The 540,183-nt window shown below is 41.3% G+C and overlaps 2 protein-coding genes across 2 annotated transcripts; both read left to right on the top strand.

Annotated features, from left to right (window-relative positions):
• The first annotated feature begins 118,090 nt into the window (after positions 1 to 118,090).
• Positions 118,091 to 363,962, top strand: LOC128845094 (von Willebrand factor D and EGF domain-containing protein-like). The gene is made up of 30 exons (XM_054043326.1): positions 118,091 to 118,209; positions 175,048 to 175,232; positions 185,478 to 185,706; positions 191,029 to 191,094; positions 191,390 to 191,622; positions 203,791 to 203,880; positions 207,037 to 207,172; positions 211,721 to 211,938; positions 215,193 to 215,266; positions 223,060 to 223,333; positions 226,488 to 226,702; positions 231,206 to 232,158; positions 254,660 to 254,796; positions 255,852 to 256,013; positions 261,500 to 261,604; positions 267,487 to 267,601; positions 274,594 to 274,844; positions 277,263 to 277,482; positions 284,255 to 284,392; positions 287,036 to 287,188; positions 289,063 to 289,227; positions 311,458 to 312,375; positions 324,600 to 324,695; positions 325,484 to 325,579; positions 326,382 to 326,477; positions 329,037 to 329,132; positions 345,940 to 346,035; positions 347,244 to 347,339; positions 354,663 to 354,760; positions 362,021 to 363,962. Exons 1-30 carry the CDS (start codon positions 118,113 to 118,115, stop codon positions 362,033 to 362,035), a joined length of 5,823 nt encoding a protein of 1,940 aa, XP_053899301.1. The 5' UTR covers positions 118,091 to 118,112; the 3' UTR covers positions 362,036 to 363,962.
• A 123,975-nt stretch (positions 363,963 to 487,937) lies between these two features.
• Positions 487,938 to 493,846, top strand: LOC128845032 (transcription factor 15-like). The gene is made up of 2 exons (XM_054043215.1): positions 487,938 to 488,789; positions 489,758 to 493,846. The coding sequence occupies exons 1-2, from the start codon at positions 488,358 to 488,360 to the stop codon at positions 489,788 to 489,790; spliced, it is 465 nt and encodes a 154-aa protein (XP_053899190.1). The 5' UTR covers positions 487,938 to 488,357; the 3' UTR covers positions 489,791 to 493,846.
• Positions 493,847 to 540,183: the final 46,337 nt, after the last annotated feature.

A 540,183-nucleotide genomic window follows, 5' to 3' on the forward strand; every position in this document is an offset into this window, starting at 1 on the left:
GGTATAAATACATACTCTGAGTTAATTAATAAGTAAAAAGTGATTTTATGAAGTACAGAAAGTAGGATTTAAGTGGTTCCAAGTAGTAACAGACAGAACAAAGTAACAGGTTTCAGAGTAGCAGCCGTTTTAGTCTCTATCCGAAAAAGAACAGGAGTACTTGTGTCACCTTAGAGACTAACAAATTTATTAGAGCATAAACAAAGTAAGTTACCAAGCAAAATAAAATAAAATGCACAAATCTATGTCTAATCAAACTAAATACAGATAATCTCACCCTTAGAGAGGCTTCAGTAAGTTTTTTCCTCAGACTGGACACCTTCCAGGCCTGGGCACAATTCTTTCCCCTGGTACAGCTCTTGTTCCGGCTCAGGTGGTAGCTAGGGGATTCTTCATGATGGCTCCTCTCCTCTCTCTATTCTGTTCTACCCCTTTATATATCTTTTGCATAAGGTGGGAACCCTTTGTCCCTCTGGGTTTCCATCCCCCCCCACCACTGGAAAAGCACCAGGTTAAAGATGGATTCCAGTTCAGGTGACATGATCACATGTCACTGCAAGACTTCATTATCCACTTGCCAGCACACACATATACAGGAAGACTCACAGGTAAAACACAGCCAATTGCAGACAATGGTCCTGGTTAATGGGGGTCATCAAGATTCCAAACCACCATTAATGGCCCGCACTTTGCATAATTAAAATAGGCCCTCAGTGTTGTATTTCATATTTCTAATTTCAGATACAAGAGTGGTACATTTATACAAATAGGATGATCACACTCAGTAGATTTTAAGCTTTGTAATGATACCTTACAAGAGACCTTTTGCATGAAGCCTATCCCAGTTACATTATAGTCACTTATAATATTTTTATAAAACCATATAGACTGCACAACGTCACAAGAGTGATGCAGTGGACTAGGATGTGAGTTGGCCTTAAATAAAGGACAACAGGTCTGTGGGGTCCAGGGGCTCCCTTGGGTCTCTGCTTCCTGTCCTTGATAACGTCTTTCTCTTCAAACCCTGGCAGACAACCAAGGGGGAGGTTCTTCAAGCAAACAAACAAAAAGTCCTCTCCCCTCCTTCTTCCCTTATGAAAGAAGGAAGTTCATAGGAAAACAGAGAGGCAAGGGTGACTTGGATATCAGGTGGTCTTCCTGGTCAGCCCTTTCGGTTTAGTCTAAAATGAGAGTCTACTTTCATTCCCTCTTCTGGGGGCATTCTGATTTGAGGCTGGATCATGCAGCTTTTAGAGCAGTGAGGTCTGTTACTGTCTCCCACTCAGCAGCCCTGTCTCAGCTGTCTGAGGCAAGGCAGCCTTATTCCTGTTCTCCACCCCTTCCTGTGGCAGGGTTTCCTTTTTAAGCTCTTCCCCCCCACCCCTCCATCTCCAGACAGAATAAGCGTTGCAGGTGCACCTCATTAGTGTTAAATAGGCTCAGAGGAGCTTGTTAGGCTTCTCTCCATCAGAGTAAGGTCATATCCCCAAGTAACAGAAAACGTGCCTGTCAAGGCTGTATTCCCACTTTGAACTTTAGGGTACAAATGTAGGGGCCTGCATGAAAACTTCTAAGCTTAACTACCGGCTTAGGTCTGGTCCGCTGCCACCATCCCAATGGATTCCCTCCCTGGGAAGCCTTGAGAAACCTTCCACCAATTCCCTGGTGAATACAGATCCAACCCCCTTGGATCTAAAACAAGTTAAAAATCAATCATAAAAAGAAGGCTTTTAATTAAAGAAAAAAGGTAAAAATCATCTCTGTAAAATCAGTATGGAAAATAACTTTACAGGGTAATCAAACTTAAAGAGCTCAGAGGACTCCCCTCTAGTCTTAGGTTCAAAGTACAGCAAACAAAGATAAACACTCTAGTAAAAGGTACATTTACAAGTTGAGAAAACAAAGTAAAACTAAGACGCCTTGCCTGGCTTTTTACTTACAAGTTTGAAATAGGAGGGACTTGTTTAGAAAGATGGGGAGAACCTGGATTGATGTCTGGTCCCTCTCAGTCCCTAGAGCGAACGCACAACCCAAAACAAAGAGCACAAACAAAAGCCTTCCCCCCACCCCCAAGATTTGAAAGTATCTTGTCCCCTTATTGGTCCTTTGGATCAGATGCCAGCCAGGTTACCTGAGCTTCTTAACCCTTTACAGGGAAAAGGATTTTGGAGTTTCTGGCCAGGAGGGATTTTATAGTACTGTACACAGGACAGCTCTTACCCTTCCCTTTATAGTTATGACAGTGCCTCTCTGGTAAAAGACTGGTAACGTAGAAATTGGGAGCTGCTAAACCAAGATGGAATTTTTCCCACCTTTCTTTCTGACCCCATGAAATCCCCCTCTCCCGGTTCCATGGCTTCAGAACCGTGGCTGGGTAGGAATACTACTGTTCATGTAATCATCCCTCTACAGACTCACCAGAATTTTCCTGCAGAAGATGATGTTGACATTCAGCAATATTATTGGGGGGAACTGCTTGCCATTTGGGATTGGGAAGACTCAGGGTTTTGCTAAAAGAGAATGGCCTCCACCCAAGTATCCCAACCCCCTGCTGGGCCCTCTTTGGACACATGTGGATTCAAGACACCATGAAAATCGATTATATCCCATTTTCCAACATGGAGCTGTGTAAAGATGCAAAGAATGATTTTTTAAAAAGCCCCCCGAAAATTGACAATGTTCTTTTAAAAGAAGGTAAAAGAGAAATAATACAATAAATTAAAAAAACAAACAAACAAAGAAGAAGCTGCTGTATTTGTAATGCTAGGGCCAAATTCTACCCTCATTATTTACTCCTGTACAAGTCCATTGGTTCCAGTAGCGTCATAACTGTATGATTGAGGGCAGAATTTAGCCCAGTTCAATTTAAAGATTTGAATGGCAACATAACAAATTATTGTTGTTTCTCCTGTTTCCCAGAGTGAAGGGAAATACTGGGTGCTTGTTATTGTACAATGCTAGACAGTGGTAACTGAACCTGGATAATGGGAAATGTTATTTAATGATTTTTAGAGCCCTTTTTCCTGACAGGTCTCTTCTGAAATGTTTCCTGACAGGTCTCTAAAGAATAACAGAGAAAGAAAGTGGGTTGTGCTGATAATGTGATTGTATGGGAGGAAAGGTAATCGGTTGCTTTCACACAATCTGATGTGAACAAAATACGAGCTGTGCAAAATCTGCCCACACATAGTAATAAGAAAGATGCACAATAAGCACTCGGTGTGAATAATTATCTTGGTAAGTTTGTATCCAATTTAGCAGCGAAGATTGACACAGTCAGAATACTCTGTCTGTTCGGGGACCAGAACATAAGTATGAATGAAAGGGACTGAAGTGTATTCTCGCAAACGTTGCACTTAATGCATTTGGTTCAGAATATAAAGTGTTGGAGGTAATTTGTAAATGTAGTGACAATAGCAGTATGTACATGACTCCCATTATTGTTAATGGTGCATGTGTGTTTAATTCCCTGAGCACTCTACTAAAAGTTTATTGAAATAGTTTTAAAAGTTGGCCAAAGTGCATATGCCTTAAGAAAACAGACTGCTGGGGTTAGATTCACAAGGCAGACATAGTTGCCTAACTACCCACTTAGGTACCTAAATCCAACATTTAGGTAGCACTTGTATTCACTAAACCACCACTCAGCTGCTGCCTAACCCTATATGTACCTAAATTCCCTCAGTGCCAAAGTTTCTACTGGTAAAGTCCACTAGGTGCCTAAGTTTATGTTGACAGGCATATGCAAAGCCACCTACGACTTGACACTGCCGAGCAGCTCCCATAAGAGCAGAGCTGCAGAAGGCCCCCCGCACTGACACTGATGCAGGGCTGGTGATATCCAATCCCTGCAGACATGAAGTGTGGGGAAGGCTGCAGTCCTGGCCCAGTGTAGCAGAGGCTCCTGGCCAGGTCTGCAAGCAGGAGGAAGAGGACGAGCTCCTGGCAGCTGGGGAGACCACCGCACGTCTGAATGGCTCCTGCCTGGGACAGAGCCATTCAACAACTAGGCTTGTCCTCTTCCTCCTCGCAGTCCTGGCTGGGGAGGTCTCTGCTATGCGGGGCCATGACCACAACCTCCGTGGCACCTTGCACCCCAGTGTGTTGGCTCCCTCGGTCATGCTGGGAGTCCCCTGCAGCCCTGTTATTAGCACTGTCTTAACCCTAACCTCAACCCTGCCCCTCCTTAATTTTCAGCAACTGTAAAAATAAAAATAGTTACAAATCCAAAAAAAATTAAAAATAAAAATGGATATTAATTGTTGAAATTAGAAAAAATAAAAATAAATGTATGCAGTACCTAAATATATATTATGTAAACTTTGCATGTTTATGAAAATTCTGCATATATTTCATGTTATAGCAGTCTCGAATGATGACCCCAGCACATGTTCTTTTTAAGAACACTTTCACTTCAGATTTGATGAAACGCAAAGAAGGTACCGATGTGAGATTTCTAAAAATAGCTACAGCACTCGACCCAAGGTTTAAGAATCTGAATCGCAACCAAAATCTGAGAGGATCGAGGTGTTGAGCATGCTTTTAGAAGTCTAAAAAGAGCATCACTCTGATGCGGAAACTACAGAACCCAAACCACCAAAACAGAAAATCAACCTTCTGCTGGTGGCATCTGACTCAGATGATGAAAATGAACATGCGTCAGTCCGCACTGCTTTGGATCATTATCAAGCAGAACCCATCATCAGCATGGAAGCATGTCCTCTGGAATGGTGGTTGAAGCATGAAGGGACATATGAATCTTTAGCGCATCTGGCACATAAATATCTTGCAATGCCAGCTACAACAGTGCCATGAGAACACCTGTTCTCACTTTCAGCTGACATTATAAACAAGAAGCAGGCAGCATTATCTCCTGCAAATTGTAACCAACTTTGTTTGTCTGCGTGATTGGCTAACCAAAAGTAGGACTGAGTGGACTTGTGGACTCTAAAGTTTTATATTGTTTTATTTTTGAATGCAGGTTTTTTTTTTACATAATTCTACATATGTAAAGTTCAACTTTCATGATAAAGAGATTGCACTACAGTACTTGTATGAGGTGAATTGAAAATACATTTTTTTGTTTTTATAGTGCAAATATTTGTAATGAAAAATAAATATAAAGTGAGCACTGTACACTGTGTATTCTGTGTTGTAATTTAAATTAATATATTTGAAAATGTAACAAACATCCAAAAATATTTAAAATAAATGTATTCTGTTGTTGTTTAACAGTGCGATTAATCGTGATAAAATTTATTAATCGCGAATAATTTTTTTTATCACTTGACAGCCCTAATTCGTAGTGGTGGTTGATGTATTATGACTTCTATGCCATAAACACTATGTATATTATTATAAGATATTTTTTAATTATTCAATTCTATCTATAGAATTCTTACAACTATATGTATTAAACCATATAGCAGACAATAACATGAATGAGTAACATTAAATCCAAGTGAAAAGTTCTCTTCTCAGATGTACACAGCAGATAGCAACTTAGATATGCTGCTCTCATTGGTACGAGTTTGAAATTACAATTAAAATGAGCATTTCAAAAACTGGGACGCTTATCTGAATGTTGTTGGTCTAGAAATCCGGCAATGATTTTTTTTTCACTATTCTTAGTTAAGCTAGGCTGGAAATAAACATGAGCACAAAAATTCATGTTAGACAGATAAGATGTGTGAGGTAATATATTTTATTGGACTAACTTCTGTTGGTGAGAGAGACAAGCTTTCAAGCTTATACAGGGCTCTTCTTCAGATCTGGGAAGCGTACTCAAAAGTGTCACAGCTAAATACAAAATAGAACAGATTGTTTAGTGTAAGTAGTTAACACATATTTCAAGGAACTGTTCAAGGTAAAGTGGGCCATTAACACCCTGCCAGTCATAGGGGAAAAGGAAGGGAGGGGAGGAAAGGCAGATGGGAGGGGGAGCAGTTGTTATTGGGTTATAGAATGATGTAATAAGCCATAAATCTAGTTTCTGTAGTCAGTCCATGATTCTTAGTGTCTAACAAAGTTATGCATTTAAGTACCTGTCCCAGGCTCATCTTTTGAAATGTGAAGGTTTCCTTTGAGGATGAGGACTGAGAGTCAAATATAGAGACACTGCTTTGTGAAGTGTTCAGTCACGGGTCTTTTATCATTTTCATGTGTGAGTTTATTCGAGAGCGTAGTGATTTTCTTGTTTCACCCACATATTTGTTATTGGGGCATTCAGTGCACTGGAAGAGGTACACCACTGTGATGGGCAGGTTGAAGGTGTGTTATGGGGGGTGTTGATCATCATAGCAGTGGAGAGATGTCTACAGCTTCTGCATATGTTGTTCTGGCAGGGTCTGGTGTCGGTTTGAGTTGGTGTGTCCTGGTATGTGGGGAGGTTGCTTCTGACAATGAGCTTGGAGAGATTCCGGGGGTTGTTTGAAGGCCAGAAGAGGCGATTCAGGAAAGATTTCTTTCAGGATGGGATCCCCATCAAGTATGGGTTGTAGTTGTTTGATGATACCCTGCACAGGTTCCAGTGTGGGGTGGTAGGTGACAACTAGGGGTGTACGGTTGGAGTTCATTTTATTTCTGTGTTGAAGCAGGTTTCTTCTAGGTATTTGGGTGATCTGATAGGTCAGGAGCTGGTGGTGTGGAGGGATATCTAGGAGTCAAGGGTGATAGCAGCAGGGAGGGGGCAGGAGCTGGGGGTAGGGAGGGCTAGGTAGGAGCATAGGCAGCATGTAATGGAGGCTGGGGGAGGCTAAGCCTCACCAACCCCCTCGCCGCTGCAGGGATGAGGCAATGGTGGATTATGGCATGGGCCCATGGGGTCTGTGCCCAGGGGCCCTGGTCAATTTGGGACCCATGGAAAAATCTCCCTCTCCCTCCCCTCCATGGCACAGAGGCTGGAGAGCTTTTCCAGTCTTAGGGACACAGCGGGAGGGGGGGAGGGTGGAAAGGAGTGAGTGGGGGTGGGGCCTCGGAGGGAAGAGGTGAAGTGGTGGCAGAACGAGGGCCAGGCTGCGGGGGAAGTGGCAGAACGGGGGCAGAACCATTGGCAGAATAGGGGTGGGGCCATGTGGGAAGGGGTGGAATGGGGTGGGGCTATGGGGTGGCGCCATGGTCCTGGCTGGGGCTGAGCTCTCAGTCCCTCTACATGGCCCCAACCGAGCTCTCAGTTCCCCCACCCCACCCCACCGCGCTCCGGCCGGGGCCATGGGAAAGGGAGCAGATAGCAGTGAGTGGAGCAGGGCCTTGGCCAGAAGAGGTAGGGCAGGGGCTAAGCTCCCCAAGGGGAAGCTTCACCTACTGCCCATGCATAGGAGCCAAGTGTGATAGCAGCGGGGGAGAGGCCGGAGCAACCGTAACATTCTTTTAATGTATCTTATAAGATATATATGCATAAAGATTGTCATAGGAGGGAGTCCTAATTGAGAGTGTCAAACTGGTTGTTTGTCAAGCTCTTATGTACCTATGGTTAAAAAGCTGACTCATACTAATTCAACTCTAGGGTGGATTAAATGTCAGAAAAATTTATTTTATTTATGTCATGTTGCCATGTAAGGCAAGTATGTAAGTGGTCTGTTTAGGTCAGAGGCTTATGTGTTGGGGCCAGAGTCATTCCCATGCTGCCTTCAGTGGAGATGGTTGCACAAATTAGAACAAAATAAGAACTTCCCCCACACCTCTTTCCAATAAAGAAACTGGAACCAAACCATTTTTTTAAGGGTCAAAAATTTTGTCTCATTTTAGTTTTCAACTCTGCTTTTCCACATTCCAACCTTGTCTGGTAATAGGAATACCAAAATCATCATCTATTCAATAGGTTTAAACGTACATTTGAGGATGCATTTATTTTGGTCAATTGAGGCAGGTAGGATTTTTTTATTTTTGTAATTGCCCACATAAATATTCCATTTCACAGATGAGATACTCATTGTCAAAATAACACCAATGCTAGAAGTGGTTTTATTATATTATTTACATTTTAAATGTCCTTAAATATAATCTTTATCTCAACAGTTTCTATTATTGCAGAGGAGAATCTCTCAATGGGACACATTGAAAGATCAGGGTGGAGCATTTCAACACCGGTCTCCAGCTCTGTTTAGCTCTAAATTGTATCATTCTTGAGTTAGCCACTGTCTATCTTCCATAGTTTTCCATTACATGGGGTCAGGCACAGGAAGAAATGGTTTGCTAAATCAGAAAAGAATATTAAATGACACAGCAGATAAATATGAACAGCGGTGCAGAAGATTTATTGAGTAACATGTTAGGTTGATAAAGGTTAATGTTTATTTGCAATTTGAAGATGTGACCCAAATGACACTCATTAGCTTGTCTTGTATAGAACTGATTCATTTTGTAAATTTATTGTTTGTCTGACACTATTGGAAGAAGAGTATTTTATTTTTTTTTAAATTTATAGGAAGCCTGATTTATTTTTGAGAAGATTATGTAATCTGTTCTTAATTGCATTTTGTTGCTTCCTCCTAAGTGTTATGGTGTGGAAGTCCCTTTTCCAGAGCAGGAGAATGTTTAGTATCTCACTGAAAGATGGTCAGCGTTGGGGTGGAAATAGAGAGTGCTTGTGTTGTCCATTGGGCCTTTTGGGAAGAAATGGGTAGTGAACTGGTATAGGAATTAGCCAGGCTCACATACACTAGCCAGGCTTATTTCTGTTTGTGGACCCCAATGACACAACAGCTCAATCTCCCACAAAGGGACAGATTAAAGGCATAATTCTAGAAGGTGTGAAGCACCCTCACATGTGATTAACTTGAATGGGAGGTAAGGCTCAGCAACATGATGTAGGTGCCTAGTACCTTTCTGGATCCCAATAGGATCCAAGCGCAGTGGCCTGGAAGGCACAAAGAAAAGTGAGAAACCAGGCACCAGTGTTGGGTCTGCGCAACACCATTTGTGAAAGAGTTCCATCAAATTTGAAATAAAACATTTTTCTGCAGGCTGGGTCATTTTTCATTGGTGTTGCTGCTGTTGTTTTGAGGAGCAATTGATACTTTAGTAGAAAATCATATCCCTGCTATAGAATTCCAAGAGTTGGTTAAAAAAACGCAGAGAGAGACCACCATTCTCTATTACATTTTATTGAGTGATTTGGATGACTGTTTTTTTAAAAAGAATTTGCTCAAGAGAGGTGAGACTGAAAGTCTGTGTACAACATTACAGGAAACAGTCTGTACAAGGGGCTGAATTTGGGAAGAAAGTGGGAACTGAAGTTTTCATGGATATTGGCCTTATTTAATCGTAACTATACCTGCTTCCAATATCAGGGTTTGAACTACTAGAGAGATAAGAGGTCCCCTTGTTTCTATAAATATTTCATGTATTATATGCAGAGAAAAGATGGATTAAGATGGAAAGTTTCTCTTTTAGAAAGTTTATCATTTTTGAGCCCATTATGGTTTCAAACAGGAAAATTTCTCTTAATGGTGAAAGCATTTTCTATTTCTAGGCCAAAGTATTGGTAACCAGAGTGGGGAAAGCTGCTCAAAATGGTGCAAGAAACAGACTTGGTCCTAATGAGGAAATCAGTTCAGGAAAAATAACAATCTGCTTGACTCTCTTTACCTGGTTATATAGAAAGCAGAAACAAACCTTTTGGAAAGTTTGGAAGCAGTTTAGTTGTTTTCCTTTCTCTGCATTTTTGTTTGTTTGTTTTTGCATGTCCTTCTGCACTTCCAAACTATGACCAAAACTAGTTGTGTTGAAATACAGCTACACAGTGCCCTCTAGCTCCATGCTATAGCACTGATACAGATTTGACTCAAATGAAAAAGAGAGCTTCTTACTGTAATATAAGTGCTACTTTCTGCAATACCTATTAGAAGTATATCTTATAAAGTCTCCCATACAAGCAATTACTTGTCCTGACCCATCTTAGCTTATGTGATCGTTGCACAAGTTTGTCTGATAGCAGCATAACCTATTCTGATTACAGGACAACACAACTCTTTGTTAATATTACAAAAGGGGTTTTTTTGTGTGTGTGTGTGTGTGTGTGTGTGCATGTGCATTGGGTGATAAACATGCATTGGATGTCCTAGAGTAGATACAGAGGGAAAATTTGTTACACACACACACACACTATAAAAATTGTCAGCCTTTCTGTTTCCTGTTTTGATTGCCTAAACTTTGGAAAAATCTTAACATGTTAGTTGAGATTTTTAATTTCTTTCATCAGAGATTTTTATAATGTAAAGAAACAATTTCAACCTATATTCCATAATGGATCATGGTCGCGTATAACAAATATTGCCTGATCAGAAAGTGTACTATTTCCTTATTGTGTGCTTCATTTTTTCCACCACACAGAGGGGATCAACAATCCAGAAGATAGAGTGCTCATGATCAGTGGTACATTAAAAGAGAACACTGACTCGTTTGCTAAAGGCAACAGATCTATTTACGTATCACCTTTTTACCACAGGAGACATTTCAGTCACAGTTATGGACAAATTATTAAATCTCCACCCACCAACATAAAAAGCATGACATTAAAATGCTGTGTCTCAGCAAAACCCGCAGAGGAATAGCTGCAACATACTTAAGCAAAATCATGAAGTCCATTCAAGGAGCATAAACATACAAAATAAGTGTGAGTGAACCAAAGATGCCATTTTTCCATGCTATCACTCCCCATGCCAGTGAAAAGGCCACAGTTAAATTATTTGTCAGGCATCTTTAAAAAAAGGGCAAAATATAATGGGCAAAATCCTGGTGGAGGTCCACAGACACACTAAATGATGTTTGTGCTATTCCACAGTGGGATTCCTGAATATGTAAAGCCAGTTCTACAATACCCTCAACCCTTTTCAACTGAGAGGACACATTGGGAAAGGAGAGGTTGTGACCAGAACATGCTGGCTTTGCAATGGGGACCTGAGGAGTGAAGAACAACCCCCGCCCCCAAAAAATCTGGCTCCTACTGTTCCCTGATCTAATTTGTGGAGCTCTTGATAGATTGAAAAATAGTCCATCAAAGCTGATGAGCAATAACAATGATTTTGCTTCAGAACTGAGTTCTCTCCCCCTTTCCCATTCCCCTGGTTTTAATTACCGTCTCTCTGCCAGGTCCTTCTCTGCTACCTCCTCCCTCCCTGCTATCTTCTCCTCTCTGGTTCCCATTTTCTCCCCAGTTCTGCTCTGGGTACCCTCTGTTCATTCTCTAATCCTGGCTAACTTTTATATTCCTCCAGAATCATATTTCTTTATGCAGCAGTTATTAAAGTCCTGGAGCTGGCTGGGGGGATTACCCTGCTGTAGGCATTGTATTAGACACCCTGAGTCTGCCCTCTGAGGTCCCTTGCCCACCTTCCTGTAAACCCTGGCATAGGAGATGTGCCAGGGCCATGGGTAAGGCCAAGGGCTTGAGGGAGTGGGTCACGCCCCCTAGCACCCCAGCAGCTCTGGCTAGCACCACCACCACCTGCAGTCAGCTTCGACTGGGCTCCAGGGATGCCTGAATTAGGCCAGGGCAATTTTGGCTTGTGCAGCAAGATGAAAACAGGAGGGCACAAAAGTGGTTTAAAGCCACCTTTGCCCCACCCCTTCCCCCAGACTTTGTGCCAAACCTCTAAGGATGTCTACACTGAAATTAGGTACCTGTGGCTGGCATAGGCCAGCTGCCTCAGCATCACAGGGCTCAGGCTATGGGGCTATTTAACTGCAGTATAGATGTTTGGGCTCAGCTGGAGCCTAGGATCTAAGACCCTGTAATGTGGGAGAGTCCCAGAGCCCAGGCAGCAGCCCAAGCCCGACAGTTAAGCAGTCTATTAGCCCAAGCACCATGATCCTGAGTGAGCTAGCACGAGCCAGCCAGGGGTGCCTAATTTCAGGGTAGACATCCTTAGAGGTACAGCACAAAAGGGCACCTAACTCCTTTTTTGATTAAGTAGCATAGATTTTAGAGTAACAGCTTTAATCTGGCACTAAATTCTCAGCAATGAATTATTTTCATCCGCTATTTTAAATGTCTCAGTGTGCAAACAAATCAGTTCCTGCAATCAAATGTTGGTGGAGGTAGAAAATGCTGTATGGCTTTGAATGAAAATGTAGACTTGCTCTTAACTATGGAGTTGCTACTTATGCCTCTGTAATACTATTATCCCTTTTGTTGTCAAAACTTTAAATGTGCAAGGCAAATTAATGGAAATGTAACATTTTTAAATTAATGCCATTAGGGTTCAATTCCATGATCAGATTCTCAGAAATGCTTTGGTGGAAGGCTGGAAAATGTGGTTGTATGTTTGTGTGTTCAAAAAGGAGATTCCAGCCAGACCTGAATAAATCAAGCCAATGAATGCAATTTTCCTAATGGTTATCACTTTTAGTTAGTGCCAGTCTGCCAGCATTCAAATTTGTCTATGATGTTTTGTGTATTAAATGAACTTTTCCTGTTGAGAATCTGTGTTTTATATGAACACCACTAGTACAAAGGAGGACTACTGCATCCCAACAAAGCACCTGAAGAGCATATACGAAATCACAACTGGGAACAAATGTTCCAAAATGATACTTAATGCATGTCCATTCTTGCCTAACACTGAATCTGAAGCTTCACCAACGTCTATCCTGCAACTGCTTGACCTATTGCAGTGGTGTGGCTGCTCCTGCTCTTGGTTGCTTTATGTTGACTCTGCCACTTTGTTATTTATCTGCTTATTACTATCGTCTCTCCACCAAAAATGCAAATCAAAATGTGATAATTTTCACATCCATAGTAAATGGCCTCCTGCTTATTTCTCTTTCTTTCAAAGAGCACAACTGAATATTTTTTTTCTCTAGTGCTAAACATGCAGGCTCCATAATATTTGTGGGAGAAATTAAAATCAAATGCAGCATGTTAACCTCTGTTTACATTTTCTAAGAATGTTATCTACAGCATTTAGAGATGTGGAAATTAAGGGTATGATGCTTACACTGAAAGCAGTCAAAAGAAGGAAGATTCATTTAATCACTAACAGATGATAGCAAATGTACAAATTATTATTATTATTACTACAACACCATTGATGGGCACGGTGCTTTACAGATATGTCCTTTAAAAAAGGACACATTCTTTCACCGAAGAGTTCATAGCTCAAATCCTGAAATGTTTGCTAAGTATTTATTCAAACTTCCTTAGAAGCCAGATCCTTGGCTCCCTGCTCTGTGCAGTTTGAGGGGCGAGGGTTAAAGTATCTTTAATCCACCTTTTCTCTGCTAATATCTTAGGGTCACTGTGTGATGGTCTGATCCTGAGGTGCACTTTAGAGCAAGTGCTTATGGGCCTACGTGCTGTTCCACAGCAGGAATTGCAGAAGTGTGGAAATTCCCCCTTTTCCCTGGCCACACTCTCTACATCCCTTAGATAGCGAAGGAGCATTTGTGGCAGCTCTACGTTAGCTAGCATTGCCCTAGACAGCGGGAATTCTCAGCCTGACAGAATTTTCAAGCTGGAGCAGTGCAAAGCAGCCTTACCAGACTGGAGCAGTTGTCCAAGTGAAAGCTGCAGGTATGCAGCACCCATCAGGATTTGGCCCTAAACTGGAGAAACCATAACTTTAAAATAATAGACTAAGCTCAAAAATAATATGGTATAAAAGCTAGAGTACTATGTACAGTTGTGGTTGTTTAGGCAAGTTTCAGAACAATTCAGAGAAGGGCAGGAAAGTAGATTTATACTGTAAAATATCACATGATGCAAAGGCTTAAAAGATTTTACATGTTTAGCCTGAAAAAAAAAAGGAAACTGGTAGATGATCTCTTTATTGTTTTCTCGAGGGAATATAAAAGGATCTGTACATGACCTATTTTACCAGCGTAACTGGAATCTGTGAAAGTAGTGGGAATATATAACTAATAATAAAGAACAGTGAAACCAGAATGAGCGGAACATGGAATTTATTAACAATACTCTTTGAAGAAGGGCTGGACTATTATGTGTTTACATAGGAACTTTACACTGGAAAGGTACAGAAATAGTTTGACAAATAATACAAGCTTAGTTATTAACAGTACAGATGAATGAGCAAGCATCTTATTCTTATAATTGTTTATTATTTCTTAAGAACCAACATTGTGCTAAGCACATATATCAAGACAATCCTGGGGAGTTTATAATCTTTGCATAGATATATGAAAGCCTATATATACTATGATGTATAAGAAACACCTTTGTATGGCCTAATTGACATGCTAGAAGGTTGACTATTGAAATGAAAGGAGAAAGGAAAAATGAATGACTATATAATGCATAGAAAAAGAAGGGGAACAGAAGAGTGCAAGGGAGAAAGTGATATCAGACAGTTCGACTCAGTGCTGGTTCTCAGCTGATCCACCTCCAAACCAGGTCATGAGTAGCTACTATAGACTCATAGATGTAAAAAGTGAGGGTTTCTCTATAACCACTTGTAACTTCTAGTTGGCGTAACAATCTGAAAAAGGGCTCAAGGTCTGGCCACAGGAATTCACATTTTATAGGTCTTTCAGTAAATTAAAAATGCCATTTATCCTGAAGAAAAAGTTTAGTCTGTAGCCAGTGAATCAAAATAAAGAACACATTAAATAAAATTCTCACATTGGTGAGGAATTTAATAACCAGAGCACACAGCCACATAGCCTAAAAATTAGGAAATTAAGAGCAACAAGGGAATTCATTCAAGCAGAGCCATTTTACTCAGGATGGAAAATACACAGAGTAAGTTATCAAGTAAGGTCGTAAAAGCCAATGGCATAAATGAATTTAAGAGACAGCTAGACATTTTTATGGAGAGAGGGGATTGAAGCATTCAGAGCCAGTGACAAATCAGGGAGATGGGGCTGAGATAAAATTAACGAGGACAGGCTTGCTTGCGGCCAAAGACATTTTGCTGTCCAACAATGCCTTATGTCCTCTGTCATCACATCCTAATCTGACACTGACATCTGAAGGTAGCATGAAATCCATCACACCTCTCTTGGTATATTCAAAAAGAAAAGGACATCAAAATATTTTTTTCACAGAGGGAAGAACTCAATTTTGTCTATTCCCTTTTCAATACATGCACATAGTTCCAGTTGATGCTAACAAAGCGTAGTTACAGAGTGCGCATTAGGAACTCTAAATGTTTGTCCCCAGTTGTTTTGAAATTCTCCAGAGCCCTATAAGGAGAGAAATAGCATTCAAACACATGTACTTCAGCTTTCATACAATCTTTTATTTCTTCTTCTTCTCCACTTTCTCCCTCAAACCTTGGACAGCAATCTGAGAGATTCCCAAACCACTGCAAAACTTCCCTGTGGTTGTGTAGTGAGGGTAGCTGATTCAACTGGCCTGTGATCATTGAGATACTTCTATATGCAGATGGTATGCAAATATAATAGTGGCAGATTGTGGCGGGATCCTTGAAGCACCAGCATCCATACTCTGAGCTCACATGTGCCCTAGGAATTTGTAACCATACAGCCCTGGGCTACATGAATGTGATACCAGTGTTCTGGAAGCAGTAGATGGTGCCATGGGTTTGTCTGCATTAGTGCTGAAAAAACTGGTAAATGCTATGCTTCCTCTGCCTCAGAGCAAGCAGAGAGCTGTTTGTCAGGAAACTCAGTATACCAAGTGAGAGGATGTAGAAAAGAAGCCCTAACATTTGAGGAAGGTAGCATGACACTGAGCTGGTTTTGAAAGTACAAAGGCCCTCAAGAATAGGCATCTCCTCCAGGAGGCTGAAGATGTCTCAGCTGGGTGAAGCTGAATTGTAATGCTACTGGTAGAAAGAGGCTAGATTTCAGATGGAAGGACTCTTCCATGCAGACATTCAATCACCAGATAGGTTTTTGTGATCTGTTTCTCTCTTTGGCTCCACCATGCACCTCCATGGCATTAGAGTAGAGAACACACTGCTTGGCATTCCATTTCCCTTGCCCAGTCACAGGCAGATGTCTCTAAGATCAGTGAGACAAGACACCAGTCGGTATGCTCCTAATTGTGACAAAACACCAAGAGCCAATTGTCTGCCAGTATGACTCTATTGACTCAAGCATTTTATAGTTGTGTTCCAGCTTCCTCCTCTCTCCCTCCTTTCAACGGGTGGGAGAGGGAGGAAAGGACTTTCTAGCGCTGACCATGACCATGTTGATAGGAGAGGGAAGAACCTGTTACGGTTTCAGGAACCTGGTTTCAGGAGTGGAGAGGGCAGACACCTCTTGCTGAATGTTAAAGGCACCAAATCCAAGCACTACTTTATTCTACTGTTGGTGATCTGTGCACATCCTCAGTTATTACAGTACTGGTGATCCCAGAGTAATATTTTGTAGAGGGTGACCTCCTGGAAGTGATTAAAATAAGAAAGCAGCTTTCTGTTCACTTATGTCAGGTATTTAAGGAGTATTGTTGTCAGCTGGGCAAGTGTATGTACATAAATTCCAGCCCACCTCTGACCAGGTTAGTGAATGGTGGTGTGCATGGATGGGATCTAATAAAGTGAGTTTTAAGATGTGTATTTTGTAGCCAATCTCTATTATTCTTAGATTCTAAAACAGTTGTGAGGTTAATAAAACTTAAAACTTCTCCCTATTATTGGCACAGTGGATTTTTTTCTCTGCTTATGGATAAAGTAATCCATATAGAAGCAGAAGCTACTTCCTGATTAGAATTTTTCTCCCTAATCCATTGCACGTTTCTCTCCAAAAATATAATGGATCACTCTCAGTAGGTAGGTTTAAAAAGAATCTTAGAAAGTACAGCACTAATATAAAGTTTCTGTATTGAGTGTATAATATAAAGTGTTTATTTTACTCAGATATGAAATATTGATACAGTGTGAACTTCGAGCTGTGGTAGTGAAAACTAATCTCAAAACAATACTAATTTGAAAAGTTCCCGATGTGATTAGACTTGCATGGAGTGCAACAATAAAAAGAAAAAATGACTTATTTTGTTTCCTCCCTTGCCATTTCCATAATAATCTGCATACTAAAATCTTACATCCATCAGAATCTCAGCATGTGACACACCTGTGTGCAGAACTTTACTTTTAAAAATAGAATGAAATAGACTGTTACGGGCCATGGGGTTCTGGAATCTCTGCAAGATCAGTGTGTTTAGCTCCTGTGGAGGAGAAAGAGGTGGAAGTACCTCCATTTGCTCTTGTCTTAAACAACCCTCTCTGGCTGACCCAGGAACTTTATTGATAGATCCTGAAGGAAGCTGAGGTCAGCTCTGCTTGGGTGGAAAGATTAGTGACTAGAGTGGTATTTAACTAGCAGCATCATGAAGATACCTAAAGACAATGATAATGCCAACATCATTGTTAAACATTTTTCAGAATCTGCCATTAGAAAAATAACTGCATAAACTAATGCTATTCAAGTAATTTAAATATAAAGCTTCCTTGAATTCAAACTACTCTATTATATATTTAAAAAAAACAGGCTGCACTGGCACAAATAGAAAACTGAAGACAAATCAAAGTTTGGCTGACACTTCCATGAACTTCTAAACACTTTTCAGTGTAGTGTTCATGGCGAGAGAACTGTCCAGAGGGCTTTAGAAAGAGCAAGAGAGCAAAGTTCTACCACATTCGCGCAATATGATTTTTGTGATGCCATGATACAACAAAATGAAATTGTGAACTCCAGTGCTTAGAATGTTTGTCCTGCCCTAGTTGGATGTATAGAGAATATCTAGCATGATACAGCAAATATTTCTGGGACAATTTTCTTTCTCTGTCTTGTCTCATGGTTGAGTGGAGAAATGCTTGAAAGGAAAGCAAGGAAAATCAAAAGAAATGTTCCTTCTCTGGGCCTGGGACAATTCACTTTATTTATAGGTACTCTGATTCCACAGATATGACAGTGGTGTAAATCCAAGATAGATTTCTCATATCCTCAGTTACCAAGGTATAAAAATGGAGCAAATAATAATGAGCTCCCACACAGGCAGTTTTATCAAGATTACTTAGTTAATGTGTGGAAAACACTTTGAAGATGGGAAGCATTGTACAAATACTGCTATTAGGTATTATTATTAAATACAGATTTTATTTCTCTTAAACCAGCTCTCTCTGTTTTCTTATTTGCATTGCTGTTGTAGCTGGGTTCATCCCAGGATATTAGAGACAAGGTGAGTGAGAGGATATCTTTTATTGGACCAACTTCTTTTGATGAAAGAGACAAGTTTTCTTCTTTAGATCTGGGATTAGAGTGTCACAGCTAAATACAAGGTAGAACAGATTGTTTAGCATAAATAGTTAACACATATTGCAAGAGACCATTCAAGGTGAAGTAGACAATTAACAACTCTGCAGTCATCGGACAAAAAAAGGGGGGTGGGTGGGAAGTGGGTTACAGATTGCTATAATAAACCATAATTCCAGTGTCTTTTTAAGTCCATGATTTTAAGTGTCTAGCAAAATTATGAATTAAAGCTCCAAGGTATATCTTTTGAATGAGTTGTACAGATTTCCTTTGAGGATGGGACTGAGAGGTCAGATACAGAGTGATTGCTTTGTGAAAAGTGTTCACCCATGGGTGATGTGGTGTTTTTGTCTATCATTTTTCTGTGAGAGAATTTAAGGATATCATCAAATGTCTGCCCAAACAACTCTAAGAGAAACTCAACAACTACATCCCCCACAAACCCACCCCATAAACAAGGCAACCTGGGCAGACCCATCATATCTGGCCATAGTATTTTTATTGAAGGAATATCAGGACTCAAAGAAACCATCCTCAAACCACTCACCAAACAAAGGGCCAGCTTCCTCCAGGACACAACTGACTTCCTCCACAAACTCCGCAACATTAACAATTTCCCTCAGAACACCATCCTTGCCACCATGGATGTCATCTCCGTATACACCAACATCCCTCACAAAGAAGGCATCACTGCCTGCCTCAAATATCTACAACGCAAAATGGACAACCCTCAGATATCCACCCCAAACACATTGCCAAACTCATCCATTTCATCCTCACCCATAACAATTTTTCATTCAGCAACAAACACTTTGTCCAAACCCTGGGAATAGCCAAGGGACTAGGATGGCTCTTAATATGGGCCACCTGAAGGAAGAATTTCTGGAACAATGCTCCACAAAACCAAAGCTATACTTGAGATACACAGATAATATTTTTCACCCAGTGGAAAGACAACCTAAACTCCCTCATACATTTCTACCATAACTTCAATAACCATCACTTGTCCATTAAACTCTCTCTAGAACACTCCCACGTTCACATCAACTTCCTGGACACCACAATCAATTTCAATATGGAACCCTACAGTCAACTATACACAAGAAACCCACAGATCACCACTTATGTTCAAAGATCCAGTAGCAACCCCAAACACACCAAGAAATCTGTTATCTACATCCAGGCACTCAGATACCACAGAACATGTTCTGAAGAAAAAATCCTAGATACACACCTTAACCCACCTTCATCAAACACTTCCCAAGAGAAGTAGATCACATCATGGAATGAGCCACCCAAATATCCTGAAATAATTTGCTTTGATATGGAAAACAAAAATCAAACCCTCTTATCGCACACCCCTAGTTGTCACCTACTACCTGCACTGGAACCTATGTGAGGTGCCCTTAAACAGTTACTTGATGGGGACCACATCCTGAAAAAAAGCTTTTCTGAACCCCCATTTCTGGCTTTCAAACAGCCCCCTAACCTCTCCAGGCTCATCATCAGAAGCAGTCTCCCCACAGACCAGGACCCACCAACTCAAAGTGGCACCAAACCCTGCCACAACAACGGATGCAAAACTGTAGACATAACCCCACTGCTACCATGGTCAACACCCTCCTCATAAAACCTTTCAAGATTCATTGGTCCTACATATGTCTATCACAGAGAGTTGTGTACCTTATCCAGTGCACTAAATACTCCAACAACAGCTAGGTGGGTGAAACGAGACAATCACTACTCTCTTAAATGAGCTCACACAGAAAAATGATAAAAAACAAAAACACCATATCACCCATGGGCAAACACATTTCACAAAGTGATCGCTCCATATCCAACTTCTCAGTCCTCATCCTTAAAGGAAACTGCACAGCACTTTCAAAGGCCACACCTAAGAACTTAAATTGATAACTTTACTAGACACTTAAAATAATGGATTTAATAAAGACACTGGATGTATGGCTTATTACAACAATCTAACCCACTAACCTCCCTTTTTGTGCTATGACTGCAGAGGTGTTCACTCGCCACTTCACCTTGCATGGTTCATTGAAATATGTGTTAACTACTTATGCTAAAAATCTGTTCCACCTTGTATTTAGCTGAGACACTCTTAAGGGGCTTGTCTTCAAGTGCAGCACCTCTGTAGAGCTTTAGTGAAGATGCTACTAGGGTGACAGGAAAGCTTCTCCTGCCAGTGTAGTTAATCTACCTCCATGAGAGGCAGTAGCTATGTCGACGAGAGAAGCGCTCCTGTCGACATAGCACTGTCTACACTAGGGATTAGCTTGGTATAACTATGTCACTCAGGGGTGTGGATTTTTCATACCCCGTAGTGATGTAGTTATACCAGTATAGATCTAGAGTGTAAACCTGGCCTGGGTATCTTTTCCAAAGCTAAAGACGAGCTCTGGGTAAGCTCGAAAACTTGTCTCTTTCACCAACACATATTGGTCCAGTAATGATATTTCCTTACCCATCTTGTCTCCCTATTTTCTTACATTTATTTATTTTTACATGGTGACCAGAAAAAGTCTGACTTAAATTTCTTGTTTTGTCATATCAGAATTAGCTCCGTGTTTTTCTTAACACTGAAAACTTCCAAATTTGGTTCCTCTGGGGGAGTAGCAGGGGGGTGTTGAATAATCCCTGCCTTATGCAGAAGTGTTATTCTCACCAACATTTGGCAAGTTAATTTAGATCTTACTATCCCTAGGTGTATGTGATAACATTAAGAAAACATGTCAAAGAAGCTTAAGCATCCAACTCCCAACCAATGCTATCTGGAACATTGCCCATTGCTCTCAAATCCTAGGAAAAACCCTCAAACTTGTATGTTCAAAAAACTCTATTGTGCATCCACTAGTAACTAAAATGATATCTACATTGTGTATTCAGTAGAATAATACATTTGAAGTGGAGAACTCGAAGGATTTTGGAGAAATAGTAGTTAACCAGATGAAAATTTAATAAATGCTTCTTTGGGAATTATAACCCTCCATCTACCTCCCTCAGTGTAGTTTTTCATTCTAAGTGGGCCACTTTGTTAGAGAAAAATTCTTTCACTGACTTCCTCTCTTTTCAACACCCCGCTTCCCATTTCCTTAGGTCCCAAATCTTTCATTCTGCAAACTACAGAAAGGCTCCACAGATGACTGATGGTTCCTGGACCACAATTTGAAAATGGCTGACCTAGTTCTCAGCGAAAAGAAGGCAGCATCTGCCCAGGGAAGTGCCAGAGTGGGACAGGGTCAAATTCTGCTCTCAGTCAAACCAGTCATGAAGTCAATAGAGTTAGTTTGAATTTATCGGAAAGCAGAATTAGGCCCACAGTGTTCATTACAGGGGGGAAATATATGCTGGCTGCTATGGACTCCACCAGGGGGATTCATAACTATGATCCCTGAATAACTTAAAATAATCCTACTTTTGTTTCTTGTAATTAGTATAATAGAATAGAATTCCTTCCCCAGACCTTTTGAGCATGGGCAGCGGGTATAATAGGCCAGAGAAGGCTATGCCTTTCCTGGCTGGAGCCGCTGCTGCAGGACGATGGGCTGGGGCTGTTCGGGCCATGGGAGAACAGGGTAGAGGGGCTCAGGGCTCCTGCCTCAGGGAGTGGGACCTTATGCTGAAGGGGCAGAGCCACGGGGCTAGCCTCCCCAAAGGCCATGCTTTTGAGGAACTGGAAGTGATGCGGTTAAAGTTTTAACAGCTTGTATTGTTGGTATAATTTCTCTTTTTAGATCCTAACTGAATAGCAAATATTTAAGGCCTGATATGTTTAAGAAAATCTAAAGTTACTGCTATAATTAATGTTTTTAGTGTGGGGTGGGGGAGTCCCATTTCTGTGGCAGTAGGCAGTACTACTTCTGAAAGGAATGTTACCTCAACCCTGTTAAAAGGGGAAACAGAATGGTGTAGTGAGTGTAGGAGTGCGGAAGCCTGTGTTCTGGTCACTGGTACAGAAAGGGAAGCAGTCTGCTGAGATGAGAGGCATGAAGGGACCTAAAGATACACAATGGGCACAGACAAACAACCTGCAATTAAGAGGTAACATCATATCAATAATACAGAATAGGCAATTGAGAAGAAAGGCCTGCCCCTGCAACCCGTACCCATGTGACGCCTGACTTCAATAGCACTATTCCAGTGCTTAGTTTGTAATGAAAGAGGTACTGGGGCTCACACAATTTTGTTACATTCATAACTGATGCAGCAAGCCCAGAGGTGCTGGGGTTTGAAACTGCCAGACCTCGAGGTGCTGAGGTGCAGTCCTGTCAAGCCCTGGCACAAATAAAGCACTGCACTATTCAAATGGTTGAAAATACTTTGTGGGTGAAATCCTACTCCCATTGACTGCAAGAGGGCATGATCTCCCCCTACGTGAATAAGAGTTGCAGGATTGGGTTGGGGAATGAGAAAAAATTGTGAGGGAAATCTGGCACCAAAATGACTGAACAATTATATTGCTTTTGTTTCAAGTACCCACGTAAACTACAGACTTGTTTTAATCACCTGGAAGAGTGTGTGATGGTTTCCTGAAACAGTGATAATGATAGTCCATGTGTAAATCATCATTACTTCTTGCAAAGGTGCCAAATGATTTCTATTTTCTTTCCAGCCAGAGACTGAGTAAAAGTGAACTCCAGCCAAAGATCTAACATTGTTTTCTTTGTTCTATCTTTAATACTTTAAATGTCTGTTTTTTATCCTATCCTCTTTTTTTATTTATTTAAAGGTTATGCAGTAAAAGACTAATGATGCCATATTTAAAGTATCTAATGGTGTTGATGACAGAAAAAAAACCTGTAAAAAGTAGAGATGTTACAGAATAAATCAGAATGGTGATTTAATATATGTGAATGAGGAAGGAAGGAAAAATATCCAAGGATTTCATTGAAACTTTATATTCTTAAAAATAAAGACATCTGTGTGAGAAATTAAATCTTTTTATAAGATGTTTTGAATTTAAAAGTATCAGAGGGGTAGCCGTGTTAGTCTGAATCTGTAAAAAGCAACAGAGGGTCCTGTGGCACCTTTGAGACTAACAGAAGTATTGGGAACATAAGCTTTCGTGGGTAAGAACCTCACTTCTTCGGGGTTCTTACCCACGAAAGCTTATGCTCCCAATACTTCTGTTAGTCTCAAAGGTGCCACAGGACCCTCTGTTGCTTTTGAATTTAAAAGGACTCCTTACATCTTTTGTGATCTCTGAAATCTGAAAAAGGGTGCAGTTATGAAATGATTTTTTTTTAAATAAGTACAATTAAAAATTTAGGAATTGAAAAGTTCTATATCACATACCTTATTCGTTTCCTATATGCTAATTACTGTCCCCCTACCCCAGTCACCAAAACACAGTGTCTTAAACATGACAGACCTATTCCATGTCCATTGTACGGGGAGGGGAGACACCATACAAACATGCTTTGTATCCATGTGTACCAGTGCAATGCTGTAGTTATCTCTGGAGCATTGTTGATTCAGCCCCTATTTAGAGAAGCCCGGAGATGTGGCCAGTGTGTCTATGAACTATATGAATCTAGTTCATATAGTTGAACTATATGAATTCACCAAGCATTCTCAAAACTACGATATCCACACAAGGAAATAAAGAAACAAATCAACAGAGCCAGACGTGTACCCAGAAGCCTCCTGCTACAAGACAGGCCCAAAAGAGAAACCAACAGAACACTGGCTATCACCTACAGTCCTCAGCTTAAACCTCTCCAACGCATCATCAGTGATCTACAACCCATCCTGGACAATGATCCCTCACTTTCACAGACCTTGGGAGGCAGGCCAGTCCTCGCCCACAGACAACCTGCCAACCTTAAGCATATTCTCACCAGCAACTACGCACCGCACCATAACAACTCTAACTCAGGAACCAACCCATGCAACAAACCTCGATGCCAACTCTGCCCACATATCTACACCAGCAACACCATCACAGGACCTAACCAGATCAGCTACAACATCACTGGCTCATTCACCTGCACGTCCACCAATGTTATATATGCCATCATATGCCAGCAATGCCCCTCTGCTATGTACATTGGCCAAACTGGATAGTCACTATGAAAGAGGATAAATGGACACAAGTCAGATATCAGGAATGGCAATATACAAAAACCTGTAGGAGAACACTTCAACCTCCCTGGCCACACAATAGCAGATGTAAAGGTAGCCATCTTACAGCAAAAAACTTCGGGACCAGACTCCAAAGAGAAACTGCTGAGCTCCAGTTCATTTGCAAATTTGACACCATCAGATCAGGATTAAACAAAGACTGTAAATGGCTATCCAACTACAGAAGCAGTTTCTCCTCCCTTGGTGTTCACACCTCAACTGCTAGCAGAGCACTTCACCCTCCCTGATTGAACTAACCTTGTTATCTCCATACTGATTTATACCTGCCTCTGGAGATTTCCATTATTTGCATCTGAAGAAGTGAGGTTCTTACCCACGAAAGCTTATGTTCCCAATACTTCTGTTAGTCTTAAAGGTGCCACAGGACCCTCTGTTGCTTTTTACAGATTCAGACTAACACGGCTACCCCTCTGATATATGAATCTAGTGATCAAACTCCCCACGTACACAACAGGGATCAGGACTAGCACTAACCAATGGAAGGCTTCATGGGAATCCTATTCCCTAATGTGGGGGGAGTGGAGGGGGGTGGATTCCAACACTAATGCACATACAACCTCCACATAGGTCCCCTCTACAAGATCTGTTTACTCAGACTTTATTCAGAGGGATGAGTATTTGGCTATGTATGTGTGTTGGCTCTATTCCTCTTAAATAAATCAGCTCCACATCAGTTACCTTCAGCTGATCAAAATAATAGTGTCATTTTTGCAAGAAAGCATTTAGGAATTATAAACTAAGCCCAAAGGAAAGCAATATCTCTGATGCATGCAATGTATTTTATTTCTAGCTTGTATTTTAATTCAAAGAGTCAGTGGAAACATCTTGTCCTTTTTGTAACTGGATCATCATGTAAAAAATAAATAAATAAATAAATAAAACGAACTTCCTCAGGGCCACAGCTGGATGCAAAATGATGTCTAATATAAAAGTGACAGCTACATCACCCATTTTCATTTACCCTTCTGTACACTGAGAAATAAATATTTTGACAAGATAAAAACATGTAGTAAAAACAGTATATCTTACTTTTTTCTTCCCCGTTGTTCACCTTTATCAAAGATTCATTTGAAATATAGATGCTCTTCACTCTATTGTTGGATGTTAAAAGAAACATATAGTGCTTTTCAACAAAAGATAATTAGATTCCTTGTCTGCCTTCAGTGCTCTACTTTGTTAATATCCTTTAATGGAGTTTGCAGACAAAGTAGGCAGAATAAGTGAACAAAGACAGAAAGGAGTAAGAGGCCTTAACTAATGGTTCTGGGCTTTTGTGGTTTTATTTCTTGGAAAACAGGCACTGGCACCCAGATCAAGCCAGTGGTCCATTCAGTCCAGTCTCCTATAGCCAACACTTTGGCAGTACCAGCTGCTTCGGAGGAAGGTGCAAAAATCTCCATAGTGAACAACTGTGGAATAACCTGCCCATAAGGGAAATGTCTTCCAATCTCACATAATGGTGGTTTATGACCACAGGCACAAGGGTTCATATCCCTTACATTTTGCAACCTATCTAATGTAACAGTGCTTGTTTTTGTTGTGATACTGGCAACCCAAGTGCCAGCTCCGGCCAAGCCATAGGCATTAGCTAAGAACAAACTCATAGCTGGAAACCAGACCAGCTCACCGATTTGTTAGTTTTGTTCAAAACAGGTATTAGTCTTAGTCTTACATAAGAATATATACAGTGTTTAGACTCTGTGAAATGCTTGTAAGTTGCTCCCTGTATTAATCTCACTTGTAATGTCTGCATTCCGTGCTATAAGGAAATATGTACATTTTGCTTTATAACTTTGAAAATGTTTGCTCTGAACTTGTAAACCTGGGAACCTGGGACATCCCCTCTCCCCCTATCAAAATCATTCCCATCTCCCCCTATCAAAAGTTAAGTGGGCCATCATAAGACAAAACCTTTGTTAATTGCCCTATCCACCCATGGAGAAGAACATGCAGAAGATCTCGTCCCATCCCTTTGAATGCTGGAAAAAGGAAATAAAAAATAGTTGACATGAAGATTTTTCATCTCTTTGCTCTTTGAACTCCCAAAGGGCCAGAGACATTAAATTAAGGCAGAGATCCCCAGGGGTTATCACTGGATCTATCCTGAAAGGCCTTTTCAATTGACAGATTATCACATCTCTGTCATCTTTAGGAATCATAGATGGTAACTCATTTGTGTGTATATGTTTGCTTGCTTTAATTTGTAAATAACTGACATTTCTTTTTCCTAGTTAATAAAACTTTAGACAGTTTATTACAGAATTGGCTACAAGCATTGTTTTTGGTATAAGATCTAGGCTACCAGTTGATCTGGTGTAAGTGACTGGTCTCTTGGGACTGGAAGCAACCTAAATAGTTTGTGATTTTTTGGTGTAACCAACCATTTAACAGACTGAAGAGTCTAAGGGGACTGTCTGTGACTCCCTCATAAGACTGTCATAGTGATCCAGGAGTTTGTCACTGGGTTGGTGAAATCTAATTATAGAGCCTACTACCAGTTTGGGGTGTCTGCTGTGTTTTTGGCAGTCTGCCCTGTGGTCATGAGTCATACCAGACAGCATGACACTCACTGCCCATATAAATGTCTAACCCTTCATTTAACTCCTGGCATCTCTGATATCTTGTGGCAATGAGTTCCACAGGTTAATTATGCACTGTGCAAATAAAATAAAATCAATACAAATTAAAAAATCCATTTATTAGTTTAAATTTTCTTTTGCGGAAGTGACAGTATTGAAATAAAATGCAAAAGTATTTTAAAAGATGGATTCCATCAGAAACCTGTTTGCCTGCTCCCAACTTGCCTACCTGGCACTCTAGCTAGTGTGGGGCTGGGGAGCATGGGCTCCTAGAGATTCCAGACTTGGACTCCCTGACTGACCTTTTAGGTACACTGTCTTGGAGCCAGCGTTTCCAGGGTCTCCAGGTTGACCAGATTACTGCTTGGCAGGCTCCCAGGGCTCCAGGCAGCAAGAGGAGCCTCAGAAACATTCAATAAAGGACAAAATGACACGTTGTTTCAACTTTATTAAAAGAAAATTTTGGAATTTCCATTCCAGGAGAAAATTTTAAATTTCATTTTTTTTCCCTATATGGAATAAAGTTTTTGTTTGAAATTTTAGGTTTTCCTGTGGAATGGAAATTTCAGTTTCCAGCCACCCCGTAGCTAACCTCACTGGCAATCTGTAACAAAACAGAGCCCCAAACAAATGACCCAATCCCACTTAACCACAAGCTCCTGCCGCTCCAAAGCCTCAAATAAATAGGTCAACACACTCAATCAATTTGGGACCTAGGGTAGTGTGCTGCTGAGGTCCCCTTATGGAACACCCATATCTTTGAAATTGGGAGAGGCTTCAGCTTGAACACCTCCACCAATCATAATTGTATCAGTAAGCACTAGGTGAGAGGGATTCTCTCAAACAAGCAAGTACGAGCCATAAAGGTCTTTATAAATCAAAAGGAACACCTTAATTGCCACTTGGAAACCAGACAGCCAGTGCATAGCCTGTGTCCTTTCTAATAAACATGACTCAGTAAGTGAGCTGCTGCATTCTGCCCTAGTTTCAGTTTCTGGAATGACTTAAAGGTATGTCTACACTGCAATCGAAGGTGTGAATGTAACTAAGGTAGGTGTACCCACTGCCACAAATGGCTGACACACATACTCAACTGATGGGGAGATATAGTCCTTTACTTATCTGGTTGCTTTCCCAGACCTACCAATACCACCTCAGTCTTATCTGAATTCATTATTAATACAAATAGTGCTGCAATCACACTTCATATTATTCCAGTTATTTCTAGCCTAATTTAACTTTTAATGAGTTTTAAGAGATGCATGCTATCATATATTCTTAATCATTATGCTTGTGGTAGCTCATGTTTTCATTTCTGATTGTTTTATTAAATAAAACAAAATTTATAATCCAGAACAATAACCTCCTGGGTCTGATTTTTCAATAAGACAAGGACAAATTCGCTTTTCATATGTATGTTGTAATTTAAAAAAGTAAAAAGACATTGACTATAAATTTTTTAAATATTTTTATACAGACCCATAGTTATTACATTAAGACTGCATCTTGCTTTTAGTCATTTACTATTCTCTTATACTGTGGTTTGAAGAATATGTGTGATGTGTTTTACTTCTTAAGGCCTTGTTCTTTATAAAAATATTTGCTATAAGTCTTTGCTTAAAAACTCAGATTTTAATTATGCCCAGGATCTATTTATAAGGCAAAGCACACAAAAAATGGTTGTCTTTGGGAAAAAAAAATTTATGAGCTGCTTATAGAGGATTTTTTCTCAAGGACAGATATGTCAGCCATGGGATGGTTTGAAATCTTATCTTAATGACAAATGTGAGAATAAATATATGTTGTTAAAAAGAACTGTATTTATTCAAGAAAAAATTAGGGGGAAGAGTGAAATGATACCTAGTAATCTAGCCATAAAAAATTGGATCATAAAATAGGCCCGCTCACCATCTCCCTTTTAGCCTAGTTTAAAAAAAAAAAAAAAAAGCCTCCAAGGACCTGGATTAGACAACATGGTGGTAAAAACTCCTGAGGCCTATCTATGCAATAGTTTCCATCATCGATGCTATTAGAGAAGTCGTGTTGGTGCTGAATTACAGATCCCATTGTTACCAGGGTCAACAAAGCCTATGAAATGAGGGAAAGGGCTAGAATAAAATGAAATCAAATGCAGTGACAAAGCCCTATTGGAGAGTCATGTTAAACAACTGGTAAAGGAATACATTTCTGAAGGGACAGTTGCTGGTCATGTAAACAAGACTAGGAGGAAGTCTGAGTTTGGCCTGAAAGGGAGCAGTGTGTCTAAGGGCTTCTCTACTCAGTGCCTTAATCCGTATCAGAGAGGTGTAAATTCTAGTGAGCACAACAAGCATGTTGCACTCTGACCAGCCAACATGGACACTCTTAAAAAGTTCCTTAGTCTGTTTCAAATGAGACTACATGAATGCACTAGCAGAGTATGCACAGGTCAGTTTGTGCATGACCTGCTAGTGTCAGGGCCGGCTCTGGCTTTTTGGCCACCCCAAGCAAAAAAAAAAAAAAAAAAAAACGGGGCGGCCAGAATGGCAAAGCAAAAAAACCCCAAAAACCTGTGGCGTGGCCGGAGCAGGGGGACCAGCTGGAGGGGGATGGGAGAGGGGGAGGGAGCGGGCGGGAACGGGGCGGCCAGGGCTACAGCAGGGTGCTACCACGTGGCCCCTCCTGCTGTGCCGCCTCCTGCTGCGAGGGCTCCGCTCCGGTCGGCGGGGAGGGAAGGAAGAGGACTGCCCTGCAGGGTGCTCTGGTTCTCTGCGCCGCCGCCCCCTACAGGACGGCCGGAGCGGAACAAGAACAACAACAAAAAAGAAAAAGCGGCCGTACCGCCCTAGGATTGGGCAGAATCCCGCCTCGAACAATCTGCCGCCCCAAGCACCAGCTTGCTCAGCTGGTGCCTGGAGCCGGTCCTGGCTAGTGTGCACTGAAACCCATGCCAGGTGCACCAAGATAGCAAGCAAGAGGGACAGAGTCTCACATGTACACCCAGTCCTAGCACCCGAGCCAGGTATGGGGCAAGCAGGTTCAGCCCAGCAGGATCCAGGTGTGGAGGGGCTTAGTGTGGGGGAATCCAGGTGTGGAGTGAGAGTGTTCTGTGTGGGGCTATCTGGGTGTGGGTGGCTCAGTGGGGGGTCTGGGTGTTGGGGGGGATCTGGATGCACAGGGGCTCCTTAGGGGGCTGTGGGTGCAGGGGGAAGGGGACTCTGCAGATGGGGTCCTGGTAAACATGGTTGGGGCTCAGCAGGGGGTTCTGGATGTGCAGGGAGATGGGCCTCAGTAGGGGGAGTCTGGGTGTCTGGGGGCTCATTGGGCAGGTCCAGGTGCTGCAGGAGTGGGGCTCAGTGGGGTAGAGGTCTGGGTGCAGGGGGTGGGGCTTGTCGGGGTGGTGGTTTGAGTGTGGGGGACTCAGTGGGGGGTTGGTCTGGGTGCAAGGGTGGGAGTTTCAGATGCAGGGGGAGGGGCTCGGCAGGGGTCTGGATGCAGGGGTGTGGAGTTCAGTGGGGGGGTCTGGGTGCGGGGGACTGGGGCTTGACAGAGTGGGGGACCAGGTGCAGGGAGCCTCCATTTGCAGGGGTTGAGGCTCAGCAGAGGGGTTGGGGTATTGGGGGTCGAGGCGCATGGGCTGGGTGGACAAACAGTGACCCCTCCTCCCACAGCTGAGGAGGCAGGAAGCAGGTGGGGTCTGTGTGTGGAGTTTCCTGCAGCTGGGGGAAGTTTCTGGGAGTGGGTCTAACCTGGCCCCAGCTGCTCCTTGCGGGGGAAGAGCAAGTCCTGTTCTCTCCCACCACCAGCCCACCTATGACTAGTAACTGAGCCCAGCATAGGGTAGGAGCCACAGGCTGGGGCATCCTCCCCCCGCCCACTCCCAAAGATTTACTTCTCCACGTGTTGTTCCAGGCACCTGAAATGACGTGCCCATTCTGCTGGGGAGGGATGCGTGACTGCTCTTGTGGCTTCTCTTTGCTTCCCTCATCAAAAGTAATTTTTTTGTGGGGAAGCAAAGAAATCTGAGTGACACGAATTCTGCGTGCACGCAGTGGTGCAGAATTCCCCCAGGAATAATTTACAGGGCTTTTTGTGTACAAATCCTGTCCATCTAGTCTCCTTCATTTAGGATTGAAAATAGCAAGACCAGGGTTAAAAACCTTTAAATGTGGTTTATTTAAAGAAGGGGGTAAATATATCAATTGAGAAGTAATTTATATCAATACTGTAGTTATGATTTTAACTGTTATAAAGAATGCCAGCACAAGGTAATATGTTCAGTCAAGCACAAAGAATGGTATAATGTGTAAAGAATAGACAGTAGGGATGAACAAATTCAGAACAGATGTTGGAAGTAATTTTTAAATTAGGAAACATGGATAGAATAGCTTAACAAGTGAAGGTCTGAGGGTTGGTACAGCAGTACAATGTGAGCTACAATACTCCAAAAGAGACAGCTCTCAAATCTCATGCAAAGAGAGTTCCCCCAGATCACATGCCATCATAGAAAGAGAACAAACCAGAAAGGATGAAAAATCACAGAAAAATAAATACCGGCAGAAATAAAACCTAAGGCCTAGACTTATTGTTAATAAGGTTATTTATCTGGGGAAAGGACTCTGAAAGAAGGAAATATTTGTAATGAGGACCTTTTAAACTGGATAAGATATGTAATGCAAGCTTCTCTTTCCACTTTTACAGAGTAGAGCCCAGACTTCTTGAAGCCCAAGGAACGGGTATGTTTGCCAGCTATTCGTGTGGAATACATGACATACTGTGCTAGAAATAATTTACTGCCACTATTATTGTTGCCTCCAGTCACTGCCTGACCTAGACCTAGAGCTAAATGTGTTTACTCACCTAACATCTTCTCAAGCCATTTTTTCCCCAAAGGGAAGAAAGTTTACAGCAAAAGAAAATTAATGTGCATAAGTCATATAGAAAGATTACTACTTGGTGGAAATGCCGAGCGGCAAATATTTGAAATGCCGAGTTGGCATGCACAATAGGTATTGTCATAGGTGCTGACTCCGTGGGTGCTCTGGGCCTGGAGCACCTATGGCAATAACCAATGTTATAAAAATAGATGCAGAAGAAATTATTCCCAAAATGGTGAAGGAAGTATCTAGATCAATAAGAAGTACAGCTAGTTTCCAGTATTTCAGGATTTAACCAAATTGCACATAAATTATTTTTCTGAATAAGGCTCTTTATTATATCAAGTACTTCTAGTTCAGATTATTTATTTCTCTCCTACAGAAGCTACTGAAGATCCAGATATCTCTCTCCTCTGCATTTGATGACCTCTTTCTCATTTGTCTGTTCCTCTTCTTTGCAAGCACTTTCCATCTACCCCCACCCTTTCCCACGTTTGCTTCCTTCATCTCTTTACCTTTTTTCTCTTCCCGATCCTCCAGTGAGCTTTAAGGAATTTTCCTCCTTTTTGTCTTTGTTTTCTACAACCTCACTTTACTTTCTCTGACACACTCTCTCTCTCTCTCTTTTCAATGCCCATTCTCTGCAGTCTCCTATAAAATCCTTCTTCTATTGGATCTCCCTCTACAAACCCCAGGCTTTTTTTTCATAGATTCATAGATTATAGGACTGGAAGGGACCTCGAGAGGTCATCGAGTCCAGTCCCCTGCCCGCATGGCAGGACCAAATACTGTCTAGACCATCCCTGGTAGACATTTATCTAACCTACTCTTAAATATCTCCAGAGACGGAGATTCCACAACCTCCCTAGGCAATTTGTTCCAGTGTTTAACCACCCTGACAGTTAGGAACTTTTTCCTAATGTCCAACCTAGACCTCCCTTGCTGCAGTTTAAACCTATTGTTTCTGGTTCTATCCTTAGAGGCTAAGGTGAACAAGTTCTCTCCCTCCTCCTTATGACACCCTTTTAGATACCTGAAAACTGCTATCATGTCCCCTCTCAGTCTTCTCTTTTCCAAACTAAACAAACCCAATTCTTTCAGCCTTCCTTCATAGGTCATGTTCTCAAGACCTTTAATCATTCTTGTTGCTCTTCTTTGGACCCTTTCCAATTTCTCCACATCTTTTTTAAAATGCGGCGCCCAGAACTGGACACAATACTCCAGCTGAGGCCTAACCAGAGCAGAGTAGAGCGGAAGAATGACTTCTCGTGTCTTGCTCACAACACACCTGTTAATACATCCCAGAATCATGTTTGCTTTTTTTGCAACAGCATCACACTGTTGACTCATATTTAGCTTGTGGTCCACTATAACCCCTAGATCCCTTTCTGCCGTACTCCTTCCTAGACAGTCTTTTCCCATTCTGTATGTGTGAAATTGATTTTTCCTTCCTAAGTGGAGCACTTTGCATTTGTCTTTGTTAAACTTCATCCTGTTTAACTCAGACCATTTCTCCAATTTGTCCAGATCATTTTGAATTATGACCCTGTCCTCCAAAGCAGTTGCAATCCCTCCCAGTTTGGTATCATCCGCAAACTTAATAAGCGTACTTTCTATGCCAATATCTAAGTCGTTGATGAAGATATTGAACAGAGCCGGTCCCAAAACAGACCCCTGTGGTACCCCACTCGTTACGCCTTTCCAGCAGGATTGGGAACCATTAATAACAACTCTCTGAGTACGGTTATCCAGCCAGTTATGCACCCACCTTGTAGTAGCCCCATCTAAATTGTATTTGCCTAGTTTATCGATAAGAATATCATGCGAGACCGTATCAAATGCCTTACTAAAGTCTAGGTATACCACATCCACCGCTTCACCCTTATCCACAAGGCTCGTTATCCTATCAAAGATGTTCTTCCCACTAACCACAATTTCTGAAAATAAATATTCACTAGATTACTTTCCTTTTCTAAAACTCTTTGCCTGAGGTAGTTATGGCTGGGTTATTATCCAGTTTTTCCACACATACTACTATAATGATTTATGGATGAACCATATCTCATTTTAGCGCCAGTGTTTTGGCATATCTAAAGATTGCTTCAGTTCTATTAGATCAAATTTACTCTAACACATTCTCCCATGTCTATTTGTTTCTTCCCTGCAGCTTTTTTGAGAGTACTATAGGCATTTTGCTGAATGATCAAAATGGCTGCAGATTTTATATATTTCTCTGGGTAGATCTGAAGTACAGTCAAACAGCCAGACTTGCAGTCTAGGAGAGTGCTAGGGGTCTGCTATAGACCCCCAGGGTCAACTCAGATATGGATAGAGATCTCTTTAATATTATTAGAGAGATAAATACTTTTGAGAATTGTGTCATAATGGAAGACTAATTTTCCAGATATAGATTGGAGAATAAATGCGACGAATAGTGATAGAGCTCTGTTATTCCTGGATATGATAGATGATAATTTTCTTCCTCAAATGTGGTGAGGTAATGCAATTTTAGACTTGGGCTTTAGTAAGTAGTGAGGACATCATAGAAGAGCTGGTCATAGGAAATAACCTTGGATCGAGTGATCATGCATTGATACAGTTTAAATTAATTGGAAGGATAACTAAAACCAGATAATCAACTATGATTTTTTTTTATTTCTAAAGGCCAGACCTTTAGAAATTAAGGGAACTAGTTAAAGATTTTAACAGGATTTAAGAACTCAAGTGTTTAAATGTGGAGGAGGCTTGGAATTTCTTCAGATCAATTATGCAAAAAACTATCTGAAATTTGCACCCCAACCAAGGGGAAAAAACTTGTAGGGAAGATTATTAGGAGTAAGCAGAGAGCCTATAGAGAATGGAAAAAGGGGCTGATCAACAAAGAAAGTTACAATATTAGACATAGAGGTTAGAAAATGTAGGAATGAGGTGAGAATTGTTAAAAGTCAAGCTGAATTAGCTCTTTCCAAGAAATTAAAATAAATGATAAGAGTTTTTTTTAATTATATAAATACAAAGAGAATAAGGAAGGATGAGGTTTGGCAGCTATGCCGTGTGGATGGTAAGGAGATTAAAGATAACCCGGTATGGCCCAAAAACTAAATGGATATTTTGCCTGTTTTCAATACAGATGATAATATGGAACATGTGCATTGTGGCAGTACAGCTGGTTGAATGAGTGTTTAGAAATGGAAATTACCACATCTGAGGTGGAAGAAAAACGTAAAGAGCTTTATGCGCTCATATTGGACTAACTTGGATAATTTCCATCCCAGAATACTGAAAGAACTGGCATATGAGATTGTGAGGCCCCTAGCAAGCATTTTTAATAAATGTATCTATTTGGGGGTAGTGATTAGATTATATGATTAGAAAATAGCTAATGTCATACCTATATTTAAGGAAGGGGGAAAGGTGATCTGGGCAATTACAGAGCTATTAGGCTGATATTAGTAGTATGCAAGGCTTTAGAACAAATTATGAAGGAAAGAATAATTACATTATTTGAGGTAAATAGTAAAGGGGATATAATACAACAGTTTATCAAAGGTAGCTCATGCTAGACTCTCCTGATTTCCTTCTTTGAGAAAATAACGGGGTTTTCAGACAAGGGAAGTGCAGTAGATCAAACATAGTTGGACTTAATTTCCCATGTGGTAGCATATCAAATGCTTTATTAGCTAAATTAGGAAGATGGGGATCAGTACAAGAATTATAAAGTGGATAAGGAACTGGCTTAAAGGGAGAAGGCAATAGGTTGTGCTGAAAGGTAAATTATCAGACTGGAGGGAGGATATTAATGGAGTTCCTCCAGGATCAGGTTTGGGACCTATCTTATTTAATATTTTTTATTAATGCCCTTGGCACAAAATATCGGAGTGTGTTAATGCTACACAGTTGGGAGGCATCATCAATACAGAGGAGGATTGAAACATTAGGCAGGAAGATTTGGATGACCTTGAAGACTAGAGTTAGAAATGGGAGGAAATCCAATAGTACAAGGTAGGTCATATAAGTTTGGAGCATCATTAGTTGGAAGCAACAGAGGAGGAGAGAGACCTGGGTGTATAGGTTGGTCACAAGATGACTATGAGTCATCAGTGTGATGCAGCTGTGACAAAAGGCAAATACGATGCATCAGGAGAGGCATTTCCAGGAGAGAGAGAGAGAGAGAGAGAGAGAGGCATTCATGCCATTGTACATGGCACTGGTAAGATCTCATCTGGAATACCGTGTACAATTCTGCTGTGCAGTGTTCCAGAAAGATGAATTGGAACAGGTGCAGAGAAGAACAACTAGGATCATCAGGGGACTGGAAGGCCTATGTTAGGAGACGAGATTGGAAGCAGTTGGCTTGATTAGCCTAGCAAAAAGAAGGCCTACAGAAGATCTGATTGCTCTCTATAAATACATCAGGGAGGTAAACACCAGGGAGGGTGAAGAGCTAAGAGACAATGCTGGCACAAGAACAAATAGGATGAACAAATTCAGGCTGGCAATTAGAACAATGGTTCTAACTGTGGAGGGGTGAAGTTCTGGAACAGCCTCCCACTAGAAGATGTGATGGCAATGAACTTAATTTTAAGAGAGCTGAACAAAGTTATGATAGGTTGTTTGTGATGGTAAGGAGCAGTGCTTAGCAGCCCTGAGGCTCACTTCCAGCTTATGTCTTATGTTCCTAAAAGCTCATGATTCAGTGTTTCAGCCAGGCACCTGCAGGGGTCAGGAATGGATTCTCTCTGCCCCCTCCCCCATGTATGCTGGTTTTGTTTTGTTTTTCAAATTTCCTTCCTCTGAAGCATCAAGGATAGCAATGGCTGGAGATGGGACATTGGATGGGGATGGCCTGAACTCTGAGGTGGCACTGAGAATTCTCCTAGATTCGTGGCTGGCTGGTTCTTGCTCACATGCTCAGGGTCTAACTGACTGCCATATGTGGGGTTGGGATGGAATTTTCCCCCAGGTCAGATTGGAAGTGACCTTGGTGGTAGATTGCTTTCCTCTGCAGTGTGTGGGTGCAGGTTGTTTGTCAGCAATACCTGGGTGTATCTCACTCAATTCCATGCCACTGCAGGGGCCTCAGGCACTGATGCACCTTGATTCCTCCTATACTCTGCCTCTAGCACATAATCTAGTCTCCTGTGGGCTATAATATTTTGCTGGGTTTAGTGTGCAGGTGCTGAGTGGTGTTGGTGGCCTGTGATATACATGAGGTCAGACTGTATGGTCCCTTCTGGCCGATGACACCATTATGTTACGATTCAGCCTTCCAAAAAATTGCTCTTCCTGAAGAGATTTAGAAATGAAGAGAAAAGATTCCCATCTCCCCCCTCATTTCCATGCTAAATATGCCATATGCATGTAAATGTTCAGAGTACGTGTGCTCAGAAAGTATATAGATTGTGTAATAAAAGAGAAAATATGGGGCCAAATTCACTAGCCTACTCCATCCCCTTTGTTCTAGAGATGCCCAACAAACTTGTATTACATTTTAGTTGGAAAGGGGGGCTGTTAATATTATTGTATCTGGTACACAGATGAAGTCCAATTCCCTCCCCCACCCCCAACATTGATGCAATGAGGTGCAGTGGATTAAGTGCAAATTAGAGTCAAATTCAAGGTCTTGGTCTTTATCTTCATGGCGTTCAATGACCTGGGCCCAGGATAACTAAAAGATCACATGAAGCTCTGGGATGAGAACTATGATTAACAATTCCTCTTCACACACACAATAAAACTTTCTTCAGTAAGGGTAAAGCTTATCTATGTACGAGACACAACTTTCTTGAGAGGCTAGCCCAGGACTGTGGAACAAATTCCTAAAGGAACATCGCACCTTCTGTTGCAAGGGGAAGGTGCACTGCTTCAACCTTGCCTTCCTTGACTTAAGCACAGAGTAGGGTGTACGTTTATCCTCCACCTCCCAAAAAACCCTTCACAATTCTCCCTCCCAGGAGCAAATGAGTGGAAGAACAAACCACACATGACAGACATTAGTCATGTGGCTTAATGCATTACTGGAAGGCAAAAAGTGATAAGGGCAGTATAAGAACCTATCCTTGTGATAGCTGAGACCACTGGTCATGAATGGGAGGCCACCCCCAGACTAAAAGAGAGAGGGTTTGCTCTGCTATCTTACTTTACAGGCTCTATTGGGGAGGACACATTCAGTTGCAGTAGAGGGCTTGTATGGGAGTTTCCAGCTGAAACTGCCTAAGAAAGATGCTGAACCAGGGCATGCCCTTGCCACCTTTGCATCCCCTCTTCCCCAGTATTCATTGCCCATTCTTGGGGCTGTGCTGACTGGCTATGGGCTTCATCAAGAGGAGAGGGTTGTGGGTGCATTATGCAGCTATACCCTCGGAGTCCTATACCCTGGATTATGCCATCAGAATCTAGGGTAATCCAGCCCATAGTTTAGATAATATCTAAAAGTAACAGTGAAGTGGCTCAGCACAACTTTTGTAAAATGTAAAATGTGACTCTGCAATCCAGCCAGCTGTTGTTTTTTTCAGTAGGAAGCTCTCAGTAGCAGAGTTCAACTTCTCTCAGAAGAACCATTTATGATTCATTGATATGCACACATTAGAAAAAAACTCAGTCATAAATCCCAACTGTAGTCTATGATAGCAATCCTAGATTTAAAAGGTTGACTCCTTGGTTGTCAGGGTGAGTAATCTGAAGTTCTACATTCACAGCAATGACCCTGGGCTGGAATGTCTTGATATATTAGGTAGTGATTCCAAGAGTAATGCTGAATTATCTAAACTTTCAGAAAAATAAGTTGCTTTCTAACCATATTAGCAAGCTGAAGAGTAGAGATTTATAACATGCATATTTTGACATACCCCAAAAGTCTAGTGAGGGAGACACTACCCATGTATTCAAGTGGAGGATTTCAGAAGCCAAATGGTGATCTGATAGAAAGTACGTTCAGAATAACACAATGGAAGCATCTGGGACTGAAATGATTCACAATCTCAGGGCATCAGTGCTGACAATTTGAGAAGTAAAGCAAGGATATTAGAAGGGGCAGAGAAGACATTTGAGATTTTGTGGACTGCAGTATCTGTTTTTTTCCCTCTCGGCTACTGTATCTGGGATTAAGCAGAAAACAAAAGAGGATTCTGATAACAGTGAAACATACTGTGCCTCTGCCAAAGCAGAATCAGAGGAAACAATAAACTGTCCTGAAAAGATTTAGATCTGGCATTTGAATAAATTCTTGAAGCCTTCAACGAGCAGAACATTTGTTAGAGAAGATAAAGAACTTGAACTTGAGCTCTATTTCACATATGACCCATGTATGTGGATCTTTTACTTATTTCAGACAAAATCCTGTTTTGTAAGTGCCTCTGACGGATTGAATTGCTTAGAAAATTCATGTTAATGCAGAATTCTTCACCTGTCAGTGATCAGATGAAGCTCTAGTTTAGTAGTGTTACTATTGGATGGCTAGTTAATGACCTACGTAAAGTGTGTTAGAACTCTGTTCACTTTCTTGTGGACACAGAATCATAGAAATGTAGGACTGGGAGGGACCTCAATAGGTCATCTAATCCAGTCCCCAGCACTGAGGCAGGACTAAGTATTATCTAGACCATCCCTGACAGGTGTTTCTCTAACCTGTTCTTTAAAAACTCCAATGATGGAGATTCCACAATCTCCCTAGGTAATTTGTTCCAGGGTTTAATTTAGGACTTTTTTCCTAATGTCTAACCTAAGCCATCGATAACTACTCTGTGAGTCCAATTTTCCAGTCAGTTCTGCATCCACCTTACAGTAGGTCTGTCTGGGCTATATTTCTCTAGTTTGTTTATGAGAAGGTCATGTGAGCCAGTGTCAAAAACTGTACTAAAGTTGAGGTATATCACATCTACTGCTTCTTCTCATCCACAAGGCTTGTTACCCTATCAAAGTAGGATCGCTCTGGGGCTTAGGTACCAGAAGCCTAGAGTGAGGCAGCAACATAGGCATGTAGGATCTTTTACTGGAATAACTTAAGTGTTGAGTAAATTTAGGTGCCTACAGGGTTAGTCAGCAGCTGACTGGGAGTTTCTTGGATCACAGTGGCACCTAAAAATGGGACTTTGGAGCCTACATCTGGGAGTAAGAAGTTAGACCTATGTCTCTCCAGGAAGAAAAAACCTCAAGCACATTTTTTTCTGGAAATTTCTATTTTGCCCCCACTGTCTTTATATTGTATCTTTCAGATTCTCAAGAGATTCATTAGAATGTAATGTTGACACAGAAATCTAAGCAGATATTGTCTGCAGGAAAAAAAAGCCCTTAACAGAAATCCTATATTTTTCAGACTCATTCTGAGCACAATTATAGTGTGAGTTCAGGCTCATGCTGGCCAACAAGTGCTCCTTCAGGCAGATATGTAAGATATTTGTAAATTATGTGGGGGGGATATCTAATAGAAATACACTCATAATGAGGCTATTTAGTATATCTAGTTTTAATTGGTGGTAACAGGCCTTTTCTGGGATTGCTTATTGCAAGTAAACTAAGTACAGGAGTTCCAACTTCTGGTATTTCCATTTCATTTCTTGCTTCATTAATTTCATTAACTTACAAATTGATGAATATATAGAATTAAAAAGTCATTTACTTTTAATATTTTTTTAAAAATCACTTTCTCCAAGTTTTCAAACCTTTTAATCTGAACTTTTAAGTTCTAGTTCTAATTGTTTTTATCAGAGGCATAATTGAACTTGTATGAATTGCATGTCAATGAGACTTGCTATCAGAGAGCTAACCACAGTTTCTTTCACTAGATAAAATGCAATAGTTTCTTAAATGTTTGATACACCAGTTTGCTTGCAGAATTAGACATTTCACTAAGATTTTAGCAGTGTGAAATGAGGTGTTGGTGGAGGATGAGCAAGTGTGGATTTATGTGGGGAAATCAAATCTGGGCATGGGGAAAAGGTTCCTTTTTTCCTTATACAAGGACAGATTGCATGGAATTTATATTGTTTCCTATTTAATAGAGGTAGCCTTCATTTTGATGTTTTCCCACAACAGTGACAAATGGTGGCTAAGAAGAAATGGAGAGAATGTAATCAATCTTAACACCTTTACAATAGTTGAAAACAGAGATAAAAAAGACAGAAAAGAGGAAATAGTTTAAAATAAATAATTATCTGCAGGATAAGGAAATTGTAAGAGAACAGTTAGGGGAAAGCTGTATTTTAGGCAGAGATAGAAACTGCTGTTCTGCCATCCCTGAATGCATGGAACACCTGCTGCCATAGACATAGGGGTGTTACATGTATGGAGAATAGAATATTGGAGTTGAACAACACTGTGGGAGTCTGAGAACAAAACATCTGCTGGCAGTAAATTAGGAGGCTTTTCTTTTTTCAAAAGTTCCAGGGTATCTATGTCTACTATGTGGTGACAGCAGAAACTGCTGCAAATTGAGCTAAAACATACAGTTCAAAAGATGTCTGCAGTAAGTCAATTAACCACCACGCTTATGGATTTTACTAAAAGAGGAAGCCCACCATGACAGTAAAACTACATCTGGCGTACCTGAGTGAGATTTCACGGGCACAATGAGATTTCATAAGCTACAAAAAATTACAAATCAGCAACTTTAAATTTGTCTTCAGGAGACAATTCCAAATGTTCATATTATGAATAAAAAAATCAAAATAGGGACAGTCCTGATCCAATTCCACCAAAGCCAGTGGAAAGGCTCCCACTGTCTCCTGTAAGAACTGTATCCGAATCAAAAGAGTGTACACACTTGTGTTGAAGTAAGGGGAGCAGATGGAAACAAAGAGCTCATGAAGCTATGTGAATTTAGGGGGATCTGATTAGTAAAAATGTATTTTGATATTCAGGGAGCCAATCTGTTTTTCATAGATAACTGAGTGGTTTCTATAGAATAATATTTTCAAGGCACTCTAAACCAAGCTTTCTTTTGTGTTTTCATAAGCACCCGCACAGACACTTTTTGAGCACTGTTGGTAGATGCTGTTATTTAGAAGCACAGGTATTAGGTCTTCAAAAGTGCATGTGCAGGTGTTTGCACTTGCAAAGTTGTGCTAAACCTTATGAAAATCAAGCCACATCTTTGTTATTTTAAGAGAGAATCTTCAACTGGTATATTTTTTAAAAACAGTATCTACTATTGATTTAGTCTGAATTCACTGTGTGTCTAACTAATGTGCTGCTGTATCACGGCACATCAGGAATACCTAAGGATAAATTTTCAGTCTTAGCTGAATGGATATGTTTTCATGGTTTTAATGCAGACACTTGGGCGTATATTTTTATGTGATGTCTAGGGATTTACCTATGTAATTCCCACTAAAGGCACACTTCCCACATAGTCAGTAATTTAAGGCCCCCCTTTTTTACCAAAAAGATATATCACCAAAACCCACATGTGAGTGGAATTATTTTCATTCAGTTAAAGCAAAGCAAATGCCACGGATAATTTATATATTTTATATTTATGGAAACCTTCCCCTACAGCATTGGAAACCTAAACATTACACCACAGTACAATCAGTGAAACTATCAACAGGTGCTAAAAACTTATAGCACAGATGATTGTGATTTTTCAGTGTAGGTTCAATGGATAATATATTACTGAAAATTATGTACAGTGGCAGGATCAAGCCATGTAGCTGAATTGTAATGTTTTCTAGGGACACATTTATAAACAGATTGGGGGCTAGAGGGCTACAGAGCTCTGAAAAGTAGAGGGCTGTTTGTGCATTCTGGTGAATATTATTCTTCTAAAACTAACCTAGTATCGGGGCTTCATAATACAATTTTTAGGCTTTTCCTATTATCCTTTGAGGCTTGCATTCTATAGCACTTGAACATTCAAGTATTACTTGCACTCCAGCCTCTCCACATCAGTCTCTTCCAACTGATGTTTCTTGGCTGGGGGAGGCCTGCCTGAATGCAACTCCTCTGTTTTCACTGATTCCCTCTTCATCCTTCACACCCTATAGCAGGATGGTTGCTATTCAAGTGCCCCCTTGTGGCCAGAGACTACTCACTAGCGCCCACTCATCTAGCAATTAGTAAGCCCCCTGGCCCCCACTCCCAAACAGTCCCCAAACACACAATCCCCAACAGACCATACTGTAAACTTTAAGGAAGCTAAAAGAAAAACCAGACAAACAAGCTCACCTACTGACTCCAGTGGGTGAATACACCCCATTACATTCGTACTTAGTTCTGTTCTTCTACACCCAAAGTTCTTCTTCTGCCAGTCTGCTACACCTGAAGCCCCCAGTCCCAGACCTTTCTGTCTGGAGCATAGCCTCTGGCACTGGCTTCCTTCTCTTTCAGTGTCTCCCATTGTTCAGTGGGAGAAGGCAGTCTATATAAAAAGAACAGGAGTACTTGTGGCACCTTAGAGACTAACAAATTTATTAGAGCATGAGCTTTCGTGGACTACAGCCCAGTTCTTCGGATGCATATAGAGTGGAATAAATATTGAGGAGATATATATACACACATACAGAGAGCATAAACAGGTGGGAGTTGTCTTACCAACTCTGAGAGGCCAATTAAGTAAGAGAAAAAAAAATTGAAGTGATAATCAAGCTAGCCCAGTACAGACAGTTTGATAAGAAGTGTGAGAATACTTACAAGGGGAGATAGATTCAATGTTTGTAATGGCTCAGCCATTCCCAGTCCTTATTCAATCCTGAGTTGATTGTGTCTAGTTTGCATATCAATTCCAGCTCAGCAGTCTCTCGTTGGAGTCTGTTTTTGAAGTTTTTCTGTTGTAATATAGCCACCCGCAGGTCTGTCATTGAATGACCAGACAGGTTAAAGTGTTCTCCCACTGGTTTTTGAGTATTATGATTCCTGATGTCAGATTTGTGTCCATTAATTCTTTTGCGTAGAGACTGTCCGGTTTGGCCAATGTACATGGCAGAGGGGCATTGCTGGCACATGATTATCAAACTGTCTGTACTGGGCTATCTTGATTATCACTTCAAAAAAATTTTTTCTCTTACTTAATTGGCCCCTCAGAGTTGGTAAGACAACTCCCACCTGTTTATGCTCTCTGTATGTGTGTATATATATCTCCTCAATATTTATTCCACTCTATATGCAGCTGAAGAAGTGGGCTGTAGTCCACGAAAGCTTATGCTCTAATAAATTTGTTAGTCTCTAAGGTGTCACAAGTACTCCTGTTCTTTTTGCGGATACAGACTAACACGGCTGCTATCTGAAAAGCAGTCTATATAGAACACTCCTCCTGAAAGTTCTTCCCAGTTGGCTGGAAGAGAAAGGAACCCTGCCATACCCTACACTACAGGGCTCCTAATTATGGGTCCTTAAAGAAATAGTGTCCTTTCATCCAACTTCTAATTCCCTGGGACTGCTTCCTCTACCCAGTCATTTTCTGAGCCTTTCTTCATTTCAACACTGGGAACAGGTCTTTTGTGCCCCCTCCATTCTTAAAGGGCCAGTACAACCCATCACATACCCCACCCCTAAGTTATCTTTCCTATCTCACCCCTTTGGCTATCTTGTGGAGCAGCGGTTCTCAACTGGGGGTCCATGAGCAGTTTCAGGGAGTCCACCAAGCGGGGCTTGCATTAGATTCGCTGGGGCTCAGAGCAGAAACCTGAAGCCCGAGCCCTGCCGTGTGGGGCTGAAGCCCATGCAACTTAGCTTTGTGGGGCTCCCTGTGGCGTGGGGCCAAGGACAGCTGCCCTGCTTGCTACCCCCTAATGCCGGCTCTGGCTTTTATATGCAGAAAAACAGTTGTTGTGGTACAGCTGGGCTGTGGAGTTATTTTATGGGAGGAGGGGAGGGGAGAGATGGGACTCAGAAAGAAAAAAGGTTGAGAATCCCTGCTGTGGAGATCTGTATGCCTGTTGCTGCCAGATTGCTGATAGACTATTTTCAGACATGCCCATATTGAGCTCTCAAAATATTGGAGGTCAAATTTGCATTGCATTTACATAACCGTGTAGGCTAATTTGCATGCTTGTGATTATATAATTTGTGCAATCACTGACAGTTTGAAAACCATGCATTCTCTAGTCACCCTTCAAATTTCCAACTTTGCTGGTTATTTCTGGTCTCTCCCCGCATCACTCTGTGTCCTAGTCCCTACTTTCCCAGCTGTTTCTCCTTCCCATTACTGGCTTCTCTCCTCTGGACCCCCTGTACAGGTCTCCTCCATGCTGTATTTGCCCCTCCCCCCCCCCCAAGCTCGCTGTCGTGCCATTTCTGCCTTACAGCTTTCTGCATTCCATCTCTCTGCCTTACTCCCATCTGCCATTTTCTTCTCCCAGGCACCACTACAGGCTGGGGACCGACTGGCTAAGCAGCAGTTCTGCAGAAAAGGCCCTGGGGATTACAGTGGACGAAAAGCTGGATATGAGTCAGCAGTGTCCCATTGTTGCCAAGAAGGCCAATGGCATATTGGGCTGTATTAGTAGGATCATTGCCAGCAGATCGAGGGAAGTGATTATTCCCCTCTATTCGGCACTGGTGAGGCCACACCTGGAGTACAGCATCCAGTTTTGGTCCCCCCACTACAGAAGGGATGTGGACAAATTGGAGAGAGTCCAGCGGAGGGCAACGAAAATGATTAGGGGGCTGGGGCACATGACTTACGAGGAGCGACTGAGGGAACTGGGGTTATTTAGTCTGCAGAAGAGAAGAGAAGAGTGAGAGGGGATTTCATAGCAGCCTTCAACTACCTGAAGGGGGGTTCCAAAGAGGATGGAGCTTGGCTGTTCTCAGTGGTAGCAGATAACAGAACAAGGAGCAATGGTCTCAAGTTGCAGTGGAAGAGGTCTAGGTTGGATATTAGGAAACACTATTTCAGTAGGAGGGTGGTGAAGCACTGGAATGGGTTACCTAGGGAGGTGGTGGAATCTTCATTCTTAGAGGTTTTTAAGGCCTGGCTTGACAAACCCCTGGCTGGGATGATTTAATTGGTGTTGGTCCTGCTTTGAGCAGGGGATTGGACTAGATGACCTCCTGAGGTCTCTTCCAACCCTAATCTTCTATGATTCTATGACTCTCACAGAGGTGGCAGATGCGAGAGTTTGTGGTGCTTTTGAAGAGGCACAAGAACATTATGGGATGCAGATAAAATTATAGGCTTGAGAAAACTGCATCATGGGACATTGAAACCATGTTCCCAGTCACCTCTGCATGACTCGTTTGCCCCTATGAGGCTTTGCAAACCATTCCCTTTGAAAATGCTGTTATTTCCCTAGGCTAATACTTCTGAATGTCCTGCTGTCATTATCATCGTATGCATTCAGTCCTAAACAGACACAGAGGTTTAAATGTTTTGGCAAGCGTTCCTGAGAGGCTATTGATGTGTGCTCTAGTGTGAGCTGCATTTGCAGTATTCAACACATTTGCATCAAGGAAAGCGTGTTCATGTTTCTTTAGCTCCCACTCCAGATGTCTCTTCAGTTGCTGGATCCTCTTCTGGAACATTTTTCCTCATCATCAGTAATGATTATGGATTTTCGCCCAGCAATTACTCTACTTTCTTTTAAAAGGATATTTACTTAGGGTATGTCTAACACTGAAATTAAAAATCTGAGGCTGGCCCAGTGCCAGCTGACTTGGGCTCACAGGACTCAGGCTAAGGGGCTGTTTAATAGTGGTGTAAACATTCACGCGTTGGCTTTATCCTGAGCTCTGGGACCTTCCCATCTCTCATGGTCCCAGAGCCTGGGCTCCAGCCTGAGCCTGAACGTCTACACAGCAATTAAACATCTCCTTAGCGTGAGCCCTGTGAGCCCAAATCAGCTGGCACAGGCCAACTGCGGGTGTCTAATTGCAGTGTAGACATACCCATAGTGTCAATATTCTTTATGTGGGCCAAAAGTGACATTGATACATACTGGTACTCTTTCTACTAATAATGAGAATTTTCCCCACTTATGTTTTCTTCCACCTCCCCCTTGGTTCAAACTTCTGTTTTTGTTGCCTTATTAGGACTGGTGAACTTACTGCATGCTTGGTTGCTTCTATTCCTTCTGTCCTTTTACAAGCCCTTTTGTTTCTGAGGTTAATATCAGTATCATTAAGTCTTCTTTGATAAATGGCAGTGAAATCTCTCAAAGTCTCAGGTTCTCAGTGACTTAAATCCTTTAACCTTTTTAATGTTAGTAACTTTTGGATGGATTTGAACCAGTGACCTAGTAGTGAACATTTCTGTGTCCCATCATGATCATTTGTCTTTCTGATATTATCTTTACCAACTTTGGCCTAGATGGCATTTTCTGTTCCATAGGCCTGTGTGCATGAAGGTTAACTGTTAGGAATACTCTGTTGGCCGCTTTTCTCTTGTAAATGAAACTCACTAGAATCCAGCAATGATTTTTGACACAGCAGTGTCTTCATTCTTTCATTTACTAGCATCTAGAAAATTGATCTTCTCAAGAGCAGAGTACTGACTATGACCTGTTAGAAAACAGGAGATTTAATGTTCTGGGATATGAAATTGAAACCGAAAACCTAACAGCAGAACAAGGTTTGGCACGCCCCTCAGACTGATCCATCAAAAACAATCATGTCTTTTCTAAATCAGCAAAATTGCCAGTGGTGATGACTGAGTGAAATGCTTCCTATGTGAATAATATAAGTAACTCTTATTTAAAGCACTGTGCAGGAGTTGGGGGGGGAGGGGGGGGAAATGGTTCTTAACTTTTTTTCTCTCAGTCTGAAGGGATTGGGGGCTTTTCTTATAATAAAAGAAAGATTAGGGTAAAGGGGGCCATCTGATGGTATAGATTAAATGGTTTGTGAATTACTTAAAAAAATTATTCCCTCTCCACCGAAGAAGACATATACTAGTTACTTTGCAATAAGAATTTCTGATATTATGCATCTTGGCGAAAGAATAAACATTTCAACTTCATTTTCAAATTATTTTTTCCAATAAGCCTTATTCAGGGAATGGATTTATTTCCTTTCTGGTTATATCTCAAAATAGTGGAAACATCAGAATTATTAATAAAAGAAGCACTAGAACAGGTGAGGTTGAAAACCCCTATAATTTAAGTTTTTTAAGGGCTTGGTTTTAGTTTATTGCTTACAATCTAACAATCTTCATGTGGAATCTAAAACCTTTAATTCCTTCTCTAATGCAGAACTCCCTGAAGATGAACAGCCCAGAAGACTTACAAACTAGAGAAATTATAGAAGAAAAATAGACCATAGCAAATGCCTTCATAAAAGCTCAGTTTTGTCAACAGTTTTGAATGTTTTTACGATTTCATTTGAAAGGAAAGTTACACCAATGGGCATTAATTATTTTTTGAAGCTTTGTAACGGCCTCAGAGATATTTATAGTGTTACTGAGATCAGCAAGGCGTATGGGTATCAGACAGTTAATCTATCTGGATGATATGTTAATAGTGGCTCGATAACAAAAAATTGTTTCCATTCATTTCAGGATTCTGCAGCATGCTAGTTCTTCTTAAATAGAAGTCTTAATGGCTGGCACTGAATTTGGTCATTTCTAACAAATATGCATTAGGTAATAAGACATCGTATTACCTGGTAAGAAGACAAAGCATGAGATTCATGACACTTTTATTAACCTGGTAATGATTTGAAACATCTTCCACCCTTCTCTCCTCTCATTTTTATGATTTGCCGAGCCAAACTGGGTGATTGGAGAGTAATTCTGATTTTAATTTTTTCAGAGTTTTCATTAAGCTGTAGGGGGCTTGGGGGATTCAGAAATCTCCACTGACTTCTGGTTTGTTTGTTTTTTAAACCAGGCAATATCTTTTCCAACTGGCTGCAGTGATAAATTATGTAAACTCTTTTTTTTTAAGAGACTCAAATACATTAAAAAAATAAGAACTTAAAGTTTTTCCTGTGGGGCTATGTGCTATGTGTGACAGTAAAAATGAATGGGTTTTGATAACTACTGGTACACAGCAGTGTGCTGTGGGATTTTGTTTTATTTATATTATTAGAAATCTCTCATATAGAGCCGTAAATTTACAGAGTGCTACAAATGTAGAATCATTTTCACCACTGGAGTCTGGAACTCCATTGAACTGAGTCCATTTACATCAAAGGTAATTTTGGCCCTATATTTTTCGTCTGGTCTTATTTCATGTCATTCTCATAAGCTGTAGGCCAGCAAAGCACTTAAGCACATGCTTAAACTTTAAGTACACGAGTAATTCCAGTGAATTCAGTGAGGATACTTGCATACCTAAAATTGAACATATGCTCAAGAGCTTTGCTTGATCAGAGCCAATGTTATTTAATTGGCACCAGCCCTTAAAATGTATAAGTGGTCAAAAAATCACACACATTAGTAAAATGTGATAACCAGTATGAGGACTCAGCCATATCACACACCCTAAAAATCAATATGATCAGTGTCTTATTATATATTACTTCAAGCTATCGTCATCTGCTTTGAAGGTTAAAAAAACCCCAAACACTTCCTATAAATCAATTACCCTCAATAAAAATGATTTACAGTGAACATGAATTAGTATTGAAACAGGTACTCATAGATACATAGGAGTTCATCCCTAACAAAATGAAGTCTCTCTCTTTGTTGTAGTTAATTGTTATAAGCTATATGAGCTGTGTGCAGGATGATAAGATAATTTTTACTTGGCACTTTGAGATAGTTACCACTGAAGAGACATCTCAAATTCATGTCCCATTGGCTGGGAACAGTGAAGCAATGGTCCTTTGAGAGAAGTTGTGTCAGATAAAGGAAAGGGCAACTTCTCCACTGATTCTCTATATTTGGAAGCAGTTATTGGGAGAGAGTACGCTCCCTGGCAACTAGACGTTCACATGGGCACTGCAGGGGGCCGTGCCTGCGGACGGTCAACGTAAACAAAATGTCTCACGGCCTGCTAGCGGATTACCCTGATGAGCCTTGTGCTGAAGGTTGCCGACCCCTGTCTACAACACCTACTTCCAATGAAATAAATAGATGATAAGAAAACAAGCCCCAGAAAAATCCACTGTACATTTTTCTTTTGAGGGGAATGATGCAACAGGAATGAGCCTCCTCATTCTCTTTGGCCAACATGTTCAAAAGTGAGCATCTACATTCCGATTTATGTACCCAAGTAATTGGCCTAATTTTCAGAGTAACTCCAGTGAGATATGGTGTAAACGAGAGCAGGAAGTGGTCCTGAGAGTGTGGTGGTTTGACTTCCCCGTGAGGAGAAATCAATGGTGCAGGGCTCTGGGTATGTTCTGTGTGTAACTAGCTTTATTTAAACATATACACCAGCCTGGGATCAGAGGCAGTCATTAACAGCACACAGGCAATTCCTTTCTACAGAAATCTTAGCCCACACATGAACGTCTAGTTCCCAGGGAGCGTACTCTCTCACAAGAACTGCATTCAAATATAGAGAATCAGTGGAGAGGTTGCCCTTTCCTTTATCTGACACAACTTCTCTCAAAGGACCACTGCTTAACAACACTAACAACAATATAATAAAACTAAAAATGTGCTCGCACCTTAAGAAAAAGAATTTGCAAGACCATAACAGAGCCATCTGGTGGCTCTTTCCATCACATTATTACAGAAACAATGGCGCTTTTCACTAAAGTAGTGGTGATAACACTGGTGCCTATAGTCAAATTCCAGCGTTGATAATTATATTTTGCCTACCTAAATTCCTACTGCTAAAACTGGAGAAATTATTCTTCATATCTCCTAAATTACTGCAGCAATTTTGCATATGGAGAAAGGTGGCCTCGTTCCATCACAGAGGTCAATACTTTTAATTGGTAAGTGAAGTGCTTTATGTACATTCTAAGCCTGTGTGGCTCAGTGGGAGCAAAAAATTGTAGGTGGTGGCAGAATTTGGCTTGTAGTTTGTAAAGCATTTGGAAATCCCACTTAGTAAAAGTTGTTCTATAAAAGGAAAGTTTTATTCTCTTAACCTTGGCTTTTAGTAATCTGTCTCCATATGCTGGTTGGGGAAAACTGTAACCCAAACATCTTGAGCAGTATAAAAGATTGTGAAGAAGGGGAAACGTCCCTTTCTTAGCACTAAAGAAACTGTTTTCTATTAATGTAGGAACAAAGGAATTGCCAAGGTCATTTTTGTCCAACATCCCATCTTTGACAGTGCTAAGCACCAGATGCTTTAGAGGAAAGAAAGAACCCTGGAATAGTCAGACGTGATAATTTGCCCCTCTCATTGGTCTCATGCCGATCTCTAGTAATTAGAGATTGGTGTAACTCCTGAAGCGCAAGGTTTAATGTCCCTTCCAAAAATTTTGTTGTCATTAATTATAACTCTGGATATGCTTGATAACAGGATTTATTTAAAAATGGATCAAGTATTTATATGGCTAAGTTTTGGCCCCTATGACTTCCTAGTAGTGAGTTCCATCTCTACAGAGTCTTTTTCGCCCAGTTCACAACCCCACCAAAGTCATGAGTGAACTCCAGTTCAAGCAGGTTGCTGACAGGATATTTGCTTTTAGAAAATTTCACTTCAGCCATTCTCTATGTGCTGAGGCTACCGGTGAAACTTTTACACATAGCTGGGCTCAACACCAAACAGTTCTTGTCTTAAGTTCTTATGTAGTTCCTTGTAGCTAGGGAAAAGGTAACTATAGGCAATAGTTATGGAACTTATGGAAAGACCATCCATTAAAGAGGATAATCTATTGCAAAGAACAATACCCCACACCTCTGCTTGTGCTGTGAAAGGATGATCATAGTAGTACAAGTGAAACAGAGTTGTAAAGGTTTTACATTGTGAACTAATATAAAACTGTGTCCCTAGAGACTGGGTGTTTGTCTAAATCAGAAAAACAGCAACCAGAAGAAGCAGCCTGGAGAGCTCTAGGAATTCCTAGAGCGCACTAAGCTACATACATTCAGTTTGGAAGGGAAAATTAAGATGATCCTGGCTGGATTTTGCTTGGATCTATCCAGTGGAAACTGGACCCTCATTTTTATGAATGCCAAGAAAAAGGCAATAAGGATCACAGTGAAGTATTTTCAGTGGTGAACAATGACAATAATGATGCCACATTGCACTACATGTTTAATGAGAACCTGTTTTTGTTTTTTTTAATGAAAACAGTAGACTGGGGAAATCATGTTCAGATAAATCAGGAACTTTGTGCAGTAAGAAGCAAAAATGCAATTTCTTATTTTTAACTACAACCTGCTAGTAGCTGTGAAATACAGGAAGGAAAAGCAAACTTGGATACTGCTTTGAGGATACAAGCCCACTAGGTTCGTAAAGACTAGTGTGGCAGTCTTCAAAGGGATCTACTAGCATTGACACTTACCTCTGCCTGGAGTTCCATTGACAGCAATGCAAAGGGCCTGCCCTTGTGCATCCCTTTGAAGGATCAGCTCTCTGAAGAGGCAGTGTAGTCCAGTAGATTGGGTAGTAGTGTGGGACTTGGAAGATCTGGGATCTATTCCTCGGTCCTGCTGTGACCTTGAGCAAAACATTTCCCCTCTCACCCTTTGAATTGCCAGTTTAGAATGTAAGATTTCTTAGGCATGGACTCTCTCTTTCTAGGGGCTTACAGAATGCCTAGCACAATGGGGCTCTGATCTCTTTTGGGAGCTTTAGGCTCCACTCTAGCACAAATAGAGCTGAATTTCCAAAGAGGGAGAGAAAAAGCCAGTACACATAATACCTCTAGTTCTAGTTGGGCCTATTGTATATCTTGACCATGCTGTGCCAGGGAGCTTACCTACTTAGGACCTGACCCAAGGCTCTTGGAGTTAACAGGAGTTTTTCTGTGTATGTCAATGAGCTTTGGATCTGGCATCTTAGAAAGATGGCTCAGAATAAAAATGCAATTGAAAACTCCAGAGTGCTCTTGAGTCATAGCAGGCATGCATAGTTTGGGGGATCTTGTCCTTCAGTTTAAGGAGAAGTAATTCTCTGAATAACTGCCATGGGAATGTATCTCCTGGCGTGTAAAATGACTTGGGTGAATTAGCATATCTGAAAGCAAGGAAACTTAACTAGTATTCAGCAACGCATCTGATGAATAGTCCATATGTCCAGAGAAATAGGTAATTTATAGTATCACATTTTCTTTTGATCTGTCACTTGCTCTTTCTTGTCAGAGTTATATGGCTTCAGAATGCACAAGGGAAGTCAGCAAAGTCTTTTTATTTTTAATTAGAATGTGCTAAATGGTAATAAAGTAATGTGAATACAGTGGAGACCTCTTAAATCCATAACAGTAAATCTATTGCTGCAACAGGTCCGTCCTTTGATATTCATTTAAGAGGGTTTCACCTGAAGTGTAGCAGTGACATAAACTGGTGCTAGGAGAGTCGTGTATTTAAATAATTGAATAAAGCATCTGTTGTGAATTGTGATATGCCTTGTAATTTAATTGATGGAGGTTTGTTTTGTCCTGAGCCACATAAAATGCTTAGGTAAATGGCTTGATTAGCCAGTACTTTTAAAAAAAATATATGCACTCATCTAATATCATATTGGTCTTTATATAAGAGGCTTTTTAAAAAAATTTGCTCTTGCAAAATTACATTTTGCTCATTTGACGAACAATTTCTACTATTGTGGGAAGGGGAGGAATGTGAAGAATATATGTAATTCCATTTGTGTGTGTGCTGGGGAGGTGAATAAAGTTAATGCAAAATAATATTGCACAGCCCTAGGTGCTGCTGCATAGTAAAAGATATTATTGTTTAGGAGGCTAAAAGAGTACTATGGTTCAGAGCATCAGAAAATGTATCTGTCACACACAGCGACTTGATAGACTGTCCCCTTCTGGATACTACAGAATGCTGTGTTGGATCTCACTGGGCCCTGTGAGCTTTAAGATTCCCTGGGTCTGAGTAGGCTGCAGCATTGTCTCTTCCTCGGCCTTCCTGGCACAATTCTTGGGCACAGGTGCTCTGTCTGTTACCCTTTCATGGAAATGGGACTATGCAGTCCAACTGCTCTAGCTCCTCCAAGACTAGTGGTGACCCCTCAGGCTTCCTAGTAGCTTATGCACATCTAGAACTCTAATATGTGGGTGCTCTGGGTTTACAGTTTAACTTTGCAGTGAAGCCAGCAGACACACAGACAGTTTGCATAGTATTCTAAAACAAAATACTCTTTAATTAGATAGTGTGAGATAAACACATCTAGACAAAATGATAGAGACACTGTACACATTTCCTTGCCCGCCACTCTGGAGCATTCTTTGGGCATAGGACAGCGTTCTCTGGGGTGTCCAGGATCCTTTCTCCTCCAGTTCATGGCTTCGTCCACAAATCATACAGTCTTTCTCTCTCTCTCTGCTCCACATCAGCTTGTTTCCTTTGACCTTGGCTGGTTCCACAGTTAAAACAGGGTCCTGCCCCCCACCCACAAACACCCCCTTGCTCCCCCCACACACACACACTATAAAAGTATGCCCCTCTGTCTTGCCCAAAGTTTCCTTTCCCTGCTCTTGGGTTTATATGTCCCATCGCCACTTGGTTCCTTTTTTCTGCTATTGGATTTTTTACTTTCCACTCCTTGTAGAGAAGTTAGAGAAATTAGTTCTCCTAGCTTCAGCCAGTCCATTGTCCCAAGATGTTTCCACCTGTATAGGTGACCATTAAGTTCTAATGACCCACCACTATATCTGGTGAGAGGGGAAAATGCTACAGCCTTGACAACAGATGGCTGACTCCACATTCACTGAGGCATTCCATGATACAGTGATTTCATATGAACTGGAGTTAATAGATCATATGGCCAGGAGGACCCCTGTGATCACCTTCAGCTTAACAGAGACACAGGACTTCCCTAGGGCATATCTTTCAGAAAAATGTCCAATCTTGATTTTAAAATTGCCTGTGATGGAGAATCCATCATAATCCTTGGTATATTGTTGCAATGGTTAATTACCTTCACTGTTAAAAAATTGCACCTTATATCCAGTCTGAATTTGTTTAGCTTCAATTTCCAGCTACTGGATCTTATTATGTCTTTGTCTGCTAGACTGAAGAGCCATTACCACATGTTTGTTCCCCGTGTAGGTACTTATAGACTGATCAAGTCACCTTGACCTTCTCTTTATTAAACTGAATAGATTGAGCTCCTTAAGTCTATCACTATAAGGCATGTTTTCTAATCCTTTAATCACTCACCCCTCTTCTCTGAATCCTCACCAATTTATCAACATCCTTCTTGAATTTTATGCACCTGAACTAGACACAATATTCCAGTATTGGTCACACCAGGGTCAAATACATAGGTAAAAGAACCTCCCTACTCATACCAGAGATTCCAGTTCATATAACCCAGGGTAACATTAGCCCATTTGGCCACAGCATTGCACTGGATGCTCATGTTCAGCTGATTATCCATCATGACGCCAAAGTCTTATTCAGTCACTGCTTCCCATGGTCGAGTCCACCATTCTGTAAGTAAGAACCTACATTCTTTGTTCATAGATGCATAACTTTACATTTGGCCTCACTAAAACACATACCATTTGCTTGTGCCCAGTTTACCACTCAATCCCGCTTACTCGGTGACCTGCCCCCTTCATTATTTACCACTCCCCCAATCTTTGCATCATCTGCAAACTCAGCGATGATTTTCTGTTTTTTTTTTTCCAGGTCATTGATAAAAATGTTAATGAGTGTAAGTCCAAGAATCAGTTGTTGATTTGTGGACAGATTCCCCAAATTGTCACAATACCAACAAGTTATTTGATGGTTTTTAGTTGAGGGGAGCTCAGTAGTATGAACAAATCTCCATGATAGTTTTCTATCTTTTCCTCTATAATTGACTCACTTCTGCTTGGGGAAAAGGCAATTCTGGACATAATTATAGCCTCAGTCCAGCTGTAAAAAACCTTCATGGTTCTATGTATGCGGTTTCCCTGTGCTGTATTAAAGCATGTTGAGTGCTGCTCTAATTTGTTTCAACCTTCTACCACCACAAGAGGCTGAAAAAGCATCCTAAGGTCAATGTGGTATACAGCTGTCAGGACTTTGCCTTTTTTTGCTAACCATTTCCCTGGCAACAGGGAAGGTGTGTGGTGTTTGTGTCCTTGCATCAGCTCTGTCATCTTTACCCCAGGGCAGTGGTTTTCAACCTTTTTTCGTTTGCAGACTCCTAAAAAAATCTCAAATGGCAATGCAGACCCCTTTGGAAATCTTAGACACAGTCTGCGGACCCCTGAGGAGTTCTCAGACCAAAGGTTGAAAAACACTGCCCTGGATTTATCTTCCCAGGGTGGATTGTGCCAGGTTTAATATAATGGAGATATCCCATCTCCTAGAACTGGAAGGGACCTTGAAAGGTCATCAAGTCCAGCCCCTTGCCTTCACTAGCAGGACCAAGTACTGATTTTGCCCCACATCCCCAAGTGGCCCCCTCAAGGATTGAACTCACAACCCTGGGTTTAGCAGGCCAATGCTCAAACCACTGAGCTATCCCTCCCCCCCATAACACTCCCACAGTGTAGCACAAAGCAATGATTCCATGCCCTTTGTACTTAATAAGTCTATGGATTGTTCAAATGTTTGTTTGCCTGTGCTATGGAGGCTCCTTTTTAGGATAAGTAAAAAGAGCTCTCAAATCATGGGTGGGGGTGTATAAGAGGCTAGGGCAGGGGGGAGCCTTTAGGGAGGGTGAAGAGGCATGAGCAGTGGGGACCTCAGGGGAGGGGGCAAAGAGGCACAAGTGGCAGGTGGGGGTGCCTCAGGGGAGCAGACGAAGAGGCGCAAGCAGCGGGCATGAAGGGCCTCGGGGAATGGGGGCCAAGCGGGAGCAGGACCTTGGGTGGAGTGGGGTGGAGCCTGGGCAGGGCCTCAGGGGAGGAGGCAAAGTGGGGGTTGGCCTCAGGGCAGAGCAGGGTGCTCCCCTCCCCAATTCTACGGTGCTTCCGGCATTCATGCCCAGCCTCCCCAAATGCAGGAGTCATGCACTGCCTGTGTCCTAGATTGACCACCCCATTTGAGACAAGGGCAATCCTCCTTGTGCAGCAGTCTCTTCATTCTTTGATCTTGTGTTCTGAGCATAGAATGCAGAGCCAGAAACATCTGTGTTTTAATGCCAGTTTTGAAACAGACTCCCTTGATGGTCTTTGCAAAGTCAGTTATTACCCTTTCATCTTGAGTTTTCCCTCACTTTTAAACCAACACAGATCTTGATCTTGTCACTGAGAGGATTATTAGTTAATATTTTAAAGCATTTTTTAAAAGAAAGACACAATTATTACTGTGCTGTGTCTATAAAAGTTCATTGGGATTTATAGGTAGTGTTTTGTCTGGTGAGGGGAGGGGGGAGATACTATGTACTTACATTTATGGTGCCACTAGGTATTCTACCATTAATCTTAAATCATAGTTACAGTTCTTCAAAGTTTGTCCCTGCCTTCTGTTACTTAAATCTGACAGGCTGAAGGGGCCTTTATAATGACAATAGTGGTAGTTCTTGGACTGTGTTTCCCAGAAGGTTAGACATCTAATTCTGGGTTAGCTCTTTGATAATATATCCAAGGGACTCCAGTGCTTCATTAAAGGTGACCCGAAGGGCTGAGTGGTAGCAGGCTGCCTGTTATTTTTCTTGTAATAGCTGTTCTTTTGGATTTTGTACGGCTGCTCTACTGCTGTTGTTCTGGAGTAAAGTGGCTTGCCCAAGGATGCATGAAGGGTGAATCAGTGGAATGTGGTCCATAGTATTTTTTTTTAAGTGTCAATGAAAGCCATAGTTTCAAATGACATTACTTTGTTTCATTTTTTATGTCTATGTCAGTTTGTTTTATTTATTTGTTCTGTTTTGATCTCAGACTGCCATAAGCTCAGCGAGTATATGATAGGAATTATAAAACTCCATCCCATTGTCAAGCACAGTGATATGCTAAAACGCTGCTTATGTCACCAGTTCCTGTAGTAAGGAAGTGACATTGTCCTGAGACTACCAGACAGCATAAGAATGGGCATGAATTCTTTGATCCAGACAGTGGTATTAAATCACTGATTCCACTGAGTGGGCATAAACCAGGGCTGCTTTGCAGTAGGACTCCCCAGAGGGTTACAAGATGGCTCAGCCAGAACTCCTCTGAAAGAGTGCAGAGTGAATCATGCTCTTCCTCCCAAAACTAGACCAGCTGATTGGCATGAAAGGGAGTTGGGGCTGTGACCACAGATGCTGACTTTGTGATTTCCCTCGGGAGTGCTTGACCCCCACTCCGCCCCAGGCCCTGCCCCCACTCCACCCCTTCCCCCAAACCCTCCAGGGCCGGCTTTAGGCCAATTCCACCAATTCCCCCGAATTGGGCCCCGCGCCGAAGAGAGCCCCGCGCCCAGTGGCAGGGCCGCCGGGGTGGGGGCAAGTGGCCAAGAATCCCTTCCCTGGCTAGAGGCTCCTTTTTAATTTTTACTCACCCGGCAGCGCTCCGGGTCTTTGGCGGCACTTCAGTGGCGGGTCCTTCACTCTCTCTGGGTCTTCTGCAGCACTTCGGCATCAGGTCCTTCAGTGCCACCAAAGACCCGGAGCGAGTGAAGGACAAACCGCCGAAGACTACGAGTGCCGCCCGGTGAGAACAAGCCCCACATGTTTTTTTACGTGTTTTTTTTTTTTTTTCAGTCATCCCTGCCGGGGCCCCGTCAAAACTGTTCGAATCGGGCCCCGCACTTCCTAAAGCCGGCTCTGAAACCCTCACTCCTACCCCACCTCTTCCCACCCTGTTCCACCTCTTCCCCTGACCGCGCCCTGCTCCCGCTCCTCCTCCTCCCTCCCTCAGCACCTCCTGCACGCCGCTGAACTGCTGATCACCAGCAGGTGGGAGATACTAGGCGGGGGGGGGGAGCTGATTGGGGTCGGCTGGTGTGCAGGAAGTGGGGGGGGGAGAGGGAGGAGCTGATCGGTGGGGCTGCCGGTGGGTGCTGAGCACCCACTATTTTTGTTCCATGGGTGCTCCAGCTCCCATATTCCCCACTGGTGGTGCTAGACTAGCACAGTGCTAGAGGCACATGTGGGAGGGAACGCTCATTGTACATACTTCAAGGCACATTGTTCACACTTATAGACCAAGCCATCATCACCCTTTGTGGGTTGTTTCTACACTATCGCTGAATGCTTCCAACAATTAATCATTTCTATTTTACCATTATTTTACACCATTGAAGACTTCAATGAAAAGTATCATATCGATTGTTTAAAATTTCACTTAGCTTATGGGTGTTGTCACATCAATTTTCAATATGACTTAGTTCAGTAAAATGAGAAGTCAGCCTCTGAAAATCAGTGCTTTATATTTAGCACCAGAAGAGTCCACACTATAAAGACAATCAAGGTTACAATTGCCTTAAATTAAGCAAATTAAAAAAAAAGGTTTTACCAAAATTCATGTTAAGTTTACATAAATCCCAAAGCAGGGGCTTATTTTCTGCTCCAATTTCAAAATGTACAAGGTTTATCTGGAAATACAAACCAGGCTACCTCAGTTAAATGACTGCCACTAGCACCATAATTTCTTCTACATACTTTTTTAAAGCAAAGAGATGAACACTGTAAGTAGTTTAATACAAAATGTATCTGTTGTACAATAAATTTAGGCTTGATCCCAACCTTGGAATTTTATTTATTTAGATGCTGAACAGTTTAAGACCATGAGATTGGGAAGGGGAAAATTTAATGTTTTATAAACTGCTGCTGTTAAAAGCCAAATAAGTGTCTTTAAAAGCCGGCATCAAAGAGCCCAAAACAGCCGTAGATGCAGTCCACATCTTTGCTTAACCATTAGCTACAATTATTCTATTCTTTGTGTGACTTCATTAGTCTTCTTTAAAAAGTTGTATTGAATCTTTAGGCAATTAGAATGAATAACTATCCATGTTCTGTACAGCAGGAATGTTAAAAGTGTCTATTCTAATTTATGGGCTGTTAAAATATCAGATTTTCAATCCAAAGTGTTAACAGTTCAATTTGAAATTTGCTATACTTGTTGCCATTAAATAGGTCACAGTGCTATCTTAGATACTGCAGTATTTCCCTACATTTAGAAGAGACATTAAATTGTAGTATCTGGGAAGGTGTTGTGTGGTAACTGTGGGAAAGTGTTGAGTTTTTAATTACACCCCTGTATAATGATACGTTTTAAAATGTATTTGATGTGGAACTTTTTGTAGCATTTACAATGTGCACCCTTCTGCTGGAGCACTGTAATTTGCAGATACCAAACACTTTCTATTACTTTTGCTTGAACAGTTACCTGAGCAATATTTGAAATATTAATATTTCAGATGTTTAAAATGATACCATTCAACTATATTTTAATTACAATACCCATTTCTGAATACAGAATGGAATTTATGTAAATAGATGTGATAGATTTAAAACATAGATGTATAGGAATGCATACCACAATGTAGTGCAACCAATTTGGTTTATAATACTTGTTTAGCATAGTTTACAAATAACATGCCATACAGAAAAAGAGAAAGATATCCTGACTGCTACAATGTAATACAGTACTAGAGTTAAGCCCTATATAACAGCCAACTATCATTCATTATTTGATTTTCAAACTATGCCTAAACTGTACCTCTCAAACCCAATTCTTTAAAAACAACTTCGCCTCATGAACCACATTCATTGCCATTTTTGTTCTCTGAGCACACATGTATAAATTACCTAATTCCAGAAACATAATATGTTCCTAGAATGGATTGTTAGAGGAAGGATGAACTTGTGACTAAGGTACAGGTCTGAGAGACAGGAAATTTGGATTCTGCTACTAAATTTGCTCCAAAGCTCCAGTGTGATTTTCAGCAGGTCACTTTATTTGCCTGTCTCCCCATTTCTGTAAAATGAGCAACACCTCTCTTCCCTCTCCTGTGTCATCCACCTCTCTACCTTGTCAGGCAGCTGGAGATTGCTGCTATAAGCAGTTGCCACAATGCTCCTTCTGGGCCCTCCCCTGTTCCAAGAAGGCTCTACTCCTCTCTTGACCCAATGTCCTTCCCAGTACAGGCTACCCTGGGGGCACCGTATTCAACCTCTGGGCTCTCTCATGAAGTTCAACATGCAGAATGCCTTTTTGAAATGCCATCTTTTCACACATTAACTCACACCCAAATACTGCGAGTTTTTCACTCTCTATATTCTATTCTTCTTATTCAAGAGAAGTAGAGCCACTTTTTTGTGCTAGTTCAGGAGAATGGTTGGTACTTATTATACTAATTGTGCTTAGTAGGGTAGTTCCTAAAAGCCAACCAAGAATGGGGCCTCATTGTGCTAGGCACTGTACAAACACAGAAGATGGCCTCTGCCTCGAAAAGCTTACAAATGAAATAGCCCAGAAAGACATAGGGTAGGAAAGGGGATATAACACACAAGCAGAGCGAACAATATAATGGCAGCAAACGTTAGTTTTATGATTTTGGTGGTGGGGATAAGCTAAATGGAAAAGAAAAGTGAAGGAAGAAGTGTTTTAACCACTAGATGTTTTATAGGATATTCTGATATGGGTCTCCTTCAATCTCTCCAATGGAAGATGTTCAACTTTAATTAAATATTAATTGGGCCAGAGAAAGAATGACTCTATAACCTAGTGGCTAGGGTTCTCATCCGAGAGGTGACAGATCCCTGTTCAAATCCTCATTGGGCAGAGTGAGTGGTCTAACCACTAGGTTAAGTGTTATAAGGGAGATTCTCCTTTCTTCCCCCCCCCCCCCCATTTGTGTAGATTGAGTTGGTCTCTGAACAGACCTACTGGATGGGGCCCCACATGCAGGTTAGGTGGAGGAGTGGCTGATTGCTAGCAGGGATGGGTGCCTTCCTGTAACCCAGGTTTAGGTACCTGAGATGGGCAGGACTTAAGAAACACCCCTCTCATTGGCATCTCACACTGGCTAGCTTAGGTGTCTCCCTGCCTAGTGTAATGGCTTTGTGGCTAGCATTCTAGGGTACCTATCTTCCCTGATTCATTGTACAGGGAGCATAGGTACCTAATTCGAGTTTTGGGGATTGCAGTGCTGTTCCTGTGATTTTCTAGGCACCAAAAAGTTAGGCATTGCAATGCTCAAGTCTCTTTGTGGATCCAGGCCCTAGCCTCTAGTTGCTAACTAACCCAGATACCTCAGTCATGAGTGCTGTGTAAGTATCTAAATAGATTAGAATAGCTATGCGGACACTTTGATGCTTACAAAACAGAGTGTTTTAAATAAATAAAAACAAAACATATTAGCAATCTCCATATAAAAAGATAATTTAGCTGTGTGTACCTGAATTACTTATCTCTCCCCTCAAAATACTCAGTTTCAGCTGGCTATCTAAGGAGCAAGGCTCTGAATTGTCACTGCTGGCTCAGTACATTGGTTAATATCTTCATTATGTCATCCAACATGGTGATGTCATTTTATGAAAGTACCAACATGCAGGCAGAGAACACAGGAAAAGCAACAACACAGAACAAGGCAGGATCATGCTTTTCACAAAACAGCTTGTGCCATCAAATCACCAGACTTACCAGATGACCTGGAGATAGGCAAATACTTCAGTGATGGCAGCCACACAAAGCTGATTGGCCCATTGCACTCTTCTCTAACAAACATGTCTTTTCAATCCCAGCTGTGGTAATAGAGTGATCGCAGCATGAGAACAACTCATTATAATTGTGTGAGACATCTAGATATATACCTCTGCCTCCCTGACAAATGTCTCCAACATGACCTGTTAGATTCTGCAATCATCAAGTGGCTATTAGCGATTAAACCGTGTTAACCTTTTCAAAAATTAGAAGAGCATGAGTGTAAGTGGAGGTACAATGGCACTGAACACTAGAGCACATGGGTGAAAGATCATCCTACTGAGACATTGGTAATGGAGGTATTATTTATTTACTATGTCTAAAGTGTATGTGAAAGATGGAGTCCCTGTCTGGAATGCCTCCTCCTTTCTGTGTGATTGCTTCAAATAAGGTACAAAAAATGGGAGAGAGGAAAAAAAAATCTATCAATATGCTGCAAAATATAAGGCAAGTTCCTAACAATGTAGTCTAATAGATGTAACACAGGACTAGAGGTCAGTTCAACCCTACTTCTTCCAGTTTTGGTTATTATCTGGGCAGGGCCGCCCAGAGGATTCAGGGGGTCTGGAGACCAGCGCTTCAGCGGCGGGTCCCGGGGCAAAAGGACCCCCTGCCACGGGTCTTCAGGGCACTTTGGCAGCGGGTCCTGGAGCGGAAGGACCCCCCGCTGCCGAAGACCTGGAGCGGAAGAAGCTCCGGGTGACCGGGCCCCACAAGAGTTTTCCGGGGCCCCCGGAGCGAGTGAAGGACCCCACTCCAGGCTCCCCAAAAAACTCTTGTGGGGGCCCCTGCGGGGCCCGAGGCCTGGGGCAAATTCCCCACTTGTCCCCCCCCCCTTTTGGGCAGCCCTGAATCTGGGCCCAAATCCATAGTGACCAAGCAATTGTATCGGAATAAATCATCCTCCATAATTTGGGACATTCAGATTTGTGGTTCATTTTTGGGTCCATTCATCAGAGACTAGATACAATATTTAATATAGTTCTTCACTGAACAATATATGTAAAGATATAAGAACATAATAACATAAGAATGGCCATACTGGGTCAGATCAAAGGTCCATCAAGCCCAGTATCCTGTCCTCTGACGGTGGCCCATGGCAGGTGCCCCAAAGGGAATGAACAGACAGGTTATCATCAAGTGATCCATGCCCTGTCACCCAATCCCAGCTTCTGGCAAACAGAGGCTAGGGATACCATTCCTGCCCATCCTGGCTAATAGCCATTTATGGACCTATCTTCCATGAATCTATCTAGCTCTCTTTTGAACCCCTTTATCATATTGGTCTTCACACCTTCTAGCAAGGAGTTCCAGAGATTTACAGTGCGTTGCGTGAAAAAATACTTTCTTGTGTTTGTTTTAAACCAGCTGCCTATTTATTTCATGTGGTGGCCCCTTGTTCTTGTATTATGAGAAGAGTAAATAACACTTCCTTATTTACTTTCTCAATACCACTCATGATTTTATAGACCTCTATCATATCCCCCTGTGACGAACTGGGCCTGTTCTCACTGTGGTCTGTGAATGCTGACAGGGGAGTGTGGCTGGGATAGTCTGCATTGGAGGATGGGATCTGCCCGAGGGCGCATACCTGAGTGTGTAACTTGAGAACCCAGGAAGGGGTTGAAGGCCAGGTGACTCCTTAGCCCGGGAAACTGAACAAAGGCGGTGGGAGGGGTCGCTGAAGGGAGAGGGCTGGAAGCAAGCTGGAGAGATGGCTGGGAGGCAGAGATGGCTCTGACCCCCCCCAAAGGGGGGTGGGCTGGGAGGCCCTGGGACCCCAAGATGGACCTAACTGAGGGGGTCCCTGTTGTCTGTGCCTGCAAGACCTGTCTTGGACTGTATTCCTGTCATCCAAATAAACCTTCTGCTTTACTGGCTGGCTGAGAGTCGCAGTGAATCGCAGGAAGCCGGGGGTGCAGGGCCCTGAGTCCCCCAATACTCCGTGACACCCCCCTTAGTCGCCTCTTTTCCAAGCTGAAAAGTCCCACTTAAACTGTGATACAAGAGGGCTCTTTGTTTACCGATAAAAATAATCTGTAGGATACAAGTGATAAATAGGCAATAAATCCAAATTGTATATAAAACAATGACAGAGTCCAACAATATTCACTACACTTTACCTAGTCTACAATAAAAACATCCTCAGGACTGCTTGCCTGCTGTGACTGTCTGAGCGCCCAGGTAGGAAATTAGAGTTAGGATTTTAGTAAATGTATTATATTTTACACCTTGAGCCCTGCATCCCTTGGTGGTGAAGGGAAATCTTGGGAACAGAAGCTGGCTGATTCCTGCATGAAGAGAATCCCTGTCTACAGCTGCTGAAGAGTCCAGAACCATCTCTGAACCAAAGGATCATTCTCAGTGCTCCATCTTTTGGATAGATGGTCAGGGAAAGTGTTTGGGAGACGCCCTCCCTCCCCCATTCCCTGAACTGTGTCCTCGAGTCAGGGGGTAAAGGTCTAGGGATTTTATTACCTGCTGCCAATTAAACCTGTGGAGAGGCTTACCATCTTATCCCACCTGAGAGTCTTTTTGTGCTGTATTGAACCTAGTCAGCCAAGTTACTTTGCTACTTCAGAAGATATCACTGTCACAGATCATCAAGGGGCCCCTACAACACATGCGTACCAATGGGACACTAAATTTTACTCTTGCTCTATCAGGTCACATGACTGAGAAATTCAGGGTGGGCACCGGTGACTCTGAGAGTAGTGTTTTATCCTGTCATGTTATATTTACTTTGTTTAATATAATTACTCTGTAGAATATCTATTGTGTGTTTATATTATTTCTTGGGTATCTCAACTATCTGGCAAGTAAGTGGGGGGTTACCCTTTGGGTAGAATTTTCCCTCAGAGCTGCCCTGGTGACCCTGCCAGGAAGTAGCAAGGGGGTGGGAACACCACCAATAAATTCATATGGGAAGAATTTAAGGAAATTACACACTGCTGGGCTGGAGGTGGGATCCAGATGAACCCAGGCCTGTCCATCAAAATCTGTAAGGAGGTAAAGGAGGCTCTAACAGAGGTAACTATGTGGATGGGGTGCAATATAAAATTGAAGATACAGAATATTTGCAAAGTCTGATTTCCATTAAAGGTGCATCTGTCACATTACTCAATATCTGTAAGTAATTCATGATCTTCCCACAATAATTGGCAAAAGAACCATCTAAATCAGGGGTCGGCAACGTTCAGCACGTGGCTCGCCAGGGTAAGCACCCTGGCGGGCCGGGCCAGTTTATTTACCTGCTGATGCGACAGGTGGTTCGCCGTACTGGGCCAATGGGGGCAGTGAGAAGCCACGGCCAGCACATCGCTTGCCGGCGCCGCTTCTCGCCGCGCCTGTTGGCCCAGGACGGCGAACTGCGGCCAGTGGGGGCCGCGATCAGCCGAACCTGCCACGTCAGCAGGTAAATAAACTGGCCCGGCCCGCCAGGGTGCTTACCCTGGCGAGCTGCGTGCCGAACGTTGCCAACCCCTGATCTAAATGATTGTGTCCTAATTAACACTTTTCCCCCTCAAGTCAGATTTGTGTGTATTAGGAATCATCCTACTAAAAAACTGCAGGGATCTGTAGTTTACCCATGAAGAAATTGAAATAGGGAAAACAGAAACCAAGAAAATCCAGAGAGAGGGAGAGAGAAAGAGAGAAGCAGCACAGAAGGAGACTAGAAACAAGACAGTCTAGAAACTGTGATTGCTCTTCTCTCACTATTACTAAAATATCTTCCATAAAGACTCAGATTTTGTGAGAGAAAGGAGGGGGCTCAGTCGATTCAGAGATAAAAGACCAGTTTCTCACTTCACATGGGAATGCAGATGCATGCACTTCCTGGGTCAGCAAAACAAAAGTGTTCTTCCCCCTCCAACACCCAGTCGTCCTCCTTCTCTGTGCCCGATAAAGGGAGCTGCTCAAATGTCTGGGCTGGAAAATAGCACAACAACAACTACTACTACTACCCAATCCATATGGAGACTCCAGAGACTGGCTGGAACCTGATGCCTGGGAACTCTACAATGGGGGTGTGTGAGCCAATATCAAGAATCACCAGCCAGTGAAGGAAAAATAACAGCCCCCACAACACACGTCACATGCCTTAAGGATTGCTTTATTTGCAGACATATCTTTCAAGCCCAAATCAACTCAAACTACCAGGCAATAGCCACTCAAGACCTTTCCAGCTGTGGGCAGCTGGGCAGACAAAAACCACAGTAAAAACGAGGAGTCCTTGTGGCACCTTAGAGACTAACAAATTTATTTGGGCATAAGCTTTCATGGGCTAGAACCCACTTCTAGCCCACAAAAGCTTATGTCCAAATACATGTGTTAGTCTCTAAGGTGCCACAAGGCCTCCTCGTTGTTTTTGCTGATACAGACTAACACGGCTACCAGTTTGAAACCAAAAACCACAGTGTTTCCCTGTGACAGCCCTCTTTACCACCCCAGCTTCCCTTCACCTTTTATTACCCTGCCCAGCTCAGCCATGAACCCAGTAATCTGTTACATGCCAGAGCACCTTTATCCCTGGTCACAGGGTGATTTACACTGAACAGAGACCTCTCATATCAGTATGTGTGTTCTGGGGCCAGAATTTTCCTCCAATTATGTATTTTATATATTCCCTTCAGATACTTCAGTCAAATTCCCAGAAGTTTAGGAAAATATTTGGCCATGAAAAGAAGGGTGAGAGGGAGATGGTAACTTATCCCCAAAGAAATCTCTTTTCTTTTCATAGTGACAAGACCTTAACATAAATGAGGATGTTTACTAATTCACCTTGTCCCTCCTACCCACCGCATCTGTCTAGCTGGGCTAGTCATGGGTTATAACTATTGAACAACTCCTAGAAATGCTATCAAATAGGGAATATGGTGGAGGAAGGGAATGGGAAGGCCAGTTTTGTGGGATGAGGGATCTGAATATTATCAGCACCACTACACTGCTAAAAAGAACTGCTAGTATATCACTCTATGGCACCCTATATAGCTCCACCAACAAGACTTGGTGTAGTGGTGGGCAGAAGCAGGTGTAATAGCTAGGAATATCCAACCCACTGTCTTTACCAAAGCAGTTCAAGCAGGATAGATTAGCTAAAGGTGGAAATATCTCAGGCATAACACTTCTCCTGAACTGAGACATAAATTTAGTACCATAATATTTATACGTAAATTACAAATAAGAGGACAATACTAAAACTATCAGCTAGAAAATTACTTTAGTATTGTAACATGTTATTTTCCTCAAGCATAAAGTCAGATATATTAAGAAAAAAAATCTATAAATCACCTAGGTAATAAAGAGTGGAATTTAAAAAATCGGGAAAAATTACATTATGCTTATAGTTGTCATCAAAATATAAAGGGGAACATTAGTCTTCTAGAATTTAATTTTGTTAATTTACTGCTTTAAAATGCAAGTTGATACTCCATAATTTTAATCACAGAGCAAATAAGTACTTTTTTATCTGAGGGTCCCGCCAGGTAATTGACAGGAATAATGAAATGACATTGACCATTTAAGTACCTTTGAAAAAAAGATAGAAACAAATAATCAGTTTACAATTGCTGTTTCTGGAGCTGTGCCTAATTCAAAAGGTAGGTAGCAGTGTGGAACAGAACACAGCTAGGGTTCCTGGAGAGATGTGTCTGAATAAGGACTGAAGAAATGGAATTTTACTTTGTGATGCTGTATGATTGAAATATGACCATGTATATAATTGTTGCTACCATTGTTATATAATTGCCACAAATCTCACACGAAGTATATCACGTAAGGGGTCAATAGAAAAGGTAAGATTTGCTAAGTATGTTTATATCCATGTGTCGTCACTGTATCTGAAGTTATGAATATCGGCTATATAGATCTATATCCCAAATGTGTTTGTTCCCAGGGTATCACCCACCAGATAAAGATCTACTTTGACAGCTTTGTGTTGATAGCCCATCAAAGGCAATTGACTCTTACAATGGACCATAGAGGAAACTCATTCCACCCAGATGGCTCTTCCTGCAGATGCCAATGACTTGCCCCTGTGAGTCAGCAAGCCATGTAAGTGCTGGAATGCCTAAGGAGACTGCATTTTTGATTTCTTGTTAACCAGCGTGGTGAGACAGAAGTTTACTTTTGTTACTAGCTTGGTATATCTAATAATAGAATAACCATCAGTCTGGGTGACTCTGGCCTATTTCTCAGCACTTTATCCTGAATCCAGTATTCTCAACTGTGACCCACTGAGGCATGGCGACATACTGGTTACCTGACGGTGCGATACATCCGAAGGTGATCCTGAATATATTCCAGCTCCTGAAGATAAGACTGGGGGATTTCATATCCAAGCAAGTTTTGTGATTTTTGGTGATATGAGGTTCATTTTAACTTGTTGAAACCACATCTCCCTCTTCCCCAGTCCTCTGGGACTTAACTCTTGTTAACACTTGATTGGCAATAAACTTGCTAAGTCTTCAGGAACATCAGCACGTGACCTGGTGGAACTCTTCTAAGCCCACTGGGAAGGAAGGAGATGCAGAGGTGAGTTCCATTGCCCCAGCTGGAGTCAAAAAGGGTGGCACAGTACAGCTGGGAGTGGGAGAGTGTGAGCAGAGGGCCAGAGCTCCCTCAGTCTCCTATTGTAGGTATGGGGAGGTGGCGGGCTGTGAGGGAGCTGTAATAAGCTGGGGTTGGGGGGTTGAGAAAAGTCTCTATAAAGGCCAGTGGAGTACATGACCTGGAGAAAAAATACAGAATTACTATACCTCAGGTGCTCAGATATAGTAGTGGTGGAATCCACATATATTGCTAGGAAACACATTGTTCTCTCTGATCTGCATTTTATTAATTTGCTGTCCTTTTCTCAACCTGAATTCTAAATAGCTTGTACCAAAACAAGATAGGCAGAGAGTAACCTGGCTGCACTAAGGACTTGTGAATATAGGGAGTTATTTCAGAATAACTCCACATCTGGATTCCCTTATTCAGGAATAAGCAAGTTCACACATGGAGTTAAACAGGAATTCTAAATTTTAAATCCATTTTAAATGCACACCTTACTTTATTCTGAATTAATTTTCATGCATAGACAAGCCATAAACAGCCATCACTGATGGGATGTTGTTTCTGGGAAGTTCTGCCTTGGAAGATTTGTCAAGAAAGAATGGCTCACACTGTTCTGACGAGTTCAAAATAAAGGCAGGTTCTACCAAAAATGTCTTTCTGCCAAGACACTAAAGCGTATTTGACCAGTTAGTGGAGTTCCCATCTAGGGCCTGTAGTCATTGTACCTATGTTGATGTTCAATACCATGATACTTAATTGTATACTCTTGTTGTCTAAAGACAAAGGTGAGATAGAGAAAAGCCACCATATGCTTTAGCTCCTAGAAGCTGTGGTACATTTGTCTCAGCTGGAAGTTCCTCTTTGCATATCTTACACAGAACATATGGGGCAACTGGACATTGTAATCCCAACATGTCTCTAATTATTATTAAAACAGAACCTTTAATTTCATTTCTGATGTTGGAATTGTGTTGCTAGTTATTAGATAAAATGGAAAGATAATTTGATTTTGGTTAAAATTGATTTTGTATATATTATATAGTTTAACTATATGCAGACAACTAATGTACAGAGGACAGGACATTTAAAATGCATTTTAGTTAACATAATAGATTTTTAAGAAATAAAAGTGTGCACAAAGTAATGTGTGTAATGATTTCCCCATACAAAAGGGTAGTCAAAAGAATTAGAACTCAAAAATATTATTTAGTCAATGCCATAGATGTTCATGACACTTTATAGACTAATAGGATGTCAGATCCCTGATCTTGGGAATTTACAAATTAGGGTCCTACTCCCACTGAAATCAACTGCAAAACTCTCATTGACTACAAAGAGAGCAGGCCTGGCTTTAGACAAGAAACAACGCAGAAAGGGATTACAATAAAGAAAGGGAAGGTGATATGGGAAATGAGGGCTACAAAGGGTAAAACAGGATGTCAAAAAGAAGCTTGGAGTCTGCTTCTTCTTCCACTGAAGCAAATGGAATAGAATTTTTCCCACGTGCAAAGAGTTAAAGATTAAGCAAAGGAGAAATAGTCTGTTTCAAAAAATGCTGTCTTTCTTTTCACTGCACTGCTTTGCTGTACATTTTTTCCATAGCATTAAACGTGGTGATAACATTTAGTGCTACGATATTTAGTGCTAAGAATGCATGAGTACGGCAGGCCCAAAACTAAAGAGATGCAGATAAGCTTCTCTCAAATGGAACAGTCCCTGCACTCATATCTACCATCTTGTGCCCTCCTTCTGCGTAGCTAGGAAAATAATTCATTTTGTGTTATAGTCATAAATATATTAAATAAATAAATAATAGATAAATATTCCCCCCAATAGTTAGAGTCTCAAGAAAAAAATTTTCTGTGTTGTATCATAACGCCTTATAACTCCTATTGTTATATTAATATGAACAGGGCCAATGCACCATCTATTTATAGTAGGTGAACAATGGTGAAGGCAAAGTTCGCTCCAGGAAATCTGCTGGCTCAGCAGTTTCACTTTGAGACTTGGGTGGCAGGCCCAACGTGATAGAGACAGAAACCCCCGTCTTGTCCTCCACAGTGTGAACCCTCCCCACCAAGGTGCAAAAGAATATGTGCTTCATATCCCCAGAGCCACCTTTGCTGGGTTTTGTCCTTAGTTCATTCAGATTGCCAGCAACCTATATAATGCATTGTCAGACCTACTAATAAGAAATATATTCTGTATCCACCACTGAATTTCCCTCAAAATTATTTAAAAAAAATTATAGCATTAAACATTTAACAAGTAGACCTGCTGGGATTTTTTTATATCAAAAGAGACTACATACAATAGTGTCAAAATAGTGACAAAATAGAAATATCTTCTTTGTCAGAAAACATGTACTAATTTTAACTTTCATTTTATATATGATCCCATAAAATTTACACAGGGAGAAATTAAATGTATAAAATGATTTATCGGTGGATTAAAAAAAAAGCTTGCAGTTTCTTAGTTTCATACATCTTCATGAAAACCGTGATAAATCTCTGTAACCTAAATTGCTTACCCAAGTTCTACAGAAACAGCATAAACAGAGCAAGCAATTATCTGTAATAAACTTTTTCTTTAATACAGTGGCACTCACACCTTTGTAAGGCACATGTCTTAATTCATCTTGTGCTGTATCACACAGTCAGAGTTTGTATGCTAATCCCACACATTTCTTGCAGTTGTGCAGAAACTATTCTCTGAAGAAAGATAACCCAGTCATAAACCACTAAGGGAATGTATTCTGTAAAGCTCCAAGCTGTTCCTTTTGAATAATGCTGCTTCCCCCCGCAAGCGTTCTCCAACTCTACAAAGTTCCTCCTTTAACCATGTCAACTGAATTGTTTCAAATTCAGTTTTCACAACTCAATTTAGACATGGATTTAGCCAGTCAATGCTTTCTGGGTGTCAAACCAAGGATAGAAAATGGTTTCTATGCTACATTTAAGAGCATTTGGTGCCTTTCACAGCAGCCACCTAGACATGTTCAAATCAAATCACCATGAACTGTGTTAAAGCAGAATTCTACAATGATTCAGACTAAAAAAAGTGTAAAAGGTGAGATTTTCAAAAATGCTAAACACTGGTCCCAGTGAAGTCAGTGGAAGTTTTACCATTGACTTCAATGTTGTGGTTATTACTTGTATAGTATTGCAATAAAGCCCAAGATCTCAAATCATGAACCCAAATCAAATACAGAGCAAAAAGATAGTCCCTGCTTTAGGAGCTTTCAATCCAAGTAGTGGGAGCAGAGTTAGGCCAATACCAAGCACTTTTCAAATTCCCACCCAAAAGGCCCAGAGAAAAGGGTTTTTTTGCTGAAAATGATGGAGTCTCCCATTGAGCTATTGAGTCTCCAACTGGGTTTGCTAAAACTCATTCTTTATAGACTGTGAACAAAATTCTGATCTCTTCTGAGGTACATGAGATCAAAATGTGACATGGAAGGGCTATTGAAATGACAATGGAGAGAATAAAGAGTAAGGCATCAAGTTGTAGATGAATGTTACATAGATGAATGTGAACATAAATTATGATCTTTTACACAATGAATGAAGGCAAAATACAGTATTAAAATGGCAATAAAAGAACCAAGAAAAAAAATAATTCAGAATAAAATATAGGCTGTATTCTCAAAGAACTGTGCTTAGAAATTACAAGTGTTTTAGAAGGGCAGGAAGTTGTATAACGTGTACTGTAACATGTAGGAACCGTGGGCAGACTCACTGGTGGAATAGCAGCTTTATCCTTTACGTTTGGCAGTTAAAATTAGGAACACAATTTTACACATACAAACATGGCACATGCCTACATCTGAGCACATAAATGGGGATTTGTACACACTGGTTGGATGTCTCACTACCTGAATTTCCATACATAAAGCTGGGTTGTGAACTTGCAAAATTTCCATGCACGGTTTTAAGCCAAACTTGACAATTTAACATTAATGTTATCATCCCACTGACTCTGGCTGTACAAACAGACATTACAGTGGATGGTGTCAGAAATGGAATTGTCAACTGCCAAAAGGCAAGCCACAAAAAGGCACATTTTTTGTAGTCACATCAGTAATTGCAGAGAGCTTTTACCGTCCACAAACCAGAACTTTACACTGGCCATTTAGATGATAATGATATAAACACATGCACATTACATGATACATTACATTATTATTATTATGAACTCAGCATTGGTTGTTATCAGGATTCACATAAATTACACTATAAATCTGCTCATGTAATATACAAAATTCTGCAGCAACTGTTCAATTGGAACAAGCCAGTGCTTAATTTGTGCTGGCGCTTGCCAGGACTGTGCACTAGCACCTCTAGGCTTGGCAGTTCATAGCCCCAGCACCTCTGGGCTTGCTGTGTCAGTTATAAAAGTAAAAAAAAAAAAAAAAATTGCTTGAGGCCCAGAACCTCTTTCATTATAAATTAAGCACTGGAACCAGCCAAGTGTCCTGCCAGACAAACCAGTCTATACTAACTATAATAGTTTGTGGAGGTTTTTGATGCTTCTGAATTTCAACTCCATCTGCACCTAAAACCCAAAGGCAAAGGTTTGTAGGACAAAATGCAAACCCAGTGAACTTTAGTGTGGGGAGGGATAGCTCAGTGGTTTGAGCATTGGCCTGCTAAACCCAGGGTTGAGAGCTCAATCCTTGAGAGGGCCACTTAGGGATCTGGGGCAAAAATCAGTACTTGTTCCTGCTAGTGAAGGTAGGGGGCTGGACTTGATGACCTTTCAGGGTCCCTTCCAGCTCTATGAGATAGGTATATCTCCATATATTATTATAGTGTTCCATTACAAAACTGATGAATCTGTGAGCGAGACATTAAACACCCAAAATCAGCCCCACCATAAATAAGAATTTTAGAAACCACAGTACTACAAATACTGCCATAATCCCAGGGTCTGATCTGTGCTCTCAATCCAAACCCAAATTTACACCCACTTCATCTATCAGAGAATCCAGGAACTGTATCTGGATTGACCTCTCTGCTAACTGTGCTTTAATTTTGCTGCGTGACAGGTCCATTTCTGGAACAATTTAGCTAAGTGAGCACACACCTCATAGAGTCCCACAGCATCCAGAACTTGTACCCTTGACATCTGAGATGAAAATATTCTGCATTGAAACAAGAGCCTTACTAGTGTTAGATCATGAACTATCATAAAATAAAGCTTTGTGTCAGTTATGGGGATCTCTTTGCACTGCGTTCTGGGGCTCGGCCTTCCCATATTGTAATGTGGTATTAGGAAACTCTTGATGCACTCTGCTCACTCGTTACTTGTAATTTGTGTACAGTCAACAAAGGGATCATTATAACTCTGAATGCTTGACAACCCTCCCCAAGCATCAAAAATAATGAGTCAGTGGCAAAAATAAAATAAAAAAAAAAAATCACAAGTACCTTAAAATACTATATTTAAACAAAAAATGTGTTGTCTGCCTTCTGAGTTTTGAACCTTTAGGGAAAACCTTCAGTCCCCAATATGAGTGGTCATTTTCAGGTTGAAAATTCTACCTTAAATGTATAAAGAATTTATACACAGCATGCAGGCCTCCCTTCTGAGTGCTGCAAGGGGAAAAACTTTAAGCAAGGGGAGGGGGGTGAGGAGCATGCACAACAGTTCTCCATGCCCAGCTCTGCTCCCCTTCACACTTGTGAAGTCTCTACATCAGAATGGCCAAGATAGGGCTTCTGTGTTTTCTGAGACCAGAAGGAGTCAACAGAGCCATTGGTCCCTCCCCCAACCTTATTTGAACTAGTTTTTCTCCTATCTGCACCATTTAGCAGACGGAATTATTTGGCTTACACTGTAAAAGTTTTCCATGCAAAACTCCCTTTAATTTCAACTCCAATACCATGTATAACTTTTCTGCTGGGCATTGTCAGCAGCACCAAGGGCTGAGTTCAACTAGCTAGGGATCACTCTTAAAACTAACAAACACCACTGCCTCAAACTCCCTCCCAGAATTTCTGGGATCACGAAATGCCTTTCCTGGGCACACTCAATCAGCAACACTTCCCCATCTGCAAGTCCTGAGTCTGCATATGAAACAAGGAAAACTTTCACTGCATCAACTTAGGAAAATACAGCAACAATGTATCTGTGTGAATGACAAATAAAACACCCCTCCATAGTAATTTTGGCAGTAGTCAATCAACTCTGTTCCCACATACCAGTGGGTATGTTCAATGAGCAAGTGTCCCTTTACTACATCACTACCCACATCTCTTAAACCTCACTCACAGTTTGGTGTCAGCAGGTAGCGTAGTCCCAGAATCCTAAGTGTACCGAGACAGGCCTGTTTCCAATCGCTCCGGAAGAGCTGCCAAGTCCTGTTCTGAGACTCTACCACCTACAGTGATTTCAGGCTTATTTAGTTGCTGGGTAGAAGAAGCTTCACCAGATTTCACTCAGCTGCTGTCTTGTGCAGTTTCAAAGAGTTCTTTCTACACTGCATCCCACTGAGGAATTACTCCTCATTGTCTCGATTAAATAGTCCACTTTACAGTGCAAGATCTACAGTGAAGAAGCACCAGTAACATCTAATATTTTAGATCCAAATCCTTAGAACACATGCCTTATGTGTCTGAGTTCAAGTCCTCTACCCAATTGATTTGGAGTTTGTGTATAGTTATGGTGGCTCTCAAAGTGTCACTAGAGGAATTCTGGGTAGAAAGCTTACGCAAATGAAGCCCTGTTTTCATATTTCTCCTGTTTAGCAATAGTTGGTCGCAGAGAGCTTCTTCCCCTTTGGAGCTTCTAACTATTTGAAGTAGGTATGTGGTCATTCTCCCCGCTACTCACCAAGAGATGGGAGCAGAGAGTTTTTGGGCAAAGGGCTTATATGTGCCTATCCATATATTTTTTCATTATGCTAAGTAACTTTTAAGATTCAGGAATCACCTTCATTTCACATTCAGACTTCTCTCTAGGTAAGTATTCTTCTCTAATCAGAGAGAGGGAATTTATTAACAACTCCAGAAGAATGATATTTCCAGGTTTTATTTTTCAACTTTTGAAAGCTATGCCAAGTTACTGTTACTGTTTAAGAATTCCACCATCTGACCTATTCATACTCAATGAAAATGTTTCTCAAAGGTATAAATTAGTAAGCTTATTGAGAATAGAAGTTACAACCCCATGTGTAAATATTTGATCATTTATCAGCACAAAAAGATAGGAAGAGAATAAAAAATGTAGTGCTTTTCAAAGGAGATGTTTAAATGCAAACTCCTAATGTTTAAGATATATTTTCTTGTCAGTGTGCCAGAGCTAAATGCAGATTTTAATAGGATGTACTATATTTCACTAACAAGACATCTCTGAATTAAATGTTTCCTGAGTTTCACACTGGGGGAATAAGAAAAGCACAATGAAGACATTTCTATTGTCTCTATATCTCTCCAAAGGAATTGAAATAAGGTTTAAACAGGTAACCTCAGTGGCTGAAAAATATCAAACTTACTGTAAATATTACATACAGGAAAATTACAAAAATTTCCAAGGAAAGAATAAAGGCAATTTTAATCACTTTGGAGATTTGAAGTGAATGTAAAATTAAAGAAGTCTTAAAACTGCTCATGAACTTTCCCGGAGCTGAGATTTTCCCTTGATGAGTTTTCCAAGGAGAAAGAACCAGGAAGTTAGAATAAAGCAAGGTTGGCATGCATGATTTGAATTACATTTCATTAATCCAATTAATGATTAATTCCAGAAACTCTAATCCAAGATAAATCCCTTTATTACAGCAGTGTTGACTAGGGCTGCAACCATTGAGGGTCTGTCAGCTAATCCATTGTAAACCCCTATTTTCTGAGTTTATATCCACAACGCTTGCCATGCATGGTCGTAGCTTTAGAGATAACATATTGTCAAAGAACAGGGGAAAGCCCCTTTTTGGCCAGTTTCACATTACCAAAGCACAAAAGACATTCTGAAGATTTTGAAGGACATTCTCAAGTTGAATTTAATTTACCTTAAATTATTTATAATCTGGTCCACTTTAGAAGGCACACAAGTGTTTAATAAAATTTTCACAAATTTCTTATAGTTATTTGTGTATGTATTATTTCTACATGAGCATCCCACTCCTTTCAGTGGTGGTGAGGAATGAACAGTTAACCAACACCCATTTCTCTTTACTTATTGTCAAGGCTGAATCCCCACTCTGTCACTTTGAGTACAGAAGGTAGGGGCCCGCAAGGATTTTAAAAATTAATACTTGCCACTCCAGGCTTCTATTAAACTTCCAAGGTTACAGTTTTTCTCTGACCTTGGCTTGGTAAACGCTGCCACTACCCAAATGCAAAAAAACCCCAAAAACCCTTGGACCCAGGAAGGAGCACGTGGGAATTCCTCCCTGTGGGGTACCCTCAAGTCCTTTCACACACAACCTCTGGGGAAGAGCTGAGAAAGAAAACAAAGGAAATTAGCTGTTGCTACCAGCTAATCAAACAGCATATGCACAACCCTTTTAGGACACCAAAAATCCAATCCTGTTCTTTAAAAAGGTAAATTTTATTAAAAACAAAAAGGAAGAAAATACATCTGGAGCTTAGGCTTTTGCTAGATTTTAAAAGAGCGATTCCAAAAATTAAGCACCCAAAATAGCTTTCTTGGGGGTTTAGTTTAAAGGCTACAAGCAAACAAAAGCATCTGGGGTTAGCACAGAAGAGTCCACAAGCCAAATAAAGAAATAAACCTGATCGCATCTAGCTAAACATCCCTAATTCACTTACATATTTGGGGGGGGAGGTGTTCAAATAAGTAATTCTAGGTATGATCTGATGAATTTTCATAGCCGCTTCAAGCCTTACACAGCATTCCTGCATATAGCATTGCTGCTGTGCGGCTTGGAGAACAACAGACAAAGGGAAAGTTTCTTTCCCAATTTTAAAAAGTTCTACCTTCCCATTGGCTCTTTTAGTCAGCTGCTAACTCCTTGTCTTTTACCGGTGGGCTTGTTAACCCTTTACAGGTAAAGCAAGCAGATAACAGACACCAAGAGGATTTTACAGCTAACTGGCTGGCTGGGTGTCCATAAGGGAACTACCCTCCACCCTTTCAGTTATCACACTTATCAATGGCAGAAGTGGGTATTGAAGAGGAACTTAAATGTGGACAAGGGTAGGGGCCTTATAGATAATCATAAGATGGTAAAACTATGAATACGGGGCTGTTTTGAAGAGATCATAAAGATTCAGGATTTCCCCAGTAAACACCACCAGGCACCTACCAAAAGCCTCCTCCCCCAAAACTACTCTAACACTCAGCAGGTGCCCCAAAATCCACCTACCTTCACAATCCCCTGTCCCTCAGCAGCCTTAACAGTCACTAACTCCAGCATCTTCCCACCTGAATGTATCCCAGCAACCCCAAAATATTCCATATACCTCAGCAGCTCCATTCAAGAGCCCCAGAACATACCCAGCCATCTTGCAGGTGCCCCAACACCCCCCCCCTATTCTCAGCTGCCCCAGTGGCTCTAGAAGCCACTCATCCAGTCACCCCCAGCTATCCTCCTTAACTCATCCTCCAGCTCACAGTACCAACCCAAGCCATAGATACTAAATTTTGTGCACCTCTGTCTCCTACCAACACTAGAGCGTGGGGCAGGGTGTGTTGACCATAAGCTTAAGTGTATATAATTAGAATATTTAAATAAAACATCATTCATAGAGCTGCACAAATTCCACGTCCGGTATGAAACTGGTTGAGAAGTCTCCATTGCCTTCATGGTAAATCAAACCCGGGTTGATGTTGAATGGGGTCTGAGACAAGATAATGATTTGTCACTTTCTCTGTGGACCATGAAGCTCACCATGCGTCTTCTACCATAAACCTCTCACCCAGTAAACTTATCCACAATGGGCACCGTGAGGGCAGATAACCATGTGGTGGATTAAACAAATCTTTAATTAACAATAGATGTGACATATCATGCAATTTCATCGCAAGCTTTGTTACGCTGTCCTCTCTGTGAATACTGGGTGGAGCAATATTGCAGAGAACTGCTAACCATGGAATTAAGTTGTACATCAATCATCCTTGTGAGAAACAAGTGAGCCCATACAGAGAGCAATACTCCACTGCTGAATAACAGATGCCAAGGCTGAAATGAGTAACGTTGTTTCAGACAGTTTTTCAAGCAATTGTGCATTTTGACCTTAGTCGCTGTCTTTGTAAGATGGTCAACATATGGCAAGGAAGACCCCCCCTGCCCAAGGCTTGCAGTTTGAGGGGTGGGGGGGGCAACATCACCATGAAGTGCAGCCCCTGCTGGTGCCACTCCGTGCCTGCCCGAGGCTTGCAGTTTGGGCAGGGGGGAATGGATGCCATCCTCTGCCCCCAAACTATGCCCATATTAAAAAGTGGGGGGCATGGCCCCCAGAACTCTTGGTTATGGTGCCAGTGCCCCCCCCCACACACTTCTACAAAGGTTCTGGTGCCCTTGTCCCCAGCCTTGCCCCTCCCTGGCTCCAGGCCTAGTGCTTGGGAGTTTAAGGGGCCTTGGGTTGGCTATGTGTGTGTGTGTGGGGGGGGACCATAGCACCCCCCTGACCATTGGGCCCTGAGCAGTCACCCACCCATAAGACTGACCCCCCAAAAAAGTGATGACCCCCCATATTATGTGACTCTCACGTCTGTGCTGCCTGCTGCTCTCTGTCTGCCCAGCTCTGAAGGCAGTGCCTCCATCAGCAGCAGGGCAGAAGTAAGAGTGGCAATACCACAGCCCCCCTACAATAGCCTTGTGACCCCACAACAACCCTCTTTTGGTTCAGGACCCCCATGGTTATAACACTGTGAAATTTCAGATGTAAATATCAGAAATCATGAAATAGATGATTTTTAAAATCCTCTGACCATGAAATTGACCAAAATGGACGATAAATTTGGTAGGGCCCTATGAATTACACCTCATGTTGGATTCTTATTTTTTTATTTGATGACACTGGACCCTACTGGAAGGCAATTGTACAATAACCCTGCATCTCAAAGACCAAAGAAGATAATTAGTGACACTCAGCAGAAATGTCTGCAAATTTAACCAGTGTTAAAACAAGAGTGAAAAGTTTTACCCAATTCGTGTTTGACTGTGACATTGGGAGAAACTTTACTTCATTGGGAGAAACTTTACCTTGAGCACTGAGAAGGCAGGGCCGGCTTTAGGCCAATTCAACCAATTCTCCTGAATCAGGCCCCGCGCCTAAGAGGGCCCCGCGCCCAAGCCCCGGTACGGCTTCCCCAGGGGGCAATTTAAAGGGCTTGGGGCTCCAGCCCCTGCTGGGAGCTTTAAATTGCCACCAGAGCCCCACTGCTGGAGCCCTGGGGTAGGGCTGCAGGGGGCTATTTAAAAAGTCCGGGGCTCCCGCTGCCTCTACCGCCCCGGCCCTTTAAATAGCCCGCTGGAGCCCCGCCGCTTCCCCAGGGCTCCGTCGGCTATTTAAGGGGCTGGGGGGGGGGGGGGTAGAAGCAGGGGAGCCCTGGGCCCTTTAAAATAGCCCCGAGCCCTGGGGTAGCAGGGGGCTCCAGGGGCTATTTAAAGGGCCCAGGGCTCCAGCTGTCTCTGCCGCCCCAGTCCTTTAAATAGCCACCGTAGCCCTGCCGCTTCCCCAGGCTCCCTCAGCTATTTAAAGGGCCGGAGCAGTAGAAGCAGGGGAGCCCCTGGCCCTTTAAATAGCCCCCAGAGCCCTAGGATGAAGCGGGGGGCTTGGGGGCTATTTAAAGGGCTGGGGCTCCAGCTGCCTCTGCTGCACCCCCTGCCCACAGCCTGCCCCGCACCCCCTGCCCTGCCCGCAGCCAGCCCATCTCCAGCCAGCCCTGCACCCCCTGCCTGCAGCCAGTCCCTGCTGCACCCCTGCCCTGCCAACAGCCAGCCCCTGCCGCACCCCCTGCCCTGTCTCCAGCCAACCCCTGCCGCACTCCCCTGCACTCCGTGCCCTGCCCGCACCAGGCCCGCACCCCCTGCCTGCAGCCAGCCCTGCACCCCCTGCCCTGCCTGCAGCCAACCCCTTCCACACCCCCAGCCTGAAGCCAGCCAGTCCCACACTCCTCTGTCTCCAGCCCTGCCAACCCCTGCCACACCTCCCTGCGGCCCTGCCTGAAGCCAGCCAGCCCACCCCACACACCCTTGTCTTCAGCCAGCCCCGCACCCCTTGCCTTGTCTGCAGCCAGGCCCTACCTCCGGTCAGCCCCTGCCCTGCCTCCAGCAGTTCCCAGAGCAGTAACCCTGCACACCTGCTTCAATGAGCGGGGCAGGAAGCAGCTGGGACCCACACATGTGCACACCACTAGGGTGACCAGACAGCAAGTGTGAAAAATCGGGACAGGGTTGGGGGGGTAATAGGATCCTATATAAGACAAAGACCCCAAAATCGGGACTGTCCCTATAAAAATTGGGACATCTGGTCACCCAAGCACACCCCCAGGGAGTGGCGGGGACCCACACATGTGAAACAGAGCTCATTAATAACTGATCAACAGCATATATGACGCAATGTACATAAAGATATAATTTTATTATTTATATAGTTATGGAAAGTAAATAATACATGGAAGAAATGAAAAGCTTTTTTTTACATTTTGTTGTTGTTGTTGTTAGTCATCCCTGCCAGGGCCCCGCCGAAAATGTTCGAATTGGGCCCCACACTTCCTAAAGCCGGCCCTGTGAGAAGGGGTTATCTGATAGAAGCAAGTGACTGCAGAGGTCATTTGAATGGAGAAACAATTGTTTCAAGATGAATTTAACTTGGATCAGTTTCTACAACAGGCCCATCTTGGCAAAGCATGCTAGTACTTAACAGTAATATAACAGTTCAGGAACAAGAGCCAAGCAGTTGTATAACATTTCTAGAACTGCAGTGTTATAGAACTGCAAAACCGAAGAGTTAATGGACAGAGCTTTCCAATTAAGACCCAATGCACTTCAGTGGGACTACACACATGCTTAAAGCTAGACTCTTGCTTAAATACCTTGTTCAAACAGGGCCATAGAAAAGATAATTTAATGCCTGGCAGGGCCAGCTCCAGGCACCAGCAAAGGAAGCAGGTGCTTGGAGCGGCCAATGGAAAGGGGCGGCACATCCAGGTCTTTGGCAGCAATTTAGAGGCAGGTCTCTCAGGCCCACTTGGAGTGAAGGACCCGTTGCCGAATTGCCACCGAAGAATGAAGCGGCGCGGTAGAGCTGCCGCCGAAGTGCTGCCGATCGCAGCTTTATCTTTTTTTTTTTCTCCCCCGCTTCGTCGCTTGGGGTGGCAAAAAACATGGAGCCAGCCCTGATGCCTGGTGTTCTATATATAAAATATTGGTGTTATAAAATCCTCAGGGTTAAAACCAAAGTGTTCCACCATTCATAGGTACTTTAATATCATTCCTGAGACACAGCAGCCTAAAGAAATTTGATCCGGTTTCACAGTCCTGTTGTATAAATATTATCACCACTGTAAGCGATAAGTGCAGAGGAAATATAATGTAAATCAACACTCAGCCAACCCAAAAGCAGGCCCAAACTATTTTCTTAAATCCCTGAGGCCCTGAGTTTTCCCAAGCAGCAGGCTGAGCATATATCAGCATTGTCCAGAAGATTAGGAAAACAAATGAAAATCAGAGCCACTGTGAACTGAAAGGCTAAAACTCCAATAGAGAGAAAGCAGCAATCGTGCCACATGCGGTTGCCAACATGGACCAGCATCAGAAATGAAAATTCCAGTAGTCAGTTTAACTCTTTGAGATCCAGTTCCTCCAAGTCAGCAGGCCCAGAGCCACAAAGGCACCTAACCCCCAGACTTAGGTACCTAAATTTCAGTTTTAGGCTCCACTACAATCCACAAAACTCCTTCCTGACTGCCACCTAAACCTGGAAACACCTAAACTTACCTGATACCTAAGCAAAATTTCCCCCGGCCCCTAAGTTTCTTCTTCTGGGCATGCACACTACAGTCTCCCACTTACGCTGCAGAGCAATCCACAAACTGGGGGAAGATAGTGGTTTGTCTGCCTAACTCTTTATTGAGCCCGATCTGGTAGGTATATTCAAAGGCTGCCTGCCAGATCAGGTCCCAATCAAGAATCTTAGAAAAGGAGAGGATGGTGCCCACCTTATAACTTTTAGCCCAGTGGTTAGAGCACTCATCTCAGCTGTGGGGGATCCAGGTCCAATTCCCCCCTCCGCCTGAGGGGAAGAAAGGATTACGAATAAGGGTCTTCTTCCTCTCACAAGAGTGCTCTATCTACTGAACTATGAGATATTCTCATATGTGGCTCCCTCAGTCTCTCCTGCTGAAGCTGTTCCACTGTGGCTAAATAATGAAGAACTCATTACAGCAGATGGGTTGGGAGGGCAGAGGCTGTGTCCCAACTCCCAGGCAGGTGCCCTAACCACCAGGCTATGGAGTCATTCTCACTGTCACTCTCTAACCCAATGACCAGGGCCGGATTAACTTTTTTTGGGCCCAGCACCAAACATATTTGTGGGCCCCCATGGGGCAAGGTGCAGGGACGGGGGATGGTCAGTCTCCAGAGTGACGGGTGGGCTGGAGGCAATGAGGCATAGTGCGGTGGGAGCAGCCCCGCTCTGTGCAGCCCAGCAGGAGGGCACTGTTTACAAACCTGCAGCTGCCAGACACACATTGGCCATGCCCAGCCCTATGCTGCCAGCATGCCCCTTCCCCTTGAGGGCAGGCCCGTACCACACCCCCCCCTGCCCAGTGCCTCACCCTTATGCCCAGCGCTCCCTCACCCAGAGACCTCAACCACAGATCTCTATGCCCAGCCCCCACCCCTCCCAGAGACCTCCCCCGTTGGCCTCCCACCACACCTACACAGCACCCTGCACACCACACCACTCGCCCAGCACCCCCGACCCATAGATCTTCCCACTGCCCACCACCTTCCTCACAGTCCCACCATCACAGCTGCACAGCACCCCAAAGTCCTGAGGGGATTCTGCACCAAAAAATTAAAAATTCTGTGCACAATATTTTAAAATTCTGCAAATTTTATTTGTCAATAAATAAATGTGGAGGCTCCAACATGGCAGTGGGGAGCACAGGCTACGGGTTGCATGGAGGTGGGAGATTACCCTGCAGCCTCCCCCCACCCCACCCCAGGCCAGGGACTTGGCAGTGAGGCTGCACCCAACCCTGACACAGTGCAAGGGCCAGGCCTGCCCCAGAAACACCCTGGGGCCCTGCCCCCCTGTGCCAGGCGCACCAGGTGTGGGTGAGCAGGCTCAGCCCAGCAGCAGGATCCAAGTGCAGAGGGACTTAGTGTGGGAGATCCAGGTAGGGGTAAGAGAGTTCTCTGTGGGGCAATCTGGGTGTGGGTGGCTCAGTGGGAGATCTGGATGCACAGAAGCTCATTGGGGGGTTCCAGGTGCAGGGGCAATGGGATTCTGCAGGGGATCCAGGTGAAGGTGTTTGGGGCTCATCAGGGGGGGTCTAGGTGCAGGGGAGGGGGGGTTCATTTGAATGCGGGTCCAGGTGCAGGTGGTTTGGGCTTAGTAGGGAGGGTGTCTGGGGGGGCTCATCAGGGTGGTACAGATGCAGGGGAGGTGGGGCTTGTCAGGGTTCGATGGACCTGCTTAACAGGGGAGCCCCAGCTTCTGCCAAGGGGATACTGCATGCTGAGCTCCAGCTTCCCCCTTGCCCCCACTTCCCCCATGCCCCTTCCCTACTGCTCTATCTCCTCCCGATCCCACCCCTGTCCTTCTCCCACATCCCCGTTTCCTCCATCGCCTTCCCTTCTCCATCCCATGCCCCTTCCCCACCGCTCCATCTCCTCCCCAGGCTTGGAGGGCAGGGGGGAAACTGCCCCCCAGCACAAGCCAGCAGAGCGGAGCAGGTTGGGGCCAGGTCGCTCCACTTCCTGCTGCCCGGTGATTGCAGGGCAGGCCCAACCCCACACTCACGGAGAGGCGGGAAGTGGAGGGACCTCTCCCCAGCCCACTTCACTCTGCTCCCCTGGCTCCCAGACTTTGGGGGAGGAGGGAATCACCTCCCAGCACTCAACGGTGGCACGGCTGGGAGCCGGCAGAGTGGAGTGGGCTGGGGCCGGATCACTGCACTTCCTGCCGCCTGGTGAGTGCAAGGCAGTCCCGACCCCTGCTGCAGTCCCCCAGAACACGTAGCTAAGGGGAGGAGGTTTGGGGGGAAAGGCTGGAGTGGGGGCAGGGCGGGGCTGGGGAGGAGCAGGTGTGGGGGATTTGGGTCTGGGTGCAGCAGGGGTGGGAAGAGGCAAGGCATGGGGGATTTGGGTCTGTGCGGAGCAGGGGTGGGGGCAGCTTTCCTGGCCAGTTCAGCCGGCCATGGGATCAGGCTGGCTGGGGCCCCTTCTAACTCTGGGCCCAGGAAAAAGTTCCAAATCAGAGTAGCCCTAAACTCAGTGGGAGACCCCTGATCAAGCCCTTTCTCCCCCTTATGTAAAGGGTGAGATTAACTGGGGTCTCCTACATCCCAGGTGAGTGCCCCATTAGCTGTACTAAAGTTTGTTAGGTGGGCACCTACTCCTCCTGCTATTTTGTGTGGAGCGAGGAAGGCATCTAACTCCTTCTCACAAGTGATGACTTAGGTGCCTAAGCTGCCAGACTCCAGAAGAGGGGCTCCCTATTATGGATTGCAAGCAGAACTAAGTCTAGGCTGCAGGGAGACTCCTAAGTACCTACGTCCATGAGAGGGACAGGGGGCTCAGGACACACCCCTCTCCTGGGCATCTCCCATTGCTTAGCTTAGGCAGCTGCTCACCTCACAGGTTGGCTTTTGTGGTTCGCATTCTAAGGCACCTTTCTCTCCTCATGCACTGTATACAGAGTTTAGGCACTAGCTCACTTTTTGTGGATCGCAGTGTTCCAGTGATTTGCTAGGCACCTGAAAGGTACGTGTTGTGATGCTGAATATTGCAGTGCCTAAGTCCTCACTTTTTAACATCACTTTGGGTCAAATCTTGGTCCAATCACAAAAGCCTGAGCTGTGTAATCTTGTGAATATTGGAGGGGCGAATAAATGGAAGGCAAGAGAGGAATCCTTCACTCATGCCAGGTCATGGTGCCATAGCAGAGTGTCTCTGGAATGGTTACTGTGGCATAAGGGTGTAGGAATGGCTGATGGGTCCATCAGCTGAGCCCTTAATTCTGACTCCATTTCTGTGCCAGCCTGTTGGGAGTGGTGAGCCCCACCACAGGGCATGGTGGGTCTGGCAAGCTGTCTGGTGTGCACAACAGAACTGGTTTATTTCTGCTGCTGTCAAAGATCTCCAGAACCCACGGGATGGGCAAGGTGTATAGCTGGTTCTTAGTGAAGCAGCAGTGTTAGCATTTTCACTGACGCACGAGGAATTGCAAAATATATGACGAGTCACAAAAGTCACAAGACCTTGACCCTGAACAATATGAGAGCTGCTTCACTGGATGAATGCACTACATTCCACAGCATTAAAGAGAAGGAGGGAGTGAATGAATGTTTGTATTTAAACTGGGGAGGCAGAAAAATTCAGGTGACAGTGAAAAATAAAAATCAATAAAAGAGCAGAGATTAAAACACAGCAACAAAGAAAATGAACAAACAAATGACCAGAATTGTGTACTGTGGAGGGAAGAGAAGGCATTCAGATAGAGGCTACTGTGACTTAGAGAGCATGTTATCACAGTAAATATTTGTTCTACCTGAGTCTCATCAGTTTACCCTTCTTTTCTTGCCTCTCCAAAACTTTAATGATGAAGGTTACTCTGACAGTTAAGCTACAAAGCCAAAACCATATTCAGTCCCATTTGATATTTTGCTGGATGAGAACTCCATCTAAAATTCTCTATAATACATAATTAAATAAGTTACCACATGCAAATCTGTTATTAATTATGAAATCAAATATGGAATGTAAGTGAAAATAAGAAAACACTTTACACTTGGATTCAAAGCACTTTACAAATATCGCTAAATCACTCTCACAACATTTTATTTCAATTCCCAACCTGACTGAAAAATGGAGGCTCACAATCTCTCTTTGGGATGGCATTATTATCTCCATTTTTCATAGGAAGAAACAGAGAAACAAGAGGCTAAGAGACTTGCTCCAGGTCACAGTGCCTGTTAGTTGCAAAGCTGGGACTTAGATTTATATAGCTCCTGACCCTAGTTATTTATAGAGCAGGACACAGGGTATTTCACTATATTTTGACATGAAATTTTTCAGCACTATTATGAACTTCAACATTAGAGATGAACTGATATTTCAATAGCCAATCTGACCAAATAGTGATGGCCATCTCCAAAATTCCCCCAAGTAATCAAATAGCCCATTTCTGCTAATTTGAGTAATAATCTTTCTCCTCTATGAATTCCTCCTTTGTAAGTAGCTCAGTGTTTGTGACAAAGACATTACTCCTCTTACTTCCCTAACTGAATCTTTTTCAAATCAGACACTGTCTTTTACCTTTCGTCTAAACTACGATGCAGTATCTTAGGGTTGGAACGAGATGCTAAAGGAGCACTCAAAGACGATAAGGCCATTGCAGAGAAACTAAATTAATTCTTTGCATCGGTCTTCACAGTTGAGGATTGAGCCATTCTTTTTAGGTGACAAATCTGAGGAACTGTCCCAGATTGAGGTGTCATGAGAGGAGGTTTTGGAACAAATTGATAAACTAACCAGTAATAAGTCACCAGGACCAAATGGTATTCACCCATGAGTTCCGAAGAAACTCAAATGTGAAATTGCTGGACTATTAACTGTAGTCTGTAACCTATCATTTAAATCAGCTTCTGTACCAAATGACTAGAGAATAGCTAATGTAATGCCAATTTTTTAAAAGGGCTCCAGAGGTAATCCTGGCAACTACAGGCCGGTAAGCCTGACTTCAGTACTGGGCAAACTGGTTGAAACTATAGTAAAGAACAAAATTGTCAGACACATAGATGAACATAATTTGTTGGGGAATAGTCAACATGGTTTTGTAAAGGGAAATCATGCCTCACCAATCTAATAGAATTCTTTGAGGGGGTCAAAAAGCATATGGACAAGGGGGATCCAGTGGATATAGTGTATTTAGATTGCCATAAAGCCTTTGACAAGGTCCCTCACCAAAGTCTCTTAAGCAATGTAAGCAGTCATGGGATAAGAGGGAAGGTTCTCTCATGGATTGGTAACTGGTTAAAAGATAGGAAACAAAAGGTAGAAATAAATGGTCAATTTTCTGAATGGAGAGAGGTAAATAGTGGTGTCCCCCAAGGAGTCTGTACTGGGCCCAGTCCTATTTAACATATTCATAAATGATCTGGAAAAGGGGTAAACAGTGAGGTGGCAAAATTTGCAGATGATACAAAACAACTCAAGATACTTAAGGCCCAGGCAGACTGCGAAGAGCTACAACAGGATCTCTCAAAACTGGGTGACTGGGCAACAAAATGGCAGATGAAATTCAATGTTGATAAATGCAAAGTAATGCACATTGGAAAACTAATCGCAACCATACATATAAAATGATTGGGTCTAAATTAGCTGTTACCATTCAAGAAAGAGATCTTGGAGTCATTAAGGATAGCTCTCTGAAAACATCCACTCAATGTGGAGCAGCAGTCAAAAAGGTGAATAGAATTTGGGAATCATTAAGAAAGGGATAGATAATAAGACAGAAAATATCAGAAAATTGCCTATATATAAATCCATGGTATGCCCACATCTTGAATATTGCGTGCAGACATGGTCACCCCATCTCAAAAAAGATATATTGGTCTTGAAAAGGTTCAAAAAAGGGCAACAAAAATGATTAGGAGTATGGAATGACTGATCCATATTGTCTTCAAACCAAAGTGAATGATATTTTTTAAAAGTTCTATCCAACTATGCAAGGAGATTAGTCCTAAGGATGTTTGTATCTAGTTTGTATCTACTAGTATCACCGAGCTATCTGATGAAGACACTTCAAAGGAAATATTCTAAAGAGAAGAGATTCATATGTTGAATCATTAAGTAATTTCTGAAGTACAGATGCTCCCCGGGTTATGCAAACCTGACTTGTGTAATTGTCGTGTATACGTTCCCGACTTTTGCAAAATTCAACTTATGCAAGGCATTCCAGAATGGAACGCTTGCGTAAGTCAGGGAGCGTCTGTATGGTATATCATTTGTTTTTGCAAACCAATGTTGTTACGTGAATGACCCATAAGAGACTAAAGGTAGAATTCTCAAGAGTACCTACATGACATAGGAAGTCATGAAGTTTCATGAAAAGTCAATGGGTCTTGTGCTCATTACTATGTAAACTCTTTTAGAAATCCCACTCTAATGTTTATCAAAGAAAAAAAGACCTTCCCTCACTAAACTATGGATAGCCCTGACTAATACATGAATGCCTACACAGTCGGTTTCATCCATGATTTATTCTACAAAAATATGTTGAACACTTTCTTTTTGGTTCATTGCAAAAGAATGAATGACTTGATGATGGCAGCTTTTCTGAAAGGAAATCATTTTAATCAGAATTTCATTTCAAAATGTACCTATGCATGGCAAACTTGATTGCTAACATTACATATTATTTTGACTTCGCAGAAGGAATATTAGTTCAACAGGCCCAAATGTAACAAAATTTAGTTCAAATACCACTGAATATTAATGAAAAATTTCCTGACAGCAAAATCTAGTAGGCTGCGTGCCATTCTTTCAGAGGAAGTGGTGGAAGTTCAGTCTAGTTTAAAATATCCCAGACAATGAGACAAGACACTAGAAAACATTTAACAAAACAATCCTACATTGGCAGAAAGATAGATGGGATGAGTTATTAGGTATCTTCTATTGCTAACTACTGTGGTTTTGTGCTAGATGAATGCCTGATGGCAATCAAATCTATAGATAAAGTCTCTTAATGATCTTTGAGTGCAGGATTTACCTATATACCTTGTCTCTTTACAGAATATTCTGGGGGAATTTTTTTATGGTGGAATAAGAAGTGGTATGGGTAGGCCTTCACTGATGTAGAAACTAAGTAAATAATTTTAGTTGAGGATTATTCATTTATTTATTCTTTACTTAGACTAAGGTTGTTAATATGATATTGTATTTATCGTTTCTAAAGACAAATATCCTCTCCAGGACATGCCCAGTCACCAAATAAAACCATATATGCATGCATATTCTGAAAAAGAAGCACTTGAATACATGAAGGTAACTGAAGTCCAAAGTAATCTCTTCATGTACTGCCAAATTTCAGTTCCCTGACAGCATTTCCCAGCCTTGTTCTTCTATGTTATGAATTAGTACTTTGCATAAAATGACTCAATTCAACTGAATGAAATAGAAGTTCCAGTTGTGAGGGAAATCTGAAGCATAACACATTCTCCACTGGCTTCCAATCCAGGGTCCAATAATGGGCAGCTAAGTCCTGAATTTTGGGGTGCTATGCAGCTGCCTCCTTGGATCACTTTCTAGCAGAGTCCCTTTTTGCCTGTAGAGTAAATCAGAACTGAACTCCAAAAAATAAAGATTCTGACTATCAAAAACAATCACCAGTCCCTTCTTTGCAGGCTTGATCAGGACTCAATATTGCCAGGCCTCAAGCAACAAGCGCTTCTGTGGTGTTCCTTCCCAAAGAACACAGATCTGCTCCCTTTCACTCTCTGCACTCCTCTGAGATGCTCTGCTTCCATTTTAAAGCTCCACTTCCAGCTTGCGCATATGGGGCAGGGCAAAGCCTCCTGGGCTCAGAGTTCTTCTTTGACAGGGCCGGCTCCAGGCATCAGCTTGTCAAGCAGGTGCTTGGGGCGGCCACTCCGGAGAATGGCGGCATGTCCAGCTATTCAGCGGCAATTCAGCAGACGGTCCCTCACTCCGTCTCGGAGCGAAGAACCTCCCGCCGAATTGTCGCCGCAGATCGCGATCGCGGCTTTTTTTTTTTTTTTTTTGGCTGCTTGGGGCGGCCAAAACCCTGGGGCCGGCCCTGTTCCTTGATCCCTTCTCCAGTGTGGGGTTTGTATACAAGGGGTAGGGGGGTATTCTCAGAAGGCTGAGCTTTGTACTTCAGTATGTGGCCTATGCATACATCAGTTTCACTTCTCTCTCTGCCTCAGCCAACATTAGTAACAAAGCTGGTCAACATTTATCAAGCAAAAGTGTTTAAAACAAAAAATGGCCTTAAGACGGGCTTAAGTGTTGTGGGAAGCTTTGTGCGAGTCTTTTGCATTAGAGTGAATATAGATACTCACAAAAAATTTAATTTACAATGGTGTAACACCATTAATTTCAATGCCTGATTTACACTGATGTAAAAGAAGGGAGAACAAGGCCTTTAGGACATTAGTTATTCTCCCACTAATACTGATATGAGACAATTTCTTTCATTATATATTATATATATATATATATCAGTGATGCTTGGGCAAGTCACATGAACCAAAATTTTCACAGGTGACCACTGTCTGTTCCTCATTTTCTAGATGCCCAACTTGAGACCCCTAGGGTCTGATTTGCTGAAGTGCTGAGTACTCACAATTGTAACTGAGGTTAATAGGAGTTTTACTCTGAACATATAAAGTGCTACAAAATGCTAAGCATTGCAAAAAATCAAGGCCCAATCATCTCAAACTGAGCACCCTTAATTTCTGTGCTTCAGTTCCCCATGTATAAAAGGGGGATAATAATACCACCTCACCTCACAGTGGTATAAAGATAATTTAAGTAATATTTCTAAAAATACAAAATTTCTACAGCAAGAGCACCATAGAAAAACCCAGGATGACATTAATAATTTTTTATTCAGTGCAGGGTTTGGCTGGTATGCTGTAAATAATGCATGGGCCACTTGCTGAATAATGAGGATAAAAATAATAGAAATATCAAGGAGCTACCTGTTCAGTAAGCAGTGTCCATCCTGTGCACTGAATGAGGAAGAGGTTCTATGGAAAAACAATCACATACAATTGAAGACTGTATCATAATGCACAAGGGGGGTAGCATTACATAGGACCCAAAAATCTGGCATTTCCTAATTTTTGTGTGCTTGACTGTACAACCTTCATAATAATGTTCTTTTCGTGCATTGAAAAAGCTGTAGCTCTTTTGCTTCAGGGTTTGTTCTCTCACCCCTACCCCCCAGCGCAATCATTCCCTCTACCAGTAATTGAGGGCAGGATGCATTGATATGTGATGAGCCATCCTTAGCATAAATCTCTGTGGGCAGCACTTATTAATCACATTTCTTGTGCAGGATAGTGGATAGTAATGGTGTAACTCTCTCCTAAGGATACCCATTATGTCTATAATCATCTGCATTCTGCATTCAAGTATGAGTAGTCAATCAAGTATCCTCTCCCCTGGCCAGCTATTGTGTACATATTTTCTCACTATTTTTATTCTATTAGGGAATGTTTGGAATTTCTGATTATAAGCAGCGATACAGTGTTTAAAAAAAAAATCACTGACTCCAAGGCAGAGTGCAGCATTTAGAGAGTGTCAGCTTAAAAAGTCTTCAGAGTGCTAAGCAAAACAAAGATGAAATAAAATATCTGTCAGTCAAGGGAAAATGTTCAAAGTGGTGAGTTAGGTTTGAGTTATATGATGTTCAGTGATTATTATGGGATTCTTCTGGCTAAAAGCCTGTGCCTTGAAAATTGATCCTTTAAAAATTGATCTTTCCCATTCCTCTCACCGGTCTCTCTCTCTTTTCCCATTAGGTGAATCATACTATTACTTCAGGACCTAATCCTGCACCTGCCTTCCATTCCCACTGACATCAATAGAACTGTTACTAGAGGGGCTCGGCTACTTACCGGATAAAGCCTTAGAACTTTCAAATTGAAAAAATGAATAAGTTGATTTTGATACAGTTGAACCCATGTAATCAAACAGGATAATGATCTTACATTCAGCTAGTGCCTTTCGTTTAGAAGAATCCCAAAGCACTTTATGAATTTAATTTGTAACTAAATATATAGCAATCTATTTGCCTATCGCTGGGAAGAAACAGAACCACTTTCATGGAGCACAGCACTGAAGAAGTGAAAATAGATATCCAAATTAAATCAGGTAGAATTTGACCGTGAAACCAGGGCTACAATACATGCTGTTTGTCTTCTTAGACTGTTTACTCTTTGGAACCATTACATTTTTTCCTTTATCCCTTTCTGTTAGAATTCAAATGACATTTTGGTACCTTAGATAGCTTTGCTAATAATTTGGGAATACTTTAATTTGTAAATGGCCAATACTTAAATAAGGACTTGATCCTGAAAACACTTAGGCACATGCTTAACCTTTTTCATGTGAGTAGGCTCATTGAAATCAACATGTAGACAATCATGTAAGGTTAGGCATATATAAAAATATATGCAGGGTCAGGGCATACATTTTCTCTAATCATGAGAGGTGTTCACAACATTGCTTTATCAGGGGCTCAGTGTTTAACGTCTTCTGGGGTTAGTTCTCACCAGCCAAACAGAATTAAAGACACCCACCTTTACTTTAGGTTGTAATAGAATGTAGAGCAGACATTGATTTCTCCGCAGTAATGTATAACCAAGTTGAATGGTGCCCTATTATTACTTATTTCTTTGGGGTCAAGAAGATCCACAAATATAATATACCTTTGTCTAATTTCTTAACGTAAGTGAATATCTATTACTGTATTCCTATATATATATAGTGCAGTGGTCAGGTTGATTTACATGCTTTATTATAAGCCTGGTCTATGCTTAAAAGTTAGGTTGACATAGCTATGGGGTCGGGGTGTGAACAAATTCACATCCTTGAGCACCTTAAGCCAACCTGACCCCCAATGTAGATTCTTCTGTAGGCTAGCTGTTGCTGCTTGGGGAGGTGGATTACCTAGACTGATGGAAAAATCCTCTCTGTTGCTGTAGGAAACATCTATACTTCAATGCTACAGCAGCATAGGTGCAGCGCTGCCGCACATGTAGTGTAGACATGGCCCAGACAATAACTCAAATCATGATGAGACACTGAATCTACATCTCAGTGCTAACATCATGCTCCTACTGCATGAGACTTATCCTATTGTGGTACCAGAACAGAATTGATAACATAGTCATAGACAGAAAGGGAAAGAAGAGAGCCAACTTTGTATCTGCTTTTGTGTGTGTGTGTGTGTGGTACTAGCGATGGTAGAGAAGCAGTTACTAAGGCTAGTGCTCAAGGAAGCAATGGGGGGTCAATAACTATTAACATCTGAAAATGTATTTTATATCTGATATTTTAACATTCATTTTTAAATGTCTCTGCCTGTATGTCCCCTTGACATCAGCTGCAGATTTTGGAGCATAGCTACTGGCAGGGCCGGCTCCAGGGTTTTGGCCGACCCAAGCAACCAAAAAAAAAAAAAAAAGCCGTGATCGCGATCTGCAGCGGCAATTCGGCGGGAGGTCCTTCGCTCCGAGTGGGAGTGAGGGACCGTCCGCCGAATTGCCGCCGAATATCTGGATCTGCCGCCCCTCTCCGGAGCGGCCACCCCAAGCACCTGCTTGCCAGGCTGGTGCCTGGAGCCGGCCCTGGGTACTGGGTTGGGAGGAAAAGGGAGCAGTCTGTGGACAAGGTGGGTGTGTGCCCCCTAATCAGGAGAGTACGGGAGTATGGAAGATACATAACCTCTCCTCCAAATAAGGGATCATATGGGGAGAAGGTTGAGAGGATGTCCCCTTCTACCAACAGCTACCATCAGTGTCGCAGAAAGTTTTGGTAATGGCCTCTCCATCCGGGCCAATATAGAGATACAAAGAATAAAACAAGAAGTAGAACAGAACAGGGCATGCAAGTACTGTGCAATATCTTTAAAAAAATGTCAGTGGTAGAGCTGTCCAGAGAAATCTTAACAGAACCATAATTTGTCAGAATATGCAGCTCCATCTGTCACACTGTCTGGAGTGGTTCACAACCTAAGACCATCAAGAAGCAGAGCAGAGACCTCACACTGGTGGTGTTCTGTAATTAGATTTCATCAGTAACAAGTATGAACTCCTAAAGCACCATAACAGATTTACCATGTAGTCACAAACAGGCCCTTTGAGCATTCTATCTTGTCACCCAGGCAAGCTGGATTTAGTGATAGTTGGTTGCTATACACCAAAAATCACAAAATATTCAGATTGCTCCAAGTCCCATGAGACCAGGCATTTACCCCAGGTCAATATGTACTTTAGCTCTAACACCAAAAACAACACTTGCAGACAATCTTATAGTAAGCTATCTAAGGATTTACTAAGAAAAGAAATGAGAGTTATTTGGAGGAGAGGTTAAAGGATGCAAACATCTATGTACAAATGAGTTACAGTCTATGGTTTTAAAAGGCGACAGAGTTGTAATAATCTGTCAAATCTGAAGGCCCTTTAGGGCTAATCCAGGTTGGCCCTGGGGATCTCTACTTCTGTTTTGTAGCTCCGACAGCAAAAGAGAGCTGAAACATTTTGTCAGTACTTTTATTTTCTTCTTCCCATATTCAAACTGATGGGTGAGCCCTTTTACACATAGCCTCTCATTGGTGTGAAAAGGGCAATTAAAATCTTTGTATTGTGATGTCCCACAATGGCCCATTTAGTTTTGATAGGTCTTCTTGATGGGCAGGAGATGTTCCTTCCTGACAGGTTCACAGTTTCAGAGCAAACATTTTTTACAGTTATAAAGTAAAAACTTAAGTATTACCTTACAGCATGTGATAAAGAAATTGTAAGTGAGATTAATGCAGCAATTTACAAGCTTTTCACAAAGTCTAAACACTAAAACACATTGTTATAAGTTCTGTACCCATCTTAACCATACCAACGCACAGGTGAAACAGCCTGGTTTCCAGCAATGAATTTGTCAGTGCTTGGCTGAGGCCTAAAGCCTTGGCAAGAGCTGGCACCTCATTGTGTCTAAGTTCATTCCTGGATTAGGTGTGTATAGGACAGGGGTAGGCAACTTATGGCACCGATGCCAAAGGCGGCATGCAAGCTGATTTTCAGTGGCACTCACACTGCCCGGGTCCTGGCCACCGGTCCGAGGGGCTCTGCATTTTAATTTAATTTTAAATGAAGTTTCTTAAACATTTTAAAAACCTTATTTACTTTACATACAACAATAGTTTAATTATATATTACAGACTTATAGAAAGAGACCTTCTAAAAACGTTAAAATGTATTACCGGCACGCAAAACCTTAAATTAGAGTGAATAAATGAAGACTCGGCACACCACTTCGGAAAGGTTGCCGACCCCTGGTATAGGACCACAGTGCTATGAGAGTGTGTTTAAGTGTCCTGCTGTGATATTAGATGCAGCCGTTATATTAATCTTTTTCTGTTTGCCCCCAGAATAACTTTGTTAGAATTACTAAATGTGTAAAGAGAGGGTCTTAAATTTTTAATAGTCATCTGCTTCTTACATTTTATTAACCACTTATTTTAGGCAGCTATGAGAAATCTTGTTAATACACAATACAGAGCCAAAAATGGAAAGGATGCACTCTTTTACCTCATTAATTTATAGCTCATATAGAATTTTTGTTTGTGATACAATATGCAAGTATTAGCTGAGCAAAAACGATATTCTGAAACTATGTTTTTGTAATTCACCTATCTAGGAAACATAAATGGATGCTGCATGCAATTTTCATTGAGGTCCTATGTTTCATCCAATTTTCCAGCTGGCTTGAGTGAGGTAAAAGGAGGTCAAGTGATTGCCCAAAATTACATAGCTATTCAGTGGCTCAGCTGGCTACCAGGATTGGCTTTATCTGATAGACAACACAATCTCCTTAAACCACACAGCTTCCCACACGGCAGTGATAGAAAATGACAGTATAAATGCTGGCTATTTTTCTTTCTCCAAGCCTTATCATGCACTATTTAAGCATTATTTTTTTTGCAAAATTCGCTAAATTGAGTTCTTAAACTGGACAAAGTACTATAAAGTGTCCCATAGGGAATAATACTGCATTGACAAAGGAATGAACTGAAGGCCCAGTTCTGCTCCATTAAAGTCAGTGGCAAAATTCTCATTTACCCCAGGATCAATCCAGAATGACCCAATGTAATAGGCCTTTTCTACCTTCAATTTATGTGGACTCTTCCTGAAACACTGTTGAGCCTCTGTTGTGGAATATTAAGCCAAACATGGTTTAACCTGTTTACACCACCATCACCGAAAGGTCTACAATCACAGTTAGTAGAGCTTAGGAGAAGCAAAAATTGACATTGGGGCGCTCTAAGTTTTCAGAGGCTGGTTTCACTTTGCAAGTGTGAATACTGGCAAACTATGTAAATGCTAACATGTGCACATACACTTTAAACTAGCACCAGCAGTATGCAAGAATTACAATTTGCATCTTCGTTTTACTGGATGTAAACAATATGGCTACCAAACACATGGATTTTTCTAGTGCAGACCAACTCTCAGAGGGAATAGTGCTATCTACTAAATTACTATCATCACTTCTTGCTCTATCTAGATTTTTCTTGAAGGTCCAAGTAGTGATCTAATTTCTGATGAAAGTGCAGTTCAGGATGGTATGGCTCTAGGTCCCAGTGAATTCTATTCTGGAACTTTTTTTAGATATATTCAACCCATGGTCTTCATGGCTCTCCATAAGACTCTTCTTCAGTTTAAGTAAAATGTTATGTGACATCCTAACACTGATATAGCAGCTGCCCCAGGGGGTAGGGAAGGTAAAAAAAAAAATCACGAAGACACAAGGAAATATACATTAAAAAAGGGTGAAGATTGGCAGAGACCCTGTGGGGGTGGGGGGGAAGGGGGTTCACCTTGCTCTGCAGCATGGGGCATGGGTCATTTGCAGGTTTCAACTAGTGTAAATGGTGGATTCTCTGTAACCTGAAGTTTTTAAATCATGATTTGAGGATTTCAGTATTTCAGCCAGAGGTTAGGGGTCTACTATAGAAGTGGGTGGGCGAGGTTCTGTGACCTGTCATGTGCAGGTCAGACTAGAATTGTCTGACCTGCATATGGCCTCAGAGTCTATGAGTCTAATTTGTGCTGAAAATAAATTTAAGTAAATGAAAACAGTGTTTTGATGCGTTAGCTTTAAGATTGTTGCTGTAATGGAGGGTAATCATGGTAACTGAAATTAGGAATATAACTATGATAATTGAAAACTTCTGTTGTGATAGGTATTTCAAAGACCCTGGAGTTCTGGGACTGCTAGATAATACTATCAAACTGTGGGTAACTAGCAATACTTGGCAAAAATGGTTGAAGATTTATTAGAATAAAACCTTAACTAATTACTTTCTGATAATCCTGTCACACACATGCGGTATTATACCTTTAATTCTTTTGCAATTCTATGATGGCAAAGTGGCACTTCAGCTGTTAAAACTTCCATGTCATTGCTTTAGAAACAGTTCGTTAAAAGAGCTGCACCTTGGGTCACTGGTATATCATTGTGTGCAAGCCTCTGTCCTTTCCCCCACGCTCACTCAAACTCCCTTTCAGGCAGGGACATGGAGGCTGGTGTAGGATGTGCAGCAGCTGCCAAATCTCTTTTTTGAGCCTGCTCTATGGGTGCTTTCTTACTGAGCAATGAAACCACTTCATTTTTGCTACTTTGGGAGATTCCCTTGTTCCCGTCATCCATTGGTTCTTTGAAAACAGGCTCCTAATCATCATAATAGAAATTAAGAACAGAAGGCCACATACAAGAGAAGAGAAACATAATTCAAAGATTCTTCTTGAACAAGCTAGTACATGTTATGTAATTGTCTGAAAATGAAATGATTTTGGTCTTGATACAGTAAGAATGAAAAATTAGTAAATTGTTCCCATTAGACCCTATTGGTGGAGAGAATTCACCATTTGACTAGTAAGGAGTTAAGTCAATGGGTCCAACACTTACTACTGGGTATTCCCATTGAAGTTACCATAGACCCTAGTGCTACTTACTGCAGTACTACTTGCTATTTATGTACCTTCTCAGCTCACATACTAAAGCTGCAGTTGACATATGTCTGCAGCATGTTACTTTTCTAGTTTCTCACCACTGTTTTAACTCCACATTAAGAACCTCATTTCCCTTGCAAAGAACATCTGCTGATATGAGAGGCATGCTTTTAATATGTTGATTTATCATTGTCAGATGCAAGGCTTTAATGCTGGAATTTGAATATTGTATTTAAGGCACTTTTGTGATTACAGATGTTTTACATATAAATTGCTTTATATTACCCCAAAAATCTTTTGTATATTTTAAGGCAGCCACATGCCCACGTGTTTTACATTTTAATATCTTACTCTGCATTGCTAAACGGATGTGAATTGCTTTCTGTTTAAAATGGCTGCAGGTGTGAAATAGAGGATCTTCAACTGCTGTGGTTGTCAGTAGCAAGATTTTAGTATCTTGGTTATTTTTCAGTGAGCCAAAATGTCTTACTGATTAGACATACCTATGGGTAATATTTATTACAAGAAGTGATATCAGGAGACTCAAGGTAGTGCAACTGCCACTCTAAGAATTTGTAAAACCAAAAAACAACTTTCCACACATTTGCTCTAGCTCAGCTGGGTTGTTTTCTACAGAGTGCAATGCTGAGTAGTTGAAATAATACCACCATCTACTGGACATTCTGTCAGTGAACCAGACTCATTAGGTAATAGAGAGGAAAGTGTGCCAAATTTCCAAGATGTCTGCTTTTGAATGTATGGATACATTGTTTTTGCTAAACACTAGCTGCCTAATTCTTGTTCTTGACTAACAATCTGTACTGCTATGTTCATAGGCTGCTTTGTTGTTCTTTATATAAGACACACGATTAATAAAGGCTAGTTAGTAGGGGTGAGCTGGCCAGGGGAGGTGGGGGACAGTTTAGAGGACAGCAGAGAGTCTTTCCTGTAGCAATTGTGCTCCATGAAAGATACATTAATGTGATTCCCAATGTGGCTGTTATTGTTTCTACTGATCCATGGCTAAAGTGTGAGTGTTTGTCCACATAAACCCTGGAAATGTCAAGGCCCAACTGTCGGAAATAGCATATGACAAAGACCCAAAATGAGGGACACAAAAATTATTCATGCAGGAAACTTCAAAAGTTGCAGGATTTGATGCGGTAGTATATATAGCTTTCTGTAATCTTAGTTTTCAGGGTAGCAGCCGTGTTAGTCTGTATCCTCAAAAAGAACAGGAGTACTTGTGGCACCTTAGAGACTAACAAATTTATTAGAGCATAAGCTTTCGTGGGCTACAACCCTCTTCTTCGGATGCATCCCACGAAAGCTTATGCTCTAATAAATTTGTTAGTCTCTAAGGTGCCACAAGTACTCCTGTTCTTTTTGTAATCTCAGTGTCATGATTATTTCTGACATAAGGAGATCAGATGTGTTTGGATGAAGGTAGTTTTGTGATTAAAATAAATGATGTCCCCCAAAAGGAGGCACAATGGAGAAATATAGGTACTGAAGCCATGCAAGAATTCCCACATGGATCCAAGAGTCATGAGAATGATTAAAGGATTGAAAGCCATGACTTATAGTGATAGACTCAAAGAGTCAGTCTATTTAGCCTAACAAAGAGAATGTTAAGGGATGATTCGATTATAATCAATAAGTATCTATATGGGGAACAAATATTTAATAGTGGTCTCTTCAGTCTAACAGCAAAAGGTATAACAAGATCCAATGGCTGGAATGAAGGTAGACAAATTCAGGCTAGAAATAAGACACACATTTTTAATGGTGAGAGTTATTAGCCATTTGAACAATTTATCAAGGGATGTGATGGATTCTCTATCACAGACAATTTTTAAACCAAGATGGGATGTTTTTCTAAATGAGCTGCTCTAAAAATTATTTTGGTGAAGTTCCATGGCCTGTGTTATGCAGGTGCTCAGACTAGATGATCACAGTGTTCCCTTCTGGCCTTGGCATCTATGAAGATGATAAAAGCAGCATATGGCCCCAGGTAACTTCAGTTCCTTCTACAAATTCCAAGAACTGAAGTAATGACTGGTAAGTTTCAATTTACATATGCTTTCCTGGGTGTATCAAAGCAACTTGCTGTACTGCCCCCAATACAATATTCTTTTTTGGGAATAACACCACCAATAAAGCTATTCATGCAACAGTTTATTTTCTTTCATATAAAGCCTGGGCTGCCCAATGCCTGTTTTAGAAAAAAACAACCAACCCTGCATTTTGAAACCTTTAAACATCAGCAACAAGTTTTTCTTGGAGCTGAAGGAAGAATTAATTATTTACAAGTTCCTCATTTACATGTTTCTCATTAACTTTTTACCTACTGTTAACAGGAGGTTTTTAAAAGAATTCTTTTCTATCTGTGATCCAAGTTTACTACAGCCCTGTTTCCAGGTAATATATTTAGCCATTCCTTAATTATTTGCAGTTAATCACAAAATTACATTTGCACACTGTAAGCATCACTGAAACACTGAAGATATCGCAGAAATTCCTGACAAGTCATTTTGGTTCATTAGTTCTGGGTTCAATTCACAATTTGCCACTGATGTGCTGTGTGACCCTGATCCAATGTATCTAATGGATAAATACCATTTTTTCTTTCAAAAGGATATAAAAGTCTTGAAATGTTTCAGGATCATGCATCACATGACCACTTACAGGCCAGATTCTGATACTCTTACTTAGATGGAGTCACATCTTACTCTTGAAAAGCCCCAGTGGGACTATTAATGTGATTAAAACTATCAGAATTTAGTCCACATTAACAACCTGGTGTTTTCTGTGCAGCTCATTTTGTGGAAATGTTCAAACCTTTGCAATGACCAGTTTTTGTCCCTCATCCTCTTGGCTTGTTATCCATCACAGGACACCAATGTGGAACTTTCATAGCAAAGCCCCAGAGCAGGTGTAAGGGACTAAGGTGTCGGTGGTCTGGCCTAAAGGTCATGGCTGGGCTGGTGTCACCAAGTCACAACCACTCACAAGGTGGTAATCAGCATGCAGGGATCAGAGTAATCATTAGCGCTGGGATCAATAGGCAAGAGCCAGGGTCAAAATCAGGCTAGGGTCAGAAACCAATGAGCAAGGTGAGGTCTAGAGTCGCAGCAAGCCAGAAGTCTGCATGATTGCCCAGACAACTTCCTGGGCCACCCTCCCAGGTTAAATAGTGAGAATGGGCCAATCAGAAGACCTCAGGCTGCTGTTGTTCTGGACACTTTGGATGGTACTTCCTGTGGTGCCTAATCTCCGCAGTGCTCCACGGGTGTGATTGTACCTGGCTTCCCACTGGCAATCTGGGAATCTCGAGTGTGCCAGGTTCCACAGACCTAGTCCCACAGAGCCTTTCAAGTGGGTATTTTTCTATTATCTTGAAATGCAACCTTTCAGCTAAACCTTGGCTGAATTTCTGGCAAGTCCCCTTCAACTAAAATGGTGCTAGGAAGGGAATTATGATTTAGACTGGAAATCTTATGAAGCCTGGAAGATTCATATGGTTTTAACACAAAACCAGGCAAAACTGAGCAGTTCCAGTTATCACTTTTTAAAGTTTTGGGGTTCCTTAAAACTTAAAGTGAAATTCAGGGGGTGAAGTGTCATACTTGTAACAATATCCTCATTTCATTTGTTAGTATAGAAATAAACCTGTCTGGAAATGAAATTTGTTATTGTGAGACTGAGCCATTTACTAATATGAGTTCATCCTATCATACTTTGAACAATTTTTAAGTTCATTAAAAATTTAGAAATTGACAGTCTCTTAGACATTCTATATTTAAATTTATCAGGAAAGTGATACCATATAACATAAAAAGAATAAACCCTTTTAAAAAGTATGTCGCCAATGATTCTCTGCATCAATAAATAAGTTCCATTAAATGGTATTAGCGTTGGTTGATATGCAGGAATAGAAAGGTAACCCTCTTAGCTCTTGTGGCAACACTCTAGATCTTCCTAATGATTTCATGAGGCACGGAATGCATTTTACCCATTGTTTTTGGCATGGAATTCGGGTGACCATGAGATGACTATGTTGATCATGAACACAACTTTAAAGCCCCAGTACAACAGAATGAAAGGATGTTATTTCTGAAGCATCTGGTCTAAAACGTGTTTAAAACTGTTACTATTTGCCAAAGAGATGCACATTTCTAGGTTTTTAAAAAAAACACATATGGAAAGCAAACATGCTGTGTCAAATAACTCAGATATGTTCCTTTTCAAATGTTACTAGTTCCTGAGTTAAGGGCCGGCTTTAGGAAGTGCGGGGCCCGATTCGAACAGTTTCGACGGGGCCCTGGCAGGGATGACTAAAAAAAAAAAACCACGTTAAAAAAACACGTGGGGCTTGTACTCCTAGTCTTCGGGTCTTTCACTCGCTCTGGGTCTTCGGCGGCACTGATGGACCTGCTGCCGAAGTGCTGCCGAAGACCCGGAGCGGGTGAAGGACCCGCTGCCGAAGTGCCGCCGAAGACCCGGAGCGGGTGAAGGACCCGCTGCCGAAGTGCCGCCGAAGACCCGGAGCGCCACCGGGTGAGTAAAAATTAAAAAGGAGCCTCTAGCCAGGGAAGGGATTCTCGGCCACTTCTTTCTCCCCTCCCCTCCCCTCCCCTCCCCTCCGGCGGCCCTGCCACTGGGCGCGGGGCCCTCTTAGGCACGGGGCCCGATTCGGGGGAATTGGTGGAATTGGCCTAAAGCCGGCCCTGCCTGAGTAACATTTTCAAAAGCACCAAAATGACTGAGGAGTCCAAGGCTCATTTTCAAAATTGACTTAGGCACTTCGGAGAGTAAGTCCCATTGCTTTTCAGTGAGACTTAAGACCAGATCTTCAAAGGTATTTAGGCACCTAATTTCCATTGATTTCATTTGGCATTAGGTGCCTAAATACCTTTGAGGATCTGGGTCTCAGGCTCTTAGGCACCTATTCCTAGTTGACTTAAATCCCCTTTCTTATCCTAACTGCCACTTTAGATGCCTAAGTGCAAAGTTGGACACTAAGGGTACGTCTATACTTACCTCCGGGTCCGGCGGTAAGCAATCGATCCCAGCTCGATCCCGGAAGTGCTCATTGTCGACGCTGGTACTCCTGCTCGGCGAGAGGAGTACGCGGAGTCGATGGGGGAGCCTGCCTGCCGCGTGTGGACCCGTGGTAAGTTCAAACTAAGATAGTTAGACTTCAGCTACGTGAATAATGTAGCTGAAGTTGTATATCTTAGTTCGAAGTGGGGGGTTAGTGTGGACCAGCCCTAAGAACTACTGCTTTAGCTGCTGCTTAACCCTGTATGTGCCTAAATTCCCTAGTGCCTAAGTTTCTGCAGATAGAGTCATGTAGATGTCTATATTTCTGCTAGTATGTATGCACACAACTACCTCAAAACCGACACCACTGAGCAGCTCATCACCTAACTCACATGTAAACCTATCTAATCTGCAGAGCCTGATCTGGTAGTTGTGTTCAAAGGCCATTTTAGAACACATCTACTAGATTAGGCCCTGTGTAGGGATACTAAAGAAGGTACTAACTGTGATTCCCCCAAGTGACAGTGCCCCCCCTATTATTTGCCCCCCCCACTTTAAAATCCAACAGTTTCACCAAGTACAAAAATCTCTTGGGTCTTCTGTTAAAACTTGTAAGCTACTGTCTGTAGAAACCATTGGTTGTATCTGTCCTGTGAAAGATATTTTATTACTATCTTAAACTTACAAACAAGTTAATTGACTTTGTTCTTGAAGTAATTGATACAATGTAAACAAACGCTATAAGCCGTTAAGTGACTTTCACTTCATTTTAACAGCAATGGCTCCTAGGAACAAACCCCCACCCTCTGTGATTAAAGGGCCGGGAGTCTCAAAGGAATTAGCACACACCCCGAAAGTGGTGGAGACAGTAAATTAAGATATGGAATGTATGTCAATGAATGCTTGATGTACATGAATGGTTAGGGAGGTGCCAGCCTAGAAAAGGAGTATCCATTGGCCAAAGAATGTGTCAAGTAGGACCACCAGACAACCCGCAGGAGGGTAAACTGGGATCCACCCCATCACCTGGAAGGATGAGAAACACAAACTTTGGACAGTGTGGAGCCACCAGGAATGTGCCATCTGCTGATTGAGTCAGCAACAGCAGGATGAAACAGCTTCCATAGACTAACATAGGAATTAATTCCTATAAGAATGAACTCTAAAGACTGAGGACTTTGAGTTTCTGGTTCTGCTGCCAGCCTCCAGGAGCATCGGGTGCACTTGACACGGGCTCGGCTCCATCCTCATGACCAAGATACCTGGCCAGTAACTTGGCATGAGCAACTTCTAGGCTGGTAACTATAACACCTATACAGAAATTGAATGAATGACTGTGTGAATGAATCTATATATATATCCATATATAAGTGAGAATGACTGTACAGTCCAGTGGTCAGGGTATTCACCTAGGCTGTAAGACAGATTCAGATCCTCTTCAAGCTGTGGTTTGTGCAGGGCCTGATCCAGTAGGCATGCTCCGAGGAGAATGCCTAGCTTGAGGATCCTGCCAGGATTTAGGATTTCAATGGGCATCAGGACCTCAATGGCTGTGTGTGTCCACTGTCAGATTTTTAGGCATTTAGGTATTCTAGCAGTGGAAACTTTGACTCCTAGGGAATGTACATGCATACAGGGGTAGGAGGCAGCTGAGTGGGGGTTTTGAGGGTCTGCATTTTGGATTTATGTGCCTAAAATGGCTATTAGGCACCTAATTCCCTTGGTGGATCTAGCCCTGAGACTTCAGACTTGTACTAGTGCTTAGCATATATGTGTAAAGGAATTGCCATCATGAATCAGACTGTTGGATAATCTGGCCCAGCATTGGCTAGCACCAGACACTTCCAGGCAAAGTTCAGGAAACTCCCTAAAGACCAAACATGGCATAACTTGTTCATACAAATTCTAACTCACCCCAGGCAGTCAGTGGTTGGCTTATGCCTAGAAGAGTGTATACACATTATAAATGTTAATGCTATTTAAATTAATTGTATATGTCCTTGTTATTCATGTAGAGCCTCTTTCTAAACTTTTGCATATAGTAAATTCATTGCTGCGTGATGTTATCAAATATCATAGATTTAAGATAAATGGCTAAAGGAAATTGCCTTGAAACAATTTACTGGAAACAGAAGAAAATCATGACTAGGTGATGAATGACTTCATTCTATAGTCTTTGACCAATTATTTAACAAAGCATTTGCTACATTTGACTTCAGGCCAAGTAACAATGTAATCTGATATATACCCGCATAAAAAATGCATGGGTTGTTATGCATCAGAGGGCACACCACAAAAGCAAAGCATATTTTAAATAGGGTTACAAATCAGTTATGTTAATAATTTAACCTTTGTTATTTGGTGGATGCCACCAAACATAACAAAGTACTATAATGCCATAAATCAGAAGCACCAGGTACCTTAGTGCAGTTGCCTGAATTAATTCTTTGGTGAGATTCCATTCCAGTAGTGATTATGAGTTCAATACATGGGAGTTGCAAACAAGTTGGGTGGAAGCAAAACACCTTCCATTTTTAATGGCTAGATGGAAGGGGTGTCTTGAAATCTTTTCTGTTGTAACATGGAGTTATGGTATGGAAAGCGTTGAGAAACACTTATCTAGAGGTTAAATCAGTGAACTACAAGTTAGGATTCCTGGGTTCTAAAAATCATGGCCACTTACTTCTCTGTGTCTGTTTGATGGGTCTAAAAATACCCACCTCAGATACCCAAGATACTCCATTGATTAATGGGACAAATCCTGCCAACCAGCCTTCCTTAAAAGGCAAAGAAGAGGCAATAGGTGAGGATAAAAGAAGCTCTCAGAGAATGCACTCTATGCCCAAATCTTCAAAGGTATTTAGGGACCCAAATACCTTTGAGGATATGGACATATGTGCCAAAGGGTTGTGATTATGGACGTTTCCAGAGCCAGCTGACAACTTTTTTGGCACCTGAGGCGGGGAGCTCAAATGATGCCCCCATACCCCCTCACTTGGGCCAAAACTTTGAAAGGTCTTAATTCTGCCTTCTCATTGTACTGCTCTGCTAACTACCCCAATAAAGGAGAACTAACAACTTAAAATGCCTTGTTCAAAAATTTTATGCTCCACATATATCAAGGTCACCACCTTGGAGACTCTTGCTTATAACATTTATTTCAAACAGTATGTCATGCCACAACACTAAGCCACACAGAAATTTGAAGTTATGTATGTTTCTGGTGATTCCATTTTCCTTTGTCATTGTTCTCCCACAAAAAGGTCCAGTCATAGCATTATCCTCCATAATGGCAACTATGGCATCATCTATCTTCCCAATTTGGTGTTTGATAGGTGTTTATTGCTTCCACTCGACTTTCCCATCATGTGGCATTCAGTGGTTTCAGTGTCAGAGAGGATGTTCCCAGACATTGCTTCAAAATTTGCCATCAATGAGTTGATGCAGAGAAAAATACATAGATGCTTTGAATTACATTAAAAAATTCAGCAGCCTCACTAGAAGCTGATGCTGCATCACTGACCACCAAGTTCAATGAATGAGAACTGAATGGGACAAAAAAGCTTGAGCGTTTAACTCTCGGATCCATGTCTGCACTCTGTTCTTTCCTCTCAAGTTGGCACCATTATCGTAGTCCTGACCTGTCATGTCAGTTATCACAATTCCCGTATCTTCCAGCTTTTCAAGCACATTTGTCATACCAGCTCCTTTAGTATCAATGTCAATAAATTCTAGAAAATGCTCTGACAGTCACCATTGCAGGGACATTTTCACTAGGTTCTATTGTTATTACAAAATGCACCATTAAAGTCATTTGTCCGTATGGCTGATGTCCGGTGCGCAGTCCAGAATAACAGAGTAATATCTTGCTGACTTCAGATCTGCCACAATCTTCTGTTTGACTTTTATTGCCAGTAACATGATCTCATTTTGAATTGTTTTTCCGAGGTATTGGTGTGTGTACATTTCTTGGGTAGTGACTCTTCTTAGATGTTCCTGGAGTACAGCATCAAACTCAGCCATCAGCTCCACAATTTTAAGGAAGTTTCCATTGTTTGGCACATACAGCTGATCTGAAGTGCCATGCAGTTCTAGGTTTTAGGAAGACTGGTTTTAGGATTATGATTGTTGGTTCAATATACTCAGAGGTCATTATCAGGAATACAAAGTCTATTTTTAGCAGGTTCAAAGATATAGAAATATGTAATAATTTAGCTGCCAGGTTACAGATCTATATTTGAGAATGAATTGGGTCTCCTACTTTCTAGGTCAGGGGAAACTATACCACCAAAATGTCATGTCTGATATCCAGAACACACCACAGTGTGTTCTTCAGCACACCCAATTAATGTATTCAGTTTCACACTATGCTGCACCCTGCCACTGAGAACTTCATGTCAACAGCATGGATAAAACTCAAATTCTAATGGTACAAAAGCCCCGTCCCTTAACGTGTGAAGAAAAGGAGGTTCTTCCATCCATAGCTAGAAGTATATGGCCTGTAACCTACATTTGAGAAGGTTTGATTCCAAACAACAGAGGGGAAGGGTACAGCTACACATTAACACATTGATTATAGTATTTTCGACTACAAAAATGGATTAGAGCCAGATCCTGAGCTGCAGTACAGCCCCTTTGCTCTCTGTAGTTTAGTATTCTTCCAGAATCACTGTTTACAGCGAAGAAGAGAAGTTGAGAAAAGGGTGAGCACAATGACCCTCAACCTTAGGCAAAGTCCCAGTGGGTGACGGCTGAGGTACAGTAGCAGTTGAGAGGAGTGGAGACATTTGCATTGCTGTTGCCAGTGTTATATTTGTTCTGGGGATAAACTGAGGATTTAATTAACTGGTATTGTCAATGTTACCTTTCAGAGACACTAAATTCACCAAAAAAAGCAATTCAGTTTCATAGAGCTGTAGTAATATATCACTTATGATATAGTACATGAGATTACCAATAACAAACCTTTAAAATCATCAGTATAAAGAGACAGAAGAAAAAATGCTAACTTTTGAAATGGATCTCTGTCTTTTCCAAAGCCAGCTATACTGTATGATGAGGTTACTAAATACAGCATATGCTACAATGAGTTTCCATTAAAGGTTTAGAAAATGCACTTATTGCCATAAACTCTTTGCAGCTCATTTTCTATTTGTACATGTGACTTAATCCCTAGATGAACATCAATCACAGCTGAAAAGAATAACACCTGTAACATTTTTCATTCTTGAGTGAACATATAAAACCAAAAGAATCTGACCAGGAAAGTGACCTATATTGTATATGTGCATTGTCTAAAAGTTATTACCATTTGCTATATTTCACCCACTACAGTTGAAGTTTTATGATTTATACTGTGTTTTAATCATATACATTGAATTTATTATTTATACTTAGTGCCTAAAATGTGTTGGGCACTGTTCAAACACAGAAGAGAGCGCCTCTGTGCCAAACAGCTTAGGGTTAAATCCACTAAGGGACTCAAGTGTTGCAATGCCTAATTTTTAGGTACCTTGCCACCCTAGTAGAAACCACAGCCCTTAGTTAGATGCCCAGGCTCCCTATGCAATGCATGTGGGGAGAGAGGCCCCTAAGAATGAGATCCACTAAAGGCTGCAAGCTGAATGAGGAGCCAACCAAGCTAGCCAACAGAAGATAGCAAGGAGAAGGCTGTGGCCTAAGACATACCCCTGTAAGGATGTTAGACACACAGACCCAGGCTGGAGGGTGGCACCTATCTCCACTTTGGGCTCACACCTGTGAACTCTTTCCTGGAGTGAGACATCTAAACTGTTTCTTGCAAGAGAGGTGGTGGCAGCACAGGTCTAAAGCCATACAAAATGGGCTAGGGGAAGGGGATAAACAGTATCCCTCATAACCTTTAGCCCAGTGATTAAGGCACTCACATATGCACTGAGACACCCTGGTTCAATTCACCCTTTTGCCTGATGTAGAGATGGGATTTGAACTTGCTTTGCCCACTTCTCAGGTGAGTGTCCTAATCGCTGGACTATAGAGTCACTCTCTCTCTAGCCTATTCCACATTTAATTATTTATACACAGTGGAACAGCTTCAGCAGGAGAAATTCCCACCCCAGAATATTCAGAATCCAATGGTTAAGGCATTCACCTGATGGATGGGAAAACTGAGCTCTCCATGGTTGTGAGGGTCGACTTGCATGGTTCGAACTACAGGATTAGGTCCTAAAGAGACAGAAAAAAAAATAGGATGAAAGAATGCAATAGTATATAACATATGTAAAAACAAATAGGATGTTGCACATGTCATGTTAGTGCCCATTTATTTTTTTAAAATTAAATGTGACAAGCCATATTCCCTCTTTTTGTTATTTTACCAGTCATTGCTGCCTTGATTTTCATTATTACTCCAAACCTAATTTTGCTCCTAAATTTGGCTCCTCCCCCCCACAAACACACACACTTTTTTATTCTGTAGAATTTGTTTAGTTTTACTGTTACAGAAAAATACTGACTGAAATAGTTCAGGACTAGTGCAATATATTTCTACCTATATTATTTACTCATACCAACACTTTGAGTGCTTCTGCACTGTCTTTTGGTCTGAAGGAAATCACTTCCAGGATGGCAACTTTGCTCATTGAGATGATCTAGTCTATAATCTTTTGTGCAAGTATAATGGGCATGGGGAAAGCACTATGCAAACATTAGGTATACTATTTCCTTCACCTGTCCTGTATTTCAGCTTACCTCTCTACTGGGGTAGAAATCAGAGTAATCTTTTCAGTACTTTTGATAAATTCTATATCTATATTATATAGAGTTAAACTTCTGATTGAACATACTTGACAATTGCTAAAGGAAAAATACTAAATCTCTCTCTAAATGTACAACAGTTTACTTGTAACTCCTGAAACAACTGAGAATATTGTCAATAACTTTTTAAAGAACACTTTCAAGAGGATTTCTCCAAGTTTTAGCACTTGTTACTACCACAAGTTCAAATGCCAACTATAGTTAGGTGCACACACTTACAATCCCCATAGGGCTCTTCTTTGAGAGGATTTACTCTTCTCAGTTTCTGTGGAATAGTGTCCCAACCCTGGGTAGGGCCAGCAGCTCCTTAAAATTGGTAAACAGGTGATAGTTCCACAGTCTTATTTAAACTCCCCTTGAATCTTTGCAATGTCAGTCTGCAGTTTGCGCAGCCTGCAAACTAGTCTTCTTTTTCTTCTCCAGTGCGGGTAGGGAGGGAGCCTACACCATGAATCCAACAAGATGGCAAAGTCCCTGGAACACAATCCTTACCACAGAACCTTCCAGGCCTTATGTTGGTGCATTGATGAGCTAAGTCTGATTCCACCTCCTCTTGAGTTCCCGTTGGTTCCATGCTCAGAGAATGATTCTGGGTGTGTCTTGCAGGCTACTTGCCCACAATGGAAATCACCCAATTAGCTTCAACAGTTAATGAGCACATCCACTGCCTGCCCCATCCCATTTCTGAATGATTCTGTCCCATCCAGCAGAGTCATCCTGCCTATCTCTGGTAAGTGTGCAGGCACACAGTGCCCTAAAACAAAAGCAATACTATGTAACCCCGCCTCTTGTATTTACACCACTGAATGCTGCAATGCAACAAGTGGGTACATTCTCCCCAACCTCAATGATTGATGTCATAGTGCTCTTATGATGTCTATGACTGGAAACTATATCTTGTGTATGTCTATCTGCATATTCAAGTAGTATCAAAAGGTACACACAGTAAGCAAGTATCATTTGTAGATCTTTGGTCCCTACAATAGTAGCCCTATAAAAACATAATCCCCAAATTTTGTATGTTGTCTTTTAATTGTGTGTTCTGTGAGGTTGTGACAGGGTCCACTCACCACTGCAGCGCCTCCTGCTGGCTGTTTTAGAAATTTGTCCTGTTCACCAGTGGTACTGCCATCACTTCTGCTCCAGCATCCACATCACTTCCAGGACCACAGAGTCCTCTTCAGGACACAGCCCTCCGGCTAGGCTGCACTCTGTGCTCACCCCTTCTGGGGGAATGTACTGCAGTCCTCTGTCCAGCCACTTCCCTCAGTGGCAATTGTAGCCCATTGTCTGGTCACTTCCTCAATGGTGAGGGAGGGGACTCAGGCCCACCCATTACTCTCGGTCCCAGCCCGGGGACCCTGTAGATGGCTGCCATTTGCTGTGCCCCCTCCATCTCCTCAGTAGATTTTCCTGGGCTACTTCCCCATAGCCCGAGCACCTTCTTTGCCCTTACCTCACGGCCTCAGCCTGCAGATCCCTGCAGACTCCCAGGAGCTGCCTTCAGCTCCCTGGGTCTCTGCCTGCAACACTGCTCTGTCCAGGGTGCCTGCTGCCTTTAGCCTGCAAGACAGCCAGGCAACCTTCCTCCTCAAGTTTCAGGGAGTGACTGAAGCTGCTCTGATCTGCAGCCCTTCTTATATGAGCCAGCCCGACCCTGATTGGCTGTTCCTTGCAGCCCCTCTCTAACTGGCTGCCTCCTGCGCAGCCTCCCTAGGGCTCTATTAACCCCTTATGGGCAGATGCCCCATCACAGAGGTCCAATAGGTATTTGTATTACAAGAAAGCAAATTCATCCCAGTTCCATTGGAGAACTCATGTTGTGAATTTACTGGTGCTTGTATCCCTTCATTTGATATTCCTGAAATGAAGTATTATGGTTTGTATCAAATTCCTCTACTAGTGGATTTAGTTCTGCTTACACAATGGAATCAGACAAGATTCACCCCCTTCCTCTGTTATGTACACTTGCATTACCTACTTGCTGTTGAGTTCTGCTTGCTGGAGTCTCTTCTTACAATAGTACCTCCATAGATTGAGCGGCATACATTAATCCACAGGGATGTAGCTTCTCTTGGTGAAGGTTTTGGATAAGACCTTCTCCTGACACTGCCTGTACCTTGTAAAGAGGTAATTCACCTTCCAATTGTTCTAGTGCCACATATACTAATGGTTCCCATCTATCTGCAATTTTCTGCTTTCCTCTGGGACTGAAGTTGCACATTATATCTTCCAGTTATATAGTATATATTATTACTTGGCATCCCATCATCATTGCTTTGCCAATTGATTTTTTCTCACTTTCCTTAGTAGCTAAATCATATGCTTAGCAAAATCTGTGTCTCAGGTCCTTCACGGTTTGCTGAAGTGTTACCTCATATTGCCCTTGCTATTATATTCCAAGACACAAATCAATTGGTATCAAGGGCTGCCTTCCTAAAATTAGAAAGTGTGGGGACTTTCCCGTTGTATCATTATTAGTACAACTAATATGCATGAATGAGTAGTAGAATATATTTCCCCCAGTTGTTCTTATATGCTTCAAGAGCTCCTAATGTACTCAAAATTGTACAATTTTCTTGAAGATGGTATGGAGTAGTGCGCAATCCTGTGTGATTTTACACAGCTCAGCAACCAGATCCAATTCAAAGTTTGCACCTTGGTCACTGTGTATTTTTCTAGAAAAGCCATAGGGGCTGATAAAATTCTTCCACAATTCACTAGCCACAGTTCTAGACATTTGGTCTTTTGTCAGACAGGCTTGAGCATACAATACAATAATCACAAGAATATTCCTAATATCAGAGACATCCAGTTCTGTAGTTAAGGAATCAATGAGGACTAGTTCAAGTAGGCAAAAGCTTTGATATTCACAAGTTTGGCAGCCTTCTCAAATTTTGCCTTCCTCCTGAGACAGATCTGACATATATCCTGGCTGCTGGGGTCATATGGGACCAATAAAATTGATCTTTAGCCAATTTCAAGGTGCTCTTCATGCCCAGATGACCCATACATTCCTCACCATATATCCCTTCTAAGGCTGGGTGTTGATGAGCATAATGAATTACTTGCTGCCTCACATCAGCTCCTCTCCTTTCTGTGTTCCTTTACAAAACTCCATCCAACAGCTTTGGCCATTCTCATAAATAGCCACCTATTGTACCACTTCTTTTCTTCATCCTGACTGGGCCTATGGGTAGAATCCAGAAAATGAATCACAGGTGGTATATACTTATCACATCATTTTCCAAGGGAAGAGTTGATTTTGCGGAAATCACATTTTCTGTTGAAAAGATATTGTGACTGAAAATTGCCCACCAGATCTAATGTGCACATTGTGGAAAGAGCACCTCCTTTACTTATGAAGATTTACAGATTGCTTAGCTGATCACAGACTATGCGATGGGAAAGCACCTGCCTGATTGTAAGTACTGAAGAATTGCAAACATGCAGTTAACTGTTAGACACCTGATATCCAGTCTGAAACAGAGATACTGTATACCTCTGTTTTCTAATGATAGTTCTTTAACTAAGCATGTAGATATGGACATGCCTCAGCTGAGAATATAGTTACCAGTGGCTGAGGAGTAAGGATCTCATCCTGCCACCCTTAGGAACACGAGCCCTGTCACAGTTCAGGGCAACTGCACTTATATTTACCCTCTCTGGTCCAGTAAAGGCACCCGCTCTAGGCTCCAGGCTCCTCAGCCATCACCTTTCTTGGGCAGAAACCCATATCTCTCTCCCTTCTGACTGGGGTATTACCAGGGAGAACAGGTCTGTGCCTACACTGTGTTATTCCCCAACAGACTGCCTAAACAGGCCTGATTTGCTTATTTCCTCAGAGATGGTGGACAGTGTAATTGCCAACAGTTATAAATTACCACACAGTTCTCTCTAAGCAAGCACTTTTATTCCTAAGGTAAAAACATTACAGAGAAAACATATTAAAACAATAAAAGAACCTACATATATGTTAATAAGCTTACCAGAGATCACCTTCTAATTCCAACAGGGACTCTGGTTAGTGATTAGTTCTTCAAACCCCCCACAGGGGCTTTTCCCATAGTAACCAGTTTATAATAGCTTTTGTTCAGAACTAGCCCCAAGTCTTATGAGGTCTCAGTGGACCATAAGACCTTCCAACCCTTCCCTAAAGATTGGGCCCCCTACTTTGACCAAAGATCCTGTCCATTTTATGGATCTGAAAGAAAACTCTGAGTCAGTTTTAACTTAGGCTATTTAACCAAAAATTCTTTCTTTGTTTGTTGGTCCCTGGAGAATCCAGTTTGAACCAGTAAATGCGAACCTTTCTCCAGGTGGTGGTAGCTCTCTGGAGGTGTTACAACCTGAGTGAGTGTGCCTAACCACCACTCACTGATCCTAGTACCTGGAGGGCTTGGTCTTCCATGCAATTACATACAGTCCCTCAACGGTACATAAATATTTGCATTTTTAATACAATGAACTCCAAAAATACTTAAACTTGATTCAATAAGGTTTGTCCAGGAGTTTGTCATATCTGTCACAAGACCCGCTCAATTTCATTGGGACTGCATGTGATTAAGAATTCCCTGTTTGCATAAGTGTGGCGGGTTCAGTCCCTGAGCTGTCACTCTTTGTATACTTTTAAACCAAAGTGAGGATTACGTATACATTGGTTACTTAACACATTTATTCTTCAGAATCTGAACATCCATATATCAAAGGCAGCAATGTTGTGGCTCACCAGCTAATGAGGACCAGTGGACTGAAGAAAGTCAGAGTTTTGCTGTTCAGAGAATCAGAAGCTGAAGTACACGTGGTAAAGGGTTTAATACAGAAGTCATTCTTTCTTCTCTTTGAAGCTGTGCAGAGAATTAGATCTTCCTCCTGGATTATGAACTACTGGTTTTAAAAGGGCAACTGGCCCTCACTTAAATGAAAAGCTGCATACTGCAACTTTCATCATTTTTGGACTCATGAAATGTAATGGACTTTTGTTAACTCAAAGGTCTGAAACACACTAGAGAAAAACCATCAACTGTGACTCCTTGTATGATCTTTGGTTGCTGCCAGCATTGGATGAAAGAATAAATACTGTCCATTTTAGAAATGTTGACTGATTTAGTCACTTCAAGGTTTGCTTTGCAGCCTTGAAATCATTTGTAAAATGCAGATACAATAGCACAGATGCTGAATGGTGTGGTAAGTCTAAGAGAGATATTTTGTTACATCTTCTGAGCAAATAAAATGAACGTTGTTAATTTAAACATGGAAATACTGTATTTTAGTTATAATGGGTATATTCAGCGCATCTATATAGTATGGTTCTGTGTTTTAAAGTTCTTACGGTAAATTAACTAGGAATTTGAAATCCAGCATCATTATTCTTGCCAATGTAAAAATCTCCAAAAGCCATAATACTTTTCCCAATGCTTTTCCCAACCTGCTCTCACAGGCTATGTCTACACTTCAATGAGATATCTGCGGTTGGCCTATTCCAGCTGATTCGGGCTCACAGGGCTTGTACTAAAGGGCTGTTTAATTGCGGTCTAGACATTCAGACAATCCATTGGGACTACTGTGAGGTAGTCAATATAGTACTATTATTTCAAATGCAGTCAGAAACCATGATGAACATGGTCAGGCCTAGTAGTCAAAGCCATGGCAGTTGGGCACAGTGATTGCAGCTGTGGCAGTCATGCCCAATAGTTGGAGCCAGTGGTCAGAGCCAGAATCAGCGAGGCTGGAGTGAGAGCAAGGTTGGAACAGGACTAGGAACAAGGCTGGAACAAGGGCAAGGCTGGCGCAGGCTAACACTCGGAGAGTCTGTTACCACTGTTGGACAGGAAAGAGTTCCAAGCCATGGAGTGATGAGATTGAGCTGCATCCGACGAAGTGGGCATTCACCCACGAAAGCTTATGCTCCAATACATCTGTTAGTCTTAAAGGTGCCACAGGACTCTCTGTTGAGATTGAGCTGCTGTTCCTCCTGTGGGGCTCATATACGTGCCCTGGGAGTCACCTGACCAGCTGCGGATTGGCTGGAGTCCAGCACAGGAGTGACTCATCACCTTACAAGTGCTACTTTCAAAAGATTCAGTCCTATTCCCATCAAAGCCAGAGATGAGATTCCCCCAACCCTATATTGTTCGAACCCTCTCAGACACATTGAAAAATATAAAAACAGTTGGTTTTGTTTATTCTTTGAAATAAAATACTCTGTCTTGATTTACTGAAATTAACCTGATTTGAGCTAAATGTAGATGTTTACAGAAGTTTATACCAATAAGTAGACAGATGAGATACCGTCCAATTATTTAAAAGAATACATACAAAATAAACAAACTTGACAGAAAGAGACAAAAGAGAGACAGGTATAGAAAATATTGACCAGTGGGTAGAAATATTACATATTCTATGCATTATGTCACAAATATAAGTGCACAGCATGAAATTTAATAGCAAATTCCTCATATTACAGATTAAGCAGCTAGTACTTTACTATATACTGAATAGGTTGTCCCTGCTCATAGAGTATATGTGGCACATTGGGACCGTGCTGTAGCCACCCTGACATTTCAAATGAGACCAAGGTGTTTTTAAAAAAATACGATGCTTAAGAAAAAAATTGATTCTTTTATTTTTAAGTAACACTTGCCTCTAGTTTACATTTATTTTGCTTAGATAATGTTTCTGCTGATGGGATAACTTCAAGAGATACTCATTTTTATAACGGGACGGCAGTCCTAATGTTATAAGGAAAGCACTCCTAATGTTACACCATTGTACTTCAATACTTTAGAAACAATAGAATGTAGGACATATACTCTAAGATAGTGGAAAACATTGAATGGTCACAATTTCAGTTCTCTATTCAGATCTCATACCTTCGAAGAAAGCTGTTGTTTGTACTGCACATAGTAGCTTTCATAAGAAATTAGCTTTGGATAAATGAAACCTTAACCTCAAGAAACTCAAAGTTAAAAACAAAACATTTCCACTCTAACATTATAATGGTTTTGCATATTTATCATATAAATGGTTTTGTAGTGCTGATGTTAATCATAACTTCGGTAACCTGCATTTCACATTTTCCCCTTATGTCCTGCATAAGTAAATGTGTTTGGTTCACAACCCTAATTTTCCCAGGGCCACCCCCTCCTGCTGAAAGTTAAAAGTCACAGACCCTGACAATGACTGTACTGACTGCTCCAACCCTCTGTGTGTGTGTGTTGTGTTACAGGGTGCGTAAAGCAGCTGGAGTGTAAGCAGCTGGAGTGTGGGCTACAGTCTCTGGTGGCCTGTGTGTGTATGTGTGTGTTATGCATACATTTTATATATAGCTGAAGGGGTTCCCTCTCAGTTGAAAATACATTGAGCTCTCCTCAGGAGAGAGGATTTTTATTTATTTATTTATTTTTTTTTTACAAAGAAGGCAGATTTAAACACAAAGGCAAGCTGATGTCTTTTCTTGAAAAGTTTAGTACTTCAAAAGTTAACTTCTGAAAAACTGCAGATGAGTGGATAAAACATATCTTTGGACAACATGCAGCAATCCTTATCTTTCCATCTGCATCTCCTACTTGTTGCTTACATCCTTTGGATTCCCTTGTTGCATCTTTGTACTGGGTCCGCTCCATTAGGTAAGGATTTTGGTACTTTTTAATTGTTTGACAGTAATTTGGGGGATACAGTGATAATGAATGTTATAAACTGAGACACATAACCTGTTTACTTATACTTTTGAGCAACATCTACAGTGATAGAGATATAATTTTAAAGAGTATTCAAAATAGAGTGGAAATGGTATTAAAATTAACAATTAACAAGCTAATTTGAAAGTTAACATAGTGAAAGTGATGTTGTGGACCCTGAAGTAAGCTTACCAGGCACAGTATTTACTATATATGTGGGATTTTTGTTTTTGTAATACAAAATAGAGAAAATACAACCCTTCTGAAAATGCTTATTCTGTATTAGAAAATGTCAAGTACTCATAACTTGTTCCATTAAAGGAAAATATGTAAAAAAACCCACCCATAAATTAAGAAAAGTATTTAAAAACAGAATCCAGTCCTCCAGGGAGAGAAGTTTGTGCTGTATATCAGATAAATGTTATAGTTCAGTTAATTACACATATAACAATATACATTTACGTAGTGCCTGGCAATAGTGCTCATAAGTAAATTTTGAAGTACTGTACATATTAAATGCAAGCTTTGTTTAATGCTGGCATAATATTCCCAGTAAGAGGTTACAGATTTTACATACTTTATTTATTCAGTTTTATTAATCTAGTATAGTAATTAATCTACTGTAGCAATATAACGATGCAATGAAAATCATGTCAGCCATTATTGAGCTAATAGTGTCTGTCAAACAGAGTATAAAATAATGGGAAAGCCTGAGGCTCAGAACCAAACATTGAGTGCAGTTGTACGCATATCCCATGTGCAATACTTGGTAGCAATCGCCCATTGCTGAAAATATATCACAATATTTTATACAGTTTAATTCAGCTAGGCTTTCTGATGGTTTAAAAAAGTGATTATCAGCCAGTGATCATCAGCTGTATAAAGATAAAACAATTTAAAGCTCTCTTCATTTCAATATCAAAGGATCACCTAGTAAGGTTTCCAGGACTAAACCCAAGGCAAATGACCTTATCTTCTTTATCTTCAAACAATGCTTCTAGTTTCTAAAACCTTTTGAAGGGTTGCCAGTTTTATGGAGTGTAGCAGCTACTTACCTGATAGAAAAGGCTTTTTCATCAACAGGAAATGACCTTTTAACTCCTGATAACAAAGCAACTGCTTTTCCATTTTAGTTTTGTTATTGAAGGTAATATGCACAGACATACTTGTTAAACTGGAAATACAAACCAAAAATTAAGAAATTGTTTGCTGTACTTTAGATACAGAGGGTCTTTTGTTTTTGTTTTTCCTGTGAACTCCAAATAAATTAAACTGCTCAAAAAAATGTACATTCTTTCTGACAGATTGTGCTGTGACATTATAATGATATTAACAAAGCCATACGCTGTTTACTTTTATACTCTAAATATAACAAATCTATTAATTCCATAAGGATTTCTCTGTGAATAAGGAAAGTCTGACCAAATAGCTCTCTGCAGCTGCCTCGTTAAGAAAAATAAAACGTCTTTTACAGAGCAAGGAAGATCTCTCGTTATCATTTTCTTCAAGAATGGAGAAGCCAGTAGTGATTAAGGATACACTCATTATTCTTGTACTTTACATGGTCCCCTTGACCGAGAAACATGAAAGGGTTACCCACAATGTTTGTAGCTGTGCTGTAGCAGTTTTTTTAAATAAAGCACCAGATGCAATAATAACAGCAACTGTGACTCATAGGGGTGGGAGGGTTGACACTACCCAGAGCTTTTCAAACTTTTCTCAGATAAGACTCTAAGTCAGTTAAGCAAAAGAAAGAGTAACTTTTCTTAAAAATACCTCTTTAACAATTTAACTTTAAAATATCTAGCTATTTGTAGCATTGGCATCAAGATGAGGATTTTTTTCCCATCTAGGAGCTTTTCATGCAATAGGGGATTTGAAAAGTTTGGAAATGTTATATGAGCTTCATGCAAAGTTACAAACATGCACCAAAGTTCATGAAATAAGAGTTAAGTTGTGGCAAGTGAATTGTACAGTACCAAATATATATTACTTTAAAAAAAATAAAGATAGTGAGTCTTGTGTATGTGTATGTGTAGGGGGGCTGGGAGGAGAAAGAAAGGTATGGGGAAATGAGGAGTAGGTGGAATGGATACCAGAGAATAGGAAGTGCAGCAGGGAGAAGAAATTTGATTTGCAGAAGAAAGGAACAGTGGCACCACGCCCTAAAGAAACAATTTATGAAGGCAAATGAGACCAATCTAGCATGTGAAGAGCTACTTGTTCTCGCTGCTAATCCCACAGACTCTAGTCTTCCTCTCACTGAAACAGTGAAAACCAAACATAGCAGCATGTAATCTGCACTATGCACATTAACAACTAAAGCAACCCCAGGAGCCTATTTTGTGACTTTTTTTCTACTCTTAGATTAGATAGGATGAAAATGTATAACCAGCTATACACTTGCATGCTTCTGGGCAAAAGCCGACTAATTTCTAAGTGTTTGGAGCTAGGAAGAAAGTTTTCCCATGGGCATGTCAGTTCATAATAGTCCATTATGGAGTTTTTACATCTTTCTCTTAAGCATCTGGTACCAGCCTTTGTTGGAGATAGGCTACTGGACTGAGTAGAGCATTGGTCTGATCAGGTGTTACAGGTCCTAACCCCCAGTGTTCTTGTTCTTATAATCAAATATGGTTTTACACATCAAATTCTGCTCTCACTTTAAGCTGTTGTAAATGTAGCATAACACCACTGATTTCAGTGGAATTAGTCCAGGTTACTCTGTTACAGCTGAGAGTGTAATTTGACCTTTTGTAACTGTTATGGGCAGAGCACATAGTGATGCCTATTGTTAAGATTGCAGAATGATTTCCATTTGCTGATAACTTTTTTGATATTTTCCTTTCTGAAACTTGGCATGGTTGTTCACAGTACAGTTTTTTTTTTTTTTTAAGTAAGCCAAAACAGTGCAGCTGTTTTTGAGAATGAAGAGAGTGAAAAAAATTTACTTTTCCATTATAAAGTATTTTGTGACATTTTTGAACAACTTTAGAATGTCAGTGGGGGATCCTAGAAATTTGAAATTTGGCAGAAAGACAGTCCTTGACTCACAGATGTGCCTTTTGAAGATCTGATGAAAATTTGTTGTGATCTGTGAGAGTTATAGAGGTTTACAATATGTATTTGGTGCAAGAGCACTGGATTTTGCAATGTGATCTCTTAATGGTCTGCCAATGTTCTCTTGGTTCTGCACAGGTGTAGGTATTTTGAAATTCTTAGGCAGCTATTTATTACTATATTAAAGTAGCACATAGCGATCCCACCAAGATTAGGGCCTTGTAGTGGCATGGATGGAGCAGTGCTCCCTTGTGGACCTTTCTCCACAGCTGTGGGTTTGCCCGGGAAAGGAAGCACTGAGGCACTATGTTGTATGCAGAAGGAGAATGGCTAAAGGGATAGATAAACTCATACTTTGGGGGTTGGTGTCCTTCATGACATGGAGCCAAAGTAGTGGGGCATGGTCAGTAACTAAGGTGAAATGACTGCCCAGAAGATAGTATTGGACTGAGTCCATATCCCACTTCCCTGCTAATGTCTCTTTTATGACTACAGAAGAGGCCCTCTCCCTTGAGAATAATTTTCAGCTAAGACAGAGGAGGAGGTGTTCATCATCTTCCATCCCCTGAGAGAGGCATTGGTTTGTAGCAGGAATTCCCTGGTGAAGTTGAAACTATATAAGACTGGTTCTCAGCAGAGATGGGGCTAAAGGGTTTGAAAGGTGTCTTGACAAGCATTGGTCCACTGGATCTTTTTTGGGCTATTGTTTTTAAGGAGATCCCTAAGAGGGACCACAATAATCAAGAAGTTGAGAATAAATTGTTGTTAGTATTCTGACAGTCCTAAGAAGCTGTATGCCTTTTTCTTTGGAGTTGGCATAGGCATGACTGGAGGGCTGGACCTTATCCACCATGGGTCACACCTCCCTAGGTGCACCAAGGTAGATCATCTCATTTTTGTCCAGGTGGTATTTAGTAGGGGTTTGCCAAGGAGGTGAAAGTAACTTAAAGGACTTACTGGTACGCCAGAGTCCTGAGCAGGGGGTGGGGCCTCAACTGGAAAGGGCGGCGCCTCAACCAGAAGAGGTGGGGCCTTGGGAGCCCCGGGCCCTTTAAATCGCCGCTGGAGCTCCGGGGCTCCAGCAGCGGGGCTCTGGCAGTGCTTTAAAGGGCCTGGGGCTTGGGCAGCGATTCTATAAATGACTCCTCAATTATTTGCAGCTCTAGCATCTACTGAAGCTCTTGCTTCATGGTTTCTCTTATTCTCTGTGGAAGGGGATCATGAATTTTCTCTGACTCATTGTCCGGGTTCAGTCTTGGAATAATGAGAAATTAGAGGGTTCATCTAGGTTGCATAGAAAATACCATGGAGAAGGCAGTAATCAATTGCTGGGTATGGACCATTTGTTCTGGAGTGAGGTTGCTCCTGATTTTCACCATCCCAGGCTTTGAGGTTCCAGTGGTCTGGTGGCCCAATTCAGACTTTGGTGGCTAGGGGGCTATAAACAGGCTCTCCCAAGCCTTCCACGGCTTTACAAGATTCATGAGATAAATTTGTTGCAGTTTACATCTGTATGTCTGCTGGACATTGTAATTCACAGGCCTCACTGATCATATCACCTCATAAGTCCCCTGCCAGCAGGCCAACAGCTTCAATTCCACACTGGGAAGTAATAAGAGAAACCGATCCTCAGGTTGAACCCCCTGAAGGTGGGACCCTTTATTAAAGGCTGATTTCTGGATGCTCTGGGCACATAGGAGTTTCTCCTTGGAGAATAAGCCTAAAGCTTTGAGCTTCTCCTGAAGGTCAAGAATGTGCTATACCACATTATCCGCTCCAGGTGACATTCTTTCCACATTTCCCTTATGAGGTCCAAAATCCCTTGTGATTGTCTCCCATATAATAGCAAAAAAACTTCAGGACCAGACTCCAAAGAGAAACTGCTAAACTCCAGTTCATTTGCAAATTTGACACCATCAGATCAGGATTAAACAAAGACTGTGAATGGCTATCCAACTACAGAAGCAGTTTCTCCCCGTTTGGTGTTCACACCTCAACTGCAAGCAGAGCACCTCACCCTCCCTGATTGAACTAACCTTGTTCTCTCCATACTGATTTATACCTGCCTCTGGAGATTTCCATTACTTGCATCTGATGAAGTGGGCATTCACCCACGAAAGCTTATGCTCCAATACTTTTGTTAGTCTTAAAGGTGCCACAGGACCCTCTGTTGCTTTTTACAAAATATACTGGTAACCCGCAGCACTCTTTTCAAGAGGGGCGATTATGTCCATCCCAATATGATTGAAGGGTATGCTCTCCAGTGGGAGCGGAACCAGTGACATTTTCTCCTTTGGCCGGGGTGCTTTCTTCAGGCAGAGGCAGAGCTCCATCCTCATTCCTGGCCAATCAATCCTAAACTGAGCCAGGCTCTCTCCTTTTACTCCCCTCCAGGCTGGGCATTGGCTACAGGTATAGCAGGGTGGGGCTAGCTAGGCCCATAGACTCTCCTAACCCCTTCTCAGCTGTGGTGAAGCCTCTTTGCCCCATCACAGGCTCCATTTTATTAAGCACTGTTCATACTTAGCATAAGAGAGTATTTTGTTGTTCATGTTATTGTTGCATTAGGTAAAATCATGGCTCAGTTAAAATCACTGGCAAAACTCCCATTGACTTCAATGGAGCCAGGATTTCACCCTTGTTTTTTCATACTTATCTTCAGACCTGATCTAAAGCCTATTGAACTCCACAGGAATACTCCTGCTGGCTTTATTTGGCTTTGGATCTGTCTCTTTTCTATATCTTTCCTACCACATCACCTGGGTTGTTATCTATTCAGATTTCACAAATGAAGCAAAGTCAAGCCTAGTCTGACCTTGAATGGAAGACTTCCAGTGAAAACCAAGGATACTGTGAGAAGCATGTTTTATTCTTGATTGGGTTTGGTCTCTATTCCTTTAAAAATAAAGTGAGCTCTGACCCTTTGGGATGAAAAGCACTTTTGACCGTAGGTTTTATATTGCCACCTGACAAAGCCCTAGTAAAGCTCCCCCTTCTTCCGTAGAGATTGGGCCATGGGTGGTCAGATCTAATGATTATAGTCAGGAGCCTGGAACGAAGGTGCTAAGCCAAAGATCAGAGCCAGAGTCAGGATTCAAGCCAAAGGTTGTTCTACTCCTGGGAAAATTCCACTCCTTTAAACCCCAGCCCCTTGGAGAAAAGCTGGATAAAACTAGTTCTCCTAGCTTCAGCTAACCCGTTGTCCTAAGGTGCTCCTGTTTGAATGGGTAACCATCAAGGTTTAATGACTCTCCCTTGTCCTTGATTTCGGAGATATGTGAGACAACCCTGACAGCAGACAAGGGATTCCTCATATACTGAGACTTCAATGATACAACAATTTCATAATATCCCCAAATTCGTAAATTGTACATATATTCCCCAAATTGTCACCCCACCCATCATCATAACATCTTTCAGACTAATTAGGTTGGTAATATCAAAACTGTATTGGACTTTATGGGTTCTCTGTCTTTTCTGGTTATCAAAGGTTCTACTTGGGGTAGAGCTTCATTTGGGCTGGGGGATGGGGCGGGGACAGGGAAGATGAGGCAATTGTGTATTTAATTCTGGTTTTGCAAAATTTTCTATAGATGATCAGACTTTAGATTTGTCTATTCTCCTCTACAGGTGCATTAAACTACGAATGCCTCGTTTTTGGCTTGATGTAGCTGGGGCATGATCCACAGTTTAAATGAAAGTTATTATCAACTCTAACTTGAGAGAATACATTACTGATTAAGTGAGTTAAGGTTCAGATCAAGTCCAAATTCAGCTGAATTTGAATATTGACCTTGATCTCTTCATTGTGTGTGCTGCATTGTGGGGCAATTTTTATTCATGGTGAAATGTGAGGAACTACATCAGGTAGAGGAATACTTATCATCTAGCCTTGAAACTCCGTAAAACCACTTTTGTGCATGAAACTATTTTTACAGTTTTTTTTTTTTTTTAAAGATCTTTGTATGTTAAGCTCTTGGAAGATTTGTTTAATTACTATATACTCATTGCTTCTTTCTGACACATATTACTTTGATTATTCTGACACCTATTATGCTGATTGCTGTATTCATAGTCCATGGCATCCATTGGGAACCATGAGGGAATACATTTAACATTGCAGGAAAAATTGATTGCCGCATATGTTCAAGAAAATATAATAATGTACTGTATTCTTTCTGCTGTTTTTATAATAATTGATCGATTGGTGAGTTTATTACTCCCTTATTTTGTTCATATAGCAATTTCCATGAGTTGGATAACAATTTATCTGCATGCTTCAACGGTATGATGCATCTCCCATAGTGATAGGAGCATTTTACAACTCAGCCGTCTCTTGACAACTTGATGTGTTGACAGTTTCAGAAAATGGTCCCTCATGTAGTGTCTTGTTAACATCTCATCAACTTAAATGCTCCTGCTTTACTTCTCATGAACTAGAAGATAACATAACTTGACCTCTTATTTATGTGCTACAAATGTTTATATTAGATAGGCACAGGATAACTGTAAGCTAGGTCATGGTGTATTTTCTTCATTTTTGAAATGGCTGAAAACTTCAAATTTTCCTTGTGTATTCAGTATTTTCAGAAATTAAATATCTGCCAAAATATCAGGAAGATCATATGAATGTGACAGGAAGGGCAAGTAATGCTCTAAAATTAATACCGCTATAATGACTTTTAGTTGTAAATTGGGAAAGACAGCTGGGATCTGAAATAGACTTTTGCATTTGGAAGGAAATCCTGCACTATGCTAACTCCTACTTTTCCTACTCAGTTTAAGTGCCATGGACTATGAATGATTTGCTGGCCTTTGACCCATCAGAAAGACCATCCGCAATATTCAGGAAAAAATGTTGAACATGTTGTGAATGTGGCACGCTAACCTATATCCTGTGTATGGCACCCACTTTGGGTTTCTAATAATTTTTTATGGAAGTTGGCATCCCTGGGCATCCAGAGTACTATAGGAAGAACAAAGAGAGTAAAGATACAGTCACGTTCTTGCTTAGTAACATAACTAAATATTAATGTAGTTATTAACAACTAAAAGGATCTGGGAAATGCAAATCCATCATTAGTATCAGACAGTCCTGGGTGAGACAGATCTCTCATCCCTACTCTTGATCAAGTGACCAAGTATCTGATTTGCATTGACCTTTCAAAGATTATTTCAGAAACACCTCATATTCATGATATTTTGAAAATCCTCCTTCCTCCAGGTACTTGTTCTATAACCAACTATGGTTGTTCTGTAAAAATTAGTTGACTGTGACACAACCTCCCTCCAATAACATAACACAGATAATTTGATTCATCGGGACTACTGTATCATCTTCTCTTCTTAATGGATTAGAAAAAAAGCATCTTTTGTACTGTTCCTGCATTACTTGTTAAGATTAACACGGACAACAAAGACACAGACAGGAAGAAGCCTAATTAATAATTTACTTTAATTTTGTAAGAAGAAAAAGGAAAATGTGAACAAGGCTGTTTATTTCCAAACCCAATTATTGATGACTCATCTTTCTTGTTTACTGTGTTGATATGTGGAGATTTCATTTTATAAATGCATAATAAGCAGCAATAAACCTAAAGGTAAAAGAAAGCTTTTCTTGATGGTTATGTCAGACTGGTCTTTTCTTTTCCCTTATGTAGCTTTCTCATAAATTATGCTCCCACCTATTTATATAAAGATCTATTTGATTTGGCCTAAATTTTCAAAATAAAATAGAAATAATACCTAGCTTTTCATCAGTAAATTTCAAAGTGCTTTACAAAGAAGGTCATTATTATTATGTCCATTTTACAGATGGGGAAAATAGCTTACGGGAGTTAGGCACCCAAATCCCATTGAATTCCAATAGGGTTTGGGCTCTTAAGGATCCTTTCAAAATCCCTGCCTTCACTGTATAAATAGGAAGCCTCTAATTTTAAATATTTTTCCAGTCCTGGCCTTATCAGGCCTCTGAGGACTTTCGCCATATTATTACCCAGCCTGACAATTGTTTGCCTAGACTTGTCATTTTAACTGATTCTCCTGGTCAAATCTCTGATGAGCAACACTGAATCCTTTTCATGATGAAGGCTGTTGTAGTTTGTGTTATTCCAAGATAGGAATAAAGGATTACGATGTAACAGGAGAATATTAGTGGGTCAATACAATGCATCTTTTCTTACATTGCAAGACAAGAGGCCAGAGACCTCAGGCATCTGAAAGCACTCAGCCTTTGGCCTATTACATACACAATCTCTCTCCCAAAAGAATTTCACCACCACTCTTCTTTGTCATTGTAATTCCCTTGCAGTGTAAATAGCTTTGACATTAATGGCCTCCATCTCTTCTTTCTTTTTCCCTTCTCTTTGGTGACAATAAAAATTGACATTCTAGTTATGAAAATCATCCACAGGCTTCAGTTATTCCTACTACAACATATTCTCCATCCTTAATTAACATTTCTTGTTCGTTTTTCTGATTACCTATACTCCTTGCATGGGTGTGTAGACACGTTAGCTCATTAATATACTTCTGACAATATTATTCATCTTCTGTTTCAAAACAACTCCATCTTCTGTCTTAGGGCTGAGCTTGCAGAGTGCCTACTGAGAATGCCAAGCAACCTCATTAAATGACAGAAAGAATTAGGATGGGGTGGGGGAGGACCAGGAAATCCAGACCTGTTAAGTCTTTTGTAAATCAGAAAGATTCTAGATGCAGAAGCTTTCATAACACAAAACAACTCCAACTCAGGAAATCTTTTGCAGCTCAGAAAGACACTACAAAAACCAGATGACTAGTGTTTGTAAATACAAACCTTGGCGGAAAAAAAAATAAAAAAACCTTTATTTTCTGCTTTTTTAAAGATCCTCACATTAGGGGGCTTTATTTTGTTTTCTTTAATGGGTCTGGAAATTTTTCATTGGTGGCTAATCATGGACTTTGTGAGGAATCTTTGGGTAATTGTTCGTCTTTGACCTATAGATCTTGGATTTAAATCTCTGCAGCTGGTCAGAGAGTGGAGGTTTGTTTGTTCCTGCTTGAGACAGCGGTCCTGATTTTGGAAAACGTTATGCATGTGCTTAACTTTTACATATGTGAATAGTCTCATTGCCTTCACTGGAACTAGTCACATGCATGAAATTAGGCACTTGTGTATTTGCAAGATCGCCACCAGACAGTGTAGATGGCTGCACGTGTACAGCATCCCAGAATGCATCAGTCTGTGGCATCACTAATACAATTAGTCTCATGCACTATTGGTACCAGTATTGCTATTGAATCATATGCATGGAAAGGGCTCAGAAAATGAGGGCGCTCACATAGCATGTATGGTCCTGTACAAAGCTATCCATTGCCTTGGATTTTTTTTTTTCTGAAATTGATGAGAAATGTGTTGATTCTAACTCCAGAAGGGACTATTGTAATAATCTTCACAGAACAGAACATTAGACTTCCCTGAATTAATTGGTACTTTCACTCCAATGACTAGAGGGTTTTTTGTTTTTAAGAAGAAATGAGTGGGTTAAAGGGGTGGGGGAGTGGTACTCCAGGCCAATAATGGCATTACCTGTTTCTGAGTCACTGACAACTCAGAAACAAATGATCTTGAATGGTTATTGATCAATGTTCTAACAGTTCGAGCACAAGACAGGATACTAGTTAGTGTCTGCTACAGATCACCAAATCACACTATAGAACAGGATTTCCTTATGTACCTACCTATAATGTGTAGGGGAGGAAACTGTGTTACAAGGGGGCATTTCAATCTCAGTGACATATGCTGGAAGAATGGGGGAACAATTGTTGTTTCTGCCCATACACACAGTATTAATCTGTGATTCATGTGAGTCAAGTGAGCAGGGTTTGGCCTTAGGTGGGACCCTTCCCTCCAAGTCAGTACTGAAGCCATGACTGCTGAGGCTGCAGGATTTTAGATGAGGAGAAAGGACAAGATTCTGGCTACATATGGTCTTTTGTACTGTTTTCAAGAGCATGGGTTTATTCCTGCCCATAATTTCAACTTCATTTCCTATCCTAAACCATTCTTTAGTGTTGAAATGTGCTGTTAAACAGCTGCTGTGTTTTTCCATTTCTGGTAGAAATGCTCCTTCTATATAGTTTGTGTGCATTCTTGCATCCATTGGTATAAAAGGCACTATATATATTCAAGATCAATGTCCTAAGGGTTTTTATTAACTTTAAAATATACACATTGAGCGAAAACACATATGCCAGTTTTACTTACCCTTCTGAAACAAGAAATTACGAAGCACTGAAGAATATGCATTTACCTGGATGGTATGGGGAACCTAATAGACAACCTAATAGAGAACAGGTAGGTCTTTTCCTTCTTTCATTTCAGATTAAATTGAGGCTAGCATCTCTGTAAAAACTAACCTCTCCTAGGAAAGGTTATGCCTAGGAAAGGTTATCCCCAAGCCTGGAGAAAATCCTGGAATACGTAATTTTTTAGTTTAATTTGTGCTGGTTAACTTGTTCTTATTACTTTTTTAAAGTCAAATTGGCCATTGACAGTGTATTCAAAAGGAAATTTTGCTTTAGCTCAGTTCTAGATATTAATGATATAATAAAGGAGAGAGACTATAGTTGCTCTGTCTATACAGCTTAATAGTACTGGGTCAAATTCATCCCAGGATAAATCCAGTTAGGTCACTGGAGTTACACTAGGGATGAACTTGGTCCTTTCTCTGAAAGTGTATCAAACTATACTTTTTCACTCCCTGGGAAGATATCCTTTCACATATCCTTTGATACATCTCTTATCACCTCATAAAAAATGTTTTATAAACTTTATAGGCAGAAATTTGGAACAAATTCTGTGAAATACCAGTCTATAATTCCATAAATTATAGACATCTCAAGTATAAAGGGAGTTATCACAAAAAGAAATTCATGACTGTCCTGTTTTGGCCTAGCTGAAAAATTAAAATTCACAGATTGAAGTTGATACAGCAACAGATGTTCTATTACTGGTTACTGAACCAAAAGAGCTAAATGTCTTCGTTTTCCTTGGGCTAAAATTTCAAAGTCATATTTAGAATTTAACAGTAGAAGGCAATCTTGTCAGAACTAGAATACACATAACAACTATTCTGATTTTTTTTTTACACCGCCCTTCTACAATATCATCATTTTAAGTACTGCCCAATTCTTGACCATATCTGGAAAAATTGCTTATATTTTGATTTTTGAAAGCCAAATTGTCACCAAATCTAGGTAAATTGAAAAGTAGGGTATTTCACTACTAAGAAAAATTGGGATTAAATAGACACCACTGCTACTCTTCTCTGGTGACCCCTTCTGCTCTTTTCTGAGAGTGGAAAAGTGAAAACAAAAAGTTATCTGATGTCTGAACCCTAGATAATACTGCTGGAAGATTTTATTAGTTTCACTTTGCTGCTAGCACACAATGCAGAAAAAATATGCCAGCATTCTGTACCAATGTATATTTGTTCATTTGAAAACTTGGTGAGACTGCAAAGGTATTAGCAATCTAACATTACTAGAATTCAGAAAATTAGTAGCATAGAATAGTATATGTAGTTTTCTCAAGATATTGAAGCCTTTTAATTAATGTAGGGAACAAAGCACAACTGTAGATTGATTGATGATTGCAATTGTAATATTATTTATTCGGGTGCAACATGCACTTGTCACAGATAACGGGTTCTTTTTCAGGTGGCTATTTAGAATTAATTAAGAAGACAAAATTGATGAAACACACATAGAAACTTATGGGCTGTAGTTACCACAGACAAATAGAGTTGAAGACAGGAAAACATACATGAGTATAAGAATAAGATAAATACAGCAAAGGGGGTTCCTGTATTGTTTATACTTACAAACTTGATTTGCACATACTTACAACATTATGGAGACCATTCAGAACAAAGACAGATAGAAAAGTAAGTGAAAGGAGGCCATGATTCACTTTACACCATCTCAGGGACGCAACGAACCTGAAAAGAGGGAACTACATTGGATTCCTTATACCCCTTCTTTATGTAAATTATCATATACGCAAACATATTTGATCAATTTCTGGCTGTAACAAGATTAATGCTTCCCGTTAGCCATGCATGGCATTCCGCCTTTCCATAACTATGCCTTTAATCATGAATATTAATAAACTACATCACACATTTCTTAATAGTTCCTATCCATTATCACAGTCCATCTGCCTAGTTAACAGATTGCTAAAGCCCCCCAAAACTTCCTTCTTGCGGAATGCTGTGGTGCACAGTACTTTTTGTGGTTACATGGTTGTCTCTTGAAATGAGAGTGCAGAATTTGTGACCTGGAGTTATCTGGTTGGGCCTACTAGCTTTTAGTTTAATTATGTGTGCTCTCCTACTTGCTGTTACAACTTTCATAACTTCCATTAAGCATGCTTAAGTAAAGGAATTATAAGTTACCCCAAACTATAAACCCTCCAAGATCACGTCAGGGGTCAATGGTCAATAGTGCTGATCAACTGCAATCGTTTCTTTATGTTTCACATTCCACTTCAAATTTACAATAACTCTGCAGAAGCTTCAAATTGAAACTTCTTGTCTTACCGATGTGTTTCTTTACTCTATCTTACATTTGCTGTTTTGTTTTTATAGGGATGCTTGCAAGTTCCTGGCTGCTCCTATTGAGTTTTTGGTGTCTCTTAGAAAAATAGCATTGAAGTGTTTATAACAGGGGTGGGCAAACTTTTTGGCCTGAGGGCCACATCAGGGAATAGAAATTGCATGGCAGGCCATGAATGCTCCCAAAATTGGGATTGGGGTGCGGGCTCTGGGGTGGGGCTGGGGATGAGAGGTTTGGGGTGCAGGAGGGTGCTCCAGGCTGGCATCGAGGGGTTTGGAGAGCAGGAGGGGGATCAGGGCTGGGTCAGCAGGTTGGGGCGTGGGGAGAGGCTCGGGGGGTGCAGGCTCTGAGTGGCAATCACTTCAAGTGGCTCCCAGAAGCAGTGGCATGTCCCTTCTCCGGCTCCTACACGAAGGCACGGCCAGGCGGCTCTGCATGCTGCCGCATCTACAGGCACCCCCCTGTAGCTCCCATTGGAACATGAGGGGGCCAGAGCGGGGCCATGCTGCAGCTTCCGGGAGCTGCGGTGCTGAGCCGTGTGGTCCAGCCCCCGACCAAGCACCCTGGCTAGAGCGGGCCTGAGCCGCGTGGTGCGGCCCTGACCCAGCACCCTGGCCAGAGTGGGCCCAAGCTGCTGGTGTGGCTTGCGGGCCAGCTTAAAACAGCTCGCAGGCCGGATCCAGCCCACGGGCCATAGTTTGCCCACCCCTGGTCTATAATAGGGTTACCATACGTCCGGATTTTCCCGGACATGTCCGGCTTTTGGGGGCTCAAATCCCCGTCCGGGGGGAAATCCCCCAAAGCCGGGCATGTCCGGGAAAACCGGGAGGCTCGGCCGGGGCCTCTTTGTGCGGGGCCGGGGGCATGGTGCCCGGCCGGGAGCCGGGCCGGGGTCGCAGTGCCGGGCCGGTCTGGGCCCGCGGGGCTGGGGAGTCGGGGGCCGGGCCCGCGGGGCCGGGAGCCGGGGGCCGGGCCCGCGGGGCCGGGAGCCGGGAGCCTGGCCGGGCCCGCGGGGCCGGGAGCCGGGGGCCGGCGGGGCTGGGAGCCGGGGGCCGGGGTCGGGGAGCCGGGAGCCAGGCCCGCGGGGCCGGGAGCCGGGTCGGGGAGCTGGGAGCCGGGGTCGGGGAGCCGGGAGCCGGGAGCCGGGCCCGCGGGGCTGGGAGCCGGGCCGGGGAGCCGGGAGCCGGGGGCCGGCGGGGCTGGGAGCCGGGGGCCGGGGTCGGGGAGCTGGGAGCCAGGCCCGCGGGGCCGGGAGCCGGGTCGGGGAGCCGGGAGCCGGGCCCGCGGGGCTGGGAGCCGGGAGCCGGGGTCGGGGAGCCGGGAGCCGGGCCCGCGGGGCTGGGAGCCGGGCCGGGGTCGGGGAGCCGGGCCCGCGGGGCTGGGAGCCGGGGGGTGCGCCGGGGGTGGTCGGCCAGGGCCCGAGCCAACCCAGGCTGGAGCCGCCGGGGGCCAGCCTGGGCCGCGCCTCCTCCCCCCCCCCCACTCCCCCTTACCTGCTTCAGGCTTCAAGCAGGGGAGGGGGCGGAGACTTTGGGAGGGGGCGGAGTTGGGGCGGGGGCGTGGGCGGGGCTGGGGCCCCCGGGAGTGTCCTCCATTAGGAGGCACAAAATATGGTAACCCTAGTCTATAAGGAATGCCACAGACTTGCAAAAAGCTAAGAAATCAAGGTTAATAAGATTCAGGAATTAAGTTTTAGGGATCACTGCAAACAGCAATCATTCTGGTATATGGAACAAAAATTACTTTCAATATCCATTTCATACTGCTACTTGTGTGTTTGCCCCTTGCTTACACTGACTAATGGAGCATTTAGTTGCAAGGATTAGTCTGTAGAACAATATGTAATTTCAAAATGGAGATTTTTCTTCTATACATATGTTCACTTTTTATCACATGCACTTTCTTGTATTTGTAAAGATTATGATTAACGAAGCCTTCAGCTAACAGTTGTCCTTTTCCTGAAACTGTACATCATATAGGCCTGGTGATATGAGAGCTCAGTAGCATGTTTTAAGATTTTAAACCAATTTCATTTCACCTTTCTTTAAATAATAATAATCATAGCACTGAGAATGAGATACATCTAATATTTCATTTTGCACCATTCGATACCTTGTTCAAGCATCTGATTTTTATACTAGTACCAAAAACATGCTGCTGATGTCCTGAATACTAAGACATTTTGTTCCATCCCATCTGTATAACTCCAATGATTTCACTGGGGTTGTACAAGGAAAACAGAGTGTAGAATTTGGCATATAGTTTCACTTTCCCAGCCTCCCATGATAATCTAAGGCTCAGAAATGAACATTTAAATTCAAATATTTGAGACTGGCACACAGATATATGGAATTCATACTGCATATTGTCCCACTGCTTCTCCCAAATTAATATATTGAGAAATACTTCTCATGATATGAGTACATAGATTGTTGAGGTGAGCAAAGAGGAGACAAGGTTTCTTTTCTTTTGAATAGTAGCAGGTTTTATCCCAGTCTGATAAGTTCTGGAGTGATTATAGAGAAATAACCTGAGTTTTTATGAAGCTGGTTTCTTTTGTATTTCTGCAGCTGACCCAAACACACAATCTTGGGTTTTTAATCTTTCTTTCTTTTTCTTTTCTTTATTTTTTTTTACACGTGAGACAACTACTGCTTGCCTTACTTCCACAAAAAGTCAATTGGCCACATTAAAGTCAATAAGAATATTCACAGGAGAGACGCAAGCAGAGTTTTTCCTTATAACAAGATTAATAAAATAGAAAAAATATGTTCTTTATCACCATATTTCACTCTTGTTTTGGTTTTTATGGTTTTCAATGAGCAAAACAATCCATCATACTTGAACTTCATATACATCTCTGAAGCGAACAGCTAGCACAAGTCAATTTTTAATTAAGATAATTTTATAAAACCTACCATTTATTTTTTCATTTGGGAATAGACTTTGAACAGCATGTCATCAATATAATTTATGTAAATTCAAGTGACCCTTAAATCAGAAATCTGACTGAATTTCACAGTGAAACATAAAAATACCCTGTGACATCATTGAGCACCTAGAATAGCTTGAAGTGTGATAAACAATGGAAAATTTCAGCATTGTTACAAGCCAGTGTAATCTTAACTTTTTAAACAAATTACCCATTCTATTTAGAATGCCTGTATAAGGTCATGGATTTGGAGCAGAAAGAAAACAGGTTTGACAGGTTCAATTATTTATAATATAGATTAAAATATTTTAATCTAAAACATTCTAAAGACAGTAATCAACCCCCACTCCAAAATTATGGGTTTCAGAAGTGTCGCCCTGATTCTGGACTTGTCCTCAATTAGGTCCCCATCCTGTTCCCACTGAAGTCAATGGCAAGACTCCTATTGGCATCAATGAAGGCAGGATCTGCGGAGAGGGGTGAAAGTAAGTTCCAGCTGTACAGAGGAGCTGTTGGTCAGTCCTTGGCAGCATTAACTCCTAGTTGCAATTTCCAGTGGTTTGAGGAAAACCTACTGTGCAAAGTGTCTACTCCCTGGCATTTCCTTGCAGAGATACCATGGCGGTGGCTCCAGACTCCCAAGGAGGGGAGAAGCATGTCACCGAGCCAGTGATCCCCTGGGGAAGGGGGGGAGTATTATCCCTGGAGGAGGGAGGAGTATTATCCCTTCATTTTACTATTCTTTGCTCTCCTGTGCATGCCTAAGCAGAGTCTCCCCCAGACTCCTCCTGTCTAACTAGGTCATGTCAGTTTTTATGTCTTTTCTTTAGCTGTCTGATGCCACTCAGCCTTAAAACCTCCACCTTCTTCCCAACTGTTCCTAATCTTTCCTTTCTCCTTCATGGTGGCCATTTCAGTCCTCTCTAGTTGCTATCCACCCACACAACTGTCTAGGTCTTTCCTCATCTGCTGTGAACTATTCTTGTTTTCTCTTCGGCTGTGCGCATGGATCTCATACACACATGTATAGATATTATGCTATTATGTTTAGAATATGAAGGAAAGGAGAGTGACAAGGGAGGAGGATGGTCTTGTAGGTAAAGCATGGGATTGGGAGTCAGGGGATTTTTAGTTATATTCCTTACTCTACTACTGAGCTGTCTGTGAACTCAGATCAGTCACTTAACCTCTGTGCCTCAGTTTTCCTGCATGTAAAATGGGGATAATATTATTACCTATATCACAGTCTAAATTTATTAATGCCTATAAAATACTTGGGGCTACAGACAGGTGTTATTGAAGTGCAAAGCATTATGTTAGTCAGATTCCAAAATAATTTCTGTGCTTCTCTTCCTCTTTCTGACTGTAACAGACCCAGACCTGTCTAGCCTCCCTGTATACCTGTGACCCTTCTTCCATCTCATAAGAATTTATACTGAAGACAAGCAGGAACAGGAGACCCCTTTAGCATCATTAGAAACGTTGCTGGAGGTTGATTGCATTGTAGGGCAGTATAGCATCCTGAGTTTAGGGATGGGGGCTGACCTGATCCTGAAACCTCTTCTTCTCTGCTAAACTGTGTGTAGTTCCCTGCTTCTTATCATTACTCCTGGCCTCTCGTCTGCCTGAGATGCTTCAGTTGTCTCCTGTCTCAATATACACAGTAACATGTACAAGCTGTGCTTTATTTAATTTGTATTGCTTAAATTTCAGATACTCTTTTCCATGTTAAAAAGGGAAAAAACAATTCACTAACAAATATACATCTCTCTTTATACTTCCCATAATAATCTCTGCACATGGTACCTATGAAATTCCATAATAAGAAATAAGAGCTTTCATTACACATTCACAAAGTCCTCCAAAGACCAGAGGAAGAACAGACTATAAGCATAATAAATCCAGTTTAATTTATTCATAATAGGAGTCTATGGATCAGACTTTTTACACTCCAGAATATTTATTATAAGATGGTGAGTGAATAAATCCTAAACAATAATTCTGTGATTGATGTTAAAAACTATTATCAATTGTTATTTTAACAATTTATCAAAAAGAAAAATGTTATAAACATATTAGGTGGCCACAGGGCCGGCTCTAGATTTTTTGCTGCCCCAAGCAAAACAATTTTTGGATGCCCCCCACCCCAGCCCTGGGCTCTCCCCCTCCCCCACCCTCCTGCCACCCCAGGCCTGGGTCACTGGTAACTCGCTCCCAGGGCTGGTCATTCAGCAGGAATTTTGGATGTGCACAGAACACAGACAGGATTGGTTCCCATATGGTTACAGAACTGCAGTAAAGTGGAACAATTTTCAACTTGTGTGACTGGAGGATATCTGGATGCATATTATAAGACTGTCCTACATAAATGAGAAAAAGTTGAGGTGCCTTTATTATTCTTTTGTTCCATTCTTTGTTTCTATGGGGAATGCACTATCACGGTCTTCCTTTTAACCAAATAAAACTAAAACTTAAAAAAATTTTTAAAAAAGCAATGGCTGTTGAAGATAGCAATTCCAGTCCTAATAACCACTGGGAAGCATTTCTTGCTCAATTTATTCTACTTTTTCTAAAGCAAGTTACAGTGGATCAGTATATTTGATTTGGGGGAAATGAAGTAACAGCTGCCCAAATTGAGCTTGAGCACTCCTGAATTTTGAGGGTGTTCAAATCTGGAAGGCAGGTGCTAGATTCCCTTTCTGAATATTAGCTATATCTGGAAAGGAAAAGTCAATTTCTGTTTCCATGGCTCAGAAGTGGAAATCCTCCTAAGTGCCTGGTACTGTATCTAAAGCTGCCTAGGTCCAGAGCCTCCCCTCCCTTACTTTTCATTTTAAATTCTAATGGGATCCACGTACCTCCCTTGCTAGGCTTCAGATAGAGAGGTGCACCGTCCATTTAGTCCCCCCAATTCCTTCTTTGGGGGAGAGCCCAGGGCTGGGGTGGAAGGAGGTGCGGTTGGGGGGGGGAAGAGCCCAGGGCTTGGGTGGCAGGGGGTGTGGGTGGGGGCCAGAGCTGGGGCGGCAGGGGGTGTGGGCGGGGGAGAGCCCAGGGCTGGGGTGGCAGGAGGTGCGGATGGGGGCCAGAGCTGGGATGGCTGGGGATGCGGGGGGGTGGGGGGAAGGGGAGGAGCCATGGGCTGGGGCGGCAGGGGGTAGGGGGAGAGCCCAGGGCTGGGGCAGCAGGAGGGTGCAGGTGGGGGCCAGAGCTGGGGCGGCAGGGGGCATGGGGAGGGGGGAAGAGCCCAGGGCTGCGACAGCAGGGGATGTGGGCGGGGGAGAGTCCAGGGCTGGGGCAATACATGGGTTCGGGGGGAGCCCAGGGCGGGGGGGAGGGCGGCAAAAAACCTAGAGCTGGCTCTGTTCCTACCATTCACAGCAAGCTGCAGATTTCAGTTCCATAATCCTTCCCCCACCCTTTCCTGTTGCTAGTGGCCAAGGGAATGCTCGGAAATGTAGTTCTTTCCCTGCTCCAGGGTTGGCTCTATAGGCAGGGAGCTAACCAAGGAACTACAGCTCCCAGGGCTCCCTGTTGGTTCTCAGCTCCCATGCTGGATTCTTGCGCCACCCCTTGCAAATCTGCCACCCCAAGCAACTGCTTGCTTTGCTGGTGCCTAGTGCCTGGGTGGCTGTTAGCCATTAAATCAAATCTGCGAGAAGTAATGGCGAGGCTAGTAATGGCTAGAAAGAGAAAATATTTAAAAACTTGTAGAAGTTCCCTGGTCTCCTGAATCTTCCTTTTTTAACTACCTCAACTGAAGTTGTGATGAAATATGTTTCTGAAATAAATGTGTGTGTATGTATGTATGTATGTAATTCTTCTTAGCTCATTTCCATGTTCAATATCTGAAACATTACAAGGTATTAAATCCTAAAAGAGGAAAGATGACCTAATGGAGTTGTGACAGCAAAGCAAAGATAACTGGAGGCATCCTGCCTGAGTAGGACATGAAGGAGCAGAATGCCTCAGGCAGGGCTAGGTCCTTACTAGATGTGCTGGGAAGAAGCATGTGTGCGGGGAAACTTCTTGTGCTCACTTAGCCCCATTCCTAGGGCACCTCTGCAGTACCAGCCACCATTTAGTTCTTTGTTTATAAATTAAAGCTCTCAGGAACCAGGAACATGCTACAGCTCTGGCCTTAACTGGAAAATAAAGAGGACTTGCCTGATTTACTCTCACTTATGCTAACCTAAATCCAAGGTAGGACCAATGACTTTTGATTGATTATTAATGTTTGGCATAGCCCTATATCATGCAGCTACCATTTCTATGTGAATAGGACTAAAAAAGTTAGTGAACGACAATCCCCCCCAAAAATATACAATAGAATAGACAGCCCGGAAGACACTCAATTGCTGTGTCACATTCAATGGAAGCTACTACAGACAAGAGACAAATGCACATCAGGAAAAGAGGTTCTAACTCTAAGCTACAAAGGAGAAACCAGTAAATACCAATCTTTTGAGGTAATTACTATCCCCACTCTGCTACTATTGAGCACCTTCCTATTTAAAACCTCTGTGACACACTTTCTTGAAAGAGAAATAGACCTGCCGAGCCTCACACAGTAAAGCAATGTAAACTCTAGGACCACTTTTCATCCTCTCTTTCACAATTATGATTGCCTCGCACTGTTTGAGTAAATTACGGCTGTAATCAGGCAAAACAGTACTTTCAAACTCTGGAAGTTATGTTCATATTTACAGTAAATCTGCTGATTATGGAATGTAATCCTCCTGCTGAAGATTGCTCAGTCCCATGTAGCGGGTGGGCTATAGGGAGGTGATGGGCTACAACACACTGGAGAAGGAAACCGCTTTACCGCGCAGAAATCCTTCTCCAGCACCAATGTTATGTGATTACTGAAATCTCTCAACACTTTTAGGAATTCCCAGGCCAGTAATACTTTCGTATGACTTGTCTTTCTGGCTGCCCATTTGAGCCCTTGTGAAATATTCCAGAGATGTCAAGCCAGATGCAGACAGATCTGGTTCCTGGCTGAAAGAAGCTTGCAAAATTGATGTTGAATCTTTTCACGGTCCTGTCTTTTTTTCTAGGCATACCAGAGATTCTTCCTTTCCCAAGGAGAGATAAAGTGTTGAACCTGACTGTTAAGAACAGATAGCAAGAGCGGTTAAAAACCAGCCCAATAAATCACACACAATGCCACTAAGATTCATTTATACTGACCTACTCCCTTACCTGCCTCTGCACTTTAGCAGAATATGACATATTCTTATATGTATAACAATATACTTATATGGGACCAACTCTGATTTCATTCTTCATGATTGCAGGGGGGCTTGATTCAGTGGAAATATAGAAATAGTTCTGCTGCAGAAAAGGGAGCAGGACAGGATTTGAGGACCCAGCTGAGCAGTTCCACATTCCATGCATACCCTGGAGCTCTTCCCACTGAGGCTTTCCCGTTCCCCAACTGTGCAGCAGCATTTCAGAAGTGCAGCTGGGAGGGAATGGGGTTGATGGATTCATAACCACATGGATCCATTAGCCACACTGTCTAGTGTGGAGGGAACATGTACTAAGGGGTGAAGCCATTCTGCTGCAATTCTAAGGGTATGTCTACACTGGCAAGTTTCTGCACCACAAGTTATACCACTTTTATTAAAGCGCTGGAATTAAACCGCTGTTGCGTGTCCACATTGAGCTCCTCGTGGCGGTGGAGCACATCCACATTAGCAGCTCTTGCAATGGCAAAGAGAGCAGTGCATTGTGGTAGCTATCCCCCTATGCAACTGCCTGCAGGGTGCTTTGGGAAGGGTTTGCAATGCCTCATGGGGCAGGTACAGCGTCACATGATGCAGGTTTCCTAATCCCATTGTTCCATGGGCATCCTACTACATTGCCAGCTGCTTTTCAACTGAAGTGCGAGGGCGGGGGGCAGAGTGTGTGACAGGGAGGAGGGGGGAGTGTGTATGGAGGAGGGGGGAGAGACAGTGTGTTTTGGGGGACAGCGAGTGTGTCAGCAGGCTGTCTTGTAAGTTCAGACAGTGGCAGGGAGAAACCAATCTTGAGGCAGGGTGAGGGGAAAACCCTGACATCAGCCCCTGCTTCCCTCCCCAGCTCTCTGCACAGCAATCTCTCTCTCTCACACATACATACACACATGCCTGCCTCTGTGTTCAGCAGCACAAGCATTCCACATTAATGGTTTGCTTTGTGTCCTGGAGCAGATCAGCACAGCACACACGGGCTGTCAGAAACAGTGCTTTGAAAGGGGAGGGGCGCATGTCTCCACGCCAGCCGAGTTCAAAACAATGAGTAGAGCGGCCACGTGAGGGATTATGGGACACTTCCAGAGGCCAATTGATTGCTTTCTGCGCTGTCATGTGTTTACACTGCCAATACAGCGCTGGAGCCTCTGCGCTTTAAGGCTTACGACTCTCATCAAGGCGGGTTTTTTGCAAAGCTGCAACTGAGGAGTTTCTCCGCACTAAGTGGCGTGGCAGTGTGTACACATCGGGAGTTACAGAAAGCTGCTTTACTGCACAGAAACTTGCCACTGTAGACAAGGCCTCAGACCTGTGAGTGATTGCCTACTTAACCCTAACCCCTGCAAAGATCCACAGAACACAGCCTTGCTATTCATGCTGCATACTAATACCATCGAGGTTGCAATCAAGAGTTTATAGTTTAATTCAGTCCACAGCTAGCATGTGCAATTAATGGAAGTTTTGAAAAAGTAATTTCCCCTGTATTGTTTTGTTGATGTATTTCAGATTAGGAAAGACACTTAAAACTAAATGAACTGAAACTATTGAATCATAGGCCCTAATTCACTTTTGGAAATAGCCTATGGAGGTTTCAGTATTATAAAGGCAGGTTTTTAGATCATTCAGATCAATTAGATCTGATGATAATGATGCTGGTTATATAAATCAAGGCAAGAAATCACAGATGGATGCAGCACCCATTTCATTTAGGTTACTTCTAAAACGTGGTAATGACCAATAATGGAACAGCCAGACGCCCAGGTGCAGCTTCTGGAAACGTACATTTTAGAGCCTTGAGATCTGGTCTTGCAGCTGCCAACTTCACCCTGTGAAAAGCATCAGCAGCTGGCTTCATGTCTAGGAAAAGAAAATGAAATATGCTGCATTTTCATGGCCATCAATCAGAAGACATAGTGCCAAGCAAGTTTTGTAATGATGCATATATTGCCAATAGACTTTGCAAAAATATTCTTATTATAAGTAAAGTATCTAGGAAAAGCCTAATTGCTGTATTCAATTTGTGCTGTACACATTTAACGTAATGCAATATTACTTAGTAAACATCTTATTACATAGACCATGGGCCTAAGTCATGGGCCTGTGGCCAGAAGCACCTCCATATGCGAAGGGACCCCCAATGGGCAGATTTCCTCTGCCTGTTTATGTGACCTCACTGATGTCCCTTACACTGGGAGCGGTGCTGGGGAAAGAAGGGAACTCACTTTCTCCTTGGCGCCATCCTAGCAGGGCTTAATGATGCTTGCTCAGTTTTGATGGCACTGGCTGATTAACCATTGGCACTGTGAAACTCCCAAAGTCCTCCTTGACTGGAAGAAAGTTTTGAGGGCACGAGACTTCATGATGAAAAATGAAGATGGGAATCCTCAGGGCTACATAATGGACACAGCAGACCAGTTTGAGGGAAAAACCAGTTAATGAAGCCAGTGATGTTTGGGGGCCTGTGTTTCATTTTCTGCAGAAACAGTGAAAGCTCTCTGTTGAATCACAGTTCCTAAATGTTACATTTGTTCCAATGATTTGTCTGGATGTGCTGCCTTACATTTCCTCCACTGATCTCCTACACAGAGATGTCAAAATGGCAAGAGAATGACATGCTATAGGCAATCCTTTGTGAGAGCTGAATGAAAAAGACCGATAATGAAGGTGACTTTATAAAGAATGCCAGATGACTGGTGACGCTGAACATCATTAAAAGTATACATGCAGGACTCCAATTCTATCATATCGTTTTAGATCACACTTTCCATGCTGGAGGAGAAAGTACCTTTGCCAGCTCACTGGAGAAAGCTTGGAGATGATTGAAGTAAAACAGCGGGAGGAGGCTGATATGATTAAGTCACATAGTCAACTGCCCATGTGTAACACAGTAATGGAGGTGAAAGTAGGGGGCAAACTAAAATTAAGCTGGAAGGACATTAGAGACAATGGAACACAGATAAAGGACATGAGAGGATGCACATTGAGCTGACTTGCCTGCAGAGTGCAAAATTTAGATCTTTTACTTAGATGCTTTTTGTTCATAAAGCAAATGATGACTATACTAACTAGTGGCAGAAAAAAACATTCTATTCGAGAACACACATGAAGAGAAGCATATTTAATTAATCATACTGTCTAGGACAGACGTGGGCAAACTATGGCCCGCGGAACTGTCCTGCCTGGCTCCTGAGCTCCCAGCCGGGGAGCCTAGTCCCCGTCCCCTCCCCCATTGTCCTCCCTCCCCCGCAGCCACGCCACCGTGCTGGGCAGCATGGGGAGCGCAGCTGGCTCTGGCCGGGTGTCGCAGCTGCGAACTCCTGCTGCTGGTAAGGGGGTGGGGAGTGGGGGGGTTGGGTAAGGGAGTGGTGAGTCCTGGGGGGCAGTCAGGGAGGAGGGGGCGGTTGGATGGGGTGAAGGTTCTGTGGGGGCGGTCAGGGGATGGGGAATAGGGAGGGTTGGAAGTGGGAGTCCCAGGGGGCTTGTCAGGGGGCAGGGAGCAGGGGGGGTTGGATAAGGGGGTGGAATCCCAGGGGGAAATTAGGGGCGGGGGGTCCCAGGAGGGGGTAGTCAGGTGATGAGGAGCAGAGGGCGGTTGGATAGGGGGTGGGAGTCCCGGCGGGGCAGTCAGGGGACAGGGCTGGTGGATAGGAGGCGGGGGTCCCAGGAGGGAGCGGTCAGGGGACAAGGAGCAGGGGGGTTGGATGGGTTGGGGGATTTGAGGGGGCAGTCGCGAGGCTGTTTGGGGAGGCACAGCCTTCCCTATCTGGCCCTCCATACAGTTGCACAACCCCGATGTGACCCTCAGGCCAAAAAGTTTGCCCACCCCTGGTGTAGGGCACAGAATTCAGAAGATAGCCAGGGACCAAAATCCTTAGCAGACAGACTAGGAAAGGAGGGTAGGGGTGGAACAACAACAAAAACCAAACATCAGTACAAGACCCGGGCCAGATCCTGACCCATCCTAAGTCCCTTTCCCACTTCTCCAACATCAAAAGGGATCTCCAACCTGCCCCAAGTCACCAGATGAAAATTCCTCTGTTGTGTGTGAAGAAAATCTTAGGTGGTGTAGAGCCAGTTTAGCCGACTTCATCACTCAACTGCTGGGCTTCCCAGCATTTGGGTATATCAAAGGGAATGTGACATGTTAACCAGACTACTCTGCTCCACTGATCTCCACTGGTGTAATGGCCCTGAGGAAGCCATTACAAGCTTCTGCAACTTGCAGCAGCCTTGAGGCTGTTCTAAATCACATCAGGCCAAACTGGTCCCTGGTAACTTCCAGAAATAGTTGGGGAGACAAGGATTGGAGAAAGCCACCTTCACAAATCACCTTCAAATGGTTGCCTTGGCATACGGATTTAGCCCACTGCAATGCACCCTTTATTGTGATTAATTTCTATAGTACTGTAATTGTACACAAAACTGTGCAAGAACCAAATACAGTCTCAGAGTTTACAGGACACAATAAAAACAATCCAGCACAACCTATGCAGTGCTCAGATACTACACTGGAGAGTGCTAGAAAGTCCTTTTAATACATTTCACCACATGCAGCCTACTGTTTTCTCTCTCCATGGAGAAGGAACTACAAAAACCGTGAACAAAGTAACAGATGTTCACAATATTGAATACAAAGCATAGACAAAGTAAATGCTAGGAATATGACCAGATTTGCTGTTTCTTATAGAAGCTGACATAATGCTAACATGGGTATTTGTGAGGCATAGTTAATATTTATTACACACACAAAAAATATGTTAACAAATATTATTAAAGTTGCAAAGTCAAAAACTCAAAAGTTAGGAAATGACAGAATTAAGGCTGCCTTTGCAACCACATAGACCTCTTCTACTTGAGCTAATGAACTAACTCATGGCTGTGGTAGGATGTCCTCCTCTATGTCAGTAGTCCCCAAACTTTTTATGTCACGCCCCCCTGACCCATAATGGAATCTGTCTGTGCCTCCCCCCACCCAGGAGCTTTGGTTGGGAGTCAGGGCCAGGAGCAGGACGGGAGCTGAAGCTGGAGTTGGGGCTGGGAGAGGAACCACAGCTGGGCTGGGGCCAGAGCCACAGTTGGGAGCTAGGACTGGGGCCACGGCTGGGAGGTGAGTTGCAGCTATGGTCGGGGTCGGGAGCCAGGAGCCGAGGTCAGGGCCTGAGCTGTGGCTGAAACCCATCCAAAAACATCCAAAAATATTTAATAAATTTACATTGGTATTCTATTGTTTAACAGTGCAATTAAAACTGCAATTAATCGTGACTAATTTTTTTGAGTTAATCGTGTGAGTTAACTGCAATTAATCGACATATATATAAATGCAAATACTTAGTGTGTTTGTAACTGTATTTTTACACAAAAATAAGGAAAAGAAATGTATTTTCTTTTAAACGACAACTAACACTCGAAAACATTGTTAGTCATTTCAGGCACTCCGTTCATCATAACTCCTAACTAACTGTTTCTAAAGCAAAATTTATGAGAAGGTTATTTGACAATGTTACTAGTTACTCATTTTCAGGTTGGATAAACTGAGTCAAACATCAAGACAGCAACTGTTTCAAGAAATGTTATCTTTTCTTTACTACTTACATTTTCCTGTCTGAGAAAACATATGTAAGATATAAAATTATACACATCTGCCTAAGCAAGAGAATATTTAGGGTGCCACTGCAATAAAACAGACAGTAAGCAAGAAAAATCAGAATACTAACTCTCTTTGTTGTATTTATAATTTATAATTTAATTTTTACTAGAGAATTTCTCTCTGAAAATCTTTGTAAGATCAGAGATCACATTTTTGGATGTTTGAATTTGTTGTCCAGCCATTCCCTCCCCCCCACAGAATTACTTAGATACAGTCCTACTGAGTAAAGCTACAGCTGTTCTAGCCTTTTCATTCTATTGCCTTAACACATTTACGTGTAATACCTCACAAGGAGCTTTTCACTTTTATTAGCCAAAACCCATACTGGGAATTAACATAAGAGTATCTCACTATGTTCATTTTATACTCATTCCAGATACTTACAGGCAAGTTTTCAAAAGACAACCTAAATCAAACATACACACACTCACACCCTGAACAGATAATGGCATGAACAAACAAACATTTGTGTATGCACAATGAGTAACTGTATGGGGCCACTCCCACAGAGTGACTCCATGCATTTTCTTTGTAGGCAGCAATTAAGACTTTAAGCAAAAGACACAGGTTTACAGGAAACTTGTGTAGGCTCCTCAGGAAGATAAATCCAGTATCAGGCTAACACACATTAATGTTTAGATAAGAATGAATAGTAAAAACCTCACTCTTACGTGCACAAATGCTATCCGACTTGCAGAGAGTGGGAGCTAGTGTAGGATGTGGTGTGTGTATTAAACTGTTGGACTCTGACCAGATCTCTCAACATTTCCTTGCTCCTGGCTGAGGGGAGGACCAGATGAAACTGAGAAGGGCAAGGACAGGCAGTCCCTTTGTTCCAGTATATTTCTCTCTCTTCTCTTGCTTTAGAGTCTTATCTCTGGCCTGGAGTTTTCCCTGTGGTCTTCACTGACAATGTAAAGGTGTCTTGGATTTCTGTGTTATCGGTGCTACTCTGACTAGGGCTTGCAAAGGATGATTCAGGAGTTCTGGCTGAGACGTCTGTTCTGCTGGAGTTCCCTTATCTCATCCTCTAACCTTAGAGCTGCTTCTTCCCAGCCTTTATTCCTACTAGGGGTGATTGAAGAATGCAGAAAAATCTACACACAAAAAATTCAGCTATTCTATACATGGGAAGAAAAGCAGCAAAACAATTTCACACACACAAAAAATCAAAATTTCAGAAATTCTTGTCTAGCTGTACTCCCCATTCTCCTTGAAAAGGGGCCCTGGCTTCTGATAAGTTTAAAAGTTCTCTGGTGACCCATCCCATCCGCCTTTCTGAAAGCAACTGGAACCAAACCCCATTGTTCTAGTCAGAAGGCTTTGGGTGGAAGGGCAGTTTTTTGTCCTGCAGTCACTATTGCAAGCATGACTTAATTTACATAAACACCTCTCCATAGCTTTCCTGGGAGAGACTGGCAATGCTCAAGACCTATTTAATAGTTTAAATGGAAAGCTCAAAGATCTATTTTTCTGACACCCAGCACCCATTATGAATGAAGTGCCCAAATTCCAAGATTCTAGCTCAAAAGAACACGTGAAATTTTGGAATCATAAATATGTTGATGACTTTCAGGGGCTCTCTGATTAAAAGTCAATATCCAGTCCTGACATGTCCTCTGTACTCAGAGACTCATAATGAATGTTTAACTAATATCACTAATCTAGTTCAATAGGAACATGGAAATTAATTGTGTCAGCCAATCACCTCATTATACATGTCTGTATTGTATTAGGCATACCAGCACTTTTTAATGATTGAACTTCCTGATGACAGGTTTGGCCCCATTTGCAATGTGGGCCAAATTCACATCAGGACTCATCACATCCACAGAGAAAGTAGTGACACGCAGAGATGGAAAGGTGAAAGGCAGTAAGCCATCACAACAGATGAAGATGATACCTGTGTTTGCTTTGCTATGGAAAGGATATATAAAAAAGTTTTCAGGTCACATTCACACCTACAGTCTTTCCATTTTATAGCTAGAAGACTCACTAATGCATCTGGTTGATCACTGCACCCTGGGAGATAAATCAGAGTTTGACAACCTTGCCTTAGGTAGGGGGCAGGAACTTGAAGAATCCATCCATCTACTCTAGAAAGGCAGTCAAGGGACTGAACTGGTCTCATTGCCTCATGCTCTTGTGAAGACCCCTGTGGCAATAATTTAGGGATGAGAAGGATCAGCATGACAGGTAGCAGGCTGACTCTCCTCTCAGCATTGCTGATGCCAAAAATGGCTCCATTTTCTTTGCACTGGGTGATCAAATTTGGGATAAACACCCTAGCAGGAAACACTTTATTCTACTTTATAGACTTATGGCTCTATGTACATACTACTCACCACACTGTCTTTTGGATGCCCTGAAGAGGAGGAGCTAGCATCCAGTGGGTCATGTCATGAAGGAGCTGATGAATGAGAGCAGAGGTATCTGCCAATCCTGCAGAAGAAGAGGGTAAAGGAATGTAAACAAAGGGCACAGGATACAGAGTTGTTCATATTGATAACTGAGTGGCAGGGCCGGCTCTGGCTTTCTGGCCGCCCCAAGCAAAAAAAAAAAAAAAACCTGCGGGGCGGCCGGAGCCAGGATGCAGGGGGACTCCCTGCCCTGCAGATATGCCCCAGCTAGCAGGTGGAGGGGGAGGGAGCCGGGGGGAGAGAGAAAGAAGGGGGGCAGCCAGGGCTTCAGCGGGGTGCTGCCACGCGGCCTCTCCCGCCGTGCCCCCTGCCGGGAGGGCTCCGCACCACTCCAGTCGGCTGGGAGGGAAGGATGCGGGCTGCCCTGCCGGGCTTGCTGCAGGGCACTCCCGTCCTCCACGCCGCTGCCCCCTACAGGGCGGCTGGAGTGGAACAACAACAACAACAACAACAAGTGGCCGTGCCGCCCTAGGATTGGGCGGAATGCCGCCTCCTACAAGCTGCCACCCCGTGTACCAGCTTGCTCGGCTAGTGCCGGCCCTGCTGAGTGGAAAGAGGAAAAGGCAGCTGATACAGGAATGGTGGCTGCATAGAGTGAGCTCAAAGAGTATAGGAGTCCTCCTACAAACCAGTTTCTTATGACTGTAGCATTTGCCAAAGAGTTAATGTTTGGTGCAGAATTTACCAGAGTTTGATATTTTAAATATATCCCTTTGTCTCTATTGTGTGTGAATCTATGTAGAAATGTCTAGTCAACATTCTTTTTCACTTTCATTTGATCTGTTCCATCACAAGGGTATTGTCTGAATTAAAACTATTGTGGCAGAAACAATATAGCAAATGAGCAGCTAGACTAAGGATTCCGTTTGTAATACAAGTCCCCACATGCTGGGCCAAATCTATTCTGTACTGGATAACCCCATTCTTCCAGATTTACACTTATGTAACACAGAGCAAAGTTTGGCCCACTGCTTCTGCTAAGAGCTTATTTACTGTATTATGATAATTCAGCATTGGGAGTATATTTACCGGGATTCTTAAAGGTAAACATTCAGCCCAGTTTGCAGGGGTTTAGTCCTTCAGATGCCATTAATATTAATGAGACATATTGCTGAATCTAGATTCATAGATTCCAAGGCTAGTACGGACCACTGTGACCATCTAGTCTGACCTCTCATATAACACAGGCCACAGAACTTCCCCAAAATAATTCCTAGAGCATAGCTTTTAGAAAAAAAACATCCAATCTAGGCTTAAAAATAATCAGTGATGGAACATGCACCAGAATGAAATTATCTTGAACCTTAGTCCTTTTTCCAATGCTAGTCTGTTATATTTGGGCCAAATCCTACTCTCAGTTAGTCCATGATGGAGTGTCTCTGATTTTATACTAGTATAACTAAGGACAGAATTTGGCTCTAGAGCTACAACCTTTAAGACATATTTAGCAGAGATTTTTAGAATGAAGCTAAAGATCATTTTTAAAACAACCTTTTTGCAACAAAGTGATCAGAGATTCCCTTCGTTCTGGACACAAAACATTAGCTTTTCTTTCACCTTAACCTTGAACATAACACAAAAAATATATATAGATAGTTGAACCTTTAGTAGAAACTGCAGCTAGAAGAGGTGGGTGGCAGGGGTTGAATGATAAAGGGAAAAATGTGGCTGTTCTGAGTTACCATCATGATTCATATCCCGGCAGGCTTGGATGTTCAGTATTCTGGTGCTTATCAAGCAGAAACACAGAATTGTCCATGATGTGTTTTTGAGTAAAAGACAGTAAGTATTGTACTGCACACCTCTATAGATAAAAGCAGATTTCTAGGACTGCTGAGACCAAGACATGCCAAACACACTCAGCTGCAGAATCAGTCTAGCCAATGCAAAAGAATCCAAAACAAGAATACCACAGCAGTAATGCTTTATGAGATACAAAACTGATCTAAACAGGTGTTGGGCAAGAGAAATCCTTGGCTGGTACTATAATACTATTTGAACAATCCTGTGACTCCGCTAGCTGATATTTGAATTTGTTGCAGAGATTCTGTATAGTATTAACAACAAAAGAAAAGCATCTCTTTCTCTCTCTAGAGAAAGAACTAGATGCATAAATGATGATGAGCCACATTCTGCTCTTAATTATGACTGGTCAACTCGTCTGACTTCTCTTCCACTTGACATCCGTATATTAACCAGGGTGTAACAGAGGGGAAAATCTGACTCTGTGTTGGGAAGCTTGTTCCTTCATATCATGGCTTCAACTGAATTTTAAATAATCTCAGGAAAAGAGAGTGCCATATAAGAGCTAGGTGTGAGATACTGTATTTATTGCAGTAATTTCACTGCAGCACTGCAATGAATCACCCATATGTTCCAAACAATATTTAGAGCTTACACAGAACTATTCTTCAGTACTGGCAAAGGTATTCAGATTATCACAGCCAACAGATTGTTCAGCAAAGGAGTTGACACATTGCATGAGACCATTCAAGGTGAAGTGTGAAGTTAACACCTTGCAGAAGAAGAGCTCTGTGTAAGCTCAAAAGCTTGTCTCTCTCACCAACAGAAGTTGGTCTAATAAAAGATATTACCTCACCCACATTTTCTATCCAATATTGGAAGAACATGGCTACAACAACACAGTGGGGGCGGGGGGGAGGAGAGAGAGACAGTTCAGTTTGACACCTAGGCTAAAAAGGTTAATGGAATTCTCATTTTCACATATAGAAAGCCTGCCTAACTATGTCGAGGATTAAAAATAGAAAGCCCATAGCTGACCCTTAGATCACTTCTGAATAAGTGTGAACAGGTTTACTTTTTGTACAGTATCATGTGGCATAACACTGACAATATTCTATCACCAAAAAGGTCCTTTTCAGTAAAGAGATGACAGGCATGTTCTTCATACCGTATGGTAAAAAATATCCTTACATGTCTGCCAAAGGCATCCACCCTACATATAAATATAATATAACATCTGTAATAGTCAACAACGCCCATATTCTAGCAATAATTTATATGCATTAAAAAGCAATTCTTACAAGAGGTATTTCCACTATTTTATCTTTTGCAATGATGGCTCGTGTGCAGCTTGTTTCCATGGGAACTGAACCGTCTCTGAACTGAATTAATGTCGGAAAACAAACAAACAAACAAACAAACAAAATAGCTTTTGGGGCCACCAAAGGTTAAGTTTTAATACATTGATCTATGTAGAATATTCGTAGAAATTGGAGGGATCAATCTCCACAGAATCTCTATTCTAGGCAGTTCATGATACACTATAGAAATGTCCAACAACTGCAGCCCATCACGTTTCAGATAATCAAACTGACAAGTTCCAAAAAGCAGCTCTGCAGTGACTACAAATTACAAATGAATAAAACAGCAAATGATAAATTGATTGCCTGTTGTTTCTTTGTGTACTAATTTGTGTTATGGCTTTCCAATCTTAAATTGTTTGATTAGATTTTTGTTTTTTAAACATAAATTAAAAATGAAATGTCTATGGTAAACTCTGCATTAACTAAAATAACAAGGAGTCTGGAGGCACCTTAAAGACTAACAGATTTATTTGGGCATAAACTTTCATGGGTAAAAAACCCACTTCTTCAGATGGAGTGAAAATTACAGATGCAGGCATTATTCTACTGACACAAAAAGAAGGGAGTCACCCCACAAGTGGAGAACCAGTGTTGACAGGGCCAATTCAATCAGGGTGGATATAGTCCACTCCCAATAACTGATGAGGAGGTGTCAATTCCAGGAGAGGGAAAGTTGCTTTTGTAGTGAGCCAGCCACTCCCAGTCCCTATTCAAGCCCAAATTTATGGTGTTAAATTTACAAATGAATTTTAGTTCTGCAGTTTCTCTTTTAAGTCTGTTTCTGAAGTTTTTTTGTTCAAGTATGGCTACTTTTAAATCTGTTATAGAATATCAGGAAAATGAAGTGTTCTCCTACTGGCTTTTGTATGTTACCATTTCTGTGTCCATTTGTGTCCATTTATTCTTTTGTGTAGAGACTGTCCGGTTTGGCCAATGTACATGGCAGAGAGGCATTGTTGGCACATGATGGCATATATCACATTAGTAGATGTGCAGGTGAATGAGTCCCTGATGGTGTGGCTGAGGTGGTTGGGTCCTCTGATGGTGTCACTAGAGTAGATATGGGGACAGAGTAGGCAATGAGGTTTGTTACAGGGATTGGTTCCTGGGTTAGTGTTTCTGTGGTGTGTAGTTGCTGGTGAGTATTTGCTTCAGGTTGGGGGGCTGTCTGTAAGCGAGGACTGGCCTGCCTCCAAAGGTCTGTGAGAGTGAGGGATCATTTTCCAGGATAGGTTGTAGATCGTTGATGATGTGCAGGAGAGGTTTTAGCTGGGGACTGTATGTGATGGCCAGTGGTGTTCTGTTATTTTCTTTGTTGGGCTTGTCCTGTAGTAGGTACCCGTCTCACTCTGTCAATCTGTTTCCTCACTGCCCCAGGTGGGTATTGTAGTTTTAAGAATGCTTGATAAAGATCTTGTAACTGTTTGTCTCTGTCTGAGGGATTGGAACAAATTTGGTTGTATCTTAGGGCTTGGCTATAGACAATGGATCATGTGATGTGTCCTGGATGGAAGCTGGAGGCATGTAGGTAAGTATAGTGGTCAGTAGGTTTCCGGTATAGAGTGGTGTTTATGTGGTAGTCACTTATTTGGACTGTAGTGTCCAGGAAATGGATCTCTTGTGTGGACTGGTCCAGGCTGAGGTTGATGGTTGGGTGGAAATGGTTGAAATCCAGGTGGAATTTTTCAAGGGCCTTCCTTCTGTGGGTCCATATGATAAAGATGTCATCAATGTAGTGCAAGTAGAGGAGGGGTGCTAGGTGACAAGAGGAACCGTTGTTCTAAGTCATCCATAAAAATGTTGGCATACTGTGGGGCTATATGGGTACCCATAACAATGCCGCTGACTTGAAGATATAAGTTGTCCCCAAATCTGAAACAGTTGTGAGTGAGGACAAAGTCACAAAGCTCAGCCACCAGGCATGCTGTGGCCTTATCAGGATACTGTTCCTGACGGCTTGTAGTCCATCCTCATGTGGAATACTGGTGTAAAGAGCTTCTACATCCATGGTGGCCAGGATGGTGTTTTCAGGAAGATCACCAATGCATTGTAGTTTCCTCAGGAAGTCAATGGTGTCTCAAATATAGCTGGGAGTGCTGGTAGGGCAGGGTCTGAGGAGACAGTCCAAATCGCCAGATAATTCTCTGTAAGAGTGCCAATGCCTGAGATGATGGGGCGTCCAGGGTTTCCAGGTTTATAGATCTTGGGTAGCAGATAGAATACCTCTGGTCGGGGATCTGAGGGTATCTCTGTGTAGATTTGTTCCTGTGCTAGAGTGGGGAGTTTCTTGAGCAGATGGTGTAATTTCTTTTGGTACTCCTCAGTGGGATCAGAGGATAGTGGCCTGTAGAATGTGGTCTTGGAGAGTTGCCTGGCAGCCTCCTGTTCATAATCCGACCTGTTCATTATGACTACAACACTTCCTTTGTGAGCTCCTTTGATTATAATGTCAGAGTTGTTTCGGAGGCTTGGATGGCATTGTGTTCTATATGGCTGAGGTTATCGGACAAGTGATGCTGTTTGTTTCACAATTTCAGCCTGTGAACGTCTGTAGAAACACTATGTAGAAGTCCAGTCTGTCATTTTGACCATCAGGAGGAGTCCATGCAGAATTCTTCTTCTTGTAGTGTTGGTAGGAGGGTTCCTGTGGGTCAGTGCACTGTTCAGTAGTGTGTTGAAAAAATTCCTTGAGTGTTACAGCATTTTCTAGCCTGTATTCATGAAGATGAAAGTTACTTTTATTAGCCCATTTCCAGAACTATGAACTGAGATTGTAAACCTGGCTATATTTTTTTCATTATACAAAAGATGGAAGAAAATTGTAAAATGTTTTGTGAGTGAACCATAATTCTACTTAGTTAAATTCTGTGTAACTCTGGCAACAATGGCACTATTTGTAAATTTGGATTATAATGTGCAGGTAAATATTTATTGAATTATCTTGGTATTATAAAGAATTTAGTTCTGGCTGTTGTCTCCCCAGCTATCTAATATGGTTGGTTTTTGTGAATTGTTTTTGCTATGCAAAATGTAACTCTGTTTTAATGAGTTTTGTGAACAGGGCAAATTTTTAAAGTTTATTGTTGTTGGGATTAGAGCATGGGCATGAAAGATAACAGTATGTCTTAACAGTAATTAAGAATACATTAGGATTCACTATGTCCTGCAGTAACAAAGGAAGCTATAGTAGACATCAGTGTCTTTGATAGTAAGAGCAACATTTCTGAGAGTTCACATTTTCACCTACCCACTCCTGTAATACGTCTATAACCTCTGGCCGAGTTACTAAAATCCTCAATTCTTGATTTAAAGACTTCAAGTTACAGAGAATCCATCATTTACTCTAGTTCAAACCAGCAAGTCACCCATGCTCCATGCTGCAGAGGAAGGCAAAAAAAAAAAAAAAAAAAAAAAAAAAAAACGCCCAGGGTCTCTGCCAATCAGACCTGGGGAAAAAATTCCTTCCCAACACCAAATATGGTAAACAGTTAGACCCTGAGCATGTGGGCAAGACCCACCAACCGGACACCCGGGAAAGAATTCTCTGAAGTAACTCAGAGCCCTCTCAATCTAGTGTTCTATCTCCAGATATTTGCCAATAGCAGTTGTGGATGGGTGATATGCCATTGTATGCAATCTCATCATACAATCCCCTCCATAAATTTATCAAGCTCTGTCTTAAACCAAGTTACGTTTTTTGACCCTACTACTCCCCTTGGAAGGCTGTTCCCAAACGTTATTCCTCTGATGGTTAGAAACCTTTGTCTAATTTCAAACCTTAGCTTGATGATGGCCAGTGTATGTTCATTTGTTCTTGTGCCAACATTAGCCCTTAACTAAAATAACTCCTCTCACTCCCTAGTGTTTATCCCTTTGATGTATTTATAGACAGCAATCATGCCTCCCCTCAGTCTTCATTCTGTGAGGCTAAAAAGCCAACCTCCTTAAGTCTCCTCTCGTAAGGTAGGTTCTCCATTCCTCTGATCATCCTAATAGCTCTTTCCCTGCTCCTATTCCAGTTTGAATTCATCTGTCTTAAGATGGGAGACCAGAAGTGCACACAGTATTCCAGATGAGGTTGCATCAGTGCCTTGTATATCAGTAATAACACTTCCCTATCTCTACTGGAAATATCTCACCAGATGCATCCAAGGATTACATTAACCTTTTTCACATCCGTATCATTCTGTCCCTGATCATTACACACTGTTACAGGTTGATAATTTGGTGGCTAGTAATGTGTTAACTCCTCAATTTACAAAATGGTGTGTGGAATTTAAACTGAGCCACTTCATTGGCTTTAATGGCAGTAAAATCATTATGTTATACTTTGAAAATATAAGGGGAAATCATTTCCTATCTAGCCAGATAATTACATGGCCTTACATATTAAAACATACAGCTGCTTTATACATACAATACATATAAAAGAAGGGGTATCCCTCTAGTTACACAAGTTTGGAATTCCACTAAGGCTGCTTAAATAATTTGTTTTGATGTGGTAGTTACAGCACAGGGGACTGAAATATCTTTTGCAATGAATTGGTTCTGCCATGGATACAACCACAAGATAAAGTCACTTTAAGTAACCTCTGAGGTACATACTTGGAGCCATCCAGTGCAGACAGTAAAGGGCAGAAAGCTAGAAACTCTTGAGTTCTAATCCCAGCTCTGCAACTGACTTATTTGATGGCCCAGGGCAAGTCACTTGATTTCTGTGTATCACAAATTTATACATATTAGAGATGGGCAAGAGCTATAGGGCTAAATATTTAAAGGGTCTCAATTCAGTGTCGAGTTTTCTTAGTTGTGTTTTTACAGACAGCATAAATGTTCAGCACACATTAGAATTCAGATCTTCCAGATTGCTGGATGCAGTCAGATCCCTAAATACTAATATTTGTGTCCACCATTGTATCTGAAAACTGGGGGCCATTTTTTAAAAGATCCCTTAGGTCACTTAATTTATTTCCCTGACTGTATTCAGCAAAATGATATGTACAAACATTAACTCCTATAAAAACAATGAATTCTCTTCCCTGGATTTGCAACCTTCTAAAATTTATTTTGTGTGAACATTTGTATGAGTTTTATTTTGTTTGAAAGAATATTTGTGAAAGAAGGCAAAATTCCTTAAAATATTTATGCAAATGCGTGTTTTCATATAAGATTTGTATTAGAAACGCTTGCATGGCCATCTTGAAATCTTTTTGATTATCCTTCTGTTTATGAAAGCTACAATCACCTAATCAGGGAGTAGAAACAATATCATGTGATCTAAGTGACCAATCTCACAATGTAAGAAATAGCAAGTATTCAAAAGCTGGGTCAAAAGTCAATAGTTCATGAATAACCAATAATAAATGCAAACAAATTTTAGCTTATTTGACCAACAATTTTAAATAATGAGCAAGGTTGTAAAAATCCAAATCAGTTCACAGATGACTCATGAATGAGGGGGAAAAGCTAAATGGGTTTCAAATTGTTTTTCCAGATGTACGGGGGACCAAATTCAACCCATTACAGTTTGAAGCCATTTTTATTATAACTTAATTTTATAAAACACATAAGGCTAGATTTTGCTCTCAGCTACATCAGTGTAAATAAGAAGAATTTGGCCTGTTACATGCTGCACAGTTGGTACTGATCAACATACATCTGCCTTTAATATGCAGCAGATGGGTAACATTCATCTCTCACTATAACTGTGCTACCTTATTGCTGTGTACTGTACATGTATAATGGTGTTCTGCTGCACACGTGTAATCATGCAAGTATTTTTCTTATTATGATTACTAATCCTAAAAGGTTACTACAGGTTAGCAGCTTTAAATCTAATGAGGACCTCAACTAAAACTGGTTGAACTCGATTCCCTTTGATATAAAAAAAAAATAAGGCTTACAGCTAAAGTCATTGTAGATCCTTGGAAACTTGTTATCTTCATAAATGTTGTTGGTCCTTCTGGTATATTACTAAACATTTTTACAGTAATTATACTACAGATTATTCTAAACCAAGAGAAAAAAATAGCATCTTTTAGACAATGAATAGGACAAAATTCCATTACCTAAAACGAGTTAAAGTACTGTGACAAAGTTCCTCCTTTGCCTTGGTGGGTGCTGCATTTTCTGGAGGATTTGCTCGCCTCAGAGGTTTTCGGCAGTCCTCAATTTGGCTCCTTTTGTTAGTGGCACAAACCTGCCATTCACTCAGCTAACCTCATCACTGGCCAGCATGGGGAAAAGGAGGGGAACTTGCAGTCTCTGTTGGCTCACCTAATGGGTTGGGGAACAGGCCAGAGACCTTCGTCTCTGGTGGGACCCACAGGCCAGATCAACTCCTCTTATATCAAATGGGGAGTTGGGGAGATCGGGGGAACCCGTGCCCACCCTCTACTCCGGGTTCCAGCCCACGGCCCTGTGAACTGTCTTAGTGTGCCTCCTGTAACAGCTGCGTGACAGCTACAACTCCCTGAGCTACTTCCCCATGGCGTCCTCCCAACACCTTCTTTGTCCTCATCACCGGCCCTTCCTCCTGATGTCTGATAACGCTTGTACTTCTCAGTCCTCCAGCAGTACGCCTACTCACTCTCAGCTTCTTGCAAACCTCTTGCTCCCAGCTCTTCACACACACCCCTCACAGACTGCAGTGAGGTCCTTTTTAAACCAGGTGCCCTGATTAACCTGCCTGTCTTAGTGGATTCTAGCAGCTTCTTAATTGGCTCCAGGTGTCCTAATTAGCCAGCCTGCCTTAATTGGTTCCAGCAAGTTCCTGAGTGTTCTGGAACCACCCCTCTTACCTTACGCAGGGAAAAGGGACATGCTTAATCTGAGGCTAATATATCTGCATTCTATCACTCTCCTGTAGCCATCTGGCCCGACCCTGTCACAGTACTTATCTAGCAAACAAAGGTTTTGATTTGCTGAGTGTCTGTAGTTTCGGGTGTGAATATCTATAAGAGCCAGCAGATCTCATTCAAGAGTTAGGGCTAGTCTACATTGGCAGCGCTTTAACGTGCCTTGTGTGGTCGCAGCGCAGCCCTGGGAGAGAGCTCTCCCAGCACTCTAAAAAAAAACGGGTGCACTCTCTACACTGGCGCTTTACAGTGCTGCAACTTGCTGCGCTCAGGGGGGGTGTTTTTTCACGCCCCTGAGCGAGAAAGTCTCAGCGCAGTTAATTGCCAGTGTAGCCATAGCCCTTAGACAGAATGAGCTACTTTTCCATAACCAGAAGTATAAAATCCCCAAAGAAACATCATCCAGGCAGATTGAAACTGCTAATTAAATCGGTGACCATTTTGTTACTATACTAATCATACAGACAGTAATAAAAAGAGACTCATGTATTTGAATATTTAAAGTGAATTATGACCATATGTACAGAAACTGCATCTTGCAAGTGTTGAAAAATTGATGCAAAGGATTGGTAACGAACAGGATTTCAAGAAAGCTATTTCAATTAATGTTTTTATTCCATACTTGGGAGTACAGCTTTATTTCAACCTACTGGCCAGGCAGGCCTGTTGAGTACTTCTAGTCTATAACCCTTTAATATTTTTAAAGCCATCTTCATATGATGTAACAGACAGATAGAGTTTCTGCATCTGCTACAGTAGCCATTATATACTTAAGCAAAAGGAGATACATACTTGTGATAGAATCCATGCAAGTTTCTTTTTAGATAGAGCCATTTACAACTAGGTTACTAGATTATAAAATCCTTACTGGATTGTAAATTAGTTGTGCAATGGACCATGTCTTTGTACAGCACACTGCTGGGGCACTGTAAATAACCTTCAGACCAAAGACAGAGTGAACCAAAAACTTTTTTTTTTTTTAAATTTCAAAATGGTGACAGAAAAGCATTCCCTGAATATACAAGGAACTTGTGGGTGCCCAAAATATTATTGCTTTGGCTACCGTGAAAAGCAGTGAATAATATCAGGGGGAAGAGGGGAGGAGAGGAAAAACTTGTCCAGTAAAAAAGAATTGTTATATGGTTACCAAATATAGAACTCAAGATATGGCTAATATTTGCTCACAGTTAAAGCTAATTAGTGACTGGTGCTTCAGAGAAGGGTATAGAAGCCTTTATGCTAGGCTAAGAAAGGCAGAAAACTTTGCCCATTTTTTTGTACTTCAAGGAGTGTATGGTACATAAAAGTGAAGAGCCTAGAATGGAGAGCATTTGGTGCCTACCCATACTAAGACCATGGTGGGGAAATGGAATGAAACAGTATATTATGATGACTCTCACAGGCCTATGTTAGTAAGTGGCTATGACCAAAGCTAACATCTCTAGCAGTCCTGATCCAGAAACAAATGCAGGACATTTATATTTAGGGACAATTTTCAAAGGGATCTAGACCCAGCCTCCATGTATGTGTATTCAAACACCTGCTTTTAATGGGCTAATTTCTGTCCTTACGTTCTCATACCGTTTTTTATAAGATGTCTGCATGCACAGTTCATAGATTCCAACATTCACAAATGCACCTGTTTGTGTACTGTGACAAAGTTCCTCCTCTATCTTGGTGGGTCCTGCGCTTATTGGCAGATTTTCTTGCCTCAGAGATTCACCATGTGGGTTGGGGAACAGCCCAGAGACCTTCCCTTCTGGGATAACCCACAGTCCAGGTCAATTGGGAGGTTTGGGGGGAACCCGGGCCCGCCCTCTACTCCCGGTTCTAGCCCAGGGCCCTGTGGACTGCAGCTGTCTATAGAGCCTCCTGTAACAGCTGCATGACAGCTACAACTCCCTGGGCTACTTCCCCATGGCCTCCTCCAAACACCTTCCTTATTCTCACCACAGGACCTTCCTCCTGGTGTCTGATAATGCTTGTGCTCCTCAGTCCTCCAGCAGCAGACCCTCTCCCTCTCAGCTCCTTGCGCCTCTTGCTCCCAGCTCCTCACACTCCCACCACAAACTGAAGTGAGCTCCTTTTAAAACCCAGGTGCCCTGATTAGCCTGCCTTAATTGATTCTAGCAGCTTCTTCTTAATGGGCTCCAGGTGTCCTAATTAGCCTTCCTGCCTTAACTGGTTCTAGCAGGTTCCTGATTACTCTAGTGCAGCCCCTTCTCTGGTCACTCAGGGAACAGAAAACTACTCATCCAGTGACCAGTATATTTGCCCTCTACCAGATTCTGTACCCCACTGGCCTGGGTCTGTCACAGTATGTAAAGTCTATTGGTGTATGCTGTCTACATAGACAAATATAGAATACTTTTAGAAAATTTGGTTCATAAAACCTGGGCAACGGCATTGCTACTCAGACTCGAATTGGGATCGTTATACCTCAATGTCATTCTTTTTTGTAATTCTAGTCAGTTGACAATAAGTAACCCATAGTATGAGCATAGATCATCCTCCAGAGAGCATTATTGTTCAAGGAAGGTTGTATGAATTAGTCAGAATAACTGGGGAAATGTTGCCAAAGTTCAGCATCCTCCATGAGAGCAGTCTGGAAAAAATGTTGACTCTTGAATCTAGCCTGCATCCAAGCTTAGACAGGAAAACAAGTCAGATCCTCAAAGGGGCAAACCATGGACATCAAATTTCCATCTGAATAGAGTCGCAATGGGTTCTAAAATCGAAGCATGCAAGTTCATTTTTGCTATCACTGTCTAGGAAAGCACCGTTTGAAGGGGTATGTTTGGCTGAGATTAGGAGGTAAGAAAGAACCTTTTCATTTTTGTCTCACTCTTTCATTCTGAGAGATGAGAACAAAGGAGACCAATCAATAACTATAATTATAATTTTCTTTCTATTGATTTCTCAAAAGTCCTTAAAGGCATCATCATTAACTTAAAGCTAACTTATGAAAATTTATGAGGTTTTTAATTCTCTCCTGACAAAGTAATAGTAGGTTATTTCTATATTCAAATGCTTAACATTTTTCGTTCCATAGCCAGGCCAGAATAAGTGAAAATGACACTTGGTAAAAATTAATACAGTAATCGACACATTTTGGCTCTCTTGCTTTCTCTAAACTGGAAGAGAAGATACATAAGACTATTTTAAAAGCAGCAAAAGATCAGGTTCCCGCGTTCCGTTAAATTTCACACTTTGTATTTGCAATGCCAGCACATTTTCTGTATTTGTATCCATTGTTCTATTTGTGTATTACTTTAGGATTGACAAAAGGTGCCAGATAGACAATCCTAGAGACTGAAGTACTTTATTCATCCACAAAATAGATGTAGCACAGGCAGCTGCAGTGCACGCTTTGCCAGGTTGGGTATGTTTCAACTCTCACTGAAGTCAATGGGAGGCTTTACATTAACTTTTACAGAAGTGAAATTGAGCCCATTGTCCCTCCAATGTGCATAAATCCTGTCATAGGAGAACAGCCTCTGGTAGAGTGGAGGTAGTTCAATCTCAATGCCCAGTCTCTGAGACTGTCAACAAGGGGTGAATTAGTGCCAATTGTGATACTAATTTTGGGGATATGGACATCCTGGAACAGGAAAGATTTTGCATAGGCCATCAAAAAGCCAAGACAATAGCAGCTGGCCTAAGCTGGATTTGAAATGGCAATCTAGTAGTGAAAGTGTCTGCCGTTATCAAAATTTCAAGTAATCTTTAACAGTTGTTTTGCTGTGGTGAAAAAGAGGTTATCGGCATGCATAGAATCACAGAAGATACAGAGACAGTGGAAAGGGCCTATTAGCTCATCCAGCCCATTTTGCTATGAATGCAGAATGTTTCTTGACAGTACATTTTCAGTTGTTTAGTCTGGTCTAGTTTTAAAGTATGCCAACCAAAGCGGCTTCCACCACTTTCCTTGGGACACTATTCCATAGCTAAATACTATAGATCTCATGGGAGAAGTTGATAGCAATGAATATAATTCAGACATTAGGAATTGTATAAAATTGATAAGGGAAGCAAAGGGACACAAGGAGAAACCTATGGCCAGAAGAGTTAGTGACAATAAGAAGGAGTTTAAGTATACCAGGAACAAAAAGAATCCTAGCAATGGTATTGGTCCATTACAAGATGGAAATGGTGGGATTATCAGTTTAATGCAGAAAAGGCAGAAGTCTTTAAGAAATATTTCTGTTCTGTATTTGGGAAAAAGACAGATGATGCAGTATTATAACACTTTTTCCATTCCATTAATATGACTGGAGGATACCAAAGTTAAACGTTTTAAAATCAGCAGGTCTGGATAACTTCAAGATAAATCCAAGAGCTATAAAAGAGCTGGCTGAGGGGCTTGCTGGACCATTCATGTTGATTTTCAGTAAGTCTTGCGATACTGGGGAAGTTCCAGAAGACTGAAAGAAAACTAATGATGTGCCAAGAGTTAAAATGGAAAAATGGGATGATCTGGGTAGTTATAGGTGTGTCACTCTAACATCGATCCCGGGCAAGATAATAGAATGACTCATTAGGGACTTGATTAATAATGAATTAAAGGAGGGTAATATAATTAATGCCAATCAATATGGATGTATGGAAAATAGTTCCTGTCAAACTAATTTCTTGTTTTTAAATGAGATTGCATGTTTGGTTGATAAAGATAATAGTGTTTATGTAATACACTTAGAGTTCTATAAGGTCTTTGACCTGGTACTGTGCAACAATTTAATTACAAAACTAGAATGATATAAAATTAACATGGCACACATTAAATGGATTAAAAGATGGCTAACTGACAGGTCTCAAAATGTAATTGTAAATGACGACTCATCTTTGAATGGGTGTATCTCTAGTGAGGGCCCTCGTGGATTGGTTCTTGGCCCTTATGCTATTTAACATTTTTATCAATGACATGCAAGAAAACAAAGTCATACCTGATAAAGTTTGCAGATGACACAAAAAGTGGGGGAGTGGTAAATAGTGAAGAAGACTGGTGACCCATACAGAGTGATCTGGATCGCTTGATAAACTGGGCACAAAAACAATATGCATTTTAATACAACTAAATTTAAAGGAACAAAGAATGTAGGGCATACTTAAAGGAGGGGGACTCTGTGCTGGGAAACTGACTCTGGAAAAGATTGGGGGAGGAGATAATCAACTGAACCTAAGCTCTCAGTTCAACACTGTGGACAAAGGGGATAATGCCATTGATGGATGAATAAACAGGGGAATCTTGAGTTGGAGCAGGGAGGTTATTTTACCTCTGTATTTGGCATGGGTACAACCATTGCTGGAATACTGTGTTGAGTTCTGTCCACAATTCAAGAAGGATCTTGATAAATTGGAGAGGCTTCAGAGAAGAGACACAAGAATGATTAAGGATTAGAAAACATGGCTTATAGTCATACACTCAAGGAGCTCAACCTATTTAGCTTAATAAAGAGAAGGTTAAGGGGTCACTTGATTTACATGGGGAACACATATTTGATAATAGCTCTTCAATTTAGTGGAGAAAGGTATAAAATGATCCAATCAGTGAAAGTTGAAGCCAGAGAAATTCAGAGTGGGAAATAAGATGTAAATTTTCAATAGTAGGAGCAATTAACCATTGGAGCCATTTACCAAGGGTTGTGGTGAATTCTCCATCACTCACAACTTTTAAAGCCAGATTGGATGTTTTTCTTAAAGATATACTCTAAAAATCATTTTGGGGATGTTCTATGGCTTGTGTTATACAGAAGGTCAAATCAGATTATCAAAATGGTCCTTTCTGGCCTTGAAATTTATACATCATTGTTCAAAATTTCTTCAGATATAACTTTACATTTTCCCTTCTTAATAATATCCCATAGCATTTTTCAAACACAGCAGGTGATAACAGTGGTATTCCTGTCAGACATTGCTTCTGTCTCTCAGTAAAGCACATCCAAAGCTGTGTGTGAGAAAGAGTCTTTTACACTTGCCTGCAGAACTCCTGCACTATCAATATTTAGCATACTACTTTTTAAAGTTTTCTTGGGGAATTCTGACTACAAAAGATGTTTCATATAATCAATCAATTCTTTCTAATCTACAAGTTAAGAACAGAAATCAAACTGTAGATAACAGAGCAAAGCACGAATAGGTAATTGCTCTGTCTGGAAGTAAAAGTGGAACACAGCTGGCCTGTGGTTTGGCAACAGTATGTTTCATTACTTTATGGAAGATCCAGGATGATAAGTGACCTTGTTCCCAGGCAAACAGAACTTTGATGCATCATTCAAGTGATACATTTGGGCTGTTGAAATGTTCCAGTTACAACCTTCTCACAGTGTTCCAGGTTACCTCATTTGTGTAGACAAGCTGATTAACCCACAATAAGGATTCATGTTCTTACATACTGCCTGGTGGCAAGGAGCTGTGGTAATCAGTGTGGAGTGGAAAAAATATCAGAGACTCCATTTGGGCAACTTGCAGCATTGTGGGCCAGGTCCAGTGAGGGAGAAGCCATATTTGTCTTGGATACCTCACAGGGAGATTATACGGACCGTACTTTATCGCAAAATAAAAGGAAATAAGGACAACCCAGGGAATTATAAACCAGTCAGTTTAACTTCTGTACCCGGAAAAATACTGGAGGAAATAATCAATTTGTAAGCATCTTGAAGAAACTAAGGCAATAAGTAACAGCCAGCACGGGATTGTCAAGAACAAATCAAGTCAAACCAACCCAAAGTAATAATCTTCTTTGACAGGGTAATAAGCATGGATGGAGGGAGCAGTAGATGTGGTATAACTTGACTTTAGTAAGACTTTTGATAGTGTCTCACATGAACGTCTCATAGGCAAAATAGGAAAATATAACCTAGCTAAACCTACTATAAGGTGAGTGCACAACTGGCTGGAAAACCATACCAAATGGTTCACAATTGAGCTGGAAGGCCTTATTGAGTGGGGTTCACAGGGAGATTTCCTGGGTCTGGTTCTATTCAATATCTTCAAAAAATATTTTGACAATGATATAGAGAGTACACTTATAAATTCTGAAGACAATACAAAGCTGGGAGAGGTTGCAAACACTTTGGAGGATAGAATTAGAATTCAGAATGATCTTGACAAACTGGAGAAATGGTCTGAATTAAGCAGGATGAAATTCAGTTAGGACAAGCGCAAAGAATTAGACTGAGGAAGGAATAATCAATTACACAAATACAAAATGGGAAATGACTACTTGGGAAGGAGTGCTGCAGAAAAGGACCTGGTGTTACAGTGGATCCCAAACTGAATATGAATCAACAATGTAATACTTTAAAAAAAATAAAATAAAAGAGAACATCATTCTGGGATGTATTAGCAGAAGTGTTGTAAGCAAGACACAACAAGTAATTATTCCACTTTACTTAGCACTAATAAGGCCTCAGCTGGAGTATTGTGTTCAATTCTGGGCATCACATTTCAGGAAAGATGTGGACAAATTGGCAAAAGTCCAGTGGGGAGCAACAAAAATGATTAAAGGTCTAGAAAACATGACCCAGGAGGAAAGATTGAAAAAAATGGGTTTGTTTAGTCTGGAGAATAGAAGACTGAGCAGGGGCATAACAACAGTCTTCAAGCACATAAAAGGTTATAAAGCAGGGGTCAGCAACCTTTCAGAAGTGGTGTGCCAAGTATTCATTTATTCATTCTAATTTAAGGTTTCGCGTGCCAGTAATACATTTTAACATTTTTAGAATGTCTTTTTCTATAAGTCTATAATACATAACTAAACTATTGTTGTATGTAAAGTAAATAAGGTTTTTAAAATGTTTAAGAAGCTTCATTTAAAATTAAATTAAAATGCAGAGCCCCTCGGACCGATGGCCAGGACCTGGGCAGCGTGAGTGCCACTGAAAATCAGCTCACGTGCTGCCTTCGGCATGTGTGCCATAGGTTGCCTACCCCTGTTGTAAAGAGTAGGGTAATAAATTGTTCTCCTTAGTCACTGGGGACAGGACGAGAAATAATGGGCTTAAATTGCAGCAAGGGAGATTTAGGTGAGACATTAGGAAAATCTTCCTCACTATAAGAGTATTTAAGCACTGGAACAAATTATCACGGGAGGTTGTGGAATTGCTGTCATTGTCTACTCTAACATGTTCTTAAAAACCTCCAATCACCTGTCAGGGATGGTTTAGAAACTTTAGATAATACTTAGCTCTGCCTCAGTGCAGGGGACTGTACTAGCTGACCTATCGAGGTCCCTTCCAGTTCTACAGTTCTATGCTTCTATGAATATACAGTATGTCCATAGAAGTGAACAGACTAAAATCTATATTTTGTATGAATGGTTGATATACCATATCTACATCAATAACAGTCTCTTAGTTGTATGCTGGAAATTGCTGTGAAAATAACAAGATGCCTTATTTTCAAAACATTCAAAATGTTTTTTTAGCATTAGAGCTATAGAAAAAAATGTGGTTTTGATTGGTCCAATTTTTTCTCTAACTTCTGTCTACCAGGATTGGTTGAATCATTCATTAAGTATAAATTATGCAACATACAATCTGGTTTTTAGTCCCCTAGTTATCGCTTCATGGGTCATGATTTCTATATAGATGCTCATTATACACACATGTCCAATTAATATTGTGTGTGAACACAATATGACTTGTTTAGGACCTGGTCATTAGGAGTATGAGTATGTGCTAGTTGTGCCACATGATTGGTCACCTAGAGTTAGCTCTGTTTTTCAATGATCTGCAAACAGGTTGTGATTTGTACTTGTTTACTATGAAGTTTCTTTGCAATATTTTTTAAAAGGCCATGAGAGCGCATATGGTTCAAATGTTCTCAAATATTTATTCACACTCATATTCACCACAATTTGTGAATAAAATTTCTCTCACCAGAATGTTCACAATAATTAAAGAGGGTCTCCAATACTTATGAAAAATGTCAATGAGTTTTATTCAAAAGAATATGGACAAATAGGGTTTTGGGGTTTTTTTATGTAAATTCACCTGGATTTACCTGATAGATCACAATAATACCCCTCCCTGAAACATAGTATTAAAATTAGCATAAAAATTAACTGGAACACATTCTTCTCTTACCATTGTGAATTTGGCCACTAATAGTTTGGAGAGAATTCCTCCTTCTCATCTAGTTTCTTCTCTTTCTCCCAATACTCTTTTTCCACAGAAGGTAAGGGCCAGAACCTGCCTCGTATGAATTTTTTTTTTTTTTAAGTAAGGATTGGGGGAAGGACTGCAAGCCTGGGCCCTATGGGCCTGATCCTACCAGGTACTGAGCTTGCGCACCCTGTTGGCTTCAATGAGATCTGAGGGAACTCAGCACCATGAAAGAGCAAGGCAGTTTGTATTTTTTATCCAAACATTAAAATCTCAGATTTTTTTTCTCCAGTAGGCACCAGAATCAAACACGCCCCTTCCTCTGTGTCGAGTAAGGGCCATGCCTGCAGTGGAATTAGTATGGAGAAGGCAGGATGCTAAGTACCAGGCAAGCTCAGCCCCTTTGTTGCAGCAAGGAGAGGGTGGGAGAATTGGTGGGCTAAGGGAGGATAGGGAGTATGGACAGATAATTACATGGACCCATTATCAAGGAACCTTCACTGCAATTAAGGAAAGGGGCAGTTGCAGCCTGGGGTTCAGAGGACGAGTCCTGTGGAAGTCCACATTTCTCAGGCTGTGTGCAGGAAGATTTGGTTCCAAAAGTATATTAATGTTTTAGGGTTGTAACTTTAAAGAAATCCAAATCACACAGAATCACAGCACCTTACTGAATGGGGACTACTCTCTTTTCATTTGTGTCAGAAATGCTTATTTTTCATTAATGGTCATCAAATTAGCCATCTATTTCTCTGAGCGTTAGAATGTGCTTTCAAATATATTGTGTGTCTAGCACTATTCTGGCCAAAATAAATACAAATCTCAGCCTCACAGACCTTATTTCTTTTAGTGTTTTCTATCTGCTACCACCTATTGATATTATTTGACTGGCAGCTGCTATTCCGAGTAAACAAACAAGCTCTCAGCCTCCTAAGCCTTTGTCTGAGTAATCCATTGATATTTACTGGGAGGGCAGATGGCAGAGAGAGTTCTAGCTCACCAAAGCTAACATGCCATTCTAAATAAATATAAAATGAAGAATGCTTTATTTTTAAGTTTGCCCTGTCTTGCTCCAATTCCCTCTGCTGTGTACCCCTTACCCCATCCTCTGCCAGCATTGCAGTGCCCTGCTCCTTTCCAAATGGAATCAGAGCATCAATCAGGAGGTAACGGGGCCCTTTGGGGCTGCACAGATAAATTCTATTCTAGCATCCTTTTCGTCACAGTCACTGAAAGAGAAATGAATGGCTGCATGCAGAACAGCTGGGCTGGCTGTTAACACTGGGCTACCTATAACAATCTTATACCCATGGAAGTTGGGGCTGTTTGGAATTTGGGGCCAGATCTTGAGCCACCTGGTGGCAGTGCTCCGCACAGCTGAGGAATAGGGAGCCTTAAACTATCTTTACCAGACTCCCTCTGGATACCTTAGACAAGCTACATGGCTTCTCACATATGTCTACATTTGAGCTGGAAGGTTTGATTCCCAGCTTGTACAGACATCCCCATGCAAGCTCTGCTCAAGCTAGCTCCATTGAAGCCAGGAGGCAGAAGCAATGCAAAGGAATGGAGTGATACACAGTTAACTACATTGTAGTCTGTATCTACCTCAGAAAGCTGAGCCAACCTTGGAAAATCAAGGAAGTAAATAATCCTTCGCGTTGATGGTTCCTGTGGCCAGATCCTCAGCTGGTGTAAATCAGCATAGCCTTCAATGGAACTACAGAGATTTATAGCAGCTGAGGATCTGGCCAGTGACCTAGAAGAAACAGGTAGAAGGAATCAATGTTTGCCAAATGGAGAGTACATACAGTGGAAGTAAATAAAAAATTCAAATCTAAGACGGAATACTTGACAGCCTCCTTGGGCACTTTTATTGTACCCTTCTTACTTCAGCCAATACTAGAAGGGAACAAACTGTGTAGTGGTCATGCCATCCTTTCCCTTGGCCATTACATGTCTCTAGATACGTATATTTCCAGGAGCACTGTGGCAGGAACACAATTATGTCAGCATACCCAGAACAGCAAAATAGTGGTCCTGTAGCAGTTCACACATCTGACTTTCCTTGCACCAGTTTCTCCACCATTAGGTCTGTGCCTTTCCACCCAGACAGTTTCAGCTGAGCATAACTAATTAACAGCACATCTATTGAGCAACTAAGGGTGAAATTTTGGTTTTATTGAAATCAGTGGTGAAACTCCCACTGACTTCAGTAGGACTAGGATTTCACTCTAAAGTTTGGTCTACACTACATACTTACACCCGTGAGTGACGTAGTTATACCAACCTTAACCCCCCTATGTAGACAGCACTGGCAGGAGAGCTTCTCTCACTGACATAGCTACTGCCTCTCATGGAGGTGGACTTGTTAAGCTGACAGAAGAATTCTCTCCTATTGGCTGAGAACATCTTCACCAGATGCAATGCAGCTGCACTGATGTAAATTTGTAGTGTAGACCTGCCCTAAGACTTTCTTTATAATGCTGACAGAGTTACTCAAATACTCTTTTTTATTTAGCAGCCACAACATGTATTGAGTTTTGTTTGCTTTGAATGTGTCAAAAAGAACCATTTCCAGTGTCTTTTTGCAGGGAGCTGCTCTCACAAAATTGTTGGTTTTCAAAAAAGAAGGAAAAAAGCTTTAAAACCTAGACAAGCAAACAAAACATTATGTCTTTTTAGCAACACCTCTTTAAGTATTGATGGTAATAATAGTTCAAGAAGAATCTTATTATAGAGAGCTGGATTACTAATATAAATTCTAGTTACTGTACATCATTTAATTCTTAATATGCACTGAAACTGGACAGGAAGAAAGCTGACTATATAATTTAAATCTTTATGGTCATAATGATGATGACCCCTTGGCTCCCCTGAAAACTCAGCATCTTTTCATAAATCTGTAATACAATTATACTAATAGAGCTGTGAGATTAAATGAAATTTACAGTTGTCCCATACAAAAAGAAATATTTCTGTTTAAAGGCAATCTAGCCTGCCCCTGGGAGAACGATAACAATTCAGTACAGGACATGGACATTGACTTTTATTGTTCCCCACAGCAAGGGGGGGAGGGGACAATTGTTATATTGAACACTTTCATCACAGTACACAAGCTTGACATCACATCTGACTTTGTCACACATTAAAAATGAACAGAAGGGTCTTCATTTGATTAAAGTCAATATAGCAGCCGTCCCCTTCGCACAGAGGCAAATAGTTTCCAGGTGAACTGCTTCAGGAAATAGCAGGATTGTTGTTTTGGGTTTGTTTTTTTAAACAACACTTCCATAACATAGTCTAATTATAAAGATATTTTCCTGTTAAAGAAGTGGTAATTAGCCTGTGCCCTGAACTGCAATTTGCATGTGAGGATTTACATGGACTGTCATAAGCTTCTAAAATGTACTGTTTTTGCCTAGGAAAGTCAATAACTTAGTAACTACACAGTAAATGACTTGTGCTAGATTCTGCTCTGGCTTTCTCCAGCTTCATATTAGCGCAATTCCATTGACTTCAATGGAGTTGCTCCTGATTTGCATAAGTGTAAGTGAGAGCAGAATCAAGCATTCTAACTGGGATGGAGTTGACAGCTGATCAGGTTGCCTTAGCACTTCTTCAGTCTGTAAGCATAACTATCCCAAAGCCAGAGGCTGTAAAACACATTCTGAGCCTTAGAGAATAAAACATTAAGAGATTGTGGTTGTTTGAGTCATGCCTTCAGAAATGTCATGTGCTTAAGGGGGCCGGGGGGGAGTAAGAGCATTCTTATCTTTGTCCAAATATACTCTCTTGAATTGAATTTGCAAACTTCCCTCCTGCCTTATCCTACCATGCCCCTCTCCTGTGCTCCTAGGCTTCCCTCCCTGCCCTTTGAAAATTTCAGTTGTGTTGAATATTCTTAATGTTAACGTGCAAAACAGGATTTTTTCTAAGCTACTGTAAACATAAAGACATGAAGAATGAAAAATAATTAGCCATGTCCTCAACATCTAATATATTTGCCTTGTTTTAAGAGAGTAGTTAATCATCAACAAGACCACAACATGTTTTGTGGATTTGTATTATTACTAATTCATTTTGAGCAGTGTTATTAATTACGTTTAAACAGAATATTCTGTCTTATTATTATTATTATTATTATTATTATTATTGAAATAACTGACTATTATTAATTACATTTAAAATGATATCACAGGACTCCTGCAGTAATACTGTGCATAGAATAATATTTAAACTCCATTTACATGTAGAATCTTTTGTTTTTCATTTCAAAGGGAGGTAATTAGAATAGGCAATGGGGAATTGTGAAACCTGAGTTCTGTTCCCAGTACTACTTCTGATACATTGTGTGATGCTGGGCAAGTCATTTAGGCTCTCTATGCTTCAGTTACCCCATGCATAAAAAAGGATAGTAAAGCACTTTGAGCTCCTGGGATGGAAGTTGTGAGGTACTATTCTTCACAAAAAACAAGGCATAAACTCCTGCTACACTGAGATTAGTATGTATACAGCAATACTACATTAACTATTTTCTGCATAATTTCTCTCTCTCTCTCTCTTTTTTTTTATTAATTCTTTGTCAGGAGTTTAGAAATACAAAAGATTTCCAAGAGAGTCCTGCTTCAAGTTAGGTATCTAAATTAAGAGCTCAGCGCCTCCTATTGAGAACAAGGCAACCTATTGTGGTTCTGGGAGATGGTCTGCCCGTCTCAGTCTGCCTGTTGAGTACAAGACAAGCTGCTGGGAGCAAAGACTGAAAATCTGACTAATTTCTATAATATATGGAGATATACCTTTCTCATAGAACTGGAAAGGACCTCAAAAGGTCATCGAGTCCAGCCCCCTGCCTTCACTAGCAGGACCAAGTACTGATTTTTGCCCCAGATTCCTAAGTGGCCCCCTCAAGGATTAAACTCACAACCCTGGGTTTAGCAGGCTAATGCTCAAAACACTGTAGGTGAAACTGTGGGCAAGTGGCCAGGGAGGAAGTCATGGGCATCCCACACAGCAGCCAGAGGATTAAAGCCTCTGTGTGGGATTAGGCCCTTTCCTCTTCTCAGTCTCAGGAAATTCACTGAGTTTGGTGATGGTCCATTCCATAGGGGAGCCCCACTGTCTCCAGACCTCTTCTTCGTCAGTTTTCCCCATCAATTGTCAGAGTGGTATATTTAACAAAATACAGCATAAAGGGCCTGATTCTCTGCTGCCCTGCGCCTTGTGTAGTCATTTTCATGAATGCAAATTCAATACAAAATTGGTGTAAAATGCTACAGTTCTGAGAATGAGGCCCAATATATACCAAGAGTTCAATTCCTTCTGTATTACAGCAATGTTAATGTAAAGTTTTGGGCTCCCATTGAGACATTCATCTTGAAGGTGCAACAAACTAATATGACATAGGTACAAAAAGGCATTTTAATAGATACTGTCACAACTTGATCTTATAATACAAACATGAGTAATCAATCCAGAAAAGGGTCTATATAAGGCACATAAGCTCTTTGAGCTGCTAGCAGGCTATTATCTCAGGGTAAAATTCACCCTTGTGCACAAGGCTGGCCCAAGGCCTATGCACTACTGAAGATAGTTTAACTCCCACTTAATCCCCTTTTGCAAAGGACAGTTTTAATGCAATGCAGTCCCAGGACTGGCTGTACATCCACAGAAAGGATTTCTGAAGAAAACAGGACCAGACATAACTATTTGTACAATATTTTCCAGCAGTCGCTGTGAAATGGTTCTTACCCTTCTCGGAAAAAAGGTTGGGGAATTACAAAATTAAAAAATACAGTAAATTTAATTTAATTGAAACGTTGCATTGATATTGCTCTGGCCTTCGATTGGTAAAGTGCCCTATAGGCTGTAATAATGGTTCTGTAATGCTCCATTTGTCTTGTGTACCATTGCTTTACCATCGACAGAATAAAAATAATCTTTAAAAATATTAATATAAATAGATTGACTTTGACCTTCTGAGTATCTTGTCAACAAAATAAAAATGATAAATCTGCTTCAGTGTCACTGGAGCAATATTAAAACAGGGTTATAATCTGAAAAGTGACATTTGAGAAATGATATAGTGGGGATTTCATATAAAATACCCTTTGTTTATAAAGCCAACTACTGCCAGCCCTACACATAAAAGCTTGGATGTGAACATCCTGCTATGTTCTCTCTGCCTTTTACATCATCACTAGTAATTAAAGATTACTGCTGTGAGAAGTTGGCTGACAGTTCTGTTGAAAAAGAGGCATGAAGCAGACTAGAGACCAGTTCATTCCTCCACAGCTGTATTCACTCTACAGTACTAACATGGTCAAATTTGTTTTTGTTTTTTTTTTTTCCTGTAAAGAAAGCAGATAGGATTCAGGGAAAGAGACGGAAAGCTGAGTAAAAAGGTGCATTTTTTTTTTCTAACCACACATTAATTTTCTGACTACAAACACCTGGAAAATAAATAAAATCACTAGAAGTCATCAAGCCATTGCTTAACAAGAAACCATAGGATACTAAGACTCAGGAAAACAATAAAACAAGGAAGAGGGATAGACAAAATGACCTTCCATCTGTAACAGTGTTGATTCAATGCCTGAGTTTCCAAAGAACAATTTTCATACAATTTTTGCATCTTTTGAACTTCTAGCAGTAAGAGGGAGTTGTATTAGTGCTAGATAGCTAAATTATTTTCAAGGCTTTACAATGTTAAATGTTTTTAGATCTTTTAGTATTTAAGAAGGTGTATGTTATTTCTTATACAATTTAAGAGTCCCCAGTTATTTGGGGGAAAAGGGAAACCAAAACCAAGTGAACAAAAAAAAAAAAAAAAAAAATCTTTGAAAAAGATATTCTTTAACCAAAAACATGAGAAAGTATCACAGCGTACCTTTCAGCATAAATGCTTTCAAATAAATTCTACCTTAGCTTTCATTCTGAATATAACAAGTTGTTGTTTTCAGGCTATTTATTCTTTAATAATTCTTTGCAAACTGTTCATATTTTATTTTTCTTGGTTTAAATAAAACTAGTTCATGATCTAGAATGATAAATATTGAAAAGTTTGGGAATGATGTTGCATATTTTAGTGCTAGGGGATATCATTTTATATGAAACTAAAAATAATCATAAACACAGTACTTGAGTTAAAACAAAAAATCAAAAAATTGTATCATCAGATTACCAAATCTGGAACCTCAGATCAACCTCTCTTTCTCTTTTGAATTTTGGGGAGGGGAGACTCAAGCTATGTTTATACTGCTCTGCAGTTCAGAGTATGGGGGTTTGAACAGCAGTGCACATTAAAGTGCTGTGCTGTAACTCCCCCATGTGGACACTGCAGGCATGGACAAAAAGGTTTCCAGTTCATGTTTAGCCCTCTTCAAACAGGACTCTACATTAATGTGAACTAGGAAATTAGTTTGTGCCTGCAGTGTCCACATAGGGAAGTTTCAGTGCATCATTTTGATGCTCACTGCTATTCACACCCAGGGCAGGGCAGTGTAGGCAATCCCTCAGATGCCAGTCCCTAGAACCAAACCCAAGTTCAATGCAAAACAAGAAGGGCTTTATTTTCTGCTTCTGTTTCAAATGTGGTCAAAATCTTGTGAGATTTCAGACCAAGATAGCAAACATCCTATAACTACAGGTCCTGAGATTTTAGAGTTGACAAATCCAAACTTGAGCCCTAGCTATGATTTGGCCTTGAATCCTAGCCTGAACCTAATCTGGATTTGAACACCAGCTCCTTGGCCCATCTTCAGCAGTTATTAATTATGAGAAACGGAAATGGATATTTTGTAACCCTCATTCTTTTTACCCTTTCTTTAGCTCCGGAATGCTTTCCGGAAGGACACCAGATTCTGCACAATCCCTACCGCAGCACCACGTTTGATTCATTGGAATTACAGCAAACAGCAATTCAGGAGCTGGTTTGTGATCACTCATTGCCACAAGGGTGGTATCGTTTCATGATCAACAATAGGCCTGCAGAAATGCCAACAAAATGTGTAGAAGTTAGTAAAAATTAAGAACTAAACATCTGTGTACTTAAATAAATCCAGTAGGTGCAACTTCTCCTTTCTGTCACATCTGTAAAACCTAGGGTTGCCAATTTTGATTGGACGTATTCCTGGAGGTTTCATCATGCATAATCTTTAATTAAAGATTAATCTTTAATTTGTGGAGACTCCGGGACAATCCTGGAGATTTGACAAACACTCTAACAGCAGGTAACCGAAAGGTTATAATGGGGTTGCGTGGATTTAACTGACAGGAGGATTTTGCCCTCACAGTTTGTATGGTCATCATTCCCCCAAAAGTACTTCTTAGAGGTTAGTCTATTCCAAGTAATTCTGGACTCCACACTACTGGAATGAATTCAAAGGGCCTGATTCTGTTCGCATTTACACAAGTGTAAATCGAGAATAACTCCACATGAAGGAAATGGAGTTATATCAGTTGAAAAAGAGTGTAAGTGACAAATGACAGAGAGAAACAAGATGCAAATGTTTTTAATTAGTATTGTTGCCACAGTGTATTACTTAGTCTCATAAATGGGTTAGTTGCTTTCTCTAGTTGTTTCACATGCGACTCTGTAGAAAAGGATAAGAAAATTGATATTCATTTTCAGGTGGAGTTAATACAATTTTGAAACCTAGAAAACAGAATTTATGGGCCAAATTCAGACCTTCTGTACAATGGGTGCTCTGCCAGATTAACTCCATTGTATCCTTATCAAATACCAATAGTGTACTGAGGACCGCTGTATGAGATTAAAATGGTGTCTAACGCATTATCAAACAAAGAGTCTATTCTGTAGAAGAATAGATTAATTGATGATTGTAAAGCACTTTGAAGATGAAAAATTCAATTTAAAGTCCCTTTTAAAAAATATTACATACCACGCTACATACAAAACATTTATGAAGTTAGAAAACAACATTATATATTCACAGTAAGAGCAACAACTAACTGTGCATGCTTAGTCAAGACAAATAAAAGTTATTTCCATAATTTTACATTATATGGAATGTTAAATCATACTTGTCGCTTTTATGGGGTTCCTAGGATTATATATACTATATACATTTAATTATAAAATATACATTTGCTTCTGTTAGTCCATCAGGGAAGAAATTGTTTAAAAAGTCATATTTTGTTTATTCAGGCTGTTCTGTATATGTGCAATTATTCTATAATATATCTTGTCTTTACAATTCAGTAATTTTCAGTATTTGGGATCTCCGCAATGTACCTTTAGCAATACATCCTTTGTTTCTTTAGCTTCCCCAACTTGGACTCCTTTATTCAAGTTTGTAGGGTTTTATCACTTGTTTAGTTTCTTAACTTGTAACGTCATTCTTATCATTGGTTTCTTAAGTCTTATCTGAATGGTAGAAAATACCTGTTTCATCCTGTTGATGAAGGATTATATCTGTTATATGTCACTACTGGAAGAATGTGTTTCTTTTAGATCTTCACCTTCTAATTCTTGTCCTCTACATTCTATTCCACTTAATTAAATCACCATTTAATTTGATTTTCCATTTAATTTGAGCAGAACCTCTGGAACAAAATAATTTGTATTAATAACAGCTCAGCTTCCACCCATTAATAAGCAGTTATTATTGGATATTTCAATCACTGGCTGTAGTGAGCTGATTTTAATTAACAAGGCAGGGACAAAATTCTAAACAGATAGAAGGAAAAAAGTATTCAAATATGATCCATGTTCTAGTAAAAGATCGCTATAGAGAGCTAAGAGCATCATTCAGACATTCCTGTTGATATCATAATAAGCACTGCCTTGTACTATATAAATGTGATAAGCACCAAGGTGATATCAGGTGGAAACAATTAGCTGTTTATCAATTGATACAATGAACTCACTAATTCTAAGCAATATTAGGCATGAATTCAGGTTTTATCTCATGCAGTTCAATTGAACTCCGATGGGATTTAAACTACAACAAAGAAATCGAGGGCTTGCCTCATTAAAGCACTTAAGCATATGAGAACAATGGGCCCACTGGGAAACCTGAACTCATCATTTAGGTGCATAATGGGAGGCTGGGCTCTTTTAAAAATCTGGTTATTTATTTAGGTGCTTAACTGGGAGATGTTTGTAAAGCTCTATTGAAAGTCTTACTGAATGTTTCTATAAACATTAATGTAGGTGTAGCCATTTCTGAATATTGTTCCATGGCCATATAGAAAAATCTTGGTCAGGGTATATCAAGAACAAGCAACTCAGGCATATTTAGGGAAAAAAATTAACTTACAGTAGGGGAGAAAGCTGTAGATTTCAGCCCTGACACTCACGAGTCATATATAACTTCAGTATTGATACTAAGAACAGCAAATCTGACATTGTCTCTTGCTTACTAATTAAACAAATGAAGTAAGTTGACAAACTGAAAAAGCAAAAAAATAAAAGTGAAAACTCCCCTATGTAGAGGAATTAAAATGTGGAGTATATCCCTGGTCCAGCATTCCTTAGACCCAGGTGCTGCCCACAAACTCATTCCTCCAGTAGCAAAATACTTTTGATTGAAACAGCTTTCCAATTTAGACATTGCCTCTTGAAATTCCCTAGGGGATAAAGGGTGATACTGACCTTGTTACCTCAGTGTTTCCTTTCCCTCTGTGTTCTCTGAGGGTGCTAACCAATTACAGACACCCCAGCATGTGCTCTCAGCCTTTGCTGAGGTGCAATGCTGAGTTGCCTCCCAACAGCCAATTCAAGCAGGCACACAACCCAAACTTGCAAATATCTGTGCCCCAAAGTGTCCAGGCTGATGCTAACAGATGCACGCAACAGTTCCTTCTGAAAGTACTGCCAAATTCACTTCACAAGGGAAAAAACCACAAAGGAAGAGAGGCATTCACCACTCCTAGAATTACTCCATAGTACTGGGGAGAGGGGAGGAATGCAGAGAGCAATTGTCAGTGCCACTTGTGACAAAATGACCTTCACAGAAAGAACTAAAGTAGCATCAAAATTAAAAGATCCTAGAAAATTAAAACAAGCAAACAAGAAAGGAAGAAAGGAAGAAAGAACAGGCCTAATGTAGAAGAATAAAGGGAAAACATAAATGGGATAATGAAACAGACTTCTTAATAAAAATTATAAAAAGTGTATGCAAGCAAGCCACCAGAAAGGAACAAATACAAAACAAAGATAACAGAGCATCACCTGCTAACATTATGGATGATCCTCAATAAACACAGACATTATATCCCACTAGAAGAGCAATTCGTGAATTATAGGCTGTTTTAAGAAGCAATGAACATGACTAATGTGTGATGAAAACACAAGGAAAGCAACATGAATGACATTTGACTAGCAAACCTTGCAACACTAGCCCACAATGAACACTGAGGCCCATCACATGCAGTCAGAATTGTGGCTTCTCCTGCCCATTTACCCATAGAAAAAAAGAACATAGATTGTACTCTGCAACCATTAGGAAAAGTATAAACTAACAATTTGATTCTCCAAATGATGACTGCGTCTGGGGCCAGTAACAATACTTTTGATACACCACACATTAGTCAGTCATTGCTTCTCAAAAGAGCCCTAATGTTTGCAGCTTAGAGTTATTATAAACAAAGAAGACAGAACATTTAGAATCATCACCACTAACATACATTCTATGTGGTAGAAGGAAGCCAGATTTCTTCAGCACCAGGACTCATATGTATTGTTAATGGACTATCTCCATTATTGTAGTCCCTTAAACTGGCTTAGACCAGCAGAGTCATTGATGTCCAGATCTTTCCAAATAATTCCTAGTCAGAATATCTTGTTGGTCAGAGGTTTCTATCAATATACCAGCACCAGTTCAACCATCTTATCTGTCCTGATGGTTTGGGAAAGTTCAGTGTTGGGGTTTATGTCACTTTTCTTTTAAGGCCTGGTCCATACTAACCCCCCACTTCGGACTAAGGTACGAAAATTCAGCTACATTAATAACGTAGCTGAATTCGAAGTACCTTAGTCCGAACTTACCGCAGGTCCAGACGCGGCAGGGAGGCTCCCCGCGTTGATGCCGCATACTCCTCTCGCCGAGCTGGAGTACCGGCGTCGACAGCAAGCACTTCCGGGATCAATTTATCGCGTCTAGACCAGACGCGATAAATCGATCCCAGAACATCGATTGCCTGCCGCCGGACCCGGAGGTAAGTGTAGACGTACCCTAAGAGACTACTGGCAATGTCTAGTCATAATCATACCCAAATTCCTACCTTAGATCCTCCTGTGCTGCTGACACACAAGGCAGTCCAGTTCCTCCACTGATTACAGTCACCCACTAGCTGTGACACTTCTTCCCAGATGACGGTAGCACATTCAATATCCTCTGTCACTGTTTTCCACCAGTTCTTCCTTGGCCTTCCTCACTTTCTCATTCTTCTCTTGGGTATCCTGTTCAGTGCTTGCTTATCATGTCTCCCAACCACCTGAACCTTCTTTCTCTGATGATATTTTCTAACGTCCTGCTCTGTCATTTCCCTTACTCTCACATTTATTATTTTGTCTTTCCATGAAATGTGTAGAATCTTCCTCAGCCATCTGTGATGGGCAGCACAACTGGTTGTCTGCCTCCCATGTGACCCCTCATGGTGTAGGATCACACTACCAGCAGTCTGCCTGAGTTTCCCCTCTTGGACTGTTCAAGAAACTCAAAAACAATTTTGTCCATTCCCATCCCTTCTCAGGTTGTGCTTTATTACATTAATAAACACTCCAAATAAAGTTTTCACGGTCATCCAAAAGTCCACACAAAGGTTTCTCTTTGTCCTCCCAGGCCTTCCTGCTTGGGGCCTTTCCTGCTTTGGCAAACCACTCCGAGATCTTACCTACCAATGTGATATATGCCATCATATGCCAGCAATGCCCCTCTGCCATGTACATTGGCCAAACTGGACAGTCTCTACACAAAAGAATTAATGGACACAAATCTGACATCAGGAATCAAAATACTCAAAAACCAGTGGGAGAACACTTTAACCTGTCTGGTCATTCAGTGACAGACCTGCGGGTGGCTATATTACAACAGAAAAACTTCAAAAACAGACTCCAAAGAGAGACTGCTGAGCTAGAATTGATATGCAAACTAGACACAATCAACTCCGGTTTGAATAAGGACTGGGAATGGCTGAGCCATTACAAACATTGAATCTATCTCCCCTTGTAAGTATTCTCACACTTCTTAACTGTCTGTACTGGGCTAGCTTGATTATCACTTCAAAAGTTTTTTTCTCTTAATTAATTGGCCTCTCAGAGTTGGTAAGACAACTCCCACCTGTTTATGCTCTCTGTATGTGTGTATATATATCTCCTCAATATATGTTCCATTCTATATGCATCCGAAGAAGTGGGCTGTAGTCCACGAAAGCTTATGCTCTAATAAATTTGTTAGTCTCTAAGGTGCCACAAGTACTCCTGTTCTTCTTTTTAGGTGTGTAGGGGAATTTTATAGTGAAAATGTAGGTGCCTCTGGAGTTAGGCAGCAGCTGAGCGGGGGTTTTGAGGATTTCAGTGGTGCCTACATTTTGGACTTAGGTACCTGAAGTTGGAGTTTGGTCTAACTCTGGGCCTTACTCTGCCCAGATGAACGATCCAGTCACAGTTTGTTAGATTAACCAGTCTTCTTGAATTCTGGCTTTGATCATGTGTAAAATGAGTCTATAGTTTCATCCCAGTTCCCAATTTGTGCACATCACAAAAATAGCAAAGCATTTAGCTCAATTGGGTTTGACTGCCAGTCTCCACTCAGGAGAAGCTCAGGGGTGTTGCAAGACAGAATTGTGCTATATCAAAAAGCTTACTCACATGATAACTTGCTTAGGGTAGTGTTGTAGCTCCCACATGTTCTTGAGAATTAATTTTATTCACAAAGCTATAGTAAAGAAAGAGATAGAAAAAGAAGATGCTATTTTATAATCTGGGTGTTTGATTTTCCCACAAGTGAGTTGTGGAGACAAACTCCTTTTCTATTTGGATCACATTTCATCTTTTTTTTTTAAAACATCCAGAATACTGTTGGCAACTGTCTACTTATCTATATGGCTGCCATCAATGCAATATTTGAGTGCCACATTAATGAATTTATCCTCTTAATACCAGCAGAAAGTAGGGAAGTACCATTACCCCCATTTTACAGATGAGAAACCAAGGCACAGGAAGATTAAATGACTTGCCCAAGGTCAGACTGCCAAAAAACTGAGCCAGGCCAGTGCTTTAACCACAAGACTATTCTTCCATAGTGGAGCACCAGTGACATATTGTGGCCAGTTATACTTGAACATGTAAAAATAAATATGGCAGATCTTCAAATAATTCATTCTAATGTATTTAAACAACATATTCTATGAAAATCACTAGAATCTGACCTAAACTTAGTATATTGTATGTATGTATCACTATCACTTGACACATCAATATTTATCTGAGTTAAATTATCTATTTATCATAAAAAGATCAATAGTATTTTTCAGCAACAACACCGTAAGTACACCGTAGCAACACGTAGCGTGTAGTAACCCTATATAATCAGTGTTTTCAGTGTTGTGAACACTTTCTGCAACAGCATCCTTCCTATCCTCCAAACAGTCCTCATTATTTGACAAGCTAGAGTAAGTGCAAACTCGACATGTTAGTTGGTCATGAATTTACTTCAGGGGATGACTGAAGATTCTGGTGATGGGCTCCTAATAGGTTGTATGGCTGCTGCTGAGGTAAAACAATATATAAAGAGGAGGGAAAACTGCTGCTATGCATGCTGTTCCCATTTTGCATTCCACTAAGCTGTAGGTTTACAGGTTTCGGCTTGTTCTTCTTACACTCTTTTTTTATAGTGGGCCACAGTTCATTGTCCATGCCCTCATGTTGTAATTGAAAACACATTACTATAGAGTCCTTAGAGACTTGACAGAGATAATACTTTTCCTGAGACACAGACTATAGGCTTATACTAGTACTTTGAACTCCTTATCTAGCACCGTTTATTCAGGATCTTTACAATATAAATAATATAATAGCTTTAGAATATTCTTTAAACTTCACAACAGCTTTGTCTAGTCTATGCTAGTTCTTACCCTGTACTTATCTCTGTGGTATCTCAGCACTTGTGAGGTAGATAAATAATTGCATCCATTTTAAACGTAGGCAAAGAAAATCTAAAGGCCCAGACCCACCACCTTTCATCACATTAGTAATATAATTGAAGTCAATGGCTTGCATGAGTAAGAGGAAGATCAAGACCTGAGGCCCAGATCCCCAAAGGTATTTATGTGCCTAAGTGTCTTAGCAAGGTCATGAAGTGAGTATGAAGTAGGGAGTATTGTTGAGCCCCAGACATCTGCCCTTTTCCCTGAATTGTTCCTTTCTTCTTTGTTGTAGTGGACATCTGACTTCTCCCCTGAATCCTAGTTTAAGTTGATCATTCCTTCCTCTTGGTCATTAGCACTGCCTGCTCAGAAATATATCAAAAAATCAAAGTAATTTTAGATTAAATATCACTATTTAAGCCATAAGCTCTCCAGACTTTCCTAATATCTATGTTTTGTACAGTGCAGAAAACACAGCCGGCACATAAGCAAATTAATAAATGAGAAATTAAATTTTAAAAAGCAATGTGCTCACCTAAAACCCCAAGTTAAAGCATTTTAGTTAACACCCATTCTCCTTCTTCCTTTGTCTGTATTCCATCCTAACTTATGTCTTGATCTGGCAAGCTGCTCCCTGTTGGTGTCCTCCTGCAACTGTGAGCCCCATTGACTTCAAGGGGGATTTACATGGGCACAGGGGTCTGCCTGCTTGCAGAATAAGGGACACTAGACTGTAAACTCCTCCTTCCAGGCTTCTATATTTCTGTAAAACACCATACTCACCTATTGCATTACTCAGAACTAAAAATAAGTACCTTTATTTTACAACTTTGTTGTCTGAAGCATGATGATAATAACTGGAACCAAAGGAAAATGAGACCATGCCATATAGAAGGCCATTTTTTTCCTAACCATTTTTCTTCCAGCACTCATGAAGAACTACCTTTCCCTGGCTATATCTTCTTGGGTGTGTGACTGCCAGTTAAGATTCAGTAGGCAGAAATGTATTGGCGTGAGCATAATTTATCCTTTGACCTCAGAGCTCACCGTACTGTCATGCAGAAGTTCCGCTTTTGCTCCAAAAGAGCTGTTTTTGCTTAAGCAGGAACTAGAAAATCTGCACCAGTGGAAAATGACTTTCTAAATATCATGTTTCAACCCTGGTATAAAGCCCCAAATGACCAGTTTCACTTTGCATGGAAATTCATATAACTCTCAGATTAACGTAGAATTATTCACCATCCCTGACTTGGGAAATACAAAGTAAAGAGAAACTCTCACTTGCACAGACTATAACTGATGAATTATTTTAAAAATACCATTTGGTAGTAATTTGAAACATCTAGAAAACACAAATCTTCACATTCATATTTTAAGATTTTATTCTGCTGACAGGCTGAGACAATGCTAGTTTTGGCTGTGAGCTCATTGGATTGCTTAAGATAAGCAGTTTCAGGCCTCATGAACCTCACAAAATTAAGGCTCAGCTGGGTATAATATGGCATTCTGTAGGGGCCACTTTTCACTCTGAGTCAACACCAAGCCAATGTCGTCACATAATATCCTTTTGATGAGATATAAAATTGAGTTCCTGACCTTGTCTCATTAGAGATCTCATGGCATTTTTCGCAAGTGCACCAATATCGAACCCAATGTCCCAGGAAATGCAAATATATGTGAGTAAATACTGCCTACCTAAATTATCTCTTCTGTTTCAATATGAAATGTTTTTTCTTCCCTTCCTATCCAAAATCTAATAGAGAAAAAAGATCACACTCCCCCTGCAAGTCAATAACATTTACATGACCTTGACTGTATAGTTTGTAAAGTGCTTGTGGATCCTTTGGGATAAAGAGTGGCATAACAATGTAAGCTGTTAATAAGAAATGAGATCATCAATACAGTACAGTTTGCACCTATATTTTGTGGTGATAGGGATGCTAGAAAGAGATCAGTTACATAAACCATACATGGACATTAGTCCTCCATGGGAATGTCTACATCTTTGAGATGGTTGAAAGACCTGGACTCCCTTTTATGTTTGTCATTTGTAAAACATATGTAGGCAAGTGTGAAGACTCACCAGTGGGAGAATGGAAATATACAGTCCCAGCTACAGGTCTCTTCACATCCTTGTTTTCAGAACTTGCTCTGTTTCCAAAACCACAACATCACAGAATTCAAATAACTGGGTTCCAACCTCCTGAAGCCTTTCCAGATCCTACCAGCTGGGAGGGGGGAAGACACCACTTACCTTTTAGGTTCCCTTCCTGACTATTACAGAACAACCCAACCACAATCAGGCTTCCCTGATTCTAGATCTCTTTTGTCTGCTGCCTCTGCCTAAGAGGAAAGAAATCTTATGACTGACTTTCTGTATGTCACATGCTTGCTCAGTCATGTGCTTGTAACTACAGCTCTTGCTTTTAAAGGAGCTTAACAGGAATACTGTGATGTGTGCATGTGCCCCTCACCCCCAAAACCTAGTGCCCTATTACAACATATGTTTTGTAATTGGCCATATTCATGTTTTCGGGTCCTAGTTAATGTACTCAAACGACACATAGAAAGCTCAAAGTCAATGCACAAGAAATACAAGTAAGACACTTTATACTGTATATAAACAACCCTTCAATCAGAAGGAAAGAACTCAGGCACAATGGAGGCTGCAGGGAGCCAGCAGAAGTTAGAGCAGCAGCAACTTCTGCTGCTGTATAAGGTCAGTCCACAACTTATGGCAGTGGGGGGAGGAGACATAGTAGAGTTCTGCTCTATCCTCCCCAATACACCTGACAGCCCTCCCTCAGTATGTCCAACCTGCCTCTTATGTTGGGGGATGGCATGTCGGCTGGCATGGGCAGCATATGCAGCACAAAATGAATTTAGCAAACCAGAGAACCCTCTTTTCGGACTCCATTTAAAACACTACCATTCTCCTTCAAGTAAACATACACAGAGATGATCCCTATCTAAACTCCTCTTCCCTCTCAATGAAATCCAAATTAGTGTCCCAATTTTTTGTGAATTCCTGTTTTGAACGATTTGATAATCCTGTTTTTAAACGATTATACACAAAATGCTAACACAAGCTCTGAATGAATATATTGTAGGTTGCTAAAAATTATTTCTTTTATGTTTATCCTCAGATGAATAAATGTGGCACACAAGCTCCAGTGTGGCTTTCACTAAAATCTGAATCCCTCCCGCTTCCTGGGGGAAAAAAGCAGCTAATGGCTTGTGCTACCTGGCAATTCTTCTTTGGAAGCACCAAAGACTGTTGTTTGTTCCAGATACCTATCTCAGTTAGAAACTGTGGAGAATTCTTTGTTTATCTCTTGCAACCGACTCAAGGATGCATGGGCTATTGTGCAGAAGGTAGGTTTAGTAAAGTACTTGTTTATCAATAACATGGTATGTGCCTCTCTTGCTATGTGTTCAAAGGTCCTGGTATTATAATACACATCTTAGTGATCTTGCAAATCAAGCATTGCTCCTAGTAAGATGCAGACTGTGTAGCAAATAAATCTGCAGCACTCCAATGTGGTCCTGAGGAATAGCTGTTATTACCAGTGCTAAATGTAATCTGGTGCATATTACTGAAGTGTACTTAGCTTGCTTACAGTTCACATGTAAGCTTTACTACTGTCTTTGTCTCTGTTTTGGTTTGAAGTGGTGAAGTGGCTAATTCAAGCTTTTTTTTTTCTGTTTCTTTGCAGGTAGTGTATCTAAGACTTGCTCTTATTTTAAGTAATCCAGTATTCCAAAAAAGATAAGTCTTGAGCCCTGAAAAGAAAAGAAAAGAAAAATCTGATAAGATAACAGCTTTTCATGACATTTATGTAATTACTCTAGTCAGAAATAATTTCCAGCCTACTACAAGAGCTCTAACCTCTGTTCTGTAGCTAGGAGACAAAGGAATATCAGAAAGCAATTGCTCACTCACTTACACCTTCTGATCTTTTAGAGTGTTCAGGTGCATATAGATTCAGATAGAAATGGTTCTCCTTTCTCAAAGGGAAAAATACCTTCATACTTCCATTTCAGCATTTTTTTGCATATTAGCTCTCATGAATATGACACATTGAGAAACTAGGATTACCACTTTACTGTTAGGCACAATATAAAGAGTGTGTCTCTTTTTTTTTTCAATGATGAAAACACTTTTTTATTATGAAAATATTCCAAATGGAATTGATTAATTGAAATGAAAAATGTTGTATCCTTTAGAAAAACATTTTATTAAAAATGTTCATGTTTTTCATTTTTCCAGTTTTTTTAAAGGCAAAAAAATAGAAAATGGGAGAAAAAATGCTCTCTTTTTTTTCAACTTTGTTCAAACTTTTTCCAGTCAGGAGAAAGTAGTTTTATTTTCTCACTTTCAGCAACTTTTTTTTTTAATCTTACCACTGGAAAAAGGAGAGGAGGGTATAAAAAAAACTGAGATAAAGTAGGATTTCTTCCTCTATTTTGAGAAGGAAAATTTTAAGAATAAAGATTAAAAACTCACAGTTGAAGTTTTTCTGAAAAATGAAAAATTGTGTCAAAAGTAATTTTTAATAATTTCAGAGACATCCCCCCTCTCAAAAAAAAAAAAAATCAACCACCCTTACCAACTACCTCAATTTGCTAGCCTTCCTATTAAACTGACACCAGGAATGGCAAACCATGGGAGAATGAACCCAGATTTCCAGTTGGGATGGAGGGAAGTTCACCCTATTCTCCTTTCCCTCTAGGTTGGAGGTTTTGTACTTCATTCATCTACACACTACAGTAGCAGTCCTGTATTTCAGCCATTCTCACTGTGACGGGTTGGAACACAGAAACCCCCTTGGGAGCTGCCACCTAGTGTACCAAGACTACTTCTATTCCTGTTTTCCCTACCAGCTTAGGACTCCAGCACCCTGTCTTGCTGAGCCAGACACTCCTGTCTGCTCCAACACAGACCCAGGGTCTGAATTACTTGCCCCAAAGCTGCAGGTTTACCTGAAAACAGCTCACAGAAGTGCACTTGTCTTTAGCACTCAGATGCCCAACTCCCAATAGGGTCTAAACCCAAATAAATCCATTTTACCCTGTATAAAGCTTATACAGGGTAAACTCATAGATTGTTCGCCCTCTATAACACCGATAGAGAGATATGCACAGTTGTTTGCTCCCCCAGGTATTAATACATATTCTGAGTTAATTACTAAGTAAAAAGTGATTTTATTAAATACAGAAAGTAGGATTTAAGTGGTTCCAAGTAGTAACAGATAGAACAAAGTAAGTCACCAAGCAAAATAAAATAAAATGCGCAAATCTATGTCTAATCAAACTGAATACAGATAATCTCAAAGATGCTATGGTAAGTTTTTTTCTCAGACTGGACACCTTCCAGGCCTGGGCCCAATTCTTTCCCCGGTACAGCTCTTGTTCCAGCTCAGGTGGTAGCTAGGGGATTCTTCATGATGGCTCTTCTTTTTCCCTTTGTTCTGTTCCACCCCTTTATATATCTTTTGCATAAGGCGGGAACCCTTTGTCCCTCTGGGTTTCCACCCCCCCTCACTGGAAAAGCACCAGGTTAAAGATGGATTTCAGTTCAAGTGACATGATCACATGTCACTGCAAGACTTCATTACCCACTTGCCAGCACGCACATATACAGGAAGACTTACAGGTAAAACACAGCCAATTGCAGACAATGGTCCTGGTTAATGGGAGTCATCAAGATCATTAATGGCCCACCCCTCACAGTTATATTTTATATTTCTAGTTTTAGATACAAGAGTGGTAAATAGGATGATCACACTCAGTAGATTATAAGCTTTGTTATGATACCTTACAAGAGAAGCATATCCCAGTTCCATTATATTCACTTATTAGCATGTTTTTATAAAACCATATAGACTGCACAACGTCACACTCACGTGTCTGGATTCATGATTAGTGCACTGCCTACACACAGGGAGACTCACAAGATCACTAATCAGAGATCCTGAAGTCAACAAGCCCAACTGTGTGGGAGCTACATGAATAACACTTTCATACTGTAGGTGACAGTTCATTGCAAACACAGAAGAAGATCCAAAGACTGGATAAGGAGTAATAAAAGCTGAACAGGTGGTAACATGTTTTGCCATGGAGGGAACAAATGGAGGGGGGGAAATCCACTCTGTGTGTCAAAAATTCTCTCTGAGGAAGAGTTGTAGCGCTAATGCCTCTCCTGCCAAAAACTATAAAAACTATTCAGCACTTTCCACATTCAACATGAAAAACTCAGAAACTCCATGCGTTTGGACCTTCTTAAGTTCAGAAAGTGGATATGGCTGGGAAAGGTATGTGTGAGAGCAGAGAGGCTTAACCTGCTCTCACTCTCCCATGGGTTGGTTTCCTAAACTCAACCCCTTGTATCATTTTCTGCAGAAAGTCATGATCTGACCCATACTTTGAGGCAGCTTCCCTTAGTTCATAAATGGATTAGCCTCTAGCTACCTAGTCCCTATTTTAAGACACTGCTGTTCCCTTTTCTACCTCATGTTTTTGCCCTAGAAAGATGTTAACATATTGATTCTTCTTTCTGATACAACTGTTTCATGTTTTAATCTCTTGGGCTCAGTCACAGGGTTCGGGGTGCAATCTAGGCCTATAAAGGGTTATGTTACCACTTGCCTCACAACCCTGGATGCCTTACAATGCTTTACAGCTGTAGCTCCCAACCTGGGGTGCTCACTACCAGCATGCAGGTCACACCCTGAGTGTCTATATGCTATTATGTTTTAAAATCTGTGGCCTTAATATATAAAACTCTTAATACATAAAACAGTCCTGGTTCAGCAGCTCTGACCGCAGCAGCCTGTCTACAGCTTTCCTGTTGCCTTCCACCAGCCTTGATTACTGCTTGCAGGGTGCCCCCAACATAATCCCATTCCTCAATTTTCCCAAAACCATGTACACTATAATGTCCAGCCCTCTACTGGACAGTTCAGAGAAATAATATGTTCTATTTGTTCCTCTAAAGACATAAAAGCCACCAGCCTGCCACATTGACTGGAGTGACCATTCTTTTTCATTCAAACATAGCACTTGTGGTTTAAATTAATAGAAAAACAAATGTATTAACAAAAGAAGATAGATTTAACTCACTTAAAATCCTAAGAGATAAAGTTAGAAAGGGTTACAAGCAAATGAAAGTGAAAACATGCACCTAAAATCTAAAACTTAATCTAGCAAGATACAGGCTTTCTTCAAGATCTTTTTTTCTCACCTATATTCAGTTCCCAGAGACGTCAGTACCCTCCCACCTTCCCCTCCTCCCCCCCCCCCCAGTTGAAGGAGCTATCTTTTTCATCTTCCAAGAGCTCTGTTCCCTTGTGTCTTTCTAGGGATAGGTGCCAAAGATGGGTCCCATCTTTGCATATATCTTCCAAAGTTCAATGACTTTGTTTCAAGAGGCAGGATGGCCTGATGCTGTTTTTCCCATCCCCCTGCATGTAAATGGGGCTTCAATTGTTTTGATTCCACCATGCTTAATTTACAAGGAGACAGATAAATAGCTGCTTTCGCGCCTATCTGGGATGGAACCAGTTTCTCCCTATTTAGCCACAGATATAAAACATATCATTAAGTGTCCATATTTCCTCATATAATGTTAATACATACATTTCAATCACCAGTGTACCCTTAGCTTTCAGAAAAGCCCTCACTCTGTATATTTTTATAATACAGTAATATTGTATACAATCAGTTGATTCAATTGCTTATCACTTGAGGTTCAGCCTGCCCCCTCCCCCATTCATTATAGACCAGTAAATCTTTGAAATGGATTCTTTTCAAGGTTACCTCTCAAAGACAATCTATGAGAAAGGCAACATGGAGTCTGGTAGTGAAAGATGCTCCATGCTCTTTCTTCCCCCAAGTTTTTAGCTTAATAGCTTTTCTTTAACTAATATGTAAAAGTGGATTTTCATTGTCTTTGCCTGAAGATTGGGGTAGTCAGAGCATCACATACACATTCCTTTATCTAAGGCAGACCAGTTTACAAACTCCCCCTGGCATGCCTGGTTTAAACACACTTTAGTCATAATTCTAGCATGTATCCATAACTGTTAATACCCACTGCATACATACATCATACAAGAATATTAATGATCAGTGAGTTATTAGTTTTCAAATAATACCTCACAAGGCATATTTTGTACAAAGATTGTTACAGTAGTGGTTATGGTGTGAAAACAGGGTGCTTAGTGTCACAGGCTCCCAAAACATTCCTCCAAAAAGTTCCTTAATTTAGTCCCTTCAAAATATCTGAAAAAGTTCTGTTTCAGTTCCACTTGAAATAGTTCCATTTGAAACTAGGCCTTTAGAGATAGAAGGATAATGTATTGATTCCCAGTATTACACTTTTTGTTTCCACTCTTAACATAAGGTTTACAGGAAAGGTTTTAGACTCAAATTATTTACTGAAGCATATAGAAGGGAAAATATTTTTAGAGCAGAGGTAATTATCCACAGTGTACTGGGAGTGAGCCAGGGTGGGCACCAACACATTCCATACTATTCTATCTATTGGTAGAGTGTCAAATACATTTTAAAATAACATAGAAGGGTCCTCATTACATGAGGCAATGAATTAGGTCTTCTCTGAGGGCCAATGGGGAAGAAGCATTTATATACCAACTCATCTCTGTAGTATAGTAAATTCGCATACCTTTTCTTTAGCTGTTACAGAGTTGAAACCAAAGGCCTGTGCTCCTGGGGAATCCGAAGTTGAAGGTATTTGCCAAGGTAGTTAAATAAAATTAACTAATAGCAAATGTATGATTTGTATTCAGACATATTCTTTTCATATACAGGACAAAATTACAGGTCAAATACAAGAACTGTAAGAGCAACTGTTAATTATTTTTAGATTAGCTACATTCTTTATTTTCACTGTAGTAAAAATACTATTTTTCTTCCTATTTATATCAAAATAATGGAACTGAAAGAAAATAGCAATGTAATATTATTGGCACATTTAGTTATGTTCATTTCTAATTGATGAAAGAACAGTTATGCTATTTATCCCTTTTCTCTCCAGGAAAACTCCCAAACCTGACTTTACAACCAGTGATTACTCCTGAGGTTGTGAGAGCCAATATCCATCTCAAATGTGCTTACCATCATCCGTTCTCAAATCAGCCTATGCAGTACATGGTGGTTTGGTCACGCCTTTCCACATCCAGCATGAAAGAGCAGATTCATCGTGACACAACTTTGCAGACATTCTCCTACGTGGAGATGGATGGAGTTAATTTCAGATTGGGAGATACGGTAATGCTTTCCTGAACTCTGCAAACAAGGTCAAACATTCAGAGGAACTGAATCCTCTTGTAGAATTTTTGTTTGGCGTTTATTAACTCTATTCCCCACTGGCAGCACTTACACCTAATGTAAGAGAAGTTGCTTAAATGGGATTGCATTTTAAAGCAGGATTATTAAATACTATTTGTCAAGGTCAGAACCTCTAACATCTCTATTAGATGCTATTCATATAAATCTTCCACTTTACTTATTTTCTTCATATTTTCATTAATGATATGTGATGGGGTGTACCGAACACCACACTGGGTCTGAAGGAGTTAAAGGACAATGCTGGGTCCAGGTAGCCCCAGACTCCCAGGCCTGTAGAGCATGCTCCATCTGGAGCAGGTTAAAAAGAGCTTAGAAGCCCAGGCAAATGGGAGAGAATGAACAGATTGGAGGGAAGACAGGCCTTTTCCTGAAAAGTCACATGGAAGGTTGAAACAGGGATGGGACCACGGTGCTGGTGAGGCCAACAGGCAGTGCTTTCTCCAAACCCCTCACCCTTTTTGAGAACTGGCAGTCCCTGTGGGGCTCTGATCATCTGAACTCTGTTCAACTCATGGTTATTTGGAGTGTATGGGACCATGCCCTGAGCTGAAAGAGAACAGAGGTAGGAAGTAGCCCAAAGCGGCAGACTTTGATCTTCCACATGAAGGACTCAGCTGGTGATGCTTCCCCCGGGGCCATTGGCTGGGCCCTGGTGGAGATGGAGGGCCCAGTTCCCCCTTCTATGCCCTGCTTGAAACCTAGGCCTGAGATGGGCTGAGACTGATGCCTCCAGTCTAGGGGCAGGGGTAGGCATCTCTTTTGGGGTGAGTTTTCCTGCTTCTAGTGTTGCTCTGGATTTGAGGGGTGTATATACCCCAGAATGTGATCAAAGTAACTGCAACCATATTATGTCCATTCAGCCATCCTGAAGTAATGAAACACCACATATTTAAGGGTTAATTTGGAGACAGGAGCAGGACCTTTCAGAAGCAAGGTCAAAACTAGCTACAGTTTCTGCTAATTAGAATGGGAGGAGGGGATAAATAAGTAAACAATTGAGACTAAAAACCTTGGTGGTTGGAAAACCTTCAGTCTAGACGCCTCTGATATTAAAAGTTTATTGAAAGTTAGAAAAGTGATGATCCAGTCGGGGTTATTATGGCCTATGTGTTTTGTAGAAGTTAGTTATAAAAGATTAGCTAATAGAATGTACTTTGGAGTAGTCCTCTCAAGCCATCTTGAGAGACGTTTTTCCTGACACCCTTTCTCCCCGGTGGGTGAACAACTGGCCACTGTAAACCTGCTGTTAATTACGCAATACTGTTCCAGACGTTAGGTAAATATCTGGGATGTTTTAAACCTATTGATTATATTTGTGTATGCTTCAATCTAAAAACCTGCAGTTTTAGATAGAGCACGCTTACTTGCATGAATCTTATCAGATGGAAGTGCTGTGTTCCTGTTGATTTATTCCTTACACCGCCTGGAGTGAAATAGTCAAGTTGCCCCTGTTGGGTAACACTAGAACTAGTGTACCTAATTCCTTAGGTACAGACATAAAAAAGCTTGACTATATGATGTATATATTGCAGGTCAAATGCCATACAGTTGGCACAAGCTGGGGGATGGAGGGAACAGAGAAAAATGCTCCAACTTTTACTCAGCATTTTTTCCACCTAGCAGCAGAATGAACTTGGGGTAAAGGCGCAGACACCTATGTGCACAACCAGTTCAAGCACTGAGTAATTTCTATACTGACGGACAGACCCATAATAATATCCTTTCACAAAAGAGAATATTAAAGAATATGAAATTGTAAAGTATATGGAGATTTATTTCATGTTCCGCCTTTCTGAGACTCATTCCGTTGTTCAATTGTATACTGAAAGATGGAGTTCATTACAGAACAATCTTTGAGCAATACATTTAATGGCTTACATAGCAACACTGATTTAGTTCCAACAACAACAACAAAACCCAGAAACAAAAGCACCACAACCAGACACCAGTACACGACATGAAAAAACTGACTTGTATATAAATTCATGGCCTTCCACAGCACAAAAATCAGACTTTAAAAGTTAAATTAGGTTCATAATTTATAAACAAAGAACCATTAGTGATGCTAAATAGTACTGAAAGAATAAACACTGCCAGCTATAATAGCCCCATATTAAACATGGGTTGTAAACAGTCTTGTGATTTGAATCTTTTCTTGAATAAGAATTCACATTAAGAAATATGAACATGTTTATTTAAATTCTTATAAAGGTGAGTCATTTATAACTGTGGTTAAATCTAGACACTTTTGTTAGTTTCTTCTCATAATTATGCTACCTGCATTTGAGTCAGACAAACTAATTCTGCCAGACTTCATGGTGAGCTTGTGTTACAGAGAGATATCTATTGTCATCAAAATAATTTCACTTGCAATCAGTTCAATCCAGATTTAAACAATCCTGCAGGGGGAGAAGCAGTTCTGTTAACTAGTAGTGTCATCTAGCCGTTATGAGACAATTTTTATGATATTAAAAGTTGTTTTCAAAAGCCCTGCTCTGTCCTCTGCTGAAACCCACATGTTTAATTTAGCAAGTTTAGACTGAGATGTTCAATTCACTGCTAGAACTTTTTTTTAAAGCTTTTCATGGCCTATTTGAATAATTATAATTATCCACAAATTGTCATCAGTGAAATCAGGCAATGATGCGTTAGCTGTAACAGAAATATTTCACATAATAAAGATTTTAAAAAGCACTTTACCATGTTTGCTGTTCCACCTTGGGTTCCTAATAATAGTTATGAAGGGCCTAATTCTCCTTTCACTTGCACTGGTGTAAATCAGGAGCAACTCCATGGATCAATAGAGATACACTAGGTTAAGTCTGGCAAAAGTGAGAAGAGAATCGGTCCAGAAGGGACAGAGTCAACCCTGTGAGCACAGGGGAAAGCAGTTTGCAAGCCCCTGCACCCATGGAGGCTACATAATACCAGGGATTCTGCGGGGTCAGGTTAGCTTTAAACTAATGCCAGAGCCTTGCAGATAGAGGCTGTGCAAGATTGGGGCTGATAGGTCAGATGCATCTTCTCATTGGCTTTTCCCTGCCCCTTCCGCAATCCAGAGAGGGAGACCTAAGGATTACGTTCTACCCTCAGAAGTAAGTGAGGCTGCATGGGTGTAAACGAGGGTAGAATTTGTTCCAAATGGGCCAAATTAAGATCCGGTGTATTGGGTATAACTCTACTAAAATCACTTGGTTCTGCCATTCCGTTTTTTATCCACTTACACATGGTTTAAATTCAGCCCTAATGCTTTTGCAGATGAATTTTAGGAGTTGCTTTATTTATAATCTTTATCCAAAATCAGGATCTTCTCCTTTCATTCCTTGACATAATATTGTCAAGAGAAAAGATCTGTGTTTTTAAATCATCTCTTATGTGATTTATATCTACACCACTTTTCATTCATCATAATGTCTCCTGATAATATGATATGGCACATAACAGACTATCCATCAATATGTTTCAATATACATTGAAACGATTTAATAGCTTTAATAAGCCCTTAAAGAGTAATTGAGACTTACTGGGCCAATGATGTTTGAACTTTTATTGACTTCTCTATAGTCTAAACAGTCAAAGATATTTCTTCAAAATGCTCATGTGTGCATTCCCTCTCCCCCAAAAGACACACACTTTGGGCTCTGATTTTGTTATTTCAGACAATATGATGCCAGCATAATATTAGTGAAACTATTGCAACATTAAATATATCTTTAATATGCTGCTATTGCTACATAAACACTGAAAGAAGCCCATTCCATCTGATTTGAAAATCCTAATAGGCCTAAGTCTTATTTATACAATATTGACAGAGGTGAATCCAGTCCTAGAGGCACAGGCATTTGTAAATTATGGTAGGCAGAGTGCGTGTAATGAGTTATGCTAAGAAAGGGGTCGGGGGGCAGGTTTGCTCAGCGCAGCAATTGTTAAATTTCATATGGCAAGAAAGAAGTTGTCACCATCCATGAACTATAATATTCATTTTAAAATAAATGTTTAAATAAAACTGGTCTTTCCAAGCATACATAAACACCATTTGAGACACCAGAAATATAGAACCTAGTGCAAAAGAATGTAATCTAGCATCTATCCTGCTTTAACATACAAAGGAGAACAGTTTAACTTCCACTCAAAGTAGGGAAGGAGGTTTTTCTCTTCTTTAATTACCACCTCCTCTAGGTAAGTGATTTGACATAAATGTTAAAATCTTTCCAGTAGAAGACTGCAGACATTCTTAAAATACATTTTCAAATGCCTTCTCCACACGTTGAGTTGGGTGGTTGGCAGAACATGGTGAGCAGCCCACTGTCTACTTCCCTGCAGAAAATCATCACTAGTAGGTCTAAAGGGGAAAATCTGTGGGCAAAGGGGGATATGTAGTCTACAAAGGAGCTGATCCTCTATTGGTTTGGATCAGTTTTCAAATTTTGAAACCTTTGAAATTCCGCATCACTAGGTGTATGTGAAGGTCTTCTACAAAGAGGCTGTTTTACTGTACGCTTTTGCCTGCAGTTTGGCTGTTTGAAGGCTGGTAGAGACTGTGTTTTTGTACATAGGTTCGCTTTGATGAGGCTAGCTTACATAATGCTTTCCCATGTATTTTTGCTATGTTAATGCTAGAATTTGCCTGGTGTAGCATTTCATCTCATCAGGTGTCAGATCCTACCACTGCCTCAGTTTCTTTCCTTCGTATCCAAACAAGCCACAACTGGTGCTTTGTGTTTACACTTCCCTTCAGGATCTGGTTCATTAAAATAACAGTTAACTCAAAAAGCTAGACTCTCCCTTGACAGTCCATTACACCTTCCTGGAATCTTAATTCCCTCTAAGAGGTTTTGCTCTTGTCCCTCGCTGCAGATTGACTTTTCCCTCTGAATCCCCTGGAGGTGCTTCCCTGATGGCCCCTCTCCTCTTTGCCCTCGTATCCTGGCACCAGGTACCAACTCTTCCTTTCCCCAGTCTTTTGAAACCCCTGGTCTCTCCCTCTCTAATGGAGCTGGGAGAGGGAGAGACCAGGGGTCTCTGCTTATAAGGATGCTGCAATCACATGGTGCCTAGTTACCTGACCTAATCACTGACCCAAGCCCAAATCCATAAACTGGGATTATTTGTAGTTATTGTCTGCACATCCTAAAACTCAGTATTCCTTGGGCACACTCCAGGCAAACATGGGTAAGGGGTACAATATTCAAACTCACTTAAGTGTCTTAGATGCCTAAGTTCCATTTAAAAAAGTGACTTAGGCACATAGGGTGAGATTTTCAAAGGCATTTAGGTGTCTAAAAGTACAGATGGGCACATAGTGGGATTTTTAAAAGCACCCAAACAAGATATGTCCCTATTTCCTCTTGAAATCAAAGAGACAGACACTAAGGGATCAGATCCTGCTGATAAGATAGGTGGGGGAACACCTAATTGAGACTCTTGCTTTGGAGCAATGCTGGGTACCACTTGGAAATGTCACATGGTGTCAGGACTTGGGCACTTTTGTGCATATCCACTGGTGCAAAGTTAGGTGCCTAGGTGATTTAGGCGCATAGGTGGTTAGCTGAGTGACAGTTTTAAGACTGCCAGTGGGGCCAAGATGTTGGATTTCACAAATAATGAAAAAAGCTGATAAGAGTTTCAATTGATAAAGAATTAAAGTATAGGATTGTAATTAATGCCAATTAACATGGTTTTATAGAAAATAGGTCTTGGGAAACAAATCTGATTTTATTCTTTGAGATTATAACTTTGGTTGATAAAGGTCACTGTGTAGATATAATATACTTAGGCTTTTGTAAGACATTTGCTTTAGTACTGCATGACATTCTGATTAAAAATTAGAACTAGATAATACCAATAAAGCATATGTTAAATGGATTAAGGACTCTCTAACTGAGAGAGCTCAAAGTAGTTATCAAAGGGAAATCATTGAATATGGCAGTTTCTATTGGCGTTCCGCAAGGATTGATACTATTCAACATTTTCATCAGTGATCTGGAAATCAATATAAAACCACTGCTGATAAAATTTGGAAGAGTGGTAAATAATTATGAGAACAGGGCAGACAGAGAAATCTGGATAGCTTGGTAACTTGTGCACATTCAAATAAAGAACAGGAGTACTTGTGGCACCTTAGAGACTAACAAATTTATTAGAGCATAAGCTTTCGTGGACTATAGCCCACTTCTTCTTTTTGCGGATACAGACTAACACGGCTGCTACTCTGAAACCTGTCATTATTCAAATAAAATGCATTTTACTACAGCCAAATTCAAAGTTACACATGTAGGAAGAAGGAACGCAGACCATACGTATAGAATGGGGGACTGTAAATTTACGGAGCTGTGACTCTTAAAAGGATTATGGGTCATAATGGAAAAGCAACTCAACATGCAAAGTTGTGGCAAAAAGGGCGAATGCAATCATTGGAAATATAAAAGAGGGAGCAGTGAGTAGGAGCAGAAGGTGATTTTACCTCTCTCTATGGCATTTGTGAGACCTATGCTGGGATACTGTATACAGTTCTGCTTCCCAGCATTTAAAAAGGATGTTAAAAAACTGGAGAGGGTGCAGAAAAGAAACAAAACATTATTCCTGGACTGGAGGAAATGTTTTACAGTGAGAGACTTAAAGAGCTCAATCTCTTTAGTCTAGCAAAAAGATTGAGAGGTGACTTGATCACAGTGTATGAATACCTTCACACAAAGAAAATACAAGATACTAAAGGACTTTTTGATCTTCTGGGTAAAGGTATAACAAATTACAATGGCTGGAAGCTGAAGCCAGACTAGTTCAAATTAGAAATAAGGCACAAATATCTAACTTTGAGGGTGATTAATCATTGGAACAAACTACCCAGGGAAGTGGTGGATTCTCCATCTCTTGATGTCTTTAGTCAGACAAGTTATTGGACATAATATAGGGGTAACTGGATGAAATGTAATGATCTGTGATATATAGGAGGTCAGACTAGGTCCCTTCTAGCCTTAAACTCTCTATGAGAGTTTGTCATGCAAGATGCTGAGGAAAAAAAATGGTCAATGACTGGAACAAGGCCTATTTAGAGATTAATGCTCTATATACCATGACCAGTTCCCAAAGCCATCCAGTTTCCCCGCTCCAACATTAAAGATCGAATTCAGCCTTCGGTTGAATACACTGCTCCCATTGATTTCAAAATGAAGCAGACGTGAATCTGAAGAAGTCAGTAGGAATTGCACCTGAGGGCAGAAGGCAGCCCTAACTTGAAAAGAGAATTTTTTAAAAAATCACCCTTTTTGTTTTATCAGTTTCTACCTAACAGTGGATTTTGCCCTAAAGAAATAATTTCAGATACATAGATGCAAGGAAGCAACCCACAACCGGAAGCAATTGGATTATGGTGTCTGAAGTCCCCTTCACAGATTACTATCGCTTTAAAAGGGATGAAGACAAAATATACTTTTATTTAAAAAGATGTGAGGAGTTAGTGAAAAATACCATCTCACCTGTCACTGTTGTCAGCAAGGTGCCATCAGTGTTGTTATTATCTCTTTGCTTTAAGTGATATGTTGATATGAAAAAATATTGCTGATTCCTGAGCTGGAGAAAAAAAGGTGGTATTTGGCTGAAGGCAAAAAAACTCCCAAGAAGAAGTATAATAATAATTATGTGGCAAACTGTCAACCTGTAGCTCAGTGGCCAAAGAACATATCTGATGATTATGAAGAGATGTGTACACCTACTAGGTAAAGAAGAAACTAAAGAGGAAGAACAACAATAAAAAAGACAGGAATAAAATGTAACGCTAGAACAAATTCAGTGTCTATACATTTTGATTTGCAAATACTATACTAATCTTCACAAGTCCTATTGATTTTACCCAATACATAAGAGGTGCCTACTATTCAAGGTATTCTACTTTTTGTTTGCCAAAAATATATGGCCGTATACAAGCATGGGATGGTATTTTAAGGGTATTTTAAATATAGCTATGTGTCATCTCTGTATATTTAAATGTAATGTTCTATGTGCAGAATGTATCCTAAAAGCATACACTCTTAGAGACATTCAGTCTCCCTTTCTAGCATACTCAGAGGAGGATACTCCCCAGCCAGTAAGCCAGAATCTTTAGCCAGGTTCTTTTAATATCTACGTGATCCTGAATAAATAATGTACGTTATGGTATGTTAATGTTCTATTGTAACTTTGCTTTAATAAAAAGTTTCTAAATAAACAAATAAGTCACTTTGTTCTGCAACAAGGAAAATATATTTTGCAAACAGGAAACAAGACTGGGTTACTGAGGCATTTTCAAAGATGCATGCCATATTATTTACAATCTGTCTTGGAATCCTTAGACAGATCCACCCCTTGCTTTCCTTTTCAGCCTCCTAGTGAGCAATCCTGACAGCTTTAATTGTCTCTCTCTTCTTGGCGGGGATTCTCAAAGTGGTGTTTTCAAATGGAAGTCACCATGTGAATATTCTTGGCTAAAACTGTTGAAGCAAAAAGTACAAAACAGCTCAGCAAGTTTTACCATAGTCTGTGTAAATATTACATCTGCAATGCAGCTGCATTGGATACGCACACTGAGATGTGTAATGGAATCATTTTTTCACTTGGGGGGAGGGGCAAGAGGGAACAGATATTTTCTGACTTATTTTTTTTTTTCTGCTGCTACTGATTTGTCGGCCCTTGATTTTTGAGAAGACTGCCTCCATCAGCACTGGTGATGGGAACAGCATGAGGAACAGTAACAATTACCCTCTGCTATGCAAGAAAAACATCTTTCTTAAAGCTTCATAGATTGAATGTGGGCCATTAGAGATAATGTCTTGAGGGATAATAAATCCCTAGTGATAACAAGGAACTAAATTGTACAACACACTTCTTTTACTATTGTGCTTTAGAGAGAAACTGTGTAAATACACGGAAGTTGAGGAACTGTGACTTTAGAGTAGCAAGTGATTACTTACTTCTGTTGTTGGAAAGGGGCAAACCTGAGGTAAGATGAAAAGGATTCTATCTATTCAAAATAAGGAAGAATACTGGTTCCCCTCACCAACCTGAGGTGGTATGGTAGATGGTCTGTCAGTAAGAAAATCTGAAATAAAAACAAAGGTGCTGGAGTGCACACAGAAATGACCTTGAGAAAAAGTGTCTGAGAAGGAACTGGGAATAATCCACTTGGATTTAGAGGGAAGAGCAAATGAAATACTTAATTCTTCAGGTTCAAGGATCTAGGTGAGATCCATACAGCACTTGAAATATTTCTAGTATTCTGAATGGGCACAAATAAGTTAGGTGGGAGTTGTCTTACCAACTCTGAGAGGCCAATTAAGTACGAGAAAAAATTTTTTGAAGTGATAATCAAGCTAGTCCAGTACAGACAGTTTGATAAGAAGTGTGAGAATACTTACAAGGGGAGATAGAGTCAATGTTTGTAATGGCTCAGCCATTCCCAGTCCTTATTCAATCCTGAGTTGATTGTATCTAGTTTGCATATCAATTCCAGCTCAGCAGTCTCTCGTTGGAAAACTCCAATGAGAGACTGCTGAGCTGGAATTGATATGCAAACTAGATACAATCAACTCAGGATTGAATAAGGACTGGGAATGGCTTGAGCCATTACAAACATTGAATCTATCTCCCCTTGTAAGTATTCTCACACTTCTTATCAAACTGTCTGTACTGGGCTAGCTTGATTATCACTTCAAAAAATTTTTTTCTCTTACTTAATTGGCCTCTCAGAGTTGGTAAGACAACTCCCACCTGTTCATGCTGTCTGTATGTGTGTATATATATCTCCTCAATATATGTTCCACTCTATATGCATCCGAAGAAGTGGGCAGTAGCCCACAAAAGCTTATGCTCTAATAAATTTGTTAGTCCCTAAGGTGCCACAAGTACTCCTGTTCCTTTTGCGGATACAGACTAACACGGCTGCTACTCTGATACAGGTAGGGGAGGAGGGAGCCATGACATATGTGGAGTTGAAGAGGGAAGGAGAGTAGTGCCTTATACAAACCTGGAAAGTGATTTGGGTTTACATGGCTATGAGTTTTTGAGAGTATTCTTATTTGTTCTGAACCAGTTTGCACATCCCTAGTCAAAAGGGGCCAGATTTAAAAAAAAAAAAACTCATCTCCTATTTAGGCTCCTATGTAAGAACTGATTTTCCAAAAGTGCTCAGAACTCAGTAGCTACCAATGTGACACTTCTGGATGAACTAACACAACCAAAGTGCTGAATTCTTCTGATAATCAAACCAAAGAAGCTTACTCATAATACCAAATAAGCTAGATGAGCCTAGCTCCCCTGCTGGGTTACTGTTGAAAGTCTGGAATTGATTTAGAGAGTCACAATCTGTTATTGCAGTGATGAGGAGTAACCAGAAATTAATAACTACAGCCTAGTATTCTGTTGTAGTTTGTTTTAAGGGATATTTGTATTGTGTAATCTTGTGCTCAAAGGAATGGGGTTTGCAGTTTTGGTTTTCTGAAACAAGAAACCATTTATTTAAAAAAATAGGATAGTAGAGAGTGTGTGGCCTCAGCAGAGAAAAAGGTTGCCTGACTGTCCTAGGAATAAAACATTGATACATTGTGCTTTTTAAAAGATAAACCTTGTTGACATGTCTTTATCATTTAGATAACACTTTTATAATACATCAGGCAAAATGGAGTACGCAGCTTCTCATGATCAGGACTTAGGGTGACCAGACAGCAAATGTGAAAAATCGGGACGGGGATGGGGGGGTAATAGGCACCTATATAAGACAAAGCCCCAAATATCAGGACTGTCCCTATAAAATCAGGACATCTGGTCACCCTATCAGGACTTGAGATAACACATAAAGAGGGTGTCATAGTTCCTGAGGTAACTGTACCTCTGACCCCCTCCTGGACTCTGTAAGGGAACCCCACTTAAGTCTCAGGCCTCTAGCCATTACCTTTCTTGGGGCAGGATCCCGCAACCCTCTCCCTCCAGACTGGGGAATTAGTCTGCAGACTCCTGCAGATTGCCTCACAAGGTCTAACTAGTTCAGCACGTACACTCCTGTTGTCTCAAGGGCAATGACAGGGTTCACCAGTAACCAGCCAGCTTCCATATAGCAAAATACTAACCAGAACAAAATCATCACAGAAAAAACATGTAATAAAAACAATAAAGAGCTTGTACACATGTCTAGTTTAGCAGATAGTTACCCATCTTCCACACAGAGACCTGGGTAGGTTTTAAAGTTCTTCAGATCATTTCTGCAGGGCCTGTCTCTCTTGATCGCAGTCTCGTGTCATTTCTGTATTGAAGGTGAGTGATCCCTCTCCCACATATACGATCTCAAGTCCTTTGCATTCTTAGGCATCTTGAAATGGTCAACCTGGGATATGGTATTTCCCTAAGGGGTAAAGTGTCAAAAGGACTTGTGTCCTGCCTGATTTTTTTTCAGGATTGGGGATTTGCATTAATTACACCCCACTGACTTTAGTTCCTGCAGGAAACATCTTTTAGCTCACCCATTGATCCAGGAATACAAGCCACAGCATGCCCATAAAGATCTATATCACATTTATATTATAGATAAAATAGTCTTTGAATATTCCATGTTTCCAAAGCCTCTGTCACAAAGGGCTTTAATGATGCTGAGGCTATTTCTGAGGGTGGATGATTGTGAGGCCAGTCCAACTTAAAATATAGCCTCAAAAATAAAAGGAGGCTGTGAGAGCCAATGGATAGGGCAGTGGTCTGCAAACTAGGTTCTATTCTTGGCCCCTATCACTGGACTACACTGACCTTCTACAAGTTGTTTCAGCTCCTGAATCAGCCTCCCTCTAATAGGATGATAATACTCGCCTTTATAACATGCTTGGAGATCTGAAAGTGCTACACAAGCGTTAAGTGCTATTAATCACTGAGACTGGAACCCTAAACTCCTTTTTTTTAATAAATGGATCAAAAATATCTTAACTCCTCAGGGTTTACAAATATGATCAAACAACAACCCCTAAAAAAGTCAGTTCTAGAGGTAAAAACAGCCACCACCAAGATAACTAGTGAAGATGCATAACTATGTTTCCCTTCTGCTTTATTTCAAGTAAAGCTATTTATTTATTACAGATCTTTTGTACTGTCACTGCTTTTATGAGGGACTCTCCTGATCAGCAGTCATTGCCTGAAGAGAGCGATGGATTCTATGCGGGGATTAAGGTAATGCAGATGTCCTTGATTTACTGCACTTATCCAGCATGTCACTGAAGAATATTTGAATATTAACCAACATACTCTGGAACACAATACACAAGAAAATAGGACTTGATCATAATTAATGTAGCTTCTACATGCCCAGTGAGAAAATGTCTTAATAAATTACATGCCATTCTATAAGCCTTTCTAAAGCATTCACAGTAGTGTCTAGGTGCTGACACTGTCAGAACATAAAAAGTATGCAAAAGTGCTTCATGCACCTTCTAGCACATGTCCAGATACATTCCAGTGACTATGTACAAGGTTAGGAGTGCCAGACCTATGTGCAGTGGATCTAATCTACCTGGATTTCAGAAAAGCATTTGATATAGTTCTACATGGAAATATTTAGTTAGATTGGAGTAGATGGTGATTAATATGAGAGTTAAAAGGTGGGTAAGGAACTGGCTAAAGGGGAGACTACAATGGGTCATGCTGAAAGGTGAACTATCAGGCTGCAGGGAAGTTACTAGTGGAGTTCCTCAGGGATTGGTCTTGAGACCAATCTTTATTAGCATTTTCTTTAATGACCCTGGCACAAAAAAGTGGCAATGCACTAATAAAATTTGCAGGTGACACTAAATTGAGAAGTATTGCCAATACAAAGAAGGATTGTAACATAATACAGGAAGATTTGGCTGATCTTGAAAACTGGAGTAATGGAAATGGGACAACATTTAATAGTGTGAAGTGCAGGGTCATGCACTTTGGGACTAAACAACAAGAATTTTTGCTATAAACTGGAGACTTATCAGTTGGAAGAGACAGAAGAGAAAGACTTGGGGGTATTGGTTGATCACAGGATGACTATGAGCCACCAGTGTGACGTGGTCACTGGTGAATTCTCACCTAGAATACTGCGTGCAATCCTGGTCTCCCATGTTTAAGAAAGATGAATTCAAACTGGAACAGGTGCAGAGACGGGCTACTAGAATGATCGGAAGAATGGAGAAACTACTTTATGAGAGGAGACTTAAGGAGGTTGGCTTGTTTAGCCTCACAAAATGAAGGTTGAGAGGAGAAATGATTGCTCTCTATAAATACATAAGAAGGATAAACGTCAGGGAGGGAAAGGAGTTATTTACATTAAGGGACAATGTTGGCACAAAACCAAATGAATATACATTGGCCACCAACAAGTTTAAGCTTGAAATTAGATGAAGGTTTCTAACCATCAGAGGACTAAAGTTCTGGAACAGCCTTCCAAGAGGAGTAGTGGTGGCAAAAAAACTCACCTGTTTCAAGACTGAACTTGATAAGTTTATGGAGGGGTTGGTATGATTAGGTAGCCTACAATGGCATATGGTCCATCTGCAATGGCTGTTAGCAAATGTCTCCAATGGCTGGTGATGGGACACTAGATGGGGAGGACTCTGAGTTACTACAGAGAATTCTTTCCCAAGTGTCTGGCTACTGGGGCTTGCCAACATACTCATGATCTAACAGATCACCAAATTTGGGGCTGGGAAGAAGTTTTCCCCTAGATCAGATTAACAGAGACCCTGCGTTTTTCTTTGTTTGTTTTTGTTTGTTTGTTTGTTTTTGCCTTCTTCTACAGCATGGGGCATGACTCACTTGCTGGTTTGAAATAGAGTAAATGATGGATTCTCTGTAACTTGAAGTCTTTAAGTCAAGATTTGATGACTTGAGTAACTCAGCCAGAGGTTATGGGTCTCTTACAGGTGTGGATGGGTGAGTGTCTGTGGCCTGTAATGTGCAGGAGCTCAGACTAGATGATTATAGTGGTCTCTTTTGGCCTTAAAGTCTTTGAATTTAAGTCAGAATGTCACTGCATTCAGACTTAAGGATGAGGAGAGAAAAATTAAGTTCTAACAAACACCTGGATAAGGTCAAGGGAAGAGACTGAAAAATAATGCTTATGGGTAGACTGCCTTATTTAGATTATTTAATTTTGTAAGGTTATTAGATACCACTTTGATGGCTGCAGTATAGAATGATAGAGAATGGATTTGGTAGTTATTTCCAACCAAAATATTGTTTTCAAATCAATTTTGAATGATCTTTGGTCCAGTGGCCATGTCTTGTAGTACTGCTTTAGTATTCACATTATTCTCTAGGATTTACCTATACTAATTAGAGAATACTGCAAGTACCCTGGTAATGGTTTTTAGTTATCAAAGGCAAAATAGGAGCATTTTTATGAGCAACCACTGTATAAAGATCCCAGATCTGCCCCTAGATAAATGTGCACAGTTCCCCCTGTAGTCAATAGGAGCTGATCTAGTGTAACCAAAAGCAGAATTCGACCCACAAGTTATCACAAAACACACTTGGATCCTTAGTAGTGAAAAGCATTGTCCTGTATAAATGAAATACATAATTATGCAGAGCCAGATTGTCTCTTGGGGTACACACCCATGCAGGGGCATTAAAGGGAGATAGCCCCAGCTCACACATATGCACTACCCAGACATTGGGTTCAGATGGGCAAGGGTAAGAGTGCTCTGTACTAGCCACCAGAGCAGATGGACAAGGAGGGAGTGGGGAGTTGCTGGAGTCTTGGCTTTGCTCTGGAATGCACAAGACAGTAGAGCTATGCTGGCATAGAAGGGGAACTAATCTGCTTCATGTATGAGCCACTAACAGATTCTTTTCCCCTGGTGCAAGAACAGGGAACAAGGAGGGAACTGCACTGAACTGCCCTGCTCCTGGGGCAGTGCACCAGTGTGCCCCCTCATATGCAGGGCTTGTGGTACTGTCACACTCTAGCCCATGATCAGTGAAAATATACCTCTCAGTGCACAGTAACTAGTTCTTTTTTTAAAGTGATACTGAAAAAAAAAATTCATGCTATCCTATTGTTTTCAGGACTTTTTATATTTTTAAGATTCTTTTCAGACCAGGAAATAAGAAACTGTTACAGACTACTGATGACAACTGCAAATAGTTTCTTAATTCCTGAACATACTGTAAAAGCTTAAAAAGCAATTTTACCTTTTGAAATTAGAGACAATGATTATGTTATCAGAAATTATGATAATGAATTTGTAAATTTATTTGGTTAAAAAGAAAAAATCATTTTTTATGTTTCAGAAATATCAATTTTGCCTTATTTTTCTATCATCATTATCTAAGATTGATCATGTATTTTACTTCCAGTTTACACCAGAGTCATTACAAATTTCAGAGGATGACAAAGAACATGTTTTGACCATTCTAAGTACTGTACCTATTATCTGCCAAGATCAAGGTGACATCTGTAAAATTACTTTACAGCTGAAAACTGAAGATTCTGGTAAGAGTTTTGTACATTGTAGTTAATTCATTGTGACTATGCATTTTTTGCAACTTATATGGTACAATGAATTTAAAGGGAAATTACAACATTTAGATAATGTTGAAAGGTTGAAAAAACTAAATAGCATGTTAGCTTCTAAAACAAAGTAGATGAGAAAATCACTCATGGTTTGTTGCCGGTACATTAAGCAATTTCAATAATAGCTACATCATAGTTCATTGTGATTTATTAGAGAAATAATGATAAATAAAAGGATTTTTTAAAACATTTAGGTTTATAAAATAGCATTACAAGGTTCTGCATCCTGAATGGTTCTTAACCTGAGTGACACTCAGAACAATCTCGTCACTTATTGATGGTCACTCAGAACATCATCCTCAGATAATTCAAGAGCTGGATCAATAATAAATAAATAAATCACTGAACAGATTTTGCATCTTTTTCTGGATAAATTGTGATTTTATTTAAGCTAGAAACATATGGTTAGGTCCCGTCAGTATCCCAAAGAGCCTACCCTATAAAGCCTCAGTTCTACACACTTGAGGAGTCCAATTGACTTCAGTGGGACCATTCATCTATGTAACATTATACATATTTTTAAGTCTTTGCACCATCAGGATCTCAAAGACGTTTGGACGGAGAAGAAAATCATGAAACAGATATTGTTTTGTATCCCATATAACCTAATTTTCCCAGTATCGGTACATACCCTAAGAAGGGTGTGGAAGTTAGGAATTTAGTAGTCTTTCCCTTTTAAAAATATCAAGAATTAGTTCTACATTACATTCCTTTTCTAGAAAATGAAAATATAAAGGTTTTTTTTTTGTTGGTTTGTTTTCTGGTTTTCATTTGTTTGGGGGGTTTTGGTGGACTGGAACATGATAGTGACAAGGTGGGTGAGGTAATATCTTTTGTTGGACCAATTTCTGTTGGTGAAAGAGGCAATCTTTCAAGCTCCACAGAGCTTGTCTCTCTCATATCCTGGGACCAACATGGCAAAAACAACACTGCATTAATTTTTGTGACATACTATTGATCACTTTCTAAGTTGTTTGCTTGGGAATGTTAGCACATTTTATCTAAAGAAACATTTTGCCATTTTAATTAGCAAATATTTTTTCCAAGGTCAGAGTGATGTAATTCTGCTCACATCCAGAAATTATGGATTTTCATTTCCCATTTTCATCATCTAACAACCAAAAACTTTTTCTATCAAGGGACTAATTCTGCTGTCCTCCAATGTATGCTGTTCCCTTGAAGTCAATGGGTGTTGCTTTTAGAGACAGGATCACAATCAGGCCCACCAGAGCATTTGTCCACCTGTTAAATGTAGCATCTCATCTTAAAAACTCAAGGCAAAACAACATACAAGCTCTGGGATTTTTGCTATGTGCTGGTTTTACCACTGGTGAGAATTTTTTAAACAACCCCTGCTCCACGGGTAAAATCCTGGACCCATTGAAATCAATGGCAAAGTTCCTCTAGACTTAAATAAGGCCAGGATTTCTCCCCAGATCTTTGCCTTCCCCATTTAATCACTTGCTGACATATACATTATATAGAACTTCTCCTAAAACAAAACAAAAAAAATCAATAATCCTCTGCTGAGGTTCAATCTACCACCCCACTCTTTCTTCTCATCCTTTTTTAATCTCCCTGATGTTCAGAAACATTCACTTCAATGAGCTGAAATCCCTCTCCTTTTCCTCCCAATCCTCAGCACAAGCACAGACAACAAAGGGGATAAAAAGGCATTCAAAATGAGAACATAACTCAGTGATCTAAGCTGAACTGTACCTTGTGGTTTCAGCAGCTGTGTTGGCTTCCATACATGGAGTGGTTTGAATTTGCTCATGACTTAGTGGTGCACTGTTCCGCATATTCCTCTTGGCTGCCAGGCTGTGTCAGCCTACCAAGTGAGCATTCTTTAAACTCACAGGGCCAGATTAGTAAAGGTATTTAGGTGCATAAAAATGCAGATAGGCACCTAGTGGAATTTTCAAAAGCACCAGAGGAAGTTAGGCACCTTTGAAAATCTGGCTGATGGCAAATTTATGGGCAGTGAGCTAACAAGACTGCAGACGCTATTCTGCCAAAGTTAGCATCTAATACAAACTTGCTTGGCAGGGGCCCACTCCCTTTTCACTGCATGTTTTATCAGTCTCTTAATATTCTAAGGGAGACTGACCGAGAAAGTTTCCAGAAGTAGATTTATTTTCAATGTGTTAATGAACTTGACAAGTTGGTGCTGAGAGGTACAGAGATGGAGATACAACTGTACCAATTAACTAGCCTTGGAAAGAAGCTGTTACAGAAGTGGCAAGTTTCTGTCCCTTATAATCATCTCATTTATGCAATTTAAGCTAATAACCAACTATTGCCCTTGATTGGTCCACTCTGAGGCTGTTTGTCTGTGTGTCATTGGGCCACATATGTTCAACTGAGATGCTAAATGTCTATAAACATCTTCTGCTTTATGTATGCATATGTACTTTGCAAGGATGTTTATTCAGTGCTTTAGTTGCATTTGTTTTTTGTTTGAAAGAAAGCTACGGCCTTTTAAATACTATAAGATTTAAATTGGCCACAGTCCTACACATTGGAAATAAAGGCTATTTTAGTTTTTATTCATTTATGCTAAAAGAAATTAAATAACAAACTCCATGTCGAGTTGAGTCCATTTAACACCACTGTTGTGTTAATTATGTAGGTAATAAGCATTGAGAAAGCCAATTAAAAGCATAGAAATATCTCTCTAGGTTTAGATAATATAATGAATCCGAGGATACAACAGAGCTGTTGTTGTGTCGCTTGTTTTATGTGTATCTCTGTTATTTTAACAAGATTATTTTGTTTGATTTTAAACTTCTGTTCTGGGTAGTGAGCAAACCTCACATGACTACAATGGCAATAACTGTCCTTTATGGAAAGCTTCTGTTTAACTGACTAAAAAAACCTTGAAAATGATCCAGAACTTTGCTATACAATTGTAAGCCAGCCCTTAAGCATTTGATATCAGAGATACTTCTCTATTAAATGCCATAGTTCAATTTGTATAGAATCTGTGGGTTTAATCTCAGTTACATTGTATAGGACTTTTCAATAAGGCATGAAATACTGATTATTTGGAAATACGTTTGCGTATTTTTACACCAGCTGAATATAAATTAAGAAACAAATCCATGAATTATGAATAATTGCTTTGATTTTACCAAATTAATCCAATTCCCAGCATTTCTTGTCATACTGTAGGTGTTGGCTCAGACTGTGGAAACTGTGTGAAATCCTGGCCCCACTGAAGTCAATGGCAAACCTTCTGTTGACTTCAATAGGGCCACAATTTTCCCTGGTGTATTCAAAGAAACCATTGGGCTTTTGAATGGATCACTTTGGGCTACATATTTCAAATCCAGAGTAGGTGGCTGTTATTACAATCCAGTGGCTATTCAGTATCCTCTGTGAAAAAAGTGGTGATCTCAGAGTAAGGCTGCCACCTATTCAGGCTTTCCCAGGATTGTCCTTTTTTTGTGGTAGCTGTCCCTGGAAACCTGTAAAGTTGCTCAGTACATATTGCCAGCTGTTCAGTTTAATGGCTCTCGGGAACATCTTGGATGTCCCAGATTTTTGTCCCTCAGAGGCAGCAACCCTGTCTCAAACCAGTTCTTAGTGGATAAGTGTCCATATGAAAAAAAAACCCACAATAGATGGCACTAACAGGACCCCAGATTTGTGACTTTAAAATTGAGGCTAAGAACTGAAAAGGCATGAAGGCAGCTACCCTCTCACCCCTAGAGGAGATCATTTTAAGTAAGAGCTGAAGCACAGTGGCAGAGCTGCATGACTAATCTTACAATGTCATTGCCTCACCTGCTCTGTGAGCAGCCAGATTCAGTTCCCAGGTCTCCAGCACTTTTCTGTCTATGTAGGTGCTTGGCTAGCTCCCGTTACCTAAGTATCAGAGCAGCTCTTAATCTTTGAAAGTATTTATCCTCAGAATCTGACTATAAGTAGGGAAGTGCTATTATCTCCAATTTATAGATGGAGAACTGAGGCACTTGTCCACGGTCCCACAGAAAGTCTGTGGCAGAGCAGGAAGTTGAACCTAGGTCTCTCAAGTCTTAAGCTAGGACCCTAACCACTGCACCATCCTTTGTCTCAGGCATAAACTGATAATAATTTTGTAAGTACCTTGGAAAGTGCATCTTCCTGAAACAGTCTTATTCCTAGTCATGAGAATTATTTATCTTCATCCCATGGACTCTTCCCCATATAGATAAGAGTGTCACTTGAGAAGATATTGGCAGCTGTGACTATCAAGGCATGCAACTGGGTCTTCATAAAAACATCTATCGCAAGAAGAAATGCAGTGACTATTTGCATAGCGATATCAGATCAAGTTAATCATAACAACAGTTTTCACACAAAACCCATGTGGTTTCAATTAATGTGTGTATCTGAAAGTAGAACATTTATGTCTGACAGTAAAGATGGTGGGGACAACCATGTAATATCTTTTCTCAGGCCCAATGTTCCTGTACATTTTAGATAACTTATTACTGGGGCCCTCAAACATAGTCCTTTCGACATGCCAAGTGGATCTCCTGCATATGCCCTGTACAGAAGGCAGTTGTGCAAGAGCCTCACTCACTGTGACAGCTGTGACAGACTTTGCCCAGGATGGAGACCGCATCAGCTATATCAGAGCTGAGCCAGTCACAAGGAGTGAACTACTCTGGAGAGCGTATGCACCAAAGGATGTAAAGGTTGGTTACTCAAATAACTTGGAAAACATGGCAAACTTCAGTGGGAGTTTTGCTATGAAGGGACGGGGGGCTGGGGGGGGGGGGGAGAAGGCAATAAGTCTTAGCTGTATAAACTTCCTCATTGTGAGCACATTAACTCAGCACAGTGACTTAATATGCCAAAGAAATTAATCTTTGGAGTGTTTTGCTTTAACCGGTTTGTTTTGATTATCAGCCAGCACATCAGTAGGGCCAACAGTTGGATTCTACACACAATCACGTTTGTATGTGTGTGTGTTTTGGGAGGAGAGAGGGCCAGTTTGGAACTATCAATTCTTTAGGAGGAAAAGAAAACACTCAGGGGAAGAAATTCCAAAAGAGCACATAACCCACATTTAGATTGTGGTTCATAGAGCGAAGCAAAGGCAAAGCTTCCCTGCAAGAACACTTCTGTTGGTTATGATTTCCTACTGCCACAATGAACAACAAAATAAATAAAGGGTTGGAGAGTGGCCTGGTAATTTGAGAAGGAGACTGAGAGTCAGGACTTCGGTGTTCTATTTTCAGCTCTGCCAGTAATTATGAGGCCTCTAATGAGGCACTTAACCTCTCTGTATCTCTGTTTATCCATGTACAAAATGGGCATTATTAATATAATGAGAATTAATTAATGAGCCAAATCCTGCTTCCTTTAGTTACATTTGCTTCAGGAGGCCTGTTCAAGTGAGTGAGGCACACACAATTTGGTCCACTGTTTGTGGCCTGTTGAGTCTCAGATGAGAGCTCTGATAGAAGTCCACAGTGATATTATGATGTGATAGACTAAAAGTGTCACACAGTGTCAGAACATACATAGCACTCAACTGGAGTTCACAAAGAGGTGGCAAATCCAACGTAGCATATTTTTACCAATAGAAGACATACTGATTAATGAACTTGGTCCTGATTTATGTGCATCATTTACCTCAAGACCCAAAGAGTGACACTGATTCTGTTCTCACTTACCATGGCTATACAATGGTATCACCTTAATGATTTCAATGGAGTTTTGCCTGATTTACACTGGAGGAAGTGAGATCAAAATTAGATCCAGAGTACTGTATTTGTATCTTTAAAAAGTATAATTACAAAGGTGTGTACATTTCTTTTCTTCCTCGATATAGTCTTTATATTAAATATTTTAAATATTGTCCTTATGATGATAAAGGCACCTTTAATCTAGTTCAACACAAATACAATGCAGTTAGCTCAATGCAATCAAACATATATTAATTTTTGATGGCATTCATGTTTCTATTAAAACATGAGAACTGAGCAAATGTAAAGTTAAATTAACTATTTAAAAAATAAATTAAATTTGATCCTAGTAAAGCAAGCTTCCAAGAACAAAAAAAATCTCACTTTACTGTTGATGTTTTGCAAGCAATTAGAAGCATTAATGTTAAACACCTCTGCCAGCATAGCCAAGAAAAACTTCAGCATGATATATTAAAATCAAAATAGTCTTTAGATACTGCAGGCTCCCTAATAAATCTCCAAATTTATCTGGAAATGGAATGGCTGAAGTCTGCAGAACAATTTGAGAGAAATTCAGGTCCCCACTACATAGGAAGCAAATATACTGCACTCTTTGCATTGATTCGCTAATTAAAAGAGCTGGAGAGAGAGAGTGAGTTGGAATGTGGTGATGGTGTTAATAGAGAAAATTATTTTACATAATTTTTGGTTGATACAACTATATTTGACTTCAGGCCAAAACATTTTTCACTGAGGACTTCACTTCTGCATTCCTCAAGGGGCGCACTCTAACACCTGTGGGTGGCCAGCGTACATGAGGTGTCAGAGTGGCATCACCACAAGGCTGATGATGTATATGCAAAAGTACAAACTCTTCATTTGAGGGGCTCATCTCCATGAGAGAAGCCCGCCTTCTCCCATTAATCCATTATTGAAAATCACCCCTATTCGTAAAGACTACATTATGCCTGATTCCACATGGCTGCATAGTGACAAAGGGAGGCGCAAGGACCCTCCACTTTTTCCTCCTGCTTCACACCCTATGTCAGAACTAATTGAACTGCATTTCTGGGTTCCTGATGACGTGCAGAGTTTGCACCTAAGATGCCTCCCTCTGGGAGCAGATAGAACAAGCAAAGAGTAGACTGTCACGGCCAGAGAATGGGGGTAGGCTGGCTGCATGTATGGGAGCATGTTTCATCCCACAAAGGGGTGTCACATATCCTTCCCACAGTGCAAATGGGGCCCTTTGCACTACAACTTACTATAGGCTGTGCGCAAATAGCACACTCTGATTCTACATTATCAAGGTGAGAATTGGATATTATATTATGCAATATACCTTCACCTAGAGGCACCTTTTGGGCAGCAATGTGGCAATAGTCTTGTCTCTCTGTCCAGTGGATGGGAGATGCAAAGGACCTCTACAGGGCGCAGGTGTAGCAAGTGCCACAAGTAAGTTTCTCCCCCACCCCCTGGCATCATTGGAGGCATTGGGTCTTCTCCTAGTTTTTGCAGGCATAATATCTCCACTGGTTCCTGACTCTTCATGTCATTTCTGCTCCCAGATGGCTGAAATTCTTAGGAGTTATTGCTGATCTAACTTAAGATAGTTTTACACTGCTGTAACTGAGAGAAGCCTTAATACAGCCCTTTATCTTTCACCCAATTCTGTTGGTTCCCGCAACCTTGAAGTTAAGGGAGACTGCACTGATTCCTTGACACCAGGAAGGGTTTACTCTGGATTTACACTGTAACTGATCTCAGAACCTGGTCCACAGTCTGCATTAAATGAATTAAATATTCAAAATATGAACCATAAAATTAAGGTCAAACCTATGGACCTGTAGTAGTACAGGCTACTAAAACATGCTAATTATCCATAATTAAGCCAGACCTCAGGCTTTGAAATTATTGTGATTTAATAAGTGTTCTACACTATTGGTAATTTCTAGGCGGGGTTCTGCTTATTAATGGGAATTTTAGTAGGAAAAGCTTCTCTTTTACCAAACAGGGTAAAGAAATACAATAAACAGAGGTAGGTGAAATAATAGTACACCCAGCTCTCAGGCAGTATGTGATTAAACTCAATTGTTTAAAAAGGAAGTCTATTCTGTACCCATTCTGCATCATGTTTTATAAGTCAGATTTCAGTTTATACTTGACCCTTGAATGCTACCCATAAAGTTTTGTGAGGGAAAACAAAGAAGAGAAACTGCTACATAAATTGTATTCATTACACATTTTATATTAACCAGGTCACAGTTCAAGACCTCCCAACAGGAAACTGCTACTCTTTCACTGATCCACACATTATCACATTTGATGGAAGGTGAGTATTCTTTCTACCTTGAAATAATTTGGCTTGATTGTTGTAGTTTTCAGTTCCTGAATGCAGCATATGGTGTTCCATTAGAATACCCTAGGAGTGTTATAATAGTTCGTTATTAGTGATTGATACAGTGCTTTGGAGAAAATTCATGGTTCTTTCCCAAAAGTCTAAATTCCTGTTTAAAATGACGTGAGTTATTTATTTTGAAGCTAAAAGGTTTCTTAGATTTAATAGTTTGTCAAAAACAGAGTCTTAAATTCTGCAACCCTTGATTGAGCAAAACTCCCATTGAAGACTCCAGGAGTTTTACCTGATTCAAATATTTGCTTGATTAAGGACTACAGAATTTGAACCTGATCATCTCAGATTATCTCCCTGATTTCCAGTTTCTGTTGGTAAACCTCCTAATGGTCAGGATCATAATTTTATACCTTAAGCATCAGAAGAGACTCAGCAAGTCTGGTGTCCCACCTGCTGGGCTCCAATGGTCCCAATTTCAAATACTATGTGCTCTGTAGATTGCAGTACACTCTAGTCAGGACACCGACTTTGAAAATGGGCCCCAGCAGAAAAGCTGACACACATGGTGGAGCTCCTTATGCCATTTTACAGGTAGGAATAGTAATTCAGAGAGACATACAAGGAGGAATTAAAAGCTAGGATGCATGAATATTTATATATCCTCCCTGAATACCTGGAATTATCTACACTCTGAGCTATTAACTGAGTTTCAAAAATAATGTATACAGTATATTTTCTGCATTCACTGATAACTTAATTTACTTTGTTTCTTAACTAACTGTGTTTTTCAAACACTGCAAAGTCCACATTTCTTTTCCAGCATTATGGGCCAGATCCTCCACTAGAGTAAATCGATTTAGCTTCATTGACTTCAGTGGAGCTATGTGGTTTACTCTACCAGAAGACTTGGCCCTACAAGTTTGGACTTCCGAATACTGACTAAGTTTAAGTCATCTCAGCAGCAGTCAGGCTTCCTAACAAGTTTTTCACTATCCCACTGTTATTTTTCATAACCAGATAACTCAAAAATTGCGAAAAAGACTAAACTTTAACAACATAAAATAATTTCACTTCTGAGCTTGGAATGAGAAATGTCCTCCAAATAGGCAATTCTGAGGAAGTCATAAGCCAAGGAGAATAGAATTATAGACCAGAAGTGCCTTCTCGGCTATCTAGCACAACATTATATCGGAAAATGAGAGAGCCTATAAGACATTTTATTTTATTTTATTCAATAATCCACTCATTAAATTAATGTTATTAGGCCAACATTTGATACAAGTTACACCTGTGCAATCCCATTATTGATTGCAAGTAGGGATGTTTCTGAGAAATGTTACCAATAATAGATTTGAAGTTACCATTGGCAGTTGATAAGGAATGTCCGTATATGGCAAGCTCTCCTTCAGAATATAGAATCTTGCAATGGAAAAGGCCCAGCAGGTCATCTCATCTATCCTACCTACCACTCCAGATACAGCAGGATTTCTTCCTTTTGGATCATCACTAATGTTTTATCCAGTCTAGTTTTAAATGAGCCAAGTAACAGGGCTTCTGCCAGCTCTCTCAGGAGATTTATTCCACAGACTAATACAACTCACTTTCAGGAACTTCTTGATATTCAGCCAAGTTTCCTACTCTTAATTTCACCATCCCATCACTCCTAGTTATATTCTCTTCTATTATTGTAAATAATTCCTCTCTTTCAAATATTATTATGTTCCCCCTTGCCCTATTAGTCATCAGTTAGCCAAGCATTTTATCTATATATTCCACAACGTTAATCTTTCAAATTCTAATATATGTGATGAATTAGTTTTAAAGCTACACTGCATCTAAGGAATAATGGGAATGCAATCCTTGTTTGTACCTTGCTAGAGGCATACAGCTGACAGATAAATTTTGAGGCAAATTTTGATCATCTCCTTATGTTCATAAAAAGCACATGTGAGAAAAAGTTGTGTTTGAATGGAGATGTGCATCTTGCATGACACTGGGATAGATAAAGAGAGGGGGATAGATAAAGAGGATGGAGAATATAAAAGACAGACAATCAACTCTTCCCCAGGTATTGGTATCAGACCAGTAAAGCACTGTAACCCAAACAAATACACTCTTCCTATCCTTGTACATAGAACCCCACCAGCCTAAAGACAGGGTAGCAGATCCCATTGACCCAGAACCTTCCAGGGAATGCTGGTGTGGAAGAAGGGTGGTCAGCTGCCACCTTATCACCTTTCCACCCGCTCTCCATGGGACACCATGAAGGATTCTCTGAGAGATTGAGACCTAAAACGGGAGAGATAGGCAACTTTTTCCAGTGATGAGTGAGATTTTCCCCATACTTTCGTATATTTAACGCTTTCCCTCCAGAAAAAGTTGGGGGAAGTAAAAAAGGGAGAGAAGTAGGGGAAAACCAGACCCAAAACCAAAAGTGAACATGTTTTGTTTCCAAAAATCAAAAGAAAAATACATCGAAATGAAAAAATTCATTTACATTTTCTGTTGAAAATTATTTTTTTATTTTGAATGTATCAGTTAAGACAGCGAAATACATAATTTCAATCCACATTTTTCCATGGAAAATATTGATTTTGACAAAATGCATTTTCCATTGGGACAATTTGAGTCAAAAACTTTGACCAGCTCTAGTGAACAGAGATTATTTTATGACTTTTTATTTCTCCTAGTGAGAAACAACCACTCAACAGCTTGTAATCTGGCTACCTCATGCACATTCCATCTGGGTTAGCATAATGCGAGGCTATTAATTAAATAATTAAAGTACCGACCTTATCCTTGGGACAATAGTTTGCCCTTTCTGTATGCCTACCTCAAGGAATGCGTATTACATAAAAAATAGTTTGCCATGTACTTTATTAATACATTTCTATAGAAACATCTACCTAATAATTCTTTTGACTAAAGGGAGAGACTAATAGTCAGGGGGGCAAAGTGTCATATTTTACAGTACAACAGTTTGAGTGTGTTGATGCATAGAAGTGCAATGATATTAATTATACTGGCTAAAGCTCTGAAAGAGCACTTCCTTTTATAGCAAAATGCCTTTTAAATTAAACAAATTTGCAAGCCTGGCAAAGAGAAAGTATAGGCTTCATTATTAGTTATGATGCATTATAAATATAAAAGCCTTTCACATCATAAATTGTAGATTCTTAAAAGTGAATTATCAGTTTCAAGCTAAGTACTAAGATACCTCTTTTATGGCAATATCTAAAACACCTAAGACTGCTTGGTTGGTAATTTATATATAATTAGTGTTATTTTTCATTTCACCGTATAAAGGAGAATTTTTAGATTTCTGGAGCATGTAAATTAAATCTATGCATCAGTATTCTCTAGGGGTGAAATTCACCACTTCCTGAACAGAATAACTGCACTTGTGCAGGGAGGTAAGTTTAAAGGTCTATGCCTGAGAATGGAGGGAATAGAATTTGCCACTCCAACCTGCAGGTAGGTCACTGGGATAATAATGCAACCCTTCCATGACTACTGTTCCAGCCTTCAGCTCCTTGGTCAGTTTGCTGGGGTTTCACCTAAGCATGGAGCCAATAGTTCCTGAGCCTACCCCCAGCAGCCTCCTTCACAGTGAGCAGAGCCAATGTATAGACCCCTTGTGTGGCTGTTCTGCTTTTGCCCACTCCCATGCAACTGCATCGTAGAGGCCTACCTTCCTCTGGATTAATTTCATCCTGCAACATGCACAAAAAAGCTGGCGGCGCTCCTGCATGCAAGGCCCAGGCTGCCAGAAAAATTCTTTGTCTTGATGCCCACAAATCAAGGAAAGTCACAGATCTCGGCTCTGTGGGAAACCATCCTGTTGCAAATGCCTATTTAAAAGCAAAAAGCCTCTCTTCTATGATCACAAGCTACCGATCTCCAGGGAGGATGAGAACCCTATAAGAGAGTTCTCCACCTCTCATGCTCCACAGAATCCCCTCACATTTCCCCTCACATCAGACTATAGCAGGGGTCGGCAACGGTTCGAGCGATGTGCTGGCCGCGGCTTTCGCCACCCCTATTGGCCCGGGATGGCGAACTTGCCCCATCAGCAGATAAATAAAACTGGCCCGGCCCGCCAGGGTGCTTACCCTGGCGAGCCGCGTGCCGAACGTTGCCGACCCCTGGACTACAGGGTTGTGAATAGCAGCATGCATCAAAGTGCTGTGCTGTAAGTCCCCCTGGACACTGTGGATGTGAACTAAAAGGTTCCTAGTTCACCTTAATGTAATCCCATTTGAAGAGGACTATGTTAAAGTGAACTAGGAATCTTTTAGTTTGCACCTGCAGTGTCCACACAGAGGAGTAGTTACAGTGCAGCTCTTTGGTGCACACTGAGGTCCAAACTGTAGGGCAATGCAGACAAGCCACAAGTTTTGCTTTCTTCAAAGGCCCCACACCTATAATGCACAGCAGAGTAACTGGAAGTTCATTTAACTCTGGGATGGAGTAAATATCTTACAAAAACATGGGTGAGGTATTAGGTATGTTCAGTTTCTCATCTGCTTTGCTTTTATTAAATGTAGCAAGGGCAAAGGGATCTTATTCATATCCCAGCTTTTAGGGGAGTGGGAATGTTAAAACGTCAGGGTCTTTACAGATTTTCCCACATACACTGACCTATTCATCTAGGAAAAGCCATTGATGCTGCCTCTATTCTTCTATTCAGTGCTGCTATGATTACTTTAGAACTGACTAGCCTTAGGCTTGGAGGAATTAAATTTTTATCAGTAAATGTTGGTAAAATGTTGGTCAATCTCACTGTACACATACTAACCAACAAAAATATCTCCATTGATAATAATTGAAATGTACAGATAGGTAGAGTAAAAAAGAATGCTGCTTGAAAACTTATTAAAGTTTTATTTAAGGATATTTACTTTGTATATTTTGACATGTGAAGTTGACAGTTTGTGTTTTCCCAGTTATAAAGCCTTAACTTTTTGAATCTCAACATCTACTGTCATTAAATAATTATTTTCTGACCTCCCCATAATTTCCCACAACTGTGAAAATTTAAATAGATTAAAATAGAAAAAATGCTTACAAATAAACATTGCTATTACCATCAAAATGATAAAACAATAAAAACGGAATTCCACCAAGCCTAACTATCCTGTACATGGTGTTATCCACATCCAGCTTGGGATGTGGAGCCATATGTCACTAGCGAATCACAACTCATTGTTCTGATCCACTCTGTCCTGTCCGCTTTATCTTGACATTCACATGTCTGGTAACTGGATCTAAATTTGACTCTGGTAACTCCAAGTACTTGAGTGAAGTGAGACCAGGGATGAATTTGGCCCAGTAAGATCATGCAAATCAACTGAGCCTCTTTTTCTTTTATAAAATGCTTGCTACAAAAAATAAAATGCGAATGTATTCTGGTTCCCAAGTATATCCTTCATTTTCCCTCTGACTAACACTTTGTAGGACACAGACCAACATAAAATAGCTCTCACTTGCAAGGACAGCAGTCCTATGGACAAGTGAACAGATTAATCGTAAATGGTGCCTTTCAGTAGCTGATGTTTTGGGAGCAGAAGTAATGAAATAAATTAAATAAGAAGATGGAAGAGGCAAGGCGGGGGGAGCCTCATGGGAAAGGAGAATGAGTGCTGGAGTGTCCTTGGGAGTGGGTTGCAACAGTAAAGTACAGAATAACAGCATAGTGATGAGTGTGGTAAAGATAGACTGATAGATAAGTGTAGGGCGGGAGGTGTGGGGGAGGGGGTTAAGGTTATTCTTCTGACTTAAGCTTTCCACATTTGGGGCAAACATAAAAAAAGCATATAGTAAAATCTTTTCCTACTGTTTAGCGGTATTTAATTTTCCACTGCTGCCTATATGGCTGTCATGACATTTTTATGAGTGTCACAAAAGCATATCTGTTTAGATTCAATTTTGCATTCAAGTAATTCAACACCAGCTTAAGGCTTCCATTTAAAAATGAAGACATTTTGCAAGTCTGACATTTACATGATCAATGGCATGACCTAACTGAAGGACTCCCATTGACTGCAATAAGAGTTGGATTGGGCTCCCATAGTCTATACACATTAATATGAGTGAATAGTTCCATTTCTGTGAAAGACAGTTATGTACCTGTGTTAAGAGAGTCTTATGTATTTAAATGATAGACCAGCAGAGTTTAAATGTAGCCACTCTCATGCTTGCCCTACTTCTTTCATGACCACCCTCCTTCAAAATGCCTGCACCTGAAAAAGGACTATTTGAAGGAAGTTTTGGAAGATGATTCTCAGAGTTTTCCATCTCCTTATCTTCCTCATATGGATATATCCATAGGAGCCAATCGTTTGACATTAAAAGAGAGATGAATTTTTTTAATGCTCCCTTTAGTTCTAATCAGTATTTTGTCCCAGTTGTTGAACAGCGTGCTCAGGATTTATGTACTTGATTAGAAAATAAGATGAGACAAGCCCATCAAAAGTGTTCTCTCATTACAGCCAACTTCGCTGAGTTTTTCAAGAGGGAGTAAAATCAAATTTTATGACAAACAAACAGTTAATCTCTATTTTCTTGCTTTATTCCAAACTCCATACACTTCTACAGAGTGTGCTTCTCTCTAAGGGGCAAGGGGGAGGAGAACTGTAAAAGGCATAGGGCTGTTTCTGAAGCAGTACTTCACAAAAAAATTCCTAATCTTTATTTTCATTGGTTGTAATTATTTTTGAACTTTCCTTGCATAATATAGAAAATTTCAACATGAAAAATAATAATTTGTTTTCTATTAATTGTAGATTCCTACAAATCTGTTTTAAAACCAAACATAGCTGTTTAAAAGGAAGATGTTACCAAGCACTGCTTTCAAAAGGTGGTTAGCAATTGATTCATTCAAAGAAGTCCCTCACAATTTCCATAAAATGCATAGCCACTGTTTCCTCCAGTTGCCAGAGCAATATATGGGATAAGAGCAAGAAGTAATTACAATGTGAGAAAATAGAGGCATTTGGAAATACAAGAGAATCCACTTGTAGGCCCTAATCCTGCAGTCCTTACTCAAGCAAAATTCAGATTGAGGTCTGTGGGAAATTTGCCAGAATAACACTGACTGACTAACAACTGCAGAATTAGCTCCACCATGAATTCAGACAGACTGAAACTCCATTTGTAGTAGAGCACAATGAAAGTTCCAAATTACTCAACACATTGCAGTGTGCCAATTGCAAATCCAGTTATTGTGAAACTTATGCTTATGGTGAAGTCATTCTAAGGGGGAGAAATGACTTCACTTTAACAGTTTTCCAGGAGAGTCCTAATTTTTCATATGAAATGTTCACCTAGCCCCAGTCAGCCTTGTAAAATTTAGTGATTAGTCACAGAAGATGTTATTTGAGCACTGATTTTGCTGTGAAGAATACCATGCCGTAGAGCATCCAGTTACAACCAAAACGTATTTATTAAGTCCTGGAGGCAGGGATTATTTCCCATTTGCTTTTCTCAAATGTTTGTCTTTTTCATCCATGCCTGTTGCCATAGCAGTAGCTCTTAGACAGCTAACAGCTCTCACATGAATTCTTATCCATTTCCAGCTAATAACTCCAGTGGTATTAGCTTGTGTATGGTGCTGAATATATGCTTTCCCATGTGTTAATTTTCTTTCTCCTCCAAGGCCAGCCATCATGCTGGCCTAATTAAAAAGTGTAGCTGTTTGAGTACAAACACACAGTCATGACAGTTGTACACCCTGGGTCTGAAAATCCTGTTTTTGTTTGTTTGTTGTGTAGGCGTTACGATAATTATAAAATTGGAACCTTTCTTTTGTGCAAGAGCCTGGCCCGTGTGTTTGAGGTACATGTACGACAGTGGGACTGTGGAAGCCGCCAGTATGCTGTTGCCTGCAACTGCGGTGTAGCTGCATGGGAGGGTAATGACATCATCCTGCTAGACATGTGTAATGGTCAGTTTCAGGAAACCAGACCTCAGCTGTCTATTAAAAGCATTGGAGCATCACCTCGACGTGTCAAAATCATGAAGTCCTACGGAGGGGAAAAAATTACCGTAGGTGGACCTTTAGGTTTCTTTTTTTTTTAAGTTGCTTTGACTTTAATTATATATTTCTGAATTAAGTAACTACTACACATACACCTGCAGCCATCAGAGTGCTTACAGTGAAAGCCACAGTTATTGAGAAAACCAGTCTGAGGGAAAATGCTGGCTAATGTGTTAACTGAACCATAAGAACAGCCATACTGGGTCAGACCAAAGGTCCATCTAGCCCAGTATCCTGTCTACTGACAGTGGCCAATGCCAGGTGCCCCAGAGGGAGTGAACCTAACAGGTAATGATCAAACATAAAACAAAACATGAAACTAACAAGAGTGGATGGGTGTTACTCAAAGACATAGCCAAAAGTGATATGAATATTATTTGTTGTTTGTGTTATGGTAGTATCTAGCAGTCCCATGGGCACCCACTGTGCTAGGCACTATACAATTACATAACAAGGAGACGGCCCTGAAAAACTTGTGATCTAAGTATAAGATGAGAGATCACACAATGAAGATGGTTCTACAGCACATCTGATTTAGTACAAATTATTTACCTAGAAAGCACTACTGTGCTTTCCAGTCTGCACTTTGAATCTCTCATCCACATTGAAGATCTCTGGTCCAGAAGGTGTTCCCTGAAATCACTGAATGAAAAAGTGCAGACTGCACTAGAGAGATCCAAGCTGAGAATTTTGTCCTAAAATTTCAACATCAAGATTTATTACTAGAAAATATTCTGGGTAAGAAAGGGGCCATAAGGAGCCAAAACAATGTTAGGGTGAGGGTTTTGAGCTTTGGCTTTCATCATCTTCTGCCTTGGAAAAGGTCTTGATAACATAGTTATTTAAAGTTTCTTAATTGCAGAAAGGGAGCAAAAGCAGGAAAATAGCTTTCATTTCACATTACAACTGAATACAGTATAATTACAGTTTTATTACTAGAATAATCTTTAACGTTGTGAATATATTTTGAATATTGCTAGTAATCACTTTCTTTGAATTAGGAGTTATAGGGCCACATTTTGTCCTAATTTAACTTCATATAAACCCCACTGATTCCATTGGGGTTTATATCCAACTGAGTTTCCATGGGACATGAGTGAGGGGGAAAATATAGTCCAAACAGTGCAGAACATTGAAACAGCAGATAGTGTCCTGATAGCCGAGATTTTAAACACAAACTTCTTTTTGGAGGAAAGTGTGTAATTGGAAGGCTGTTGGCATGTGTTAGTTGAACATGGCAAAAATTTTCAGCCAAAACTTTTTGCCACCAAAAACATGCCGATTTGGGTCAACCAAAACATTTCACAGATTCATGTCGAATTTGCCAAATTGTTTCAGTCCGAAAAAAAATCTGAACAACTCAAAATGTTTTGTTTCAATATGTTCAAAATAAAGTGTAATCATTTGAAATGACCCTGCATTTCAAACTTTTCTTCAGTTTAATTAAAATTGTTTTGAAAATCTTGAAAATGAAACATTTCATTTATCCTCAAACGAAATGTTTTATTCAACCTGAAATATTATATTTATTTTTACTTTTTGGTTGGTAGAAAAAAAAAAGTTAAAAAATCATTTTAGACTGACCTGAAAGAAGTTTTTTTTTGAATGCCCAGCAAACACCAAAAAATCAGTTACTCACACAGCTTTAAGTTAGTTTCAAAAAGGTAACTGAGTACTGTATAGCTCTGTTTCAACTTGCAGCTGTCCTGCCCTACAAATTAAATTAAAAATTAAGGAAATACGACCTTATAAGCATGATTCAAGTCTAGTGAATCATTCCACTATTCAGTTGTTCAGAAATTTGCTTCTTAAAATATACTTGCTTTTTTAATTTCTCGTCTAGGAAAGCAAGAAACTAATAGACTAAATCCTACTTTCCTTCCTCGAGGGACTAACTTTGTGACTCATCCAAACACAACTCAGCCTATTGCATGGGCCCGATTCTGTAGCTTGTATTAGCCTTGATGTACAGTACCTCATGCTATGCTCTGGGCTCTGGTAGCTCCTACTCCTGTGTCACTGAAGTCAGTGGAAGTTCTGCCATTGATTTCAAGGGGAGAAATATGAGGGTGTCACATGAGCCAAATTGTGTGCTGGTTGTGTGATGTGGACAAATTTCTAAGGGGCTAAGGTCAAAATTTTCAACAGTGGGTACTGATTTTGGGTGCCCAGCTTGAGGTGAATTGAGTTTCAGAAGTACTAAGCAACCACAACTCCAACTGAAATCAATGGGAGTTGCAAGTTATATAATAATAAAGATATACCTATCTCATAGAACTGGAAGGGACCCTGAAAGGTCATTGAGTCCAGCCTCCTCTAGCAGGACCAAGTACTGATTTTTGCCCCAGATCCCTAAGCAGCTCCCTCAAGGATTGAGCTCAGAACCCTGGGTTTAGCAGGCCAATGCTCAAACCACTGAGCTATCCCTGCCCACAGTCTCAACATACCTGAAAAAACAGGCCCATGGTGTCTCAAGCTGAGCCCCCGCAAAATAAAGCAGTGTCACTCCTGAAACTACAGCTGTAAGTTAAATTCATCGAGCTTATTTATTTTCGTGATCAAAGTCCAAATTTAAATCCAGGTTTTCAGCACAGGAAAACAAATAAAGTAGCCATTTATTTGTCTGAACCCTCAAGTTCCCCCCCCCCCCTTTAAAAGGTTCTTTAATGAGAAAATTACTTTATCTAGTTTAAAATAATAGTTTTCTGTGTAAACCAGTCTTGGAAAATTCAACAGTTTTTCAAAGGGAAGAAAGCTATTTTCCAGACTTAGCAATTTAAAGAAAAGAAAATTTCCCAGGTAAAAACACAGGGGTGGTCTTATCATGGTAACAGCTTTAAAAATTAGTTGGTAACTTACCAATCGGTAAACTTCAGTGAATGTAATTATTAATTTTAAAAAGGAAGGCACTTGTGTGGGTTTATATTTATATGATGGTATCAGATATTAGTACCAAAAACTCTGAAAGCATTATTGTAAATAAAACCGAAAGCATCATTGTAAAATAAATGTTTACAGTGTGTCTAAGTGGCATTAAATTACCAACAGCATAGCCAACTTCTTGCTTTGATTTTTTTGGGGGGGCGGAGAGGGAACACACTTTTTTATTATAGAAGAATCTTGCTAATGGATTCAATTCGCTGGGTTTTTCTGCCTCTTCAGATCATCTTCCCTTCAGGAGCATTTGTTCGAGCTGATATAAGTGAGTGGGGAATGAGTTTGACAGTCAGGGCACCAAGCATCGATTTTAACAGCACCAGAGGTTTGTGTGGCATCTTTGATGGGAACAGTCATAATGACTTCCATAACACCAGCGGGAGTCCTTTACTATCACACCAGAGTAACATGCCTGAGGAAGACTTCATAGAAGACTGGAGGTACAGAGCTAAAGGATTCCAAACCTGAAAGTCACACTGTAACATCACTTAAAGGGGTGTCTATACATTTACTTCATTACATGGTCTTTTAATGACCTCAAAAAGACCTCTGCCTAATCAATCAAAGGAGGGCTAGAGGTCCATTATCACCACAAACACAACAAAAGCTTATTTTTCAGTCTCTACACTACACATAAGAAGCTCTTTTACTGAGAGAGAAGTTTTATATTCACAAGAGATGATATGTTAACAGCTGTGTTAAGATCCCACTCAGCTGTTAAAAAAATGCAGTTCTCACTCACTCTGAAAAATGTAGATAACTGACAATAGGGATTAATTAAGTATTTGGTATTTCCCTTGCTCTTTTATTCCTGAAAACTAATTACAACATGTGACTATACAATTAAATATTACATTTTGACAAAGAGTGGCAATAAATGTAGCATGCTAAAACTTAATATCTATTCAGTTAAAGACAATGGGGCATTTGAAACTCTTGCTTTCTAAAAGAGAGAGTCTGGAACATGGATTCTGATCCCTTTCCATATCAGGGACTTCCATTGCCCCATATTTTAATTCCTGAATCCAAATATGGCCTTATAGTTCTGGGTCCAGGTCATTTCAAAACCAGAATGGAACTATTCTGCAGTGCTTGATTGGTTGGTGATTAACTGTTTTCAGGACAGCCGCTATTACAAAATTTGGTCCAAAATAAAAATATGAAGACCTCTGTTCTTGTGAGGTGCCCACCAGGAGAAATATTGCAAGATCAGCTGATGACATGAGATTTCCACCCTTTGGGACTGGAAGAACAGTTCATGGAATTTGGTGCAGTTGAATCTGAACCCAAACCCAAACCCTAATGCTTATTTCTGTCTCAGATCTGAACCCTAGTCTTACTAATCCTGATTCTGCATCCTGTCAGTGCATCCAGGACCCATCTTTGTTGTAATTAAAAAAGACTTCAAACTTATTGAATTTTAGGAAAAGAACACACAATTAAACTGTATTCAATTTACATAAAATCAGGTGAAGCCATTAATCATCCTAATTTAGTTGATGAGTATTTTGCGCTGTAGTTGTGAGCAGCACATACAAGATTCAAAGTTAGAGGCACTCAGTTTCCTATATATTAATCCATAGAATAGTGGCTAAATCCCATGGGTTTAATCTTTTGGGGGCTTATCCATTTCCTAGATGTAGATGTGGCTACTGGGGGGTTACTTAGGTGGAAGGAAAGATGGTTTTCTGACTACAAGAAGGGGAAATCTGGGACTCCTGGCAGGAGCCATTCCCAGCTTTCCTCCTTTCTTGTGGGAACATTGTCTCTCTCTCTTGGGTTGTAGCTCCAACATGAACCACTAGTCCCTGTTACTGGATGCCAACCCATTCCTCAGACCAAAATGGCAACAGGCTGGCAAGAGGTGGGTAAGCTATTCTACAGCTAAGAGAGTGACTGGAGAATTTGTAGTAGCTCTGTGTGGGGACCAGCAGCCAACAGAAGATACAGTATTTAGGGGGAACTTTACGTTATTTGTCCACTTGGAATGGAGAAGAATTTTCCAGCACTTGTCAGGGACAAGGACAAGACCGTGTTGCGCTCAGGAAAGGCAGGTGGTGCTCCTTTTGGGGGAGAGGGACTGGTGACAAATTTAACTTTTGCTGTAGACCCTAGGTAAATAAAAATAAGGACTCTAAGAATCAAGGCCATAATCCAAAACCAAATGGACTCAATGGAAAGACTCAGATTATCTTTAAAGAACATTGGATCAGGCCTTATAATACACCCACAGAAAAAAGTGGCAAAATAGGGAGTAAAACCTGTATGCTGATTTCCCTGCTGCTGTTTTTAATTTAATTTTAGACAACAAATTAGTACTTTAGACTTTAGGACTCTCCAGTACCTGAAGCTAGTTGGAGCATTCACCATCTGGCAGTTCAGTTCTCTCCCTGGCTGACATCTCGAAAAAAGCTGCAGGGTCAGGATGGCACAGAGCTCTTTAAACAGCAGCTTTTCCAAATGGCAACTTTACACATAAAATTGCATCTAACCCTCCAAGTCTTTAAAATAGCGTCCTTACCAAAAAGGAATAGAAATTCTATGGCATGCAAGCTCCATACCATCATCTGATGGGAGAGCAGCCAACATGCTCTTTTCCTTTTATCTTCAAGAGTAACACTGAATAATTTTTCTGAGAAAATGTTGAGTTGTGCCTAAACTTTCAATTTTCCATGAGGAAAATTTCAATGAAACATTTAGTTTCATTTCAGGTAAACCCAAACTGAAACATTTCACTGAGTTTTAATTTGACATTAATCTCTGCATCTGTTGGAGCTTCTGTGCATGGAAGTTGTAGTTCAGGTGTCTCATGCCTCCTTTCTCTCATTTGGGTCAGTCTCCCTGGTCAGACTACATCTCCCATAGTGAACCATGGTCATAGGACTCCCATGAGACTCTGCAGGCTTTCAGCCAGACGGAGAGACCATGGTATATCATTAGAGATGTAGTCTTGCCCGTACTGGGGAATGGGACATGAGACACCCAAATTACAACTTCCATGAGGCACCGCAGTGGATCAGGTGGATGCAGAGAATAATGTAGACTCAAACAGAAACAAAACAGTATATTTCAGATTGACAAACCAAAATTAAATGTTTTGATTTGGGAAAATCAAGACATTTTGTTTTGATTGAAAAGGTTGAAATGAAACATTTTGACATATCTGAATCAAAATTATTGAACTTTTCATTTGCATTAAAGTTTCAATAGTTCAACATTCCATCCTGAATCAGGATGAAATCAAATGTCAACATATCAGAATTTCCTCCTGGATGAAAATTCCATTTTTCTTTTAGCTCTAGAAAGAATTGCCTTTGAGTGTAAGGTTTCTGTGAGGACCTCTAAAAATTCTGCTGCATTAGTTAGGTTAGGTGTCTTTACAACACAGCTGATAATAGGACTCTTTCCTCTTAGCCAGCCTCACTTGTGGGTGATGCTACCATGCAGCACTAGGGAAGGTGTCTGGCATGCATCCAGTTGGAAGTTAAAGCTCCTATTGCCCTTTTCAAAAAGAACAATAAGTAATTTCATCATTCCCTCTCTCAAGAAAACACATCCTATTGTCTTAAACTGTATGAAGGCTAATGTTGAGTGCATAATGGCTGTTGTATTTACAAATTCACTCACAGCAGTAACTCAATATCTAGCTCAGTGTCATTAATTTGAAAAATTCTAGGATTATGAAAATCTCAAATCAAATTGTGTTCTTTGTATCTACTCATTTTGCCAAATATTTAATATAACGCCAAATTCATATATCATATCTAGAAGGGGACCTCTTGAATCGCCCAATAATGGTTCCCTTTTCCTCTGTCACTCTGACAACTTCGTAAAATTTTTAGTATTGTATTAGTGTCTACAATCATTCTATTGAATGTACTGCTTTCAATGGATGAACTGGATAAGATAACCCTGCCCCCACAGTAGTACCAGACCTATTCTGAGGTTCTGAAATTTTGGTGCACTCTTTTTCATTTTCTTGAATTTCTAGGTTTAGCCTGGGTCGGGAAGCAGAATTACCAAAATACTTCAAGAAATTTTGTTTCTCTCATATTTCAAGTACGACAAAAGACTGGGGCAGGAACTGTATCTTACATAACTATAAAGCACCAAGAACTCTCCTGATGCTGTATAAATAACATCACAAGAAATTCTGTTCTCATGAGACTTCCAGCCAAACTTTAATTATGGTTGCTTATTCAAACTGAAACTCTCTAGAAGTACCCCCATCATTACTGCTGGACTAAATTAAGAAAGTAATGTAATGAGTCTCGGCTTCTGTGATGCCACATCTTTGTGATCAATAAGATACAGTTGGGTGTGTCAATGATAGGAAAGTTCAAATAAAAGAAGCTCCCTTACATTATAATAATGAAATGAAGCCTACCACACAAATGTTTTTGAAAGGAATAATGTTTTTAAAAGGCAAAAATATGAATGCACTAAATCAGAAGGGAGAGAAGATGTTGTTTAATAATTAGAGCAGGGAGTGCTAAATTAATACAAGAGTTTAAAATGAACTTTTTGAGCTATATTCATAGTGTAATTCCCCTGGCTTCAGTTGAGTTATATCAGGAATGTATCAGACACCTTATGTAAAAAAATGATAATATGCATTTTCTGAAAAATGTGTCCTTTAAAATAATTCTGTAAATTGAAGTCATGCAAGTAGGCACTGATCCAGCAAAGCACTTAAGCACATGATAGCAAATAGCCCCATTGCCATCCATGGACTGCATAGTGCAATTCAGGAAGGGTCGTGCAAAGGTGCCTGTAAAACCACTGAAACTATTCACATGCTTAAAGTAAAGAACACGCTTAAATGTTTTGCTGGATTGGGACCCAGACTTCAGAAAAGAAAGTTGATTTAATGCTATAGACCAATTTGTTGAAAGACGTTTATTTTTTTTTTCCCAATCTCTTTATTTTTTTTTTTAAATCAGAATACCCCCAGGGATGAGTTTATTTGACAAGACTCCACCAATCTCTGAAGGGGAGAAAAGGAAAAATTACTGCAGATGTCAGAAGGAGCACACTCTATCTCTGCACTCTATAAATACACAAAATGCCTTTCAGAGTTCTTTCCCACAATCTTTGGGCTGCCATTATGATAATGTGGATTATACTTCGGCAATCCCATACCTAGATGTTACATCAGAATATGTCACTCACTTAGAAATAGAATCTACTTTAAGAAGTGATGGGAAATTGTTGGCCAAAGCATTTGATCAAAGATATCTGCCTAAATCAGTCAAAAAGCGAGATAGCCGCGATGGCAGATTAAAACAATACTCAAAAAAAGTTTCCTTGAAAAATCAAAAAAACAATAGTTTTATTAACTCCGCTAAATCAGAAGAAGTGCTAGATAGAGCAAAAAGGCAAGAAGACTATTATGAATACTTACCTTTTTACCCATTTCAAAACGAGAGTCAAAAGGACTTGGAAAGCTTTGCATATTTTTTCCCAGAGGATTACTTTGAAGGGATTCGGCCCAACGTTCAGTCAATATGGCCTACTCAAGGTGGCCTAACCTCAACCAAAGCCTTGGAGATCTGTCAGCAGGTTCTTGCTAATTCTACTATTGGCACCATCTGTAAAGACATCCTTGGGAGACAGCTGGATGAGGCAATTGATATGTGCCTGTTAGATCTGCAACTCAAGGATGACCTGGCGTGGGAAAGTGCAATGATAGCATTTTTGGAAAATGAGTGTGAAAGAAAAGTGCTAGAAAATAGAACTCAGCTGTTTCATGCAGCAAATGGGCTACTTGCCACTCACGAGGAAATACTCACAGCTCTCAGGTGTCCCAATTTCTGTAATGGCAACGGACAGTGCACAGAATGGGGGTGCCGGTGCTTTGAAGACCACAGTTCCTATGACTGTCGCATTGCCAAGAGTGAGTAAAACATTCTGTTTGTTCCTATTCTGCCCATCTTCTTATGGTATTAGAGTTATTAGGTGAAACATCTGCACAGAGTTGTTTGCTCTTCAAACAGTTTTACCAGTAAGTTATTTGATGAATTAGTAATCAGTGCTTTTGACCTTGAAAAGCTGAACAACATATATGGTTGACTGGTCTTTCGCTTTTTCACCGCAGTAATGTTTTAAAAATGGATTTTAGAAGCCCCTTAACAAATTGGTTTTACAGAAGCGATTTTCTTTACATCTGATCTGTCACCTGCACACCGACAAACACACTGCTGCCTAAAATGAGGGTCCTGTTAATGCGGTGGTCGATACACATGCTAGCTCTGCATAGATGGCTCTTTCTTCTTTGCCATCAGAAAGTAACATTTGTAAATGAATTTCCAATATTATAGTAGTCCAAAGCAGCCAGAGGAATAAGGAATGTTTGCAAAGTTAAATGACCCTGTAACTAGCTATGGGATTAATTTTAACTTCAGATATGTTCACAGGGCTTATATAGATGTTGCTTGGTGTTAACATGCTCCTGTGGACATAATTTGGCCCAAAGGTCCTGATTATACAAACACTTATGCATATACTTAGATTTAGGCACATAAGTAGCCCACTGAGTTTATGGGTTTGATTCTCATTTAACCTCAGGCCTCTCAGTGTAAATGAGGAACAGTGGCAATGTGACTACTTACAGTGCTTAAAGATATGCACGTGCATAAATGATTGCAAGATAGAGGTGTAAATTAGAAATTTAAGCTCCAATTCAGCAGTTTGTTCAAGCACATACTTAAACTTAGTAATGCAAGATGTAAACACATAAGTGCATTTATGAATAAGGAGAGAAGACTCGTGCTTCAAGTTAAACATGTGCTTAAGTGTTTTGACTCAATGTAATACAAACATGAAATCTTTTTTTTGTTTGTGGTAATGCTGGGCTAATAATATTTACACAGTAGTTTACTGAACAACTTTTGCTTGTTTAAACAGGGTTTGTTCAGTTATTTACCCAGCTGATACAATATTAATAAATTATGTTTGGTGCATAATTTATTTGCTGGATTTTGCAAAGTTTTCCTGACCAAATGTTTCATGTCTTTTTCTATTTTGCCCAGCTTCAATCTACGTGGGGAAATTGTTTTGAACAGATTTTTTCCTATGGATAAAATTCAAGAGAGAGAGAGGGGGAGATTTTTAGAAGTCCCTTCTGGTTTTTGAGTCAGCAATACTACCTATCAAGTAATAAATGGTGGTAGCGGTAATATATGGCTTTATTTGGGTATATTGCATTGCCTGCTAACAAGCAACAAACTAGAGGAAAGAGCCTCAGACAGCACAGAATGGCAGCAATTGAAAACAAGAATGCACATCAATTGCTGCAAACACAAACTGATAGACATCCCTATGTATTTACTGTTTGATTTGTGGCTCAATCAAACTCCAGTGGGTGTTTTCTCAATAACTCCTCCCTTTGGGGACTTTGGTTTATTACTATAATAAGTTCAAAACACTACAAATCTTCCATCTAGCTTACTAGCTGTCCCTAACCCTTGATGCAGGATTCATAGTCCTGTTCCTGCAGAGGCATGCTCCTCCTCCTCCCTGCAGCTTCTCCCCCAGGCCTTCCACCTAGAAGTTCAGTTTCTCAACCTAGGCCTCCTCATTGGCTCTTCACTAGCTTTTCTTAAATAGAGGTCTGCATTCCCTGAAGTCACTCCCCGAATGACCACAGGCTCCCTTTTATCTTCCAGAAGGCCTGTTTCTTAGTCACATGCCCCCCATCACATGCCCCTTGTACTCAGTCCTGGGTTAAAATTGGCACACTTGGCTGAGCTGTAACACCTTAAAGGGCCAGTTCACACAGTGGCAGTTTGGAAAATGTAAATCTCATATCCAGTTTGCTGCTGGACATGAATTCACTATCCTAGGTATACAATGAACATTCATATCATCATCTGTGTTTCTAAAAAACCCACAGAAGGCCATTTCCCAGGCACTTTTCTCAGAATTTCATCACATTTCATCTAAAAACCAACACACTGAAGCTCTTTAAACCATGTATACTTGATATTCTGCCAACCTAAATACCTCCTGCAGTTTCAGTTGGATATAGGATTCTTTTTACCTGTTAACACCACACTGCAACAAAACACAGCTCCTGTGTTCCTTCCAGAAGGTGGACTGAAGTGGGTGGCATGATCCATATATATAAATATTCGTCCTGCCATGAGGGCAGGGGACTGGATTCGATGACCTCTCGAGGTCCCTTCCAGCCCTAGAATCTATGAATCTATCTGTAAATCTATATTGCATATATGTAAGAAAGAACGGCCATACTGGGTCAGACAAATGGTCCATCTAGCCCAGCATCTTCTTTTCTGAAAGTGGCCAATGTCAGAGAGAATGAACAGAACAGAGCAATTATCAAGTGATCCATCCCCAGTCACAGCACCTGGCAGTCAGAGACTTAGGGACACCCAGAGCATGGGGTTGCACCCCATATCATCTTGGCTAATAGCCATTGATACACCTATATCTAATTCTTTTTTGAACCCAGTTATAGTTTTGACCATCACAACATCCCCTAGCAATGGGTTCCACAACTTTACTATGTGTTGTGTGAAGAAGTACTTCTTTTTATTTGTTTTAAACCTCTGCCTATTAATCTCATTGGGTGACCCCTGGTTCTTGTGTTATGTGAAAGAGTAAATAATACTTCCTTATTCACTTTCTCCACACCACTCATGATTTTATAGACCTCAGTTATATCACTCTTTAGTCATCTTGTTTCCAAGCTGAACAGTGCCAGTTTTTTTAATCTCTTCTCCTATGGAAGTTGTTCCATACCCCTAATCATTTTGGTTGTCCTTCTCTGTACTTTTTCCAAATCTAATATATGTTTTTGAGATAAAGCTACCAGAACTGTATACAGTATTCAAGGTATGGGCATACCATGGATTTATATAGTGGCACAATCATGTTTTCTGTCTTCTTATCTATCCATTTCCTAATGGTTCCTAACATTCTGTTAGCTTTTTTACTGCTGCTGCACATTAAACAGATATTTTCAGAGAACGATCCACAATGACTGCAAGATCTCTTTCTTGAGTGGTAACAGCTAATTTAGACCCCATCATTGTGAGTGGATAGTTGGGGTTATGTTTTCCAATGTGCATTACTTAACTTTTATCAACATTGAATTTTAATTGCAATTTTCTTGCCCATTAACCGAGTTTGTGAGATCCCTTTGTAACTTTTCACAGTCAGCTTTGGATGTAACTATCTTGAGTAATTTTGTATCACCTGCAAACTTGCAACCTCACTGTTTACCCCTTTTTCTAGATCATTCATGAGTATGTTGAATAGCGTATACCCCTGGAGGACCCTCAGATCCCTGAGGGAACCCACTATTTACCTCTCTCCATTCTGAAAACTGACCATTTATTCCTACCGTAAATGTTTCCTGTCTTACTGATCCACGAGAGGATCTTCTCTTTTATCCTATGATTGCTTACTTTGTTTAAGAGCCTTTGGTGAGGAGCTTTGTCAAATGCTTTCTGAAAGTCCAAGTACACCATATCCACTGGATCATCCTTCTCCACAAATTTATTGCCCCCTCTAAGAATTCTAATAGATTGGTGAGACATGATTTCCCTTTATACCAGCCATGTTGACCCTTCCCTCAACAAATCATGTTCATCTATGTATCTGATCATTCTGTTCTTTAGTATAGTAAATAGTGTTTCCTTGTGCAACCTCCTCCACTGTACATTTCTCAGCTGCAACTAAGAGCCTGGATCATATTTTTTATGTAATTAACATTTATAAAGTGCTTTGAAATCCATGGACAAAAGCAACTACAGAAGTGCAAAGTACTACTTTTATACAAAGACAACAAGGAGTCCTCGTTGTTTTTGTGGATATAGACTAACCCGGCTACCCCTTTGATAATTTTATACAAGAAATGGTCTAAAACATTTTATTGTAGTCATCCATCCTAGAGTGCTTTATAGTTACACAAGCTAGAGAGGGCAAAGAAAAGACACAAAAATGGGGGAGCATCAAACTAAAAAGGAGTAAATATTGCCAAAGTGAGTCACTACTGCACATTTTTCTTTTGAAAAAAGAAAAATCCCTAACAAACAAAAACAAGCAGATGCAGCTGACCTGGGGAACCTTTAACATTTGCTTTTTCCATTTTCCACAATACCAGTGAGATTATAATGCTGCCTTCTCAGAAACAGCAAGCAGTCTCTTTGGACTTAAAGCAACAGTCGCCCACAAAATACCGATATACCCAATCCATAAACATCTAATAGCTACTCACATCAATAGAAAAAAAGTTAAAAACAAACAGCTACACAACACAGTCTTACTAGGTGTGGTCAGACTATTAATTGCAAATAATTTATCTGAGAAATTTAGCATTTTTTTTCATTTGTGAATTGCTTGCCAGCAGATTGATTTTAGACCCTACTCATGCAATCTGATTCATATGGACAATCCCTGGGTCCTGTGAAGCCTTTCTGAAGGGTTTTAATTCCTGAATCCTGGTATTTATATGAAGAATTGTCATTTCCCAAACATTAATATGAACAAAAATCTTTTTTGCATAAATATTTACAAATCCTGTATTTGCAGGGACACAAACATGACTGAACCAAGAACTGTTTCAAATTTAAAAATCTGTTTACCCACTGGTTGGCAGCACTCTATATGCTCCTAGCTATTCTTACAACCTGAAACTAAAGCTGGTTGAAATTTTTCATTTGAAACTTTTTTTTTTTTTGGTCAAAATGGAAATTTCCATGGGGAATGATCATTTTCCATTCATTTTTTATTTTCATTGAAAAACTGAAACTCTCAATTGTTTTAGTTTTTGATTGCCAAAAACCAAATACACACACACACACACACACACACACACACACACCTCTACCCCATACAACGTGACCGGATATAACACAAATTCGGATATAATGCGGTAAAGCAGCGCTCCAAGGGGGCGGGGCTGCGCACTCCGGTGGATCAAAGCAAGTTCGATATAACACGGTTTAACCTATAACACGGTAAGATTTTTGGCTACCGAGGACAGCGTTATCAGTTGAAGATGTGCAGTCTGGGACCACCAAAAGCAAAAAAAAAAAATATTTAAAGCCTGAAAAATGTAGGTTTTCAGCCAACATTTTTGTTGGGTTTTTTGGATGTTGTTGAAGGAAAGAGAAATTTTCAGTTTCTCAGTGAATATCTTTGAAGAAACATTTTGGCAAAAATGAAATTCTTATTTTCATTTAAGTTTTCATAGAAATAGAAAATATTTCTCGATCAGTTCTACCTTAAACATAACTCTAGTTATAGCAAGCAACTAGAATTGGTCATGTAGCACAGCTTGTGAAGAAGTTCACAGAATTCCTGTCTGTTTTCACACACACAATTTTCTGAAACATTTACCTTTGGGGTTGTGAATGTCTATATTTGGTCTCTTCCCAAAAATGATTTAAAGAACACGTTGACAAAGTCCTTTGGACTTTTTCAGTTATGGGATAAGTAGAACGAATATATGTTTTTGCTAGTACTGAATCAGACTACAGAGAAATGGCTAATCCTGTAGTTTGAAGTTTTGCATAAAGATAGTCCTTTTTCAGGACTGAAACCTTTGTTTGGGTTGAGGAACATACTGTTGAAAATTACTTCTGAACATGTTCAGTGGCCACTGCTAAGACTTTAGCACAGACTAATGATTAAGGGAATCTTAATTCTTGCATTTCCTTAATTTTGAGTGCTTTGCAACCTTAATAATGTTCTTTTAATGTAGTTTTGTTTGTGTGTAACATATACATATTGCATTCAGTCTTATTCCCACTGAATTCAGTGTCAAAAACACACAATTACATCAATAGCAGGATTTGGCTATAATTGTTATTAAAAGCAGTGGGAGCAAGTTTGGGCCCAAAATTATCCACAACAAAAGACTGTTAATTCCTTTGTTTAACTATTTCTATTTTTTCAAATATAGCTGGTATATGAGTTTTCAGGAAGATTTAAAGTTTGAAGAGGTAGGAACAAACTGATTTTGAACTATAGGGAATAAAAGAAATATTAGATAAATGTCAGAAGTCAAATCAAGATAATATTTTAATGACTTAACTCATGTTTCCCATTTTGCAGAACTTTTCTCCTTTCTCTTCAGAGTAATTCTATAATTTTTCAAGCTTAATTAATTTTTAAGCCAAATTTATAGGGGAGAAAAAACAGGCCTTTCCAATGGAAGCTGGTTGCAATCTTAAATATATACAGATGCTCCTCGGGTTACACAAACCCAACTTAGGGAAATCTGGACTTATGGAAAAAGTGCCGTAAGTGCCGTAAGCTCTTTTTTTTTTTTGCATAATTGTCGGAGATACGTTCCCGACTTACGCAAAATTCGACTTACGCAAGGCATTCCGGAATGGAACACTTGCGTAAGTCGGGGAACTTCTGTAGAGGCTACTTTGTCTCCACAATATTCATAGATAACAAGGCCAGAAGGAACAAATGTGATCATCTAGTTTGACTTCTTGCTTGACACATGTTATAGGACTTTCTGGAATTAATTTCTGTTTGAACTAGAGCATTGGTTGATAAAGACAATAGCATTGAAGAAATCTATTTGGAGTTCTTTAAGGTGTTTGACTTGCTACCACACATTTTGATTAAAAAAAACCTATAAAGATATAAAATTAACATGGTAGAATCATAGAATATCAGGGTTGGAAGGGACCTCAGAAGGTCATCTAGTCCAACCCCCTGCTCAAAGCAGGACCAATTCCCAACTAAATCATCCCAGCCAGGGCTTTGTCAAGCCGGGCCTTAAAAATCTCCAAGGAAGGAGATTCCACCACCTCCCTAGGTAACGCATTCCAGTGCTTCACCACCCTCCTAGTGAAATAGTGTTTCCTAATATCCAACCTAGACGTCCCCCACTGCAACTTGAGACCATTGCTCCTTGTTCTGTCATCTGCCACCACTGAGAACAGCTGAGCTCCATCCTCTTTGGAACCCCCCTTCAGGTAGTTGAAAGCAGTTATCAAATCCCCCCTCATTCTTCTCTTCTGGAGACTAAACAATCCCAGTTCCCTCAGCCTCTCCTCATAAGTCATGTGCTCCAGCCCCCTAATCATTTTTGTTACCCTCCGCTGGACTCTTTCCAATTTTTCCACATCCTTCTTGTAGTGTGGGGCCCAAAACTGGACACAGTACTCCAGATGAGGCCTCATCAATGTCGAATAAAGGGGAACGATCACGTTCCTCGATCTGCTGGCAATGCCCCTACTTATATAGCCCAAAATGCCGTTAGCCTTCTTGGCAACAAGAGCACACTGTTGACTCATATCCAGCTTCTCGTCCACTGTGACCCCTAGGTCCTTTTCTGCAGAACTGCTACCTAGCCATTTGGTCCCTAGTCTGTAGCAGTGCATAGGATTCTTCCGGCCTAAGTGCAGGACTCTGCACTTGTCCTTGTTGAACCTCATCAGGTTTTTTTTGGCCCAATCCTCTAATTTGTCTAGGTCCCTCTGTATCCGATCCCTACCCTCCAGTGTATCTACCACGCCTCGCACTTTAGTGTCATCTGCAAACTTGCTGAGAGTGCAGTGCACACCATCCTCCAGATCATTAATAAAGATATTAAACAAAACCGGCCCCAGGACCGACCCTTGGGGCACTCCGCTTGAAACCGGCTGCCAACTAGACATGGAGCCATTGATCACTACCCATTGAGCCCGACGATCTAGCCAGCTTTCTATCCACCTTACAGTCTATTCATCCAGCCCATACTTCTTTAACTTGGCGGCAAGAATACTGTGGGAGACCGTATCAAAAGCTTTGCTAAAGTCAAGGAATAACACATCCACTGCTTTCCCCTCATCCACAGAGCCAGTTATCTCATCATAGAAGGCAATTAGGTTAGTCAGGCACAACTTCCCCTTGGTGAATCCATGCTGACTGTTCCTGATCACTTTCCTCTCCTCTAAGTGTTTCATAATTGATTCCTTGAGGACCTGCTCCATGATTTTTCCAGGGACTGAGGTGAGGTTGACTGGCCTGTAGTTCCCCGGATCCTCCTCCTTCCCTTTTTTAAAGATGGGCACTACATTAGTCTTTTTCCAGTCATCCGGGACCTCCCCCAATTGCCATGAGTTTTCAAAGATGATGGCCAATGGCTCCGCAATCACATCCGCCAACTCCTTTAGCACCCTCGGATGCAGCACATCCGGCCTCAGGGATTTGTGCTCATCCAGTTTTTCTAAATAGTCCCGAACCACTTCTTTCTCCACGGAGGGCTGGTCACCTCCTCCCCATACTGTGCTGCCCAGTCCAGCAGTCTGGGAGCTGACCTTGTTTGTGAAGACAGAGGCAAAAAAAGCATTGAGTACATTAGCTTTTTCCACATCCTCTGTCACTAGGTTGCCTCCCTCATTCAGTAAGGGGCCCACACTTTCCTTGACTTTCTTCTTCTTGCTAACATACCTGAAGAAACCCTTCTTGTTACTCTTAACATCTCTTGCTAGCTGCAACTCCAAGTGCGATTTGGCCTTCCTGATTTCACTCTTGCATGCCTGAGCGATATTTTTATACTCCTCCCTGGTCATTTGTCCAATCTTCCACTTCTTGTAAGCTTCTTTTTTGCGTTTAAGGTCAGCAAGGATTTCACTGTTAAGCCAAGCTGGTCGCCTGCCATATTTACTATTCTTTCTACACAGCGGGATGGTTTGTTCCTGCAACCGCAATAAGGATTCTTTAAAATACAGCCAGCTCTCCTGGACCCCTTTGCCCTTCATGTTATTCTCCCAGGGGACCCTGCCCATCTGTTCCCTGAGGGAGTCAAAGTCTGCTTTTCTGAAGTCCAGGGTCCATATTCTGCTGCTCTCCTTTCTTCCTTGTGTCAGGATCCTGAACTTGACCATCTCATGGTCACTGCCTCCCAGGTTCCCATCCACTTTTGCTTCGCCTACTAATTCTTCCCTGTTTGTGAGCAGCAAGTCAAGAAAAGCTCTGCCCCTAGTTGGTTCCTCCAGCACTTGCGGCAGGAAATTGTCCCCTACACTTTCCAAAAACTTCCTGGATTGTCTGTGCACCGCTGTATTGCTCTCCCAGCAGATATCAGGGTGATTAAAGTCTCCCATGAGAACCAGGGCCTGCGATCTAGCAACTTCTGTTAGTTGCCGGAAGAAAGCCTCATCCACCTCATCCCCCTGGTCTGGTGGTCTATAGCAGACATTACACATTACATGGAATAAAAGCTGGCTATTTGATAGGTCTCAAAATGTAATTATAAATAGGGAATCATCGAGCGAGTGTGTTTCTAGTGGGGTCCTGCTATTTAACATTTTTATCAATAGCCTAGAGGAAAACAAAGTCATCACTGATAAAGTTTGCAGATTGCATAAAAATTGGGGGGAGGGTGGAAAATAATGAAGAGGACAGGTCACTAATATAGAGTGATCTAGATCACTTGGTAAACTTGGTGGAAACAAACAATATGCATTTTATTACAGCTAAATGTACTAAATACATACATCTAGGAACAAAGAATGTTGATTATGCTTACAGGACGGTGGATTCTATCCGGGAAGCAGTAACTCTGAAAAAAATTGGAGGGGTGGAGGTGGATAATCAGCTGAACATGAGCTCCCACCGACACTCAGACTGTGGCCAAAAGAGATTACGCCATCCTTAGCCCTGGTCTACACTACAAGTTTAGGTCAAATTTAGCAGTGTTAGGTCATTTTAACCCTGCACCTGTCCACATGACCAAGCCTGTTTTGTTGACTTAAAGGGCTCTTAAAATCAAGTTCTGTACTCCTCCCCAGTGAGGGGTTTAGCACTAAAATCGACTTCACTGGGTCGAACTTGGGGTAGTGTGGACGCAATTTGACGGTATTGGCCCGTGGGAGCTATCCCAGAGTGCTCCATTGTGACCGCTCTGGACAGCACTCTCAACTCAGATGCACTGGCCAGATAGACAGGAAAAGCCCCGTGAACTTTGGAATTTCATTTCCTGTTTGGCCAGCGTGGCAAGCTGATCAGCACAGGTGATCATGCAGAGCTGATCAGCACAGGTGACAATGGAGTCCCAGAATCGCAAAAGAGCTCCAGCATTGACCGAACAGGAGGTACTGGATCTGATCGCTGTATGGGGAGAAGAATCCGTGCAGGCAGAACTTCGTTCCAAAAGACAAAATGCCAATATATTTTCCAAAATCTCCAAGGGCATGATGGACAGAGGCTACAACAGGGACACACAGCAGTGCCACGTGAAAGTTAACGAGCTGAGGCAAGCCTACCAAAAAACAAAGGATGCAGATGGTCGCTCTGGGTCAGAGCCCCATACATGGCGGTTCTATGATGAGCTGCATGCAATTCTAGGGGTGGCCCCTACCACTACCCCACCACTGTCCGTGGACACCTGAAAGGGGGGAGTCTTATGCAACAGGGATGAGTATTTTGTGGAGGAGGAGGTTGAGGATAGCGCACAGCAGGCAAGCGGAGAATCCCTTCTCCCCGGCAGGAACTGTTCATCACTCTGGAGCCAATACCCTCCCAACCTTCCCAAGGCGGGATCCCGGACCATGAAGCCAGAGAAGGCACTTCTGGTGAGTGTACCTTTGTAAATATAATACAGGGTTGAAAAGCAAGTGTGTTTAATGATTAATTTACCACACCGAGCCAGTAGCAAGTAGTCTGGAATCATTGCAGAACAAAACATTGCAGCGAATGGGCCTGGGCTTTGGTGGCATTCAAGCAACATCCCTGCTGTTAGCCACGCGGTGGGGGGAGGCCCATTCATGCTGAGCTGTTCGTGTTTGGCTGACAGGGATATTCCCTGATACTAGCCATGAGGTGTGTGTGGGGGTGAAGTGATCATCCCAGAGAATTGGGTGTGTGTGCGGGGGTGCATTTGGATTGTGCTGTACATTCACCTGAAAACCGCAGCCCCTCCTTTTAAATGCCCCACCACAGTTATGGAACCCCATTGCAGCAAAGCCATCCACTATGATGTGCACGATTCCCAGAGTCACTACCCTTGATAGCAGCAGCTCAGTGATTGCGTTGGCTACTTGGATCACAGCAGCCCCCACAGTAGATTTGCCCACTCCAAATTGATTCCCGACTGACTGGTAGTTGTCTGGCATTGTAAGCTTCCAGAGGCTATCACCACTCGCTTCTCAACTGTGAGGGCTGCTCTCATCTTGGTATTCTTGCGCTTCAGGGCAGAGGAAAGCAAGTCACAAAGTTCCATGAAAGTGCCCTTACGCATGTGAAAGTTTTGCAGACACTATGTGGTCCCACCAGTCTGTGCTTGTTTCCCGGGCCCAGAATTGGCGTTCCATGGCATGAACCTGCCCCATTACCACCATGATGTCCAAATTGCCAGGGCCCGTGCTTTGAGAGAAGTCTGTGTCCATGTCCTCATCACTATCATGATTGCGCTGTCATCGCCTCCTCGCCTGCTTTTGCAGGTTCTGCACATACTGTAGGATAATATGCGAGGTGTTTACAATGCTCACTGCAGCAGCGGTGAGCTGAGCGGGCTCCATGCTTGCCGTGGTATGGTGTCTGCAGGACAGCAGGAGAGCAGAGTTGCAGCGGAAGTGGTGGAGGACAACGGATAGCACCGCACACATTTCTTGAGGAAGAACACACATACCTGGGAGCCCATGACAGACAACATGGAGAAATTCGCTATCGAGGCAAGAGCAGGAGAGCAGAGTTGCAGCAGACGCGGTGGAGGACGATGGATAGCAGTCCTACTGCACTGTCTGCTGCCAGCAGCACCCAGGACACAACAGCGGCGGTGTCAGTGAGCTCAGCTGAGCGGGCTGCACACTTGCCGTGGTATGGCATCTGCACGGAAAAAAGGCGCGAAACGTTGCTTTCACTGAGGGAGGGGCGACTGATGACATGTACCCAAAACCACCCGCGACAATGTTTTTGCCCCATCAGGCATTGAGAGCTTAACCCAGAATTCCAATGGGCAGGGGAGACTGCGGGAACTGTGGGATAGCTACCCACAGTGCACTGCTCTGTAAGTCGATGCTAGCTACGGTAGTGATGACGCACTCCACTGACTTAATATGCTTAGTGTGGACATACACAATCGACTGTATAAAATCGATTTCTAAAAATCGACTTCTATAATATCGACCTAATTTCATAGTGTAGACATACCCTTAGATGCAAACAGGGGAGTCTTGAATAGGAGGAGAGACGTTATGTTACCTCTGTATGTGGCACTGGTACGACTGCTGCTGAAATACTGTGTCCAGTTCTGGTCTCATTCAAGAAGGATGTTGATAAATTGGAGAAGGTTCAGAGAAAAGCCACAAGAATGATTAAAAGGATTAGAAACCCTGCCTTATAGCAATAGATGTAAGGCGCTCAATCTATCTAGCTCAACAAAGAGAAGGTTAAGGGGTGAATTGATTACAGTCTATAAGAACCTACATAGGCAACAAATATTTGATAATGGACTCTTCAGTCTAGCAGAGAAAGTTATAAACAAATCCAATGGCTGAAAGCTGAAGGTAGACACATTCAGACTGGAAATAAGGTGCAAATTTTTAATGGTGACAGTAATTAACCATTGGAACAATTTACCAAGAGTTTTGGTAGATTCGCCATTACTGACCATTTTAAAATCGCGATTGGATGTTTGTTCTAAAAGAGATGGTCTAGAATTTGTTTTGGGGAAGTTCCATGGCCTGTGTTATACAGGAGCACAGACTAAATGATCATTATGGTCCCTTCTGGCCTTGCAATCTATGAACCTATGAAATTAATGTGTTTAGTATAAACGTGCCAAAGTTAATGTTGCTGTTTAACTTTTACAGTCACTGACTTTATGATTTAATCTCTACTTGTTTAACATTTCATTGACATAGGGCTTTTTTTTTTTTTTTTTTTAACATTTAATGGACAAAAATGTTAAGAGAAGATTGTGTTTCGACATAAAATAAGGCCTGGAAGAATTTGATTTTTATCAATAAATATCGGTATATGTGAGTTTCACTGTGCACACACAAACTAATGAAAAAGTATTTCCATCGATAATAATTGAAATTTACAGATAGGCCAAATGAGGAAATGCTGCTTGAGAACTTATTAGAGTTTGATTTAAGGCTATTTACTTTGACATGAGGTTAACAATTTGTGTTTTAATTATTATGAAGCTTTAGCTTTTTGAATCCCATCATCTACTACTGCCATTAAATAATTGTCTGACCACCCCCAATTTCCTGCAACCGTGAAAATTCAAATCAATAAAAATAGAAAAAAATGCATAAAAATAAACATTGGCATTATCCATCAAACGTCTTTAAAAAATAAAAATTAAATTCTGCCAAGCCTGCATAAAACCTATTCACAGAGACGAGTGCTACAGTGTCACACAGTAGAAGGGAGCAATTTAAACAGCAATGCTGTGTTATGTTAAACAGCAGTTAAAATATTATCTTCAGTTCACAGAACTGAGTATCTCTCTCTCTTTTTATCTCAACCTCTTCTAAGATACTATGGGTGAACTCCTGTTCCTGCTGAAGTCAATGGGAGTATTGCAGTGGAAAAATCCCAAAGACATCAGTAGGGTCAGGTTTTCACACCAGAAAACACTCCTGGTGGCAAAGAACTAAAAATACCCCCCACACCAGTAAAGATGTATATGCTAACAGAAAAAGTATCAACCAACTGACTTGCAAGTCACGCAAGCCTAATTCTAGCTTGTTCAGGAACACTTGTACAGTCACTCATGGACAAGGACAAATAGCATAAGCCTCAGATTTACAATACACTCAGAGAATAAAAGGTCTAGAAGTTAAGGAGGAGGAAAGAATGGAATGGGGTTTCTATAGGAGAAAGTACAAAGTTGCCTCACGCTTGCTTTAAGAGGTGCAAGACCCAAAATACAATAAAGTGTATGTTAATATTGGAATGGAGATTGTCCTCTGTGGTGCTTATTTAAATTCCACTCTCTGGAAGAAGTTACCAAAGCGGAAAAGGTACATGAATAATGAAGCAGAAGGAGAGTCCTTGATCTGAACCTATCTGTACCCATAAGCTGCAGAACAAAGTATAGTATAATTTTCTTAAATTTTCTCAGAATTTGCATGCATACCTTAAAATTGTCATAACAGCAAAGAGAAAAATACCAGGAGCATATTTGAAATTTCTTGTCTCACACTCACCAAAATCCTACCCCTAGTGTCAGTACATGACAATGTGTTTCTGACATTGGAAATGTGTATCACTGAAGGGTACAGGAAAATAAGGTGTGCATATAATATTTTTAAGGAATGAAAACACAACCCAGAACACATTTCAAATAATTCAGCATTTAAACATGTTTGAATTCACTAGAGCTGAATGTTTCTTGTAGATTTACTCATCATGTAATGTTGATTTCAACAAGGAGCTGTCCAGGTGGCCAGAGTTATAATTATCCTCAAATGAAAACTGCAATTTAGAGTTGAAAGGCACCTCTGAAATTTGGCAGTGCTCCAGAAGCTTAGACTTTCTTAATGCTGCTTCACATTTAATAAAAACTCCCAACACCTGTAGAAGGTGCTTAAAATGTCATTACCACCTGTAATTAAATGGAGAATCCAATTATCATGGTTAACAAATCAGGTTGGCGCCTCCAATTTCTATACATTGACCACATTGACTATAAAAAAATTCATAACCAGTAAAGTACACATAGATGGATATTATATGCAGCTTCTATAAAGCTCTCTAGAGCAATTACAAAATAAAAGGTAATGAGGAATAATAAGGACAAATCAGTTTAACTGAGGTAATGACACCTTAAGAGCTCTGGTTGCAAGTTTCAATTCAAATGTGGAAAGTTCTAGGGGAAAAAATTCCAGCTATCAAAGAAAAAGAATAAATGTCTTAAAACATATTACAGGAAGACAAGAAGATAATGCTAACCCACCATATTTAGGAATGTATCATTCTCATATGAAGGTGAAGGAGCCGGGTGTTTAAACCCTTGTATACTGAGATGTGAATATGCCTCTTGATTTCAGCATTTCTGCTAAGAAGCTGTTGGGATCTAGCTGAATTTTTAGAGCTCTGAATCAGAGCCAAACAGGTCCCCTGTAGCCACTTATAATAGCAGTTACATGAGTTATGTGGTGTTATTTTTTAAATAGTTATATTGACCATTTTTAATTTTATCATACTGATTTGGGCCCAAATCTTGTTCTTTTACTGCAGCTGTAATTACAGAATATTAATGAAAAACAAAATCTATATTATATAATGCTATGGGGCTGAATTAAAGCTACCAAAGTGGAAAACTTTGGAATGAAGACTTTCAACGGTCTTGTAGCACAGATAGCACATGAGATCTATTAAGCCCTTCTGACTCCTCTGGCCAAAGATGGAGTACAAAGATAGCCAAGGATGGAATATCATGGGCAATGAAGCTTAAAGCTGACCAACATATTATTTTGCTCTCAATGTTTATGTTATAGAACAAAACAGAAGGGAGAATTAAAAGGGAAGATTGAAAGTGCTTTGAGTCCTAAGGGGAAGGGTGCTATCTTCAGATTTTATTTGTTAAAAAAATCTATGGTTGAGATTTTATATGAGAACATATTGACTTTGAAATAAATATGGTGCTTTCACTGCTATCAGCTCCATGGTCCTTAATCTCCAGATCATGACGGGCTGTGGAAATCATTTAAGGGCCATTCGTCTGTCAAGTAAATACATACTCTTTGGCACATTTAATATGTGGTTTATAGATATGATAGATCATAGCAGCTCTGAGTAGGCCATTATGGCGCATTGGGTCATGGACATTCTCTGTGCATAAATTAGGCTATACACTGCATACCAAACACTGAATGGAAAAATAGTTAATTTTTCAAACTTAATTTACCTTGATTTTTATACAGAAAGGCAGTAGCTGTTCATGGAGTCTCATCTCTCTCTCATTGGCCCAGACTCTGCCACCCACACTCGTGTTAGGTAGTACTTTATTCTACTAGTAGCCCCATGGAAATCAGTAGAACAGCCTGCACAGTAAGATGCTATTCAATGAAGATAAATGGGGTAGATCTGGTCCTTTGAAATTAGATTAGACCCTTGATGAACAGAGTAGGGTATTTTATAGGACAGTGCTGGCTTTTAGTAGGGAATAGTCATCTGAACTCACAAAACATCCCTCACATAAATCAACTGAATCCAATTTTTAGAAATTGGTTTTCCTATAGTAATTTAAATCTAAAACCAAAACACCTTATCTTGGGGTAATTTTGGAAATCACCACATATACCTGTGTGTAGGCTGAAATACATTTTTAATGGGACAAGTTATAGCAACCTATCAAAAAATTGTCTTTTAAAAGAAATGCTGACATATCCTTGAGTAAAGTGGAAATAGTGGACATCACACTGATTACCATTTAAGCCTTGTTGGCCAAAAGACCATTCTATTATGATGAAACACTGCAATTCTTAAATGGGCATGATTCTTTTGGAAGACTTCTTTCTTCTAAATTGAAGATAATGGACTTGATTCTCTTCTCCCTTACACCCATGTAATTTCATTGACTTCAAATGAGTTAGGGCTGATTTGCACTAGCATACATGAGAGAAAATCAGGCCTTTTGTCTTAAAAATATTCATTTCTTTTTCCCAAAGTCCCTCTTCTTGTTACTGACTCCACTTTACCATTCCACCATCTGATTTTTCTTTCTTATTCAGCTGATTGTGAATTTTTGAACATTTCCTGTGACTGGCCAGTATAATAGATGCTCCCACACTTTCTCCAAACACACACAAAGATGACAAGTGAGGCAGAATGGTTTATGTACTAGGAGCTAACACCCTCTGATCCCATCATATTCATGTCCCTTCACTACCAATTTTTGAAACCCCGGGAGCATAGTGTCCAGGTTTCCCGTGTACAGTATGTAGCTGTTTAACATGCTGCTGCCATTCCGCTGGGATCAGGGTTTTTTGGTAGAGCTTAAATGTACTAAAAATACATTCTTACTTCCTTCAAGCTGATATTCCTAGTGTCTCCAAAGGAGTATGGCCTATGCACTGAGATGACTTTATTTTGCAGACGAGGCTGTGTAAAGTCTGTAAATGGAAACTTTTATGTTAAGGGTCAAAATCTCAACTTAATACATTTTTCCCAGCCTACATGAGTATCTCAGAAAACAGATGTGGACAGAATATGAAAATGTACATCAAACTTTGCAAAAATATTGGAATTTGTTAACTATTTGGGTATTACTTTGGTATATTTTTCTGTTACATCAAATAATGTTTTAATGTGGATATTAAGGTTTTTTTTCAGATTTATCTGCAAATTGCTTTTAGCACTATTAATTCCTCCCTCCCAGCTTACACACACAGCTATACAAAGGCCCAATACTACACGCTCTTAAGAGCATAACTTTAATCATTTGAGTGGGCTCATTAACATCAGTGGGACCTTTCACGTGAATAAAATTACTTAATGGGCATGTACAGAAGTGGGCCCTGAACACCTACAGAAAGATGCTTTTCTAGGATGCAGAAGAAAGTGTTCAGAATTAAAATACTACACAATAAACAACTTTTAGCAAATATCAGAGGGGTAGCTGTGTTAGTCTGTATCTGTAAAAAGCAACAGAGAGTCCTGTGGCACCTTTAAGACTAACAGATGTATTGGAGCATAAGCTTTCGTGGGTGAATACCCACTTTGTCAGACGAAAGCTTATGCTCCAATACATCTGTTAGTCTTAAAGGTGCCACAGGACTCTCTGTAATTTTTAGCAAGGAGGAACCCAGGCCTGGATGTCACTAGAGGTAACATTTTCAAAAGTCCCTTTTGAAAACAGGACTTATGTGCTTTTGAAAAATGTACCCCAGATGCTTTTATACTGAGCAAACCAGTGCTGCAAAAAGACCATATTTGGGAAAATCACCACCATAGCATATACAAACCTCATGAAAAACTAAAATAAAACATTTCTGAACTAACCCTTACAGGTTTTGCTACTGAGATACTCTGATGTATGTTAAAGGCAAGAGATTTCCACAGACACATAAAGCAGACTTCTAACTAAGAGTTTTGTAAGTGATTCTTAAGGGTTAACAAACCTGGTTTAGTTTTGAAGTCTTTTTCTTTCCATAGCAATTTTAGTTTAAAATTTTTATAGTGATAATGTAATAACACACACATTTGAAAAGACAAACATCAATATCACCCTTAATCTATTGTTATAACTCCCAGGTCTTTCCATCCAAAGCACAAACCTGGCTGAGTTAGTGGGGTTATTAGCTTGATAGTTACAAAGTCAATAGAAACTGAATTCTAAAAGGATATCAAATTCTTATCATAAGGTCCGTGGAAGGTTGCTTGCTCAGTGATCCATATTGTTCCCTGAAGATCAGATCAGGGAGATTAGTCTTTCCTGCTGATTAGTTTATTTGCTTTAATGCAAAGCAGTGAAAGCAATTCAGTGAAGCATGTGGCTAAACAAGACCATTTTCTGAGGTATACTACAAAACTTCATAAAATGGGAGGTCTGACAACAGCCAGAACATTCAAATGTAAGTGTATAATTCCTTATACCATGCTGCGTGAAGGCATTACAGGAAGTTTCAGACTTAAATCTTGCAAAACCAAAACCAAATGTAATGGGAAACCTTAGTTTCCTTACAGAATAGTTCATGAACACCCATAAAAAGCTTGTTCAAACAATTTTGAATAGTGAACATGTTCATAAGAACCAAAGCTCATTTACAAACAACTTGCAAACAGAAAAAAAAGGCAACATTCATCTACTAAAATACTCACTATAGACATCATCCAGCTCTGTTGTGGACATATAGGCCCTGATCCTGCAGACACTAATGTAGGTGAATAACTTCACATAAGTAGCCCCTTAGAGTTCAATGTGACTAGTCATATACCTAAAGATACTGACTATGGGCCTAATCCAAAGTCCCATTAACTCTACGGGGCCTTGGATCAGGTCCTACAAAGAAAGTTCTAACATACAGAAGTGAGCCAGTATCCACTGATTCCAGTGGCTACTGTTACACTAACAAGCATAATTGTTTACAGCCTTGGGCCCATAGTATTTTTCATTGTATTACTGCTCACCAGCATGATATAGGAACCTACACTTAGGTACATATTTGAATCCAAACTCATACACAGATGTCAAAAATATTCAAATGAGACCTTCAAATCCAAAGTCCTGTCTCCTTTGCACACCATGACACTTTTGTGAAGAATAGAGGATTTACCTCTTAAATTTCCGGCACACTAATTGTTATGCCGCATGTGGCACAGCAGCTGGTTGGCACCTTCCCACCAGAAATGGCTGCATTTCAGTAGTGTACACATCTATAATTTGTGAAACACTTTGGAACACTTTGCATTGAATTAAGTTGTGTTTTTGCTTCTCCTTTTTGCTATCAGTCAAGTTCATAGAACATTATTGGCTTATACATTTGAAAAACAAATAATCTGGACATAAGCAGAATTTGGAAGAATTTGAAATGCATTAGGTTTATTTTCTTTTTGGTATTCACACAGTTCAACATAAATCATCATCACATGACTAGACCACAGTTTTCATAAATGGATGCCTAAAATTAGACTCCAAACTCCATGATGAGGTACTAGGGTGCTCCCAAGTGGAGCTGGTAGAAAATTTTCAAATTTTGACATATTCTTTTAAAAAACAAAACAAAACAAAACCACCCAGGATAATTAAAAAAAAAAATAATCAAAAATTCATCCCATTTTCAACCATCTGGAATCCTTAGAACTACCATTTCAGGTAGAAGATACCATAAATATATATGGGAACATGCTTACCTAACTTCTGATCAATTTTAAGAAATAATCGAAGGGGTGTCTGGAGGTGAAGTAAATACTAAATGCGTCAAGCTGACTGTGTAAGTCATTTGAGCGTTTAGCATGGCTGGATAATTTTGCTTTGGCCCTGACATATACTTGATATAGTTGAGATGTGCACAGGATGTGAGCAAACCTTATACAAACAGAGCAGATCTTGCTTTACTGCAAACTACATGCCTGCTTTAGGGGGCACCCTGGGAGTAGCTACATTTATTCCCGTATAGGAAATGGCTATATAAGTATATTCCTTTCCCCCTCTCCTATCTGGTTATAACCTAATATGCTTTTTAAGCTCTAAAAAGCTTGCAAATCTGAAATAATGGAAATAACACAATCTTAGCTACAACAGTATTAGTAGGCTCTAGTAATATCATGAAATACACAATGAAGTGGGTTTTTTTTAAATGCACTAACAATAGAAGAAAGCAATTGATCAAAACTGTTCATCACCTCCGACTAATAGGTTTGTATATTACATAACTACTCAACCAGCTGATGAGTGCTAATAAGCTTAACATTCTTTTTGTAAATACAGCACTTTTAATGCCACTGCAATAAAAGCTTTAACAAAAAAAAGTTAAAAGCATTTCAAAAGCACAGGAGAAGCCTTTTACTCTTTTCTACTTTTGCTGTGCTTTCTCCCCTCCTCAAAAAACAAGTGACATGCAGCTATGCCACCTTGAGCTGTGATCTGATGGGATCACACATTTAAGCATCATTAGTCCCCATCAGTTCTTAGATGGGAGATCCTTCAAGGGAAAGATAGGTGCCATAGGACGTCCTATTGTCAATTCAGTTTGTGGCATTTTGTCCCTTGAATCAGAACTGAGCCAATGTACCATTATACTGTAGTATTAGGTCAGTGGTTCTCAAACTTTTGTACTGGTGACCCCTTTCACATAGCAAGCCTCTGAGTGTGCCCCACCCCTTATACATTAAAACCACTTTTTAAATATATTTAATACCATTATAAATGCTGGAGACAAAGTGGGGTTTGGGGTGGAGGCTAGCAGCTCGCGACCCCCCATGTAATAACCTTGTGACCCCTTCAGGGGTCCCGATCCCCAGTTTGAGAACCCATTTATTAGGTAATACTGTGCTTCTGTAGGTGCTGTCTTAGATATGCTGTAGCTCAAACCAAAGTTATGGGCTCGATACAGAAAACAGTGAAATTCTAAGGCCTCCGTTATGCAGGAGGTCAGACTAGATGATCATAGTGGTCCCTTTTGGCTTAAAATTCTATGAATCTTTACTGATGAAACATGAAACTATTATCCTGACCTTTTCTAGTCATAATAGATGACAGACAAGTGCTCAGATACTGTGCTGATGGGGGTTGACACTTATCTCTGCCATGGCACTTTTTGAAAGAGTAGAGGTATTAACTTCAGCATGCTGGCTAAATTTCTATTTGGGCATTGCATTCTGACTACCTAAAAGTGCCCAGATATACAACAACTGTATAGAAGAGAAAAGAAACAACTTAGTTTAAAATTAGAAGGGAAATTTACATCCGAAAAAAGGTAAATACCTGGGTTGGACTTTAACTCAATATGCTAACGATTTAAATATTCTCTTTCTGTATATTCCTTGGCCAGTGATTCCACCATAGAATAAGGAAGCCCAAAAGGCAATAAAACTCAGTAGTTCTGTCACGCCACCCACCTGAGGATCATAAAGCACTTTACAAACATCAATGAGTTAAATTTCACCTGGTGCAGAGGGACAGCAAGGACTATGCAGCATTTAAGGGTACGTCTACACAGCAACAAAACACCCGCAGCTGGCCTGTGTTAACCAACTCAGACTCAAGAGGCTCGGGCTATGGGGCTGTTTCAATACTGTGAAGACTTCCGGGCTCGGGCTGGAGCCTGGGCTCTAGGACTCTGTGCGGTGGGAGGATCCCAGAGCTTGGGCTCCAGCCTGAGCCTGGAAGTCTACACAGGAATGAAACAAGCACCACAACCCGAGTCCCGGGAGCCAAAGATGGCTGGCATGGGCCAGCTGTGTGTTTTAATTTGCTGTGTAGAAATACCCTCTATTCCAGTTAAGCCCTCAAAATCGGGTTTAAGTATGACTTTAAGTGATACTAGGCCTAGTTCTGGCTGTTTGCAGAGTTAAGTTTCACCCATTAATGACTTAACCCTCACTGCCACAACAAGCCTGTGAGGTTGGTTAATATTATTACATACACAGCTCCTTTAAAAGTGAAATCTCTTAGCTAACTGATTAAATGAGTTGCAGAAAACTCATTGATATCAGCCTAGCAGCACTGTGTGTTCAATAGGATCACTGTCTGACCAGAGGTACATCCCCTTCGATGCTGATTGCTGCTGCTGCTACCCGTGTACGGCTGTGCTATTTGTATTGATATTTCAAAGCACATATAACAGGGATATGAGCTATGAATACAAGGGAAAGCGTTTGGGAAAAAAAGCAGGGCAACAGTAAGAACAATTTAATAAAAATGAAATGAGTTTAACTGGTTCTCTCTAAAGTTCTATGTTTATTTCACCCTTTCAGAAACTGGTTCTCTCTAAAGTTCTATGTTTATTTCACCCTTTCAGAGAACACGCTGGAGATCACAGACTTAGAAAACAGGGGTCTCTGTGATATACGAGTTTCTGATTGTAACAGGATCCGGGTGTTTGGCCTCAGCTTCAGAGACTCTCCAGATCTGCACTGTGAGGTCACCAGACTGATTGTAAGCAATGTACCGTGGGAGCGCAAAGTCAATCAGCAATACAGTAGAACTATTTATGTGCTTACATTTGTAAAAGCACCCAATCCTGTAAGGCCCAGAGGCCCAGATCATAAAATCACAGTCCCTAGAATCATAGTCCATAGAATCATTGAAATTGATTTCAATGAAAATTAGGTGTCTAATACCTTTTAGGATCTGGGCCTGAGTCCCCTCCTATCCCATTGTCATTACCAGGTGCAGAACACCTTCAGCTCCCGGTGCAAGCATATACGTTGTAAGCAACGGGAGCTGAAGCCAATCTAACATGATTGGGTCATAAGTGAGCCAAAGCAGTATATTCTCACCATTCTTTTTTTCTGCAAACTTTGTTTAGCTCTTATTTGGCTCAGCTATACCCTCATTCAATGAGGCCTAAAATCACAGTATTATTTCTCATTTTGTGCATCTGGAATCTGTATGCATGGCTGTATTTCTAAATGTATTTGAATGTGAAATATATTTAAATTGTAGTTAAAGTAGGCTTCCTTGATACAGTGACAGGATAGATTATTTTTCAAAATGAAGCTGTTCCCATCGATACATTGGGGCAAACTCTACGCAACTTACCCACACAAGTGACCTGTTGAAGTCAGAAAGGGCTATACCCTGTTCCAAGCCTGAATAGCCAGGAGGAGGTAGTGGGCACTTGGAATGGTTACAGCACAGTTCTGAAGCCTGTTGTAAGGTCTGCTGCTCCTGGGAGGCAATGGCTGCTGGATTTCCAGCAGGTCCCACCTCACTCTACTCTTCTGACAGGCCTCACACCTGCCGAATCCCATTACTCAGGTGTCTCAGATGGAGCCAGGCTATATGGCACACAGTGAATGGGGTTTCCCTTGTGTAGCAGAACCACACTGATTCTGCTTTTTCTGGGGCCCTCTGCAGCCTTGGAGGGGGAGGTGAGATTTGCTTCTCAAGGCTAAATTCTTTACATTATGAATTAGAAATATAAATATGTGCTGACAAGTGGAATTCATTTGTATCTGGCTTCTGCCTGCATACATTTTCTTCTGTAGCATTTCAATGGCAATTGGATACCAAAAGAACAAGAACCCACAAAAGCAGATTTTCTCAGCTCTACGGCCGTTGACTGCCAGATTCCTGTTCTGAACAGCACAGAAACAGAGGCTGCGCACTTCATGGCTGATGATGAACCATTCGCAAGATGGCAAGTGAAAGTAGGAATTTCTTATATTACTAAAAGACAATTTTAAAGGCGCATATCAGTTTTTGTGGTAATTAAAATGCAGAGTAAAATTTTATTCTCACCAGTCATTAGATACCTTTCATACCATTCGGGAAAAACAAAGCAAAATAGAGTCACAATGTTGTGGATATATTTTAAAGGCAAGGTTAAGGTGCAAATTACAATTACTGTTCTTGGTAATCATCTAAGGTTGATACACTAGTCTAATCAATTGTTAATCATTAGTATTTTACTTCTGGAGACCCAGGTTCGAAATCCTAACAAGGTCACAAGTAAAAAGGAATCTTGTCTCATCCCGTTGTATTGTATATTTTACTGTACATCACAAGACCACTGTGCAGACTGGTATCATTGACAGTCTTTTCTGCGGTGAGTGCCAAGATTAGCACTGAACAAGCAAAGATGCAGCAGATGAGGACTGAAGTGCACTGGCAGAGCTATAGGAGAAAGCTTTCAGAGCACCTACTCACACTGTGCCTGGCTCTGCTGTGATTTCAGCACCTCACTTTAATCAGCATTAAATATTTACAGAAAATCAGTACCCTGGTGACCCTGTACTTGCTTCTTCTACTCTGGGGTAGTCTCACCCCTCCAATAGGACAAGGTATTAACTATTATATTGTATGGAAAATACATGTGCATCTCTCACACACATTCTAGCTATGTGTTTTTCCACAAAATGCAATTTTGTCAAGGTTGAATATCTGAGATAAAAAACAACTAAACAAACTGTAGCTGGAAAAATCAGGGAGACTCTAGGAGCAATTGTAGATGTGCTTTGAAAATCATTATTATATCTTGAATGTCAACAGCAACCATTTAACAAACTAGCTGCAATCCATTATCACTGCTTTCATTGAAACAGTGCTTTGGTAACTGTCTGTTTGTAATATGGACATACTAGTTGCAGGCTAAATTCCCACTAAAATCCATGCTGCCCTTGTCAATGGGAGAAATCCAGGGATGGGAAGTCCCTTAGTCTCTGTATCTATATTCCTGCCCTCTATTAATAGATAGATAGATAGATAGATAACCTGTGCTTCAGGTCTTAAACCAATCCTGATTGGAAATCAGGATGAGACCTATGTAGGAGGCAAGAGTACCCCACATCTGCCTACTGTAGGATTCTTACGCCTTCCTCTGAAGCATCTGGTATTGTCCACAGGATACTGGACTAAATGGACTTTGATCCACTATAGCATTTCCTATATTTGTATGTACAGGTTTCCCAAGATCTAAGGAGATGCTACACCCTCTGCTTGCTATGTGGGTTGTGAGGGGAAACACTGCCCCCTGGTAGAATGATTTGGAGGAACTGAACTTCCTGGCTCCTGTGTGTCAGGCTTTTCCTAGAGAGGGTATAATTTGTAGCTCTGTGTCTGAATAAAGGGTACTTGTCACTCGGATGATTGATTAGGTAGATAGTTTTATACCTTATGCTTACTGTGTATTATGGTTCATTTTGTTTTCTGGTACCACACACATTGACAGTTGGGTAGTGCAGCTTCTTTCTTTTTCCCTTCCAAAGTGCACATAGAATGTTTCTCTTCTTGCACAGTTCGAGAAAATCTGTCTGTCTCTGAGGACTCTTCGCCTACCCAGCCTCTGAGGGCAATTCTCCTAGAAACAGCTGATGAATACAAAATTAAACCCTTATGTGCCGAATGTATCCAGCTGCATGAATATGGTTGTTTGGTGGGTGGATTGTGAAGAAAGAACCCAGACTATAGTTTTCTGCACAGCTCTACTAAGGCTTTTAAAATGAATAGTGTGTTTCACTATTTTGATTTTGAAATTTGTTTTCATTCCTATTCAGAACAAAAGTCAAAAATACTGAAATTCTCCAAGAAAATTTGAAAAAAAGAGTTCCATTTCAACAAAGCTGATTTAATATTATAATATATAATAGAAAACAAAAAAAATAAACAAAATGTAATCTCAAAAGGAAAAACTGGGTTGTTTCACTCCAAAAATATTGAAATGGGATGTTGTCAGAACTTTTTTTTTTTTTGCCCTTTTTCCCTCAGAAACAAAATTTCAGTGAAATTTAGCAGAGCATTTTGCTTTCAATGGAACTGCATTTTCCAACTTAAAACTGTAACCTTCAAGTTTTTCCAACCAGCTCTACCTCTCCATGCTCTTTCATTTTATCTCCTCTCCTATTCATGTTTCAGGTTTTGCTTATTTCTCCCATACCCATGCTGCTGAATGTAGATTAGACAATATCAGGTGCAACATCAGGTAGTCAGTTTAGAATAATTTGTTCAGTTATAGGTGAATTAGGCCACTTAATAAGATCAGAAATGAGGCTATCCAAAGCAGAATGCAACAGTTGCCTCCATCAGCACTAGTTCAGTTTTGGAGGCTTTCTTGGTATGGACATATTATTTGAATGGAAGACCAATGAACTCCAAAGCAGATGTACCAAGGAATGGCTACATAGCTTGTGAAGCCCACATTGCTGCCAGCTTCAGTGGTGCAATAAGATTGCCAGTGATGGACATAAACAATCTCCAGCCCAACTACCTAAAGGGCCTCGCCAGAGATTGATCTGTGTGGCGCTCGATCTGCAAGGAGGCCACGTCCACCACGCATTTTTGGCATTTGCCATTATGATGATGATGAGTTAGGCCATTCACCTATATGTGGGTTGGGGGAAAAGTGGGAGGAGGTTGGTGGGAAACTGTCAGCTTTGGAAAGCATGCTCTTGCTCTGATTTATTACTATTGCTGGAGCTATGTGAAAAGTTGAAACAATTATCTAAAAAAATACAACAAATTAGAAACTAAATTAGGATTCACCAGATTGGGTTGGGTTTTGTTGTTGTTGTTGTTTTTACACATTTTGTTTTTTCATTCACAAACTCTTGTACAAGCCAAATGTTGTTGTACTTATGATTATGAATAATGCAAACAACATTTTGTTCCATGATGAATTACATTCATTTCAAGCAGCAGAAACGGACTTCCTGACTCGCCCAGTCATTTGTCCAAAATGTTTCTTTGAAGTTGATACAGAAACTGATTCATGGTTTGATTTTCACTGACTTTCAATGAGACTTAGGCTCCTAAGCACCCAAGTTGCTTTTGAAAATTGGACTTGAGCTCCTAAGTCACATAGGCACTTTTGCAAATTCCCTCCAATATCACTAAGTGACCAATACAAAATGACAACAATGAATAATGAAACAAACAGTTCACAAAACCCCACAGACTGAAAGTTATAATGTGTTAAAAATTAAAAATATTGAGTAAGCTGGAAAAGTTATAGTTTGTTCAGAGCACAATTAACAAACAGAAAAATGAGTCCTGTGAATTGTTCCTTATACAGAGTTTGCACTGTTCTAATCATTACCATTAATGATGTTTATTACCATGTGTACTAGTGCTAAGAAAACACACACTTTAAAGGGTACTGGCAAAGGAATGAAATTAAAGTTAAAACTGCATTAAGAATGATCTTTTCTTAATGGAGATCTTGCCTGCAAACAAGCACAATCTTATAATAGAAAAAATTGAAGTTTTTTTCTGCCATTGAATTAAAAAATAAAGTCTTCCTTTTTTAAAACTCTTTTCCAATTTGTGCCAATACATATCACTTCTACTGTATATGATGTTCAGGAGGGAATTAAGTTCTTTTTAAAACTGTACCAATACATTTTCATTTCAATTTAATTTAATGTTGCTTTTTCTTCTTTTCCAGAATTTCAAAGTATAAAAGCCCATGATTACAATATTTTTTCTAGTTATATTGGTTTGTGTGGAAGTGAGTGTGTTCAGAGAGTAATGTATTGTCAACAAGGACAATTGCAGGCTATACTGTGGGAATATTCACTTCATCATGTTCCGCAGGAACTTTTGTTATTCTTTCTAAACTTGTGATAATTGAGGCTCTTTGTATTATTTATTCATTCATTTATTTTGCTTTATATTCATTCAATGTTTTTTGCATGACTGGATTATAAATAACACTCTCCTCCTGTGAACTGAAATATCTTATTAGCTGATGAAAATATTTTTTTGCTCTGGGTCCAGTGGCTCCTAGCAAAGCACAAAATATTACTGAATAGGAGACATGTTTTTGCATCCTGCCTCTGAATTAAGTATATGTCAACTGCCTTTCAGTTTTAGCAAACTCCTTACCCACTCCATTTTTAAAGTTGATTAAGGTACACCTCTACCCCGATATAACGCTGTCCTCCGGAGCCAAAAAATCTTACCGCGTTATAGGTGAACCACGTTATATTGAACTTGCTTTGACCGCCAGAGCGTGCAGCCCCATCCTCCCGGAGCACTGCTTTCCCGCGTTTTATCCGAATTCGTGTTATATCGGGATAGAGGTGTATTTTATATCTCCAGGATATTCATAAAGAAGGGCCTCTTTGTTGTCTTGCCAGTGTACTATGTTCTTTGTGAGTTCAGTCAGTGTTTACTGGATACTTTCTGGAACGTTTTTATGTGCTAATGTCCTATACCTCTCAAGTGTGTCTCATTTTGAGAAATCTCTCTCACTTTAGTCCCAAAGTTAACTTTGTTCCACATGAATCTGTTTTTATTGTCAAAAAGTATTTATATCAGAAATAAGGAATCATGAAATCTGGGTTACAGAAACAGTCATTCACTTAATGGCATGAACCTGACAGTGTTTCAAGTTACCTGAATTAATCATTATTTTGTGTCCCTCATTTTGTGCATCACCCACATTATCTCTGATATCTGGGCTTTGACAGCTTGAGAGGTAGGGGCTACTCACAATTTCAGAGTAAAGTCTGCAGTTCTAAATGCTTTACTACCTCTGGTGGTTGAATATGGGTTGCATTGTAACTGAGAACAAATGGCTGGCTGTTACTGAGCAGAATTACAGGTTGTCGAGAGTCTGTGCTGTGATGCTACCGATGATGCAAGAAAACCAAAGATGGACTCTGAATAGGAACAATAGTGATTATGAGTAAAGTGATGGTGAGGAAATTCCAATGAATCCACTTAAACAATTTTAATATACTAAATGATTGCCTTGGGAATATGACCCCTCCCCCCTCCGCGCGCACGCACACACACACACACACACACACACACACAAACAGCTCTTGGTATTTGCTTTTCATTATGGAGAAAGGGTGGCAAACAGTCCAAGGTAGTATGTACTGTTGAAAAAATACAAGTGTTTTGTCTACTGAAAATGTATTAAGTAACACTTCAAAGCATGTCTATTTGACAAACTAACAGCTATCACAAAACTTCCTATCTGAGCCAAAAGATCTTTTGGTTATTAATAATGGTTTCCAGTTTGCAACATCAAGCAATTTGTTAGCTTGTAGGGAAGTAAGTCACAAGCGGTTTAATTGATCTTGTTGGCAGGCATCCAGTTCAAGGGTGCAATGGTTATGTGCTCCGAAATGAGCAGACAGTGTCCATATGGAACATTATTACTTAGAATGATGATTTTTGTATCATTTAGATTACTAATGATGGCTTCCAGTACAGCAATTCCAAAGTTCTGACCCTGTACGATGGAGCCTGCCAGGTCTGTGAATTCCATCCAACTGGACTTTGTAAGTTAAAGGTAATTTTAAAGAGTTTAAAGTCATTCATCTTTTTCTTAACCCTCTGACTCACTTTTGTCTAATGTGCGCTTTAACAGTCTTGGAAGAGGAAAAACTGTTTTATAGGTCATCTGGATGGTAAGTATTTTTGTCCTGTTTCTGAAAATGGTCACACCGCTATGTGATTTGAACAGTTTCTATGTGATATAAATAGTTGATGGATCACATTTGCTGCACTTTACAAGGGATCTTTCTAATTGTGACATTTCCAAAAGCTCATGGTTGTTGATATCTGTAAACTGGAAATATTTATACAAGTGAACAGAACTAGGGAGAACCAGGGGTGCTGGGATCATCCCTGATAGACAGGACTCTCTCATGCTGAAAGGATTTCTAACCAACCTCCTCTTGGGAAAAATCTCTGCTAGGAAGATTTCTGATTTCTCAGTGGGAGGTAGCTTTATTATCTGTCCTCACTTCAATCTTGTGGGGATATTGTAACTACAAGTCATAACAACTCTATATCCATTCCCTCAAGCAGCAGTAGGTGTACTAGGATGTGTGCTATGCATTTTTCTCATATAGAGACACCCTTGAGATAACTTAAAACATCTTTGCTTGCATTAAATATCTGTAAGTGCAGATATAGAGTAGTATGACAGATTCAAAACTGTAATCAAAGTCTAGTGCTACATTTTAAATTGCCAATACTCCATGGAAGTGGTGAGAAAGCAGTCTATCCTTTTGTTTTCCTGTATGCTCTACTATTACCTATTAGCATGACCCTCTTCAAAAAACCTTCTCTCCTTTTCCAGAGGATCCCGATGAATAATTTTACTGTTTTACAATACAATTTCAAAACATCTTTTTGGAGGCTAATTGGTGAAAATATTTCACTGTCCTAATCCAGCTTTTCAGTTCTGTTATACAAATATATATAGGCATCAATCTTCCCTTTGTACAAAATAAGTTTCACACAGGTACATCCTCTTCTCACTTCCTTTGCCTTGTTCTCATTAACATTAATCAGAAAATATTGTCTTCAGAGTTGCACTGAAAATTGCTCTTGAAACACTGTATCACTTACCGCAATAAAATGGCAATTCCTACCTTTCAATTTAAGTCAGTAGCACAGAATAATTAAAGGGTCCAGTCCAGAACAAAATCACTTCAATTTTTGATTAAAAGAATTAAAGCAGAAACATTACAATCAAAACATACTGTAAATTATACCACTGCTTAAATATATGCAGTCTTGTTGTAGCTGTGTCAGTTCCAGAATATTAGAGAGACAAGTTGGGTGAGGTAATATATTTTATTGGACCAACTTCTGTTGGTGAGAGAGACAAGCTTTCCAGCTACACAGAGCTCTTCTTCAGGTCTGAGAAAGGTACTCAAAGGTACACAGCTAAATACAAAATCGAAGGAATAGTTTAGCATGAATTGTTTTTGTCTTTTCGCACTTTCCTATGTGAGTTCATTCGAGAGCCTAGTGGTTGGCTGGTTTCACCCACATACTTGTTGATGAACTCACACAGGAGAATGATAAAAGATAAAAACACCATAACACCTGTGGGTGAACACTTTTCACAAAGCAATCACTCTATATCTGACCTATCAGTGCTCATCCTCAAAGGAAACTGCACAACACTTTCAAAAGACAAGTCTGGGATCTTAAATTCATAACTTTGCTAGGCACTAAAAATCATGGTCTTAACAAAGACACTGTATTTATGTCTTATTACAACAATCTGTAACCCACTCGCTCCCCTTTGTCCTCTGACTACAGGAGTGTTAATGGGCCACTTCACCTTGAATGGACCCTACTATGTGCTACTTCTGCTACACTATCTGTTTGATCTTGTATTTAGCTGTGACCCTCTGAGTACCTTTCCCAGACCTGAAGAAGAGCTCTGTGTAGCTGGAAAGCTTGTCTCTCTCACCAACAGAAGTTGGTCCAATAAAAGACATTACTTCACCCACCTTGTCACTGTTTCTTCAAGTTTTTTTTCCCCTCATTCTTGTGTTTTTCAAATTCTGAAGTATGTACATTTCCTCAAGATTCATGCCTCTCCCAAATTATAATAATTTCTACTGTAAAATGTTCCAAGATACTATTTGAATTTGGCTATCAGATGCATTAAACCACATTCTAATTGCCCCTGCTATAATATTTCTTTATAACACCTAAATTGCTTTCGGGAAAGGCGTTTCAGCGAATATTTTATACAAGGCCATTTCACATTTTGTGTTGCTCTTCTATGAAGCCCATTCATCACCACATTATCACATCAGAAACGTACCCTCATTTTTCACCAGAACCAAGTCTGAAAACAACAATGTATTGAAGTCTTCTTATCCTCCAAATTATAATGGCCAAGAATCATGTCTTTCTTTTTTAGGGTACTGCATGAAAGTCCTTTCAATTCTTTTATTTTAATACAGTATTCACAAGTTACTATAATGTAATGTATTATGTAGTATATTTTGTAAGGATTCTGAGAATCTAAAAAAAGATCCTTAGAAAAGAGAGGATTCAGTATATGAATCAATCGGAGAGTAATCCCGTTGTCTTCTGTGGGACTATTCATGTGTGTCCGGTAGGTTATGGCCTTAGGTCTGAATTTGGAACCTTATGCTGGTAACACACTCAGTGAAGAAAATGGGATTAACCTAAATAAGGACTGCCGGACTGGGCTCTAATAACTGAGTGAGGTCAGAAAGTAAAACTATTGATTAAACTTTAAAGAGACAAAGTCTAGTTTGAAATGTATGCTGCAGGAATAACTCCACAATAAAGTTGGTGGTTTGGATTCAGTGAATATAAAACTCAGAGATTTAGGGTTAGATTCAGAAAGGGGTTTTAGGCATTCCAATGCAGTACAATGCTTAACGTTTAGGCACTTTGCTGCCTAGTGAATTATCAGTCCCGAGTTTAGGGTTCCAGGCTCCCTATACAATGCATGGGGAGAGTTAGAAGCCAACACCTAGAGTGGGAAGCCACCAAAGGCTAGCCAGAAGGCCGTGCTGAGGAGAGAGGTATGGCCAATGCCCCTCCCCTCAAAGTGAGTTAGGTACTTAACTCTAGGCGGGTTGGAAGTACCTCCCACCACTCGGGATTCACAGCTGTCAACCATCTCCTGGAGTTAGGAGTGTAAGCCAGGTCAATCTTTTCTCACAAAAAAATGAGGAGGAGAAGGAATTGGTGGAGGAGGAATTCAAGGATCAGGAATCAGGGCCTGCAGCAAAGCCAGTCTCAGGGCTATCTAACGAGCGCAGCTGGCCTGTAGTAGGCTGCCTGATTGGCTTCACTGTCTGATGGATCGGAAGAGTCAGTAAAGCAGCTCTTAAGCCCAGCAGCAGCAGCAGCAGCAGCATTTCAGTAGCCCCTCAAAGCATTCATCCATGGCTGTTATAGTTCCTGAGCCTGCTGGTTCCCTGCTTTGGATCCAGCCCTGTCCTGGCCTTGACTTGCTCCAGGTAACCTGGCTATGCCACTCAGCTCTGATCCTTGACTCTGGTATCTGGCCTCTGACTCAGATTCTGACCCTCAGCTCCAATTCCTGGCTACCGACTCCTGCTCCAACCACTGGGCCTGATTCATGCTCCAACTACTAGGCATGTCTATGTCTCTGACAGTTTGAGCAGCCCAGAAACCACCACCAATAAGGAAACTAGAGCTGATATTGTGAGTATGGATCCTACAGAGCCCAATATCTCTTTGACGGAGATAGTGTGAACCTTACACACCTTGCAGACCCAGGTTACCACCCTGCAGGCACAGAATGAGGTAATGCAAGCTCAAGCCATTCCGCCTTCAGGTCTGATCCTTGCTCCCCATAAGGCCAAGCTCCCTCTGCACTGAAGCTTATGGTGATCCCTCAGCACCAGCAGATCAGGGGAACACTTGTAATCTGCCAAAGAAGCCTGTAAACACCAAGACCAAGACCATCAGACTCCCCCAATCTAGGCATAGGAGACAAGGTGTGGTGCTCTGCCCAGGATCTTAAATCGAGCCACACATCTGCCAAACTATCAAAACCTGGACCCTTTCAGGATTATATAATGAGTAAACTCAGTGGCTTTAAAGTTACAGCCAGCCAGATCCTTGTAAATTTACCCCATCTTTCAAATCTCACTTTCAAAGCCCTTCACCAAGAACCTGCAGCCAAACAGCTCCAACCCACCACTGCCACCCATAACAATTCATGGACAGGAGTACTTGGTCCACCAAAACCTCAACGCTCGAAGAGTTAGTAGAAGACTCCAGTACCTGGTGGACTGAGAAGGCTACAGTCCGGACAAGAGGTCTCGAGAACCAGTAGACAACATCCATGTTCTGGGCCTTCTGTTAGAACCCTGTCAGTAGTAGCCTGAGAAACTGGGCCCTGAGGAGGCGCTCTTGACGGGGAGTTACTGTCAGGATTCAGTACCTGCAGCAGAGCCAATCTCCAGGCAACCTAATGAGGGCAGCTGGCCTATAGTAGACTGCTTGATTGGCTACTCCACCTGATTGGTGGGAAGAGTCAGCTGACCAGTTCTTAAACCGAGCAGCAGCAGTCTGGTGGTTGCTCAAAGCATTCGTCAAGGGTGTGATAGCTCCTCTTTGTTCCCTGCCTTGCTTCTGCCATGGATGTAACCTTGCCTTACTCCTGGTAACGTAACTCTGATTCCTGACTTCGGGTCTGATCCTCAGCTCTGGCATCTGACCTCTGGCTCCAGTTCTGACCCTCAGCTCTGATCCTCACTTCAGCTCTGACCCTTGGCTCTGGTATCTGGCCTTTGACTCTGGCTCTGATGCTGAGCTTCTATTCCTGGCTACCAACTCCTGCTTCAAACACTGGGGCTGATTCCTGCTCCAATCACTGGGCATGACTGCCCAGGTCCCAGTCTCTGACACTGGGTCTCCCAGGTGAGTACCTTCACCACTGGGATATTGTGGGATGGGGCTTCCTCAACTTTTTTTATTAAAGCTGCTACACATTACATGAAATAATCAATGCTCACTGGGCCAGAGAAAGAATGAGATTGATACTATAGTCCAGTGATTAGAGCACTTACCTGGGTTGTGGGAGAGTCAGGTTCCAATCCCTACTTCAATGACTAATTATTTATACTAAGTGGAACAGTTTAATTAGGAGACATTGAAGGAGATACACCCCAAAAGGATAGGGTTTTGTTAGAAATGTATCCAATAACCAGAGTAGACAGTCACTATGGAAACTCAACATATGCACTATATAGAGATAAAGTCCACATCCAATTGACTAAAATTAATTATGTTCACTGGGACTTTGGTGTATTTGAAAATGTTACTGTTGGTTAAAATAATGTCATGGAAACCTAAAAAATAAAACGTTTCCTTACTACGTTTTTATTTTATTCTGTACTGGGTTGTTATTGCCATTGAATTTTATTATTATTATTTCAAAAGGAATGGACAGAAGCACTTAATTTTTTTAAAAAAGGAGTAAAATTCCAGAACGTCAAAGTTTTTAGCAAGTGTTCTTATGGAGCTTGTTTTTTGAGTGTCACCAGATAATCATCATATTAGCCTGCCACAGCTGGTGGTAATAATCACATACAGTACATAAACATTTCTAGGAAAAAAGCCGAGTTCTATCAAATTTGACCATGACTGTGACATTACAAGTTGCCTAAGATAAGACAGACACAGACACTAGGATCTTGCACTGAAACTGGAAAACTCTATGATGCTTCAGCAATGTAAAGATGCATTTATTTTCTCCCTGGGGGACGGAGTGGTAGCATTTAAATTGTTGTTTTTCTCTATTCCTAGAGAAACAGTAGCTCATGCTTATCTCAAGCAATTACTAACTGCTAATTTCTGTCATTTTTCTGGTCTTTTTCTTTTTAATTAAGTAATTTATTTATTTGGCAGGAAGAGACTTGTAACATAGATGGACTTTGCTACTGTGAAGGAGATTCAAGCCCTACCAGCCCATGTCTTCTCTGTGAACCTGACATTTCTAAATTCACATGGTCTATTAATGAAAGTAAGACAGATTTTTCTAAGATTTACAGGCATTTTGGTAAGAATGCAGTATTACATTCATAAAGTTTTAAATTGGGGCCTGATTCTGCAATCTGTGTTCTTTGCCCTCAGTGGGTGTTTTGAGTGCACAAGGAATACAGGATTGTGATTGTGTCTATGTGTGTGTGTACTACACATATATGCAAATTTCTGGTTCTAGGTTGAAACCTGGCAAAACTTCACAGAACTTAAAAAAAAAAAAAAGCAAAAACAAATAAACAACCCCCTAAAAACAGGATTTTAGGAACTATCCACACAGCACACACTTGAGATTCATCATTTCTGCAATACTGCAAACTGTTAGCCAAGGGGGCTGCTGGTCCCAAAAGACATCCATGCTCCTCTCAAGAGTACAGGCTTTAAAGAGAAACCACTCAAGGAAAACAATGTATTTGAAACACCAATGGAAGCAGATTATTTTGGGGGTTTAAAATGGGCTATGGGCTAAATTCTTGTAGGTGTTGCACAAAGGTGTCTAGGAGAAATCCAACAATCTGCAGGTAAAGCAAAGGGGAGAAATCATTCCCCCTTATTCCTCTCCACAAAACCTACAGGTGCCCCTCTGAGGCCCTTATGACAGAAGTCATGGTGAAGCCTTCTGAGACAACTCCTAGGGATTAAGGCCGGGGGTCTACATTTTTGTGTATGTACCAAAAAACGTGATATGGCCATTACCCCTTGGTAACCCCTTGTGCAGATTATTCATGTTCCTAACAGCAATGATTGTCATGGGTGTATGTTCATGTTCACACATGTGCATGCATAGCATTATTATTGAACTGTTGTTGCAATATATATATATATATATATATATGCACTGTTGTAGAGCACAATTACATGCAGACCTAGCATTTGGTTCTGTGTTGGTCTTCTGTAAACTTGGTCATGTTGTAATGCAAAGGGCCCACGAAGATAACGACTATTAAGGTCCACCTCAACAAGAATATTGGGGGGGGGGAGGGAGGAGAGACAGAAACAAACAAATCATACTATATGTTATCATGTAGAGGATGGATGAGGGATACCTGTAAATGTGATGGGATCATCTAGAGAATAGCATAAGATTTGGATTTGGATTTCTGATGCCCCAAAGTATTGGAATTGGGATTTTGGTTTAAGCTTTAGTAAAGATAGGAGTGCTTTGTGAAATCTGGACACAGATCCTGGTTCTACCACCCCAAGTTTCAATAGTGCTGAGGTCCAAGATTGGGACTCAGTCCTATGTCCAAAATTGCTGAGACACTTTGAGAAAGTAAATAGAGTGATATTTTATATTCATATATTTCTCACTGGATGGAATGAAACCCTCCATGTAAATCAAAAACACTCCCCTTTACGGTCTGTATCAGAAACACCTCATTTTGTGTGCTACTGTTTTTGTTACTTCCTCTTGTAACCCTCCATCCAATTAACACCTTTGTTTTTATCTGCAACTGCATACCCATTGAGCATGCCATTGATTGCTTCTGGCATAACCTTTATGGGCTTAGTTGTTTTGAGTGTTTGTGACATAAAAGATAAATGAATAATAGATAGAAGCTTTCAACAGTTATGCCATGACAGTCTGCTGGACAAGCAACTTAGGTTTGATAGCACAGCAAAGACAAGTGGAGAATCCTATTTAAATAACTGTATAATGTAAGACATGCTTTGGAAAGCAAAGGCTGAAAAATTGATACTCAAGAATAAAAGGCTAGTGCAATTCTGCTCCACATGCTGTTTCCCAAAATTTATTACAAAGATGCATCCAGTTCTTATGAGAGAAATTATATAGATTTAAAATACCAGACTGTGAAATGAAATTAATCTTCATATATGAGAGGGTTACTCAAAGCTAAACATACCTATGGATGAATTCTATTATGACATGATTCTTTTAAACATCAATAAATGTAAACTTGTACTGGTGTTTAAAAGAGAGACAAGATGGTTTTGAGTTTAAGACACTGAACTAGGACTCCGGAGGTCAGGTCAAATGCCCAGTTTTGCTACAGATTTGCTCTGTTACTTCAGGCAAGTGAATTAACTTCTCTATGCCTCAGTTTACAATTTTTAAAGTTGGGATAATAATTCCTTTCTCCCACCCTTTGTCTTATCTATTTCAATTGTAAGCTCTTAGGGGTAGAGTCTGTCTCTTATTTTATGTTTGTACGGTGCCTAGCTACAAGCGGCTTTAATTTTAAGGCATGTAGTCACTACTGAAGTACAATAATAATGTCTATGAGACCAAACTGTGATACCTTTATTCATGTTGATAAGCAGCTTATTCCTCAAGATTCCTGTTGAAATCCAAGGAACTACTCAAGGATCAAAGTAGTACTGAAATCATGAGTTAATGGTATCAGAAACGGTTCAATGGACTGGTTGTTTAATTTACAATACTTTTTCTCAAAGTTGCCTGTCCAATTAATTTGTCATTCATCAATTTGGGAACAGATTACTTAAATTTAAAATATGAATTATATATGCTGTAAGTATACACATATATTTGTATGTAGTTATAATTTTTCTTGTCTTCAATGCCTATATTACATCACTGGAAACAAACAAGTCTCAAATTCAAATACAATCACTAGTATACAAAGAAATCCTCTTTAATCACACATTTGCAGATGTATACAAGGCATGTAGACATGGAGATCTATTGTATACTTCAATATGCAGTTTTTCTTAAAATAGACAAAAGTATTAAAAATCCCTGAAAATAATTAAACCTCATAAATCAAGGTGATATTTGATTGATGAAGTCAGGGCCGGTTCTGACTTTTTGGCTGCCCCAAGCAAAAAAAAAAAAAAAAAAAAACCCTGCAGCGCAGTTGCAGGGGGACCGGCTGGGGGGGAGGGAGAGAGAGCGGGCAGGAGAGAGAGAGAGAGAGAAGGGGACGGACAGGACTACAGCGAGGGCGCTGCCACGTGGCCCCTCCCGCTGCGCCGCCTCCTGCCGCCTGCCACGAGGGCTCCGCTCCGGTCGGTGTGGAGGGAAGGAAGAGGACTGCCCTGCAGGGCGCTCTGGTTCTCCGCGCCACTGCCCCCTACAGGGCGGCCGGAGCGGAACAAAAAAAAATTTAAAAAAGCGGCCGTGCCGCCCTAGGATTGAGCAGAATGCCGCCTCGAACAATCTGCCGCCCCAAGCACCAGCTTGCTCAGCTGGTGCCTGGAGCCAGCCCTGGATGAAGTGAAGGGACAGTACCCTCCAGAACTCTGAAATGCTATTGCATTCATTTTGTTGTAACTGATCTTTCCTCTTCTGGCTAAAGAGGATTTGTTTCAATTTATTTCCTTTGCGCGCCTTATTAGGTAGATCCAACGACTGGGCAATATTCACTCGTCCCTTGAAAAAGGTTTGCATTTGCAAATCACCGCATCAGGCTTACAAGAGCTTGCAGTGTTGCTTTCTGAATTTGTTACTTTAAACCTCTTGCTGTAATATCACATCCTGCATGTTTTCACAAATAATAAACATGTGTGGTCATTTTCTGATTTCTACATTCTCAGTCTAGCAGTGTGTGTAATTCTGTGGACAAGTAAATGGTCAAAAGGTAAGGGAGGTGTTATTTGACACTCAAAAATTATGTATAGAATATATAATTTCAATGGTGTCATCCTCTGTGGTGTGGTGGGAGGGACTCGGTGCCTCCCCCACCCCCAGTTCCAGGTCCTATGGTTGATGAAAATTTTGATAATACAGTGTCATCAGAAACAGATCAAGTTGGGTATCATTTAAAGGCCTTTCTCCCGGAAGCAGATGGTATGAAACATGACAAACACAGAACAATTCTGTAGATATATATTCAAGAAAATTTGTAAAATATAATTAAAAAATTGGTTTTTAACACAGTCATGTCAAAATGCAGCCCTCACAAAGAAACTGTGAGCCTTAATCGATAAGTGTGTTATCAATTAATGCTCAGAACATGATACCTGATCATTTTTTAATGTTACAGATTACTATATATGGAAGGTGTGTTTCAAACTGATTTGCCATCATCAGCAAGAGAAAAGTGGTTCAGTGGTAATGATTATCAGCTGTGTTTATTATGCCAAAAGAATTGTAATGAGGCACTGGTTAAGACATCAGCAACCAGCCAGAAATTTCTGGAATCCATCCACAAATGGTATGCACATAGTTACATGACATACATTATACAACTTAATTAGTTACAATCCCAAACTAATTTATCGCAGGATTTTTGTTTTTACTTTGGTCTTGATTGTTTTTAGGCATCAACGGAGAGATGAAGTATACTGACTAGTTACTGAATCTTTGGAAAATATGACCACGGAGGACCTGGTTATACACATCTCTCAGTGGCACTTTACATGCTTTAAGAAGTATACCCATAAACTGAAACTGGCAAGATTGGAGAGGAAAACGTCAAGCATCAGGAAAAATTTGAAGACAATGGGACAAGTGTCAGCTGTAGGCAAAACTCGCTTTATACTAGGTCCCATGGTGTGCATTTTGAGAAGACACCTACATCTTCTTCAGTAAGATGGCAGCCTGAAGGCACCATTCAGCACAGTTTCAACATGTGAGACAGATTAGAAACTGTATGAAGCTGTCACTCTTAGTGGGACAACCCCAGAACTCCATCAAATTTTGAATGAAACATTAACCGTGGCTGGATAACTTTCTCAGAAGTAACCAAGCAGCATTTTAGGTGCTGTTTAATGCCAAAAAAGGGCAATTTTAAAGCTATAAAATGAGATTACTCACACTGGCAACACATTTGCATATGACAGAACAGAGTTCATTAATCTGATAAAAGCAGTCTTCTGTGATGAGATAGCTAAATATGTCAGATGAATGGATATCTTGGGTAATGAATGAACAAAGCCTCCAAAACCCAAATAATTATCCAAGACTCCATCAATCTATGGGCACCAATCAAGAAGAACATACTTAAACTGGGCTCTAGTGCAAAGAAAAAAGTCAGACTGAAGGTGTCAGGGACTATTACAGAGCTAACTACAGACAGGTCATTGTTTGCTTTTCATGTCCGGATCTCAGCATGATGTTGATCTACATGAGACTTTGGGAGAGTACAAGTTTTCAGTGTTTGCATGATCAATGTTCAAATATGATGGAACAATGCATATAACAGACAAAAAGCAAACTAATGTACATCTCACATGATCTTCCTAAGCCAACACTGACTGACAACATGACAGGTACTTTATGCCAGCAGAGGCTTTTCAGCATGGATGGTATGGCTGAGTACAAGCTCTCAACAAACCAGAAGCTGTTAACACCTGCTGAGATTTGGCTGAATACTTCATTAGGATGCTACAGAGAAAATATTGGACCTATGAAATAGTCCACTTCATGTTTGATTTGCATGCAGAGGAATCAATTAAAAATATTACCAGAAAGAAGAGACTCCATGGTATTTCACCTGTCCAGCACAAAATCATTGGCTCCTAAAACATATCCAATTTCACATTGAAGAAACTACGGCCTCATACTCACAGGAAGGTCGAGTTAACTTCACACATTTCAGGAAAAATTTCCAGCACGGGAAGAATTGCTCAAAGAATTTCATTGTTGCATGGCATAATGAAGCCGCTGCCTTGTTCTGTTCCAGACAAAGATGTGTGCATCTAGCTGAGACGAGGATAAGCATGATGTGTCTAGCTATGATGCCCTAAACTTAGATGACACTGATGACGACTTTGATGAATAAATGTTTTCAATCCTGCATGTCAAGGCTAACTTCCCTAGGATCACCAAAGATCAATGTCTTTTTTTATGTAAGCAATGCATCTCTGTGTTAAAATATAAATTAATAAATATTGATTTTTAAACTTTGTCTTGAATATATATATCTACATAATTGGTTCTAGATTTGTCATATTTGCCATTATGTTCGTAGGAGAAAGGGCTTTCGAATGATACTCAACTCAACCCATTTCCAATGACACTGTATTATTAAAATTTCCACGAACTGGAGGATCTACAGCTGGAAGCCAGGGGGGTAATGAGTCCCCTCCTCACCATGCCACAGAGGATGACACCATTTTTACGAATCAAGTGACACCTCCCTTTCCTTTATATCACTCAGGGCCGGCTCTAGGCACCAGCGTCCCAAGCATGTGCTTGGTGTGGCACTTTTCAAAGGGCGGCACTCCGGCCCCTTTTTTTTTTTGGTTGCTTCAGCGACGGCACTCCGGGTTTTTTTTTTCTTTTTCTTTTGCTTGGGGCGGCAAAAAACCTGGAGCCGGCCCTGCTATCACTAACTTGCCCACAGAATGAGATTTTACTACTTTGTACTCCCAGACTATGCTATACTGCAGAGCTTCACTCCAATAGTCACTAAAGCTCAACAACCTCACTAATCCACCTAATTTCTAACACACACACATGGTACTTATTGGTATCAATGTATGGCTGATTGCTTCAGGGAGCATATTCCTAAGACTTCATTATATACATTACCAAATATACAACTGCTGTTATTAGCAGCACCTAGATGTTCCAGCCAAGATTTGGGCCCCATTGTGATAAGTCCTCTCCAGTGCATAGTTAGAAACAGGGGGATCACATCATAAATAGAGCTGTGTGAGCCATTAATACAGGAACAGCTGGCTGAAGTTTCAGTTACTTTCAGAATTACAGAATTACCTATTAGAATTACAGTTACCACTTCAGGTAAGAGACGGGGAAAGGAGAGCAATGGAAGGGTATAATGCCATATTGGGACTGCTCCCATATGTCTGATGAACCGCAAAAATGATGAAGGTTCCATATGAGTGATGAGCCAATTAGGATGGAGGAGGTTGTGCTTTCTCATGGAGTACAGCAGTTTGTTATCTCTGACATCTACATTACTGTTATCATCAGCTTTAGTTCACTTTAGTCTATTTACCACATTACTTTAAAAAAATCTACCCTGTGAATGTTTAAATTGCAGAAGTCTGAATGTACATAATCGTTGTCTCGTTTCTGCTTTTTAGACAATCTACCTCCTGTGTTCCAAGTCCCTTCCAGCCAGCTGCTGACATTTATTGGTGAGAATTTTGTTTACCAGTTAATAGCAGCGGATCCTGAAGGGTCGGCTGTGCTATTCATCTTAGAGGCTGGGCCACAGGATGCCATGCTGTCTCCTGCTGGCCTTCTTATCTGGAAAGTCGATTTGGAAGAACCGCAGATCTTTGAATTCACGGTGTCAGATGAATGCAATGCACAAAGCAGATACTCTGTTGAGGTAGGAGGGGAACATTAAGAAAAAAACCTGTTTATCATGCCATTGGTTTAGTACAGTTTCTGTTATGGCTAATAATTTGTTACTGTCTTAAAAACTGAGACTTCAGCTATTTCTTAGTAAGTGCATATTATCCAGCATGGCAGTAATAATCAATTAATCCAATAAATATCTCTGAGAGTATAGAAATAATATATACAATGAACAAGAGCAGGTTCTATTGATTGTTATTTGAAAGAACACTCTTGCATTGCCTCTTAATAGTTCATTAATTGGCTTTAACATTCACAGTCTGCATTTGGATCTTTGAAAAACGCACATAACATAAAAGACCAAGTTTTAACTATAAAGGGGAGATTATAACTCATTCTCAAGTATATCTTTAGAGGGTACCTTGCTCTTATGTCATTACTCCGCAACTTTGGTTTCTTGTGCATTGCTTTGTCTTTATTGTAAGCTGCTATATTAATCCTGTGATAGCATGAGCTAATGAGCAGGGCCGGCTCTAGGATTTTTGCCGCCCAAAGCAAAAACAATTTTGGCCGCCCCCCGCGTTCTTTAATTACCCCACCCCTGGCCCCGCCTCAACTCTGCCCCTTCCCCAAATCCCCAGCCCTGCCTCCTCCCCCCAGGCTCTCAAGTCTGGGAGGGAAGGGGAGCAGCGGCGCGCGAAACGGCCGCTCGGGATCTCCCCCTCCCTCCCAGGTTTGAGAGCCTGGGAGGGAGGGGGAGACCCCGAGCCGCCGCGGCGCACAAAACAGCTGATTCGCATGCCGCTGCTCCCCCTCCCTCCCAGGTTTGAGAGCCTGGGAGGGAGGGCGAGTAGCGGCGCGCGAATCAGCTGTTTCGCGCGCCATGGCAGCAGCAGCGGAGGTGAGCTAGGGCGGCCGGGGCACATTTTTAGGGGCGGCATTCTGGCGCCGGCCATGCTGCCCCTAAAAATGTGCCGCCCCAAGCACCAGCTTGTTTTGCTGGTGCCTAGAGCCCGCCCTGCTAATGAGATGAATAAGGTGGGGCGCAGACTCTTAATACCAGAGCAGTTTTGCTAATAATGGATAATTGTTGGAGATGCTAATGAGACAAAGGTCTGGTCTATACTACCCACCTGAATCGGCGGGTAGAAATTGACCCATCGGGGATCGATTTATCGCGTCCCATCGGGACGCGACAATCGATCCCCGAATCGGCGCTCTAACTCCACCAGCGGAGGTGGTAGTAAGCGCCGCCGACAAAAAGCGGCAGAAGTCGATTTTGCCGCCGTCCTCACAACGGAGTAAGTCGGCTGCAATACGTCGAATTCAGCTACGCTATTCACGTAGCTGAATTTGCGTATCTTAAATCGACTCCCCGCTGTAGTGTAGATGTACCCTCACATGCATAACAAAGTTTTATTCAAAATAATCATCTGTAGCATTCTTAAAGAAATGGGGAAACTATAACTTAGTTGTTACTGTGATGGGTGTATTAGAAATGTATAGCTAGATTTTATAGATAGAATGTTTCTTTATTAAAATTCTTTGCAATCTTGTCTTTGCAAGTACACAGCATAACTGCACTTGAAGCTGTTCTCTATATTTGGAATAGAGACCATCTAGGGAATGAATGCCTGCAAAGACATTTATTAAAGAATTAGTGGTCAACACTATAGGCAGGCAAGCAGTTAAAAGGTTATTTATTTCTTCTTTCAAAAAGGAACTAAGGAATTCTGCCCTCCGATACTCAATAACAACTGCTATTGCAGCCAACAGGAATTTTGTTTGCATATTTGAGGTTAGACTGTGCCCCTAAATGATGGAAGCTAAAATCCAGCTTTCAATAGTATAAATAGATAGCCTTCATTGTGAGACAAGCTCTATGGAAATAGTACATTGGTTAGGATGAAGTTTTTATTAGTAACGGGTGGGAAACAGATTTAAAAAAAATTCTCATCCCAAATTGGGACGAGAGTCAAAGTCTCAAATTTTCACTCATTTAAAAACAACAACAAAAATCAAAATATCTTGTTATATTAATTTCTATGCGTTATATTTTCATTACAATCGTTCCTTCTTTTTTAACCTTGTTTTATTATAAATTAAGTCAATGTTCTAGATCCAAAGTTGTTTTGAACGAAAAATGTCACTGATTTCTTAAAATTGTCAAAATTGGACATTGACAATTTTGAAATTTTTTGCAACATTTTTTTCAAGTCAGGAAATTCATCAAAACCAATGCTTTCCAGCAAACAGTTTAGGTTTCAACAAATCAGCCTTTTTCATCGAAAGAAGTTGTGTTGACATGTTCCCGATCACTCTACTTTTTATAATGATGTATCGTGAGTTTGCATTTCAAGTCAAACCTTAAAAGGTAACTAGATGCACCTTTCCTCTGTGATTATTTATTAGGAGAAACATATTTATGACTCTCTTTTGCCTTCTCCAGGTTTTAGTGAAGCCTTGCAGCTGCATGAATGGTGGATCATGTGTTACCAATATTAACTTCCCCCCAGGAATTGGTGAATATCTCTGCATATGCCCCAGTGGATTTGATGGAAACTTTTGCCAAGAAAATATAAATGACTGCAAACCAAACTCATGTGGGAGTGGCATGTGTGTGGACAGTGTAGATAGCTACACTTGTAAATGTCCAGCTGGTTTGAAAGGTAATACATCACTGCTTCTAATTCCTATTTGATCTGGTGAGGACTGGGGTGGAGGGGTTTCAAACACAGTGTAGGATGTCTGCAAACATTTGTCAAGTAGGCTGCATGAATCCTCTCTCTGCTGTACTCCTTTCTTAGCTTCAGTCATGTGGAGAATGTATAAGTACAGCCATTGGTTGTCTGTGCTGAGGGAATCAAGCAACCCAAAGCTCCAGCCCATTGAAATCAGAGGGGAAGCTGTGGTGCTATGAACTATTCTGACCTCAGCTCCTCCCTTTCTAACTCCCACTCCGCCATCCAAGCAGGAGAGCTGGGGAGCCCAGAACAGGCAGGTGGTCATATTTATGGGCTTCTGGGGCTGCACTAAGCTGAACCAAGGAGCACTGTCAATGCTGTCTGAGAAGGAGCAGAAAGAGGGCAGAACTGAGAATGGGTGATGGAAAGGCAACTGGAAAGGAGATGACTGATGTTGGGAGAGAGGGAAGAAAAGCTGAAAAGGGTGTGAGAGAGATTGAGGTAGGTTGTAGCAGAACCACACTGCCCTACCTGAAGCTTCATTAGTCATTGGGCCTTAGTCAGGCATAACAGGGGTTCCCAGACATGTTGCTGGTACAGTGTACTCTTCTCTGCCTGGCTAGACATCTCTTCTGACCCCTGTGTAGGACGTACAGAGCCATTGTCCCACCTCTTCCTGGTCACCTTTTTGGGTATCTGCTGCTCCAGAGAGTGATAAACAAGCAGCAATGCCCACAGTCATGACAACACAAGCACTGCAACTGTGGATGACTCTCATGCAGATGGCATAAAGGGGAAAGACATATTTCACCTTTCATTTACCAGGAGCAAGAGATTGGGTGGAGTTGGGGGGCAGGGTGAGCTTGACAGGACATGAGAGAAGGAATGAGAGAAAGCACTGCAGGGTCAGACACAGATGGGAAGCTTCAGGAGATGCAATGAAAGGAAAGAAAGAACGAGGTAAAAGACTGAAACCTGGAAAGAGACAGAATAAACATCAAACAGTGTAGGCGAAGGGGCAGACATATCTGGACCTCCTACAAAGGATTTAGGCCTTTGGTTTTTATTTGCAGTGAATAGTTCAATCACTTGTTCAAGTGAGCAGGTAGATGCAGGAGGAATTTCCATCTCTAGCTGTTATAAAGCAAATCTTCACCTGGTATAAATTGTTACAGTTCCATTGAAGCCAACAAAGTACATAGATCTACACCCGCTGAAAATCAGGTCTTGTGACTCTTTATGATCCCGTGATCTCTTTTTCTGTTTCAAGTGGTTTTGCTGTTAAAATAATTTTGGACATGGGCATAATTCTACACTCTTTGGGGGGATATTTAAAATAAACCCCGGAATGTTTGCTGACAAACCAAAGTGGTCTTATGGGAGTATTTCCAATACAAAATAGTACATTTACAAAATTGCTAAAATTACTTATCTCAGATGATATGCCGCTGTCATTTTCATTTTAAAGTATAAGTTAAAGAAAGATAAAACTAAACCAGCCAGCTACATCCACATAACTTCCTGTTGCTCATAAATAGATTCAAGTCATTTGCTTACTCTGGCTAATTGGAAATATTGATATGTTGTTGAAAAACTAGAGTGTAAAAGCCCATGATAAACCTTACAAAGAGATTAAACAAAATGTATAGTACACATTGTGTTGGGAATGCACTTTACAGAAGTCCTTATTGTTTTGTCATGGCAGGAACTTTCTTCAAGAATGTTAATACAGGGTGCAAGCCAATTTCAAGATTAGAATAGGAACTAGAGCAGTGGTTCCCAAATTTGTTCCGCCACTTGTTCAGGGAAAGCCCCTGGTGGACCGGGCCGGTTTGTTTACCTGCTGCGTCCGCAGTTTCGGCTGATCGCGGCTCCCAGTGGCTGCGGTTCGCTGCTCCAGGCCAATGGGAGCTGCTGAAAGCGGCGTGGGCTGAGGGATGTATTGGCTGCTGCTTCCCGCCACCCCCATTGGCCTGGAGCAGCGAACCACGGCCACTGGGAGCCGTGTTCGGCCGAACCTGCGGACACGGCAGGTAAACAAACTGGCCCGGCCCACCAGGGACTTTCCCTGAACAAGGGGCGGAACAAGTTTGGGAACCATTGAACTAGAGAAATGTTAAAAAATGGAATTTAAATGTTTGCACCAGATAAGAAACCTTGTTGAATGAAGTCAGTTATTTATTGGCAGAATAACTACAACACAACACTGGCAGTGAAAACTTCCTCCAATATGCCTCACCCGTGTTCTCATCAAGTCTTCAAATACTTATTCCTTTCCATGTCCCGTGATGCTACTAATATGGTAGCCATTTATAAGATCTGGAACAATCCCACTCAGATGCCTCTGTGTTTCACAAAGTCTGCTGAATCAGCCACAAAGAGTAACACCTTTCAGTTGCTGTCAAACCATGCCAGATTAAAATCAGTTGTCTAGTGGTGAAAGGTCATTACTGTTCTTGAGTCGATGTCTCCTGGAACTAAACCACCTGTCAGTGTGGATACTCACAAGTTCAGTACTGAAAGTTATACTCCACTTTCAAAAATTGAAACAATCAAGTTCACACATAAAACACATACTAATGAAATAGTATTGGCTGCTGTACACTATAAAACTACTGCCCTACTGTTGGAAAGGTGACTAAAAGTGGGGTCAGAATGCCCAAATGCACAGTATGCCCATTTAAAAACCTCACTTCAGTTTAGGAGGGATTCAACTAAAGCCAGCCAACAGATTTTACTAAACCCTTATGAAAACAGAACAGTCATGCATCCCTGCATCTTGTACCCTGCACCTTCTCTTTCAGCAATTCCTTCACTGCTCCTACTTGTTTTCTTCTAAGCAACTAACAACTGTAAAGTTGCAGCAGGAATGAAGAGAGATATTTCTTACTGAGACATGACAACTGATATTTTTGAAGCTAAGATACAGCCTAGGATTCCCTTTGCTGGCACACAAAGAAAGCACACACATATTCATGCTATAATCCAGGATCTTCTTTCTCAGCTTCCTTTGAAGCAAAGTATGCACTAGCAATAGGATCCTGGGGGGATATCTGAGCCCCCTTCCGCCTCCCTCCCCACCCTTCCATCCATGGTGTTAAAGCTCTGTCAAAGTACTTCACCAGGCTACATACATTGTACAAACTCCAGTGTTTTAGCTGGAAACTGGCATTCTCACTGCAAGTTCTGAAGTAGGGAACTGGGAGGGTGAAGCCATATGCCAATTCCTTAAATAAAATAAATGGAATTGCAAAAGAGCCGGGGCTAGTAATGAGGGGGGAGAACCCCACAATCCAATAGGCAAGTCAGCAATATATTGATCAGAATTAGATCATGCCTCATCTAATATCTTCATTAATGTTCAAGAAGATGGAGTAAATGACATGTTAATGAAATTCACCGATGACCCAAAATGTAGAAGGATACATGAACAGCAGTGAGGAGTGAGAAAGGGCTTAGAGAAATTTTAAAACATGGGCAGAAAATAAATTAAATGAGACCTGGAAAAATGCAAGCCAATGTATTTGGGGAGGGCAAATTCAGATAGTAAGTAAGAAGAAATCTTGAAAGAGACCTGCTATGTAAGACTGAGTATGGAAAAGAAATTTAGAAAGTGTAAGATGAATATCCAAAACATACCCTAAGAGTGAAGTTGATTGAAGTCTTCTATTCAGCTTGAGAATATAGTCTCCCAAGGAGAGTTGGAGAAACCCCATTTTAAAACTGGATTTGATAAAACATTCAGAAACATAGGGAACAATGGGAGATGGACTAGCTGACTAATTAGTCTTTTCCAGCTCTCATTTCTATGGGCCTGATTCTGATTTCATTTTCACTGGCATTAATCAGGAGTATCTCTAGTGAAGTCAATGAGCCTGATTCTCCACTGAGTTGCACCAGTTTTATCCTGCTGCATTCATTCATGTCAGGCCCACTGGTGTTATATTTGTATATGAGAATAAAGATCTATAATTCCATGTGAACTAGCTTGTCTTCATCACCAGCTTGCTGTTTAAAAACCCTTAAGGAATATTTTAGTATGATTTAAAGAACACTTTGCTTCTACTTATATTTTGTTGGAACAATGGATAAACAGCAGATTGAAGAATATCCAACACTTAATAACGTGTTATTATCATGACCGTAAAGCCATGGGTTATGATTCCTGTCTGTTAAAGAACAAACCAGGTTTCGCTGATCACAATTTTTCTTGCACATTTATATACCATGTACATTATTTTTGCTGTATTTTCCTGACCTAAAAATACTAAAACAAAACCCCAACCAAATAAACAAAGAAAGCAACAATAAAATAAAGAAATAATTGAGTGAAACAGGAATACATCTCAATGTTTTAATAGCAGGTGAAAAATTATAAGCAAGTGAACCTTAAAGCCAGCTGGGAGGTAGATGATTTTACTTCAGGGCAAGTTCTGTGACAACAATATAAGCTCATCCTTGATGTTGTGTTTATGTCTCAATTCCCCAGAAAACCATCAATAATCTAATGAGAAAGCAATGCTATCATGCTCAAGTGACAACACCATTTTAGCATGATAGTGAACAGGTAGTAGAAGCAAAATGTTAACTCTTTTGAGAGTTTCCCAAATGCCATTTCTAGAGAAGAAACTTACTAAACACAGGATGCATTGTTAAATAGCTGTGATCCAAGTGAATTATATCCCTGCATTCCTGAGCATGACATCAGAGTCTCGGGGCTTGTCTACACTACCACTTAAGTCAATGTAACTTACATCGCTCAGGGTGTGAAAAAGCCATTCCCCTGAGTGATGCAAGTTATGTCCACTTAAAGCAGTGTCCTCACTGCGCTATGTCAGTGGGAGACGCTCTCCAGCCAACCTAGCTTCCACCTCTCGTTGAGATGGAGTAATTATGCCAATGGGAGAGTGCTCTCCCGTCGGCACAGCGTGTCTTCGCCAGATGCACTACAGCAGTGCAGCTGCATTGGTGCAGCTGTTCCAGTGTAATGAGGTAGTGTAGACTAACCTTCAGTGAGTGTGGAAGTGAGAATGGAACTAGACATAGGCAGGAGCTTTTGAAAAGTCTGGGGAAAGTGCCTTCTATCTATCTCAATGCACTTCACACATATTAATTCATTTCCCTTCAACACCAATATTTTCCTCGCTTTACTGATGGCAAAACCAAAAAACCTCTGACTGGGAATACAACCCAGGTATCTGGAATCCAATCACAAGTGCAATAACTTAATTACAAAACCACCATGGATCCATCTATAAAATGAAATGATAGTCCCTTAATTATTTTTAAAAGCCTTTTCTAATGTTATACTATTTCTCCAGTAATGGAACAAACTCTAGTTTCTCTTATAGTACATAATACTGTACTCCCAGAATCCTCAGTGATATTATAGCCCTATAACTCAAAATGGTTGGTTACTTATTCTTCAGTATATTTAATAGGATCACACTCAGAGTTTGGTCCTGCATCCCTCAGTGGGTCAGTCCTCTGTAAATACAAGGAGACTGATATTTCCCTTCTCAGAGTTTTGTTGTTTTTTCTCCCTCCATAGATGGGGGAGCAGGACTTTCACAGAAATATCAGGACTTTCAGCCTCCACATCTGTAGAGGGAACCATCTGAGGCCAGCATAATCTGTCCAGAGTCGTAGCTATTATTTGTATTGTAGCCCTGCCCAGAGGTACCAATCAGGATTGAGGCCCAACTGTTCTAGGGACCCTACACACACAGTAATACATAGTCCCTGTCCTTTCAGTAATACCACTTCTTCTGCTTCCCCACCACCTCTAAGCCATGTAATGCTACAAACTTTCTGGATACTCCACCTGAACCTGAGCTACTTTGTCCATATGCCCCTGAGAGGGTCAGGTGCTATTTTAAACCCAATGCCATTACCAGTGATATTAATATAATATAATCTTTACACTATTATTAAAGTAAAATGAGTTTTTAAAGTCTGATTTAACTTTTCATTTATGTTGTTTGCCTTTAGCAATTTTCTCAACCCAGATTACTCAGGCTCACTTTGTTTATTAAATGTTCAGTTTAACTAATATGGTCAGTTTCCTTTTTAGGTTCCCCTGAACTAGTCCGGTGCTGTAAGTCTGGGGTTGTAAAGACTGCAGGGAATGCAAGACACACACTGTATTGGTCTGAGTTTTACAGTAGTTTATTTTTTTAGAACACCTAAACTCTGCCCCAAATTTGCTTTGGGGGTGTCCCTTTAAATTACATTTTAAGAACAGAGCATGAACATTTCCAAAAACCATCTGGTTATTTTGTAAGATTTGTTCCAAGCAAACCCTATCAGGTTGACAAGCAACAAGCTGTTATAATATGTCTCAAATAGAAAACAACAGCACAATACATCAGAACATAGCTCTCAGCATGCTAAAGTCCAAATGGTAACACTAGATTTTTAAATACATGGCAAAGATCTCAAATAAATGACATTAAAAAAACCCAAAAAAACAGCAGAGACAAAAGCTTCAAATGAAGCTTCATTTCCTTAAGATGTCTAAAGTTTTCCACAAGCAATCTCAAGTTCAACAGTTCTGATGCCAAAAACTGACACTAATAATAAACAGTGAGATAACAGCAGATTTAAGTGAGACTGGGGAATTTGGCTCTAAAATGAGTGATGTACCCTGTAATGAGTTTACAGTCAAGAGGTAAGCCTCAGTCTACATGAACATTTCAGCTGAGGAATAAACACAGATCTTTCCTTCTTATTAATCTCTCCTTTGTTTTTGCCACAGGGCTTACTTGTCAGGAAGATGTGAACGAATGTGAAGAGAATCTTTGTTTTCCTGGAGTATCTTGCATAAACACCTTTGGATCTTATATATGTGGAACTTGCCCCACTGGAATGGAGGGGGATGGTAAATCTTGCAGATGTAAGTGTTTTGCATGATTTACTTATATAGACAGACAAAAAACTTAGAGCCCAATTCTGTTTCCACTGAAGTTAATGGGAGTCTTGCCACTCACTTTAACAGGAGTAAGGTCAGGCCTTTAAATACACAGATCAGGCTACTATTATATTACCAATTTGACTATTCTCATATTGGGCTGTGGGTGTTGGGTTTTTCTGGTGTTTTAAATCTTTGTTTTAATGCACAGCCCTACAGCATATCCATGATTATTTTCCAAGTACTGTCTGTGTAATCTGCCTACCTATTGCCATGGTATTTGGTCCCTGGATCTGAATAAGTGTGGATCCCTCCCCCCTCCTATAGCCTACTCCACAATGGTTTCCTCCATTGAAGCCATGTTGGGATGAATGCAGAGCCCCCTCCATGGTGCACATAGGTTGTGGAGTCAATCTATAAAAGATTGCTCTGTTCCCATAATAAGGGGTAGTGTGGAGCTTAAGTGGCGAGAAGGCACTTGTGCAAACCCTTTGCACATAAGTAAATTTCACCTGTATGTCTGCTGAGTGTTTGCGTTACTGGATGCTACCTTCAGCTGTGCTGAATTCATACTTGGCACAACTGGAAGGGTACAGAGGAAGGCAAAGGCGGCTCTACGTCACCTTTATGCTTTCCTCTGTTCCTGGGAGCAGCCAGGCGCGACACCAAACTCAATTAAAGCAGCCTTGCACCAGCTAGAACATTCTCCTAGAGACAATTACGCCCTCTGTGGATCAGTGGGGAGTACACTGGAATCCACCACTACCCCCTCAAGCACTGGAAAGCCACAGTTCCCAGCTGGGCATACAACCAGGACAAGGAGAGGTTTTATAGAAACTCAGGATTCCCCCATGTTGGGAAATCCTCATCAGCCTTCTTGGAATGGTTTAAGATCACTTTGTGCAGCGCCAGTGGCGCAAAGGGACCCGCCCAGGTGCAAAGAATCTGATCTATTCTGTCTCTCTACTTTTTTCAGTTGTGTATTGTGGCAAGGCGCTGCTGGGGAAGCCTCAATCGGCTCCTGTTCCTCCAGCCCCAATCAGGGGAAATGGATTGGGGCTGGGTAAATTGCCTAGGTTTGCTAATCACTGACTGCACCTGCCAGCCTCATTAGATAGGAGCTATATGGCTGGGAGGAACTGAGTGAAAGGAGGGGTGGAGACCAGGAGGGAAGGGGGGCTCAGGGAGAGGTAGGAGCTTGCTACTCTGTTGCTGACCTATGTTGAGTCAAGCCACTGTAAATAGCCTGTATATAGTAGGAAACCGGTGGTGGGAAATGGACATAAATAAAGAGCATGGGTGTTGCACCAGCTTGGAGCATCCCTGAGTCTTTGAGGAGTGGGGCCAAGGGGCTGGATAGGCAGGGGTGCGCCGTGAACCCCATTGCATGCGTACACAACTGCTTACCTTCAATAAAAAGAATATTTTGGGCGGAAAACAAATCAACAATTGAAGTTCATTTGTAAGTGTTTCCAAAAATTTCAAGCACTATGAGACAGACTTGCCAAAATGTCTACTCTTTCTTTTGTTGATTATGAAAGAAAGCTGCTGGGTATTTCTGTGTGTGAAAAACTGGCCTATAATAGAGGAATGTTGAAATCAATGAGCTGTATTGTCAGACTTATTGACTCTTCCTTCAGTGAAATTTACACTTTTCTCGGATACAAATGTTTACTATACTCTATTACTTGGTTAATTTGAGTAATTCCAATGCTGCTGCTGTGTTTGCTTTTCTTTTTTGAGTTTAACTGTGTGAGGGGGAAGAGATTACATTAAAATACAAACTTATGGTCTTGGAACAAAAAAATAGGTGTTCATTTGCATTCTCATTCAGTTCTTGCAGTCATGTGACAATTTTAAAGAATCGGTCACTTTCTTCTAACACGGAGCAAGGAGCTTTATTGGAATAAAGAAAATATACTCTCTCTCGATTCACTGCCTAGAACTTCACATAGCTCTTCTAGGCTTCCAGCTATAGACTGAGTGTGCACATGTGCACACACACACTTCCCTGATCAAGCTAGCTAATATGAATCCTGATGGACTTTACTGATGGACCCTAACTCAACCAGTTAGTTTCCCTAACATGTTCATGAAATTAATATTTTTAAATGTCTCTAATGATCAGTCCTTTCATTTTACATCCCTGTGCACTGAGTATAGGAGTGTCCAATGTGCACAGCTGTTGAATCAGCCACAGACTTCTACAATATAGCTTGCAGTTGTCCTTGTTTTCATATAGAAACCTGGGCCAGAGAAACTGTAGGTCCCAGCATTCAATGTGGCATCTAGATCTGAGAAGCCAGGCTACATTACACACTGGGACTTGTGGACCCCTTGCCAGCTATATCTCTATAGAAGATCACTGTGCATATTGGGTGTGTCTCTCATTTAAGCAAAGTTTGGGTAATTTGGGCTTAGTATATATTTTCTTATAATTTTTGTACTGAAGTCCTGATGACTTTCAGCAGCTGACTCGTCTGCTTTGCATGCATTTGTTTTATGGTTGGCTTCCAGGATAAACAAATGTGGGGTTTTTTTGATTTGCTGTTACTGTTGGTTTTTATCATCAATCACAGCTAAGCTCTAACACCTTGCTTCCCTGACCTCCATGCTTTCCTATCACAGCTGAGGCCACTGCTGACATTACAGAAGATTTCATTACTGATAATAATAATGCCAAAGGTGAATTGAACAAAATAGAGGGCGAATGGTCAATGCAACCCTTAGAGGCAAAGAAAGCTCCTGCAATTAAGAGTCCTAACAGTAGTGACACACATGGTAAGTATGTAATGTTATTCTATGACATGACATTTATTTTCAGATTTGCAGTATATGTACCAAGAATTCATAATTTTACATTCTTCTAATCACAAATAACTGTTTCCAGCACATCACAATAGAACAGAGCCAAATGCAAAAAAACAGAGAACACAGAAATTTTGCATTATTACTAGAAAATGTGACAATAGGTATGGGAACTATTAGTGCAGATAAGATTCATGATGGATCTTTTGATTTGGTGGCCAAACCAAAACACACACAAAATAAAAATTGTTTCAGGTCAAGCAAAACATTTTGTTCAGCCCCAAACAATTTTTCACTCTTTTTTATTTAACTTAGCTCTCGGTGTTTTACCTTTCCTTTAAAAAAATATCTAGCTAAATTTCACAATGAAATGTTGTTTCTATATGTAAAGTTGAAATGTTTCATTTTAAAAACATCAAAACACAGACTTAAAATTCCTGAGGAAACCATTCACCACATTCAACCCAAGTTTGAGAATAGTTTTGGTTGACTCAAAACTGTATTTTTCAGTGAATAAACTATTAATCCAAACAACTTTCTCCAGCTCTAGCTGGGTTAGCACTGAAATCTCTATTCATGCCTGTCTGTAAGGGACTCCACTTTTGCTGGCATCAGAAAATAGACAAAGGAACTGACTTCTAATAGGAAGTTACCCTAGTCACGGGCTGCCAGCAGTCTTCTCCTGGAGTCCATTTCCAGCCCCGGAGTTAAGCAGGAGCTTCAGGTGTGCAAGAAATATGGACTCAAGGCATATATTAAGAATTTATTGTGGATTTTTTTTTGCCACAGCCTGTAATCGAAGGGGGGATATACGTCTTCCAAAACCTTTGTGCCTTCAGCAGACATAATGCCACCAGGAGCAGCAAGCGTACACTACAATGCACATTGCTCCACTCTTAACGGGGAATCCTTCACTCCCCGTATGTTGCATGAGCCTGCAGTCTGGGCCACACCTCTTTGGGATTTATAGTACACTTAAGAAACAGAAAGATGAGGATTGTGACTGGCTGTTGTTCATGGGTTCGTGTGGTGGAACTGTTTTTTGTGTCCTCTTACTCTTTTGTGCAGCTGCACAGGGGTAGCCACTATCCAAAGTGAGTGTACACAGTGCGTTAAAACCACATAAATCCATAAATATTTCAATTTACTTTATACTAGCTCTTTTGCAACCAATGTGCAGAATTAACACTGAAAATATGTGAGTGTCATGATCTAGACCCCACTGAAGACTGTTTAAAAAGAAATACAACCACTATTCAGACTTTATACATCCTTTGTTATCACTGCTCTTGGCCAGATAGCTACATATTACCAGGTAACTTCTGCTATTATTTAACTATGTACAAAATTAAATGAATTAAAAGAGTCTTGTATCACATAACGTTGGACTTTCCTGGGCAATTTCTAGATCAGAACCATATGTACTCTACAATATATTTCTAAAGGTAATGTACATGTGTGGCAAGGTTTGCCAGATAGATTCCAATGATTTTTAAAATATGGGATATCTGAATAATGCAGTTTCTCAGACTGTTAATCTTTCACTTATGCTGAAAATTACAATTTCTATTCTGTTCATGATAAATGCCAAACAACTCTGAGTAATAAACTTTAAAACATGTAATTAGAAGACTAATAAATCTTGCTTTAATAAGAAACAGCTGTTCTGATACATTGTGCCTTCAGGACATTCTTATGTTTGCCACAAGATTTGGGGAACATTCTATGTTAATTGTATTTTAAAAGAATAAAAGTAGTGTAAAGCCTTGGGTGGGCTTATATAGTCACTGTTTCACTTTTAATAAAGATTCAATTTAATAAAGAAAACTTCTTGGATACCCTTTTAGGTGGCAGAGCTGCTGTACGACCTATTACTACTTGTGCCAATAGGCCATGCTTCCCTGGAGTCTTATGTGTTGATCGTAAACCTCCTGATATTGGGTACATTTGTGGTCGGTGTCCATCAGGCTTTCTTGGAAATGGACGATTCTGTACACCAACTCCTAGTGCAGGTACTTTTTATCTTTGGGTTTTTAAAAAAATTTGGGGGGGCAAGGTTATGAGAAAATGCATGCTGTGGTGGTGTAATACTATGATATACTGTATCTCTTTTTTACATATAATGCTCAATCAATCAAAACTTTTGAACAATAATTGGCAGAGTAGCTAGAAAAGTCTCACAGTCAGAAATACTTGACTCTGTCTGAGTGGAGATAACCCAGACTCACCAGGCTGTCTGTGACAGGAACAGTTTTGTGGTGAAGGACTTCATGGGTGCCAGGGTAAAGAAGAATCACCCCACCTTCATTTCTAATGCAGTGCCGCAAGCATAACATTTGTGCTATTATCAGTCAGAGCAGCACATGATTTGTGCCAATAGCACCATACCCTCCTTCCTTCCTGCTTCATTGGTTACAAGACATGCATATGCCAAGGTGACCTGTAAGGGAGCTGATAAGCAAGGAGGCGTGTAAAAGCAACTGTATCAATAGCCGAGGACAAACAATAATTAACATGTCCAAACAACCTTTCAATTGTGTGTTCCATAAGCTGAACAGTTTCCTTCCTTGGGGAGTTTTGAAACTCAATTGATCTTGGAGGGTGGGTCATTTGAAGAGGTGATGGAAGCAAAGATGGACCCTAACCTCAAACAGGAGGAGACAATGGTGCATGTGATCTCGCAAGGGGTTCAACCCACCAACCATCCATCACCAGCTCTTGCTTTCCAATCTTAATGAATTTTACAAAATCCTCTCTAATCTCTAAGAACAGTCAGGATAGTTTTTCCTTTTGTATTGCTTCCTGCCCAGAATGAGTTTAAAGAACTCATGTTTCATTGAGGATTTTTTTAAACTGTGTTAAGTCTTCAAATTGGACTCTCCTGATTTTCAAGCCATTCATCAAGCCTCATTCTGGGAAACCACTACCATTTTTGTTACAAATCAATGGGCATGCTTTGTGTGATATTTTTGTGAACATTGTCAAGGAGGAAGCAAATTTGCCAATTAGTGTAGGCATCATCCAACCACTTTGAACTGCATATTGGTTTTAGCCAGTTTTCTGAATTTACAGGAAACAAAAACAAAACCAAACATCTTTCCTCTTTTCTAGCAATGAGTATGTAAGTATGGCAGTATGTTACTAAGTTTGTCAGAGTCACAAAGTCAGGTATTGATTGTTCTATAAGTTGATGAGGCTGTGAATGCCGATGAGCAAAAAAATAAATACTTGCGCATATAAATAAACTAAGCCTTTATTGTTACAGAGCTGCACCTTGCTGTGCTAATGAAATGTTAAGATACATAGTCTATACCCTTAAGGTCATTCAAATGCCATTGAATAGGACATACATTCTACAGTCTAGGTATTGTATTGATATTGGTACAAGATATTGATAGGGTAAATCAGATACGCTTCTTGCATTGTACTTATAGAATTACTAATTGAAGAAGTTGTGTGTCTTCTAAAATGAAAACTTATCGAGGACGTACAGTTTATTGTGATTCATGCATGCGATTCACAGCTCCAAGGAAGATTAATTCTAAAACTAAAAGGCTTCTTTTAAAAGCAATTTTTATGTCAGAGAGTGAATAATCCTGGGGAAAAAAATCTTCAGGATTCTGTAGTAAATAGGATCAGCCTGAGTATTTTTCGGGGGGGCGGGGAGAAGGGGTTGCGAGATGATTCTTTGGATACGTCCAAACTTTAAACTGCCCCATTTTATGTAAACCATTTGTGAGAGATGCTTTACTTCTCTCCTCAGCCTCCTGCTCCAGAAGAGGAGCCCACTTGCTTGTTCCTTTCCATTTTAGTGGTCAGAATATCTTTTAAAATGTTGACCTACAGTTCTAGCCTTTTTCATTGCACATGTGTGCGCCTGAAGTAGGTACTTATGTCAAAGTGGCCTGATTTTTCAAAGATCATGCTACTCTCAACTCCCACTGAATTCCGTGAGAGCTCTGAGTGCTTAACCATTTGTTCATAATTCCAGGGATTTCACAGAGTTGTGTGTATTTCTCGTGTGTGTTGGATAGGGTAAATATGTTTGCCTTTGCAGACCACATGAACCACTACTTCATTTCTTTGTATTTTTGTTGTATCATTTATCTAGATTTTATTTTCAACCCAAGCGCCCTTGAATAGCTCTACAAACATGTATATTTCAAGGTAAAAAGAAAGCAGTTTGCTTTAGTATATAGGAAAAAAAGGAAATAGCTACAGCAGCTCAGCTGAGGATAACAGACCTCAAACAATTGGTTTGTATTTGTGTCTTAATTTATATCTGGAATACAAAGCTTAACTTTCTTGCACAAACGCTCTGTGGTTTAAGCAGATGTACCGTACAGTACTTGATGTTGAAAAGATACAAAAGCTTTCAATTACATTTGTGTACATTTATGGATTATGATTATTATGAAATCCCCATTTGAATAACAGCTTCTCTTCCTTGTAACTAGTGCTATAATTCAACAAAACATACAAAATCCTCTCCAAGTTGCTAAAGTGCTTGAGGAGGTATTGAGATTTTGTACCAGTTGTTTCCAGTGCCAGAAATTTTAATCCAAAACTCTTTTTGCTAATACCCATTTTCATCTTTTGCTGGACGGTTTTGACTTGTATTATATTCAATTGTCATGATTTAAGGATTAAGGGATAAGTATGTTTTGATAAAAAATTGCAAAATTGCCCATCTTTACTAAAATGCCTTTGTACATTAGCTGAGGCGAAAAGATGCTAGTTCAAAAAATTGTGTCTTAAAACAGTCTCTGATGAGAAGACACACATTCATGTCTTTCCATTGTGATTTATAAATACCAAATGCCATTTACTGACCACTGATATGTGGTAAGAGTTAATCTACTGATACACTCAAATTACAGTTAATTCCTCAATGCCACAGATCAGTTTCTGAGCTGAATACAAGCCTAAATCTGCTCTCACGTGCCCATTTTTATAAGGGTTTACACCTTTAGTTTTATATGTAGTTTACACCTACTAGATTTCAAGAGAGTAATTCTTGATTTATATCATTTATATACAGTCATGCCCAGACTTGGCAAAGTTTATTGCTTTTTATAAAAAAGGAATCTCTGTTTTCTATTTTTAAGCAAAAAACAAAACAAGCCCCTATTTACCCCAAAATAAACAAACAAATTGGTAGCCTAGGATTTTTACTGAGTAGTAGTATCAATATTCCTGTTTTTTTGCTGGCAGTGTGTGAAAAGGAAAGCCTAAGGCATTAGTCCCATTCAGATTTCACTGCTGCTAGTCACTGCTTTCTGCTTTGGATAAAATATCTATCAGTCCTTTGGTTGGGAGAGGGGGACATATTCAATGAAAACATATAGTATCACAGGTCATATTAGTGGCATTCTTGGCTTCACAAATAGGACAACTGACGTGTCCTAATGGGAGGTAGTGGTGGCACTATTGGTACGGCATGTTGCAATAACAGTGCTAGTCAGATGTTACCGGTGTTTGTTTAGTCTGGTTTAATCAGTCAGAGTCACAGCAGCCCTCATCTATCTGCACTTATTCCCCTTATACACTGGGGGAAATGGTGTCACTGTGGTTTAGTGACCTGCTCAAAATCATACAGCATAATGAGTGAGAAAACGGGGATTAGAATGCTGAAGTCCCTAGCTGCCCGTGCCATGCAGCATCCTTTAGACCCTTTGCACATTATGCTTAGGGTTTGCCATTTTGCTAAATTCAACCCACAGGACAAATGTATGCACCGCAATCTTTTGGATTGTGTTGAGACATCATAAGGGAATGGAACAACATGGTAACAGAAGCATTGTAACATTGCATCAAAAACGTGACAATAGGATGGCATTTAATGGAAATGATTTTGAAGGACTCCCACAGCATTCAATGTGGGATGCAGGATAACCTCAACAGTATCAAGATGATTCTGGAATTGCTGGGGTGGATGGCAACTCTGTGCTATTAGTGTGTGGATCTGTGCGTATCTACTTGCAGCTAAAACCCGTCTCCTATTCAGTTGTTAGGAAAGGGAAAGATCTGATAGTGTTTCCATTTTTCTCTTTCTTAGTAATACTCACTAAAATACTAGCTATTTCCAGAAGAGTATCAAAGGAAGTTTCTATAGTATATTCTATGACCCAGATAGAACACCCTAAAGTAGACACAGTGGGAAGAATATGTTTAGATAATTTAAAAGAAAAATCATTTCCAGCTTTGCCTATCCATATACTCAGTTAAGTGCTTCCAGTCCAGATGATATATTTTGCAAATGATGTAACTCAGCAATAGGAGACCAATGAAGCCCAAGTCATAAAACCACCAGGGAAAGGACAAAGCTATATGCCATGAATAATATTTACATTCAATCAGAACATCAAGTATAGATTACATTCCTTTCCTACCAAGACCATGCCATTTTTTTGCTTAAGCAATCACAGTGCCATCATGATTCTTTTAAGAGGTAATAATAACAACCCAGTCTCCAAACAAATAATCTATAGAGGGCAGAGGCCCTGTAGTTTGTTACAGTGACAGAACTGAGAGCCAGATTATTTCCCTTTTTACATTTTCAAGCCCCTTTAAGCATATAATAGTAATATCATGCAGCTTTTTAAAGGGAGCAGTTCCTGTTTTCATAAATATGGTAGAGTTGCAGTTTTGTTAAAGACACTTAAAATTACAGATAATTTATATTGGGCCCTATTGAAGTCAAACAGGAGTTTTGCTATTAAAGAAGAAGTAAGAGCAGCACAGGAATTGTGAAAGAGAAAGAAGGTATAAACATTATAAAGATGGGTAGGGCTTAATGTGAAATACCTAGATTCTCTGGAACCACAGTACGTTAGCAGGGGCAAATTAGGCCTTGACTTCCAAGGTTTACATTGGCTTCCATGCAGCTTACTGTGAGTGAGATTTTTAGAATGAAATCCTAAAAATCTATGTCCTGTCTGCTGTGTGTTATCATTATCACAAGGCATTTTTCATTAGGACACGGGTTTGCCCTACTACCCTTAGCCAAAGTTACTAAGGGCCAGGCTGTGAATGCCCACTCGCACTGGTGAGCAGTTATTCACAAGAGTAGCTCCATTCACTTCAGTGGATCTACTCATGGAGTGACATAATAATCAATGCAGATAAATGCCTCAGAATCTGGAATAAATCGGTACATTTCTGTAGACAGATTTACTATATTTTAATAGCGATATGATTACTGTATGCAGCTTACAAAACACTATTGGATCTTTGTGGATGAAAGGAGATTTATACATATAAATTATGAGGAGAATTTCAATTATTAGCGTATAGGGGATTTTTTTAGGATAAAGTGAGGGTGTAGGAGACTCTCAGAAGCTCTCACTGGGAAACATCCTCCGAGCCTACTGGTCTATAGTGTGACTGGTCTATAGTGTGACTGCTGACAAATCACTTAGAATCTAGATTATTTAAGAGTAATCATCTGACTAAGAGGTTCTGTTTACTGAATTACTGTATTTATTTGTATGGTCTTAGAAACCTAAGATTTGAAACACCAAATCCAACTATTGGTTCACTAAGTTTGAGGTCCTTCCTTCAGCAGTGACCAATACATAATGCTTCAAAGGAAAGGCAGAAAGTCCCCATTATGCCTGATCAATTTTTTTCTCTCCACTTACATTTATCTAAAAACAGAACCAGAGAGATTTAACTTGGCTCCCATTTGCTTATCATTTTGGTATCAAATCTCCAAGAGGCCCCAACTTGTTTCACCATGGAAATTCCTGCAGCGTTGAAAATAATAAAATCCTTGATATCATCCCAGAGCCTAAGAAGAGAAAGGATTAAATGTAATACAACTACTATTTGAAGTGTACCTGGAAGATGCTCTTTCTTGTCCAACTTATTATTCCCTTTCAAGAAGAAAAATATAAACACTTTCTTAAAAGGATGATCTCAGAATATAATATGTCAATGTCAGGGATGCTGTCAGTAGATTTCTAAAGGCAGGAGTAGCTTCTACAATAAAATGTATGTTTAATATAATAGTGAATTACAGCTACATGTCCCTGTTTGAAAAATCCTTGCATTTGGGAAAAGCGGCTATTTAGATATATGGCAAACTTCAAATTCAGCACTAATGTTAACAGTTATTTATATCTTTCTCAAATGGAATTTAGGGTTGTCTGGCACCAGGTTTGGATCTGGAATCTGTAGTATTTATTTCGGTACAGCAAATTGGTAAGCTGTTGCTAAGAGTTAATATGCTAACACTGTCCATAAGTAAAAATGTCTTGTGCTTCATTTGGTTGGCCTGTTACCAACTAATTCTAGCTAAAAACTCCATAAAAGTTTCAGTATGTACTCAGAAAAGCTATTATCTAAAATGATCTTTTTTAAAGATGGTTGTCCAGACTTATTCAATTGAAAGTGATTGTGAAATTTTGTGAAATTATATAAAGGAAAGATCTCACTGAGGGCATTTAGACGTGCTCATGTGATATTAAAAGACAAACATTATTAGTCTTCAACAAGACACAGTTCAGATAATTTCTGGGCTTTCATATGTAAAGTAACTCATTTTTATGTATTTACCACTCAAAACACTAATTGTAATTTTAGGCCATTTACTACTTGAATTAAGTGAAAGGAGAACTTCGGTAAAATATTCAAATTTAAACCCTTTTTCCTTTGAAGAAACATTATGAATTTCCTCTATACCCTGCTATTAAAGTTCTGAGGCAGTCTGTATGGAAATAGACAGGGACACTGCAGACAGGATCCGGGTTGATCTAAGCCACTAAGAATATAGATCAACCTGTCTAAGCCTAGAGAAAGAGTTTGAAGGCCCATGAGGCATCAGATAAGAGTGCCATTTTTATTAATATTTCAGACACTCATGATATCAAGAAGAAGTAGAATATATTGCTAACTCCAGAATACAAAATACAGTTTTGTTTTTTTATACAGTCTCTCATGGAAACAGTATCCTGATGTTCTTTACATTGGAGCTAAAGTAATACAATTAGAGAGTTAAATAGTAATAGCAGAGGCCAGGACACAGACATTATATGTTGAGATTTGAAATGTGGTGAAGTGCTGATGAAACAGAGAGATACGGGACAAGCTGTTCCAAGAACTCCTGAAGAAAAGACACTTGTCCCAACAATAGTAAGGTACATATAGAGAAGGCTAAATAACAAAGGAGCAGAGAAAGAGAAGGTCTCTCTGTGAGAGTGGCTGGAGCACATCCAAGGAGAGTTTTGAAATCAAAGAATACATCTTTAAACTGGATCTTGAAATAAACCAGGAAGGAAACCAGTAGAGCTATTTGAGGAAAGGGGAAAAGTTACATATCCAACCAGACTAAAATATGTGGTAAATGACACACATTGTAGGGTTCAGAGGTTTGGTTTGAGAAACATATCTATATCTCTCTGTCTGGAATTATAACTGGAAGAAAGCTTTTAAGATTTCCTATATGGATTTTCATCAGAAATTTGATCTGTAAAACCCAACCTGTGGCTGAAAACTTAGACATTTTTTAAAAAATAAAACTTCTGAGTCTTAAATAAAGGAATAAACCAAATTATATGTCTTTAAGGCCCACTTCTTCTGCAAAGTTTTTTGTGTGTTGACTTCCTCCTTGACACTCCCTCTGCATCTTGTTTGCCAAACACAGAATGACAAGGTCTTTGTTCTGAAGAGTTAACTATCAAACTTGAACAAATATGATGCACGGGAAAATAGATCAGATGCAAAGTAATATTAATGGCACTACATAAATAATTAGTATAAAATCTTTCTTCCTGTTCCATTCATAATTTTGTCTACCTCAGTAGAGTTTAACTCATAGAGCCTTACCCTTCTCTATCTTATGCAGGCATAAATGGGAGTAACTCCAAGGAAGTAAATGAAGCAACACTAGTGTGAAATGGGTATAAATTAGGGCAGCATCTGGCCCCTAATTTGTCTGCATTACTACGTTCCCTGAGTCCCAGAATTGTGCTTTCTGTTGCATATTTTTTGCTCTGTATTGTCTTTTTCATAATGAAGTGGTTAGAAATAAGGTGACTATTTCTAAGGTATTGTTTTGAGATTCCTTGAGTGTTGAAGGGATTAGTGAGAATTAAATTCCATTCCCTCTCATATCAAATAGTTGCAAAAAAATTTCTCCAACCTTCATTCAGTATCTTCATTGATATGTTTGCCTTAAGTGACTTAAGCTCTCACATTCTTAGATCTTATTTTATTTAAGTGCATCAATAAATGGATTAAAATGTCAAAGAGTCCCATTGAAAATCCTATAAATATACTGGCCTGTGCATTATGGGAGATAAATAAGGCCATTAATATAACATGAGTAAAGAGATTGTCGCCTCGTAGCATAACCTTTCTCTTATAAAATAACCCAAGATTTCAGCATTACTCACTTTGCAATGATTAAGTCTTCAGCCTCCATCCCAATTTTCTTCAGATATAAGTTCTAGAAATAGCATTAATACATTTGCTGAGCAGCCTTACTGTACCAGACTCTGCTGAGCAATTATTCCAGGGGGAGGAGACAGCACATTGCTCTCAAAATTAGGGCTGGCCAGAAAATGACTATTCCTTTTCACCAAAAATACTGAGGTTTCAAAATCTGTTTTCATTCCAATGTGGATTGAAAATGAAATCTTTAGACACTTTGTGTGTGTGTGGGGGGGAATGTCTACGCGAGACTCTCGCTCTATAACAGCCTGGGGTTAGGGACATGGTCCTGGAGTTTGGGAGGCCCACATTTGAATCTTTGCTCATCCTAATTCAGAGCAGGAATTTGAACATGGGTCTCCCACATCTCAGGTAAGGGCCCTAACCTACAGGCAGTCCGCACTGTTGGAGATGCATAATTAACTACTCAGGGGACTAGAGGGAGAAACTAATGTTATAGCTTAGCAGATAGCCCACTTTTGGGTGGTCAGGCCAGGTAGGAACTTGAACCTAGGTCTCCCTCCCTAGGTCAACCTAGGTGAGTGACGGAACCTCCAGGCCATTTCTTTAAAACCCTTGGTTTTGATGGAAAAAAAACTTTAGTCAAAATTTTTCGACCAGTTCTGGTCAATATAACTCCTTTGGCAAATTAATGGAGACATTTGGATGGAGGGAAAGCTGCAAAAACCCAAAGGTCCTGTGACGGGTTGGATCACAGAAACCCCTTGGGAGCTGCCACTTGATGTGCCAAGACTACTTCTGCTCCTGTTTTCCCTGCCAGCTCAGGACTCCAGCACCCTGTCTTGCTGAGCCAGACTCTCCCGTCTGCTCGAACACAGACCCAGGGTCTGAATCACTTGTCCCAAAGCTGCAAGTTTACCCGAAAACAGCTCACAGAAATGTGCTTGTCTTTAGCACTCAGACGCCCAACTCCCAATGGGGTCTAAACCCAAATAAATCTGTTTTACCCTGCATAAAGCTTATGCAGGGCAAACTCATAAATTGTTCACCCTCTATAACACTGAGAGAGAGAGATGCACAGTTGTTTGCTCCCCCAGGTATTAATACATACTCTGAGTAAATTACTAAGTAGAAAGTGATTTTATTAAATACAGACAGTAGAATTTAAGTGGTTCCAAATAGTAACAGACAGAACAAAGTAAGTCACCAAGTAAAATAAAATAAAATGCGCAAATCTATGTCTAATCAAACTAAATACAGATAAGTTCCTCACCAGTTACAGAATGTTCCCTTTTACAGGCTAATCTCCTTTTAGCCTGGGTCCAGCAATCACTCACACCCCCTGTAGTTACTGTCGTTTGTTCCAGTTCCCTTCAACTATCCTGGGGGTGGAGAGGCTCCTTCCTTAGCCAGCTGAAGACCAAAATGGAGGGGTCTCCCACGGGTTTAAATAGACACCGTCTTGTGGGTGGAGACCCCCCTCCTCCCTCCTATGCAAAGTCCAGCTCCAAGATGGAGTTTTGGAGTCACCTGGGTAAGTCACATGTCCCTGCATGACTCAGTCTTTACAGGCTGAAGCCATTGTCCACATGGTATCTTGCATGTCTCCAGGAAGACTTCTTATGTGGATTGGAGCATTCCAAGATGCATTGTTCCCCAAGTGTTTCCTGATCAGGTACTTAACCTGGCAAATTCCTTCCTAAAGAAGCTGACCAAATGCCTCACAAAGCTTACTTAGAAACCAAACAAGCATACTGCCCATATTCTTAACCTCAAGTAGAAAATGATTTATATGTACAAATAGGATGAATAGATATAGTAGACCATAACCTTTCCGGAGATATATTACATGGCACAGGCAGCACAAAACATATTCCAGTTATGTCATACATACATTTATAAGCATCCCCCCCCCCATAAAGCCTTATGGGGTACGCTGTCACAGGTCCTTTAAAAAGGAGTTGAGAAAAGTCAGTAGAAAAGGAGGAATATTGGAGTATTCTTTCTTTGTCACTCAGCACCCCCTATAGGATCAGGCCCAACAGTTAATAATGCCGGTACTGGGGCAAAATGGCTGTATTCCCAAATTAAATGAAGTCCAGTATAAGCAGCTATAGTACCTCATTGTCAATGTCTACCTGTCTGTCCAGTCACTATGGTATCAAGTTGCTAGTATGTGCCTCATTATGACTAAGCCCTTTTGTTTTCAGTTTAAACTGATTTTTCCTGAAAAAAATCCTGGGTTTTTTTATTCGGTTTTTTTTCAGTTTTCACCCTAACTTTGTATCATTCAAATATATATTTTTAAAAAACCTTGTTTTATTAGGAAAATACAAAACATTGCATGAGATATATGTATTACGATAATACATTAGTCTGTTTATATGCAAAGCTGCCTGTTGAAGTAAGGCTATGTATAAATCTAGACAATAAACACAACAAACCGGCAGGCACACAAGCTCTGAAGCATGTGCGCATCTGAATGTACTGATGAATTTCACACCCACCATGTACATATTTCAAGCTGCTAGCAGATAACGGTTTAAAGATCTGACACACTAAAATCGAGAGAAAATGAAAATCTGTATCAGAACACATGGAAGTAGTCAAAAGTTTAAAAAAAAAAGGGGAAAAAAACAAAAACAGGAGAAGAGGGCGAAGTGTACGTGCTGCAAATGGTATGGCCCCATTATTAAATGTAAATATTTATAGGCTAATAGTTCCAAGTTTACAATAGTAAACTGTTGAGTTTTCAGTAAACTGAAAAGTTTTATTTGGGGATTAGAGATATATTGTTTTCTCAAACTCAGAGGTGGCATGTTTTGAGTTCTGTTTTAGTTCTGCAGCAAACCACATTGAATTCTGTTCATCAAAGCATTACCCTACTGAATACTTTTTTTCCCTGTTCTTCCATCCACCAAAATAAACCCAGATATTTACCCAGAAAAATTATTAATATTTTTTTCCACTGATTTTCACCTGTTTTTGTTGTTGCAGTAATAAACACTAATAAATCCCTGGGAAAAAATAAAAATAAAAACCAAAAACAAAGGGCCCTAACTGTGGCCTAATTATTGTGTCTGTTTGTGCGGGTACAGTAGGTGGAAAGGGAGCATTTCTGTCCCCCACCCTCCTAAAAAAAATGCCCCAAGAGACAGAGAACCCATGCAATGGATTTTACATCACCCTGAATGCTACAAAGATAACCTTCTTCTGGCTCTCCACACCATGGATGGGCCTATAATTTTCTGTCCTCACAAGCTATTGTCTCATATATGTGATCCTGTTAAGAAAGGTCCAGTCAGGAAATTGTTGGCTCATTTAGTTGCCTCTCTGCTAGGTCTCTGGGGTGAACCGTGGGTGAAATCCTGTCTCTGCTGAAATCGCAGAATAGCAAAACTCATGAGGTCTATCTACACAGTCCATGGAAGCAAGACTCTCAGTCTGGGTTGATAGACAGGGGGTTGCACTAATGTTCTAGAAATAGCTGTCAACTGTGTAGATAGCACTTTGAAGTTGCCCACTTCCCTCCTAGACTTCAAAGCCTGAGCTGCAACTTCAAAGGGCCATCTGCACAGATATTTTCATTGCGCTAGCACAAACCCCTCTAATCCAAATCTGTCGACCCAGATTAGGAGGCTGGCTTGCACAGGCCATGTAGAAATACCCATGTTGACTTTAGCGGAGACAGGATTTCACCCCCTTGTCTGTACTGGAAGGTATTTAAATAATTAGCACTGGAGATTCCACGATATCCAGAGTTTTGAGCTGCCTACTGTCAGGGGCGGCTCCAGGCACCAGTGCAGCAAGTGTGTGCCTGGGGCGACAAGCCATGCGGGGCGGCCTGCCAGTCACTGTGAGGGCGGCAGTCAGGAAACCTTCAGCGGCATGCCTGCGGGAGGTCTGCCGGTCCTGTGGCTTTGGCGGCAATTCGGCGGCGGGTACGCCGAAGGCACGGGACCGGCAGATCACCTGCAGAAACGCCACTGAATCTGAAGGCCGCCTGAGTGCCGTGCTTGGGGCGGCAAAAAACATAGATCCGCCCCGCCTACTGTATCCCTTCACTTACCTAAATGTTTACCACACATGCCTCTCTAAGCTCTCCATTTCTGCCTGCTCCACAACATGATTCTATCTCAGTGTTATGTCCAGTAGTCCCCCCTTCCTTATAAAATAAAGCAATTCTAATACAAATACTTGAGTGAGAGTTTAAAATTTACTATTCAGGACTGTGAGCATTCAAGCTTGCAATATTTCTCTTTAAATGTTTGTGAATAAAATTCAATCACTTAAATGTTCACAGAAAATGGACCTGGAGGAGGGGAGAAATACAAGTCTAGATGACGCAGATTCATTTTTTAAATTTGAGAGCATGCTGTACTCTGAATACACAGATCATTTTGCAGATACCAACGTCAGAGCTGGCTGGAGATCCCAGTTTTTCCTTTGCAAATCCTTTGTGGCAGAGCTGTGCAATTTTCTATTTCATATGCACAAAACAAATTTGCATTGCAAAGTTCTGCATGGTTTTGTAGAATTGTGTATGTACCGCTGCAGATGTTCTGAGAGATGGGGCCACATTTAACAAACAAAACACCTAAACGCTAAAATGGAGAATGGAACTGTTGTAAAAAGAAAGCAGTTGGAGAATGTCGGTGCCTTAGAATATTCATTATTGTTCATGATCCCATATAGGGCACGGGGGAAGAGAATTAACAGAGGCAGCCTTACATCAACATCACCATCTAAGGTAACAGAAACTTTTCTATGAGGATAAGCTTTCCTCTAGGGAAAGTGAACCAGATGTCCACTCTTTTATTTTGTTGTAAATAAATTAGTGAGTGAACTTAATGATCACAGAAGTGATGGACTGATAACATTGATTTCAATGAGGCATAGTGTGGGCAGGCTTCCACTCATATGTCTGCCACTGCATCTCTTTTACCACTTGTAAATTCCATCCCAAGGCACCACTTAGGCCCAGAATGCCAGTTCATCCAAAATCCATTTTATGATGTGGGAGAACAGTTACAAGCATGAGACCAAACTCATTTTAAAAGACAATGTAAAGGTTTATTTTTAAAATAAGGCTAATATTAATACCTCTCTATTTTCATATTTTTAAAAGTGGTGATTGATTAAAAAAGAAGCAGCTCATGCTAATTATGCTTTAAATTAGCACAAAAAGTTCCTTTTTTATTGCACAGTGTTTAACTTTCCACCTTTGACATTAAGAGTAGAAAGAGAATCTGAATCCCCAAATGGAAGCTATTATCTAAACTTACATTCCCATCCCAAACTTAATTGAGGATGTGCTCGTTTCTCATTTAACCTGAAATCGGGTGCTTGTTAGGGCTTGGGGGCTCAAGATCATACGTTGATTAGTGGGGAGGTTTTTTTGGAGGGAGGGATTGAGGGTTCCCAGATAGGGGAATTGGGACTTGTTGCTTTTTATGGGAAGACAGCAAGAGGCTACAGCAACTGAGAAAGCAATCTAGACACTTGTCTAGATGGGGTACAATTCTGAAGAATTTGACAGCAGGGATGGGAGAGTCAAGGGTATGTGCACAGATGGTTGTAGGAGGTGTTCATAGATGAGAGGAAGGGAGTTTTCACCACACTGTTGTTATGGAAACAAATGATAGTAGAAAGGTTCCCCAGTTAGGGGGCAGGTTGGGACCAGGGGAAATGGAAAGATAAGATCACTCTTTTTCAGAATATTGTGAAATTTCTCTCTTGCTTTCTCCTCTTCTTCCAGATATGTGATCACAGTGTTCCTCTCTCACTGGGCAAATTTAAAAAAAAGTATGAATGCAGAGAGGGAGAGAGATAAACAGAATGATCCCTTATACTTTGGTAACAAGACTCCTTAGACCAACATAATTTTTCTGCTCTCTCTTGACATTTTAAATGAGATGTATGTGTTTGTAGGTATTTCAAATTTTAAATGATGAGCCACACAATATAATATGTCAGAAAAGCGTTTCTCTGATGACATTTTTCTGAATGAGAAATGTGCTACACAGAATGTATTGCGAAATGTGAATGGCTCTAAAGATATACAAACTGTAAATGTATTAAATTGCATTAATAATAAGGTGAATTCTTAAATTATCAACTGAATTGTGAAACAGTTGTATGCTAACAGGATGCAAAGGTGCAATAATATGCCGCATTGCCAGCGAATGTCACAGCCAGAGAATTCTTACGAGAGGAAGGATTTGATCTTAAGCTGAAGAGTAGTGCTTCATCACGTTTATGTATTTAGTTGGGTCTAAGGACATAGTGAGAGCTAGATTAAGGCATAGGCACTATAGGACCATGCGTTATGCTCCAGATCTTGGCGTCATGTGATTACATCAGAATGTATGCTTTTTTTTAAAAAAGAAACAAACATTTCTAGCTCTCATTGTGTGAAGAAAAGCTTGGAAATGAGACCCAGATGTAAACAAATCAGCAATAACCAAGTCTGCAGGTAGCCTTGAGCAATAGCTCGGAGAGGTGTGAACTGCTCTGTGGCTCTCAATAAGGTGTTAACTCCAAGACCCATTGTTCTGTGCTACCCTTAGCAATACCATCCCAAAAGAGGACTATGTGTGTGGCAGGAGGGGAAGAGTGCAGTGCGCCAGGCCCACCCGCCCACCTGTTAAGCAGACACACTCCAGCTGCTATGCTGGGGAGCCTGCTGCCAACCCTGCCGCTTTCATTTTCAGTTTTTATGTTATTTAATTTTTCCCAGGAATTTATCGATTTATTACCACAACAACAAAAACAGGTGAAAATCATTTAAAAAAATTAGTAATAATTTTGCTGGGTAAATATTGGGGTTTATTTTGGTGGACAGAAAGATGGGGGGGAAGTATCCAGCAGATTAATGCTTTGAATTCCATTCATCAATGTAGTTTTCTGCAGAACTAAAACAGAACTCAAAGCACAATGCCACCTCTGAGTTTAACAATATCTCTCTAATCCCCAAATAAAACTTTTCATTTGAATAAACAGTTCACTGTTCTAGACTTAAAACTATTAGCCTATAAATATTTACATTTAATAATTGGGCCACACCATTTGCAGCACATATATTCAACTTCATTCTTTTCTCCTGGCTTGTTTTTTGTTTTGTTTTGTTTTTGAATTTTTGAATACTTCCTTGTGTTCTGAAACATATTCTGATACAGATTTTCATTTTCTTCCAATTTTAGTGTGTCAGATCTTTAGACCATTATCTCCTAACAGATTGAAATATATAGCTGGTGGGCATGAGATTTATCACTATGTTCAGATGCACATTCACTTCAGAGCTCGCATGCATGCCTGTTGTTTATTGTGTGTATCTTCTAGACTTTATACATAGACTTACTGCAACAGGCAGCTTTGCATATAGACAGACAGACTAATGCATTATCATAATACATATATCTCATGCAATGTACTGTATCTTCCTAATAAAACAAGTGATTTTTATATATTTGAATGATACAAAAGTAGGGTGAAAATTGGAAAAAAAATGAATACTACTTTTTGTAAAACTAACTTTTGTAAAAAAAAAAACAGGAATTTTTGGTAAAAATCTGTTTAAACTGAAAACAAAGGGCTTATTTATGTGGGAGAAGGATCCACTGCTGCCTCCCCTCGGGGGAAATGAGGGAAGGGAGTCCATGCTGCTGATGTTTTGGGAGAAGAGGGGGTAGGGTCTACACTGGACCCCTATGTTTTGATGCATCTATGGCTCCGTTTGGCTTTAATCTGGCCTTGGACTTGGCCTGCTTTTGAAAGCTTGCTAAGGCACAGAAGAAAGACTGGAAACCCAGAAGACAACAAATGCGTTAGACTTGTTTTCTTCTGGTTCTCAGTGTCAATTTCTTTCCCTGGATTTTGGCAGCACTGGAGTATCTCTGCTCCCTTTCCTTGTATCTGAGACCAATTGTGTTCACAGGCTCCTATAGCCCCTTTATTACTTTGAGAATGGGTATGATTTTCTTCTTTTTGACTACAGAGGTGCAATATTTGGGTGGCAATTGCAGTTCACATCAGAAGGAAAATCTGAATGTTCTGTGTCTTCTTAGCACTGTCATGATGGACCTTAGGTCAAATGTTGTGGGTCAGTTTTGAGCTTCCTCTCTGGCTCTTACATGCTGCTCCAGTACAAAGTAGCTGGAAAGTTGGCTTAACTGAGTGTCTGGGGACTTCCAGTGTAGAGGAAATCCCCAGGAGGCATAGTTCAAAAGTAGCATGTTCAGAGTGGGGTGGGGGTTAAATGTTCATTCTCTGAGATCTGATCCCTGCCATTTAGATCCCAATCGTCCCCAGATAGAGAAGAAGAAGAAAAATCTATAGTCTCAGGGCTTGATTCACCACTATGTTACTCTAGTTTGAAATTAATGAAGTTAACAGCAGCATAAAACTGGAACAGCGTAGGGTGTATCAGCCCCTCATTCTCTTACCTGCTCCTATAAAAAAAAAAACAACTCAATCTTTTCACTACTGCATATCTCCCAGTTACCGTAGGTGGAAAGGCTGGCGGTGAGTGGAAATGTATTTTTGTACCATAATAGACATAGTACTTTGGCCTGTCATTTTGTTGTTATTTTCATCCGTGCCAATATGTAATCATACACTGGCATCACAGAGAAAACCAGATTCATCCAATCACACTCTGCATTGATAATAGGTTATACATTGTAAGATATTGATCGACTGCATGGAAAATAAATTGAAGTACACAGGATTGGAGAAAGCTGCTGACTACAGACAACTGAGTCTGCAATCTCTTAGAATGCTTCTTCATTGTCTATTTAGATACTAGAAAAATTGCCCAATAAAAATTACAGGCTCTGCCAGAAAAGTTCTATCATGATCTTATCTTAACTAGCTTGCATTGAACCATATTAGTGAAAACTTGCTATAGTATTGGGGATGGATAATGGGATACTGAGACTGTCACCTTTAAGTCACATTTGAATTGAGTCCAAAATTCAATTCAAAATAAATATTTCATAGCTTTATGGTTGCCTGTGGAAAATGGCTATCAGAGATCTTAATTCAGTAACTATCATAGTGAGCAGATGTCCACCCCACAAAATTACGACCACAGTTAGCTCAATTGGCGCCTTTGTTGGCATTCTGATCAGAAAGGTCAAAGGCTGAATGGTCATAGAAACACTCAGACCTAGAGGGGGCTTCTTCCCCCAACCCCGCAAAAAGTGCAGCTTGGAACACATTAGCCGGGGCATATTTGGAAGATTACACTGCATCTATTGTACCTCATCAGGAGGTAAATGGAAGATTTCTGTTTCTAGTTTGCCAGGTTGATCCCTTCGGTAGTTACTAACATTCATTTAGGATAAAAGGTGGTGGAATAGCATTGTATTTCAATGATGAGGTAGACTGTAAAGAAATAAGAAGTGATGGAATGGATAAGACAGAGTCTGTCTAGGCAAAAATCACATTGGGAAAGAAAGCTACTAGAGCCTCTCCTGAGATAGTGCTTGGGGTGTCCTACAGACCACCGGGATCTGATTCGGATATGGATAGAGACCTCTTTAATGTTTTTAATGAAGTAAACACTAATGGGAATTGTGTGATCATGGGAGACTTTAACTTCCCAGATATAGACTGGAGGACAAGTGCTAGTAATAATAATAGGGCTCAGATTTTCTTGGATGTGATAGCTGATGGATTCCTTCACCAAGTAGTTGAAGAACCAAACAAGAGGAGATGCCATTTTAGATTTGGTTTTGGTGAGTAGTGAGGACCTCATAGAAGAAATAGGGGACAACCTTGGTTCGAGTGATCATGAGCTAATTCAGTTCAAACTAGATGGAAGGATAAACAAATAGAGATCTGGGACTAGGGTTTTTTATTTCAAAAGAGCTAACTTTAAAGAATTAAGGAAATTAGTTGGGGAAGTGGATTGGACTGAAGAACTTGTGGCTCTAAAGGTGGAAGAGGCCTAGAATTACTTCAAGTCAAAGTTGCAGAAACTATCAGAAGCCTGCATCCCAAGAAAAGGGAAAAAATTCATAGGCAGGAGTTGTAGACCAAGCTGGATGAGCAAGCATCTCAGAGAGGTGATTAAGAAAAAGCAGAAAGCCTACAAGGAGTGGAAGATGGCAGGGATTAGCAAGGAAAGCTACCTTATTGAGGTCAGAACATGTAGAGATAAAGTGAGAAAGGCCAAAAGCCATGTAGAGTTGGACCTTGCAAAGGGAATTAAAACCAATAGTAAGAGGTTCTATAGCCATATAAATAAGAAGAAAACAAAGAAAGAAGTGGGACCGCTAAACACTGAGGATGGAGTGGAGGTTAAAGATAATCTAGGCATGGCCCAATATCTAAACAAATACTTTGCCTCAGTCTTTAATGAGGTGAATGAGGAGCTTAGGGATAATGGTAGGATGACAAATGGGAATGAGGTTATGGAGGTAGATATTACCACATTCGAGGTAGAAGTCAAACTCGAGCAGCTTAATGGGACTAAATCGGGGGGCCCAGATAATCTTCATCCAAGAATATTAAAGGAACTGGCACATGAAATTGCAAGCCCATTAGCAAGAATTTTTAATGAATCAGTAAACTCGGGGGGTTGTACCATACAACTGGAGGATTGCTAACATAGTTCCTATTTTTAAGAAAGGAAAAAAAGTGATCCGAGTAACTATAGTCCTGTTAGTTTGACATCTGTAGTATGCAAGGTCTTGGAAAAAATTTTGAAGGAGAAAGTAGTTAAGAACATTGAGGTCAATGGTAATTGCGACCAAATACAACATGGTTTTACAAAAGGTAGATCGTGCCAAACCAACCTGATCTCCTTCTTTGAGAAAGTAACAGATTTTTTAGACAAAGGTAATTTGCAGTGGATCTAATTTACCTCGATTTCAGTAAGGCATTTGATACGGTTCCACATGGGAAATTATTAGTTAAATTGGAAAAGATGGGGATCAATATGAAAATTGAAAGGTGGATAAGGAACTGGTTAAAAGGGAGACTACAACGGGTCGTACTGAAAGGTGAACTGTCAGGCTGGAAGGAGGTTACTAGTGGAATTCCTCAGGGATCGGTTTTGGGACCAATCTTATTTAATCTTTTTATTACTGACCTTGGCACAAAAAGTGGGAATGTGCTAATAAAGTTTGTGGGTGACACAAAGCTGGGAGGTATTGCTAATACAGAGGAGGACCAGGATATCATCCAGGAAGATCTGGATGACCTTCTAAACTGGAGTAATAGTAATAGGATGAAATTTAATAGTGAAAAGTGCAAGGTCATGCATTTAGGGATTAATAACAAGAATTTTGGTTATAAATTGGGGACACATCAGTTGGAAGTAACAGAGGAGGAGAAGGACCTCGGACTATTGGTTGATCACAGGATGACTATGAGCCGCTAATGCGGTCTTGGGATGCATCAGGCAAGCTATTTCCAGTAAAGATAAGGAGATGTTAGTACCGTTATACAAGACACTTGTGAGACCTCATCTGGAATATTGTGTGCAGTTCTGGTCTCCCATGTTTAAGAAGGATGAATTCAAACTGGAACAGGTACAGAGAAGGGCTACTAGGATGATCCAAGGAATGGAAAACCTGTCTTATGAAAGGAGACTCAAAGAGCTTGGCTTGTTTAGCCTAACCAAAAGAAGGCTGAGGGGAGATCTGATTGCTCTTTATAAATATATCAGAGGGATAAATATTAGGGAGGGAGATGAATTACTTCAGCTTAGTACCAATGTGGACACAAGAACAAATGGATATAAACTGGACATTAGGAAGTTTAGATTTGAAATTAGATGAAGGTTTCTAACCATTAGAGGACTGAAGTTCTGGAACAGCCTTCCAAGGGGAGTAGTGGGAGAAAAAGACATATCTGGCTTCAAGACTAAGCTTGATAAATTTATGGAGGGGATAGTATGATGGGATAGCCTAATTTTGGCAATTAATTGATCTTTGATTATAAGCAGGTAAATATGCCTAATGGTCTGTGATGGGATGTTAGATGGGGTGGGATCTGAGTTACTACAGAGAATTCTTTCCTGGGTGCTGGCTGGTGAGTCTTGTCCACATGCTCAGAGTTTAACTGATCGCCATATTTGGGGTCGGGAAGGAATTTTCCTCCAAGGCAGATTGGCAGAGGGCCTGGAGATTTTTCACCTTCCTCTGCAGCGTGGGGCACGGGTCACTTGCTGGAGGATTCCCTGCACCTTGAAGTCTTTAAACCACGATTTGAGGACTTCAATAACTCAGACATAGGTTAGGGGTTTGTTACAGGAGTGGGTGGGTGAGATTCTGTGGCCTGCATTGTGCAGGAGGTCAGACTAGATGATCATAATGGTCCCTTCTGACCTTGAAGTCTATGAATCTATGATTCCACTGTGATGGCTGAAGCTCAAAGCTATTATTAGTGTTCATTTCAGAAATTTGTCAAAGTGGCTATTCAGGCCTCCACTGTCACTCCTGTCGCTTCTTGATCCCTGAATTGAATTTTCTAGAAGCAGTACTTCTTGTCTGTGACTGATAATTATCTCTGGAGATATTTCTTTCATCTTTCTCTCATTCATTTTTAAAAATCCCTTTACTTCTCCTATTTTCTCTTTTTCTCTCTTATCTCTGAATTCTTCTTCTCTCTTTCCTCTCTCCTCTGCCCCCTTTTCCACACTCTTCTGATCATTTGTCACTCTTGTATTGTGCATAAATACTTGTATTTATTTACTTCTGTTGTCCATTGCATGAATCACTACCAGCGTCCAAGTCTGGCACAATGCCCCATTGTGTTCCAGGAGAGAAAATAACACAACATCATCAGCTGAGAGAAAGATATGGTTTACTAGTTCAATGAACACTGCTTTGGGAGCCAGGAACTCCTGTGTTCCAGTCCTTGCTCTGACCGTTGTCAAGTCACTTAATCTCTGTACTTCAGATTTTTCATTGGTTAGCTATGGTAATACCACCAACCTCAGAAAGAGCATTGTAAAGATTATTGATATTTATGTAGTCCTTAAACAACTATATAAAAAGTGATGAATAATTATGTAAGGATTGTATGCCTAGGGCACAGTCCCACAGCCTGAAATGAGCCCCATGCCATGGAGTGAGCATGCCAGAACTTGTTAAAAATAGCTTCTTCATTCATTAGACATAGCATGTGGCAATTAATATTTCTGAAAGAATAGATTCAAACTAGTTGTCTTCACTTTCAACACCTTTCACAGCCCATCCCCTCCTCATCTAGCATCTCATACAACTACTGAAAAGTGTACCCCAACTCCCACTCTGCCAATGGTGCCAGTCTTTATCATCCACTTGTTATATTTTCAAACAAGCACCTTTGTGTTTTCTCCCATGCTGCTCCTCCTTGGAAGGAGCTCCTCATAAACATCCCCAAAGCCACCATATTATCCTCTTTCAAATCCCTCCTTAAAAAACCCTCCTTTGCCACGATGCCTACAAAAACTTGATTGTGGCTAGTGTGCCAGAACCACTGTCCATCATGCAAACTATATTGTTTCATCATTTCCTTCTGCTCCACCTCTCCGTGTCCATCTGTTCTCTCTCATTTTATACTTGGACTGTATGCTCTTCAGGGCAGAGTCTTTTTTACTAAGTGTTTGTACAGTGCCCAGCACAAGGAGACCCTGATTCACCACTGGGCTCCTTGGTGATACCACAATCCAAACAAACAATAATAGACTCAGTTATTCAGGACTTATTATAATGTCTCTTCCTGTGTATAGTGGATTTCATTCTTCTGTGTTGATGATACCCTGTTACTTATTGATCAAGATGATGCATCATTGTTCCTTTTGTGGATTTAGACTAGTAGATTTACTAATACATATCTTCTTTTAACTCTAGTGTCAAGATCTTCTTACAGTCGTACAGATACTGCTGAGAGAGGTAATATAGATGCTAAAGGCTCCTACCAAGAAAAAGTTGTCATAAAGTCAAGAAATATTTATTCTAAACTTTCCCAGGCTCAAATCCCAAGACTAGAACACACTTACCTTATGACAGGAAACCCCACAGTCACTGATATTCAATCACTTATTTTGAAAAGGAGGGTTTCCCATCCTCAGGCATCAGATACAAGGAATACTGATCCAGACCCCTCACTACTTCAAAGAGAATCTTCCAATAATAAAGTAAAAATAAAAAATTCTACACATGATCTACTTCTGCTCCAAGAACCTAGCCCCAAAGCAGCAACTGTCAGAATGACAACCCAGATCTCCTCTGATTATAAGCTAAATGTTAGATCACATGCAGCTGGGACTGTTTCTCCCCATCATGATAAGAACACAAGTTTATTACTTACAAGGCCACATGCTGTTCGACGGATCCAGCCAACATTTGACATTTCTCCTGGAAAATGGTCCAGTAGGATTGCAACTACAAAGACTAAACCAGCCCATGCTTTTAGAACAGACCAGCCAAGGACATCTGCTTTGACAGCACCACTAACCTCCTCATTCCATCTGAGAGCTCCTTTTTCGGGTACGGCTCCCCAAAGTGCTAACTTTCCAATACTTCCCAGAACGTTTGTTCAAGCAAGGATTCCAGAACAGACAACTGCAATCAGAAAGTCATATGCCTCAGCGGTGGATCATTTGGCTCTATCAAAAACTATTAATGGGCTGCTGCATCCGAAGAAGAAAATCACATGTGCTAATTCGCCATGTTTTAACAGAGTGCAGTGTGAGCCAGCCAAAGATGGAGGATTTAAATGTGGCCATTGTCCCCCTGGATACAATGGTGATGGAATTACATGTCAAGGTAAGAGAAAAAAGAAACTGCTGAATACCCTTCAATATTTTCGATGCTAATCACGGTGCAAAATGATTTTTTTTATTGTGAGTTTGTGGGATTTGTCAGTTGGAATCACATTTTTTTTCAAAGCCTGGTTTTCTTTTGAAATAATGAACAAACTTGTTTTATTGCTCAGAACAAACAGATTTTTCCTAAGATGAATGGTATTTTTATTTTGCCAGGGTCTAATCAATAGAAACAGCATGCCTGATTTTGATTACATTTACCATGACTTAAGGCAGGAGTCATGCTTTTGAAGTCAATGGAATTACAATCATGTAAAATTGGTGTAAGAAAGATCTGAATTAGGCTCCAGAAGTCCACACAAACTTCATATGCCATGGACAATTTAGGTTTTGCTAAACAACAAGTTTCTGCTACCTTGGAAAGCAATTTTAAATCCCATCACTAGCATTCTGAATAGGGAACTGACCTTGCCACCTGACATGCATAGTTCCAGAAGTGTATTCATAATCTATTGACTCATTTATTAGACAGCTTAAAGGACCTCAGAGAAACAATAGTATTATATACTGTTTAAAAGGAGTGAATTTGCTTACCTATCATTAAATCCTCTGTTGAAATCACTTAGAAAAGCCGATACAGTAACTAGCCTTGCATTGCTAAGATTAATAGGCAAAATGTTTGCATTGTCTGTTTAATTCCCTTTTACACTCATGTTCTCATATTATGCACACAAATAATGGGCCAGATTCTGCCCCCCCACACCAAGGTTATTTTACACTGCTCCAGGAGTGCACAGCGGCATTCAAGCTGGCTTTACTGGCTTCCTCTGACTTCCCACAATACGGTGGAATCCCCAGGTGGGGTACAGAAGCTGTAGCCCTCTCTGGGCCATGTAGTAAACTGTTCCCAATCTAGGGGAGGCATATTGGAATCTACCCAGGAAAGGGGACCACACCACGGGCACAATAACCCCCAGCTGTTTCCTGAACTTGCCCAGGAAGGGTACACAGGCATAAGGCAGTGCAGTCCTGAGGCTGCCCTATCTTGCACAAGGGACAGGAGAGATACCCAGAAGTCTAAGAACCAGGGCACTCCCAGAGCCATACTTAGTACAGAATGGCTGGTTCCCAAATTCTGGCCTTACAGAGACACACACATCTTCTTTGTGTATAAGCAGCATTATCAAGTAGATTGTTATTTTTCTTCAAATATATAATTTAGCTGCCATTCCTTAGCTCCCCTCTCTTCACCTTGGATCACTAGACCTACTGCAAATCCCTCTACAGAGTCCGTAAGATGAAATCCTTTATCACCAACATAATTCTCGGTCTCAGAGTTTGATGATACAATACACAAACATCCTTTATTTTTCTCTTGCTGCTAACCATGTCACCTGACTAAATAACAAGTCTGTCTCTTCTATGAGCCTGTTCCATCAAAAGTTTTACTGTGCACCTGCCTGGAACAGGACCAAAAATGCCTCCCTTCCTGGATCTGCCTGAGGAACATCTATTGTACCCCCAGCTGTTGATGTTTCTTTCCATGTCAAAAGCAGCAGACTCATCCTGACAGGGGGTGGAAAGATGATGATAATTCCTTGCATTAAGGACTGCCATCATCTCTGCTGAAACACCTGACAGTCCAGCCAGGACGGTACTGATTTCCCCTGAAACAATAGTTCTCTTTAAGAACAGACAACAAAACCGAGCAGATGATCAAAGCTCGAATGAGTCCAAGCTTTTTGAAATCTTTACGCTTGGATGCAGCATCTCCAGTATTGTGATCTAACAATGAGTGAAACTGATGACAGCCTCATACCGTCTGCTGAGAGCTGCCACCATCTTATTTCATAATGGAATTTGTTTAGATAAAGGAAGCAGCCCATCTGTAGCAAGGTTTGATACCTGTGGTGCTTAAGAAATATGACCTGGACTTACCAGGAATAGCTGAAAATATTCCAAGATAATATATACTGCAGTAAGTGATGTTTATTTTGTGTGACAGAATCCAGACTATTTTTTTAAAATGTGTGCTCAAAATTAAGCCTAGGGGAACTAGTTTGGGGCAAATAACAATCAGCCCAGAGTTTAATATTTCTCCTGAACCAAACCAACCTTTTTTTGTTGTTTTTCTGTCCTCATTTAGGACAAAGACTTTTCTTCTCTGACTCTAAACATAGTTGTGGCTCCCTCCTCCTTTGAGATCCTTCATTAAGAGACTCTTCCGTCCAAATAACCTTCCTACTTTCGAATGTGCCAGGCAGATTTTTCAATGATCTTAGCTCAGATTTAGGTATCTAAATGAAGTGGCCAGATTTTCCAAAAGTGCTGCAGCTCTGACTGAGAACACTCTCTTTAGCAGCTCCCTGACAGTGTAAGTGGGAGCAGGGCTATCATCTTGCCTTCACCTTGCTCTTTCTGGTACCACCAGCTCTGCAGGCAGAGCGAGAGTCCTCCCGAACTCTCCTGCACTCTCTGGCACCAGCTCAGCCCTCTGCAGGTGAGCTGAGAGGAGGGCCTTTCCCCATCTTTCACTACAGCACCACCATACTTTGGTCCTAAGTGCTCAGTTTGTAAAGGGCTTTGTCGTTTCTGAGTGGAAGGCACTAATATTGTTATTTATTAATAGTTCAGTGTTAAGATGAGATAGTGAGGCCCTATAGCACGTCATGGAGATAGAACCTCTTGAAGGTTTGAGAAGGAGAGAGCTACAGTCACCTGCAGAGTTACAGAAAGGAAACAGGAGGGCCAGGGGCCTATTGAAGTTTGTGCACGTGTACACAAATGAGTGCGTTTGCTTGTGCTAAAGGACTAACCTACATTGTGAAGTGAGGGAGGGAAACTTAAAACAAATCAGGATCAGCATCAAGTGTCCTTAGAGGGTATGTCTACATAGCCAGCCGACTTGGGCTTCAGGGCTGTTTCATTGCCGTGTAGACCAAGGCTCAAGCTTAAGCCTGGTGGGAGGATCCCAGAGCTCGGGCTCCATCCCAAGCCCGGAAGTCGACACACCAATGAAACAGCCTCACAGCCTGAGCCCCGCAAACTCAAGTTGGCTGGTCCGGGCCAGCCATGGGTTTTTCTTTGCTGTGTAGACATACCCTCAAAGGACAAGTACTGTATTGCCAATAAATAATAGTGGTACACATTCAGCAGGTTCATGGCACATTGCTAATCACTGACCAAGTGTGTTAGACATTCCACAACGTTTACAGAGCTGTTATTTTTCAGTGCCTTTTTTAAACCATATCTACAGAATCAGAGAAACAACAGATGAAATTAGTTCATCTAAGCCATACCTAGCCAAAACAGGTTTCTTGTTCAGAATATATTTTTGCATGTTTTGTCCAGTACATTTTAACTTTAACGTGCCACATATCCTCACAGACTGGTGCTCTGAAATGTTCACTGTGATGATTTTTAAATCATAATGAAATATGTTATTTATGTTCTTGCTTCCATTTCCCACTATACTAAAGTGATGTAGGCCTGTAACTTTAAAGGCATTTTAACTACTAAAATATGGAAGGAAATGCTGTTCCTCCTCTGGGGTTAGTTTTATTTAACAAGGTGCATACAGACAGTAGTAAGTGACTAGGAGCAGCTGTTTAAGTTATATAGGATTCTTTAGGGTACCCGGGGATGGAGCTTGTACTGTAATTTTCTATCCCAGGTGAATCATTTCAACATTGGAAATGAGGTCAACAGAACATTCTGTTCTGGTATTTTGTTGTGCTTGTTATTGGCAGATCTACATCTTTAGAATCAAGACCATAGAATTCAAGCCAAACGCATGGCTCAACTCTTTATTCTCCACCCCCAACCATGTTCAATGTAGAGTTTCCGACAGCTAACAATCCTTGCGGTAGGGGCAGGTAGAGGTCGATCTCTGTGGAATGAAGGCTATTTCTTGAACTGGTATTGCCTTAGGAGCAGTTTGAAGGATTTTTTCATTCTAATCCCTTTTTATATGGGCACAAAAGTTTTCTGTAGAAAATAAAACCTATTTTGGAACAGATATTCTCTTGAAAATGTGATGTCTCTAGAGTTCTGGAAAATATGCTGGTCTTACAATATTCCTGGGCGGGGGGAGTGACTCTAGAACCAGTGCACTAATAGTCACAATTAAGGATGGCCACTTGTCAAGGAGGAAAAGTCACAGCTTTGTCGTTACCCAAATGAATAATAATTATAATTTGTTTAATGGGAAAGGAAAAGCCACTGGAAATGGAATTTTGACAGCAGATAGTCACAACTGATTAAACTGGGCAAAAATTCAAATACATTTTTCTTGACATTAGTCTGACAAGACATTCTGCACAAAATCCAGAAATACTGCCTAACTAGAATTGTGGCTACATTGTCGGCATTTTTAGTCATGAAATAAAAGTCTATTTCCTATTTATTTCCCAGCCTGAAAGTCATTCTTATTACTTTCCTGTTTGCTATGATGGGAGATTATTTTAGGAACAGTGATCAGAGCTGCCATATCATCAAAATCTAATAGCTTTTTTAATTGTCCTGATACATTTATGAAATACAGCCCTGTGCAAAAGGCCTAGACATTTGTTTTGCTTGGCAGTGCATATACTTTTTGCCAACCTTCTGCAGAGGGGCATGTGTCACTCTGAAAGTTTAACAGTTTACACTAGAAATCAGTGGTTCCCAAACTTTAACAACCTGTGAACCCCTTTCACTAAGATGTCAAGTCTCACGAATCCCCTCCTAAAAATGAATATTTCCAGGGATTTGGATTTTCTCCTTTACCTGAATATAAATTATAAAAGCAGTGATCTTGGAAATATAAAATTTGTTTTATGACATGCTTATTACACACTATTAATTATTATTTATCATTACAGTATTTTTATTACATTATGAAAACAACAACACTCTTCCAAGATCTCACTTTCATAGCTTTGAATAAGCCTGTTATAAAACAAGGCTCCTATGTTTCATCAAGGAGTATCAGATGTGAAACAGCATGAAGGTATTTAAGAAGCCAACTCAAAGAGTTCCTCCTACACAAGCATTCAGGTCTTGAGCAGTCCAGGCAAACAAACAAAGCTTAAACTTGTTCTTCATAATAATTTAAAAAACAATACTAGCTGCCTGTTTAATTTTAAAAACAGCCAAAAATATCCACCTCCCTTTCCATTTCTTATAAGGAGTCTTTAAGTTTAAATCTCCTCAGTATGATAGATATGCTTGCTTTGATCTGCTTAGCTCTTGGAAGTCCCGGGGCTCCGGGTTGCTGGCCCCATGCTGCCCGGGGTCCCTAGGTACAGCTCTGTCCGCCATTAGGGAATTTTTTCCCAAGAACCCCCGTAACATTTTGTGAACCCCTAGGGTTCTGCACTAGATATATATACTCTTTGGCTCAATTCTGTGCTGAAAACTACACAAGTAACCAAGGGTAGAATCTGTCCGTTACTATCTAACTCAGCAATCATTTTTATGTGTTTTATTGGTTCTTGTAACTTTTATTCAGTTATTTTATTAGCTGTTTGTCAAAATCCATGTGGAAGGAATATGGAATGTACAGCTCCCAACACATGCCCCTGTAAGATTGGATACACTGGATACAACTGCTATATAGGTAAAAAGTGTCTTAGATTTCATTGTATAATCTATATCTTCTTCAGCTGAGTCTTCTACTATCCACATAGATGTGACTAAAGGGGAAAAAAGACAGTTGCTTAGGGCCAGTTTTACAAAGGTACTTATGCACCTAAAAATGCAAGATTTTGTGGGATTTACAAAAACATCTAGGTGAATTAGGTGCTTAATTCTCACTGACTTTGAGAATCTGTCCTCTAGCCACCAACCATAGTTTGGGATATGAAAAGGATGAAATATTTACTCAAGGTGATTCTTGCACACACACAGAGTGGTCGAGGTGGTATTTGAATCTGGGACAGAAAAGAATATTTTTCCAGGGTATATTGGAAAGGACTATGTGCCAATGGGGGTTTCAGCCTTAGACTCATAGAATATTAGGGTTGGAAGAGACCTCAGGAGGTCATGTAGTCCAACCCCCTTATCAAAGCAGGGCCAACACCAACTAAATCATCCCAGCCAGAGTTTTGTCAAGCCAGGCCTTAAAAACCGTTAAGGATGGAGATTCCTCCACCTCCCTAGGTAACCCATTCCAGTTCTTCACCACCCTCCTAGTGAAATAGTTTTTCCTAATATCCAACCTAGACCTTCGCCACTGCAACTTGAGACCATTGCTCTTTGTTCTGTCATGTGCCACCACTGAGAACAGCCGAACTCCATCCTCTTTGGAAACCCCTTCAAGTAGTTGAAGGCTGCTCATAAGGATCATCAGTATGATTAGCTGAATACTTCTCCCGCCCAAATATTCCATTTCCTGTGATTGTGTGTAGGTGGTCTTGGGCATTGGTGGACCTCAGTCCTTTCTATCTGTTCTTTGGGGCCCAATCCAAGATGTGCGTTAGCTCACTATGATACTTCGGCTTAATGAAGCTGACTATAATTTTTTTAAAAGATTGATGCTTTTATTGTTGCTTTTTTGATAAATGTGCTAGATGCTCTTAAATACTTTTTACAAATGGAAATGAATAAAATACTCTTCTTAAATGCAGTATATCCTGACCAAAGACAAACGTACTGTACTAGGAATGTTGAGTTTGATTCAAAGCACATTGAAATCAGTGGGATTCTTTCCATTTACTATAATGGGAACTGTATTGGGCTCTACCATGACAAACAGATTGCCAATCTAAAAATCTATACTTGTCACTTATACATTTTTGTTATACATCGTCACTGTATCTTCTTTCTCTATGTGCCCTAAATTCAAACAAATTTTTATTCAAATGGAAAATTGTGGTGTTGGATGCTGGCCAGATTACTCTTTTTTTTTTTTTTTTTTTTTTCGTGTGCGTATTCAAACCTTATCTCTACCTATCGTAGGCTTGTTCTAGTCATCTGTGTTGGAAGAGAAACAATTTTACAATTTTTACAGTAAACAGTTTCTAATGATGGTCTGTTCTGGTGTTGCTTAGTTCTCTCAAATGCTGAAACAGAATAGTACATAAGTGAAATCAAACATGGACCCTTGATTTACTGGAAAGTATGCAGGTCCGCAAGTCATAGTATGTACAGGCTGCATATCCATTTCCTAGAGTTTAAGTAACAAGTCTATAACATTTAAGCAATTTGTAGAACTGAGTCTCAAAATGTGCACAGTCCCTGATATTTGCAGGTATTCCAAAGGGTATAGAGGCAAGACCTGTAAAAATGGTATGATCTCATTTTAAAATAAAAATTAAACACAATGAAAGTACTTTCAGAGGTGAGGGTTGTGGTAGATTTTTTCTTTTAAAAAAATCTGATGTTCATAGAAAACACTAATAACATCTCAACTTCTCATCTTTGGGTTTTAAATTATAAATATTATATAAATTTGACAGCAAGATTGACTATTTGTCACAATAGTTCTCTCCTTATTGAAATTTTATGCCATCCGAAAAGGTTTTAAACAAAAAAATCACTCTGATACTTTTGTACAATTTATAAAATGTTTGTGGGAAATTGTGTTTCCTAATATAAAGCAAATATGTTTTAGAAAAGAATTTAAAACACACATTGTATTTCTATTACTGAGGGAATGGCCTACTAGATGCATTTCTTATACTATGTGATAGCGCATGCTCTCTTTCTCTCTCTCTCTGCAGCTAACATGCTGTTTTCACCTTCTGCTTCTCTCCAGCAGCAGAATTTCTTTAACCTATATTTAATATTAAAATGTCACAATAAGTGTAAAATGTTTTGACATCACAAACAGCATGTTTTTTCCACAGTTCAAATACATCTTAAAATGTGGAAAGGGCAGGACGAAGGAAGTCCACTGAAGTGGACATGGACATAATTACTTGATGTCTTTCATGCAAAATACACAGTGAAAGAAGGAATAATACATTTGAACGTCACTTAGTTTAAATTGCCTGTCATAGTACTTGGTCACACAAATTTTATGTAACCATCTTCACACATGAAATAAAGCACATGGTCATGTACTTTAAAATCATGGTGCACTGCTGCCTGTCTTTAGACACCTGTGTGTCCAGAAAAGTGTATAGTTTTCAAACATTGTTCATTCCTGATTAATAAACAAAATCTTGTATGCAAATACTATCCCTGTGTTGCAGTCTTTCAAACGCACATGCATACAGTAGATTGACTAATGCAATGGCTCCTAGTTTCCAAGCTATAAGACTCCCATTGACTTCCGTAAGCTTTGGATCAGGCTGTTACAGTCCAGAGATATGGGTTGCTATAGTTACTTAACATAATTTAGGATCAATGCCAAATATCTTTTCTTTATAAATATCCATTATTTCCCTCGTCTGCTTCCTCAAAGTATAATTATATTCAGTAGAACAAGTTACTCTAGAATCATGAAAATCCAGCAGTATGAGACACCATGAGTTACTCCAATAGCTATCATAGGGGAATGAATTAGTTCAGATAAAGTTTGTGAAAGATTTATTTGCTAAACTTAAACTAAAGCTACATAAACCTCTTCAGATGTTTGAGAAAAGTTTGACTTTCCCCTCCACATCTTCCCCCATCCCAGGCCCCTTTTCAATCACCTCTGCACTTCCTGATTTCAGCCAAGCCTGGAATTGCAAATGTTGACACCAATGGAGTTGTGCACTCTTACATCAACATTGAATTTAGTTTCATGTCACAGTTTACATGCATAGTATGGTCCCAAAGCAAATCAGCTGAGCTCTCCAGTCTTACGGATTTCAAATTCATAAAACTATATTAATGCAGTATTGAAGGCTGCATAGTTAAAAAATCACAAGAAATCAGGAAATGTAAACATTAAGATTGCCATTTGCAACTACATAACTAATTAATCTGAGCAAAATGTAAACCCTATAGCTTTGACTTACTGTAACTACGTAAATAAACACAAATGCACTCCTTAAAAATAAACTTAATTTCCTAAATAGCCTATTGAGAGACTTATTAAAGGTTTTTGAAAGTCCAAATAAGTTATGCCAACCACTTCTCCTTTATCAATTCTTTTTCGTGACATGGTCAAAAGAATTCTAATAGAGTAGAGACACTTTATTTTCCTTTACAGAAGTCTTGTTTATAATGTTATATCATGACATGCACTATCAAGAGAATTAGTTTTTTGTTGTTTGTTAACTGCTATTCCTTATCTCCTGTTTCAAAAGTTCCAGTAATCCATTCAGATAGCAAAAACAAGACTATGATTTAGATGACCAATCACAATCCTAAACTGAAAAAATGATCTAGTTATTCAGTGAATAGTTACGATTGATAAATATACTTGCAGAAATCAGGACAGTCCACGTACCATTTACAAATGGAACAAGGACACATTTGTTGTTTAATATATTGGTACTTGGCCATACAACTAATTCTTCATAAAATCCATATACTGGCAGTGGAATTGGCTTCATTATGTTAAAACTGATGCTAAGTATTTGCTTACTGATATGCCTTTTTATATCTGTACTATAAATCTGAGGCATTATCATTTTTCAGCAATTCTCTAAAGATCTATTGATCTTAGAAATTTGGAATTAAAATTTTCCCCAAACCGTTTATCATACCCATGAGCCTCTGTAGATCTCTTTATGTTTAGGAATTGGTGTTTCAAGAGTGCTTTTATTTTATCTGGGTCAGAAATTAATCCATCTTTGTTCAACTTTTTTCCACTACAGATACATTAAAAAGATGTCCCGAGATTATGTATTTCACACACTAAATGCATAATTTGCCTACATCTTTCATTGTGTTTAAGGACTTTTGACCCAATTAAATAATCATCCAGTACAACTTCAACACCAACGATATGTATTAAAATACCTCAGGAGCAGAACTAATACCAAATACCATTCATTTAAATTGTTAGTGTCAAAGTGGTTTATTAAAATCACTTCCTTAGAGTATGCCTTCTCTAACTTTTATTACCAAAATGCATGTCCTACATCTGACATGGAATATTTTTTGCTTCTGAGCACTTAGTTGCCACTTAAAAATTTTTGAAAGGATAATGTTCACATTACGGCTTTATGTAAATCATGTGAATCCCTGCAGCTTGTGGATCCATCTATACTTTATTTAGCCTTCCAGTTGCACAGGCTGAGTGTGTGTATCTTTTCAATAACTAATTCACTTTATTTCATGTTATATTTTTTTTTCTTGTCAGCTGGATCACAGCAGTTAATGATTTGTTAGTCTTCATGTGCTATTCTCTATCCAGATATCTTAGGTCTAGGAAATCATCTCAAATGTCTCTCATTATGCTTTCGGTCTATTTTTTATGTAATTGTGTGGTGTGTACACCCAACATTTTTAAGATAACTTGGTGGCATAATTTTTCAGACCCAGCATAAGTGGCAGGTGCCCATTTATCTTTTGAAAAGGTATTGTCAAGTGTTACTGGTTTTAAGAATAAGTTGTAATAGTTACTTTCCCTTCTAGTAATACTTTATTCTCTGAATGTGGAAGAAGCTTTGTTTTAGATTTAGGTAGTTATATATTATATATTTTCCTTGGAATAACATTGCGTTATCTTCATATCCATTTTAACAGATACAACTCTGCCATTAATGTTTAGATTTGTGGACCAACTTGCTGTTTCTTCTGTACTCCATGTACTTACAGAATGATCTAAATCAATGCCTTGCTGTTTGCCAAGCACGCGGCTACATTCATTTTTAATTGTGTGATGTATTTCCTCTTGGGTTAAATTCATCCCTCAAAAGTAGTGGGTCCCCAAACTGTGGGGCAGCTCCCATAAGGGGGCACAGAGGAACATTTGGTGGGAGCACGGGGGGGGGGTGCAGGAGAGCCCCCACAGGGGGAAGCGCCACTCAGCCCCGCTCTGCCCCCAGCTTCCCTCTGGCCCCAGCCTTGGTCCCAGCCATGGCCTCAGGCCACGGCCCCACTCCCAGCTGTGGCACCTGGCTCTGATTGCGGCTCTGCTCACGGCCACGGCCTCAGCTCTTGCCCTGGCCCCAGCCCCGGCTCCTGGCCCCAGCTACGGCTGGGTGGGGAGTGGACGGATAGATTACATTACGAGTAAGTTGAGACGTGACAGAAAAAGTTTGGGGACCACTGCTCTAAAGAATGCATAAGTGGGAACTAAGTGGTACATAGGCCTTGTGCTGGTCCTCTGTACGGGGTGAATTTCCCCACTAGCATATAGAAATTTTAGATTTCAGTAAACTTTTTAAATCCTATTTTGGATTCCTCTTATTTCTAGCTTTTCCCTTTGAAATCATGCCATATTTACTAGCAGCTTATTTTATATAGAGTCACTGGGAGCCTGAATCTACATGTCAACGTTTCAGAGAGTTTCCTGCAGCATTCTGCTTCTGACTAGTCATTTGTATTCCACATATAAACCTCAATTTTATTGAATCACATAGTTCCCTAAACTCACGTTTACTATTTAAACTGGCTCATAATAGCCTTCATTTCAAATAAAAACCCACTGTCTCGCACAATGATGTTTTTCTGGAGTTGCAGTACTTCCCAAGTTTATCTATGATTTGTACCATATGCTTCCTCCTCTTCTTCCTTCGGAAGAAAGCCATGGCATGCTACAATATCACATCCTGTGGAGAAATGTACTGCCTATGGTTTAGTTGCTCTCTCTGCAGACCCCACATTGCTGATTAAAAATTCAAAAACTATTGCTTAAATGGAGAGCATTTGCTACAAAATTTCCTTGCAAAGCCATTGCACTTGGAGGAAGTAATTACTCCTTCTTTGGTTCAGTACAGCTCTGACACTATATCATGTTTACTGAGCATTCGCAAGTCTAGAAGAAATACCAAATACTTTTTCATATTAACTACACAAACAGTCTGTTCACTCCGAGTCTTCTAAAACATTTAAAAGTATCTAGTTCAAAATGTGTATGTTCAGAGGCTTACCATGGGAATAATATGCTGGTCACTCCCATAGTAGTATTATATCATATTTGCATTGTTACTCCCGTATTATTAAGGTGATACCTGTTTTTCCCACATAATGGTATTGTAAGCAGCCACTTTGTAGAATATTTTAAAATAATGATATTGTAGGAAATCAAAAAGTAGTGAGTATTGGGCTCATAAATGCATAGAGCTCCTTTGCTCAGTCTATTATGTAGTATATTAAGTTGTGTTCCTTTCTTCACTTGTCTAATTGTGATTTGTATAGTGTTGTGTGATCCACCTTGTGAGCATGGAGGAACCTGTGTGGCTCAAAATAGATGTTCCTGTGCTTATGGATTTGTTGGTCCGAGATGTGAAACAAGTATGTATAAGTCTATTTAGTCTTTCACCCCCCTTTTGGCATTTGCAGAAAATTATAAAACACAAAAAGCCTATATTTTTCCTCAAAATTATGATTGAATAGAGCAGGAAAATTGAAGTATAATATATGTAATGCACTGGCTAAACTATTTCTTGGAATATGTTTTCCAAAAGTACATTTGTGTTATGTAAAAATATGCACATCTGTATCAATATTTGTTACATAAAAGCACCTATGGTCAAAAAAGCTTTATTTACAGTAACGATTGTGAAATGCAAGGTTGTGTGAGTGAATACAGTAATACTAATTTTGAGAATACAAACAGGCAAGCTTCGCTATTAAGATTCATGTTATTGTGCTAAACAAGTTACAAAATAGGTTCAATATACAGAACATCAGGGTGGGGGTGGGAGAAATCAGCCTTCAAAACACTTTATATTAGTTGAATGGCAAAACATATATTACAGTTTCATAACTGTAGTCCTTGCATCTGATTTAAATATCAGGTTGCCTTGACAGGAAAATAATTTTAGCTCTGCAGCACAATAGTTGAGATACATAAAAGTTAAGAATTTTAGATGCAAGACGTTGTCAAAAATGTGAATGATAAAAAAAACCCAAAGGGACAAATTCTGCTCTCAGTTTTACCAGCATAAATCTAGAGTAATTCTTTTAGTTGCAGTGGAGTTGCTGCTGCTGAATTTGTATCAGTATTACTGATAGCAGAATCTGGCCCTAATCCTTTACATGTTTAAATTTACCCTTGAAATCAATTGCTTATTTTGCAGTGATATGCAATAGACATTGTCATAATGGTGGGAAATGTGTGTCACCAGATGAGTGCAAATGCAAAACTGGATGGAGCAGTCCTTCTTGTGAAACAGGTAAACATTTAGAAAGCATTGGTGTCTCATGCATTCATTTCTCTACCTGAAATCCATGTGATTTGCACAATATGCTGATCATACTGGGAATTACTACAGGAATTAATATAAAAAAATGAATGAGGAGCTAGTACTGAGCATGTAAATATGAAAGAAGAAAATGCCTTTTAGCGATGGAGAATGCACATTTTGATTTTGTAGGTGATTGTTTCAGAAGCCATGGTAGCCTCTCATCCAAACTATAGTTTCATATTTTTCCAGCGTACTACAACTGCATTTAAATTAATCTGAAATATCCTAGTGACCCTTAATTTCTTTAGACATTTAGCACTTGCGACAATGTAATTCTTATGAAACAAACTATTACTGTAACATACTGAAAGACAAAAGAGTTAGAAAGGAAAAGCTATTTTAAACGGCCACTATACTTTGAAAAAGTATAAACTTTAAAAATCTTGGGCAAGATACTAAAGTCAAAGCAAATGAATTGTGCAAATCATGGATAGACATCTGAAATAAACTATTAAAATATTTCTTTAATCCCACAGGATCCCCAAATGCTTTACAGCTATGCTAAGGCATCACTGAAATCCAGCCACTGCTAGGACAGCCAATACACTACACAGCAGACTTGCTAGACAAATGGGACATTTTTGCTAGCATTGGGGAAAACCTCTGTACAAATGAAGTGTGCTAGGATATTTTTCAGATTATGCAGAAGCAAAGAGAGCCCAACTCCTAATATTTTAAAACTAAAAGAATGAGAGTAATTGATTTTGATTGAATTTCTATTTATATCCAGCTATCTGTAGCCCTGTTTGCCTAAATGGTGGAATCTGTGTACGCCCAAGTACCTGTGCTTGTCCTTATGGCTTCTATGGACCCCAGTGCCAAACTGGTAAGAAAGTTCAATATATCACATGGATAGTAGATTCAGGCTTTAATGGATATGGTAAGTGATAAAGACTATTTAAATGTTTATCCGACTTTATGCGGTACATATTATACCCAGGAATTTGGTTTGTCAACTCCATCCATGCCATTTTCCTGTTATAGTACATTGGAAATCTGCATACAAGTTTTTTTTTAAAGGAGTTGTTATTGGACTAAATAGTTATGTATTGCTGAGAACTAAACAATTCATCTGAAATTAATTTGAGCAAGTCATGACAGAATTAACAGCTAATTAATAACTTTAACATATAGCTCTGCTCTAACATGTATTTGTTTTTCAAAAAAAGGGATCACCATCTTACTCTATAGTGAACTTGATTTAGAGCAAGGTGCATCTCAAACCAAAAATTGCAAATATTTCTGTGAAATTTAACAAACAAAAACCTTTTTCTGCACATCAAGAATACTTAGTTCCATTTCAAAAGTTGCTAGATAGTCAAACATTTTCTGCAGACAGCAGCAGAGTGCAACTTTTGCTAATAGGCAGAGATCATAGGCCATTGATGCTGCAATTAGTGGATCAATAGTTAAAACTTCTCTCTTATCTCCTTCCTTTGACAAAGACCCGAGCACACCAAGATATATGCCCATGAGTGTGCTTCCATTAGTTGTCATGCTATATGCGTCCTGTAGAGTTACACAAAAATGCATCTTTCAAGTTCTCTTCTATTTCGAGCATGCTAAGGTTCTTAAAAGGGTGAAAAATCTCATCTCCTCAAGGATGTCCTCTCCCTTAGGGAGTTAAAATGATGAGCACCCATAAAATTACTATGGTTTTAACCAGGGGTGAAAATAGAAATATGGACTTACAGGTACGGAGCTGGGTTGGGGCCAGCACTGGTCCCTGGAAGGGGGGGGGCCTCAGGCAGAAGGGATGGGGGGTCAAAGCCAGCCCCAGCCCGCCCTGTCCTGTGCCCTGCCCTCCCCTCCCCCGCTGGGGTAGCAGGGGCAGCTGGGGGCTCCAGCAGCAGTTTAAAGGGCCCAGGGCTCAGCCGCCCCGGCCCTTTAAACCGCTGCTGGAGCCCCCAGCTGCCGCTGCTACCCCAGGGCTCCGGGGGCTATTTAAAGGGCCCAGGGCTCCCCTGGTTCTACTGCCCCAACCCTTTAAATAGCCCCCGGAGCCCTGGGGTAGCGGCAGCGGGGCTCCGGCAGCTATTTAAAGGGCCCAGGGCAGTAGAGGCAGCGGGAGCCCCAGCCCTTTAAATAACCCCCGGAGTCCCGCTGCTACTCCAGGGCTCCAGCAGTGGGGCTCTGGCGGCAATTTAAAGGGCCTGCTGGGAGCCCCAGGGCCTTTAAATTGCCACCTGGGGAAGCCGGGCCGCCCCGGTACGGTGCACCGGCTCTTGCCAGTACGCCGTACTGGGGCATAGTGGCTTACTTTCACCTCTGGGTCTAAGACTTATTGATTTCCCAAATAATTTACACTGGAGAGCATTGGAACTGCTCGTGGTTTGGTTCTAATTTGCAGGGATAGGGGCGGTATGTAGCATCCTGCTATAGCAAACTTGTCCCTCCCCACTTCCCTTCCCCCTCCCAGGTTCATTGTCCCAGATTTACAGGAAGAAAGACAAGATGCAAGGGTTTATTTAGGCTGCTGTGTTATTAACTTAACTCATCTGGGAACTGTGTTATTAACTTAACTCATCAAGGAACTATCCAGCAGTAATTCACACAGTACAGGTCATGATTTCTTCCATACTTGTTTCCAAATATTTGAGGGCTGCTATCAGCCCCCCACTCCTCCAAACCTGGTCTCAGCCCCTTGCTTTGACCCAATCACCCTCCCCTCATTTGAAGGTTAAGGAGCTGGGGAAAGGGAGTTGTCTCCTCACTGTATGAGACATATGAAGCCCCAACCCTATTCCCCAGTTTCTTTAGGTGATGCCTTCTCTCAGTCCACTTCCAACTCTGGTTTACCAGGGAACCAGACCTCCTATGGAATGAGCACTGGACACCTGCCACAAGAAGGTGCCAGCAATTATCTTGGTTGCCTCCCGCCACCCGGAATCAAATTCCCAGATAGCTAACAATTCCTTCCTTAACAAGGGCCAAAATATATCCTCTCCCCCATCAGAGAGGTTGCCCCTGATCCAGGCATGAAAGAGGACTCCATCTGAAGGGATAGGGCACATATAGCTTTCCACAGTTGCACCCTTGGACAATTGCTTACCTTAGCCCTCCTCCAGCTACCACCTCAGGTGATGCTTCCTTTTCTGCCCCCAACCAAAGGAGGTCAGGATCTTTAATGGAACCAGACACTTTTGTTCCCATTGACCGGAGAATGCCCCGTTCCCATTGAGATTACAGGAGTTGCATTTCCAACAGAAGTGCCACTCTTAACTGGGAGAGTAACACTGGAATGAGTTAAACACTCTCTCTCACAAAGTTATCCTATTTTTCAAAGGACAGTGGCACATTTACGGGTTTGATTTCAATCCAATTTTAAAAATTTTGAAACCATGATGCTAAATTGACCTAGAGTTCTTCGCTTTCATTTTGTTAGCTCTTTGCCATCCTCCTTGTAAGAATGGCGGCCACTGTGTGAGAAACAATGTGTGCACCTGTCCTGAGGGTTATGCTGGAAGAAGGTGTCAGAAAAGTAAGCTATATCATTTCCATATTTCTTTCCAAACATCTTCTGCTTCAGAAATGTGTTTTTCTCAAGGGATGTATTTCCCTCCCATGCACGTTAAATAGAACATTTAACTTGTATTAATGCTCTAATCTTCAATTTTTATACCATGGCACGTATATCAGTAGCCTATGTACAAAAGACAGAGCATCCCATTTCCGAAGCTTCGCTTGCACTCAGTGCCGATAGGTTAATGAAAATACCATTATGTGAAGCAAACATTAGGAGTGTTTTGCTGGAGTCCTATCTCTAAATTTAAATACAGCTAGATTGAGTCGTACAGTCAGTATTCTGAGATGACTTAATTATTTTTCATTAAATTTACTGCAAGAGAAAATTAAAGCCAAAGCCATATCAGGTGACTGGGATCCCTAAAAATGTCAAAACACCATTCCTTCTAGCTTAATTAATACAGTTGGTTAATAATGCGTTTTGCTTTTCCTTTTGTTCCTATCACGTTCAAATCCCTCTTCAACTCCACACAGCTATTCATGTTTGAGGCTTTTATTCTTAAGGGGTAATTTGTTATTTTGGTATTTTTACTGATTCTACTGCACTTTCCAGCATCTGTCATCCAGGGAGCTTAAGGCAGGTAGGTGAAAATTTATTTTTTCCCCCCTTAACCAGGTTGAAATTCTCAAAATGAGAGCTGTGAAAACAACTGCTTTTGGCAGGAAGAACTTGTAAGTTTTCAGAGCACTTTATTTTTCACACACATGAAGACAAAAAGCCAGTGAAAAATTCCTTCCAGCTACAACAACTCTCTCAGTCCCCATACTGAAGCTTTCCTTCCCTTCAGCTGAGAGAATAGTGATGCACAGTTCCTGCCTGGCTGCAAAATACACAATTGAATAGTCTATTCTGGCAGGAACAATCTGGAGGGAAGATCTCAGGGGGGTGGGGGGATACCTTATGTTCGGCATCTTGTTTTTGAGGTCAGAGTACATTAGAAAAGTGCTGTTTCTAGCTTAAAGTACGCTACCATTCCTCAAGACAGATCAGCAGAAAAACAGTGGATAATGATTGCAGCTTTAGGGAAGCCTTTTCCTAAGTTGTCTAACTGCTACCAACCCACACAATAATTTCTTTCTACTTAAGCTCTTTTCAAGAACCGTACAAAGTTTTGCTGCCCACCTGAGTAGCCACTAACCAGTGTAACAAAATTTTCAGTGACTATCAAAATATTCTTGTCCCATTTTAGCCAAGTAAAATCTATTCCTCCATTCTACTCCAGTAACCAGCAATTAACTGTCTGTTTTATTTGGCTTAATATCCTATGAGATTAAATTAAGGACATTCATTGAGGAATACAGAGATAAGTACAAGGAATTATTTCCATGTCTACATGCTACTGAATGGTCACTGATTGCTAACAAAATTCACATTTGGTGTGTTGTTGTTTTTTCCTGTTTAGACAGGTCTGCACACCATTTTATAAATTTGTTATTCATAATAGTTCAACACATATGGACCTATGGGTTGTTCACATATTCTTTGTAGCGAGTATTCAACCATTTGAGCCATCTGACTGGTCACCTAAGACACATGGTATGCTTGCTGTTCCCTGACTGAATGTCCTAACAGTCAAAAGCAGGAGGAGTGTCTGGAGAAATAAGCCCCCAGCCACCTGACCAAAGGACTTTTAGCCTCCAGGCTATGATAAGATGGCAGCAGTGAGCTCCTGGCCCCTTGCCCCCAGGGGTGAAAGTAATATTAAATTCTTACCAGTACGGGGGCCGGCTCCGGCCCCTGGAAGGGGCAGGGCTTCGGGCAGAAGGGGCGGGGCTGGGGGTTAGCTTCCCCCAGCCAGCACATCCACACTGCCTGGCCCCCGAGGCTCCCGCAGCTTTTTAAAAGGGCCCGGCAGCGTCCGGAGCCCCGAGCCCTTTTCAATTGCTGGCCTGGGGCAGCTGCCCCTTTTGTCCCGTCCCCACCCCCGTTGGCGGCCCGGGGGGGGGGGGGGGGAGAGCAAAAGGAGCAATGACATTAAAGTGCTGTGGAAGCGCTTTAACGTTGTTGCCCCTTTTGCCTCCCCCATCGACGGCCCTGCTGGTAGCGTCGGTGCTTTAACGTGGGCTGCATACGGGCCGGTACCAGCTTCTTACCAGTATGCCGTACCGGCCCACTTTCACCCCTGCCTCCCCCCACCAAAAATCATCTGCTGGGGTGGTTTCGTTGGGAGGCCCCCACTGCAACAGGTTTCAGAGTTAAGATGCATGGAGGCAGTTAATACCTTTGGGGAGGCAGTGTAGCCCAGTGGGCAGGGCAGTTGACTAGAACTCAGGAGATCTGAGGTAAATTCCTGGCTCTGCCAGCCAGTGGCCTGCTGGGTGATCTCAATTTCCCCATCTGTAAAATGGGGATAAGGATACTGACCTCTTTTGAGATGTAAAGATGAAAAGCACTATATGAGAGCTAAATATTATTACTACTGGAGCTATTGTTTCAGGTTGCCTGTACACTCAGGCTGACATCCCTACAGTCACACACAGATCACATGTCCTAATTTTCCTTTCCAGCTATGAGGACTAGAAGTATTTGTAATATTAAATGAACAGTGAGATTTGACCATCACGTGATTCCAGAAGATGTTGCTCCTGTGGCTAGATTGCCTGTTGTTATGATGCTTTAACCTAATGCTGATTACAGCCTATATTCTTGAGTGTTTAGGAGTCTTATTTTGGTAGAACTTCCATCATTTCAGTGACTCAAAGTGGCTATTTAATCGGAGGTGGTGTATGGGAAGGTGGGACTAAGAATATGGAGGAGGTTGAATAGAAAAGAGAAAGATCACATCACAAAAGTTACACTATCATAGATAAATGTTTGGTGGGGAAGGTTTTCTAAAGCTTTGGCAGACTTTTCTGTTTGCCTCTGAGATGAGAATATAATCCATCTGTGCCCCGGGTGAGGATTTTTTATTTCTTTCAGGATTTATTACTTGCTATAGTAATTGCACAGAGCCAGTGGATATCCTCACACAAAGAATGAGGGGAAAGGAATACTGTATGGCAATAGAAAGGCTGTAATGAGTTACTAGAAAATAAGTTAATTGAGGAGTTAGTGATGTAACAATTCCCAATTGCAGACTATCAAGACCTACATGCGTGTCAGTTTGAAGACAGTTGTGCCAGGTGAGAAAATTGCCTCCTTGCTGGCTTAAATGCCATCAGTACTTTTGGAATGTGTGAGAACACATTGATTGGTGCAAAGATAGTTCAACCAAAATTAGGAATTATGACATCACCAGAATTTCTAAGAGAAAACCATCCATTGGATATGAAGTCCTTTTAATTATGCCTTACAGCCTTAATATAAACTAACAGAGTTACGTTAAACTCTTCCAGGCTTCTAGGGTGTTTTCTCCCAAGTTCTCAAAGTAGATCTATTTCTAGGACCTTATTCTTTCTCTTACACCAGTGCAAATCAGGAATAGTTCCATTAGAATTACACCAGTGTCACACTAATATGAAAAGGATATGCTACCCTTAGTCTGTGTGTAGTGAGTATCTACCTGGGATATTTTAGGAGGAAATATTATTTGTATCAGTTGAAACATGTCAGTGTCCAGCAAGATGAATATACAGTAGGGTTCTAAATCAAATTATTTAAATGAAGAAGTTCCCTGCTGATTAAATAACCACCATCTCCCAAATGAACAAACTCTAAGGCTGGCAGCGAAGATGTTCATTAACCCAGTGTACCATTATTACTCAGATGCTGAAATATTGCCACTGAAATTTTAAATTAAACGGTCAAAATGTAAATGTAAGATAAGAAAAAGCTGCAAAGAGACTCAACCCTAAAACAGATTAAATGGGCTGGAATGTAAATTAAATTGCTTCATTTCCCCTTTCTTCTGCCTTTCCCTTTTCTAGTGCTCACTAAAGCTCCCCTCACACACACGCTTCATAACTGAAAGAAGCTGGGGAAGTCAGTATTCTTGTGATGTAATCAGGGGCAGCTCCAGGCACCAGCCATGGGGCGGGCGGCGTGCCGGTCACCGTGGGGGCGGCAATCAGGCTGCCTTCAGCGGGATGCCTGCGGGAGGTCCGCCAGTCCTGCAGCTTCGGTGGTAATTCAACGGCGGGTACGCTGAAGGCGTGGGACGGGCGGACCTCCCGCAGGCATGCCACCGAAAGCCACCTGACTGCCATGCTTGGGGTGGCAAAATACATAGAGCCACCCCTGGATGTAATCAAGGGTCTTGCTGGTCTACAGAGAAGAAAGGTTGAAGGCAAAGGTGAAAATGAGTCCAAACAGTGTTGCGTTGAGAACACTTTCCCTCTGGGCACCTCCACACCTTGTTTTCGCTGCTTTGGGGCATTTTTCCTTTTCTTGTCAATATTTCAGGTGAAGGACTGAGAAGGAAGTGGCCTTATTTATTGCTGGCAGCTTCAAATTTTCCGTAAAAGGGGACAATGAGAGGAGAGGGAACATAGCAGCCAATCAGAGCGGACATATTTGCAAATTAAATGCAAGTTTATTTATGGCTTGAATAGTTACCTAATTTATTATTTCACTTCCTGTGTGCTACACCTTTGCATTTCTAAATGAGTCTGCCTGACAGGTACCATTTTGTTAAACAGAGAGGATGCACCATGCCTCCGTCACTCCGACTTTTTCCTTCTTGTTTCCTTAATTTAAAAGGAAAGACATTCAAGTTGCAAGTGTGTGTTTGTTCTTTGTCTAAGCTGACAACAGTTATGTAAATCACACAGTTCTGATTGGCTGAAAGCTGGAATACAGGGATTTGCACCTGTGTTTACTGACAACCGCAGATTGATTATGCAAACCAGACACCCACAAACAGAGTGAGGAAATGTCAAACCTGACAACAAAATGTACAGTTATGCATCAGTAACTGTAGCAACTTTGTATTCTCACTGGAAGAGAATTCCATTCTGTACAATCAGTCTTACTCACTATAAAGAGGCAAACACTGGCAGTTCCTTTAAATAAAATAGCTTTTATGATCGGCTTTACATCAAACAAACTTACAGCTGCTTCAGTAATAAAGAAAAGCAACTCATGCTTTGTTCTATTTCCCTTTAAGGAAAGTGCCAAGTAAAAACAATCCTGGAACTTCACTTCCTTCCTGGGGGCTTTAAACACTATTCATACTGACACCTTACTGAAATTAACAGTAATGAAAATGTTGTAGGATTCCAGATATTTATTACCTATGTTTTGGATAGCTTACTTTAAAAATAATGCTAGCGTGATTAAAACCAATAAAAGGCTTGATCCTCTATTTTTTCTTTAAAGAGAGATTTCCATTTATCCTTTTTAAGCTACCCACTAATTCACTTCTGGCATTTTCCTTTCTGAACCAAAAAAAGGACACGGCTCCCTCTGGAGCTCATCAGCAAGCAAAGATTATCTGAGAACAACACAACATTCTTCCACCCCTATCCTGGGAACTCCAAACAAATTAGCAACCCAAACTCTAATCTCTCTCTTAGCAGTACATCATGTTGCCACTTGTCAAATCTAGGTAACTGGTTGGACAGACAGGTTTTTAAAAATATAGAGACACCCCAAAATTCTGCACATTTCTAATTCTTTCATGAAGTCTGGTAGAAAAATTGGGGCTCAACTCTGCAAACCCATAACCATGAGTCATCACAATGAAGATGGGTTTTTGCATGTTTGGGTCCCAATCTTTGTAGACAACGTTTCTTTTCACTCTAATAGTTCCTGCAGGCCGGATTTATTGTCAAAACACTGCATACAATATAACTCAGTGTTATTTTTCCAACTTTGCTTTCCTCCCCTCTTGATACCATGAGGATGTTGCTTGTCTGAGAGCTAGAGGCAAACTAATTTGGAAATGTGAACTTGTGGGTTTGTGAAATAGCCTTTTGCCAACCACTGTAATATTGTGCAAATCACTCATTTACTGTATCGCATGCTTTCCACGTGGGCCTCTGTAAATGGGAGCCCTATAGATTGTAGAAGCAGGTAGTTTACCAAATTATACCTGCACCAAGTCATTTTTTTGACAATTTGTAGTATATTGTCAGGAATATCTCCATTCATTAGGCACAACTGACTGAACACTGGGTCACTGGGACAGAGGAAAAGGAAATGGGGGCTCAGTTGTGACTCCTCCGTCATGCCTATGCAGGAGAGTAAATTAGCATAAGGGACCACCTTACTCCCTTGTCCCAGATACTAATATCATAGGTCACAGAACACGAGGGAGAACAATCTCTGCAGTGCTGCTAGGAGGGAGGGGAACAATCGTTGTCACTGATGTGGGTGGAGGAGAGCCAGATATAGGATTCCCCAGAGCAAAGAGAACGGGGACCAGTTTGCATCTGCGGCTCACAATCTCATTGCTGTCTGCTCTTAGGGCAGCAATGCTATGTGCTGCCCCTTATTCACGGTATGTGGCAAAGCCCTTACTAAACATTTTGTTCTCAGATCTACAGATGTGGTTGTTTACATTGACTTTAATAGGAATTCTGAGCATCTACGGGAGGAAGCTGTCCCTTAATCTGTATATATCAATGTGTGCAAGAATCCACCTGGGTAGGAGTTAAAGTATATGCTGAATAATAGGCCAAAAGTCCTTACTCGATGTTTACTCATCCTACAGGCAAAACATCCACTGACTTCTATGTGAATTTTACTTGAGTAAGGACTCTAGAATTTGATCCAATGTTTGCAAATAAAACCAGCAAACCCGATTGCCTAAACAGGACAGTGTCTGCACTCTGCTTTCTCTTTGAAGGCTATGATCAGCTTTAATTGCCAGCTGTCACCAGTTACCACATAGCTCTTTCTAACCAAGCACATTTATTCTTAAAGTGAAAGCATAACAGAGAAAACATATTAAAGACAATAAAACTTCCTATATTCATGCTGTACACCTACCAGAGGTCAACATTGCCTGTATTTTCTTTTTCTTTGCACGGAAGAAAATAAATTGAGTTTCAGCAAGCATCAACAAAGGCTTAGCCCACTCACAGCAATGAAAACATGTCTAACTCACTGGGCATAATGTACGCACAAAAGCTGCAAAACCAATCAACAGAGGAAAACATAAATGTATAGGAGAATCTTCTGTCACCTCTTATTCATGCATGACAAGAAAGCTACTGAACAAAACAAATTATATACTCATTTCCACAATGCCTCAATGACTTAATGAAATAGAAAGTCTACAATGAAGGGAAAATTTCTTCAAACCTAAGACTTAGAACAAAATGGGAATAAAAGCTGTGCAGAGAATACACCTTGATATTCCACATATTGTGCATTAAAAGGCTGCAAAGACAGAACAAGTATCATTGTATTCTATTTAAGATACAGTGATGCAGTGACACTGAAGTCAATGCAATTTGCAACAGTGTAAACTTGAGGTTTTTTGCCCATAACCTCTATTGTTGGCAGCTCCTAGTGGAATAATCAATTTAAAATCAATAGATGTATAATTTACACATGTGCCCCTGCACGTACACACACTATGTATGTAGTGCCTTTCGTTCTGAAGGATCACATAACACAACATAAACTACATACATATAGGCAGCCCATTACCACTGAAATGAAAATACCTCGAGGGAAACTGCCAGCTGGTAAACAGACAATTAATATACTGAAGAATAAGGGACATGGAAGGTTAGGGGGAAATCCCCTACCCCTATTAAAATGACCATGGGATCATTAATATCCAGGCAGAGCAGACAAGACCTAGGTGTAAGTTCTTATTCAAGAGCTTTGCACACAGTAAGCTCACTGGAAATCAACTTGTCTGCCTCAGAAGGAGACTGCTAGAGACAGAGCATGGTCAGCCTTGCCAGGTAACAAACTACAATTAATGAGCTGAGAACATTGACGAATATGCAACAGGCTTTCAATATATTATATATTGACATGAATGCTCATTTCTCTTCCTGGTCCAGGTTTCCATTGCATCACCTTGGTCATTCAGTATCTCAATATCGTTCTCATTTTTAATAGCCCGGGTCACACAGCTGTTCATTTACTTTAAGTTTTTCTAATCCATAATGTTTGTATTTCAAATAATCATATTTATATCGCACACATCAGTATGGCTCTAGCACCAGCTAGGTGTAACCACAGCTGTGTAGAAGAATGAGGATATTAGGGATGCAAACAACTGTCACCACACCCATCCCAATTACATTTGCAGCTGCCTCTGTGTCTTATAGCAATTTGTGCTCCTGGACTGCATCCCTTAGAGCATTCCACAAGATTATTTTCACCATACAGAAAGATAATTTATTGAGAAAGTGGTTAGCAGCTCTGTCAGGAAGACATGCAAGGCTAGAGCTAGCGATGCACAGTCCTCACAAGGGTTTGGTTTGGATGAGCATCCAAGAGTTTGGATGCTCTTCTGAATGGTATGACCATGTTGGGTCCATAAAAGGAAATCTTTATGCCACACACACAAAAAAAGTGTTCTTAGCAAGATTTGTGTGGTTTTACATTCTTATTGTGGCCCCACCATCCCAAGGTAGAACTGAGTTGTTTGTTTTACATTATTTAGGCATAAAATTAGTTATCTTATTAAAGCCAAATCAATGTGCATAAAAAAGCTCAGCAACACATACATCTAAAACTTTAGACTCGTGCAAAACTAGGGCTATGCTACCCTTCAGAGGAATAAAAGGACAAAAGTCCTCAGTGTCCCAAATCCATAACATGCTCTCAAGGGCTGTTTGCATTGGGACCTTCATAGAGACAGATATATTGTTATATCTGTCTACCTAGCAATCTGCTGAGATTCAGTTGGTATACCAATAAAGGGCAGAATGACACTTTTACCTGAACTGGACTTCAGTTAGTGTCAGGACAGTAAATCCAAAATAATGACACAATAGCCAAAACACACCAGTTTGGATAGAGTCAAAGGTGAAAATGGCATGCAACCAGCTCAAGGCTGTATTTGGAGTATGGAAGCATCCAGCCAAGGTCTTCCTCACTGCAATCAGGAAAATGTTCCTTTGGGCAGCTTACCTGAGAGAGACTTATCTAGAGAGACGGTTAGCCAGATCCTCAGCTGGTCAATGGAGCTATGCCAACTTACCCCACCCAGAGATTTGGCCCTTCAATTCCTCTCATAGGGAAAAGGACAGTGTTATTTCTGTGAAATTCAAGGTGGCATCATTCAGATATTCTTGTTACCAGAACAGATACTCTCTCCAGTTTTTCTAGTAACAGGCAATGCATGTGATACTCATACCCAAAGAATTCAAAGTTCCAGTTTTAACACTGATCCCCACCACATTCAAATATGTTGGTTTCATTTTCCCCCCACCTGAGTTCTTTGCTTCCATCTGCATTTAGGGTGACCAGACAGCAAATGTGAAAAATCGGGACGGGGGTGGGGGGTAATAGGAGCCTATATAAGAAAATGACCCAAAAATCGGGACTGTCCCTATAAAATCAAGACATCTGGTCACCCTATCTGCATTTCATAACAAGACATGACATCAGAGTTATTTTTGAAGCTGTCCCACACTACGAAGTCTTACTGTCATGCCTCTTCTGTTCTCACTCCTGGTTTTTGTGAATGCTGTAGCAAATCAAGATAAAAACTAAGCAGAAATGGGGAAATGCTGTAGCAAATCAAGATAAAAACTAAGCAGAAATGGGGAAACACATTAAAATCACATGTGCAAGAGGCTACACTGTGACCAGTCAAAACCCCTGCTCCCAAAAACATTAGAAAAGTAACCAGAAAGATAAAACTGCACTAAGATTTCCTAAAGAAGCCACCTGAAAACCAAATTGACAGTTTTAAGGAACTGTCACTGTTTGCAGATTTATAAATCATGTTTTTTAAAAAAGCAGATTTATTACTCTGATTTCAAGGAATTATTTTAAGTGTGCATCTCAGAATGGGTGTTGTCCTGCCCCCTTACCACTTACATTCATTCTTCTGTAAGCATCACTTGTAAGATATATCCTGACACATTTGCTTGGCCTGCCAGAATAGACATTATTGCTTGGGATTACTTTCTGCCTTCCATCTAGAAGTGGGATGTATCATTCAGGTCAATTTTCTCAGCCTCTGCAGGGCAAAGAAACCCAAAGTTGTCTTGAAAAGTATATCTCCCAGTCAGCACAGATGTGCAGGGCTCTGTCTCCTTATCACCAACTTGATTCGAGATCAGCGATGACAGTAATTACTGCACAAGAGCTAAATAGGCTCTGCATGATCATTTTCAGGAAAGGCTAGTGCCCAGTCCTTCAGTTGCTGCAGTGTTCTCCTAAAACATCCTACATTTAAAGGGTTTGTCATTGTCAAGATTTCAGGGAACTGATTTAATATCGTCTCTGTCATAACTAAACTCTAGTTTCCTAGGAAAAAAGAAGAACAGGAGTACTTGTGGCACCTTAGAGACTAACAAATTTATTAGAGCATAAGCTTTCGTGGACTACAGCCCACTTCTTCGGATGCATATAGAATGGAACATATAATGAGGAGATATATATACACACATACAGAGAGCATAAACAGGTGGGAGTTGTCTTACCAACTCTGAGAGGCCAATTAATTAAGAGAAAAAAAAAAAACTTTTGAAGTGATAATCAAGCTAGCCGAGTACAGACAGTGTGATAAGAAGTGTGAGAGTACTTACAAGGGGAGATAGTCAACGTTTGTAATGGCTCAGCCATTCCCAGTCCTTATTCAAACCGGAGTTGATTGTGTCTAGTTTGCATATCAATTCTAGCTCTGCAGTCTCTCTTTGGAGTCTGTTTTTGAAGTTTTTCTGTTGTAATAGTTTCCTAGGGTAGCTTTAAAGCCTGGGCTATTTGAGCAATACTGTAATCCATCAGAAGGGGATATAAACAATGAAGGGGATACCAGGTGTAATGGGGTGAATGTATCAGAAGTTCTCAACCTGCAGTATTAGGTTCAAGATGAAGAGTTTTCTGTCTGCTCCTTCACACCATCAGTCAGATTCTACAGGCAACAACTGATTTCTATTACTAACTTCAAATTGATCAGGAATTATTAGTTATCACTGACTAATACTGTGACTGTTTGAACAAATAGATATTCTGGGTTACTTATATCATCTGCAGCTGTAGGAAAGCATGCCCTGTGCTTCACTTTGCCTCAAGGCTCCTTTGGCTTTGCATAGCAGGAATATTTTGCTTGAGAGTGTTACATTTTAAGGGAGCTGCTATAGAGGTTGAGATTTAAAAAGGGATCATGGAAGTTGTTGGTGGTAAGTATATAGTGTCAGCTGGCACTAATGCTGCAGGAGAGGAATAGCTGTTACAGGGAACAGAGTTCCCATGTATCATCTTGCTTGTTCTGGCAACCAATGACTATACAGGAAAAAGAATTGTCTATATCAGTGTGATGGTGTGAGCATTGTCTAGGTCTATGATTTTAAAATTCCTACATTTATGTTTCTTGCTCCACTAAAATCACTCTTCACCTGAGATGTTGCATGTGATCATCCCTTTTTCCAAACCTGAATCATCAGCTCCAATAAAGGTTTATCTTAACCTTAGTAAACCTAACTTAACATAAAGAATATGGCAGTGGGTTTTTAGTTCTGATAACAGTGCCCTGCATTGCCAGCAATTTGTCTCATATCAGACTCTTTATAGGATTTGATAACCTTACTGTGTGGTTTCTGTGCTTCTGCTCTCACAAAAGAGCATGAGAGTTTTCCTATTGATGTCAGTGGGAGCAGGATCAAGCCCAAAGTCTTACTTATTGATTGCCATTTGTCCTGTGTTCAGGATGTTGTTATAATACAGGATGTTTTCCTCTAATAGCAATATATCCTTTTTGATTAAAATGAACGAGAAACAGAATGCAGAGTTTCTTCTGACAATCACATTCAGGAGCTTGCACATCTAGGATGGCAATCGTAAAGTAAAGGCTGGTTCCTAATGGAGATGTAAAGCCAATAAACCCCATTGTCTGTGGGTCAGTGTGTTAGACATTTTGTAAGAAAAAAGAAAAACTGAGTCTTTTCAAAGTCATATTAGTGCCCAAGAGGATCAGGATAATTCAGTTTGCTCCCTAGTGTCTGATCATTTATTTAGTTTCCCTATGAGATGCTGTAACTTTTTTGCTTGCTATTTTGAAAATGGCGCTCTTCCACAGAGGCCTAGGGGTGGGACTAAAAAAGATCAAAACTAGTTAAAATTAATAAATGTTGAATTCTGCCTAATGAGCATGAAAATGGAATTCTAGTTCAGGGTATGGCTATACTACCCACCGGATCAGTGGGCAGCGATCGATCCAGCTGGGGTCAATTTATCGCATCTAGTCTAGATGTGATAAATGAACCCCTGAGTGCTCTCCCGTCAACTCCTGTACTCCACTGCTGCAAGAGGCACAGGCAGAGTCGACAGGGGAGTGGCAGCAGTCGACTCACCGCAGTGAAGACACCACAGTGAGTAGGTCTAAGTACGTCTACTTCAGCTATATTATTCACAGAGCTGAAGTTGCATAACTTAGATTGATCCCCCTCTCCCCCCAGTGTAGACCAGGCCTAAGAAAGTTAAGGGAGAGAAAGTGAGGCAGAAGCGTCAATGGAAAGGGAAAAAAGGAAAGAAAGTTATCTTCATTTACATACAGACTCCTTGTGAGATTGCTATCAAGGAGAGAGAGAGAGAGGGAGTGAGAGCACACACATGAACATAATGTTAGAAGGGCGCTAGCCCTTCAAAATATATTTGGCCCTGAACTTTCAGCCTTTACTCAAATCAAACTCCCACTGACTTAATTTACACCTGAACTCCCTTGGATTTCAGCTGTTGCCTACATAGGGAGTGGAAGGTCTGGCAGGAGGGAAAAAACCAACCTGAGAGCTTATTGTTGTATTCTCATTGAAAAGTAAGGAAATAGTTATCAATTAATTTTTAAGGAAACCAAAGGAGGTATGTATTGGAATAAAATGTGGATAAATATGGTTATCACCACATAACATCTATGACAAGTAACCTAACCTAGAAACTACCTGCTAGAGTGTGATTCTTGGGATAAGGTGAGAAGAAAAAGTAGTTAGTAAATTGAATCATGGAGCATTCACTTTTGACAAAGCCCTGCTTAAATGCTTTCTACAATGCTTTTAGTTACCACCCTCTTTCATGGCTTTTTTTTTTTGAGTGGGTGGGGGGAGGATCTTCAAGATCCTGTGATGTCTAGAAATTGCATGGTGTGACTGCCTGCTGGGGTTCCCAGAATGTGATCCCCTGTGACCCTCTCAGCTTCAGCAACACTCCATCTTGTCTGCCTTGCCAGCAAACTCTTCAAGACTCTGCCAGTCCAAACCATGCCTAGCAGGTAACAATCAGTGAACTCCAGTGCATCAGTGAATCCTTCTCTGCTGTGCTCAGCCCCTCTTTGGGCTGGTCCACACTAACCCCCCAGTTCAAACTAAGATATGCAACTTCAGCTACGTGAATACGGTACCTGAAGTCGAAGTACCTTAGTTCGAACTACAAGGTACTTACCGCGGATCCACACGCGGCAGACAGGCTCCCCTGTTGACTCCACTTACTCCTCTCGCAGAGCAGGATTACCGGCGTCGACGGCAAGCACTTCCGGGATCGATTTATCACGCCTAGACAAGATGCGATAAATCGATCCCAGAAGATCGATTGCTTACCGTCGAACCTGGAGGTAAGTATAGACGTACCCTTTCTGTAAAACCCACAAAACCTTATCAAGTTCACTGCTCCTTTAAAGTGACAATACGCAGCAGCTTATTAACATAACTGGGATTGACAAACCCTCCACTTCAGTCAAAGCCCTGAGTTGGTTTATGGTAAAAGTAAAACAAGTTTATTAACAAAAGGACATAGGTTTAAGTGATACCAAGAATAAGAAATAAGGATAGAAATGGTTACAAACAAACAAAAGTAAAAATACCCTTCTAAGAATAAAACTCGTCTTAACAAACTAGTCTTTTGTTCAAAGCAGTTTTTCCCACCATAGTCTTTCTTCCAGGCTTACTGGCAAGACTTTTTGCCAGGACCCAACATAAAGAGCACAAAACGCTTGGTTTCTTGGACTCCTTAGGTGAAGGATAATTCACAGGTTCACCCTGGCTCGTTCTTCATAGTTTAGTAAACCTTTGGCCTGGTCTACACTAACCCCCCAATTCAAACTAAGGTACGCAACTTCAGCTACGTGAATAACGTAGCTGAAGTCGACATACCTTAGTTCGAATTTACCGCGGTCCAGACACAGCAGGCAGGCTCTCCCGTCGACTCCGCGTACTCTTCGCGCCAAGCAGGATTACCCGAGTCTACGGGGAGCACTTCTGGGTTCGATTTATCGCGTCCAGACAAGACGCGATAAATCGAACCCAGAAGTTCGATTGCCTGCCGCCGAACCAGCGCGTAAGTATAGACAAGCCCTTTGAAATGTTTTCCTCTGAACCATGTCCCCAGATAAAGTACCTTTCCCCTGCTGGGTGTAGATGCCAGACTATCTGGTGTAAATTCTATGTTGGTTCCTCTCCTACTGGTGATTTTTACAATATAAATGATCTTCCTGCAATCTCCAATACCCATTGTCTTTGGCCACCCCTGGTTTGATTTACATAGGAGAGAGACTCAAGCAGGCAGAACCAAAGTCCTTTGTCTAGAGAGGGGTAATTTATGCCCTGCCTGCCACATATTTTAAGAACGTAATTTTCAGCACATATTTGTACTTTTCCATACATCCCCCGTACATGCACCACACAATAATATTAAGGGCCAGCATATTACCAGTTTGCATCTGATACCTTGCATGACATCTTTTAGATACAGCTTCTGACAACAGTGAATTAGGTACACTGGACTAGTCAGGCCAGCTGAAACTCACTGCTGGACACCAGCAAGCCTCTTGCCTTCTGGCATAGGGATGCTCTTAGGGTCACACGAGTACAAACGATCTAACTTTTATAGATGGCCCCAAACCAAACCCTGGATCTCTCTGCTGTAAACTTTGGAGGAAGAGTGTAGTGTCATGGAATCAAAAATAAAGATTTTGCTGCGTGACCCTCCCTTTGTAGCAAGCTAAACGCCACCAAATTAGGGGTGTGTGAAACCTGGAGTCAGATTGTGAGCTCCTCTAAAAATATTTTATAATTAGATTAATAAGTGACTTAATTATAATACAGTACAAGAACTTAGGTTACAAGACTGCTACAAGAGAGACATGAAGCAAACAAAACACACACACACACACCAAAGGAAGTTTTTGTTGTCACTGCATCCTGAACTTATCCTGGTTATGACTACCAGTTGCAACACCTGTTGGTATTTTACCAAGAATGCTGACTCATTGTTAGCCCTACCTCTTGACTTTCCCCTCCCTCTCAAAATGACCATGGACCATGACTGTAGTACAAGACAGAAAGGGTGGAGGGAAATGGAAAGAGAAGAGCAACAGTTTAAGAGCTTGGTCCCTGGAAGTCCCTACCGCTTTGAATTTTACCCAGCCAGCAGGTAACCTTGATTCACCTGAGAGCAGATCCCTGTGCTAAAAGATCTGTGCCCTTGGCACAGAGTAATATCAAAGGCTAGGAGGCAACTGAGATCAGTGCAGAAGCACAAAGAGAAGACTATTAGTATGGCTGCATCTGCAGACAAGTGTAAGAAATGGAACAAGTGACTAGGTAAGAAGAGCCATTGAAGCAGCGTGCCCAGTTTAGCATCCCAGAGACATAGGTAGCATTAGCTTCCCAAACAATCAGAAAATACCAGAGGCAGGCCTGAGAGGAACAGATGGATGTTATCCTTCTATTGCATGATGCATTACTGTGTTTTGGACACTATTTTCTTATAAACAGTTGCAATATTCTTGCTTGGAGGGTTTTTCCATGACTTCATCCTCGACCAGAGACCGTAAAGATTCCTGTTCTTTGCACCAATTTGAGTGGTTTATTTGTAACCCATTAGATGGCACGGCGGTTGCACAGGATGTGCCAAAGCACTTACGTTCCATTTTGTGGTATAGCATCATTTGCACAAGGTCTCAAAGCATGTTGGTCAGCATATGACCCCAGCATTAATATCTAAATCAAACACAGCATTTGCAAAATTCTGTGTGGTAGCAGTAGTTTGAAATGCCATGTGATTTAGAGGTTCTAGAGCTCAGCTGAAAAAATACAGAAAAGTAGGAGTTGTGGGGAAAAAAGGTCAAAATTATACAGTTTATCCTGACTGGCAGCAAGCTAAAGATGTGTCTTTATCACATGCACACATTTAGTGAAAAGCTAAATATTTGAACTTGTTCTGCAACAATTTTGCCATATTTCAAAACAGATGGGAATACAGCCTTATCTTGTCTTTGCCTTGATTGATAAAATACTAAAAAGTTTTCCTGAAAGGGTCTGAAGTTAGTCTATTCTCTTCAAGTCCTTTCTGGACCAGATGAATGTCTGAGAACATGTTTTCCAATCAAGAGGTGAAAGCTTTAACGAGAATTTGGCATTCAACAGTAATAAGTGCTACTGGTCTGTCTGCAGCTGCCACAGAAGATTTCTTGTTTGCTTTTTCAAGAATCATCGTAATTAATGCCTCTCTCATTTCTCCGTTGAGGCAGCTCTTACTGAAGGCTCCTTGAAAGATTTTTTGCACAACGGAGCTCAGCAAATTTTAAAAGGATTTATAGAAGATAGCAAGCCCCAGAGTTTAAGACTTTCACATCCAAATTACTTTTTGTTTTTAATTACAACAACTTAACCTTACAAAATGATGTAAATACTGAAGTAAAGTCTGTCTGAATACGTACCATCAACCATGCTCCTTATTTAATATGTAACTGCAGGTATCTGTGATCCCATGTGCATGAATGGAGGGAAATGTGTAAGCCCAGATGTCTGTGACTGCCCATCTGGTTGGAGGGGCAAGTGGTGTAATAAACGTAAGTATCTCTGCCTCCCATCAAACACAATATTGTGTAGTACTTAGGCCAGTCAGAATGAATTGTAATCATTTTTAATATTAGAAAACAATATAGTGAATAGACCTTGTTTTGCTACTTCAGCATTTTACAAAGAAAAACAGTTTTATGTAAAGGTAATACAAAATGACATAAATATTTGATATTTACAAAAAAAGAAAGGTGAGGGGAACCAAGGTTCTATCTCATGCAGCTGTCTGTTATGCATATTTTTATGGAAACTCATTTTTATGGTATTAAACTTGAAGTATTGATTTTAGGTCATAGCAGCGACACATATTTTGTTATATTTTACAGAGAAATGTCATATATTTCAAAATACAGGACTATTTAAAGCCTGTAGTAAAGCCTTCCAAACTGATATACTTTCAAGGTCATCAGATGCATTGCAGTGCATAATTCTGAGGCTGATGTATTCTTACACTAAGCCTACCACATCTCACTGAGGTTTACATAAAAATGCAATTAAAAAAATCACCTTATCTTAAAATGTTTCAGGAAATATTTTCTCTTACATAGTTATTCATTACCGTGATGTTGGCGGATAAGCTGAATAAATTTAAGATCAAGATGACACACTGTATGGGAGATGGATTAATGTATTGCCTTTTTCACCCTAGGAGTACTGGTGATGGATAAGGCTTGGGAATCAGCACAATGTTAATTTCAGAGCTGTTCCTAAAGTATAATATTGATCATTTCTTCTCAGTGTATACATATATACATACACATACACACAGAGAATTATAATGTTTTATATATACTATATATACACACACATACATATAAAATAATCCTAGTGACAAACATCACTTAAGCTGTATTGTGATGTAAATGAACATCACACCCTATTTATTTATAACATCTGATATGGGTGTACCATATATCATACAGAAAGGAGTACTTTAATTTGTTGGTGCCAGGGTACTTGACCTAGTTCTTGGTCTTAGTTCACTTTGAGAGAGCTCTATCTGGGGGGAGGTAATAGCATAGAAATTCAAAATGCTAATTACCTTGTGAAGAAGACTCATTACATTCTTTGAGATTCCACCATTTTGAAAATAACTATGTGAAGCAATTGCCAGCACATTACCCTCTAAAACAGCTCATGCACATGAGTACGTTCATGGATCTTCTCATTTTCCCGCTTTTCATGTTGCTCTTTTCAGCTGTTTGTCTGCAGAAGTGTCTGAATGGTGGAGAATGTATAGGCCCCAGTGTCTGTGCATGCTCTGAAGGATGGATAGGAATGCTGTGCCAGACTCGTAAGTGCTTCTTCAATTAAAACCCTATGATAGCTATCCTTATAAACTGCATATATTTTCCATATATGCAGTGCAGTTGTAGCCGTGTCAGTCCCAGGATATTCGAGACACAAGGTGGGTGAGGTAATATGTTTGATTGGACCAACTTCTATTGGGGAGAGAGACAAGCTTTTGAGCCACACAGAGCTCTTCTTCAGATCTATGTAAGTTCATCTCTCACACCTACAGAAGTTGGTCCAATCAAAGATATTACCTCACCTGCCTTGTCTCTCTTATATCCTCCAGGATATTTATGTGACTTGAAAAACATGATAATATATTTAGGATTTAATTCTGCCTCCCTTACTCTCAATGAGTAGTCCCTTATTCCACGTGTAGAACAATTATTTTCAGTGGGACTACTTGACTCAATTTAAGGGCTTGTGTATATGGTAGGGTAATGCAGCCTACAGAAGTGTGATTTCTAAAGAGCACTAACGTGTTGCATGTTAATTGATCGATGCAGACATTTCTGGTACACACTAGAGGTTCTCTAGTGCACTTTAACATAATACTGTTTGAAACAACATTATTGTAGTGCACACCGGCAGAGTCTACATGCAATTATGATATAAACACACGAGTGTGCTTTAGAAATCATACCCCCATAGGCTGAATTATCCCACCATGTGGACAAGCCCTGAATAGGGGAGATAGAATTAAGCCTTCATTTAGCTTGAATAGATACTATTTAAAAAGGTAAGAAAATCTTGACATTTCCAAAATGCCAACATGAATACTTTTAAAACAACCCCTTAACTATATTTGTAACGCAAATGCTGCAGCACTGTGCAAACCAGCACACCAGCAGAGTTTCCATGTGCAAAGGGACTGAACAGTGTGGCCCAAGAGGAAAAACGTTGGTTATTTTAAATGTGTCCCTTGGATTCATGTATGTTGCTAACATCACAATGGAAAGGCAGTAAACATTTGGGGATATAAGTAAAGTGTCACACCTTCTCTCCTTTTCCACTGGTAGTGCATAATTATGTCTTGCAATCTTTCTGGCCCAGTTACATCTCATCAGTTGCATAATTGTCTCTGAGCCCAACATATATTAGTTCACATTTGTTAATGTTTTAAATTATTTACTAGCCAATGACTTATACCTAGTCCAGTTCATCCCTCCCCCCATCACCACCACCAAAAGCAGGTTCTTCACTTGGAAAGACTATCAAGACTCAATATTTGTAGCAGTTTCTGCTGCTTTACATGGGTATCCATTTTGCAGAGTCTAGGCACGTTTCTGTTTATTTAGTCAGGCTTTTTGAATCAGTGCCAAACCTGTTTGTTTGACATTCACTCTGTTTTTACTATTTCTTCCAATGTTTTCACTGCACTGGACAATTTAATCAGCTTTTTGTCCAAAAACAACTGGCTGAAACTTCTAGGTCTCACAGCAAATCTGAATAATCACTGAGTATGGAATTTTGCTATTAAAAAAAAAAAGACTAGAGTGGGAGAGCAGATGTTTGGGTCTTAGAGCGTTGCTCTGAATATTCAGTGGTGCAGCAAAGACGAGGCAGTGGAACCATAAGTCATATTCCTTACAGATGTTAAGTATATAAAAAAAAAGTTTTTCCCATGGAAATAATCCAATAAAGTACGTCTGGATTTTTGCATTTTGAACACAGTTTTCTTCACTAACATCCAGGAGTCTATACAAAATTATGTACATGCCCAAGTGTTATGAGCTTCCTGAGGCAGCTCACCTATAGGACTGCCCACTCTGGTGGCTGCTGGCACTGACAGGCAGATTACTAATGGTGGTACTGAGGTCTAGGTCCAGTCACTGGTTACCACTTGGTCCTTTGTTATTACACTAGTGTTACTCTAGCCTGCTCCCTATCACCAATCAGCCCACACACATGCTAGGCCAAATCCATCTGTGGTGTGACTCTGTTGAAACTAATTAAATAATATCAAGGATGCATTTGGCTCTCTATAGCCTCTCCTACACAAAACTGCTTTGATCAAGCCTTTCAAACTCAAACCTGCAAGCTTTCTAAATGGCCTGCTTCACCCTTGTATATTTTTCTGCTTAGACACACAGGGTTAAATCCTGCTCTTATTGATAGCAAAATTTCAGTGGCTCCGCTCCATACTTGCACCACTGTAAGCAAGCACAGATTTTCACCCACAGCCTTAAAAGGCAGAGTAACATTTTCACAGTGTACTGTAAGATAGTTAGTAGCCAGCAGACATACAAGAGCACATTTTTGTAAGTTAGTATCACTACATGTTTCCACACAATTTCAGCTTTATGAAAGACAATTTCCACTCCCCAAGTCACAATCCAGATCACTTTTACTGGCAACTATCAGCCTGTTTGTTTTACCTTTACTCCACTGGACATAAATTTAATTTCTTGGATTGACCAGCTAAGCTTCAGTCCGAATTCAGCATTGAGTAAGTCAGTCTGCCACCCCCAGAGATGAAAATACAAAGCCGGGAGTCATCCATATACAGAAGAACTACAGCCCATATTTCTCCATAAACCTAATGGCCTCATCCACCTGTGGTACCAGAGGGAATGACATCATAGAACCTCACATATGATAGGGAGGCTTCAATGAGCAGTTATCCTCTGGGATTTCTCAGAAAGAATGACACCACTCCATGACAATTCCACCTAGTAACTAACAACACTTCATGGTCAATGGTAGTGAAGGGCAGCTGACAAATCTAGAAGAATCACCAGGGCCATCGGATTTTACTCTATCGCTGGAAAAAAATCATTGACCAACATGACCAGTGTGTTGTCTGTATCTCAGAGAGGCCTAAAGCCAAATCGACGGTGGTCAAGGAGAGCTTTAGGATCCAGATGTAGCTACCATGCTATGGAGCTCTCGGTTTCCTCAAACTCGGAAATTTAAGATATAGAGTTCTTCAGCTTTAGGGCTAATAATAAAATAAAAACTATAATGACACAAACTCCCCCTGCTGGCTTTTGCCTGACAAGGTGAACAGGGATCTATATTACAAGCTGCACCTGCATTTCAATAAGCACCACTAGCTGAAACACAACTGACGAGGTTCTGTGTTTATCCTCCCCAGTCTCAGTTCTTCTGCATTGAAGATTATTAGCTCAGTGTAAATATGAATGATTTCTCTCTGCAAAGTATATTGAAAATGCTTCACTGAGAGCAACACTTGACTCTGCAACCGGATGTAAACCTCACAGATTAATCATGTTGTACATCACGTGGATCAGTTGGGCTGATTGCCTCTTTTGAGATGCTGTGATACAAAGAAATCTTCCTTCGCTACTTGTGCAATTAATAGCATAGAATTTAGAAACTTTTGAAGCTGTAGTGTGTTAAACTCAGAATCAGCCTTCTGTGACCAGTGTGCTAGCACCTTCCTGCCACCTGTCACTGGCTATCAGCATATTATCAGAACTGACAAGGATAAAGCCTGGGATGAGAACATTTAGGAGACATTGTTTCAATAGTCATGGATAGAGCACAATAGCCCCATTCTACTAGGCTTTAAATAAAGAGGTTGGTTGGCAGACCAGTGTACTTCCCCATTCATCTGTAACTGAAGAGAATAGCTTCTGAGGAAGGATCAATAAAATAAGTTTTTCACTCCAGCAAATAAGGTCTATGGTGGTTTACACATTGTCCTGTATATACAGTGTGATCTTGATGGTATGAGGATTAATGGTCAGATTTCACACCTTATTGCAAATGCAGGAAAATGATCTTACAAAAGAATGAAATGTTATTCATAGTTAAGGCTGAATCTACCCTGTCTCCTGCCCCTGACTTTTGATTACATCAGTACAAGGGTTCAAAAAATTGGATAACAAACTTATATATATATATATATGACACATCACTGAGGCTGTGGCAGTTTCCATGGTAGCAGAGTTTCCTACCAATTTTGTTTAAATTTGAAGCCCCTACTAACCTCCCTCTACCTGGTTCCTCCCTGCACTCTCCTTTGTGTACATGTGCGCAAACACACACCCCTCTCTTCGAGCCATTATGGGATTGTCAAACCAAAACAACAAAGACTCAAATCCTATAATTTAACCTGCTCTTGCGAATATACGCCCGAATGGAACCCTAAGGAAGTCAGTGGAGTTCCACATAGGCATAGCAGTCTGTCAGTGTGGAACAGATTGTGGGATTGGGGTATAATTCCAATAAATTATAAAGTAAAAGGTTACACTCATGAAAGATCCTCATTGTTAAAATTCATGCTGGTTATCTGCAGTTCTAACATTATTGAACACATACTGGTGTCTCATTTGCCCTTCAGAATATCTTCTCTTTATTTGCATGTTATAAGTGTCAAGCTGATAGCCTTATAATTTCCTGAGCATTCTTGTTCTTTCCCTTTCTCTGAATAGTGTCTCAGACATGCTTGCCTCCAGATTTTCTCTGTAACCCTTTCAGTCCTTTAAAAAAAAAAAGATTCTCAACAAAGATTGTCATTTGCATGCAAATTATGGCTATGTTCTTTTAACACTCAGGAATAAATCCCTTATTGTAGTGGGCATTTATTGATTATAATTTTAACATAAGCTTGTCTTATTAAACGACTTTCCTTGCTGAGTCTGTACAGGATAATGCATACATAGCCTATGTCATTTTTAGTATTTAGTGGCTTAGAGTCCCTTGTAAATACATTTATGAAATATTCATTTGGACTTCAGCTATGTTATTATCCTCTCTGATTTCAATTCCAATTGTCTTCTGAATGTTCTAAAAACTTTTTCCCTGATAACTGAGCTCTTCTTTTTCACAGTACTGGGAGTTGGGGGGGCGGTTTCCATTTCAGAAATTTTTTTTCTAGTTTTTCCTTTTTGGCATCATCTGAGACTCAGAGAAGTTAGTCAGTGAAAGGCCTGCTAGATCATCTAATCCCTGCCCCTGTCCTTGTAGAATTGTTCACTAGGATACATCTCCTTGTGCTTTGTCTAGTCTGATTATACATATCCCAAGTAATGAGGTTTTGTCACTCCCCACTATTCCACAGCCTGTGTTACTAATCACATTACACCTAGTAACGCCATAAATAGTTTCTCTCCCTGTGTAAGACAAAAACTCAGTGAGTGGTACTAAAGGGAGAGGGTAAGGAGTGCAAGGAACCTCTTGCCCTAATTAGTGTACTAACAAGGCAAGATACCAACTCTGTACTCCCCGGAGCACTGGCTGTGGAGCAGACGTCCACTTCTGACACTCTTCACTCCCAAAGGCATACTGTCTGTGGTCTGGGGGCCTGGCCAGATCTGTGTGTGCTTATGCTATGCACTGTAACATATGGCATAGCAAAGAGCAGGTACTAAGGGTGAATGTACACTGCTCTCTTTTGAGGAAGGATGATTCCCCACCACACTATACTGTGTGGCTCTCACTTTAAGAGCAAGGGTTTGCCTTTGGTGTTTATATTTTTCGGTTTAAACATCTGTAGATTGCCAGCATGTCTTTTGTCATTCCACCAACCCCACACATCGTGCCTTAGCCAATCTACACAAATCTTTTAATCTTTCTTTATAAGGCAAACCCACCAGCCCCCAACTACTTTAGTTGCTGTGACAATGCTATAAATTTGCCAATTTATTTCCAGTGGTGGACAGAAGGCAACAAGTTCAAGGCATTGTTTAGAGAAGCATAAGGATGGGAACCATTATTCAGAAATGTCACCTATCTCCCCCACTGCCTACCAGAGCTGCTTATAACAACTCTCATTGTTTGCAAGTGCATATAATTTTATAGCTAAGAATCTGGTATCATGAGCTCCAGAAGTTTTAACTGTGGCTTCAGGTCTGAACTAGCTTTATTCCATACAAATCAAATCCATTTATGCATATTTATATACCTAGGACAAACAAACAGTTTTCCATGAAAGCTTGAACATGCTCAGCACTTTTGAAAATCTCACGTGAATGACTAAATATGGATTTGTGGAGCCTAACTCTGAGTACTAATCTTTAAAACTCTTGGCACTAGACTCTCCAGAATAACAGGTTGGAATTCCAGAAGTATTTACTTTGCCCTTTGACTTTGAGATAAATACACTTGACTTTCACAGTGTCCTGTGCTGTAAACTTTAGGATGAGATCTTAACGTGCACTAACTCTGAGATTTGACTATAAAAAAAATGGAGTATCTCACTAAGCTACTATGATAAAGGGGATGATATTACAACCTAGATAGAAGGATATTTTTATTTTACTTCTATTTGACAGTGTGTGGTTAATGACTTCCATAGGCCTCTGCCAGACAGAATCATGAAAATACACTTAAAAGTATCCACCAGTTGATTCAAGTCTGATTGGTTTGAAAGCCATTCAGCTCCATTCCCTGTAACTGCTGTGCTAGGACAGAACATTTTGGCAATATTTGATAGAAAGTTTAACTCCTGAGATCTAATTAAAATAACAACATGACATGTGTGTTCTTCTTGGAGTGGTTCCTTATGAAGTGGTTGTTTTCTTCTTTCCTTGCCAAAACAATGTCATAGGAGCACAAGCTGCTAACTAGGATGAGAAACAGGCTAGAAATCAGGTAATTCTTACTTTAAACAAAGAGGAACAGATTGTTTTATTAGTTGAATATATTTAAATAGGTTGTACTATAAGTGAAGTGATGTGCACTTAGAACTTAGTACCAACAATGCTTTTCTAATTCGACTTACATTTTAAACTTAGAATGGGTTGCAAGTAGTTGTTTCTGCAAGAGCAGGAAATTTGTCCTTAAGTCCTGGTTTCCAAAATTATACAGTATGCAATTCGCTAAATTGTACAATCTTGTTGTTTTTCTCCTTTCATATCCTATCCCTGGAGATTGTATATTTTAAAAGATCCTTTTTTGACTTGAGATGGAAGAATGTTAAAGCTGCTATTTTTCCTTCTATTGGAACAAGAGAAAAATCATTTTTGGCACAAATTTGACCCCAACCATCACTGTCGGCAATGTATTCCTGATTTGAAAATTAGGTCTTATATTTATCCATTTCCCCACTGTGCTGTAATAATTGTTCCCTTGGCACGGACCTCTCTTCCCCCATCATTATTGTAGGATTAGGAGAAAAAGATGATGAGAAATGCAAAAGAAAATAAATGTGAAAAATCCTGTGATAAAGAATTCTTAATCCCAGAAGACATTTAGAAATCCCCCCTTCCTCCCACCAGAATTCAGAAGTTGGATCAAAATTCACTTTGTTACAGCCTGGGATCGGGGGGAAAAATAGCCAGAGTATTCCTAATCTAATTATGATTCTTATGACAAGGATATTTTTAACTAACTTGATCTTTTATTGTATTTGTAGCTCTTTGTGAGAAGAAGTGTCTATACGGAAGCAGGTGTATAAGACCAAATGTATGTGCCTGTAGAAGTGGATATACTGGTTTAACCTGTAGAAAGAAGGTAACATGCAAATTCAAAAATACTGAATTCTCCTAGTCAGATGAGGTGGGGGGGATGGGGACGAATTCAGTCTAACTGAAGTATTTTACATAGTTTTATGAGAAAATGTTCATTTATAGCTTTAACTTTATGAAAGAGGTGAATAATGTTATTAAAATATTTTAAAGAAAGCTTGATTTTTATATTCAAAAGCTGGGGAAAAATCAAGATATTTTCAACTGCTAAATAATGTACACTGAGAAAATATAATCATCTATTCATATATACAGTATTTTGTACTAAAAAAATCAGATTTTAACCTCAGAATTACCATTCACTGCATTTTGACAGTTACATTCTCATACTAAAAGACAGCTTCTATTTTGGCATTAAAATCAGAAGCTACAGATAACACGAATGAGGTTCATTGTAATTTTCTAGGTACATAAAATCTATTGAACTGGTCAGCTGTGGTTTAGGAGAATATGCTGTGCATTTTCTAAAATGCTTTATTTCATATTCTACTTTGACTTTTCCGTCAATTGTCTGCATGTGTTTATATTCAAAGGGATTTCTGATAGCACAGCAAGAGATGCCCTTTTTGGTGTATCAAACCAGGATCATCAGGTTTGTTTCAGAACATCACTATAGTTCATGAATGTCCAGTACGATATGCCACTTCACAAAGTGGAACTTTGTTGCAAATCATAGTCAAGAACAATAAAATACTGTTCATGCATTTTTCATATGAGTGAACCACAGCATAATAAGTGTGGGAAGAAAGAGAAGCTACTATAATTGTTTCCATACTGTACATGTTTACAAGAGCCAGGCCATCTACAATACCTCTTAACCCTATGGGGATCCTCAATAATGCAGGAGAACCCAAAAAAGGAGACATACACATACCCCTTTTTAAATTTGAGAGACAGTCTTGAGTTTCATGATCCATTCTGCAAGAATATATAATTAGACTCAGAGACTTTAAGATTAGAAGGGGCCATCATAATTATCTAGTCTGACCTCCTAAACACGGCAGGCCACAGAACCTCACCCATCCACTCCTGTAATAGACCCCAACCTCTGGCTGAGTTACTGACGTCTTCAAATCATGGTTTAAAGACTTCAAGTTAAAGAGAATCCACCATTTACGCTAAAGTAAATCTGCAAGTGACCCGTGCCCCATGCTGCAGAAGAAGATGAAAACCACCAATTTCTCTGCCAATTGTTGCAGTATGACGATGCATTGTTCTGGTCAGAAGATGGAAATGTTGTAAATGAAAGGGGCTTAAGTGGCTTTTCTCCACCCTTATTATCGATTAGCCTCATTACAGCCCAGCATCCTAAAGTCAGCACTAATAATGCCTGGTTCATTGGAGTCTGGTTTCAGAGCATATGTCAGGAAACCAAAATAGTCAAAACCCAAATAGACCCTTTCCTCCAATATCCAGCTTTATTAGAATTGTTAGTAATAAATTTGTTTATTAGCATAGGCAGGAAGAAATGTTGCACACACATATACAGAGCCTTGTGCTTTGCTACATTTTCATTTTGGACTTTTGGATAACAGAAACAATACAATAGTGTTGGCATACAAAATCTGTCACAAAATCTTGATTAAATTGCTACTGGACAGTCTCTTCACACAGCACTAGCTGCATGAGGAGGCTCCTGGTAATTACACATCTGCATCTAACTAGGGTGACCAGATGAACTGATTTTATAGGGACAGTCCCAATTTTTGGGTCTTTTTCTTATATAGGCTATTACACCCACCACCACCACCACCACCACCCCCCGCGCCCCCATCCCAATTTTTCACATTTGCTGTCTGGTCACCCTACATCTAACTGAGTCTCTGCTTATCTCTCTCTTCGTGCCTAGTACAGGAGAATGAGTAAGAAATGTAAGGTGATCACTAGGCAGTCAGTTTAGAAGATCGACTTCCCTCACTTAAAACTATTTGCCAGTCTGATTGTCCATTAGAAGTAGTCTCTCAAAAGGTTAGAACAAATGCTACATTTTAGTAGTTCTTTTCCAGAGCCTGGGTCAGAAGCTGTCTTGAAGATAGAAATAGGGTGCAAAGGAGAGACATCTCTGTAGAATAATTGGTCGTAGATGCTCCTTTCCACAAGCAAAAGGAATCTTAGGAGACTCTTATTTAGATAGTGCATTTGGAAGACTAGGATAGTCTACATTTCTCAGACCACACTGCTCTCTTTCTCCATGGTATTCTTAGCTACAGCTCCCTCTTGTGCTGTCAGCATTCCTAAAGAATCATCTACACTTCATGAAATTTAGCATATTATGTGGCCAAGTGAATTGCAATTCATTTTTCTGACATTTTTGGTTTACTTTGTTTTGGAGTTCTGTTAAAAGCAACTTGCCAAAAGCATTCCTGAAGGAATAATGAATTTGCTAGCACAATTATCACTCTTATACCTTTTTGTATATTTTCAATTTGAATCTTGCAAATAGTCAATGCAGATAATTTAGCATGACCACAAGTGTTCCTGCTAGCTTTTAAAAATAAAGCAGCCATCGGGATAGGTTTGATTATGGGTAGCAGAGGTGATCCCAACAAAATAATCAAAGTAGAGATCCTTGCAGTTAGCACCACACTTTAGCAAAACATAAGAGTAATGATGAAACAAAAGTAATCCCTAGCCAATCGAACATTGTTACATATGAAAGTTTTACTGAAAAATAGCAGCTTACATTAGCTGTGTCAGATGCCTTATTTGTAGTGTACCTATTGTCTTCCAAATCCTCCCCCTCATGATTTTTTTAAATAGGTAAAAAGAAGAACAGGAGTACTTGTGGCACCTTAGAGACTAACAAATTTATTAGAGCATAAGCTTTCGTGGACTACAGCCCACTTCTTCGGATGCATAGCTTTTGCAGCACATACACAATGGCATAGCATTCCTTTTCGCTGATTGACCAATGGCTTTCCCTCTCAGACAGTTTCTTACTGAGAAATACGACAGGATGGAATTCTTGATCCGGTCCTTCCTGCATTAAAACTGCTCCCACGCCTCGCTCGGACGCATCTGTGGTTACTTGGAACGGTTTGTCAAAGTCTGGGGCCCTTAGCACAGGGTCAGACATGAGTGTTGCCTTAAGCTGGTTAAAGGCCTTTTGACACTCATTAGTCCACTGAACTGCATTTGGCTGTTTCTTTCTGGTTAGGTCTGTCAGCGGGGCGGCGATTTGGCTGTAGTGGGGTACAAATCGCCTATAATATCCAGCCAAGCCTAAGAAGGATTGGACCTGTTTCTTAGACTTTGGAACCGGCCACTTTTGGATAGCATCCACTTTGGCCTGTATGGGATTTATAGTTCCTTGACCCACCTGGTGCCCCAGGTAAGTCACTCTGTTTTGGCCTATTTGACACTTTTTAGCCTTAACAGTTAGTCCTGCCTGCTGGATGCGCTCGAAAACTTTTTCCAGGTGCTCCATGTGCTCTGCCCATGAATCAGAAAAAATGGCCACATCATCGAGGTAGGCAACTGCAGATTCTCCCAATCCCGCTAGGAGACCATCTACAAGTCTTTGGAAGGTGGCGGGTGCATTTCGCAACCCGAAAGGAAGTACATTGAATTCATACACCCCTGCCTGGGTGACGAAGGCTGACCTTTCCTTAGCGGGTTCATCTAGTGGTACTTGCCAGTACCCCTTGGTTAAGTCTAAAGTAGAGATGAATTGGGCATGTCCCAATTTCTCCAATAGCTCATCTGTGCGTGGCATTGGATAGTTGTCAGGACGAGTTACAGCATTTAGCTTACGGTAGTCCACGCAAAAGCGTATTTCCCCATCTGGTTTGGGAACTAGAACCACTGGAGATGCCCATGCACTCTTAGAGGGGCGGATTATACCCATCTGTAGCATGTCCTGGATCTCCCTTTGTATAGCAGTTTTGGCATGAGGTGACTCCCGGTAGGGTGGGGTTCTAATAGGGTGAGCATTACCTGTGTCAATGGAGTGGTATGCCCGTTCGGTCCATCCTGGAGTGGCTGAGAAAATTGGTGCAAAGCTTGTGCACAGCTCCTTGATCTGCTGTCGCTGCAGACGTCCAAGGGTCATGGAGAGGTTCACCTCTTCCACGCCACCATCCTTTTTTCCTTCGTAGTAGACACCTTCAGGCCACTCCGCGTCATCTGTTTCCTGGGCTGTAAACTGGCAAACGTTTAATTCTCTGGAATAAAAGGGCTTAAGAGAATTAACATGGTATACCTTAGGCTTTATGTAAGTGGGCTGTAGTCCACGAAAGCTTATGCTCTAATAAATTTGTTAGTCTCTAAGGTGCCACAAGTACTCCTGTTCTTCTTTTTGCGGATACAGACTAACACGGCTGTTACTCTGAAACTTAAATAGGTACATAACCAATCAACAAAAGCTAACCTACTCGATTCTATTTGGCTATAAATGGTACATGACTCCACACTGAGAACCATCTAGCTCCATATTGCCGTTTACAGTTACCTTCTACTAATGTTTTTATATTAAATTGTACCCGTATGTCCCAAATGCCTATACATTTATTATAAAGGGACATAGATGCTCAGTATTCTAACCCACTGCAGAAAATAATGATCATTAAAAAGACAAGCCTAGAGTCAGACATTGCTTAATACTTGAATTCACCTGTAAATCTATATGAATAGCAACTGGCCATTCATTCTCTAAAAATGAATCCAGTGAAAATACAAGAGAACAAGTTTTTGGTATTTTAAACTACTTTGTTGGAGTCAGTGAAAAACATACTGAACGTCAATAATATATTTTTTTTCAGTTTCTATATATATTTATATAGATACATAGACCCTTATTAAACCCCACTTTCGATGCTTGTAACTGAGTAACTCTGCATTATACACCTGTTGGAGTATATAAGCAAGAAAGGGGATAAAGTAAAGGTTTTTTTAAATGAAATATTCAAAAATACTTGACAAATAAAAAGGAAGCAATATATGTGAAAAATGAAAAGTTTAATGTATGTGCTATTCTATTACAAATATACTGTATGTGCTAGACTATATGCTAGTCAGTTACAAGAGAATTTGTAAGAGTAATTACCCTGCTATTTAAAAACAAGTTACTATAGCAACCTCATCATGTTATTGCATACATACAGTTGCTCCATAAAGTATATCTGAAGAAATATGCTGTTGAGAGACAAAGTGAAAGCCTATGAAGGACTAGAGGGTGAGGAAGACTGAAAGAATTCTCTTTTTAAATTTACGTTTAGGAAGATAGATAATTTTCAAAAGGGTTAATTCTATTCCATCCCCGGACTACTGCCCAACTTCTTCCACAAATGAAGGGATGCATCTTTTCTTATGCTTCTTCCTTAAAGTCTATGTGGGACGAGTATAGCACTACTCATGTGGAAATTGTAATCCATGTGTCTGCCACCTATCAAAAATCACTCCAACCTGGCAGAAGTAAACAGATTTTACTGACATTCTTATTTGAGCTGTTTTGACTTCAGCTGCCATAATCTCACAGAAAGTGCTTCTGATGTGATTGCAAGGATAATTGTGTAATAAGAATACCTAGCACTTTTGCACTCCTTAGGAAATATTCCAACTTCAAGGACATTTTTGCCTAAGGTGTATAGGACCCTTGTAGCATGTTAGACTTAAATATTCCACCTGGATTTATTTTTTAATATCTCACATTATGCCGTCATCCTATAAGATCAAGTAGTATTTCCCTATAGCTATGGAAATTTCTTCATGCAAGAACTAAATCCCACTCCAATTAAAGATAGGCTGAGGGTGAAAATATTCTTTGGACAGGCAGAGTAAAACAGCTGGTGACCAGGCTCCCAGCTCTATGGAGAATGGCTCTCTTGTGTTGTGTGGGCAGGTTCCCACGCTGGTGTACAAGCAGGAGGAGCCCACTCTGTCTGGCAGAGGAATAGAAGGTCAAGCCCTGCTCTCTGGCATGTGCAGAGCGAGCCTGCCCCACATTAGCTGTTACTATGGAGCTTGACTTGCAAAAGCGGGGCCTGTGTCTTCGAACATGAGCTCCCAGTATGAATTCAGGGATGTTTTCAGGAAGGAGGCAGGCAGCAGGGCCTCCTTTTCCATGAGGCTGGGCCAAGCAGGCTCTCCATGCAACCCATTGGCTCTTGTAAGAGCCTGGCACAGCGTCACGTGCAAGTGGGTCTTCCCTCTTCCTGCCCCACCCACTTCCTGGCCCTGGAGATGCCAGACATGGGGAATTCGCCTGCTGAGCTGGGCTGGTAGACTTGGGAAGACTGAGTCCCCTCTAGCCCTAGCCACCCACTACCTATGCAACTAAACCTACCTAAATTCAAGCAGACACTTGTGGAAATCATCTTTCCTGTAATTTAAAACAAAAAGCATACCATGCACTATTCATAAATAAACCACTGCAAACCAATATCACTATTGGAACCTAAGGAACAGTATTTTAGAATCAAACACGGATATGATGCTAATATCAAGGTTAACATGATCAAACAGAGATACAGCAAGATGAAAGAGCACCTTTCCTCCCTGTCCTGGGTAATAAATTAATGTCAAAATCTTTATGTGCTATGTAACGTGGACTTCCATAAAACTGTCCTTTCAAAATGGGTACTTGAATGTATGCATTAGCATAAAATAAAGCTTTTCACATTATCTATTATCTTGTTTTGGGATCAAGAATATTCACTCAAGTATACTTAAACTAAGATGCTATTCACTGATAATCTCTGCAGTGTGAAAACGGAATCAGTGCCCTGAAACACCTATGGGCAAGGAGCCAACAATCTCCATGCGTTCTATGGAAATAGCACAGTGGTTTTGTAGACACACCTGCTTTAGAAGAAAAATTGAATTCCAACTCCATAACTGTCAAGTGCCACTGCAAATAATAGAGCCTAAACCGAACCATTTTAGCAATACAGCTATTTTCCTATTGAAGTGATGTAGAAGAAATCAGCCTCAGCTAGATGATATCACTTTATGTGCATGCTTTGGAAACAGTTCCATTCATCACTTCATTGCTTAATTCCTTTCAGAATCATGTTCTTCATTACTTGTGCATTACTAAGTTTAATAAACACTTTCGCTGCTTGGGTCAAATTGTGAAAAATGTGGATAGTGGGTTTGCCATAATTACATAAAAATTCTGAAGGAAATAAGGCAGCTACAACAAATCATTTGGACATTTTCATATTAAACTTGTTTCGTGACACCACATGCACAAGGCTGTTTCTTACATAGTCCCTTAAGCAGATGAATACTCATTTCTGTTTTGCAGATCCCAGTAGAATGAAGATAACATAACAGAAGGACAATGAAGACAATCATTTGGATGCTAGTAATCTGGCACTGTGCACGTTTTTCTTTTGGGCTGGCTGAAGATGCAGTGTGAAGATATTGCTAATGCTCTCCCTCCTGCCTCATATAGTCGTGATGAGGAATAATTGATTCCAGAGCATACACCAAGAGATTTACTTACTTTTGCAAAGTTATGTGGTGTGGCAATGCTCAAATCCATATTTCTATAGCTGTAGTGTCACTACCTCAAGTACTTGCTTCCTATAAGAGCCAAATTTTACAATGAAATGTGGATCATTATAGAAAAGACACTTTACTTTGTGTTATTTTGTTGTTGTTAAAGTTTGGAAGTAATCAGTTGCCTCATTCTTTTTATATTTTTAAATCAAATTGTTTATTCACTTTTCTGAGAAGAATGAATAATTTAGAGATTGCTTTTACTGAAAAAATGTTATAAACATGAGTACAGGAGAGGTCATAGTAATGTTGAATTGCTTTCTTAAACTAGCTCCAGATTGTAATATCACCTAGATAAACATGGCTAACTGGGGGCTTGCTAAGCAAAGGAGTGGGTAACTGCCCAATGATTGCCAAAAAAGTGCCAGCATCTATTTGAGATATTGGACTTTGCTTCCCACTGTTCTCAGAATAGACAGTAACTTTGTAGTATCTGTTGGAATGTTGATTTTTAGACTTCACTAGACTCCCCTCCCCAACCTTAACATTTCCCAATTTTTCTCCACCACTGAAGCTCCTCCAGCAGTAGATGTGCTAATATAGATAAGGCTCCAGGTACCCACTGCTAATTTAGAAGCATTTAGATACCTAAAGATGCAGATAGACAACTAATGGGATTTTCTAAAGCACCCAAGGAGTTAGATGCTGAAAATCCTACTAGGAACCTAAATACCTTCAAAGGGTATTTAAAATACTTTTAAAAATACCTCCAGCACTGTGCCATCAAATGGAATTAGACAACAAAGTGGTTAAAATGCCAACAGCTGCCTGTAGCTCTCTCTATTTTAGCACTGCCAACATTACTAACACTGGTGGAAGCAACAGCCAGAAACAAGGACACAGATGCTCAGGCTATATGTTCGCTTGCAAAAATAGTTAACAAATGTTAACTATGACAGTCTCAGGTACTGCACAATAACTCTGAGGATGAAATTGGGATACCCCACACTCGCTCTTCAAATCTTGGTAGAATAATCAGATATACTGTTGAACAGGATCTAGGTGCTTGACAAAGTTGTACATGGGAATTTTGGTGTTGCCGTCTTCACTTAATAGTGATTTTAATGGTTGTACTCATCTGAGAAAATCCTTTGATCCCTTTGTTTTTCTTGCAGCAGTAAATAGATTTGATCTATGGGTATTTTACATAAAAAACACTGAAGATTTGATTTAGGAATTTTACATAAAAAACAAGACTTAACTGTAATCTTGTAAAATTTAAAATATAGATTGTGTTGTCCTCCAACATTGCAGACTAAGGCCTTGGCTACACTTACCAGGTAGTTCGACGGCTGGAAATCGAAGTTCTGGGTTCGACTTATCGCGTCTAGTCTGGACGCGATAAGTCGAACCCGGAAGTGCTCGCCGTCGACTGCGGTACTCCAGCTCGGCGAGAGGAGTACCGCGGAGTCGACGGGGGAGCCTGCCTGCCGCGTGTGGACCAAGGTAAGTTCGAACTAAGGTACTTCGACTTCAGCTACGTTATTCACGTAGCTGAAGTTGCGTACCTTAGTTCGAATTGGGGGGGGTAGTGTAGACCAAGCCTAGATGTTTCCTGCTTGGAAATGATGCTGGCATTGTAACCCTGCAGAAAGATTCTCCCCCACTGGCCAGTTACTTAGGGGTAGCATATATTTGTTTCTTTCTATATCAACTATTGTATATAAACAAGCGCATTTAAAAATACCCATACTCGTTTTTTCAAATAAATTGTCTTCTATTCCTTACCTTTCTACAATATTTGTATTCAGTTATTATGAACTACTGATGTAAACAGTTTTGCATGGGGAATGTAAAAAATGACTAAACTGACACAAGCATTAAAAGTTTTCTATTAGATAGACAGAGATGAATACTGATGTTAGACTCACTAACAGTCTGCACCATTAATGGAGGTATTAAAAAAGGCGGCGGGGCGGGGAGAATCTTAGGTCCATGGTGAGCTAGGTTCATAGTTAGGTGTTGCTAATCTCAGATTAAGCTTTGAGAGTTCACTTCACCAGTTCCAGGAAGACCTTAATACTAAGGCAGAATGTTGGCACCAGAGGGTATCTACAAGATTAAATTGAGGGTGGCAATTATGCCTTTTTTTCAACTATCGCCCTAATCAATAAGAGAAGGATTTCCATTACCTTGCCTCCATAATACCTATGATAGACAGTGCTAATGAACCGAAAGTCCTTGCCAGGATTGGATTTGGCAGCCTAAAACAGATTGCAATGCTTCAGTGCATCTCAATGCATTTTTAGAAAAGGCTACTTAAGACCATGTACATCTTCATTTATCTTCAGAATAGTAGAAATTGAGCAGTTAGCAGAACATCTTTGCATCTCCAGCAACAGCTTGTGCAGAATCATGAAGCACATACAATTGTTGGTAGTAGCACAGCCCACCCAGTTCATTAACTAGCTCTTTCACCACTTAATCATCGGTAATCTATACATCAGCTCAGCCTAACAGTCTATACATTTTTCATTTCAAAATCATTGACACATGGTGTTTCTGAAAGGAAATATGCTCCCCCGAACAGCAGTTGACTGAAACTGACATGATTCTTATCAATTTCACTGCCAGTCACCATTGAACAGCAGCCATGAAACTGACAGGAAGCATTTCAATATCACAGCTGCCTTAGCTTCCAGGGTATATGGTTCAGGGGCAGCGCAGCCCTGCAGACTGCTAGGGACCCAAGGGCTTCCAGACTCCCAGGCCAGATAGGTAGCTAAGCTGCTCAACCCTCCAGTCCATCTCCCTGCCAATGCAGGATCTTACTATTGCAAACCTTATTCCAAACATATACACCACTCTGTGCTTATTGTCATCCCTGGCTTTACCGTATCCAGATTAGACTATAAGTAATGCAAGGCAGGGACAGGCACTGTATAAATAACTTATTTTTTAGCATATCATCTTGATGCCTTCCAGTACTTTGCATGTTGTGGAGACTTACTTCAAAATCATTTTAAAGCCACAGTACATAAAGTCCAAATAAAATAAATTGTTCATAACTGTCTTGTGTGGGAGTAATTAAAACAAATAGTAGAACCATTAGTTAGTTGCTTTTTACTCATCATTAATCGTCTTTCAGTGTGCTTCATTAGGAGTTCAAATTCACTCTCAAACCCTTTATATCCATTTATCTGGCTGTCTCAACTCTTCAGAGCCCTAGCTAGTTTCCCTATAACTTCTCAATATTGTAGTCTTAAAAAAAAAAAAAAGTAAAATCCAATTTTGGGGGGAAGAGGGGCAGCAGTAAGAGATAGAGGAGTTAATCTTCTTTATCCCATGTCTCCATCATTATTCTTAACTAAAAATTTAAAATAGTTTCTCAGACACACACACACACACACACACACGTGTCCAAATTATTTTTGTCTTAGAAACAAATTAATTTAGAATCTCTGGGAAAAGAAATATTCAATAGGGGAGAAAAATAAAGCAAAATCTTAGTGGAGAAATATGATCATGCTAGCTGGTATATCAGAAGGAAAGAGTATCACTATTACCTACCATTTATATTTTAGCCTTTTTAGAATTAAGAAATTTAATAAGTATTGAAATAAGCAATTCTACTCCCAGTAGAAAGTGCTAGGAATTCAGATACAGCATTTGAATATTTTAGAATAAACTGATTCATGCTCCTGAAAAGTGCCATATTGAGAGGTTGCAGACAGAATTCTTCTATTTATCCATAGACCAGGTACAGTATGGGCAATGCAACTGGGGGCACTGATACTGTCCTAGCAAGACCATCCAGAGTGGTGAGAGGTATAATCCAATCTCCATGCTCATTTAATGCTTGGTCTTTCTGTTGAAAACCTACTCCACATAGATCATTGGAAAGCTAACAGATGATGAATTAAAAATGAGTACAGATTTGGGCTGGTTTCAAACCGATGACCTACTGAAAGGTTCTGTGCCAATACTCTAAGCCACACCACATCCCAAAGTAAAGATGCTTAATTATACACAAGTTATACAGAAAGCTATTTTAGATTTAGATTATTTAGCTACTAACACAGAAAAGCAGGTCTTTCCTTACTAAGTTAATTCTCTATTGACCTGATCCTGTACCATTATGGTCAATGAATTTTTTGTCATTAATATCAATTGGAGTAGGACCAGGGCCATTATAATACCTGTAGTGTGCATAATACAGTATGTACTTTTAAGACTACAACTATACCCTTTGGGATACTAGTTTGAACTCCGTAGTTTTGTGTGCTGTACAAAGCTATCACTTCCAACATCAGTTATTATTTGTATTGCATTAATACCTAGGAGCGCCAGCCATGGACCAGAACACCATTGTGCAAGGTGCTGTACAAAACACAGAACAAGAAAAACGTTTTGAAAAGAGGCCATTTTTATGTAATAATGTGAAATGAAAAATTTAGACCAGCTCTATTCCGTATGTTTAACTCTTGATCCTACGCCTATTGAAGTCAATGAGAGTTTTGCAATTGGTTGCAATAGGACAGGATCAAGCCCTTATTTAGTTTCCTATTGAGGACTTGTATCAATCATTCAAACCATGCATTTCATTAGCACCTTTGCCATAATAATATCATCCCCCAGCAGCTGAACAACTGCTGTGAATAGTTTGCCAGTGTAATCCAGAGAGTTTTGCTCAATTTGCCTTTGCGCCTCAGGGGGAAAGAAACATGCCAGTGGGCTGCACTTATTCTCTGCTTTTTTCTCCCCATGAAGCAGCTTTCAGAATGCATTATCCATGATAGATTTGTCAGATTGTTAGCACCCTAGAAGTATGTCAGGTGCAAGGCAGATTTGTCATAATAGCATGGTGGAACTAGACTACCTTATACAAAAGCACTGTGTTGCATCTATATTCTATAGTAGGTTTCTGATATTGATAGCTGCATTTTAATGTTAGAAATATACCTGTTATTCCAGACAAGAACATCCATGTATTCATGACCACCAAACTTGATGATTTTAAATCTTATCTAGGAATTAAACCAGGTGCCCTGAAAAAGCTCCTACTAATTCAAAATGCAGCAGCCCATCTGTTTAGCAACACAGATCACTGCCATCACATCACCCGGGAACCCTACTTTCCCCTTTAATGCAGAGGCCAGTTCAAAATCTGTTCCGCTATTCAAAGCCCTTTGTAGAATTACCGCTTGTTAGCCGAGAGATTGTTTCTCCCTCTGCAGCCATGACCTCCCATCACAGCAACATTACAGGAGCAATCAAATTGTTGCCCAACAGCAGGAGACTCAAGAGTTCAGGAGACAGAACTTTGACAGGCGCAAGACACAGACTTTGGAATTCAGTCCCACAAGAGATAGGAATGACCACAGAACTACCCACTTCCAGAACTCAGTGAAAAATTCACTTAGACTTTGCTATCCCTTCATACTCAACACACCTAAATATAAACCAACAAATGGACAGTACATCTGTGAACTAATCGAGCTATTTCACCTGAGAAGTAGTAAAGAAATTATTATTGCTACTTCTATTTTTAAATACTTACGAGCCTAAAATACAACTATGATGAGGTATAAGTAATTAGATAAATAGATGCGTTTTTGAAGACTGTGGCTATAAGTAGGGCCTTACCAAATTCACGGCCATGAAAAACGTGTCATGGACCGTGAAGTCTGGTCTCCCCCCATGAAATCTGGTCTTTTTTGTGCTTTTACCCTAAACTATACAGATTTTATGGGAGAGACCAGCATTTCTCAGATTGGGGGTCCTGACCCAAAAGGGAGTTGCAGGGGGGTCGCGGTACTGCCACCCTTACTTCTGCACTGTCTTCAGAGCTGGGTGGCTGGAGAGCGGCAGCTGTTGGCTGGATGCCCAGCTCTGAAGGCAGCACTCCTCCAGCAGCAGCGCAGAAATAAGGGTGGCAATATCATACCATGCCATCTTACTTCTGCGCTGCTGCTGGCTGCGGCTCTGCCTTCAGACCTGGGCTCTCGGCCAGCTGCCGCCGCTCTCCAGCTGCCCAGCTGTGAAGGCAGCCCCACCATCAGCAGCAGCGCAGAAGTAAGGGTAGTAGTACCGCAACCCCCCTCTACAGTAACCTTGCTACCCCCCCCCCCCCCAAACTCATTTTTAGGTCAGGACCACTACAATTACAACATTGTGAAATTTCAGATGTAAATAGCTGAAATCATGAAAGTTACAATTTCTAAAATCTTATGACCATGAAATTGACCAAAATGGACCATGAATCTGGTAGGGCCCTACCTTTAAAGGTTGTGGTAGTGTGTGTTCGGTTATCTAAATGATGCAACATGTATGGTAAGGGATTTGTCTCAGGCTGGTGTAACATAAATAAGTGGGCTGTATTGGAACAAAAAAAAAGGCACATAGACAGTGGCCAGTACTGAATATTTTATATACAGTAGGTTGGAAATAGAAACAAAATATTGATTTCTCTTTTTTAAAAAAAGAAGGGAGGGGGAGGGAGAGAGAGGGGAGGGGAGGGGGTAATAAAATAAAAAAGAAGCCTTTATCTTTCCTTGCAAACTTTGGTAAATTCTAGTCAGTCCAGTAGCTTCTCTATGCTGGGAGATACAACCTGCTAACTGCAGTTTGTCTGTCTGTTAGAAACTCACCTCCAGCCACTGCTGGCAACCCGCTCAATCCCTCCTATCTGCTAGTCTAGTCTAGTATTCTTAAGGTTTTAATATCTTAAATAGCAAACTTTACCAGCTTAGTTGGCATCAGGCTGCCAGTATTTCCTATTTAAAAGCTTCCCTATTGTTTCCCCAAGGACCCTTGGCATTGTCTATGATAGAACCTTATTCTTGTCATCGTTTCATTTCCTGTTGGTTTCCTTCTTACAGCTTCCTTTGATTTAAATCTATGCAGCAAGGTAGGATAATACCACACAGGTAAATGGAGGACCACATGCTATTTATGAAAAATACATCTAACTCCCTGATTCTCCACAAAGAGAAAGCATGAGGATGATATGAGGTACTGTGTAGACTGAATCATGAGTTTAAGTGCAAGAATAAACAAATGAACTCTCCCTGGAAGACAGAATGGACATTCAACAAGGACAAATTCTTATGTGCATAAACTGCATAAATATATGATTAAACAATACTGAATATTTAGTTCAGTCTGATCCCACATGATTCTGTAACATCCATTTAGGAAACTTATTTCAACTTCTTGATTTGCACTGGGATTTTTTGTTACTAGGAGACAACTGGAGGAGTTTGTTGCTTCACTTTCTAAACCAAGGTAATTATTTTGGGCCAGATTGGGCTTGCAGTTACCCCAATGTAAATCCAGAGTAACTCCATTGCCTTTAGGGGTGAAGTTTATGATTTACACCAGCTGAGATCACCATTTGCCCTGTTCTAGACCAGGATTTGCATTCCTTTTTCCATGTATTTTTAACTGAACAATACTATTGCTATTGAATTTAACCCATTGTTAGTTTGTATGGTAGAGTATTTTTATTTTGTATAAATCTTGGTGTAATTTTGTAAAGCTAAAAGTGATTTAATAAAAGTCCATTAAAAACCTCGGTAAAAAGACTATTTGCTTTCCTTCTGTTCTGCTACAAATAAACTGCTGGTGGAATACAAATTTGAATGGATATTAACCTGGCCCAGTGCACTTATTTTAATGAGCAATCTACAGGTAAGGCCATCTATAATTTAAAGAGACGCTGTCAAGTCAAATTTAGCCCCAAATTTAGGTTTTGTAAAAGTTAGGTTTTACAAATCTAAAACTATGCTATTGAAATGTTTGCAAGATTTCTTCTCTTTTTTTAAATCCAAGACCATTTTAAGAAACGTAAAATTCATACACACAGTTTCCAGCCCAAACACTGAAGCTCAGAGGGAGGCATGAAAACATGAAATGGACTAGAAGCCAGCATCAAACAAAAGTGAAACTGATATGCTGTGAATTAAATTACCCAAAATGAGGGAAAACAAACAAGTGGCATGAATAGAGGAAAGTACGTTAGATTTACAAATCTAAGAAATGATCTGTCAAATTATCTGTCAAACAGGTATTTTAAAAAAATTATTAACACGGCAGTGTCCTTTTAATGCCTCTGAAACGTTACATTGTAAACATGGTCTGTTTAACAGTACTGTTTGCCTTTTTGTTCATCAGAACCTCTCAGATATCAAATTGTGAAATGATTATAAGGATATTTTTGGGTACATGATCATATACAGCTCTCAAATGCTTAATGATTGTTCCTTACAGTGTCTCCAAAACAGTCAAGCCAGCAACTATAATAAACACTAAATCCCCTTAAAAACAAAACTGTAATTGATGACATATTTAAGTTGGTGTGAGGACTGAATGTACACACCAATTAATGCATTTATTTGAATAACTGATCATTAAATATACCTAGTGTTTATTCCACATCTGGCTAGCCACACTTTGGGGTCAAATTCTTTTATTATACCCATGTAAATCCAGACTAAATTCAGTGCAGTTATTCCAGATTTACATTGAGGTAACCAAGAAGAGAAACTGACCCTTGTGTAAAAAGAAAAAAAACATTGTGCACGTAACTTTTCGCTTACTTTTAGTTCCTTCCTTTCTTCAACCAAACCTGTCTGTTGAAAAAGCCACCAGAAGCAGAGAAATTCCTCCCATCTCCAGATCAATTCAGACACAAATCAAATTGCAATTTAAAGCGTCCCAGAGATAGGATTGCACGGAGCCATATTTTGTTGGACTTCTTAGTATTAGTCGCAATGGAGGATGACACAACAAGGCTCTGATTCTGCATCAGATTGTCTATCGTAGATGCACCACTCAGATCAGAGCCCCACTAAAGTCAGCAGAGGCTCTGCATGGGTGCAGTGGTCCATGCTACAAGGTCTGATTGTAGAACTAGAGCCCTAGAGTCAGGTTTGAGCATTGGCCTGCTAAACCCAGGGTTGTGAGTTCAATCCTTGAGGGGGCCACTTGGGGATCTGGGGCAAAATCAGTACTTGGTCCTGCTAGTGAAGGCAGGGGGCTGGACTCGATGACCTTTCAAGGTCCCTTCCAGTTCTAGGAGATGGGATATCTCCATAGATTTAGATTTAGTCAGACATTGTTCTCAGAAGTAGTTATGCCACAGAGCATCAATCCTGCTCCCCTTGAAATCAAAGAGGATTAATGGGCCTATTTCCATATCTAGAATAGTCATATTCTTGAATAACTGGGAGCAACAGGTCAGCTTCAATTATTCAACTATTCAAAACAATTTTGGGAAAAATATAGCAGTTCTGCCTAATGAATTCATCCTTGTTTTCAGAGATATAGTACCAGTGTTCAGCTGACAACTGTAAGAACAGATTTTAAAAATAGCCTTACAAAAATCATAAGTGAAACTATTGGAGTATATTTTGAAAATGTCTGCAAATGTCACAGCAATACATTTTCCATAGTTCCAACATGATTTCTAATATGTAACTCAAAGGATGAAAACATATCTGGCACCCTGCCTACAATGTTGAGGGGATACTGACTAAGACATGGTGCTAATTATGGACTATACACTTTATTGTCAATTCCTGTTTCAAACTGAAATTTGAAACAAATGCCACACTGTATTTCTCTTTTCTTTTAAAAAAAAAATATTCATGGCAGGAAATCATTTTAAATCAGAGTGGTTTTTGAGCCTGTTAAAAATATATATTAGAGGTCAAATATCATTTACAATGTTTAATATTTTATTTTTAAGAGTGATGACATTATAGTTCATAAAATATTTATGGAGAGATGTAATATTCTCATTTTCTAAGGAATGGAACTACCCAGACAGAAAAATTCTCATAGAAGTGGCTGTAGAAATTAACCCAACCTGTTTTTCTTGTCATCAAAACATAGATTGAAGCCTTCAGTCTGGTCAAACCTCCTCTCAGGAAGGACTGCATGTTTTTGTTTACATTTGTATATAATTCAAATATCATGGAAATGGCTTAATAATGAAGCTTCATTAAGGCATCTCAGTGCAAGTTAATTTGACTGTAGAACATTATTTTCCATGGAAACAATAGCTTGTCTTAACAACTCTAGGGGAGATCGAATAGGAAATTTCCTAAGATTTTACAAGGCACCTTAAAGGGCAGACAAAAGAGACTCTATTGCTTCACTCTCAGCCACTGGCTGCTGGTAGGAGAATGCATCAAAATTAAGATTGAAGGCCAGACTCTCAGCTGGTATAAATCATCATAACTCCACCGAAGTCAATTTTCATCAGCTGTGGGTATAGCCCTCACATTAGCATATAAAGCCCTTTAACCAACTAGCTCCTATGTATTTTTTACTGAGCTTTGACACCCCTTGGTTTCATTGCATTTTCTTAAGTCAGCAAGTGTGGGCACAGAACAAGTACAAGTTGGGTCTTTTCTTCAGATAGGCCACATCTCTAGACTATCTCACCTTGAGCTTAGAAGTGCAAGAGAGAAGGATGAATGTGGGCAAGTTCTGCAGGGCCGCCCAGAGGATTCAGGGGGCCTGGGGCAAAGCAATTTCGGGGGCCCCTTCCATAAAAAAAGTTGCAATACTATAGAATACTATATTCTTGTGGGGGCCCCTGTGGGGCCTGGGGCAAATTGCCCCACTTGCCCCTCCCCCAACCCCCAGCGGCCCTGCTCCAGCCTCCCTTGCAGTGCCTACCTCAGGGGCTCCTACTCCGCAGAGCCAGCTTGCACCCTGGGACACCCTTCAGAGTGCCAGCAGATGCCCCAGCAGACTCTGCCTCCACCAGCTACATCGGCACCGACTCCTGGTCAGGCACCGGTCTATTACTGAGACCTTTAGCACCCTACCTTCAGTACTCCCCTACCACTTCAAGCCCCTCTAATGAAGTGTGGGAGAAGAGGAAGAGGAATATGATGACCAAATGTTTTCCTCTCAATACTCTCCCCAAATTCAGTTACCTACAACTGGGAGACGCATTACAGCACAATCTCCATATCCTCAAGGCTGTCCACACTGGTATGGCAATCCCTGGATGGGACCACCTATGCCCCCTGCCTGGGCAATGGCCACACTGGGGTCCATGGACCTACACCACACCACACCACAGTCAGGTCTTCCGCAGGCTGCCCAGAGGAAAGCTGTCAGACCCTTCCCACTGCCTGCTTACACTGAAACCCAGATAAGACCTAAGAAATCACTGCCCCGCACTCCTCTTCTATAGCAATAACACCACAAGATGTCTTGGTACTCCCACCATATCCCACTACTGATGAGCTCGCTCACTTTCAAGAGATTTTCAGAGAGTAGCAGAAGAGCTCAAGATTACCTTGGAGGAGGTACCTGAAACACACCACGAGCTTACCGACATCCTGCAAGCTACGACCTCCTCCAAAATAGTCCTACCAATGGGGCCATTATGGAACCTGCTAAAGCTATTTGTCAGACCCCAGCTACAATAACACCCACTAGCAAGAGATTAGACCACATTTGTCCCATCTAAAGGTTCTGAGTTTCTATTTACACACCGCTTACCTAATTCGCTAGTGGTTGACGCGGCCAATCAGAAAAACAAATACCAACACTTCCGCTCCATTCCTTCAGACAAAGATAACAATTTAAAGCAGTGGTGTCCGAAGGCCAATTGATCTCCTGCATAGCTCTTCAAACCGCCCTCAATGCTGAGGACGCAGCGGCCAGATCCAGAGCCCTGGCCATCGTCATGAGGTGGGCCTCATGACTTGCTTCTTCCTCCTTTCCGAAGGAGATACAGAATATGGTTGAAGATCTCCCTTTCAATGGAGACAAGCTCTTCGCCTCTACAACCAGTGAAGTCCTTCACTCCATGAAGGACTCCCGTGCCACACTCCGATCCTTAGGCATACAAACACCTGCCTCAAAGAAGAGACAATATAGATATCAGCCATACCAATGGCCACGTTACCAAACCTTTGCACAACATCCACCTTTCAGACACTATGATACGCAACAACAACAACACAGGTCCAGGAACCAATGACGTCACCCTCCGCAAACAATGGCGACCCATCCTCCTAACCCAAATAAACAAATTTGAAGTCTTGGTCGAGGTTATAGAAAACCTCACACCCTCTCCAATGCCAAATCCTACCAACTATTTTTTTGGACACTGTTCCTGGCCAACTGGAAAACCATCACTACGGACAGATGGGTCCTGGAAATTATCAGATTGGGTTATGCCATCCCCTTCCTCTTCTTACCTCCTACCCACCCTCCCACCCCGTCGCCCTTCAGGGACCCCTCTCACGAACAATTGCTCTGTCAGGAGGTACAACATCTCATACATCTTGGAGCAATAGAGGAGGTACTCCCTCAACACAGAGGGAAAGAGTTTTACTCCCACTACTTCTTGATGGAAAAGAAAAAGGGCGGTTGGCGCCCTATGCTCGATCTTCAATGTTTGAACAAGTTCGTAAAGAAACAGAAATTCCAGATGGTTACTCTCCCAATGATAGTTCTGACACTGGAGCAAGATTGGTTTTCAACCCTCGACCTTCAAGACGTATATTTCCATGTCTCTATCCACTCTGTCCATCGACATTTCCTCAGGTTTGCTGTGGGAGTGCAACACTACCAATACAGAGTCCTCTCATTTGGCCTCTCCACCGCACCACGTGTCTTCTCCAAGGTACTAGCAGTTGTAACAACACATCTCAGGAAAAAAGGAATCCTCATATTTTCTTACCTGGACGACTGTCTCCTCAAGTCTCCCACTCAGTTAGAAGCGAACCATGCAACTCTTGCAACCCTTCACTGCTTCCGCACCTTGGTCTTGCAAATAAAACGAAATCTATCTTACAACCTACCCAACAAATTGACTTCATCGGAGCCCACCTCGATTCCACCACCAGTCTTGCATCTCTCCCCCAGGACAGATTCCATGCAATGGGCATCCTTATTACCCAGATACGTGCCAGCCCAAAGTCCAAGACTCCCTACAGCTTTTAGGACATATGGCCGCTTGCACATTTGTGGTCACAAATGCTCGCCTGTACATGCAATGCCTTCAGGGTTCACTAACAATGGTATACAAACCAAACAGGTTACTAACTATGCCCCAGAAAGTCAAGGACTCACTTCTCTGGTGGACCTCTCCCATCAATCTCTACACCGGGATTCCCTTCCGATAAGATCCCCCTTCAATTACCATCACCACAGATGCATCCATCACAGGATGGGGAGCACACATCGGCCACCTCACCACTCAGGGTCTATGGGACACTTCAGAACCAAGCTTCACATAAATTTGCTAGAGCTCTGGGCCGTACGCAATGCCTGCCTCCATTTGCTTCCCATCATCCAAAACCGCTGAATTTGAATCATGACCGACAACATTGCGTGCATGTTTTATGTCAACAGATGGGGGGAGCCCGGTCACAGTCCCTTTGCACAGAGGTGGTAAAACTTCGGAACTGGTGGCTTTAACACAATATCCATATCTCTGCCTCATACCTGCCAGGTTCTCAGAATACCACTGCAGACGAGCTCAGCCGATCGTTCCCCATACAGCATGAGTGGGAACTCAACGACTCCATTCTTTCCAACGTTTTCCAGACCAGGAGCTATCCCCAACTGGATCTATTTGCCACAGCAACAAATAAAAAATGTCTGACATTCTGCTCCAGATCAGGCCTGGGGAAACACTCATAGGGAGACGCCTTTATGCTCCCTTGGACCGAAACTCTCATGTATGTGTTCCCACCAATGTCTCTGTTGCATAGAGTAATTCAGAAGATACGAACAGACAGAGCCAACATAATTTTCATAGCCCCAGCATGGCCCAGACAACCGTGGTACCCCTTCCTCCTGCACATGTCGGTCAAGCCACCCATTCCCCTTCCCCCACTCAGCAACCTCCTAACGCAGGGGACAACTATTTCACCCCGACGTACAACGTCTCAACCTGAGGGCCTGGCTGATCAATGGTTCTCTAATGCGGAGTTAACATGTTCAGACCAAGTACGCACTGTCTTGCTACACAGCAGAACACACAACACGCGCACTACCTACCTGCATAAATGGAAACTGTTCACATCTTGGTGCGCTAACAAGTAGACCTCTCCAGTTTCTGCTTCACTCCCACTGATACTGGATTACCTGTTACACCTTACAACATCTGGCCTCTCTACGAACTCACTCAAGGTCCATCTCGCAGCAATCACCGCCTTCCATCATAAGATTGACAACATAACGGTCTTTGCCCATCCAATCACCAAAAGGTTCCAGAAGGGTAGCCAGACGTGAAACCACCTGCTACACCTTGGGATTTATACCTTGTCCTCAAAGCCCTGATGAATACACCCTTTGAACCGATGGCTACATGCTCCCTTCTTCACCTATCCATGAAGACTGCCTTCCTCATAGCAATCATGTCTGCCAGATGAGTAGGAGAAATGGGGGCGCTTATGGTGGACCCTCCGTATACCACGTTCTTCCGCGATAAGGTCACACTCCGCATGCATCCAAGATTCTTACCTAAGATACACTATTCCTTTCACCTCAATGACCCTATACACCTCCCAACATTTCCCCCAAAACCTCACGCTAACACCTTTGAATCAACAATGCACACTCTTGATGTTTGCAGAGCATTATCCTTTTACCTGGATAGAACAAAACCGTTTAGGAAACCCCCCCAGACTTTTTGTCTCTACTACTCAGCGCTCATAGGGAAACACTATCTCTACACAGATACTTTCCAAATGGATTGCTGACTGCATACGCCTTTGTTACCAACTCAGGCAAATACAACCTCCTACGTCAATTAGAACACACTCTACCGGAGCTATCTCCACCTCCACGGCCTTTCTCTGTAATGTCCCACTGTCTGACATATGCAAAGCAGCTGCCTGGGCATCAAACCTTACCTTCGCTAATCACTATGCTCTGATCCACACTGCAGTGTCCGACACCAGATTGGATAGAGCTGTCTTCTCAACAGCCTTCTTGCCTCATCCGAAGTCCCAATCATCCTAAGAGATAGTGCTTTTCAGTCACCTGGAGTGGAGCCACCCACAGGGACATCTCTCTCTCGAAGAGGAGGTTACTCACCCTGTGCAGTAACTGCCGTTCTTCGAGATGAGTGTCCCTGTGGGTGCTCCACTACCCGCCCTCCTCCCCTCTACTTTGGAATTCGTAATGCACGCCGTTGTAGAGAAGGAACTGAGGAGCCTGGGCTGTGCATGTGCTATTCAAACACTGACAGCTCGAGAGGCAGGCACTGCACATGAGCAGCCTGTAGGGGTACTGCTGTAGAAATCTCCGATCGAAGGCGCTGGGACACACCTTGACCTGAAGTGGAGCACCCACAGGGACACTCATCTCGAAGAACGTCAGTTATTGCACAGGGTGAGTAACCTCCTCTTTTGCTAGTCTAACTTAAGTGTATACTTGGCAGACATTCTTAAGAGAAAAATAGTTGAAATAATAAATGCATTCTGCTAAGAGAAGTAGTTGAAGATATAGCACTAGAACTATTAAAATGAGTAGAAAATTGAAGTGAATTAACAACATAACCAAAAGGTCCATTTGGGTCACAAGGCAGAAAGGCCATCTGGCTTTCCTAATGATAATGTGAACAGCTGGCACCACCTTATTATATATTGATAAAGTCTGGTGACTGTTGGATCACTGTAACGGAAAGAGAAACCACCCTTTCTACTGATGACAAGCTGAATAACAGGTAGTAATTAATACAATAGAACAAGAATATGGCTAGGCACAAAACGTTTCCAGTAAGTATAAACATGCTTCCCCCACAACACAATATCCTACTATCAAACATAGGGCTCCAGGAAGCAAAGCCTAAGTATAGGGGCTTTTCTATGCAAAAACCCTGTGAAGCACAGTGAGTGTGAGGGAAGAAACCTTTAGCTACAGCATGTTTCTCAAGTCCATGACTGGCTACTACAAAATGCTGGGTATTAGGATGCTCCCCAGTATGCCAACCTCTTCATGGGTCACAACAGCTTCAAAAGATGAGCCTGAGAAGTTAAATTCCTATTTCTGCTAGACATTAAAAATCATGGACTCCAGAGGTTTCATGGCTAACTTCTGTGAAAAGAACACATAGCTTATCATCACTAAGATTTTACCTTGAGTCAGCTTACTAGAGTCAAGAATACATCCCTTTTTCCTAGCTATGACAAGGCCTGAGGGTGTTTGCTTACCTGAATTAGGATACCGCAAGAGGTAATGCTGATCCATCAATATTAACTACATTAGGAATCTCCCTGGAGTTCCGCTAGAGATGATGCATGTAGATCTGCTATTTGAAAAGATGACCCTCCTCACCCATCACAACCCTCCAAAACTGTGGAATCCAAGCCGTATCAGCTGGAGGGAGAGGGGGCTTAATGGTTTGGAGAAAAGAATGGTGCCATGGAACTCCCCCTTCTCCCATACCAGCCATTCTCTTGGCTGGTACTTGAGTGCCTTCCAGCCCCCTGGAGCGCAGTCTATAATAATGGCTCTAAACGTGTGATCTCATGCAAACCTCACCCTGCCCCCAACCACCGTTAATGCAAGATTAATTAGATTTTTAAACCTACATCAGGAAAGTAAGACCAAAAAATTGCCAATTCTATTTTGTTTGGAAATATAATATATGAAACACCGCTTACACCTGTATATGGTAATGCAGCAGCATCTGTCCTGGTGGTGTGAAAAATGTTTATAATGAGTTAACTGTTTCTCTGAGTGATCAATAGGCAGAGAAAATCAATGCAAAATTCAGACAGGACCACACAACATGGAATGTAGCGTTCCTTGAAGCAAGGCAATCGACAGTTTTGTCTCTCCACAAAACCTCTCCATTCAACTTCCCAAAAGTCTGAATCTATAAGAATCTGCACTGAAATATAGAAAACATGCCCTAAAATGTCATCTCCTTCATTTTTGATATCAAGAAAAAAGTCTTAACAAACTACTCCGTTATTAAGTCCAGCCTCTAGGCAGCTGCTTTCTGCTGGCATTTCCTGGATAATTGTAAACAAAATTACAAAAGTACCATTTGTGAAATACTTGCAAAATAAACTCCCTTTAGAAGGTGGCAGCTTGCACTGTGCAGTATTTATAAGACAGCTGCAAAAAGACAGAATGAAATGGGAAGGGAAGTCACATGGAAACAATTCTCCTCTTCCTGCCCTATGGGGAGTTTTAATTACATTCTGCTATTTCAGGGTCATCCCTATTTATTTACCCGTGTTCAATCATTTTTTAAACTTGGCCTTGGTGTTATAGTGTGCTGCCTGTCTAATATACTGTGTCCTACATGATTTTCTTAGTCTGTAATTGGCCATGAATGCTGTGATACTTTCGTATGAATGATGTTCTACAAAAATTCTCACTTTGTGATTTCCTATGCAGAGATACTGAAAACAGTGAAGTGTGGTGAAAATCCCCCAAGAATCAGGGTGTTTAACATTACTTTTATTCTGCTTTTAATGATGCTTTGAACTGCTTACAGCGAAATTGTATTCTACTGTGAGGCCTGATATACACTGGGGAAATTTCCCCCAATATTCAAATGGGTTCAGATAAATCAGTTTAAAATCTAGTTAGAGCCAAATCATAGACTGGACACCTGGTATTCAGGCCACTTAGGGTATGTCTAAACAGCAATAAAACACCTATGGCTGGCCCATGTCAGCTGACTTGGGCTCGCTAGGCTTGAGCTGTAGGGCTATAAAATTTGCAGTTGAGATGTTTGACCTCGGGCTGGAGCCTGGGCTCTCAGCCACAGCCATGGGTGTTTTTTATTGCAGTGTAGATATACCCATGGAGTCTGGTCTGAGGTTTGGATCTAGTTATTTTAAAACCAATTGGAATTTGGGGTCAATTTCCTCAGTGTAAATTGATACCACAGAGCTAATTCTCCTAAAAATGCAGCACCTAGGGGGTGTTAAGGGATAATGCCCTTGGGATGCAACATTTATCTCCTTTGAGTTATCAGTGCAGGAGAGAAGCTGCCACTGTCTTCTGGAGGCCCAGGTTGAAGTTTTAAGAAAGGATGCCTTGTTATACATTTTCCCATCAAGGGATGTAGCTACACTAGTTTTTGTCTTGAGTTAATTAATTGCCCAGTTAACTTGAGGTAATTAACAGGTTTGTAAAGGGTAGTCTGGACACTCTCTAAACATTTGTTCCAGGCTATAGATCTTTGTAGGTTAGTCCAGGGATCGCTCAGCAATTGCCAGGAATGAAGGGAATTCTAACCAGATGGGATGATCATGAGCCAAGTAGGAATTTCTGCTTGTGACACTCTGTACCCCAAAGAAGTACCCTGGAACCCCCATATTCACTACTGTCTTGTAATTGATATGTTTGGTACAAAGTATACCTTGTGAGGTATCATTTTTAAAGGCTTGATCTGTTGAACATTAATATCCTGTATGTGCTATCATTATATGTGAAGTTACGAAGTATTGCTCTATGTGTTACTGAAATATGTTGTGAGGTTGGGAACGCCTACAACCAGCCTTTCAGTTACAACAAAGGAGGGCCAGACTGACATTGATGGCCCAACAAGAAAAAAATCCACTATCCCAGAGACTCCTTACAGAAGTCACGTATGCAATGGAAACTGCTTGATCAATGGGGACTGCCTGATGCTCACAAGGATCTTTCTAGCAGTGGGAAGACAGTATAAAAGAGGGTGAGTGACATCATCATTTGGCCTCCCCTCCCCCTCTCAATACCCGGAATAATGTCTGCAAGAAAAAGAGTTTGAACTGGTGAAGTTTGGTCCCAGGCTGGAAAGTTTTCCAGTCTGTGTATTGAGGAACTGTAACCTGCTTTCTGTTAGGGTGAGGCATTGGTTGATGCAAATCTTGCTTAGTCTGTTTAAGTTAAAATTTAGGATGTGGATTTATTTTTGTTTCTTAAGTAACCAGCTTTGATCTCTATGCCTACTACTTATAATCACTGAAAATCTCTCTATCTGTTTTATATTTTACCTAAAACACTGTGTTTTGGGTGAAGTACTTGGGAAATCTCACCTCAGACTACAAAGGCTAGTGCAGGGATCGGCAATCTTTGGCACATGACCCGTCAGGGAAATCCGCTGGTGGGCTGGGACAGTTTGTTTACCTGCAGTGTCTGCAGGTTTGGCTGATCACAGCTCCCACTGGCCGCAGGTCGCCGTTTCAGGCCAATGGGGGCTGCGGGAAGAGGGCATGGGCCGAGGGATGTGCTGGCCGCCGCTTCCCACAGCCCCCATTGGCCTGGAGCGGCGAACTGTGGCCAGTGGGAGCTGCGATCGGCCGAACCTGCAGATGCTTAGGTAAACAAACCGGTCCAGCCCACCAGCGGATTTCTCTGATAAGCCATGTGCCAAAGGTTGCCGATCCCTGGGCTACTGTATGTCCACTCCACACTGAGGGAGTGGCGAAGTAGGTAATGAGCTTATACTGGCCAGGCTTCTGACCAGTGCAAGACAATACAGTTCTGGGGTACCAGACTGGGGAGCTGGGGGGAATTGGCTGAAGCCTCCCTATTGATGGTGTGTCCCTGCCCGATGTCTGTGCAAGTGCAGCTCTTGTTAGAGGCTTGCAGCTTGACATCAGCATCACAGTGTGAGAGGCAGCCCAGGTTGGTGGGTTTGGAGGGCTCAGTGGTCCCATAGTCTAGGTTGCACCACAGGGGCCCCGTCACACTGCTATTCAGTGAAACAAAAAATAAAACCGACTTTATTATAAGCAGATACATGAAGAAATGGCATAAAGACAATGCCACTCCATAAGCCTTTCATTAAGGATTTACTATACACTAAAAAACTCATGGGGACCATCTGAAGAAAGGACACAAATTCTTCTTGAAGGGGTCCTGGGAGCCTGGAGGCTTCATTATTGTTGTCTTTTAATGTTTGTAAGACAATCAAATATGAGGGTGATGAGGGTTATCCACTAGTCAGACAAGGAGAGCCACAAATGGCCAGAGCTGCTGCAGAAGCATAGAGCCTCGGGAGAGAAGGACCCGACCCCCTGCTCTTCCTCAGAGTTTTGTATAATCCTGGTGGATTCCATGACTTTATGGGTGGGGAAAACCCCATTCCTCTGATGACACACTATGGGCAAAACCTCTGTAAGGAAAACCTCCTGGGGATTTGCTGTCCATTAATCCCCGCCAGTGAATTTTCCTGAGGGAGGGGGCGCTTGGGGTCAATAATACTTTACAGAGAGGAAAAGTAACAACACATGCATCTCATACATGAGGTAACTGAGGCAGTCGGTGTCAGACCAGGGACTAGGTCCTAGGTTTCTTGCCTCCCATTCCCAAGCCCTTGGCTGAGACTGGCTTTCTAAGTGAGTTCCATAATATTGGAACTAAATGGGCCCATCTCAGAGCAACATTTCTTGTCGAGTCCTATTATCTCCCTTTAAAATGAATGAGTTTTATCCATATTATATATCTCTTGATAAACAAAGTCACAGTGGATTCTAATCTTAAAATACTGTAACTTCCATGAGGAAAACAAGTTAGGTAGCAGACTAAGTGACTTTTAATTGTAACTCGTTGGTCAAGTTTGATTTTTGTTGCTAAAACATTACTATTGTGTGACAAAATCTCTGTGTACCGAAGGCCAAACAGACTAATGTATCACACTTAAGAGTATTTCACAAGAGACAGCTTACTTCAGCGGAGTTTTGAGAGCCCGATCTCTCAAAAATAAATGGTTATTAAAGTGAAATATTGGGCTACATGTAATATTACTTAGCTTGTTGCATAAGAATGCTGAAAAGATGTTATTGGTAAAGTTAGTGACTGCAGTAAAGAGAAAATTAATATAACAGCCGGAAAGATATGACAGCTTATGGAAAATCCATTTTTTACCTTAAAGGGATTGTTCATAATTGTTACTGCTTTCCCCACAGTGGTTAGAAAATAACTTACTTTTTCCTTAAGCGGCAGTAGCTATAATAAATTTTCATAGCTGGTTTATCTGCAAAAAACTGAGGTTCCATAATAAAATAATACAACCTTAGTAAAATTAAGTTTATTTGTATTTTCTCATTTGTTTGTGCTCAGAATACAGGTTTATCAAAATCAGAACATGTAGGAAGAAAATGTGCATACTATTTGTAGTCATAGTGTGCATTAATAACAGTGTTACTGCCTGGTAACACTGCACCATTAACACAATTTAGCACTGCTTATTTGCTGTAAGCTCAGCTATGCACCCTCAGGCGTTCAGGCAACAGTATACAATGCCTCTCTGTTATGTTTGCAACATACAAATTTCTACAAATTTGCCCCATAAATTTGACTCCTACGTGGTGATGTGATGAACGTTTTAGGGCAGGGGGGAATCGATTGAGTAGTGTATAAATTCTACTGGAGCTTTCTCAGGCAGCAAGCAAGAACACCACCCCCTTTCTTCTCCTACCTCCTGCTGTTTCAGAAAACAAACATATAAGCTTTAGAATACTGATTTTGCAACATTGTGGACTATTACTGTACAATACTGTCTTATTTTCATGATGGGGATAGATATTCTGCTTCCTGGGTACTATAAATGGGGGGGAGGGAGAGGAGGTTGTGATGAGCTGGTGAATTTTATAGCTCTGTAGATATCTTCTGCTTGTGCTAATGGAATGCATTGGACCTAAAAGCCATGTGAGGGCAAATCTGGTGTGAGATTCAATGTGAATATTTCACACAGTTCAGATAGACTTCTATTGTATTCTGAGGGCCAACCATTAGAGAGCAGTGGTGCTCACAGACACAAGGTAGTACTTTACAGCTGTACCTTTGGGAACTAAAGGTTACCACTAAAAACTGGCCAGCCTGCTTCCTGAAGTGAAGAGAATTAATTTGTTACAGCTGTAGTATGTGTCTACTGAAGGTTAAGTGCCAGTCCAAGGGTTTTATACTAGACTGAACTAACCTGGATAAGCCAACATATAAAGTAAGAGGAAAATAAGTCTTGTAACTTTACTAAATTAAACAATTCTCAACTATTGTGACTGGAATCATCACATACAAGCAGCACTGAATTTTATCCAGCTGTGTCAACTGGCCATCAAGTGCTAAGTCACTTGTAATGGCAACATTCACAGTCAGTTCTGTGTTTTGCTGGTAACAATTGAAAAATAATGTGAACTATTTATCTTAAAAAGTTTTCACTGACATCTCTTCTAGAATTTCTGGTCCAATCAGTTTTTATGTATGTAACCCCAACCCTGAGGCATGCTGCAGCCTTCTCCCTTTTCTCCTCAGGGTTAGGGTGCTGGGTTTACCTATAAGGATGCCTGGTGTCTCCACCCAAGGAAATGCCTCCTACTGTAGAGACTCGTCCCGGGGGGAAATATTTAACACAGTCTCAAACAGAGGAGTGTCGGTCAGAGCACACAAAAATAAAATAGTTATCACAATTCTCAGAGTAATAAAACAGTAACTGGGGTTTTATTAGGTATGGGGAATGCAGAGTAAGGGACAGTGGAAAAGAGGATTAGGATAATAAAAGATGAAAGGAACAATACATAAACTCTACCCTTCCCAATATTCACAGCCAGTGCTCCCTCCCAGCACCTGCCTAGACAAATAGTGAATTTAGCCTCAGGGTATGTCTACACAGCTGATGTTAGCAGCAGCACTTTAACCTGGCTGTGTCGTCATGGCTCCAGCGCTGGGAGAGAGCTCTCTCACTGCTGTAATAAAACCGCCTCTGCAAGGGGAATCGCTCCCAGCGCTGTAGCACTGTCTACACTGCCACTTTACAGCAAACTTGCATTGTTCAGGGGTGTGTTTTTTCACACTCCTGAGTGAAGAAAGTTTCAGCGCTGTAAGTGGCAGTGTAGACAAGGTCTCAGTCTTTGATGGGTGGTGCCAGGCTAAAGTCAGTGGCTAGTTTAAAACAAAATAGGAAAATAAACCAACAAGGTGTTCTTACAAAGTATCCGCACCAAGGATGGTAAGATCCTTACGGCTCTCTCCGGATTCCAATGTGCAGTCAGCTGGCTATTAGTACCCTGACCATGACTCTCCTGAGCCTCCTGGGTTTCTGGTTTCTGCTGTGATGACCATGTTCAATGTTCCAGAAATCCCCAAAGGATTCCTTTGGGTAGAAATATGGAAGGGCCTTCCCTGGCTATGATGCTTCTCTCCCTGCTACACTCCAAACACAGCCAAAACCAAAAGTAAAGCCAAATGCTTTGTCTTTGAGTTCTGGCTTTATGGTTTTGGTAGTGTTGCTAGCCTATTCTATCTCCACCCTGGGTCCTGGGCCATCTGGAAAACAGAGTCCTGAACCTCTGCCACCATTGCTGCTGTAAATCCAGGGGCAGTACCCTATGTACTCAGTGTGGTATTATAGGAGCGCCCCCCCCCACCCCCAAGGGTTTGTTTATATATTGTTTGGATCTTATGTAACATTTTAATATAAGATGTTCAATTTAGAAGATTGTAAAAGTTGCATGGTTTACAAACCTCATAAAATTCCTCACTAATAAGGATTTTCTTTGCCCCCCAGGAATTGGCTGTGGCAATTGTACAATTGATTTTTTAAGGGAAAAAATCTATTGAGTGTCCTAGCTAATTAAAAAAAAAAAAAAAAAAAAAAAACGTGCTTGTGATATAATGTGCCTTGAAAGTGGTCAAGACAGCAGATGGTCTGCAAAATACATTAAAAGCTAACAAGTCCAGTTGACAGCAGCACTAAAAATGCAGAAGAGAAATGCACAGCATTCTATTACTCTGATGTGCTCCATATATAACATCCTCTACATTTTTATTTTTTAAATACAACCTGCAGGCATTCAAGTTCATGCCAGTCTTTACCTAATACTATTGGAGACATGTTTCCCCTCACTCTTACCCGCCCCCCCCCTCCCAATCTCTCCATGCACTGGACATTTTTTACAGTATTTTTAATCTGATAGCAAGGGTAGGTTGCATTTGTGATTATTAGTAGTCACAGAAGGCAAGTGGCTAGAGAAAGGAAGGTCTGCTCAGCACTCAGGAAGCTGTGAGGGCAGGAAAGGTTTCTGGGATAGAAGAAAACTCCTCCATCCTGCACCCAAGCAGAAAGAGGCTAATTTTTAGGGGGTGGTGGGTGTGTAAATTCAGATGCATCGGTAGGTGGAGAGCATGCAGAAGTAGAAAACTTGGTAGCATTTTGTATCTTGTTTGAAGATCTTATTAAATGTCTTCAGTGATGGGGTATTTGAACTCCATACTGGCTAGGAGAGGTAAATAACCTGCAGTGACCCCAGTCAGCCCCACCTTGCTTCACCTGTGCTCCTTGTCAGGCCTACAAGGCTAAAAAAGGGACCACAGCTCAGTTGGGGGTTGACTGGGAAGGAGAGCAGATGGGTAGTTTCCACTACCTGTGGGACGCCTAGCTGGGGTCAGGTGTTGACTAAAGACTGCAGTCTGCCAGAACCTCCCCTGTAGGAGGGTAGGCCTGACACAGACTGTTAGTTTGATTTGGTTATCAGGAACCTGGTGGTAGGTATAGCTTCTGTAGCTGTAATCTGTCTGAAGGACGGGGGTGAAAGTAGAGCCCAGCAGGGCCAAAGATTCTTTTGGTTTGTGTTCATGTTGGACTTTGACTTGGGGACTCTGCTCCCCCGTAAGGGGTTGACTCTCTCTGGAGGCCTAAGTAACATCTATAAATGAAGGGTGCTGACGGCTCCACTGGGGAAACAGACAGAGCTGATGAAGTGCTGTGTCATGCTGTGAGGGGGAGTGCATAGATGGCTCCTCTGCCACACTCCCAAATAAATCTTTGGGAGGGATTGGTTCGCGTCTAATCGGAATTTGAGGTGGACAATGTGGTGCTGAGTTGATACCTTTGGCGAATTTTGGAGGAAGTTTGGGCTTTTGTGAACGAGGAGGAAGAGAATCTAGCAATATGGAGAAACAATGAGGTGGGGCAGGGACAATCAGCTACTGAGTCAAATTTAATATCATTACACAAGCCCCTCAAACTATATACAAAAAAGCCTGTATTAAGAATGCAAAGTCAAGCACTTGAAGCTGGTAAATGGCAGGTTTATATTTGCCTGTCCAACGTTAATTCAGCTCCCCTGTATGTCTATCTTGTGCAAAGAATGAGTGAGAGGCCCTGTGGGGGCCGGGGGTGGGGGGGAATGTGATGATGTAATTACTGTATCATAATGAAAATGTTTTTAAAAAAAAAGTGGGGCAAAATTAAGCTTTCATGGATAATTGTAAATCTGGCATTTCCTAATTTCCAAGTGTGACATTGCAACATAAGTTATGTTCTCTTCACATAGATTTTGGGTATAATTTCCTAGGGTTTTTTTTAAAGTACAAAGGTAAAAGTGAATTTTACTATGTACAACTGTAATAATCTTCCATCATGCTTCATCACAGGGTTTTTAATCGCTGAATTTTCAGCACTGACTTCTACTACTTGAGCTATAGGGCTAACTACGGTAGCCAGTAGCAGGGGATGGCTGTTATCCCGGGGGAGTGATGGGCTGCTGACAATTCATATTGTGGCTGGGGGGGAGGGAATCTGTCCCAGATATCTCTTCCCCACCCCAGGAGGATGAGGCTGCTAGGGCCATGTTCTTGGTGTGGGGGGGTTTGAAGCAGATCATGGCTTTTCTGCCCCGTTCCTGCTTCACGTGGCCCCGAGGGAGCATGAGAAACAGGGGGTCTGGGCTTATGGGGGCAGCCTAGCTCTGTGATCTCTATTTCTCCTATACCTAGGAATTGGGGGAGCACAGTCACATGTGGTAAACATGGGGAGGGAAGATAGGTTCTCAGGGAGACAGCCAAGCTGAGCTTCCCCTATTTCCAGCTGCTCTAGCAGCTCCCAAATGTTCCCAGTGCAGGGTCATCTGCTTCTGCTGCTGCTTGTGGGTCTGGTCCTTTAAAACGTTCAGTCCTTTTTATCTGGCTGCCTCAATCTTCCTGCAGAATGCAAGTAAGAGAAGGGCAATAGTGATTTTTAAAACAGCCAAACCGGACTGAAATTTCACAGGAGACAGAAAAGGCACTCATCTAACCTGAGGGATTGCTTCCCGCTGCAAACAATGGTGGTGGTAATACTTCTCAAAAAAAGGTTGCAAGAATCCTTTATAATAGAAAGTGTTAGGCAATCTATATATAGGGGTCACTACCTGCTCCCCCTAGAATATGTGACATAGGCTGTCAATTTACTGTATTTTGCATTTCTTATTTGTTCATGGATTTCAGACCAGTATGGGCTAGATTGGAGTCAGATCCTCCCCTTTTTCAGCCAAGTAAGGGCTCCCCACACTGTGACTTCTATCGCTGGGGGGGGGGGGGCAGGTGAACGAGGTTACTTGACTAATTATCTCCAATAAGCAATTATGTAGAGAGACACTTTGGCTCTGCTCCTGCCCCACAACTCCCCAACCAGAGTAGCTGACCTGGCAGATGTGAGGTGAGTACCTTCTCCATGGAATGATTTGCAGAGCAAAGGGAGAGAAAAGGAGGAATTGTGACTGAGTCACAGTGGAGTCTATGATCAGCTGTGGTGGCAGCATGCGTATGTGCTGTCACTGAGGCTAGATTGTAACTTCATAATCTAGCCCTATGCAAAGACAAGTAGCTACTCTGTTCTCCGAAGATACTTCCTCTCTTTGTGGAGTCTTTCCCTTTTGTTAGAGAGTCAGAACTTCAGGACCACCCGGGGTGGGGGGGGGGTAAGTGGGGCAATTTGCCCCAGGCTCCGGGCCCCACAGGTGCCCCCACAAGAATATAGTATTCTATAGTATTGCAATTTTTTTATGAAAGGGGCCCCCAAAATTGCTTTGCCCCAGGCCCCCTGAATCCTCTGGGTGGCCCTGGGCTGGAGATGTCCGGAAGCTCAGTGCTGAGAGCGGCAGCTGCAAGATCAAAGGATGGTGCCACAGCGGCAGCTTGTACTGTCGGCACCATAGCAGCTCTCAGCACCGTACTGACAGTGGTGGCCGAAGGAGAGCTGAAAGAGGCAGGCAACTGGAAGCCCTGAGCCTCGGCACTGTGTAGTGGGGCAGCCGACTCAGTCGGTGCCTGAGGTGCCTGCCGCGTGGAAGGTGGTGAGCCACGGAGCAGCAGTTACCGGAGACAGGAGAGCCAGTTTTAACTTCTTCCCCAAGGAACAGCTCCTGAGGGGACAGGAAGCTGGCCATTTTTTTGCTTTTGTTTTGCCTCTGGAGGGTGTCACAGAGGTTTGCTGGCCAGGGTCAGACACAGGTCTGAGAGAGTTTTCCAGGAGCAGCATTTTAAGCCTGAGCTCCCTGTCCTTGTGGGTCCGCGCTTTCAATTTGTTGCAGTGGATGCATCTTTGGGGTACATGAGACTCCCCCAAACAGCATACGCACTGCGAGTGCCCATCCGAGGTGGGGATGGCATCCTTACAGGAGGCGCACCTCTTGAAGCCTGAGGAGCCAGGCATGTCCGAAATCGTGGAGGTGGTTTTTTTTTTTTTTTTTTTAAGTAATAAATGTAACAGTTAATGTAACTTATCTAAGTAGTAACTCTAACGACTGAAACTATCTAACTAAATTGAGAAACAAATTAACTAGCTAATCTCAAAGAGCACGTCCGAACTCCGTCTCTAGCCGGAGATGGTAGAGAAGGAGCTGAGAAGCCCGGGCCGTGCACACGCTATTCAAACACTGACAGCTCGAGAGGCAGGCACAGCACGTGCGTGGCCCGTAGGGGTACTGCTGTAGAAATCTCTGATTGAAGGCGCTGGGATGCACCTAGACCTGAAGTGGAGCACCCACATGGACATCTCTCGAAGAAGAATCAAAGTTACATTTTAATGCCCAGGAGAAAGTCTAGCAAAAACTTAGAAAAACAAAAACTTTAGATTTTATTATATCCATCGGACTTTAGGATTCACCTTAGATTTACTAGTATCCATGGAGACCTTTTAAATACACTAAAATGTCTGCCCTAGGTAAAATTGCCAGCACTTTAGAACAAAGGTTTTGTAAGTGGTGGTTTATAATGCAAGCAGGATTTGAAAAGTACATTTTTTCTTGTCTTGAAGATAAGACTTATTAAGATGGCATGCCCCCTTGGAGGCAATAACATTTTCTTCCATACTTCAAGCTTGCAATAATACTTTTTCTTGTAAGAAAGGCAAAAGTAGTTTTTTAACCTAGATGAGATTGATGCTATCTGACCAAATATTGTTCTAGCAGGATATGGATTTAAAGCCAGAACAACTTTCATTCCTGTAAGCACAGAAATCATCACTGCCAATATAAATTGTCAATTTTCACTTGACAATTAGATTTAGAATGTGTGTTTTTTCACTCTGTTCTTTATCCCTTAAAAAATAAATATAGCATTAGCTATTTTGGCACTATATTACAATGAATCATAAAATCGAGTAAACTAGAAAGGTATGAAAGACCTATTAAATCATCTAGTCCATCTCCTTGTCAAAGCAATTTTGCTCCATAAAATAAATTTTCTACAGTGCCCTGTGTGAAAAGGTCTTCAATTGTCACTGTTACTGAGCTAAGGGCATGTCTGACCCCTCCTGGTCTCTTCGAATGCATCCCCTTCAGGACTCACTTCTCTCAGGATGGAATCATGCGATTCTCCCACTCTCAGATTCTCTAACTTATGTCTAGCACCTGCAAGTCTCTTCCTTCCAGAAGCAATGACAGTGGTAAACAGTGACCAAACAGCCTTCTTAGAGCAAAGTATTTAATTAGAACAAAAACATTTAAGAAAAAAACAGCTTTTTTAAAAAATAAAACAGACCATATGCATGTCTAGCCTACCAGGTGTCTAACCACATGGGGGCCTGGCAGGTCTAAGCTTCCTATAGACTAGGGGCCTCAAACTCAAATGACATTGAGGGCCACATGAGGACTAGTACATTGGCCCAAGGGCTGCATTACTGACATCTCCCCCCGCCACCCTCGGCCCCGCCCCCACTCCACCCCTTCCATGAGGCCCTGCCCCTACCCCGTCTCTTTCCACCCCTTCCCTGCCCCCATTCCAATCCCTTCCCCGAAATCCCCACCCCAACTCTACCCCTTCCCTGCCCCCAGGGGGTGCAGGAGGGGTGTGGGGTGTGGTGGGGGCTCAGGGCAGGGAGTTGGGGTGTGGGGTGCAGGAGGGGTGGGGGTACAGCAGGGGGTCCAGGTGCAGGGTGCGGCAGGGGGCTCAGGGCAGGGGGTTGGGGTGCAAGAGGGGTGCAGGGTGCGGCAGGGGGTTCAGGGCAGGGGGTCTGGGTGCAGGGTGTGGCAGGGGGCTCAGGGCAGGGGTCAGGGTGCAGGAGGGGTGCAGGGTACGGCAGGGGGTCGGGGTGCAGAAGGGGTGCAGCATGGGGCTCAGGGCAGTGGGTTGGGATGCAGGAGGGGTGCAGGGTGAGGTAGGGGGTTCAGCTGCAGGAGGGGTTCGTGGGGCAGGATCTGGCCCGGCGTGTACCGGGGGCAGGGCAGGCTCCCTGCCTGCCTGTCTGCCCTGCCCCTGCGCTGCTTCGAGAAGTGGCCAGAACCTGGGGGAGGAGGGGCAGTGTGTTGCTGTTGCTTCAGGCATCGCCCCCAGCAGCTCCCATTGGCCACGGTTCCCTATTCCTGGCCAATGGGAGATGCTGGGGGCGCTGCCTAAAGCAACAGCAACACACAGCCCCTCCGCCCCCCTTCCCCACGTTCCGGCCTCTTCCCAGAGCAGCACGGGGCAGGGCAGGCAGGCAGGGAGGGAGCCTGCCCTGTCCCCGGTGCACGTCCGGCCGGAGTCGCTCTAGGTAAACACTGGGGAAGGGCGGGGGGGCTGCGAGGGGTTCACGGGCCGCAGAAAATAACCCCGCGGGCAGCGTGTTTGACAACCCTGCTATAGACCCTCCTGGCAGAGTCCATTCCCTTAACTCACAAACTATTTCACCCCCCATTTCAGGGAGAGTCTCACTTAAAAGCTGCTTGGTCCTTTTGATCAATCTCCCCTGCCCACTTTTCTTAAGACCCTTTTGAACTGTTTATAGCCTTTGATTTCTTAGGTCCCAGCATAGGCAGAATAGCTGTGTCACTTCAGGCTGGGGTCTAGAAGTATGCTACTGTCATGGAATGCCTTTGTGTGTGTTCTTCACACACACACACACACACACAAAGTCAGAACAATACAGCACAGACAGAAAGTCTCATAACCCATACACAACAACTTCACTTCACTGCCCAGGTCACATAATTTTATGCACTTTGTATCTCTCAGTAATCTTATGTCACACTATAGGGACATTACTACATGACCAGCATAGGGACATCTTGCTGGATTTCATAGAAGTCAGCCTAATTTTTCCCTTTCTTAATTATATCCCATTATTCCTAGTACCGATCTCACTAATTATCTGTGTTGTTTATGCTCCTCAGACATTTGTATATAACCATCATATCCCCACCACTTCCCTTAGTAGTTACACCATTCTGTATGCATTTAACTCTTAGTTATTCCTGATACGTCAAATCCTGCAGTTCCCTGATCACTTTTGCTGCTGTTCATTAGTTTGTTAATAGGTTTGTGGAATATAGGCCTTGATCCTGCTTTTATTCAAGTTAATAGCAAATGGGTAAAATGCCCTGCAGATTAGTAAGGAGAGGAAGGACACTCCTCATCCTTCCTATTCAGGCTGCTCGGACTGCAGTTCTGGACCATGGCTCACACCCTCTCCCCAGAACTGGCCATTTATAGGGGAAGACGAGTAAACTGTACTCCTAAAAGCAGTGAAGTAATTTAGGGCTTGTCTATACGAACATTCAGTTTGCAGCAAGCATTAACAGGCTGCAGTACACTAAGTGTCTGTGTAGACCCTGCTGCTGTGCACTAAAAGTTCTCTAGTGTGCTTTGATCTACTCCCATTGCAAAACAGCATAGATCAAAGCGCACTAGGGAACTTATAGTGCGTGGCTGAAAGGTCCACATGGACTGTCAATGCGTGACAGGCTAGTCTGGGGTAGATTTACACCCTCGCTTGCAGGGAACTAAGTTTCAGAGTAACAGCCGTGTTAGTCTGTATCCGCAAAAAGAAGAACAGGAGTACTAATAAATTTGTTAGTCTCTATAGTACTCCTGTTCTTCTTTTTTTAGGGAACTAAGTGTTCACATAGACAAGCCCTTATTCTCCCAAAGAACTGAAGAAGGAGCAAGGGAGCAATTGGAGAATTGTGACTGAATACATCAGAATTCCTTCCTGATGTGCCCTCCCCTAACACAAGGCTATGCCTAAATGCTCAGTCTACCCCAAAGTGGGCTTCTAATGGGAGCAGAACTTCCTAGAACTAAATACTGTATTCCAGGAGTGGATGCTCCAGTGCTGACTAGAAAATGATTATTTCCCTGCACTGTTATTCAACTGCATAGCAACTCAAAACTGCTTGTCCTTTTCTGCTACCATTTCACATTAACTGCATGTCTAGTTTTCTGTCAATTGTCACAGCCCACCATAGTTCTTTTTCAGGATTACTCCTTCCCTTTGGTGCTCTATATTTTCTACTGTTTTTCCCTAGAAGTATTAGCCAGTAATTTTACAGCAGAATCTCATTTTAGGATTTTTGCCCATCTTTCTAATAGGTCTAGGGCTTTCTATTAATCTCTTACATAAGAGGAGGTTCTTCGAGATGTGCAGTGTCCAGATATGCCATGTGCCTGAGTCTGGAAGCATTTCTTAGCAGTGTCTGTTGACCTGCATGTGGGTTCCCTTGTGCTCCTAGCTGAGGGTATAAGAAGTAGTGTGGGTCAATGCCCTCCAGTCTCCCTCTTACCGTAATGGAATCTAGTCCAAAGCAGAGGGGATGGAGGGTGGATAGTGGAATGCACATAGGGATCACACATCTTGAAGAACCTCCAGTTACAGGTAAGTTACTTCCTCCTCCTCTTTGAGTGATTGTTCTTATGTGTATTCCACATATCATGCTGATCTCTGCTCGCGAGTCACTGGAGGTGAGAGTGTGAGGATGCCAATAGAAGTGGGGTCTGCAGTACAGTCTGGCCCGTGGCGGCATCTGTAGCTGTTGCTTGGGCAATGACATAGTGTGACGTGAATGTGTGGATGGAGCGCTAAGTTGCTGCACAATAGATGTCTTGCCAGGCCACATCCACCACTGAGACTGATGTGGTAGCTTGTGCTTGTGAAGAGTGCACCGTGATTCTAACAGATGGGCATGGGTTGGATTGGTTGTAGCATTCACAAATGCACCTGAGACCCTCTTAGAGATCTGTTGGGGATGAGAGGGCTTGACCCTTGGACTGTTTGGCAATGGCCACAAATAGCTTTGGTGATGTGCAAAAGGGTCAAGTCTGTGGACGTAGAATGCCAGTGTCTGGCATATGTCAAGGGAGTGCAAGGCTCTGTCATTAGGGGAGGTGTGTGGTATGGGGTGGAGAACCAGCAGGCAGATGCACTCAGTTAGGTGGGACTCAGACACCACTTTTGGGAGGAATTTAGGGTATAGCCATATGGACACCTTCTCCTTGAGGAATATTGTGTAGGGAGCATCTGCCCTCATGGCCGTGAGTTCACTGACTCATCTGGCCAAGGTAACAGCTACTAAGAAAGTCACTTTCATTGAGAGGTGGGAGAAGGAGCATGTTGTTACCAACTCAAAGGGTGGCTTCGTGAGAGCAGAGAGAACGAGATTAAGATGCAATGGTGGCATAGGCTTCAGTGCTGGTGAAAGGTGTTGAGTAAACCTTTCATGAAGCGGATGGTGGTGGGATACATAAACACCAATGCACCATCCATGAGAGGGAGAAAGGCACGGAGTGCTGCCAGGTGCACTTGAATAGAATTAAGGGCCAAGACCGACTTCTTGAGAGCGAGGAAGTAATCGAGGATGACTGGAAGAGACACCATGCTCAGTGAATGGCAGTGGCAGTGGGCCCATGCTGTGAAGCCTCTCCATTTAAGCTTGGTAGCAGGCTCTGGTAGATTCTCTCCTGCTTTGGGTAAGGATTTGTTGAGCTGGAGTAGAGCATGCATGGTCTACCCTCGACACCCATCCAAATATCAGGCTGAGAGGTGAAGACAGCCCAGATTGTGATGATGAAACCTCCCCCGATCTTGTGTGAGCAGATTCGGGAGTATGCAGCAGTGGCGTGATATGCGGGTGGAGAGTCTGAAGAAGTTTGTGAACCAGAACTGATGGGGCCATGAGTATGACAGTGGCTCTGTCCCGGTAAATCTTGCATAGCACCTGTGGCAGGAGAGGAACGGGGGAAAAGACAATGGAGCTCACCTATCTCATCATCTTGAGAGCCATCCCTCAGTGCTCCTCTCAAGCAATAGAAGGGGACTTTCTGTCCTTCTGAATAGCAAAGAGGTCCCATCAGGGGGAGCCCCACTTGGTGAAGAGGTACAGAAGCATGGCATCATGTTGCTCCCACTCGTGCTTGAAGTTCAGAGTCCTGCTGAGCATGTTGGCCAGGGAATTCTGGGTGCCCGGTAGGTAGGCGGCTTGAAGTATCATGTGGTTCTTGATACACAAGTTCCAAAGCCAGACCTGCTCGGAGCAGCCTGAAGGTGAAGATCGCAAGCTTCCAAGGTCTGGGACAGGAAGGATTTGCTAATGGTGCCGTGAGCTGTGACGTGTGCCTCGTCAAGGCAGTAGAGGCACCACTAGTGCTCATCACTCACAGAGAAAGAGCGCAAGCAGGAAACAGTTTTTGAAACCTGGAATCCAGGCCACAGTGCCTTGGGGGACGGGGGAGGAAATACAGTCCATGACCAGGGAAAGAAGAAGAACTACACTGACTATACTAATTTAGATAATTTACAGTAAAAAAAGCTGGGGAGGCATTGACCTGACTACCTCTTATACCCTCAGCTCGGAGCATGAGGAGATGGCTATGCAGGTGTGGGTCAACAGACTTGCTAAGAAACACTTCCAGACTCAGGCGCATGACACACATGCACACCCACATGTGGAATACACATAGGAACTATCACTCGAAGAACTACCGATATTTGCAAGTCCTTCCATTTAGTATTCTTTGTGAATCTTGTTAACACATTGTTTACACCCTCCTCCAGGTCATCGCTGAAAATATGATCGCCCTTGTCACCTGCTCCTGAGATACTCCATTAGATGTTTCCACCATATATCGCCATCCTTTGGTCACTGTATTTAGCATACATTCAGTTCACATAACGTGCCTATCCAATTCAATATAAGCTAATGTTAGAGTCAGATTTTGTGACATGCACAAGCATATTTACAAAGTTCCCCACTAAATTTGTACTTCAATTTAAAAAAATCACTTCCAAATGTATTTTATTAATTCATGGTACCTTTTGCTCAAGCTTCTATTTTTCCCTTAGTAGTTACTTTATTAATTTACTAGTGGTAGAAAGTATAGGATGGTAACTGCCAGGCTCTTTCCTTTTTCGAAAAAACAATACTAGGTTTGTTTTTCCTCAGGCTTTCAGAACCTCTCTGGTCTTTGGTACCTCTACCATACATAAGTGTCTGTGCTGCGATATGTTCAGGGTAGTATGTATATGGAGTATACATTCCACCTCTGAACAAACAAAATCTTTCATTCAGCATCAGATGCAGGCATATGATTTTACAGAAGTTCCATTAATGCTAAAAGTAACATTAAATAAAAGTTACTGTTGTTCTTCATCATCTTAGTTTCACTTACAGTTTACCTACTTTAACCTCACTTTGCAATGTCCCCTCTAAGTTATTGAAAAATTACTGTAATTTCAATATAAAGCAATAATTTTCCTTTGCCTGGAAATTTCTCATTTTATGCGCAGTGTTCCTTAAATTTCAAAGAAGGACATAGATTGTCCATATGGGTTTTTTTTAGTAGATGTCAAACAAATCTAATAATTGTGAAAACTACTTTATCCAAATCAAGAAAACAGAAGTCCAGAACAAATAAATGGCATTCCTTCCTTGCTGAAATCATATAACATTGCAATAAAGGGCTATTGGATAGTCTCACTGAGTTTCTCCCACAAGACACCGTCTAGGCCCTGGCTGAGTCTCTGTTCTGTGATGTGTGGGTGTTCCGCAATACCAGTCCAGTCGTAAGAGACTCAGCCCTTTCCAAAGTATCAATGAATACAAAAATAAATGAATTCAAATAGATTGTCCCACAGGTGTGGTAAAGCTCTCTTCCTTCAGAGGGCTTCTGTTAAGACAGCTTGGCTAACAGGCTAACATAGTCCTGTCAAAGGTGGATCAGCATCAGGCCCTCCCTTCCTTCAGGCAGTGGTTGCCTGAGGAGTTCTTGCCTTCAGCCTGCCTTCTCTCCATGAGCAGAACAGAGGTTTGCTCTACTTTTTGGTCTGCCACTAGCAGAGCTGTGCTTTAAGATCCTTCCTCCACATCTGACATCTGTCACAGGTTTGGCAGGGCAGGGCCAACTGAGCCCACAACAGCTCATTAACCCTGTGTTGCCCACTGTGGGGTTTGTATACCCCATTGTAAGCAAACTGAAGGCTGGACTGTGATATTTATGCTGGTACTACCTTATACCACAAGCAGTCCCACTGAAGGCAATAGATTTACATATGGAATTAATTCAATACATATTCATAAATACATATTCATTGTGAGAAATGATATCACAGCCTGGTCCTGAGTAGTTAGCCAAGACATCTTGAGATACATTTTCAGAGCATCTGTGCATGCGCAAATCACATGCAATTTGTGGGATGCGTACAATACTTCCTATAAACAACTCTCTTGCACAGTTCAGGGTAGTTATCCAATGGGAAAAAATTTAAAAAATGTTTAATAGCTACTAAGCCAGTTCATTAATATGTGACGGTATCTACTCCTGTTTGAATCTTCCATCTGAGAAATAGTGTACAGTAGCTAAGACACAACAGTAAAATGCAAGGTAGAACAAATAAATACCCAGGGATACATTTTTACAGCTTCCAAAAAATGATTTTGTATCAATTACTAGCATAGGTCACCTTCAACTTTTGTATTACAGAAAGCCCTTATTTTTATGCATCGTTCTATCTGACAAAAGGGTTCATATTTTCCTTGAGGATAAAAAACAAATGGTATCGAAACTCCTGCAAGTCCCTTTGCTCATTCATTATGTTGAGAGACCCAGAGTATTAGTGCAGGAAACAAAGAGCTCACAGAAGAAACTGAAGGATGTTATGGTTGATGTATACCATTAGAATGTCCCTCATCTTCCCAATGTTACACAGCCAGCAGGGAGACATGGATCCTTGAACAGACCTCTAGGTTCACTGGCCTTTGATTGATTAGATCTTTTTTTAGAAAAAACAAAAACAAAATGAGAAATACCAATCTGCTGTTGCAAATGGATTAAATGGCATGCTCACATTTTTCAAATTGTAGTTACATGTTCAAAATAGCTGTGCAGTTCTGAGGTCTATTTAAAATAATTTGCATCTTTCTGTATAAATGGTTTTGAGAGAGAGAGAGAAAGCTCAGAAGTGACTTTAAAAGCAAGTCTCCTTGGTTGCTCGGTCCTAAAAACCTTTTCTGCGTTTGCTGTAAGAAAGATCAATGTTAATTTTACAAAGTCTTTGAGTTAATGTATTTTAAAATGTAATAGAGCATAAGCTTTCGTGGACTACAGCCCACTTCTTTGGATTTGTTAGTCTCTAAGGTGCCACAAGTACTCCTGTTCTTCTTTTTGCGGATACAGACTAACACGGCTGTTACTCTGAAACTTGTTAAAATGTAATGCTATTATTTCAAAAAAGTCAGTCATGTGTTAATATTTTATAAGAGAAAAAAAAAACTAACCACCAACCCTTCTGTGACTTGTTATAACGAGGAACTTCTGGGTTTCTCATACAAGTAAATAACTTTTTAATACCCTTTTTGCAATCTGCAAAAGTGGCAACATTTTATATCATCATTCTCCCCTGTAGCGACAAAGACAAATGTCTACGCATGTTAATCCTTCAGGTTATTTTGAGCTTTCTCACTGATGCCAATGTGTGATTAAAAATAGTGCACCAAACTTTGTCCTCTCTTCCACTGACGTAACTCTGGAGAAACTCCACAGAAACCAGTGAATTTACTGACACAGCAACAAATGGGAGAAGAGAATTTGGCCCAGTATGTTTAATTGTTCAGAATGGGACACATCATGTTAACACTAGGGCAATAGTGCTTCTTGTCATTTCACGTTCAAAGTTCAAACCAAATAATTCTTGATATTCAAAGAAAGGTTAACTTTGTGAACCTTTATATTTCTCACTTCTGGCCAGGAGTAGAAGAAGAAAGCCTAATAAACAAACTAACACTTCCATCCAAGGCTCTCAAAGAGATTTACAAACATTGAGTAAGTCAGTCTCATAACACCTCTGAGGTGGGTAACTTAACAGCCTTATTTGACAGATGGCTGAACTGAAAGAGAGAGGATAAGGGGGAAACCCTGACCCTATTGAAGTCAATGGGGCCAGAATTTCACCCTAAGTGATCGCCTAATGTCACACAGCACGATCTGTGTTTGAATCATTAGACACCAGTCCCAGTCTGTCAAAAAGTTTTTATTTCCAGCACTAGCAAACCAAAGAAACCCTAGAAATCCTGGGTCAATGCATTTTCCAACCACCTTCAAAACTCAAAAGGGTTCAGATAATTTTGGGTAAGAACCCAAACTGAATCCAGACTTTGGAGTTTCTCCACGAGTTGATTACCCATTGTGACAACTATTGCAAAAACCTAATCTAAATCCACCAGCTGCTGCATCTGAGCCAATGGAATCTTTTATGTTTTAGGTTCCTTTCCTGCTTGTTCAAGTTGGTATTCCAAACTGTCTGTCGCTCTAGCAGAGCTATTACTATGTACTTCTTAAAATAACCTCCTACAATAGTACCACCAAACATAATTCAGTACGAGTGCCTTTTGGGTTGTGTATGAAAGTTGCACAATGCATATGGCTGTATCAGGTACCATCATTGCTCATAAGGGAATGACAGACTCACCAAGACAAATAGCAGGAAGTAATCTCCATTCACTTTTCATGCCAAAACTCAAACTGATTTCACCTTGCAAGCTACATTTTTTCAAAAAGAATCTGTTAATATAATCAGTTACTTTAGCATTCCTTCTTGCTGGGCAGATAGGAGGTGTACAGGCAATAAAATGCTTGTCCTACCGAAGAGCAGGCTCTCATGTTCAGCAATGAATGAAGCTTCCACAGTGGTTTTAATTATTTCTACTTTAAAATATTATCTCTCCTAGCAGAAGAAAACTTCTAATGTTCTATTGGGGTAAATCATTGTGCCAAGGAACATGCATTATAATCATTCAACCTTCAGTAGAATAATTGAATGTGGGGGGTTTTCATCATAGCCATGTAAAGGATCCGGAGATATTTCTTAACAGCAGTAAAGTAACTCCAGGGAGTATAGTTAACATGATTATCATCAGACAATTACTGTCTATCTACTGAAAGATAGGAGACCTGGAGCTGCATCACTTGTATCGTAACACCTACAGTAAGAAGTTTGATTATCACTTAACACCTGCCTGTTTATCCTATTTTACTGCTTAACTTTATGGAATACAATGTGATAAAGGGAGAAGAGCTTGTCTCTTTCACCAACAGAAGTCAGTCCAATAAAAGATATTACCTCACCCACGTTGTCTCTCTCATATCCTGGGACCAACACAGCTACAACACCACTGCAAACATCAATTATACGTTATTTATTTATTTATTACACGTCTTGCAAGGCTAGAGGTCACCAAAATACTTCTCTTGTGTTTTTATTCGTATAATTATGTTAATTGTTAACAGAGTTTGTGTGCCAAAACTCTCAGGCTAAATGTACCCATCTGTGGGGAATTCTGCAACTGAATTTTGCTTCTTGGACCCAGATGTGACGAACTGGGCCTGTTCTCACTGTGGTCTGTGAATGCTGACAGGGGAGTGTGCTGGGATAGTCTGCATTGCAGGATGGGATCTGCCCGAGGGCGCATACCTGAGTGTGTAACATGAGAACCCAGGAGGGGGTTGGAGGTCAGGCGACTCCTTAGCCGGGTAAACTGAACAAAGGCTGTGGGAGGGGTCGCTGAAAGCAGAGTGCGGGAAGCAGGCTGGAAGGAGGCTGGAGAGATGGCTGGGAGGCAGAGATGGCTCTGACCCCCCCAAAGGGGGGTGGGCTGGCATGCCCTGGGACCCCAAGCTGGACCTAACTGAGGGGGGCCCTGTTGTCTGTGCCTGCAAGACCTGTCTTGGACTGTATTCCTGTCATCCAAATAAACCTTCTGCTTTACTGGCTGGCTGAGAGTCATGGTGAATCGCAGGAAGCCGGGGGTGCAGGGCCCTGAGTCCCCCAATACTCTGTGACAACTGGTGGCAGCGGTGGGATCTACTGCACCCCGTGGACGGCGCTTCCTGCGGTAAGTGACTGGGGAGCAGTAAAACAAAGGGGGATTGACGGGGACCAGGCCGGCTGAAGAGTGGGAGAGAGACGGTTATTACCCCTGGGAGTGTGTGACCAGCGAGAAGGACTTTTGCAGTAACAGGGTCCCCCGGGGGGATCGCAGCGAGTGGTCCCAGGGGCGGAGGAGTCTGCAGCTCGACCCTGGCAGAGAGGCGGTGACCTCGAGAAGGGCTGGCACACTAGGGGTCCCCCTGGGAACTGTGGGGAGCTGTGAGCACACAGGCCGGTGAGTGGCCAGCAGGAAGAGGTATGCCAAGCGGCTTAAGAGCGACCTGGTGGAGCTGTGCAAGCAGAGGCGGCTGCGCATTGGGAGGCTCACCAAAGAACAGCTCATTGCCCAGCTGGAGGCGGAAGATCGCGCGAATGAACTGATCCCTGTGTCTCAGGGAAGCAGCCTGGCAAATGCAGCGCAGGCACCAGTGTCTGTCCCAGCTGGGAGTGGTCAGCCGGCTGCTGAGGGCTTCCCGAGACCCCTCCTTCCTATGCCTAGGGGAAGGGTGGGGAGGAGCCCAGCAAATACCGAAGGCGCCGTGACCCCCCCGGCCAGCAGGGGGTCCCCCCGGCGAAGCCCGCCGGCCAGCAGAGGATCCTCCCGGCGACGTTCGGCATCCGGGGAGCGGAATTGGCTGGAATGGGAGAAAGAGCTAAAACTGAGGGAGCTGGAGGATCGTGAACAACAGAGACAGCATGAAGAGAGACAGCGTCAGCATGAACGGGAGGAGAAAGAGAGACAGCATCAGCATGAACGGGAGGAGAAAGAGAGACAGCATCAGCGTGAAGAGAGACAGAGACAGCATGAACGGGAGGAGAATGAGAGACAGCGTCAGCATGAACTGGAACTGGCGAGATTGAAGGGCAGCGAACCCCCGGCTGCGGTGAGTGAGGGGGGACCCAGGACTGCACGGAGCTTTGATAAGTGCATCATGGCCCCATACAAGGAGGGGGAGGACATGGATGACTTCCTGGAGGCCTTTGAGACGGCCTGCGAGCTGCACCAGGTTGATCCCGCGGACAGACTCCGGGTCCTTACCCCCTTACTGGACCCCAAAGCCGTGGCATTGTACCGCCAACTGGAAGAGGCAGAGAAAGGGGACTACGAACTATTCAAAAAGGCCCTGCTACGAGAGTTTGGGCTGACTCCTGAGATGTACCGGGAAAGGTTCCGGAGTCAGGATAAAACCCCTGAGATCTCATATCTACAACTAGCCGCCCGCATGGAAGGATACGCCAGCAAGTGGGCTGATGGGGCCCAGACGAAGGAGGACCTGGTCAAACTGCTGGTACTGGAGCAACTGTATGAGCGGTGCCCATCTGACCTGAGGCTGTGGTTGGTGGACAGAAAGCCAGAGAACCCGCGACAGGCAGGCCGGCTGGCCGATGAGTTCGTAAAGAGCCGGTCAGGAGATAGAAGGGAGGAGTCCCAAAGGAACAGTCCCACCACAACGCAGAGAGAGAGTCACCATGGGACCTCCCCGTGGGAAAATACAGAAAAACCCCATCAGAGGGGAACATCCGGCATCAGGACCATCCGACCCACTCAAGGGGACCCATGGGACATGGGCTGCTACCACTGTGGCCAAAAGGGCCACATACGGGCCCAGTGCCCCAGGCTCAGGGACAGACTGAGCAGGCCGAACCCACAGAGGGTTGACTGGGTAGAGACCCAGCCCGGCGAGAGGCAGCATTCCCAGGGAAGGGGGGCTGGCAGGGTACCACCTGCTAAGGAGGGAGGAGAGCCCCAGGCTAGCTTCTCTGGGGGGCCAGATGCTCCGGATTCAAAGTTCTCCGTTTACAGGGTTGGCGCGGGGCTGTCCCTGCGGAGCGAGTGCCTTGTTCCACTGGAGGTGGATGGGAAGGAAGTTTATGAAAACAACAAAGAGTCTGGTGGCACCTTAAAGACTAACAGATTTATTTGGGCATAAGCTTTCGTGAGTAAAAACCTCACTTCTTCGGATGCAGTGAGGTTTTTACTCACGAAAGCTTATGCCCAAATAAATCTGTTAGTCTTTAAGGTGCCACCAGACTCTTTGTTGTTTTTGTAGATACAGACTAACACGGCTACCCCCTGATACTTAAGGAAGTTTATGGTTACTGGGACACGGGCGCAGAGGTGACACTGGCCCGGCCCGAGGTGGTGGCCCCAGATCGGGTGGTGCCCAACACCTTCCTGACCCTGACCGGGGTGGGCGGGACCCCATTCAAGGTTCCCGTAGCGAGGGTACACCTGAAATGGGGGGCCAAGGAGGGCCCCAAGGACGTGGGAGTGCACCACCATTTGCCCACTGAGGTGTTGATGGGGGGGGACCTAGAGGACTGGCCTAGCAGCCCCCAGACCGCCTTAGTTGTGACCCGCGGTCAGAGCCGGCGAGGGGCACTGCGCCCTGGCCTTGGGGGGGGTGCCTTGCCTGAGGCGCGGGACCCTAACCTGGTGGGGAGGGAACGCCCAGGGACGCGGCTCAGGGAGGCTGCAGCTTCGGACCCAGCGGGCAAGAAAGAGCAGGTGGCCATCCCCGTCCCAGTTGCTGAGTTCCAGGCCGAGTTACAGAGAGATCCCTCCTTGCGGAAGATAAGGGACCTGGCCGACCTCAATGCGGTACAGACCATGGGACGAGGTGGCCGGAAAAGATTCCTGTGGGAGAAGGGGTTCCTGTACCGAGAATGGGCTCCCCCAGGGAAAATGGAGTCAGGGGGGATCAGGAGGCAGCTGGTGGTACCCCAGAAGTATCGCCGCCAGCTGCTGTGCCGGGCCCATGACATTCCCCTCTCAGGGCACCAGGGAACCTGGCGTACCCAGCAGAGGCTGCTACGGAGCTTTTACTGGCCTGGGGTCTTTGTTACTGTCCGACAGTACTGCGGATCCTGTGACCCCTGTCAGAGGGGGAGGAAGGCCTGGGACAAGGGGAAAACAGCTTTAGGACCCTTGCCCAGCATAGAGGAGCCTTTTCGGAGGGTGGCCAAGGTAAAAAGGGCGGCTCTAAACCAAGAGAGCCCAAAGCACAGACCTCCAGACTGGAGCGCTGGGAGAAGACCACAGCCCAGTTGGAGCCCCAGAGGTATGGGGGTGGGAAAAGGGCGCAGGCCGCATAAACCTTCCCACATGCGAACTGCGAGTGCCATCAAGCAACCCCAACCTAAGGGGGAGTGTGAAACTGGAGGGGCCTGGTGTAATTCTCACCCAGGAATGGGAGGGATGCGGGGGCATCCATGGGAACGGGGGTAGGTTCGAACTTCCCCGGGTCACTGGCTAAAGTGACCCTGCTCAGTTCGGTCTCGAAGGGGGGAGAGATGTGACGAACTGGGCCTGTTCTCACTGTGGTCTGTGAATGCTGACAGGGGAGTGTGCTGGGATAGTCTGCATTGCAGGATGGGATCTGCCCGAGGGCGCATACCTGAGTGTGTAACATGAGAACCCAGGAGGGGGTTGGAGGTCAGGCGACTCCTTAGCCGGGTAAACTGAACAAAGGCTGTGGGAGGGGTCGCTGAAAGCAGAGTGCGGGAAGCAGGCTGGAAGGAGGCTGGAGAGATGGCTGGGAGGCAGAGATGGCGCTGACCCCCCCAAAGGGGGGTGGGCTGGCATGCCCTGGGACCCCAAGCTGGACCTAACTGAGGGGGGCCCTGTTGTCTGTGCCTGCAAGACCTGTCTTGGACTGTATTCCTGTCATCCAAATAAACCTTCTGCTTTACTGGCTGGCTGAGAGTCATGGTGAATCGCAGGAAGCCGGGGGTGCAGGGCCCTGAGTCCCCCAATACTCTGTGACACCATATCCACTCAAAAGTCATCAAATACAGAGTTAAAGGGCCAGGCCTTCCTGTATGTTGGTTGCACAAACCAGCCCTAAAGCTGGGTTAACTGGCCAGTAAAGGTTTCTTCAGGAGGTACAGCTCCACCACCACAGTTTGTATGCCATTGCCGCCTCCTCCTCCTCCCACATCACCTTCCCCTGCCCATGGGGGCCTGGGCAGCTACATGAGGAGCAGCCACAGCAAAGCCCTGCTGTCAGAATGACATTTCAGTTCCTTAGGCTGCTTTACTTTACACCAGATGACTTCACGATACAGAGGATGCAATGGTAACTTAGAGATACAAACATCTCTGTTCCATAGCAGAATCTGGGCCAAGGTTGAAAAATTGACTTTTATTCTGCATTTGCTGACTTTTGGGAGTTTATGTACCTCACTAATTCCTTCATCCCTGCTGTTTTCAGTTTAGTATTCATAGGGAGACTAGTAATCCACCTCCTCCAATATGATGAAACTGCTAGTCCCTTATAGTGGACAATTATGCAATACCATGCCAGTTTGGAAGTTTCTTCCATATGCCAAGTTGTTAGTGGTTGGCTTATGTCCTGAAACATGAGGTACAATGTACCATATACTTTTTTATTCTAATTAACATCACTGTAGGTGACTATTATCCTCTGTGAAATCTATTAAATTATCTCATCATTTTCTAAAAATCTTACTAAGCTCTTTGCTCCATTATATCTTGGGGCAGTGAGTTCCACAGAGTAATCAAGTTAGGTTAAATAAAAATCTCCTAATTTTTTTTCCAGAGATCAATAGTGAGGGGATGGCAAATATGGGAGAATAACAGCAATAGTGTTGCATCAGGAATATAGAAGAACATAAATTGTTGGGCAAAAGTCAACATGGTTTCTGTAAAGGGAAATCGTGTTTTACTAATCTATTAGAGTTCTTTGAAGGGGTCAACAAACATGTGGACAAGGGGGATCCAGTGGACATAGTGTACTTAGATTTCCAGAAAGCCTTTGACAAGGTCCCTCACCAAAGGCTCTGACATAAATTAAGTTGTCATGGGATAAAAGGAAGGTCCTTTCATGGATTGAGAACTGGTTAAAAGACAGGGAACAAAGGGTAGGAATTAATGGTAAATTCTCAGAATGGAGAGGGGTAACTAGTGGTGTTCCCCAAGGGTCAGTCCTAGGACCACTCCTATTCAACTTATTCATAAATGATCTGGAGAAAGGGGTAAAAAGTGAGAGGGCAAAGTTTGCAGATGATACTAAACTGCTCAAGATAGTTAAGACCAAAGCAGACTGTGAAGAACTTCAAAAAGATCTCACAAAACTAAGTGATTGGGCAACAAAATGGCAAATGAAATGTAATGTGGATAAATGTAAAGTAATGCACATTGGAAAAAATAACCCCAACTATACATACAATATGATGGGGGCTAATTTAGCTACAACAAATCAGGAAAAAGATCTTGGAGTCATCGTGGATAGTACTCTGAAGATGTCCACGCAGTGTACAGAGATGGTCAAAAAAGCAAACAGGATGTTAGGAATCATTAAATAGGGGATAGAGAATAAAACGGAGAATATATTATTGCCCTTATATAAATCGATGGTACGCCCACATCTTGAATACTGCGTACAGATGTGGTCTCCTCATCTCAAAAAAGATATAATGGCACTAGAAAAGGTTCAGAGAAGGGCATATGAGGAGAGATTAAAGAGGCTAGGACTTTTCAGCTTGGAAAATAGGAGACTAAGGGGGGATATGATCGAGGTATATAAAATTATGAGTGATGTGGAGAAAGTAGATAAGGAAAAGTTATTTACTTATTCCCATAATACAAGAACTAGGGGTCACCAAATGAAATTAATCGGCAGCAGGTTTAAAACAAATAAAAGGAAGTTCTTCTTCACACGGCGCACAGTCAACTTGTGGAACTCCTTACCTGAGGAGGTTGTGAAGGCTAGGACTATAACAGCGTTTAAAAGAGAACTGGATAAATTCATGGAGGTTAAGTCCATTAATGGCTATTAGCCACAATGGGTAAGAAATGGTGTCCCTAGACTCTGTTTGTCAGAGGGTGGAGATGGATGGCAGGAAAGAGATCATTTGATCATTACCTGTTAAGTTCACTCCCTCTGGGGCACCTGGCATTTGCCACTGTCGGTAGACAGGATACTGGGCTAGATGGACCTTTGGTCTGACCCAGTACGGCCGTTCTTATGTTCAGAAAGTAAAAAGCTAAAGTAGCAAGGGAAGACGGAGAACAGTAAGGGGGAAGTCAGGGGATTGGAAGCAAGAGAAGAACCGGAGAGACAAATGACCAAACAACTTGCTATTCTTCTCCTCTCTTGCTGATCAAAGGGTTTAAGCAACAAGGGAGTTTATGCTGCAGTTTCCTATTCAGCATTAAACTGGCATGTCAGGTTCAAATGATTCATGAAGGTTTTTTCCACAGTAAATTAATTTGCTGTATATTAGGCTTCATTCCTAGCAATAGTTTAACACCCTTCTCAGTCTTGGCTGGAAGCAGTGGCTGGAGACGTGTTTACAGTGATTTTAAAGCTAAAAGGCAGGCTTGCCACTCTCAGTGACCTCCAAAGTGAGTAGAATTGCAAACTATAAAGACTGAATTTAATTCAGTACCCAGTATGCTGTTAATTTTCCATATACGTGACCCGTGAGCAGGACAGGGATGTGAAAAGAACTGAATATTCATGAGTGGAGTTCTCTAATCCTAATTTCAAAAGGTAAAATATTATTTTCACATTGACAATAACATGTAGCTCATTTAGATCCAAGAATATTTTGGGTTTCTTCCGAGTACGGTGGCCAGACAGTGATGTGCAAAAAGCCCATTAGAAACTGTAAATCAAATGAAGAACCACTGTGCTTTGTCAGCTCTAGAAATCCTTAGAATGCAATTGGCCAAGCTCACATGACTCATTAGCTATAGCAGGTATAACACAGCAAGCTGTGTGAACAACCAGCTTGAACAAATGGGTCACCTTATTATGGTTATCTCATCCTTTTCCCACCACCTACGGTTTGTTGCTCTCACCCATTGTGTCTTGTCTTTTATGTGGACTGTAAGGCAGTGTTGTGTCTTGTCTTGTTTTGATACTTGAAAAGGTGGTGGTGTCAAACCAACCTTAAATGAAAATTATTTATCTTGTGGACTGATTGACTTTACTGATATGGACTCTCAAAAGTTCAAGGCTCAGGCAATGGTATGCCAGGACCATTAGCTCAAGTTTTGTATGTTTAAATATAGTTTGTAAACCCTCCAAGCAGGGGATGTTATAATTTCACTAGAATCCTTGGAATTCAGCAAACTACCACACAATTAATTGGGTCCACTGTGTGACCAAGTATGTGAGTTAAACAGCTTGGCTAAGGGGACAGGCAAACAAACAGAGACAACCCGCACCTGCCGATAGTGTGTGTGGGGTGGGAGGCAGAATGAGGGCAGTGACTTCAGCAGATGTTACTGGCCATGCTGAGTCCATGTGAGCATGCTCAATACAAGCCAAGCAGCAAATCTTGGGTGGAGGCAGCACATGACCCTGCATTCCCCCTACATGTTGCCTCTGTAGGCAAACCTCAGCCTAAACCCTACCTATGCCCAACCCGCAATTCATCCCACGTTATCAGGGCTACGATTTTGTCATGGAAGTCATGGATTCAGTGCCTGGGAGCTGCATGGTCCCCCTATCGCCCGTGGTGGCTGGGAGCCGGCAACAGTGGCTGGGACACCCCAAGAGCTCGGAGCCACCGCAGGCAGACAGGGCACCATGGAGGGGCGGCAGGGGTGCCCCACAGCTGGAAGCCACGGGCTGGGCTACTCAGGGGAAGTACAGGCGCAGGTGCCCTGAACTATGACACAGAGCACACATTGTCAGCCTCTGCATCCTCTGCATGAGGGAAGGGCATTGGAGATAATGTGTAAGGCTAAGATTTTTGTCATACATATTTTTAGTAAAAGTCATGGATAGGTCACGAGCTTCCATAAATTTTTCTTTATTGCCTGTGATCTGTCCGTGATTTTTACTAAAAAATGCGTGACAAAAATCTTAGCCTTACACATTATCTCCAATGCCCCTCCCTCATGCAGAGGATGCAGAGGCTGACAATGTGTGCTCTATGTCATAGTTCAGGGCACCTGCACCTGTACTTCCCCTGAGTAGCCCAGCAAGGGCCCCACTCAGGCTTCCAGCTGCCCCCTTTTTTGGGTGGTAACCCTGAATCTCTCTCCCTTCTGACTGAGATATTTCCAGGCTGCAGTTCCCTGCCTTCACTGTGTTATTCCCAGCAGAGACAGGCTGCCCAAGCACACCTGCTTGCTTTCTCCTCAGAGACCATTAATAGTAATTGCTAGTTCCACAATGCCACACAGCACAGTCTATGCAAGCCTAATTTATTTTTAAGGTAAAAGCTCTTCAGAGAAGAAATTAAAAACTAATAAAAGAACCTAAACACATGCCAATAAGCTTACCAAACATCACCCCAGCTCTAACCTGGGCTCTGGCAGAAGCAGTCCTTCAGCACCCCACTCAATGGGTTTTCTTTGTGGTCATAAATTCATCATAGCTTCAGCTCAGAACAAGGCCACTATTTAGTCCATCCTTGATACCGTTAAGGGATCTCTGATCTGGAGTTTCTAGAGCAGCGGTTCTCAAACTTTTGTATTGCTGATCCCTTTCACATAGCAAGCCTCTGAGTGCGACCCCCCCTCATAAATTAAAAACACCATTATAAATGCTGGAGGAAAAGCGGGATTTGGGGTGGAGGCTGACAGTTCGCAACCCCCCAAGTAATAACCTCATGACCCCTGAGGGTCCCAACCCCCAGTTTGAGAACCCTTGTTCTAGAGCAAGTCATTAGTAGACAATGGGATTTCCTCCCCAGGGCATAGCTTCAAAGGGTGGAGTCGAAGTGGGCTATTTGCATACCCCTCTACCCCCAGCTAATTCCTAGGAACCCACTTCCTAAAAGTTCTTTGAAGTTCCTAATACCTTATATAGACTGCATATATACATACAATTCCATAATAACACATACACAATTGCAAAGGACCCCCAAAGATATTAAACCTAATTCAACAAAGTTCAATCTAATTCCATAAGGTTCTTTCAGGATATTGCAGGAAATTGTCAGTCTGTCACACCCTGTCCGCGTAAGAATTAAGCCACCCTCTGTTCTAAAACCACCAGGAATGGTGACAGTGATCTCCTAGGACCTGCACTCAAATTTGCCCTAGGAACTGACCGCTCTACCAAGTCTGTTGGCATAGACGCCAACTTCATGAGTGCTCCAGGGCTGGAACACCCATGGGGGAAAAAAATAGTGGGTGCTCAGCACCCACCGGTGGGCCCATCAATCAGCTCCTCCCGCTCCTCCCCAGTGCCTCCCACTCACTGCTGATCAGCTGTTCAGCGACTAGAAGGAGGCGCTGGGGGGAAGGGGAAGAGGAAGAGTGGAAGGAGGAAGAGGCGGGGCAAGGGCGGGGCACACTCATGGGAGGGAGCAGAATGGGACAGGAAGAGGCAGGGCAGGGATGGGGCCATGGGGGAAGGGGTACAGTGGGGGCAGGGCCTGGGGCAAAAAAGGGGTCGAGCACCCCCCAGGTAAATCAAAGTTGGTGCCTGTGTCTCTTGGCAATAGCCACTGACTTCAAGCTGTAATAAATTTTAAACAAACACGCCTTTCATATCCTGCCTAATGACCAAAACTCCAGACTGCTGTGGGGATGTCAAAAACCTACTAGCCACTATGCCAATCTTGACCAGTGAGAACTCCCTTCCGGACCTCATCATCTGCAAAAAATCCAGCCCAGCATACCTGGGGAATGCAGTGAGAAAACTACAATTAAGTCACATGGGCAGGCCAAAGCAGCTCAGAAACAGAGTGCTGCACTGCCAGAAGCCAGGACTGGACGCTGGGGAATGAATCACTCAAATTATCCTGTTCTGTTCATTCCCTCTGAAATACCCAGCACTGGCCACTGGTGAAAAATAGGGTACTGGGCTAGATGGACCATTGGTCTGAACCAGTATGGCCATTCTTATGTTCTTGATGTTCTTATGATGAACTTTTATATCCTTGGAGGGGCAGAGTAGCCAATCAATTTAACATGCCTCACCCAAACTGGCCAATCACTGCAAGCAGGTATAATGTGAACCCTTCCTTACCCTTTTCCCAACACATGGAGAAAGGAGGAGAGGAAAGAAGGGACGACCCTTGCCTCCATAGGACCCAGGGTTGGCAACTCCCCACTCTGCTGGTCAAACACCCCATCTCAATGAATTGGAGGTCACATGTCAATAATCTCCCTACTGCAAAGTAATCTTTCATTTGTCCATCACCCTACTTGTCTTACCAGTGCCCACTCAACCTTAAAAACTGCAGCACAGATCAGTAAAATTTTGATATATCAGACTCTGCATTCATGCTGTTCCTTGCTCTACAAATCACTCTAACACTCCTTCAGTGCTCCCTGTCATGTTCATCTTCTACCCGATTAAGCTACACAAAACCTTTATTCCCTAAACATTTCAAAAATATATGTAAAGTTCATACTAGCATATTACTAGACTGTAAAACCCCATTTCCTACCAAAGGGGCAGTTTCCAATATAGATTAACATCTACCACCATAGATTCTACCAAAATAATACATAGGTTAACTGCCACTCAATATAGTTAAGCTAGTTGAAAAATACAAATTTGCAAGCCGTACATTCATCAACACCAAACAGATTTATCATTTCACTTCTGCCATACAACTATTTTAATATACAAAATTATATAAAGACTTGTATGGCAACCACGGTATGCTTTATGTTGTGATCTGTTTTATGTAGTGTTGCCGTGTGTTAAACAACTGGCAAATTTCATGCCAGTGGTAGCTATGTTTTACTGGTGGATGAATTTCTGTAGTTATAACTGTAACTATATACATACATAGATATATAGGCCTGACTTTCCAATGTAAATCAGGAGTAACTCCATTAAACTAGAGCGGTATAAGTAAAAGGAGAATCAGGGCTATAGTTTGTAAAATCATGAAGCTCCTTGTGGATACAACATGTATATTTATGCAAGCCATTATCATTTGAAAATAATTAACATGTACATTAGTTTACGTTGGTTTCTACTAATTTCTTGTTCGCCTCCCTCACCTGCACATTGTACAGATATTCTGAAGATAATTTTCTACAGGAAATTACAAATATATTTTGAAGCAATGTTTTGCCCTATCTTTCTATTTGTTATTACCTTGTGGTCAAAGATACATTATTTTAAATGATCTTACACTGAATTTCATTTTCCAGCTATTTTCATGAGTAGTTTTTGTTCTTTGTACAGTTATAACTTTCCAATACAAGCTTTTCTGGAGAATAGCTGATTGCAATCAGGTTCTATGCAATGCATTCAACCTCCCATAAAAAGCACATTTGTAAACATTATATTTTTGTATTATAATTTCAGCACATGCCAAGAAGTGTTTCCACAATTGTAAGCAGTCTGATATGGTATGTAATATTGCCTCCATCCTTTTCTATATAGATAAAAACTCCTTTCAAGTTGAGTTAATCCTTTTTATAGACCACAATATTTATCATCTTGTTTCATCAACTGGGAGGATGCAAAGCACGTAGGTCTATTACCATAACTGCGTGATGATCAAAAACCTTTCTATCCCACAGTTTTATTCTTCTGAAACTTCATACGCTCTAAATGTAGAGGTTTAAGCCCTCTGATGTAGAGGTGTGTTGTTAAAGCCCCTGTAGTCGTTTAGCTTAACAGCAGGTGTACATAACGGGGAGCACTGAGGGAGTGTTAGGGGGATTTGCAGAGTAAGGAACAGTGTGAATACCGAGTCTGGTATCTTAAAATTTTACTGATATGTGCCACAGTTTTTGTTACCTATGCTGCTCTGATCTCTTTCTTTTTCATTTTCCATCACTACGTTTGCACATTTTCATTTAGCCTAAAACGAGGATGTTTAAAAGGGCTTGAACTCCAGACAGGAAAAGTGAGATGAGATTCATACCATATTTATGGGAATGCACTGAATTTTCTCATACACTGTACGCAGACTGATGAAGTAATTACTTCCTAGCTTCAAGATACCAATGTAGTTAGCTGATAAAAATGGAACTGGAATCTATTGTCTGTTCACATCAGAAAACTACCTCCTTTTTTGATCAGTAAAATTGAAAATGCCTGGTCTATTGAAAACATTTGAGAAGACTGAAGTGAGGCTCCTTTGCATAGGGGAGGGGCGAATGGGCAACTTGGCCTTGGAGTTCTGGATCAGGTGCCATTTGGAAGACATTTTTAAGTTTGGGAGGAAATTCCAATCACGGGGCCCTTAGAATAGTGCGATGTGATAAGTGATATCCAACTTATTTAATTATAAGTCATAAAATGTCCATTCATTAACTCAAATGACAATTCAAACAGCAGCATCTGATTTTGTAATGACATATTGGGGTATATCAGAAGTTGGAAGACAATTGTGTCAGTATAGTCTATCTGGGATATATTGCAAGCACTACATTAACACATATGCAAAGACAAGCCTCCAAGTAGACTCATAGAATATCAGGGTTGGAAGGGACCTCAGGAGGTCATCTAGTCCAACCCCCTGCTCAAAGCAGGACCAATCCCCAGACATATTTTTATCCCAGTTCCCTAAATGGTCCCCTCAAGGATTGAACTCACAACCCTGGGTTTAGCAGGCCTTATGTTCCATATTATTAAACACTTACGCTGTGGTAGCACTGGGAAACCAATCAGGTTGGGGGCCTGTTGTGCTATGTGACATATAAACATATAGTAAGTGACCATCCCCAAAGAGCTTACCATCTAGAAGACAAGAAATAACAGATGATGAAACAAACAAAAGAGTCAGGGTGAGGATTGGGAAGGCACAATAAATGAAACTAGAAAAACCTACAAAATCTATATTAAAAGAAAGGTAGAAATCCAGCAGAAAAAAAACAATGTGATCATCCTAATGAAAGATGGTGTCATAATAAACAAATACAACAGCTGAGAAGATTAACATTGCACGGACAATCTTGCCTTTGGCATTCTCTAACTTTTCAGTGCTTCTCTTTGCCATTTAATGTTCTTTTAATGTAAATTTGTTTGGATGTGCCTAGGTTTTTTTTAAATGAAAAACGATTTCACAATAAAATTCCTTCATGTAGAACTCTCTGGTGGACAACAGTAGAATGGCATATCCTGCACAAGATGTGTACTCAGGCCCCAATTCATCAAAGTACTTTAAATTTGTACCTAACTATAACCATGTAAGTAGTCCCACTGAAGTCAATGCAACCCTTTTGTTTCCATTGTCCTCTCTCTCGAACCTAGAACCTTTGATAATAAACATTGTTTTCACTATAAATGTATCTCAGTGCTGTGGTATTCTACAGGGAGCGGATCCTGAGCTGACTCATTCAAGCTGGTGTATGCACGGTTTTCTTGGGGACAGCAAACCAGGTGTTTCTGTGAGTGTTCAGGGGAGAAGAGGCTGGGCATTACAGGGGAACACTTCAAAGGACCTCAGGGATTGGGGTGCACCAATTGTTAATCTGTAAGGCAAAGTAAGGGCTGGCATAGCCCAGAGGAGAGTGTATGGATGGCTAACAGGCCAGTGGTGTCAGGGAGCTGACACCCAGTTAAGCATAGCAAGTCTCCCTCTTACTGGAGGCCCAGGAGTAACAAGGTGACTGTCAGTCCTGGGTACCCCAAGAACCATCACAGTCCCCAACTGTGTCAAGCAAGGTGCCATCCTATATATATATGTATCAATGCTTGGGCAGGCAATTTAATGATTTGCTTTCCACCATCATTCTCGTGAGTAAAACTCAACTGCTGGAATGTTTGCAGGAAGCAAACCCCAAAGAAGTGTGAGCATAGCCAAAGTGAATTTGCATTTAAATTCAAGCTGCCACTCATGGAAAAAATGCAGCAATATTCACTCAGCTCTACTCATTTCTCTTATGATTTTTATCGCATTCTGTATTCTTAATTATGAAGACGTGCCTAATAGTTAAATATTGCCGACTGTTGCATATGAATGATTGTCTACTAGTATTTTATCAAAAAGTATAATTGGAAGCGTACTTTGTGGGGAAAATCTGGTTTTGCAGCTGTTTACGCCTGCGGATATATTTACCTTACGTCTCTGATGAAATTTGTAAATGCAGGTGTTGTTTGATTATCCTGAACATTTAACATAATTCATATTGACTTGCAAATATGTAGATTTAATCAACACATGAAATTCCATTTAGTTCTTTTTCTACTATTTGTATATGAGGGTGGAAGACTTTCAGATTTCACTGTATTTCTTTTGCATGGAAGGAGGAAGGGAGAAATATATGGTGACTGAGGTTCTCCTCTCCAATGTACCATGAAGCATTTAAGACTAGAATACCTTGTGGAAGGCTATTCAACAGAAAAGATCATCAACAGCCAGGTCACTCAGTAAAGGCAAATGTCACTGCATCACCCTGAATAAGCCAATTTTGTTGCATCCAATAGATCTATGCAGCCAGGGGCGTACTAGCCATGCCTCCCTCTCTTCCTTGGCCTGCCTTGTAATTCCCCACCATGCTGATTTATTTGGAATTGGCACAGAGCCTGGCTCTGCCATGTGTAGGACTGCACAACCACTTATTCTGTGCAGCTGAACCACTGCAGTTCTTACATGAATTTTGTATGAACTGTTACTCCAGGGAATCACCATAGAAATAAGAATGGAGAATTAAGAAAGGATCTACTTGTTTTTATGGAGGGCTTCCATGTAAGCAGGAGTGGAGCCAGGGTTTTTGCCGCCCTAGGTGGCAGTGCTCCTCCTCTGAGCATTCAGGGGGCGTAGGGTCTTCGGCAGCAGGGGTCCTTCCACTCCGCGTCTTCTGGAGCGAGTGAAGGACCCGCCGCTGAATTTCCATCGAAGATCCAGAGCGGAAGGACCCCTCGCCGCCGAATTTCCGCTGAGGGCGGCAAAATGCCACCCCCCAAATCCTGCCACCCTAGGCGACTGCCTAGGGTCACCTAGTGGAAACGCTGGCCCTGCATGTAAGTGTACAGCATACACAGTGCTTAAAAATTAACTCCTTTTATCTTAACTCCAAAGTATAACAATCCTGGGTGACATGGTATTTGTGAAAACACATTTCTGCACATGTGCATTTAACATTTAATATTAGATGAAGAGAGCAAAGTTTAATAGGATTTAAAGCTTGTTACTTTAATATGTATAAAGCTGTGGGCACAAGGTAGTGCCAAATGATTTAGCTTCGGCTCAGGAATGAGGAAATGATTTAAAAAAAAAAAAAAAAAAAGATTCTTCTTATCAAAATATATAAGCAATTGCATCCATTTGACATTCCTGGCACATGATACTAATGGAAACTGAGAAGGGTCATGAAGATCATATTTTTAATCAACTTGAATGTCTTCAGGATTAAGGTGTGTGAGAGTTGCGTCAAACTGCTGAAAGGCTTTAACTTTTTTAGGGCAGGGACAGTCCGTTACATGTCTGTACAGCACCTGGTACAATGGCGTCTATAGGCATTCCTGTGATAATAAAGAATACAAGACAGTTTGCACATAAAGGCTATTTTGTATGATTTTATATTTTACATCTTTTCATTTGATATGGTTTAGCAAATTTTCCAATAAGAGAAAAATGGCTTTAATATGAGGGGAAAGAGGAAAAAGGACAACCTGATGGTCCATGCAGGTGAAAAGTAGAGAAACAGGAGATTAGATATGTCCTTAGACCAGCGAGCAGCAAGAGGGGCACAATTTGCTAATAGATGTTTTGCAGGCCCAAATTTGGATACTCCAGAGAAAGAGTTTTACTGATTAAAACTATATAGGAACAGAGGAGATTCAAAAAGGGGATTTGAAAATAAAATGTAAGAAAAGAATAAATGTATCATTTGAGGAAACATTGGATTCTCTCAAAATCTTGAAACCTCTCTTCATAGTTTTCATAGGGTCAAATGTTGTCTTCATAATTTGATACACAAGTTCTATGGGAGTTGTACAAATTAATACAAGGGCAGAATTTGACACTTAGGGCTTGTCTTCACTACAGGGGATAAATCGACCTAAATTATGCTACTCCAGCTACGTGAATAGCGTAACAGGAGTCACCATAGCTTAGGTCGACCCACTCCAGTGTTTTCACTGTGCTGCATTGATGGGAGACGCTCTCTGGTTGACTTCCCTTACTCTTCTCCGAGAGCTGGAGTACCAGGGTTGACCAGAGAGCACCCTGCTGTCAATCGATCCCTGCTGAAGGGGATCAGGCCTTTCTGCCTTCGTAGCATCATTTTTTGTTCACAGATTAAGTTTAAGCATAAAAATCATCAAACACCTGACAGTTACAGTCATAGGCCTCAATTCAGCAAAGAACTTCAGGATGTGCTACAGGGAGACACCAACAAGTGGTGGAAGTGGAATGAATTGAACCTACAGAGAGAAAAAAACTCTATAAAATGAAAAAGGGCAAAGAAAAGTGGAAATTATGAATGCTCCAATTCAGGAAAGCACTAAAGCTCATGCTTACATCCATCCCTATACAGGAAAGCAGCTATTTAAGCACATGCTTAAAGTTAAGCCCATACTTAAATACGGTCCTGAAGAAAGATGCCTTTCTAAATTGGGGCCTAAGGGAGGATGGGATAGGAGATAAAATCATCATCTGTGTCACCAATGCCCCCAAATTAAAGTCTCCTCTCTAAAAGAAGAGTTAGTGACAAATGCAGAAGTGGCTACAGTGCTATTTCTTTCACCTATGAACTTGCTGTGGATATACCAGAAGACTTCCATTGGGGACAAAAGTATAATCATGTTCCTTCCCAAGGGCTAATCCTGAACTCTACGCAAAGGGATTTGGCCTGCATAAGGAATATAGGATTGAACCCTAAACCGTTCTTACTGAATAGTGCGATAAATTGTGCAAGCACATGAAAAAAAAAAAAACCTAACAAGCAGCAGGTATGCAGATAGGGAATATGATGGCATTTCTTATATTAAAAAGTAATTTGGGACTTAGAACATGGTGATGTTTGACACATCAGGCTAAATTAATCTTTGCTCTAACTGTGTTGATGTCAACTGAGCTACACCAGGGATGAATTTGGACCATTGTCTTTTTATAGACATGCTAGAGAGATGGAAGCTTGGAAAGAAAAAGAAAGCTATTTGTTGTCCCATGCATGGTAAAGTTTGTTGTTCAGCTCATTTAATTTAAGTACTTAACTTTCAATGGTTCGCTTATTGGAACATGTTACTAAAAACATTTTGCTGTAGTTTTATTATACATTTCCCATCACTTCTCACAAAAACATTATTTGAAGTGCATCTGACCACTGAAGGTTTCTGGTGAATTTCTGGTACTCAGGTGCAGGTGGATTTCTAGAAGAATATCTCCTGAGTTCTGGTGTATTTTTATATCAATATCTTAAAAGATTAGGGACAAAGTTTTCAGGTGACTTTTTAACACTTGGAATCCTAGAAGACTACAAAAATCCACTTAATGTTACATTCTGTCTATCATTATCCGATGACATTGCATCACAAAAGCATAAAAGAGCATATCAAACCCACAGCCATCACCCGCCACCATAACATTAAAAAAAACACAATCTGGAAGAACCTCTAAAGGTTCAGTATTTAGGATTAGTAAAGGATAACATTCTAATCTTTCTACAGACCTATGCAGGCTCCCACCACACCTCTTGGGCATCTCCCTCTTCTCATTCTTTGTTCCCTCCACCACCTACCATGTCTCTTCGCCTGTGCCTCCTCCCCTACTAGCTCCCCAGGGCATAGGAGACCCCAGCCAGAGGCCAAAAACTTGGAGCTACACTGGTAACATCAGGAGTCTTGGCAAGTAAATTATTATTAGAGAGAATTGGAAATCTGAATTTCCATCCCATGGGAAGTCCTGCTATTTCGACATTTGTTTTTGTCCCAAATTGGGACAAAGTCAAAATATCAAAACTTTCTGTGGACTAAGCCATGATGCACTGTGGCAGCTCAGTCAGAGGGGAGACCATGGAGAATCATGGGACATGTAGTCCAGCCAGGGAGTTCAAACCATTGGGGAGAATGGGGACATGAGGCACCACAGCAGTTCTGACACACAGAGATTAATGTTGGATGGAGCCATCTCTAGGTGTTTCAATTTGGGTCAAACCAACTCAAAATTAAACATTTTATTTCACTTTTCCCAAGTCAAAAATTTTTGGCAAAAAATTTCGATGGAAAATTCCCAACAAGCTCTAACTATGGCTGTAGATTGAAAGCAATCCTAGCCCTTGTGGGAGACATTTGGAAATAAAACCCAAATCATCTCTCTCCTCTATTACAATGAAGGTGGTTTCCCATTACAGGCCAGTCTCTTCTCTTCCTCTGGAAGGCTGCTTTTCTTTTACTGCTGGACATACAGAGTGATATTAAAAGCAAGATAGCCATTGTTTTAACTGCTGGTGCTGGTTGCTTTTGGCTTGTGCCAACTATGTCCTTCAGCTCCACCAGAACCACATGCTGATCAGTAATTTACATTTCTATCTGTACAGAATCTTCTCTTTGCACTGTTCATTTAGTACAGAAATTTTAGCCACAGCATGGTCATAACAGGATCAAGAGCATAGCTACCAACTGGCCAAACTCATGATATGATGGCCCTTATCAATTACTGACATTTGGTAACAGAAGTTTAAGTCCTTCATATGCAATTTCCTTTTGATGTTGGTATGGACACACTCTCATGTGATGTAGGGTTTGACAGACTGCATCAAATTACTAGTGTCTTCAGACAGTGGAGCTAATTCATCCACTGACTTAATCCAGAATGGAGGTCCCATGAAAGTTATCCTGGGATGGGGGGAAGGTGCCAACAATCCCTGTTCTATGGAGAGGGGCAGCCTGCAGACACCCACAATAGCTGTAAAAGCAGCTGGCCCTGACCGGGAGGGAACCCTTGGGACTGTACTAACTCAGCACACCCACTCAACTGAAATTGCCTAATACTACTTTCCTAAAGGAAAGAGCAGAACAATTCAGGAGCGATACTGTCTACCCAAGCTTGGGAACTTCAGCAAAGTCTCCTTGGTGATATATTTGAAAACTAGCGACAGTTCTGATAAAATCTAAGAGAATCAGCTTGGACACCTAACCTTTCTTGGTTGCTAAAAGGAGGCATCAGCTAGATCATATCTGCCATAAACCAAGGAGCATCCATCACTTCCCCTGGGAGACTATTCCACTGTTTAGTAGGCATGCTGTCAAGAAGTTTTCCCTGGTATTTAAGTGAAATTCAATATTCCATTATCTCGTACGCATCATTTTTTTCCATGCAGAATTTTAGTTCTTAGAAGAAAAACATCCTTTCCCCTTTGGGATGGAAAATATAGTAATTGTACTTACTGTGGATTGTCATTTGGAGAAACTTTTGGGAGGGAGATAAATGTGTGTCTGAAAAAAAGTTACAGCCTGAAAGCTATTTAGCTAATTAATGTGTTCTGCATCCCAAACCCCACTTATGAAAGAGTATTAAAGCTGGAGTTGGTTAATGGATAAAGTCTACACCAAGGTACTCTAATTCCTGTTAGGGGTATTGGAAGAATGAAGGGGTTAATGTCACAAAAGAAGTTAGAACAAGTCATTTCAGTACTTAAGTGTGCTCAAAAAATTCAATCGGATTTCCTCTGATTTTAGAAATTTGACATAAAATAGAGACAAATAATGTTTTGAACAGATTTTCTATTTAATGAGCAAGTTAGAATCTTATTTTTTAAAAATAAAGGTCCCTTTTCTACATCATGCATGTGTATAAATTTATCACATTTCTGCAAACTGTGAATTTGTGTGTGCTCAAGTCTAGATAGATGCCTATCTAACCTTAATCATGGGCAAGATTCCCAATTTGTGCATGCACATGCTACAAATACAATGTAAAATGCACATGTAAAAGTCCATCTGGTCTTTTAAAAAAATCAGTTCCTAAATTCCAAAGCCTCGACTTATCCTTCCTAGCCAATATTAATCATCAATGAACAGATCAGTCATTCACATTATTCATTTAGAACATTTGAGGAAATTATCCAAATACATCTTTTGTATATGTACAGTAGACTACAAATGGACATAGAATTTCATTTACAATTATTTATATACAAAATATAGTTCTCTACACAAAAGGTGTATGCAACAGTTTGTGTGTTAGTAGATATTATTTCTGATCTGAAACGTTTAAGGGCAAAGTACACAGATGCAGTAGCAATAATTTGTAACATGGTTTGGTCTTGCCTCTGTAGTCATCTGCTGAGTTATGCAGGAGGCAAATATGGTCCAACAAACACTACTTTATCCATAATCATACTTCAGAAAGATATGGGTACTCATACATATTAGTCTTTTTGAGTTTACACTGGTTAAGTCTAATGCTGGGCTGGAGTGACATGCAAGTCAGAATGATTAAAGACCTCCTTGAAGAACAAGAGAAAAAGTGAAACTCTTTAAAAAAAAAAGCTAATCATACTACAATAAAGCAAATAATAAAATATGCACACCTTCCTCACTTATGTGTGTGGACAGTGGAATATTAGTGATTGGAAAAAAGCCCAACTCTCTCTCCAAACTATGGCAACAGCATTTTAACCCCTCCTCCCAGCCCAAGAATTCTTATTTTAATATATTCAGAGGGGAAAATATGCACAATGGCCATAAGTAATATTACCTGCTTAGTTATTTTATATATGATAGACACACACACCGTACTGTAGCAGTGACTACTTACTACAGAGCTTGCCATTAAAATCTCTACAACTTTGCTTTTATAAGTAGATGCTACTGTTGAATTAAAGGTGCCAATATTCTATATAATCCTGCTACTCCTTCTTCCAACTCCAGTGTCCCAGTGCTAATGGCAGTGTCACCCCTCTCCTGAGTGGTAGCAAAATTCCAGGGCCTTGCAGGTTAGCTTCCCTGCAAGGAGAGCTCAGCGATGCAGTCTCAGTATAGTCTAGGTCAGTGTTTCTCAAACTGGGGTCCGTAGACCCCCAGGGGTCCACGGGCCCCACTGATCAACTCCTCCCCCTCCCTCCCAGCAGGTCCTGCATGCCAGGGAACAGCTGTTCAGCAGCATGCAGGAGGTACTGGGAGGGAGGGGGAAGAGTGGGGACGGGGACTGCTCAGGGGAGGGGCAGAATCATGTCTGGGGCCACCAGCCCTGCTGTTCAACTCCTCTCCCTCCCCTCCCAGTGCCTCCTTGAGTAACAAAACATTCCCCTTTTCACTCTAGTCTACCTGTACCTCCTTCCCTGCACACTTTGAGATAACACCCAGGGATACAGAAAATAAGGTTTTCATGAAGTACAACAAGAATTACAAGATCAGGTTTCTAGCCCTTGAAGTCATTAAAATCTCACCCTTGATAAAAACAGGGTTTAGATTTAAAATGATTGGCTTGCACTCTGTAATTTACTGCATTACCCAGTCACTATCCTTCTAGTCATTTGGAGAGGTTAGACTTTTGGTCTAAGTCACCGCTTCTCTCTATCAGCATAAATTCTCTCACTCTTGCAGTGGTTCTTTGCAGACTTTAAAAGAGTACATGGCCTTGAGTACAAGAGTTTTAAGACTGAGGAAAAGTGCACTTGAAGACTTCATAGCCCATTACAAGAGAGATCCCATTGACCCTGTTTATAAGAACTCACTGAAATGATTTTCAGCCCAGGTTGATAAATTTACCAGAGCTTTTAAACTTCTTTCACGACCTTCTACAATCAGTTTATATTTCCTGCACTATATGGGATGTCAGCAAATTAACAGCAAACTTTCTACAATCATATTAAATTATTTCCCCCAATCAGGAGAGGGTACATACTAGTCTCTAGGTGATAAAAAATATTTTGATGGCATTGGGCCCTAAACTTTTAAAAATATTTTATATATTTCTTTCAAAAATATTAATTCCTAGAAGATTTTTTTTAATGCTCTTCCTTAGTTGTCCACAAAGCAATAGTCACAGCTCCACCAGAAGGCTCCAATAATTGGTCTGACAATTAAAATAAATACCAAGCTGCTGAGAGAAGATTACCCAGGTCCAGTAATTTGCAGTTCTATTTAGCAGGAAAGGAGGCTTAAGGGCATTACACAAATAGCATAAAATGTGCTGTATAATGGCAGTGACATTTTCAGCCATCGTTATTGTAAAAGGCAACCAAATACATATTGTCAACTAGCATACCTGCTCCTGCCGGCATTTTAATAGCATACATTCAAAGAAGCCACATCAAAATTGTTCCAAAAGATTTGATTTAGGCCACATCTTTCTACATCAAGAAGTTTAAAATAATGAACAAACCCTGAAACTCTGACACACAGTTCCTTATACTTAGCTAACATGGACAGTTTGGAACACTTAGATCCTTATGGTACAAGCGAAGGTCACAAAAAGATACAAAAACTCCATCCACGGGCTGGATCCTGTAGTCCCACCCATGAACATATCCCCACTGGAGTGCGAGTCAGAATTTTCCCCTTTGGAAATCCCTTTAGAATTGAATGTTCTACCTATTGAAGAGAAATCCTAGTGACAAACCTCAGAGATGAAAGCAAATAAATGGAGGGCCAAGGACAAAGTATGAACAAAATTCTAACCAAAACTTTTAATCTTGGACCCTTCTCTGGTACCAACCTCTATGCCAGATCAGGACAGAACTTCCTCAGAGTTCAGAAGCATGAGGGTTAGAATCCATGGTTTTGGTTCAGGCCAATCTCTATTCCTGATGTTTAGAGAAACCAAATACATTTACTAGAGCCCAAAAGTGTGTTACAGAAACATCGCCAAGGATTCAGACCAAGTGGAAGGGACCAGAAACACTTTTGCATTTACTGTTTTATGTGCATATGCTCACCTGCTGAATCATTCTGAATTTTGTGTTAGCAGATCATTGGTGATGTTTTTGTAACACACTTTTGGGCTCTAGTAAATGTATTTTGTTTCTCTAAACATCAGGAATAGAGATTGGCCTGAACCAAAACCATGGATCCTAACCCTCACGCTTCTGAACTCTGAGGAAGTTCTGATCCTGATCTGGCATAGAGGTTGGTACCAAAGCACTTCAGTGCTCAGGAATTCATGTCATTGATTTGACTCTGTATGTGCCATGTTTTCAAAGGAAAGGGGGAAACCATTTTACTTTCTAAAGCACACAATGTTCTCTTTTCTTGTTAAGCAACAGAATTTGGACTTGGTGCCTGGCTGAAGACGTATCATACCAGACAACGTAAAGAACAGAAATCACAGACTCATGGGACTGAAGGTCAGCTAGTCCAGTCCCCTGCACTCAGTAAATCGGCTCTGGTGATGTCAATAGAATTACACTGATTTACTCCAGCTAAGAGTAAATCTGATCCTGAGTTTATATTTGATCGAAAATAAGTTTTACCGTACAGTAGAAGTATTTTGATTGCATCCCTCTCCCCAACCTTTGTCTGTTGCTTGCCTTCTTAAAAAGTATCTGTCTAGGTACAGTATATCTCTCTCAATCGGAGCGCCTAACAAACATTTATAAATGTATCCTCACAACACCTCTGTGAAAGAGAGAAGTATCAAATATCTGCATTTTAGAGAGGGATCTGAGGCACAAAGAGACCAAATGATTTGCCCAAGGTCACATGCAATTTGTGGCAGAGGCAGGAATTGAACACAGGACCCCCAACTCCTAGTACAGTGCCTTAATCATAAGAACATCCTTTTGCCACAGTTGTAAACTCTTCAGGGCAGGGAATGGGTCTTCCTGAACATGGGAAAGATGCCTGGCACATGTAGGGTGTTATCCGAATAGTACTGATAAAGCATTATTAACAATGTATATGAGACCATTACTGACATTGTATATGGCTAGCCTTAGAATTACAAACACATTTCAGAGGCTGAATCCTGGTGTTGGTAGGCTCTCTAAAAAAGAAAGAATTTATCTATACAGAGCAATCACATCTCCTCCCAGCCTTTATCTTGTTAGGCTAAACAAAGCAAACTCCTTTAATCTCCTCTTGTAAAATAGTCCTGCCATTCTCCTGATCATCCTAGCAGCTCTCTGCACCTGTTCCAGTTTGAATTCATCCTTCTTGAACATAGATGACCAGAACTATATTCCAAACAAGGCCTGACCAGTGACCTGTACAATGGCACCAAAAGTTCCCTATCTCTACCTACCTGGATATATTTTAGAGTAGCATTTAGCTTGTTCTCAGCCACATCATATTGCTGATTCATAGTCATCCTGTGATTGGCCCACATACCCAAGTTCTTTTCCTTTGTTGTTTCTAAACTGATGAGCCCCCAGCTTATAGCAGAATCCTTGTTATTAGCCCATAAGTGTATAACTTTGCGCTTCACACTATTACATTGTAATTAATTGCCATTTCTACTAAAACACAGGGTGACATCAGACACATACAAATACCTGAAAAGCATGACAACTCTCTCCTGTGTTTTAGGTCTAAGCTTAAAAGGGTACTAGAACAGGATAAGCTGCCCTTTAGTGGCCAAGGGAGTATGAGGTCAGGGAGCTGCCGATCCTGCTCCAGAAAGAAGCCAGCAGGCAGGTGCTAGGAATCAGCTGACCACTGCCTCATGAGTGGCCCACAATCTCAGCTGGACAGTCTGAAAGAGGGCCCAGCACCGTGGGGAGAACCAGCAGGGAGCAGGCTTTTCTGTAACCAGAGCAAGACGCTCCTGACAATGGGTCCTGTGGGAAATCCCCTTTCTCCTCCCCCCACCCCCATCCCCATAGTTGGGGAAGATCCCACTTGGTAGCTACTGGAGACTAGAGGACCTCAGTCTGAAAATCTGATTGATTGTGTTACTCTTGCACATTTTTCTTTCTTTCTTTTTTTGGAAAGATAATAAACAGAGCCTTGAAACTAATTTGGGTATGGCTGACTACTTTTCCCGAGGTGAGGATTAGGGCCACCGGCCTACAGGTACCAGTAGGTTCTTCAGTAAAATCCTGAACTCAGGTGCTGGCAGGTTGGAAAAGAGAATTTCTAATATTTTGCAGTTAACATGTATGTGCTTACAATTTCAGATAAGCGACAAGAGATTTTTCTCTTTATTTGCAAGAGGCGAAATCTCTGCTTGAGTTTCTTGGCATCTAGAGGTGCATGAATGCTCCACTAGCGCTTTGGAAGATTCAGCCTGTTGCCTCCACTATGGCTTGCTAGCTGCACAAGCCCTGCTTCTCCGTTGCCTCTTTAGAGGCCGATTTGTGACCCTGGAAGTCAGAAGAGGTGCTAGGATGGAGCAATTTTGAGTTTTTCTAAGAGCAGGGACTGAAATGGTCCTTCTCTCTTACCCAGGAGGCCCACCCAGGGAAAAATGCTGCCCTTTCCCCTTTTCCCCACATGGTCACCTAGCATTTCAGTTTACCCAGAAAGATTTTTTTTAATTATTCCATGTTCTTCTTGTGACATGTTATTAGCTTCCACCTTCAGCATACATACAGTGCAAGTCTGTTTTATGCTTAACATATTGCCACAATTTCATGAGGTAATAAAACAGTCTGGGTTTCCAGGCTGGGTGAGGGTTATTTTGTTTAATTCTAACCTTGATTCACCATGGGTGTTGCATTTCTCTATGAAATTTAGGCCAGGATTTAAAAATTAACTGCACTGGACTAACACCAGAGACTGACAGAACTTAAGGAATTCTACATAACAGTTATGGGTGGGAAAGAATAAGATAGCCAGTTCAAACTGCAGGGGGAATTTAGGCAGACAGAATGTCATTACCCAAAATGGAACTTGATTAGAATTCATTGGACTTATGCCTTTACTTTTGCAAAAAGTGCCATGGGTTCTTATCAACCTCATCTTAGATTCAACATTTAACTTGCACAGTTTTCATACACGTTAGAAGTCTCTATCAATTAAAATCTACTTCAAACTGCAGTAGTTTTGAGCCATTCCATTATCATTTTACCTGCTCATTACTGAAAATGTGATATCCACATCTTAATTCACTATTCAAATACATAGTCTACTGAGTTCTTGCTCATTTTTAGTTATCTGCTCTCCAGGGGATCCCCCTGAGAATGTTAACCTCCACTGTGAAAACTCTGCCATAATAGATTATTAGGTGGCAATGCAGCAGTTATCTAGATCAGATTCTTATATTATGACTGAATGTGTGTTAATATAATTAGACATAGATCTATTCTGAATGCAACACAAACAACTCCTACTTTAGGACACTACTAAATGCATCTTATCTTTGCATGTATCACTTGCCGGAGAAAAAAGATGTGATAGAGTGAGCATAGCTAGAGTAGAGAAAAGGCAAAGATAAACCGATTTGTGCAATGGACAGAAGCTCAGTAATGGCAGGATTAATATATATGGATGTCATGGGCCAAAGTGCAAGTCTGCCTCTTTTCTTATACTCCTAAACCCCACCAGCACCATCCCACACACACCATTTATTAAATAAATACATGTAAAACCTTGTGAATTTATCTCTATCCTATTGCAAGCAATGGCGTTCCCACCCTACTCTGGAGAGAGCGTACATACCTTGGATATGGTCTAAAATGTATTAGTTTCTTGAAGTCCTTTATAACAAGACAAAAAGCTCACCTTAAGCTTTCTCTGAGCACTGTTCCTAGGTGGTAGTTTTTTGCTGGTTTTTGCAGAATCCCTCTATCACATCCCAGAGTTCCCTCTGTTCCAAACGGACACGTCAACCTTTTATTGTTCTTAAAGCTAATAGGCCCTACAGGAGTTAACAGAAATAATTCTGCATCTCCAGACAGGGATCAACAGCCTGACAACATGATGGCTCAATAATCTTGCATCTATAGGCAAGTCCTAAAGCCTGTCATCCTGTTACATCCAACTGTAAAATTTACTTCAATCCTCTAACTTTTGGTCCATTTTTCCATATTTTAAATTGTTGAGAAAGCTTTAGAGTTACTGTAAGTGACTATAAAGTACATCAAATATTCATTGAATAATTATTTTTATTTGACTATGGATACAAAATCAAGTTATCAGAAACAGAAGTTTAATGTTTATATTATCAATTACATGTTAGTTCTCTTTCTGTGAAATAACCGTGTGTGATCATACCCCCACTTTAAAAAGTGAAATTGGTCTAGAGGCTGACGTGGTAGCAAATACACACTTAAATTCCAGTGTGCATGCCACTGCCAATCCATCTGCAGAACACATCACCCGCTTGCTTAACAGGTCCTGGGAGGAGTAATGGAGAAAGTGAGCATCACAGTGAAGAGTTAGGGTTTATGTGAGTAATCCTTACTCATGTTAGTAGTTCCACTGTTACTGGAAATGTTTGCATAAAATGGAATCATTCATATAGGTAAGTGTTTGTAGAATCAGACCCTTGTGTTTAAATCTGAGTTCAGTCCTTTGCTTATGTACCTTTCTGTATCTCTCTCTGACAAGCTATGATAAGGGCCTAAATAAAAAGGAAAGAGTTGGGTATATAGGATACCTGCATGGGCCCTGACCATGCAAACACTAGTTTGTTTAACTCTAAGCATGAGCATAAGTGTTTGCAAGGTCAGAGTCTTACTTTGGAATCTGTGTTAGCTAACCAGATTACTTTTCTAATTTAGCCTACTTTATACATATTTTATATTCATCTTTGTGCATTTCAGATTCATTTGGATGCCATCAGAATCCTCTGTTGTTCAAGCTACAAGAAGAAATTCCTGCAGGAATTTTAGAAAAATTAAAACCAGACTTGAAGAAATATTCCAACTGCCAATTAAACATTGTGAAAAGGTAGATTAATCTCAGTGGACCTCACAGTTGCCAAAGTCATTGTTTAATGTGTTTAGATATAAAGCTAAAAGAAATTTGATAACAGCAATAAGGCAGCTCCAACAGCATAGTTATCATGAAATAATTACATCCCAAGGGAGTTAGAGGTAATCAGCTACACTCTATCTCAGTACACCTCGGGGGGGTGCTTATCTTGCCATAACACCACCATCCACCGAATCTCATTGCTTAAACATGGTTTGATAAAATACGAGAGTTTTTAAGTTATTGTAGCTCTGTGTGTTTGCCCCTTTCCAATCAGAATGATAAAGTCAGTCTCCCTCTCCCCACCCCATTTTGTATTTAAAAATAAAATCCTGCTGGAAATTCAGAAAAACATTCAGCATAAGAATATGTTTAGTGTTCAGATTATGCCATAAATCATCAAAATTAGAAAATTCAAATTTAGCTTGGCAGGTTGTCCTGATTTCATGCTGCTGTAACTTCAATTTGGGTCACAATTTTAATATTATTTAAAAATATCTTTCAACTTCATGTATTTATGAATTGCCAAAATGAAATGAAATATCAAAGAGATTTTTATAGGAGATTATGTACCTAAATGTCCATAAATAAATAAATGGTATTGTGAGGTTTATAAATAAATAAAACCTAATAAATTATAATCTCTCAAGCAAACAATTAAGATTGATTAAGTATTCTTATTTATACTATGAATAATAATCTCTGCAGGTTTTGTTACTATTATTGTGAATGCTGACAATGTGTTAGGTAAATATGAAATCTAATAAAATGTACAAAACAAAGAACTCCCCTCTATCTCAGAAGGTATAGGAAGATGGTGCCTAGATTGATACTGTTATTTATTTTTCCATTTTCTCAAATCTGTGTGATGAGATTGCCAGCAAATGTCATTTTTGATGGTGGAATGTACAATTTACAATACCATATCACTGATCTATCAAGTCCCATATCCTGCCTTCAATAATGGTAGATAACCAGTGTTTCCGAGTGAGTAAGTTTTCACCTATGGTAAATGTGTGATCAAAATTAAATGGGCCTAAGAACATAAGAACAGCCATACTGGGTCAAACCAATGATCCATCTAGGACAGTATCCTGTCTGACAGTGGCCCGTGCCAGATGCTTCAGAGGGAATGAACAGAACAGGGCAATTTTGAGTGATCCCTGTCATCTAGTACCAGATTCTGGCATTTGGAAACTGTTCTGTCTTTTACACTGATTTAAACTGGTGCAACTTTGTTGACTTAAAATTAATCATTCCTGGTTTATACCAGTGTAAGTGACAGGAGAATAGGTCACATGTATGTAAGGATTTAAAGAATTGCTCCAATGTTCCATGGAACAAGTGGAAAATTTGCTTCCGTTGGGGCAAATTCAACATCATTGACTGAAACCTCAGATGGAAACGTCGTTAACGGAAAGTTAGTTTTCAGTCCTTAGATGGGGATGAATTGGCCCCAAGAAAGTAGCCTTGGTATTGGATGATTACTTGAGATTGTGTGTAAAATGAATTGATGCTCGTTCAATTCCCAGTGAATAAGGCTCAGGTCCACAAACATACTTAGATGCCTAACTCCTAGATTTAGGCACATAAATCCCATTTTTAGGCACCAGGTAAAACTCTTGCTTGGCAACCAGCTAACTCTGTAGGTGCATAAACTCACTTGGCACCACATTTTTGGCAGTAAAAGTTCCCTAGACACCTACAGAGTGATTCTCGCTCACCCTACCCCAATTAAAATTTAATTATTCACTTAAATAATTAATGTGGAACAACTTCCATAGGAGAGATTGAGGGAAGCCCCACATCAGAATATCCCATACTCTGGTGGCTTGGGCACTCACCTGAGAGGTGGCAGACCCTTGTTCAAATCTCTTCTCATCAGGCAGCAGGGGAACTAGAAACAGGGTCTCACACACCTCAGGTGAGTGCTCTAACCACTGAGCTAAAGGTTATAAGGGAGGTCCTTCCCTCTCCCTCTCCCCGCCATCCTAATCTGTTTTGTATGCAGTTTGGCAGCTTCTGAGCACAGCTACCAGATTGAGACTCTCAGGCAAGATAGGCAAATGTCTATCTTCCTCTGGTTCCTGGGTCACAGAGATAAACGCCTCCTCCCACCTGGGCTTTGGCACCTATCTCAGAATGGCAGGGTTTAGAAATAGGGTGACCAGATGTCCCGATTTTATAGGGACAGTCCCGATTTTTGGGTCTTTTTCTTATATAGGCTCCTATTACCCCCCACCTCCATCCCGATTTTTCACATTTGCTGTCATATTTAGAACACACCCCTCTATTGGGCATTTCCCATTGGCTAGCTTAGGCGGGGGACCACCTAGCACACTGGCTTTTTGGATCGCACTCTAAGGTGCCTGTCTCTCCCCATTCATTGTATAGGGAGCCTAGACACGTACCTCAGGCTGTGTGTATCAAGGCCCAAGTCTCTCCATCGCAGAATGCACCATCACAATTGGAATTCTGGTTGGCAGTCTAAGCGCACAGTTCTAAGCCAATAATAAGTGTAGTCTGGGCACCTTATTCAAAGCTTTAGACTCTTAGAAGCATAAACATGAACAGTAATCTACAAATGAATAAAAGATTTATTGAGAGCAGCTGGAATGCAGAGAAAAGCTTAGATGGGCCAAGACATGGACTTTATCAAGGCTAGATTTTTGGCTTACTATTTAGAGCTCTAAAAGACAGTAACAGTTAGAGTGTTCAACTCGGCAATTCTAGAATTGAATTAGGTAGACTACAAAGGGAACTTGACTGACCCCCAAGTACCAAATGCTTTAAAATAACCATTTCACCAATTCAAAAACAGGGAGAAATTCCAATGGCAATTTTTCTAAATGCATTTCAGGATATTAAACTCCTAACTGGATAACAATAACAATTTGATGACATGTGCTATGGAAGTTGAATGATCTGAATACAGTTTCAAACAAAAAAATAACTAAGTATCACAACCTCCCTGTAAGGTCGGCTTATTATCCCCAGTTGACAGACAAGGGAACAGAGGCACAGACAGGTTAAGAGACCAGTCTTGACCCCATCCGTTTACTGCCAAGCCAGGAGCAGAATCCAGCTCTCCTGACTCCTAATTCAGTACTGTAAGCACAAGACTCTTTCCTCATTAGTCATTGGCATAAAGTAGTCTTTTTGATGGTTATTTTCACTATAAGAATTTCCAAAGCAGAATACCAATACCCCATTATCCAAATATTGAAAGTATAAAACTGTCTTGATTAATCAAGCCACCTCCTGTTACAGGACGTTTTCAGGCTTTCAGACTCCTATCTTTCCATCCACATCCTAAACATTTAAAGGAAAGAACAATGCTTCATGTTTGAAAAACAATCAAAATTGAAATAAAAAACACAAATGCCACCCCTCAATTTGTTCTCAGCCACCCACCAGTCAAAGGGAAGAAAGCCTCTAAAAACAGCAGCAGATAATTTGTTTAAAGCCTGCATCACAGAGGCTTACAGAACATAAGGTATAACTACTCCTAAATCCTTTATAGCACATTTGACCAAATCAATGGGCTTCAGATGAGATTTTTTTTTAATTCTAAAAATTATTTCTTCTTGGTACAATCACTGCTGTTTAAATCTCACACTAGTATTGGCATTTTTGCCTTACCTGATCATTTTTCTCCTAGTAGTCATGTCTGTCGATTCATATAAGGGTATGTCTACACTGCAATTAAAAATCCTGCCAGGTGGGAAGGTCCCAGTGCTCTATACCACAATTAAACAACCCCTTAGCCCATGTCAGCTGACATGGTCAGCCCCCTGCTCCCGTTACAGCACCCCTGCTGCTGGGCATGGTCCAGTTGGAGGAGGGGCTTAAAAGGGAGTCTCTTTAGCACAGCAGAGTGATGAGTAGAAAGAGACAGACCTGCATTCACTGCTACAGAGAGAGTATCCCCAGGAGGAGGACTTCTGCACAAATCCAGGACTCCCAGCCTTCAGAGGCCTGTGGTCCAAGATGCAAGGGACAACACAAGCTATGACGTGCCCAGAAGTAGGAAGGGACCCAGGCAGGTAGCAAATGCCTTCCATACAGTGCCCAATAGGGCTCTTAGGTTGGAACCCACTGGAGTGGGAGGGCTGGTGCCATGAATTCTTACCACTATGCGGAGCTGATGCCACAGACTATCACTGCTAGGCAGCGGCCCATACCCACTCAACTTGTGGAGAATGGGCACATTACAGCCCAGTCCTGCTGAAGGACATATGGAAGGTCTGCAGAAAAGCCAAGAGAAATAAAAGGGGGTAGGAGGGTGACATGGATGTGGATAAGCTGCTGAAGTGGGTGGTGGAGAGTCAACAACAGGCACTCCAACAGAATCAATTCCTACAACAGCTGGCCCCACAACACCAGCAGCAAAAAGCTAAAGAGCAGCAGCAATTCATTTGAGAGCTGACCACCCAACACTAAGGACAGCAACAACACCTGGCCCACCATAACCTCCAGGAGCTGCTGCTAACCCACGGTCAGGGCCCTTTGGGAGGATCCCAAAGCCAAGGATCCTGGTCAAATGATGAACACAGGCCCAGAGGATGACCCAGAGGATGATCTTAATAAGATTTAATCATGTGGCTGCTGTGATGGACCAGGCTCTTGACCCCAAACCTGACGGGACTGACCCAGCCCAGGGCTCTAGGGCACTAGTCCCTGTGGATGCCCAATGCTACCATAGATTCATAGATTCTAGGACTGGAAGGGACGTCAAGAGGTCATTGTGTCCAGTCCCCTGCCCGCATGGCAGGACCAAATACTGTCTAAACCATCCCTGAACAACATTTATCTAACCTACTCTTAAATATCTCCAGAGATGAAGATTCCACAACCTCCCTAGGCAATTTATTCCCGTGTTTAACCACCCTGACAGTTAGGAACTTTTTCCTAATGTCCAACCTAAACCTCCCTTGCTGCAGTTTAAGCCCATTGCTTCTTGTTCTATCCTTAGAGGCTAAGATGAACAAGTTTTCTCCCTCCTCCTTATGACACCCTTTTAGATACCTGAAAACTGCTATCATGTCCCCTCTCAGTCTTCTCTTTCCAAACTAAACAAACCCAATTCTTTCAGCCTTCCTTCATAGGTCATGTTCTCAAGACCTTTAATCATTCTTGTTGCTCTTCTCTGGACCCTCTCCAATTTCTCCACATCTTTCTTGAAATGCGGTGCCCAGAACTAGACACAATACTCCAGTTGAGGCCTAACCAGTGCAGAGTAGAGCAGAAGAATGACTTCTCGTGGCTTGCTCACAACACACGTGTTAATGCATCCCAGAATCATGTTTGCTTTTTTTGCAACAGCATCACACTGTTGACTCATATTTAGCTTGTGGTCCATTATAACCCCTAGATCCCTTTCTGCCATACTCCTTCCTAGACAGTCTCTTTCCATTCTGTATGTGTGAAACTGATTTTTCCTTCCTAAGTGGAGCACTTTGCATTTGTCTTTATTAAACTTCATCCTGTTTACCTCAGACCATTTCTCCAATTTGTCCAGATCATTTTGAATTATGACCCTGTCCTCCAAAGCAGTTGCAATCCCTTCCAGTTTGGTATCATCTGCAAACTTAATAAGCGTACTTTCTATCTAAGTCGTTGATGAAGATATTGAACAGAGCCGGTTCCAAAACAGACCCCTGCGGAACCCCACTTGTTATACCTTTCCAGCAGGATTGGGAACCATTAATAACGACTCTGAGTACGGTTATCCAGCCAGTTATGCACCCACCTTATAGTAGCCCCATCTAAGTTGTATTTGCCTAGCTTATTGATAAGAATATCATGTGAGACTGTATCAAATGCCTTACTAAAGTCTAGGTATACCACATCCACTGCTTCTCCCTTATCCACAAGGCTCGTTATCTTATTAAAGAAAGCTATCAGATTGGTTTGACATGATTTGTTCTTTACAAATACATGCTGGCTATTCCTTATCACCTTACCACCTTCCAAGTGTTTGCAGATGATTTCCTTAATTACTTGCTCCATTATCTTCCCTGGCACAGAAGTTAAACTAACTGGTCTGTAGTTTAAGGTCAAGATGGCCATTTTAGACTATTTCACATCTCCCCGGAGATGTACCATCAGCACTTCTGAAGAGAAACATATCCACCAAGGGCCTGCCCTTAGCTAGTGGCCCAGTCCCTCAAGGATAATTGCTGGCATTGGCTAACCCTGGATAGGTGAATGGGGTGTAGGTAACAGAGGATATTGTGCTGAAGGGGCACTCTTTTAGAACACCCCCCCCCCCAAAAATGAAAGTCCTGAAGCTAGGCCATCGCTGAACGTAGAATGCTGAGCATGGTGGAGGGAATGGGACACAGGAGACTGTCAGATGGGACAAGGCCCAAGTCCCTTCCGCAGCAGAGACTAGGAGGCTGAGCAAGAATGTCGCAGGACACAGAAGCCTAGGGAAATTAAGGGAAGACAAAATGGCAGCCCCACTGATAAGCAATTGCTTTGAGTGTGAGCAGTGCAATCACTTTTGACACAACTGCTCCTTTATGGATTGTAGCTATGGCCAAGCCTGGACAGCCACCCCAATGCCTGCAAATGTGAGCTAGCCAGGATGATAGTCTCAGTGAGTCTCTACAGACCTGAAGTGATGGACTTAAAAGATTCAGGATGCAGACAGACCCTCATAAGGGAAAGCTGGTTGAGGCCCACAGGGCACCAACCATCACAATTTTCTTGCAGTGTGTACATGAAGACATGCACCCATGCCCTGCAAAGGAGATACAGCTGACAGTGGGGAACCACACCGAAACTCTCAGCGTGGAGATGGTGGCCTCTCTTGCCAACTGAGTGGCCATAGGCCATGACTAGAAGTACTTCGGTGAAATCTTGCAAACACAGGAGAGGGACCCAAGGACAGAGAATAAGCGTGCCTCTGAGGTCAGGGAAGAAGCTGGTTCTGTCAAGCTGGCTGATGTAGAAGTGAGAGAAGACCTGGGGGAAAAGAACTTCAATGTGCAGAATAGCCCCTGAGGGACCAGCAGAACAAGCAAGTTCAAGACCAGTTGGATACCAAATGGCTGACCTAATAGTATTATTTCACAGGGAACAGAAGGAAGATCCCACCTTATGCTGGATGTACAAACATCTTCCCATTGTCAATGGGGAAGTGTGTGTGTGGGGGTAATTGACCAACAGAAGCTAGAACAATAGCCACCCTTCAAGCAGAAAGAGGTTGGTATATGACCACCAGACTGTGGATGTTTGGGCTCAACTCCTGATACTCTGGCCCTTTCAGAGGGTATTACTTTGACTCACACATTTAGTACCTTGCACCAGCCACCTGGGATTGGAGAAAACCCTTGAGAGAATTATCAGACAGTTTTATCAGCTGGGATCTACAAAGAGGTAAGAGATTACTGCATGTCCTGCCCAGACTGCCAGTTGATAAGACCCAAGAGCTCTCCCCAATACCATGCTGGTAGTAGACACTGCCTTGAGAGAAATCTGCATGGATCTGATAGAACCACTAGAGAGGAGCGCAAACGGACACCAACACATACTGGTGATTATGAAAGGTCATGCTTTGCTTAAACAACATGGCGACCATAGCTATGGAATTTGTGAAGATTTTTGTGAGGGTAGGGATCCACAAGGAAATAACAGAGCAGAGGACAAACTTCATGTCACAATAGATGAAGAACTTATAAGTTACTGAAAATCAAATTGCTGAGAACATCTGTTTATCATCCCCAAACACATAGGCAAGTCGAACACTTCAACAGGAGACTGAAGAAGATGCTGAGAAAGTCTGTGGCTGAAGACCCTCGCTACTGGGATCACTTATTGCCAACCCTCCTATTTGCAGTATGCAAGGGTCTCCAGGTTTCAATGGGGTTCTCACCCTTTGAGTTGTTATATGGGAGACAACCCTGGAGGTTCTAGACCTAGTTCAGGAAACCTCAGAGGAGCAAAAGCCCAGGGGCACCAAGGTAGTACAGTACATTCTCCAGCTATGAGAGAAGCTGAAGACAGTAGGAGCTTTCACAAAGGAACAGCTCTTAAGGTCCACAGAGTTTCAGATACCAAGTCAGTTGACTCTGAGACCCCCTCCCCTCTTACAGGCTCTCAGAGCCCAGGCTCCAGCCCAAGCTCAGATATCTATACTGCAAGTTTTAGGCCTGCAGCCCGAGCCTGAGTCAGCTGACCCATCCAGCCACAGCTGTGCTGCAGATCTTTTACTGCAGTGTAAACATGTCCTTAAAGGCCCAAAAGTGTCAAGAGCAAGCACCCATGTGAATTCCAGCAACAGCGTACTGCTATCATTGCCCAGCTCAGAGTCACAGTTAATGGGTAGACCCTTCGAGTTGGCATGCCAAATGGGAATGGTAGATTATGAGATCTGGCAACCCTAGAAGAAGAAAGAGACCCAGATTTACCACATAAACCTTCTGAAGGCCTGGTGAGACATGAGAGATTATTCAAAAACACTCTTCCACCCTCCCACCCCCCAAATCCAGAACTAGGTCCTTCAGCTCCATTACCCTAGGACCCATACACATTCCCTACGGCAAATAGCTCCAGCCACCCTACAAAACTTGGATCACAGAATTGATGATTTGTTTCCACATCATGATGGAGCCAAGATGGAAGGCCCATGAGAGTGGTAGACCTCAGAGTGGCAAAGGAAATTCATAGTTGATGGCAGATCCCTATTGTCTTGGTGCCCAAGGCCGATGGACAACTCTGTTTTGCATCGTCTTTAAGAAAGTGAATGCAATATCCATATTTGATATATATCCCATGGCTCAAGTCGACAAGCTGTTGGCAGCTAGGGGCTGCAAAATATAGGTCAACCTTAGATCTGACCAAGGGCTTCTGGCAGATACTCTTAACAAAGGATCCCAAGGACAAAATGGCCTTTGCAACACCTCTTGGCCTGTACCATATCAATACCATGCCCTTTGGCCTTTCTGGAGCTGTGGCCACCTTCCAACAGCTGCTGGACACAATCTTGCAACCACACAGCTAGTATGTGGCTGCCTACACAGATGATATATTCATTTACAGTTGTGACTAGGAGAAACAATGGACCCTCGAGGAAATTAGCCTCACAGTGAACCCAGCCAAGTGCCAGTTAGGGTTCCAGATGATAAATGCACCTGGGATATACCATCAGAAGGGACAAACTTAGGCCTCTGATTGGGAAAGTCCAGGCCTTGACCGATTGCTCTATTTTGCGGACAAAAGAAACAAGTTAGACAATTTTTAGGTCTGGCTGACTACTGTAGATGATTCACACCAAGCTTTGACACAATAGCAGCACTCCTCACTGACTTAGTGAGAAACTCCAGCCGCAAGAAGGTCGCCTGATCCGAGGTCTAGGACAGAGCCTTCAGGACCTTGAAAGACCTTTTGAGCAAATAACTAGTCCTCTTCTATCCTAACTTCATATGACAGTTCATACCCCATATAGATGCTTCAGATGCGGGGCTGGGAGGGTGTTGTCCCAAGATTATGATGGGGAAGAGCTGATAGAGCTGAATATATCAGCTGGAAACTATTTCTTCATGAAAGGGCCTAGTCAACTATAGAGTAGGAGGCCTGGGAAATGAACCAGGCCATAGAAGCATTGTGTTACTACTGTCTGGGAAACCTCTTCCTGTTGATGACTGACTATCCACCCCTCCATTGTCTAAATCCTACAAAAGACACCGAGCCTGGATTATGTGGTGCTTTATGGCCTTACAACCCCATGCCTTCCAGTTGGCCCACAGGCCAAGCGACAAACACCAGAATGCAGATTTCTTTTCCAGGGGCAGGGGACTGCAAGGCTAGGACTCAGAAATCCCCAATGCCAAATTTAGCGAGGAGGGAAGCATGTGTGATGGGGTGGATAGACCCCACACTGGAGAGATAAGGGTGTAGTAACAACTGTGGGCTTGGGAAGCCCCACTGCCGATAGGCCTGCTGGGTATGCTCCAGTTGGAGGAGAAGCTTAAAAGAGAGTATCTTCAGCACAGAAGGGTGACAGGCAGAGAGCAACAGACCTGCACTTATTGCAATGGAGAGTTTACACCAGGAAAGTGTCCCCAGCAGGAGGACTGCTGCACTAAGCTGGGACTCCCAGCCTGCAGAGGTCCATGGGCCAGGTTGCAAGGGACAACTACAAGCCAAACAGGGACAGAGCAGTTGAAAGAGATCCATGGGAGGACATTAGCAGGAATGCAGGTAGCAGCAGGGCCGGCGCAACCTATTAGGCGACCTAGGCGGTCGCCTAGGGCACTACAATTTGGGGGGCGGCGACTGTGGTGGTATTTCGGCGGCGGGACCTTCCGCTGCCTCTGTGGGGGGCGGCATTTCAGGGCGGGACCTTCCTCCGCCTAGGGTGGCAGAAAAGCTGGCGGCGCTCCTGGGTAGCGGAGGCGTTCCTTATAGTACCCAAGAGGAACTCTAGGTCTAGAGTTACCAATTTTGGTTGGACATATTCCTGGAGGTTTCATCACATGACAATCTTTAATTAAAGATTACCCTTTAATTCCTGAAGACTCCCGGACAATCCTGGAGAGTGGGCAACCCTACCTTGCTCTGTGTTTGTATAAGGCGTAGCACAATGGGATCCTGATCCCTGATTAGGGCTCCTCAGCACTATGGTAATGCAAATAAATAATGATAGCAGCGGCTGATGATCTGAGCCAGTGGGCCAGATTCTCTTCCAAATTACACTGATGCAAGTAAGAGAAGAATCAAGCTCAGAGAATACTCATAGTAGAACGGGCAGACAGCTAACAGGGGAAAAAATATGTAAGATTATCTGTCAGATATGGATTGCCCCATATGCCCCTATTTTAAATTTGTTTCTAGGTCTGCATGCCTTTTTTATATTCTATTTGCAATGAGATATTTTGAGTCTTGCATAGTATCAGAACTTCACTTGCAGTATTGCCACTCATTAGATGGTGTTTTAAATTTAATAAATAATAGAGCTCCCAAGAGTGAGAAATCATAGGCTCTTAATACTCAAAAATTCCCCCAAAATTCCACAAATTATAAGCTATAGTCGTGCTTTTCTTCTTTCTATTTCATTTTATCAGGGTCCCTTCCTAGCTCTTTCCTCCCTACCCCTCTCAAAAATAATAGAAGTGGCTCTGGGAAAAAAGCACTGCTGTTAAAATTTCTTCAGGGTGCTAAATGAATTTAATAAGCTCCCATGATGCTTCTTATAAAACCTTCAAAAATATTAAAGTAATTTTGTTTACTCCAGTGGTAAAAAGCAATCTAGGTAACTTGAAAGGGTATGTCTACACTACGGGATTAATCCGAATTTACAGAATTCGAATTTTGGAAACAGATTCTATAAAGTCGAATGTATGCGGCCACACTAAGCACATTAATTCGGCGGTGTGCATCCATGTATCAGGGCTAGCGTCGATTTCCGGAGCGTTGCACTGTGGGTAGTTATCCCATAGCTATCCCATAGTTCCCGCAGTCTCCCCAGCCCATTGGAATTCTGGGTTGAGATCCCAGTGCTTGATGGGGCAAAAAACATTGTCGCAGGTGGTTCTGGGTACAGCCTCACCCCTCCCTCCATGAAAGCAACGGCAGACAACCATTTCGCGCCTTTTTTCCTGGGTGAACACTGCAGACTCCATACCACGGCAAGCATGGAGCCCGCTCAGCTCAAGACAGCAGTCATGAACATTGTAAACACCTCGCGCATTCTCGTGCAGTTTATGTTGAACCAGGACCAGAAAAACGGGGCGAGGAGGAGGTGGCAACGGCAGCGCAGCGACAAGAGTGATGAGGACATGGACATGGACACAGAATTCTCTCAAACCGTGGGCCCCAGTGCTTTGGAGATCATGTTGTTAATGGGGCAGGTTCTATCCATAGAACGCCGATTCTGGGCCTGGGGAACAAGCACAGACTGGTGGGACCGCATAGTGTTGCAGGTGTGGGACGATTCCCAGTGGCTGCAAAACTTTCGCATGCGTAAGGGCACCTTCATGGAACTTTGTGACTTGCTGTCCCCTGCCCTGAAGCACCAGAATACCAAGATGAGAGCAGCCCTCACAGTTGAGAAGCAAGTGGCGATAGCCCTGTGGAAGCTTGCAAGGCCAGACAGCTACCGGTCAGTCGGGAATCAATTTGGAGTGGGCAAATCTACTGTGGGGGCTGCTGTGATGCAAGTAGCCAAAGTGCAAGTGGAGGGAGGGGAAAAAAGGAGAGAATTTTTTTAAAAGATACATTTTACAGAACAATGCTTATACTCTTTCATGGTGAACAACACTATTCACATTACATAGCACATGTGATTTCTGTGCAAGGTCGCATTTTACCTCTTAATATTGAGTGCCTGTGGCTTTGCTACTAGAGATCACAGACGCAGGTCCGGGCAACAGAATTCGGCTTGCATGCGGCCACGGTAAGCCATTGTCTTTCGGCTTCTGTGCCCTCCTTTCCCACATACCAAGCAAAGCTGGTTGAGTGCTGTGGTTTTCCTGTTAACCTTCAGCAGCAGAAAACAAACTAACCCCTCCCCATCCAATTCTCTGGATGATCGCTTTACCCCTCCCCCCACCGTGTGGCTGGTATCAGGGAAGATCCCTACTAGCCAAACGCGAAAAGCTCAGGGCCAATTCCCCTTCCCCCCCCCCCCCCCCCCCGCACTTGGCTAACTGCAGGGAAGGATTTCTTTTCTGCCACAGGCAAACAGCCCAGTAGGAATGGCCATCTCTGCCCCCTTAATTGAATTCCCGTATTTCAACCAAGTTACCATGAGCGATATCACTCTCCTGAGGATTACACAGAGAGATAAAGAACGGATGTTGCTTGAATGCCAGCAATCAAACACTGGGACCATACGCTGCCAGGCTTTGTCATGCAATGATACCAGATTACTTGCTACTAGCATGGCATGGTCAAGTGTCCTACCATGGAGGGCGGAATAAGGCTGCACTGCCCAGAAACCTTGTGGAAAGGCTTTTGGAGTACCTCCAGGAGAGCTTCATGGAGATGTCCCTGGAGGATTTCCGCTCCATCCCCAGACACATTAACAGACTTTTCCAGTAGCTGTACTGGCCATGAATGCATGCCAAGTCCTCAGGGCAAAGTAATCATTTAAAAACGCTTGCTTTTAAACCATGTTTTATATTTTAAAAGGTAAACTCACCTGAGGTCCCTTCCATTAGGTCATGGTCTTGGATACTGGCTTGGGAGGGTACTTCAGTCAGGTGTGGCTGATGAGATTACCCCCGCCTCGGAATCCACAGTCAGAGGTGGGGTAGTGGTGGCGGCCCCCCCTAGAATTGCATGCAGCTTGGCGTAGAAGCAGCATGTCCGTGGATCTGACCCGGAGCGACCGTTTGCCTCCTTTGTTTTTTGCTAGGCTTGTCTGAGCTCCTTGACTTTCACGCGGCACTGATCTGAGTCCCTATTGTGGCCACTCTCCATCATGCCCTTGGAGATTTTTTCAAAAGTTTTGGCATTTCGTCTTTTCGAACGAAGTTCTGCTAGCACTGAATCCTCTCCCCATATAGCGATCAGATCCAGTACCTCCCGTACGGTCCATGCTGGTGCTCTTTTTCGATTATCCGCCTGCATGGTTACCTGTGCTGATGAGCTCTCTGTGGTCACCTGTGCTCTCCACACTGGGCAAACAGGAAATAAAATTCAAATGTTCGCGGGGCTTTTCCTGTCTACCTGACCAGTGCATCTGAGTTCAGATTGCTGTCCAGAGCGGACACAATGGTGCACTGTGGGATAGCTTCCAGAGGCCAATACCATCGAATTGCGGCCACACTAACCCTAATTCGAAATGACAATACCGATTTTGGCGCTACTCCACTCGTCAGGGAGGAGTACAGAAATCGATTTTAAGAGCCCTTTATTTCGAAATAAATGGCTTCGTTGTGTGGATGGGTGCAGGGTTAATTCGATTTAACGCTGCTAAATTCAAATTAAACTCATAGTGTAGACCAGGCCTAAGATACATCATCAATACTACAAGTGTTCCATTAACAGTGAAAAGGAATTTGGAAGAGAAAACAATTTATTCACTTTGATGCTTTTGACTATTTTCATATGTGAATCAACTTCAAGATTTTTGCCTGTACATTTATTTTTTGGTTTCACCTCAAATGCCACTTGAATTATGATCAGCCTATATATTCCAACCCAGTTTTAATTTCAAATTATACTTTCAATGTTCCTATAATTGAATGTAAATTGCAGTTTGATATTGTTGCCCGACACCCAAGCAGACTTCACAAGTTAACAGGGTCTCCAATCAAGAGTTTGGGCTGTGAAAGAGAGAGACAGATAGAGAGAGTGTGTAAAAAGTTTGTCAAGTATCAGGGGGTAGCCGTGTTAGTCTGTATCTACAAAAACAACAAAGAGTCTGGTGGCACCTTAAAGACTAACAGATTTGTTGTTTTTGTAAAAAGTTTATAAGTGAACTAGATCAGGGTTGTTTTTTGACTACATAAATTTAATTGTCACATGTCATTCTTGTCATTAATAATTTAATATCTGAACTGAAAGGTTATGGAATATTTATGCCAATTCAGTCTATTGTATCCAATGGAAGCAGAATCAAATTCCTATTCCAGTTACACTTTTAAGGAACGTTAAAAGGGTAAAATATTTATGGCTTGAATTTTTAAGATCATATTGCTATTAGGAATTGCTATAGACTGATCTAAACAAATAAGATAAATAAAATTAAAAGAACATTAGTGATAACAGAAGATTTTAATTTTCACACTAACTGGGACACTAGTAGTAGGAAGAATAAAATGAACTATTCGTTTGTTGAGTGATTTTTTATTAACAAAGCAGCTAAAACTGATGATATTCTGTTGAACATTAAGAAATATTGATCACGATATAGAGACTGATCCTGCAAGTTATTCCATTTGCCTGGATGCATGACAAGCAGATCCTCTTCTGGTTCGGGTGGTAGTGGACATTGTGAATAAGCATGTGGCCATGTCTCAGCTACTCAGCTGTCTTGCAGTCATTAGCCAAACTACAGTAGCTTGGCCAGCCCTAGCAAGGCATTTCTTTCTGCATGGAATCTAAGGAACTTAGAAACCATCAACTTGAATTTGCCAGGTATACATAGTGTTTTGAAATTGTATACATCTATATGCAAGGACTGGAAAACAAAAAGCCCTGAGGCAGCCAAATGCTTATTCACAATGTGCACTACTCAGGGCTTGCCCTAGAACAAATAGCGCTCCCGTGTTAACCCTCAACAGAAAAAGGGAACCAAACTTTCCAACAAGGAGGAGACTCAAAATGGAGGGCAAACAACAACTATTGAAAAAACAAGCTGGCTAAGTGAGGGACAACATGGTAAAAAGAAAAAAATCCCTTACACCAGGAGAACAACATCTTTGTTGCTGCGCTCCTGCGCTCCTTCCCCCCTCCCCCCATTTGTTAAACTTTTGAATATCTTATTTTTATGGCATTTGTAGCCCATTTCATCACTTTGTTGCATGATTTATCCACAATTGCACAATAAAACAAGGTTCACAATATTCCAGCTGGGCTCTCACTTTGTTCATGTATCTCACTGACTCGCAACTGCCCACCTTTTATATACCTGTGAGGTCATGGCTGACAATTCTAGGAGGTTCAAGGAAAATGTAGTTCTCAGAATATTTCTACGAGATATTACAAAGGTCCAGAACATTCTAGGAGATTAGTGAAAAATGAATCCACATTTGGAATACCTGAAACATTTTACTTCAAATATTCTATTTTCCCTTTTGTTGCTAACAACAAAACAGCACCCTGAGCAGCGGTTGCCTGGGTCGCCTGCCCCTAAATCTGGCCCTGCCACTACTATCTGTGTGTTGGACCAGAAAAGGATCTACTTGTCATGCATCCAACCACCCCTAAAATACCACAGTGGCCACGAAAGGAAAAAATTCCAAGGTGAAGTCCTTGCTGGTGCACGTGCATAGTATATACCCTGCCTCCCAATCAGGTATATCAGTATATAGAAGCACTCCTACACTCAGACAACAATACTTTCAGCCCCCTATTTGATAAAATATTTGATTCTTCACCTTTTATACTCTCCACCCATAAAACTCTAGTACTCTGTATCAAACGAATATGATTGTAGATTATTAAATCTAATCTAAAATCTTATTTTGCTGTGTTTCCACATGTTTGTTTTTATTTTATTTTTTGGACTCTTTTCTGTTGATGCTCTCTTAAGCACTTACAATGTGAGAACTTACCTAAAACAGACTTACTGAACAAAACAAAGGTTGCACAAAATGTTGAATTAGGAAAATATTTTCAAGTAAAGACAGCACAAAAGGACAGTGTCAGAGATCCGAGAGGAAGGATGAATTTACAGTTAAATCACTGTAATTTGATTTCAGGAGATGTGGCTCTTAGTTTTTTGGCTCTGCCAATGGCATCTTATCTGACCTTAGGCAAATCATTTAATTTGTGTGTGCCTAAGTTTCCCCCACCTGTAAAATAGAAAGAATATTCTGACCAAATTTCCCTCACCTTTTGTCTGCCTTTCCTAATTAGATTTCAAACTCTTTGGGACAGAGATTGTCTTTTACTATATGCATATACAGAACTCAGCACAATGGGACCCCAATACCAGTTAGGGCCCTCTAGGCACTACTATAATGCATTAATAATTATTATTACTATAGACATCCTCTATGAAATACAAATACACCATAATAAGACCTACTTTTTCAGTGAGGGGGAAAAAATGCTTAATGAAATAAAGGTCGCATTAGAAAAGGTGCTTAAAAATAAGGAAGTATGAAGGCTGACAAAAAAAAAACAGAGGTTAACAAGATCTGCCCAGACCTCTAATCAAAATGACAAAAAGAAATAAGGAGCTTTAACATTACATAACTGAGCTGACGAACAAGACAATATCTAACGTGCAACCTAGAAAAGGGGAAATAGGAAAAATTCTAATCTACACTAAAAGCTTCACTTCAGCACTGGCGGATATACCTCAAAAGCATAAATCTAGAGACTAAATTTCATTAAGGATATAGGAATAGATTTTCAAGAGGACAGTCAGCCACTCCCAAGAAACTTAGTACAATTTTCTTTTCCAGGAAATTTTAGCAAAAGGAAGAATTCCTAGTTTTGCTTACCAACAGTTCCCATTTATAACACTGTGGAAACTGAACTGCCAAATTATACTACAAAGGATTTATAGAAATGGAGAAGGTGCAGCAGAGGGAAAACAGTGAACTGAGTAGCCTAGTGATTTAGTAGAGAAATAAGGCTCACATTCTTTAAGAAGAAATCAAGAGGCAACCACTTTGAGGCATAACAAAAGTTCTAAAGGGAACACAGAAGAAAAATGCAACAATGGTACATGAGCTGCTAGGACATTCCGTAAAAAAATGAGCAGGCAATTTAGGTTAAGAAAGTCCATGGCAATAAAGGATTTTTGACAGAATATTTTCTCACCAACAAATGAGAAATACAAAATGGCTAACAAATGAGAAATACAAAATGGCTGCAGTAAGAACAAGCAGTATACAGGGTACAAATTTTAAGAAGAGCTAGAGAATACTGAGAGAAAATGGAGACAAGAAGGAACAATTTCTAATTAAAATAAAGACAAATATAGCCACTACATGTGGTTTCCTCATTCTAGGTTCATTCTTCCTAAGTTCTTAAATCAGCACAGTGGATGGTTTTTGTGGCATCAGCAAAGAGATGGTTCTTTGTAGTGGAAACACAGAATGCATTTATATCAGACATTCACGTATACTTATAAGTAAGTGAGCAGCCTTCCATTACAAATCAGCTGAAAACCACCATTCAATTATGCTAAAGGCATAGCAGCCTTTCCTCTAATCTCTTTAATGTATACAGTAGATTTCCTTGAATTACAGTACAGCTTGATTTTCAGCACCGTGTTAAAACTCTGAAGGGACTAACACTGCATTTTCAAATAAACCTATTATTCAATACATGGCAAAAATAGTGGGAAATGACCATTATAGTTAATGTTGCAAAATTGTTTCCATTAAAACATGAACTTTCAGTCACTCACAACTTTTTGAAAATTCACCCATGGTTGAACTTTTCCATACTTCCACTCTATGGCATTTTGAGGAAAAGTTTTAAGAAAATTCATTTACTAATCTTTGGGTAATAAAAAGGTGAACTAAATAATTACTATGCTGCTTTAAAAAAAATATTCTGACCACTTTTATTTAGCCAAAGAAAGAATTCAAAATGTATAGTAACTCACAATCCAGTTAACCTAAATATCCATATCATATTTACTTATATATGTTGATTATTTCAAAGTCTTGCATATCAAAATTTGAGGCTGAAGCACTGGCGGTAACTGCTTTTGACTTTGATAAAGATCCATGATCAATGGATTAAAAATCTATATATTTGTAACTGGTGCTTCTGGCAGCCATTGTGGATTGAATTCCTTGTGTTCCTCGGATGCTAAATGAGTCTAAAATTGCTTTAGTTTGATCATAGTCAAAAAATACATCTTTATCTTTCAGTTTCATTCAGCATACTCAATTTTGCAGGATATAAAAAGGAAGTTTGCACATCAAGTTCTTGGAAGCTCAATTTTCTTAACGGAAAAAGAGGAAAGTGCTTTTCAGTTGAAAAAAACAAACAAAATGACAGTGTTGTATACAAATTTATGTCTCACTGTTTCAAATTTCAATTTTGTATGGTTTGACTGAAAAGAAAGGGAGGAGCAGAGGAGGACAAGTGTTAAAGATAGATGAAGATCGAGAGGACCTATTTCCATAATACTGTGGGATTGCTTTTTGTGGTGTATTTTCTACTGTGCTGTTCAGCCATCCAGTGTAGTTTTAAATGCCTTAAATGATAGGGTTTCCACCACTTCCCTTAAAAGAAGATTGTGTAGTCCAAGGGCCTGATCCTGAATGGTGCTGGGTGACTCCTGAAAGGTGTTGATACTCTCTGAAATAAGGGACCTGAGGAATCTCAACACCTCGCAGGATGGGCTCTAAAACCATTGACAGAAAGGGAAAGGACACCAGTAACAGCAATAGCAGAAAGTAAAGGAAAAAGACATAGTACTGCAGGAAATTTAGGTATGTACTTGAAAACAAGTAAACTCAAGTACCAATAGTACTTACCAAAAAAGCAGGGCTATTGGAGGGCTGGCGGAACTAAGGTTTGACCTTGAACATTATACAGTCTGGCAGAAACTGTGCCTATGCAAACCCCCTTGAATTTAAATAATTTTAGAGACCCAATATTGAAACTATTGCCTAAGTGACTTGTTTGAGGTCATGGAAAGCCTATAGCAGACCCGTGAACACAACACAGGAGGCCCAGCTCCCAGGAGAAGGAGAACCCCCATACAAAAATGCTTTAGTAAACTTGAACGTATGATAAAGGTTGAGAAATTAAGAGAAAGTTATGCTGATCCTGAAAAACAGATGGGGCAAACAAACAAGAAACTAAAAGAAGCACAAGAAGCCACAAGCACCAAAAAATATAGCAAACTAGTAAAGCATCCAGTGTGTCTTATTGAGCAGTTATAGCCTGATCCTACACAGTGCGGAGATCCTTTCATTGACATTGATTTCAGGGGGCTTTGGGTGGGGGGGGGTCTCAGCATCTTGCAGAATCAGCTCCTCAGAATCATAAGAGCGTAAGAACAACCATTCTGGGTCAAATCAATGGTCCATCAAGCCCAGCATCCTGTCTTCTGACAGTGGCTAATCCCAGATGCTTCAGAAGGAATGAACAGAACAGGTAATCATCAAGTGACCCATTCCCTGTTGCCCATTTTCAACTTCTGACAAACAGAGGCTAGGGATGCTTCAGAGCATGGTTTTGCATCCCTGCCCATCCTGGCTAATAGCCATTGATGGACCTATCCTCCATTAATTTATCTAGTTCTTTTTTGAACCCTGTTATACTCTTGGCCTTCATACCATACTCTGGCAAGGAGTTCCACAGGTTGACTGTGCATTGTGTGAAGAAATACTTCCTTCTGTTTGTTTTAAACCTGCTGCCTATTAATTTCAATTTGGTGACCCCTAGTTCTTATGTTATGAGAAGGAATAAATCACAGTTCCTTATTTACTTTCTTTACATCAATCATAATTTTATAAACCTCTATCATATCCCTCCCCCCCGCATGTCATCTCTTTTCCAAGCTGAAAAGTCTCAGTCTTATTAATCTCTCCTCATACGGAAGCGGTTCCATACCTCTAATCATTTTTGTTGCCCTTTTCTGAATCTTTTCCAATTCCAATATATCTTTTTTGAGATGGGGAGACCATATCTGCATACAGTATTCAAGATGTGGGTGTGCCATGGATTTAGATAGAGGCAATATGATATTTTCTGTCTTATTATCTATCCCTTTCTTAGGGATTCCCAACATTCTGTTTGCTTTTTTGACTGCCGCTGCACATTGAGTGGATGTTTTCAGAGAACTATCTACAACAGAGGTGGGCAAACTACAGCCCGCAGGCCACATCCAGACCACGGAACCTTCCTGCCTGGCCCCTGAGCTCCTGGCCCGGGAGGCTATCCCCCAGCCCTTCCCCTGCTGTTTCCCCTCCCCTGTGGCCTCAGCTCGCTCCACCGCTCTAGGCGGCAGGGCTGCAAGCTCCTGGGGCAGCACAGCTGCAGAGCCGGGGCCTGATCCGGTGCTCTGTGCTGCGTGGTGGCGTGGCTGGCTCCAGCCAGGCAGTGCAGCTGCCTGTCCTGGTGCTCTGGGCGGCGCAGCTGTAGCACCACCAGCCACCAGTGCTCCAGGAAGCACGGTAAGGGGGCAGGGAGTCGGGGGGTTGGGTAGAGGGCAGGGGAGCTTGGGGTGGTGGTCAGGGGGCGAGGGTGTAGATAGGCATCGGGGCGGTCAGAGGGCAGGGAATAGGGGGGTTGAATGGGGGCAGGAGGCCCCAGGGGGCTGTCAGGAAGGAGAAGGGGGGTTGGATGGGCAGCGGGGGGCAGTCAGGGGCAGGAGTTCCGGGGGCGGTCAGAGGACAGGGAACAGGGGGGGTTGGATGAGGCAGGAGTCCCTGGGGGGCTGTCAGGGGGTGAGAAGCAGGAGGGGTTGGATGGGGGCGGGGCTGGGCCACACCTAGCTGTTGTGGGAGGCACAGCCTCCACTAACCGGCCCTCCATACAATTTTGGAAACCCAATGTGGTCCTCAGGCCAAAAAGTTTGCCCGCCCCTGATCTACAATGACTCCAAGATCTTTCTTGAGTGATAACAGCTAATTTAGACCCCATCATTTTATATGTATAGTTGGGATTATATTTTCCAATGTGCATTACTTTGCATTTATCAACATTGAATTTCATCTGCCATTTTGTTGCCCAGTCATCCAGTTTTGTGAGAGCCCATTGTAACTCTTTGCAGTCTGTTTTGGACTTAACTATCTTGAGTAGTTCTGTATCATCTGCAAATTTTGTCACCTCATTGTTTATCCCTTTTTTCCAGATTGTTTATGAATATATTGAATAGGACTGATCCCAGGACAGGCCCCTAGGGGACACCACTATTTATATCTCTCCATTCTGAAAACTGACCATTTATTCCTACCCTTTGTTTCTTTTCTTTCAACCAGTTGCTGATCCATGAGCGGACCTTAACTCTTATCCCATGATAGCTTACTTTGCTTAAGATCCTTTGCTGAGGGACCTTGTCAAAGGCTTTCTGAAAATCTAAGTGCACTATATCCACTGGATCCCCCTTGTCCACATGCTTGTTGACCCCCTCAAAGAATTCTAGTAGATTGGTGAGGCATGATTTCCCTTTACAAAAACCATGTAGACTCTTCCCCAACAAATCATGTTCATCTATGTGTCTGATAATTCTGTTCTTTACTATCATTTCAACAAATTTGCCTGGTACTGAAGTTAGTCTTACTGGCCTGTAATTGCCAGGGTTGCCTTTGGAGCCTTTTTTAAGGCTTGGTGTCACATTAGCTATCCTCCAGTCATCTGATACAGAAGCTGATTTAAATAATAGGTTACAGACTACAGTTAGTAGTTCTGCAATTTCACATCTGAGTTCCTTCAGAACTCTTAGGTGAATACCATCTGGTCCTGGTGACTTATTACTATTTAGTTTATCAATTTGTTTCAAAATCTCCTCTAATGACACCTCAATTTGGGACAGTTCCTCAGATTTGTCACCTAAAAAGCATGGCTCAGGTGTGGGAATCTCTCTCACATCCTCAGCCATGAAGACCAATGCAAAGAATTCATTTAGTTTCTCCTCAATGGCCTTATCTTCCTTGAGTGATATTTTAGCATCTCAATCGTCCAGTGGCCCGCTGGTTGTTTAGCAGGCTTCCTGCTTCTGAGGTACTTACTTTTTGAGTCTTTGGCTAGCTGTTCTTCAAATTCTTTTTTGGCCTTCCTAATTATATTACACTTCATTTGCTCCTTTCTACTTTCCTCAATAGGATTTAACTTTCACATTTTAAAGGATGTCTTTTTGCCTCTAAATGCTTCTTTTACTTTGTTGTTTAGCCAGGGTGGTAATTTTTTGGTCTTCTTGCTATGTTTTTTAATGTAGTGTATACATTTAAATTGAGTCTCTATTATGGTGTCTTTAAAAAGTTTCCATGCAGCTTGCAGGGATTTCACTATGGGCCCTGTACCTTTTCATTTCTGTTCAATAACTTCCTCATTTTTGTGTTGTTCCCCTTTCTGAAATTAAATGCTACCATGGTGGGCTGCTTTGGTATTTCCCCCACACCTCCACAGGGATGTTAAATTTTATTGTGTTATGGTCACTGTTACCAAGTGGTTCAGCTATATTCACCCCTTCGACCAGATCCTAGCAGCTCCAAGAAGCAGTTATTTAAGGTGTCAAGAAACTTTATCTCTGCATCCCATCCTGAGGTGAGATGTACCCAGTCAATATGGAGATAATAATAATGGGGGATTTCAACTGAGTTTTTTTAATTTTTATAGCCTCTCTAATCAACCTGTGCATTCCACAGTCATCCTGGTCAGGTGGTCGGTAATATATCCCTATTGCTATATTATTATTATTAAAGCATGGAATTACTATCCATAGAGATTCTATGGTACAGTTTGGTTCATTTAAGATTTTTACTGCATTTGACTCTACGCTTTCTGTCACATATAGTGCCACTTCCCATTCCAGTACAACCTATTCTGTCCTTCCAATATATTTTGTATCCTGGTATTACTGTGTCTCATTGATTACCCTCATTCCACCAAGTTTCTGTGATGCCTATTATATCGATATCCTCATTTAGTACCAGGCATTCTGGTTAAAGAACCTGTGTGCATAGTGCTGCAGCTGGGTGTGTCCCTACTTGTGTGTATGCTGGTGAAAGAGCAAGCTTGTAGAGCTTAGCAATTTATCACAGCACCACAGCGTGAAAGGGAGCCCAGGCTGGTGGGTCAGGCAGGCTCAGTGGTACCCCAGTTCCAAGTGGCACCCCAGGGGGGTAACCCGTCACAGTTAGCAACTTACATTTAAAAACTATGTTAAAAGAAATGTGTTAAGGTTGCAAAATCAAGCACTCAAACGTTAGGCAATGCCAGAATTAAGTTTGCCAATGCAAACTTAATTCAGCCGCTTTGGGCATATGCATTATGATTACATTGTCTTTAATTACATGATCACATACTGTATTTAACACAGGACCCTGCCTCATTCAGTCCACAGCATGGATGGTACTCTGGGAATGCATTGTAGTTGTGTAGTAAACAAAGCTGTTGCCTTCTTACATCCTGCAGGTATCTGCCACCTTGCCTGCAGCTCTCCCCCTTTATAAGGCACAGGTACCTTGTGATAAACCCAGCTGGTCAGCAGCTAATCAGTCCAGGTGCACTGGACCCTCCTCCCTTTCTTGCAGGGCCAGTCATCCCGCGACAGACCCAAATAAAGTCTCATGGGCAACCTTAATTCTGGCATTTCCTAACTTTTGAGCGATTGGCTTTGCAACCTTAATAACTTTCTTTCAGAATAGTTTGTTTATATGTAGTTATATGAATTTAATGTGACTCAATGGAATTCAGGTTTCAATTAAAGGATCTTCACACTGAGGCAGAGCTCTGTGGATAGAGCATATTGAGTGCCCTTGGAATGAGTCAGTCCAGATATTAAAAAAAAATTCAGATTCATAATGTTAACATTTTAAAAGGACAGAATTCACCTTCTTGTCGAGACAAAAAAGTTAAAGGTAACAAAATGACAGTGTATAAATGACAGTAAATGTATAAAAAAAATCTTTGTTTTCCTTTACCTGTGTTCTGCCACCCAACCAGTGATGAAAGACTAAGTACCACTTGCTACTACTCCCTGCAAATTTAAGAGTAAAATACATAAAATGGAATATATATTTGGGAAGCCCAAACTGCTGGAGAGTTACCAGAAGAAACTACAGCCATAACCTGTCAGATGGTATGAATGGACCAAAACCTGGGACAAGATCTGTTAATTTTGCAGAGATTTTTTTTTTCCATCCTGAAATGACAGACTTGAGCGTCGATACGTAAGTGTGGAGTTTTGCTAGTTAGCAAGAGCTCTGATAAAAGAGCTCTGGAAAAGCAAAAGTTATGTGTTGCCAAATATTATCTTGTTGATAAATGGAAGCTGATGCATGTGTAATCAAATTCAAAGTGATCAAAAATTAATAATCTATTTAATAAAACAGGTTATTAGAATTTTACCCCAGTGCATCAACAAATAGAGGATTGGTATTATCTGTCAATGTACTTTATTGCTACTTTAATCCAGGATATATCATAGGCAAGCCCAAATTCTTTTCTTAATTCTTGAAAAAGAAAAGGGGTCAGATTAATTCTTGGAATACGTCTATTGACTTCAGCAGCTATCCCAAATATGAATTTGTTTCACAGTGTGTAGGGACAGAGGGGACCATTAGAACATCTGGTCTGACCTCCTGACTTGGGTAATGGAGTGGAGAATATGCTTATAACATTTGTGGAGAACACCAAGATGGGAGGGGTTGCTAGAATTTTGGAGGATAGGTTTAGAATGCAAAATGATCTTGAAAAATTGGAGAATTGTTTTGAAATCAACGAGATGAAATTCAATAAAGACATGCAAAGTACAGCACTTAAAAGGGAACAATCAAATGCACAACTACAAAATGGGGAATCACTGGATCACAAATTGAATACGAGTTAACATGAAGCAGTTGCAAAAAAGGCTAATATGCTGGGCTGTATTAACAGGAATGTTGTATGCAAGACTCGAGAGAGAATTGTCCTTTACTCAGCACTGGTGAGGCCTCAGATGGAGCACTGTGTCCAGTTCTGGGCACCATACTTCAGGAAAGATGTGGATAAATTGGAGAGAGTCCAGAGGAGAGCAACAAAAATGATAAAAAGTTTAGAACATTTTGACCTATGAAGAAAACTTAAAAAAACTGGGCATGTTTAGTCTTGAAAAAAGATGATTAATGGGGACCAAATAGTCTTCAAATATGTTAAAGGCTGTTATAAAAAGAGGGCCTTGCTCTCCATGGCCGCCAAAGGTAGGACAAGAAGTAGTGGGCTTAATCTGCAGTAAGGGAAATTTAGGTTAGATATTATGAAGAACATTCTAACTATAAGGGTAGTTAAGACCTGAATAGATGTAGATTTAGACTTAGATTTCCAGAAAGCCTTCGACAATCCATTTGCGGAGAACCTAAATGGATTCTTTGCTTCAGTCTTCATGGCTGAGGATGTTAGTGCTGGCACTAGAAAAGGTTCAGAGAAGGGCAACTAAAATGATTAAGGGTTTGGAACGGGTCCCATATGAGGAGAGATGAAAGAGGCTAGGACTTTTCAGCTTGGAAAAGAGGAGACTAAGGGGGGATATGATAGAGGTATATAAAACCATGTGTGATGTGGAGAAAGTAGATAAGGAAAAGTTATTTACTTATTCCCATAATACAAGAACTAGGAGCAACATGACCATCCAACCTGTCCCTTCCCCCCACATATACAGGCATACATAGAATTTCTCCCAGACGCTGGATTAAAGCATATCTTTTAAAAAAGATATCCAATCTCATCTTTGTCCCTACCCTGTTTCCATTGCTATGCCATAATTGGAAATCCTTGGGAGATATTGTTCTTTTGTATCATAAAAACCTGTAACTGCCTGACACAGACACTATCTATGAATTACAAAATGTTCAAAAGCAGTGACGTAAGGAATGCTCACGGGGGTCACAGAAAGGCTGTGGCTCAGGCCTACTAAACTTTGATCCTCATCAGATTCAGGACTTAGTCAACATTTTCTAAGTTAGCCTCAGGGGGTTGTTTTGTTTTTAAGTAATTTTCACTCTCTCACACAACCCAGGGGAGTTATCAAAGGCTAAATGAAATACCATAGCATTTTATAGTATCTCTCTTAAATGTTGTGGGTGTGAAAGTCCAGAAAATTAGCTGTAAAGAGAAGATAACCTAATGGATAGGAAAGAGGGAGTGACTGGATGAAAATTTCATCATTGATGGAACAGAACAACAACATTTACATGAAATTAGTTTTCACTGTTGAAATTACGCACTACTACTGACACCTTCTGCAGCCAAGAAAACAAGTCTCACACAGCCTTAAAGTTAAAGTAAATGATTGTAGCTTTCCTTAGAGATCTATATTTTGTAGTAAAGGAAGGTACCAGCTCCCTATGGCCTTGTTCCAATGACAACAGAAGTCAATGGAAAGACTCGTCTATTTTTTTTTAAACATTTTTATGTTTGTAGAAAGTTACGTTTTTCTTACTATTTTTTAAATTAAAAAAAACCACACACACCAAATAGTACAACAGGACATAGAAAAGAAAGGAACACACATACAAATGAAAAAACCCAAAACAAACACCAAAAATCCAACAAACACATTTCAATCAGTATCCAGGAAAGTATCAACATTGTTTAACAGGTCTCATGTACTAATGGTCAGAGTTATTTAGAACATAAACATTACGTTAATAACGTTCTCGGGTCTTATCAATACAGGCCCTGTCCCACAAACTCTTATGCACAAGGGAAGTCCTGTTGGCTTCCATGGGACTAGTCACACGTGCAGGTGCTTGCAGGATCAGGCCGACAGTCCATAAACTGTTGCCACTGGGAGCCATACGTCAGGCTGGGCTGTAAATCTCCAACTTGCTGCATTAAGGACCAAATCCAGATCCCATTGTGGTCGGTGGAAAGACTCCCATTGACTTTAATTGACTTTTAATAAGCCCAATACTCTGAATAGCCATTTCCCTTGACTTTAATTTAGCTGTTATCTTCCATTCTCAAGAACAGCTGCCATTTTGGCAAATTAACTGTTCTCAGAATAAGGTGAGCTGAACCCCTGGTTTGTGAAGTTGTCTGGGTGGCTGCCTCTATGTATCTCTTACATTTCTTCAATTTGGCAGAAGTTGTGTTATATTTCAGTTGCTTTTGGAAGGAAATCTTATTTACACCAGCAGATGCACCAAAGTATGATTCTTTCCAGAGTATTTTTAAAATGTTAAAGGGTAGTTTTCTTGTCCTAGGATATTTTTTTGAGGTTTCTTTTCCATTTCAGTCTACATTTAATCCCAGAATGAAGGAACAGAAACACAAGCGATTCCTTGTTGTAATATTTGATGGATTAGTGCTATTGATTAGAGCGTTTTGGGTGCTGATGTGAATTTGTCACTTAATCTTATAGGCACGGTTAGCTATTTACTGAGAAATCACAGTGGTAGACTAACAGTGACGTGAGCCCAAGGGCCAGACTCTTCCACTTCAATAGTTGGCTACACTTGTTAAGGAAAGAAATACTACATATGTCTATGGATAAATTACAAATCATTTATTGGGGGGGATACTATTTCCCTGCCCGTCCCAGAATTTCTCTTGACTTCACCTGAAACTGTTCCCTTTATCATCGGGGGCAGTGCAATGCAAGACACCATTGTGTGCTAGGCTAGGTAGCATCTTCTGCAGCTCATATGAACAGGAAAGAAGGTCTGCATCACTGTTATTTCTAAAGTATATGCAATCAGATTTAACAAAAAGGACATCAAATGATCTTGACTTTCATTTGAAAGAGCTGTGCTCATACTTACAATGTATGTGTTAGATGATTTAAAAAAAATACTATATTGGAATATTAAATTAACTTCCAGCATCTTTCATATTAGCAAGTTTAGATCTAAAGTGACCTTTGAAGGAATCAGAGTTTCAGTTTTAAACAAACTAAGTTTTTGAAAGAAGGATAAGATTTTCTTCAAAAAAATAGTAATTAATGTTCTCCATTGTCCCTGAATAAAATATTAAGGTCTAGATTCACAAAGGAATGCGGAGTGTCACCACACCCAACTTTTAGGCACCTAGAATCACAAAGCCAGAGTCTGGTGCCTGTGCAATGAATGGGAAGAGATAGACACCTCAAATGAGATTCACAAAAGTCAGGCTGCTAATCAGCTCCTTAGCAACTGGAAATGCCAAGGCGAGGGTTGTGTCCTAAGCATTGCCCCTCTTCCAGAGATAGGCATCTAATTCTGGGGTGCAGGGAGGTGCCTTCTTCTGCTTGAGATTCTCAGCTCCAAACCCTTCTTTGGGGTTAGGCGCCGAGGCTGTTTTTGCGGGAGAAGGAATAGCAGCTCCCTCATAAGTTTTAGCCCCATAGTTAGGCACTTACCTTGGATGTGGGCGAGTTCATGTCTCCCCTCTCCATCTGAGGGAGAGAAGGGATTTAAACAGGGATCTACCACCTCTCAGGCGAGTGCCCTAAACATTGAGCACTGGGATACTTTCATGCACAACTCCCCCAGACTCTCGTGTTGAAGCTGTTACACTGTGGATAAATAGTTTTTAAAAGTCAGTGGAGCAGGGAGACAGGATCCTGGGTCTCCCAGGTGAGTGCTCCAACCACCAGCTACAGAGTAATTCTCAGGCTCTCTCTCTGGCCCAACGATTCTTTCATTATTTATTCACAGTGGAATAAACTTCAACAGGAGAGATTAAGGGATTCCCACATCAGAATATTCCATAATCAGGTCGCTAGAGCACTCACCTGAGAGGTGGCAAATCTCTGTTCAAATCCCGTCTTCTCATCAGACCGAGAGTGCACTTGAACCAGATGACTCCCACATCCCAGCTGAGTGCCCTAACCATGGGGCTAAAAGTCATGAGGAAGAACTTCCCCCTGGCTGTTTTATGCAGCCCATCTATAGGCGCCAGATCTGGTAGGTGAGGTCTGAGCATGTTTACCATATTGGGCCCCGCAGGTGAGATAGGTGGAGGAACTCCTATCTTCCCCCAGTTTGTGCATCACCCTGGGGCTTAGGAATCTGGGTTCCTAGCATGAGCCGCAGTGTATATGTGCAGAGGCAGAAACAGGTGCCCAGGAAACTTTTAGTGCAAAAATTTGGACACCGAGTGAGTTTGGTCATCTACAGGATTTGGTGACAGCTGAGCAAAGGCTTTGGGAATCCCAGCAGGGCCCAGTTCTGGGATTTAGGTGTCCAACTGCCATTTTAGGCACATCCTTTTGTGAATCTAGCCCTAACTTCCCCCCCACCCCTCCTCTCATATATCATTTTTGGGAATGTTATTCAGGATTGTTACGGAATATTTTCAGAATATCACCTCCCTGCTAAATTTTGACAACATTTACAACACAAGTTTACTGAAGCAAAACAATGCCACATTTCTGGAACTTCTTTATGTTCCAATTCAAATAAGTTATAGTGTGATCATGCTTACAACAAAACAGAGCGTCAAAAAACCAAATAAGGGGAAACTTAGAAATAATTACTCTATCAGCAATGTGTAACAGATGGTGTACAGAACAGGTAGTTTTTTAAACTTCAGAATACAATTAGTTCTCTTCTGATATATCCACTTCGGAATGTGTGAAAGCAGAAGTCAAATATAACATTCACTTTCCATTTTCAGGATTTTTAGATAATTTTTCATCCTGGACATTAATTACTGTAGCAATGTTATAAAGCACTGCAGATAAGGGATTTACATACAGTAACTCCCGCTCTTGTTGGTCTTTTTGCTGTCAGGTTCCCAGCACCTGCTACCAAATTCCAATCTCACCTCTGTTCTTTCTGTCACTGCTATTCATCTATCTGATGCCACTATTTATTCACACTACATTTCTACTAAACTGCTGTTCACTCAAGGGAAGGCACTTCATGGAGGCCTTGATAAACTATTGTGCTTTCTCGCAGTGGCACCGTTTAAATGTGTCACATGGGACGGATTCTGTTTTCATAAGCTTGAAACTTTGCTTGAACTTTGTGGATGTGATGTTTATTCAATACATTCTCCTTTTATTGTGTAGTGAGAAGAATTGGCTGCATTTACTGGCTATGGAAAGGAATGGGAAAGGACTGGCAGCATTGTCTAAAGAAGCTATACTCTGCACAGTTGTGAATTGAATCCCATAAACAGCTCTGGAAAAGCCTGTTAGTCCTGGTCTTCAAAGGTCAGACCCAGATGCACCAATATTTCCCCCCTAAGGCAGACTTCCAATCCCATGAGTTCATCTCCAGGCTTCTCCAGTCCCAAAAGACAATTCCTCCTTCCTATGCCTATTACACCACTATTTCGAGGATTGGGCAATATCCACTGAGTGGCCACAAAAATTCCCCCGTTGGTAGTTGAGGTTGGGTCTAGGGCAGGGGTTCTCAACCTTTTTCTGAGCCCCCCTTCCCCCAACATGCTATAAAAACTCCAAGGCCTGCCTAGACCACAACATGCATATCCAGTAGATTAAAAGCCAGGGCTGGCATTAGGGGGCAGCAAGCGGGGCCCCACGAAGCTAAGTTGCTCAGGCTTTGGCTTCAGCCCTGGATGGCAGGGTTTGAGCTTCAGCTTTCTGCCTTGGGCCCCAGCGAGTCTAATGCTGGCCCTGCTGTCTGGTTTATTTTGGCGGATCCCCTGAAACCTGCTTGCGGTCCACCAGGGGGTCCCGGACTCTGGTTGAGAACCGCTGGTCTCGGAGGATACTGCAACTAATGCTTTTGACTATCAGCAGAGTTTTGTTCATACTGTCATATTTATTTTAAGGTAAATTCTCATAAAAGCCTATATTGCTTAATAGGAGCAGGTAATGCTAACACAGAGTTACTTTAATGGGCTATGTGCCTTTCTCATGCCTTAAACTAGTCACACAACTTGGATATTGACAGAGAACACTACAAAGAAAAATCCCTGGGTCTTTCACTGCAAATGTTCAATGCTCATCCAAAGTATAACATGGTGAGTCATCACAAATTAAGAGAACCATTTAAATGGTTTTGAGTATGAACTCATCTTGTAGATGAACCCTTGGAGATGACTGATCACCTCACAACACTCCCTGGTAGCCTCAGAGCAGCTGTGCATGCAGCCCCTCACCTCAAGTTTCCCTTCTTGGATATGCAAATAAACTCCACACAAGGTTTTTCCAGACGAATTACAACCACCCTCCTTAGGTTCTGGTTTACTAACTCAGTTCATAACTAAACATAAAAATCTTCCCTCCTGTCAGGGACAACCCAAACTCCCCTGGTCTAGTCAGAGTCCTTCCTGCCTTAGCAGGCTACTCCCAGCTCCTCCTAACTGGAGCAATACCCCTGATGTCAAGGTCTTCCCTACCACAACCTCCAAGGCTTCCCTTTACTGCAGCCACCTTCTACTCTTGTCTGATTCCCTGCAGGAGTGGCTCATTCTGTAATCAGGACTGGCTTGGCCCCAGGCTCTACAGCCCAATGGCAAACCTTCCTGTGACAGCCCCAATGACTTACCACTTTGCTATATGCTAAAGAAGGTGCCACCCTGTTGGAGCAGCAGAGTTCTACATACACTTTAGTAGCCTGGTTATAAAACAATGTAAACAATAAAAATGATGTGGAAGAAACTTTAAAAATTGAGCTGTTGTCAGCAGGGATTAAATTGTATACCAACAGCAAGACATTTATGCACTGCTACTTAAACTGTGACAAATGCTTGCAAACATGATAGTTTCTGGATCTTTAATCTAAATGAATGGTGCTTTTAGTCTATGCCTGACTGGAATTCATTGTGGAAATCAAGAAAAATGTCCTACTCAGTTGTGTGCAGAACTAAACAACCATCCCCAACAACAGGGCAGGAGTCATCACTTTCATAGATATCAGCAGTACCACTCCATACTTTAAAAACTCCCCATGCAGCCTGTCTTTATGCATTCATTCTCTTCTGAATCCAAAGCAGTGTCTGCAAGGTAAAGTAATAAGATTTTACCTAGCTGCCAAGCTTCTAGAAAAGTGTTTTTGAAGAGGTTTTTTTTCTCCTCCCTTCATTTTCCTTTTATAAACATGTATAATGCAAACTTGTACAAGATAGCAGAGATGACAATAAAATGCAATTTTCAAAAAATTACAAAACATCTTGGATGGCAAGTTATTAGAAAATCATTTATATCACTACCCATTTAAATGTAACATTAACTACTGGAAAACTCTGACTGCAGAGAGATGTAAAATGGTTTATCCTTACTCTAATTTATTCCCAGATTAGCTTCAAAGACTCTTGGGGGGAATTATAAACATACTTCTTACAAACAAGTCTCTACAAACTGATTTTTTAAAATGTTTATGGTCCTGTAATGTAATATTTATAAAACAATCTAATTACAACATTCCAGGTGTTCCTGAGCTGATAGCACAAAAGAAAAAAAAAATCACTTTTATATCTTTCCCTTGGTCTCAATCAGTAGTTGACTGTACCACTTAGATTTCTGGAGTGAAAAAGATAGACAACAGAAGAAACAGGAAAAAAAGAGTTAGGATAGAACAGACTTACTGACTTTATTTTCAAAGATTCAGAAAAGAAGGAATGGACAATTAATCAGGCAACTAGTTCTTGATGACTGCATGAAATTTCAAGTAACACTCCCTGCATAACACCTGAAATACTTGCAGTATGTCAGAATGAACTAAGAAAATATCAGTTAAAGTTACTGCTTTTAAAACTAAAGTTTAGTCCATTTTTACAGTTCTTTGTTTTTTATTGTTTTCTTTTTTAAATCTATCTCCATAGTTCAGCTTTTGAGGGAAAATATAATCTTTGTTCAGAAGAAATTTTACTGATGAAACACTTTACCTAGAACAAGGTTAAAATAAAGTTAAACACATTTTTAAGAGCAGGAACTTACTGCCATCTTGTGGAATATACATTTTTATAGCTATATGGAATATACTATTCTAATGTGATCAGTTGAAAGAATATTTTTGGCCCACAACTCCCCCTCAGAGAGCCACCACATGCAGCCAATATTTTTCTAAAACGTATCCATATTTTAAAAAAGTAAAATAAGCCCCAATCCTTCTGGAAATTATGAGCATTTCCTTGGGAGAAATGCTGACCAACTGAGAAGACAGATAATTTTTAATATTTATACTCTAGGAATCAGGCTGAATTTGAGTCAAAATTTGCCTCTGAGTTACACCTACCAACCCCCCTAGGAGTTGCCCAGTTGTAACGGAATTCAGCCCTCTGTCTTTAACCAGCATCTGTTATGTAAATATACCACAGCTGAGATTTTCAAAGCCGCCTAAGGGTTTTGGCCTCCTAATGGGAGCTGGATGTCCAAATGCCCTGGGCAGCTCTGAAAATCTTCAAGATAGTGATCTGGCAGTGTTATGGGTCTGGCATGGAAGCAGGGTCTATTTAGAGAAATAGTTTAGCTGAAGTAATTAGCTTAAGGCCAAATTTTGACATTGAGCCACTGACCATACTGGGGGCACCTCTTTTCCCTGAGCTCCCCTGTCTATGGGTAAGTACAGAGAGGGCAAGGACAATCATCCTCCCTCTTTGGGACAACAGGCATTCCCAGGGAAAAATGCATTCCTGGGTATGCATCGAGGGAGCAGTCCTAAGAAAGCAGGGAATGCAATTGAGAGGGACACTTGCTCAGGGCATCCAGTGGAAGGGGAGACTCCTTGCATGCCGTGATGAACACAGGGGATACCAGGAGTATTTTTGTTAAAATTACAGGTCCATGTTTATTTGCGATTGTGTTGGGGATTATGTGATCACCGGGGTAAATTCCAGCCAACTGGCTCATTGACAGGAAGAGTGGGCTATCACCACACACTCACCAGAAATTAAAGGACAAAGCAAATAGCTTACTGCTTTGAAATCCAACCCTGATACCATGGTGAGGAGGCATAATTGAGTTTGGATCACGTTCAGAGAACCAGGGCAGACAGAGGATCTTTGCAATGGATAAAAGTGAAAATGCCTGTGAACTCGGACAGACGCAGACAGAAGGCTGGTCTATACAGTGTTTTACTGCACAGCTGTGAATCTACAGCACACGAGCCTGCTGTGCACTGACTGGCCCTGTGGACCCAACTGTGCACTAGAAATTCCATAGTGTGCTTTGACCTACTCTGCTTGGAAACAGCAGTAGATCAAAGTGCTCTATGGAGCTTTTAGTGTGCGGCAGCAGGCTCCACAAGGCAACTTAGTGTGCACCAGACTGGTGCATTGCAGATTCCCACCCCAGATTGCTGCACACTAACTTGCTATATAGACATGCCCAGAGTATGCAGGTTTGCAGAGATCCAGGCTGAACCTAAAACTCAGAAGGGGTGACTGGGACAAGTGGAACCCACCTAAACTGGCAAGGAAAGAATAAGGTTAAGATGAGACAATGCATTTTCAATCATTTTTAACCCGCATCTCTTTGCTCGTGAAGTTCCTATGGAGAAATAAGTCATACTCTATTTTGAATAAGCTGTTCTCCCTCACTACATTTATCAGCAGGTCTCAACTCCCAGAGTCCAAACCCAATTGGACCTGCTGGAGACAAATACAGTTGGAAAACAGGGGATGCTGTTGCCTGGTGATCCAGTCTAAAAGTGGGGTGAACCATGGGGTTCCATTCTGAGAGATGTGCAGGTATAAGACTGTCACTTGAAAGAAGTGCCCATAGAGATAGGTGCTGCTCATCCCTAAACATGCTTTGCTTCCCTTATCCACCTTTGTAACAGCAGGACCCTGAACAAATGGACATGCTGCAAATATTCTCCATCCAGGCTCAATGTAGAACTATGGAGGTCAATACAATTTAGGGTACGCATGGAATAGATCTTGGGCCAGGTTCTCAGTCCCTGAAATGGAACCCTGAAACAGATCTAAAGTGGCTGAGGAAGATTCCCCAAGCCTGGGTGAATCCTGAGCTGGCACAAAGGCATCATTGTACCCCACTCAGCCCAGGATCAGGGAGGAGTAAGGTAGCTTTATCCTACCTTTGCCTCACTCTCAGTTGATGGTTGAACTCATTTTTACTGTACCTGGCAGATCATGGCCTATTGTGTATGTATATATTTTGTTATACCAAGTAAAGGTGAGGAGTTTTGGTATTGTTTTTCGCAAAATCTTGTCAGTTGGGTTTAGTGTTACAAAATCAAAACAAAAGACCTGGGGGGAGCTTAGGTCCTTGTTTCATTTTGTTCAAATTACCAAAGTTTAAGGTTCAGAAGAAAGTTTCTGGTTCTGGCCCCTCTCTAATGCAGACTAATTTTGAAAATGTGCCTAATGATTCTTTCCTTCTGTGCACATGCATTAAGGGGCAGATTCTTATCTTGCGTGCATGCTGCATCTCAAAATAGCCTCCACTGTGCATGTATGCACAAGCACCATATAAGAGGATTTTCTAAGATACATGTGGCAAGCACCATATATCTGAGATTAGAATGGGACACCATGTCAAAAAGCACAAAATTCTTATAAAAAAACATGAAGCTACTACAGTTCCTCTAGTTTTTTGAACTTGTTTCCCCAGTCCCTTAGCAAATTATCTGAAATGATTAAATGGTATGTGGGCACATTACTCGCCAAGTTTTATTTTTTGAATTAATATACTGTGTGTAAGAGAGAGACAGGCTAAACCAGGGTGTTTTATTAGAATCCCAAAGCGTATGGGTTTTGAATAAAGTAGGACCTGAATTCAAACAATCCTGGTTTCAGTTTTGTAAATAAAAAAACTATCCCAGTTTGCCAGTCTCTTCTAGTTCTTTGTTCTTCTCAAGTGCCTGCTGAGATCCAAGGGCCTCAATGTGGCTTACAAATGTGAATTAATCCTCTCCACATGTCTGTGAAGTGGGTAAGTGTGGTTATTTCCAATAATTGGACTAGGAGTCCACTTAAATTACTTCAATGTATTTTAAACAGAGTTTAATTAAATTTTAATATTAGAAATTATAACTTTGTATTTGCTCTCTGCCAGTACAAAACCCACATCGTCCCTTGAGTATGCCATGCCATTTAGCTCCATCAACATGACAGTAACTAAAATTTATTCAGAAGAAAATGACTTTGCCATTTGTGGCAATTTAAAACTGGGAAGTTTGTCAACTCTAGAGCTGAGTGAATTATTCCTTTTGCGGCAGCACCCAGAGGCTCAATCACCATCAGGCCTCCATGGCACTAAGCATGGGTCCTGCCCCAAGGAACTAATTCACAATGAATAATTTATCTAGCAAATTTGGCCTCTTTCTGTTTGTACAGCAGCATCCATGAGCAGATTGTAATTTCCTCAGCTGTAATCATTAGTCAAAACATGCTGGAATAAAAATTGGAGGGAAAGAAAGTGAGGGAAGGAGATCGGAGGGAAAAAATGGAGTGTTCTTCCATCCTTGCATGACACATCATCATTTTATTTTTTCTAATTTCTACTCCTCAGGTGCAATGTAACTCTCTACAATAAGGGTGAAGCTCGTCTGTGCGGAAGGCAGAGCTCTCTTGGGGATGGGTCCTAGACTGTGGAACAAACTCCAACAGGAACTAAAGAACGTCGCAAACCTCACTACCTTCCACTAAGTGCAAGGCACATTTCTTTGAATTTGCCTCCTCTAACAAACAGAGAGCCGCATATACACTAAAGAAAAACCATTTAAAAAATCCTACCAAAGCAAAAACACGACACCGCACACACTGGGGAGAGGGATGAGAAGGAGAACAAATCATATGTGACAGGTGTTAGTCATGTTGCTTAATGGACTGCTGGAAGGTGTTCAGGGGCTATGGTTATGGGGCAGTATAAGAATCTGACTAGAACAGAGAATAGAATAATTGGAGCACTGGGCATCCATTGGTAGACAGCAGGATCTTGTACTAAACTACCCTCACTTTCATCAAAATATTTCCCAGGTGACATTTGTCATACTGTATCAAACATTAGCTTGCCTACAAAAAGAGAAATCTCCCTCCAAACAGGCCTTGAGTATATCAAAAAACATAAACAGAGCTAAGAACAAAGGTCAGCTTCTGAACTCACTGATTACATGGGTGTAACTACATTGACATCAATCTTGTTTCTCCTCCCTTACCAAATTAATGAGATAATAGGTCCCAAATTTAGAAATACTTTAAATATCCAATGCATCCTCTATCACATACCTTCAATCTACCATTACAGGAGGATGATCTTGATGATCAGGATATTATTCCTCTGATCCTAACTTGTGGACTGCAAGTTGGTTCTGCCAAAAGAACAGGAGGAGGAAAAAATGGTATTTTGCTGCTTACCAATGGCTGCTCTGCTTTACCTTCTTCTGATAAATGAAAGCTCTTTACTGAATAAGCGCTCAGGCTATAGCATTTATTTGTTTACAAATAAGCTTGTGGAGCGTGCAATAGTTTATACATTTTTGGAGATTTGTTTCACAATACAATCTCTGGATGAAGTTTTTAAAACCCTCTGCTGTATTTAAGAAATACGGTGTTCATTTTCCTTTTTTCCCCTTCAACATACTACAGTATTTTAAAATAAAAGCATTTAATCATTTTGCTTGCTTTTTTAAAAAAAATGAGTTCAGTGATGTTATTGATCTAGGCCTGGTCTACACTAGGCGTTTATGTCGAAGTTAGCGCCGTTACATCGAATTAACCCTGCACCCGTCCACACCGCGAAGGTATTTAGTTCGATATAGAGGTCTCTTTAATTCGACTTCTGTACTCCTCCCCGACGAGGGGAGTAGCGCTAAATTCGACATGGCCATGTCGAATTAGGCTAGGTGTGGATGGAAATCGACGCTAATAGCTCCGGGAGCTATCCCACAGTGCACCACTCTGTTGACGCTCTGGACAGCAGTACGAGCTCGGATGCTCTGAACAGCCACACAGGAAAAGCCCCGGGAAAATTTGAATTTGAATTCCTTTTCCTGTCTGGCCAGTTTGAATCTCATTTCCTGTCTGGACATTGTGGCGAGCTCAGCAGCACTGGCAATGATGCAGAGCTCTCCAGCAGTGATGGCCGTGCAATCTCAGAATAGAAAGAGGGCCCCAGCATGGACTGATCGGGAAGTCTTGGATCTCATCGCTGTGTGGGGTGATGAGTCCGTGCTTTCCGAGCTGCGCTCCAAGAAACGGAATGCAAAGATCTACGAGAAGATCTCTAAAGACATGTCAGAGAGAGGATACAGCCGGGATGCAACGCAGTGCCGCGTGAAAATCAAGGAGCTGAGACAAGGCTACCAGAAGACCAAAGAGGCAAACGGACGCTCCGGATCCCATCCCCAGACATCCCGTTTCTACGAGGCACTGCATTCCATCCTAGGTGCGGCCGCCACCACTACCCCACCAGTGACCGTGGACTCTGAGGATGGGATATTGTCCACGGCCGGATCCTCGGACATGTTAGCGGACGGGGAAGATGAGGAAGGAGAAGAGGTGGACGAGGCAGTCGACAGCACTCACAACGCTGGTTTCCCCGACAGCCAGGATCTCTTCATCACCCTTACAGAGATCCCCTACCAACCGTCCCCAGCCGTTACCCCGGACACAGAATCTGGGGAAGGATCAGCCAGTAAGTGTTGTAAACATCTAAACATTTATTTTTAACAGAACAGGAATATTAACAATTAAAAAAATGGGTTTCTCATGATTAGTTTGCCCTAGGCGCTTAACGGTTCAGTCATGGGCAGTGCAACTATTGAAAAAAAAATCTAGCAATGTCCAGTTTTGCATGATTGTCCTGCCCAAGCCGCTCTACTGTTTAGTCACTGCTACAGCAGCTAGAGTAAAATGCGGTCTATATGTCCGGGGATGGAGCAGAAATCCTCCTGTGACATCTCAAGGAAGCTCTCCTGGAGGTAATTGGAAATCCGTTGCATTAGGTTCCTGGGGAGAGCGGCCTTATTGGGTCCTCCGTAGTACGACACGTTGCCGCGCCACGAGACAAGCAAGTACTCGGGAATCATTGCTCTGCACAGCAGGGCGGCATACGGCCCTGGTCTTTGGAGGCTTTCCCGGAGCATTCTCTCTTTCTCGCTGTCAGAGATCCTCATGAGGGTGATGTCGCTCATGGTGACCTGCTTTGAATGAGGTAGGGGAATGTTAGTGTTGGGACTGCTTTACCGTTCCTTTACAGAACTGTAACCGCTGGTTTGCAGCCACGCGGTGGAGGCGGGAGAGGGGCAGCCGAAAGGGATCGTTCCCGGGGACAGCCACGAGGGTGTGGGACAGGAGCAGAGTTCCTGCTTGCCGGATTGCTGGCAGCAGGGACCGACATTGATTTCAATGTGAAATGAGGCCATTGCTAATATTAAAGTTTTAAGCTGCCACGAGTCTACGGCTTACCATGTCTGCCTGCAACAGAAATTCCGTTGTCCTGACACGGTTCTCAAATGTGCTGTGCAAGACCCCAGGCACTGAATGCGAAGGCCGAGAATTCGACCTTGTGCTGAGTGCGCATGTGATAGGTGCTGTGCATGGTCTTGTTCACAGAGAAAGACTATGTTCTTTGTTCACAACTACATTTATCTTTCTGAGGAATTCACTCCCTTTTTCCCATTCCCACAGCCCCATCTGCGACTGTCTCACAACCTAGCCTGGCATCACACTCCCAGAGGCTAGCGAGGATTAGGCATAGGAAGAAGAGGACACGGGAGGACATGTTCTCAGAGCTTATGGCCTGCTCCCGAGCCCAGGCAGCACAGCAGACCCAGTGGCGGGAGAACTTGTCCCAAATGCAGCAAGCAAACATGGATCGGGAGGAGAGGTGGCGGCAGGAAGACCAGCAGGTGACTCAAACCCTGCTTGGACTACTGAGGGAGCAAACGGACACGCTCCGGCGCCTTGTGGATGTTCTGCAGGAGGACAGAGCCCCACTGCAGTCCATCTCTAACCGCCCTCCCCCGCCACCAAGTCCCATACCCCCCTCACCCAAAGTGCACAGAAGGAGAGGCGGCAGAGTCCACGCCAACTCTCACTCCACCCCTGCAGAGAGCTCTAGTAGCAGAAGGCTCTCATTCCCCAAAATTTGACAAGTTCTTTCCTTCCCGCCTGACACAAGCCCCCGTCCAAGTTTCACCTCCCAGTTCCATCTGTAGTTGATAATAAAAAATATGTTTCTGTTAACTAATGTTTCCATCATGTTCTTTTGGAGGAGGGGGGGAAAGGGGGATGGTAATTGGACAGGACAGTCACCTTTGGCAGGGTACATAGGCGGGGGCAGGTACAGCAGCAGGGCACATACACAGTGCAGTGACTAGTTGCCCTGGTCAGTCTGGGAGGTGGTTTTCATGTTCTGTAGTGGGGGGTGGGTTGCTCTGTGACTTTGTGGCGGGGGAGGGCAGTTACAGATCTTAAGCGGCGGTCCTTATGCAGGATCACAGAGCCACACAGCAGGAGATCTGTAACCGTCCTCCCCCTGCCACAAAGTCACATAGCCCCCCCATACACACAGTCCCGATCAGGAGGGGTGACAGGCTCCGTTGAAAGAACCAGCCCACCACAGCGGAGCCTGTCAATCCTTGAGTTTAGAAGCTTTCTTTGCGTCACTACACTACACCTGCTCCGCACCACAATCCGCGTCCCAGTTTTAAAAAATCCCCGCGAAAACAGTAGTAAAGAAAACGGTGTTCATTAACAAAGTAGAACTGATTTTATTTCGAAACGTGTGTTGGAAGGGGGGGAGAAGGGGGTATGTAACTGGAGAGGATAGTCAACATTAACTGGGTAAAGAAACGGGGGCAGGTTCGGCTTCTCTGTACACAAACTTTACAGTCACAGGTTACCCTGCTCACTCAGGAACCTAGCTTTCAAAGCCTCCCGGATGCACAGCGCGTCCCGCTGGTCTCTTCTAATCGCCCGGCTGTCTGGCTGTGCGTAATCAGAAGCCAGGCTATTTTCCTCAACCTCCCACCCCGCCATAAAGGTCTCCCCCTTGCTCTCACAGAGATTGTGGAGCACACAGCAAGCTGCTATAACAATGGGGATATTGGTTTCGCTGAGATCACAGCGAGTCAGCAAGCTTCTCCATCTCCCCTTGAGACGGCCAAAAGCACACTCCACCACCATTCTGCACTTGCTCAGCCGGTAGTTGAAGAGTTCTTTTTCACTGTCCAGGGCGCCAGTATAGGGCTTCATGAGCCAGGGCATTAGCGGGTAGGCTGGGTCCCCGAGGATGACTATAGGCATCTCCACATCCCCAAGAGTTATTTTGTGGTCCGGGAAGTAAATACCTTGCTGCAGCCGTCTAAACAGACCAGAGTTCCTGAAAACACGAGCGTCATGAACCTTGCCCGGCCATCCGACGTAGATGTTTGTAAAACGTCCCCTGTGGTCCACCAGTGCTTGCAGCACCATGGAAAAGTAGCCCTTTCTGTTAATGTACTGGCTGGCCTGGTGGTCCGGTGCCAGGATAGGGATGTGAGTTCCATCTATGGCCCCACCGCAGTTTGGGAATCCCATCGCTGCGAAGCCATCTATGATCGCCTCCACGTTTCCCAGGGTCACTACCTTTGGCAGCAGTACATCAACGATTGCCTTGGCTACTTGCATCACAACAACCCCCACAGTAGATTTGCCCACCCCAAACTGGTTCGCGACTGACCGGTAGCTGTCTGGCGTTGCAAGCTTCCAGAGGGCTATGGCCACTCGCTTCTGGACAGTCAGGGCTACTCGCATCCGGGTGTCATTGCGCTTCAGGGCAGGGGACAGCAACTCACAAAGTTCCAGGAAAGTTCCCTTCCGCATGCGAAAGTTTCGCAGCCACTGGGATTCATCCCAGACCTGCAGCACTATGCGGTCCCACCACTCAGTGCTTGTTTCCCGTGCCCAGAATCGCCGTTCCACGGCATCAACATGACCCATTGCGACCGTGATGTCCTCGGCGCTGGGTCCCCTGCTTTCTGAGAGGTCTGTGCTACTCTCAGACTTCAGGCCATCACCGCGGTGACGTAGCCTCCTCGCCTGACTTATCTGCATCTGCCTCAGGGAAAGGTGTATGATAAGCTGCGAGGCGTTGAGAGCGGCCACAACTGCAGCGATGGTCGCAGTGTGCTCCATGCTCGCAGTGCTGTGGCGTCCGCGCTGTCACTGACTAGAAAAGTGCGCGAACTGATTTCCCGCCGGCGCTTTCAGGGAGGGAGGGCGGGAGTGATGGACGGATGACGACAGTTACCCAAAAGCACCCTGGACACATTTTTTTTACCCAGAAGGCATTTGCGGCTCCACCCAGAATTCCAATGGGCAGCGGGGACTCCGGGAACTGTGGGATAGCTGCCCACAGTGCACAGCTTCCAATGTCGACGCTTTCCCCGTTAGTGTGGACTCACAAAGTCAAATTACTGTCCTTAGTGTGGACACACACGTTCGACTTTGCAATATCGATTCCAAAAATTCGATTTAAGTAAAATCGAACTACTCTCGTAGTGTAGACAAGGCCCTAGAAATGTGTATACACATGCATAAGTTATGTGTTATAGCAGCATAATCATGATAGATTTCTTTATATTATTATGAACATGATTCCCCCCCCCCCAAAAAAAAGCATTTACATTTTAACAGTAAAAAAAAAAAAAAAAAAAAAATCACACAGCAATCAGACATAGCTGTAAAAATACAATCTACAAATCCAAACTGTAGGTGCTGCCTTTCAGAAAGTTGGTACATTTGGGGTAAAATAATTGTTTAGGATTGCCTAGTAGGCATCTTATCAAGCAAAGTACCTCCCAGGCAGCTAACAGTTCAGTCTGCCAAGAACGTAACTCTGTGTGGAGCTGTTTCAAAGACAGGAAGATAACTAGACAGATCTGCCTTGGAGGCAGGTCATCAACAAGGGGATGTCTCCTAGACAGGTACCTGTTCATGTCTGCCTGGAAAGTAAGTTATAAGCCTTTGTATATCACCTTTCAGGCAGGCAACTTATTCAGGTCTGCCTGGAAGGCAGGTCAGCATGCAGATATGCCTAACAGGCACAGAATTACACAAGTCTGCCTTTCCATTACTTCAAAGATCTCAAGACAAGTAAAGAGTTTCATTTTAATGATTTCAGGAGAAAGATATTATTTCTTGTGAGAAACCATTTGAGCAGTTTCAATATAGTTGCTGAATATGTCAAAGTAAATTCTCTTTAGCTACCCATTCCTAATGCCAAATATGAGAACAAAATTCTACTTGACAAGGATCAGATGGTATTTTTAATATGAAAGGTTATGTTGTTTTATAAGATTTTTCCAGTATAAAGCATCTATGTAGTTGGGTACAGATGCAAAAATAAAATTGATGTGGGGCATGGACAGGGTAAATACTATGCCGGGCTAATATAAAAAGGCTAAATTTTTCTCTCACTTACAGTGATGTAAGATGGGAATAACCCAGTGGAGTTACACCAGATTTACAATGGTGTAAGTGAAAGCAGAAGTTGGGCCCAAACCTTCTCTAGTCATATGTGGTAAACATGAATGTTATAGGCTGAAATGTATACACTACTTTTTTTTAAAAAAATTAAAGAATTTAAGGTCCTGCTCCAGCAAAGTACTTAATCACATGCCTAATCTTAAACAGCTGAGTAGTCCCATTTTGGGGTAAAAGATGAAAGGTGAACTTCATATTTCTCAGAACTATTGTTTCCGGTTATCTGCAAATTCAGGCAGTTGTCTGCATCAGTTACACACCAGTGGTTTTCACCACAGTTATATTGGCTAGAGAGACTTTAAAAAAAAAGGGGGGGGTACCGTATATACTCGTTCATAAGCCTAATTTTTTTTAGTAAAAAAGGGAAGCACCAGAGAAGGGGGTCAGCTTATGAACCAGTATAGAGAGGGAGAGGTGGGACACAGCCCCTTCCCCCAACGGAGGGAGCAAGGAGAGGCAGCAGTGACAGAATGGAAGAGGCGTGGCCAGAATCTCTCTGCTTCTGGCCACACTGCTCTCCTCCCCCGCCCCAGCCTCCGAAGCAGCTGCAGCCCCGGGGCTGGCAGGCTGTGGCCACGCCGCCCGGCCCCACCCTCCAGAGCAGGCTGTGGCCATGCTGCCCAGCCCGCCAGAGCACGCTGCAGCCGTGTCACCTGGCCCAGCCCGCTGGAACATGCTGCAGCCGCTCAGCCCGGTCTGGCCCGCCGGAGCAGGCTGCGGCCATGCTGCCCAGCCTGCCAGAGCAGCTCCAGCCAGGCCAGAGACATCCTCCCCGGATAAGGTGGAAAGGGATGAGATAGGCAGAGTGTGGGGGTTCCGGGCTAGGGGTGGGGTCATGTTGGGGGTGGTCACAGGGATTACTTCCCTGACCCCCAGCTTCCCTCCAAAAAACATTTCCCCAGCAGTTGCTGTCCTGGCCCGTCAGGGTAAGCAGCTGGCGTGCCGGGACACTTTGTTTACTTAGGTTTACCTCCGTGCCTATGGACATTTGAAGTAAACAAACCATCTTGGCCCACCAGTGACTTACCCTGATGGCCCAGGAGCCAAAGTTTGCTGACCCCTGAATTACAGGGTCAGCTTATGAACGGGTCATAAAAAATTTCCATTTTTACTTATCCATCTTGGGGAGGTCAGCTTATAAACGAACTGGCTTATGATCGAGTATATACAAGAAATGTTCTAGAGATAGTAGTTAGAGGAGAGATTGGTACTGGCAAAGTCTGGGGACCAAGAATTCTGGACATAAATCAGCTAACAGCCTGGAGTGAGGAAGAAACATGGGGATGTTATTCTATAATTGTCTGTTATGGAGGGCATCATAACTGCCGAAGCAGCATACATTAACAATCATTGTTGGCGAGACATTACTGGATTAGCTGGACCAGGGACCTAACACAGTCTGGCATTTCCAATGTTATTTGTATCCTATAATTGACTACACTGTATTTAGCAACACTTTTCATTCCGTAGAAGAAATGGAATTGAGTCCGAATAGAGGAGTGGGAGAGGCCAGGGGAAAATGAGGCCATTTTGTTCCAACTGGGTCCATCGTAGGCTTTAATATTGAACTGTAGTTATATTTGTGCATGTATTAAGAGGAACTAGCATTAGTGATAAGAGCAATGGCAGCTTGGAAAACACATACAGCTAGAAAATAAAATACAATCCAGTGCTCCAATTGGTGAGTACAGTGCTCTGTTTGCAAAGCTCATATACCACCTAGTAGTGCGTGGAAGATATTGCAGTTATAGTTTTTAAGTTCCTTTCCCAAAATATTTCTGATCTTATTAATGTGGATGCACTTTTTCAGGGTGATGCTGAGTATGGCAATGACAGCCCCCCCATTGGAGTGTACTCAAGAAACACAATGTGGTAGTAAAGAAACACTAAAACCATACAGTGCAGTATTTCATTATAACTAAATATATCACTCAATCATTATTTCTACCTAAATAAAATCTAAAAACTCCGGATACAAGACCCTACACTAGGTTATGAAGGACCACCTGGTATATCAACTGTCAGCAGGAATCTTAATGAGAGTGATTTATCCTCTTCCAGCAATAGTCCCAAAGGCATCCAAAGAAAGGTCAACCCATTTTTGCAGAGTGTTTCCTCTGTCTGAAAGCTTGATCTTTGGTGTGCCATCTGTAATGTATTTAAAACACTTCCTGTGGAACAGATTCAAGGCAAAAATCTCTGGGTGCGAAATCCACAATACGATTCACATAGAAAAACTATTCAGTGTATCCACTCTTGTATCTGGAACCTTGACATGTGACAATTATGCCTTCGGCGCAGCCCCTCAGTCCAAAGACAAAGTATCTTACCCAAACTGCAGTCAGTTCTTACATTTTTATGTGATCCTATCTACAAAGACAGCTAAAAGTGCATGCCAAAAAATATAATATTGTCATCACTGTGTGTTAGCTTTGCTTGGGCGGTATCCTCTTTACGGGTACAGATTGTAAACTTTGGTTTGGCATAGTTTACCTATATTATTCCACACCAGTGGTTCCCAAACTTTAACAACCTGTGAACCCCTTTCACTAAAATGTCAAGTCTCGCGAACCCCCTCCTAAAAATGAATATTTCCAGGGATTTTCTCATTTACCTGAGTATAAATTATAAAAGCAGTGATCTTGGAAATATAAAATTTGTTTTTATGACATGCTTATTACACACTAATTATTAGTAAGTGTCCCTGACCTCTGTTTGCCAGAAGCTGGGAATGAGCAAAAGGGGATGGATCACTTGATGATTACCTGTTCTGTTCATTCCCTCTGGGGCACCTGGCACTGGCCACTGTCAGAAGACAGGATACTGGAATAGATGGACCCTTGGTCTGACCCAGTAGGGCCATTCTTATGTTCTTATTTATCATTACAGTATTTTTATTACATTATGAAAATGGCAACACTCTTCCAAGATCTCACTTTTGTAGCTTGTATCACTTTGAATAAGCCTGTTATAAGACAAGGCTCCTATGTTTCATCAAGGAGTATCAGATGTGAAACAGCATGAAGGTATTTAAGAAGCCAGCTCAAAGAGTTCCTCCTACATGAGCATTCAGGTCTTGAGCAGTCCAGACAAACAACGAACATTACAACAAAGCTTGAACTTGTTCATCATAATAATTTTAAAAACAATACTAGCTGCCTGTTTAATTTTAAAAACAACAAAAAATATCCACCTCTCTTTCCATTTCTTATACGGAGTCTTGGAGTTTAAATCTCCTCGGTGCGATAGATACGCTTGCTTTGATCCTCTTAGCTCTTGGAAGTCCAGGGGCTCCATGCTGCTGGCCCCGTGCTGCCCAGGGTCCCTAGGGACAGCTCTGTCTGCCATTAGGGAATTTTTTTCCCCCGGAGGACCCCCTGTAACATTTTGTGAACCCCCGGGGTTCACGAACCCCAGTTTGGGAACCACTGTTCCACACTATATGCAATTCCAAAGAAATATTGAAAAACATTCATCACCGCCTATTGATTTTGTCTCCAGAGACATTGGCTTACTGTGAAAAACTGTATTTTTCCGGAAGACCTTGTTCTGTATAGGGGGTTTGTTGTTTTGGTTTGGAAACGTGTTGGGTTTTTCTTCATACTTGTAGAAGCTTCAGTTCACTTTCTGGTGTAATTAACTGACTGGCAGGAACCTGGTTTTTGGAAACTTGTCCCAGCTTAGAGAATGACAAATTGAAAGAACATATGCTAGATCCTCGACTATGCTGAACACAACTAAGAAGATTGGGAGGGTCCAAGATGATTGTATTCTAAGATGCCTTTCCGCACCCTAAATTCTGGGGCCACTGGGAGCCAAAATAGCCCCCAAACATTAAATTAAAATAGTCTGCTTTAATTTACATAGGGTGGAGTAGACCAGTCCATCAGTTGAGGATCACGTGGAATGCTGTGTGTGCCATCCATATCCCTTTTCAACCCAACACACCCCATTCCCACCTTATGCACTGGGATAACCCTCATGTGCCTCTGTAAATCCTCTTGTGCCAAAGAGGTCTTACACAGGGTCTAGAATCTGGCTCTGAATCTTGTAGGATATGGACTTTATTACTTGAATTTAAATAACGTGTTCAAAAATATATTCCATTATTAGGGAATACGGTTTAATCTTAGAGTGTTTTTTTGTTATTTCCTGTTTATTTTGCTTTTAATAAACTCATTTGCTTCATAAAATATAGAGGCTCTTACCTTTGTGTCCTATTAGAAGTGTAGTTATTTACCATAAATGAATTGCTTGAAATACTGGTTTCACACTCATGTTAATTTGGTGCCAAAGGGATCACAAATAATAGTGAGCATGAGGCCCAGTTGTAAGTATTTGCACCATTCAGTCCATTATTAGCACTGACTCAAAAGTGGTCTCAAATTTAGCTTATGCTTTGGTAAATATTATGGGCCTGACTGCTGTAAATACAGATTAACTCTACTGACTTCAATGGAGTAGGTCCTGATTTCAACTGTGGAACTGTGAGCAAAATCTTCCCCCAATCTAAATTTAAACAAAGGTCTGGGATCATGATTCCATTTAGTTAACTGGATCACAAGGGCTGTTCAATGGACACATTAAGAAGAACAAAGTGAAGTATCTAAAAGATGTCAGACCTTTTGAGAATCTCTGAGCAGGATACTCAAGGAGCAGGGGGAGAGGGAGGGAGTGGTACAGAAAAGTGGCACAGTGGTACAGAAAGCTACAATCACAATTGTACTGTAGAAGCATACCTGCAATTATACACAGGGTTATATTTTTTCATGGTTTATTGGCTTTCTTTGAATTCACCTACTACAAGCCCATGAAAGGAAAACTTGAAATTGTGTGCCTTAAAGTATCCACAAAAGCTCAGTACTCCATTCACTCTGTTGGAAGAACACTGAATAACAACAAATACGAGAAACACTTTTATTGCGGGGTCTGAGAACCCACAGCAAAATGAGTAACAATGGGGCTAAGCATTTTAAAGCACTTATGATGATTGGTTGACACACATGAACTATTCTACGCATTGTCTCAGGTCATAGATTTCTAGACGGTAAAAGGCAGGAGGAAGAGGATGAAATTTGAATTGCCAAAAATGTTATTCATTCTTCCAAGGCTTCGAACATCTTATTTAAATGATAAGGAAAACTTGCACAAAAGAAATTGATTTAGGATGTTGCCGCAAAGTGGGAATCTACACTATATTTATGTTAGAAACTGCTGAAGCCCCTCACTGAGACACCTGAGAACTTTGCATCAATAAAATACTCAAACATATACAATGGTATCCCCTACTTACTAAGAAAAAAATACCCCACTCCCTATTAATACTGTACGTCAACCAAAAGCAAACAGTTCTTGTTCTATGCCCTAACTTCATCAACACTGGCCTTAGCACACCATTTAGGGAAGCTGGTTCCAGAAAACTAGACCCCTCCATTGGGAAAACCACACTGCCAGCTGTGAATTCTGTAGCCCTATGAACTGACAAGAGAGGGACCTAGCACAGTGGTTCTCAACCAGGGGTCTGGGGCCTATGAGCAGGTTTCAGGGGGTCCGCCAAGCAGGACCAATATTAGACTCGCTGGGGCCCAGGGCAGAAAGCCAAAGCATCGCTGTGCAGTATTACCAGAGGTTTTCATTTGCTTGAATCCTATATAGATTGCAGAACCTGGATAGAGATGCTGACAGTCAGAAGGGGGGAGGGGAGGAGAGAGTGAGAAACATTGTGAATAATTCACCTCTCCCAATTAGCATTACAAAGGTGATAGCATTAGAGTGCTTTAGATTGCAGGGAACAGTAGTTAGTTTTAGGCTAGATGCTTTAGATAAGTTACAAATAATGATAGTTTGGAGCTAAAAGAGTGGACACACTGATTTTCTATTAGAAATGTCAAAGATGGATGAGACAGACTAAACTGACCAATAGCAAGTAAGAAACAAAGGTCAGGAAGTGTGACTCAACTTGCTCCACCTGCAAGGAGAGGGCAGGAGGAGTAGCGATGATGTCAGAGCAGAGCTGATTTGCTAAACGAGTAGCCACCCACGCAGGGAGCTCTCAACTTGAAAGATCAACCAACCAGAGGTGGCCAGAAACTGAGTATAAAGAGTCAGCTGGCAAGCTAGATTGTGTGGTGGATAAAAGAGAGAGAGGAGAGCAGATCAGATCAGGAGAAGATCAAGAGAAGGCAACCAGACAGCATTGCGGAGTTAAGAGCGGAGCTTGACAGAGCAGAAGGACCGCTGACAATCAGAGGGATTGGTGAAGGAGTGCAAGTCTGATTTTTGTCTATTTTAGAAGATTGTGTGTGTCTGTCAATAAAGCTGGATGCCTGCCCGAGTGTGACCTGCCCCACCCCATCCTGTGAATGGCCAGCCACTGCTCACAGAATGGTAATTGTTCAATGTTTCTTTAATGCTATGTTGCACTGTTTTATGCGTATGTGATGTTACACTCCATATTCTTCATAGAAATACTGTTATGATATTAATATGGCATAACTAAGATATGTTTTATGCAAGATGGTTCATGTGAGATATCATTGGAAAGGTTTTGATTTACTGAATGTGATTATCCAATTTGTATGCATGTATCATTTCTGTATATAAAGTTAGAAATATTGACTGTGTAACAATCACAACTGTGTATGTACTTGGGAAACACGCACCAGACAGCAGGCCATCAGCCTTGATGGGCCATTAGGAAGAAACAATAAGACTTTGAAGATACTAATCTCTCTCCTTCCTGAGTATCTGGGACATTGCTTTGATGCTACAAGGTCAGGTAGTTATGTCACCTGGTACTAAACACCATCTTGGACTTCTAGTGATTTTTTTCCATTAAAAAGGAGGGGGAGGTCAAGACTGGGAAACAAAAGGTTCCTGCCTCATGTAAATTCTATTTAAGGCTGGGGAGTAAGTTCATCTAGGTTCACTCTTCACAGAATCCCCACCCAGGATGACAGCTGGAAAGATCTGAGAAACAAAGACACTGGGCAGAAAGAGTTGAGCCAGGGTGGAGAAGGGATCTGGTCTGTGAATGTGGTGTCTGAAGATTTAAGCTGCAAGCAAGGTAGCTAATCTTCAAGAATTTCTGCATCCTGCACAAAAGCAACATTTTAAGGTGCGAAATTACTTCTTGAAACCAGTCTCTTTAAGATCTTAAGCTTAGTATGTGTGTTTTGTTTTATTTGCTTAGTAATCTGCTTTGTTCCGTTTGCTATCCCTTATAGTCACTTAATCTGCCTTTTGTAGTTAATAAACTTGCTTTTGTTTATTATAAAACCTAGTTTGTGCAATTTATAACTGGGGAGGGGCAAGAAGTTGGTCATATCTTCCTCCACATGAGGGAGGGGGTGAATTTCTGAGTTTACGTTGTATAGATTTCTCTACAGCGCAATACAATATTATTTTGGGGTGTACTTTCCAGAGGGGAGCTGCACTTGAATGCTAGGCAATTTCTTGTCTTCTCATAGACAGCTGTTTACAGACTTGTGATTCTACAGCTGGTGCATCCCTATCTATGTGTGCATGTGGCCATAGAGCCTAATTCAGCAAAAACTGGGGGAGGGAGCCCAGGCTAATGGAGCAGACAGGCTCAGTGAAACCCCCGTACATCAGGTGACATTCTGGACAGGGGGGTTCAACCTGTCACAGCATATGCATGGGGTACTTATATGTTACACTGTAATAAGTCCAATGCTATTGTATTAGAGGCCTTATGCATATGTATGAAAAGTTCAGTGTGTATCAACTCACAACATTATATTTGTCTCAGTCTGTTTAGTCTTTTGAGTCAACTGAATGTATGATCTTTAAAAGTAATCCAAGTGTGCGTTATTACCTATTATACATTGTAATTGTTTTCCTTTCTTGCTTTATTAAATATACTGTAACCACCTAATTTTCTCTTAAATAAATAAAACTTTTTGCTGCTTGTGTACCCAGGGCCGGCTCTAACTTTTTTGCTGCCCCAAGCAGCAAAAAAAAAGCGCCGCCCCACCGAGACGCCCACCCCCCCCCCCGCCGAGTGCCGTGCTGCCGGAGCCCGCCCCCCCCCCCGAGCGCCGCGCCCCATGCCGCCCCCCTGCCGAGCGCCACCGGAGCACACCCCCCGCGGAATGCCGTGCCACGCTGCTCCCCGCCACCCCAAGATTGGCTGCCCCTTACCAGGTGCCGTCCCAAGCATGTGCTTGGTTGCCTGGTGCCTGGAGCTGGCCCTGTGTGTACCTATTCTTGATCAGAGGGCTGTATCTGTGTCCTTTCAAGGGTTAGCAGGATTAGCCTGCTCTGGGGAGTCCTCTGCAGGTCAGAGACAAACCCCCGGCGATATCCTGGCAATTCTTTTAGGGTGGATCACCAATTTTCTCCCCATTTGGATAGTATTAGAGGGCTTTCCTTTCACTCCCTCCCCTGATTCTTGTCATGCAGACAGAAACCTTATCTGTTAATATATAGGATATCCCAGTCCTAGCCCCCCTAAATCCAAATAGTGGGGTAACAGCAGGGCTGAAGCCTGGGGCCCTGAACCCGCCACCTGGGGCTGAAGCCGAAGCCTGAGCAACTTAGCTTTGCAGGGCCCCCCGTGGCATGGGGCCCTCGGCCATTGCCCTGCTTGCTACTCTCTGACGCCGGCCCTGGCTTTTATATCCCAAAAAACAGTCGTTGGGGCTGTGGAGTTTTCATAGCATGTTGCTTGGCTAATGTTGACGTGACAAATCACTTTTTAAAAAGAAAAGACAGGCAAACTATTTTTTCTGGTTAGATATACTGATATGTATTGTGCTCATTTTCACACCAATGCCTAGAATGATCTTTTGGCTTGCAGCTATACTTGTCCAAGGCCAGAAAACAAACCAATAGGTCTGAATGTGCTGTCTATAGGCATTGAATCCTTTACTAGAGGGCATTTCTCCCCCTACATTTTTTGTCTGAGTGTGTGTGTGTGTGTGTGTGTGTGTGTGTGTGTATATATAAACACACACACACACACAGATATAATAAAATTTAGTACTACTTTGACATTGAACAAGGATGTAAACAATAAAAACTAAGCAGATAGCCATTTAAGAGCCATTAGTAATATGCGTTCAGGGGATCAATATTTGCTAAACCGAAAAATCAGAAAATTAGGTGGCAAAAAAGTTTTATCTTCAAAGATCTAAAATGTTACGTGGCAATTCTGCTCTTGAATGCACACAGGAAATCTCTCTGCATTCAATGGAAATCTTGTGAATATCACCAAGAGCAGACTTTTACTGTAAACATTTAAAGAACCATTTTTAAAAATACTTAAGTTTGTCTGTTTAAAGGCTTTATTGTCGCTAAAGTGTCTTTTTTTCCAAGAAAGTGAAACAATTTTCTCCTACACTTTATATTTAATGTAAATATATTTGAAAGCTTCTTGACTGTAACTACAAATTTTCTTACCCATTTATTAGTTTTCTTCTTTAATTGCCCTTTAACTAACTTGCTCTTTTTATATTTATAGTTTTCCCAATGCTCCTTTTCAAAAGTTCTTTCCTACGAATACCTTATATTACTATAATATTGTGTCTGAAAACTATAAAGGCTTTAATGTACTAGTTTGCAGAATGGTACTGTCTAGTGGTTAGTTTGATTTACTCTTATTTTTTCAATTTGTTGCATATTGCTACACAATCCTCTACAATGGCCTCATATCTCTTTACCTGTGTTTACAGAACAAGGGCAAATTTCAGTCTGTGTCCTGTCAGCTACACATAAAATATTTCCCACTATTCTATATTAGATTCATGCAGCCCTGCTTGTATTAGCAATTCAGCAAATTGTAAAAAGGAAAAAAAGCAATCCTGCACTATTGTATCTTCCTTGACAAACATGCTCCCCCTAGATTGGGATTACATTTATGCACAATCAATAACCAAGTAATTAAAGTCACCAATGTTTTGGCCTTTATACAAGCCTCTCTTATCTGTAAAATCATTTCTTACTCTACTTTCTCAAACTGTCTTGGAGGTAGAAACAAGAATTGTTGACCACCTTTTTGCCCTTAACCTCTGTATTAGCTATTTCTGTAGTGCCAGTGAAAGTTGTTTTATTTTACTCAGCAGACACAGTATTATTCTTTCCAAGTATTGCTGCTCTCCTGCCTTCCTTATTTTGCCAGTTTATTATACTACATGCATTCCAATTCTGGAAATATCCCAACAGTTTTTATTGGGTTTTCTTTGGGACGAGGGGGAAGAGAAGGTTAGTTCCAATAAATATATTTATCAGAAAAGGACACACATGAAGTGATAAAGACAGTAGAACCCTCGAAAGCAAACATCTGAGGGTACATCTACACTACAGGGGGGAGTCGATTTAAGATACGCAAATTCAGCTACGTGAATAGCGTAGCTGAATTCGACGTATCGCAGCCGACTTACCCCGCTGTGAGGACGGTGGCAAAATCAACTTCTGCGGCTTTCTGTCGACGGCGCTTACTCCCACCTCCGCTGGTGGAGTAAGAGCGCCGATTCGGGGATCGATTGTCGCGTCCCAACGAGAGGTCGATTTCTACCCGCCGATTCAAGCGGGTAGTGTAGACCTAGCCTATGTCTGATATACAAGCAATTCCCTACTACTCAGCTATCAGAGAATATCAAGAGTGACATTCTGACTCCATTGAAGTCAATTGGAGTTTTGTCATTAGGATCAAATTGAGGAATTTGAATTTATATAGATTTGAACTTTACTTTCCAACAAAACCAAAAGCATTATTTTAAATGTATATTGAGATTCAATTGTAGGTGCTTCTCTACATCTCACTTTTAAATTTTCTTGTGGACAGAAGTAGGAGTTTTGAATTCTAATGAAAATATGATGCTAATATACCTACACTCACACACTCCACATTAAGCTATAACTCACATGATTTCAAATGCTTCTATACAATGTTAAACTACAAAGAGCATAAACTGTCAGTGACAGCTGCATGTGCTTATCTATCTAAATAGGTACTTATATAGCCAATATGCACCATGTGATTACGGGAATACTGTATATGGCCTACAATTTTAATTTTGAAGTTTGAGGAGCCTCACACATTATCCAATAAGAAAGCAAAAAGCTCCTCTTCTCTGTTCCATTTAACATAGAAAAATGTTTAAGAAGTCTCTCTTTTTTTAAAAAGACAATAGTTACTTAGCTTCTCAGTCTCTGACCCTGAATACATTTGTAGTACTTCATTACTATTCACTTTCAGCCAGGGACTACCCACATGATGAGTGTTTCCAGGATCAGGGCCTAAAACGGTAAACTCTTTGGGGCACGATTATTTCCCATACATTTGTACAGCACCAAGCACAGTGATGCCGGATTCTACCATGCACCTGCTATTAAAATAAATGAACACATTTAATCTCATTGAATCTATTTCTTACAATGACATGTGACATAAAAAATTTCCTAAAAACAATTTCTTCCAGAGAAGCAACGGAGGGTCCTGAGGTTCTTACCCACGAAAGCTTATGCTCCCAATACTTCTGTTAGTCTTAAAGGTGCCACAGGACCCTCTGTTGCTTTTTACAGATTCAGACTAACACGGCTACCCCTCTGATTCCAGAGAAGAAATCCCACTTTAATTATAGGACAAGTACATCAGAATGCAAGCTGCTTGGAGCTAGGAACTGTTTCTCTATCACTGGTAGAGCATTGAGCTTGAAGGTAACATTCCATTTGTAACTTGTTTAGAAGTACTGGTACGATATCTTCATAACAGAAAGAGGTTTATGGTGCCTCTATTAATATTTGTGTACATCGCAAATACATGATATTTGTTGTACAGTAAGTAGCTGTAAATTCCCCAGGATTAGAGGAATGCCCAGGTAGTGTAAAACGAGCATCTCCTCCAAGCTGCTCTAAATTATGTTTAGAAACTGTTCAGCCCTCAGTCAAGTGACTGTAACGGTGGCTTAAACCTCCCTTGTCCTAAACCCCTTTCTTTACCTCTAGTACAGCTAAGAATCTAGGCCACGGTGTTTCAAAAATGTCATTTTGGTTCATCTTACTTCCAGAATTATCTAGCCTGCTGTTTCCAATTTGCTTTCATTTTGCTAGACTTGATTAGATCTTTCTACTGTTCTTGGGGGAAAAGGGGTTAGTACAGGAATTACAAAAGATATAAAGCTCTGTTTTTATACACATGCAGAGTAAATTTACACTATAAATGTAACTATTCATAATATAAACTGATTTCCTGATGACGTCACACTTTGCTGCTGCAGCAATCAGTGGGCAGCATGTCTATCTATTTGCTTTGTACGTTCATTTTCTTGGACACCTTGCTAAGAGTGCTCAGAACCTATCGGGCCTGATTCTCCACTGCCTCTGTACCTCGTAAAGTCATTTAAACCTAAGCAATATGGGTGGGAAACATCAAATCAGAATGGAGGTATAAATGGCTACAAAGTGCAAGACAACCAAGAAGCTGCCCCACGAGCTTCCAAACAAAGATCCTTGAACACCTAAAGAATCTCTAGTTCTCCTGTCACAAGGGCATTCCCTATTGTGATTGTTCCTTCCTCACTGCTGCAGATTCTTTAGTAGAAGATACAATAGCCATAGCAATGAAATTAGAATAAAATAAACCATCTCTTTCTGGAGCTGAAGCAATTCTTAAGAAGCTCCACCTTTGAAAACTGGCCATCTTTCACCTGATAACTATTACATTCACAACTGTAAAAACTTAACACATTGCATGCACTTTCCATTAATACTTTGAAGAATGCTAGTTTCAAAGCTTCATCCAGGTTAGCATAAAGTTTGGAAAAAGAGAACAAAGGTATGGCATACCCTAATAAGATATTTGGATTGTTGATTTTAGAGATTGGTCATCTGAGCACCCATTTCCCAGTGAGCAAAAAGAAAACGGGGAAAAAAAAAGTCATTCTATTATTAATACATGAAAGCATGTGTAACCCACACAACTCCTGGTGTTGTGCTCTGTTCCATCTAGTGGGCATAGGTGCTAGGCAACAAATGTGTTCATGTGAGCAGCTTACAGAGTGCTTAAAATAGTATATTTTCTGCAGAAAGTTCCTTTTGTGTAAAAATGCTGCAGTGGTGCCTCTGTTTGTCAATGGGTCTCATCTGCTGCATGTGTAACCCACACACCTCCTGGGTGTGGTGCTCTGTCCCATCTAGTGGCACCAAGACCACTTAGAGAGAGACATTAATGAGTCTGCTCTACAGCGTTAGTTAACAGCCAGTTGGCTTTTAGCTCATGCAGTAAAGGTTCATGCACTAAGTTCCAGAGGTCCCAGATTTGAGCCCACCCACTGAAAAATCGGGGTCTGTCAGTGTTACAAGTGGGGGCTCATCCAGGATTTCAACTGGGAAGTCTCTGAAGCTCGGGATGCTTCCTCAGCTAGGGGAAGTATGTAACCCACACACCTTCTGAGTTAATGTGGGGGTTCTCAAACTGGGGGTCAGGATCCCTCCGGGGATCATGAGGTTATTACCTGGGGGGGTCATGATCTGACAGCCTTCACCTCCAAACCCCGCTTTGCATCCAGCATTTATAATATTGTTAAATATATTTTTAAGTGTTTTTTATTAATATGGGGGGAGGGCGCACTCAGAGGCTTGCTATGTGAAACGGGTAACCAGTACAAAAGTTTGAGAACCACTGGATTAATGAGTCTGCTCTACTGCCTTAGCTAAGGGTCATATGGCTTTTGGCTCATGTATTTAACTTTAGAGGTCCCAGGCTCGATCCCACCCGCCGACAACCAGGGTCTTTTGGTGTTATAAGTGGCTGTAGAGCAGACACATTAATCTCCCTCTCTCTAAGTGGTCTCGGTGCCACTAGATGGGACAGAACACCACACCCAAGAGGTGCGTGGGTTACACATGCAACAGATGAGACCCACTGACAAACAGAGGCACCACTGCAGCATTTTTTACACAAAAGGAACTTTCTGCAGAAAATATACTATTTTAAGCATTCTGTAAGCTGCTCACATGAACACATTTGTTGCCTAGCACCTATGCCCAAAGGGAAGGTACAACCAACTTTTAAGCAGGCACCGTGCCATTCTAACAGATGGACTTGAGTGCTGACAGTCAAGAGACCACATATATGCATTAACTGTATTTGTGGAGGACATGACTCCCAGCCAAGAGTGGCAAAGCAGCTGTCCATTCTGAGTGTATGCACCTATGATTAAAAGGATGTGACTGCTAATCCAACTCTGAATATTAATCCATCTTTCCAATTCAAACAACAACAACAAAAATAAACTCGTGGCTACATAAAACAGTCATGTAGCACTACTTAATCAGGTAGAGATGACTCAGTTGGGAAAACCTGTACCATGAGTTTGACTGCAGAGGGGCTGTCAAACTTTTATGGAGAGAAGAGGCATAATAAACTAGTGAATATGATGACCTTTAATAAGTAAATTGGTTGCTGTAGCTCTGCATTTTAAATTGAATCGGGATTTGGATTTATATGTACGTCTAGTACAGTGGTTTTCAACCTGCAGTCCACAGAACCCTCGTGGGTCCGCAGACTATGTCTAAGATTTCCAAAGGGGGCCGCACCTCCATTGAAATATTTTTTAGGGATCCACAAATGAAAAAAAGGTTGAAAACCACTGGTCTAGTATTTGGTGGGAAAGCTGATGAAAGAACTAGCGCTGGAGTGCCTGTTAGTCCATTTGAAACCAACAGTTATTTTGAAAATATACTTGAGCAAAGCATGTTCTTTATTTTTCAGAGGGATTACTCCATATTACTATCCCACAATAAAACTAAACAACAACATATTTGCATAGTGTCTTGATCCTTCAATTGGATGGATGTGGACAGATATTACCTATGCTTATTATTGGCATCAGGCCTTGGAGAGGGTTATTGTTTGCAACTGCCCTGGAGCCCTTAGGTCCTAACTTTCCTGTTTCACTGGCTGTAGGGGAAGCAGCACCTGAAGAGGGAGAGAGGCGCTCATCCACGCAGCCTCCCCGCCGGGAAGGGTTCTGGAGGGGGCAGGTGTGAGGTCCTGCCAACGCGATGCAGATTTGGCCAGGCGAGTGAATCCCCCTCTCCCAGGTGTGCCCGGGCCCCGCTGTTCACCCCCCAGAGGAGAGCACATGCCAAGGGCCCAGGAAGACGAGGCTGCCCCTCCCGGGGGCGTTTCACTCCTTGCTGCCCCGAGCCAGCCTGGTGAAGGGCACCCGGGAGAGCGCCCCAGCGCCCGGCCTGCCCCGGGGGCCGCGCTCCCCCCAGGAATGCCCCGGGGGCGCCCTGCCCGAGCCGCGCGGAGCCGGGGGAACAGGTGCAAGGCTGCCGGGCAGGAGCACTGAGGCCGCAGCTCCACCTTCCTCGCCTTATTTACGGAGCGGCCACATGCCCGAGCTAAAAGCAGCAGCCATTCAAAGCACGGCCCCGCCGCTGGAGGGGACCCGGGGCCGCGGCGGCGGCCAGCCGGCAGCTGCCGCGCATAAAAGTCATGGGGCTGGGGGGCCGGCGGGAGCGCCATGAAGGCCGGCGGCGGTGCCGCCTCCGACCCGGAGAGCGGCGGCAGCAGCGAGAGCAGCTCGGACAAGTCCCTGCCCCCCGCCGGGGGCCCGGGCAAGCGCAAGCGGAAGAGCCCCCGGCTGAGCGGGCTGAGCAAGCAGCGGCAGGCGGCCAACGCCCGGGAGAGGGACCGGACCCACAGCGTGAACTCCGCCTTCAGCGCGCTCCGCACGCTCATCCCCACCGAGCCCGCCGACCGCAAGCTCTCCAAGATCGAGACGCTGCGCCTGGCCGCCAGCTACATCGCGCACCTGGCCAACGTGCTGCTCCTGCAGCAGGGCGAGGGGGCGGAGCAGCCTTGCCTGCAGTACCAGCCCCGCCTGCAGGGCGGCGGCCCCGCCGCGGCGCCCCGGCCCATCTGCACCTTCTGCCTCAGTAACCAGAGGAAGCTGGTAAGGCTGGCACGCAGCAGGGGCTGAGTGCTGCCCCCACAGTCACATGGGCGGACGGTAGAGTGGAGGCTCCCCCCTGCCTCCCAGGGGCTGGAGTTGGTTTGCATCCTGGCACTGCCCCAGTGAGGCCTGTTTTGGGGGCAAGGCGAGTCCCCTTCTCACCCACCCCACACACCTTTAAAACTAATCTCCCAGCCACAGCAACCACACTTCTGCTGCCCATGCGTGCCCACAGCCCATCCTCCTGTTGCCATCCCTGGGATAGCAGAGTAGACAGGGAGAGCTGATATTTGCTTAGCATCTACAGCCTGTCCAGTACTGTAAACAAACCCCCTGCAAAGACTGGCCCCTCAGTGAAAAGCTGACAGTCTCACCCATGTTCACAGGCAGAACATGCTGTATCCCTTTGGGTACAGCTTTGATGCTTGTGTTGATTTATTATAAACTCACTCTTGTAAGCATTGTTTAATATGAGTAGAAATCTACTGTAAGGAAAAATTGTGCTCTATGACCTGTAAATTCCAAGCTCCACAAAGTATATAAATCAAAGGGGGAAAAAAAGAGGCAAGAAAATCAGCTAAGTATGACAAACTATTTACCGTGGTCTACCATTTAGAGACTTGTGTGTCTTCACTTCACTCCCTAAGTACGGTAGCAGTTTCAGAAATACTGTTCTGCCCTGGCTATTTTCATTTAACTGCACTGTTGTATTTCTGGTATATTTCATAGTTGGTAACAAAATTTAAATAGAGTTAAAATATGATGTTCACTGTTTAATGGCTTACAACATAATTGCTAGAAAGGTAAGGGGTTAATTAAATGTTTAGTTTGACTGTGTGTGTGTGTGTGTGTGTGTGTGTGTGTGTTAAATTAGGTATAAAATTAATAGATGCCAAGTTAAGGGAGAAAGTGATTTTCCTTTTTCTGTGTTGATGTTTCTAATATATATTTTCTGTTCCCTCTTACAGAACAGAGAAGGGGAGAAACACTTGTCTATTTAAAGTTTAAGTGGACGTTGAATCAGATGAGAAGCTTGCACAAGTCTTGCACTGACTGTAGAACTGTTTTAGATAACTTCTCTTTATTCACAATGTTTACACTGAAATTATGCAACAGTAAAAACTACTTTTTAAACTATAAAAAACCCACTGCTATGCACTTTGTTTTACATTGTGACAGGTTGATTCAGGGTGTTTTGCCAATGAAACTGAACACTGTGGGGAGAGTTGCACCTGGTGTGGCTGCTATTTTAATGCAAGAAATGTTAACCTAAGCAGCCAAGCCCTGATCTTGATGGCTCCTCAATTTATGTCACATGATGAAACTTGAGCTTTGAAACCATACAGCGTCTCCTGTCACTAGAAGCTGTCCTAACATGCCATCCTCTGTGCCTTTAACCAATATTGGACTGTACAGTTGTACGCTCATTTCTGTGAGAGAAAGTGGCAGCTGACACATTGAGGGTCTTTGAAATTACACTGAGATTATTTTAAGGTGCCCACCCAAAAGCCAGGATACTCATAATTAAAAGTGACATGTGCCTAGGTGTAGGGTGAGCTGCAATACAACAGAATGCCTCTTAGAGACAGCCAAGATGGGAGGAGGTCACTATCTCGGTCAGTACCCAGGATAGCTGAGAAGTGCTGTGCAAGGGATTTTTTTTTTTCATAATACACAGTGTGTGCTGTGCCAGTCCTCTAAATAGTGTGGGATCTTTCTAAATTTGTTCTTGTTAAGCACAGAATAGGGAGGGTTGCCCCCGGGCTCTCTAAATTTATCAGCGAGGTTATTCCCACGATGTACCTTTACAATCACTGATGTCATTTATCACTGTTAGTTTATAAACTTGTAAACTTTATTTGAAATGGAGTTTAAAAAGCACAGCTCTGTCATGGTTCCCAATTTGGGCACAATGAGAACTGAAAAAGCAGCTAAAATATTAAATCTCCATATCCAGGTCAATTTACAGTGGATGGTTTAGAAAATGGTAAGTTTTACCTACTTTTTGAATTTGGATACAAGTTTTAGCTCCCGGTCTCTGTGGGACTTAAGCTTTAAAAGAATCAGACATAGCTAGTGAAGCACAGAATGACCCCAAGGAGTCAGGGCTAACAGTCCCTAAATAAGCTTCTCCTGCCCACCTAAACATTGTATGTACCTTAAAAATATCAGCTCTGTGTGTTATATACCTCCCCTAAAAGCAATAGAGGGAGTTGCTGCTTTTTGGGATAGCAGTAATGTATGCCATCCTGAGAGAGGCTTATGCTGCACAGAGTAATTGTCTTCCCACCACTACAGGTCACCACTTCTCATGGTTGGCCACACCCTCTTGTAGAACTCTGCTGTCATATCAAAGCCAATGTGGTGGGATAAGGAAAGGTAAGCTGTAGCAGTTGAGGTGTTTATTGTGTAGCTGACTTTCCTTCACCTCACTCCCCACCCAACACATACAGAGCATATTCTGCAGATTTTTCCAGTAAGACACACCAAAAAAAAAAAACGTATAGGAGACCCCATTAATTTGGTCTTGGAACTTTGAATTCCTGATGCTCCCCCCCCCCAAGCCATTTTGCAGTGCCACTTTAAGACACATTCTGTTATTTACAGAAGCTGTAGGAAATTTCTCCTCCAACAAAATACTGATTCCAATGGGACTAGTCATGTTCTTCAAGTTGCACACATGCTTCAGTGCTTTCCGGAGTGAGGTCTGAATTTCCTGCTTTTAGTATGCTGTTATCTTTACTGCATCCTTAGCACTCTTTCAGTGTAGTGATTCAAACCGCTGCCAGATTAACTTTTTTGTTTTGGTGTTGATCAGTGTTTTCTGACAAATGGGATTTATGCACATTTTTAGACTACATTTTTTATTTTTGAGTGCAGATTTCTGCAAATATGCCCGTCAACATTTTGCTTTGTTTTTAAAATGGTTTTGTAATGGCTTAAACTGGATGTGTAAGTTTTTAGAAGTTTTTATAGTTTTAAAAGCAGATATTTTAAATTGCACTGTAGATTATCTTGAAACATGACTAAACTATATCAAATGTTAGCTTCTTTAACAGGAATAAACAGATTCACTTATATAACAGTTGTATCTTCCATTAGGACACTGTAAGTGATAAAATGTTTAAAAAACTGCAATTTCAAATACTTTTTAGGTTTGTTTTATATTACAAATATTCTCTAATTGTGGAGATTCATAAAGAAGCTGAACAAAATAGTAATTTTGGACTTTCATAAACATCTTAACTAACGTTCATTTTTAATAGAATCTCTTGGCAAATGTAGCATATTTACATTTAGTATGATTGCATTTTTAAGTTTTTAAAGGCAATCAACATTGAAAGGTGTGGTCCACTATTTTTAATGTAGTGTTAACAAAGCTTATTACTTGAAGAAACTCATGAATAAGTGATTTGCACAGTGCTATAGTATTTTTTTTTTAAATGGGATCCCACATCCATGGTATTTATGTGCTATGTGTCAAACGTATACAGGATGGTTTTGCTCCTGCTTCCATTTAAGTCAATGACAAAATGGGAGCATTCTGCTTTTAAAAAAAAAAAAAGGGGGTGGGGGGGAGAAGAGGGACATACTGCACACTGAATATGACTTGATGTGGCATTAAATGCTGCAGTCCTTACTCATTAAAACTGTTCACTTCAAGAGGACTGGGCCCAGTGTTTCAATTATTAAATATTATTTGCATTGTTGTAACACATAGGTGCCAATCTGACCTGCAGTGCATTAGGCTCTGTGTTACATGCATATAAACATTACCTGCCCTCTAGAGCCTATGCTGGTAAGATTTCATAGACACAGGCCCCAATTCTGCGGACAGGTGTGAATAACTTTATGTATGTGAGTACCATTGAACTCAGTGGGGCAGATACTCAGCTGGTAAATTGTCATAGCTCCATTAAAGCTCTTTGACAATTTGTTAACTGAGGATCTTCCCCAGTGTCTCCACTCACATGTATTTATGCATGCAGAACTGAGTCGTTATTGATAAATGGGTGCTCCTATCAGCGTGAAAGATCTGGCTGGTGGACACGGTAATGACACTTCGTTTTCAATAGACGTGGATTAATTTAACACTCAGGAGTCACAACTGAGGAATGAAAAACTACATTTATTAGGATGCTCACCATTATGTGTTTTACTGTATTTACTCCATATGAACTTCTGTGTGCCTTATCAATTCTGTTTAAGTCAGTTACACATTGTTTGTAACATGCACGCACTTAGATGTCTAAAACTGAACTCATATTTAGGCACCTAAATAAAATGATTTTTCCCCCCCAAGAGGTGCTGAACACCCTCCACTCCCATTGAAAATATTGATTTTCTACGTATATATTTCAGAATATTGTTCATAATTATTATAAGTGTACCTGATTTAAACCCCTGTAACTCTTTTCCCTATGTAGACTTGGCTTCAAGTTTAGTTATATCTATTTTATCCAGAGGCTCATTGGTAAGACACAGAAGCTGGTCTCAATCAGATTTTATTAAGTGATCATTTTAAAAATTAAATCCCCATACTCCACATCATCATAGCCACTGAATCTGTTGCAAACGTATAAAAAAATGCCCACAAAAAGGACAAATCATAATATGATTTGACTAGGTTTATTAAACAAAGTATTTGAACATACTATTTGATTATTTATAAACTAATCGGAATGTATGTCTGAATGTTCTTTAAGGAGTTTTACTATATTTTAAAATAATTGTTCAAGCAGAAGTGTTTCCTTTCTAACGTCTACTTGAAAAAAAAATTTAGCTCCTGTATAAAATCTAAATTTGTTTGCAAAATGTGCTATTTTGCTAAAATAAACTATTTTTATAACTTGTATAAACAATAAAATGTTAGAGTTCTGGAGGTATGCATCTTTTATTTCTCTAGCAATCTCATTGTTGAAAATATACACTGAGTACTGTATGTTAAAAACAGATATTTCTTTGTACCTTCTAAAAGACTCTGTATGATAATCCTTGTATACTTATTGCAAATAGGGTTTTTTTTTTTTAAATTAAAATTCTGCATTAGGGCTGGTCGAGGATTTTCATTAATCAATGTTTCTCAGACTTGCCATGAGCCAATGGTGGTATGGTACAGTCTCCCTTTACTTCCAAATGCTTAAAGTCATATTAAAAGATTTAAAAAATAAATAAATATATTTTGCTAGTATTTTTTTCACATAAGCAATTGTTTTTGTTGCCACAGGGATGTTATGCAATCATGAATGGGAAGGTATATGCTTCATGTGACAGCAAATGAGATAGCACAAGAGAGATAAAGCATTCTCAGCCTAAGGGATCTGACCAGCTACGCAACAAACATCCAGAGGAGACCAGGCATATTTAGTCTTACTGTGTTTAGAAAATGCTGCAAAACCTATGGTGGACAGGGGATTCCAAAGGAGTGACATAACACTGACATCCTTTCTGCCCCCAAAACCCACCCAACCAAAAAGGAAAATAAATAAAATATTAAAAAACAAAAAAAACAAAAAACAACCCTACCCCCAACACAGTTTTACACTGAAAAGGGAGAAGTACAATAGCTTCCTTTAAGTCCACTAGGGACTTTGCTGTTGCTTTCATGTTGAAGATGCTCAGACCCTTAGGTCATGGGAAGCAGTATAAAACTGGAGTTTTTTATTTATAAATAAGAGGAGTTAATCCTTGAGACAATTACAAAAAAAAACAAACAAGCACACACACACACACCGAGACACCCCTTCTCCCCTGCATTAAACAATTTCAAACTCATTCAGACCTCATGGATTTGAAGTTTATTCACAAATCTCAGCCTTTCCAAATTCACCAAGGTGGGCAGCACTACTTTAGTTTTTTCATCATTACTGAAAAAATTATACGTTTCCTAAATTCATCTTGCAGCATCTACTCTCATTCGGTGTCAGAATGAAGACAGGAAGGATGGTCCAAGTACTTAAAATGCTACCTGGGACAAAGGAAGCCCTGCTCTACCACAGATATCCTGTGTGACCATGGGAAAGTCACAGCCTCTCTGCCTCAATTCCCTATCTGTAAAATGGGAATAATAGCATTTACCTACCTCACAGGTGTTGAGAGGGTAAATACATTAAAAGTTAGAAATAGAGCTGGGAACAAGCCAAACATTTGTTGTTTCAGTTCCTCAAAACAGATTTTTAGACTTTTCATCCTATGAAAATTATGAGTTTTCAGCCTTTTTATTCCTATTCAGAATGATTTTCCCTCCACCAATTTTTTTTTTTAAGTTTTTCCATGAGGGGAATTCAGTTTCCAGCTAGTTCTAATTATGAGGTACTCAGATACTATGTAATGAGATCCTTAAGTAGACAACTTAGCATGTACCAAAAGAGCAGCAAAGTCTTGATTGGTAAGAGCATAAAGGATCATAGAAGGAGGTTGAGAGAGAGACAAATGAAATAATAAGATGGACTAGTGCCAGGGAAGAGACACTTATACGGAGACAGAATATGCCTGGGACCTTGCAGGAATGAAGAAAAATGGGTTTTGTAGTTTATTTTAAAACTAATTTAACCTTTTATTTTATTACACGTTTGTGTAGGTCTTGCAAACTGCAGGTCCGTTAACAGTTGTGGGAAGACCTTGAAAGAATATGGCTTATTTGAAAAACTGGGCCTGAAAGGTAACTGATAAAACAGAAGAAAGAAGAAATCCCAGTTATCAGGGCTACTTAATAAAGGATTGTGGGCATTGAACCAGCAATGACTCCAAACCAACCAAATTCTGCTTTTTAGCTAAAGGTAGCAATTGGCAATGGCATCTCTTGTTTGTTAATGGGCATAAAAGGGGAACTCTTAAAGGGTTCATTGCTAATACCTGCCTGATTAAGATGGAACCAACACATGAGACTAAGCACCTCTAGGTTTAGTCCATTCGTATCTTAAATGCTTATGAATGTCTGTTACTCTTTGGATGTATTGATTGCTTATTATTTAGGCTTTTTAGACATGTTCAGAGCAATTGTAGAAAGGCCATTTGGTCTTTGGATTTAATAAAGGAATTTATAGTTAGTATCTGGTAGTACCCTATATTACTACTAATTCTAACAGAGCCTTTGAAGGTTGAGGTAATGGAGATGGGGCTGGAGAACCAACAAGGACGTTAGGAGAGAGAAATTTCCTCACTGGGACAAGAGAGAGTTTAGGGTATTGCAAAATATAAGAAAAAAAAAGGAAATTCAAGATTCAGAGAGCATGCACCTAGGGCCCATTTATTAATAGGTGCTCAGCATACAGTGCTATCAAATGTTTTAAAAACTGGTACTGAATGTCTAGCCAAATCCAGTAACCATTATTGTAGAGTTAGCAATAGACTGTAGGTTTCCTATCTCTACCATTACCTTTGAGGATCTGAGCCTAAACCTCTGTCTCGCTTTCCCCATCACAGCATTGTGAGTCTTACTTAATGTTTGTGAAGTGCTTTGAGATCCTCAAAGGAAAAATTAAATAGAAATAAAAACAACTCATTGATATGGGTGGTGACATTAATGATGGAAGTAATGTTACTTGTTAACAAAAAAAAAAATCTACATTCCTACCACCCCAACCCATTTCTTCCCACCCCAACAGAATAAAAAAAGCTTACCTGTACAAACATTCACATGTTATTTAACAGTAGTTGATAGTAGATGATATAAGAAAAAACAAATAGGATAGGAAAGGAATTATGTCTGTTAGAAAGGTCAGGCATCTGTCAGGTCTAGATGGGATCAGGCAGCTGTGTTGTAACAGGGTGTTTTGAAGTTGAGCCTTTCTAGGAAAGCGACAACATGTTCAGTATGAAAAGCAGCGAAGTGGACTGGAGGTCTCCAGCTAATAAAGTAAATCCTGAAAGAGGAAGCTCTTAAGCTCATACTTTTCTCATGGAATAGGTTTAGTAGTTGCCCTAAGGTATGGATAGTCTTTAAGCATATCATTGCTGTGGCAGATGATATGAAACAGCTGGTTTCAGACTAGAGTCTCAGCTGGTGTAAATCAGTGTAACTCCAGTGAGTCAAGAGCCACATCAGTTTACAACAGCTGAGGATCTAGCCCTTGCCTAGTAAATTGTAAATCAGATGAAGATCAAAAGATTATTGATATAGCTGAATCTAGTAATGTACAGTGGTGGTCTGAAACAATCATGATGAAATTTTACTATTATCCAAGTAGTTTTTAAGTGTAAAGTGTACCACCACTTTGTTATGTTGACCTATTCTTTCAAAACGTTGACAATTTTCCAATTAATGTATTGAGGAAAATGACAAGCATTCTTCCCACCTCCCCACAAACTACTTAACATTAGATTGCCTCATTATGAAGAGTGCAAGTTATACTAGATTTGTAGTGTATTGTATGTACATTTAAAATGGATAGCATTATAGTTTTCCTCACTAATTATGAGTGGCAGCACAGGCTGTGACTCATTCAAGCTTTGCCTCCCTTTAGTTCTGTGATCCAGCCTATCACAAACATAAGGACTGCTTGCCACCAGTTTTGTTTAAAGTCCTCAGTGTGCTAATGATTAAATATTTAGTGTTGAGCATTCCATGGAAACTGATGCTCATAACTGAACACAGAACTTTGGATGTGACACACACAAAACAAACAGCCCTTTCAGAATCTCAATGCTGCTGCTTCTGTTAATGCTCTGCTAAGTGTTTCTAAATTGAATGTTACCCACTCATTCTCACAGGGTGAAATTCACCCGTGCCAGAATACAGTCTATGGACCACTTCAGTTACCATTTAAATTCTCAAGATACAGCTTAGATGTTTCCAGCTACAGTTGAAAATTAACTAAGGTTGAAACTCACAAGAAAGCCCTGTGTGCCACTTACGCCTTTAGGACATGTACCACCTCCCAGTAAAACTCCCATTGACTTCAGTGACAGCAGACTGGGCATTTGATATGGGATTTAAATTACGCCCTGTGAGGGCCCCTGTTGTGTGACCCTAACAGAACAATTGCTTAATGGAACAAATTACCAAAGCAGGTTGTGGGAATCACCATCACTGGAGACAGTCAAGACATGACTTTTTGGGGAGAACACTAGTAATCCTAATGCCAGTGTAAAGAGGATGTTCTATAGGTCTCTTGCAACCCAAACTATTTTATGGTTTGTGAAGTGTGGGAACTTTTTTACATCACTTTAAAAGATGACAAGATTTTAAATAGTAAGATGTGTGTTCGAACACTACTTCTTTGAACTAATAGAATCTGTTTAATTGACTCACAGACAATTGCACAACCACTTAAATGGTAGCAGGAATAGATTTTTGCCTGGGTGTTTTGTAACAACCCCGAGGAATTAATATCGAGAGCGAGACCATTTCCTAAAGGACAGATGCCCAAGAACACCATTTCACAATAAGCCTCCAAACAGTCATCAGACAACAGTTTTCAGTCATCATCCAAAACAATCCGCTTCTCTATAGTACCAGATTCCAATTGGAAATTTGGAGGTATATGTCATCACCAGTCCAAGAAAAAATACTTATAGTCTATGCCATGTCTGGTGAGACAGGCAAACTCTCTGTAAAAGGGTCCATGTTGTCCATGCTAATGCTTTGCAGTATGTAGCTGGACCCAACTAGAATCAGAATGAAATCATAGACTACTTTTCTGCAACATAAAACATATTACTGCTTATTTTAGCTTCTGTAAAGAAATAAAATGCATGTTCCATGATCTGCCTCCATAGTCCAACAAAGAGTACCATAATATTGCAGTATACTTCTGTTAAATGAGATGATCCATTGGTTGGTACATTTTAGTTTCCACTGGGGTGTTGCAAATGAGTGGATTCTATTCTGTGCATAAAATAAATATACTTCTATATAAATATAAGTATGGTAGGTGCATATAATTGTCACCATCTCTGCTAGTTTGCACGCACTGATGTGTCAGGGAAGAGTACTTGAAAAACTGGTTTACAAATCAATAAAAAAAACCCCTCTTTAAATGTTTAATTAATTTAGTCTTTTGAAGGAAGTTATAGGGCCTAATTCCTGTTTACGTTGGGGTTTAGTCTACACCTAAAACTTCAGGTCAGTCTAGCTACATCACTCAAGGCTGTGAAAAGTTTCACACCCTGTGCAATTCAGATAGCTCAAACTAACCCCTGTTGTAGGGCACAACTAGGCACATGGAAAAATTCTTCCCCCATCAACCTAGCTACTACCTCTTGAGAGGGTAGATTTACTAAAGCAATGAAGCAACCCCTTCTGTCACTGTAGTAAACGTCTACAGTGCAGAACTACAGTGGCATATCTGCATCAGGGAAGCTGTAGCACTTGTACTACACTGCAGCCCTTTTATGTTGCTCTGAGAACGTTAAAGGGCCTTTCGGGGACTTTACACCACTTCAGCAGTGCAAAAGGTCCTTAAAGTAAGTGAGAATTAAGACCACTGACTTTATTTTCAACTTAAGTGACATAGGCACTATCACAGGGTGCTCTACTCACCACCGGAGCGCTTCTTTCTGGCCATGTCTGGGGATTAGCTGTTAGATCAATGCTCCTTCCTGCAGTTGCACTCCGCTGCTTTCTTAGTCTCTTTCTCTAAGGACTTGACAGCTCCTGCTTTGTGGCTTGGCCCCCTGGTCAGGTCAGTGTAATTTTCTCCTTCCAGGGGCAGGGGGCATTGCATACCCTAAAGTCTCACAGAGCCCACTATTCCATTACCAGTGCCATTTTCCCTGGGGCTGGTAGGGGAACCCAGGCCTGCCCTCTACACTGGGTTTCAGCCCAGGGACCCTACAACAAGCAGTCAAGGTCTGTGCAGTCCTCAACCTTACTGCTGTACCCCAAACTACTTTCTACCTTGCCTTTGGTCACCCTGAACGAGACTACAGTTTTTCTCTCTCTCTGGTGCCTCTTCTGCTCTCAGATACTGGGCTTCATACAGATCACACTAACCTGTTCCTATCCAGCTGAGCCTCATCTCTAATTAGTCCTTGCTCCCTGGCTTCTCCTCCAGGTGCAGCCTAGGTGGTTAATTGGCTCACCTGGCCACCTTAACCCCTTCAGGCCTTGTGTGGGGTAGACACCCCATCACAGGCATCCATTGAGTTTTAATGAAATGTTGGCTTCTAAATCACTTTTGGGGGGAAAAAATGGGTTCTTTTGAAAATGTTACCCAGATTCTGTTTTTACATGTGCTGTGAAAAATGGCAACATCTCTGTAATGGCTACCCCCAGCATAATGCAAGCATTTTTGTTTCTATGCTTCTAGGCCAAGGTTTTAGCTGAACTATGCTAACAGTGATGTTACAGACTGTGTCCCCTCTATTTAGGGTTACCAGACAGCAAGTGTGAAAAATCAGGATGGGGGAGAGGGGGTAATAGGAGCCTATATAAGAAAAAGGCCCAAATATTGGGACTATCCCTATAAAATTGGGACATCTGGTCACCCTACCTCTATTCCCCTTCATTGCACATCTCAGAGGGAGGGAAAACACCATGGCAGTCTGAGGTAACTGTGAGAGGGAAAGGCAGGTGAACAGAACGTTGCCTCTCTGCCCGTTACCACCAGCTCTTCTACGTAATCTCCATGCAGCACAGCCATTGAAGAGAAACAGGAGATAGATCTATACCTATCTCATAAAACTGAAAGGGACCCTAAAAGGTCATCAAGTCCAGCCCCCTGCCTCTACTAGCAGGACCAAGTACTGATTTTACCCCAGATCCCTAAGTGGCCCCCTCAAGGATTGAGCTCACACCCCTGGGTTTAGCAAGCCAATGCTCAAACCACTGAGCTATCCCTTCCCCCCAGGCCAAACCAGGCCAGGCCACAGGGAGGAGGAAACAGGAAATGAGCACCCTGCACAGTATGTTTGCTCCTTTTTGCAACCCAAAGATTGTGAATATATAAAGAAGAAAAAGTCTGATTAATGCATTTCAAAACACTCTCTCCTTCGCATGCCCAGTGAGCCCACTGAAGAGGTCACAGAACACATAGTTGCTGTCTAAGAGCCAAATGTCAGCAGAGCAGCTGGGCCACCTACAATACCAGGGCTGGGGGATGAGAGGAAGAGGTCTGACAACATCACAGAAGGAAAAACCTTCCTTGTGGCTATTTAAGGACCTATGGCGGTTGGCCCAGGTTTTCTGGATCCTTGACCTCTGATACAAATCGTGTTCTGATGCTGTGCAGAAGGGGGATAATGCATCAAAAACAGAATAAGCATTTCCCTACACTCATTTTTTGCAGAGGGGAACCTTCAGCCCTGTTTACTTTAATATTTAAGGTGAGATTTCAATCTCTAATGGTTAATACATATCATCATGTACCTTACTGAAAATATTTGCTATTCTGCTTTCATGTGAGAGCACAGTAGGGAGTTCTTATATGGTAGTCAGTAAATGTTCCAGACATTAGAACTTAGAATCCAAACCTAAGCATTTTATCACTGTATCCCAATGTGAATCTGCCTCTACTGGTGTCTGTGCAGCAAGGGTCATATTTGGGAAGTATAGAGGCATTGGACTTAGGCAGTTAGGAGTCCTTAAATGTCACAACATAACTAATGGGAAACTCCTGTCCTCAATATTCTGAGGGGCCTGATTCCTGTTTAACTTGTTGCTAATCTATTCAAAAGCAAGTACCACCAGCCTTTTCTGCCCTGCAAAAGAGATCATTTGTATGCACATAATCTGAATAATATGGGCATTAACTTGCAACTACTACTTTAGGGGTTCAACTGTAGACTGAATTAATCTAAGATTTAGCATAAAAATACCCTTTTATAGTAACTGATTTTCAAGTGCATGAGGTTACTGTACATTTCTGTGTTAATTAGGAGCTTTGCCTAATTTAATTCAAAGCTGCTGACAGAAAGACTTGTGATCAAGAGTATTTTAAACTTGTGACTGACAGTAACAGCAGTGCTACAATCTTCTGTCTCAGTTGGACTAAATGTTCTGCTCATCTTCATACCCAAACATTTTATTAAACAAGATTTACTGATTAACAACTAAGTTTAATATGTACATATATCTACATATGTTCCTATTAGTATAAATTTGCATTATAATTGAATATACAATTAAAGATATTACTATGTGCATTTATTTCTTTTTCTCTCTTTGGCAGGTACAGTTATGGAATACGATGTATTTACATCATCTGTAATAGAGGACTGGACATATGCATACACTGTATAATCCATTTAAACTTTCACTTTCAAGAAATGAAGACAATATCAGAGGGCATCTGATCATTAGATTCAATTAGCATATGCACAAAGATAAACTTTAATCTGTTCCACTGTGTGGGAAATACAGAGGTTCAATATTTTAATTTAACTGCCCTGATTTTGGTTTAAATATGCACAAAGGCACTGCAATGCTGAAATAAAGTTTGAAGTTAAAGAAAGTCCCCATAGAATTATGTAGCTCTATTTATTTCAGAGTTTGAAAGTCACATGGAAGTCATAGCAAGAAGTTTCTGGTTCTTTAACACAGAGGGCTCCCTGTCTTCAGCAATACATCCTTCTGTTTGTGTGTTTTAAATAAATGATCCTAAAATATTTGGATTGTACATCTAACCATTCTAAAGTGCCAGCACTACTGTGTTAGAACAACAAACTGGCTATTACTCAGTAATCTACACAGGTGTGACCCAGCAAAAGTCAGTAGTCAAACACTTTGTTCAAGCATGGAAAGTTAAAAATAGATGTTGTAATGATATTTTTATAGTTTTTCAATTTGTAAAATGGATTATAAGTACCTGAAATTGGATCAACATGTGAATGGAGAGACATGCAAAATACAAACAGCACTCTGTCTTTATGAAAGAAGTGAAATGGTAATTTCTAAGGTTATTTCTGATTTTTGCTAATTTTATATTGTTTAGTTGTAAGATTAAGTTTTTATTAATCTAAAGTGATCGAGGTTACTAGTCCATCACTGTCTGTCCCTTTTTTAAAATGAAATGTAGTTTATCTATTTGAACACAATCTAGACACATCCTTAAATGAAATGATGTAATTCTTCATGATAGCTTGACAATGCCGGGGCAGATCCTGCAGATAGCACTCGACAGTGGCATGCAGAGCTCATGCAGGTAGGCGGCATCTCATTGAATGCTGCAAAGCTAGGCTCTGCTACATCTCTCAGTGCTGTGGATGTGTTAGGGATGTGATGGGAGCATAACCAATGGCTTCTTGTACAGTGTGGATCCACGGGCCGCAAAACTGCAAAGGGTGAGTTGTTTTCCCCTATTCTCAAGGAGGGATAAATGAAGGTAATATGGGGCCTTAGACACACTCCCACACTGGGGCCCCCAGTCACCCCACTCATGTCCTGGTCCTGCCCATGCAAAAGCCGCCTGCTGGGCTAAAGCGAGTCTACCACTAACCCTCTTTGGGAACTCCTTCTCCAGACCACTGCATCTTGTTTCAGAAGTGGGCTGGGCTCCATTCTGGAGAAAGGACTCTGCCCCCACCTTCTGAGAGATCTATAATAGGGTGACAGCAGCAAGAGCTCCCCTCCGCCCACCCTGCCAAGTCTTGGTGGGGTAGTGTTGGCTAGGACAGCCCACAGCAGCAGGATTCATAACAAGCCAGGGTGCAATTCACAATTCTGAACGATGGTTTCAGGCTGTCTGCAGGTTCGGGCAGATGCCACTGTCTCCATTATACTTCAGTCATGTTTCAAGCTTTTCTTCAAAACTATTAGGGTGAGATGCTTTTATTTTAATGAAAGCTTAGATTCAGATGTTATCACATTGCTCCAAGATCTGTGGCCCCAGGCATGTACCTCTACCCTAAATTGACCATGGTCTCTAGAGGCAATATCCTTTTACTCTGCCTTCATCCATGGGATCAGGATTTGGCCCTTTATCTGGTTAGGAAAATAGATTAAGAAAGCCTCAGATGTATGCTGCTAAAAATCCAGTTTCCCTTCCCTATTAACAATCGGAATGAATTAGGGGATTTAGTGTGAAGGAGGTTGGGGTTATGGTTTGTTTTGTAATGTCCCTAACTCAAACAAGTGGATGTTACCCTTTTGCAAAATGTTAGTGCTATCTCGTGTATTTATCTTATTACTCAGATACAGCAAAACCTACTTTTGTATTCCAAGTATACCATTCAAAACGCCTTGTTAACTATATTACAAATATAAAAACCAGATATTTCTCCTTTAGTCCTGGAGCACAGTGGTCAATCTGTATGTCTCTCCAAGCATTTAGAATAAAACATTCATTAAAAAGTGTTCCAATACATTCAGTCCTCCTGAAACGGAATGCTAGAATGGGTCATCATGGCTTGCCTTTGCAGCTCAGCTTGTCTTGTTGTCACAAAGGGACACCTTTTGTGCATTTTGTAAACTGAAGTTTAACCTACCAGCAAAACTGAACTACAAATTTAACATTTGCTTCTAATCAGAACGAGACTTTGGGCTTTTTGTTTCACTTTACCCTGAGACACAGACAGGAGCAAATAAGAAGAAAACTAGGTCAGAAAGGCCCCAACAGTAATGAAGGGATTGTAGCAAAACCAGTGTGGTATGATATGTCCTTTCCTCTGAGCCAGTCAAGCGTTTCTTTGCCTGTTGTGCATAACTGGAAATCTATGTGGTTTCAGGAGGTTCTTGGGAGATGGAGGGAATGGGGCAAGATAGCCACTCTCTGTGGCATGCTTCCCTTCCAAACCAGCGATTATGTGCGCAGAAGAATATAATGGTATTCTGAGCAGTGTTAACTGAATTCTGCAGCTGTTCCTCCCTGGAAGAGGTTGATTCTTCCCTGGCATGGACAGAGGAACCAATTGCAGTTCAGCTACTAAGAGATCCATGCCACGAGGGAGGAAAAGGAAGATGGGCAGTATTATGAACAGTCCAGCACATCATGAGGCCTAGTGTAGCATTTGAAAGTCATACAATGCTGCCTTCTCCACAGCCTCAAACTCTTTCCTGACAGAAGCAGTCACCAGATGCTTCATGAGGTCACCTTCCTGCAGGTTTTAACCCCAGGACGGGTTGCTGGGGCACTTAATTCTGATAGTCCCACTATTGCAACCAGTATCTCACAAGGACATCAGCTTGTGATTCTCTGAACCACCATTCAAAAGTGAGAAAGTGGCTCTTTGAAGGTTGAATATTATGACTAGAGCTAGACCAGAACCAAAGTACTGTATCCAAACCCCATTAAATCTAGTTTCAGAATCCCAAACAGGACCTGAATTTTGTAGATGACATGCCTCACAGTTCTATTATGGGTCGAACCAGAACAATGGATTTGAGAAATGCAAACTTTGGGATGTTCAAAATCAGGGACCAGATCTGAATTTCTGTGGTCCAGCTTCATTTCTAATTACTGTTCTAAATCTTGGCACCTAAATAATTTTAAAATACGAATTACCTTTCTCTCATTCTCTCTCTCTTTGACACCTTTCATGTACTTACAATTGTGGGATTATCTCATTGTGTTGTACTCCACTGGAATTTCAATGGTGCTTTTCCTATGCTGAAAAAAATATTTGTAGTTGAGTGAACATACGCAAGGAAAACATGGCAGCCATTATGTTTCCTGTAATATTCCATGTGCAGCTTGAGTATTTGCATTAATGCCAGTTAATCTGTAGTGCCATGAACTCAAAGAAGGAATGTTGGCCAAGGTACTGCAACTTTCCACTACTTTTTTCAAATATTGCAACAACATCTTTAACATCTTCCTGTACACTACCAGAAATGAGCAGATGGGACTTCAGTAAGCTGCCTCATTCACACCAAAAAAACCCATAATGAGGCAGTAAACATTAGTGGTTTGACATACTACCAATCACAGTTGCCAACTTTAACACAGTAAATAAGCACCTCGACTTTCACAATAAGCCAAAAATCAAGCTAATCCCATTTCAAAACAAGGCCAAAACAAGCCAATCCTTAAGAACCCCAACACTCTATTTGACTAGATCCCCTCCCCTCCCCCCCATCGTGCAGTCTGGGACGGTGGTGGACCCGCTGTGCACCTCTGACTCTCTTCCCATCTTGCCCCTGCTTGCCCTCCCTTGCTGGGAGCCGATTAAAAAAAAAAAAGCAACAAGCTATAGGCCAAATAAGCAAAAAGCTACAAGCCAAAAACTAGCCAACAAGCAACTCACAAGCCAATTAAGCCAAAACCAAGCCCAATTTCTGCGTTTTTTTCAAAGGTTTGGCATGTCAGCTACCAATACAGAGTTACAAGAACAGTTTAACTTTTTTCACTTGTATCTTTGCTGTAGTATGTCCAATGGTATGAAGAGTTCAAGGTTTAACGCAAGGCTATGACTCCAGAGATAATATATGTATGTTTTCCATCCACACTGATCAGCATATTTGGTCTGAATGGCTTATTTTCACTTAAGGGAAACAAACAAAAATAAAGTTTCCATAAGTCTGACTCCCTCCTAACATACTGCATCAACTCTGTCTCACAAAACAGCTTTCTGAACAGCAGACACTGAAATATTTAAAGATGCAGTACACAGAGAAAAATCATAACAATTATATAGCCGTCTAGCCCACACCGAACATGCTCTTTGGTTGGATATGTTCTTTCATTGGACATTGCATTCTTGGGTACTTGGAGGGGTATATTTTATTTAATTGTTTGCATCAATATACAATACAAACCATATAATACATCTTATAGAAATTATACCTTCTGAATTATGCACCAAATCTTTTAAGTCAATGAGACTTTTTTTAGTAACTTTCTTCTAACACATTTAGGAAAATTCCAACTTCTACATCATTTGAGGCAGTTTCTGGAATCCAAGACTCAACAGGACAAATAGGAAGTAAAAGATCCCCTACTCCCTAACTCCACATAGTTCTCCCCTACAAAGATGAGAAAACGTTTTTTGTGCCAGAGATCTACATGGGGAAAAAGAATATTACCCTTCCTCTGAAACCACTTGATTCATTCTTACTCCATCTTGTTCCTGAAAAAACACATCAGAAATCCTTTATTCTTGTGGGACAAACAAGCTCAGATAAAACTCTCCTTTGTTCCCTATGCTATGATTGACAAGAAATTGCTTGCACCACTGGATTATGACACTATTAAGAATGTCACTTTCAGATGAATGGCGAGTAAGAGACAGACAGGCTACATAGAGATAGATGAAAAAGAGAAAAATTTCAAAAGAAAGATGAATTTCTACAGACTTTTCTCCTAATTACCAGATACTGTATTCTAAAACATGACATCCACCTCCTCCTCTTACAGCAATTCAGCTTTGTAATCTTTTCCAAATCAACCATGCTGGGTTTAGAAACATTTTTCACAGATTATTCCCTCTGATGCATGTTTATTTGGAGTGTTGCATTCCATTAGAAACGATTATATTGTACTGCCCAGGTGTGCTCCCCTCTCCTTTTCTTAGGTACCCTGGAGGGCAATATTAGCTGCAACAGAGTGAAGTTAGAAGTTGGATCTGAGCTGCAGTCTTACTTCTGAATTCCCTGGCCAACCGTGTCATTCAAACAGAAGGAAAGAGCGTGGGAGGAAACCAAACAGGAGAAGGAAATTGCAGCTTCCCATGTTTATCCGAAGGATAAAGGCATCCCAAGGGAACCAGCACATGAAAATGAAAGCTGTATAAAGGATGCCCTTAATAGGCCTACTAAAGCTTCTAGAAAAAAAAGGGATGATAAGTAATGAATGCTACAGAAAAGTGAAACTTGCTAGACCCAGCCCTTGTTGAACTGAGTACACTGTTCACTCAATGTTGAGATCTGCAAATTCCTATCCATGACCCAGTTTGAAGTTCAGCAGAGATATTTAGCCAGAGTACACCTCTCCCATTGTACAAGCTGTGCTTACACTGATTATCAAGGAAATGGAAAACACAGCACACCTCTTCAGCATGCATTCTGAGATATAGTATTAGTTCAAAACAGGATTAGAATATCTGCAGTCTGGATGTTAAAGCAAAAGTTTCTCTTTTCTGTTATTTTCATTTTCCAATTGCCCAGATGAGGCTATTGATATAAAGGGAGGTTACTTTTGCTTGTTAAGAAGAAAAGCAAAACAAAATTATAAGAGTCCAATCCCTGCTTGAGAAGAAAGAGAAATAAATTAGATCAGACTAATTTCATACCCACTTTGCATGTATACATGACTACACAAGATGCAAGACAGTGGAGAGTCATGCTAGAGATCAGCAAGTCAAGGCTGAAATTTCACCTTAGTTATCTGAATGCAATATATATATGATTGGAACAAATGGGTGTGAAGGGGAAATGTTCCACATGCTACTAATTTATAAATTGGTGATCTGATTGTGCTCAAATTACCACAACAGTTGCCCCTTTGCAGAGAGTGACTAAGCATGGAACATACAGTCCCAATGGGATTTGGAAAAGTTATGAAAGAAAACGGTGGGGAGGCTACGGGGGGGGGGGGAGTGAGTGAGTTAGAATGGAAGTTGGAGTTCAATTTAAGTATAGTACATTTTCTTCAGATGTGCTATTATATATAAACAGAATATATATATTCATAGCACAGCAGTCTCATACATACAACAACCTACATGCACTGGTACTGGCAGTATAACTCAAGTCTCATATTACACATGTATATAGGTAGGTGTTCAAGGACAAGTCAGCAAGTACTGAACAAGTTCCTTTGATCTCTACAAGGCTTTTAAATTGTAGATGAGAGCTGTCCACTTGACTGGTACTTATGTTTTCAAATATTTGCAGGTAATCCATATTTAGTTTCAAGGATGCAGGCCTGCATAAGCAAGTGATTTGCATTTCAAGTGGCCATCCTTTAATTTGTTAGTGTAATCAGATAAATCTTATAAATTACAGCAGATGTCTATTATTAGCGTATTTGAGTTAGTAAGTCAGTACTGGGACTTCCAGTGCATCTGTACCAACGAAGTGTGACAAGCAATCAGAGGCTTTGAGTGAAATTCACCCCAGTACTGAGGGCTTGTCTATACTTACGCGCTGGTTCGGCGGCAGGCAATTGAACTTCTGGGTTCGATTTATCACGTCTTGTCTGGACGCGATAAATCGAACCCAGAAGTGCTCCCCGTCGACTCTGGTAATCCTGCTCGGCACGAGGAGTACGCGGAGTCAACGGGGGAGCCTGCCTGCCGCGTCTGGACCGCGGTAAGTTCGAACTAAGGTACGTCGACTTCAGCTACGTTATTCACATAGCTGAAGTTGCGTACCTTAGTTCGAATTGGGGGGTTAGTGTAGACCAGGCCTGAGACCCTAAACAAGGCCTTCTATACCCCTCAGTGTTGTGTTAAGGATTTAAGTAGGGCATAAGAGGCGCAGAGGTCCCTCCCACCCCATCGCTTCCCTCCGCCCATGGATAATCTATATAATCTATTGTAATCAATTGCTTGGCAGTGTCTCTGAGCCTAATAAGCAAAGTGACACTCCGCCACCGCTGTGCATAATAAACCCACATGCTTGACTTTACACGGTGTCCATTTTGTTCCTTCATAGCAGCATGTCCCCACTCCAGCTCCTACATGTAGGGGCAGCCAGGGGGCTCCATACACTGTCTCTGCCCCAAGCGCCTGCTCTTCAGCTCCCATTAGCCGGGAAACGTGGCCAATGGCATCTGCGAATGGGGCAGCGTGAAGAACCACCGGGCCAGGCCTCCACATAGGAGCCGGAGTGGGGACATGCTGCTGCTTCTGGGAGCTGTCTGAGGTAAGCGCTGCCCGGAACCTGCACACACTCCCTGGGCCCCAACCCCCTGCCCCAGCCCTGATCCCCCTCCTGCCCTCTGAACCCCTCAGTCCCATCCCAGAACCCTCTTCTGCACCTCAAATCCCTCATCCCCAGCCCCACACCAGAGCCCGCAGCCCCAGGTGGAGCTCTCACTCCCCCTGCACCCCAACCTTCTGCTCCAGCCTGGAATCTCCTCCCACACCCTGAACCCCTCATTTCTGGCCCCACTCTGGAACCTGTAGCCCCAGCCCGGAGCCCACCCCCCAAGCCCCTGCCTCAGCCCAGAGCCCCCTCCCATATTCCAAGCCTCTCAGCTCCACCACCCCCAGCCCAGAGACCCCTCCTGCATCCCAAACCCCTCATCCCTGGCCCCACCCCAGAGCCCTCACCCTCTCCTGCATCCCAACCCATTGCCTCAACCCGGAGCCCCCTCATGCACCCTGAACTCCTAATTTCTGGTCCCAACCCAGAGCCTGCATCCCCAGCTGGAGCCCTCACCCCCTCCTGCACCCTAATCGCCTGCCCCAGTCCAGTGAAAATGAGCAAGTGAGTGAGGGTGGGGAGAGTGAGCGAAAGAGGGAGGATGGAGTAAGTGCCAGATGGGGCCTCGGAGAAGGGGCGAGGGTAGAGACGGGGCCTTGGAGGAGGGGCAAGGCAGGGGTTGGGGCATGGGTGTTTGGTTTTGTGCGAGTAGAAGGTTGGCAACCCTAGCCTCAACACTGGTTTTGAGGCCTAGGGCAGCTGGACCAAGAAGAAGTGCTAGATAGGGAGTCTGTATCCTGGGAGGAAGCCTAGGAGGCCAGAGACAGGGCCTAGTTGCTGCTCAGTGGACTTAGAAGCATGCAAGATCCAGCGTTTGGATCCAAACACAATACCCAGGTGCATGTCTAGCGGGGTCCTCGACCAGGGCTATAACAGTATGCTTGGCAGCAGCCTGGTTATCCAAACCCAATCATGCATTTTAAAAATACTTAACATAATGATTTCTTAAAAGCCCTGAAGGCTACTTAAGGTCATATGTTTTCCCTCTATGATGATTTGTCAACTACATGTATCCAAACCCCAATTCCTTTGGTTCCACGGATTGAGTGATACTATAGAGTTAAAAGAAAGATTATTTATTCCAAGTATGTGAAGTTAGGTCAGTTCGTAGGGGTTTGCAAATATAATTTATTCACTGAATCCCTTTCACACCGAGCACTGCTTACCATCTACGTACATACAACCTTTCCCATTGGCTACATATTGTTAGCTTTCAGAGCTGTAGAACCATTTCAACGTTATGTATTGTACGTGAAATGCTGCAGATGGCTCTCTTTTTCAATGTGGTGACAAAGAAATGTGGCTCAATCATGAAAAGACATTTTATTTTATTCCAGAATTCCCCTCTAGCATGGAATTAAATCTTTATATACAGTGTTTTGATAGCATTTAGGTACAGTGATTTACAGCACTTCTTTATTAGTCTTCTTTGCAACTTGGGATTCTGTTCCAAAATATTTTTCCCCTTGTTACTTTCACCTTTTACTGACTGAGACGTGTTCTGCAATGCCCTGCTTTTAAATACCCCCATTTTACTGTACTGTTAAATACGTGTTATAACACCAATGAACAGTAGATGGCAGCATAGAGCTGCTTAGCGGTAAGTACTGTAATGCTGTCTATGCTGTGTGCAAAACGGACCTAAGGAGGAAAAAGGCAGCAACAGAATTGTATGTTTAAACCCACACCCATCTCTGTTCTGCAACATAACAGCACTACAAGTGGTGACAGAGCTTACTATAATATTTCAGGGGGCCACTAGAAGGATTTTTTTAAATGAATTATGGAAAATAAAGACCCCTTATATATAGGTGGTCTGAACAAAAACTATTGGTCCAAATGCCCCTGAAGTTTGGGAAACTTTCAGATCCAAACCCTATCTTTGCAACTGAGGCCAATCTCTACAATTAATAAATCAGCTAGTCCATTTCCTCACCACGTCCGAGTTCTTGACTCTTGACTATTTTCCTGGTCTACTAGCATAGGTGCTACTGGAACTAGGGGTGCTGGGAGTGCTGCTGAACCCCCCGGCTCGAAGCAGTTTCCATTATGTACAAGGTTTACAGTTTGGTTCAATGGCTCTCAGCACCCCCACTATAAAAACTGTTCCAGAACTCTTGTACAATTTCCCACCCAATTTTTAGAGATTTCCCCCCTATTTCTAAGGCTAAAAACTGGTATTTTTGGTTGCTGGTATCAACGTTTCCATGGTTGTAGACCAGTGGTTCTCAACCAGGGATACACTTACCTCTGTGGGTACGCAGAGGTCTTCCAGGGGATACATCAACTCACTAGTTTTACAACAGGCTGCATAAAAAGCACTAGCAAAACCAGTACAAGCTAAAATTTCATTCAGACAATGACTTGTTTATACTGCTCTCTATACTATACACTGAAATGTAAGTACAATATTTATATTTCAATTGATTTATTTTATAATCGTATAGTAAAAATGAGAAAGTAAGCAATTTTTCAGTAAGAGTGTGCTGTGACACTTTTGTATTTTTACATCTGATTTTGTAAGCAAGTAGTTTTTAAATGAGGTGAAACTTGGGGGTACACAAGACAAATCAGAGTCCTAAAAGGGATACAGTAGTCTGGAAAAGTTGAGAGCAACTGTTGTAGACCATATAAATTCCAAAGGCCAAGACACTGCAATTTTTCTATTCCCTCCTCTAACTGGTATAAATGTGATAGTCATTTGATTTCATTTAAGCTATCAAAAGAATAAGTAGAGGCTAAAATTTGAAGTCACTCCAATTCCCATAGCCCCCTGCTCTTTCAAAATAAAATGAAGTCAACATGGGCCTTTTCAAATCTCACACAACAATCAACAGCTTGCGAATATCAATAAGGCAGCTGTAATAAATGTGAAGACCAATGTTACAAAATACTCAAGAATGCCTCCTGGGTGTGCAGAGTTTATTGAACTATGCGGGGGGCTCTTTAGAGTAATGAAATTTTAGGAATTTCTATATGTAAGTTTTGATCTTGTACAGATGTCAGTCTTCCTGCTAAAATCTCTCCTGGGTTTATTTATCAAATATTTTCAGCCCTTCTATTCCAGTATAAAAGATAGCTAAATCGTTTATTTGTAGCCATATGGTATTAGGAGGCTGAAAGGTGTATGTGGCAAGTAGCTGTATAGCAATGCAGAAATCAATGGACAAGTTCCACGGTCTCTATGTCATGTTGATACTGGGTTTGAAAACACTGCTGGAATTAGTAAATATGTCCAGTAGCCCAGTTCAAAATAGATGTTTAGAGAATCGAGTATCTAATGTTGATTGTTGATAAGGGGGTTTTATGCCTCAAAGAGCCTCTCCATCAATGTATGTCTAGTTCCCTCAGTCTGCACCTTCAAGAAGTGGGTAACATTGTGCCTTTTCCATGAAGCAAATTGAAACTGATTTTTCTTCATCAGTGCCTCCCTACTAAAGACCTTAGTGGTAGGAACCAGTTGTACCGTGTTCCTGGCAGAGTCCAGCTGTGAGCCTAAAAACCCCTGAATGCCAGCTGGCAAAGCGTTCTCTCTTCTGTAACAACTCCTATCAGGCCTGACAAACTCACTACACCTAACACACTGCTTTCATAGCATTTATCCCAAAAGGGTCATGTAAGGTGTCTAATAAAAGCTTATGTGATATTACTCCTCGGGGGATTCTGCGTGACTGCACGCCTGCAGAAAATGCCCCTACTCCCCCACAGAATTCCTGTGCATCCCTGCAGAAAACGGCAGGGAAGCCATGCAGGGGGGGAGGGCGAGACCATGGGCACAGTTTTTGGGGGGGATTTCTCCCCCCCCAAACAGAAGTGAGGCATGGGGGGGGCACATGGGGTTATGTGTCACTTCCCCCCCAAAAAAAAAATTTCTGCAAGCACAGAGCTGCCCAACTGAAGGAGGCTGCGTCTGGGCTCTGCTGATTTTGCAGCTGAACACTGCCTCCTGGATCCTAGTGCCAGTCATGCTCCCCTTCTGTGTGCTGGAAGCCTATCTGTTTTCTGTGCAATAGTGAGTGCCTATGGTGGGGCTGGGTAAAGGCGCTTGGGGGAAATGAGGGAAGCGGGAGTGAGGGGTAGAATAGGGCAGGGGGAGGGGAATGTGGGAGTGAGGGAAGGGGGATGGAGAAGAAAAGGGGATAGGGGAATCACGGGGGGAAGCAGGAGCCCAGCATGTGGTGTCCCCTCGGCAGCATCTGGGGCTCCCCCATTAAGCAGGCCCATCAAACCCTCACCCTGACAAGCCCTACCCCTGGACCCATCCAAGCCCCCCACATCCAGACCCCCCTGCCGAGCCCCAACTCCCGACATTCAGACCCCCCCCCCCGCTGAACCCCAACCATCTTCACCTGGATCCCCTGTAGAGTCCCATTGCCCCTGCACCCAGAGCACCCCCCCCCCAAAAGCCCCTGTGCATCCAGATCTCCCACTGAGCCATCCGCACCCAGACTGTTCCACACAGAAACCTCTCACCCCACACCTGGATCCTGCTGGGCTGAGCCTGCCTACTCACACATGGTGCGTAGGGGCAAGGCCCCACAGGGGGGTGTTTCTGGGGCAGGCCCAGCCCTTGCACTGTGTCAGGGTCAGGTGCAGCCTCACCACTGAGTCCCTGTACCGGGGGAGGTAGAGGCTTCAGGGTGATCTCCCACCTCAATGCAGCCAGTGGCCTTTGCTCCCCACTGCCATGCTGGAGCCACATTTATTTACTGACAAATAAAATTTGCAGAATTTTAAAATATTGTGCAAAGAATTTTAAAATTTTTGGTGCAGAACTCCCTCAGGAGTAGTCATATTGATCCTCAATTTTGAGAGATGTATGTGTAGATGATATTTAAGGAGTTGTGTATATGTACTGAAATTACATTGTATAGTCTATGTCCCAGGCTGGGTTGACAAACAGGTTTTGCCAGAAAAGGGGATGTATATTCACCTGTCTGCCTAGGTTCATATGTGGATTAAGCATTGTAAGCCAACACAATGGAAGCCGATTTTGTATATCGAGACAACACAAGTATGTGAAGACAACTTGGAGCCAGCACACCAGGAAGGAACCCCAGTGGTGATCCTGACTCCTGTTACCCAGCACTGAGGGAGCAAAAAGGACAGTGTTTATTGCATTCACGAAAGGTAGATCCCAGCCATGTTGGTCGGTGACACTGGAAAATTGCTTTAGGTGAGGAACTATTTTAGACAGGGATTTTAGCCTGTTAACGTTAAATTTACATTCTAAAAAGCATGTTGTATTTTTTTGTTTGATATATAATCACTTCTGTTTCCATTATCCTTACTCAGTACCTCTCAAATCTCTGCCTTTCATAATAAAATTTATGATTGTCTCACTACTTTCTCAGTGCTGTGATGTTATAATGGACCTGATCCTTAGTTGTACCAGTCAAGCTGAGTGGATAGTTTTCCCCTGGGGACAGCAAACCTGGTAATTTTTATGAGCGCCCAGTGTCCGGGGCTGCTGGATACTGTAGTGGGATACTTTCAGAGAGGCTCGGGGGCTGGGATATACCTATTGCTACCTGCAAGACAAAGTAAGGGCTGGCAAAGCTCAGAGATTGTTTGAGTGGCTAACAGACTTTGGTGGTGTCAGGGAGCTGACATTCAGTTAAGCACACACAAGTCTCACCTGCACTGTGGCAGGGGTATAACCAGCAGTCTCACAGTCCTGGGCACCCCAAGAAAGCATCACAACAGCATACTACAGTACCATGTACATTTATGGAAGCATACACATGATTAATAGTAAAGGCCTCTGGAATGGTTTCTGACATGTAAAAATATAACACATTTGGCATGGACTTGCGACAGTAGCTTCGGCAACTGGAACATCAGAGGTAGCACTGTTTTCTGCTGACCAGGCACAGGCAGCACTAGTATCATGTGTTCTTAGGCCATAGTTCTACAGTGAGTTCGTATGCCGGAAACTGAGACCACAGTCCAGAATTTCTGAATCTCTGTCACCGCTATTTTCAGTTGTGGTAGCTCCAGCTTCTTGTGCTTCCTGGATCATGGCTCTTCCCTTAGTCAGTGATGGTTACTGCTTGGCTGATATCAGGTCTGTCAGAAAGCGTAACATTCCCTGAGGCTTTCCCTTGCAGTTCATTGGATTATTTAGTTTCTAAAAAGTCCATCTGTCAAGGAGCAGACGTCGGACCCAGCTGCTCGTTCATGAAGAGCGACAGTGAACTGCAACATAAAGTCACCAGGCAGTTATTGCCATTGTCTGTCTCAAAGAGTCAAATCTCAAAGTGCCTTAGAAGTTCACTGTGCTTTGAGTTGAAATGGGCAGCCAACTGGGTCAGTAATCTTTGATAAGAGTCAACTGGACTGAAAGCTGTGAAAATACTCTATCCTGCTAGGCAGAGTAGAGTAAAATGGTGGGCTTTCCAGAGAGCAAGATCCTGTGGAAAAGTTTTAGACACATCCAAGGAAGGGACAGCCTGTGAGAGCAGCAATGCAGAGAATGCCAACATCTGTGTCAGCCTAATGGTGTGAATGGGTTCAAACAAGTAGTCCCGCCCCCAGCTTATCATATCATCATATCATGCACAATGCCTATTAGCTTCTTGAATTGCATCTCAAAATCTCTTGAAGGTGCTGTCAGGGTTTCCTCTCCACTCTGAACTCTGGGGTACAGATGAGGGGACCCACATAAAAGACCCCCTAAGTTTATATTCCACCACCTTAGGTTAAAAACTTCCCCACAGCACAAATTCCTTGCCCTGTGATGGTATCGCAGCCACCACCAAGTGAGTTAGACAAAGATTCAGGAAAAGGACCACTTGGAGTTCCTGTTTCCCCAAAATATCCCCCCAAGTCCCTTCACCCCCTTTCCTGGGGAGGCTTGAGAATAATACACCAACCAAATAGGTAACCAAGGCAAGCAAAGACCAGACTCTTGGGTTTTTAGGACACTAAAAACCCAATCAGATTCTTAAAAACAGAACTTTATTATAAAGAAAAAAAAGTAAAAGAAGCACCTCTGTAAAATCAGGATGGAAGGTAATTTTACAGGGTAATAAGATTTAAAACACAGAGGATTCCCCTCTAGGCAAAACTTTAAAGTTACAAAAAAAACAGGAATAAAACTCCCTCTTATCACTGGGAAAATTCACAAGCTAAAACAAAAGATAATCTAACACATTTCCTTGCTATTACTTAGTATTTCTGTAATATCAGATGTATCATTTCAGTAGGAGGTGGATTACTTGCTTGGTCTCTCTCTTTGTCTCAGAGAGAACAACACAGAGCACAAAGCAAAAACCTTCCCCCACAGATTTGAAAGTATCTTCTCCCCTTATTGGTCCTTTTGATCAGGTGCCAACCAGTTATTTGAGCTTCTTAACCCTTCACAGGTAAAAGAGGGATTTTATGCTACCCTTAGCGGTATGTTCATGACAGGTGCTATATGATATCTTTGAATATGGTAGCTGATCTCAACAGTTCTCTGGTCTCCTCAGTCAATACCTTTTCCCCCCTATTTTCTTTCTTCCCCCACACTTCCTCTTTTCTTTCCTACATCTAATTTCCTTTTCCCCTCCTCTAAGACTCCCTTTTTTAATCTCTTAAAGCTCCTAATAAATTTATCATATCTCAATATCAAAAAAGCTTTCCAACGTGAGCTTTCCATTTAACAGTTAAAAAAAAAAAAGGAGGTGCATAAGGCTCTATACATTTAAATACAACAAATAGTCAAAGAGCAGGAATGCCAGAATCCACCTGCTGTTACTAAGGTATAAGTCAGATTTCTGTCTCCACAGATTATATCCCATTTTCCCATTTTAAACCTCAGTAATAATGTACCTCAGGACAAAAGTTTCCAAGTTTGTAACCTATCACTGGAACTCTGCTTTCAAAAATATATTCTGTCATCTGGAAATAGCTAAAAAGTTACAAATTGTGTTCAGAGACCCAGCTAGCTAACAAAGCAAAAAATCTAAAAGCATTTGTCAATGAAGAATGGTTCCATTTTAATCACAGGATAAGACTGTGAAGAGATGCTATGTATATAGATGAATCTACAGTGCAATTTAAAAAAAATAATACAAATTTGGCTTAACTTTGAATCATCTGGGAGATAGCCCAGGACACAGAACTGGATCACAGAAATATGCAAGAAATTAAACCATGGCTTAACGCAGGCAAGAGGATAATTGGACTGTCTCCAGCTAATATCACAGCCATTGAGCTGCAGTTAATATCTGATCTTGACAACACCAAATGTTTAGGTTAATCAATGCCTACATGCTGCTAGAAAACATACAGTTGAAAATATATAAATAGCCAAGATTTATTTTCACTGTTAAGAAGGAAAAACAGGCTCTGCAAACTAGTACTTGGCAAATGGAACTGAACGTGTTTCCAAAACAGTGGGTGGCTATCAAGAAATTTGGTATTTGTTTTATAGTTATCTGCATTTGGCTTTGTACAAGGGACTAGATTAGATAGCCTATGATTCCTCAGGTTGCCTTCGTCTTTCTCAGGCCATCACAGACCATATTTTACTTGATTTGATTATATATCTGTAGAAGATCTAGCCTAGCCATGACTACCCAACTGGGCCAATATGCCTTCGGGCAGCCTATTATGGCTCTGGCTCTGCACCTTTGCTGCAGACCTCCAGCAAAGGCAGTTTTCCATTGCAAATGGGGACTGCAAAAATCTTCTGAGGCAAGCAGTTGGCAAGCTACTGGCAAACAGATTATGCAATGGTTATTTGTGACAAAGCTTTAATTACACTATGCTGGTGAATTTAACGGAGTATATACTGTCCTGTATCTGAGGCCTGGTCTGCACTAACCCCCCCCAATTCGAACTAAGGTACGCAACTTCAGCTACATGAATAATGTAGCTGAAGTCGACGTACCTTAGTTCGAACTTACCGCGGTCCAGACGCGGCAGGCAGGCTCCCCCGTCGACTCCGCGTACTCCTCGCGCAGAACAGGATTACCGGAGTCGACGGGGAGCATTTCTGGGTTCGATTTATCACGTCCAGACAAGACGCGATAAATCGAACCCAGAAGTTCGATTGCCTGCCGCTGAACCAGCGCATAAGTATAGACAAGCCCTTAGGCAAAGCTTCTACACCTGTAGCAAATGCCATCAGTTGAAGAATCTGGTAACATAAACCTCAATGCAGCAATCAAACCAGCCTCAGTAATGAATAGTGTTCTGCTGAAGTCCTTGTCTATTCTAACCACAGAATCCTCTGGCAACTATTAATTGTGGCAAGTTATTGGAAACCAAGTTTATGTGACAAGCTGCTGGAAGTAAAACATTTCAGACAATACGCAATAAATAACACATCATAGACATCACCACAGCTAATACTTTAAAACTCTTACACATGAACAGAAATTACTTCAATGATCTATTTAATTCTCCATAGTGGCAAATAAATAACCTGGGACTTTATTGGATACTTTATATTATCCTGCATTTTACATGCCCTTTGTACTTCACATTTTTCTTTACTTGTAAAACCATTTCCTGTTGAAGGATACACACACACACACACACACACACACACACACAACTAGTTTTGTATAATTTTCCTTCCCGTTGTTTGTAACACTGCCACAAGCTGTAGAATACTACTACTCTCTCGTTTTTTCCTTCTATAAACCCAATGCTATGATGGAAAATGAAGAAAATATGTCAAGCAAACTTCTTTTTAACTCTCATAAAACTGCAGCTGTGTGTGTGGCATCACTGGAGTAAAATGTCAAGTTACTAACTTCCCTCACAGGGCTCCCTCTCTCCCACCCCAGCAGTGGAAGCAGGCATAGTGCCAACTCTGCTGATCAGCAGGGCCGCCCAGAGGGGGGGCAAGTGGGGCAATTTGCCCCAGGCCCCAGGCCCCACAGGGGCCACCACGAGAATATAGTATTCTATAGAATTGCAACTTTTTTTTATGGAAGGGGCACCCAAAATTGATTTGCCCCGAGCCCCCTGAATCCTCTGGGCAGCCCAGCCGATCAGCTGTTTGGTGGCTGGGGAAAAGCGGAGAGCAGAGAGCAGGCAGGAGACTCAAGGAGGGGGCAGAGCAGGGGCAGGGCCTCAGGAGAGGGGGCGGAGTAGGGGCGGGGCCTCAGGGTGGAGCAGGGGTGGAAAAATAAAAAAGTCAGCACCTATGGAAGCAGGAGTTTACTTCCTGAACACCTCAAAATGTGTGTCAGGTCTTGAGGAGAGTCAAAGGCAACTTGGGTGTAACCAAGGTGTGACATTCCCTAGGGTATAATCTGGACTGTTGAACAGCTGTGTCCCCTGCAGTTCTCCAACCTATAGTGCCTCTTTCACAGCTTTACTGTGAGAACAGCCACTCCTGGCCAGTTAAAACACACTCTCCAGCATGTAACTTGCTCCCAGTTACACAATACTGAGTGCTACTAGCTAACCACCTATGAATTAAACTGCAGAGCAACACCAGCAAGCTCTCTAGTTCCAGACTTTTCCCTAGAAATGTGCATCTTGTACAGTCCAACACACTGCTGAACAACGCAACCTCATATAAAGTCCGTCATTTCATCAATGGAAAATGATATGCTCCAGCTTTGTTATCCCAAATGGAGTTTCCCCACATACTTTAGTCCGAACACAATGGTTAGATAAAATGGTGAAACAAATTTGATAACTACAGAAAGAAAAAGATTTTAAGTGGCTATAGGCAATGATGCATAAAAATCAGGATTGGTTACAAAAGAAATAAAAATATAAAACTTGAGCTAATAGCCTCACTTAAAAAACTATTAACTTAAAAGTAAAAGGTTTTTCTCATCATAAGCTTACAGCAGTCTGTACTGGCTGAAGAGCCTCCCCAAATTCAGTTCTTTAGGAGTTGTTGATGTCATGAGCAGAGATGAAGGAGAGTGAGGTCAAGCGTTTTTCTCCCCTCTTTATAATTCAATTTCTTGTGCTAGAAACATCCTTGCTGAGTCATGGTGACAAAATAATCTCTTGTCGATGTGAGGTTTGAACCATCCTTATGAACTGTAAATTTCTTGTATACTCCTTCCCCCTGCCTGAAAATGGCCGCTTAACTAAGTGATAGCCCACTTGACTTCGTTGACACCCGTCAGGGCGTGCCAATATCTTTGTCTCTAAAAAACTGATTTGGGCCCGACTTTCTAACTTTGGAACATGTTACAGCAATGTTATACAGTAGACTCTTATAACTTTACATACAATGTTGCCACATATATTTTATCCGGATAATAATGTTCAGCAGATTATGAGTTTTCAAATGATACCTCACAAGGCATATTGCATACAAAATTTATAATAGTCTTGTAAAAAGGGTGAACATGGGGTACAGACAATCACATACAGGTAACTGGAGGACTCTGCAGGGTGGGGGTAGGGCAGGAGGCAAGGTGCCTGGAGGGACACTGGAGTGAAACAGGGGTGCAGGTGGAGTCGCTATGGGAAGGTTGTTCAAGGTGGGGGGAATAGGAATAGGAGCTGTTGGGAGGTGGGGGAGAGTTAGGAAACCTCCCCCATTCTGCCCTTGTTTACCATTCGCTTCCCCTATTCAGTCAGACATGTTCTGCCCCTGTCCATATCGGCACCTAATTCCCACCTCTTCCCATTTTCACTGTGTGGTTGCAACTGCATTGAAATGCTGCTTTATAATGTAAAGTAACTAGATGGCAGAGTCATCTCTTCTCCTTTGTCCTCTCCTCTCCCCACTTGCCCCCGCCCCACTCATCTAAATCACTCTCCTCCAGTCCATCCAAAACACAGCTACTAAAATGACTTTCCTGCCCTGCCAAACAAGTCAAATCATTCTGACTTCAAATCCCTCCATTGGTAGTTAAGCTGCATTGGTGTGCCGAGAAACCAGAAGGTGTAAGACAGCACAATCTGGCCCTATGTTAATGACTTCTTTGGGGTCTCCTGGTGCATTTTGTCATGTTCCCTTTTAGCTCCTATGGGCAAGGTTTATTATATTATATTTATGCCTTGCACAGTGCCAAGCACATTGTCTGTGCTTACCACAACAACAGGCTGTTTGCTTGAATACTGGCTGCCCCAGCGAGTGAGGTATTGTTATTGTCAGTTATGATGATTGTGGGGAACAAAGGGCAATTTGTGGAAATTTCAGTTTTACCACGGAGTTGTTACAAACTTCAGAAATTTATGGCAACTGCGATTAGCACAAAGTTACTCCAAGATTACAGCAATTAGAAGAAAAATTAATTTTTTATGAGGTAAAACGAGGAGCATGTAGAGATCCTCAGGAGGTATCTTGAGGTCGAATTACAAATGCCATTCAGAAGAGAAACATCAAAACACTTTTTTAGTAAATTATTAAAATGATAGATTTTTAAAAATATGTAATAGCTGAAAATATGTTGCCACTCAGAGTGCTTGATCTCAGACTTCCTGTTGTCATAGAATGAAATATGAACTTCAAGGCTTATAAAACAAAGAAGCTCCGTAACATAATGGATCAAATTCATCCCCAGTGTAACGCCACATGACTGTAATTGATTAAATTTAACCAGAGTATTTAAGTTTAGAATTTACAGACACCTTTAACATTCTAAAACAATATATCTGAAAGTCACCTTCTCCTTATCATCCAAGTTCTAAATTCATGATCTGTATTTCTTTTAACAGATAATGATGGCATCACTGCCTAAGACCGTGCAGGTAGTAATATCTGTTTGCATCTCTTTTCTTACCTACAGATTAACTCTAAAAGCACTAGTTCTGATGCAACATACTTCAAAATTATATTTCTACTTGCTGTATCCCTTTCTTGTATTATAATAGAATATTGATGATCAGGTTGGAAAGTATGTTTAGTATTCTTGCTAGCTAGAACGTATCTGCATAACTGAATATGCTATACCTGGATTCCAGACTACCTCTTACTTGAAAACCAACTGTCATTGATGTGATTTATTTTAGACCTACATGAGATATTTAAGGTATTCACCTTTTAGTTTATTCTGTTACTTTACTCATGATATCAGCTGATGCACCAACCACTTGCCACCGCTCAGCTACTACTATTAAAGGAATTTGTTAAGATGCTAGGTGTCAGAACTACAAAAGATTCTTCTCCTAACTCAGAAGCCTCATTTCCCAACCAATCCAGTTGGACAAAGCCTCACTCCATCTTCCTCAATCAAACTCATAAACAACCCCACCCGCAAAACCTTGTGCTTTAATTCCTGGATTTTTGTAGATGGGATGGAACTTCACAATCTGAATTTACAACAGCAAAACCCTACACACAATTCCCTCGGGCAAGGTCCTTTCTTGTAAGATAGGATCAGGACAAGGTGTAATTATCGGCCCCGCTAGAACGTGGCTATGCTTAGTCTACCTCAAACAGATATAGATAGAAAGTCCTGACAGAGCATCCCCCCTTACTAGCCACACACCGTGATGCTCTTCATAAGAGGCACTTTCAAGTTCTCCTCCTCAATTATCAGCTCCAGGAGACCTTTAATGTTTCTTCACCAGCAGCCAGACTAACGTTCCGGCCCACCTTTCTTATTCCTCCAGGACTAGGAAACCGAATATGGCAATTTTGTCAGCTACTTGGACTGCTGTATACCCTCTATTTGGGTGCTTGTTCTTGTAGGAAAAGTCTCCTTGAAGATCCCTATTCCAGTCCAGGATGCCTTATTTCTCCCCAGAGGTCAAAATTCTGGGCCAAATCTTAGTTCACACCCAGACAAGCCATCTGAGCTATCTGTTTCAGGCACAAAGCAAATCACCGTAGGCTACTATGGCAATCCTCTGAGGGAGCCAAATATACTTCAATATTATATAATCAGATTGGCTCTTACTTCCAAACTGGCCAGCAGATTTAGATCTGTGAGTGGCCCAGAAATAGCAAGCTGTTGTATGAGCTGCTCCAGGAACTGTTCAAGGGCCTCTTGTTGCTCTCATAAATTGTTGCTATTGGTCTTGCTTAGCCAACTGTCTCACTACTGCTGATCTTGGCTGCTCCTGTTGAACCAGGTACTTTAGAACCTCCTCCATGTTTCCTTTTACTTAAGAAGGGCTCGAGCTAAATTGTGCTGACTGTGCCTGTTGTGGCGGACCAAACCAAACAAAGGTCCACACCTATGGAGTTCTTTTCCAGAACAAACAAAACACTTCCCCTATCAGGGCTTTCTTGACCTCAGTCTTTGTGAAAGTAGCCCAGCCTCTCCCCAGATAGGTCAGCCTCAAAGACTTTTCAAATAAAAGCTCAGCATATGCAAAATGAAAAACAAACAAACAAGAATGTGCTACTTACCCCTTTTTCTAGAAGAGGCTCCTTAGCCCCTCTGGCTTCCTCTGCATCCCTTCCTGTTCTGAAAGACCCAACCCCTTTCCCAGAAGGCCTTGCCAGTGCCCTGGACTGTAATCCTAACTGTCCTGGGGACTAAAATGCCTAACCTTCCCTTCTTGGTTCAGAGAGAGGCTGGCTGAAAGCATATAGCTCATTTGACTCCTGGCAGTTCAGAAAATTTGAAAAATATTTTTGGTTCAATATGAAACAAATCCGAAAGCTGTGAAAAGATTTCATCAAAATGTTTGACCCAAAATGGAATTATTTATCATTTTTATAGAGCTAGATTCACAAAACAGACAGAGGATGAGGTAGCTAGAAGGTAGTTACCTGGGCAGTTTATAAATCACAGTGGCAATTCAGAGTCATTCATAATGACAATGAATAGACATTGGACCAAGGCACTAGAGTTAAAGCAATTCTACAGCATGGTGGGTTAGGTAGTTATCTGGAGGGTGGGAGATCTAAGTTCAAATCCTTGGTCTGATGAATACTTATTTATACAAAGTGGAACAGCTTTAACAGGAGAGATTGAAAGTCATCTACCTGGGACTATCCCATGGTGCAATGATTGGGCCACTCTTTAGCCCAGTAGGAGAATCAAGTTCAAACCCTTTCTTTACATCAGGCAGAGGAGGGAATTTAATGTTGCAGTCCCTGTCAGTACCCAGCCCAAGCCGGGGACGCTAATGATCCAACCAGTGGACCAAATTCAGTGATGGATCCTGGTCACATGCCAGTTGTGCATACGCTAAGAAGACTGGGTTAAAAATTATAAAGAGGTCTCCTCCTCTGACCATTTTCTAAATAGTAGCAAAGTCCTGGAAAAGAAAAACAATTCTGGAATCAGCTTCACTAAGATGAGTCCTTGACAGCATCACTCCTGTTTGCTCCCACTGACCTCAAAGGGACTGCTTGTACAAGTAAGCAAGGCAAGCTGGATCTGGCCTTTAGCATCCTGCCATATACTGTGTGCATTCCCCTGAAATATGCTGGAGCAGTATATGACTGACATCTCTTTGAGACCTGCATGAACACAAGGAGTTCTGCTGTCGGTTACACCATTATAAATCTGAAGTATTCATTGACTTCTGATAACTCTGGACGTACATTGGCGTTACTGAGGTCAGAACATAGTTCAAGCAGTATTATCTCATTAGTCTATTCTAGAAAACAAACTTTTAAAATAAACACATAAATAACTACAAGGTTTTTGAGTCCATGTGAATTGTTACAGCTTTTTAAAAGAAATCACAAAGACTTCCGCTGCAGGAAATTTGTACTTAAATAATGAATGATATTGTGACAGGAATTCACAAAAGTACAAAACTCCAAGGAGCTAATCCTTCTCCTTTAACTCAAGTGGATGATGTGCCTTTTTTCCTAAAACATGTGAATTAATGGTGGGGTGCCAGTCAGCCTTAACGTTCAGTTTCCTCACTTTTGTCAGTTTGTGTCTCAACTTTTATCCTATTTCAATATATATTTTTCTGCATTTAGTGTATCAAAGCGCTTAGCTAGGTTTGATAAGTCGTAAAGATGTAAGTTACAGGGAAAATGTAGGCTCAGCAGGAATCAGTAAAGACCATGTCATTTTAAGATATCTTCTTCATTTCTGTAGCCAGGCCTAGCTGGTAATTTGTTACATCCCCTGCTGGTAAAATACATCTTATAAACTTGCATGCTTCTGGGGTGAATGAAAGCTTAATTGGCTCCCAGTATGACAGCTAAAGGAGGAACGAGATGAAGGCTTTGTCTCCTATGATGAAAGAGGAACACCTTACCTCCGTATGCAAGACAAAGATGTACAGATGAACTGAAAATGGGAGTGGGAGAAACAAGGCATCCTCCATGGTGTGATAACAGTTGTTCCCGAAACTATCCCACAAAGAAATGTCATCTGATGTCACTCCACCTATGACCTGCATCAGAGGAAATAGGAAGAATGCTCGAGTGCAATAATTTCCTTAACTCTCCAGCAAAATGAAGAAAACAGAAACAGGAGAAAAGAAAAATACAGTTAAAGTATAAATTGGGTAGCTGAAGCATTAAAAGAGTTCATATGAGGGATCCATTTTAGATTATAAAATTCACCTTTTTTAAGTAACTAACTGATCAGGAAGTCCCTCCCTTATGGTTTATGCCTATGAATAAGTATATATTAAAGAAGAGCTCTGTGCAGACATGCCAACTCTCATGAATTGATCATGAGAGACGTGATTTCTGGATTAAAATTAAGCCTCATTAATAATCTCGCAATAGAACTCTCAAATGTCAGGATTTTTTTTCAGCTGTGGCTGAAAAAACCCCTGACATTTGAGAGTTCTAAAAGTGAGGCTTAAATTTACACGGAAATCCTGTCAGCCTCAATACATGGAACATCCCTCATATTAAAACTCTATTTACCTCTGTACTAAATAAACCTGATATCTAACTTTTATTACTATTACATGCAGAAACTACATGAAAAGAACATTATCATGGTTGCAAAGTCAAGCACTTGAAAGTTAGGAAATGCCAGGTTTATGGTTGCCTTTCCAACCTTAATTCTCCCCCTCTTGTGCATCTGTCCTGTGCATTAAATGAGACAGGTGTCCTGTGGGGAAAGAGTACATGATCACATAACTAAAGACTGTATTATAATGCATATGCACAAGAATAGAACTAAGGTTACAAAGGCAACTATTGATCTGGTATTTCCTAACTTTTGAGTGCTTGACTTTGCAACCTAAATAATATTTTTTTCGTCGCAGGGTTTTATATTAATGGAATTTCCCCCTCCCCCCTTTTTTTAAAGGAAAAGGGTAAAAATAAGTTATTTTATGTACAACTAAAACAAACCACCCCTACATCAACAGCACTTGAACACTAAACCTTCAACACTGCAGCACAGACTATCATTTGAGCCATAGGACTGGCTATATTAGGGACAGCAGGAGAAGGTTGCTATTCCAGAAGGAGATGGTGAGGAGGGGGAAAGAATAGGCTACTAGGGTCATGTGCTGGGTCTGGGTGCTGGTCATGAGGAGCCTGGTTTGTCTCCCTCCTCCTCACCCCTGGAGAGGGAATGTGATGTTCCCCCTACCCCATCCTCTGAGTCAGGGGTAGGCAACCTATGGCATGGGTACCGAAGGCGGCACGCGAGCTGATTTTCAGTGGCACTCACACCGCCCGGGTCTTGGCCACCAGTCCAGGGGGCTCTGCATTTTAATTTAATTTTAAATTAAACATTAAACATTCTTAAACATTTTAAAATCCTTATTTACTTTACATACAACAATAGTAGTTATATATTATAGACTTATAGAAAGAGACCTTCTAAAAATGTTAAAATGTATTACTGGCACGCGGAACCTTAAATTAGAGTTAATAAATGAAGACTTGGCACACCACTTCTGCCGACCCCTGTGAGTTATCTATTGTCTGTTGTCTATTTTATAACAGGTCCCAAACTATATACAGTATTCTGAATGTGGCCTTATCCCCTATATACTTTTTTCTTTCTTACATACATCTGCTGCAAATCCTACCTCGACACTCCAACGTGGCGCAGCAATGACCCTGGCTGTTCGACAGCGAAGGTAGAGGAGTGCAATCTCCGGCAGGTCTAACCATGCTATCAAGGTGTCGGACTGTCAGCCCAGTGAGGGGGTTGCTTCCTCTGTGGAGGGGCGTATAATCCCTCTTTCTGAGGCTGTAAGCTAGCTAAGTTGAGGAGGTAAACGTGCCACTGACAGCCCAGCCAGCGGGTGGCTGAAAACAATTACTAAAACAACATGGAAAACCAAGTTTCAGTTCTTGATATGTCCCTCAATCCCCATTCCGGAGGCAGTGAGGCATTCGAACGACGAGAGGCTGCAAAGAATCTCAGATGCCAGGTTGCCAAAAGGAAACCAGACAACTCTCTCAGTATGCACTTATAACTGCAGAACGCTGACGAGGGAGGAATCGATAAACCATCGTATGGAGGAAAAGGCAGAAACAGCCTGCGATGTGCTGGGTGTTTGCGAAACACGACGAAAGAAAGAGATGGAGGTCAGCTGGAGGGATGGAAGCATGGTCATTCTAGGAAAAGGAGAAGGCACAAGGACAGTTGGAGGAATTGGATTCATCATAAACAACGAATGGTCTTCGAAAATTGTCTCATGCCATTTGAAGTCATCACGTATAGGGGTGCTTTACCTCCAATTGAACCGAAATAATACCCTCAAAATCATCCAGATCTTTGCTCCCACAAGTGCGTGCGAAGATGATGATGTGGAAGGATTCTATCAGGAACTGAAGGAAACCCTCGTTCAGAGTTCCACATGTATGATTGTGATGGGAGATTTTCACGCCAAGGTTGGAAGAAGGAGGGTGAAAAGTTCATAGGAAGATATGGTACCGGAGAACGAAACACGTGAGGAGACCGACTAACTATATTGGCAGAGAGGAGGAGAATGTTCATTGGTAACACCTGGTTCCAAAAGAAGGCCAACAGAAGATGGACCTGGATCACACCAAATGAGATGACAAAAAATGAAATCAATTACTTTCTGATTGATAGATGACGCATTGTGCAGGATATTTCAGTAGTGCCATCATTCAATATCAGTAGCAATCATCACCTGAGAGCCAGACTCATATTCACTGTGAAGGTGGAGAAAAATGGGGTGTGTATGGTGAACAGAAGCTTTTGATGAGGTAATCCTGAAGGAAAACATTTCTAGGGAAGATTGGAGCCTCCTGGACAACTGTGAAGACGATTATGAGAACTTCAGTAAGAGACTGAAATGGTGTATGAAACCAGCTGAACATGAAAGACCAAGAAGAGCTAGCACAAGAATCTCAGAGAATACAAAGACTTTATTGGAGAAAAGGAGGAAAATGAAAAGAAAGGGTAGCGACAGGCTCGAGTACTCCCTTCTCCGTCAGCTCATATGAATGAAGTTGAAGGAAGACTTTGAGAAATTTCGAACCAAAAAGCTCCTAAAGGCTGCTAAAGATTGTAAGAGTCTCAAAAAATGCAAACGGGAACTGGCGTTGAACAGGTCATCATTATTGGCTTTGAAGAACAGGGACGGAGAATCAGTAACCGATCAAACAGAGATGGAGGCAATCTGCAGGGATTTCTATACCCAGCTGTTTGCACCCTGCATAGACGTCCCAATGCCATCACTTCAACAAACCGATGAACACATATTCCTGGTTCTCATTAGCAAAGTCTGTCACGCAGTCCTTCAAATGAAAGAGGGGAAGGTTCTAGGTAAGGACAGTCTGACAGCAGAAGTACTTAAGGCAGGAGGTCAGGAACTTAGGAAAGCTCTCGCCCAAAGGTTCAGCCGCTACCTGGAAATCCAGAAGATACCATCCAGTTGGAAAGAGTCCAATACCATCTTTCTGCATAAGAAAGGTGATCGAGAAAATCTAAAGAACTATCACCCGATCTGCCTGCTTTCGCATATCTATAAATTGTTCACTAAAATAATAATAAATCGACTGTCGAGAAACCTGGATGAACAGCAACCTAGAGAAAAGGCCAGCTTTCGAAGGAATTATAGCACGACAGACCACCTTTTCACTCTAAACCAACTACTAGAGCGTTCAAGGGAATATAAGTTCCCTTTGTGCACTGCCTCCGTGGACTACGAGAAGGTGTTTGACAGCATAGAGACTAACGCTGTTCTTGAAGCTCTTTCAGAACAGGGCATCAGTATGAAATATATCACATTACTAAAGGAAGCAAACTCTGGCTGCAGCACGGACATATCGCTGTTTGATACTCCCCTCCAAATCCCCATTGAGAAAGGTGTGAAACAAGGAGATACAGTTTCACCAAAATTATTCACAGCCTGTCTTGAATCGTTTTTTCAACGAGCAGACTTGAAAGGTGGGATTAATATCAACAGTGAGCGGCTAAACCATCTCAGGTTCGCAGATGATATAGTGCTGATAGCTGAAAATACAGCCCAGATTGAGAGAATGCTTAAAGAACTGAACGCAAAAAGTAGTCAAGTCAGATTAAAAATGAATCGGTCAAAAACGAAATACATGAGATCAGATGTTCTGCAAAGAACCCAAATAATTCTTGGAGGAGAGCAGATCCAAGAGGTTGATAAATACGTTTATTTGGGCCAGGAAGTCAACATGTGTCACGATCAGAAAAGCGAACTGTCACGCAGAAAAAAAGCTGGATGGTGCGCATTCAATGACATCAAGGACATCCTCCAAGGAAAGATCAGCAAAACAACTCATGCGAATCTTTTCAACTCAACTGTACTTACAGTGATGTTATATGGAAGTGAAACATGGTCGCTGACAAAGATTGAAGAACATCAACTGGCTGTCACATAGAGGGCAATGGAACAAATATTTTGGGGCATTTTGCTCCACGATCACATCCCCAATGAAATAATTAGGCAGCAGTCTGGAGTGCGAGATGTTGTTGAAAGCAAGCTCAGCAAAATGCGGTGGGCGGGACATGTGGCCCGATTCAGCAACAACAGATGGACCGCAGCTATATCTGAGTGGTATCCGTGAGAACAGAAACGGCAACGCGGTCGGCCATCAAAGAGGTGGGATGATTTCCTAAAAAGAGATATGGACAAGCATGGCGAAGAATGGCCAGAGCGAGAGAAGATTGGAAGACGTGTTGTGATCGGCTCACTCTCAACTGATGAAGGACCAACAGTCTACACAGTCTACAACATCACATTGCAAGATCACATTTACTTTGGCATCCATTATCATTTCAAACCCTTCTCAGCATGATTGTTATCAATAACAACCTTAGATTTTATACATCTTTTCTCTACATTAAATCATATCCTATATAGATATTTTTCTAATCTCTCTAAATCATTTGGGAATTTCTTTCTTTCCTCCATTATTTATTTATTCCCTCTAATGAGGTGTTGCATGCAAATTTTATTGATGTTCAATATTCAATATTCAGGTCATTTATGAAGTTGTGAAATAGTACTGGTCCCAACATTGAAGCCATGGAGTTTTGATATCTCTATACAATCTGGATTATCTTTCTGTTTATGGTCTAACAGCTAATTTTGTACCCACCCAACAGTATTTTTATTCTAATAACATTATCGTAAAGTCCAAGTGCTGGGTTACACACAGTTTTTGTACCAACAGTACAAAACTGTGTGTAGAATAGCCCTTAGATTTGGACATATGGTCACATGCCACAGTTATAGGCAGGATACTAAATCAGAAAGATCATGGTTGACTTTATGTGGTAATTTCTAAATCCCCAACTCAGGAAGGCATCTGTATTCAGAAAAGCACTTAAATATGTGCTTAACTTTAAGCATATACATAAGTCCTACTGAAGCCTATAAAGGTAAGCACATACTTAACTGTTTTCTTGAATATGAAAGGACTTAAACACATGCTTAAGTGCCTTCCTGATTTGGGGACTAAATTACTAAAATCCAAATGCATTAGGGGCACTACTAAAATACACATAATACATAATAAATTCTGTTTGCCTGCAAATCCTTACTCACATGAGTAACCCCATTGATTCAACAGGTGAATGAAGATTACTCACATGAGTAAGGCTTTCAGGACTAGACTCTTGAAGCTGTATTTGTAACAAAGAAAGCTATGAGACTAATCTAGCATGGTCTGTTCTTTATTAAACTAGGCTGCACATTGGTCATCAGATTGTCTTTTAAGATCTTACAGATCAATTCCTTTATTATTTGCTCAAGTGTTTTACTTGGTACTAAGCTTTGACTAACTGGTCACTAATTTCTTTGTTCCCCCTTTTTATTTTTCTTTCATGTTCATAAAAAAGCTTTAAATGTATTGATTACCATTATTGCAGGCATCCCAATTTTAATTAGCAAACTATTCTTACCACTCTACTTAAGTCTGTGTCAGCACATCTATTATAAAGCTTGTTTTTTCAAAGGATTTTATTTGCCATAAAAATTGATCCGGCTTGAATATTTTATTTACTTATAGATCTCTGCTCACAGGTAAGTTTGATTTATTTGCTTTAAAAAAAATCTTCGAACATATAAAAATTGTAGGAATGCAGAGGAGTTAGAGAATTATATTTTATTTAAAGTATTTCTCAACCTCAACATTTAAATTTTATACAAATTAAAGACTAACAGTGCTAAGTAACCTCATCTCATGCTGAAGTAAAAGGGAGCAAAGGACATTTAACACCATCCAGGTGTCACTCAATACCTCAGGCTTTAAATTTGTAAGTGTAATGGACTCCTGCATTGGTCATCAGCAGGGTCTGAACCTGGGATCAGCACTACTGCAAAAGCAACCTCTACTACTTGAGCCAAAACAGTGATTCTGTTAGCTCAGTAGGTCTCAACCGTGGTACACGTACCCCTGGGGGTACACAGAGGTCTTCCAGGGGGGATATCAACTCATCTAGATATTTGCCTAGATTTACAACACGCTACATAAGAGCATTAGTGAAGTCAGTACAAACTAAAATTTCATATGTTTATACTGCTCTATATACTATGCATTGAAATGTAAGTACAATATTTATATTAGAGTTGATTTATTTTATAATTATATGGTAAAAATGAGAAAGTAAGCAATTTTTCAGTAATAGTTTCCTGTGACACTTTTGTAATTTTATGACTGATTTTGTAAGCAAGCAGTTTTTAAGTGAGGTGAAACTTGGGGGTAGGCAAAACAAATCAGACTCCTGAAAGAGGGACAGTAGTCTGGAAAGGTTGAGAACCACTGTGTTAGCTGATAGCAGTAGTAGACTGCTATTCTCTATTTGGACTAGCCACTAGAGGGAAACAACGCACACCCGCTAAGTCTTCACTAGATAAAAAAGAACTGTGTTCTTAACTCGAGTGAGTTAACCCAATGTAAAATTGTAGGGAAGACAAGTCTGTTTCCACATGAGTTAGCAGGCTGAACTAAAGGCAGCCTACTCTTTAATTTGACCTTAGATTCATAGATTCATAGATTCTAGAACTGGAAGGGACCTTGAGGTTATGGAGTTCAGTCCCCTGCCCTCATGGCAGGACCAAATACTGTCTAGACCATCCCTGAAAGACATTTATCTAACCTACTCTTAAAATCTCCAGAGACGGAGATTCCACAACCTCCCTAGGCAATTTATTCCAGTGTTTAACCACCCTGACAGTTAGGAACTTTTTCCTAATGTCCAACCTAAACCTCCCTTGCTGCAGTTTAAGCCCATTGCTTCTTGTTCTATCCTTAGAGGCTAAGGTGAACAAGTTTTCTCTCTCCTCCTTATGACACCCTTTTAGATACCTGAAACCTGCTATCATGTCCCCTCTCAGTCTTCTCTTTTCCAAACCTTCTAACACTTGGGAAAACTACAAACTATCTTCACCAGGATTTTACCTAAAGTAACCTAACTTGAGTTAAGCATACACTGTTTTATTCCACTGCAGAGAAGGCCATGGTGTAAGTGAGTTACATAGACACTTGAGATCTGAATCAGTAAACAAATGAGCCCAGTGCAGTACCCATTAAAGTCAATAGCAAAACACCCACTGATTTCAATGGCTCAGGCTCATGTGTCCTGTTTTTTTCCTACAGAACCCCATGCAAGTTGTTGGAAGCCCAGCTATGAAACAGTCAAACTCAGGAATCTACAGCAAGAGCCCCACAGCAGCTCTTAACTGTCACACTGGAGTATAGAATGAGAGGTGATCCCCAGATACTTAAGTCCCAAAACAATACAGATTTTTAAAGATCAACACCAACATCTTTAATTTCACTTGGAAGGTGGACTTCAAAGTACAATGCACTGTGGTTATCTATTAGGGTAACCAGATGTCTCTATTCTATAGGGACAGTCATGATATTTGGGGCTTTTTCTTCTATAGGCACCTATCACCCCCCACCCCCGTCCCAATTTTTCACACTTGCTGTCTGGTCACCATATTATCTATCCTTGAACCGCAATGTCACTGATGATCATTAGAATGTCCGCATGAGACAGAAATGGCTGCAGCCTTACAGTCAGCCACAGAGAATCAGGGCCATTCCTTGTAGATAAGTTTCAGAGTAACAGCCGTGTTAGTCTGTATCCGCAAAAAGAAGAACAGGAGTACTTGTGGCACCTTAGAGACTAACAAATTTATCCGAAGAAGTGGGCTGTAGTCCACGAAAGCTTATGCTCTAATAAATTTGTTAGTCTCTAAGGTGCCACAAGTACTCCTGTTCTTCTTTTTCCTTGTAGATAGTTAGCAAATCCATGTTAAATGACTAGAGTTCTTGAAATGTAAGCCTGTATATTCAGAAAATTAGAAGTAGATACTAATTGCATTTGTCTCTGTTTACCTATAGCTTATTAGAAGTTTAACAATCTAATTAACTTGTAGATGCTAAACTTCGGTTCCTGGCTGTTATGTTTCATTACTATAGTCTATTGATTCACAGAACAAATGGGGATGTTAACATTCAGATGAAACTCGTGGTGTAATAATATCATTGTTTTTATTTCTCTTTGAAGTTTGTAGTAAACTATTGTAGTGAAGGGACGACTCACCAGTGCGGCGCCTCCTGCTGGTTGCCCTGGGAATTAGCTCGCTTCCAGCTCAGAGCGCCCTCTGGTGGCTGGTGGCTCACCTGCCTCAGGCCTCCTGGACCCTGGTGCCCTTTACCTCTGCGACCCCTGTACCTGCTTTGGCCTTTGGCAAGGCCTGCAGGCTGGAGCTCCCCAGCTCCTCTTGCCTTTCCCCAGTCCTGCTCTACTCCTGGTACGCTGAGCTCCCAGGCAGCCAGGTCCTTCTCTCTCTACAGCTAGAGAGAGACTCCTCCAGCTCCTGGCCCCCCGCCCTCTTATAAGGGCCAGCTAGGCCCTGATTGAGCTGGCCACACCTGTGATCAGCTACTCCGGTGCTTTCACTCCTTTTCCCAGTCACAGCCCTCTCCAGGGCTGCTTTTACTATGGGCTCCCCAGGGCAGCCCTCTCCCAGGGCTGTTTTAACCCTTTCAGGGCTGGAGCGGGGTGACCACCCCGCTACAACTACCTATGAGCCATTTGAATGGTTAATTGCCTTATGCTAATGAAGGCAACTAATTACCAGTGCGTGCCTAGGAAATAGAGATTTACTTCAAAGCAATTCTTCATCCAAAGAATACCTGCTGTTTAACAGCTGAGCTTCAGCTATAAAAGAACTTCGGGACCTGATCCTTACTATGGTAGAACCTCAGCATTACGAACACCAGAGTTATGAGCTGACCAGTCAACCACACACCTCATTGGGAACTGAAAATATGCAATCAGGCAGCAGCAGAGACACACACAAAAAAAGCAAATGCAGCACAGTACTGCATCAAACATAAACTTCTAAAAATATAAAGGGAAAGTTTAAAAAAAAAAAGATTTGACAAGGTAAGAAAATGTTCTGTGCTTGTTTAATTTAAATTAAGACAGTTAAATTTTTCTTAAAGCAGCATTTTTCTTCTGCATAGTAAGGTTTCAAAGCTGTGGTAAGTCAATGTTCAGTTGTAAACTTATGAAATAACAGCCATGTTTTGTTCAGAGTTACGAACAACCTCCATTCCTGAGGTGTTTGTAACTCTGAGGTTCTCAGATCTGCTTAAACTTTGTCAGGAAAGGTTCAAGTCTCAAGACTGAGGTCTCCAGGTGTACCCTGGATTATCCCTGCGAATTCTCATGGAAGAATTTGAACAAACTCTTCACATGGTCTGCCTATTGGACTACCACCTATTGAACTGATTCAGAAAGGACTTTTACAAATCAGCAGTCTCGCCATCTCTACTATGAAATTGATATAAGAACTTTATTCAGATCTGTATATATAATGATCTTTAACCAGAGTAAATCTCTTTTCTTTTTTAATAAATCTTAGATGTAGTTAATAAGAATTGGCTGTGAGCATGTATTTGAGTAAGATCTGAAATATTCATTGACCTGGTGAATAATGTGTCCAATCTCTTGGGATTAGTAGAACTTTATATATGGTGAATACGATTTTTAAAAACCCTCACTATATACAGCTGGCTGTCTAGGTGGGAGCCAAATGCTGGATTGCTAACCAGTAAGGTATTACAGAAGCTGTTTTGTTACTGGCATGGTGAATCTAATTATAAGACTAAATCACCAGTTTCGGGGATCATCTGCCCTATTCTTTGCAGTTTGCCCCAATTGAGCATTCTGTGTGGCCCCTCCAGCGACCATGGTCATGTGGGGATACTGCAGTCCAAAGTCTCAACCTCTCCCCTAATTACAGCTTTTCATAATGAATATAAGGGGTGACGAGATGGATGCTTGTTGAACGCCAGATGTATGGGCCTTTGCCCAGCATTGGTTTCTGGAACCTCTCGGAGAAGGAAGAGTGAACCCATTTAACAGCTACTCCATCCATTATTGTTTTCTTTCTGGTGTGGAACCCAGTTCTTCCCTCTACCCTCAGTGGTGACCCTTGACATGTTCATTGTTGGGTATGTGCCTACTTTGTTCCTTTTTATTTGCTCTATTAAAATTAGAGGACAGAATGGGGAGAAGGGTGGGGTGGAGGATGCGCTTCAAGATTAACCAAAATAAGTGAGTTTGAACAGCAACTTGAAGAGTGAGACTGAATGCCACACTGGCACAGGGATAAATAAAAGTCCTATTTGCTTGTGCTTGTATGTTATTTGATAGAGGAACAGAAGTTGCTGTTGACTTGATTTACTAGCATTAAAAATCTGCTGTTAATCATCTTTGTCCTTACCCTGTAGTTACAGGCAGAGATGGTTTGGGACCATATTTGGCACTGAGACCATACTGTGGGCATCCCAGTACTGGATAATCTAGTCCATCCCCCCAGTCAGGGCAGCACTGTTCCTGCAGTTTATGTATTTTATAACCTTCGGGGAAAGATTTTTTATTTTCTTCAAATTAGACCAGAAAATTAACACACCCACATTCAAACAACATTTTAGGTTGACACTAACACACCAAAGCAAGGGAATGCAAAAGTTTAGGCCTAACATTTCATTCTTAACTGTGAATTCTCTAGGATGGAATACAACTAATAATACTTACCATTTACTGTGCATAGTGCTTTTCATCTTCAAAGCGCTTTACAAACATTTATTCTGAATCTGGGAAAAGTATGATTTAAGGCCAACTTTTGATAGTTTGTGTGACAATGTAAATGTCATTTAAATTGAGTCTGTTTGTATTTAATCGGATAGAACTAAAGTACTTTAGTTTAAACGCTATTGTTCCATTAAAAGCCAATTACAGAAATTCAGCTTTCCTTGAATTTATAGCATACAGCTTTTCATTTTAGAAAGATCTATCTAAATGCTTCATCCGAATTCAGTCTTTACAATTCGGACTAATTGCATAACATTCTTTTCAACCTACTGCATAATGTAACCCTGATTTGGGGGGGAAAAGATCTTTGCAGTGTGCTTGCATGTCTCTATCTATATGTTAGTAGTACTACCTTTGTACAGCAGATAGCGCTCAAGATGTTTCCATTTATTAGAGGGTAGAGAGATTGTGTTATAGCTACTATGCTTAGGAATGCATTTGTCTGATGGTAATCTATCTAGCTCAGCATAGAATAGGATGTTCTGTAGATGTCACTGCCTTGATAGAAATGGGCACTCTCTCATTATACATATATCATTAATACATTAGCTGATTTAATAATTGTTTAACTTATATGTGGATAAATATAATTTCTTTTCATTGAACTTAACATACGTAGTCCCCAAACAAATATGTTTGTAGAAGGCACCATTTATTTTTAACCCAGGATATGGAAGTAACATTTAGATTCAAATTCTGTTAAATAAGTGTAAATCCATATGTCATTTAAATTGATTATTCTCTTTTTCTTTTCTTTTTTTAAAGTAAAAATGCAGCACTACGCAGATCTGCTAAAATGAACATATAACTGGGGCAAATTTTCAAAATATTAAATATTATAAAAATATCTGAACTTATGCAGATTGAATTTTAATGGATGGTCTCAATGAGCATCTGTGTTTGTTCAAGGTATTTTCTGTATCTTCGGAGTGTGATGAAAATGAACTCATTTTAGAGTTTAACTAGTTGAATTTTGTTTATTGTTATGGATCAAGTGTAATTTTTCAGCCCCAAATGAATACCTGAGATTTAAGTCTATATCCCATGCACAGAATACAAATCCATATATGACACATACAGAAGAGGAACCTAATTGGGAAACTAATGCATACAGCTACATTATTGTAATCATCTGGTAAAATTGTGCCAGTTTTCCTGGACAGTTAAAGAATTTTTAAACATATTTTTTTACTAGTGAGGCTTTGAGAAGTTTAAAATATAGGGGCAGTCAGAATGAAATTGGAACATGGAGTTAGTAATAAGATGAGACACGGCAAGAGAAAATTAGGGGGAAACTAATCTGCAGATGACAGGCACGGTTTTGAAAAATGAAACGACTGCTGCTATCCCAATTTCAGCTTGGTGGTAGAGAGGTTGCATATCACATCACATGTAAATTACAGATTAGAAAGATGTGGCACTGCCAAGCTCGGAACAATCGCATCAATTAAAAATATAAGCACTGCCACTTCACTTCCAGAGAAAGCAGTAGGTGTGTGTATTCAACGCACCTATCTGTTCTATGAGCACATTGGAACTTCAGCTGAACAGTTTGCCTCATGAACACACCATGTTTTCAAAACTTTACTTCTCCTTTTTCAGGGTTTAACTAATCATCTGGCACTTAGGGGACGAGGACAGAGAGTGAAAAGCATCAAGCTTCTTATCCTTCTCTCAAAAATTGGCCCAAGTGTGTGTTTTTGTTGTTGGTTTTTGTAGCCACTAAAAGAAAATCATTTAATCCTGGTTTGTTTTGCTTGGACTCACCGCTCCTTCCCTGGATTTTTTCGAACATGTGTATCAACTGAATTGCCATGCGTGTATCTCATTACCTATGTGGTAGATTCTACTCTCTTATATAACATGAACAATAACACTCTCTTTTTCCTGAATGTGAAAACAATCTGCTCTAACTAAGAACTTTCCCTCCCCTTGTAGATGCTGTTCTAGTTCAGAGGGGTGAGTTAATTAATAGTGTTTGTGTGCTCTGATCCCCCTGGAGAAAGTTGTGTCTCCAGAGTTATGGTGATGATGGACCCTAGCTGTGATGAAATAGCTGGTGCAGCCACCTGCATTCATGCTCCCCCCGAAGAAGCAATGGACCTTGCTAAGGTATGTAACATGGAAAAGTGCATTTTATAAAGGATAGTCAGTCTTTCTGGCAACATTCTTGAGTCACATGGGAAGAGAGTGAAATCTCATTGGGTTGAACCCTAAATAGTTTCCTATAACTAGCTCCAAATGCCTAAATACTGTAACATAAACTGACTTTTGCAAGTCCTGTAGTGGGGTAGCCCTGCTTCTGCCAAGCATCGTTTTCCGATAGAACAACGCTGAAAACAAAACACACACTTTCCCATATGCACTCCAGCTCTCCAGCATTGTATCTGAGCTGCAACTAGAGATTCATAAGGGAAAAGAGGCACTATAAATACAGTGGGCCTCCTTAAAAGTCAGGATAAAATGTGTAAATTAAGTCAAACCACTCTCCCCTTCCTTTTAGAGGGGAAAGCAGTGAGAAGAGTGAGATTGCAGGGGGTGGGGGTTAAATAGTTGATCATTTTAAATACTTTTCTTTAACCATCTCCATCCCTGTTTTAAAATGTCTTAAGCACCCAGGCTGGAACCTCCAGATCCTCAAGGAAGCAGCAATGGGACAAAGGGGATGGAAATGATGTTCAAGGTCATCCCCAGTGTGTCCTGTCCCTGGGTGAAAAATGCAAACTTGCTTTACTTAGTCAGCCCTCATCCTGCAGCAGAGCCGTGCGGGCCAGGCATGGCTTAAGGGTAAGCAGTAAAGTACAAACCTGCTAACGCCAATCCTTACCCCAGCCCCATAATCCCCCCCTTCCTCATAGCGCAGAGCGGGACATCTCTGCCCCGCGTTAGAGCGGCCCCACTCCCAGCGAACTGCCCGGACCCCCTGGGCCCGCGCACGTGAGTCCATCCCCCACCCCGCCCCCGCGCGCCTGGAGGGAGCCGCTCCCCGGTGCGGAGGTGCCCGGCGCCCGCCCCCTGGGCGTTACATCCCGGGGCCGTGGACACGAAGCTCCTGCCTCAGTCAGAGAGATGCCGCCCGACGTGCCCCCGGGGACAGGCCGCTTCCCGGCCGGGGCTTCCAGCGCCCCGCCGCGGCTCCCCGGCCGCCTCAGCTCCTCCCCGGCCGTGGCGCCCCTGCCCCGCGGGACCCGCCCGGAGCGCCGCTCCCCCGGGCACGCCCCGGCCCCGGCCCCGGCCCCGCCACTGCACTTCCCCCAGGCGCGCC

The sequence above is a fragment of the Malaclemys terrapin genome, chromosome 11, assembly GCF_027887155.1.
Source record: "Malaclemys terrapin pileata isolate rMalTer1 chromosome 11, rMalTer1.hap1, whole genome shotgun sequence".
In the NCBI taxonomy this organism is placed as follows: domain Eukaryota; kingdom Metazoa; phylum Chordata; order Testudines; family Emydidae; genus Malaclemys; species Malaclemys terrapin.

Excerpts from the sequence above, each read along its gene's own strand:
- LOC128845032 (XM_054043215.1), top strand. The coding sequence starts at position 488,358 with ATGAAGGCCGGCGGCGGTGCCGCCTCCGACCCGGAGAGCGGCGGCAGC. Across the intron at positions 488,790-489,757 it reads TCAGTAACCAGAGGAAGCTG|AACAGAGAAGGGGAGAAACA; the intron begins GTAAGGCTGGCA and ends TCCCTCTTACAG.
- LOC128845094 (XM_054043326.1), top strand. The coding sequence starts at position 118,113 with ATGCAGCAATCCTTATCTTTCCATCTGCATCTCCTACTTGTTGCTTAC. Across the intron at positions 191,623-203,790 it reads ATTTCAGATTGGGAGATACG|ATCTTTTGTACTGTCACTGC; the intron begins GTAATGCTTTCC and ends TATTTATTACAG. Across the intron at positions 211,939-215,192 it reads ATGCACCAAAGGATGTAAAG|GTCACAGTTCAAGACCTCCC; the intron begins GTTGGTTACTCA and ends TATATTAACCAG.